Source organism: Phyllobates terribilis, unplaced genomic scaffold (genome assembly GCF_046119375.1).
Source record: "Phyllobates terribilis strain yellow unplaced genomic scaffold, ASM4611937v1 Scaffold_11__3_contigs__length_659146591, whole genome shotgun sequence".
Lineage (NCBI taxonomy): Eukaryota > Metazoa > Chordata > Amphibia > Anura > Dendrobatidae > Phyllobates > Phyllobates terribilis.
Genome location: NW_027362771.1, coordinates 67,960,963 through 68,537,678, shown reverse-complemented (window position 1 = coordinate 68,537,678; position 576,716 = coordinate 67,960,963). Strand labels below are relative to the sequence as shown.

Sequence of the window (576,716 nt, the reverse complement as noted above, 5' to 3'; positions counted from 1 at the left end):
GCAAGTCCTTGTCCCAGGGCAGTGTTCAATTGTACCTCCCCCATTCCTTGCAATGCAAGCGCAAGTATGCAGCCTGCCACCCACCCACCACCAGGCTGCAATACCATACTGCTTGCTTGCACTTGAAATGGGGCCTTTTAGGCATGTGGAGGCGGAATCTGGCCACCACGTCATGGCTGCGTCGGCGGCCTGGTATCCATACTCAGTCCCCTGCTGCCCGGCAGCCGGATGTCCACGCTTGGTCCCCAGCCGCCAGGGGGCGGCCGGGAGTCCATAAACGGTCCCCAGCCACCCCTATTTGTCCCGGTAACCTTCCCCACACTTTTCTTAGCCTGGCCTGCTTTAGGGCAGCATTGGCCGAGCCCACCAGACAACCAGACTCCTCCGGTGGGCCTTGGCTTCTCCATCAGGGGAGTTGAGAGTGCCAAGGTGAGAAGCATGATGATGATGATAGAAGTTAGCATCTGCTTTGTTTTCTTGGAATGCAAGCGTAAGTGTGCAGCCTGCCACCCACCCACCCCCAGGCTGCAATACCATACTGCTAGCTTGCTTGCACTTGAAATTGGGCCTTTTAGGCATATGGAGCGGGAATCTGGCCACCGAATCATGGCTGCGTCGGCGGCCTGGTATCCATACTCAGTCCCCAGCCGCCCGGCGGCCGGGTGTCCACGCTTGGTCCCCAGCCACCATGGGGTGGCCGGGTGTCCATAAACGGTCCCCAGCCACCCCGTAGCCAGGTGTCCACATTCTGTCTCCAGCCGCCAGGGGGTCAGGTGTCGACGCTTGGTCCCCAGCCACCAGGGGGTGGCCGGGTGTCCATAAAAGGCCCCTATTTGAAGGACAGCCTAACCACAAACACGTGGACAAGTGAATGTGGCCAGGGATGGTCCATCTCACTGACGCCTTCACACTGGGTTAATATTGTGGAAGCCGGGACACAGTTGGACCCTGGGATGCAACTCGTCCTCCAGACATAGAGGATTGCGGGTCATGGGTCAATCAGGCTTCAACACAAAGTTCAGAAGGTAGACAGCAGCAGTGGTCGGCCTCCTACACAACGAGTAAATTATTCATGATCATGAGACCATCCATCTCCTTAGCTTTCCGTTCCTTGGAATGCAAGCGCATGTATGTAGTAGCAGCTAGGCCTGAGGTGGCCAGCGTTTTGGAGAATATCCTACCTCCTCCGAGGATTGCTGAATGTTTTCCTGCTACTATCCCAGTTCTATGACTCCCATTAAAACAAAGCTTCAGGTGATGAATGATGGATGAGGTGGTGGCAAAGGAGAAAGAGCAGGAGGAACAGGGACCATTCACATCAAAATCAGGCCAGTCAACCACACATGTCTTGTAGGATATGTTTCTGTACCAAAAGGAGCGGTTCGGCTACACAGTTATAGGGCATACAGTGAGTGCAATGCCTACCAAAAATTTCGAGGCACTCCAATGCCCCTTGGAAGTGACATGGAGGTCAGAGGGCCTTAACTAAACCTTTTTTTCCATTTATAGCAACTGGGTCTCCTGTACACTGTTGGCCTAAGCAGTGAATGGAAGGCTTTCCAAAAATTATGAGGAACTGCAATGCCCCATGAAACAGACGTGGATTACAGCATACTAAAAACCTTCTACCCATTATTGGGGAGTGGGTCTCCCTTTGTGTTCGCCTATGCATTGAAAAGCAAAAGCTGACTAAAATTAGGAGAAAATGCAATGCCCTTTGGAAGCGTACTGGAGGTTAGAGTTAATTAAAAACAACATTTCAATGCCCGTTGGAAGAGCTGTGGAGTTCAGAGTGGTTTAACAAGATGGTTTTAATGCCCCTTTGAAGAGCGGTGGAGGTCGCAGTAGCTTAACAAGACGGTTTTAATGCCCCTTGGAAGAGTGGTGGAGGTCGCAGTAGCTTAACAAGATGATTTTTATGCCCCTTGGAAGAGCGGTGGAGGTCGCAGTAGCTTAACAAGACGGTTTTAATGCCCCTTCGAAGAGTGGTGGAGGTCGCAGTGGAATAAAATGACAATATCAATGCCCCTTCGAAGAGCGGTGGAGGTCGCAGTAGCTTAACAAGACGGTTTTAATGCCCCTTGGAAAAGTGGTGGAGGTCGCAGTAGCTTAACAAGATGGTTTTAATGCCCCTTGGAAGAGCGGTGGAGGTCGCAGTAGCTTAACAAGACGGTTTTAATGCGCCTTGGAAAAGTGGCGGAGGTCGCATTAGCTTAACAAGACGGTTTTAATGCCCCTTGGAAAAGTGGTGGAGGTCACTGTGGAATAAAAAGACAATATCAATGCCCCTTGGAAGAGTGGTGGAGGTCGCAGTAGCTTAATGAGATGGTTTTAATGCCCTTTGGAAGAGTGGTGGAGGTCGCAGTAGCTTAACAAGACGGTTTTAATGCCCCTTGGAAGAGTTGTGGAGGTCGCAGTAGCTTAACAAGATGATTTTAATGCCCCGTTGAAGAGCGGTGGAGGTCGCAGTAGCTTAACAAGACGGTTTTAATGCCCCTTGGACGAGTGGTGGAGGTCACAGTGGAACAAAAAGACAATATCAATACCCCTTGGAAGAGTGGTGGAGATCGCAGTAGCTTAGCAAGACGGTTTTAATGCCCCTTGGAAGAGCGGTGGAGGTCGCAGTAGCTTAACAAGACGGTTTTAATGCCCCTTGAAAGAGTGGTGGAGGTCGCAGTAGCTTAACAAGACGGTTTTAATGCCCCTTGGAAGAGTAGTGGAGGTCGCAGTAGCTTAACAAGACGGTTTTAATGCACCTTGGAAGAGCGGTGGAGGTCGCAGTAGCTTAACAAGATGATTTTAATGCCCCTTACAAGAGCCATGCAGTACAACATATTAAAAACATATTCCCATTATTGGGGAGTGGGTCTCCCATAGTCTTTGCCTAGGCCTTCAAAGCAAAAACTGCCAAAAATTAGGACGGAGGAACTTGCAATGCCCCTTACAAGAGCCATACAGTACAGCATATTAAAAACATTATTCCCATTATTGGGGAGTGGGTCTCCCATAGTCTTTGCCTATGCCTTCCAAGCAAAAGCTGCCAAAAATTAGGACGGAGGAACTTGCAATGCAGGCAACACGGACCACAGTGACGCTGGTGGTATAGTGGTGGTGGAGGCTGAGGATAAGGAGAAGAGCAAAAAACAGCCGAAATGAGGAAGCGTATACCCATGTGTGGGTGTGAAGCGGTGCATGGGAATACACCTCCCTAAATAACACAGTGGATTTGACTTTATGTTACTCTGCTGTCATTTGGTGGTGATGAGAAGTCTGGCCCAATCCAGTACTTGTTCATTTTCATAATTGTCAGCTTGTCAGCATTGTCAGTTGACAGGCGAGTGCGCCTATCAGTTATAATTCCCCCAGCGGCACTAAAAACACGCTCCGATAACACGCTAGTGGCAGGGCAGGCCAGGACCTCCAAGGCGTACAGAGCGAGTTCATTCCAAGTGTCCAGCTTGGACACCCAATAATTAAAAGGCACAGAGGAATCATGGAGGACGCTGGTACGGTCGGCAAGGTACTCCCTCACCATCTTTTGAAACTTTCCACTCCTTGTGAGAGTACCCCGCGCCTCAGGGCCTGTAAGCTGGGCGGGTCTCAGAAAACTGTACCAGAATGTTGACAGTGTTCCCCTGCCTCTGCTGGATTGGAGTTGCGTCTCTCTCGCCTGTACGCCTTGGTTGGTCAATGAACTGTGACCTCTGCCGCTAGCATGTTCAGATGGGAATTTTTTTAACAGTTCTGCAGCAAGGGCCTTCTGGTACTGCCACATTTTTGTAGACCTCTCCACCTCAGGAATAAGAGAGTGAAAGTTCTACTTGTAAGGGGGTCTAAAAGTGTCACCAACCAGTAATGACTGTCACCCAACATTTTGACAATGCGAGGGTCACGGTTAAGGCAGCGTAACATAAAGTCAGCTATGCGTGCCAGACTGGTAATGGGCAAGACTTCCTTGTCCTCACCAAGATGACGACTGACCATGCTCTCCTCCTCCTCCTCCTCCTTTTCCCCCCTGTCCTCAGGCCACCCACGCTGAACCGACGGTATGACAGTTGTACAGGTCCTACCGTCTACAGCGCATGATACCAGCTCCTTTTCTTCCTCCTCCTCCTCCTCCTCCTCTCCCTCATTGTCCCCCAATGCACGTTGGGATGAGATGAGGCTGGGCTGTGTGTAATCGCCTGCTATGGCTTCTTGATCCATCTCATCATACTCTGGCTGCAATGCCTCCTCTTTAATTCTCTGCAGAGAGCGTTGCAAAAGAGAGCAAAGTGGGATGCTGACGCTAATGATGGCGTCATCGCCACTCACCATTTTGGTGGACTCCTCAAAGTTAGTCAGGATGGTACATATGTCAGATATCCAGGTCCGCTCCTGAGGTCTTATGTGTGGAGTCTGACCTGAATATCGACGGCCTTGTTGCAGCTGGTACTCCACAACTGCTCTCTACTGCTCACAAATCCTTTGCAACATGTGGAGGGTAGAGTTCCAACGTGTGGGGACATCACACACCAGTTGGTGTGACGGAAGCTGCAAACACTGCTGCAACACAGCAAGGACGGCGGAAGCTGTAGCCGACTTCCGAAAATGAGCTGACAGGCGGCGTACTTTGACGAGCAGATCTGGCAACTCGGGGTCCGATTTAAGAAACCGCTGAACCACGAGGTTAAACACATGAGCCAGGCATGGTACGTGTGTGATCTCGCCTCGCCTCAGAGCAGCCACGAGGTTACGGCCATTATCACACACGACCATGCCTGGATGTAGGTTCAGCGGTCTCAGCCACAGATCTGCCTGCTCTTTCACAGCTGTCCACAACTCACAAGCAGCGTGAGGTTTATCACCTAAGCTTATGAGTTTCAGCACAGCCTGTTGCCGCTAGGCTGAGGCAGTACTGCAGTGCTTCCAGCTTGTAACTGATGTGGTGTTATCTGAGATGGAGACTGAACATGAGAAGGAGGAGGATGATGATACGCAGGAGCTGTACACTGTGGGGGCAACTCTGACTGACATAGGGCCCGCAATCCTCGGTGTGGGGAGGATGTGTTCCGTCCCATGGTCCGACTGGGTCCCGGCTTCCACTATGTTTACCCAGTGTGCCATCAGGGAGATGTACCGTCCCTGGCCACAAACACTTGTCCCCGTGTCCGTTGGACTCTCCCAGTAACTGCGTTGTTAAGGGCACGGCAGATGTTTTGGGACTCGTGCTTGTGTAGTGCGGGGATGGCAGACCGGGCAAAATAGTGTCGGCTGGGGACCAAGTACCGAGGGACGGCCACCGCCATAAGGTTGCAGAAAGTGGGACGTGGACGTGGACATTGATGCTGTTTCTTGAGAAACTGCCATAACAAGTGAAGACTGAGAGGAGGGGGCATCTTTGCATGCAGTATGGACAGGGGATTGCTTTGCACGCACAACAGAGGGTTCTCTTACACGCACAACAGCGGAAGAAGCAGTGGTGACACCCGATGACACTGGTCGTGGACCCTGGGGTTCGCCCCACAAAGTCGGGTGCTTTGCTGACATGTGCCTGATCATGCTGGTGGTGGTCAGGCTGGTAGTTTTGTCACCCCTGCTGATGCTGGCATGGCAGGTGGTACAAATGGCCTTTTTGGGGTTGTCAGCAGAGTCTTTAAAAAAATTCCAGACTCTGGAAGACCTACCGGTTGTACTGGCAACGTCCCTCGTGTTGGTGTTACGGGGAACTGTTGCCCGCCTTCTGTGTGCGGCCACCACACTGCTTCTTCCTGCCTGTTGGGGTACTCTGCCTCCCTCCCCCTGTGTGCTGCTGGCCTCGCTCTGCGTGTCCTCCTGCCACGTTGGGTCAGTTACTAGATCATCCAACACCTCCTCCTCTTCCACTTGCACACCACGATCCTCCTCCTCACTTCGTGGCAATTGTGTCTCGTCATCGTCCACTTCTTGAGACAAATTGCCAGCGTCGACTTCCTGTGGCTGTGGCTGTTCAAATATTTGGGCATCGCTACATGGGATCTCCTCTTCCACCACTTCAAGCAGAGCATGCGAGGGGCACAAATATGGAAATGGACCAGTGAACTGCTCTTTAGAGTGTCCAACTGTGGGATCAGTTGCTGTCTGACGACACTCGGCATGGTGGGGGGAAGGAGCATCAGGGTGAGGAGGAGTATGCTGTCGAGACTCACGGCTACTAAAACTTGACCGTGTGGAAGACAGACCGGAGGTGGTGGTGCCCAGGTAACTGGAAGTATTATCTGCTATCCAATTAATAACCTGTTCACACTGATCAATTCGCAATAGTGGTGCTGTTGTGTGTTTCCCTAGTAATTCGGTCAAGAAGTGGGAGTGAGAAGATGTGGCTGTTGGTTGTGGCACATTTTCACCTTGGCCACGGCCCCGTCCTCTAGACGCACCATCACCAGAACGTCCAGTTCCACGTCCCTTGCCACGCGCCTTGCCCATTGTAAATGAAGTAAAATAGCTTACACTCGCACTATCAATGGAAAAAGGGTAATGAAAAGGCGATTAGAAGCGTGGAAGAGGAAAACCACAGTTCTATTTCTCTGGCCTACACCAGAATCTTTTAAACAGATATATTTGTGTCTGAACAGTCAGGGAGACACTATTACTGGTTTTTTTTATGTAAAAAAGGCCAAAAACTGCATAATACAGAGATTTGAACCGTGGAACTGCAAAACCAAACTTCTAGTTATCTGGCCTACACCAGAATATTTAAACAGATATATTTGTGTCTGAACAGTCAGGGAGACACTTACTTTTTTTTTATGTAAAAAAGGCCAAAAGCTGCATAATGCAGAGATTTGAACCGTGGAACTGCAAAACCAAACTTCTAGTTATATGGCCTACATAAGAATATTTTAAACAGATATATTTGTGTCTGAACAGTTAGGGCGACACTATTACTGTTTTTTTATGTAAAAAATGCCAAAAGCAGGATAATACTGAGATTTGAACCGTGGAGCTGCAAAACCAAACTTCTAGTTATCTGGCCTACTCCAGAATGTTTTAAACAGATATATTTCTGTCTGAACAGTCAGAGAGACACTATTACTGTTTTCTTTATGTAAAAAAGGCCAAAAGCTACATAATACAGAGATTTGAACCGTGGAACTGCAAAACCAAACTTCTAGTTATCTGGCCTACACCAGAATATTTTAAACAGATATATTTGTGTCTGAACAGTCTGGGAGACACTATTACTGTTGTTTTTTATGTAAAAAAGGCCAAAAGCTGCATAATACAGAGATTTGAACCGTGGAACTGCAAAACCAAACTTCTAGTCATCTGGCCTACACCAGAATATTTTAAATAGATATATTTGTGTCTGAACAGTCAGGGAGACACTATTACTGTTTTTTTTTATGTAAAAAAGGCCAAAAGCTGCATACTACTGAGATTTAAACCGTGGAACTGTAAAACCAAACTTCTAGTTATCTGGCCTACAATAGAATATTTTAAACAGTTATATTTGTGTCTGAACAATCAGGGAGACACTATTACTGTTTTTTTTTATGTAAAAAAGGCCAAAAGATGGATAATACTGAGATTTGAACCGTGGAACTGCAAAACCAAACTTCTAGTTATCTGGCCTACACCAGAATATTTTAAACACATATATTTGTGGCTGAACAGTCAAGGAGACACTATTACTGTTTTTTTATGTAAAAAAGGCCAAAAGATGGATAATACTGAGATTTGAACCGTGGAACTGCAAAACCAAACTTCTAGTTATCTGGCCTACATCAGAATATTTTAAACAGATATATTTGTGTCTGAACAGTCAGGGAGACACTATTACTGTTTTTTTTTAATGTAAAAAAGGGCAAAAGCTGCATAATTCAGAGATTTGAACCGTGGAACTGCAAAACCAAACTTCTAGTTATCTGGCCTACACCAGAATATTTTAAACAGATATATTTGTGTCTGAACAGTCAGGGAGACACTATTACTTTTTTTTATGTAAAAAAGGCCAAAAGCTGCATAATGCAGAGATTTGAACCGTGGAACTGCAAAACCAAACTTCTAGTTATATGGCCTACATAAGAATATTTTAAACAGATATATTTGTGTCTGAACAGTTAGGGCGACAGCATTACTGTTTTTTTATGTAAAAAATGCCAAAAGCAGGATAATACTGAGATTTGAACCGTGGAACTGCAAAACCAAACTTCTAGTTATCTGGCCTACATAAGAATATTTTAAACAGATATATTTGTGTCTGAACAGTCAGGGCGACACTATTACTGTTTTCTTTCTGTAAAAAAGGCCAAAAGCTACATAATACAGAGATTTGAACCGTGGAACTGCAAAACCAAACTTCTAGTTATCTGGCCTACACCAGAATATTTTAAACAGATATATTTGTGTCTGAACAGTCTGGGAGACACTATTACTGTTGTTTTTTATGTAAAAAAGGCCAAAAGCTGCATAATACAGAGATTTGAACCGTGGAACTGCAAAACCAAACTTCTAGTTATCTGGCCTACACCAGAATATTTTAAATAGATATATTTGTGTCTGAACAGTCAGGGAGACACTATTCCTGTTCTTTTTATGTAAAAAATGCCAAAAGCTGCATAATACAGAGGTCTGAACCGTGGAACTGCAAAACCAAACTTCTAGTTATCTAGTCTACACCAGAATATTTTAAACAGATATATTTGTGTCTGAACAGTCAGGGAGACACTATTACTGGTTTTTTTTAATGTAAAAAAGGCCAAAAGATGGATAATACTGAGATTTGAACCGTGGAACTGGAAAACCAAACTTCTATTTATCTGGCCTACACCAGAATATTTTAAATAGATATATTTGTGTCTGAACAGTCAGGGAGAGACTATTACTGTTTTTCTTATGTAAAAAAGGCCAAAAGCTGCATAATGCAGAGATTTGAACCGTGGAGCTGCAAAACCAAACTTCTAGTTATCTGGCCTACACCAGAATGTTTTAAACAGATATATTTCTGTCTGAACAGTCAGAGAGACACTATTACTGTTTTTTTATGTAAAAAAGGCCAAAAGCTGGATAATACAGAGATTTGAACCGTGGAACTGCAAAACCAAACTTCTAGTTATCTGGCCTACACCAGAATATTTTAAACAGATATATTTGTGTCTGAACAGTCTGGTAGACACTATTACTGTTGTTTTTTATGTAAAAAAGGCCAAAAGCTGCATAATACAGAGATTTGAACCGTGGAACTGCAAAACCAAACTTCTAGTTATCTGGCCTACATAAGAATATTTTAAACAGATATATTTGTGTCTGAACAGTCAGGGCGACACTATTACTGTTTTCTTTATGTAAAAAAGGCCAAAAGCTACATAATACAGAGATTTGAACCGTGGAACTGCAAAACCAAACCTCTAGTTATCTGGCCTACACCAGAATATTTTAAACAGATATATTTGTGTCTGAACAGTCTGGGAGACACTATTACTGTTGTTTTTTATGTAAAAAAGGCCAAAAGCTGCATAATACAGAGATTTGAACCGTGGAACTGCAAAACCAAACTTCTAGTTATCTGGCCTACACCAGAATATTTTAAATAGATATATTTGTGTCTGAACAGTCAGGGAGACACTATTACTGTTCTTTTTATGTAAAAAATGCCAAAAGCTGCATAATACAGAGGTTTGAACCATGGAACTGCAAAACCAAACTTCTAGTTATCTGGCCTACACCAGAATATTTTAAACAGATATATTTGTGTCTGAGCAGTCAGGGAGACACTATTACTGTTTTTTTTATTGTAAAAAAGGCCAAAAGATGGATAATACTGAGATTTGAACCGTGGAACTGGAAAACCAAACTTCTAGTTATCTGGCCTACACCAGAATATTTTAAATAGATATATTTGTGTCTGAACAGTCAGGGAGAGACTATTACTGTTTTTCTTATGTAAAAAAGGCCAAAAGCTGCATAATGCAGAGATTTGAACCGTGGAGCTGCAAAACCAAACTTCTAGTTATCTGGCCTACACCAGAATGTTTTAAACAGATATATTTATGTCTGAACAGTCAGAGAGACACTATTACTGTTTTTTTATGTAAAAAAGGCCAAAAGCTGGATAATACAGAGATTTGAACCGTGGAACTGCAAAACCAAACTTCTAGTTATCTGGTCTACACCAGAATATTTTAAACAGATATATTTGTGTCTGAACAGTCTGATAGACACTATTACTGTTGTTTTTTATGTAAAAAAGGCCAAAAGCTGCATAATACAGAGATTTGAACCGTGGAACTGCAAAACCAAACTTCTAGTTATCTGGCCTACACCAGAATATTTTAAATAGATATATTTGTGTCTGAACAGTCAGGGAGACACTATTACTGTTCTTTTTATGTAAAAAATGCCAAAAGCTGCATAATACAGAGATTTGAACCGTGGAACTGCAAAACCAAACTTCTAGTTATCTGGCCTACACCAGAATATTTTAAACAGATATATTTGTGTCTGAACAGTCAGGGAGACACTATTACTGTTTTTTTTAATGTAAAAAAGGCCAAAAGATGGATAATACTGAGATTTGAACCGTGGAGCTGCAAAACCGAACTTCTAGTTATCTGGCCTACACCAGAATGTTTTAAACAGATATATTTGTGTCTGAACAGTCAGAGAGACACTATTCCTGTTTTTTTATGTAAAAAAGGCCAAAAGCTGGATAATACAGAGATTTGAACCGTGGAACTGCAAAACCAAACTTCTAGTTATCTGGCCTACACCAGAATCTTTTAAACAGATATATTTGTGTCTGAACAGTCAGGGAGACACTATTACTGTTTTTTTTATGTAAAAAATGCCAAAAGCTGGATAATACAGAGATTTGAACCGTGGAACTGCAAAACCAAACTTCTAGTTATCTGGCCTACACAAGAATATTTTAAACAGATATATTTGTGTCTCATCAGTCAGGGAGACAATATTACTGTTTTTTTTTAATGTAAAAAATGCCAAAAGCTGGATAATACTGAGATTTGAACCGTAGAACTGCAAAACCAAACTTCTAGTTATCTGGCCTACACCAGAATATTTTAAACAGATATATTTGTGTCTGAACAGTCAGGGAGACACTATTTTTTTTTTTTTTTTATGTAAAAAAGCCAAACGCTGCATAATATTGAGATTTGAACCGTGGAACTGCAAAACCAAACTTCTAGTTATCTGGCCTACACCAGAATATTTTAAACAGATATATTTGTGTCTGAACAGTCAGGGAGACACTATTACTGTTTTTTTATGTAAAAATGGCCAAAAGCTGGATAATACTGAGATTTGAACCGTGGTACTGCAAAACCAAACTTCTAGTTATCTGGCCTACACCAGAATATTTTAAACAGATATATTTGTTTCTGAACGGTCAGGGAGACACTATTACTGCTTTTTTTTATGTAAAAAGGCCAAAAGCTGGATAATACAGAGATTTGAACCGGGGAACTGCAAAACCAAACTTCTAGTTATCTGGCCTACACCAGAATATTTTAAATAGATATATTTGTGTCTGATCAGTCAGGGAGACACTATTACTGTTTTTTTTATGTAAAAAATGCCAAAAGCTGGATAATACTGAAATTTGAACCGTAGAACTGGAAAACCAAACTTCTAGTTATCTGGCCCACACCAGAATATTTTAAACAGATATATTTGTGTCTGAACAGTCAGGGAGACACTATTTCTGTTTTTTTATGTAAAAAAGCCAAATGCTGCATAATATTGAGATTTGAACTGTGGAACTGCAAAACCAAACTTCTAGTTATCTGGCCTACACCAGAATATTTTAATGAGATATATTTGTGTCTGAACAGTCAGGGAGACACTATTACTGTTTTTTTTATGTAAAAAAGACCAAAAGCTGGATAATACAGAGATTTGAACCGTGGAACTGCAAAACCAAACTTCTAGTTATCTGGCCTACACCAGAATATTTTAAACAGATATATTTGTGTCTGAACAGTTAAGGAGACACTATTACTGTTTTTTTTATGTAAAAAAGCCAAAAGCTGCATAATACTGAGATTTGAACCGTGGAACTGCAAAACCAAACTTCTAGTTATCTGGCCTACACCAGAATATTTTAAACAGATATATTTGTGTCTGAACAGTCAGGGAGACACTATTACTGTTTTTTTATGTAAAAAAGGCCAAAAGCTGCATAATACAGAGATTTGAACCGTGGAACTGCAAAACCAAACTTCTAGTTATCTGGCCTACACTAGAATATTTTAAATAGATATATTTGTGTCTGAACAGTCAGGGAGACACTATTACTGTTCTTTTTATGTAAAAAATGCCAAAAGCTGCATAATACAGAGATTTGAACCGTGGAACTGCAAAACCAAACTTCTAGTTATCTGGCCTACATCAGAATATTTTAAACAGATATATTTGTGTCTGAACAGTCAGGGAGACACTATTACTGTTTTTCTTATGTAAAAAAGGCCAAAAGCTGCATAATACAGAGATTTGAACCGTAGAACTGCAAAACCAAACTTCTAGTTATCTGGCCTACACCAGAATATTTTAAACAGATATATTTGTGTCTGAACAGTCAGGGAGACACTATTACTGTTTTTTTTTGCATAAAAAAAGGCCAAAAGCTGGATAATACTGAGATTTGAACCGTGGAACTGCAAAACCAAACTTCTAGTTATCTGGCCTACACCAGAATATTTTAAACAGATATATTTGTGTCTGAACAGTCAGGGAGACACTATTACTGTTTTTTTTTATGTAAAAAAGGCCAAAAGCTAGATAATACAGAGATTTGAACCGTGGAACTGCAAAACCAAACTTCTAGCTATCTGGCCTACACCAGAATATTTTAAACAGATATATTTGTGTCTGATCAGTCAGGGAGACACTATTACTGTTTTTTTATGTAAAAAAGGCCAAAAGCTGGATAATACTGAGATTTGAACCGTGGAACTGCAAAACCAAACTTCTAGTTATCTGGCCTACACCAGAATATTTTAAACAGATATATTTGTGTCTAAACAGTCAGGGAGACACTATTACTGTTTTTTTTAATGTAAAAAAGGCCAAAAGCTGGATAATACAGAGATTTGAACCGTGGAACTGCAAAACCAAACTTCTAGTTATGTGGCCTACACCAGAATATTTTAAACAGATATATTGGTGTCTGAACAGTCACAGACACACTCAATTTTTTTGGGGGGGAGGGGGGGGGGGAATACCAATAGGTTAATAAGACGTGTATTTGTACAGTCTGACTGAGTAAAAAAAAAAATACAGGATTTAGATTAAAAAAAGAATTTTTCCTGGCCCCTGAGACCAGGGGATAAGTCTAGCAATTTGACCAGCAGGAGCACACAGGACTGTAATGCACTGTTTGTTTGTATAACCACTGCGTCTCCTATACAGACTGCCTGCCTGTTATCTGGGATGGATATTAGTTCTGAGAAGGACTGTTTGTTTGATTTTGCAGGCTTTAGAGACATTACACTACCTATTTCGCACTATATATCTCTCCATAACTCAGCAGCACTCTCCCTACACTGTCTGATCCCGGGCGACTGTGTCCAAGATGGCGGCGCCCAGTTTTAAATACTCGAGGTGACGCTGTGCGGCCAGCCAATCACTGTAATGTCCACAAACAACATGGCTGCGGCATTACAGTGACTGGCTGGCAATTCCTGCATGTTCATTGGCTCTGTAAAGAGCACCAAACGTGCAGGGCGGTGACCCGAGCTCCCGCCCGAGTAACCCGGAAATGCTCGGTGCTCGCCGAACATCCCGAGTAGCGAGATGCTTGGGCGAGTACCGAGCAGTGTCGAGCATGCTCGCTCAACACTAATTGTTACATACACAGCACTACCAAATGTATCTTTTTATTTACATAATGGGAAAAGGGGTGATCTGAAAATTTAAGTTTTCTATGTTTTTAGATTTTTAAACATTTTTAACCTTCTTTCACATTTTTTATGCAACGTGAATGTGCAATCAGTAGTACGATAACTGAAAGTGCAGAACATTGTCATTTTACCACACTCCTATGATATTAGTAGTACCGTTACAGAAAAGGGGCTCCTCATGACAGCTCATCAGCTGCTTGCAAATTAACCCCCTTACATGCCACGGTCATTAGATAACAATGTATTGAAGTAGTTATAAAAGCTTGGCACCTGTAAGACTACTGAGGGGTAAACTGCTAAAAAAGGCTCCTGAACCCACTTCATAAAACTCCTGTAGATATTCACCATACATGTACAGCAGAAGTTGCTAAAATAATAAAGTAGCATACCAACAAAAAAACATTTTTTTGCATATATAATGCTAAATCACTATTTTCTTGCTATATTCTAGCCATGTAATTTGTTTAATCATAGCCTTGTTGGATCCATACATTTTCCCCTTCATTATAGGAAGCTGTGTCATGTGAGTTTCAGCTTGACCACCAATCTAGTACATGCATTCATATGGAAGTCAGTCTCCAACTTCCTGTGAACCTCTGGAACACATTATTACCTATAAGATCCCTCCTGTCAGCTCTCAGACCCCTCCACACAATGCTAGGTCGTCGTTGTCCCTCTGTACATACCCTATGCAGCTAAAGATATTGTGGGAGATTTATGAAACTGTATAAAATAAAAATTGTCTCTACTGCCCATAGTAACCAAATAAAGTGCAGTTTTTATTAAGCATTCTGTTCCTGAAAAATTATTGCTACACTGTAATTGGTTTCTTTTAAACAGTTTCATAAATCTGCCCCATTATTTCTACTTTAAATAAGTGAGTAATGATACAGTGAGTAAATACAGTTGCAGGTATAATCCCCAATCACATTGCCTTTTCACGTGTGTGAGCTGTGTGCAAAATATTGAGCGTATTGCTATGAGATGCAGCTAAGAGCTGACAAGGAGAAATCTATTACAAGCAGGAGACAGACAACATATTCTGAAGCGGCACCACATAGAATACATTACGCCTTTGCAGAATGCAACTGTAAAAGAGTGGAGAAGCTGTCGACAGCCCCCTTGAAGATCTTATAGTATAGTAATTTAATGCATTACCATGTTTTATATGTTGTTCTATCTGTTTTTCGGCCTGCAGCACTTGGTTAGCCAGTGGATAAGGTTAAAAATTGGGGCCAGACTGTGGTAGGAGGAGCTATGTGGGCAAAAGTAACTAGGTTCCGGTTTGCCAGGGAGTTAGTGGAAAGTACTGAAAAGGGAAGGACCTATGGTCCAGCAGTCCTGCACCATAAAGGGTATTGTGTGTGAAGAAGGGAGACCACACTCGGGTAGCAAGTTCTAGAGTAAACAAGTATCAAGTGGCAGAAGGATTCCTTCAAGTGGGGGCCTAGGCAAGTGTGTCACCCCAGGGGTCTGGTTTTCCACAGTAATGTAATGTTATGTCTGAGAGCAGGTGGGAGGTCCTTTGGTCAGGGATCCTGTGCATGCCACACCTCCTGCCCAGTCTTGGGAGGGGAAGAACTTCCCCTGTATAAACCCTGGGCTGAGGCAGGGTTAGTCAGTCAAGGAGAGTAGAGACAAGAAACAGTCACAGGAAGAAACAGCAGAAGCTCAGTGGGAGCAATACTACTACAAGTCAGGGGCTGGCAGCTGCAGAGCTCGCCCTGAGAAGCTTTCTTACCGGACCCGGCGTCCGAGGCTGTGGGGACTAACTCTTACCCAGCAGCAGAAGCCGACCGGCAGGGGATTTCAGGTCCTCAGGCCCAGAAACCCGAAGGCCCCGAGTCACCGGCCATACGGGTGAGCACCACACGGTACACTCAGGGATGTGGGCTACTTATATCCGCTTCTAGCAAGGTAGCCAGAAGAGTACAGTCAGTTTGGGAGGCCTACAACTCCGCCTGGCCAGGGGAGATCCCATCTGCTCAAGGACTGACCAGGCCCCGTTCACTAGCAAGTACTCCGGGAGGGTCTATCGTTGTTACCAGTAAAGACCCTGAATTACACCGCACCGTCTCTGAGTGGTTCCTGCTACCCCCATCATCCACATCTGCTGCCCTGAGGCCATACCCCTCCCGTTGGGGGTTATACCATCTACGCTGCACCATCCATCCACCGGCCTCAGCGGACTGTCCTGCAGCGGCAGCTCCATAGCTGCATTCAACGGGTGGCGTAGTCGTCCTACATCTACCGCTGTTACATCGCCGCTCAGTTTGACTCCCTGGGCACGGACCGGGTCACCGCCACGAGACTACAACCCTCAAGAGATCCGGCTCCGGGTAAGCTCCCGCGTGCGCAACGCAGCGCGACACAGGCCCAGGGGCGCGTCAACTTTGGCGTAGTCGGCAGGATTTCGTGCCCGCAACCACCGGGTACTGCGTGCCTGAAAAAGAGACTTTTCAAACTTACCTGTGGTGAAGATTCCCGCCATCCGGCGCCATCTTCAGCCTTCTTCCCGCCATCGGTGAAGTTTCCCGCCATCCGGCGCCATCTTCTGCCTTCTTCCCGCCATCCGTGGAGTTTTCCCGCCATTGGACGCCATCTTGAGGACGCCGCGCGGGAAGAAGAGGGGCGTGGACTCCGAAAGCGCGCGAGAACTGAAGCCCCGCCTCACGTCCGGACGTTGCGTAAGGTCCTGGAAGGAGCCCAGCAGACGCCGACGTCACAGGAGCGCGACGGAAGGTCCTCAACCCCGACGATCCACTGCGGAGCCGCGGCCTACGGAACAGGATCATCGCAAGGTAGGCCACAGTCCACTAGGGGGGAGGAAGATGTCGGATACGGAGGAGAGCTTCACTGCCTCAACCCCCGCCAGCGCTACCGCTGCTGCAGTTATGCCCTTCACCATGCCCTATATCCCGGGAGCAGCTTGGCTACCCCAGTACTCAGGGGAGTCACATACCCTGCATGACTTTAGAGAAAAGCTGGATAGCCTCTTCCAGGTGTACCCCCTCACAGAAGAGCAAAAAGTGAGCATCCTGGTGGCCCAACTAACCGGGGCAGCCAAAAGGGAAGTAAAATCCTGGCCACCTGGGAGGAAGACTGTCGCAGGGATACTAACCCGGCTGAAGGACACCTTTGATACCCGCACCTCAGCCGAGATTAAGCTTAGATTCTACGGGTGCAAGCAGCGAGCGCATGAGAGTATAAGGGACTATGCACTAAACCTACAAGAGGCCCTGAGGGCCATTAAGCAGACCGACCCTGATGGAGTGGGAAACGAGGACAGGCTGTTGACCGAACAGTTTATAGAGGGACTGTATTGTAATACCCACCGAACCCAGTTGCGGGCAATGGCCTTACAGGATCCCCATCTGGGCTTTGCACAGTTCAAGGACAGAGCAATCCGGGTGCTCCGAGAACCGGCACCGGGTGGCGTTGTGACCCACAAGCGCCCTGCTATCACTTACCACCAGGAGGCGGCGCCCTTGTCGGCAGGGCCTGTGGGAGCTGATGCGCAGGCTTTGGACAATGACCCGGCTCCAGACCTACACCATCAGGTCCAAGAGCTAGCTAAGAGCGTTGCTGCGCTAACCCGAACTGTGCAGTCTTTACAGGCTTCCACCCCAGGGAAGATCCAGCTGGCATCCGGACCGGAGGACATCCCGTGGCGTCGACCAAGGAGGACCCCACCGGCCAGAGGAAGACCCAGTGACCGATACAGCGAGGACGGACGACCCATCTGCCGCCGCTGCAATCAACCTGGACATATGGCAAGGTACTGTTCTTTAAACGGGCACAACCTGGGGTAGAGGGCCAACCCCCAGGAAAAAGATCACCAGGCCCATCGAACTGGCGCGACAGATATGTGGGAGGACGTCCAGTCTTGCCTGTGGTACTGGATGGCATTCCCATGAGTGCCCTACTGGACACCGGGTCACAGGTCACCACCATCCCGTACGTGCTCTTTAAGCAGTACTGGAATGACTCGGATATTACCCGCTACCCTGACGACGACTTGAGTATCATCGCCAGCAATGGCCAGCCCGTGCCACAGATCGGATTTAAAGAGGTGACCATCAAAATCGGTAGAGTCGAACTGGCAGCACAGGGACTGATCATTGTAGATATTGACAAACATGAGAGTCACCCAAAAATAACTCTAGGAACTAATGTAATTGAAAATTGTCTTGCAGAGGTGATTTTCCTTTTACAGCAGGTTGCCAAGAACGCCAGCTCCGGCGAGCAGCGGGTGCTCCAGAAAGAGATCAGGGCACTGATGCGACGGCAACAGGTGGAACTCTCCGGCGGTGAGATTGGTAGCGTAAGAATGTGTGACCCTTTTCCTATTGCCATGCCCCCAAAAAGTGAAATGATGATTTGGTGCCGGGCAGCTATTGGTCTGAGAGGTAGAGATTACCAGGCAATGGTAGAACCAGTTTACTCGGACAGTAGGCCCACCATTTTGACAGCACGGGGGGTGGTTGATGTACGCCATGGGAGGGTGCCCGTTCGCATAATAAATATCGGGGAGAGGGAAGTGTACCTGCCCCGGTATGCCACGCTAGCCAAATTATATACCATTAACCAAAATTCTATACAATCTGTGGAACCCTTGCCTCCATCTCACCCGGAGGAAGGTAACGGCTTTAAGAAAAACATGGAGGACTGGTGTCAGCAACTACATCTGGGTACTGACTCCACTCCCGCACACCAGAAACAAGGAGTCTATCGGGTGGTTCAGGAGTACGAGAGAGTGTTCAGTAAACACCCGTTAGACTTCGGGCGAGTCAAGGGGGTAGAACACCACATCCCCACGGGAGACCATCCTCCTATAAAAGAGAGGTATCGACCCGTACCCCCTGCCCACTACCAACACGCCAAGGGGATGCTTAGAGACATGAAGGAGGCTGGGGTGATCAGGGATAGCTGTAGCCCCTGGGCAGCTCCACTAGTCTTAGTCCGAAAGAAAGACAACACCATGAGGATGTGTGTAGATTACCGGAAAATCAATCGTATCACACACAAGGATGCGTACCCCTTACCAAGAATAGAGGAGTCATTGGCTGCTTTAAGATCTGCTAACTTCTTCTCTACCTTGGATCTCACTAGCGGGTACTGGCAGGTTCCTGTAGCAGAGGCGGACCGGGAGAAGACCGCATTCACCACCCCGATGGGACTTAGCGAGTTCACCTGCATGCCGTTCGGACTCTGCAACGCACCGGGAACCTTCCAACGACTAATGGAGTGTTGTCTGGGCCACAGAAACTTCGAGACGGTCCTGTTGTACCTGGACGATGTCATCGTATATTCCAAGACGTATGAGGACCACCTGAAACACCTGGCGGAAGTGTTCGAAGCTCTGGCAAGTTACGGCCTAAAGGTGAAACCCTCCAAGTGTCACCTCCTGAAACCAAAGGTGCAGTACCTGGGACACGTGGTGAGCGCTGACGGAGTGGCTCCCGACCCTGATAAGATCACCGCAATTAAGGAATGGCCAAGCCCCTCCAGCGTAAAAGAAGTGCGGCAGTTCCTCGGGTTGGTAGGCTACTACCGAAGGTTTATTCCCGGTTTCACCAAAAAGGCAGCACCTATGCAGGACCTCCTGATAGGCCAGTCCCGGAAGGCCAAGAACCAGAAGCCGCCCTTCAAATGGGAGGAGCTGGAAGAAGAGTCCTTCCGCCAGCTGAAGATGGCCCTCACGGGGGACGAAATCCTGGCGTACCCGGATTATAGCCAGCCCTTTATCCTCTACACCGACGCCAGTAACATCGGGCTAGGAGCCGTACTGTCCCAGATCCAGCAGGGGAAGGAACGAGTAATTGCCTACGCCAGCCGAAAACTGCGACCCACCGAAAGGAACCCCGAGAATTACAGCTCATTTAAGTTAGAGTTCCTGGCCGTAGTATGGGCAGTCACCGAGCGCTTTAAGCATTACCTCGCTTCTTCCCGGTTCACCGTATACACGGATAACAACCCATTGACACACCTGGACACGGCAAGACTCGGTGCCCTGGAGCAGAGGTGGATGGCCCGTCTGTCCAACTACGAGTTCACAATCAAATACCGGGCAGGACGCTCCAATACCAACGCGGACGCCCTGTCCAGGATGCCCAATCTGCCGGACGGAGGAGAAGATCCGGAGGGACTGGAAGAAGTTGAACTCCCTGCATTCCACCATCATGGGACTATCCAGTATTCCCACCGGGTAAGGAGTAAGCAGGCTGCTACGTTGAACCCCTTACCCCACTACAACTGGGCGGAAACGCAAGACAGCGACCCTGCCGTCCGACTGGTGAAGGAGATGCTGACTCGGCCGGAGGCTCGCCTTGAACCAGACGCTCCGGAGGAAGCCAAACAACTATGGGCAGAGAAGAGTCGACTGTTCCTTTACAAAGGGAAGTTGTGCCGCAGAATGGTTAACTCCCGGACGCATGAATTACTCTGGCAAGTAGTGGTGCCACGAAGAGACGCAGCCATGGTGATGGAGGCATACCACGACGGAGCTGGACACTTCGGGTGGAAGAAGCTGGAGTTCCTGCTGCGCGAGCGGTTCCACTGGGTAGGCATGAGGGGAACCATCGAGAAGTGGTGCAGAGACTGTGGCCCGTGCAACCTGAGAAGGAAGGACCGTGCCAGCCAGAAGACTCCCCTGCAGTCCATCGTCACCCGGCAACCATTGGAACTGGTAGCCTTGGATCATGTAAAACTGACCCCAAGCAGAAGTGGCTACGTCTACGCGTTAACCATCGTGGATCATTACTCCCGGTTTCTGGTTGTCGTCCCCGTCAAGGACTTAACGGCTCAAACAGCAGCTAGAGCCTTCCAGCAGCACTTTTGCTGTCCACACGGGTACCTGGACCAAGTGCTGACGGACCAGGGACCTGCCTTTGAAGCGGAGGTCTTCCAGGAATTCTGCAATCTGTATGGCTGCCGGAAGATAAGGACGACACCCTACCATCCGCAAACTAATGGACTTTGTGAGAAAATGAACCAGGTGGTAATGGATCTTCTAAAAACGTTGCCCCTGGAAGAACGCAGTCTGTGGCCTGAGAAGTTGCCCGATCTGGTGGACCTATACAACCACATCCCGGTAGGTTCCACCAACTGTACCCCGGCTTACCTAATGAGGGCAAGACCTGGTAAGTTACCTGTTGACCTGGAAATGGGAGTCCTGACACCCGAGGACACTTCACCAGAAACAGACTGGGACACAGAGAGGCAGCAGCAGTACCGGAGAGTACAGGAGAGCGTGGAGCGAAGTCTCTGTCAGGCTAGGGAAAGACAAGAGAAAACTTACAACCAGTATGCTCCCGCTGTTCCCCTGGTACCCGGAGAGCAGGTCTTGAAGAGGAAGAGACGGCTCCACAAGTTGGATGACCAGTGGGAGAAGGACCCGTACACCGTACTGCCCTCAAGCCACGAGAACCCGAAGGTTTGTACCATCAGTAAAGACGGAGGGGAAACCACAGCCATTGTATCCCGGGACCACCTGAAGAAGTGTCCCGAACAACTGAGGAACCCTGAAGAGGAACAAGAAGACCATCGACCCGTAGAGGAAAGGGAAGATATGGTTAGTACTGTGCTTGGGGACTTCCCTCGGTCTTGGACTCAAGTCAATGGTGCAGTTGTGGTACCCGTACTCACCTTCCTCCAACCAGCATCCCAAGCACCTACGGAGCAACAGGTAGAGCTGGAAGAACAGCCGGTCCAGGAGGCAGAAGACTCCACACAAGCAGAACAGGAGGATCAACCCTCTGCTTATAGTGAGCCTGCCGTACCCCTAGTGAGATAAAGAGCCGGTAGACAGCTGCCCAGTTTACCCTTGACAGCTCCTACACCCTGTAGTTCAGGGCTAGACAGTCAGCTCCGTAGGTCCACTAGGGCCACTAGAGGCCAGTTACCCGCACGCTGGAGGATTTGAAGTGTATAAATTGTTTTATTTATGTTTATCTGTGTATTGTTGCTTGTGTATAATTTTGTGTTTCCAGTTATTTTTAGGAATCCTTGGTGGATTTACCGGGAATCCTTGTACATAGTTGGAGTGTAACCCAGGATGGACTAGAGACTGTTAAGGACTCGGGGTAGGACAGACCCCTACCTGGTTACGTCTCCCTGTTTTGGTGAAATGGACACCTTGCTTTCTTCAAAGACTGCACCCGGTTACGGACACGCCGTGACCAGCTTTATGTGTTTCCTTATTGTAATGTTATTGTTTATACTTTGTTATGTTACAAAAATATGTTTAGTCCCGGAGTACTAAATTTCACTAGGGGGGAATGTGGCACCCCAGGGGTCTGGTTTTCCACAGTAATGTAATGTTATGTCTGAGAGCAGGTGGGAGGTCCTTTGGTCAGGGATCCTGTGCATGCCACACCTCCTGCCCAGTCTTGGGAAGGGAAGAACTTCCCCTGTATAAACCCTGGGCTGAGGCAGGGTTAGTCAGTCAAGGAGAGTAGAGACAAGAAACAGTCACAGGAAGAAACAGCAGAAGCTCAGTGGGAGCAATACTACTACAAGTCAGGGGCTGGCAGCTGCAGAGCTCGCCCTGAGAAGCTTTCTTACCGGACCCGGCGTCCGAGGCTGTGGGGACTAACTCTTACCCAGCAGCAGAAGCCGACCGGCAGGGGATTTCAGGTCCTCAGGCCCAGAAACCCGAAGGCCCCGAGTCACCGGCCATACGGGTGAGCACCACACGGTACACTCAGGGACGTGGGCTACTTATATCCGCTTCTAGCAAGGTAGCCAGAAGAGTACAGTCAGTTTGGGAGGCCTACAACTCCGCCTGGCCAGGGGAGATCCCATCTGCTCAAGGACTGACCAGGCCCCGTTCACTAGCAAGTACTCCGGGAGGGTCTATCGTTGTTACCAGTAAAGACCCTGAATTACACCGCACCGTCTCTGAGTGGTTCCTGCTACCCCCATCATCAACATCTGCTGCCCTGAGGCCATACCCCTCCCGTTGGGGGTTATACCATCTACGCTGCACCATCCATCCACCGGCCTCAGCGGACTGTCCTGCAGCGGCAGCTCCATAGCTGCATTCAACGGGTGGCGTAGTCGTCCTACATCTACCGCTGTTACATCGCCGCTCAGTTTGACTCCCTGGGCACGGACCGGGTCACCGCCACGAGACTACAACCCTCAAGAGATCCGGCTCCGGGTAAGCTCCCGCGTGCGCAACGCAGCGCGACACAGGCCCAGGGGCGCGTCACAAGCGTTATCTATACTAGATAAAAAGTGGAAGTGTAGCCAGACCTGAAGGTCATAGCGAAGACTGGCCAAGTTGGGAAACGTGTTCTCCTAAGGGGAATTGAAGATGCAGTTTCACACCAAGAGGTGTCTGGCCAACATCAATTTAAAGTTGAGAATAGTTGTGAAAGGTTATACCGACACACCTCGGGGCATGCAGCCTACTCAGAAAAAGATGGATGCTCCCATTATGATTTGTTTGTTGACTGTAACATGTAATGGAAGAACCGTACCGCCATGTGAAACTGTGAAATTCCTGTGTCTGGATTGTGCAGAAGATATATTTTTTTAAGTGTCATGCCTGCTATCTCACGTACATACCCGTTCAGTAAGGAAAAGATTATTTATACAATCTGTTCTCCCTCATTCATCTCTACTTTGTCGGGTCCTAGCCTGCCATGTAAAGCGGCAGTATGCAGTCTGCAGTGGTGTATCACTAAGGTAATAGCACACACACCCAGCCAGGATCCCCCTTCTTCTTTAGTGTCATGGGACATGGAAACAAACCTTGGCGAGAGTATACACCGGCATAACACAGCAGGGGTCTTATGTTACTGATCACTGACAGTCATTAGATAGGAGCAAAAGCAATGCGATAAGGCATAAGAAATAGAGTCTTCATTAAAGGGGTTGTCCAGGCACAACATATTTATGACCTATCTACAGGATAGGTCATCAATATCAGATGGGTGGGGTTCAACACCCCACACCTTCACTGATCAGCTGTTATTTGCCTCTGCGGCCTATGGTGTAAACACTTTGAACAGAGCTGCAAAGTGCAATTCCACTCAATGTGTTGATTAGTGAAGAACAGCTGATTGGTGGGGGAGCCGGGTGTTGGACCACCACCTACTTGATACATTGACATTGATATGTTGTGCCAGACAACCCATTTAAGGCGACTGTATAAGAATGGAAGAAGTAATAAAGATGGCAAGCAACATGAACATAGCATCAACTAACATTGGAATACACAAGGCTTATAGAAAACCTTTACATTATTTTTTAATAATCACCTTTGCAGCACTACATAGATAAAAAAAATTACCACTGGCCAACCTATCACCCTTCTGTTCTGATCATTCTACTTCTCACAGCACGAATCTCAAGAACAGTAATACAGAAACTGCAGCCACACACGCCAATTCCCAGCTTGTTCTTTTACTTTTTCACATTAGTCTAGCTGCACGTATGCATTTCAATTCCTCCCTGAGAGAGAACAAAATGTATTGCTTAACGTAACAACCTGTTTTAATAGGGCTTCTTACCCAGAATAGGACACGATTACAGAAAGTCTTGCAATATTGAACTCCAGTTATTGAGCTCACATAACAATATATTTAGCATATTTAGCAACTACTTGAGTTCTATTCTCTGGTTACTAGGTCTAAGCCTACTATAGCAATAAAGTTAAACTATTATGGACAGAGAAAAGCTAACAATAGAAATTTTAAGTTTAATTTTCAAAGTATTTAGGCCAAGGGCACACACTGACAGAATTAACTGAAATGAGCACACATAATGCAGTTTGATACAGTGATCAAAGCTCATCAGACTTATCCTTAAATATTCCGCAATCTCTATGCCTCCTTCTAATAGCCCATTCAAGGTCTGTCCCCAGCTGTGGCCTGGCTCCCGAAACATGGTTGCTCCCTTCTCGAGTGCAGATGGCTTCACGTTCTATGCCAAGTGCTGTCAAACTGACAACTTTGTCCAAAAGAAGTGAGATAATTTTACTGCCATAGGCTAAGTATCTACGAGGGGTTGAAAGTATCACCTACTTAAAGTATGTGGCTTCATGCATGGAATAATGACTATTAGCTTGGCAAATGGAAATAAACTGCAATATAAAATATAAAGAGGAATATAAAAATATCCCATAAGGCCTGAAGCAGAGAGCAGAGCCTTAGGCAATCTGTGTTCTACTATGCTACACTGTATGTTTGTAGATAAAAATAGTTCCATAGTAGGGCATTCAGATCATGCTGGTTTTTCACGTAGAATCCAACAAAAAACCTCTGTATGTTTCTATATGAGATTGGAAGCATCCGGAATTATAGCATTGCCCACAGGACTCTATGGATGCATTATTTCCACATCTATGAGTCATGGCTTTTGAATATGGGACGGACCCCCACTCTATCTTAAAACAACCATAACTACAGTAAACCTCAACACTGGAGTAAATACGCAAAACGCATTATTTTGGTTGTCAAAATGGCCACAGCTTTATTTAAATCACAGGATTAAAGCAATCACAGGAAGAGTCAAGTGGAGTGCTAGAGTATTGGGATTCACAAGTACTGTGATATCCCCAGCTGTCTGACATACAGCACCAGGACAGACAGCCATAAAGGGGCGGCACGCACTGGCTTGCCAATCAAGCAGAGAGAGTAAACTCTCAGGGCACCAATGACCCTAATATTCTCAATCCTGTGCTTAACAACTGTGCCATACCCTGATTGACGTTACCATTAACAACATCCTCCAGGCTGGCCACCAAAGCTGAGCCTGTTCACCACCATGAGGTTTTACATCCTCTATTAGTTAGGCCTTCTTCACAGGTCAGTGTCTCTGGTATGTGTGGTGACAGTTTTCACATACACATGTAGACCCATTCAAATCAATGGGTCTGTGCACGTCAGTGTGTTTCCAAAGACCGTGTCCATGGGTTAAAATATGCTGACATCTCCATTTTTCTATGCAGCACGGGCCGCAAAACATCCCGCACACGTGCACACTGATGACACATGGATGACATCCGTATGTTATCAGTGTGACACGTACCGGTGCCTGGGAAACAGTGGTACATTTTGCGCTGTTCCTCAGCGGTGGATTCTGAATGCAGATCACATCATTGTCGTCTGCACTCCCTGCGATAAGCGCAAGCAGGCAGCAATGATGGGAGTTGTATTCAGCACCCAGAGTGTACTTACATTGTGTATAAAATCAAGAATTAAATAAAAAAAACAGCGTGGGTTCCGCTGATTATTCATAACCAGCAGAGGGAAAGACGCCCTCACAGTTGTTTCATTAGCGTTTACTGACTAGTTTACATGAGAGACCCCAGAAAAAAATTGAGGTAGGTTCCCCCTGTGAATTCTAATGAGCAAAGGCTAAACAGACAGCTGTGAGCTGATATTAATAGCCAGGAAAGGGGCCATGGATATTGTTACCCTCCGAGGCTAATAAGATCAGCCCTCAGTGGCCCCAGAAATGGCGCATCAATAAGATGCGCCAATTGTGGTGCTTAGCCTCGCTCTTCCCACTTGCCTTGGTGTGGTGGCAAGTGGGGTAATAGGGTTGGGGTTGATGTCAGCTTTGTATTGCCAGCTGATATCAAGCCCAGGGGTTAGTAATGGAGAGGCATCTATAAGATGCCCCAAAACTAATTCCATAGTCAGATTGTAAGTAAAAAAGACCCAGAATAAAGTCCTTTATTTGAAATAATGACACAGACTCCTTTAATGAAACAAACACTCCCTGTCCCTCTTTTTCCACTTTATTTAGGAAAAAGGAAAAACAAAAAAGCAAACTTATACTCACCTGAAGATAATCCACTGAAGCCAATGTTCCCTGTAAAAGACAAAAAAAAAACAAAAAAACATATTCCTCACCTGTCCGACGAGAAGATAATCCATATGGTAATGAAAAACCCTGGGTCCCACTTCGTAATCCATCTCTGGGACATCTGTAATTCATGTCTGAGCAGTGGCTCAGTCGTGAATCCGGGCAGACACTGAGCTGCCTGTGGGAGCCTCTTCACTGACCTGTGGTGACGCCATTGGGGTTACCGCAGGTCAGTGAAGCTGTGTTTCCCACGGGAAGCTGTGACCTCACTGAGCTCAGCGCAAGCACCATGAGAATTTTCTTATGGTGAACTGTGGTGACCTCAATGAGCTCAGCGCTAGCACCATCAGAAAAATTATACCTGTGCTAGCGCTGAGCTCATTGAAGTCACTGCAGTTCACCGTGAGAAAATTTTTATTTAATTCTTGATTTTGCACATAATATACACTGCGGGTGCTGACTGCAACTCCCATCATTGTCGCCTGGTCGCGCTGATCTCAGGGAGTCCAGGTGACAATTATGTGAGCTGCACTCAGCACCTGATGCCTGAGAATAGCACGAACTGTGCCGGCTTATCTCAGGCGTCAGTACGTGTGATAATGGTGCGACACACGGTTGCCATACGTATAAAACACACGGACACGGATATCTCCGGAACTGTTTTTTCCAGTACCGGAAATATAAGGACGTGTGAAAGAGGCCTTAACCCCTTTACCACCTTAGGTTTTTCCGTTTTTGCATTTTCATTTTTTGCTCCTCTTCTTCCCAGAGCCATAACTTTTTTATGGCTATGTGAGGGCTTGTTGTTTGTAGGACGAGTTGTACTTTTGACACCATTGGTTTTACCATATCGTGTACTGGAAAACGGAAAAAAAATTCCGGTGCTGTGCGGTGAAATTGCAAAAAAAGTGCAATTCCACAATAGTTTTTTGCGTTTCTTTTTACCATATTCACTAAATGCTAAAACTGACCTGCCATTATGATTCTCCAGGTCATTATGAGTTTGCATATACCAAACATGTAAAAGTTGTTTTTTATTTAAGTGGTGAAAAAAAAATCTAAAGTTTGTCGAAAAGAAAAATGGCGCCATTTTCCGAGACCCGTAGCATCTCCAATTTTTGGGATCTGGGGGCTGAGGGAGGGCTTCCTTTTTGCATGTAGAGCTGACATTTTTATTGATACCATTTTGGGATAGACACAATGTTTTGATCGCCCGTTATTGCATTTTATTGCAATGTTGCGGCAACCAAAAAAAATGTAATTCTGGCGTTTTGATTTTCTTTCTTGTTACGCCATTTACTGATCAGATTAATTATTTTTATATAGTTATACATCGGGCGATTCTGAAAGCGGTGATATCAAATATGTGTATATTTGATTTTTTTTAATTGTTTTATTTTGAATGGGGCAAAAGGGGGGTGATTTGAACGTTTATATTTTTTTATATTTTTTAAAAAAAAAAAATTTCACCTTTTACTGGCTTCAATAGTCTATATGAGAGACTAGAAGCTGTGATCTTCTGATTGCCTGTGTTACACATAGCAGGGCTTCAGCCCTACTATGTGTAACAAAAGTGCTCATGTGCTATGAATGCCGACCGCTGGGCGGAGCTCATAGCAGATCGGCTATGACAACCACAGGGGTCTCCTGCAGACCACGAGTTGTCATGCCAACTAGTGATGAGCGAGCATGCTCGTTACTCGAGATTTACGAGGATGCTCGGGTGTTTTCTGAGTATCTTCAGCATGCTTGGGTGTTATGTTTTAGTCACTTAGTGCTCATGATTTGCGACTGTTTGACAGCTTTAATACATGTGAGGAATGCCCGTTTCTTAGGCATTCCTCACATGTGTTAAAGCTGTCAAACAGTCGCAAATCATGAGCATTGAGTGACTAAAACATAACACCGAGCACCACTGAAGATACTCGGCGAGCACCCGAGCATGCTTGCCGAAAGGGTTAACAGAACATACTCGCTCATCACTAATGCCAACACATGGGCAACCCGCTATCATGTGATGGGCGCGCCGATGGGCGGGTCTTATGATGCACTTCCAGCGTGGCCATGTTAAATGCTGTCGGAGTTTGACAGTGGCATTAACATGTTAACAACCATGGGTGGAGCGTGATTCCACCCGCGGCTGTTAGGGGCACATGACAGCTGATCAGATCAGTTACAGTATCAGTATTGGTTAACTGAAGGTAGAGTATTAGATTAGTAGGAGGGTAGTGCAGAGGTGGGCACTACTGCACAGAGAATATGCAGTTCTAAGTTAGGAAAGAGTTAAGGGGTTTAGGAGCTGCTCCAGTGTGGGAGGAGCAGGTTCAGTGTACAATTAAGTGACTGTTCTGGTGGGAGTTGGAGAGTGATAGAGATGTGACAGAGCAGTAGTTGGAGGTCTAGGGGGAGCACCAGTAGCATGGTCTGTCCAGCAGCAGAGCAACGTCAGTCAGAAACTCTGAAACAGACTTTCCCTTAATGTTGTGGACCTACTGTCTACAGGGGCCAGCATTGAAGCTTGTCTCAAAACCTTTCCAGAAGGGGAAGTCGGGCAGGGAATAGTACAGAGAAGACAGTACGGGACTTTTAGAACTGCAAGAGTCTCATAGGCCAAAAAGGTAGACTATGGAAGGGATTGTGACACCCCAGGGGTCTGGTTGCCACAGTGATAGAGATATTATGTCTGAGAGCAGGTGGGAGGTCCTTTGGTCAGGGATCCTGTGCATGCCACACCTCCTGCCCAGTCTTGGGAGGGGAAGAACTTCCCCTATATAAACCCGGGGCTGAAGCAGGGTTAGGAGTCAAGGAGAGTAGAGACAGAGAAGCAGCATAGGAGAAAACAGCAGAAGCTCAGTGGAGCAATACTACTACGAGTCAGGGGCTGGCAGCTGCAGAGCTCGCCCTGACTGAGAAGCTTTCTTACCGGACCCGGCGTCCGAGGCTGTGGGGACTAACTCTTACCCAGCAGCAGAAGCCGACCGGCAGGGGATTTCAGGTCCTCAGGCCCAGAAACCCGAAGGCACGGTCACACGCGTGGGACCAGCACCGCCATCGTGGAGCGGAAGCCATTAGAAGGCCCCAAGTCACCGGCCATACGGGTGAGCACCACACGGTACACTCAGGGACGTGGGCTACTTATATCCGCTTCTAGCAAGGTAGCCAGAAGAGTACAGTCAGTTTGGGAGGCCTACAACTCCGCCTGGCCAGGGGAGATCCCATCTGCTCAAGGACTGACCAGGCCCCGTTCACTAGCAAGTACTCCGGGAGGGTCTATCGTTGTTACCAGTAAAGACCCTGAATTACACCGCACCGTCTCTGAGTGGTTCCTGCTACCCCCATCATCTACATCTGCTGCCCTGAGGCCATACCCCTCCCGTTGGGGGTTATACCATCTACGCTGCACCATCCATCCACCGGCCTCAGCGGACTGTCCTGCAGCGGCAGCTCCATAGCTGCATTCAACGGGTGGCGTAGTCGTCCTGCATCTACCGCTGTTACATCGCCGCTCAGTTTGACTCCCTGGGCACGGACCGGGTCACCGCCACGAGACTACAACCCTCAAGAGATCCGGCTCCGGGTAAGCTCCCGCGTGCGCAACGCAGCGCGACACAGGCCCAGGGGCGCGTCAGGATCACTCAGGACAAACGGACAGTGAACATCACTATGTGCAGTGCAATGGACAGTGACCCTGGAAAAGTATGTGATCAATGCTGCATGCTGTATGAAGTTGAATTCAAACATTCAAGTAAAGTTCTTTTTTTATAAAATGGAGTGGAAGACCCCTAATGTGTGTGCGGTGGTTCCTGAGGTGGAAGAACCGAAGACAGTAGAGATCTGCGACCAAAACATGAGTGTTACACACCATGCGCACAGCACAGGAGAATTGGAACATTTGTCTTTGTCAGGGAGCTAGAGTGTGGGAGCACAGCAGCCCCTCGCCACAACTACCACCCTGAGCCCCTCACACAAGGTCGTACAGGGGTTAAAATGAGTCCACCTTAACTTGTCTGCAACTTCCACCTGACTCCTAAACCGCCACCAAAGAGGCCATTTGACACCTTAAATGGACTTGACGGCCATCATCCATGCCTAAGAAAGCCATCAGCCAGTCCTACCAGCTATGGAAAGACTGTGCATACAAAGAGCAAAATTCCAGATCAACGACAGATTAATTTAAATAATGCAACTCTACCCAATTGTGATTGATAATACGGTAACTAAAGCAAAATAACAGTTAAAAATCCTGTAATGTGATCCCGTAATGGGGAATGTGGAAAGTAAACCATATTAAAAGGGGTAACCACAGTGTGAATACCTGTATAATGACATCTGTCATGCCTCAAAAACTCTAAATACTGCATATATTGTAGCCAGCTCTAATAATTCACCAATTCACAGTTTTTGGCTTTAGAAACCACTATTATGTACAGTAGCTGTGCTGTGCATTAATAATTTCTTAAACCCATTTACTACTAACCAAAAAGTGATGAGTATATATAAAGAGAAAGCTATTGTAAAGAGAGTACTTAAAAGCTATATAATGTACATATAGCATAAACATTAGTAACTGAACATTAAATAACTTTATAATATTTGGACATAGTAATTGAAATAAACCTATAGCAGAAAAAGTCTACTAAGGCATTATTAATAACACTGCCGCTCCATTGTCAATTATTTTCGGGGCACTTGATGACATTTACCCCTAGCAGCTCCCTCCGACTCAAGGGCACCCATATTAGACATATATTACCCTAGGTTTGCAGTTCACTTGATGACATTTACCCTTAGCAGCTCCCACTGGCTAAAGGACACCCGAGATAGGCATATTGCCCTTCGTGTTAATGCACTTGATTACTTTACCCTTAGCTGCTCCCATCGACTCAAGGGCACCCAGATTAGGCATATTGCCCTTCGTGTTAATGCACATAATTACTTTTACTTTACCCTTAGCCGCTCCCACTGACTCAAGGGCACTGGGGATAGGCATATTGTACTTAGATTCTCTTTCTCATTCTCCCTTAGACTTTCATCATGCTTACATATGCCCTTACTGTTTTTGCCCCACTAATCCTCACTCTCCTTTGCTATCCCCAAACCCCAGCACTCTCTAACCAAATCATCGTCTCTCCTTCCCTCCTACCTCCCCACCTAACCTCATCTACAGACCTGCTCCTCCACCTTAGATCGATCCTACCAAAACATAACACAAGCCAAACACTCTGCTCCCACCTGCTCTCCCTCTCTCTGCTTCTCCTCACTGCTGGCGACATATCTCCCAATCCTGGACCCCCACAGCTTGCACCTTCCACCAATTCCCCCACCTATCGAATCAAACCAACTGCAAACTACTACAACCCCTCTTACCCAAAACCGGTCCCCCTGACGCCCACCCCGATGCTCCCTCTCTCTGGAGCACTCTGGAATGCACGCTCTGTCTGCAACAAGCTCCATTTTGTTCACGACCTCTTTACCTTTCGTCATCTCTCCTTCCTGGGCATCACAGAGACATGGCTGATATCCTCTGACACTGCCTCCCCTGCTGCGCTGTGTTACGGCGGCCTCCACTTCACCCACACTCCTCGCCCTGGAAACAGACATGGTGGAGGAGTGGGTCTTCTCCTCTCTAACAACTGCACCTTTAGCCCTACTCCTCCTCTTCCCTCCCTTATTCTCCTTTCTTTTGAAGTCCACTCTGTCCGCATTTACTCTCCCTTCAACCTCCAAGTGGTTGTCATATACCGACCCCCGGGCCCGATCACTGCCTTTATTGACCAATTCTCCACCTGGCTTCTTTACTTTCTCTCGGCTGACATTCCCACAATCATCATGGACGATTTCAACATCCCCACTGACACTCGCCAGTCAGCAGCATCTAAACTCTTGTCGCTTACTTCATCCTTTGGACTTACTTAGTAGTCCTCCTCAGCCACCCACACAGACGGACACACACTAGATCTCATCTTCACCCGACTCTGCTCCATATCTAAGCTCACAACCTCCCCCTACCCCTATCTGACCACCATCTACTCACATTCTCATCCCTGTCCTCCTCACCTGTCACCCCTGTCCGGCAACTAGCAGAAACCTTGCACATCTAGACACTCAGAAACTCTCTGACTCTGTTCTACCACTCACATCCATATCCTCACTCCATAACACAGACACCGCCACCGCTTTCTACAATGCCACTCTCGCATCAGCTATTGACTCGGTCGCCCCTCTTGTACATGGCAGAGCGCAACGAGTCAACAGGTAACCCTGGCACAACAACCTCACTAAACAGCTTCAACAAGCGTCCAGGGTTGCGGAGCTGCGTTGGAAGAAAACACATACTCAAGATGACTTCACTGCATTCAAACAAGCAACGCTCGCATTCAAATCAGCACTCACCTCTGCTAAACAGGCCTACTTCACAACCCTCATATCCTCCCTATCCTACAACTCCAAACAGCTATTCAACACTTTTAACTCTCTCCTCCGCCCTCCACTGCCCCCTCCAACCTCCCTCATCTCTGCTGAGGAGTTTGCGACACACTTCAAAAACAAGATTGACCAAACATGGCAAGTCTTTACTGTCCGACCACCACAACCCCTTTGTTTTCCACACCATTTCCCTACCCATATAACCTCCCTTTTGAACATCACGGAAAGAGACCTTACTCGTCTCCTCTCCAAATCACACCTCACCACATGTGCACTCGACCCTATCCCATCCCACCTCCTCCCCAACCTCACCCCCACACTCATCCCATCCCTAACCCATCTCTTCAACCTATCACTATCCTATGGTACTTTCCCCGCTGCCTTCAAACATGCCACAATCACTCCCATCCTCAAAAAGCCATCCCTCGACCCAACCGCCTTGTCCAGCTATCGCCCCATATCGCTGCTCCCATTTGCCTCCAAACTCCTTGAGCAACACGTTCACTCTGAACTTTCCTCCCACTTTTCATCTAACTCTCTCTTCGACAACCGACAATCCGGCTTCAGCCCCCACCATTCCACCGAAACTGCCCTTACCAAAATCACCAATGACTTACTTACAGCCAAAGCTAACAGACAATTCTCTGTACTCCTTCTTCTTGACCTGTCCTCTGCTTTCGATACAGTTGACCACTGCCTCCTACTACAGATCCTCTCTTCCTTTGGCATCAAAGACCTTGCCCTATCCTGGATCTCCTCATACCTTTCTAACCACACATTTAGTGTCTCCCACTCCCACACTACCTCCTCACCCCACCCACTCTCTGTTGGAGTACCTCAAGGCTCTGTCCTGGGACCCCTACTCTTCTCAATCTATACCCTTGGCCTGGGACAGCTCATAAAATCCCATGGCTTCCAGTACCATCTGTATGCCGATGACACCCAGATCTACCTCTCTGGCCCAGATGTCACCTCTCTACTGTCCAGAATCCCAGCATGTCTAGCAGCCATATCCTCCCGCTACCTCAAGCTCAGCGTGGACAAAACTGAACTCATTATTTTTCCTCCATCTCGCATATCTTTCCCACCTGATCATTCTATCACAATAAATGACATCACTCTTTCCGCTGTACCGACAATCCACTGCCTCGGAGTAACCCTTGACTCTGCCCTGTCCTTCAAACCCCACATCCAAGGTCTCCCCACCTCCTGTCGTCTCCAGCTCAAAAATATTTCCAGAATCCGTCCTTTCCTCAACCCTCAATCTACTAAACTGCTTGTACATGCCCTCATCATCTCCCGCCTCGACTATTGCAACATCCTCCTCTGTGGCCTACCTGCTAACACTCTCGCACCCCTCCAGTCCATCCTCAACTCTGCTGCACGACTTGTTCATCTCTCGCCTCGCTACTCCTCTGCTACCCCCCTTTGCAAATCCCTTCACTGGCTCCCATTCCCCCAGCTTATCCAGTTCAAACTACTAACACTGACCTACAAAGCCATCCATAACCTCTCTCCTCCGTACATCTCTGAACTAATCTCCCGATATATTCCCTCACGTAACCTCCGGTCCTCCCAAGACCTCCTTCTCTCCTCCACACTTATCCGTTCCTCACGCAATCGCCTCCAAGATTTCTCCCGAATATCCCCTGTCCTCTGGAATTCTGTGCCTCAACATGTCCGATTATCCACCACACTTGGATCTTTCAGACGGAACCTGAAAACCCATCTCCTCAAACAAGCTTACAGCCTGCCATGACCCCACTGCCTCCTCAACAACATCGGAGCTACTGCAACCCCTCAACCTACTGTCTCCGCCCTATTCCTGTAGAATGTAAGCCCGCAAGGGCAGGGTCCTCTTCCCTCCGTACCGTTCTATCATTGTTAGTTTGTTTGCTGTAAGTGATATTTGTATTTGGTATATAACCCCTTATGTACAGCGCCATAGAATCAATGGCGCTATATAAATTAATAATAATAATAATAAATAATAATAATAATATTGCTTTTCACGTTAATGCACTTGATACTTTACCTTTAGTCGCTTCCACTGACTCAAGGGCACCCAGACTACGCATATATTGCCCTTAACTTGTAGTGCACTTAATGACATTTACCCTTAGCCACTCCCACTGACTCAAGGGCACCCGGGATAGGCATATTGCCCTTCGTGCTAATGCACATGATAACTTTACCCTTAGCCGCTCCCACCGACTCAAGGGCACCTGGGATAGGCATATTGCCCTTCATGTTAATGCACTTGATTACTTTACCCTTAGCCGCTCGCACCAACTCAAGGGCACCCAGATTAGGTATATTGCTCTTCATTTTAATGCACTAGGATACTGCATTGTCCCGACGACAACCTTGAAAGAAACAAGAGTTTGTCAATATAAACAGTCTAAATCCATACCTCAGAATTCTCAAGTCACATGAAAAAAAGAGGGTCCTTGAAGCTACAGATCGTATTGAAAAAACAAGCCTACCTCTTTTTTTTTCTCCCATCCATATGCTGTTTCTGACTTGGGGGAGCCAATTTATTCTGTAGGCATGCAAAATATGATTGCCATGACCCCAGGGACTTTACCCTAACAGAGTCTTATAAGATATAAATGGTTCTGGAGACCAGGGGGTCACCCCTCCACACCAGGGGACCATACCTGAGATGGTTACCCCTCCACACCAGGGGGCCATACCTGAGATGGGTACCCCTCCAAACCAGGGGTCCATACTTGAGATGGTTACCCCTCCACACCAGGGGGCCATACCTGAGATGGTTACCCCTCCACACCAGGGGGCCATACCTGAGATGGTTACCCCTCCACACCAGGGGGCCATGCCTGAGATGGTAGTTACCCCTCCACACCAGGGGGCCATACCTGAGTTTGTTACCCCTCCACACAAGGGTGCAATACCTGAGATGGTTACCCCTTCCCACCAGGGAGCCATACCTGAGATGGTTACCCCTCCACACCAGGAGGTCATACCTGAGATGGTTACCCCTCCACACCAGGGGGCCATACCTGAGATGGTTACCCCTCCACACCAGGTGACCACACCTGAGATTGTTACCCCTCCACACAAGGGGGCAATACCTGAGATGGTTACCCCTCTACACCAGGGGGCCATACCTGAGATGGTTACCCCTCCACACCAGGGGGCCATACCTGAGATTGTTACCCTTCCACACAAGGGGGCCATACCTGAGATGGTTACCCCTCCACACCACGGGGCCATACCTGAGATGGTTACCCCTCCACACCAGGGGCCATACCTGAGATGGTTACACCTCCACACCAGGGACCCATACCTGACATGGTTACCTCTACTGACCAAATTATAAGTAACTTTAAGGACCCACTAATAAGGAAAACCGAATAACTGCTCCTTTTTTTTGCATATGTATTATATAGATACAATAGATACATACAATGACCAGCCAGTAACACTGTATCCATATGACAGCTTATTCTGTAGTTTAATTGAAAATGTAGGTATCTTTAACTAATAAGCACTAATTTTAAGAACAGAAAAAAAAACAGTTCCTGAAATGTATGAGATGTGGGATAAGTGAGGATGAAACACCATGTACGTACATATGAGTTAGAGTTTACAGCTAGTGATGAGCGAATACCGTAATATTCGTAATCTCTATACTCGTAACAAATACTTTGTAATAATTGCGTATTCGTTCTGAATAGCAGGTACAATGTAAATCCATGGGAAATGCGAGTAATTTTCTGCTGGACCCTACAATGGGTTCTGGGGGCCTGAGGAAAAGGCTGAAATGGATGGGAAAGTGATGAAACAGAATGGGAAGAGCCTGGAGAATGTGCCTGCATCCATTTCTGACTCACAAATGGTTTCTGGGAATAAGTTTGTCGCAGTATTACAAAACTCTTAGAGACACACAAGAACAACTACCAAACCTTACCTAAATTGCATTTAACAGGCCAAAAAGGTTAAGAAACAGTTTTTCCTGCATAATCACTGGTATATAAGGCTAAATAAACCAGAGAAACCAAAAATATATCCCTTTTCGCCTTTGTTCACACATACTGTTGTGGCTTTTTTACAATTGCCTTTTACAATTTGGAGGGCCCTGACTTATACATTTTGTAGGTCCCTCTGTCATACATCATTTTTAGTTCGCTATTCCCCAGCACTTTACAAGCACAGCTGGAACGCACCAGTAGGTATGTTGATCTTTGACCTGAGAGGCCTCAGGTGGCTCTGTAACATGCATTTTGGAGGGACAGCTGTTAATTAGACATTTGAGCGGTCCCTCCATCATTGACACTCAGATAGTGGAATACATATTCCATAGCAGTTTACAATGTGCCCATTGTAGCGTTGGGCTTGACCCTCCTCCTCCTCTTCCTCCACCACCATGTGATACTGCGGCCCTAAATTCAAATGTTCAGAGGGCCTGCAGTAGGCAGCAGCAGGCAGGAAAGCTGAGTTTTATGAGAGCCCTCGTGTGGCCCTGTAACATACATTTTGAAGTGCCCTCGTCTAGAAATTTTGGAGGTGCCTCTTGTGTACATTTGAGAGTGCCCTCACTTATTCATATTGTAGGGCCCTCACTATTATTTAACTCATTTAAGGGCAGAGACTAGAGAGAAAATGGCCAAGAGACATGGAGTACTAGAAGGTGGCAGTGAGTGCGGCCTACGATCCTCAGATATGGCTGAACTCTGTGAACCGGAAAAATAAAGCTGCACTAGTCAACTGGATGACGAGCTCAAATATATCACTTGTGCAAGTCAATGGACAAAGGATATATGGTGCACCCCCTCCGGGATGGGTTGGAGAAGCTTCTCCAAATGGCTTAAAGATTTTGATTGTCAATATTCCCCAGATTACATAGCAAGAGAAGACTTCTTCATACTGTACTACTTGGTCCAGTGCCGAATGTGCATCGTATTTCCACAAATTACTCCTGGGGCTGGGGGCTGTGTCATAGGTGTAGGAAGATTCCATGACAAGAGCCTCCCTTGACAAATATTATCTACAATGGAGTACTGTAGTAGTTGTGGCCCTCAATTCAAGTTTTCAGAGGGCCATCAGTCGGCCATCAACAGTCAGTGTAAATTTCTATTGAATATGTATCCCCTATCTCAGTCACAATGTGGAGCAACCTGTGACAAGGGCCTCCAATGACAAATATTAGTTTGGTAGGACTACTGTACATTCTAGATTTGTCCACTGTACAATGTGCATAGGGTTTGTGAAAATTATCCCTATGGGCTGAGTCATGGTTGACTCAGGAAGCCACCATCCCAAGGGTCTCCAATCACAAATAGTAGTTAGGCTGGAGTAGGAATACTGCTCTGGTTTGTCCGCTGCACAATGTGCATAGGATTTGTAAAAATTAGCCCTATGGGCTGTGTCATGGTTGACTTACTATTTTGGCTGTGCCCATGACAGCTAGCTTGGCTTGTGCTATCAACATCTGAAAATCTATCAACAAAACCCAAAATACCAAAAAAGCCTGTTGTTAAGGGACGTGGTGTTGTCAGTGGTGCGCGAGAAGGCACTCAGTCTGTGTCAGGTCAGAAGAAGCTTGATGCATCCACTATGTTCCTGGAAAAAGTTCCCGGTCTGGAATGTAAATGTGTGTGGAAGCCAGAAGAGTGAGAGCAGATTCTGCCTTGGATAGCAGACAAGGCCTCTACGCATTTGTCAAGCAGCAACAAATCTTCCATGACCACACAGTCTACTGTGGATACACAGAATGCTGGCCCTTCCAATCCTGAAGCTGGTTCTCCTTCCTCCCTCCATTATCAGTCACAGGAGACATATGACCCCAAGCTTGGCCACTCCAAGGATTTGTTTGTTACATATCCTTTGATTGGCTCTGACCTATCACTGTGCAGCATTGAAGAAGGACAAGAGGAGGTGGCGTGCGTTGATGCTCAAGTATTTGAGGACCTACGGCCAGAAGAAAGCCACTTCGAGGAATGTCATTTACTGTCTCCAGAGGTGGAGGCTGATGAGGATGAGACACAGTTGCCATCAGGTCAGCCTACAATGTCAACTGGGAAGGAGGATGAGATAGAAGTCGAGGTGGTCGATGATGAGTCCAGTGATCCGACCTGGACCGTTGGCACTTATAGCCATGACAGCAACACAGAGGAAGATGGATATGTAGCATCAACACAGGCACCAAGGGGTCGTGGTTTGCCCAGAGTGAGAACTGGGTCAACTGTTCCCAAGAGCACCCCCCCTGTGCGCCAAGTCAGGGCTAGTGCTTCAGAGAAAAACATTGTTGTCTGTAGCATCTGCCATACCAAGTTGAGCAGAGGCCAGGGCAAAGTCAACCTGAGCACCACCAGTATGAGAAACCACATGGCAGCCGAGCACCCCAGTAGGTGGGTGGAACACCAGGGTACCAAGTCTGCGTCTGCGGGTCAAACCAATAATAATAATAATAATAATACTCTTTATTTATATAGCGCCAACCTATTCCGCAGCGCTTTACAATTCAGAGGTTCATATTCAACAGTCATAAGTAACATAGCTAAAGATAATACAATAATTAAACAAAAATAAAGACGACCCTGCTCGTAAGAGCTTACGATCTACAATGAGGTGGGGGTGACACAAAGGACAGGGACTTATTTACAATGATGGTCCAGCCATCTTGAGGGGATGAGGGATAAATGAAGGCTGCATGAGCTCATCACCAGCCAGTATCTGTAGTGCTTTTTGGTTTGGTGGACACTTATGCCATGTCGCCTGGGCTATGTCCATCAGAATCTGCTGTTCAAGAAGCAGGCGCTCATACCTCCTGCCCACAAGCTGCGGTTGCTCACACACAACAAACATCACCACTTCCACTTCCTTGTGCTAGCAAAGTGTCTAATTGTCCGTGCTGAGGCTTGGAAAGAAAGCGTAAATACCTAGCCACGTACCCACAGGCACAAATACTAAACTCGAACATTGCCAAATTGCTAGCTGTGGAGATGTTGCCATTTAGGCTTGTGGGAGCACAGTTCTGTGATCTCTTGGCTGTGGCTGCCCCACGATACAGTGTTCCCAGTCGCCACTATTTTACCCGGTGTGCCGTCCCTGCATTACACAAGCACGTGTTAAACAATCTGAACCGTGCTCTCACCAACGCTGTAACCCGGAAGGTCCACCTAACAACAGACACCTGGACAAATTGTTGTGTACAGGGACGATACATTTCTGTCATGGCACACTGGGGGAACCTGGTGGAGGCTGGGACAAAGGCTCAAACTGGAACACCACACATCCCACCCACGCTAAGAATAGCAGGCCCAACTTCTGTCAGGATTTCCACCTCTTCATATTCCACTTCCTCTCTCCCCTTCTCCTGCTCCTCATTCTCTGCTGAATTACCCTCCTCATCACTGCCAAGCTGGGACCTGTGCAGCAGCGCATTGGAAAAGTAGCAAGACGCTCTGCTAAAGCTGATCTGTTTAGGTCAGAGAGCACACACTGCAACAGAGCTGTGGCAAGCTTTAAAACAACAGACCAATCAGTGGCTCTCCCCGCTGCACCTCCAACGCGGTCTGGTCGTCTGCGATAATGGGTGTCACCTGGTGGCGGCTTTAAAGATCGGCAAGCTGGTACACGTGACATGCATGGCTCTCGTGCTGAACCTAGTTGTTTAGAAATTTCTGAAAACTTTCCGTGACTTGCCGTACCTACTTGAGAAGGTGTGTCGTATTAGCGCCCATTTCCACCATTCCTCTACTGCTTTTGCTGCTTTTACAGCGCTGCAAAAGCGCTTGAATTTGCCAAGTCACCAACTCATTTGCGACCTGCCCGCGTGGTGGAACTCCACTTATCATATGTTGGCGAGGATTAGCGAACAGCAGATGGCAGTAGCTGAATACCAGCTTCAGCATGCGGGTCAGACTGAGAGTCAGCCACCACACATAACAACTGTCAAGTGGGTGTGGATTGCTGACATTTGTGAGGTTCTTGAGAACTTTGAGTACTGCACCAACCTTGTGAGCGGTGATCAGGCTATTATCAGCGTAACCATCCTGCTGCTGTGTCTCTTGAAACAATCACTGCATAATCTCAAAGAGGAAGCTTTGAGTGCCCAACATGTTGGTATGGAGCCAGATTTCCCAATGGGTGATATTCCCCAGCCTAGCCAATATTCTGAGGCAACATTGGGTAATGAGGAGGAAGATGAGGAGGGAAAGAACTTGTTTTTCTGTGCTACCGAGGGGACTCGTAATTCTACAGAGAGGACACCCAACCCATGCTTCATGTTTGTCCAGCCTGGATGGGCTGGAGAGGAGGAGGTGGAGGAGGAGGAGGAGGCGAGTCAGCGTGAGGAGAGGATGTGTACTGTTTCTACTGTTGGGGACACAGAACATTTGCGTTTTTGCAGCTTGGCCCACATGGCACCGTTCGTGTGTAAGTGTCTGCGGCAAGACCCTCGCGTGATACACATTTTATCCAACAGTAATAATAATAATAATTTTTATTCATATAGTGCCAACATATTCCGCAGCACTTTATAATTAAGCAGAGACATGTACATACAATAAATTCAGTTTAAATAGTTACATTAGAAGTGAGGTCCCTGCTCGCAAGCTTACATTCAAAAAGGCAATGGGGGACACAATAGGTGAAAAGTGCTTGTTATTTCAGGTCAGGCAATTATAATAAGAAGGGATTTTCATATAAGACTGCATGATCCGGTCATCAGCCAGCAAGTTTAAGTGCAATAATCAAGTATCGAGTGTAGTTATCGTGTGCATGGAGGGTGTGGAGACAGATGAATAGTAGGGTGCAGATTCAGAATAATATTTAGAAGGTGGGAATAGGGGAAAGTTAGTTTACTTAGTAGTTGAGGTGGTATGCTTCTTTAAAGAGATGGGTTTTTAAAGCGCGCTTGAAGACGTGGTGGCTAGGCATCAGTCGGATCGTCTGGGGTAGAGCATTCCAGAGAACTGGTGCAGCACGAGAGAAGTCTTGGAGACAGAGGTGCGAGGTTCGGATTATGGGGGATGTTAGTCTTAGGTCATTTGTAGAATGGAGGGCACGTGTAGGGCGATAGACAGAGATGAGAGAGGAGATATAAGGCGGTGCAGAACTGTGGGGAGCTTTGTGGGTGAGAGTGATGAGTTTATATCAGACCCTGTAGCAAATGGGCAACCAGTGTAATGACTGGCATGCGATGGAGGCACCGTGAAGCGGCTGGACAGAAATACGACCCTGGCTGCCGCATTCAGGATGTATTGAAGTGAAGAAAGTTTGATAAGAGGGATACCGATTAGAAGAGAGTTGCAGTAGTCCAGACGAGAGTGAATAAGACTGACAGTAAGAGTTTTAGCAGTTTCAAAGGTGAGAAAAGGTCGGATTCTGGAGATGTTTTTAAGGTACAGGTGACAAGAGCGTCCTCTATACTGGTTGGCCACCTTTCTCGATCCATGGTACAAGGAGAAATTTCCTTCTCTCCTTTTGGAGTCAACAAAGAGTTTTACAATTGAATTGTTCAAGAGGGCTGTTGTAGATCAGTTGCTGAAAACATCACCCTCAGACAATGCTGGTGGCAGAGGTACTGGCTTTTTTCAACACCAAGGGATAATGGGGAGAGACAAGAACACCAGCTCCAACAGAGGTGGGGGGGAAATGTGCACCAACTGGGCAATTTTCAATAGACCAGCACAACAGTAAATGCTATCTGTGCCTGTAACAATGCCAAGGAGGGATAAGTTGCAGAACATTTGGCCTGACCTCTCCTTATATGCCTTGGAGGTGCTGGCCTGCCCGGCTGCTAGTGTGGTGTCTGAGCATGTTTTCATTTCCGCTGGGGCAATCATCACTGATAGCCGCACACGCCTCTCCGCGGAAAATGCAGACAGACTTACTCTGATTAAATTCAACAAGGACTGGATATCTCCACTGTTTGTAATCCCTCCAGATGAGAGCAAGCCAACCTAAATTCTCCAAAAATGCAGATTCATGCTACTGCTGTTAACGTCACCCCCTTCCCATAAGAACCCGTTTCCTTCCTGCGTCAACCATAACTCAGCCAATAGGGCTAATTTTTAGAAACCTTATGCACATTGTGCAGTGGACAAACCAGGACAGTATTCCTACTCCAGCCTAACTACTATTTGTGATTGGAGGCCCTTGGGATGGTGGCTTCCTGCATCAACCATGACTCAGCCCATAGGTCTAATTTTTACAAACCCTACGCGGATTGTGCAGTGGACAAACCAGGACAGTATTCCTACTCCAGCCTAACTACTATTTGTGATTGGAGGCCCTTGGGATGGTGGCTTCCAAAATAGTGGTTAAAATGGCCTGGTGCTTGCTTTGCAGCAGGCAGTAGGAAATGTTTGGACTACTGCTTTGTGCAGGGCAATCAAAGATTTTTTACGTAGACTAATACGGACAGAAGGCAGGCTGACACCTCAAAATAGTGGTTAAAACGGCCTGGTGCTTGTTTGTAGCAGGCAGTAGGAAATGTTTGGACTACTGCTTTGTGCAGGGCAATCAAAGATTTTTTACGTACACTAATATGGACAGAAGCCAGGCTCTGACCCCTAAAACAGCAGGGGAAATAGACCAGTGCTAAAAAAAAAGGCAGCACACAATGCTAATTGTGTATGTACAGGAAAAATATTGCTTTGCCTCTGACTAGTGTTGAGCCACCCCCGTAGTGTTCGAGTTCGGTTCGGTTCGTCGAACACCCGTGTGTTCGCCGAACTGTTCGTCGAACTGTTCGTCGAACACCTTCGAACACCGTTAAAACCAATGGCAGGCAAACAAAAACACATAGAAACACATAGAAAACACCTTCAAAGGTGTCCAAAAGCTGACAAACTGCTCAGAAGACACAACTAACACATGGAAAAGTGACAAGTACATATAGTCATGCAAAAAGAAAAGAGGTGGAGGAGTAAAAGGAGGGGGAGACACAGATATAGTCATGCCCTTCTAAAATCCAAAAAGTGAGAAGCCGACACGTTCAGTCCGCTCCTGCCCGTGCCACCTCCGTGTCGCCGGGTTTGTGCCAGAGCCGCGGTGAACCCCGACGGCCAGCCCCCCTCTCCCAATACTGGTGCCTGTCCGCTGGTGGGTCGAGCGAGCCCCCCTGTGGTGGAGGCAGCTCTAAGCTTTTTAATTTAAATTGTCTCTCTAATTTGAATGAATGCACTTTAAATCCATTTACAAGGATCTATTGGAGGGCAAGTCTCATGCCAGCAGCCGCGTAATTCCAGCTCCAGTAGCGTCCACTAAAGCTGCTGCAGTTAAAAAGCTTTTATAAGGATCGAGCTCGGCTGTCCACCGCAAGGCATCCTACTGCCAGTCCCAGCCCCTATGCCTTGGGGTGCCTCCTGATGCTCTTCACTGAGTATCCCGTGGTCCCGAAGCATTTCCTTTGAAAAAATTAAGTGTCCAAACTACAGGTGGTGTAGCTTGCTTAACAGCCGGGATAATCCGCTGACTAGCAGACACTGCTACTAGGCACAAAGTATTTCCTGGGCTAGATGCAGTTAAAAATTTGTAATTAGATACTCTCGTTGGATGCTGAGAAAGCATTCCATAGAGTCTCCTGGCACGCCATATATGATTCTCTTAAAAAGCTTGGGGTAGGGGTCTAGGGGACCCTTTTATAGCCAAAATCACGGCCCTGTATCACAATACGTCACCTAGGCTGAAGATAAATGGAACTGTAGCACCCTGAGGGCTCGGTTGCTACAGAGGTATTGCACCTCACCCAGAGGTGTGATATCTCACTCTCAGGTAAGGATGGAGTGTGGATCAGGACCCGACACGTGCATGCATTACACCACATTGCCGTGGGGCAGGGCGACCAATATGCCTCTGAGATGGGCATGACAGTCCCTGTCCCTGGCTGGAGTGGGGGGAGGGAACACTGAGGAAGGGGAACCCTGTAGTGCAGGAGCAGGAAGGAAGCAGTTCCTGGGTGCATTGAGAAGGGAGTATAAAAGGTGGGCACCATCTTAGTTCAGTGCAGAGAAGTCTGAGCAGAAGTGGCAGGGAGCAGGGGCTCTGCATGAGCTCTGCTCCGGAGGCGGGCCTAGTAACAGAGGCCCAGGCCTGGAAGAGGGAGAAGGAAGGAAGAGGAGCGGAGAAGGCTCCAGGAACGAGGAATGAAGGGATCCCAGGGGTGCGGACGGGCGAGTCGCCACCGCACGCCCGAATCCACCTGCGTGGAGGGGTCAGGCCAAAGGGGGAGACCGGTCCCCGAAACTACTGGAGGCAGGAAACGACCCTCAGCTAGAAACCGGAGGCTGTGACATTTTATGTGGCGCAGCCCCTCGCTACACCCGCTAGGAAGGCACCACATAGGGTCAGGGAAACTGGCGCCAAGTTTACCAAGAGGAGGCCCGAGGCAGCCGGACAGAAGGGTTGGTAAGAAAGGCCAGACAAAGGACACACAAAGGGGGTCCTGTGAAGCGCTCCAAAGTTATCTGGGAGTTGTCTGAGCCCCTCACCTGGTGAGCACAGTATGACGTGGGCAGCCGTTACCTGCAGACGTGGTCTGGATAATAAGAACTGTGAGTAAAGGCCCTGGACTGCATCACTGACTCCGTGTCGTTACTGCTGCTGCCCTGCACCATCACCCCCATCCTCCGCATACACTGCCCTGAGGCTATACTCCTGGGGAGTTATGCTACGCTCTGCTGCACCCACAACACCAGCCTCAGCGGTCTGCCCTGCAGCGGCGGTTCACTCTGATCGCAATCCACGGGTGGCGTAGTCGGACATTTAAACATCAAAACCACATAAATAGTTCCGCCACTGGTTTGACCACCCTGAGCCACGGAACCGGGTCGCCGCCACGAAGACTACAACCACCAGCATCCACCAAAAAGGGTCCGGCTCCGGGTGTCCCAAGGCCCAGGGGGTGCATCAGAACATTTTCATCACCTTTCACAATCACCAATGGGACAAGGCAGGGATGTCCTCTGTCCCCTCTCTTATACATCCTAGTGACGGAGCACCTGCTCTCATCAATTCGCCATAACCCCAATATTAGGTGGATTGAGGTGGGAGGCACCGAGTACAAGTGCTCTCTATTTGCTGATGATGTCCTAGTATATATCACTCAATCACATATATCCATCCATGCTGTTAAGGCTGAAATAGATCACTTTGTTACATGGTCAAATTTTAAAATCAATGCAGCGAAGTCTGAGGCCCTCGATGTCTCCCTCCCCAAATCTATATAGGATTCCATCCAGTCCAACTTTCCCTTTGCCTGGCCCTCACAGGGTATCAAATACTTAGGAATTCCTATTCATAGAGACCTCTCCCATCTATGTTATCTTAATTTTGGGCCCTTTATTGAACAACTCCATACAGACCACGGTTGGCAAGTTAGAACTGTAAGATTCACTACGTGAACCACTGGTGTTTTGTGGAAAAGCACATGTACACTGTGTTCCAAATTATTATGCAAAAAGTGTTTAGGAGTGATAAGGGAAGAATTTGTTTGTTTGTCAGTTAAACTCATTGATGGTGATGTGTGTCAGGGCTCTTTATATCACTGTAAGCAATTGCAGACACCTGTGCTAATTAGTTTGGCAGGTGTGTCCAATGAAAGGCAAGACTACTTAAGAAGGCTGTCTCACATTATTAAGCAGCCTACATTTTCTGCCAAAATGGGAAAGAAAAAGGATGTGTCGGCTGCTGAGAAGCAACAAATTGTGGAGTGTTTAGGTCAAGGCATGACTACAATCAACATTGTGCGATGATCAGGATGAAGTGTCTTGGCAATCAAGAAGTATGTAGCTGATTCACAGTACACACGTGTGTGTGCTGATAAGGGCAAATTGAGGACTCTTTCCTACAGGCAATTACGTCAGGTTAAAAGAGCAGCGGCAAAAAAGCCTTGTCATAGCAGCAGACAAGTTTTTGAAGCTGCTGGTGCCTCCAACGTCCCCCGAACAACAAGATGCAGGGTCCTTCAGAGGTTTGCAGCTGTGCATACGCCATCCTGTCGACCTCCTCTATCCACTTCACACAAGCAGAAACGGCTCCAGTGGGCCAAACATTACATGAAGACTGATTTCAAAACTGTTTTGTTCACGGATGAGTGCCGTGCAGCGCTCGATGGTCCAGATGGATGGAGTGGAGGATGGCTGGTTGATGGACACCCCACGCAAACACGGCTACATCGCCAACAAGGAAGAGGTGGAGTAATGTTTTGGGCTGGAATCATGGGGAGAGAGATTGTCGGCCCCTTTAGGATCCCTGAAGGTGCTAAAGATGAACTCCATAATGTATGTGGATTTTCTCAAACAGCACTTCCTGCCATGGTTCAAGAAGAAGAACTGGGTATTTCACAGCAAGATCATTTTTTTGCATGATAATGCACCATCTCATGCTGCACATAAAACATCTGCATCTCTGGCTGATATGGGCATAAAAGGGGACAAACTTATGGTGTGACCCCCATGCTCCCCTGACCTCTACCCCATTCAGAACCTCTGGAGCATCATCAAAAGGAGTGTCTATGATGGCGGGAGGCAGTTCACATCTAAGCAACAGCTCTGGGAGGGTATTCTGTCCTCATGCAAAACAATTGAAGCAGAAACCATCCAAAACCTGACAAATTCAATGGACGAGAGAGTTCAGAAGCTCCTTTCGAGCAAGGGGTCCTATGTGAAAATGTAACATCACCTAGAATAAAGTTTTGAGTTGAAAACTGTTTGATTTCAGTTTCTAATAACCTGCTAATGCTTATAATTTCAAAAATGACCATTTTTTTGGTCTTTATTAAAATGAAAAGGTTGATCGAAAAGTTTGGGGGATCTAAGAGTGTGGCAACCCAGTAGTCATGATTACTTCGAATTCTGACAATATGAGGGTCATGTTGCAGGTAGTGCAGCAAGAAGGCACTTATGTGTCTTGCGCATCTCGGAGCCCCAAAATTATTTTCCGGGCTAGATGCAGCTAAAAATTATTATTAATTTTAAATCTGGTGGAGCTTAGTATAGATGGCCTAATAGGATCAGTGCTGCACACTGCTACAAAGCCCAAATTATTTTCCAGTCAAGATACAGATAAATATGATTAGTAATTTTAAATCTGGTGGAGCTTATTATAGATGGCCTAATAGAATCAGTGCTGCACACTGCTACAAAGCCCAAATTATTTTCCAGCCAAGATACAGATAAACATGATTAGTAATTTGAAAGCTTAAAACGGTTGGTAGGGTGATGTTAACCAATCATCAAGCTTTTACTCTCCCCAGGATGACACAGGGGTAGAAAAGTCGTTTCGGATCCATGATTTGTTCATCTTTATGAACGTGAGTCTGTCTACATTATCAGTGGAGAGCCGCGTGCGCTTATCTGTCAGCACACCACCAGCAGCGCTGAACACACGTTCAGACAGAACGCTGGCTGCGGGGCATGACAAGATCTCCAAGGCGTAAATGGCTAGCTCCGGCCATTTATCCAGATTGGAAGCCCAAAAAGAGCAAGGGTCCAGTGACACAGTCATGGCTTCAATGTTTACTTGGAGATACTCCTGTACCATCTTCTCTAGGCGTTGACTATGTGTCAGACTTCTTGTCTCCTGTGGCCTTGCAAAGGATGGGCTAAAAAAGTGGTGAAATGATTCCGCAAAATTGATGTTACCAGCAGATACTGTGGTTCTGTTACGGTTTGAGTGCTGAACCCTTGACGGTCCCACGGTTGGCAAGTTGGAACTGTGAGATTCACTACGTGCACCACTGGTGTTTTGTGGAAAAGCACATGTAAGATTCTGCAACAGTCTCTGCTGATACTCCTGCATGCGTGCATCCCTTTCTATGGCAGGAATAATTTCTGCAAATTTACTTTTGTACCGGGGACCTAACAGTGTGGCAACCCAGTAGTCAGGATTATTTCTAATTCTCACAATTCGAGGGTCATGTTGCAGTTAGTGCAGCAAGAAGGCACTCATGTGTGTTGCGCATCCAGGAGCACCAAGTCCCTGTTGTGTTGGTGGCGAGGTAACAATCATGCTTCCTTCCTCTGTCCTCTCCCCCCAACCTCGCACAACAGAAATGTGATCAAGGTCTCCCTCATCTGATGAGTCTTCCATCAGTTCGTCCTCCACTTCTTCCTGGGCTCCTGCACCTTCCTCACTAGTTTGGCTGCTACCATGCGCCCTGGTAAAACCATCTCCCCCACCCTCACATGCTTGCCACCTTGGTGCTGCCGACCGTCTGGACCTTGCAGATGTTAGCCCTTCCGCATACAACTCCTCCTCCTCTACTTCCTCCACCTCCTCTTGTGCCACCACCTGACTCCGAATTCTGTTTAACATGTGCTCCAGCATGTAAATCACCGGAAGAGTCATGCTGATAATGGCATCGTCAGCACTAAACATCTTCGTCGCCATTTCAAAACTGTGCAGAAGGGTGCATAGGTCCCTGATCTGAGACCACTCCTCCAGCGTGATTTGCCCCACCTCTGGATCTCGTTGGCCCAGGCTATACGTCAGAACGTATTGCACCAGGGCTTGTCGGTGCTGCCACAGTCGCTGCAACATGTGCAGAGTTGAATTCCACCGGGTAGGCACATCGCATTTTAGCCGGTGAAGTGGCAGGCCCAACGACTTCTGTAGAGATGTAAGTCGCTGAGCTGCGGGATGCGAACGGCGGAAGTGAGCACACAGCGACCGTGCCCTCTGCAGAAGGCCATCTAGTCTGGGATAGTGGGCTAAAAATTGCTGGACAACCAGGTTCAACACGTGAGCCATAAAAGGCACGTGTGTGACATTGCCCCGGCGAAGGGCCGCACCCAGGTTTGCAGCATTGTCACACACGGCCTTCCCTGGTTTCAGGTCCAGTGGAGACAACCATTCATGAAATTGGTTCTCCAGAGCTGACCACAACTCCTCAGCTGTGTGACTCACATTTCCCAGACATTTCAAAGTAAAAACCGCCTGATGACGTTGAGCCCTACTGCCAGCATAGTAAGGAGGTGTGCAGGATCCCTTCTGCGCAGTTAGAAAGCTTGTGGCATGACCAGACAGGCTTTGGGTGCAGGTGGAAGACGGAGAGGAGGTTGAGGAGGCAGAAGCAGTGGAGGAACTTTGACATAAAGAGGATTGACGCACAACTCGTGGGGACGGCAAGACTTGGACAGCAGCCCCTTGTCCTGCTGTCACCATAGTTACCCAGTGCCCAGTCAGCGACATGTAGCGCCCCTGTCCATGCCTACTCGTCCAAGTGTCTGTGGTGAAATGCACCCTGTCACACACAGAGTTTCACAAAGAAGCGGTGATGTTGTGTGCGACATGCTGGTGGAGCGCAGGCACACCTTTCTTTGAGAAGTAGTGCCGACTGGGCATCTGGTACTGGGGCACTGCGACGGACATAAGGTCTCGAAAATCCTCTGTGTCCACCAGGCGGAAAGGCAGCATTTCTGTAGCCAAGAGCTTACAGATGGTGAAATTCAACCTCTTAGCTTTCTCATGGCTAGGAGGAAATGGTCTTTTACTTGTCTACATCTGAGGGACCGAGGGCTGGCTATTGCGCTTAGACGGGGTTGATAAGGGTGTCCCCGGCAAACTGCCGGTCTGTGAGGAAGATGCAGGCGGACATGTTAGGTTGCCTTGATCCAAAGGTGGTGCTATCGATGTCGGACAGCGCTCAACACCAGCTGGTGTTACCACCTCCAAAGAAAATGATGACCTGCCAATCACGCTGGCTGTTGCGGGTAAAGAGGTGGCAGGTCTGCGCCCCAAAACAGGTGTGACTGCTGTCCCCCCAGTCACAGAGGATGAAGAGGCCGCGGATGCACAAGATATGGCAGACGGTGGTTGGCCCGGCCGGCTAGGCCGCATTGTAGCACACTGAGCTTCCCACTGCAACTTATGCTTCATGTCCATGTGCCGGTTCATGCATGAAGTACTCAAACTATGTATTTTTTGGCCTCTACTTAGCTTTTGCTGACAAATGTTACAGATAACACGAGTTGGGTCATCTTAATCGATCTGAAAAAATGCCCAGGCTATGCAAGGCTTAGCACCCATGCGACCTGAAGAGCCACCACGACTTGTGGTGAGAGGCAGAGTTGTGTTTGAGGATGCAGTTGTTGACGTGCTTCCAGTACTACGTCTCTGTCCAGAAAGGCGCAACCTGACCTCGTCGTCACTAGCATCTTCCTCCACCTCCTCTGCTGACCTCATCTCTTGGCTGACTGTGGGTTGACAGTAAGTGGGATCTCCAACCTCATCATCATCACCCTGTGCGTTATCACACCCGTCGTCCTCAGAGCCAACCTGTTCCTGCCCTGACAAAAAACTAAAGTTGTCGCTCCAATCAGGTATTTGAGTCTCATCATCGTCTTCCTCATTGTCTCCACCAACAGGAGTTACAGTTTGGGAATGAGGGTCTACATTATGGTCAGAACCTTCTGCGTCTGGTCCTGGATCCGACTCATAAAGATTCTGGGCATCAGTGCAGATCATTTCCTCGTCTGGATTCACAGAAGCGATTCCCAGGCTATAGTATGAGTAAACAGCTCTGCAGACTCAACCATCTGTTCTACCTCATACTCAGACGGGCAGCTGGAGATTTGGGAGCTGTGAGGAAGCAAGTGCGATTGGGGTGACACCTTTGAGGACTGGAGTATTTGTGATGTTGAAGTTGATGTGGAGGAGAGCCCACTTAAAGGAGCACTTGATATCCGTTGAAGCACCTGCTGTTTTTGTGCCTCATCTGGAATTTGTAGCGATTGGCGTGGCCGTAAGTAAGGGATCTTATCACATTGTCCGCTAAAAGAAGTAGACATTTTAGTTTGGCTGGAAGATGGTCTTTCTTCTGCAGATGTTACTGTTGCTTTAACACCTACCCCACGGACACAACCTTTTTTCCCCTTCCCAACACGCCTATACCCCTTTCCACCAGCAGCAGGCCTTTTTCCACTCATTTTGGTGGTTAACTAATTCACAACTCTGGAGTTGTTTGCACAAAAAAACAATGGATGGGAACCGAGCAGAGCTTAGTGGCCAAACTGTGGTATTAGGCCAAAACTATTGGCTGGGTTAGATGCAGAAAAAAATTATATTCAATTTGCAACCTGATGGAGGTCAGTATAGATGGACTAATAGAACAAGTCCCACACACAGCTAGAAACCCAAATATTTTTTCAGAGGTAGATGCAGAAAAAAATTGTATTCAGTTTGCAACCTGATGGAGGTCAGTATAGATGGACTAATAGAACAAGTCCTACACACAGCTAGAAGCCCAAATATTTTTTCAGAGGTAGATGCAGAAAAAGAATATATTCAGTTTGCAACCTGATGGAGGTCAGTATAGATGGACTAATAGAGAAAGTCCCACACACTGCTAGAAGGCCAAATATTTTTTCAGAGGTAGATGCAGAAAAAAATTATATTCAGTTTGCAACCTGATGGAGGTCTGTATAGATGGATTAATAGAACAAGTCTCACACACAGCTAGAAGCCCAAATATTTTTTCAGAGGTAGATGCAGAAAAAAATTATATTCAGTTTGCAACCTGATGGAGGTCTGTATAGATGGATTAATAGAACAAGTCCCACTCACAGCTAGAAGCCCAATATTTTTTCAGAGGTAGATGCAGAAAAAAAATATATTCAGTTTGCAACCTGATGGAGGTCAGGATAGATGGACTAATAGAGAAAGTCCCACACACTGCTAGAAGGCCAAATATTTTTTCAGAGCTAGATGCAGACAAAAAATTATTTTTAATTTGCAACCTGTTGGAGGTCAGTATAGATGGACTAATAGAGAAAGTCCCACACACTGCTAGAAGGCCAAATATTTTTTCAGAGCTAGATGCAGATATAAATTATTTTAATTTGCAACCTGATGGAGGTCAGTATAGATGGACTAATAGAGAAAGTCCCACACACTGCTAGAAGGCCAAATATTTTTTTCAGAGCTAGATGCATAAAAAAATTATATTCAGTTTGCAACCTGATGGAGGTCTGTATAGATGGACTAATAGAACAAGTCCCACACACAGCTAGAAGCCCAAATATTTTTTCAGAGGTAGATGCAGAAAAAAATTATATTCAGTTTGCAACCTGATGGAGGTCTGTATAGATGGATTAATAGAACAAGTCCCACACACAGCTAGAAGCCCAATATTTTTTCAGAGTTAGATGCAGAAAAAAAATATATTCAGTTTGCAACCTGATGGAGGTCAGTATAGATGGACTTATAGAGAAAGTCCCACACACTGCTAGAAGGCCAAATATTTTTTCAGAGCTAGATGCAGACAAAAAATTATTTTTAATTTGCAACCTGATGGAGGTCAGTATAGATGGACTAATAGAGAAAGTCCCACACACTGCTAGAAGGCCAAATATTTTTTCAGAGCTAGATGCAGATATAAATTATTTTTAATTTGCAACCTGATGGAGGTCAGTATAGATGGACTAATAGAGAAAGTCCCACACACTGCTAGAAGGCCAAATATTTTTTCAGAGCTAGATGCAGACAAAAAATTATTTTGAATTTGCAACCTGATGGAGGTCAGTATAGATGGACTAATAGAGAAAGTCCCACACACTGCTAGAAGGCCAAATATTTTTTCAGAGCTAGATGCAGACAAAAAATTATTTTTAATTTGCAACCTGATGGAGGTCAGTATAGATGGACTAATAGAGAAAGTCCCACACACTGCTAGAAGGCCAAATATTTTTTCAGAGCTAGATGCAGACAAAAAATTATTTTTAATTTGCAACCTGATGGAGGTCAGTATAGATGGACTAATAGAACAAGTCCCACACACAGCTAGAAGCCCAAATATTTTTTCAGAGGTAGATGCAGAAAAAAATTATATTCAGTTTGCAACCTGATGGAGGTCTGTATAGATGGATTAATAGAACAAGTCCCACACACAGCTAGAAGCCCAATATTTTTTCAGAGGTAGATGCAGAAAAAAAATATATTCAGTTTGCAACCTGATGGAGGTCAGTATAGATGGACTAATAGAGAAAGTCCCACACACTGCTAGAAGGCCAAATATTTTTTCAGAGCTAGATGCAGACAAAAAATTATTTTTAATTTTCAACCTGATGGAGGTCAGTATGGATGGACTAATAGAGAAAGTCCCACACACTGCTAAAAGGCCAAATATTTTTTCAGAGCTAGATGCAGACAAAAAATTATTTTGAATTTGCAACCTGATGGAGGTCAGTATAGATGGACTAATAGAGAAAGTCCCACACACTGCTAGAAGGCCAAATATTTTTTCAGAGCTAGATGCAGACAAAAAATTATTTTTAATTTGCAACCTGATGGAGGTCAGTATAGATGGACTAATAGAACAAGTCCCACACACAGCTAGAAGCCCAAATATTTTTTCAGAGGTAGATGCAGAAAAAAATTATATTCAGTTTGCAACCTGATGGAGGTCTGTATAGATGGATTAATAGAACAAGTCCCACACACAGCTAGAAGCCCAATATTTTTTCAGAGGTAGATGCAGAAAAAAAATATATTCAGTTTGCAACCTGATGGAGGTCAGTATAGATGGACTAATAGAGAAAGTCCCACACACTGCTAGAAGGCCAAATATTTTTTCAGAGCTAGATGCAGACAAAAAATTATTTTTAATTTTCAACCTGATGGAGGTCAGTATGGATGGACTAATAGAGAAAGTCCCACACACTGCTAGAAGGCCAAATATTTTTTCAGAGCTAGATGCATAAAAAAATTATATTCAGTTTGCAACCTGATGGAGGTCAGTATAGATGGACTAATAGAACAAGTCCCACACACAGCTAGAAGCCCAAATATTTTTTCAGAGGTAGATGCAGAAAAAAATTATATTCAGTTTGCAACCTGATGGAGGTCTGTATAGATGGATTAATAGAACAAGTCCCACACACAGCTAGAAGCCCAATATTTTTTCAGAGGTAGATGCAGAAAAAAAATATATTCAGTTTGCAACCTGATGGAGGTCAGTATAGATGGACTAATAGAGAAAGTCCCACACAGTGCTAGAAGGCCAAATATTTTTTCAGAGCTAGATGCAGACAAAAAATTATTTTTAATTTGCAACCTGATGGAGGTCAGTATAGATGGACTAATAGAGAAAGTCCCACACACAGCTAGAAGGCCAAATATTTTTTCAGAGGTAGATGCAGATAAAAATTATTTTTAATTTGCAGCCTGATGGAGTTCAGTATAGATGGACTAATAGAGAAAGTCCCACACACTGCTAGAAGGCCAAATATTTTTTCAGAGCTAGATGCAGACAAAAAATTATTTTGAATTTGCAACCTGATGGAGGTCAGTATAGATGGACTAATAGAGAAAGTCCCACACACTGCTAGAAGGCCAAATATTTTTTCAGAGCTAGATGCAGACAAAAAATTATTTTTAATTTGCAACCTGATGGAGGTCAGTATAGATGGACTAATAGAGAAAGTCCCACACACTGCTAGAAGGCCAAATATTTTTTCAGAGCTAGATGCAGATATAAATTATTTTTAATTTGCAACCTGATGGAGGTCAGTATAGATGGACTAATAGAGAAAGTCCCACACACTGCTAGAAGGCCAAATATTTTTTCAGAGCTAGATGCAGAAAAAAATTATATTCAGTTTGCAACCTGATGGAGGTCTGTATAGATGGATTAATAGAACAAGTCCCACACACAGCTAGAAGCCCAATATTTTTTCAGAGGTAGATGCAGAAAAAAAATATATTCAGTTTGCAACCTGATGGAGGTCAGTATAGATGGACTAATAGAGAAAGTCCCACACACTGCTAGAAGGCCAAATATTTTTTCAGAGCTAGATGCAGACAAAAAATTATTTTTAATTTGCAACCTGATGGAGGTCAGTATAGATGGACTAATAAAGAAAGTCCCACACACTGCTAGAAGGACAAATATTTTTTCAGAGCTAGATGCAGATATAAATTATTTTTAATTTGCAACCTGATGGAGGTCAGTATAGATGGACTTATAGAACAAGTCCCACACACAGCTAGAAGCCCAAATATTTTTTCAGAGGTAGATGCAGAAAAAAATGATATTCAGTTTGCAACCTGATGGAGGTCTGTATAGATGGATTAATAGAACAAGTCCCACACACAGCTAGAAGCCCAATATTTTTTCAGAGGTAGATGCAGAAAAAAAATATATTCAGTTTGCAACCTGATGGAGGTCAGTATAGATGGACTAATAGAGAAAGTCCCACACACTGCTAGAAGGCCAAATATTTTTTCAGAGCTAGATGCAGACAAAAAATTATTTTTAATTTGCAACCTGATGGAGGTCAGTATAGATGGACTAATAGAGAAAGTCCCACACACTGCTAGAAGGCCAAATATTTTTTCAGAGCTAGATGCAGATATAAATTATTTTTAATTTGCAACCTGATGGAGGTCAGTATAGATGGACTAATAGAGAAAGTCCCACACACTGCTAGAAGGCCAAATATTTTTTCAGAGCTAGATGCAGAAAAAAATTATATTCAGTTTGCAACCTGATGGAGGTCTGTATAGATGGATTAATAGAACAAGTCCCACACACAGCTAGAAGCCCAATATTTTTTCAGAGGTAGATGCAGAAAAAAAATATATTCAGTTTGCAACCTGATGGAGGTCAGTATAGATGGACTAATAGAGAAAGTCCCACACACTGCTAGAAGGCCAAATATTTTTTCAGAGCTAGATGCAGACAAAAAATTATTTTTAATTTGCAACCTGATGGAGGTCAGTATAGATGGACTAATAAAGAAAGTCCCACACACTGCTAGAAGGACAAATATTTTTTCAGAGCTAGATGCAGATATAAATTATTTTTAATTTGCAACCTGATGGAGGTCAGTATAGATGGACTTATAGAACAAGTCCCACACACAGCTAGAAGCCCAAATATTTTTTCAGAGGTAGATGCAGAAAAAAATTATATTCAGTTTGCAACCTGATGGAGGTCTGTATAGATGGATTAATAGAACAAGTCCCACACACAGCTAGAAGCCCAATATTTTTTCAGAGGTAGATGCAGAAAAAAAATATATTCAGTTTGCAACCTGATGGAGGTCAGTATAGATGGACTAATAGAGAAAGTCCCACACACTGCTAGAAGGCCAAATATTTTTTCAGAGCTAGATGCAGACAAAAAATTATTTTTAATTTGCAACCTGATGGAGGTCAGTATAGATGGACTAATAGAGAAAGTCCCACACACTGCTAGAAGGCCAAATATTTTTTCAGAGCTAGATGCAGATATAAATTATTTTTAATTTGCAACCTGATGGAGGTCAGTATAGATGGACTTATAGAACAAGTCCCACACACAGCTAGAAGCCCAAATATTTTTTCAGAGGTAGATGCAGAAAAAAATTATATTCAGTTTGCAACCTGATGGAGGTCTGTATAGATGGATTAATAGAACAAGTCCCACACACAGCTAGAAGCCCAATATTTTTTCAGAGGTAGATGCAGAAAAAAAATATATTCAGTTTGCAACCTGATGGAGGTCAGTATAGATGGACTAATAGAGAAAGTCCCACACACTGCTAGAAGGCCAAATATTTTTTCAGAGCTAGATGCAGACAAAAAATTATTTTTAATTTGCAACCTGATGGAGGTCAGTATAGATGGACTAATAAAGAAAGTCCCACACACTGCTAGAAGGCCAAATATTTTTTCAGAGCTAGATGCAGATATAAATTATTTTTAATTTGCAACCTGATGGAGGTCAGTATAGATGGACTAATAGAGAAAGTCCCACACACTGCTAGAAGGCCAAATATTTTTTCAGAGCTAGATGCAGACAAAAAATTATTTTTAATTTGCAACCTGATGGAGGTCAGTATAGATGGACTAATAAAGAAAGTCCCACACACTGCTAGAAGGCCAAATATTTTTTCAGAGCTAGATGCAGATATAAATTATTTTTAATTTGCAACCTGATGGAGGTCAGTATAGATGGACTAATAGAGAAAGTCCCACACACTGCTAGAAGGCCAAATATTTTTTCAGAGCTAGATGCAGACAAAAAATTATTTTTAATTTGCAACCTGATGGAGGTCAGTATAGATGGACTAATAGAGGAAGTCCCACACACTGCTAGAAGGCCAAATATTTTTTCAGAGCTAGATGCAGACAAAAAATTATTTTTAATTTTCAACCTGATGGAGGTCAGTATAGATGGACTAATAGAGAAAGTCCCACACACTGCTAGAAGGCCAAATATTTTTTCAGAGCTAGATGCAGACAAAAAATTATTTTTAATTTGCAACCTGATGGAGGTCAGTATAGATGGACTAATAGAGAAAGTCCCACACACTGCTAGAAGGCCAAATATTTTTTCAGAGCTAGATGCATAAAAAAATTATATTCAGTTTGCAACCTGATGGAGGTCAGTATAGATGGACTAATAGAACAAGTCCCACACAGAGCTAGAAGCCCAAATATTTTTTCAGAGGTAGATGCAGAAAAAAATTATATTCAGTTTGCAACCTGATGGAGGTCTGTATAGATGGATTAATAGAACAAGTCCCACACACATCTAGAAGCCCAATATTTTTTCAGAGGTAGATGCAGAAAAAAAATATATTCAGTTTGCAACCTGATGGAGGTCAGTATAGATGGACTAATAGAGAAAGTCCCACACACTGTTAGAAGGCCAAATATTTTTTCAGAGCTAGATGCAGACAAAAAAATTATTTTTAATTTGCAACCTGATGGAGGTCAGTATGGATGGACTAATAGAGAAAGTCCCACACACAGCTAGAAGGCCAAATATTTTTTCAGAGGTAGATGCAGATAAAAATTATTTTTAATTTGCAGCCTGATGGAGGTCAGTATAGATGGAGTAATAGAGAAAGTCCCACACACTGCTAGAAGGCCAAATATTTTTTCAGAGCTAGATGCAGACAAAAAATTATTTTGAATTTGCAACCTGATGGAGGTCAGTATAGATGGACTAATAGAGAAAGTCCCACACACTGCTAGAAGGCCAAATATTTTTTCAGAGCTAGATGCAGACAAAAAATTATTTTTAATTTGCAACCTGATGGAGGTCAGTATAGATGGACTAATAGAGAAAGTCCCACACACTGCTAGAAGGCCAAATATTTTTTCAGAGCTAGATGCAGATATAAATTATTTTTAATTTGCAACCTGATGGAGGTCAGTATAGATGGACTAATAGAGAAAGTCCCACACACTGCTAGAAGGCCAAATATTTTTTCAGAGCTAGATGCATAAAAAAATTATATTCAGTTTGCAACCTGATGGAGGTCTGTATAGATGGACTAATAGAACAAGTCCCACACACAGCTAGAAGCCCAAATATTTTTTCAGAGGTAGATGCAGAAAAAAATTATATTCAGTTTGCAACCTGATGGAGGTCTGTATAGATGGATTAATAGAACAAGTCCCACACACAGCTAGAAGCCCAATATTTTTTCAGAGTTAGATGCAGAAAAAAAATATATTCAGTTTGCAACCTGATGGAGGTCAGTATAGACGGACTTATAGAGAAAGTCCCACACACTGCTAGAAGGCCAAATATTTTTTCAGAGCTAGATGCAGACAAAAAATTATTTTTAATTTGCAACCTGATGGAGGTCAGTATAGATGGACTAATAGAGAAAGTCCCACACACTGCTAGAAGGCCAAATATTTTTTCAGAGCTAGATGCAGATATAAATTATTTTTAATTTGCAACCTGATGGAGGTCAGTATAGATGGACTAATAGAGAAAGTCCCACACACTGCTAGAAGGCCAAATATTTTTTCAGAGCTAGATGCAGACAAAAAATTATTTTGAATTTGCAACCTGATGGAGGTCAGTATAGATGGACTAATAGAGAAAGTCCCACACACTGCTAGAAGGCCAAATATTTTTTCAGAGCTAGATGCAGACAAAAAATTATTTTTAATTTGCAACCTGATGGAGGTCAGTATAGATGGACTAATAGAGAAAGTCCCACACACTGCTAGAAGGCCAAATATTTTTTCAGAGCTAGATGCAGACAAGAAATTATTTTTAATTTGCAACCTGATGGAGGTCAGTATAGATGGACTAATAGAGAAAGTCCCACACACTGCTAGAAGGCCAAATATTTTTTCAGAGCTAGATGCATAAAAAAATTATATTCAGTTTGCAACCTGATGGAGGTCATTATAGATGGACTAATAGAACAAGTCCCACACACAGCTAGAAGCCCAAATATTTTTTCAGAGGTAGATGCAGAAAAAAATTATATTCAGTTTGCAACCTGATGGAGGTCTGTATAGATGGATTAATAGAACAAGTCCCACACACAGCTAGAAGCCCAATATTTTTTCAGAGGTAGATGCAGAAAAAAAATATATTCAGTTTGCAACCTGATGGAGGTCAGTATAGATGGACTAATAGAGAAAGTCCCACACACTGCTAGAAGGCCAAATATTTTTTCAGAGCTAGATGCAGACAAAAAATTATTTTTAATTTTCAACCTGATGGAGGTCAGTATGGATGGACTAATAGAGAAAGTCCCACACACTGCTAGAAGGCCAAATATTTTTTCAGAGCTAGATGCATAAAAAAATTATATTCAGTTTGCAACCTGATGGAGGTCAGTATAGATGGACTAATAGAACAAGTCCCACACACAGCTAGAAGCCCAAATATTTTTTCAGAGGTAGATGCAGAAAAAAATTATATTCAGTTTGCAACCTGATGGAGGTCTGTATAGATGGATTAATAGAACAAGTCCCACACACAGCTAGAAGCCCAATATTTTTTCAGAGGTAGATGCAGAAAAAAAATATATTCAGTTTGCAACCTGATGGAGGTCAGTATAGATGGACTAATAGAGAAAGTCCCACACACTGCTAGAAGGCCAAATATTTTTTCAGAGCTAGATGCAGACAAAAAATTATTTTTAATTTGCAACCTGATGGAGGTCAGTATAGATGGACTAATAGAGAAAGTCCCACACACTGCTAGAAGGCCAAATATTTTTTCAGAGCTAGATGCAGATATAAATTATTTTTAATTTGCAACCTGATGGAGGTCAGTATAGATGGACTAATAGAGAAAGTCCCACACACTGCTAGAAGGCCAAATATTTTTTCAGAGCTAGATGCATAAAAAAATTATATTCAGTTTGCAACCTGATGGAGGTCTGTATAGATGGACTAATAGAACAAGTCCCACACACAGCTAGAAGCCCAAATATTTTTTCAGAGGTAGATGCAGAAAAAAATTATATTCAGTTTGCAACCTGATGGAGGTCTGTATAGATGGATTAATAGAACAAGTCCCACACACAGCTAGAAGCCCAATATTTTTTCAGAGTTAGATGCAGAAAAAAAATATATTCAGTTTGCAACCTGATGGAGGTCAGTATAGACGGACTTATAGAGAAAGTCCCACACACTGCTAGAAGGCCAAATATTTTTTCAGAGCTAGATGCAGACAAAAAATTATTTTTAATTTGCAACCTGATGGAGGTCAGTATAGATGGACTAATAGAGAAAGTCCCACACACTGCTAGAAGGCCAAATATTTTTTCAGAGCTAGATGCAGATATAAATTATTTTTAATTTGCAACCTGATGGAGGTCAGTATAGATGGACTAATAGAGAAAGTCCCACACACTGCTAGAAGGCCAAATATTTTTTCAGAGCTAGATGCAGACAAAAAATTATTTTGAATTTGCAACCTGATGGAGGTCAGTATAGATGGACTAATAGAGAAAGTCCCACACACTGCTAGAAGGCCAAATATTTTTTCAGAGCTAGATGCAGACAAAAAATTATTTTTAATTTGCAACCTGATGGAGGTCAGTATAGATGGACTAATAGAGAAAGTCCCACACACTGCTAGAAGGCCAAATATTTTTTCAGAGCTAGATGCAGACAAGAAATTATTTTTAATTTGCAACCTGATGGAGGTCAGTATAGATGGACTAATAGAGAAAGTCCCACACACTGCTAGAAGGCCAAATATTTTTTCAGAGCTAGATGCATAAAAAAATTATATTCAGTTTGCAACCTGATGGAGGTCAGTATAGATGGACTAATAGAACAAGTCCCACACACAGCTAGAAGCCCAAATATTTTTTCAGAGGTAGATGCAGAAAAAAATTATATTCAGTTTGCAACCTGATGGAGGTCTGTATAGATGGATTAATAGAACAAGTCCCACACACAGCTAGAAGCCCAATATTTTTTCAGATGTAGATGCAGAAAAAAAATATATTCAGTTTGCAACCTGATGGAGGTCAGTATAGATGGACTAATAGAGAAAGTCCCACACACTGCTAGAAGGCCAAATATTTTTTCAGAGCTAGATGCAGACAAAAAATTATTTTTAATTTTCAACCTGATGGAGGTCAGTATGGATGGACTAATAGAGAAAGTCCCACACACTGCTAGAAGGCCAAATATTTTTTCAGAGCTAGATGCATAAAAAAATTATATTCAGTTTGCAACCTGATGGAGGTCAGTATAGATGGACTAATAGAACAAGTCCCACACACAGCTAGAAGCCCAAATATTTTTTCAGAGGTAGATGCAGAAAAAAATTATATTCAGTTTGCAACCTGATGGAGGTCTGTATAGATGGATTAATAGAACAAGTCCCACACACAGCTAGAAGCCCAATATTTTTTCAGAGGTAGATGCAGAAAAAAAATATATTCAGTTTGCAACCTGATGGAGGTCAGTATAGATGGACTAATAGAGAAAGTCCCACACACTGCTAGAAGGCCAAATATTTTTTCAGAGCTAGATGCAGACAAAAAATTATTTTTAATTTGCAACCTGATGGAGGTCAGTATAGATGGACTAATAGAGAAAGTCCCACACACAGCTAGAAGGCCAAATATTTTTTCAGAGGTAGATGCAGATAAAAATTATTTTTAATTTGCAGCCTGATGGAGTTCAGTATAGATGGACTAATAGAGAAAGTCCCACACACTGCTAGAAGGCCAAATATTTTTTCAGAGCTAGATGCAGACAAAAATTATTTTGAATTTGCAACCTGATGGAGGTCAGTATAGATGGACTAATAGAGAAAGTCCCACACACTGCTAGAAGGCCAAATATTTTTTCAGAGCTAGATGCAGACAAAAAATTATTTTTAATTTGCAACCTGATGGAGGTCAGTATAGATGGACTAATAGAGAAAGTCCCACACACTGCTAGAAGGCCAAATATTTTTTCAGAGCTAGATGCAGATATAAATTATTTTTAATTTGCAACCTGATGGAGGTCAGTATAGATGGACTAATAGAGAAAGTCCCACACACTGCTAGAAGGCCAAATATTTTTTCAGAGCTAGATGCAGAAAAAAATTATATTCAGTTTGCAACCTGATGGAGGTCAGTATAGATGGACTTATAGAACAAGTCCCACACACAGCTAGAAGCCCAAATATTTTTTCAGAGGTAGATGCAGAAAAAATTATATTCAGTTTGCAACCTGATGGAAGTCTGTATAGATGGATTAATAGAACAAGTCTCACACACAGCTAGAAGCCCAATATTTTTTCAGAGGTAGATGCAGAAAAAAAATATATTCAGTTTGCAACCTGATGGAGGTCAGTATAGATGCACTAATAGAGAAAGTCCCACACACTGCTAGAAGGCCAAATATTTTTTCAGAGCTAGATGCAGACAAAAAATTATTTTTAATTTGCAACCTGATGGAGGTCAGTATAGATGGACTAATAAAGAAAGTCCCACACACTGCTAGAAGGCCAAATATTTTTTCAGAGCTAGATGCAGATATAAATTATTTTTAATTTGCAACCTGATGGAGGTCAGTATAGATGGACTAATAGAGAAAGACCCACACACTGCTAGAAGGCCAAATATTTTTTCAGAGCTAGATGCAGACAAAAAATTATTTTTAATTTGCAACCTGATGGAGGTCAGTATAGATGGACTAATAGAGGAAGTCCCACACACTGCTAGAAGGCCAAATATTTTTTCAGAGCTAGATGCAGACAAAAAATTATTTTTAATTTTCAACCTGATGGAGGTCAGTATAGATGGACTAATAGAGAAAGTCCCACACACTGCTAGAAGGCCAAATATTTTTTCAGAGCTAGATGCAGACAAAAAATTATTTTTAATTTGCAACCTGTTGGAGGTCAGTATAGATGGACTAATAGAGAAAGTCCCACACACTGCTAGAAGGCCAAATATTTTTTCAGAGCTAGATGCATAAAAAAATTATATTCAGTTTGCAACCTGATGGAGGTCAGTATAGATAGACTAATAGAACAAGTCCCACACAGAGCTAGAAGCCCAAATATTTTTTCAGAGGTAGATGCAGAAAAAAATTATATTCAGTTTGCAACCTGATGGAGGTCTGTATAGATGGATTAATAGAACAAGTCCCACACACATCTAGAAGCCCAATATTTTTTCAGAGGTAGATGCAGAAATAAAATATATTCAGTTTGCAACCTGATGGAGGTCAGTATAGATGGACTAATAGAGAAAGTCCCACACACTGCTAGAAGGCCAAATATTTTTTCAGAGCTAGATGCAGACAAAAAAATTATTTTTAATTTGCAACCTGATGGAGGTCAGTATAGATGGACTAATAGAGAAAGTCCCACACACAGCTAGAAGGCCAAATATTTTTTCAGAGGTAAATGCAGATAAAAATTATTTTTAATTTGCAGCCTGATGGAGGTCAGTATAGATGGACTAATAGAGAAAGTGCCACACACTGCTAGAAGGCCAAATATTTTTTCAGAGCTAGATGCAGACAAAAAATTATTTTGAATTTGCAACCTGATGGAGGTCAGTATAGATGGACTAATAGAGAAAGTCCCACACACTGCTAGAAGGCCAAATATTTTTTCAGAGCTAGATGCAGACAAAAAATTATTTTTAATTTGCAACCTGATGGAGGTCAGTATAGATGGACTAATAGAGAAAGTCCCACACACTGCTAGAAGGCCAAATATTTTTTCAGAGCTAGATGCAGACAAAAAATTATTTTTAATTTGCAATCTGATGGAGGTCAGTATAGATGGACTAATAGAGAAAGTCCCACACACTGCTAGAAGGCCAAATATTTTTTCAGAGCTAGATGCATAAAAAAATTATATTCAGTTTGCAACCTGATGGAGGTCAGTATAGATGGACTAATAGAACAAGTCCCACACAGAGCTAGAAGCCCAAATATTTTTTCAGAGGTAGATGCAGAAAAAAATTATATTCAGTTTGCAACCTGATGGAGGTCTGTATAGATGGATTAATAGAACAAGTCCCACACACATCTAGAAGTCCAATATTTTTTCAGAGGTAGATGCAGAAAAAAAATATATTCAGTTTGCAACCTGATGGAGGTCAGTATAGATGGACTAATAGAGAAAGTCCCACACACTGCTAGAAGGCCAAATATTTTTTCAGAGCTAGATGCAGACAAAAAAATTATTTTTAATTTGCAACCTGATGGAGGTCAGTATAGATGGACTAATAGAGAAAGTCCCACACACAGCTAGAAGGCCAAATATTTTTTCAGAGGTAGATGCAGATAAAAATTATTTTTAATTTGCAGCCTGATGGAGGTCAGTATAGATGGACTAATAGAGAAAGTCCCACACACTGCTAGAAGGCCAAATATTTTTTCAGAGCTAGATGCAGACAAAAAATTATTTTGAATTTGCAACCTGATGGAGGTCAGTATAGATGGACTAATAGAGAAAGTCCCACACACTGCTAGAAGGCCAAATATTTTTTCAGAGCTAGATGCAGACAAAAAATTATTTTTAATTTGCAACCTGATGGAGGTCAGTATAGATGGACTAATAGAGAAAGTCCCACACACTGCTAGAAGGCCAAATATTTTTTCAGAGCTAGATGCAGATATAAATTATTTTTAATTTGCAACCTGATGGAGGTCAGTATAGATGGACTAATAGAGAAAGTCCCACACACTGCTAGAAGGCCAAATATTTTTTCAGAGCTAGATGCAGAAAAAAATTATATTCAGTTTGCAACCTGATGGAGGTCAGTATAGATGGACTTATAGAACAAGTCCCACACACAGCTAGAAGCCCAAATATTTTTTCAGAGGTAGATGCAGAAAAAAATTATATTCAGTTTGCAACCTGATGGAGGTCTGTATAGATGGATTAATAGAACAAGTCTCACACACAGCTAGAAGCCCAATATTTTTTCAGAGGTAGATGCAGAAAAAAAATATATTCAGTTTGCAACCTGATGGAGGTCAGTATAGATGGACTAATAGAGAAAGTCCCACACACTGCTAGAAGGCCAAATATTTTTTCAGAGCTAGATGCAGACAAAAAATTATTTTTAATTTGCAACCTGATGGAGGTCAGTATAGATGGACTAATAAAGAAAGTCCCACACACTGCTAGAAGGCCAAATATTTTTTCAGAGCTAGATGCAGATATAAATTATTTTTAATTTGCAACCTGATGGAGGTCAGTATAGATGGACTAATAGAGAAAGTCCCACACACTGCTAGAAGGCCAAATATTTTTTCAGAGCTAGATGCAGACAAAAAATTATTTTTAATTTGCAACCTGATGGAGGTCAGTATAGATGGACTAATAGAGGAAGTCCCACACACTGCTAGAAGGCCAAATATTTTTTCAGAGCTAGATGCAGACAAAAAATTATTTTTAATTTTCAACCTGATGGAGGTCAGTATAGATGGACTAATAGAGAAAGTCCCACACACTGCTAGAAGGCCAAATATTTTTTCAGAGCTAGATGCAGACAAAAAATTATTTTTAATTTTCAACCTGTTGGAGGTCAGTATAGATGGACTAATAGAGAAAGTCCCACACACTGCTAGAAGGCCAAATATTTTTTCAGAGCTTGATGCATAAAAAAATTATATTCAGTTTGCAACCTGATGGAGGTCAGTATAGATGGACTAATAGAACAAGTCCCACACAGAGCTAGAAGCCCAAATATTTTTTCAGAGGTAGATGCAGAAAAAAATTATATTCAGTTTGCAACCTGATGGAGGTCTGTATAGATGGATTAATAGAACAAGTCCCACACACATCTAGAAGCCCAATATTTTTTCAGAGGTAGATGCAGAAAAAAAATATATTCAGTTTGCAACCTGATGGAGGTCAGTATAGATGGACTAATAGAGAAAGTCCCACACACTGCTAGAAGGCCAAATATTTTTTCAGAGCTAGATGCAGACAAAAAAATTATTTTTAATTTGCAACCTGATGGAGGTCAGTATAGATGGACTAATAGAGAAAGTCCCACACACAGCTAGAAGGCCAAATATTTTTTCAGAGGTAAATGCAGATAAAAATTATTTTTAATTTGCAGCCTGATGGAGGTCAGTATAGATGGACTAATAGAGAAAGTCCCACACACTGCTAGAAGGCCAAATATTTTTTCAGAGCTAGATGCAGACAAAAAATTATTTTGAATTTGCAACCTGATGGAGGTCAGTATAGCTGGACTAATAGAGAAAGTCCCACACACTGCTAGAAGGCCAAATATTTTTTCAGAGCTAGATGCAGACAAAAAATTATTTTTAATTTGCAACCTGATGGAGGTCAGTATAGATGGACTAATAGAGAAAGTCCCACACACTGCTAGAAGGCCAAATATTTTTTCAGGGCTAGATGCAGATATAAATTATTTTTAATTTGCAACCTGATGGAGGTCAGTATAGATGGACTAATAGAGAAAGTCCCACACACTGCTAGAAGGCCAAATATTTTTTCAGAGCTAGATGCAGAAAAAAATTATATTCAGTTTGCAACCTGATGGAGGTCAGTATAGATGGACTAATAGAACAAGTCCCACACACAGCTAGAAGCCCAAATATTTTTTCAGAGGTAGATGCAGAAAAAAATTATATTCAGTTTGCAACCTGATGGAGGTCTGTATAGATGGATTAATAGAACAAGTCCCACACACAGCTAGAAGCCCAATATTTTTTCAGAGGTAGATGCAGAAAAAATATATATTCAGTTTGTAACCTGATGGAGGTCAGTATAGATGGACTAATATAGAAAGTCCCACACACTGCTGGAAGGCCAAATATTTTTCAGAGCTAGATGCAGAAAAAAATTATATTCAGTTTGCAACCTGATGGAGGTCAGTATAGATGGACTAATAGAACAAGTCCCACACACAGCTAGAAGGCCAAATATTTTTTCAGAGGTAGATGCAGATAGAAATTATTTTTAATTTGCAGCCTGATGGAGGTCAGTATAGATGGACTAATAGAGAAAGTCCCACACACTGCTAGAAGGCCAAATATTTTTTCAGAGCTAGATGCAGACAAAAAATTATTTTTAATTTGCAACCTGATGGAGGTCAGTATAGATGGACTAATAGAGAAAGTCCCACACACTGCTAGAAGGCCAAATATTTTTTCAGAGCTAGATGCAGACAAAAAATTATTTTGAATTTTCAACCTGATGGAGGTCAGTATAGATGGACTAATAGAGAAAGTCCCACACACTGCTAGAAGGACAAATATTTTTTCAGAGCTAGATGCAGACAAAAATTATATTCAGTTTGCAACCTGATGGAGGTCAGTATAGATGGACTAATAGAACAAGTCCCACACACCGCTAGAAGCCCAAATATTTTTTCAGAGGTAGATGCAGATAAAAATTATTTTTAATTTGCAACCTGATGGAGGTCAGTATAGATGGACTAATAGAGAAAGTCCCACACACTGCTAGAAGGCCAAATATTTTTTCAGAGCTAGATGCAGACAAAAAATTATTTTGAATTTGCAGGGTGATGGAGGTCAGTATAGATGGACTAATAGAACAAGTCCCACACACTGCTAGAAGGCCAAATATTTTTTCAGAGCTAGATGCAGAAAAAAGTTACATTCAGCTTGCAACCTGATGGAGGTCAGTATAGATGGACTAATAGAACAAGTCCCACACACTGCTAGAAGCCCAAATATTTTTTCAGAGCTAGATGCAGAAAAAAATTATATTCAATTTGCAACCTGATGGAGGTCAGTATAGATGGACTAATAGAATGATGCTATGCCCAAAAGATTTTACTTCACTAGGTGCAGTAAAAAAATTGGTATTCTATACACAGGTGGTATATCTTGCAACACAGATAGGCTACTCCACTGACTAACACACTCTGCAATAGGCCAAAAAGGATTTTCTTTGCTAGATTCAGCCAAATGCTGTGAAAAAAACTTGCACAGCACTGGCACAGACCTGCCTGGCAAAAACTGATAGGAACTGATGTAACCTAGTCCTGAAAACGACTGCAATTACAATTAGTCTTTACTCCCACAATCTATCTATTTAAGAGCACAGACCTGCCTGATAAAAGTCGTAGGAAATGCTGTAACCTAGTCCTTAAAAGGACTGCAATCACAACTATTCCCTACTCCCAAGCTATCTGTAGATTTGTGCGAAAATTGGCTTGAAATTAACAAGGTATAGCGCACACAGCAACAGCGGTGCCGTCTAACACGCAGCTGCAGCAGTGAGAAAATGGTGACGACGGGGAAAATGGCTTGGTCTTATAGGGCAAGGACATGTGACATACACTGCCAATGACACATGCCCTTGCTTGTGTGAAAAAAAGCACTTCGCTCCGTGTGTGCGCTGCTGATAGGCTGACAGATTGCACCTCCCCACTGTAAATGCGGGAAAGAGAAAAAAAAATGGAGATCTTCATTATTCCTGCAGAGATCCATCCCCTGCCCCTCCCCCCACCCCGCTGTACACTCAAACTGTGTATTAACATTAATTTTCATCATTACTGAGAAAAAATCCAGTTATGATTTTGGTGCACGAACAGTTATCGAACATAACGTCGAACAGCCGAATTTTTCTCAAATCGTTCGTGTTCGCCGAACGGCTCGAACACCGCCCAAAACAGCTCGAATTTGAGATTGGCGAACAGTTATAGTCGAACAACGCTCATCTCTACCTCTGACAAGAGCTGTTTTAAGATGGACACTGGAAGAACACTTTATCCTCTCCTTACCTAATACATAAGCTCTCCCCTGTACTCTGACTTTGTTGTGAGTCTTCAGCTCTGAAAAGAGCTATTTTTTGGTATTATGGAGCTAGTGAGCGGCTCCTTTAAACACAGAACAAGTACACACTGCAGGTAGTTCTTACAAGGGCTGAAGTCTGCGGCATTACTGTGATTGATTAAGAAGCCCAGCATGTTTAGTGGCTGCAAAGGAGGTGCCAAAACTGCAGGGCGGGACATCTGAATATAGCGAGGCGAGTACACAAATACTCGCCGAATAACGATTAACCCGAATACCTTACTATTCGTGCAAATAGCGAATACACTCGCTCATCACTATTTACAACCAAGGTATACAACAGATTGATACTGAAAAATATCCCATCATATGATAGGATATGGTCAGTTTTGGGCAATGATGTATTATATGGTGTAATAATAAATGAGAAGTCACCTGCTCCTCTGGATACATATGACGCGCCCCTGGGCCTGTGTCGCGCTGCGTTGCGCATGCGGGAGCCTACCCGGAGCTGGGTCAGTGGAGGGTTGTAGTCTCGTGGCGGTGACCCGGTCCGTGCCCAGGGAGTCAAACTAGACGGCAGTCTATTAGTAGTAAATAGTTGATGACTACGCCACCCGTTGAGTGCAGCCAGGGAGCTGCTGCTGCAGGGCAGACCGCTGAGGCCGGTGGTAGGATTGTGCAGCGTGATAGTATAACCCCCAACGGGAGGGGTATGGCCTCAGGGCAGCCGACGTGGATGATGGGGGTAGCAGGAACCACTCAGAGACGGTACGGTGTAGTTCAGGGTCTTTACTGGTAACAACGATAGACCCTCCCGGAGTACTTGCTAGCAAACGGGGCCTGGTCAGTCTTTGAGCAGATGGGATCTCCCCTGGCCAGGCGTAGTTGTAGGCCTCACAAACTGACTGTACTCTTCTGGCTACCTTGCTAGAAGCTGATGTAAGTAGCCCACGTCCCTGAGTGTACCGTGTGGTGCTCACCCGTATGGCCGGTGACTCGGGGCCTTCTAATGGCTTCCGCTCCACGATGGCGGTGCTGGTCCCACGCGTGTGACCGTGCCTTCGGGCTTCTGGGCCAGAGGACCTGAAATCCCCTGCCTGACGGATTCTGCTGCTGGGTAGAAGTTAGTCCCCACAGCCTCGGACTCCGGGTCCGGTAAAGAATCTTCTTAGTCAGGGCGAGCGCTGCAGCTGCCAGCCCCTGACTCCTTGGAACTCTGCTGTTTCCTATGCTGCTTCTTGTCTCCACTCTCCTTGTCTGACTCTCCCTGCCTCAGCCCCGGGTTTTTACAGGGGAAGCTCTTCCCCTCCCAAGACTGGGCAGGAGGTGTGGCATGCACAGGATCCCTGACCAAAGGACCTCCCACCTGCTCTCAGACATAACATTACATTACTGTGGAAAACCAGACCCCTGGGGTGCCACATTCCCCCCTAGTGAAATTTAGTACTCCGGGACTAAACACATTTAGAAAAACATAACAAAGTATAACAATAACAACACAATAAGAAAAACACATAAAATGGTTGCGGCGTGTCCGCAACCGGGTGCAGTCTTTGAAGAAAAGCAAAGGTGTCCATTTCACCAACACAGGGAGACGTAACCAGGTAGGGGTCTGTCCTACCCCGAGTCCTTAACAGTCTCTAGTCCATCCTGGGTTACGCTCCAACTATATACAAGGATTCCCGGTAAATCCACCAAGGTTTCCTAAAAACAACTGGAAACACAAAATTATTCACAAGCAACAATACACAGAAAAACATAAATAAAACAATTTATACACTTTAAATTCTCCAGCGTGCGGGTAACTGGCCTCTAGTGGCCCGAGTGGACCTACGGAGCTGACTGTCTGGCCCTGAACTACAGGGTGTAGGAGCTGTCAAGGGTAAACTGGGCAGCTGTCTACCGGCTCTTTGTCTCACTAGGGGTACGGCAGGCTCACTATAAGCAGAGGGTTGATTCTCCTGTTCTGCTTGTGTGGAGTCTTCTGCCTCCTGGACCGGCTGTTCTTCCAGCTCTACCCGTTGCTCCGTAGGTTCTTGGGATGATGGTTGGAGGAAGGTGAGTACGGGTACCACAACTGCACCATTGACTTGAGTCCAAGACTGAGGGAAGTCCCCGAGCACGGTACTAACCATATCTTCCCTTTCTTCCACGGGTCGATGGTCTTCTTGTTCCTCTTCAGGGTTCCTCAGTTGTTCGGGACACTTCTTCAGGTGGTCCCGGGATACAATGGCTGTGGTTTCCCCTCCGTCTTTACTGATGGTACAGACCTTCGGGTTCTCGTGGCTTGAGGGCAGTACGGTGTACGGGTCCTCCTCCCACTGGTCATCCAACTTGTGGAGCCGTCTTTTCCTCTTCAAGACCTGCTCTCCGGGTACCAGGGGAACAGCGGGAGCATACTGGTTGTAAGTCTTCTCTTGTCTTTCCCTAGCCTGACAGAGACTTCGCTCCACGCTCTCTTGTACTCTCCGGTACTGCTGCTGCCTCTCTGTGTCCGAGTCTGTTTCTGGTGAAGTGTCCTCAGGTGTCAGGACTCCCATTTCCAGGTCAACAGGTAACTTACCAGGTCTCGCCCTCATTAGGTAAGCCGGGGTACAGTTGGTGGAACCTACCGGGATGTGGTTGTATAGGTCCACCAGATCGGGCAACTTCTCAGGCCACAGACTGCGTTCTTCCAGGGGCAATGTTTTTAGCAGATCCATTACCACCTGGTTCATTTTTTCACAAAGTCCATTAGTTTGCGGATGGTAGGGTGTCGTCCTTATCTTCCGGCAGCCATACAGATTGCAGAATTCCTGGAAGACCTCCGCTTCAAAGGCAGGTCCCTGGTCCGTCAGCACTTGGTCCGGGTACCCGTGTGGACGGCAGAAGTGCTGCTGGAAGGCTCTAGCTGCTGTTTGAGCCGTTAAGTCCTTGACGGGGACGACAACCAAGAACCGGGAGTAATGATCCACGATGGTTAACGCGTAGACGTAGCCACTTCTGCTTGGGGTCAGTTTTACATGATCCAAGGCTACCAGTTCCAACGGTTGCCGGGTGACGATGGACTGCAGGGGAGTCTTCTGGCTGGCCCGGTCCTTCCTTCTCAGATTGCACGGGCCACAGTCTCTGCACCACTTCTCGATGGTTCTCCTCATGCCTACCCAGTGGAACCGCTCGCGCAGCAGGAACTCCAGCTTTTTCCACCCGAAGTGTCCAGCTCCGTCGTGGTATGCCTCCATCACCATGGCTGCGTCTCTTCGTGGCACCACTACTTGCCAGAGTAGTTCATGCGTCCGGGAGTTGACCATTCTGCGGCACAACTTCCCCTTGTAAAGGAATAGTCGACTCTTCTCCGCCCATAGTTGTTTGGCTTCCTCCGGAGCGTCTGGTTCAAGTCGAGCCTCCGGCCGAGTCAGCATCTCCTTCACCAGTCGGACGGCAGGGTCGCTGTCTTGCGTTTCCGCCCAGTTGTAGTGGGGTAAGGGGTTCAACGTAGCAGCCTGTTTACCCCTTACCCGGTGGGAATACTGGATAGTCCCATGACGGTGGAACGCAGGGAGTTCAACTTCTTCCAGTCCCTCCGGATCTTCTCCTTCGTCCGGCAGGTTGGGCATCCTGGACAGGGCATCCGCGTTAGTATTGGAGCGTCCTGCCCGGTATTTGATTGTGAACTCGTAGTTGGACAGACGGGCCATCCACCTCTGCTCCAGGGCACCGAGTCTTGCCGTGTCCAGGTGTATCAACGGGTTGTTATCCGTGTATACGGTGAACCGGGAAGAAGCGAGGTAATGCCTAAAGCGCTCGGTGACTGCCCATACCACGGCCAGGAACTCTAGCTTAAATGAGCTGTAATTCTCGGGGTTCCTTTCGGTGGGTCGCAGTTTTCGGCTGGCATAGGAGATCACTCGTTCTCTCCCCTGCTGAATCTGGGATAGTACGGCTCCTAGCCCGATGTTACTGGCGTCGGTGTAGAGGATGAAGGGCTGGCTATAGTCTGGGTACGCCAAGATTTCATCCCCCGTGAGGGCCATCTTCAGCTGGCGGAAGGACTCTTCTTCTAGCTCTTCCCATTTGAAGGGCGGCTTCTGGTTCTTGGCCTTCCGGGACTGGCCTATCAGGAGGTCCTGCATAGGCGCTGCCTTTTTGGTGAAACCGGGAATAAACCTTCGGTAGTAGCCTACCAACCCTAGGAACTGCCGCACTTCTTTTACGCTGGAGGGGCTTGGCCATCCCTTAATTGCGGTGATCTTATCGGGGTCGGGAGCCACTCCGTCAGCGCTCACCACGTGTCCCAGGTATTGCACCTTTGGTTTCAGGAGGTGACACTTGGAGGGTTTCACCTTTAGGCCGTAACTCGCCAGAGCTTCGAACACCTCCGCCAGGTGTTTCAGGTGGTCCTCATAAGTTTTGGAGTATACGATGACATCGTCCAGGTACAACAGGACCGTCTCGAAGTTTCTGTGGCCCAGACAGCACTCCATTAATCGTTGGAAGGTTCCTGGGGCGTTGCAGAGTCCGAACGGCATGCAGGTGAACTCGCTAAGTCCCATCGGGGTGGTGAATGCGGTCTTCTCCCGGTCCGCCTCTGCTACAGGAACCTGCCAGTACCCGCTAGTGAGATCCAAGGTAGAGAAGAAGTTAGCAGATCTTAAAGCAGCCAATGACTCCTCTATCCTTGGTAAGGGGTACGCATCCTTGTGTGTGATACGGTTGATTTTCCGGTAATCTACACACATCCTCATGGTGTTGTCTTTCTTTTTGACTAAAACTAGTGGGGCTGCCCAGGGGCTACAGCTATCCCGGATTACCCCAGCCTCCTTCATGTCTCTAAGCATCCCCTTGGCGTGTTGGTAATGTGCAGGGGGTACGGGTCGATACCTCTCTTTTATGGGAGGATGATCTCCCGTGGGGATGCGGTGTTCTACCCCCTTGACTCGCCCGAAGTCTAACGGGTGTTTACTAAACACTCTCTCATACTCTTGAACCACCCGATAGACTCCTTGTTTCTGATGTGAGGGAGTGGAATCAGTACCCAAATGTAGTTGCTGACACCAGTCCTCCATGTCTTTCTTAGAGCCGTTACCTCCCTCCGGGTGAGACGGAGGCAAGGGTTCCACAGATTGTATAGAATTTTGATTAGTGGTATATAATTTGGCTAGCGTGGCATACCGGGGCAGGTACACTTCCCTCTCCCCGATATTTATTATGCGAATGGGCACCCTCCCATGGCGTACATTGACCACCCCCCGTGCTGTCAAAATGGTGGGCCTACTGTCTGAGTAAACTGGTTCTACCATTGCCTGGTAATCTCTTCCTCTCAGACCAATAGCTGCCCGGCACCAAATCATCATTTCACTTTTTGGGGGCATGGCAATAGGAAAAGGGTCGCACATTCTTACGCTACCAATCTCACCGCCGGAGAGTTCCACTTGTTGCCGTTGCATCAGTGCCCGGATCTCTTTCTGGAGCACCCGCTGCTCGCCGGAGCTGGCGTTCTTGGCAACCTGCTGTAAAAGGAAAATCACCTCTGCAAGACAATTTTCAATTACGTTAGTTCCTAGAGTTATTTTTGGGTGACTCTCATGTTTATCAATATCTACAATGATCAGTCCCTGTGCGGCCAGTTCGACTCTACCGATTTTGAGGGCCACCTCCTTAAATCCGATCTGTGGCACGGGCTGGCCATTGCTGGCGATGATACTCAAGTCGTCGTCAGGGTAGTGGGTAATATCCGAGTCATTCCAGTACTGCTTGAAGAGCACGTACGGGATGGTGGTGACCTGTGACCCGGTATCCAGTAGGGCACTCATGGGAATGCCATCCAGTACCACAGGCAAGACTGGACGTCCTCCCACATATCTGTCGCGCCAGTTCGATGGGCCTGGTGATCTTTTTCCTGGGGGTTGGCCCTCTACCCCAGGTTGTGCCCGTTTAAAGAACAGTACCTTTCCATATGTCCGGGTTGATTGCAGCGGCGGCAGATGGGTCGTCCGTCCTCGCTGTATCGGTCACTGGGTCTTCCTCTGGCCGGTGGGGTCCTCCTTGGTCGACGCCACGGGATGTCCTCCGGTCCGGATGCCAGCTGGATCTTCCCTGGGGTGGAAACCTGTAAAGACTGCACAGTTCGGGTTAGCGCAGCAACGCTCTTAGCTAGCTCTTGGACCGGATGGTGTAGGTCTGGAGCCGGGTCATTGTCCAAAGCCTGCGCATCAGCTCCCACAGGCCCTGCTGACAAGGGCGCCGCCTCCTGGTAGTAAGTGGTAGTGGGGCGTCTGTGGGTCACAACGCCACCTGGTGCCGGTTCTCGGAGCACCCGGATGGCTCTGTCCTTGAACTGTGCAAAGTCCAGATGGGGATCCTGTAAGGCCATTGCCCGCAACTGGGTTCGGTGGGCATTGCAATATAAACCCTCTATAAATTGTTCAGTCAACAGCCTGTCCTCGTTTCCCACCCCATCAGGGTCGGTCTGCTTTATGGCCCTCAGGGCCTCTTGTAGGTTTAGTGCATAGTCCCTTATACTCTCATGCGCTCGCTGCTTGCACCCGTAGAATCTAAGCTTAATCTCGGCTGAGGTGCGGGTATCAAAGGTGTCCTTCAGCCGGGCTAGTATCCCTGCGACAGTCTTCCTCCCAGGTGGCCAGGATTTTACTTCCCTTTTGGCTGCCCCGGTTAGTTGGGCCACCAGGATGCTCACTTTTTGCTCTTCTGTGAGGGGGTACACCTGGAAGAGGCTATCCAGCTTTTCTCTAAAGTCATGCAGGGTATGTGACTCCCCTGAGTACTGGGGTAGCCAAGCTGCTCCCGGGATATAGGGCATGGTGAAGGGCATAACTGCAGCAGCGGTAGCGCTGGCGGGGGTTGGGGCAGTGAAGCTCTCCTCCGTATTCGACATCTTCCTCCCCCCTAGTGGACCGTGGCCTACCTTGCGATGATCCTCTTCCGTAGGCCGCGGCTCCGCAGTGGATCGTCAGGGTTGAGGACCTTCCGTCGCGCTCCTGTGACGTCGGCGTCTGCTGGGCTCCTTCCAGGACCTTACGCAACGTCCGGACGTGAGGCGGGGCTTCAGTTCTCGCGCGCTTTCGGAGTCCACGCCCCTCTTCTTCCCGCGCGGCGTCCCCAAGATGGCGTCCAACGGCGGGAAAACTCCACGGATGGCGGGAAGAAGGCCGAAGATGGCGCCGGATGGCGGGAAACTTCACCGATGGCGGGAAGAAGGTAGAAGATGGCGCCGGATGGCGGGAAACCTCCACGGATAGCGGGAATCTTCACCACTGGTAAGTTTGAACAGTCTTTGCTTTTCAGGCACGCAGTACCCGGTGGTTGCGGGCACGGAATCCTGCCGACTACGCCAAAGTTGACGCGCCCCTGGGCCTGTGTCGCGCTGCGTTGCGCATGCGGGAGCCTACCCGGAGCTGGGTCAGTGGAGGGTTGTAGTCTCGTGGCGGTGACCCGGTCCGTGCCCAGGGAGTCAAACTAGACGGCAGTCTATTAGTAGTAAATAGTTGATGACTACGCCACCCGTTGAGTGCAGCCAGGGAGCTGCTGCTGCAGGGCAGACCGCTGAGGCCGGTGGTAGGATTGTGCAGCGTGATAGTATAACCCCCAACGGGAGGGGTATGGCCTCAGGGCAGCCGACGTGGATGATGGGGGTAGCAGGAACCACTCAGAGACGGTACGGTGTAGTTCAGGGTCTTTACTGGTAACAACGATAGACCCTCCCGGAGTACTTGCTAGCAAACGGGGCCTGGTCAGTCTTTGAGCAGATGGGATCTCCCCTGGCCAGGCGTAGTTGTAGGCCTCACAAACTGACTGTACTCTTCTGGCTACCTTGCTAGAAGCTGATGTAAGTAGCCCACGTCCCTGAGTGTACCGTGTGGTGCTCACCCGTATGGCCGGTGACTCGGGGCCTTCTAATGGCTTCCGCTCCACGATGGCGGTGCTGGTCCCACGCGTGTGACCGTGCCTTCGGGCTTCTGGGCCAGAGGACCTGAAATCCCCTGCCTGACGGATTCTGCTGCTGGGTAGAAGTTAGTCCCCACAGCCTCGGACTCCGGGTCCGGTAAAGAATCTTCTTAGTCAGGGCGAGCGCTGCAGCTGCCAGCCCCTGACTCCTTGGAACTCTGCTGTTTCCTATGCTGCTTCTTGTCTCCACTCTCCTTGTCTGACTCTCCCTGCCTCAGCCCCGGGTTTTTACAGGGGAAGCTCTTCCCCTCCCAAGACTGGGCAGGAGGTGTGGCATGCACAGGATCCCTGACCAAAGGACCTCCCACCTGCTCTCAGACATAACATTACATTACTGTGGAAAACCAGACCCCTGGGGTGCCACACATACAGGCACTGCTCTGTAATCACCAGCTGCACATAAATAGCAAGAAATATAATATGTAGGTCCAGTATTAGTCACATGCAGCGTAGGTGTATGTGCGGAAGACTGCCAGGTCTGTACCCCAGTCAGTCATGCTGCCCACATACAATACCTGAGAGACTGGGCTGAAAACTGGACCCGTGATGTATCCTCCAGAACTGCATCACACTGGGAGTGCCCACTCACTGCCCCGCCATGTGCTGAGTTATGAGTGCCCACTCGCTGTCCCGCCATGTGCTGAGTTATTAGTGCCCACTCACTGCCCCGCCATGTGCTGAGTTATTAGTGCCCACTCACTGCCCCGCCATGTGCTGAGTTATTAGCGCCCACTCACTGTCCTGCCATGTGCTGAGTTATTAGTGCCCACTCACTGCTCCGCCATGTGCTGAGTTATTAGTGCCCACTCACTGTCCCGCCATGTGCTGAGTTATTAGTGCCCACTCACTGTCCCGCCATGTGCTGAGTTATTAGTGCCCACTCACTGTCCCGCCATGTGCTGAGTTATTAGTGCCCACTCACTGCCCCGCCATGTGCTGAGTTATTAGTGCCCACTCACTGCCCCGCCATGTGCTGTTATTAGTGCCCACTCACTGCCCCATCATGTGCTGAGTTATTAGTGCCCACTCACTGCTCCGCCATGTGCTGAGTTATTAGTACCCACTCACTGCTCCGCCATGTGCTGAGTTATTAGTGCCCACTCACTGCCCCGCCATTTGCTGCTATTAGTGCCCACTCACTGCCCCATCATGTGCTGAGTTATTAGTGCCCACTCACTGTTCCCCCATGTGCTGAGTTATTAGCCAACTATTTCATTATTTAATATCTGAGAAAAAATATATGATAAGGCCCCAGGTAATCCACTCAGGCCTGTGCTATCCACCATCTTAGGTAATGTAAAAATAAGCACCTGGTGAGTCTACACGGATACTGCAAACATATGAGGGGACAATATTTTCTCAGAGCTGAAAGCTGCGCCCATGATGTAGTGCCCACTCACTGCACGCCATGTGCTGAGTTTTTCTTTAAATGTTTATTTTATATACGAAAAAAAAAAACAACACATGATAAGGCTCCAGGTGATCCACTCAGGCCTGTGCTATCCACCATCTTAGGTAATGTAAAATAAGCACTTGATGGATATACAGTACAGACCAAAAGTTTGGACACAGCTTCTCATTTAAAGATTTTTCTGTATTTTCATGACTTTGAAAATTGTACATTCACACTGAAGGCATCAAAACTATGAATTAACACATGTGGAATTATATACTTAACAAAAAAATGTGAAACAACTGAAAATATGTCTTATATTCTAGGTTCTTCAAAGTAGCCACCTTTTGCTTTGATGAGTGCTTTGCACACTCTTGGCATTCTCTTGATGAGCTTCAAGAGGTAGTCACCGGAAATGGCTTTCACTTCACAGGTGTGCCCTGTGAAGTTTAATAAGTGGGATTTCTTACCTTATAAATGGGGTTGGGACCATCAGTTGTGTTGTGCAGAAGTCTAGTGGATACACAGCTGATAGTCCTGCTGAATAGACTGTTAGAATTTGTATTATGGCAAGAAAAAAGCAGCTAAGTAAAGAAAAACGAGTGGCCATCATTACTTTAAGAAATGAAGGTCAGTCAGAAAAATTGGGAAAACTTTGAAAGTGTCCCCAAGTGCAGTTGCAAAAACCATCAAGCGCTACAAAGAAACCGGCTCACATGAGGATCGCCCCAGGAAAGAAGACCAAGAGTCACCTCTGCTTCTGAGGATAAGTTTATCCGAGTCACCAGCCTCAGAAATCGCAGGTTAACAGCAGCTCAGATTAGAGACCAGGTCAATGCCACACAGAGTTCTAGCAGCAGACACATCTCTACAACAACTGTTAAGAGGAGACTTTGTGCTGCAGGCCTTCATGGTAAAATAGCTGCTAGGAAACCACTGCTAAGGACAGGCAACAAGCAGAAGAGACTTGTTTGGGCTAAAGAACACAAGAATGGACATTAGACCAGTGGAAATCTGTGCTTTGGGCTGATGAGTCCAAATTTGAGATCTTTGGTTCCAACCACTGTGTCTTTGTGCGACGCAGAAAAGGTGAACGGATGGACTCTACATGCCTGGTTCCCACCGTGACGCATGGAAGAGAAGGTGTGATGGTGTGGGGGTGCTTTGCTGGTGACACTGTTGGGGAATTATTCAAAATTGAAGGCATACTGAACCAGCATGGCTACCACAGCATCTTGCAGAGGCATGCTATTCCATCCGATTTGCGTTTAGTTGGACCATCATTTATTTTTCAACAGGACAATGACCCCAAACACACCTCCAGGCTGTGTAAGGGCTATTTGACCAAGAAGGAGAGTGATGGGGTGCTACGCCAGATGACCTGGCCTCCACAGTCACCAGACCTGAACCCAATCGAGATGGTTTGGGGTGAGCTGGACCGCAGAGTGAAGGCAAAAGGGCCAACAAGTGCTAAGCATCTCTGGGAACTCCTTCAAGATTGTTGGAAGACCATTTCCGGTGACTAGCTCTTGAAGCTCATCAAGAGAATGCCAAGAGTGTGCAAAGCAGTCATCAAAGCAAAAGGTGGCTACTTTGAAGAACCTAGAATATAAGACATATTTTCAGTTGTTTCACACTTTTTTGTTAAGTATATAATTCCACATGTGTTAATTCATAGTTTTGATGCCTTCAGTGTGAATGTACAATTTTCATAGCCATGAAAATACAGAAAAATCTTTAAATGAGAAGGCGTGTCCAAACTTTTGGTCTGTACTGTATATAAATTGTTTATAATCATCTCCGACTGTCCTTGCCTTGTGTCTCTGTGCGTTGCAAACTGTGATGTTCCGCCCACCTGGGGACCGTGACACCGTGGACAAAGTGATAAAAATCCTAGAGGACATGCACGGTGACACCACAGATCTGGGACACTTGCGCCTATGGTTGTTTCAGCGGGTCCAAGGGGAAAATGAGACCATAAATCAGTATGTTAATGCATTACAGGAAGTGACGGCCCATATCACTAAGAAGGCTCGAGATGGGAACTGAGGTCTGGGACCATTGGATGAAGTGTTGCATGACCAACTGATTGCTGGCTTGAAAGACCCTTCTCTGAGGAAGATCTTGAAGGAGAGGCTGCATTTGAGCCCTGATCTGGGCTTCCTGGAGGTAGGGGCTGAAGCTAGAGTCCTGGAGAAAGAAGTTCCTGTTCTCAAAGCCACAGTTAGAAGTCATGAGGCAATTACCCCTAGATTCACAAGAAAGAGCCTGATTGGGTACGGGAGATACGTCAGGAAATTCGAGATATTCGGGGTGAGCTGAACACTATTAGAAAGGCCCTAGCTGCCTCCTTGCTGATGGATCCTACTGCCCCACGTGGGCGGAGACCAGAGCGAGAAAGACGTTCCTACCAGGCCCCAACACGTCATGTACCCGACCTATCAGTAGAATGAGGACCAGAATGTTGGACCTATGGTGGTAGGGGGCATATCTCCAAAGACTGTCCAAACCGAGAAAGTAGGAGGCGGGGGCAGCGGTTAAACTAAGATGCCCCACGGTTGTGGAGCATACCGTGGGGTCTCGAGCTTCATAGAGTGGAAGAGGGAGCTCTGAAGACATTGTCTCCGAGAGGCCCATTATCTGGGCTGAATTTAATGGGCAGCAGATCTGCTGCCTAATGGACACTGGGTCTCAGATGACCACTATGCCTGAGGCGCATTTCCAAAGCCACTTTCCTGAAGTTGCTCGTTCCTGGCGGGAACCCACTGTCAAGCTGGTGGCTGCTAATCAACTACCTATCCTAGTAGCGGGAGTAGTATGGATGTCTGTCCGGGCATGTGGAAAGGACCTCGGTCGGAAAGGGATAGTACTGACCACAGGGCCCATAGGCGATGGGCCCATTGTAACCCTGGGCATGAATGTGCTGAAGGAGGTCGGACAGTTCCTGGCCGAGGGCTGTAACAAAAACAACTGGACCCGGGCCACTCATGACCCAGCTAACAAGAGAGTATTCCAGCATCTCGTGCGGGTCAGTCAAATTCAAAAATTGCCCGCTACCTCTCAGCACCTTGGTGAGGTATCGATACCACCCGAAGCCACAATGACACTGCCAGTGGGACAGACTGTACTCACTTTACCGGTGCTGGCACATGTGTCCTTAGAGGGCGTGGACATTCAAATTGAACCAATGGAGGGAGAGGAAGTGCCCTCTGGACTCCTGGTTGCTCGGACCCTGGCCACCGTGCGGCAGGGTCGAGTGCCCGTGCGTTGCATCAATCTAAGTGGTACGAGTTTACAGTTGTTGCCCCGACAAGAGGTGGCGTGAGTTTGTATAATGCCAGAGGCCCTTACCAGAGCTGACGCTATAGGGTTGGCACCTGTGGAAGGAGAGCCATGGACCCTGGAGGTGTCCCTCAACATTCAAGAGAACGGAAGAGAACCGTTGGCTGGGTGCCACCTCTTGGAGAAAATGGAGGCTAATCTTACTGAGTTTTCTGCTGGACAAGTAAGGCAGATCGAACAACTTCTACAGCGATATCAGGGAGTGTTTGCACAACATGAAGACGATTTTGGGTGCACTCGGGACATTCAGCATGAAATACCCACCGGTAATACTGCTCCCATTCGAGAGAGATATCGGCAGATCCCGCCTCAAATGTACCAGGAGGTGAAAGAGCTGTTAGCCCACATGTTGCGGAACGGCGTGATCCGCGAAAGTCAGAGTCCTTGGGCGGCTCCTATCGTGCTGGTCCGGAAGAAGGATGGTACCCTGAGATTCTGTGTAGACTATCGGAAGCTGAATGCCTGTACAGTACGGGACTCCTATCCACTCCCCCGAATTGAAGAGTCTCTATCTGCGCTAGGAAGCGCCAAGTTCTTCTCTTCCCTCAACCTGGCCAGTGGCTATTGGCAGGTCCCAGTAGCTGAGAAGGATCGTCCGAAGACAGCTTTTGTTCTCCCTATGGGCCTGTTTGAGTTCAATCGGATGCCGTTCGGGCTAACAAATGCGCCGGGAACCTTCGAAAGACTGATGGAGAGATGCTTGGGGGACCTCAACTTTGAAGCCACTTTAATATATCTGGACAATATCATTATCTATTCCGCTACGTTTGAAGATCATCTCCGCCGACTGGAACAAGTGTTAGAATGGCTTCAGAGGCACGGCCTGAAAATTAAGCCTCGTAAGTGTCGTCTCTTCAAGCGGGAAATTGATATCTGTGGCACACTGTGTCCAGTGAGGGAGTGCACCCCACTGCGGAGAAAGTAGCTGCCGTGCAGAAGTGGCCCACACCCACCAATCTAAGAGAACTGAGGGAATTCCTGGGGCTTGCTGGATACTACCGCAGATTCATTAAAGACTTCGCTAAGATTGCGATCCTGCTCAATGAATTGCTGAGAGGAACGGCTGGGGGAGCCAAGCGGCAGCCCATTCAGTGGGGCCCACGACAAGAAGAGGCATTCCGAGCATTGAAAATGGCGCTAACGGATGCCCCAATTCTGGCCTACGCTGACTTTTCGTAGCCTTTCGTGTTGTACACTGATGGAAGTTTGCATGGACTGGGAGCAGTGCTGGCTCAAGGAGGAAAAGAGCGGGTGATTGTGACTCGCCCCCTGGGCCCCGCGTACATGTGTAGTGGGTTACCCGGAACCAGGTCTCTGGGGGATGCTGGGGTTTGTAGTCTCCGTGGCGGCGACCTGGTCCCGTGGCTCAGGGTGGTCAAACCAGTGGCAGTCTATTTGTAAGGTTTTAAGTTAATTGTCCGACTACGCCACCCGTGGATTGCGGTCAGTGCGGACCGCCGCTGCAAGGCAGACCGCTGGGGCTGATGTGGTATGCAGCTGAGGTAGTGTGACTCCCCACGGGAGGAGTGCAGCCCCAGGGCAGTGAATGTGGATGATGGAAGTGATGGTGCGCGGGAGTCCCAGCACTAGTAGTGCTGGTGCGGCCATGAAGCAGGAACGACTCAGAGTCTTTGCAGTGCAGTTCAGGGTCTTTACTGGTGATGTTAAGGCAGACCCTCCCGGCAGTACTGGCTAACATAAGGGGCCTGGTCAGTCTGCGAGCAAACAGGAGCTCCCCTGGCCAGGTGGAGTGGTAGGCCTCCCCGTCTATCTGCACTCTTTCTGGCTACCTTGCTGTAAGCGGGTAGAAGTAGCCCACGTCCCTGAGTATGCCGTGTGCTGCTCACCCGTATGGCTGGTGACTTGGGGCCTTCTGTTAGCCTCCGCTCCTGGATGGCGGTGATGGTCCCTTCCTTGTGACTGAGCCTCCGGACTTCTATGGCCAGAGGACCTGGAATCCCCTGCCGGCTGGTTTCTGCTGCTGGGTGGATATCAGTCCCCACAGCCTCGGACTCCGGTGTCCGGTTATCAGATTCTTCTGCCGGGGCGAGCTATATCTCTGCTTAGCTTCCAGCCCCTGGTCTTCTGCTCCTAGCTCCTACAGAGCTCCTGCTGTAACTTTCCCTCTCCAGGCTCTGACTGTCCTAATCCCGCCCCAGACCCAGTTTATAAGGGCAGATTCCTCCCCTCCCAGGTCTGGGCGGGTGGTGTTGCATGCTTAGGGCTCCTGACCAGAGAAACCTCCCACTTGCTCTCAGATGTAATATTCCTATTACTGTGGCAACCGGACCCCTGGGGTGCCACATTCCCCCCTAGTGAATTTTAGTACTCCGGGACTAAACACATTTTTAAGAAAACTCAAATACAGGGTATAAACAATAATACAACAACATATATACAAGAAGCTTTAGTCTTTAGAGGTCACGGCGTCTCCGAAGCCGGGTGTCCATGTCACCCAACAAGGTGAAGTCTTGGCACAGAGTAGGGGACCTGTCCAAAGCAAACCCCAAGCGTTGGCCCTGGGCGTGGCTGCAAGGCTGAGACTAGCTACTTTGGGCCACAAGGAGGCCACGCCAGACAGGTTTTCTCTTCCGCGGCCATCTTCGCAAGAGGCACCAAGGTGCAACTATCTACATGTAGTTCCGGTTATTCAGCGTCCATAACCTGTCAGTCCAAATAAACCTGAAGGGTAACTAGAGAAACATAATTAGTACCCAGGTAACAAAACATAAACCTTTTTCAACATTTACGTATGTACAGGTAAATATATATTACAGTTTAGATTCTCCAGCGAGCGGGCATTTGTCCTCTAGTGCTCCTGGTGGACCTACGTAACCCACTATCTGGTTCTGCACTACAGGGTGTAGGAGGTGTTGTGGGTAGGTCTGGCAGCTTTCTGCGTACTCTTTGGCTTACTAGGGGCATGGCAGGCTCACTACTAGCAGAGGGTTTATTCTCCTGGGCGACTGGTATGGGTTCTTCTGCCTCCTGGGCCGGCTGCTCTTCTGACACTACCTGTTCTTCTGTAGGCTCTTCTGGGGCTGGCTGGAGAAAGGTGAGGACGGGTACCACAACTGCGTTGTTAATCTGAGTTCAGGACCGGTGAAAGTCTCCAAGTACGGTACTGATCATTTCTTCCCTTTCCTCTGCGGGTTGAGTGTTTTCTTGATCTTCTTCAGGGCTTTGCAACTGCTCGGGACACTTCTTCAGGTGGTCTCTGGAGACAATGGCTGTGGTCTCTCCTCCGTCCTTAGTGATGATACATACTTTTGGGTTCTCATGAGTTGAGGGCAGTACGGTGTACGGGTCCTTCTCCCACTGGTCGTCCAACTTGTGGAGCCGCCTCTTTCTCTTCAAGACCTGCTCTCCAGGTACCAGGGGAACAGCGGGAGCATACTGGTTATAAGCCTTCTATTGCCTTTCTCTTGCTTGAGACAGACTCCGCTCGACGCTTTCCTGTACTTTCTGATACTGCTGCTGCCGTTCTGTATCCCAGTCTGCCTCTGGCGAGGTGTCCTCAGGTGTCAGGACTCCCATATCCAGATCAATAGGCAGCTTACCAGGTCTTGCTCTCATTAGGTAAGCCGGGGTACAGTTGGTGGAGCCTACGGGGATGTGATTGTACAAGTCCACCAAATCAGGCAGTTTTTCAGGCCACAGACTGCGTTCTTCCAGAGCCAACGTTTTTAGCAAGTCTATCACCACCTGGTTCATTTTCTCACATAGTCCGTTGGTCTGAGGGTGATAGGGCGTTGTTCTTATCTTCTTGCAGCCATACAGGTTGCAGAACTCCTGGAAGACCTCCGCTTTGAAGGCTGGTCCTTGGTCCGTCAACACTTGCTCCAGATACCCGTGTGGACGGCAGAAGTGCTGCTGGATGGCTCTAGCTGCTGTTTGAGCCATTAAGTCCTTAACAGGGACCACCACCAGGAACCGAGAGTAGTGATCTACGATGGTGAGGGCGTAGACGTACCCAGATTTGCTTGGAGCCAGTTTCAAATGGTCCAGGGCTACCAGTTCCAGTGGCTGCCTGGTGATGATGGACTGCAGAGGAGTCTTCTGGCTGGCACGGTCCTTCCTTCTTAGGTTGCACGGGCCACAGTCCCTGCAACACCTCTCGATGGCTCCTCTCATGCCTATCCAGTAGAACCGTTCACGCAACAAGAACTCCAGCTTTTTCCATCCGAAGTGTCCTGCTCCATTGTGGTATGCCTCCAGAACCATAGCCTCATCTCGTCTTGGGACCACTACCTGCCTGGTCAGCTCATGTGGTCGAGAGTTGACCATTCTCCGGCACAGCTTCTCCCTGTAGAGAAACAGTTTACTTTTCTCCTTCCACAGTTGCTTGGTCTCCTCCGGAGCGTCTGGGTCAAGACGGGCATCAGCCTGTGTCAGCATTTCCTTCACCAGACGGACTGCGGGATCACTGTCTTGTGTCTCCGCCCAGCTGTAGTGGGGTAAGGGATTGAACGTAGCAGAGCGCCTGTCGTTCACACGGTGGGAATACAGGGTAATCCCATGACGGTGGAACGCAGGGAGTTCGACTTCTTCCAGATCTTCTGGATCTTCCCCTACATCCGGTAAGTTTGGCATTCTGGACAGGGCATCCGCGTTGGCATTTGAGCGTCCCGCCCGGTATTTGATGGTGAATTCATAGTTGGACAGGCGGGCCATCCATCTCTGCTCCAGGGCACCAAGCCTTGCAGAGTCCAGGTGTGTCAGCGGGTTGTTATCCGTGTACACGGTGAACTTAGAAGAGGCAAGGTAATGCTTGAAACGTTCGGTCACTGCCCACACCACCGCCAGGAACTCTAGCTTGAATGAACTATAATTCTCAGGGTTCCTCTCTGTGGGCCGTAGTTTTCGGCTGGCATAAGCGATTACCCGTTCTTTCCCCTGCTGGATCTGGGACAGTACGGCTCCTAGCCCGATGTTGCTTGCGTCTGTGTGGAGGATAAAGGGCTGGCTGTAGTCAGGGTACGCCAGGATTTCATCCCCCGTGAGGGCCATCTTCAGCTGGCAGAAGGACTCCTCTTCCAGCTTTTCCCACTTGAAGGGCGGCTTCTGGTTTTTGGCCTTCCTGGATTGACCTATCAGGAGGTCCTGCATAGGGGCTGCCAGTTTGGTGAAACCGCTAATGAATCTTCGGTAGTAGCCTACCAACCCGAGAAACTGCCGCACTTCTTTTATGCTGGAGGGTCTTGGCCAGTCTTTAATCACGGCGATCTTATCGGGGTCGGGAGCCACTCCGTCAGCACTCACCACGTGTCTGAGGTACTGCACCTTTGGTTTCAGGAGGTGACACTTGGAGGGTTTCACCTTTAGGCCGTAGCTTGCCAGGGCGTCAAACACTTCTGCCAGGTGTTTCAGATGGTCCTCGTAGGTTTTGGAATAGACGATGACATCGTCCAGGTATAACAGGACCGTCTCGAAATTCCGGTGTCCGAGACAGCATTCCATTAACCGTTGGAAGGTTCCTGGTGCGTTGCAGAGCCCGAACGGCATACAGTTGAACTCGCTGAGGCCCATCGGGGTGGTGAATGCAGTTTTCTCCTTGTCTGCCTCTGCTACAGGAACCTGCCAGTACCCGCTAGTAAGATCCAAAGTGGAGAAGAAGTTAGCAGATTTTAATGCAGCTAAAGATTCTTCTATTCTAGGTAACTGGTACGCATCTTTGTGTGTGATACGATTGACCTTTCTGTAGTCTACACACATTCTCATTGTGTTGTCCTTCTTTTTCACTAGAACTAGTGGAGCTGCCCAGGGGCTACAACTGTCCCTGATTACCCCAGCCTCCTTCATGTCCCGCAACATCCCCTTTGCATGCTGATAGTGTGCAGGGGGTACAGGTCGGTATCTTTCCTTTATGGGTGGATGGTCTCCTGTGGGGATGTGATGTTCTACCCCCTTTACTCGCCCAAAGTCTAGCGGGTGTTTCCTAAAGACTCTTTCGTACTCCTGAACCATCCGGTAGACTCCCTGTTTTTGGTGTGAGGGAGTGGAGTCAGTACCCAAATGCAGTTGCTGACACCAGTCCTCCATTTGTTTCTTAGAGCCGTTACCTTCCTATGGTTGAGATGGAGGCAAGGGTTCTACGGCCTTTACAGAATTTTGGTTTATGGTGAACAATTTGGCTAGCGTGGCATACCGGGGCAGGTATACTTCTCTCTCCCCGATATTTATGATGCGGACGGGCACCCTCCCATGGCGTACATCGACCACCCCCCGTGCTGTCAAAATGGTGGGCCTACTGTCTGAGTAGACGGGTTCTACCATTGCTTGGTAGTCTCTACCTCTCAGACCAATAGCTGCCCGGCACCAGATCATCATCTCACTTTTCGGGGGCATGGCAATAGGGAACGGGTCACACATTCTCACGCTGCCTATCTCACCACCAATTAGTTCCACTTGTTGCCGCTTCATCAGTGCCCGGATCTCTTTTTGGAGCACACGCTGCTGGCTGGAACTGGCGTTCTTGGCAACCTGCTGTAAATTGAGAATCACCTCTGCAAGACAATTTTCAATCACGTTAGTTCCCAAGGTTATTCTAGAGTGGATGTCATGACGGTCTATGTCCACAATAATCAGTCCTTGTGCCGCCAGTTCGACTTTACCGACTTTAATGGTCACCTCCTTGAATCCCACCTGCGGCACGGGCTGACCATTGCTGGCGATGATACTCAGGTCGTCATCTGGGTAGCGGGTTATGTCCGAGTCATTCCAGTACCGCTTAAAGAGCACGTATGGGATGGTAGTCACTTGTGACCGAGTGTCCAGTAGGGCACTCATAGGAATGCCATCCAGTACCACAGGCAAGACCGGACGTCCCCCTACGTATTTATCACGCCAGTTCGATGGGTCTGATGATCTTATGCCTGGGGGTTGGCCCTCTACCCCAGGTTGTGCCCGTTTAAATGACAGTACCTTGCCATGTGTCCGGGTTGATTGCAGCGGCGGCAGATGGGTTGTCCGTCCTCGTTGTATCTGTCGCTGGGTCTTCCTCTGGACGTTGGGATCCTCCTCTGTCGGTGCCACGGGACGTCCTCCGGTCCGGATGCCAGCTGGATCTTCCCTGGAGGAGAGACCTGTAAAGACTGCACAGTTCTGGTTAGCGCGGCTACACTTTTGGTTAGCTCTTTGACCTGATGGTGCAGGTCTGTAGCCGGGTTATTGTCCAAAGCCTGCGCACCAGCTCCTACAGACTCAGTAGACAAGGGCGCCGCCTCCTGGTGATACGTAATAGCAGGGCACCGGTGGGTTACAGCGCTACCCGGTGCTGGTTCTCGGAGCACCCGGATGGCCCTGTCCTTGAACTTTGCAAAGTCTAAACCAGGGTTCTGCAAGGCCATTGCAAGCAAATGGGTTCGGTGGGCGTTGGACAGCAGACCCTCAATGAATTGCTCAGTTAACAGTTCATCTGCATTTCGCACACTGTCAGGGTCTGCCTGTTTAATGGCTCCCAGGGCCTCATGCAAGTTCAAAGCATAGTCTCTTATACTGTCTTGGGCCCGCTGCTTGCACCCATAGAATTTCATTTTAATCTCTGCTGAGGTACGGGTATCAAAAGTGTCCCTCAGACGGGTTAAGATTTCTTTTACAGTCTCCTTGTCCCGGACTGACCAGGACTTTACTTCACGTTGGGCTGCCCGGGTTAGCTGGCCTACCAATATACTCACTTTTTGTCCCTCTGTCAGGGGGTACACCTTAAACAGGCTGTACAGTCTCTCTTTAAAATCGCTTAGGGTATGCGACTCCCCTGAGTACTGGGGCAGCCAGGCCGCTCCGGGGATATAGGGCATTGTAAATGGCATTACTGCGGCAGCGGCCGCGCTGGTGGTAGAGGGTCCCTCCGTATCCGTCATTTTCCTCCCCCCTAGTTAAGTGAGGCCTACCTTCTGTTGCTTCTTCTCCGTAGGCCGCGGCTCCGCAGACGATCGTCAGGGTGGAGGACCTTGCGTCGCGCTCTGGTGATGTCAGCGTCGCTCTCTCTCCCTTCCAGGACCTTGCGCAGCGTCGATACGTGGGGCAGAGTTTCGGGTCTCGCGCGCTTTTGGCGTCCACGCCCCTCTTCTTCCCGCGCGGCATCCCGAAGATGGCGTCCGGTGGCGGGAAAACGACTGCGGATGGCGGGAAACTTTTGAAGATGGCGGGAAACGGCTCCGGATGGCGGGGACCTTCACCACGGCAGGTATGACAGTCTTTTGAAGGCGCGCAGTACCCGGTGGTTGCGGGCATGAAATCCTGCCGACTGCGCCAAAGCTGACTAGCCCCCTGGGCCCCGCGTGCACATGTAGTGGGCTACCCGGAACCAGGTCTCTGGGGGATGCTGGGGTTTGCAGTCTCCGTGGCAGCGACCCGGTCCCGTGGCTCAGGGTGGTCAAACCAGTGGCAGTCTATCTGTAAGGTTTTAAGTTAATTGTCCGACTACGCCACCCGTGGATTGCGGTCAGTGCGGACCGCCGCTGCAAGGCAGACCGCTGGGGCTGATGGGGTATGCAGCTGAGGTAGTGTGACTCCCCACGGGAGGAGTGCAGCCCCAGGGCAGTGAATGTGGATGATGGGAGTGATGGTGCGCAGGAGTCCCAGCACTAGTAGTGCTGGTGCGGCCATGAAGCAGGAACGACTCAGAGTCTTTGCAGTGCAGTTCAGGGTCTTTACTGGTGATGTTAAGGCAGACCCTCCCGAGAGTACTGTCTAACATAAGGGGCCTGGTCAGTCTGCGAGCAAACAGGAGCTCCCCTGGCCAGGTGGAGTGGTAGGCCTCCCCGTCTATCTGCACTCTTTCTGGCTACCTTGCTGTAAGCGGGTAGAAGTAGCCCACGTCCCTGAGTATGCCGTGTGGTGCTCACCCGTATGGCTGGTGACTTGGGGCCTTCTGTTAGTCTCCGCTCCTGGATGGCGGTGATGGTCCCTTCCTTGTGACTGAGCCTTCGGGCTTCTATGGCCAGAGGACCTGGAATCCCCTGCCGGCTGGTTTCTGCTGCTGGGTGGATATCAGTCCCCACAGCCTCGGACTCCGGTGTCCGGTTATCAGATTCTTCTGCCGGGGCGAGCTATATCTCTGCTTAGCTTCCAGCCCCCGGTCTTCTGCTCCTAGCTCCTACAGAGCTCCTGCTGTAACTTTCCCTCTCCAGGCTCTGACTGTCCTAATCCCGCCCCAGACCCAGTTTATAAGGGCAGATTCCTCCCCTCCCAGGTCTGGGCGAGCGGTGTTGCATGCTTAGGGCTCCTGACCAGAGAAACCTCCCCCTTGCTCTCAGACGTAATATTCCTATTACTGTGGCAACCAGACCCCTGGGGTGCCACATTTTCGTATGCCAGCAGGTCGCTCCGCGATACGGAGAAGAATCCGGACAACTACAGTTCGTTCAAGCTGGAGTTACAGGCACTGGTGTGGGCCATGACCGAGAAATTTGCTGAGTACTTGTCGGAGTCAGAAGTGCAAGTGCGGACAGATAACAACCCTTTGGCCCACTTGGAGAACGCCAAGCTGGGCGCATTAGAGCAGCGGTGGGTCGCAAGGATGTCCAAATACCAGTATAAAATTGCCTATCGGTCCAAGGCCCTGAACACTCATGCAGATGCCCTGTCCCGGGTTACTCAGACAGGCCCGAAGAGGGATAGAGATGAGGAGCTAGAAGGTGACGAGATTCCGAATTTCATCCAGTTTGCCGCTGCTGTGGTCGACGCCCAGGAGACCAGAGAGGAGCCGAGGCCCACTCAAATTCTGGGCCGCTCAAGGGACGAGTGGATACATCTGCAACAATCCGACCCAGAGCTGACAAAGCTGAGAGAATGGGTCGCCCTTGGTCAAAGACCCGACCAGGAAGCCAGGGCCGCTTCCCTTCCAACTACCCTACAAATCCTTGGCCAGTGGGAGAGGCTCTTCCTGAAGGATAGCTTGCTATGCCGAAGAATCCAGCTACCTCGAGAGTTTGATGTTACCTGGCAGGTAGCAGTTCCAAAGGCACTGGTAACGCAGCTAGACCAGGAAGCTCATAGAAGAGGTGCTCACTTCGGTGTGGAGAACAGCTTTTGGTAGTTGCAACGGCTGGTGTATTGGCCTCAACTGCGGCAACAAGACGAAGGGGTCTGCCGAACATGTCGCCAGTGTGAGTTGAACAAGCCCCCGGAACAAAGGGCTCCCATTCAGACCATCCGAACTTCTGCACCCTTGGAAGTCCTGATGATTGACTATCTGATGATTGGAACTTCATACAATGGTTACGGACACTGTTTGGTAATGACTGATCACTTCACCAAGTTCGCAGTAGTGACGCCTACCAAAGACAAGACAGCAGAAGCCGCAGCTAAGGCCATCTGTCAGGATTTCATCCGGATTTATGGGTGCCCGAACCAAATACATTCTGACCAAGGGGCCTGCTTCCAAGGATGAGTGATGGATGAACTATACCGTATCTATGGGATCGACTGATCCCGACCAATGCCTTACCACCCTCAAGGGAACGGCGCATGCGAGCGCTTCAACCGAACCCTGTTGCAAATGTTGCGAACGCTGGAAGCGGACAAAAAGATGAAGTGGCCCGAATTTGTGTCCGAGCTGGTGTGGGTGTATAATAATCGAGTTCATGCAACTACTGACTACACCCCTTACATGTTGCTGTTTGGAAGGAGTGGACGAGAAATTACTGAACTAGAGCTAGACTCAGAAGAGTCCAGCCCAGGCAGTAGCCCGAGTACCTGGATTCGAGAGCACAAGCGCCGGCTTCATACGGTGAGAAGATTGGTCGCTCAGAAGTTTCAGGAAGTAGAGCATGCAGATCGGCCCCCGGCCTCAGGTGGATCACTCCAGCCAGGAGACCGAGTGCTGGTAAGGGCCAAACGATTTGGGAGTAAACTGGACCATCGTTGGGAGGCGATACCATATCGGGTGGTGAAGAAGATTCACCCCGACAACCCAGTCTACGAGGTCAGGCCCGAAGGGGATGACGCTGCGACACCCAGGGTGTTGCACCGTAATATGCTGCGACCTTGCTCTTCTGAAGCAGAGGCCTGTAACGAAGTTGGGCCTTCAACGAATTGGCTGAGGTGCTGCATACAGGAACCTTGGGGGATGAAGAAGGATGGGCCACAATGCAGTTGGGCCTGTCAGAACCATCGATGCCAACCCTGAGTGGGACCCAGAATGAATGGAGAAGTGACTTGCAATCTCCAGTGGAGTCACCTCCGCAGGAGGAGCCCCGCAGAACTGAGCGGGCTAATGCTGGAATTCCTCCTAACCGGTATTCTCAAGAAGAGTTTATCTGGTCTCAGATCCAACAGAAAACGCAGGAGTGTGCCCAACTCCTGTCTGTGCTTGCACTGCCTAGAAAGAGACATCAATCCTGCAAAAAATCCACTCGCCCGAGGACTGGCGAACAAAAAGCAGGGAGAAATGTAGTAGAGGCGAGAGAGCCTTTAAGAGAACTCTTACATGATGCTTCAAAGATGGAGAGAGACTGCCATCTGCTGGCCAGACACAGTCAAGCGGAACCAAGATATACAAGGGAAGTTGAAGGGAGAGCAGATTTAGATGCTGGACCCATTCAGGTGACTTCCAGGAAGCAGTTCTTGGAGATAAGAGGCCAGCGCGCCAAGCCTGAGGAGGTTTTGGCGCCAAGCAGCAGAGAGGAGCAGACGTGCTCCCTGCGTGCTGAGAAGCCCCGCGTGGCAGGCCTAAGCCAGAGGCCTGTGAGGAGCTCCGGATCCCTCACAGATGTGACCCGAGTGCTGTGCCTGCTGAGGAGAGTCTGAACCTGCTTGCAGTGCTGAGTGAGTTTGCGGAACCCGACGTCGCCCGCCGACAGACGAGGTCTGGACCCCACTATCCAAGGCTTGAGAGACTGCCTCCAACAGCCAGAAAGAGAAGAGTTGGGAGACGGCTGCGCCAGGAAAGTCACACCAGTGAAAGCAGAGGAGCTGCATACGTGAACAGGGCCGTCACTTCCACTGTTCACTCACGGTACCAGGGCCAGCTGGGTTTAAGTACTCAGGTTGGGAGGAGAACGGTTGGGGTGGAAGAAGCTAAACTTGCTTTAATTGATTTTGCCCAGAAAAGACTTTCGGCCTAGCGGGAATAACCGGTGACCCCCGCTAGGGCCATATACAGAGCTAAAGAACTGACGTGGTGACTTCCCTGACTGGGTGTACCACATTACTTTGAGAGACTTCGTATTTTGCTAATATTTCAAATTACCGTTCAATACCCTTTTTGCTATCCCCTTGTTCAGAATACCTGTAATATATATAAATTGTTTATAATCATCTCCGACTGTCCTTGCCTTGTGTCTCTGTGCGCTGCATTCCTGCACCTGCATTACACGCAGGCAGGTGAAGTGATGTTAGCCTGTGCTCGCTCTTAACAATGGATCATTATCAAGACAAGGGACCGGCTTTAACAAGGAACCTGTCGCCAGGTTTTCCCAATATAAAGTGAGGCCAGCACCTATAAGCCCTCTGTTACAGCATTCTGGTATCTGTATGTCCCTAGTCTCCTATGCGAGGCACAAAAAAATAGCTTTTATTACACCCACAGACGGCACGGTCGGGTCCGATGGGCATCTCTGGTCTTGATCCAGTGCCTCCTTTCTTCTTACAGTTATTGTACTCCTTCCCTGCTTCTTATAAATGATGCATCCTAAGTCATGATCACTGCGTCCCACATCGCTCTCCTGTGCAGGAGCATTTCTCGCTGCCCTGCCGAGGGCAGAGCAAAGTTTGGTAGTGCGCATGTGCCAGCATTACGTACGTGTCTTCAGTAGAGATGAGCGTTGTTCTACTCGAACTGTTCGCCAATCTCAAATTCGAGCTGTTTTGGGCGGTGTTCGAGCCGTTCGGCGAACACGAACAATTTGAGAAAAACTTGGCTGTTCGAGGTTATGTTCGATAACTGTTCGTGCACCAAAATCATAACTGGATTTTTTCTCAGTAATGATGAAAATTAATGTTAATACGCAGTTTGAGTGTACAGCGGGGTGGGGGGAGGGGCAGGGGATGGATCTCTGCAGGAACAATGAAGATCTCCATTTTTTTTTTCTCTTTCCCGCATTTACAGTGGGGAGGTGCAATCTGTCAGCCTATCAGCAGCGCACACACGGAGCGAAGTGCTTTTTTTCACACAAGCAAGGGCATGTGTCATTGGCAGTGTATGTCACATGTCCTTGCCCTATAAGACCAAGCCATTTTCCCCGTCGCCACCATTTTCTCACTGCTGCAGCTGCGTGTTAGACGGCACCGCTGTTGCTGTGTGCGCTATACCTTGTTAATTTCAAGCCAATTTTCGCACAAATCTACAGATAGCTTGGGAGTAGGGAATAGTTGTGATTGCAGTCCTTTTAAGGACTAGGTTACTACAGATAGCTTGGGAGTAGGGAATAGTTGTGATTGCAGTCCTTTTAAGGACTAGGTTACAGCATTTCCTACGACTTTTATCAGGCAGGTCTGTGCTCTTAAATAGATAGGTTGTGGGAGTAAAGACTAATTGTAATTGGAGTCCTTTTCAGGACTAGGTTACATCAGTTCCTATCAGTTTTTGCCAGGCAGGTCTGTGCCAGTGCTGTGCAAGTTTTTTTCACAGCATTTGGCTGAATCTAGCAAAGCTAATCCTTTTTGGCCTATTGCAGAGTGTGTTAGTCAGTGGAGTAGCCTATCTGTGATGCAAGATATACCACCTGTGTATAGAATACCAATTTTTTTACTGCACCTAGTGAAGTAAAATCTTTTGGGCATAGCATCATTCTATTAGTCCATCTATACTGACCTCCATCAGGTTGCAAATTGAAAATAATTTTTTTCTGCATCTAGCTCTGAAAAAATATTGGGCTTCTAGCTGTGTGTGGGACTTGTTGTATTAGTCCATCTATACTGACCTCCATCAGGTTGCAAACTGAATATATTTTTTTCTGCATCTACCTCTGAAAAAATATTGGGCTTCTAGCTGTGTGTGGGACTTGTTCTATTAATCCATCTATACAGACCTCCATCAGGTTGCAAACTGAATATATTTTTTTCTGCATCTACCTCTGAAAAAATATTGGGCTTCTAGCTGTGTGTGGGACTTGTTGTATTAGTCCATCTATACTGACCTCCATCAGGTTGCAAATTAAAAATAATTTTTATCTGCATCTACAGTACCTCTGAAAAAATATTTGGGCTTCTAGCTGTGTGTGGGACTTGTTCTATTAGTCCATCTATACTGACCTCCATCAGGTTGCAAATTGAATATAATTTTTATCTGCGTCTAGCTCTGAAAAAATATTTGGCCTTCTAGCAGTGTGTGGGACTTTCTCTATTAGTCCATCTATACTGACCTCCATCAGGTTGCAAATTAAAAATAATTTTTATCTGCATCTACCTCTGAAAAAATATTTGGGCTTCTAGCTGTGTGTGGGACTTGTTCTATTAATCCATCTATACAGACCTCCATCAGGTTGCAAACTGAATATATTTTTTTCTGTATCTACCTCTGAAAAAATATGTGGCCTTCTAGCAGTGTGTCGGACTTTCTCTATTAATCCATCTATACAGACCTCCATCAGGTTGCAAACTGAATATATTTTTTTCTGCATCTACCTCTGAAAAAATATTGGGCTTCTAGCTGTGTGTGGGACTTGTTCTATTAATCCATCTATACAGACCTCCATCAGGTTGCAAACTGAATATATTTTTTTCTGCATCTACCTCTGAAAAAATATTGAGCTTCTAGCTGTGTGTGGGACTTGTTCTATTAATCCATCTATACAGGCCTCCATCAGGTTGCAAACTGAATATATTTTTTTCTGCATCTACCTCTGAAAAAATATTGGGCTTCTAGCAGTGTGTGTGACTTTCTCTATTAGTCCATCTATACAGACCTCCATCAGGTTGCAAATTCAAAATAATTTTTTGTCTGCATCTAGCTCTGAAAAAATATTGGGCTTCTAGCTGTGTGTGGGACTTGTTGTATTAGTCCATCTATACTGACCTCCATCAGGTTGCAAATTAAAAATAATTTTTATCTGCATCTACAGTACCTCTGAAAAAATATTTGGGCTTCTAGCTGTGTGTGGGACTTGTTCTATTAGTCCATCTATACTGACCTCCATCAGGTTGCAAATTGAATATAATTTTTATCTGCATCTAGCTCTGAAAAAATATTTGGCCTTCTAGCAGTGTGTGGGACTTTCTCTATTAGTCCATCTATACTGACCTCCATCAGGTTGCAAATTGAATATAATTTTTATCTGCATCTAGCTCTGAAAAAAAATTTTGCCTTCTAGCAGTGTGTGGGACTTTCTCTATTAGTCCATCTATACTGACCTCCATCAGGTTGCAAATTAAAAATAATTTTTATCTGCATCTACCTCTGAAAAAATATTTGGGCTTCTAGCAGTGTGTGGGACTCATTGTATTAGGCCATCTATACCAAGCTCCACCAGCTTTGAAATTAATAATAATTTTTAGCTGCATCTAGCCCTGAAAATAATTTTTCCCAATAGTGGTAGCAATAGAAATATGGGGCGCGCGCCTGGCTAACAAAAATATACGCTTCATAACACAAAACACCAGCCTAGCGCACTGCATTAATAAGATGGCATCATCGTCTCTCCCAGTGCTAGGCCTACTACGCAGGCTAGTATTCCTGTGCCTAAAACACAATGTATGGGTCCGCGCTAGCCACTATGCTGAGGGGTATAAAGCTGCTGCTAACGCTTTATAACAATTCAATTGGCAGATTTTCACAGAGCTCTTCCACAACGCCCACCCATCGGGCAACAGTTGCCCACCCTCCCTATGGGATCTAGTGGCGAATAGTTGATGCCATTAATCAGATCGTCAGTTGCCCCGTCAACGTGGCAAGCATACGGTAAGGCATGGGAAGAGTGGACACGACTAGTAGCAGGCAGACGGGTTGACCAATGTGAACAAGCCAGATCACAAGTCACCATAGAATTTCTCCACCAGCTAATGATGAGGGGCATATCAGGGGCGTCAGCGCAGCGGTGTCTGACCGGAGTAGCATTTCACTTCCAACTACTGAATTGGGGAGATGTGACAAAGATTCATCATCAGACAATCCATAAAAGGGTGGAAAAGGGGTCAGCCAAGTCAGGAATGTAGACGTCCCGTCCCGTGTCACTAAAACTGATTTCTCACATCTTATCCCTAACACCATTAACATGACACTCACAATTTGAAGCAACACTAATGTCTACTGCATTTGTGATCGCCTTCTTCGGGGCGCTATGTATAAGCGAATTAGTCCCTCAATCCAAAATTACCACCAGTGGACGCTTATTACACCAGGAAGTAGTCATAGCCAATAATGCAATACGTGTACGCATACACCAATCGAAAATGGTTCCAGCGGGCAGGGGTACTTGGGTACTTCTACAACCCACAAACGGTACACTGAGTCGGGTAACAATAGTAAAAACATATCTAACCATCAGATCACAAAGCAATTTCTTCGTATCACACATTGATGGAACGCCATTATCAAGATACCTGTTCCAAGCTATATTTAATAAATGCATAACATCGGCAGGGAACCACCCCAAAGATTACGGGACACACTCATTCCGCATAGGTGCGGCCACGGAAGCAGCAAGAGCAGAAACGGAAGTTCAGAGGATAGGGAGATGGCGATCCACGTGTTTGGCGAGATACATAAGACCGGACTTGTTATCCTAACGTGGTTTGTTTCTTTTACAGGTGACGCTAAGCCAACAGTGTGAGTGATAGGCCACTCGTATATATATTGGGCACAAAAAAGGGCGAAAGTCCGCCCAGGTGGGAGGAAATTAGAGTTTCATAACACATATTTCAACTGGAGAGGTATTAGAGGCCTGCTATGGCCACAGGTACTAATGGAGGTAATCAAGGTAGGGAGAGAGGCAAGAGGTCCGGTCATCTTAGTTATACAGGCCGGGGGAAACAGCCTAGGTCATCACAAGAGCGCATAACTAATGGCAATAATGAAACTAGACACTGAGCGCTTCAGAGAATTTTTCACAAAATTAGCTATAGTATGGTCAGAGATTGTGCCGATAGCGGTATGGCAAGGTGCGCGAGACATCACGGCCATCGAATGGACAAGGCGGGTAATAAATATTCGGATGGCAAAATTTAGAAGAGACAGAGGCGGTGTAGTGATACGACACCGACAACTGGAAGGAGATAAAGCAGGCCTCATACGGCCCGACGGTGTTCACTTAATAGATATTGGACTGGACATATTCCTGTCAGGATTCCAGGACGGAGTGGAACAAGCGTTAAGAGTGATGGGTGGGGGTCAGAGTCCTGCATACGAGTACGCTGGATCCTCCGTGGCCTGGAAATAGAAAGGACATGTTGGAGAGTTACACTTGCTGGCCAACTTGCCGGAGTGGGGACCCAGGGCATGCTGCAACAAGCTGAATTATTTTAGAAATAAAATGCCTTTCTAATGGAATGAGTATAAAGAGTTAATAAAGTTGTGACCGATCCTCACCCATCCAGTTGTAAGAGTTACATTATTGGGTTGTCCATGAAAGGGGGGCGGTAGGGGGGCTGAGCATCTGGGTTTGGTTGGGGGTCCCCACAGTCTGCCTAGGCTAGATTAATTTAAAAATTCTTATTAGATACACAGGCGGTGCAGCTTGCTTCGCAGCTGGGCTACTACGCCCAAAGTATTGCCTAGGCTAGATGCAGTTAAAAATTCTACGCTGACTAGCAGACACTGAAGATTTGGAGCAGACCTCTGAGTAAACAGCTCTTCAGACTCAACCATCTGTGTTACCCCAAGCCATAGTGTATGTAGTTTCTTACAGTTAAAAGGGGGGGTGCGACCCAACCCACCTGGAATTGACGATGCCAACGTCACGTAAGACACAGCAAGGGGACTCCCAAAATTGTGGCACAGACACCACTTAACCCTAGAACGCATACCTGTGGCCTTGCAGGCCCGCCCAGTTAATTGTTTTCTATTTTCTGCAAGATTGCTTTAGTTAGAATTTTGAAACTCTAGGTATTCTTCATGTATATAGTTGTTTGTCATTTGAGTTTGAGTTATTCCATGTTATTTGCACACGGGCCTAAAGGGCCCCAGGTATGTGAAAGTGTAGATTTTTATGGTCATGCGTTCTAGGGTTAAGTGGCATCAATTGCCCCACTGTTGCTTAAAACGGTTGGTGAGGTGATTTTACCAAATCCCCAACCTTTTAGTCTCCCAAGGATGACACAGGGGTAGAAATGTCCTTGCGAATCCATGATTTGATCATCTTTATGAACGTGAGTCTGTCTACATTCTCAGTGGACAGCCGAGTGCGCTTATCTGTCAGCACACCACCAGCAGCGCTGAACACACGTTCAGAGAGAACGCTGGCTGCATGGCATGACAAGATCTCCAAGGCGTGAGTGGCGAGCTCCGTCGATTTTTCAAGATTGGAATACCAAAATGAGCAAGGGTCCAGTGACACAGTCATGGCTTCGATGTTCACTTGGAGATTCTCCTGTACCATCCTCTCTAGGCACTGACTATGTGTCAGACTTCTTGTCTCCTGTGGCCTTGCAAAGGATGGTCTAAAAAAGTGGTGAAACGATTCCACAAAATTGCTGTTACCAGCAGATACTGTGTTACTGTTACTGTTTGAGTGATGAAGACTCGACAGTCCCACCGTTGGCAAGTTAGAACTGTGAGATTCACTACGTGCACCACTGGTGTTTTGTGGAAAAGCACATGTAAGATTCTGCAACAGATACTCCTGCATTCGTCAATACCTTTTTATGGCAGGAATTATTTCGGCAAATATACTTTTGTACCGGGGATCTAAGAGTGTGGCAACCCAGTAGTCGGGATTACTTCGAATTCTGACAATCCGGGGGCCATGTTGCAGGTAGTGCAGCAAGAAGGCACTCATGTGTCTTGCGCATCCAGAAGGACCAAGTCCTTGTTGTGTTGGTAGCGAGGTAAGAATCATGCTTCCTTCCTCTGCCCTCTCCCTCCAACCTCGCACAACAGAAATGTGATCAAGGTCTCCCTCATCTGATGAGTCTTCCATGCCCATTGCCAGTTCGTCCTCCACTTCTTCCTCGGCTCCTGCACCTTCCTCAACAGTTTGGCTGCTACCATGCGCCCTGGTTAATCCCTCTCCCCCACCCTCCCATGCCTGCCGCCTTGGTGCTGCCAACCGTCTGGACCTTGGAGATGTTATCCCTTCCGCATACGACTCCTCCTCTACTTCCTCCACCTCCTCTTGTCCCACCACCTGACTCCGAATTCTGTTTCACATGTGCTCCAGCATGTAAATCACCGTAATAGTCATGCTGATAATGGCATCGTCAGCACTAAACATCTTCGTCGCCATTTCAAGACTGTGCAGAAGGGTGCATAGGTCCCTGATCTGAGACCACTCCTCCAGCGTGATTTGCCCCACCTCTGGATCTCGTTGGCCCAGGCTATACGTCAGAACGTATTGCACCAAGGCTTGTCGGTGCTGCCACAGTCGCTGCAACATGTGCAGAGTTGAATTCCACCGTGTCGGCACATCGCATTTCAGCCGGTGAACTGGCAGGCCCAACGACTTCTGTAGAGATGTAAGTCGTTGAACTGCGGGATGCGAACGGCGGAAGTGAGCACACAGCGACCGTGCACTCTGCAGAAGGCCATCTAGTCCGGGATAGTGGGCTAAAAATTGCTGGACAACCAGGTTCAACACGTGAGCCATACAAGGCACGTGTGTGACATTGCCCCGGCGAAGTGCCGCACCCAGGTTTGCAGCATTGTCGCACATGGCCTTCCCTGGTTGCAGGTCCAGTGGAGACAACCTTTCATGAAACTGGGTCTCCAGAGCTGACCAAAACTCCTCAGCTGTGTGACTCACATTTCCCAGACATTTCAAAGTAAACACTGATGCGTTGAGCCCTGCTGCCAGCATAGTAAGGAGGTGTGCAGGATTCCTTCTGCGCAGTTAGAAAGCAGGTGGCATTACCAGACAGGCTTTGGGTGCAGGTGGAGGACCGAGAGGAGGTTGAGGAGGCAGAAGCAGTGGAGGAAGTTCGAGATAAAAAGGATTAACACACAACTCGTGGGGACGGTAAGACTTGGACAGCAGCCCCTTGTCCTGCTGTCACCATAGGTACCCAGTGCCCAGTCAGCGACATGTAACGCCCCTGTCCATGCCTTCTCGTCCAAGTGTCTGTGGTGAAGTGCACCCTGTCACACACAGAGTTTCTCAAAGAAGCGGTGATGTTGTGTGCGACATGCTAGTGGAGCGCAGGCACACCTTTCTTTGAGAAGTAGTGCCGACTGGGCATCTGATACTGGGGCACTGTGACGGACATAAGGTCTTGAAAATCCTCTGTGTCCTCCAGGTGGAAAGGCAGTATTTCTGTAGCCAACAGCTTGCAGATGGTGAAATTCAACCTCTTAGCTTTCTCATGGCTAGGAGGAAATGGTCTTTTACTTTTCCACATCTGAGGGACCAAGGGCTGGCTGTTGTGCTTAGACGGTGTTGAGTAGGGTGTCCCCGGCAACTGCCGGTCTGTGAGGAAGATGCAGGCGGACATGTTAGGTTGCCTTGATCCAAAGGTGGTGCTCTCGATGTCGGAGAGCACTCAACACTAGCAGGTGTTTCCACTTCCCAATGAACTGACGACCTGCCAATCACACTGGCTGTTGCGGGTAAAGAGGTGGCAGGTCTGCGTCCAAAAACATGTGTGACTGCTGTCCCCCCAGTCACAGAGGATGAAGAGGCTGCGGATGCACAAGATGGGGCAGACGGTGGTTGGCCCAGCCGGCTAGGCCGCATTGTAGCACAGTGAGCTTCCCACTGCAACTTATGCTTCATATCCATGTGACGGTACATGCATGAAGTACTCAAACTATGTATTTTTTGGCCTCTACTTAGCTTTTGCTGACAAATATTACAGATAACACGAGTTGGGTCATCCTTATCGATCTGAATAAATGCCCAGGCTATGCAAGGCTTAGAGCCCATGTGACCGGAAGAGCCACTACGACTTGTGGTCAGAGGCAGAGTTGTGGTTGAGGATGCAGTTGTTGACGTGCTTCCAGTACTCCGTCTCTGTTCAGGAAGGCGCAACCTAACCTCGTCGTCAATAGCATCTGTGATGCCCCGCTGCGCTTGGTATCACAGATCCTACAAGAGTGCATTGATGGAATCCTCCACAAGAGGCCCCCATAAACATTCACACATCTCCACCTTCCACCTCAGACCAGCAGAGGGAGCCCGTTAGGGATATAAATAGGGAAGGTGGAGCTATACAGTTCAGTTCCTCTGAAGAGTTCCTGCAGTAGAGAAGCCTAAGAGAGGTCAGTCTGCAGTGGAGCTCAGTCTAGTCTAGAGAAAGCAGTTAATAGTTCAGCAGTGGAGCACGAGGCTCCTGCTTGCTAGATTCAGGGAGCCCAGATAGAGCTTAAGGTGTGCCGGTGCCGTAAGATCAGTGAAGCGCGGCAAGCTGCCGTTATTGTGTATAGCCTAGTGAGGGCCCGAGTAGGCCGAAGGCGAGTGGCGAGTTAGTACATAAGGGGCAGAGGAGCTTAACCAGCTCACCCCGAAGCATTTACCGGACACAGGATCCGAGCTTACCAGTATCTCTATGACCCAGTAAGGCATAACCGGAATCCCTGGAGAACTACAAGTCCCAGGATCGCTAAGGTGCTGATATGTAACAGAGCCAGGAGACGCTTAGGCCCCGCATACTGGGAGCGTGAACTCCAAGAGAAAGCCCTACCACAAGGTCAGCCAGCGCAGGACAGAGACAAAGTTAGGCCTAGCTCCAGGCAGGTCAGAAACTTATTACGCAGAGGCAAGAAACAGGAGGCCCTACACCCGCTCATTGGGGAGGATCCTGATATGCACCCTTCACCCTACAGTGCTCCGGGATGTGCCTGAATTTCCACCAGTAAAAGGTACTGAAGTGACTACCGTGTCTGTTCCCGTTCTTGCTCTGACCCAGCTGGGTCTCGCCTGTCCTGCATTCCCCCTGCATACGCTGCCCTGAGACCTAGCTCCACCTGTGGGGAGCTATACCATCGAGCTGCCTTATCACCGGCCTCAGTGGACTGCTGCAGCGCTGGTGCTTGTCACCAGATACCACAGGTGGCGTCATGAACTCTTATAAAATTAACAATTATCCACCCTTTTAAAGAGAGACCCCAGGGTACGGGCCAGGGAGCCGACCACCGCGACATCCCCAAGGCCAGGCAAATGCCCGGGTACCGAGTCATCCCCATCCCCAGGGCTAGTCACATCCTCCTCCACCTCCTCTGCTGACCTCATCGACTGTCTGACTGTGGGTTGACAGTAAGTGGGATCTCCAACCTCGTCATCATCACCCTGTGTGTTATCACACCCGTCGCCCTCAGAGCCAACCTCTTCCTGCCCTGACCGAAAAGTCAAGTTGTCGCTCCAATCAGGTATTTGAGTCTCATCATCGTCTTCATCATTGTCTCCACCAACAGGAGTTACAGTTTGGGAACAAGGGTCTACATTATGCTCAGAACCTTCTTCATCTGGTCCTGGATCCAACTTATAAAGATTCTGGGCATCGGATCAGATCATTTCCTCATCTGGATTAACAGAAGCTCTGGAGCAGACCTCCGTTTCCCAGGCTATAGTATGAGTAAACAGCTGGGCAGACTCAGCCATCTGTGTTACCCCATACTCAGACGGGCAGCTGGAGACTTGGGAGCTGTGAGGAAGCAAGTGCGATTGGGGTGACACCTCTGAGGACTGGAGTATTTGTGATGTTGAAATTGAGGTGATGGAGAGCCCACTTGAAGGAGCACTTGATATCCGTTGAAGCACCTGCTGTTTTTGTGCCTCATCTAGAATTTGTAGCGATGGGCGTGTCCGTAAGAATGGGATCGTATTACATAGTCCACGAAAAGAAGTCGACATCTTAGTTTGGCTGGAAGATGGTCTTTCTTCTGCAGATGTTACTCCCCCCCCCCCCACCGTGGGGGGCCCACCGGCGGACAGGCACCAGTATTGGGATAGGGGGGCTGGCCGTCAGGGTCCACCGCGGCTCTGGCACAAACCCGGCGACACAGAGGTGGCACAGGCAGGAACGGACTGGCCGTGTCGGCTTCTCACTTTTTGGATTTTAGAAGGGCATGACATGCCTATATCTGTGTCTCCCCCTCCTTTTACTCCTCCACCACTTTTCTTTTCGCATGACTATATGTACTTGTCACTTTTCCATGTGTTAGTTGTGTCTTCTGAGCAGTTTGTCAGCTTTTGGACACCTTTGAAGGTGTTTTCTATGTGTTTCTATGTGTTTTTGTTTGCCTGCCATTGGTTTTAACGGTGTTCGAAGGTGTTCGACGAACAGTTCGACGAACAGTTCGGCGAACACACGGGTGTTCGACGAACCGAACCGAACTCGAACACTACGGGGGTGGCTCAACACTAGTCTTCAGTGCTCTTTTGCCTTTCCTGGCTCATGCACACTACCAGGGCCGGCTGCAGGTTTTTGTGGGCCCTGGGCGAAAGAGTCTCAGTGGGCCCCTTTAGCACATACCACGATTCATGATGCACAGATACGGCAGAGAAATATATATATATAGTACAATGCAAAGATTTCACTTACTACATTACATGAGTGATATCTATTGTAAATTCTACAATAGCTCAGAAACCGGCAAATCCTCACAGAGCACAGTGCAGACCGGACAGTATAGTCCTCCATACAGTATAATGGACCCCATATAATGCTCCATACAGGATACTGACCCCCATAAAATGCTCCATACAGGATACTGGTCCCCATATAATGCTCCATACAGGATACTAGCCCCCATATAATGCCCCATACAGGATACTGACCCCCATATAATGCTCCATACAGGATACTGGCCCCCATAAAATGCTCCATACAGGATACTGGTCCCCATATAAAGCTCCATACAGGATACTGGTCCCCATATAATGCTCCATACAGGATACTGGTCCCCATATAACGCTCCATACAGAATACTGGCCCCCATAAAATGCTCCATACAGGATACTAGTCCCCATATAAAACTCCATACAGAATACTGGTCTCCATATAACGCTCCATACAGGATACTGGTCCCCATATAATGCTCCATACAGGATACTGGTCCCCATATAACGCTCCATATAGAATACTGGCCCCCTTATAACGCTCCATACAGAATACTGGCCCCCATATAACGTTCCATGCAGGCTGTTCCCCCCTTATAATGCCCCATGCAGGATGTCACCCCCCTTATAATGCCCCATGCAGGATGTCACCCCCCCTTTTAATGCCCTATGCAGGATGTCACCTCTCCCCCCTCCATATAATGTCCCATGCAGGATGTCACCTCCCCCCATATAATGCCCCTTGAAGGATGTCACTTCCCCCCCTTTAATGCCCCATGCAGTATGTCACCCACCCACCCTCCTTATAATGCCCTATGCAGTATGTCACATACCCACCCTCCTTATAATGCCCTATGCAGTATGTCACATACCCACCCTCCTTATAATGCCCCATGCAGGATGTCACCCCCCCGCCCCTTATAATGCCCCATGCAGGATGTCACTTCCCCCCTCCCCCTCTTATAATGCCCCATGCAGGATGTCGCACCCCCCCTCACCTTATAATTAATGCCCCATGCAGGATGTCACACCCCCCCTCCCTTATAATGCCCCATGCAGGATGTCACCCCCCCCCACCATATAATGCCCCATGCCCCCATACATGAAAAGAATAAAAAAATCCAATACTCACCTCACTTCTTACCTGCTGCTGGCGCTGCTCCGGACTCCAGTGTCGCCCGCGTCTTCCCGCTCTGCACTGTGACAGGTCAGGAGAGAGCGCGCGCGGTGTAAAGACATCACCGCGCCCTCTCACCTGAGACGTCACAGTCAGAGGACGCGGAAGACTCTGCGGAGGCACGGGGAGGGGTAAGTATTGTGCCGGCTGCCGGGGCCCTGAGCAAGTGGGGGGGGGGGCGCTGACACCAGCACCGCACTGCTCACGGGTCCCATAGCGCAGCGGGTGCCCAATGGCAGTGGGCCCCTCCGCCTGCTCAGGACCCCGGCACTTGCCTGGGTGCGCCGGGTGCTGACGCCGGCCCTGCACACTACAATACTTTGCTTTGCCCTCGGCATGGCAGAGAGAATTGGGCCTGTGCAGGAGCGCAATGGGGGACAACATGATGGGATTGTGGCCGGGAGTATACATATCACATACTTGCCATCACATGACCACCGTTCCCAACGCTAACACCAGCAAGCAAGCAGTGCATGATGTGAGGATTCACAAGTCTGCAGTCACAATGAGTAACTGCAGCTTTGCAGTTTTAGACCAACAACCCCTTTAATGCTTGTTAAAGGGGCTGTTTTAAGTTGGAAAGTTATCCGCTCTGTGGGTGTTTCCGAGAACTGGAGCAGAGGTAGATCATCCGCACTACCGCTCCATTCATTCTTAATGGTAGTGCAGGAGATTACCAAGCGCAGCGCTCTGCTGGCATTCTAATGGTATTCCCATTAGAATGAATGGAGCAGTAGTGCGGATGTCTCTGCTCCATTCAAATGGGCCTCTTCAGTTCCCCTGTTCTCAGGATCAGTGGAAACCATGGTGCTTGGATCCCCAGTGATCAAAAAGTTATTCCCTATCCTGTGGATAGGAAATAACTTTCAAACTTGAGATATCAGCTTTAAAGGGTATCTAAACTTTTGAAATATTTATGTTTTATGCATATTCTGAACAGATCGGTGGGTCACAAGGTTCTAAGGCCCCTACGAGTCGAATAAACAAAGACCTACTAGGAGACCGCAGCTCGGGAGACAGGAGAGTATGCACACAGTGCAGAGTGGATCCAGTCAGTAGAAAGTCAGAGTCCTGTCTCCTGAGCTGTGCAATTCTAAGAGGTCTTTTGAGCAATCGTTGGGGGTCTCAGGTCCCACCCTATGATGCCCCTTCTCCACACTGAGCCAACTTCAGACTCACATAAATCTGCTGAGAATTAATGGTCCTAACTCATCTAAGATATCTTCCAAAAGTTAAGTTACTATTTAAATGTTTAATAAAGCTCCTGACTAGGACCAAGCAATACTGTGATTCCTGTATTGTCCACAGTCTGATGATGGCTGGTAACAACAACTTCAAGCATCTACTTACCATTATTAAGTAGAGATGAGCGTTGTTCGACTCGAACTGTTCGCCAATATCAAATTCGAGCTGTTTTGGGCGGTGTTCGAGCCGTTCGGCGAACACGAACGATTTGAGAAAAATTCGGCTGTTCGAGGTTATGTTCGATAACTGTTCGTGCACCAAAATCATAACTGGATTTTTTCTCAGTAATGATGAAAATTAATGTTAATACGCAGTTTGAGTGTACAGCGGGGTGGGGGGAGGGGCAGGGGATGGATCTCTGCAGGAATAATGAAGATCTCCATTTTTTTTTCTCTTTCCCGCATTTACAGTGGGGAGGTGCAATCTGTCAGCCTATCAGCAGCGCACACACGGAGCGAAGTGCTTTTTTTCACACAAGCAAGGGCATGTGTCATTGGCAGTGTATGTCACATGTCCTTGCCCTATAAGACCAAGCCATTTTCCCCGTCGCCACCATTTTCTCACTGCTGCAGCTGCGTGTTAGACGGCACCGCTGTTGCTGTGTGCGCTATACCTTGTTAATTTCAAGCCAATTTTCGCACAAATCTACAGATAGCTTGGGAGTAGGGAATAGTTGTGATTGCAGTCCTTTTAAGGACTAGGTTACAGCATTTCCTACGACTTTTATCAGGCAGGTCTGTGCTCTTAAATAGATAGATTGTGGGAGTAAAGACTAATTGTAATTGCAGTCCTTTTCAGGACTAGGTTACATCAGTTGTTATCAGTTTTTGCCAGGCAGGTCTGTGCCAGTGCTGTGCAAGTTTTTTTCACAGCATTTGGCTGAATCTAGCAAAGCTAATCCTTTTTAGCCTATTGCAGAGTGTGTTAGTCAGTGGAGTAGCCTATCTGTGTTGCAAGATATACCACCTGTGTATAGAATACCAATTTTTTTACTGCACCTAGTGAAGTAAAATCTTTTGGGCATAGCATCATTCTATTAGTCCATCTATACTGACCTCCATCAGGTTGCAAATAAAAAATAATTTTTATCTGCATCTACCTCTGAAAAAATATTTGGGCTTCTAGCTGTGTGTGGGACTTGTTCTATTAGTCCATCTATACTGACCTCCATCAGGTTGCAAACTGAATATAATTTTTTTCTTCATCTAGCTCTGAAAAAATATTTGGCCTTCTAGCAGTGTGTGGGACTTCCTCTACTAGTCCATCTATACTGACCTCCATCACGCTGCAAATTCAAAATAATTTTTTGTCTGCATCTAGCTCTGAAAAAATATTTGGCCTTCTAGCAGTGTGTGGGACTTTCTCTATTAGTCCATCTATACTGACCTCCATCAGGTTGCAAATTAAAAATAATTTTTATCTGCATCTACCTCTGAAAAAATATTTGGGCTTCTAGCTGTGTGTGGGACTTGTTCTATTAGTCCATCTATACTGACCTCCATCAGGTTGCAAACTGAATATAATTTTTTTCTGCATCTAGCTCTGAAAAAATATTTGGCCTTCTAGTAGTGTGTGGGACTTTCTCTATTAGTCCATCTATACTGACCTCCATCAGGTTGCAAATTAAAAATAATTTTTATCTGCATCTACCTCTGAAAAAATATTTGGGCTTCTAGCAGTGTGTGGGACTTGTTCTATTAATCCATCTATACTGACCTCCATCAGGTTGCAAACTGAATATAATTTTTTTCTGCATCTAGCTCTGAAAAAATATTTGGCCTTCTAGCAGTGTGTGGGACTTTCTCTATTAGTCCATCTATACTGACCTCCATCACGCTGCAAATTCAAAATAATTTTTTGCCTGCATCTAGCTCTGAAAAAATATTTGGCCTTCTAGCAGTGTGTGGGACTTTCTCTATTAGTCCATCTATACTGACCTCCATCAGGTTGCAAATTAAAAATAATTTTTATCTGCATCTACCTCTGAAAAAATATTTGGGCTTCTAGCTGTGTGTGGGACTTGTTCTATTAGTCCATCTATACTGACCTCCATCAGGTTGCAAACTGAATATAATTTTTTTCTGCATCTAGCTCTGAAAAAATATTTGGCCTTCTAGCAGTGTGTGGGACTTTCTCTATTAGTCCATCTATACTGACCTCCATCAGGTTGCAAATTAAAAATATTTTTTTGTCTGCATCTAGCTCTGAAAAAATATTTGGCCTTCTAGCAGTGTGTGGGACTTTCTCTATTAGTCCATCTATACTGACCTCCATCAGGTTGCAAATTCAAAATAATTTTTTGTCTGCATCTAGCTCTGAAAAAATATTTGGCCTTCTAGCAGTGTGTGGGACTTTCTCTATTAGTCCATCTATACTGACCTCCATCAGGCTGCAAATTAAAAATAATTTTTATCTGCATCTACCTCTGAAAAAATATTTGGCCTTCTAGCTGTGTGTGGGACGTGTTCTATTAGTCCATCTATACTGACCTCCATCAGGTTGCAAACTGAATATAATTTTTTTCTGCATCTAGCTCTGAAAAAATATTTGGCCTTCTAGCAGTGTGTGGGACTTTCTCTATTAGTCCATCTATACTGACCTCCATCAGGTTGCAAATTAAAAATAATTTATATCTGCATCTAGCTCTGAAAAAATATTTGGCCTTCTAGCAGTGTGTGGGACTTTCTCTAATAGTCCATCTATACTGACCTCCATCAGGTTGCAAATTAAAAATAATTTTTTGTCGGCATCTAGCTCTGAAAAAATATTTGGCCTTCTAGCAGTGTGTGGGACTTTCTCTATTAGTCCATCTATACTGACCTCCATCAGGTTGCAAACTGAATATATTTTTTTTCTGCATCTACCTCTGAAAAAATATTGGGCTTCTAGCTGTGTGTGGGACTTGTTCTATTAATCCATCTATACAGACCTCCATCAGGTTGCAAACTGAATATAATTTTTTTCTGCATCTACCTCTGAAAAAATATTTGGGCTTCTAGCTGTGTGTGGGACTTGTTCTATTAGTCCATCTATACTGGCCTCCATCAGGTTGCAAACTGAATATAATTTTTTTCCGCATCTAGCTCTGAAAAAATATTTGGCCTTCTAGCAGTGTGTGGGACTTTCTCTATTAGTCCATCTATACTGACCTCCATCAGGTTGCAAATTAAAAATAATTTATATCTGCATCTAGCTCTGAAAAAATATTTGGCCTTCTAGCAGTGTGTGGGACTTTCTCTATTAGTCCATCTATACTGACCTCCATCAGGTTGCAAATTAAAAATAATTTTTTGTCTGCATCTAGCTCTGAAAAAATATTTGGCCTTCTAGCAGTGTGTGGGACTTTCTCTATTAGTCCATCTATACTGACCTCCATCAGGTTGCAAACTGAATATATTTTTTTTCTGCATCTACCTCTGAAAAAATATTGGGCTTCTAGCTGTGTGTGGGACTTGTTCTATTAATCCATCTATACAGACCTCCATCAGGTTGGAAACTGAATATAATTTTTTTCTGTATCTACCTCTGAAAAAATATTTGGGCTTCTAGCTGTGTGTGGGACTTGTTCTATTAATCCATCTAGACAGACCTCCATCAGGTTGCAAACTGAATATAAATTTTTTCTGCATCTACCTCTGAAAAAATATTTGGGCTTCTAGCAGTGTGTGGGACTTGTTCTATTAGTCCATCTATACTGACCTCCATCAGGTTGCAAATAAAAAATAATTTTTATCTGCATCTACCTCTGAAAAAATATTTGGGCTTCTAGCTGTGTGTGGGACTTGTTCTATTAGTCCATCTATACTGACCTCCATCAGGTTGCAAACTGAATATAATTTTTTTCTTCATCTAGCTCTGAAAAAATATTTGGCCTTCTAGCAGAGTGTGGGACTTCCTCTACTAGTCCATCTATACTGACCTCCATCACGCTGCAAATTCAAAATAATTTTTTGTCTGCATCTAGCTCTGAAAAAATATTTGGCCTTCTAGCAGTGTGTGGGACTTTCTCTATTAGTCCATCTATACTGACCTCCATCAGGTTGCAAATTAAAAATAATTTTTATCTGCATCTACCTCTGAAAAAATATTTGGGCTTCTAGCTGTGTGTGGGACTTGTTCTATTAGTCCATCTATACTGACCTCCATCAGGTTGCAAACTGAATATAATTTTTTTCTGCATCTAGCTCTGAAAAAATATTTGGCCTTCTAGCAGTGTGTGGGACTTTCTCTATTAGTCCATCTATACTGACCTCCATCAGGTTGCAAATTAAAAATAATTTTTATCTGCATCTACCTCTGAAAAAATATTTGGGCTTCTAGCAGTGTGTGGGACTTGTTCTATTAATCCATCTATACTGACCTCCATCAGGTTGCAAACTGAATATAATTTTTTTCTGCATCTAGCTCTGAAAAAATATTTGGCCTTCTAGCAGTGTGTGGGACTTTCTCTATTAGTCCATCTATACTGACCTCCATCACGCTGCAAATTCAAAATAATTTTTTGCCTGCATCTAGCTCTGAAAAAATACTTGGCCTTCTAGCAGTGTGTGGGACTTTCTCTATTAGTCCATCTATACTGACCTCCATCAGGTTGCAAATTAAAAATAATTTTTATCTGCATCTACCTCTGAAAAAATATTTGGGCTTCTAGCTGTGTGTGGGACTTGTTCTATTAGTCCATCTATACTGACCTCCATCAGGTTGCAAACTGAATATAATTTTTTTCTGCATCTAGCTCTGAAAAAATATTTGGCCTTCTAGCAGTGTGTGGGACTTTCTCTATTAGTCCATCTATACTGACCTCCATCAGGTTGCAAATTAAAAATAATTTTTTGTCTGCATCTAGCTCTGAAAAAATATTTGGCCTTCTAGCAGTGTGTGGGACTTTCTCTATTAGTCCATCTATACTGACCTCCATCAGGTTGCAAATTCAAAATAATTTTTTGTCTGCATCTAGCTCTGAAAAAATATTTGGCCTTCTCGCAGTGTGTGGGACTTTCTCTATTAGTCCATCTATACTGACCTCCATCAGGCTGCAAATTAAAAATAATTTTTATCTGCATCTACCTCTGAAAAAATATTGGGCTTCTAGCTGTGTGTGGGACTTGTTCTATTAATCCATCTATACAGACCTCCATCAGGTTGCAAACTGAATATAATTTTTTTCTGCATCTACCTCTGAAAAAATATTTGGGCTTCTAGCTGTGTGTGGGACTTGTTCTATTAGTCCATCTATACTGGCCTCCATCAGGTTGCAAACTGAATATAATTTTTTTCCGCATCTAGCTCTGAAAAAATATTTGGCCTTCTAGCAGTGTGTGGGACTTTCTCTATTAGTCCATCTATACTGACCTCCATCAGGTTGCAAACTGAATATATTTTTTTTCTGCATCTACCTCTGAAAAAATATTGGGCTTCTAGCTGTGTGTGGGACTTGTTCTATTTATCCATCTATACAGACCTCCATCAGGTTGGAAACTGAATATAATTTTTTTCTGCATCTACCTCTGAAAAAATATTTGGGCTTCTAGCTGTGTGTGGGACTTGTTCTATTAATCCATCTAGACAGACCTCCATCAGGTTGCAAACTGAATATAAATTTTTTCTGCATCTACCTCTGAAAAAATATTTGGGCTTCTAGCTGTGTGTGGGACTTGTTCTATTAGTCCATCTATACTGACCTCCATCAGGTTGCAAACTGAATATAATTTTTTTCTGCATCTAGCTCTGAAAAAATATTTGGCCTTCTAGCAGTGTGTGGGACTTTCTCTTTTAGTCCATCTATACTGACCTCCATCAGGTTGCAAATTCAAAATATTTTTTTGTCTGCATCTAGCTCTGAAAAAATATTTGGCCTTCTAGCAGTGTGTGGGACTTTCTCTATTAGTCCATCTATACTGACCTCCATCAGGCTGCAAATTAAAAATAATTTTTATCTGCATCTACCTCTGAAAAAATATTTGGCCTTCTAGCTGTGTGTGGGACTTGTTCTATTAGTCCATCTATACTGACCTCCATCAGGTTGCAAACTGAATATAATTTTTTTCTGCATCTAGCTCTGAAAAAATATTTGGCCTTCTAGCAGTGTGTGGGACTTTCTCTATTAGTCCATCTATACTGACCTCCATCAGGTTGCAAATTAAAAATAATTTATATATGCATCTAGCTCTGAAAAAATATTTGGCCTTCTAGCAGTGTGTGGGACTTTCTCTATTAGTCCATCTATACTGACCTCCATCAGGTTGCAAATTAAAAATAATTTTTTGTCTGCATCTAGCTCTGAAAAAATATTTGGCCTTCTAACAGTGTGTGGTACTTTCTCTATTAGTCCATCTATACTGACCTCCATCAGGTTGCAAACTGAATATATTTTTTTTCTGCATCTACCTCTGAAAAAATATTTGGGCTTCTAGCTGTGTGCAGGACTTGTTCTATTAGTCCATCTATACTGACCTCCATCAGGTTGCAAACTGAATACAATTTTTTTCTGCATCTACCTCTGAAAAAATATTTGGGCTTCTAGCTGTTTGTGGGACTTGTTCTATTAGTCCATCTATACTGACCTCCATCAGGTTGCAAATTGAATATAATTTTTTTCTGCATCTAACCCAGCCAATAGGTTTGGCCTAATACCACAGTTTGGCCACTCAGCTCTGCTCGGTTCCCATCCATTGTTTTTTTGTGCAAACAACTCCAGAGTTGTGAATTAGTTAACCACCAAAATGAGTGGAAAAAGGCCTGCTGCTGTTGGAAAGGGGAATAGGCGTGTTGGGAAGGGGAAAAAAGGTTGTGTCCGTGGGGTAGGTGTTAAAGCAACAGTAACATCTGCAGAAGAAAGACCATCTTCCAGCCAAACTAAAATGTCTACTTCTTTTAGCGGACAATGTGATAAGATCCCTTTCTTATGGCCACGTCAATCGCTACAAATTCCAGATGAGGCACAAAAACAGCAGGTGCTTCAACGGATATCAAGTGCTCCTTTAAGTGGGCTCTCCTCCACATCAACTTCAACATCACAAATACTCCAGTCCTCAAAGGTGTCACCCCAATCGCACTTGCTTCCTCACAGCTCCCAAATCTCCAGCTGCCCGTCTGAGTATGAGGTAGAACAGATGGTTGAGTCTGCAGAGCTGTTTACTCATACTATAGCCTGGGAATCAGAGGTCGACTCCAGCGCTTCTGTGAATCCAGACGAGGAAATGATCTGCACTGATGCCCAGAATCTTTATGAGTCGGATCCAGGACCAGACGCAGAAGGTTCTGACCATAATGTAGACCCTCATTCCCAAACTGTAACTCCTGTTGGTGGAGACAATGAGGAAGACGATGATGAGACTCAAATACCTGATTGGAGCGACAACTTTAGTTTTTTGTCAGGGCAGGAACAGGTTGGCTCTGAGGACGACGGGTGTGATAACGCACAGGGTGATGATGATGAGGTTGGAGATCCCACTTACTGTCAACCCACAGTCAGCCAAGAGATGAGGTCAGCAGAGGAGGTGGAGGAAGATGCTAGTGACGACGAGGTCAGGTTGCGCCTTCCTGGACAGAGACGTAGTACTGGAAGCACGTCAACAACTGCATCCTCAAACACAACTCTGCCTCTCACCACAAGTCGTGGTGGCTCTTCAGGTCGCATGGGTGCTAAGCCTTGCATAGCCTGGGCATTTTTTCAGATCGATAAAGATGACCCAACTCGTGTTATCTGTAACATTTGTCAGCAAAAGCTAAGTAGAGGCCAAAAAATACATAGTTTGAGTACTTCATGCATGAACCGGCACATGGACATGAAGCATAAGTTGCAGTGGGAAGCTCAGTGTGCTACAATGCGGCTTAGCCGGCCGGGCCAACCACCGTCTGCCATATCTTGTGCATCCGCGGCCTCTTCATCCTCTGTGACTGGGGGGACAGCAGTCACACCTGTTTTGGGGCGCAGACCTGCCACCTCTTTACCCTCAACAGCCAGCGTGATTGGCAGGTCATCATTTTCTTTGGAGGTGGTAAAACCAGCTGGTGTTGAGCGCTGTCCGACATCGATAGCACCACCTTTGGATCAAGGCAACCTAACATGTCCGCCTGCATCTTCCTCACAGACCGGCAGTAAAAGACAATTTCCTCCTAGCCATGAGAAAGCCTTTCCGCCTGGTGGACACAGAGGATTTTCGAGACCTTATGTCCGTCGCAGTGCCCCAGTACCAGATGCCCAGTCGGCACTACTTCTCAAAGAAAGGTGTGCCTGCGCTCCACCAGCATGTCGCACACAACATCACCGCTTCTTTGAGAAACTCTGTGTGTGACAGGGTGCATTTCACCACAGACACTTGGACGAGTAGGCATGGACAGGGGCGTTACATGTCGCTGACTGGGCACTGGGTAACTATGGTGACAGCAGGACAAGGGTTCTGCTGTCCAAGTCTTGCCGTCCCCACGAGTTGTGCGTCAATCCTATTTATGTCAAAGTTCCTCCACTGCTTCTGCCTCCTCAACCTCCTCTCGGTCTTCCACCTGCACCCAAAGCCTGTCTGGTCATGCCGCTGCACACCTCCTTACTATGCTGGCAGTAGGGCTCAATGTCATCAGGCGGTTTTTACTTTGAAATGTCTGGGAAATGTGAGTCACACAGCTGAGGAGTTGTGGTCAGCTCTGGAGAACCAATTTCATGAATGGTTGTCTCCACTGGACCTGAAACCAGGGAAGGCCGTGTGCGACAATGCTGCAAACCTGGGTGCGGCCCTTCGCCGGGGCAATGTCACACACGTGCCTTGTATGGCTCACGTGTTGAACCTGGTTGTCCAGCAATTTTTAGCCCACTATCCCAGACTAGATGGCCTTCTGCAGAGGGCACGGTCGCTGTGTGCTCACTTCCGCCGTTCGCATCCCGCAGCTCAGCGACTTACATCTCTACAGAAGTCGTTGGGCCTGCCACTTCACCGGCTAAAATGCGATGTGCCTACCCGGTGGAATTCAACTCTGCACATGTTGCAGCGACTGTGGCAGCACCGACAAGCCCTGGTGCAATACGTTCTGACGTATAGCCTGGGCCAACGAGATCCAGAGGTGGGGCAAATCACGCTGGAGGAGTGGTCTCAGATCAGGGACCTATGCACCCTTCTGCACAGTTTTGAAATGGCGACGAAGATGTTTAGTGCTGACGAGGCCATTATCAGCATGACTATTCCGGTGATTTACATGCTGGAGCACATGTTAAACAGAATTCGGAGTCAGGTGGTGGCACAAGAGGAGGTGGAGGAAGTAGAGGAGAAGGAGTTGTATGCGGAAGGGCTAACATCTGCAAGGTCCAGACGGTCGACAGCACCAATCCGGCAGGATGTGAGGGTGGGGGAGATGGTTTTACCAGGGCGCATGGTAGCAGCCAAACTAGTGAGGAAGGTGCAGGAGCCCAGGAAGAAGTGGAGGACGAACTGATGGAAGAGTCATCAGATGAGGGAGACCTTGATCACATTTCTGTTGTGCGAGGTTGGGGGGAGAGGACAGAGGAAGGAAGCATGATTGTTACCTCGCCACCAACACAACAGGGACTTGGTGCTCCTGGATGCGCAACACACATGAGTGCCTTCTTGCTGCACTACTTGCAACATGACCCTCGAATTGTGAGAATTAGAAATAATCCTGACTACTGGGTTGCCACACTGTTAGATCCCCAGTACAAAAGTAAATTTGCAGAAATTATTCCTGCCATAGAAAGGGATGCACGCATGCAGGAGTATCAGCAGAGACTGTTGCAGAATCTTACATGTGCTTTTCCACAAAACACCAGTGGTGCACGTAGTGAATCTCACAGTTCCAACTAGCCAACCGTGGGACCGTCAAGTGTTCAGCACTCAAACCGTAACAGAACCACAGTATCTGCTGGTAACATCAATTTTGCGGAATCATTTCACCACTTTTTTAGCCCATCCTTTGCAAGGCCACAGGAGACAAGAAGTCTGACACATAGTCAACGCCTAGAGACGATGGTACAGGAGTATCTCCAAGTAAACATTGAAGCCATGACTGTGTCACTGGACCCTTGCTCTTTTTGGGCTTCCAATCTGGATAAATGGCCGGAGCTAGCCACTTACGCCTTGGAGATCTTGTCATGCCCCGCAGCCAGCGTTCTGTCTGAACGTGTGTTCAGCGCTGCTGGTGGTGTGCTGACAGATAAGCGCACGTGGCTCTCCACTGATAATGTAGACAGACTCACGTTCATAAAGATGAACAAATCATGGATCCAAAACGACTTTTCTACACCTGTGTCATCCTGGGGAGAGTAAAAGCTTGATGATTGGTTAAAATCACCCTACCAACCGTTTTAAGCTTTCAAATTACTAATCATGTTTATCTGTATCTTGGCTGGAAAATAATTTGGGCTTTGTAGCAGTGTGCAGCACTGATTCTATTAGGCCATCTATAATAAGCTCCAGCAGATTTAAAATTACTAATCATGTTTATCTGTATCTTGACTGGAAAATAATTTGGGCTTTGTAGCAGTGTGCAGCACTGATCCTATTAGGCCATCTATACTAAGCTCCACCAGATTTAAAATTAATAATAATTTTTAGCTGCATCTAGCCCGGAAAATAATTTTGGGGCTCCGAGATGCGCAAGACACATAAGTGCCTTCTTGCTGCACTACCTGCAACATGACCCTCATATTGTCAGAATTCGAAGTAATCATGACTACTGGGTTGCCACACTCTTAGATCCCCCAAACTTTTCGATCAACCTTTTCATTTTAATAAAGACCAAAAAAATGGTCATTTTTGAAATTATAAGCATTAGCAGGTTATTAGAAACTGAAATCAAACAGTTTTCAACTCAAAACTTTATTCTAGGTGATGTTACATTTTCACATAGGACCCCTTGTTCGAAAGGAGCTTCTGAACTCTCTCGTCCATTGAATTTGTCAGGTTTTGGATGGTTTCTGCTTCAATTGTTTTGCATGAGGACAGAATACCCTCCCAGAGCTGTTGCTTAGATGTGAACTGCCTCCCGCCATCATAGACACTCCTTTTGATGATGCTCCAGAGGTTCTGAATGGGGTAGAGGTCAGGGGAGCATGGGGGTCACACCATAAGTTTGTCCCCTTTTATGCCCATATCAGCCAGAGATGCAGATGTTTTATGTGCAGCATGAGATGGTGCATTATCATGCAAAAAAATGATCTTGCTGTGAAATACACGGTTCTTCTTCTTGAACCATGGCAGGAAGTGCTGTTTGAGAAAATCCACATACATTATGGAGTTCATCTTTAGCGCCTTCAGGGATCCTAAAGGGGCCGACAATCTCTCTCCCCATGATTCCAGCCCAAAACATTACTCCACCTCCTCCTTGTTGGCGCTGTAGCCGTGTTTGCGTGGGGTGTCCATCAACCAGCCATCCTCCACTCCATCCATCTGGACCATCGAGCGCTGCACGGCACTCATCCGTGAACAAAACAGTTTTGAAATCAGTCTTCATGTAATGTTTGGCCCACTGGAGCCGTTTCTGCTTGTGTGAAGTGGATAGAGGAGGTCGATAGGATGGCGTATGCACAGCTGCAAACCTCTGAAGGACCCTGCATCTTGTTGTTCGGGGGACGTTGGAGGCACCAGCAGCTTCAAAAACTTGTCTGCTGCTATGACAAGGCTTTTTTGCCGCTGCTCTTTTAACCTGACGTAATTGCCTGTAGGAAAGAGTCCTCAATTTGCCCTTATCAGCACGCACACGTGTGTACTGTGAATCAGCTACATACTTCTTGATTGCCAAGACACTTCATCCTGATCATCGCACAATATTGATTGTAGTCATGCCTTGACCTAAACACTCCACAATTTGTTGCTTCTCAGCAGCCGACACATCCTTTTTCTTTCTCATTTTGGCAGAAAATGTAGGCTGCTTAATAATGTGAGAGAGCCTTCTTAAGTAGTCTTGCCTTTCATTGGACACACCTGCCAAACTAATTAGCACAGGTGTCTGCAATTGCTTACAGTGATATAAAGAGCCCTGACACACATCACCATCAATGAGTTTAACTGACAAACAAATTCTTCCCTTATCACTCCTAAACACTTTTTGCATAATAATTTGGAACACAGTGTACATGTGCTTTTCCACAAAACACCAGTGGTTCACGTAGTGAATCTTACAGTTCTAACTTGCCAACCGTGGTCTGTATGGAGTTGTTCAATAAAGGGCCCAAAATTAAGATAACATAGATGGGAGAGGTCTCTATGAATAGGAATTCCTAAGTATTTGATACCCTGTGAGGGCCAGGCAAAGGGAAAGTTGGACTGGATGGAATCCTATATGGATTTGGGGAGGGAGACATCGAGGGCCTCAGACTTCGCTGCATTGATTTTAAAATTTGACCATGTAACAAAGTGATCTATTTCAGCCATAACAGCATGGATGGATATATGTGATTGAGTGATATATACTAGGACATCATCAGCAAATAGAGAGCACTTGTACTCGGTGCCTCCCACCTCAATCCACCTAATATTGGGGTTATGGCGAATTGATGAGAGCAGGTGCTCCGTCACTAGGATGTATAAGAGAGGGGACAGAGGACATCCCTGCCTTGTCCCATTGGTGATTGTGAAAGGTGATGAAAAAGTTCTGATGCACCCCCTGGGCCTTGGGACACCCGGAGCCGGACCCTTTTTGGTGGATGCTGGTGGTTGTAGTCTTCGTGGCGGCGACCCGGTTCCGTGGCTCAGGGTGGTCAAACCAGTGGCGGAACTATTTATGTGGTTTTGATGTTTAAATGTCCGACTACGCCACCCATGGATTGCGGTCAGAGTGAACCGCCGCTGCCGGGCAGACCGCTGAGGCTGGTGTTGCGGGTGCAGCAGAGCGTAGCATAACTCCCCACGGGAGGAGTATAGCCTCAGGGCAGTGTATGTGGAGGATGGGGGTGATGGTGCAGGGCAGCAGCAGCAACGACACGGAGTCAGTGATGCAGTCCAGGGCCTTTACTCACAGTTCTTATTATCCAGACCACGTCTGCAGGTAACGGCTGCCCACGTCGTACTGTGCTCACCAGGTGAGGGGCTCAGACAACTCCCAGATAACTTTGGAGCGCTTCACAGGACCCCCTTTGTGTGTCCATTGTCTGGCCTTTCTTACCAACCCTTCTGTCCGGCTGCCTCGGGCCTCCTCTTGGTAAACTTGGCGCCAGTTTCCCTGACCCTATGTGGTGCCTTCCTAGCGGGTGTAGCGAGGGGCTGCGCCACATAAAATGTCACAGCCTCCAGTTTCTAGCTGAGGGTCATTTCCTGCCTCCACTAGTTTCGGGGACCGGTCTCCCCCTTTGGCCTGACCCCTCCACGCAGGTGGATTCGGGCGTGCGGTGGCGACTCGCCCGTCCGCACCCCTGGGATCCCTTCATTCCTCGTTCCTGGAGCCTTCTCCGCTCCTCTTCCTTCCTTCTCCCTCTTCCAGGCCTGGGCCTCTGTTACTAGGCCCGCCTCCGGAGCAGAGCTCATGCAGAGCCCCTGCTCCCTGCCACTTCTGCTCAGACTTCTCTGCACTGAACTAAGATGGTGCCCACCTTTTATACTCCCTTCTCAATGCACCCAGAAACTGCTTCCTCCCTGCTCCTGCACTACAGGGTTCCCCTTCCTCAGTGTTCCCTCCCCCCACTCCAGCCAGGGACAGGGACTGTCGTGCCCATCTCAGAGGCATATTGGTCGCCCTGCCCCACGTCAATGTGGTGTAATGCATGCAGGTGTCGGGTCTTGATCCACACTCCATCCTTACCTGAGAGTGAGATATCACACCTCTGGGTGAGGTGCAATACCTCTGTAGCAACCGAGCCCTCAGGGTGCTACAGTTCCATTTATCTTCAGCCTAGGTGACATATTGTGATACAGGGCCGTGATTTTGGCTATAAAAGAGTCCCCTAGACCCCTACCCCAAGCTTTTTAAGAGAATCATATATGGCGTGCCAGGAGACTCTATGGAATGCTTTCTCAGCATCCAACGAGAGTATCTAATTACAAATTTGTAACTGCATCTAGCCCAGGAAATACTTTGTGCCTAGTAGCAGTGTCTGCTAGTCAGCGGATTATCCCGGCTGTTAAGCAAGCTACACCACCTGTAGTTTGGACACTTAATTTTTTCAAAGGAAATGCTTCGGGACCACGGGATACTCAGTGAAGAGCATCAGGAGGCACCCCAAGGCATAGGGGCTGGGACTGGCAGTAGGATGCCTTGCGGTGGACAGCCGAGCTCGATCCTTATAAAAGCTTTTTAACTGCAGCAGCTTTAGTGGACGCTACTGGAGCTGGAATTACGCGGCTGCTGGCATGAGACTTGCCCTCCAAAAGATCCTTGTAAATGGATTAAAAGTGTATTCATTCAAATTAGAGAGACAATTTAAATTAAAAAGCTTAGAGCTGCCTCCGCCACAGGGGGGCTCGCTCGACCCACCAGCGGACAGGCACCAGTATTGGGAGAGGGGGGCTGGCCGTCAGGGTTCACCGCGGCTCTGGCACAAACCCGGCGACACGGAGGTGGCACGGGCAGGAGCGGACTGAACGTGTCGGCTTCTCACTTTTTGGATTTTAGAAGGGCATGACATGCCTATATCTGTGTCTCCCCCTCCTTTTACTCCTCCACCTCTTTTCTTTTCGCATGACTATATGTACTTGTCACTTTTCCATGTGTTAGTTGTGTCTTCTGAGCAGTTTGTCAGCTTTTGGACACCTTTGAAGGTGTTTTCTATGTGTTTCTATGTGTTTTTGTTTGCCTGCCATTGGTTTTAACGGTGCTCGAAGGTGTTCGACGAACAGTTCGACGAACAGTTCGGCGAACACACGGGTGTTCGACGAACCGAACCGAACTCGAACACTACGGGGGTGGCTCAACACTATTATTAAGGACATCCTGAGAGTTGTAGGTTAATGCGATACAATTGTATTTGGGGCTGACCAAACACTACAATTGATTGCTGTACTAAGCTTAGCAATGTATTCATGTACTGATGGAGATTCTGATAGTGTATTACTGTATTGACAGTGGTTGTGATGATGTATTACTTCACTGACAGTGGTTGTGGTGATGCATTACTGCACTGACGGTGGTTCTGGTGATGTATTACTGTATAGATGGCGGTTTTGGTGATCTACTAAAGGTGGTTCTGATAATATAGTCATGTAGATGTTGTAATCTTTAATTTTTCAGACTTGATATAAAAACATTATAAGGTCAGTGTGCTGGACTGAAAATACAGGTGTATGAATGTCTGTCAGCTGAACAAGAAAATGTCTAAAGGCCCCATACACTACAGACAGCTGTCGGATCGATCGGCCGGCAGCTATCATGCCCGGCTCTCCCATATACAGGATCGCTCACTCTGCCAATCGTTCCTGTGTTCTCTATGAGAGCCGCTGTTAGACATCTCTGGCAGCAGCTTATCATTTAGAGAACAAAAGGATCTACAGTCCGAAATTTGACAATCTGGATTCTTATCTTTCTTGACAATCATCAGTCAGAGACACCCATACACATTTGACTATCAGCGGAAGCTGTTGATATCGGCGGGTTTGGCCAAATTTAGTCTGTCTAATGTGTATGGGAGTCTTAGCTAGTTTCTGAAGGGTATGGTCCCTATCAGTATGTGCACACGACTTCGTTTAGATATCTACAAGTTTTTCAGACAGAAGAAGCTTCAGGACACATAGTCGTCATTTTGTTCTGAGTTAACTTTTCAGACATCTGTTAGCCAACAGTTTTTGTTTAATTTCATTTTTTTTAACCCCTTAATTACCGGGGACGTATTAATACGCATATTTGCGTACTGCCCGTTCAGTGAGGGCTGCTGCGCTGAGCCCTCACTGAACGGAGCACATGTCAGCTGATTCTTACAGCTGACATGTGCCCGCAACAGCCGCGGGTGGAATCGCGATCCACCCGCGGCTGTTAACATGCTAAATGCCGCTGTCAATCTCCGACAGCAGCATTTAACGCGCGCTTCCGGGTAGCGCATCATAAGCCCCGCCCACCGGCGACCCCATCACGTGATCGCGGGTCGCCGATGGGTGGGCATGACAACCCAGGGTCTGCAGCAGACGCCTGTGGTTGTCATGATCTTGTCGCTATGAGCGCCACCTAGTGGTCGGCGCTCATAGCACAGGACCATTTCTGCTGCATGCAGGGGACCTGCTCGTCCCCTGTATGTAGCAGAGGCGATCGGATAGTTGCTGCTTCTAGTCTCCTATGGAGACTATAGAAGCATGCAAAAAGTAAAAAAAAAAAGTTTTTAAAAATCTAAAAAAAAATAAAAAAATATAAAAGTTTAAATCACCCCCCTTTTGCCCCATTCAAAATAAAATAATAAAAAATAAACCCCACATACACATATTTGGTATCGCCGCGATCAGAATCGCCCGACCTATCAATGTAAAAAAAGAATTAATCCGATCGGTAAACGGCGTAACGAGAAAAAAATTCTAAACGCCAGATTTACGTTTTTTGGTCGCCGCAAAATTGCAATAAAATGCAATAACGGGCGATCAAAACATCGGATCTACCCCAAATGTTATCAATAAAAATGTCAGCCCGGTGCGCAAAAAATAAGCCATCAACCAGCCCCAGATCACGAAAAATGGAGACACTACGGGTCTTAGAAAATGGCGCTTTTTTTTTTTTTTGGATTTTTTTTTCACCACTTAAATATAAAAGAACCTATACATGTTTGGTGTCTATGAACTCGTAATGACCTGTAGAATAAGAAGGGCAGGTCAGTTTTAGCATTCAGTGAACGTGGTAAAAAAATAAATAAAAAACAACTGTGGTATTGCACTTTTTTTGCAATTTTACCGCACTTGGAATTTTTTTCCCGTTTTCCCGTACAGGATATGGTAAAACTAGTAATGGCGTTGAAAAGTACAACTCGTCCCGCAAAAAATAAGCCCTCACATGGCCTTATTGACCAAAAAATAAAAACGCTATGGCTCTGGGAACAAGGGGAGCAAAAACGAAAATGCAAAAACTGAAAATGCTCCGGGGCTTAAGAGGTTTAAAAATAAACTAGTAAGCGGCTTCCAAACAGAAGCCACTCATATAATGGACTGGTCACTTCTTTTAGCCACTTCATATCTTAGGAAACCTGAAATGGTTAAAAAAAAACAAAGGACTGAACATGTGAACAGCAAGTCGTCTTGAAGTGTATAAGTTCATTGTTTTTAGCATACAGTACACACCAAAAGTTTGGACACACCTTCTCATTTAAAGATTTTTCTGTATTTTCATGACTATGAAAATTGTACATTCACACCGAAGGCATCAAAACTATGAATTAACACATGTGGAATTATATACTTAACAAAAAAGTGTGAAACAACTGAAAATATGTCTTATATTCTAGGTTCTTCAAAGTAGCCACCTTTTGCTTTGATGACTGCTTTGCACACTCTTGGCATTCTCTTGATGAGCTTCAAGAGGTAGTCACCGGAAATGGTTTTCACTGCACAGGTGTGCCCTGTCAGGTTTAATAAGTGGCATTTCTTGCCTTATAAATGGGGCTGGGACCATCAGTTGTGTTGTGCAGAAGTCAAGTGGATACACAGCTGATAGTCCTACTAAATAGACTGTTAGAATTTGTATTATGGCAAGAAAAAAGCAACTAAGTAAAGAAAAACGAGTGGCCATCATTACTTTAAGAAATGAAGGTCAGTCAGTCCGAAAAATTGGGAAAACTTTGAAAGTGTCCCCAAGTGCAGTTGCAAAAACCATCAAGCGCTACAAAGAAACCGGCTCACATGAGGACCGCCCCAGGAAAGGAAGACCAAGAGTCACCTCTGCTTATGAGGATAAGTTTATCCAAGTCACCAGCCTCAGAAATCGCAAGTTAACAGCTGCTCAGATTAGAGACCAGGTCAATGCCACACAGAGTTCTAGCAGCAGACACATCTCTTCAACAACTGTTAAGAGGAGACTTTGTGCAGCAGGCCTTCATGGTAAAATAGCTGCTAGGAAACCAGTGCTAAGGACAGGCAACAAGCAGAAGAGACTTGTTTGAGCTAAAGAACACAAGGAATGGACATTAGACCAGTGGAAATCTGTGCTTTGGTCTGATGAGTCCAAATTTGAGATCTTTGGTTCCAACCACCGTGTCTTTGTGCGACGCAGAAAAGGTGAACGGATGGACTCTACATGCCTGGTTCCCACCGTGAAGCATGGAGGCGGAGGTGTGATGGTGCGGGGGTGCTTTGCTGGTGACACTGTTGGGGATTTATTCAAAATTGAAGGCATACTGAACCAGCATGGCTACAACAGCATCTTGCAGCAGCATGCTATTCCATCCGGTTTGCGTTTAGTTGGACCATCATTTATTTTTCAACAGGACAATGACCCGAAACACACCTCCAGGCTGTGTAAGGGCTATTTGACCAAAAAGGAGAGTGATGGGGTGCTACGCCAGATGAGCTGGCCTCCACAGTCACCAGACCTGAACCCAATCGAGATGGTTTGGGGTGAGCTCGACCGCAGAGTGAAGGCAAAAGGGCCAACAAGTGCTAAGCATCTCTGGGAACTCCATCAAGATTGTTGGAAGACCATTTCCAGTGACTACCTCTTGAAGCTCATCAAGAGAATGCCAAGAGTGTGCAAAGCAGTCATCAAAGCAAAAGGTGGCTACTTTGAAGAACCTAGAATACAAGACATATTTTCAGTTGTTTCACACTTTTTTGGTAAGTATATAATTCAACATGTGCTAATTCATAGTTTTGATGCCTTCAGTGTGAATGTACAATTTTCATAGTCATGAAAATACAGAAATTTTTTTAAATGAGGTGTGTCCAAACTTTTGGTCTGTACTGTATATAACAGGTATTATGAACAAGGGGATAGCAAAAAGGGTATTGAATGGTAATTTGAAATATTAGCAAAATACGAAGTCTCTCAAAGTAATGTGGTACACCCAGTCAGGGGAGTCACCACGTTAGTTCTTTAGCTCTGTATATGGCCCTAGCGGGGGTCACCGGTTATTCCCGCTAGGCCGAAAGTCTTTTCTGGACAAAATCAATTAAAGCAAGTTCAGCTTCTTCCGCCCCAACCGTTCCCCTCCCAACCTGAGTACCTAAACCCAGCTGGCCCTGGTACCGTAAGTGAACAGTGGAAGTGACGGCCCTGTTCACGTATGCAGCTCCTCTGCTTTCACTGGCGTGACTTTCCTGGTGCAGGCGTCTCCCAACTCCTCTCTTTCAGGCTGTTGGAGGCAGTCTCTCAAGACTTGGATAGGGGGGTCCAGACCTCGTCTGTCGGCGGGCGACGTCGGGTTCCGCGAACTCACTCAGCACTGCAAGTAGGTTCAGACTCTCCTCAGCAGGCACAGCACTCGGGTCACATCTGTGAGGGATCCGGAGCTCTTCCACCGGCGCCCGGCCATGGCACCTCACAGGCCTCTGGCTTAGGCCTGCCACGCGGGGCTTCTCAGCACACAGGGAGCACGTCTGCTCCTCTCTGCTGCTTGGCGCCAAAAACTCCTCAGGCTTGGTGTCCTGGCCTCTTATCTCCAGGAACTCCTTCCTGGAAGTCACCTGAATGGGTCCAGCGTCTAAATCTGCTCTCCCTTCAACTTCCCTTGTATATCTTGGCTCCACTTGACTGTGTCTGGCCAGCAGATGGCAGTCTCTCTCCATCTTTGAAGCATCATGTAAGAGTTCTCTTAAAGGCTCTCTCGTCTCTACTACATGCGCTTGCCCACTCACATTGGAGGAGCACGCTCCGAGTGTCAGTGTGTAAGTGTGGGTCTGCACACAATGTGGCTGTGGGCGTGTTCTGAAGCCTGGATACTGTCTGTCTGCGCCTGTCACTCAGTGCACATGGAAGTAGCGAATGAGCGGCTTCAGTGAGGAGGGGACAAGGCGTTGTGATGTGCTGTCTGCGCGTTCACACTGATGTTTGGAACACTACTGTGCTCTTCCAGTGTCAGGGCACAAGCGCAAAAAAGTTATTTAGGACAGCACTCACTCTTACTCTCACCAAAGGACCTTGGTCAATTATAATAAGGGAATGGCTTTAATACACAAATAGAAGGGTGTAGTGGTGCACCAAGGCATAGGCCACGCCAAGGGTGCACAGAAGCGCCCTCATTTGCATATAAAAAATAAAATATTAAGCGAAGTCAAAACTACATATGCCTGGGCTATGTCCTATATGCCAGGGCTATGTCCCCTATGTAAATGTATATACAGAATAATTGGCATTTTCGGGGTGAAAGACTCCATTTATATATCTACGTTCTCAGCAACACATTCTCCTGTGTACATGTGCTGCTGAGAACAATGCTTTTCTATGTGCACAAGATGATCATGTTAACAATCGTTTTGTGTACATGAAAGTGAGGCCACATGCTGTCTAAACAGGTTACTAAGCGACTGCTTACACTGTGTGCAGAATTATTAGGCAAGTTGTATTTTAGAGGATTATTTTTATTATTGATCAACAACTATGTTCTCAATCAACCCAAAAGACTCATAAATATCCAAGCTTAATATTTTTGGAAGTTGGAGTGGTGTTTTTTTAGATTTGGCTATCTTAGGAGGATATCGGTTTGTGCAGGTAACTATTACTGTGCAGAATTATTAGGCAACTTAATAAAAACCAAATATAATCCCATTTCACTTGTTTATTTTCACCAGGTAAACCAGTATCAGTGCACAAAATTTAGAAATAAACATTTCTGACATGCAAAAACAAAAACAAAAAAAATTAGTCATCAATATAGCCACCTTTCTTTATGATGACACTCAAGAAGCCTTACATCCATAGATTCTGTCAGTTGCTTGATCTGTTTTCGATCAACATTGCGTGCAGCAGCCACCACAGCCTCCCTGACACTGTTCCGAGAGGTGTACTGTTTTCCCTCCCTGTAGATCTCTCATTTTATGATAGACCACAGGTTCTCTATGGGGTTCAGATCAGGTGAAATAGGGGGCCATGTTATTATTTTTTTTTCTTCTTTATACCTTTACTGGCCAGCCACGCTGTGGAGTAGTTGGATGCATGTGATGGAGCATTGTCCTGCATGAAAATCATGTTTTTCTTGAATGATACCGACTTCTTCCTGCACCACTGCTTGAAGAAGTTGTCTTTCAGAAACTGGCAGTAGGTCTGGGAGTTGAGCTTCACTCCATCCTCAACCCGAAAAGGTCCCACAAGTTACTATTTGATGATACCAGCCCATACCAGGACCCCACCTCCACCTTGCTGGCGTCTGAGTCGGAGTGGAGCTCTCTGCCCTTTACTGATCCAGCCTCTGGCCCATCCATCTGGCCCATCAAGAGTCACTCTCATTTCATCAGTTCATAAAACCTTTGAAAAATCAGTCTTAAGATGTTTCTTGGCCCATTCTTGATGTTTTATCTTATGTTTCTTGTTCAAAGGTGGTCGTTTTTCAGCCTTCCTTACCTTGGCCATGTCCCTGAGTATCGCACACCTTGTGCTTTTTGATACTCCAGTAACGTCGCAGCTTCACGCTTGATTTTCCTCAATTCATTGGCAGTTATTTTGCGCCTTTTTTGGCCAAAACGCTTCTTGTGACCCTGTTGGCTATTTGCCATGAAACGCTTGATTGATCGGTGATCACGCTTCAAAAGTGTGGAAATTTCAAGATTGCTGCATCCCTCTGCAAGACATCTCACAATTTTAGACTTTTCAGAGCCCGTCATATCTCTCTTCTGACCCATTTTGCCAAAGGAAAGGAAGTTGCCTAATAATTAAGCACACCTTATATAGGGTGTTGATGTCATTAGTCAACACCCCTCCTCATTACAGAGATGCACATCACCAGATTTACTTAATTGGTAGTTGGCTCTCAAGCCTATGAAGTTTGGAGTAGGACAACATGTATAAAAAGTATCATGTGATCAAAATACTAATTTGCCTAATAATTCTGTACACAGTGTAGTATAGAAAGTCAACAGTTGTTTAAAGGCTGCAACTGACCAATGTGAATGCACCTTAGATCTAAGTACCTGACTCTATGATTGTAGCGTCAGCGTCTCTGCCCCCTGCTAGGCAGGGACGCCGTTCCCCTCACCTCTCTGCTCCGTGCCCGGCGGCTTCCTCCCGCTCTGCTGGCAGCGCGCGCTGCTTCCCGGCCTCTGTGCTTAGGGCGCGCGCGCGCTCCCCCTCTCTTAAAGGGGCCGCGTGCGCCGTCCTAAGGAGTCCCCGGCCAATGGCCGGAGGACCTCTCCATATATAAGGCACCTCCTCTAAAATGGAGGTGCCCGAGCAATGTTGTTGCAAAGCCTTCACTCTGCTTCAGCCCTCAGGTCCCGCTGCCAGTGACCTGCCAGTCACCTGCCTGATTCCTGCCTGTTACCTGCCAGTCATCTGCCAGATTCCTGCTTGATACCTGCCTGATATCCGCTTACCAGCTTGCAAGCCTGCGGTCCGACGGTCTGCTCTCCGACACCTGTCAGTCTGTCTATGGACCAGCCTGCCCGCTCACCTGGGAGCGCTCACCTGTTACTTGCCTGCTAGCCTACCTGGAGGCTCTGCCGTCACTTGCCGTGACCACCTGCCTGTCCAGAGACTCTTGCCCGCTCACCTGGGAGCGCACACCTGCTACCTGCCTGCTAGCCTACCTGGAGGTTCTGCCGTCACTTGCCGTGACCACCTGCCTGTCCAGAGACTCTCGCCCGCTCACCTGGGAGCGCTCACCAGCCACCAGCCCGCTGCCCTTCTACCCAGAGACTGTCCCTGTCACTTGCCGTGACTACCTGCCCTTCTACCCAGAGACTGTACCTGTCACTTGCCGTGACTACCTGCCCCTCTACCCAGAGACTGTCCCTGTCACTTGCCGTGACTACCTGCCTGTCCAGAGACTCTTGCCCACTCACCTGGGAGCGCTCACCTGCTACCTGCCTGCTAGTCAACCTGGAGGTTCTGCCGTCACTTGCCGTGACCACCTGCCTGTCCAGAGACTCTCGCCCGCTCACCTGGGAGCGCTCACCAGCCACCAGCCCGCTGCCCTTCTACCCAGAGACTGTCCCTGTCACTTGCCGTGACTACCTGCCCTTCTACCCAGAGACTGTCCCTGTCACTTGCCGTGACTACCTGCCCCTCTACCCAGAGACTGTCCCTGTCACTTGCCGTGACTACCTGCCCGTCTTCCCTGGGAGCCACCCGCTTCCTTACAAGGACTGCCCCCTTGTATAGTTGCACAGAGGTTCCACCTCCCAGTCCCGTTACAGTTTGCTCGGGCCCTGGAACCCGGTGGCCCCCAGATCTCCGATCTGCACCAGGAAGTCTTACGTCAGAAAACTCAGAAGGAGGTGGTACTGTCCTATCTACGGTCTGTTAACTCTCGTCTAGGCGCATTGTGTGACTCGTCTATGTCTATCTCTGGTCCAGCCGTGCCCATTCCTGCAGTACCGCAATCCAGTCCCTTCATGGTACCCGACTATGGACCTCAGCTTCTGGCACCTCCACGCTTTGCCGGCGAACCTACTTTAGCTCGGGGTTTCATAAACCAGTGCACCCTGCACTTTGAGCTATTGGCATACCAATTCATCTCCGACCGGGCCAAGGTGGCCTTCATCATGTCCCATCTCACTGGGGAGGCACTGGCATGGCTAAATCCCCTGTGGGAGAGAGGGGATCCCCTGGTGTCCGACCTGCCGTCTTTCCTCTCTGCTTTCCGGAAAGTCCTCGATGAACCTGGACGGAAAACCTCTTCTGCCTCCTCTCTGCTACGTCTCCGCCAAGGGAGTCTCACCGTGGGCCAATATGCCATACGGTTCTGCACCCTCGCTTCTGAGCTTGCCTGGGAAAATGAGGCTCTGGTGCCCGTCTTCTAGGAGGGTCTTTCCGGTCAGATTAAGGACGAGTTAGCTGGTCGGGACATTCCTACCACTCTGGATGACCTGGTGTCACTAGCTACCCGGATTGGCATCCGGTTCCAAGAACGTGCCAAAGAGACTACCTGGGAGAAAGACTTTTCTTGCTCTGCTCCTACTTCCCTGAGACCTGCCTCTCAACCAGTCACTCCACGGGCGCCTTCGCCTGAACCTATGCAGATCGACCAGACCAAGATGGTCAGATCTCGCCAAGAATCTCACCGAGCCAAGGGAAGCTGTTTCTATTGTGGCAGTATGGAGCACTTCATCCGTTCCTGCCCGGAGAAGCCGGGAAACGCCAGTGTCTAGGACCGCTCGGAGAGGTCGTCCTTGACAAAAGTAAGCCCTATCCATCTCTGACTTTACCGGTCTCTATTGCTTGGGGAGAAAACCGCCACTTTGAACTCGCCCACCTGGATTCTGGAGCTGCTGGAAACCTCATCTCCCAGTCTCTGGTAGAGAGATACCGTATTCCCACCAAGTCCCTGGCTGAACCATTATCAGTCGCCTCCGTGGATGGAAGACTTCTATCGGAGACCATCCTGCTCGTCACTGAACCAATAACCCTGCAGGTGGGAATGCTGCACTCTGAGGAAATCTCATTCCATGTGTTGTCCGGACTTTCTCACTCCCTGTTGCTAGGTCTACCTTGGCTCCAGACACACGAACCCGTATTGAACTGGCGATCCGGTGAAGTACTCCGATGGGGTCCAGACTGCCATAGGACCTGCCTGGTTCTGGTCCGCCCAGCTCGTCCTCTGCCAACTCCAGCTAATTTACCAGGTCTCCCGGCTCCTTACTGGCCCTATGCGGACGTCTTCGGTAAGAGGGAAGCAGAGACGTTGCCACCCCATAGGCCATATGACTGCCCGATCGACCTGGTACCTGGCACCACTCCTCCCCGTGGGCGTATCTACCCGTTGTCTGCAGCCGAGACCCGGGCCATGTCTGAGTACATTGAAGAGAATCTGGCTAGGGGATTTATCCGAAAATCTATCTCCCCGGCTGGAGCCGGATTCTTCTTTATCAAAAAGAAAGACGGCTCGCTACACCCCTGTATTGACTATAGAGGACTCAATCAGATCACGGTTAAAAATAAATACCCCCTTCCGCTCATCTCTGAGTTATTTGATCGGCTAAAGGCGCCAGGATCTTCTCCAAGCTGGATCTACGTGGAGCGTATAACCTGGTCCGTATCCGTCAGGGAGACGAGTGGAAAACAGCATTTAATACCCGGGACGGTCACTATGAGTACCGTGTGATGCCCTTCGGTCTCTGCAATGCTCCCGCCGCCTTCCAAGAACTGGTCAACGACATCTTCCGTGACCTTCTTTACTCCTGCGTGGTGGTATACCTGGACGACATCTTGGTCTTCTCTCCGGATCTTCCCACACACCGGAGGGATGTTCGTCAGGTCCTGCTTAGGCTCAGGCAGAACCACCTCTATGCTAAATGCGAGAAGTGCCTTTTTGAGCAGACCTCTCTTCCTTTCCTGGGCTATGTTATCTCCCAGACAGGCTTGCGAATGGATCCCGAGAAGCTCTCTGCTGTCCTAAAGTGGCCCCGTCCGGAGGGCTTGAAGGCGATACAGCGATTCCTGGGCTTCGCTAATTACTATCGTCTCTTCATTCCTCACTTCTCGTCACGGACTGCGCCCATATCTGCGCTCACCCGTAAGGGAGCAAATCCCAAGGTATGGTCATCCGAAGCTGAGGAGGCCTTCCTTTCCCTGAAACAAGCCTTCTCCTCTGCCCCTGTGCTGCACCGTCCGGACTGCAACAAACAGTTCTACCTGGAGGTTGATGCCTCCTCCTCTGGAGCCGGAGCGGTGCTCACCCAGAAGTCTTCCTCCGGGAGAATGGTAACCTGCGGCTTTTTCTCTAAAATCTTCTCCACCTCTGAGCGCAATTACTCCATAGGAGACCGAGAACTGCTTGCCGTTAAATTGGCGCTGGAGGAGTGGCGTTACCTGCTTGAAGGGGCTCTATACCCGGTGATCATCTATACGGATCACAAGAACCTGGCATATCTCTAAAATGCCCAGAGACTTAATCCACGTCAGGCCCGGTGGTCTTTGTTCTTTGCCCGCTTCGATTTCATCCTTCATTTCTGCCTGGCAGACAAAAATGTCAAAGCTGATGCCTTGTCTCGATCCTTCCTGTCCTCCGACCAAGAGGAGGAGCCTATGCACATTATCGACCCCTCCAAGGTGATGAATGTGGCCCCCTTGGATTTGACTCGTCTTCCACCCGGCAAGACGTTCGTGGCACCTCCAGACCGTGAGAGGGTTCTTCGCTGGGGTCATTCTTCTAAACTAGCTGGCCATGCCGGCCAAAAGAAGACCTTCCTACTCATTTCCCGGCATTACTGGTGGTCTACCCTGCGTAAGGATGTGGTAGACTTCGTCTCTGCCTGTTCATCTTGTGGCCGCAACAAAGTTCCCAGACACTTACCAGCTGGTCATCTCCTGCCGCTTCCCATACCTGTTGCCCCGTGGCAACACATCGCTATGGACTTCATTACCGATCTTCCTGTCTCTGCCGGGTGTACTGTCATTTGGGTGGTCGCGGACCGCTTCTCTAAAATGGCCCACTTCATTCCCCTGCCTGGTCTTCCGTCTGCACCTGAGCTGGCTAAGGACTTTATTCGCCATATCTTCCGTCTCCATGGCCTACCCCTCCACATCGTGTCGGATCGAGGGGTTCAGTTTACCTCACGCTTCTGGAGAGCCACATGTAAACTGCTGGACGTCACCCTGGACTTCTCCTCCGCTTACCACCCTCAGTCCAATGGTCAAGTGGAGCGGATCAATCAGATCCTTACCAGCTATCTCCGGCACTTTGTTAATGCCCACCATTCTGATTGGGTGGACCTCCTTCCTTGGGCCGAGTTCTCTTATAATAACCACGAGAGCGAATCCTCTTCCAAGTCCCCGTTCTTTATTGTCTATGGCCAGCACCCCCGGATTCCGTTTCCCATCTCCGCCTCTGTGGACAACCCTGCCGCGCAGTCTCTTGTCAACGAGTTTTCTACCATTTGGGAGAGTACCAGGTCTGCACTTCTTCAGTCCTCTGAGCGGATGAAGCGTTATGCTGACAAGAGACGTCTGGATCCGCCTCAATTCCGTCCGGGAGACAAGGTTTGGCTCTCTTCCAAACATGTACGGCTCAAGATACCCTCCTACAAGTTAGGTCCTCGCTTCATCGGTCCTTTTGAAATCCTCAGGCAAATTAATCCAGTGGCCTACAAATTAAAACTCCCGGCCACCTTACGGATCCCCAACTCCTTCCACGTATCTCTCCTCAAACCCGTTGTCTTTAACTCTTTTTCCAACAATCCAGGTACTCTTCCTGCTCCGGTTTCCGCTGAAGACGTCTTTGAGGTAGAGAGTATTCTGGCCACTAAGAGGGTAAGAGGAAAGACCTTTTTTTTGGTAGATTGGAAGGGGTTTGGTCCGGAGGAGAGAACATGGGAGCCCTGGGAGGACATCCATGCCCCTCTCATCCTTGCTAAATTTCTCTCTGGCCTAAAAAAGGGGGGGCCTAAAGGGGGGATTACTGTAGCGTCGGCGTCTCTGCCCCCTGCTAGGCAGGGACGCCGTTCCCCTCACCTCTCCGCTCCGTGCCCGGCGGCTTCCTCCCGCTCTGCTGGCAGCGCACGCTGCTTCCCAGCCTCCGTGCTTAGGGCGCGCGCGCTCCCCCTCTCGTAAAGGGGCCGCGCGCGCCGTCCTAAGGAGTCCCCGGCCAATGGCCGGAGGACCTCTCCATATATAAGGCGCCTCCTCCAAAATGGAGGTGCCCGAGCAATGTTGTTGCAAAGCCTTCACTCTGCTTCAGCCCTCAGGTCCCGTTGCCAGTGACCTGCCAGTCACCTGCCTGATTCCTGCCTGTTACCTGCCAGTCATCTGCCAGATTCCTGCTTGATACCTGCCTGATATCCGCTTACCAGCTTGCAAGCCTGCGGTCCGACGGTCTGCTCTCCGACACCTGTCAGTCTGTCTATGGACCAGCCTGCCCGCTCACCTGGGAGCGCTCACCTGTTACTTGCCTGCTAGCCTACCTGGAGGCTCTGCCGTCACTTGCCGTGACCACCTGCCTGTCCAGAGACTCTTGCCCGCTCACCTGGGAGCGCTCACCTGCTACCTGCCTGCTAGCCTACCTGGAGGCTCTGCCGTCACTTGCCGTGACCACCTGCCTGTCCAGAGACTCTTGCCCGCTCACCTGGGAGCGTCCACCCGCTACCTGTCTGCTAGTCTACCTGGAGGTTCTGCCGTCACTTGCCGTGACCACCTGCCTGTCCAGAGACTCTCGCCCGCTCACCTGGGAGCGCTCACCAGCCACCAGCCCGCTGCCCTTCTACCCAGAGACTGTCCCTGTCACTTGCCGTGACTACCTGCCCTTCTACCCAGAGACTGTCCCTGTCACTTGCCGTGACTACCTGCCCCTCTACCCAGAGACTGTCCCTGTCACTTGCCGTGACTACCTGCCCGTCTTCCCTGGGAGCCACCCACTTCCTTACAAGGACTGCCCCCTTGTATAGTTGCACAGAAGTTCCACCTCCCAGTCCCGTTACAATGATGACTTTGCACTAGTGATGAGCGAGCACTAAAATGATCGTTACTCGAGTACAGCAAAATGTAATGCTCGGGTGCTCAACTCGAGTAACGAGTGTAATGGAAGTCAATAGGAAACCCAAGCTTTTTTCCGATGCCCACCCCACCCCTGGAGGTCTGGAGCGGTCTAATCAATGGAAACAGCACTGAAATGGCATGGGAACAGCATGGGGAAGAAGACCCCTGGAAGCATCTCTGAATCCCAGGTCGCTGCTGCTGGGAACAATGTTGTCAAGAGTATTACGCCACTTTTACGGACTCACCATAAAACATACAAAACAGAAGATAAATTGGATTTTACTGGAAAAAATGTTAAGAAACATTCTTTCCAGGATAATGACTATACAAGGCAAAAGGCAAAATAAATAAGAGAAAAAAATGCTCCTCCACACCTTGGGCTATTTGCAGAGGGCCATCAGGCAGCCCTTACTATTGTTAGAGGCCTCACTATTGTTAGAGGGCCAGAAGGCGGCCTTCACTATTGTCAGAGGGCCAGCAGGTTGCCCTCACTCTAATTTTAGAGGGCCAGCAGCCGGCCCTCACTCAACAGGTTTAGAAGGCCAGCAGCCAGATATCACTAAGCATTTTTGGAGGACCAGCAGCCGGCTATGCTTTGCATAGCCATATATTGCTAGAACAATATAACTTATTCATCTGAGGTGCGCAAAATTTATTTTTCGCATTAATACTGTAAAGTTTGAAACTTGGAGGGCCAGCAGGCAGCCCTCAAAATTTATAGAGGGTCAGCAGGCTGATCCCACTATTTTTAGAGGGCCAGCAGGCGTCTTGTGGACAGATGAGACCAAGATAGTGCCCACTGTCAGAAAGCAAAATTTGCATCCCAGGTCATGGGTCTCCCAGCAGTACCATGACCCCAAACATACTTCAAGAAGCACCCAGAATTGGATGGAAACTAAGCACTGTAGAGTTCAGAAGTGGTAATTCCAGCTCCAGTAGCGTAAAGTCTCCCACCACAACCTCTTACATACAGATGCTACAGAGAAAATGTGAATAGACACATTAAATCAGTTAGTTTTTAACTATGTTTTAATATATTTCTGAGTACATGTGACATGCAGAAGTAGTACTGTTGCTTCAAAAGCATCCAGCAACTATTAGAAGTAACACAAGCACAGGAGACAGGAAGTGTTGTGCTCCAGAAGAATCCAGCAAGTAGAGGGGTTAACACAGTCACAGGAGAAAGGAAGTGTTTTAGCAGAGCCCCAGGGGGATTGTGGGGAAATTGTTTACTGTCTGACTGGAGCCAAAGAGAAAGGTGGTGTGTGATCTGTATCTCACAGAAGGAAAGGGAACAGAATTCAGGTCAGGAGGGAAGCTAAACACAGGTCAGATAGACTCCCTGAGCTAACAGTGTGGAGTATTATCAGGCAGAAAGGTAAGGACTGGAAGGAATCGTGTCATAGGGATCTTCTCCCTCATCAAACCCTCCCCCCTCCATCTCCATGCAGGATAATGAATGCTGTGTACTATTCAGTTCTTGTGAAGGAAAAGCCGGTGGTTGTGTATACATAGAAGCATGCTGTTAAGAGATCTAATCTGTGCTGAATTATGCTACTGAAGAGACTGACGTTACTGTGCCTGCTTTATTAGCCTGTACTGTAGTGAAGATTGTTGCTGTAATATCCCTGAATTGCACTGGCCGGGCTTCATATTAAATTCCACTGTTAAACTGTTGAAAAAGACTCTTGTCAGATGTGTCTGGTCAACAATTGAATCTATCGTGTGCCTGAGAGAAGCTGCAGCCTATGGTCGCCCTGAGTAACGGTTCCCTCAGGATTCCAACGAATTCATGAAACCCGTCTCGCCCTATCTGAACCTAGCGACGTACATGTAACATTGGTGGCCCATATGGGGAGTCCTGAGCGAGAATTAGTGTGTAGAGGGAGAAGAGGGAAAGTGTCTTGAAAAACACAGCAGCACAGCACCTCAACTCAACTCTGCTACACTAGTTAAAGGGGACCAGCCTTAAAGAAAACTCACTAGCAGCAATGGATATGGAAATACAAATATACAAAATTAGCGAGCTGTTTCTTCAGTTAACCTGTGAAGAATTGAGAACAGTAGCAGAACATATAAAGATGTCAGAAGAACAGATTTCTAAAGCACACAACCATAGACTACTGTTAGCTGCCATTAATGCAAAGATGGATGAGTGTTACGGGTCCAGGTGGTGGAACCTCTGTGCTTCGGTGCAATGAGGGACCAGAGGGGCGTGATTAAGTGTCTACTCGGCCTGACCAAGGCCGCGCAGTGGCTCAATCGACTTCGTGAACCAGGGAGGGACCGGGCAGGTGGACCAGGTGCCACTCTGGGACCAACCTTGTGTGAGAGAAGGTGACTCCCACGGGTCAGATGGCAGGAACTGACCGGTACATCGGATGAGCACGGCAGGAAGGCTGACGGGTGGTCCAGGTAGAAAAGGAGGCTGGTTCGGCAGAAAGCCAGATGGGTGCTCCGGGTAGACAGGCTGGCGGGTCACAGCGGGTTACAGGCGGGTGCTCCAGGTAGGCTGGCTGGTGGGCACAACAGGTAACAGACAGGTGCTTCCAGGTAAGCAGGCTGGTGGGCACGGCAGGTAACTGGCGGACAGAACTACAGACAGACTGGTGGGCTGGGCTGTAGACAGACTGGCGGGCAGGACTGTAGACAGATAGGTGGGCAGGACTAACAGGCAGCGGGACCTGAGTGCTGAAGCAAGTGTTAGCACACGGAACAACAACCTTGCACAGGCACCTCCATATTGGAGGAGGTGCCTTATATAGGAGAAGTCCTCCGGCCATTGGCCGGGGACTCTATAGGACGGCGCGCGTGGCCCCTTTAAGAGGGAGGGAGCGCGCGCACCCTAAGCACAGAGCCCGAGAAGCTGAGCGCGGTACGCGCCACAGCAGCAGGGGAGCGGGAGGACGCTGGACCTGGACTGCGGCGGTGAGGGGAATGGCTTCTCTGCCCAGCAGGAGGCAGAGATGCCGATGCTACAATGAGCTGGGGGAGAAAGAAGCTGAAGACGTCATGTTAACGTTCCTCCAGGAGCTAACACAGTTTCTAACCAGGTTGAAGTTGGAGGATGGAGGGGCGGCACCAATTACCAAAAGCGGGAATCTCTGTCCGCAGTATGAACTACAGGAATTGAAAGAACAACTCAAAGCCCTAACAACAGCCCTGCAGGAATCGACCAAAACCTCTGAACGGGTGACAGACTCAGACAGAACCTTTAACCTGCTCGTGTTAGATAAATCAGGAAGACAGTCCTCTCTAACACCTCAAATCACCATAAGGAAAGAATTCAAGATCCTGGGACAGATTGGAGAGTGTGAACAGAAAGAGAAACTGTCTTATATGAACTTGTTGCATAAGATCGATGCAGGCTACAGAAAGGCTTCCAGCAAGATGAGATCATTGAGGGGGTGGTGAAAGCGATCAGCCCAGGATTGAACCTCCGTAGTATGCTAGAAATGAAGAGTCAATTGACCTTGCAACAGCTGAAGATGATTTTAAAGGGCACTATAAAGAAGAGAGCACTTCAGAATTGTTCCACTGACTCATTAACCTCTCACAGAAAAATAATGAATCACCCCAAAGTTTCTTGTTCAGAGCAATTGAACTGAAGGTTAGACTGTTGTTTGCATCCAGAGATGTAGAAGAGGAGGAGAAATTTGATGCTGGACTAGTCCAGAAGAAGTTCTTGAGAACATTGGGAACGGGGTTCATCAGCAAAGACATCAAGTTGCAGCTGAAACAGTACCTAGAAGATCCTGGCATTCTGAACGAAGTCCTATTTGAAAAAATGAATGAGGCAGCTAGCTTAGAGTCAGAGAGCGAACAAAAGTTAAAGAAAGGCTCTGCTCCTAAAATCACCAAAATGAGTCAGCTGAATTTGGAGACCCCCGGTGGCCAGTCCGGAGATAATCATGGAGATCCTCCAGTGCCACCTCAGAGAAGGAACCTTTAAGCACCAACAAAAGAGAGGACTGTCAGCACTGACTGGGAGGAAGTAATAGAAGAACTGCGAGCCGAGTTGATTGAGGTGAAAAAGTTGATTTGTTCCAGGCCAGAACCTGTATCTCTCAGACCCAGGAGTGGGTTCCAAAACAGAAGATATGCTTGTGAAGCGTGCCGTTCATCAAATCAGAGTACGGTGTGTGTCCACTGTCTAAGATGTGGTGAGGAAGGACATTATGCCAAGGAATGCCAATGGTCACAGTCGTTTGGGGTTAAAACACAGGAGGTTGCCAGTGTGGGGCAACGGGTAACTGCGACATGGAGGAGGCCTCAGAAGCAAATCCAAATCTCACCAAACCCCAGAACGCCGCATGAGGTAAAACAGCTGCGTCAGTACTATCCCCAAGTGTGTTCCCATCTACAACAGCTGCAAAAGAGACAGGTGCATCAGTTACTTAATGCCCAGTGCAGAGGTCAAATGATGTACTCCTGGGAGGAGGATTGCTTGGTCAGTAAAGATAGCCTCATCAGCCAAATCGGTGAAAGATGCTTTATACAGTACCAGCTAGATGGACTCCTGATAAAAGCACTGTGGGACACAGGAGCCCAAGCGAACCTTTAAATGAAGAATGGAGAAGGCGCTACCTGCCACATACCTGCCTTCGGTCGCTAAAAGAACTCTTAGGACCAGTGGAACTCCATGGCAAAGCTGTCAACCAGACCGAAATCTCTTTCATAGGCTGGGTGGAAGTGACTTTCCAACTGAGGGCCACGAAGAACAGCAACACCATTGAGCTTTTGGTACCTTTTCTCCTGACCTGTGAATATTGCAGAGGATCCTATCCTGGGTTATAATGTAATCAGTGAGGTCATCACGAAAGAAAGTACAGAATACAATGTACCTAAAAGAAGTCAAGGTAGGCTGGCGTCCAACCATCATCCCTGCAAAACAAATCGTGGGGGTGAGGTGTGGAGTCCGGGTAGAACCAGGAAGAAAAGTCCAGAAAAGACTGTTCATATGAAAAGACTCCTCAGAACTTCTGGAAGGCCTAGTTCGAGGTGAAAAAGTGCTTACGATTCCTACTGGTGGGTTTGTTCGAGTGACAGTACCCGTGATGAATACTATGAAACACAAAATTAGACTGGATTCAAAGACTGTGTTAGGTCACATCGAAATCGTTAAAACTCTATATCCAGCCAGTGTGAGACACTCCCTGGGGTCTACCGTGAATTCAGTCTCCCCACCAAGGAACAGGAGTTGCCCAGGGGAGGAAATTGCACGACCCACCTCAGGGTCCTGGGATCCCCCAGTACCCCTGGAACACTTGTGTGCTGAAGATCGAGCGGTAGCAAAACAGATGCTGAGAGAAGAGTGTCATGCATTCTCCAAAGATGACTCTGATATAGGCTGTATCCCGTCGTTGCAGTTGAAAATCAATTTGAAAGACACGACCCCAGTAACCACAAGTTACATGTTTGTGCTGAAACCATTACACCATGAAGTGAAAGAGTATTTATAAGACCTAATAAACAGAGGTTGGGTCCAAAAGTCGAAGTCGTCTTATTCCTCTCCTATTGATTGTGTTAGGAAGAAGGACGGTACGTTGAGACTCTGCTATGATTACCGGGAACTAAACCGAAAGTCAGTACCTGATCGGCACCCGATACCAAAGATTCAAGATATGTTGGCTAGCCTATCAGGAAGTACCTGGTTCTCTGTCCTCAATCAGGGTAAAGCATACCATCAAGGGTTTGTTGAAGAGTCCAGTAGACCTTTGACAGCATTCATCACACTGTGGCGGTTATACGAGTGGATCCGCATACCGTTTGGGCTCAGTTCAGCTCCAGCAGAATTTCAGAGGAGCATGGAGACATTTTTAGAAGGATTGAGGGATGATATCTGCCAGCCGTACTTGGATGACAATGTGGTACACAGAAAAACCTTCCGGGCGCATGTTGAACACGTGAGGACCATATTACAGCGGTATCAACAACATGGAGTTAAGTTGACCCCAAAGAAGTGTTAACTGTTCAAAAGGCAAGTCCGATTTCTAGGGAAAATTGTGTCCGGAGAAGGATATACCATGGACCCAGCAGAAATCGCTGCGGTACTGGCCTTAAAAGACAAGCGACCCTCTACTGTTGGGGAGTTGAGGCAGATATTAGGATTCCTCTCCTACTATCGTACTTACGTTCGGAACTTCTCCAGGATGGCTGCCCCACTATAACTCCTCTTAGGGGGGACGACAGAGTCAACCACACCCACGGAGAAAAAGAAGAAAGCGGGTAGGACCGGGCTTAAAAGAAACAGCGCCATTTCGTCCCAACAGCCCATTCTCTGGACAGCAGACCACCAGGAGGTATTGGAAGAACTAGCAGACTACCTGGTAAAACCACCCATCTTGGGATATCCTGATTTCAACTTACCGTTTGCTCTTCATTGTGACGCTTCTCAAGTTGGACTGGGAGCTGCCCTGTATCAGCATCAAGATGGAACATTGAGAGTCATCGGTTGCGGTTCTAGAACGTTGACAGACGCCGAGAGGAATTACCATCTACATTCAGGAAAATTGGAGTTCCTGGCGTTGAAATGGGCTATCTGTGAACAATTTAGAGATTATCGCTACTACAGCAAAGAGTTTGAGGTATACACTGACAACAACCCTTTGACCTATGTCCTCACTACAGCCAAACTGAATGCAACGGGTCAGAGATGGGTCGCTGAACTAGCTGACTTCAATTTCAGTATCAAGTACAGGCCAGGAAAATGCAATGCGGATGCTGACGGATTGTCGAGAATGCCAGTAGAGCCTGAAGAGTTCATGCAAGAATGCTCGGAGGAAGTCAGTCTGGAAGCAATTGAGAGCACTACCCAAGCAGTGCAAGCTTATCAAGAGGAAGACACACCATTGTGGTGTCCGTTGATGGTGGAAACCACCATAAAAGCAAGAGAACAAGATCACCCCCTGTCCATTCAACAAATACCAAAAGGAAAAATCCATAGAGCACAACTGGAAGATCAGATAATTGGTAGAATACTACTTTATGTGAACCAAAATCGGTTTCCAAGTAAATGGGAGAGAGATAATGAGTCACCAGCAGCATCTGTTTTAGTTAAAGAATGGACGAAGCTCTACCTCAGTGAAGATGGTATCCTGTATCGTAAAGGAGTTCAAAACCGGTAGTTGGTACTACACAGAGTATTCTGTAGGTTGGTCTTCAAAGAACTCAATGAAAACATGGGACATCTGGGAGTGGAAAGGACAACCAACTTGATCCATGAACGTTTCTTCTGGCCATACATGCAGAGAGATATTGAGAGGTACGTGACCAGGGAGTGTTGGTGTCAGAAAGATAAACATCCCAACACATCAACCCGGGCACCTATGGGTAACATCCAAACTACGTATCTGTTTGAGATGGTCTCAATAGACTTTCTACATCTCGAGATGTGCAAGGGTGGTTACGAATACATATTGGTGGTGATGGACCATTTTACTGGATTTGCTCAAGCATATGCCACCACCAATAAAGAGGGTCAAACAGCGGCAGAGAAGATCTTCAATGATTTTGCTTTGAGGTTTGGGTTCCCTACGAGGTTACACCACCACCAAGCAAGAGAATTTGAGAACCAGCACTTTGCCAAGCTAGGAAAGTACTGTAGAATTCAGAGATCCCACACAACGCCCTATCACCCAGAGGGTAATGGACAAGTGGAACGTTTTAACCAGACATTATTGTCAATGTTGCAAACTTTAACAGCTGACAAGAAGAAAGACTGGAACAGTTCTCTGTCAAAAGTGGTACAAGTCTATAACTGTACAAAGAGCGATGCAACGGGTTACTCACCCTTCTTCCTATTGTATGGACAATCGCCAAGACTGCCAATCAACATCATGTTCGATACTCCGGTGTCAGAGACTTACAGATCGTATCCGGAGTACGTTTGGAAATGGAAGGAATGGATGGCAGAGGCATACAACATAGCATCCAAAGTGGTTACGCAAGGACAGCGCAAGAGTAAGGAGTACTATGATCGAAAATGTTATGGAGCAGAATTGGCATCGGGAAGCCGGATGCTAGTCAAGAACGTACGTGAGAAAGGTGGTCAAGGAAAACTTGTTCATACTGGGAAGACAAGGTGTATGTGGTCGAAAGGAGGAAAGCCGATGACAGTCCAGTGTATGAAATCCGATTGGAAACGGGAGACAAGAAAACCAGAATAGTATATCAGAATTTACTACTACCTTGTGATTATCTCCCACCACAACAAGACTTCCCAGAAGTAGACCGACATCGTCCGATATCGACTAAGGGACCACCACAGACTGAAGCTCCGGAGGTGGATAGTGACCTTGAAAGTTCCGATGGAGAAGAGCACACCGTTGTATTTCTTGGACCGGCAAGGAGGGGGATGTACCATCCTCAGGAGAGTGAACTAAGTCCCGAGGCTCCAGAGTTTGTACCAAGGAGTACAGATGAAGTCCAATTCAGATCTGATGATCGAACACCGGCCCCTGAAGAGACCGATCGACACTCAGGAGGAGCAGAATTACCATATTGTGTGGAAACAGGCGATTCAGGAGAAGTACAGGAACTCCAACAGCATCTGAGGAAGCATGGGAAATGAGTGCGGCGGAAGAAACTCCTGTGACCGAAGAACCTGTGGTATCTGAAGAACAACCCACCAGGAGGATGTCGACTCGAGAAGCGTGGAGGCCCGTGATGCTCACGTACGTGACACTTGGTGAACTGAGTCAAGTGCCAAGGACAGTCGACTGGAAACAGGTATCTCTGCCTGTGGGCCAGGTAAGCCCACTTGAGTGGTATTCACCACCGAGAGACAGTATGGAAAATGTTGCCTGATGGAAAGACTTATTTTCATGCTTTGATTTTCCTTAAAAGACTTTGTAGAAACAAAGAACTGTTAAGGCCTAGTGAGAGAGAGAGCTGGTTGAAGACATACGAAAAGCTCCATCTGAAGAGACGCTGATTGTGTTATTTGTTTTAATTGTTTATTTCTTACAGGAGTACTACAAGAAAAAGGTCATAGAATAGGTTTTTATAAATGTTTATAAATGTTATGCCAATTTGACAATGCCCATTTGTATATAAAGTTACTCAACTTTCACCACTGTCTCAGAATTGGTCAGATTGACCAATTAAGGCGAGTGTCGCGGATGACATTCAAAAAGGAGGGAAGAGTGTGACATGCAGAAGTAATGATGTTGCTTCAAAAGCATCCAGCAACTATAAGAGTTAACAGTCACAAGAGACAGGAAGTGTTGTGCTTCAGAAGCATCCAGCAACTAGAGGGGTTAACACAGTCACAGGAGAGAGGGAGAGTTTTAGCAGAGCCCCAGGGGGATTGTGGGAAAGTTGTTTACTGTTCTGGCTGGAGCCTTAGAGAAAGGTGGTGTGTTATCTGTATCTGACAGAAGGCAATTGAACAGGAGAGAAACTAAGCACAGGTCAGATAAACTCCCTGAACTAACAGTGCAGAGTATTATCGGGCAGGAAGATAAGGACTGGAAGGAATTGTGTCACAGGGATCATCTCCCTCATCAAACCCTCCTGACCTCCATCTCCATGCAGGATAAAGAATGCTGTGTACTAGTGAGTCCTTGTGAAGGAAAAGCCCGCTGTTTATGCATAGAAGTGTGCTGCCAAGAAATCTAATCTGTGTTAAATTATGCTACTGAAGAGACTGACGTTACTGTGCCTGCTTTATGAGACTGTACTGTAATGAAGATTGTTGCTGTAATATCCCTTAATTGCATTGGCCGTGCTTCAGATTAAATTCCACTGTTAAACTGTTAAAAAAAACTCTTGTTAGATGTGTCTGGTCAGCAACTGAATCTATAGTGTGCCTGAGAGAAGCTGCAGCCTATGGTCGCCCTGAGTAACGGTTCCCCCAAGATTCCAACAAATTTATGAAACCCGTCTCGCCCTATCTGAATCTAGGGGCGTGCATGTAACAATACTTTCAACTGTTTCGGCATCCTCAATGCCAATAGAGTTGAAAATTATGGGTGAGGGAGTCGTCCCCTGATGCTCCCTCTCCCATCATTCCCCCTCTGTGTCTGAGCTCTGTGAGTTCTCAGCGCAGCAGGTACGATGATTTTCTCTACAGTGCCCTCTGTGCCTAGCAGTGCAGAGGGTCAGAAGACGCTGAGGAGACCAGAGCAGCCGGGAATGGGATGAGGTGAGTATTTGATTTTTTTTATACATGTATGGAGCATTATATGGGACCCATTATACTGTGTGGAGAAATATATAAGGCCCTTTATACTGTATGGAGCAATATATGTGGCCCATTACACTCTATGGAGCAATATATGGGCCCATTATACTGTATAGATTAATATATTGGGCCCATTAAACTGTATTGAGCACTATGTGGGGCCCATTATACTGTATGGAGCATTATATGGGGCCATTACACTGTATTGAGCATTATGTGGGTCCATTATACTATATGGAATAATATATGGGACCCATTATACCGTATGGAGCATTATGTGGGTCTGTTATACTGTATGGAGGGATAAGTGCTGCCCATAATACTGTGTGGAGGACTATGTGGTGCCTATAATACTGTATTGAGGACTATGTGCTGCCTATAATACTGTAGGGAGGATTATGTGGGGCCCATTATTCTTTATGGAGGACTATGTGGAGCCCATAATTATGTATGGAGGACTATGTGGTGCTCATAGTTCTGTATGGAGGACTATGGGGAGAGCAGTATACTGTATGGATGACTACGCGATGCCTATAATACTGTATGGAGGACTAAGTGCTGCCCATAATTCTGTATGGAGGACTATGTGGTGCCCATAATACTGTATGGAGGACTATGAGGTGCTCATAATAATGTATGGAGGACTATGTGGTGCCCATAATATTGTATGGGGCACTATGTGGGGCCCATTATTCTGTATGGAGGACAATGTGGAGCCCATAATTATGTATGGAGGACTATGTTATGCCCATAATACTGTATAGAGGACTATGTGGTGCCTATAATACCGTATGGAGGACAATGTGGTGCCCATAATACTGTATGGAGGACTATGTGGTGCCCATAATACTGTATGGAGGACTATGGGGAGAGCAGTATACTGTATTGAGGACTATGTGATGCCTATAATACTGTATGGAGGACTATGTGGTGCCCATAATACTGTATGAAGGACTAAGTGCTGCCCATAATTCTGTATTAAGGACTATGTGGAGCCCATAATTATGTATGGGGGACTATGTGGAGCCCATAATTCTGTATGGAGGACTATGTTGTGCCTATAATACTGTATGGAGGACTATCTAGTGCCCCTAATACTGTATGGGGGACTATGTGATGCCTATAATACTGTATGGAGGACTATGTGGTGCCCATAATACTGTATGGAGGACTAAGTGCTGCCCATAATTCTGTATGGAGGACTATGTGGTGCCCATATTACTGTATTGTGGACTATGTAGTGCCCATATTACTGTAGGGTGGACTATATGCTGCCCATAATACTGTATGGAGAACTATGTGGTGCCCATTATACTGTATGAAGGACTATGTGAGGCCCATTATTCTGTATGTAGGACTATGTGGAGCCCATAATTATATATGGAGGACTATGTGGTGCCCATAATTCTGTATGGAGGACTATTTGGTGCCTATAATACTGTATGGAGGACTATGTGGTGCCCATAATACTGTATGGAGGACTATGTGGTGCCCATAATTCTGTATGGAGGACTATGTGGTGCCCATAATACTGTATGGAGGACTATGTGGTGCCCATAATACTGTATGGATGACTATGTGGTGCCCATATTAATGTATGGAGGACTATGTGGTGCCCATAATACTGTATGGAGGACTTTGTGGTGCCCATAATACTGTATGGAGGACTATGTGGAACCCATAATACTGTATGGAGGACTATGTGGTGCCCATAATACTGTATGGAGGACTATGTGGTGCCCATAATACTGTATGGAGGACTATGTGGTGCACATAATATTGTATGGAGGACTATGTGGTGCCCATAATGCTGTATTGAGGACTATGTGGTGCCCATAATACTGTATGGGGCACTATGTGGTGCCCATAATACTGTATGAAGAACTATGTGCTGCCCATAATACTGTATGGAGGACTATGTGCTGCCCATAATACTGTATGGAGAACTATGTGGGGCCCATTATAATGTATGGAGTACTATGTGGTGCCCATAATTCTGTATGAAGGATTATGTGGTGCCTATAATTTTGTATGGATGACTATGTGGTGCTCACAATACTGTATGGAGAACTATGTGGTGCTCACAATACTGTATGGAGGACTATGTGGTGCCCATAATACTGTATGGAGTACTATGTGGTACCCATAATACTGTATGGAAGACAATGTGGTGCCCATAATACTGTATGGAGGACTATGTGGTGCCCATAATACTGTATGGAGGACTATGTGGTGCCCATATTACTGTATTGTGGACTATGTAGTGCCCATATTACTGTATGTTGGACTATGTGGAGCCCATAATTATATATGGAGGACTATGTGGTTCACATAATTCTGTATGGAGGACTATTTGGTGCCCATAATACTGTATGGAGGACTATGTGGTGCCCATAATACTGTATGGAGGACTATGAGGTGCCCATAATACTGTATGGAGGACTATGGGGAGCGCAGTATACTGTATGGAGGACTATTTGGTGCCTATAATACTGCATGGAGGACTATGTGGTGCCCATAATACTGTATGGAGGACTATGTGGTGCCCATAATTCTGTATGTGGGACTATGTGGTGCCTATAATACTGTATGGAGGACTATGTGGTGCTCACAATACTGTATGGAGGACTATGTGGTGCTCACAATACTCTATGGAGGACTATGTGGTGCCCATAATACTGTATGGAGGACTATGTGGTGCCCATAATACTGTATGGAGGACTATGTGGTGCCCATAATACTGTATGGAGGACTATGTGGTGCCCATAATAATGTATGGAGGACTATGTGGTGCCCATAGTACTATATGGAGGACTATGTGGTGCCCATAATACTGTATTGATGACTATGTGGTGCCCAAAATACTGTATGGAGGACTATGTGGTGCACATAATACTGTATGGAGGACTATGTGGTGCTCATAATACTGTACGGAGGACTATGTGGTGCCCATAATACTGTATGGATGACTATGTGGTGCCCATAATACTGTATGGAGGACTATGTGGTGCTCACAATACTGTATGGAGGACTATGTGGTGCACATAATACTGTATGGAGGACTATGTGGTGCCTATAATAATGTATGGAGGACTATGTGGTGCCCATAATACTGTATGGAGGACAATGTGGTGCCCATAACACTGTATGGATGATTATGTGGTGCCCATAATACTGCATGGAGGACTATGTGGTGCACATAATACTGTATGGAGGACTATGTGGTGCCCATAATACTGTATGGATGACTATGTGGTGCCCATAATACTGTATGGGGGACTATGTGGTGCACATAATGCTGTATGGAGGACTACGTGGTGCCCATAATACTGTATGAATGACTATGTGGTGCCCATAATACTGTATGGAGGACTATGTGGTGCTCATAATACTGTATGGAGGACTATGTGGTGCACATAATACTGTATGGAGGACTATGTGGTGCCCATAATACTGTATGGAGGACTATGTGGTTCCCATAATACTGTATGGAGGACTATGTGGTGCTCATAATACTGTATGGAGGACTATGTGGTGCCCATAATACTGTAAGGAGGACTATGTGGTGCCAATACTAATGTATGGAGGACTATGTGGTGCCCATAATACTGTATGGAGGACTATGTGGTTCCCATAATACTGTATGGAGGACTATGTGGTGCACATAATACTGTATGGAGGACTATGTGGTGCTCATAATACTGTATGGAGGACTATGTGGTGCCCATAATACTGTATGGAGTACTATGTGGTACCCATAATACTGTATGGAAGACTATGTGGTGCCCATAATACTGTAATGAGGACTATGTGGTGCCCATAATACTGTATGGAGGACTATGTGGTGCCCATATTACTGTATTGTGGACTATGTAGTGCCCATATTACTGTATGTTGGACTATGTGGAGCCCATAATTATATATGGAGGACTATGTGGTTCCCATAATTCTGTATGGAGGACTATTTGGTGCCCATAATACTGTATGGAGGACTATGTGGTGCCCATAATACTGTATGGAGGACTATGAGGTGCCCATAATACTGTATGGAGGACTATGGGGAGCGCAGTATACTGTATGGATGACTATTTGGTGCCTATAATACTGTATGGAGGACTATGTGGTGCCCATAATTCCGCATGTGGGACTATGTGGTGCCTATAATACTGTATGGAGGACTATGTGGTGCTCACAATACTGTATGGAGGACTATGTGGTGCTCACAATACTCTATGTAGGACTATGTGGTGCCCATAATACTGTATGGAAGACTATGTGGTGCCCATAATACTGTATGGAGGACTATGTGGTGCCCATAATACTGTATGGAGGACTATGTGGTGCCCATAATAATGTATGGAGGACTATGTGGTGCCCATAATACTGTATGGAGGACTATGTGGTGCCCATAATACTGTATGGAGGACTATGTGGTGCCCATAATACTGTATGGAGGACTATGTGGTGCCCATAATAATGTATGGAGGACTATGTGGTGCCCATAATACTGTATGGAGGACTATGTGGTGCACATAATACTGTATGGAGGACTATGTGGTGCTCATAATACTGTATGGAGGACTATGTGGTGCCCATAATACTGTATGGAGTACTATGTGGTACCCATAGTACTGTATGGAAGACTATGTGGTGCCCATAATACTGTAATGAGGACTATGTGGTGCCCATAATACTGTATGGAGGACTATGTGGTGCCCATAATACTGTAAGGAGGACTATGTGGTGCCTATACTAATGTATGGAGGACTATGTGGTGCCCATAATACTGTATGGAGGACTATGTGGTTCCCATAATACTGTATGGAGGACTATGTGGTGCACATAATACTGTATGGAGGACTATGTGGTGCTCATAATACTGTATGGAGGACTATGTGGTGCCCATAATACTGTATGGAGTACTATGTGGTACCCATAATACTGTATGGAAGACTATGTGGTGCCCATAATACTGTAATGAGGACTATGTGGTGCCCATAATACTGTATGGAGGACTATTTGGTGCCCATATTACTGTATTGTGGACTATGTAGTGCCCATATTACTGTATGTTGGACTATGTGGAGCCCATAATTATATATGGAGGACTATGTGGTTCCCATAATTCTGTATGGAGGACTATTTGGTGCCCATAATACTGTATGGAGGACTATGTGGTGCCCATAATACTGTATGGAGGACTATGAGGTGCCCATAATACTGTATGGAGGACTATGGGGAGCGCAGTATACTGTATGGAGGACTATTTGGTGCCTATAATACTGTATGGAGGACTATGTGGTGCCCATAATACTGTATGGAGGACTATTTGGTGCCCATAATTCCGCATGTGGGACTATGTGGTGCCTATAATACTGTATGGAGGACTATGTGGTGCCCATAATACTGTATGGAAGACTATGTGGTGCCCATAATACTGTATGGAGGACTATGTGGTGCCCATAATACTGTATGGAGGACTATGTGGTGCCCATAATAATGTATGGAGGACTATGTGGTGCCCATAATACTGTATGGAGGACTATGTGGTGCCCATAATACTGTATGGATGACTATGTGGTGCTCATAATACTGTATGGAGGACTATGTGGTGCACATAATACTGTATGGAGGACTATGTGGTGCTCATAATACTGTATGGAGGACTATGTGGTGCCCATAATACTGTATGGATGACTATGTGGTGCCCATAATACTGTATGGAGGACTATGTGGTGCTCACAATACTGTATGGAGGACTATGTGGTGCACATAATACTGTATGGAGGACTATGTGGTGCCCATAATAATGTATGGAGGACTATGTGGTGCCCATAATACTGTATGGAGGACAATGTGGTGCCCATAATATTGTATGGATGATTATGTGGTGCCCATAATACTGCATGGAGGACTATGTGGTGCACATAATACTGTATGGAGGACTATATGGTGCCCATAATACTGTATGGATGACTATGTGGTGCCCATAATACTGTATGGGGGACTATGTGGTGCACATAATGCTGTATGGAGGACTATGTGGTGCCCATAATACTGTATGGGGGACTATGTGGTGCACATAATGCTGTATGGAGGACTATGTGGTGCCCATAATACTGTATGAATGACTATGTGGTGCCCATAATACTGCATGGAGGACTATGTGGTGCTCATAATACTGTATGGAGGACTATGTGGTGCACATAATACTGTATGGACTGTATGGAGGACTATGTGGTGCCCATAATACTGTATAGAGGACTATGTGGTGCCCATAATACTGTATGGAGGACTATGTGGTTCCCATAATACTGTATGGAGGACTATGTGGTGCTCATAATACTGTATGGAGGACTATGTGGTGCCCTTAATACTGTATGGAGGACTATGTGGTGCCAATACTAATGTATGGAGGACTATGTGGTGCCCATAATACTGTATGGAGGACTATGTGGTTCCCATAATACTGTATGGAGGACTATGTGGTGCACATAATACTGTATGGAGGACTATGTGGTGCTCATAATACTGTATGGAGGACTATGTGGTGCCCATAATACTGTATGGAGGACTATGTGGTGCCCATACTAATGTATGGAGGACTATGTGGTGCCCATAATACTGTATGGAGGACTATGTGGTGCCCATAATACTGTATGGATGACTATGTAGTGCCCATAATACTGTATGGAGGACTATGTGGTGCACATAATACTTTATGGAGGACTATGTGGTGCTCATAATACTGTATGGGGGACTATGTGGTGCACATAATACTGTATGGAAGACTATGTGGTGTCCATAATACTGTATGCAGGACTATGTGGTGCCCATAATACTGTATGGAGGACAATACTGTCCGGTCTAGAATGTTAAGTCGGCAGTCATTCTGTGTGACTCCAGACTTTTGAGTCCCCCCAGTATATGCACTGTGTACTGTGAAGATTCTGAGCTGTTGTAGAATTTACAATAGATATCTCTCATGTAATATAAGAAGTGAAATATTTGTCCTTATACTATACCTATATTTCTTATCTGTGCATCATATATAAGCATCTATTATTTTCATCCAGAAAAGTGGGACGATTTCACTTGTCATCCGTGTGCAGTCAGTTTTCTTGTTTTCTCAGCAGCTATTAATCTTTTACACGGCCATTTACAGTTTCCTATGTTGCAGAATTGTAATGTATTCGTACATATTGGATGCTAGACTGTGGCATCAGATTTTTTTTTTGTACTCATAGACTTGAATGGGTGAGTCTCATCCAATTTCAGAGTCAAATCGCAGCATGATAAGATTTTTTTCTCACACGAATCAGTATGAGAAAAAATATGTTTCTTTCTGTACAGTCTCATTGCATAACATCGGTCAGTGTGCGATCTGATAAAATATTGGATAGCACACGCCTGATTTATTTGCTTGTTTGCACAAGTCCTTGGTGGCATTGGACTTCTGGATTGTCATGATTGGTTTATTATTTTCTACATATAAAAATAAACCATGAAAAACCTGTTTAAATTGGCTATCCCAAGTTTGGAAGTTACCCCCTATCTCCAACGATCCTGAGAAATGGAGCACTGAAGAGCAAGATATAAATAGAGCTGTGGTGGATCATACGCACTGCGGCGCCATTCACATGTGGCTCTTCAAATAACTCCTTTAAGAGTATGTTGAGGGGCAAGACAACGTAAAAGCAAAATTCACTGATCTGGGCGTGGAGCTGTTATAGTATGTGGGCTGGTGGTGTTTGTGTGGCAGGGCTGCTTTGTGCCCATGCTCTGTCCTCCTACTATTACACAGATGGCAGATATCTGCTCACAGCCCTTGTTCCTCAAATGATACAGTCACCAGCACTCCAGAACTCATGCAGAATCTGGACTAGTGAGCCTCCAGACCTAAATTCAATAGAAAATCTTTGGAGGGAGCTGAAACTTAATGTTGCCCAGCGACAGCCCTGAATCCTGAAAGATTTAGAGAAGATCTGTATGGAGGAGTGGGCCAAAATCCCTGCTTCAGCAAGTGCTAACTTGGTCAAGAACTACAGGAAATGTCTGATCTCTGTACTTGCAAACAAAGGTTTCTGTACCAAATATTAAATTCTGTTTTTCTATTGTATCAAATACTTATTTCATGCAATAAAATACTAACTAATTATGTAAAAATCATACAATGTGATTTTCTGTTTTTTATTTTTAGATTCTGTCTCTCTCAGTTGAAGTGTACCTACGATAAAAATTACAGACCTCTCCATTCTTTGTAGGTGGGAAAACTTGCAAAATCGGTAGTGTATCAATTACTTATTTTCCCCACTGTATATGATGCAGGAGCTGATACTACACTAGAACATGATGTCTGAGGTGAATGTGGTCATATCATCTTTAATGTGTGGTGATAACCCCAGTATTATACTCCCTGACATTGAAGACATACTGTATTTTCTCCAGTTCATCCTGTGAGAGAAAGAGGGAGAGAGATAGAAGAGAGTTACCTCCTCTATATAAGCGCCACCCTCCTCACAGGAAGACCCCGGGCACAGATATACTGCGCTCCTTCTTTTTCAAGCAGAATCACTCTTGGTAAAAGTCTACACAGCTATACAAACAAAGCTGCAGGAGTTAAAGGCTCACCCCTCCCAAAGTCATGTCCCCCTCTGCTTTGTGCTCTGGGGGTTTCTTCACAGATAGACATTTGATAAAAAGTCATTCATTATCATGCTTACAAATTTGTCTTTACACTTTGTATTTTTCAATGTTATTAAAGCAAGTTGCACATGGCAGTACATGGTTACTGGATCTAGATGCCTGCGTTACTACTGACCTGAAATTAGATAATCAATATCATCATCTAAGGGAAGGTGCAGACAAGCGTATTTGCTGTCTGAATGCAATCCAACAAAATATCAGATGTCACATTTATTTCCTCGGACAGAGACTGCGTGCACGAGTTTTATCCGATATTTGGATTCCACTCAGCCATGCAAGTCAACGAGTGCGTGGGTAACATTGGACTGCACTCGGATGACATCTGAGTGCAGTCCAGTTTCCGTGGCCTCACAGAATGGAGTAGATGGAGACATTTTTTTCTCCATGTTGTTCTCCGAGAGAATTGGGTTGCACTATGATAACACTCTGATCAAACTCTAATTAGAGTTTGATCAGAGTGTGATTTGCACATAATTGGCCTGATTCCCTCGCATGAGAGAATCTACGAATGTATGCACAATAGAACCATGAGAATTGGGGTGTTGTGGCTATATATGGACACTACACTGTGGTCATATGTTAATATCTCTTGGGAATTTTCACAAATAACAGTTTGCTTTATGTTTTATTTACTTTATTAAGATCTGTAGTTTTATCCTTTCCACCCTTTCGGTTTGTGAAGGACACAGCTAACATTTCAGTAACGTCCAGATACATTACATTAAAGAATGAATTACAGAAAATATATGATCAGAATATAAGAACCTGTAAAGAATGAATGACAGAAAACATGATCAGAATATAACAACCTGAGCTACTAAAGGAATTTGTACAGAAAAGGCATGTTATTGGACTTTGGTGGCTTTATTACAAGTCTTTCCACAACAATATCAGTATTCATTTCACAGTAGTTCGGTACCTGAACAATTATCTAATGATAATATCACTAGAATAGTGGATGGGGATGGAGAAAAATTAGACCTTTCACTTTTGGTTGTATAAATTACATTAATCTACTACTAAATGCTATAATCATCTCATTCCATGTAACAATATGAATCAAACACATCTATGCTGAATCTGCTCTTTTGAGTGGATGTACAAATAAGACATTACAGGGAATCTGCCAGTAGGATGAACCCTTCTAAGCCTTCTACATGGGCATGTAGGTCATAGGAAGCTGAATAAAATGATACCTTCATATTTGTCATCCAATGTCTTATTCTAGAGTAATCATTGTTTTTCTTAAATGCAAATGAGCTGTTAAGATCTATGGGCCGAACATAGATCTGCATGAGAATCTGCCTCCAGAGCTTATTTTAAATGAAAGGAAGCATTACCAGTGTGAGACATATAATGACTGTGTTAGCTGTGATCTCACTGCAGAACTGAGTGTGATTATGAGAGCAAAGTGTCAGTCATTACATGTCTCACACTGCTAACACCCCCTTTCATTGAAAATAAGCTCTGGAGGCAGATATCTCATGCAGATCTGTGTCCAGCCCATAGTCCTTAACAGCTCATTTACATATAAGAGAAACGTGGATTTCTAAGGAATAAGACATAAGATTGAAGATATCAAGATATCATTTTATTCAGCTTCCTATGACTTACATGCCCATAGGAGGGTTGGTCCTACTGACAGATTCCCTTTAAATGATTTCTCAGACTTACTGTAGCTGATAGAAAACAGTCCTGTAATTAAATAGTATGTGTGTTCTTTATCCCTACTGCTTTTTACTCCAGATTAGTCAATCTAAGCTTATTTTTCAAATGTAACATGTGAATTTCGGACCAAACATATAACACAGCATACAGTATGTAAACATGTAACTCTTAATCATTATTGATGACCTACTGTATGGGTCATTTTAAAGGTGCTTTCAAGGATATATATATATATATATTTTTTTTTTTTTTTCAAAAACAAATTTTTGTTGAACCAAACCCAACGTGCCAATGACAAAATGTCAAATCTATTGATGATATTGTGATTACATGGCTGCAATGTTTCTGGGTGAGTGCATCCAATGCACTAAACGTGAATGGATGCATGATCATATGACATCACTAGATGTTACAACGTGGGCATCTTATTCCATGGTTGTTATTTATAGTGGAATTCAGTACTAGGACGAAGAAGAAGAAGTTATACATACACAAACAAATAGTGCATTCAGAAAGTACACAGATCCCTCCACTTTTTCCACATTCTGCTATGTTACAGCCGTATGTTACATGCTTCCTCTCCAACCTGAGCTTAAAGAGGTTGTCCCCTACTTTTACATTGATGCCCTATCCTTAGGATAGGTCATCAATGTCTGACACCCGGCACCCCTGCCGACCAGCTGTTATCGGTGGCGGTAGCTGCTAGCCAGAAGTACTTACTTGCGGAGCTTGGCTGTCTACTTATAGTGGCTGCTGCAGGGTATTGCACTGAATAGGAGGTGTAGTACCCCGCGGTGGCCACTACAAGTAGACAGCAAAGCTCCACAAGTAAGTACTTCCGGCTGGCGACTGCCACCACCGATAACAGCTGATCGGCGGGGATGCCGGGTGTCAGACATTGATGACCTATCCTAAGGATAGGGCATCAATGTAAGAGTATTGGATAACCTCTTTAAAAGGACCTATAGAGAAAAGGAGAAAATTCATAAATGCAGGCGTGCCAAGCTTGTAGCATTACACCCAAGAAGGCTTAAGGTTGTAAACGCTGCAAAAAGTGCTCAAGCAGAGTTCTGAGTAATGGGTCTGAATAATTAAGTAACTGTTTTAGTTTTTACATTGTAATAAATATGCACAGATTTCTATTACCCTGTTTTAGTGTTGTGGTTAGGGGAGGAACTGTATATAGAAAGGTAAAATAAATATAAAGTGCATTTAAGAATAACGCTGTAATAGACAAAATTGAGGTGAAGTCTAAATATGATCTGAATACACTGTATATTCCAAGAAGAATCTCTTAAAAGGTGGTCTGTCAGCAAGTTAGACCCTGCTTTTCTGCTGACAGCACTATGTAGGAGACAAGGAATGCAGTTTATACATACCTTGATTTTTATCCAATGCACACTGATCCTAAAAATGCCCATAAGGTGGTCCTGACCAACGTGATCTCTGCAGTAAAACTCCCCATCACCTCCCTTTGTTGAGTGACAGCTGTCACTTAGGAGCAGAAGGTAAGGGTGGTGGAGTACTTACTGCAGACGGTGCTTCAGCATTATGTACCGCCTTTTGGGAGTTTATGGGAGCAGTGCATGCAAAATTTAGGCTAGGTCAATAATTCTCAAAAAAGAAGTGCAACCAAAAACATCTGTGCAATTTGTCTGCAACTTGCCGTAATGTGACTATTTTAGAGGTGTGGTTTTGTTATAAATAAATCGGCAAATTACAGACAATTTGCATACAACTTGCATTGAAGTCTATGGCAAGTGAGTCCTGTGCTACATGTGACCACTGACAGGAAATCTAACACTTGGAAACATTTGCGGATTTGTGTTGCAGTCCCGGCAGATCTGTTTTTCAGGGTCAGACTGCTGACAGACTCTCTGTAACATGACATGGCACACCAACATCTTCAACAAAAACACATTAACACACTGCTCAAAAAAGTAAAGGGAACACTCAAATAACACATCCTAGATCTGAATGAATGAAATATTCTCATTGAATACTTTGTTCTGTACAAAGTTGAATGTGCTGACAACAAAATCACACAAAAATCATCAATGGAAATCAAATTTATTAACCAATGGAGGCCTGGATTTGGAGTCACCCCCAAAATTAAAGTGGAAAAACACACTACAGGCTGATCCAACTTTGATGTAATGTCCTTAAAACAAGTCAAAATGAGGCTCAGTATTGTGTGTGGCCTCCACTGCCTGTATGACCTCCCTACAACGCCTGGGCATGCTCCTGATGAGGTTGCGGAAGGTCTCCTGTGGGATCTCCCCCCAGACCTGGACTAAAGCATAAGCCAACTCCTGGACAGTCTGTGGTGGATGGAGCGAGACATGATGTCCCAGATGTGCTCAATCGGATTCAGGTCTGGGGAACGGGCGGGCCAGTCCATAGCTTCAATGCCTTCATCTTGCAGGAACTGCTGACACACTCCAGTCACATGAGGTCTGGCACTGTCCTGCATTAGGAGGAACCCAGGGCCAACTGCACCAGCATATGGTCTCACAAGGGGTCTGAGGATCTCATCTAGGTACCTAATGGCAGTCAGGCTACCTCTGGCGAGCACATGTAGGGCTGTGCGGCCCTCCAAAGAAATGCCAACCCACACCATTACTGACCCACTGCCAAACCAGTCATGCTGAAGGATGTTGCAGGCAGCAGACCGCTCTCCACGGCGTCTCCAGACTCTGTCACGTCTGTCACATGTGCTCAGTGTGAATCTGCTTTCATTTGTGAAGAGCACAGGGCGCCAGTGGTGACTTTGTCAATCCTGGTGTTCTGTGGCAAATGCCAAGCGTCCTGCACGGTGTTGGGCTGTGAGCACAACCCCCATCTGTGGACGTCGGGCCCTCCTACCACCCTCATGGAGTCGGTTTTTAACCGTTTATGCAGACACAAGCACATTTGTGGCCTGCTGGAGGTCATTTTGCAGGGCTCTGGCAGTGCTCCTCCTGTTCGTCCTTGCACAAAGGTGGATCTACCAGTCCTGCTGCTGTGTTGTTGCCCTCCTACGGCCCCCTCCATGTTTCCTGGTGTACTGGCCTGTCTCCTGGTAGCGCCTCCAGCCTCTGGACACTACGATGACAGACACAGCAAACCTTCTTGCCACAGCTTGCATTGATGTGCCATCCTGGATGAGCTGCACTACCTTAGCAACTTCTGTGGGTTGTAGAGTCCGTCTCATGCTACCACGAGTGTGAAAGCAGAAAAGTGACCAAAACCTCAGCCAGAAAGCATTGCTACTGAGATGTGGTCTGTGGTCCCCACCTGCAGAACCACTCCTTTATTGAGTGTGTCTTGATAATTGCCAGTAATTTCCATCTATTGTCTATTCCATTTGCACAGCAGAATGTGAAATTGATTGTCAATCAGTGTTGCTTCCTAAGTGGACAGTTTGATTTCACAGAAGTTTGATTTACTTGGAGTTATATTCTGTTGTTTAAGTGTTCCCTTTATTTTTTTGAGCAGTGTATATATAACTGGTTTTACAATTCAAATCTTTAAAAATACAAGATTAGAATATATGCTACTTCTTTAAAAAAGAGAAACAAAACAAATAAAAAATAGCCTAGAAAATATTCCTAGTGCATTAAAAAATTCTAAAATATTTTAGTGCAAAACGCATCAAGATTCGGCCATAATCATTTGCAAAGAAAATAACTTAAGTTTAGCTTTATTTCCATATAATTTAATGAGCAGATTATTATTAAAAAATAAAGATCACAAATGACTATGACCATTAGAAGTTTGGTGTAACTTTCTATTCAGAAAGTGCCATTTCTTAATTGTTAGATACAGTAAATCATGATTTATGACTGTACTACTAATGTAGAGGAGCGGAGAGACTATAGATTGTTATTTCTTCCATCCTCGTCTTTGGTTTGAGCCTCAGACAAATCTTCTTGGCTTTCATTGAGGTCTTGTTTACTTCTGTAATTAAACGCATAATAATTAAAAATACATTTTCTTCTCCAGTGTAATCTACAGTGTTTCCCTGAAAATAAGATGGGCTCTTATATTATTTTATTATTTTTGGCTCCAAAAGATGGGTTAGGGCTTATTTTCAGGGGATGTCAATTTTTTTTTCCATGAATAACAATCCACATTTATTTTTGAACAAAAAAAAAGCAACATTTATGTCATCACACACACACTGCACATTATATATATATATATATATATATATATATATATATATATATATATATATATATACATAAACACACACTGCACATACACATGTATCAGTATTTGATACACTGCCGATTTTCCAAGTATCCCCACCCACAAAGAATGGAGAGGTCTGTATTTTTTATCATAGGTACACTTCAACTGCGAGAGACAGAATCTTAAAAAAAATCCAGAAAATCACATGTATCATTTTTACGTAATTAATTTGCATTTCATTGTATGAAATAAGTATTTCATACAATAGAAAAACAGAACTTAATATTTGGTACAGAAACCTTTGTTTGCAAATCCAGTTCTTGACCAAGTTTGCACACACTGCAGCAGGGATTTTGATCCACTCCTCCATACAGATCTTCTCCAGATCTTTCAGATTTCTGGGCTGACACTGGGCAACATTGAGATTCAGCTCCCACAAAAGATTTTCTATTGGGTTCAGGTCTGGAGACTGGTGAGGCCACTCAAGGACCCTGAAATGCTTCTTACGGAGTCACTCCTTAGTTGCCCTGGCTGTGTGTTTCGGGTCATTGTCATGCTGGAAGACCCAGCCACAGCCCATCTTCAATGCTCTTACTGAGGGAAGGAGATTGTTGACCAAAATCTCACTATACATGACCCCATCCATCTTCCCTTCAATATGATGCAGTCATCCTGTCCCCTTTGCAGAAAAGCATCCACAAAGTATGATGTTTCCCCCACCATGCTTTACGGTTGGGACTGTGTTCTTGGGGTTGCACTCCTCCTTTTTTTTCCTTCAAACACGGCAAGTGGAGTTGATACCAAAAAGTTCTATTTTCGTCTAATCTGACCACATGACCTTCTCCCATGCTTCCTCTGGATCATCCAGATAGTCATTGGCGAACTTCAAATGGGCCTGGACATGTGCTGACGTGAGCAGGGGGATCTTGCATGCCCTGCAGGATTTTAATCCGTGACGGCATAGTGTGTTACTTAATGTTTGAGACTGTGATCCCAGCTTTCTTCAGGTCATCGACCAGGTCCTCACATGTAGTTCTGGACTGATTCCTGAACTTTCTCAGAATCATCCTTACCTCACGAGGCGAGATCTTGCATGGAGCCCCAGACCAAGGAAGATTGACAGTCATCTTGTGTTTCTTCCATTTTCTAATAATTGTGCCAACAGTTGTTGCCATCTCACCTAGCTGCTTTCCTATTGTCCTGTAGCTCATCTCAGCAGGTCTACAATTTTGTCCATAGTGTCCTTAGACAGCTCTTTGGTCTTGGCCATGGTGTAGAGTCTGGGAATTTCTTGCTGATTGGTAGGTGATCAAATACTTATTTCATGCAATAAAATGCAATTTAATTATTTAAAAATCATACAATGTGATTTTCTGGTTTTTATTTTTAGATTCTGTCTCTCACAGGTGAAGTGTACCTACAAGAAAAATTATAGACCTCTACATTCTTTGTAGGTGGCAATGTATCAAATACTTATTTTCCCCACTGTAGGTACACACACAAACTGCACATATCAGCCTGCCTCCTTTTCAGTTCCTCTAGACTCCCGGCAGTTAAAGGACCTTTGGTAACATCATGGTCACATGATCATGATGTCACCAAAGGTCCTTAAACAGTCTTAACCTCGGAACAGAAACGCAAGGGGCCCATAAGAGAGTGGGGTCCCTAGGCAATTGCCCACTTTTTTCCTTCCCCCAACATTGGCCCTGACTGTAATTAGGGCATATTTTTGGAGTAGGGCTTGTGTTTAAGCATACTTTCAAAATCCTTTAAAATCATACCAGGGCTTATTTCGGGGTAGGTCTTATTTTTTGGGGGGAAACACAGTATCTGCTGCTCTCTACTAGTGTTTATTGACAAGACTGCAGCACCACACCATGACTATTGAACCTACTGATTGGCTGCAACGGTCACATGCTGTGCACAAAATATCCTCTCTGTAGCTCGGTCAACAATCACTGACATAGAGCAATAGAGTGGCAGTTCTAGATGGGTAGACACTTTGGTAGAAAAATACTGTTTGATTTAGTATTTTAAAACATAAGCAGTCTTGCTCCCATTTTTTTTATAATACCAGACAACCTCTTTTACCTTGTTCTCTCACTACAATTTAGTTTGTTCTTTTGACCACACTTGACAAAAGAATGAAGAAATGGCTGTAGCTAGTCAAAGTATTATCATGTATAATAAAAAAGCAAAATTGAAAGGAATTAATTTCCTTTTTTATCAACTCTTTATTAATGCAGAGAGAACACTAAGCTTCACAATGGAAGAGTGCTGGATGCACAAGGGATAAGTACAAGTACATTGTCAAGTAGCTGCGCTGGCACGAGGGTAATGATAATGACACAATAAATATAAAGACATGACTCAAGGACAGGGATTACCAATAATGTGTGATCTTCATTTAGAATGGGAACACTAATCTAAAAACCATAAGGACAGTAGTTTATTTAAGCAACTGAAAAAAGGAACTAGTACAATGGTCAATGGGATCATATACTGTTGACTTAAAGGGAATGTTCAGTCTTAAACTACAAGACTACAGTCTCTCTATGTGACTGCAGACTTGTGAATCCTAACATCGCGCGCACTGTGCACTTTGATGATTTTCTGGTGCCAGTACCGATACCAGGCGATCATGTTGTAAGGGTGGTAGACTATGCTGCAGCGTTCCTACCCCTGAAGACGCCAATGTGAAATGTGTTGCAATGTATTGTGATATGGTAATGCATAATATATAGGGTAGGATGTGATAGTGTATAAGATAAGACTGTAGTATAGGTAGTGATGATAGAGTAAGTTAGGATAGAGTTAATGTTTGGGACTGGCCCATAATGGGAGAGGATTTGTGTTAGAGCAAGTGACTGCTTCTTGACTTAGTTAGTGTGGGAGTTTGGAGTGAACATGAGCCGTGCTGCCAATGGAGTGATCCACAGTTAAGAGGAGACTTAAGAGCAGGGATAGGGAGATCCTAAAGGAGAGGTAATTGATTAGTCACTGTGGCCTTCCGGAGGAGGCATCTGTGGATAGGAGCTGACTCACAAACCTTGAGCTTGTGCTGAAGCTAAAGGGCCTAAACAGGACTGAGTTTGTGGGACTAGTGGGGGTCCAGTTTGGTAGACCAGGGCACCAGCAGTGGAAGAAATAGAACGAGGAGCCGCTGAGTGAGTAGAGGGATTTGCTGATCAGGACTGTGGCGTTAAAGCTGGGTTCTGGCGATGTAGGATGAAACAAAAATGCTGCAGAGCCCTGGAATAGAACTTCAGAGGCAGGATACGGTGTGAGGGAAAAGGCTTTATGCAGTACAGCAAATGACCATGAGACTTTGTGCCCACTAGCCCTTGTATATATCCTTTGCCAAGTTATCATTCAGTAAATACTATGTTTGAATGACAATTTCCTTATACATACCTCTGGCCAGTCAGCACCGCCTCTCTTCATACACTTGTATTGAGCGAGGCCATGCTCCGTCTAGTGTTTGCAGACGGCCAGTGGTGCATCCGACTAGAAGGTGCAGCCTTGCTCAATACAAGTGTATGGAGAGCGAAGCCACGCCCACTAGCCGGGAGTATGTATAACTCATACATACCTTCCGGTCCCGGGTCTGAAACCAGCAAATCCCCGCCGCGCAGAGTGCGCGCGATGGGGGGATTCATAAGTCTGCAGTCACACATAGGGAATGCAGACTTATGACTGGACAACCCCTTTATTTGACCTGTGGAACACATGGTCCTGGCCAGCCCACACCACGGGCTACATGAGGCCTGCAGCGGCGTGATGCCTACACAGCATAAGTCCACACACCCAGCCAGGACCCACACTTTCATGTAGCATGCCGAGGTGTAAAGGGAGACGAGTACCTCGCCCACAGCTATTGCCCGGGCCACGCTACAATGTGATCACAAGTACTCGATTTGCATACTCTCAGCCACATTCCAACTAGAATGTTTCTGGCCTCGCTCGATACACTTGCATTGAACGAGACCGTGCCCATCTAGTCAGATTGTGGCCAGGAGTATGCATATCTCATACTTTCACTCACATGACCACCACTCCCAGCACAGGAGAATCCTGACAGCGTGCAGTGCGGGTGACGTGATGTCAGACAGAGACTGCAGACTTGTGTTTTTAGACCGAACAGCCCTATAAGCATCTTTCTACCCTGGGGCTGTGAAAATACCATACATTCATCATATATAATCATCTTATGTTGAGCCCTCTGTTTGCCTTGCGCAGCCTGCTCTGCTCAGATCAGAGTTCCTTTCTACCAGCTTCCAAAATGGTTGCTACAGTGGCATGGGGGAGCTCAGTGGCAAGTCTAAACTTTGCCTCCTGTGGATTACCTGTCCACAGCACAGGAAAGCCATGGGAGTTTAGATTAAGAAGCAGTTGGAAAGGAACATTGATCTGAGCAGAGGAGGCAGCAGGAGACAAACAGAAGGCACAGGTAGAATAATGTGTATTGTCAAGTCTCTTTATGATCCCCGGGTAGGGGGTCACTGTATGCAATCCCATGCATATATTAAAAGTGACCCAAATGTCTATTTATACTTTAGTATATAGGAACATTTTCACTTAATATAATGAAACAAGGAAATACATGGATATCTGAACAAAAGACAAGCAAAAAGCTCATTATTTACATTGTTAAGGAAGCAAAAAACGAGTCTATAATTTTTTGCAGGTATCATTCTATACTTACTTCTCTCTGTTGAAAACAATGAAATCTCTCTCCACAGTATCTAAGTGTTTTTGCAAATTGCCATTCTTCGATATTACAAAGAACAATCCAGGCAGGAAAGAAATAAAGAAAAGAATACAGCATTTAATAAGCTAAAAATGACTTCTACATGTATACAAATACCAAAATAGATATGTAGCCAATTTTAACTTAAAGAAGTTGGTCACTAATTTATAAGTCTCTTTTATGTGAACTAACTGCCATAGAAAAGCACTTTACTAAATACCTTACTTTACCATATCCTTCTGTTACCAGAGCTGCTCTCTTGGTCACTTGATCTCTGGCAGGAATCTTGGGTGTCGCTTGCTTTGTGAATGGGCAGGGCTCTATTCAGCAGAGCTCACACTGCTCCCGTGCATGCTGCTGCACACACAACTCTCCCTGTAGCCACAGCTCTACCTTCTATATATAATATATATATATATATATATATATATATATATATACAGTACAGACCAAAAGTTTGGACACACCTTCTCATTTAAAGATTTTTCTGTATTTTCATGACTTTGAAAATTGTACATTCACACTGAAGGCATCAAAACTATGAATTAACACATGTTGAATTATATACTTAACAAAAAAGTGTGAAACAACTGAAAATATGTCTTATATTCTAGGTTCTTCAAAGTAGCCACCTTTTGCTTTGATGACTGCTTTGCACACTCTGGGCATTCTCTTGATGAGCATCAAGAGGTAGTCACCGGAAATGGTTTTGACTTCACAGGTGTGCCCTGTCAGGTTTAATAAGTGGGATTTCTTGCCTTATAAATGGGGTTGGGACCATCAGTTGTGTTGTGCAGAAGTCAGGTGGATACACAGCTGAAAGTCCTACTGAATAGACTGTTAGAATTTGTATTATGGCAAGAAAAAAGCAGCTAAGTAAAGAAAAACGAGTGGCCATCATTACTTTAAGAAATGAAGGTCAGTCAGTGCGAAAATTGGGCAAACTTTGAAAGTGTCTCCAAGTGCAGTTGCAAAAACCATCAAGCGCTACAAAGAAACTGGCTCACATGAGGACCGCCCCAGGAAAGGAAGACCAAGAGTCATCTCTGCTTCTGAGAATAAGTTTATCCGAGTCACCAGCCTCAGAAATCGCAAGTTAACAGCAGCTCAGATTAGAGACCAGGTCAATGCCACACAGAGTTCTAGCAGCAGACACATATCTACAACAACTGTTAAGAGGAGACTTTGTGCAGCAGGCCTTCATGGTAAAATAGCTGCTAGGAAACCACTGCTAAGAACAGGCAACAAGCAGAAGAGACTTGTTTGGGCTAAAGAACACAAGGAATGGACATTAGACCAGTGGAAATCTGTGCTTTGGTCTGATGAGTCCAAATTTGAGATCTTTGTTTCCAATCACCGTGTCTTTGTGCGACGCAGAAAAGGTGAACGGATGGACTCTACATGCCTGGTTCCCACCGTGAAGCATGGAGGAGGAGGTGTGATGGTGTGGGGGTGCTTTGCTGGTGACACTGTTGGGGATTTATTCAAAATTGTAGGCATACTGAACCAGCATGGCTACCACAGCATCTTGCAGCGGCATGCTATTCCATCAAGTTTGCGTTTAGTTGGACCATCATTTATTTATCAACAGGACAATGACCCCAAACACACCTCCAAGCTGTGTAAGGGCTATTTGACCAAGAATGAGAGTGATGGGGTGCTACGCCAGATGAGCTGGCCTCCACAGTCACCAGACCTGAACCCAATCGAGATGGTTTGGGGTGAGCTGGACTGCAGAGTGAAGGCAAAAGGGCCAACAAGTGCTAAGCATCTCTGGGAACTCCTTCAAGATTGTTGGAAGACCATTTCCGGTGACTACCTCTTGAAGCTCATCAAGAGAATGCCAAGAGTGTGCAAAGCAGTCATCAAAGCAAAAGGTGGCTACTTTGAAGAACCTAGAATATAAGACATATTTTCAGTTGTTTCACACTTTTTTGTTAAGCATAAAATTCCACATGTGTTAATTCATAGTTTTGATGCCTTCAGTGTGAATGTACAATTTTCATAGTCATGAAAATACAGAAAAATCTTTAAATGAGAAGGTGTGTCCAAAGACATTAAAACAACATTCTATCTTCCCTCATCCATCCATTTATCAACCCAGCAGCATTAACCCCTTTACGACATCCGCTGTACGTGTACAGCACCGCGGGAGGTGTGTCCTGCAAACCGCTGTACATGTATGGCGTGACGATCGCGCAAGCTCACGCCAAACTCCAGCGTGATCAAATGTGGGTGTCAGCTCTATATGAGAGCTGACACCCTGCAGCAACACCCACTATTTGTCCTAGCGCTGATCGCAGGCGTTTACCCCCTTTGATGCCGCTGTCATTGATCAGCTAATTTTTTCCTATTATCCATTTTGAAAATTAAAAACTTGAGGCTAAAGCAACATTTTAGTGGAAAAAATGGTAATTTTCCATTGACTCAGGCCAATGTTATACAATTCTGTGAATCGCCTGAGAGTTAAGCTTTCCACTATCCATAGGGTATCAGTGTACTCAGGAGAAATCACACAACATACTTTGGGGTCCATTTTCTCCTGTTACCCTTGTGAAAAAGACAAATCTGGGACTAAAGCAACATTTATGTGGGAAAAATTTATTTTTTCATTTTCACGGTTCAACGTTATAAAATTCTGTGATGCACCTGCAGGTTCAAGGTGCTCACCACACCTCTAGATAAGTTCTTTGAAGAGTGAAGTTTCCAAAATGGGGTCACTTGTCGGGAGTTTCTACTGTTTAGGCACATTAGGGGCTCTGGAAACGCGACATGGTGTCCAGTCCACTATCTATTACAGACAATTTTACGCTCCAAAAGTCAAATGGTGCTCCTTCCCTTCCAAGCCATGCCGTGCGCCCAAAGAGTAGTTTTCCACCACATATGGATATGGGCATACTCAGGAGAAACTGCACAACAAATTATATCATCCTTTTTCTCCTGTTACCCTTTTTAAAATGCAAAATTTGGGGCTAAATCAATATTTTGGTGGGAAATAAAATACATTTTTTACTGACCGTAAAATCTTTTTCTCGTAGTCTTAATTGTGGGACACAGAACCATGGGACAGTCTGCTGTCGCCTGGAGACTGACACTATTATTGCAATTTAATAAAATTGGCTCCTCTCCAGCAGACAATACCTGTCCCTTGCTGGAACCAGGCTTCCTCAGTTTTGTGAGAAAGCAGTAGGAGGAGAAAAGAAAAGAATTAAGGCATGAGGAAACATAACTGTACTCCAACCTGGCAACCAAGGGAGGGAGCTTTGTCCCCCAATTAAGACTACGAGAAACAGATTTTACAGTAAGTAAAAAGCTATTTTTCTCGTTCGTCTTATTGGGGGACCCAGAACCATGCGACGTCCTAAAACCGTCCCTAGGGTGGGCTATAGTATTAAATATCATACTGTTATCACCCAGTCTTCCGATGTAACTCAAGCGGAAGTCTGGGCTACTGCTACCTGCAGTATCTTCTTACCAAAACTTGCATCTGCTGAGGCAAAAGTGTACACCCTGTAAAACTTAGAAAATGTATGCACCGATGCCCAAGTAGCTGCTTTACAGCACTGCAAAGCCGATGCCTGATGACAAACCACCCAGGAAGCTCCAACCACTCGCATGGAGTGTGACCTAATCCTACTAATCCTAAACAGGGCCACACTGACCTTAGCCTTATAGGTCTGGATAATAGCTGTCTTGATCCAGCGGGGAATAGTTGCTTTAGAAGCGGCCTGACCCCTAAGAGGGCCCTGTGGTATAACAAATAATCAGAACCAGAACTCCTAAATGAGGCGGTGGTTGATAAATAATACCTTACAGCTCTAACAATGTCCAACCTGTGCAGAGCTATCAATTGGATGAGATGGTGCCAGACAAAAGACTGTAAAATAATATCACCATTAAGATGAAAACTCAAAACTACCTTAGGAAATAGGACGGAAATTGCCTCAATACTACTTTATCCTGATGAAGAATAAGGTAAGAGGCATGACAAGATAGAGATGTAAGCTCCGAGATGCTCCTAATAGAAGTGATGGCTATAAGAAAAGCTACCTTATAAGAAAGAAAAAGTGTAGAGATCTCCCTGATAGGCTCTAAAGGCAGAGACTCAAAAGCCCCTAAAACAATATTCAGATTCCAAGGGTCCAAGGGAGCCCGATAGGGTGGCTTAATGTGTGGAACCCACTGGAGAAAAGTCTTAACCTGAGGTATAGATGCCAAATCCCTCTGGAACAGAACACCCAGGGCAGATACCTGACCCTTGAGGGAGTTAAGCACCAGCCCTGCTTCCAATCCAGACTGTAATAAGGAGAGCAGCACTGGCAAGAAAAAAAATATTGGCGAAGTACTAGTAGACTCACAACAATGAAAAGAAGCCCTCGTAGTGCTATGGTAGACTCACAATGAGGATGGCTTCTAAGCTCTAATCATAGTCTGAATGACTGATTTAGCTAGACCTGCTGCCTTCAAAATCGTGGCTTCCACAGCCAAGGCGTCAAATTGAGTGTCCGGAAATTTGGATGGAAGAACGAACCCTGGGACAGAAAGTACAAGTGGACCAGAAGAGCCCATGGGACATTCACTAAGATATTGATCACATCCAAATACCAGGCCCTCCAAGACCAATCTGGAGCAATGAGAATGATTGGAATACCCTTTGCCCTTATCTTCTTGAGAAATTTTGGTAAAATAAAAATTAATAAACCACCATATTCCTCACCTGTCTAACAAGAAGTTAATCCATATCTGTCCCACAAAGAACTCAAGCTCTGCTACATCTGGGTGGTTTGTTGAGTGCCAGCATGATGCGACCACTAACCAAGCAAGCCAGAACACACTGAGACAGGAGTGTGATTATGCTTCTGCAGTGTGTAGCGCTGACGTGAGAAAGGTCACCGGAGTTCATAGCTGATGAACCCTGGTAACCTCGCTGACGTCACTGCTCTCTGCGTAAGAACTTTCTCACATCATGCTAGCACTCAACAAACCAGTCAGATGTAGCAGAGCTGGAGTTATTCGTGGGACAGATATGGATGATCTTCTCATCGGACAGGTGAGGAATATGGTGGTTTATTATTTTTTATTTTACAGTAAGAAATGGGAAAAAGAGGGACGGGGAGTATTTATTTAAAGTAAAGGAGGCTGTCTTTCTTTCAATTAAAGGACTTTATCCTGGCTGTGTATTTTTTACAATCTGAATATGGGGTTAGTAATGGGGGCGTCTTATAGACACCTCTCAATTACTAAACTATGAGATTGACGTCAGCTGATATTACTAAGCTGACATCAACCCCACAACTATTACCCCACTTGCCACCGCACCAGGGCAAATAGGAAGAGCCGGGTAAAGCGCCAGAATTGGCACATCTAATAGATGCGCCTTTTCTGGGGCTGCAGGCTGCTATTTTTAGGCTGGAGAGGGCTAATATCCATTTATTTATAGCACAGGCGCCGGCTGATGAATACTCTCATCAGCCTCGCCTTCTCTTGCTGCTATCAGCGAGACCAGGTGTAGGATGATGAGAGTAGTACTCTCTCAAAAGTCGACGCTTGTGACCGGTGGTAAGCTTTTTACTGCCGGTCCCAGCTGCTGCGTGGGAACCGCATTGCTCTGATCAGCAATAATGAACTTACCGCCCATCAAAGCTGGTGTTTCTCCCGCTGTCACACAGATGACAGCGTGGAAAACACTGGATGTTCGGGTTTGAGTGGGGTCCAGGTTCGGGTTTGAGTTCGGGTAATGTTCTGGTACCCAAACCAAACTTTTTTTTAACATTCGGCCGAACCCGCTGGACCCAAACATCCACGAGTTCACCCATCTCTACTGAACAGATAATCTTTTCTCTTCTTGAAGAAACACCTATGTCTGAACAGTGTCGAACACCATTCCCAGAAACCATAAGCTACTATGTTGGAACTAAAATAAACGTTGTTCAACCGAATCGCTTCAGAGTCTAAAGAACAATCTGCAGGCTCTCTAGATCTGGAGCAAAGGATGGTGCTTTGATAAGATTATCATCCAGAAAGGGGAAAACAATTAACCTCCTGGACCATAGCAGTGCCATAACTGGGGCCAGGATCTTCATGAATATGCTGGGTGCTGTGGCCAGCCCGAAAGGGAGAGCTCTGAACTGATAGTGATCGTGATTGACTGCAAACCGAAGAAATCGCTGATGGGCTGGAAATATTGGCACATCCATTTAAGAGTCTGAAATATCTACCGAAGAAAGAAATTCCCCGGCTTCCATGGATGCGACCACTGACCGGAGCGACTCCATCTTGAAGTGACAAAGCCAAACCCATTTGTTCAGGCGCCTAAAATCTAAATAGGCGGTACTGAACTGTCTGTTTTGGGGATAACGAATAGGTTTTAATAAAACTCCCTGACTTGCTCTGAAGTGGGAACAGCTACAATCATCTCTAAAGCAGGGAAGCTATCGCCTGGTGCAAACTGACTCTTATGTTGGGAGACCCGGGAGGGAAAGAGCAAAAGTAACAATCCTGAAGTAGAGTGGTGAATTCTATTCTGTAACCCGAAGAGATGACCTCCCTTACCTAAAGATCATTGATTGCCCCCAGCCATGACTCCTGAAAAAGGAGGAAGCGGTAACCCACCCGATAAAAATCCCTGACTGGGGGCTGCCCATCAAGCATTGATCTTCCTGCCACCTCTGGACCTGGGGGGCCTGGACCCTGATCTAGAAGGGCGTCCGGCAGGTGTTGCTCTAAAGGTAGCTCTCCTCGGCTCCTGGGAGACTTTTGGTCTACCCTGCCCACCTTACTCGTCCGGTGCAGGAAATTGACGAAAGGGACGGACCTGCAAGGCCTCCGAAAAGGATAGCTGTCAATGGACTGAGGAAGCAGGGTGCTTCTGCCACCTGTAGCTTCCAAAATTAACTTATCTAGCCTGGTCCAAAATAAGCAAGAACCTTGGAATGGTAGTCCTCTCAGAGACTTCTTTGAAGCTAGGTCAACTCTCCACACCTTGAGCCACAGCATGCAGTGAATTGATTGAACATCTAAGGATGCTGAACAGAGATACTTCCCTGCCTTCACAATCTGATCCACGATCTCGGCTAATTCCCAATCCTGGGAACCAGCCCAGAAACTTTGTCGCAAATGTTTAGTCCATGCCATTATTGTCTTGGAAACCCAAGTGGCAGAAAAGGCTTGGCAAAGGACAAAACCTGCCGCCTCAAAAGCGGACCTCACTACAGACTATATGTCTATCCGTGGGGCTTCTAAGTGCAATCTTGGCAAGGGGTAGAGAGGTCAGTTTGGATAAGTGAGACACCGGAGTACCCTGGTGGAGTAGACCAAGCGGCCACCAGCTCTGCTGGGAAGGGATATAACACCTCCATAGGGCTACACTTTTGAAAGCGTTTGTCTGGGTGTTCCCATGCATTCTGTAACACCTCTGTAAATTCCTCATGGTTAGAAAAGAGCTAACAATGCGTTTACCCCTCCTAAAAAAACCAGCTTCAGGAACGGGAGGTGGGGGAAGGCGCAGATGGTACCCCCAGAGAGGTGTCCACAGCCGACACCAAACTGTCCACCATTTCCCTCAGCTTCCCCATCTGATATGGATATAGGACAGATTCTGCACTAGAACTGGATTCTGAGCACTGAGGGGAGCAAATCCCCTGGGAAGGGGAAAAGAAATCTAGGCACCTCCCCTGTGAAGGTGACCAGGACGAGGAGGTAACCAGCGACCGTCTGAACCGCTTTTGTGACCGGCCATACTGGTACGGGGTGGCTGGAGAATCCGACTCATTCACAGCGTCGATCGTAGTTCCTGGGGTGGAAGTAGTCACCGCCAATCGTTCCACAATCGTAATCAGTATCCTGGATACCTTGGTTAGTTTGGCTACAGACTGGGCTAAATCATGAGCCCAGTCAGAAAGGGCCCTATTCTCCACAGATGTCATAGATGTCCCCTATGCAGTTACCAGCAAGGAACAGATGGTTCAATAGGCCACAGACTATCCCATGGAAAACTTACTAGTAGAAGACACACACGCATATTAAGAGACAAGTATAGACTGCGCTAATGGGCATGCACGGTCCTCACTAGACTACACTAAACAGTGACACAAAAACTGTTAGAGTAACCTAGTATCAGCCCCCAGTAGCCAATAGCCTACCACATTCATGTTGCAGGAGGAATCTGTTCCCCAGGTGAGCTTGCTAACCCACGAGGAGAAAGACGCCGAGGCCCTTCTGTGCTCCACACCATCCTAACAGTGCCGCGTTGCCGCCAGGAAGAGAAAGCGGTGCAGCCAGATGGGTGGGAACATGGCACACCAAAATTACACCACTAATTGGCTGCAAGACTGGCCATGCTGATAGGCTAGGAGTTATCTGACCACTGATTGGCTGGAAATGTCCAGCCCAGTGATTGGCTGAAATATCCCGCCAGCCAATTGGCCAAATGCTCCTACAGCCGCAAACCCATGTGCTTGCATACCGGACCCCTACCCACGCCAGCTGCTGCCCGGCCCACAGAGAGAACTGAGAGACGCCAGCAGATTCCCAAGGCAGCCATGCAGCAAGGACCCACTTGAGCTCACCATCTCTCTAACCCCAACCAACTAAGGCCAAGGAGAGCATGTGGGCAGGCAGGACAGCCAAGTGCAGCACCTGGCCCCTGCACCAGGACCATCCCCTTCTCTCTACTGTAGCCAGGCAGCCTCAGGTAGCCACCACCCCAGGAAGAGAAAACAGAGGGGGGGGGAGTGGGGAACCAGGCAGCGGGAGGGAAGAGGGGGGAGGGGGAACAACAGATACATGACAGGGTCATACTTACCTGACCGGAGGTTCTGGATCCCTTTAACTTCTGCTCTGAGCACACGCGCATTATGTGGTGCGGTGGGCAAGAGCTAGTTGGCTTATGGACCTACGCCCCAGTACCTGCAGCGACTGTGTCAAGGTACCTTATTCCGACCACACAGTCGCTAGAGGATATGGACTGAACAATTACCATCTGTATTCACTGTCGCTATGTGGGTGAAACAAAAAGCACAATTACACTGTGTTACCCTGTGACATGCATCTGAAAAACAAAAGCAAAGTGGTTAGTGCCCTTGACAGACCTTGCCTTCAACTGACACTACAAAAACTGAGGAGGCCTGGCTCCAGTAGGTGAGGTATAGTCGGCTGGGGAGCAGCCAATTTTATTTAAATGCAATAATAGTGTCAGCCTCCAGGTAGCAGCAGACTATCCCATGGTTCTGTGTCCCTCAATAAGATGAACGAAGAAGAAAAATTTTCATTTTTTACTTCCACATTACTTTAATTCTGGTGAAGCCCCTAAAGGGTTAATACACTTCTTGGATGTGGTTTTGAGCACTTTGAGGGGTGTAGTTTTTAAAATGGTGTCAATTTTGTGTATTTTCTGTCACATAGGGCCCCCAAAATCACTTCAAAAGGGATTAGTTTTGTAAATTTTATTGGAAAAATTAGAAATTTCTGATAAACTTTTAACCCTTCCTAGCCAAAAAAATTATGCTTAAAAAACGATGCTGACGCAAAGTAGACATGTGGTAAATGTTATTTATTATGTATTTTGTGTGGTATAACTATCTAGTTTAAGGGAATAAAACAAATTTCTGTCAAATTTTCGATATTTTCATAATTAAATGCAAATCATATTGACCTAAATTTACCACTAACATGAAGTACATGTCACGACCAAAGCAATCTCAGAATCACTAGGATATTTTAAATCCTTCCAGAGTTATTAACTCATAAAGTGACCCTTATCAGAATTGAAAAAATTGGCCTGGTCAGGCAGGTGAAAACAGGCTTGGAGGTGGAGGGGTTAGAAATAAAAAAAGAAAACAAAGAAAAACATAAACATGTCCGTAAAAGTCCAATCTAACAAAATCTAAAATAAAAATAGGCTATACAGTAAAAGCTGTAAAGCGGGAAAAAAAAATCAAAAACACCAGAATTGTGGCTTTTCAGTCACTACAACTGAAAGATTAAATAAGACAAGGGTTCAAAATGTCACATCTACCCCAAAATGATATCAATCAAAATGTCAGTTCACCACGCAAAATACAAGTCCACAAACAGCTCCAATGATGTAAAAATAAAAATGTTATCGATATCAGAAAATTGCGATACAAACAAATTCTTTTTTTTGACTACTTAAACAAAAAAAGCTTTACAGGTTTAGTATCACCGTAATTGATATGGATAATCATATTGACAGGTCATTATTGACATTGGCACAATGAATGTTGTAAAGAAAAAAGAAACAATGGTGAAATTGTGTTTTATTTTTCACAATTTCAACACAATTAGAATTTTTTCCCGTTATCCAGTACACTGTATGTTAAAATGAATGGCGTCATTCACAAAAAATAAAACCTCATATAGGTATGTAGATGGGAAAATAAAAAAACTATGGCTCTTGGAAGAAGAGGAGGAAAATCTCAAAGAAGGGGTTAATCCTCTTAAGAGAGATAACCTTCTGTGACAAGTTATAAAGATTGTGCTTTATTTGTCAAGTTAAAGCACCACTCCAGTGGTTTTATTTTTTCAGCGCTAGAGTGGTGCTACTAAACTAAGGTCTCTACCCCCTGCCTTATACGTATCTGCCGCCATTTTCACCACTCCGTCTAGAGAGAGACTCGTTCTGGCCTCGTTCTGGCTCTCTTAGACTTACATTGAGTAATGATTTCTGGCTCGCCACAAAAACACTGGAGTGATCCGGCAGGTCACAGCTGCAGATGACCAACCGAAGCGGCATTAATGACAGATTAAGGGCTCATATCCATCACGGTGAAAAAAAACAGTCCGATGTTGTTCTTGAAAAGTCGGACGAGTGTTATGTAAATGTCATGCATTTTTCATTCGTATGCAATGCGATTTTTCACACATAGCATCTGAATGACATCCGAATGACATGCGAATGCAATGTGATATTAACATGAGCTTTTGCATAGAGTAATTTTCTTGGTCATTTACAGATAGTTTTCAAAGGAAATATTCTTCTAAACATAGATAGATAGATAGATAGATAGATAGATAGATAGATAGATAGATAGATAGATAGATAGATAGAAATATGTGAGTGAGATATATAATAAGTGCCTCGCATGTGTAGCTTACTGTACATGTAAGTTCTCACGGTGCTCGTGCTGAGATCATTAAAGTGAACAGAGTTCACTGGCTCTGTACTCCACTCACCTTTCTCACGGCACCGCGAGGCACTGAGCTGCACTAGAACATGCAGCTCAGTGTCTCTGCTCCATTTCAGGCTGAATAGTCGTATCATGCAAACATTCAGCCTGCCATGTAGATGTAGCAGAGCTAGACGAGTCAAGGGACAAATGGAAAATCTTCTCGTCGGACAGGTGAGGAATATGGTTATTTATTATTTTTGTTTTTTTAATATGACTATGGGGTTAGTAATGGGGGCGTCTTATAGACGCCTCTCCATTACTAACCCCATGGCTTGATGTCAGCTACCAATACAAAGCTGACATCAACCCTAACCCTATTACCCCACTTGCCAAATCACCAGGGCAAGTGGAAAAAGTGGAGGCTAAGCACCAGATTTGGTGCATCTTGTAAGAGCTGATGTTTTTAGTCTGGGAAGGGGCCAATATCCATGGCCCCTTCCCAGGGGCGGCTCCAGGTCTCAGTGGGCCCCTTTAACACATACCACGGTTCATGATGCACAGATACTGCAGAGAAATATAGGTATAGTACAATGCAAAGATTTCACTTCTTACATTACATGAGTGATATCTATTGTAAATTCTACAATAGCTCAGAAACTGACAAATCACTCCACACAGTATACTGGCCCCCATAAAATGCTCCATGCGGATTACTGGCCCCCATATTGTTAGAACTCTCCGGTTGGTTTTTTTCTTGTTTGCTGGTCACATGACCTTTTTTGCCTATTTGATCCGGCTCCGCCCTCCTGGCCTTGCTGGACTTCATTGTAATTACTACTCTTGAGCTAGCTTGGTGCTCTGTTACCTTTCTCTGTTAGTTTTGCTAGGTCTTCTGACCTCTATGTTCTATGTTGCGTGTTTGTCTTTTACTGCTACAATTTCTGCTATAAGGTGTCCAACTTTATCCCAGTCCCTAGTTCTTGTAGGGATCCCTCCCTTGCATCTATAGGTCTTCGTACAGACTAGCTGAGGACTTTAGCGGGTCTGATCGCAGGATCAGGTTCCACGTTATATAGTAGGAATCCAGTTTAGTTCTATTGTAGGGACAGATCTCCTGTCTTTCCTTATTGCTTGTAGCAGACCATAACAGTAAGTCCAGCCCAAAGAAAAAAATTTCTCTAAGGAAAGACCTCCAGTTTCCATCATGGTCTCAGTTCAAGATTTGGCTCAACGCTTGCAGGGACTCTCTCTGGAGGTGGCCGAGCTCCAACAACACGTGAGTAGCTGTTCTGGAGCACATTTTGTGGAGCCAAAGGTACATCTGCCTGATCTATTTTTTGGTGAACAACAAGATTTTTTTTCTTTTAAAAATGCTTGTTTATTGTATTTTCGTTTAAGACCCAGATCCTCTGGTGATGAATCACAGCGCATAGGGTTCATAATGTCACTTTTGCGCAAAGATCCTCAGGGATGGGCCTTTTCTCTCCAACCTAGTGATCCGTGCTTTAGATCAGTGGATAGTTTTTTTTCTGCTTTGGGTTTGTTGTACGATGATCCTGATCGGGTCTCATCTGCTGAGTCTGAATTGAGACATCTGAGGCAGGGATCAGGTAATGTGGAAAAATATTGTTCTCACTTCCATCGGTGGTCTGCCCAGGTGGGGTGGAACGATTCAGCTTTGAAAAGTTTGTTTCTTGCAGGGCTAGGTGAAAGGGTTAAGGATTTGCTGATTGCTTATCCCACACCTGGAAACTTGCAGGAGGCAATGCAATTAGCTATACGGGTGGACAGGAGACTGCGTGCAAGGGTTAATGAGAGTAAACCCTCTGCCATGTCAGCTCCGAGTCTTGAGAGGGTCTGTGCTGACAAAGGAGAGCCGATGGAGATTGGGGCGATGGCACCCCGCTCTCAGGAAAAAGACCGCAGGCTTTCTGGAGGTTTGTGCTTCTATTGCGGAAATTCTGGTCATTTCATTAAGAACTGTGTGCTTCGTATGAACAAAGAAAAAAAAAAAAGGTCAGTCATGCACGTATAGCCTGTTTAAATATTAAGGGAGTATTCCTATCTGCTACTACCGCTGCTCAGGAAGAATTAATTGAATTTCGGGTATTTGTGGATTGTGGTTCTACTCTGAATGTGATTGATGGGGGATTCTTGGAAAAACTTAAATTAAAACCTAAACCTTTGTCATCCCCTATTGCTGTGGTTTCTGTTGATGGCTCTCCCTTGAAGAGTGTTACTCACAAGGTCTGTGAATTTCCCCTCACTATTAATGGTATTCATCAAGAGAATTTGGATTTGGTAGTATTAAATAATTTGCCTTCTCCAGTAATTTTGGGGTTGCCCTGGTTAAAATTGCACAATCCTGTACTGGATTGGTCTACCAATGAAATTAAGTCCTGGAGCCCTAAATGTTATGCCAAGTCTCCTGTGGCTGTTGGATTTTTTTTTGTAAAAAAAAAAGTTGGCGGTTTACGTCCTTGTCTGGACTTTCGTGAGATTAATAAAATTACTGTACGCAATCCTTACCCACTGCCATTGATTCCTGATTTGTTTAACCAGTTAGTGGGGGCCAAGTGGTTCTCTAAAATTGATCTCCGGGGGGCATACAATTTGTTGCGCATGAAGGAGGGTGATGAATGGAAGACTGCTTTTAACACTCCTGTGGGTCATTTTGAGAATCTGGTTATGCCTTTTGGTCTTAGCAATGCTCCAGCATTTTTTCAGAATCTTATTAATGACATCCTTAGACCTTTGATCGGCAAAAATGTGGTTGTGTATTTGGATGACATTTTGATTTATTCGCCTGATCTGGAGTCTCATTGGCGGAGCGTACGTGAGGTTTTACAGTTATTAATGGACAATTCGCTTTTTGCTAAGCTAGAGAAATGTGAGTTCGCTGTACAGAGAATTAGTTTTTTGGGTTACATTATCTCAAGTGAAGGTTTTGAGATGGACCCGGTTAAAGTTCAAGCTGTGCAGGAATGGCCTAGGCCTATTGGTTTGAAATCGATACAGAGGTTTTTGGGTTTCGCCAATTATTACAGAAAATTCATAAAAAAATTTTCTATTATTGTCAAACCGCTGACCGATCTCACCAGGAAAGGTGCTAATGCGGTTCAGTGGACTTCTGAGGCAATTGAAGCTTTTGTGTTTCTAAAGGAGAGGTTCACTTCTGCTCCCATCCTTATGCAGCCTGATGTGACTAAGCCGTTTTTGGTTGAGGTTGATGCTTCTTCTGTGGGGGTCGGTGCGGTGTTGTCTCAGGAAAGCAAGGATGGAGTACATCCCTGTGCCTTTTTTTCAAAAAAATGTTCTGAGACTGAACTTAATTACGATATTGGTAATCGGGAATTGCTGGCTATTAAACTCGCATTTGAACACTGGCGTCATCTCTTGGAAGGTGCTGAATTTCCCATTCAGGTTTTCACTGATCATAAAAATCTGATCTATCTTGATGCTGCCAAGCGCTTGAATGCCCGTCAGGCTAGGTGGGCACTTTTTTTCTCGCGGTTTAATTTTTCCGTTACTTACATCCCGGGTACCAAGAATGTTAAAGCGGATGCTTTGTCTCGCAGCTTTTCTCCCATGGTCGGTGCTGAGGAGGAGGAGGAGAGCATTTTACTAGAAGGTGTTGTGATTGCTGCTTTGGACTCCGTTTTGGAGGATGAGATTCTTAAAGCTCAGGAGAATGCCCCATCTAACACTCCCGATGGGAGGTTGTTTGTGCCTAGTACCTTTAGGAGAGATTTGTTTGTTGAGTGTCATGAGTCTCGGTTGGCAGGTCATCCAGGAATTTCTGAGACCAAGAGACTTGTGGGTCGCAGTTTATGGTGGCCTGGATGGCAGAAGGAAGTCATTAAGTGGGTGCGTCAATGTACTGTGTGTGCTAGATCTAAGTGTTCGCTAGTGTTGAGCCACCCCCGTAGTGTTCGAGTTCGGTTCGGTTCGTCGAACACCCGTGTGTTCGCCGAACTGTTCGTCGAACTGTTCGTCGAACACCTTCGAACACCGTTAAAACCAATGGCAGGCAAACAAAAACACATAGAAACACATAGAAAACACCTTCAAAGGTGTCCAAAAGCTGACAAACTGCTCAGAAGACACAACTAACACATGGAAAAGTGACAAGTACATATAGTCATGCGAAAAGAAAAGAGGTGGAGGAGTAAAAGGAGGGGGAGACACAGATATAGGCATGTCATGCCCTTCTAAAATCCAAAAAGTGAGAAGCCGACACGTTCAGTCCGCTCCTGCCCGTGCCACCTCCGTGTCGCCGGGTTTGTGCCAGAGCCGCGGTGAACCCTGACGGCCAGCCCCCCTCTCCCAATACTGGTGCCTGTCCGCTGGTGGGTCGAGCGAGCCCCCCTGTGGTGGAGGCAGCTCTAAGCTTTTTAATTTAAATTGTCTCTCTAATTTGAATGAATACACTTTAAATCCATTTACAAGGATCTATTGGAGGGCAAGTCTCATGCCAGCAGCCGCATAATTCTAGCTCCAGTAGCGTCCACTAAAGCTGCTGCAGTTAAAAAGCTTTTATAAGGATCGAGCTCGGCTGTCCACCGCAAGGCATCCTACTGCCAGTCCCAGCCCCTATGCCTTGGGGTGCCTCCTGATGCTCTTCACTGAGTATCCCGTGGTCCCGAAGCATTTCCTTTGAAAAAATTAAGTGTCCAAACTACAGGTGGTGTAGCTTGCTTAACAGCCGGGATAATCCGCTGACTAGCAGACACTGCTACTAGGCACAAAGTATTTCCTGGGCTAGATGCAGTTAAAAATTTGTAATTAGATACTCTCGTTGGATGCTGAGAAAGCATTCCATAGAGTCTCCTGGCACGCCATATATGATTCTCTTAAAAAGCTTGGGGTAGGGGTCTAGGGGACCCTTTTATAGCCAAAATCACGGCCCTGTATCACAATACGTCACCTAGGCTGAAGATAAATGGAACTGTAGCACCCTGAGGGCTCAGTTGCTACAGAGGTATTGCACCTCACCCAGAGGTGTGATATCTCACTCTCAGGTAAGGATGGAGTGTGGATCAGGACCCGACACCTGCATGCATTACACCACATTGCCGTGGGGCAGGGCGACCAATATGCCTCTGAGATGGGCACGACAGTCCCTGTCCCTGGCTCGAGTGGGGGGAGGGAACACTGAGGAAGGGGAACCCTGTAGTGCAGGAGCAGGGAGGAAGCAGTTCCTGGGTGCACTGAGAAGGGAGTATAAAAGGTGGGCACCATCTTAGTTCAGTGCAGAGAAGTCTGAGCAGATGTGGCAGGGAGCAGGGGCTCTGCATGAGCTCTGCTCCGGAGGCGGGCCTAGTAACAGAGGCCCAGGCCTGGAAGAGGGAGAAGGAAGGAAAAGGAGCGGAGAAGGCTCCAGGAACGAGGAATGAAGGGATCCCAGGGGTGCGGACGGGCGAGTCGCCACCGCACGCCCGAATCCACCTGCGTGGAGGGGTCAGGCCAAAGGGGGAGACCGGTCCCCGAAACTAGTGGAGGCAGGAAACGACCCTCAGCTAGAAACCGGAGGCTGTGACATTTTATGTGGCGCAGCCCCTCGCTATACCCGCTAGGAAGGCACCACATAGGGTCAGGGAAACTGGCGCCAAGTTTACCAAGAGGAGGCCCGAGGCAGCCGGACAGAAGGGTTGGTAAGAAAGGCCAGACAAAGGACACACAAAGGGGGTCCTGTGAAGCACTCCAAAGTTATCTGGGAGTTGTCTGAGCCCCTCACCTGGTGAGCACAGTACGACGTGGGCAGCCGTTACCTGCAGACGTGGTCTGGATAATAAGAACTGTGAGTAAAGGCCCTGGACTGCAGCACTGACTCCGTGTCGTTACTGCTGCTGCCCTGCACCATCACCCCCATCCTCCGCATACACTGCCCTGAGGCTATACTCCTCCCGTGGGGAGTTATGCTACGCTCTGCTGCACCCACAACACCAGCCTCAGCGGTCTGCCCTGCAGCGGCGGTTCACTCTGACCGCAATCCACGGGTGGCGTAGTCGGACATTTAAACATCAAAACCACATAAATAGTTCCGCCACTGGTTTGACCACCCTGAGCCACGGAACCGGGTCGCCGCCACGAAGACTACAACCACCAGCATCCACCAAAAAGGGTCCGGCTCCGGGTGTCCCAAGGCCCAGGGGGTGCATCAGAACATTTTCATCACCTTTCACAATCACCAATGGGACAAGGCAGGGATGTCCTCTGTCCCCTCTCTTATACATCCTAGTGACGGAGCACCTGCTCTCATCAATTCGCCATAACCCCAATATTAGGTGGATTGAGGTGGGAGGCACCGAGTACAAGTGCTCTCTATTTGCTGATGATGTCCTAGTATATATCACTCAATCACATATATCCATCCATGCTGTTATGGCTGAAATAGATCACTTTGTTACATGGTCAAATTTTAAAATCAATGCAGCGAAGTCTGAGGCCCTCGATGTCTCCCTCCCCAAATCCATATAGGATTCCATCCAGTCCAACTTTCCCTTTGCCTGGCCCTCACAGGGTATCAAATACTTAGGAATTCCTATTCATAGAGACCTCTCCCATCTATGTTATCTTAATTTTGGGCCCTTTATTGAACAACTCCATACAGACCACGGTTGGCAAGTTAGAACTGTAAGATTCACTACGTGAACCACTGGTGTTTTGTGGAAAAGCACATGTACACTGTGTTCCAAATTATTATGCAAAAAGTGTTTAGGAGTGATAAGGGAAGAATTTGTTTGTTTGTCAGTTAAACTTATTGATGGTGATGTGTGTCAGGGCTCTTTATATCACTGTAAGCAATTGCAGACACCTGTGCTAATTAGTTTGGCAGGTGTGTCCAATGAAAGGCAAGACTACTTAAGAAGGCTGTCTCACATTATTAAGCAGCCTACATTTTCTGCCAAAATGGGAAAGAAAAAGGATGTGTCGGCTGCTGAGAAGCAACAAATTGTGGAGTGTTTAGGTCAAGGCATGACTACAATCAACATTGTGCGATGATCAGGATGAAGTGTCTTGGCAATCAAGAAGTATGTAGCTGATTCACAGTACACACGTGTGCGTGCTGATAAGGGCAAATTGAGGACTCTTTCCTACAGGCAATTACGTCAGGTTAAAAGAGCAGCGGCAAAAAAGCCTTGTCATAGCAGCAGACAAGTTTTTGAAGCTGCTGGTGCCTCCAACGTCCCCCGAACAACAAGATGCAGGGTCCTTCAGAGGTTTGCAGCTGTGCATACGCCATCCTGTCGACCTCCTCTATCCACTTCACACAAGCAGAAACGGCTCCAGTGGGCTAAACATTACATGAAGACTGATTTCAAAACTGTTTTGTTCACGGATGAGTGCCGTGCAGCGCTCGATGGTCCAGATGGATGGAGTGGAGGATGGCTGGTTGATGGACACCCCACGCAAACACGGCTACAGCGCCAACAAGGAGGAGGTGGAGTAATGTTTTGGGCTGGAATCATGGGGAGAGAGATTGTCGGCCCCTTTAGGATCCCTGAAGGCGCTAAAGATGAACTCCATAATGTATGTGGATTTTCTCAAACAGCACTTCCTGCCATGGTTCAAGAAGAAGAACCGTGTATTTCACAGCAAGATCATTTTTTTGCATGATAATGCACCATCTCATGCTGCACATAAAACATCTGCATCTCTGGCTGATATGGGCATAAAAGGGGACAAACTTATGGTGTGACCCCTATGCTCCCCTGACCTCTACCCCATTCAGAACCTCTGGAGCATCATCAAAAGGAGTGTCTATGATGGCGGGAGGCAGTTCACATCTAAGCAACAGCTCTGGGAGGGTATTCTGTCCTCATGCAAAACAATTGAAGCAGAAACCATCCAAAACCTGACAAATTCAATGGACGAGAGAGTTCAGAAGCTCCTTTCGAACAAGGGGTCCTATGTGAAAATGTAACATCACCTAGAATAAAGTTTTGAGTTGAAAACTGTTTGATTTCAGTTTCTAATAACCTGCTAATGCTTATAATTTCAAAAATGACCATTTTTTTGGTCTTTATTAAAATGAAAAGGTTGATCGAAAAGTTTGGGGGATCTAAGAGTGTGGCAACCCAGTAGTAATGATTACTTCGAATTCTGACAATATGAGGGTCATGTTGCAGGTAGTGCAGCAAGAAGGCACTTATGTGTCTAGCACATCTCGGAGCCCCAAAATTATTTTCCGGGCTAGATGCAGCTAAAAATTATTATTAATTTTAAATCTGGTGGAGCTTAGTATAGATGGCCTAATAGGATCAGTGCTGCACACTGCTACAAAGCCCAAATTATTTTCCAGCCAAGATACAGATAAACATGATTAGTAATTTTAAATCTGGTGGAGCTTATTATAGATGGCCTAATAGAATCAGTGCTGCACACTGCTACAAAGCCCAAATTATTTTCCAGCCAAGATACAGATAAACATGATTAGTAATTTGAAAGCTTAAAACGGTTGGTAGGGTGATTTTAACCAATCATCAAGCTTTTACTCTCCCCAGGATGACACAGGGGTAGAAAAGTCGTTTCGGATCCATGATTTGTTCATCTTTATGAACGTGAGTCTGTCTACATTATCAGTGAAGAGCCGCGTGCGCTTATCTGTCAGCACACCACCAGCAGCGCTGAACACACGTTCAGACAGAACGCTGGCTGCGGAGCATGACAAGATCTCCAAGGCGTAAGTGGCTAGCTCCGGCCATTTATCCAGATTGGAAGCCCAAAAAAAGCAAGGGTCCAGTGACACAGTCATGGCTTCAATGTTTACTTGGAGATACTCCTGTACCATCGTCTCTAGGCGTTGACTATGTGTCAGACTTCTTGTCTCCTGTGGCCTTGCAAAGGATGGGCTAAAAAAGTGGTGAAATGATTCCGCAAAATTGATGTTACCAGCAGATACTGTGGTTCTGTTACGGTTTGAGTGCTGAACACTTGACGGTCCCACGGTTGGCAAGTTGGAACTGTGAGATTCACTACGTGCACCACTGGTGTTTTGTGGAAAAGCACATGTAAGATTCTGCAACAGTCTCTGCTGATACTCCTGCATGCGTGCATCCCTTTCTATGGCAGGAATAATTTCGGCAAATTTACTTTTGTACCGGGGATCTAACAGTGTGGCAACCCAGTAGTCAGGATTATTTCTAATTCTCACAATTCGAGGGTCATGTTGCAGGTAGTGCAGCAAGAAGGCACTCATGTGTGTTTCGCATCCAGGAGTACCAAGTTCCTGTTGTGTTGGTGGCGAGGTAACAATCATGCTTCCTTCCTCTGTCCTCTCCCCCCAACCTCGCACAACAGAAATGTGATCAAGGTCTCCCTCATCTGATGAGTCTTCCATCAGTTCATCCTCCACTTCTTCCTGGGCTCCTGCACCTTCCTCACTAGTTTGGCTGCTACCATGCGCCCTGGTAAAACCATCTCCCCCACCCTCACATGCCTGCCGCCTTGGTGCTGCCGACCGTCTGGACCTTGCAGATGTTAGCCATTCCGCATACAACTCCTCCTCCTCTACTTCCTCCACCTCCTCTTGTGCCACCACCTGACTCCGAATTCTGTTTAACATGTGCTCCAGCATGTAAATCACCGGAATAGTCATGCTGATAATGGCATCGTCAGCACTAAACATCTTCGTCGCCATTTCAAAACTGTGCAGAAGGGTGCATAGGTCCCTGATCTGAGACCACTCCTCCAGCGTGATTTACCCCACCTCTGGATCTCGTTGGCCCAGGCTATACGTCAGAACGTATTGCACCAGGGCTTGTCGGTGCTGCCACAGTGGCTGCAACATGTGCAGAGTTGAATTCCACCGGGTAGGCACATCGCATTTTAGCCGGTGAAGTGGCAGGCCCAACGACTTCTGTAGAGATGTAAGTCGCTGAGCTGCGGGATGCGAACGGCGGAAGTGAGCACACAGCGACCGTGCCCTCTGCAGAAGGCCGTCTAGTCTGGGATAGTGGGCTAAAAATTGCTGGACAACCAGGTTCAACACGTGAGCCATACAAGGCACGTGTGTGACATTGACCCGGCGAAGGGCCGCACCCAGGTTTGCAGCATTGTCGCACACGGCCTTCCCTGGTTTCAGGTCCAGTGGAGACAACCATTCATGAAATTGGTTCTCCAGAGCTGACCACAACTCCTCAGCTGTGTGACTCACATTTCCCAGACATTTCAAAGTAAAAACCGCCTGATGACGTTGAGCCCTACTGCCAGCATAGTAAGGAGGTGTGCAGGATCCCTTCTGCGCAGTTAGAAAGCTTGTGGCATGACCAGACAGGCTTTGGGTGCAGGTGGAAGACCGAGAGGAGGTTGAGGAGGCAGAAGCAGTGGAGGAACTTTGACATAAAGAGGATTGACGCACAACTCGTGGGGACGGCAAGACTTGGACAGCAGCCCCTTGTCCTGCTGTCACCATAGTTACCCAGTGCCCAGTCAGCGACATGTAACGCCCCTGTCCATGCCTACTCGTCCAAGTGTCTGTGGTGAAATGCACCCTGTCAAACACAGAGTTTCTCAAAGAAGCGGTGATGTTGTGTGCGACATGCTGGTGGAGCGCAGGCACACCTTTCTTTGAGAAGTAGTGCCGACTGGGCATCTGGTACTGGGGCACTGCGACGGACATAAGGTCTCGAAAATCCTCTGTGTCCACCAGGCGGAAAGGCAGCATTTCTGTAGCCAAGAGCTTGCAGATGGTGAAATTCAACCTCTTAGCTTTCTCATGGCTAGGAGGAAATGGTCTTTTACTTGTCCACATCTGAGGGACCGAGGGCTGGCTATTGTGCTTAGACGGGGTTGATAAGGGTGTCCCCGGCAAACTGCCAGTCTGTGAGGAAGATGCAGGCGGACATGTTAGGTTGCCTTGATCCAAAGGTGGTGCTATCGATGTCGGACAGCACTCAACACCAGCTGGTGTTACCACCTCCAAAGAAAATGATGACCTGCCAATCACGCTGGCTGTTGCGGGTAAAGAGGTGGCAGGTCTGCGCCCCAAAACAGGTGTGACTGCTGTCCCCACAGTCACAGAGGATGAAGAGGACACGGATGCACAAGATATGGCAGACGGTGGTTGGCCCGGCCGGCTAGGCCGCATTGTAGCACACTGAGCTTCCCACTGCAACGTATGCTTCATGTCCATGTGCCGGTTCATGCATGAAGTACTCAAACTATGTATTTTTTTGCCTCTACTTAGCTTTTGCTGACAAATGTTACAGATAACACGAGTTGGGTCATCTTTATCGATCTGAAAAAATGCCCAGGCTATGCAAGGCTTAGCACCCATGCGACCTGAAGAGCCACCACGACTTGTGGTGAGAGGCAGAGTTGTGTTTGAGGATGCAGTTGTTGACGTGCTTCCAGTACTACGTCTCTGTCCAGGAAGGCGCAACCTGACCTCGTCGTCACTAGCATCTTCCTCCACCTCCTCTGCTGACCTCATCTCTTGGCTGACTGTGGGTTGACAGTAAGTGGGATCTCCAACCTCATCATCATCACCCTGTGCGTTATCACACCCGTCGTCCTCAGAGCCAACCTGTTCCTGCCCTGACAAAAAACTAAAGTTGTCGCTCCAATCAGGTATTTGAGTCTCATCATCGTCTTCCTCATTGTCTCCACCAACAGGAGTTACAGTTTGGGAATGAGGGTCTACATTATGGTCAGAACCTTCTGCGTTTGGTCCTGGATCCGACTCATAAAGATTCTGGGCATCAGTGCAGATCATTTCCTCGTCTGGATTCACAGAAGCGCTGGAGACGACCTCTGATTCCCAGGCTATAGTATGAGTAAACAGCTCTGCAGACTCAACCATCTGTTCTACCTCATACTCAGACAGGCAGCTGGAGATTTGGGAGCTGTGAGGAAGCAAGTGCGATTGGGGTGACACCTTTGAGGACTGGAGTATTTGTGATGTTGAAGTTGATGTGGAGGAGAGCCCACTTAAAGGAGCACTTGATATCCGTTGAAGCACCTGCTGTTTTTGTGCCTCATCTGGAATTTGTAGCGATTGGCGTGGCCGTAAGAAAGGGATCTTATCACATTGTCCGCTAAAAGAAGTAGACATTTTAGTTTGGCTGGAAGATGGTCTTTCTTCTGCAGATGTTACTGTTGCTTTAACACCTACCCCACGGACACAACCTTTTTTCCCCTTCCCAACACGCCTATTCCCCTTTCCACCAGCAGCAGGCCTTTTTCCACTCATTTTGGTGGTTAACTAATTCACAACTCTGGAGTTGTTTGCACAAAAAAACAATGGATGGGAACCGAGCAGAGCTGAGTGGCCAAACTGTGGTATTAGGCCAAAACTATTGGCTGGGTTAGATGCAGAAAAAAATTATATTCGATTTGCAACCTGATGGAGGTCAGTATAGATGGACTAATAGAGAAAGTCCCACACACTGCTAGAAGGCCAAATATTTTTTCAGAGCTAGATGCAGATAAAAATTATTTTTAATTTGCAACCTGATGGAGGTCAGTATAGATGGACTAATAGAGAAAGTCCCACACACTGCTAGAAGGCCAAATATTTTTTCAGAGCTAGATGCAGAAAAAATTTTTATTCAGTTTGCAACCTGATGGAGGTCAGTATGGATGGACTAATAGAACAAGTCCCACACACAGCTAGAAGCCCAAATATTTTTTCAGAGGTAGATGCAGATAAAAATTATTTTTAATTTGCAACCTGATGGAGGTCAGTATAGATGGACTAATAGAGAAAGTCCCACAAACTGCTAGAAGGCCAAATATTTTTTCAGAGCTAGATGCAGATAAAAATTATTTTTAATTTGCAACCTGATGGAGGTCAGTATAGATGGACTAATAGAGAAAGTCCCACACACTGCTAGAAGGCCAAATATTTTTTCAGAGCTAGATGCAGATAAAAATTATTTTTAATTTGCAACCTGATGGAGGTCAGTATAGATGGACTAATAGAGAAAGTCCCACACACTGCTAGAAGGCCAAATATTTTTTCAGAGTTAGATGCAGAAAAAAATTATATTCAGTTTGCAACCTGATGGAGGTCAGTATAGATGGACTAATAGAACAAGTCCCACACACAGCTAGAAGCCCAAATATTTTTTCAGAGGTAGATGCAGATAAAAAATATTTTTAATTTGCAACCTGATGGAGGTCAGTATAGATGGACTAATAGAACAAGTCCCACACACAGCTAGAAGCCCAAATATTTTTTCAGAGGTAGATGCAGATAAAAATTATTTTTCATTTGCAACCTGATGGAGGTCAGTATAGATGGACTAATAGAGAAAGTCCCACACACTGCTAGAAGGCCAAATATTTTTTCAGAGCTAGATGCAGATAAAAATTATTTTTAATTTGCAACCTGATGGAGGTCAGTATAGATGGACTAATAGAGAAAGTCCCACACACTGCTAGAAGGCCAAATATTTTTTCAGAGCTAGATGCAGATAAAAATTATTTTTAATTTGCAACCTGATGGAGGTCAGTATAGATGGACTAATAGAGAAAGTCCCACACACTGCTAGAAGGCCAAATATTTTTTCAGAGCTAGATGCAGAAAAAAATTATATTCAGTTTGCAACCTGATGGAGGTCAGTATAGATGGACTAATAGAACAAGTCCCACACACTGCTAGAAGCCCAAATATTTTTTCAGAGCTAGATGCAGAAAAAAATTATATTCAATTTTCAACCTGATGGAGGTCAGTAGTCAGTATAGATGGACTAATAGAATGATGCTATGCCCAAAAGATTTTACTTCACTAGGTGCAGTAAAAAAATTGGTATTCTATACACAGGTGGTATATCTTGCAACACAGATAGGCTACTCCACTGACTAACACACTCTGCAATAGGCTAAAAAGGATTAGCTTTGCTAGATTCAGCCAAATGCTGTGAAAAAAACTTGCACAGCACTGGCACAGACCTGCCTGGCAAAAACTGATAGGAAATGCTGTAACCTAGTCCTTAAAAGGACTGCAATCACAACTATTCCCTACTCCCAAGCTATCTGTAGATTTGTGCGAAAATTGGCTTGAAATTAACAAGGTATAGCGCACACAGCAACAGCGGTGCCGTCTAACACGCAGCTGCAGCAGTGAGAAAATGGTGGCGACGGGGAAAATGGCTTGGTCTTATAGGGCAAGGACATGTGACATACACTGCCAATGACACATGCCCTTGCTTGTGTGAAAAACAGCAGTTCGCTCCGTGTGTGCACTGCTGATAGGCTGACAGACTGCACCTCCCCAATGCAAATGCGGGAAAGAGAAAAAAAAATGGAGATCTTCATTATTCCTGCAGAGATCCATCCCCTGCCCCTCCCCCCACCCCGCTGTACACTCAAACTGCGTATTAACATTAATTTTCATCATTACTGAGAATAAATCCAGTTATGATTTTGGTGCACAAACAGTTATCGAACATAACCTCGAACAGCCGAATTTTTCTCAAATCGTTCGTGTTCGCCGAACGGCTCGAACACCGCCCAAAACAGCTCGAATTTGAGATTGGCGAACAGTTCGAGTAGAACAACGCTCATCTCTAGTCTTTGCATGCTCCTGCTGCGGGGTTGCTTTCCCCTCTGGAGGTTCCTAGTGCACCTTGGACACATCTGGCTATGGACTTTATTACTGACCTTCCCCCCTCTGAAGGTTTCACGGTCATCTGGGTGGTCGTGGACCGTTTTAGCAAGATGTGTCACTTGGTTCCCTTCATCAAACTGCCTTGCGCTAAGACACTCGCTAAGGCCTTTGTCAAGGAAATTGTCAGACTACATGGCGTTCCTACTGACATTGTTTCTGATAGGGGACCTCAGTTCGTGGCTCGTTTTTGGCGTGCCTTTTGTGACAGGTTGGGAGTTCATTTGTCGTTTTCATCCGGATATCATCCTGAGTCTAATGGCCAGACAGAAAGAAAGAACCAGGATGTTGAGCAGTTCTTGCGTTGCTTTGTGGCAGACAATCAAGAGGGGTGGTCTGAGTTTCTGCCTCTTGCTGAATTTGCTCTTAACAACCATACATCCTCTTCTGCTGGGTGTTCGCCTTTTTTTTGTTGTTCTGGGAGACATCCGTCTTTTGGGTCATTCTCCAAATTGGTATCGGCTGTGCCTGAGGAGGAGAGTTTTTCCGGTGATTTGGAGAGAGTTTGGACGGATGTGCGTGATAATCTTCAGGAGGCTAACAAAAAATCTAAGAGGTACTTTGATAGGAAACGGCAAGAGGTTTCGTTTGCTATTGGTGACATGGTTTGGTTGTCCTCTAAGAATCTGCGAATGAGGATTCCTTCTAAAAAATTGGGTCCCAAGTTTGTAGGGCCCTTTAAGGTGCTTCAGATAGTTAACCAATCTGCTGTTAGGTTGGAGGTTCCTACCTCCTGGAAGATTAATCCGGTGTTTCATGTTTCTCTGTTGAAAAGAGCTGATGTGTCGGTTGGTGAAGCCTCTGCCACTGTTCCTCCGGTGGTGGAGGACGGGGAATATGAAATTTCCCGCATCCTAAATTCTAGACGGTATAGAGGGAGTTTGCAGTATCTCGTCGCTTGGAAGGGTTTCGGACCCGAGGATAACTCATGGGTGAGGGCGGATGATGTTTCTGCTTCCAGACTTGTCAGAGCGTTTCACAGGAGGTTTCCTGATAAGCCCGGGCCTAGGGGATCCGGAGGATCCTCTTAGAAGAGGGGGTACTGTTAGAACTCTCCTGTTGGTTTTTTTCTTGTTTGCTGGTCACATGACCTTTTTTGCCTATTTAATCCGGCTCCGCCCTCCTGGCCTTGCTGGACTTCATTGTGTAATTACTACTCTTGTGCTAGCTTGGTGCTCTGTTACCTTTCTCTGCTAGTTTTGCTAGGTCTTCTGACCTCTATGTTCTATGTTGCGTGTTTGTCTTTTACTGCTACAATTTCTGCTAGGAGGTGTCCAACTTTATCCCAGTCCCTAGTTCTTGTAGGGATCCCTCCCTTGCATCTATAGGTCTTCGTACAGACTAGCTGAGGACTTTAGCGGGTCTGATCGCAGGATCAGGTTCCCCGTTACATCGTAGGGATCCAGTTTAGTTCTATTGTAGGGACAGATCTCCTGTCTTTCCTTAGTGCTTGTAGCAGATCATAACACATATAACGCTCTGTACAGAAATACGGGCCCCCATAAAACACTCTGTACAGGATACTGGCCCCCATATAATGCTCCGTACAGGATACTGGCCCACATATAATGCTCAATGCAGGCTGTTCCCCCCACATAATGCCCTATGCAGGCTTTTCCCCCCTTATAATGCCCCATGCAGGCTGTTTACCCCCTTATAATGCCCCATTCAGGATGTCACCCCCCATATAATGCCCCATGCAGGATGTCACTCCCCCCATATAATGCCCCATGCAGGATATCACTTCTCCCCACCATATAATGCCCCATGCAGGATGTCACCCCTCATATAATGCCCCATGCAGGATGTCACCCCCCATATAATGCCCTATGCAGGATGTCCCTTTCCCCCCATATAATGCCCCATGCAGGATGTCCCTTCCCCCCATATAATGCCCCATGCAGGATGTCACCCCTCATATAATGCCCTGAGCAAGCGGGGGAGAAGGGTGGGTGCTGGCACCGCTCTCCTCCGCCCATAGCCCGGCGGGGTGCCCAACCGGGAGTGGGTCCCCCGCCTGCTCAGGGCCCCTGCACTTGCCCGGGTGCGCCGGGTGCTGACACCGGCCCTGCCCCTTCCCAGGCTATTAATATCAGCATGCTGCTGTCTGCCTAGCCTTTGCTGGTTGTTAAAATAGGGGGGACCAAACGTCTTTTTTTTGTTGTGGTCCTCCATTTTAATAAACAGTAAAGGCTAAGTATACAGCTGTGAGCTGATATTAATAGCTTGGGAAGCTCCATGGGTATTACCCCCTTTCCAGGCCATAAACATCAGCCCCCAGCTGTCCGCTTTCCCTCTGCTGGTTAATAAAATTTCAGGGGATCCCATGCCATTTTTTTCAGAAATGTATTAATTTATTAATTAAATACATGTACAGTAAGCTACACATTCGCTGTACTAATTATATATGTCACTGACATCTTTATATCTATCTATTCTATTGTGACTTGTCACTCTGATTTTACTGTACGCGGCAGATGAAATGTCAGGTTTTCAAGGAGATGGGTGCGTAAAAATTGGGCATTCACATGGTCCGAGAGCCGTGCGATTTTTTTCTTGCACCCATTGACTTGTATTGGCGAGTCTCGTCCGATATACGAGGACAATCGCAGCATGCTGCGATTTTTTTCTCAGTCCGATCTAAGCTGAGAAAAAAATTGCAGATAAGCAGCCAATCATAGAATAACATTAGTTAGAATGCAATCCGATTTGTTATTGAATTGCACTCGTCTTCCGTTTATCTCGCAGATGAGTATGAGCCCTAAGTCGGCGGCTGGTAAGTATAACACAAGTGGCAGGGAACTTAGAAAAAATAAAAAAAAAACACTGGAGTGGTGCTTTAAAGATTCATTAGTTAATTTCCTTTATTTTTGACCAGAAAAATAATGCAACATGCACAGACAGAGTGATGGAAACAGATGCACTCCATGAGATTAAAACTGAATTGACACATTCGGATATAAAGCAAGCCTGTCATATGAGTGTATGGGAAGTGAATGAAGAAATGTAAAATGACAAGTCAGTAAGCTTGTAATCTTCGCCATTAACAAAACTGGATATGCAATTCATAAGCTATCGTGAAGGAAAGCCACTTTCAATTAATAATAAAATGGTAAACTTTAATTGATTTTTTTTTTGCTGATCATTTACAAAGTAATTAATGCTTTGTTTATTGAATAGAATTAAAAAGCACTTAAGTTAAGTGGCTTCATATCTATCTTCAGGATTTTAAGTGTTCCCAATGCAATTTACTTGTCCCATCCATCAATGTCTCCATATTGGAACCTGGCCTCTAATATTGCTGCCAAACTGAATAAGACGTCTGTAAAAAAGTCATGCAGAAAAAAACCTGCTGATATCTACTGCAAACTGTAATTAGCGGTGGTAAGAATGGTTTGTTCAGTTATCGCAAAGACAACTGGCAAAAACACCCTCATGTAATGAAGGTGCATCATGGCTCATATGTGTTTTAGAAAACTTGATTTTATTATAAGGGGCGTATGCCACCTTGATTCTGTCAAAGGTTCTATTCTACGGTCTAAAAAACATATTACTAAAAACATTGTTTTTTTCTCTTACCATTGCTGTACGACTTTTTCCATTGTCCTTCACTTTCTTGGCCAGTCTCTTTTTTTTCTTGTGCAAAGGCTTTGATTCTAGTATCATCTCTTCAAGTTCAAATGTTGGATCACAGTTAAGTCGTCCTTTCTGGTTATACAATAGATAAAGGACAATGAATAATTTGGAATATGATCCTTCATTCTATTGATGGTAGCACCAGATGTCAGACACATGCTGATCACCATAGTGGCATATGCTACTTGCATGCCATATCTTAAAATCATAGTAAAATCTCTGAAAATTTAGACTATTGATTTATATCTTACAGACCTAGTGTCACGGTTCTGTTGTTAGAATTCCGGGGGCCAGGGGCTCCTTTCCTGTCCCTAACGCCAGGGGCACACTAGCTATCCCTGCTCCCCAGATTACTTCTGATGGTGAAGATGCTGGGGCCACATACCTCACTGAACTCCTGAATCAGCTCTATATCTGTCCCTCTTCCCCACCCAGGGAAGTGGGGAGGAATAGTGTATGTATATACTCAAACCAGACAAACAAGAAAGGACGTACAGGGATAAATGAAAATACCAATCATACAAATATGCTGTCACAGACAACAGAGAGGAACACTGGGGAGAAAAGGAAGGGAAACTAAATAGAAGAGGATGAGGATTTGCACACAGCCGAAACACCTAGCAACAGTCCAAGATAAACACTCCACACGCCTCTACCAACAACCGACTCCTCACCAGGCAGTACAAGACTTACCACTGGCAATCTAGATTGCAAGAGGTGAATATATATATAGGAGAGGGGAGTGGCCAATACTAAAACAGCTGAGATCATCCAAGCTGGGAAGCTTCAGAGACTCCAAGCTGAACAGATTAACCCCTGCACTGCTAACAGAAACCTGCACCATTTAATATGAAGGAGAAGTGCTTCCCATCAGTGCAGGAGTACGTAAAATCAGATACTGCAGTCTTCTAGCCTCTCTCTGTCACGGTAAACCTTAGGTCCCCGATTGATGAAAGCGAGTACTCCAGAATTCTAACTTAAATCGTTTTAAAAAGTCACAAAAATGTTGCACAGCGCAGAGTTGTGCATGTTGCACAGCTTCTGGATACCCACAGTTGCAGTAGAAAACTTCCCAAAGCAGATTACATAGGATAACAAGCTTTTACTTCTCAGAACAAGAGGTAAAGGAAAAAACGCACAGTCATACAGTACTGCACCAGGAAGTAAGAACAAAACAGAAAGTACAAGATAGATTTTTTTCTTTTACAATACAGTAAACAAGGAAACTTTACACAACATCGCCATCTACTGTCAAATCAGCATAAAGTCCTCCTTCACACAAAGACGTCCACAACTGTTGCATATACCAACATCCTTTCTCAACAGTGAGGACTTATTCAGTCAAACCTAATTTCTTCATTAGTCTCTGATGTTTTTCAGCATTCAATGCCTTTGTGAAAATGTCTGCTGTCAAATCTTCAGTTGGACAATATTCTAATTTCAGGATTCCTTGTTCCTGATGGTCCCTTAAGAAATAATACTTCACATCAATGTGCTTGGTTCTTGGGTTAACTCTTTCCATCTGAGCAAGAACAAGACATCCCTGATTGTCCTCATTTATTTTTGTTGGTTCCAACTGTGCTTGTCCTAGGTCTGTTAGCAATGGTCTTAACCATAGAACTTCTTGACTCGCATGTGCTGCTGCAACATATTCTGCTTCTGTTGACGACAGCGTTACTATTGATTTTTTTTTTACAAGTCCAACTAATTGGTCCACCTGAGAGAAAGAAAAGATAGCCACTGGTAGATTTACTGTCAATTGGATCTCCAGCCCAATCTGCATCAACGTATCCAGTTAAAATGCATTTATCACTTGTAGGCAGTTTCAGTTTAACATTGCTGGTTCCTTTCAAATAACGTATTACTCTCTTCACAGCATTCCAATACGCTTTATTTGGCTTGGACACTTTTCTACTCAGAATTCCTACTGCTGCTGCAATGTCTGGCCTTGTAACCATTGCTAAATACAGTAATTTTCCTATCGCCATTCTGTACGCTTCATTATTTGGTAACACATTTTTCTCACTACTCATCTCTTTAAGATAATTAGTTTCCATTGGAGACTTTTCTGGTTTTGCATCCTTCAATCCAAATGTTTTGGTTATGTCTTGAATCATGTGATTTTGATTAAGTAGGAAACTTCCATCTTCTTCTCTTTCTATCTGTATTCCTAAGTACTGTTTCACATTTCCCAAGTCTTTGATCTCGAAATGTTGATTCAGGATTTTTAGTATGTCCTATTTATCCCTTTCTTTTTCAAAACAAACTAAAATGTCATCAACATATATGAGTACATAGATCCATCTGTCCATTAGTCTTTTTGTATACAGGCAAGGATCAGCTTTGCTTCTTTTAAATTTTTTCATTTTTGAGCACCTCCGTGATTTTATCATTCCACACTTTAGCAGCTTGTTTTAAACCATATATACTTTTCTGTAATTTGCAAACCATGTTTGGGTTACTTTCATCTTTGAATCTTGAAGGTTGTTCCATGTAAATATCTTCTGTTAAACTTCCATTCAAAAATGCTGTTTTAACATCCAGATGTTTCAGTTCCATTTGTTTCATTGCTGCAACTGCAAACAAAGTTCTTATTGTAGTATGTTTGACAACAGGAGCAAATGTTTCATCATAGTCTTCTCCATATTTTTGAGAATAACCTTTAGCTACGAGTCTTGCTCGGTATCGTTCAGCCATCTGTTCGGTACTTTACTTTAAAAACCCAATTACATCCTATAGTTTTTCTTCCTTCGGGTAATTCTGTTAGTGTCCATGTTTTTGAGTCATGCATGAATTTTATTTCTATTTCTGTTGCCTCTATCCAGTTATTGGCTTCTTCTTCAGGAAGTCGAGATATGTCTTCCCAAGAGGTAGGCTCATAAATTTTACTTGTACTTGACTTGTATGAAAGGTGTATTGGTGGATTTCCTTTGTTTTCTCTTATTGAACGTCTGTGTCTGTTTGTAGTTGTATCTCTTCACTTTCAGTACTCTGTTTTTTTATTAATTTCAACTTCTTTTTCATCATCATCAGATATTCCTTCAGCTATATCATTGCTGTTTTTCTTATTTTTTGTTTCCAGTGAAATCATAGTGTCTTCATTTAGATCCTGAATGAATGTCACATTGTTACTCACCATAACTGTCTGTTTTGGGATCTAGGATTCTATATCCTTTGCAATTGTCACTATATCCAACAAATATTCCTTCCTATTTTGAAGTTTGGAACGTTTTTCTGTTGGAATGAATACAAAAACTTTACAACCAAAACTCTTAAATGATTTACACTTGGTTTCATACCTTGCCACAGTTCATATGTTTTTTTTTCAGTTTTCTAGAAAAAAGTAGGTTCTGTAGATATGTAGCTGTCATTGCTGCTTCACCCCAATATTTCTCTGATAGTTTGGAATCTGTCAGCATACACCTTATCATTTCAGTCAGAGTTCTGTTTTTCCTTTCAGCTACTTCATTTTGTTCAGGTGTGTATGGAACAGTCTTTTGATGCTCTATACCATTTTTTCTTAAGTAGTTTTCTATTTGGTGTCCTGTGAATTCACCTCCATTATCACTTCTAATGACAATTGGCTTCCTCTGAAACTTGTTATTCGACTTTGTCATGTAGTCTACTAGTTTATTGAAAACGTCGCTTTTGTTCTTGATCAAGTATGTGACTGTGTATCTTGAGTAGTCATCTATAAAAGTCACCATATATCTGTTGCCTCCTGATGTAGTCACTTTCGTGGATCCACATACGTCAGTATGCATCAAATCAGGTGGTCTTGTGCTTTTTGTTTCACTTTCTTTAGGAATAGATATCCTTGTGACTTTGGATTTTATACAACATTCACATCTTATGGTAATTGAGCAATCAGATATCAATAGATCCTTTGTCAATTCTTTCCTTTGTAGCTCCATTATACTTTCAGGTTGTCTGTGTCCTAGATGTCTATGCCACATGTGAATACAATTCTTGTGATCATCTGTACACAACTTCATCTGTTCCTTTAATGTGTCTAGATGATATAATTGTTCATCTGACTTGACATTGGTTATTACCTTGTTTCCTGCTAGGATTGTACACTCATCATCTTTGAATTTTACAGTAAATCCTTTAGCTGTTATATGTTTTACAGATAACAATCCTCCTTCTAATCCTGGAACATATAACACATCCTGTACAAGTATTTTTGAATCATGCCCAAACTTGTTCCAGTTTAGCATTCCTTGTCCAACACCTTCTGCAGTTATTTTGCTTCCATCTGCAAGATAAATGGCTTCCTTCTTATTTAAATTAAGTTCAGTGAAGACATTTTTATTACTTGTCATGTTACTTGCTGCTCCTGAGTCAATAAACCAATCCAACGATGATTTCTTATTAGTCACTTTAAATGTGCCATTACAATTATGTTCACATGAATCAGAAATTGTGTTTTTCACCTTCTGTGTATTCTCTTTATGATGTAATTTCTGTTGTTCTGCTTTCCATATAGTACAGTCTTTCTTTAAATGTCCTTTTTTCTTACATCTAAAACATTCTCTTGTCTCTTTATTATAGGGTCTTTTTGATTCTGTAGCTTTAAGAGCATTTCCACTATCTTTTTTCAGTAGAAGAATCATTTGTTTGTTATTTCCTTCTTTGATATTCATCTATGAGTCTGGTCTTCACAAATTCTAATGTAACGTCTTGTCTCTAGTGCATTTATCAAAGCAGTATATGAATTCGGTAAACTGCACAATAATATTGCTGCTACATGGCTTTCCTTGATATCTTCACCAATTGATCTCAGCTGTGATATCACTTCCATAATAGAGAATATAGGCTTCTGTATGTCATTATCTGCACTTAGTCTCATACTGTAAAGTTTTCTTAGCAGAAATAACTTGTGATTTAAGCTGGGTCTTTCATGTAGCTTTCTTAGTGCTACCCACATTCCTTTTGCTGTATCCTCATTCCTTATGTGGATTAATTGAGCATCATCCACTAATAGGTTGATGGTAGCTCTTGCTTGTCTATTTTTCTTATCCCATGTCTGATTATCCTCATCAGGTCTATCTGTAGTATCTTTCCATAAATCATCTTTAGACAATAACATTTCTACTTTGAACTTCCATAACTGATAATTCTCATTATTCAGCTTAGCTACTGTGAGTTTTAGCTCTGTGCTACTTGTCAACTTTAACTTGTCTTACTTGTTTGGAGAGAATTGTACTGAAGAATTCTTCCACATTCACCAGGGTCTTGCTGAGAGTTCCGGTGTCCTTGGTGTCTAGGATCCTCGGTGCCTGGGCCCATAACCTGTTGCACAGCTTCTGGATACCCACAGTTGCAGTAGAAAACTTCACAGAGTAGATTACATGGGATAACAAGCTTTTACTTCTCAGAACATGAGGTAAAGGAAAAAAACACACAGTACTACACAAGGAAGTAAGAACAAAACAGAAAGTACAAGAGAGACTTTTTTCTTTTACAATACAGTAAACAAGAAACTTTACACAACATCACCATCTACTGTCCAATCAACATAAAGTCCTCCTTCACACAAACAATGAAGTCCACAACTGTTACATATACCAACAGTGCAGACATTTTGCACCTTTTCACAATGGCCAATTTTGCTGAGCTCCACCAAAATGGTCTGAGTTGGGATGTAACTTCACAAGTTTTATAATTCAAAACAAGTTGTGGCGTTCCTTACTGCAAAAATCTTACTCCGGTCGCTGACTGGAGTAAGATTTGTGTCGAGATGCATGGAGGCACACGTCACTCATCAGATGCTTCCGATTCATTAAGAAGGTGCACCTCTTAATGAATCAGGAGCGCCTGACTCCAACATACACCCTTATGAAGACCAGCGTGAACATAACCAGTCATGATTAATTCAGGCCTGTATGTTTATTGTCAGCCATTACTCCATTGCATTCTAAGCATAAATTAACTAAAATATTGGGTACGGAAGTTCAGTAGTAAGTATTCTTGAAGAGTTGGAATCCAGTGCTTTAATATTGTAACCCCCATAAGGTCATAAAAGACATTTGGGGAGGGGGGGGGCATTTCAACATTTAAATCCTTTTTTAAATTTGATTGCCCTTGTAACAGGGGCTGGTGCATTAGCCGTAGTTATAGTGGAAATGCAGCCTTCTGGCTGCATAGCAGAGCTGGCTGGGTCTCCTAGGACCAGGCAACTCATACTCCCTCCCTAAACCCAGCAACCACATGACCACTAAGTCTGGGGCAGGAGGCGCCATTAGCATTTCCAATTACTGTATACACAGCGCTTGTTTAGTGTGTACATAGCAAAAGAGCAGGCAGAGACAGTAATAAACTATGTCTACTTTTTCTATTGGGAGCCCAGATGTGTCTGACAGCTGACTCCCCACTCTCGCAGCTGCATGATCGCATGCAGTTGCTCTAATATGCAGTGATGTTTTAAAACGTCACTGCAGAGTAGGACTCGGACCACCAAGACAATTTAAAGTCTGTGGGTCGTCCTGTCGTAATTAATTTTGTGCAAAAAAAAACAAAAACATTTTCACATGTTGTGGTTGTTTATTGCCTTAGTGCTAAAAAAATATAAATGCACAGCCAAATGTAACAACAAATATGGTGCTACCACTGCAAAGAACCACTAATGATCAGAGAAAGAAAAAAAGCAGTACAAAAATACAGAAAAAAGGTGTTGCACACCCATAGATACATGACATTAAGTTTTATTAAACACAATTAAAAATAATTAAAATCATGACAACCACGTAGATATGTATAAATCACTGTACAGCAATGAAATGCAACAATAATAAATATATAACATATATTGTAAGATCCCTCTAAGTTGAAGTATATGAAATCAATAACATACCAATATGACCATAGAGGCAGTAATGGGTCTTTGAGTAAAATAGATAATAATAGTTCAAAACCATATTATATTATATTTCACAGTATCAACTTAAAAGGATGAAAGGAAGTATGCAAACAAAGGATCAACCAAAGTATTATCCATTGTTTGCATAGTTCCTTTCTTCCTAAGTTGTTACTTATTGGTAAGAGGTAGGTAGATCCCAACAAATACTGAGTGGTGCCCTCTTCATCTTTGTTGTTTCATATTCCACAGTATGATGTAAGATGTTAAATATGTCTGAACAAGTAGAAAGTACGGAAACCATAAAGAAGCAATTTCAACAGCTCTGATCCTGATCAGGAATATTGCTTTAGTAGCACTATGAGCACAACTGTAAACTCTGATCTTACCGTAGGTGTAAATTCTGGTATCAATTTTTTCTGCAGTACTGCGTCCCAGTTAATATCTGATAAACTAGGAAAGTTCTGTATGTTAGTCAGGCATGAAAAGCGTTCCTCTGGATTTCTGTCCAACAACTGCAATATATAAAACACATATTAATTGAATTTCCATAGAGGTGCAATGAAGAACATAATCATGTGTGGTCACTCCCCCAACGACTGTCTGCAGAGCAGAAGATGGTGTCTTCTGATCTCTCACCAAAAGAGTTAGATGTAGTCATATGACCCAGTGTAAACGGATATGTTGAGAATTTCCTATAAAAATGACCAGCAAATAATACTGCCCCAACCTCCTCTGCCCAACACCCTCTTAAGAGAAACTGCAGACATAGTTGCTCAAGGCAGATGCAGCCCTGCATGCACAGTGCATAAGTGCCTATACTGTACCTTCTGAGGGCTCAGATTGCTCATACAGGTATAACAATGGTTTCATACCATACATAGCATGCTCCATTAAATGCAGTATGTATTAAGGTATTCTTTACTTAAAACATTGATTTTAGTAAAGAATTCCCTATACCTGCAATGCCTGGCATAGCCAGGTAAAAGCTAAGTGGCAGCAAACTATGGAGCCTGAAGCTGAAGACATACAAAAGTATAGTTAGGCCCCAAAGAGGTCTGCCGGTGTTCCCTATGGCCCTGTATAATGGCTGTAGTGAGCCATCCAGTAATATGGATGTAAATGAGTTCTTAGATACATGTACATATTGCATCCTAAAGAAAATCATGAATTTTCGCTCATTGCTCAGGAGTCAGTTTGTTTCAGTGCTGCTCCTCCACTCAATTCTTTAATAGCAAGAAAATCAAGGAAAACATGGTGATTACACTGTACGCTTTTTTTTATTTCAGATTGTAGAAATCTAAGTGAAAAAAAATCCATCTAAGCACCTGCTGTTTTCTTTACCAATAATCTATACTGTGGCTTTACTTGTTTACGTGCGGGGAACAATGGTGTTTTCAGCATGTGACAAGATAGATTGTATGGCTTTGATGTGAATGATACACAGACAGGCAGTTGTGACAAGTAAATGTTCCAGGCTCCCCAGGTAATTGTAGTAAATAATCTGTTTTGTGATTATGTGAATTACACAGCTGGGGAAAAGACACAGCAAAAGCCATAAGGAAAATGACTGCGAGAATAAGGAAACATTAAATGAAATTTGCTGTAAGCTTAACAATGGCAGGTCAGTGTGACTGCTGCTGGGATGACAGATGGAAAACGGCAAAAGCCAGATCCTTTAATGCTTACAATATACAGGTGCATCTCACTAAATTAGAATATCCTCAAAAAGTTAATTTATTTTAGTTCTTCAATACAAAAAGTGAAACTCATATATTATATAGAGTCATTACAAACAGAGTGATCTATTTCAAGTGTTTATTTCTGTTAATGTTGATGATTATGGCTTACAGTCAATGAAAACACAAAAGTCATTATCTCAGTAAATTAAAATAATTAACAAAAAACACCTGCAAAGGCTACCTAAACATTTAAAAAGGTCCTTTAGCCTATTTCAGGAGGCGCCACAATCATGGGGAAGACTGCTAACTTGACAGATGTCCAGAAGGCAGTCATTGACACACTCCACAAGGAGGGTAAGCCACAAAAGGTCATTGTTAAAGAAGCTGGCTGTTCACAGAGTGCTGTATCCAAGCATATTAATGGAAAGTGGGGTGGAAGGGAAAAGTGTGGCAGAAAAAGGTGCACAAGCAACCGGGATAACAGCAGCCTTGAAATAATTGTTAAGAAAACCCCATTCAAAAATTTGGGGGAGATTCACAAGGAGTGGACTGCCGCTGGAGTCATTGCTTCAAGAGCTACCACACACAGATGTATCCAGCACATGGGCTACAAGTGTCGCATTCCTTGTGTCAAGCCACTCATGACCAATAGACAATGCCAGAAGCGTCTTACCTGGGCCAAGGAGAAAAAGACCTGGACTGATGCTCAATGGTCCAAGGTTTTGTTTTCAGATGAAAGTAAATTTTGCATTTCATTTGGAAATCAAGGTCCCAGAGTCTGGAGGAAGAGAGGAGAGGCACACAATCCAAGCTGCTTGAGGTCTAGAATGAAGTTTCCACAATCAGTGATGGTTTGGGGAGCTATGTCTTCCGCTGGTATAGGTCCACTGTTTTTTATCAAGACCAAAGCCAGCACAGCCGTCCACAAGGAAATTTTTAGAGCACTTCATGCTTCCCCCTGCCGACAAGCTTTTTGGAGATGGAAATTTCATTCTCCAGCAGGACTTAGTGTAGCGCCCCGAGGATTCGGCCGCTACAGGGGTATTGCACCTCTGCCAGAGGTGTGGTATTCCACTCCCAGGTAAGGATGGAGTATGGACCAGGGCTCAGTTAGCTGCATACAGCACACTCACCCCATTTCCGAGGGACAGTTCAACGGTACTCCCATTAGACAGAAATGCAGGTACGACAGACCATGTCCCTGGCTGGAGTGGGGAGGGGGGAGGAATACCCAGTGATGTAGGAGCAGATAGGGGACGGGTTCTGAGCATAGGTAGGAGCCCATTGGTTGCTGGTCACCTGGGCTCATGGCTAGAGGGAGGTATAAAAGGTGGGCACCATCTTAGATAGAGGTTCGAGTTCAGTCAGAGAAGACAGAGAGCAGAGGCTCTGTAGGAGCTCTGCTCAGAGGCAGGCCTAGAGAAAAGGCCGGGGCCTGGGAAGAGAAGGAACAGGAAAGAAGAGAGAGAGAGAAACAGAAGGGCTCAGGAACAAGAAGGTGGAAGGGACCCTAAGAACCCATGAGAATACCGGATGAAGGGTCAGGCAGATTAAGGGTACCGGATCCCAAGTTGGTGGAGGAGAAACTACCCTCAGCCAAAGACCGGAGGTCGTGATCATTTATTGGTGCGACACCTCATCAAACCTGCTAGGAAGGCACCATATAGGACAGCGGGGAACGGGGCCCACGTTTAACCGCACAAGTCCGCGGCAGCTGGACAAAAGTGGGTCACTGGTGAGGCAGGCCAGAGGAAGGATTGAAGGGGATCCTGGGCCATGCTCTTGAACTGTCTGGGAGTTGACCGAGCCCCTCACCTGGTGGACGCAGTACGGCTCGGGCGGTCACTGCTGAAAGAAGTGACCCGGAACAAATGAACTGTAAGTAAAGACCCTGGACTGTAACTTGTTGTCTGTGTGCTCCTTTGCGCCTCCAGCACTATTGGTACCGGGACTCTCACCACCATCACTCCCACCATCCACTGCACTGCCCTGGGGCCGCACTCTTCCTGTGGGGAGTCACACCATCCCAGCTGCATACATCATCAGCCCCAGCGGTCTGCCTTGCAGCGGCGGTTCCTAATAACCGCAATCCACGGGTGGCGTAGTCGGACATCACTTAAAACTTATAAAGGGACTACCACTGGTCTGACCACCCTGAGCCACGGACCGGGTCGCCACTACTACCCCCATCGTCTCCCTATTGCCCGGCTCCGAGTGCCCCACGGCCCAGGGGGCGAGTCAGCTTTGGCGTAGTCGGCAGGATTTCGTGCCCGCTAACAACGGGTACTGCGCGCCTGAAGAGAAAGAGACTGTTTTATTGAAATTGACCGAGTTGAAAATGGCGCCCGCCCCAGAAGAACGAGCGCCATAATGTGCGCGCCAAAAGACCACAGGAGGCCGCCTCCCATCGTGGGCCGGGTCCCAGAATGGCGCCAAAGAAGGAGCCCACCCCCAACAGCCATGAGTGCGGCTGTGGAGATGTCCATCAAGGTGGGGGGGCTGCCCCTGAAAGTGATTGTTACCAAGCTGCCCCGGAACCACCCCCAATAGGGGTGGGAAGAGAAGAAAACTGTGGGGCAGGGCGCGGTCTGGATCAGTCTGGACGGACCACACCCGGGAATGGAGGAGAGATTCCACAGCACCAACCTGTTGGCCCGGAGCCTGCTGCAGGCTGAACCACCCTGCAGCCTGGCGGAGATCCTAGCGCAGCTCCCTAGAGACCCGGAGCATGCGCGAGCTGCACTGGAGGACCTGGAGCGGAGGATGGTCCGAGCGCAGCGGGGTGCGCTCATCGAGTGGAGGGAGGAACTGGCCCGGCAGGCTGGAATCCACCAGCGACAGGCTTCAACAGCACCCCGGAGTCTGCCTGCCTCTGAGGGCGGCGCAGGAGGAGTGAGGGCCGGAGACGACGTCGCGGAGGGAGCCGCGGGGACTGAGGCAAGTACAGGGGACGTAACCACCCCAGGCCCAGCAGCTGCAAGCCTGCCCCAGCCTCCCGTCGCAGAACCCGATGCCCCACTCACCGCACCTGTTTCAGCGCCGTCACTGCTCCCAGCTAGGCCTCAAGCGGCGAGCGCCGCGGCCACGCCCCGCCCAGCGCCACGCCCCTTGACCCCGGGTGCCGTAAAGAGGGAAGCGTCACCGGCCTGGTCGCAAGGCCTGGTAAACCCGGGCGCCGTCACCCCACCAACGCCCCCTTCCCGGACTGGGCCGCCACTGGACACGACCAAAACACCCCCGGCCTGGTCGCAAGGCCGAGTGCCCCCGGGCGCTGCTCCCAAATCGAGGCCCTCCGCTATACCACCGCTGGGCGCGGACCTGTTTGCCCAGCCTACCGGTCCGGATGGACTGCCGCTGGAGTGGCCGGCTGAACTGACCAGCAGTCAGCCATGGAAAACCCAGCCCCCGCGCGAGCCTCTGCTACCGGCTCCGGAGCCCGTAGAGGTCACCCTACCCCCACTAGAGGACGCCCAATTTGAGTGGGACCCCGCCGGCGAGAACTTGATGGGGTTCACTCAGGAGACCCGGGCGGACGAGGTCCGTCGTCTGGAGGCTTGTCACCAGCAACTGGCGACCTTCGAACGGGAACGGCGGGAGAGGCGCGTCAGGGAGGAGCGGCTCCAGGCTCGAAGCACTGAGCAAAAGCGCAAAGCCCGTCAAAACCCCCGGGCCGCCCGCGGTCCCCGAATCACCCGGACCATAATTAAATTCCACATGGAAAACGGCTGGGGTTTCATCAGGGGCCCGGAAACGGCAGACGACGTCTTTGTGACCCGCAGAGACGAGGAAAGCCACCTACCGGAGGGACATAGTGGACGTGACCTCTACCCTGGTGACTTGGTCACCTTCACCCGACACGAGGGCGTAAAAGGACCATACGCCCTCCATGTCCATCGGCTTACAGAGGAGGAGCTGCAACACTATGGCTATGAGGAAAGCCAGGAGGACCCGGACGGGTCTGAAGAACCGTATGAGGTGGAGGAAGAAGGAGCATATGGAGGACACCGCTACTAGTAAGCAGCAAAAGCATATGTGTAAATAGTTACCCGTCGGGGTAAAAGAACTGTTTCCAGAGAGTGTGTGGTCCCCATTGGGACTGTTAAGAGACTGTTACCTGTGTGCCCCTCATCCCTAACCAGGCTGAGGACTGTGAGCACCCATTCCCCTCCCCAAAACTGGCCGAGGACTGAGAGCGGCCAATCCCCTGTAAATAGTTGCGCTTCCTAAAGTGCCCCCTACTGGTTTTATAAAAAGACTACCACGTCTACCTCGGGACAGCAAGTCCCTCATGTTTACAAGTTTGCCAAAGTTCCTGCACTTACAAGAAGAATGCAAACCTGGTCGCAAGTTGCACCGCGGCCATGATCCAAGAATACAAGAATGTGTTTTGCCTAAAAATGTTTTATATGAAGAGTTCAATATGCTGCTAGAAAATGTTTTACATAATCTTGAAACTGTTTTATATGACAAGTGACAAAAGAGTTCCAGTAGTGTTGAAAGTATTTTATAATGCCTAGTGAAAGAAAAGTGTGTCCCATAAAGGGAATTGAACTGTGTCGTTCGTTTCTAAATGTAAAAGGTTATTGAAAAAGTTTTTGCATGTCCTGTACTTAACTGTTTAGTTCTTTTCCAGCCCGAGGACGTGCTGTGGTTTACCAGGGGGAATGTAGCGCCCCGAGGGTTCGGCCGCTACAGGGGTATTGCACCTCTGCCAGAGGTGTGGTATTCCACTCCCAGGTAAGGATGGAGTATGGACCAGGGCTCAGTTAGCTGCATACAGCACACTCACCCCATTTCCGAGGGACAGTTCAACGGTACTCCCATTAGACAGAAATGCAGGTACGACAGACCATGTCCCTGGCTGGAGTGGGGAGGGGGGAGGAATACCCGGTGATGTAGGAGCAGATAGGGGACGGTTTCTGAGCATAGGTAGGAGCCCATTGGTTGCTGGTCACCTGGGCTCATGGCTAGAGGGAGGTATAAAAGGTGGGCACCATCTTAGATAGAGGTTCGAGTTCAGTCAGAGAAGACAGAGAGCAGAGGCTCTGTAGGAGCTCTGCTCAGAGGCAGGCCTAGAGAAAAGGCCGGGGCCTGAGAAGAGAAGGAACAGGAAAGAAGAGAGAGAGAGAGAAACAGAAGGGCTCAGGAACAAGAAGGTGGAAGGGACCCTAAGAACCCATGAGAATACCGGGTGAAGGGTCAGGCAGATTAAGGGTACCGGATCCCAAGTTGGTGGAGGAGAAACTACCCTCAGCCAAAGACCGGACGTCGTGATCATTTATTGGTGCGACACCTCATCAAACCAGCTAGGAAGGCACCATATAGGACAGCGGGGAACGGGGCCCACGTTTAACCGCACAAGTCCACGGCAGCTGGACAAAAGTGGGTCACTGGTGAGGCAGGCCAGAGAAAGGATTGAAGGGGGTCCTGGGCCATGCTCTTGAACTGTCTGGGAGTTGACCGAGCCCCTCACCTGGTGGACGCAGTACGGCTCGGGCGGTCACTGCTGACAGAAGTGACCCGGAACAAATGAACTGTGAGTAAAGACCCTGGACTGTAACTTGTTGTCTGTGTGCTCCTTTGCGCCTCCAGCACTATTGGTACCGGGACTCTCACCACCATCACTCCCACCATCCACTACACTGCCCTGGGGCTGCACTCTTCCTGTGGGGAGTCACACCATCCCAGCTGCATACATCATCAGCCCCAGCGGTCTGCCTTGCAGCGGCGGTTCCTAATAACCGCAATCCACGGGTGGCATAGTCGGACATCACTTAAAACTTATAAAGGGACTACCACTGGTCTGACCACCCTGAGCCACGGACCGGGTCGCCACTACTACCCCCATCGTCTCCCTATTGCCCGGCTCCGAGTGCCCCATGGCCCAGGGGGCGAGTCATTAGCACCTGTCCACACTGCCAAAAGTACCAATACCTGGTTTAAAAACAACAGTATCACTGTGCTTGATTGGCCAGCAAACTCGCCTGACCTTAACCCCATAGAGAATCTATGGGGTATTGTCAAGAGGAGGATGAGAGACACCAGACCCAACAATGCAGATGAGCTGAAGGCTGCTATCAAAGCAACCTGGGCTTCCATAACACCTCAGCAGTGCCACAGGCTGATCGCCTCCATGACACGCTGCATTGATGCAGTAATTGATGCAAAAGGAGCCCCGACCAAGTATTGAGTGCATTTACTGAACATACATTTCAGTAGGCCAACATTTTGTATTTTAAAAACATTTTTCAAGCTGTTGTTATAAAGTATTCTAATTTACTGAGATAATGACTTTTGTGCTTTCATTGGCTGTAAGCCATAATCATCAACATTAACAGAAATAAACACTTGAAATAGATCATTCTGTTTGTAATGACTCTATATAATATTTGAGTTTCACTTTTTGTATTGAAGAACTGAAATAAATTAACTTTTTGATGATATTCTAATTTAGTGAGATGCACCTGTAGATAGCCAAGTATAAGAATCACTTCTAATTGTTCTATGTAAGGGGTAACAGTCTGGAATAAAGAAAAGGTTCAAATGAAACCTAAATAAATCTTATGCATAGAACAGAATCTCAGAGTTCTACTTGTGTTAGAGTATACTACATAACGCCAGTGATTTCCATCCATGTCGACCTAATATAGTAGACATTACCTGAACTATTGCTAAACAAAATATGTGGTCTATTTATGAGATACTAAAGTGATCTACCTACAGAGTTGTGCCATGAATAGAAAAAAAAGAAGTTGCTGGTTTTCGTGTATCCCCTGTGACGTGCCCCTGGGCCTGCTGTGTCGCGCAGCGTCTCGCGCACGGGGCTTACCCGGAACCGGATCAGATGAGGGTTGTAGTCTCCGAGTGGCGGGGACCCGGTCCGTGCCCAGGGAGTCAAACTCAGTGTGTGGCAGTCTTGATAGATGTTATTTGAGTGTCGACTACGCCACCCGTTGATTTGCAGCTATGGAGCTGCCGCTGCAGGGCAGACCGCTGAGGCCGGTGTAGAATTGTGCAGCGTGATAGTATAACCCCCAACGGGAGGGGTATGGCCTCAGGGCAGCCGACGTGGAAAATGGGGGTAGCAGGAACCACTCAGAGACGGTGCGGTGTAATTCAGGGTCTTTACTGGTAACAACGATAGACCCTCCCGGAGTACTTGCTAGCGAACGGAGCCTGGTCAGTCCTTGAGCAGATGGGATCTCCCCTGGCCAGGCGGAGTTGTAGGCCTCCCAAACCGACTGTACTCTTCTGGCTACCTTGCTAGAAGCGGATATAAGTAGCCCACGTCCCTGAGTGTACCGTGTGGTGCTCACCCGTATGGCCGGTGACTCGGGGCCTTCTAATGGCTTCCGCTCCACGATGGCGGTGCTGGTCCCACGCGTGTGACCGTGCCTTCGGGTTTCTGGGCCTGAGGACCTGAAATCCCCTGCCGGTCGGCTTCTGCTGCTGGGTAAGAGTTAGTCCCCACAGCCTCGGACGCCGGGTCCGGTAAGAAAGCTTCTCAGTCAGGGCGAGCTCTGCAGCTGCCAGCCCCTGACTCGTATTAGTATTGCTCCCACTGAGCTTCTGCTGTTTCTTCATATGACTGTTTCTTGTCTCTACTCTCCTTGACTGACTAACCCTGCTTCAGCCCCGGGTTTATATAGGGGAAGTTCTTCCCCTCCCAAGACTGGGCAGGAGGTGTGGCATGCACAGGATCCCTGACCAAAGGACCTCCCACCTGCTCTCAGACATAACATTACATTACTGTGGAAACCAGACCCCTGGGGTGCCACATTCCCCCCTAGTAAAATTTAGTACTCCGGGACTAAACACATTTTTGTAAACATAACAGAGTACAACCAAAACATTATAATAAAGAGACACATAACAATGGTCATGGCGTGTCCGCAACCGGGGGCAGTCTTTGAGGGAAAGCAAGGTGTCCATTTCACCAAAACAGGGAGACGTAACCAGGTAGGGGTCTGTCCTACCCCGAGTCCTTAACAGTCTCTAGTCCATCCTGGGTTACGCTCCAACTATGTACAAGGGATTCCCGGTAAATCCACCGAAGACTCCTAAAAACAACTAGAAACACAAAATTACACACAAGCAACAATAAACAGGTAAACATAAATAAAACAATTTATACACTTCAAATCCTCCAACGTGCGGGTAACTGGCCTCTAGTGGCCCTAGTGGACCTACGGAGCTGACTGTCTAGCCCTGAACTACAGGGTGTAGGAGCTGTCAAGGGTAAACTGGGCAGCTGTCTACCGGCTCTTTGGCTCACTAGGGATATGGCAGGCTTACTGCAAGCAGAGGGTTGATCCTCCTGGTCTGCTGGTGTGGGGTCTTCTGCCTCCTGGACCGGCTGTTCTTCCAGCTCTACCTGTTGCTCCGTAGGTGCTTGGGATGCTGGTTGGAGGAAGGTGAGTACGGGTACCACAACTGCACCATGGACTTGAGTCCAAGACCGAGGGAAGTCCCCGAGCACAGTACTAACCATATCTTCCCTTTCCTCTACGGGTCGATGGTCTTCTTGTTCCTCTTCAGGGTTCCTCAGTTGTTCGGGACACTTTTTCAGGTGGTCCCGGGATACAATGGCTGTGATTTCCCCTCCGTCTTTACTGATGGTACAAACCTTCGGGTTCTCGTGGCTTGAGGGCAGTACGGTGTACGGGTCCTTCTCCCACTGGTCGTCCAACTTGTGGAGCCGTCTCTTCCTCTTCAAGACCTGCTCTCCGGGTACCAGGGGAACAGCGGGAGCATACTGGTTGTAAGTTTTCTCTTGTCTTTCCCTAGCCTGACAGAGACTTCGCTCCACGCTCTCCTGTACTCTCCGGTACTGCTGCTGCCTCTCTGTGTCCCAGTCTGCTTCTGGTGAAGTGTCCTCGGGTGTCAGGACTCCCATTTCCAGGTCAACAGGTAACTTACCAGGTCTTGCCCTCATTAGGTAAGCCGGGGTACAGTTGGTGGAACCTACCGGGATGTGGTTGTATAGGTCCACCAGATCGGGCAGCTTCTCAGGCCACAGACTGCGTTCTTCCAGGGGCAACGTTTTCAGAAGATCCATTACCACCTGGTTCATTTTCTCACAAAGTCCATTAGTTTGCGGATGATAGGGTGTCGTCCTTATCTTCCGGCAGCCATACAGAGTGCAGAATTCTTGGAAGACCTCCGCTTCAAAGGCAGGTCCCTGGTCTGTCAACACTTGGTCCGGGTACCCGTGTGGACGGCAGAAATTCTGCTGGAAGGCTCTCGCTGCTGTTCGAGCTGTTAAGTCCTTGACGGGGACGACAACCAAGAACCGGGAGTAGTGATCCACGATGGTTAGTGCGTAGACGTAGCCACTTCTGCTTGGGGTCAGTTTTACATGATCCAAGGCTACCAGTTCCAACGGCTGCCGGGTGACGATGGACTGCAGGGGAGTCTTCTGGCTGGCACGGTCCTTCCTTCTTAGGTTGCACGGGCCACAGTCTCTGCACCACTTCTCAATGGTTCCCCTCATGCCTACCCAGTGGAATCGCTCGCGCAGCAGGAACTCCAGCTTCTTCCACCCGAAGTGTCCAGCTCCGTCGTGGTATGCCTCCATCACCATGGCTGCGTATCTTCGTGGCACCACTACTTGCCAGAGTAGTTCATGCGTCCGGGAGTTAACCATTCTGCGGCACAACTTCCCCTTGTAAAGGAACAGTCGACTCCTCTCTGCCCATAGTTGTTTGGCTTCCTCCGGAGCGTCTGGTTCAAGGCAAGCCTCCGGGCGAGTCAGCATCTCCTTCACCAGTCGGACGGCAGGGTCGCTGTCTTGCGTTTCCGCCCAGTTGTAGTGAGGTAAGGGGTTCAACGTAGCAGCCTGCTTACTCCTTACCCGGTGGGAGTACTGGATAGTCCCATGACGGTGGAACGCAGGGAGTTCAACTTCTTGCAGTCCCTCCGGATCTTCTCCTTCGTCCGGCAGGTTGGGCATCCTGGACAGGGCGTCCGCGTTGGTATTGGAGCGTCCGGCCCGGTATTTGATTGTGAACTCGTAGTTGGACAGACGGGCCATCCACCTCTGCTCCAGGGCACCGAGTCTTGCCGTGTCCAGGTGTGTCAACGGGTTGTTATCCGTGTACACGGTGAACCGGGAAGAAGCGAGGTAATGCTTAAAGCGCTCGGTGACTGCCCATACTACGGCCAGGAACTCTAGCTTAAATGAGCTGTAATTCTCGGGGTTCCTTTCGGTGGGTCGCAGCTTTCGGCTGGCGTAGGCGATTACTCGTTCCTTCCCCTGCTGGATCTGGGACAGTACGGCTCCTAGCCCGATGTTACTGGCGTCGGTGTAGAGGATAAAGGGCTGGCTATAATCCAGGTACGCCAGGATTTCGTCCCCCGTGAGGGCCATCTTCAGCTGGCGGAAGGACTCTTCTTCCAGCTCCTCCCATTTGAAGGGCGGCTTCTGGTTCTTGGCCTTCCGGGACTGGCCTATCAGGAGGTCCTGCATAGGTGCTGCCTTTTTGGTGAAACCGGGAATAAACCTTCCGTAGTAGCCTACCAACCCGAGGAACTGCCGCACTTCTTTTACGCTGGAGGGGCTTGGCCATTCCTTAATTGCGGTGATCTTATCAGGGTCGGGAGCCACTCCGTCAGCGCTCACCACGTGTCCCAGGTACTGCACCTTTGGTTTCAGGAGGTGACACTTGGAGGGTTTCACCTTTAGGCCGTAACTCGCCAGAGCTTCGAACACTTCCGCCAGGTGTTTCAGGTGGTCCTCATACGTCTTGGAATATACGATGACATCGTCCAGGTACAACAGGACCGTCTCGAAGTTCCTGTGGCCCAGACAACACTCCATTAGTCGTTGGAAGGTTCCTGGTGCGTTGCAGAGTCCGAACGGCATGCAGGTGAACTCGCTAAGTCCCATCGGGGTGGTGAATGCGGTCTTCTCCCGGTCCGCCTCTGCTACAGGAACCTGCCAGTACCCGCTAGTGAGATCCAAGGTAGAGAAGAAGTTAGCAGATCTTAAAGCAGCCAATGACTCCTCTATCCTTGGTAAGGGGTACGCATCCTTGTGTGTGATACGGTTGATTTTCCGGTAATCTACACACATCCTCATGGTGTTGTCTTTTTTTCTGACTAAGACTAGTGGAGCTGCCCAGGGGCTACAGCTATCCCTGATCACCCCAGCCTCCTTCATGTCTCTAAGCATCCCCTTGGCGTGTTGGTAGTGTGCAGGGGGTACGGGTCGATACCTCTCTTTTATGGGAGGATGGTCTCCCGTGGGGATGTGGTGTTCTACCCCCTTGACTCGCCCGAAGTCTAACGGGTGTTTACTAAACACTCTCTCGTACTCTTGAACCACCCGATAGACTCCCTGTTTCTGATGTGAGGGAGTGGAGTCAGTACCCAAATGTAGTTGCTGACACCAGTCCTCCATTGTTTTCTTAGAGCCGTTACCTTCCTCCGGGTGAGATGGAGGCAAGGGTTCCACAGATTGTATAGCATTTTGGTTAATGGTATATAATTTGGCTAGCGTGGCATACCGGGGCAGGTACACTTCCCTCTTCCCGATATTGATTATGCGAACGGGCACCCTCCCATGGCGTACATTAACCACCCCCCGTGCTGTCAAGATGGTGGGCCTACTGTCTGAGTAAACTGGTTCTACCATTGCCTGGTAATCTCTACCTCTCAGACCAATAGCTGCCCGGCACCAAATCATCATTTCACTTTTTGGGGGCATGGCAATAGGAAAAGGGTCACACATTCTTACGCTACCAATCTCACCGCCGGAGAGTTCCACCTGTTGCCGTCGCATCAGTGCCCGGATCTCTTTCTGGAGCACCCGCTGCTCGCCGGAGCTGGCGTTCTTGGCAACCTGCTGTAAAAGGAAAATCACCTCTGCAAGACAATTTTCAATTACATTAGTTCATAGCGTTATCTTTGGGTGACTCTCGTGTTTGTCAATGTCTACAATAATCAGTCCCTGTGCTGCTAGTTCGACTCTACCAATTTTAATGGTCGCCTCTTTAAATCCGATCTGTGGCACGGGCTGACCATTGCTGGCGATGATACTCAAGTCGTCGTCAGGGTAGCGGGTTATATCCGAGTCATTCCAGTACTGCTTGAAGAGCACGTACGGGATGGTGGTGACCTGTGACCCGGTGTCCAGTAGGGCACTCATAGGGATGCCATCCAGTACCACAGGCAAGACTGGACGTCCTCCGACATATTTGTCGCGCCAGTTCGATGGGCCTGGTGATCTTTTTCCTGGGGGTTGGCCCTCTACCCCCAGGTTGTGCCAGTTTAAAGGACAGTACCTTGCCATATGTCCGGGTTGATTGCAGCGGCGGCAGATGGGTCGTCCGTCCTCGTTGTACCGGTCACTGGGTCTTCCTCTGGCCGGTGGGGTCCTCCTTGGTCGACGCCACGGGATGTTCTCCGGTCCGGATGCCAGCTGGATCTTCCCTGGAGTGGAAGCCTGTGAAGACTGCACAGTTCGGGTTAGCGCAGCAACGCTCTTAGCTAGCTCTTGGACCTGATGGTGTAGGTCTGGAGCCGGGTCATTGTCCAAAGCCTGCGCATCAGCTCCCACAGGCCCTGCCGACAAGGGCGCCGCCTCCTGGTGGTAAGTGGTAGTGGGGCGCCTGTGGGTCACAACGCCACCTGGTGCCGGTTCTCGGAGCACCCGGATGGCTCTGTCCTTGAACTGTGCAAATCCCAGATGGGGATCCTGCAAGGCCATTGCCCGCAACTGGGTTCGGTGGGTATTACAATATAGTCCCTCTATAAACTGTTCGGTCAACAGCCTGTCCTCGTTTCCCACTCCATCAGGGTCGGTCTGCTTAATGGCCCTCAGGGCCTCTTGTAGGTTTAGTGCATAGTCCCTTATACTCTCATGCGCTCGCTGCTTGCACCCGTAGAATCTAAGCTTAATCTCGGCTGAGGTACGGGTTATCAAAGGTGTCCTTCAGCCGGGTTAGTATCCCTGTGACAGTCCTCCTCCCAGGTGGCCAGGACTTTACTTCCCTTTTGGCTGCCCCGGTTAGTTGGGCCACCAGGATGCTCACTTTTTGCTCTTCTGTGAGGGGGTACACCTGGAAGAGGCTATCCAGCTTTTCTCTAAAGTCATGCAGGGTATGTGACTCCCCTGAGTACTGGGGTAGCCAAGCTGCTCCCGGGATATAGGGCATGGTGAAGGGCATAACTGCAGCAGCGGTAGCGCTGGCGGGGGTTGAGGCAGTGAAGCTCTCCTCCGTATCCGACATCCTTCTCCCCCCTAGTGGACCGTGGCCTACCTTGCGATGATCCTCTTCCGTAGGCCGCGGCTCCGCAGTGGATCGTCAGGGTTGAGAACCTTCCGTCGCGCTCCGGTGACGTCGGCGTCTGCTGGGCTCCTTCCAGGACCTTACGCAACGTCCGGACGTGAGGCGGGGCTTCAGTTCTCGCGGGCTTTTCGGAGTCCACGCCCCTCTTCTTCCCGCGCGGCGTCCTCAAGATGGCGTCCAACGGCGGGAAAACTCCACGGATGGCGGGAAGAAGGCTGAAGATGGCGCCGGATGGCGGGAATCTTCACCGATGGCGGGAAAACTTCACGGATGGTAAGTTTTAAAAGTCTCTTTTTCAGGCACGCAGTACCCGGTGGTTGCGGGCACTAAATCCTGCCGACTACGCCAAAGTTGACGCGCCCCTGGGCCTGCTGTGTCGCGCAGCGTCTCGCGCACGGGGCTTACCCGGAACCGGATCAGATGAGGGTTGTAGTCTCCGAGTGGCGGGGACCCGGTCCGTGCCCAGGGAGTCAAACTCAGTGTGTGGCAGTCTTGATAGATGTTATTTGAGTGTCGACTACGCCACCCGTTGATTTGCAGCTATGGAGCTGCCGCTGCAGGGCAGACCGCTGAGGCCGGTGTAGAATTGTGCAGCGTGATAGTATAACCCCCAACGGGAGGGGTATGGCCTCAGGGCAGCCGACGTGGAAAATGGGGGTAGCAGGAACCACTCAGAGATGGTGCGGTGTAATTCAGGGTCTTTACTGGTAACAACGATAGACCCTCCTGGAGTACTTGCTAGCGAACGGGGCCTGGTCAGTCCTTGAGCAGATGGGATCTCCCCTGGCCAGGCGGAGTTGTAGGCCTCCCAAACCGACTGTACTCTTCTGGCTACCTTGCTAGAAGCGGATATAAGTAGCCCACGTCCCTGAGTGTACCGTGTGGTGCTCACCCGTATGGCCGGTGACTCGGGGCCTTCTAATGGCTTCCGCTCCACGATGGCGGTGCTGGTCCCACGCGTGTGACCGTGCCTTCGGGTTTCTGGGCCTGAGGACCTGAAATCCCCTGCCGGTCGGCTTCTGCTGCTGGGTAAGAGTTAGTCCCCACAGCCTCGGACGCCGGGTCCGGTAAGAAAGCTTCTCAGTCAGGGCGAGCTCTGCAGCTGCCAGCCCCTGACTCGTATTAGTATTGCTCCCACTGAGCTTCTGCTGTTTCTTCATATGACTGTTTCTTGTCTCTACTCTCCTTGACTGACTAACCCTGCTTCAGCCCCGGGTTTATATAGGGGAAGTTCTTCCCCTCCCAAGACTGGGCAGGAGGTGTGGCATGCACAGGATCCCTGACCAAAGGACCTCCCACCTGCTCTCAGACATAACATTACATTACTGTGGAAACCAGACCCCTGGGGTGCCACACCTGTAATTACTTTATGGACAAAACGTGCAGTGAAAAATTGCAGCAATTTGTTCAAGAAGAGCCCGTGGACAAAAAACATGTTTTTACTACAAATTACCTATTGGTACATGACAGTTCATGCCAACTCTAATATTTTGATGAAGAGGTCCTGTGCATTAACTCTGGGCATTGTTCGACTGCCTCATTTACCGTGCTGCCCAAAATACACAAGCATATCTCCATGTCCAGACCACACAAAAGATCATTATGGGCGGTAGACTTAATAAATTCAATATCATCACTCCCCATACTGTATGTAGCTAATTGGGTTGAACAAAGGCACATGTCCACCAAGTCCAGCCTTTCTCAAACCTAATATTTTGGTCTGAGAATGGCTGGACTTGGTGGACCTAAGTCCCTATATAGTTCAGAGGAAAGCAAAACAAACTCCCTGAACCAATGTAGAAAAGTACAACTCATTGGGGGAAATAATTAATTCTTGACCCCAGAAGGGCATTTACGTGAGTTCTACACATGAGATTAACACTGACCTCCCACCTGACACCTTATTAATTAAATCTCAAAACTTCACGATTAGAAAGAGGGTGAAACAGATGAAACATGAATGTGACGCGCCCCCTGGGCCTGTGCTGTGCAGGGGGATACCCGGAGCCACCCGTGGATTGCGGTCAGTGGGGACCGCCGCTGCGCTGCCGACCGCTGAGGCTGATGTTGTTTGCGCAGCCGAGTATGGGATAACTCCCCACGGGAGAAGTATTGCCTCAGGGCAGCTAGTGTGGATGATAGGAGTGATGGTGTGAGCGTCCCAGTAGTAATGGTGCTGGTGCGGCGATGAAACACAGAGACGTGTGGTGCAGTTCAGGGTCTTTACTGATGGTATAACGCAGACCCTCCCGGGAGTACTGGTTAGCAGTAGGGGCCTGGTCAGTCTGTAAGCAAGTAGGATCTCCCCTGGCCAGGTGGAGTTGTAGGCCTCCCCGACTATCTGCACTCTTTCCTGGCTACCTTGCTCTATGCGGGTAGAAGCCCACGTCCCTGAGTATACCGTGTGGTGCTCACCCGTATGGCCGGTGACTTGGGGCCTTCCGTTAGCCTCCGCTTCACGATGGCGGTGCTGGTCCCTTGCTTGTGACTGTGCCTCCGGGCTTCTAAGGCCAGAGGACATGGAATCCCTTGCCGGTTGGATTCTGCTGCTGGACCTGGATGTCCCCACAGCCTCGGACTCCGTGTCCGGTATTAGTGTCTTCAACCAGGGAGAACTCTGCTCAGCTCCAGCCCCTGGTATTCAGCTACTGCTCCTACAGAGCTCCTGGTGTAACTCTACCTGTGTCTGGAACTTCACTCACTAATCCCGCCCCAGACCCAGTTTATAAGGGCAGATTCCTCCCCTCCCAGGTCTGGGTGGGCCGTGTTGCATGCTTAGGGCTCCTGACCAGAGAAACCTCCCACTTGCTCTCAGACATAATATCTCTATTACTGTGGTAACCAGACCCCTGGGGTGCCACAAATGCATCGTCTGTAATGTGTGCTAAGCATATATTGTCTCCTTGACGAAAAAATGAAATGATAGGAACTGTTGAACATGTCTCTATTATTACACTTTCAATTTGGAGGCACTTGTAGTTTAAATATTGCCCAAGAGCAGAACTATACCACAATTCTGTACAGTCTCCAGTCTCTTCACTTTCATGTGTGCCTGAGCTCACATCACCAGTATACAGACCCCTCAGACCCACGTTGTATACACTGGACTTGCGTTATGTTGTTGAGAACTTACTTTGATTTTTGTAATTAATGTTCACATGAAGTTTACATCACTAAGATAGATCATCAAAAATTACATGGAATGGGAAAAAATGGGCATAAAGGATGTGAATACAAAATATAATCTTAATTAACAAGTAGTTAAAATATTAAATTAGCTTGTGTGCTCTGTTTAAAGCGGTTATCCAGAACTTCAGTATATAATTTCTTTACTATGGGCCTAAGAAGTAACAGGCAGGTAGTTGCTACCTTCATAAATCCATGGCCCCTTCCTAGCCTATTAATGTCAGCCCACATTTGTCTGCCTAGCCTTTGCTGGTTATTAATTATAGGGGCCCCACGTCATTTTTTTTTTTTGTGGGTCCTCCAATTTAATAGCCAGTAAACGCTAAGTATACAGCTGTGAGCTGATGTTAATAGACTGGGAAGCTCCATGGGTATTACCCCCTTCCCAGGCTATAAACATCTGCCACCAGCTGTCCGCTTTTTCTCTGCTAGTTAATAACATTTTAGCGGATCCCACGCCATTTTTTTCAGAAAATAATTGATTTTGTACTAAAATACAATACAGTAAGCTACACACGCAAAGCACTGATTATATATCTCAATCACATATTTATATCTATCTATATGTATATATCTATAAACATATATACATGTGATGAAGAATATTTCCTTGGAAAACTATGCGTAAATGACAGAGAATTTCTCTATGTAAAAGTTCATGTTAAAATCGCATTGCAACTGGATCGCATTCACATGTCAATCGGATGTCATTTGGATGCTAGGAGATAAAAATTGCATTGTACTCGCTTGAAAATTGCATGACTCTTGCATGACACTCGTCCCACTTTTCAGGAGCGATACTTTTTTTACGGTGATGGGTATGAGCCCTTAAACATAGACAAGTACACTGAGCATAAGTCCATGAAAGTGCTGGAAACACACAAATCTCACAGGTCATCATCTGCCTCTGGCAGTGCTGTGGCCTGGCAATAAAATACAATGGCATATAGAAACATACAGTGCAAAATAAAAATGCAAAATAGGGGCAATATGCCCAACATAACAGCCTAACTGGCAAGAGAGTGGCTAGAGTCCACCTTAACTGTCTTACATAGTCACAAAACCAATTGCAGTTGTTATGCCCAACAGTGGCACAAGTGAATTCACTGTGCCACAGTGCCAGGCCTGCCCAGGTAGGGGCATAGCTAAGCGGCCAGGTAGCCACCAGGTACCACTTCAAAGCAGAACCCGATATTGAAGCAGCTGACCCCAAGGGTCAGGTTAGCTGACACTGATTAGGGATATGCTCAGACACAGTGGTCTAGAATACTGAATCAGTGATCGGCTGCACACGGACTGGGGGATAATGTTCGGGCACTGGCCGCACCGGGACCAGTGGACTTCGGGGACAGGGCTGGCCTCACTAGGACCAGGGAACAATGTTCAGGCACATGGACCAGGGATTCGAGTTCAGGACTTGGCCACCCGGGGACCTGGGATTCGGGTACAGGACTGGCCACACTGGGACCAGGGATTTGGGTTCAGGACCCTGGCCGCACCGGGACCAGGGGACCTCATAACTGCACTCGTAGAACACCACACTACCTAATGACTAAACTCGTTGCTTGGTGACTCCCTAAGGGAGAGGGAGTCTTTTATACAAGATGCCTTCCAGCTATTGGCTGGGAGCCATCTTGCAAGTGCAGCATTATACTAAATGACTCTCAAATTGAGGGCATTTAATATATGCGCGCCAGGAACTTTGGCACGCACTACAGCAGAGGGCAGGAAGCACGCGGGGGACTACACTGCAGGACTGGGGAAGTGAGTAAGCTGCCGTCCCTGCATGGGGGGGAGAAGGGGACACCATGCAGGGGCGCAAGCCACAGCGCTACAACAGTGCTGGTCAGAGTAATAAGAGACAAGATAAAGTATGCATTGCTGGTCGCAAATAGGTTTTGGATGGCTAGGAAAATCAACTTTAGAGCTTTATGTAAATGAGGCTGCAATTTCACAGCTGGCAGTCCAATTCCAACAAGTGTAACGATTCTCCGCAAATTTCCCAGCCTAGTGTGACCCATATGGGCTACATTTCACATCTGATCCATGCTGTAGATAACAGTGACTCTCTGGAACAGAAAATAAAAGACTAATTGTGGCCATCTAGCTCTGTATTCGGTTTTGTGAATGTAACCTTTCTGTCATGGATTCCTTTTAAATTTTAATAATGTTTTTACATGGTGGTCATGCATTCCAGAGTTTCACTACTATTACTAAAGAACACTTTTTTATAACAATGATGAAAATGCTTTGCCTCCACAAATACATAAGGTCATCATGACTTCTTTTCATCTACCTTGGTTAGAGCACTGTATCACATGAATAGGGCATGAAAACATATGAAAATGACCCTGGGTAAAGAAAAGCGTTATGTCCTAAATAATAGAACATGTTCCTTCAAACTCAAAAGGGAATCTTTTAAGATTGATCTTGTAGGCTCTCCTAGCATGCTTCCTACCGATGAATTAAGTTAAGAATTTGAAGGAGGAGACAAAGAGGTTGTATTATATTTCACATTCAACTGAATTATTAGCCTTGGTGATAGCTTAGACTTGGCAATATCTTACCTTGTGCAGTAATGAAACCGTCTCTTTAGACCAAGCAGGAGGATAAGTAACAGTCGCTGTATGAAACACATGGACTATATCTGTTGCTGCACTACTTGAGTGAATGTGAAAAGGCCTCTGGGGGAGAAAAAGCAAACAATTATAGTTCTTAGAATCTAATAACATTATTCCCTGAAGTATATGATATGTTATTACGGTCTTAGGAGAGGATTATGAATGTGCAATATTATGAGTGGATATGATGCAGAATCATATACACTCAATGTGGGAAGAAATATTATATTGTACATGTACATATACAATAGTGTATATATGAGCTGTAATATTTTATATTGGCTGTACTATCTTTTTAATGTGTATAATGTCAGCACTTTGTGGAATCTATGGTTATCTATTGTTTTCGGTGTATTTGTATTCCCTATTTATTAGTTCTGCATCTATTTAATGCATTTAATATATACGTTTTAGTCCATAAAGTCTTTTGACCACTAGGTTATTAGTCTATACAGTCATGGCCGAAAGTGCTGGCATCCTTGAAATTGTTTCAGAAAATTAAGTATTTCTCCCAGAATATTATTGAAATTACACGTTTTGTTATACACATGTTTATTTCCTTTATGTGTATTGGAACACAAAAAAAAGAGAAAAAAGGCAAATTGGACATAATTTCACACAAAACCCCAAAAATGGGCCGGACAAAATTGTTGCCACTTTCAATTTAATATTTGGTTGCACACCATTAAGAATAAATAACTGTATTCAATCTCTCACTATAACCATCAACAAGCTTCTTACGCCTCTCAACTGGAATTTTGGACTACTCCTCTTTTGCAAACTGCTCAAGGTCTCTCATATTTGAAGGCTGCCTTCTCCCAACAGCAATTTTAAGATCTCTCCACAGGAGTTTAATGGGATTTAGATCCGGATTCATTGCTGGCCACTTCAGAACTCGCCAGCCCTTTGTTTCCATCCATTTCTGGGTACTTATTGAAGTATGTTTTGGGTCATTGTCCTGCTGGAAGACCCATGACCTAGGATGCAAACCCAGCTTTCTGACACTAGGCACTACATTGCGACACAAAATCCTTTGGTATTCTTCAGATTTCATGATTCCTTGCACACAGTCAAGGTACCCAGTGCTAGAGGCAGCAAAACAACCCCAAAACATCTTTGCTCCTCCACCATACTTGACTGTAGGTGCTGTGTTCTTTTTTTGTCGGCATCATTCTGTTTTCGGTAAACAGTAGAATGATGTGCTTTACCAAAAAGCTCTATCTTGGTCTCATCTGTCCACAAAGCGCTTTCCCGCAAGGGTTTTGGCTTACTTACATACATTTTGGCAAACTGCAGTCTAGTTTTTTTATGTCTCTGTGTCAGCAGTGGGGTCCTCCTGGGTCTCCTGCCTTAGCGTTTCATTTAATTCAAATGTCAATAGATAGTTTGTGCTGACACTGATGCACCTTGCAGGACATCTTGAATTTCTTTGGAACTTTATTGGCGCTGCATATCCACCATCCAGACTATCCTGCATTGCAACCTTTCATCAATTTTTCTCTGCGGTCCATATCCAAGGAGATTAGCTACAGTGCCATGAGATGTAAACTTTTTGATTATGTTGCGCACCGTGGACAAAAGAACATCAAGATTTCTGGAGATGGACTTGTAGTCTTGAAGTTGCTGGCATTTTTCAACAATTTTGGTTCTCAGGTTCTCATACAGTTCTCTTCTCCTCTTTCTGTTTTACATGCTTAGTGTGGCACACACAGACATACAATGCAAAGATTGAGTCAACTTCTCCCCTTTTTATCTGGTTTCAGGCGTGATTTTCGTATTACCCACACCTGTTACCTGCCAAAGGTGAGTATGAATGAGCATTACATGCTTGAAACAAAGTTGCTTACCCACAATTTTGGAAAGGTGCCAACAATTTTGTCCTGCCCATTTGTGGGGTTTTGTGTCAAATTATGTCCAATTTGCCTGTTTTTCTCAGTTTTTTTTGTGGTTTTCCAATACACGCATAGGAAATAAACATGTGTATAACAAAACATGTGCAATTGCAATAATTTTCTGGGAGAAATACTTCATTTTCTGGAACAATTTCAAGAGTGCCATGACCTTCAAGAGTGCCTTTCACTTTCGGCCATGACTGTATATTATTTACAGAATGTGAAATCTTTCCAATTCTTCAATCCTACAGACTATAGGCGCTCATCCAGATGTCAGTTTTTTCATGTACGAGTTTTATCAGTTGTTTTAACAGATAGAACTCGTACCTATTATAGTCTATGGGGCAGTTCACAGGTCCATGTATATTTGAGGACTGAGTGGTCACACCAAATCATGGAGACATGTTGGATATTGATCCAGTCAGAGACAGCTCTGTAGAAATAAAAAGTCCGCACTCAAATTCCATCCATGTGTTGTCGGGTTTTCATTGACTATTTAGTAGGAGAAGCTTGAGAAAACTCCATCAGTTTTATTATGTATACAAGAAAAACTGATGAATCTCTGCAGGTTAAAACTGACTAACTAACTAAATCATTTTGGACCTTTTTTCACATACAAGAAAAAAATCACAGAATGAATTCTAACTGTGCATAATTATAATTTGTACGGGCAGTAGTCCCAACAGTGCCTTATGTAAAATCACTGAGAATATTTCCATGAATCATCAGAAAGGATAAAAACTTTGTAGAGGAAAAGCCAATGATCCATGAGAAAAGGGTTTACTTTTTATTTCATATACCAGTCATATCCAACATTTGGGTTCCGAACTACTGGAAATCCACAGGTTGCATGTTACTTGTATGGACTAGTCACTCTGCTTTGGTAATGTTCAGTGTCTTCACATGATAAAGCAGGCAATGGCTAATTTAGGGATTCAATACCAATTTATATGCATAAAGCAATGCATAGCTAATAAAAATGTATACAGAGTCATTTCTCAGAATCTAAAAATATGATGTCTTGGTAAAAATGCTAATTGCCTTTTGATGAAAGGATCTCTCTCTATGTATCTTCTTTGTAGCTACCATGGCGGTAATCACATTGTGCATAATAATATAAGCTCAACAAACAATATAAGAATTTATCCACGTAGAAGGAAAGGATAAAGCACATACCCTGCCTCGTAGAAGTTCATATGCTGTAATGCCTAAGGACCACCAGTCAACACCAAAAGAATAATAGATTTGACCTCTTGGGTAGAACATTTCTGGAGCTGCAAAATCATAAAGGAAAAAAATAAAAGTTCTAAACCTCTGTATATATCATAGTTATCAGAAAATATTGCTAGAATTGGTCATTATATAGCATTAGATATGTACATATTGCCTTCTGGTGTATTAGTCTCACTGATGCCAGGCCATGGGTTTTCCAACTTTATGTACGTAAAGTTTAAAGTGGAAGGGGATGCTTCCAAAGGAAACAATAAGTCATAATTACTCTAGGATCAAATCAAGAAGGATCCCAGTATTCACGTGTAGAATAATTGCTGTTTATTGCAGTTTCAACACAAGATTAAACGTTTCAGCCCATCCCAGGCTGATTGGCTACATGAACAGGGGACTGGTAGTCAGGACGTCATGTTTTCTGGTGCGGTGGAAATTGCTGGAGTAGAAGCACAAGAGCACAGTCTAGGGCAGATTCCTAGAATAATTATGAAGATGAACAGGTCGGTCGGCACTTCGGATGGGGTCATGGTGCATGGTGTTCATGTAGCCAATCAGTGGCCTCAACGATCAAGTGTCAGGTGGTCGTGATTTAATATTTTCTTGGCTGGAGTGGCAGTGCTGGAGTGGATGGCAGGTTCAGGATGTTAATTTGCCTTCTTTATTCCTTTTCAAAACATCCCTTCCCGCTGCTAAAAAAAGAGTGGAAAACCCTTTTAAAAAGAATTTATGAATTCTAATAAAATATTCCTCAAATAGCAAAGATAATAACCTTCAAAGGGAATAGCAAACTCACTTGAGCTGTGAGAAACTGGACCTACCGTCATCAGCTAATCATGATGATGGTTTCCACCGGAAAAAAGGTTGTAAAACTTGGTATTGTACCTATGCCAAGGTTTGTTATTGCCATCGCAGTGTAATGTACTGTCATGATTGATAATATGTCACAATGTCATTGAGGAACATAATGCCATTTTTGGTTTTGGCATTATTTTTGTGATCACAAGCTCCCACTGATGTGACCTTTACGACAAGTCAAAGATGGTTAGATGCAAGATGTCTAACTGAAAAATGACTTGCATGTACTTTTGTGGCTATATGCAAGTCTGTTTTTTTTATTTTTGCCAGTAGACTTATAACAGCATCAAAACATACTACATACAGTAGATTATTAAGAAGCTCTCTTAGACTTGATGAAGCTGGTGTACTTAGTTTGAAAATTAACATCAGAATGGCTGTATAATCCTTTTTGAGCATTTCCTTTCTGATAAGAAAATTAGCATTTTAATATCAAACTTTTAAACTACACTGCTCAAAAAAATAAAGGGAACAATCAAATAACACATCCTAGATATGAATGAATGAAATATTCTTATTGAATACTTTGTTCTGTACAAAGTTGAATGTGCTGACAACAAAATCACACAAAAATCATCAATGGAAATCACATTTATTAACCAATGGAGGCCTGGATTTGGAGTCACCCCCAAAAGTAAAGTGGAAAAACACACTACAGGCTGATCCAAATTTGATGTAATGTTCTTAAAACAAGTCAAAATGAGGCTCAGTATTGTGTGTGGCCCCCACATGCCTGTATGTCCTCCCTACAACGCCTGGGCATGCTCCTGATGAGGTTGCGGATGGTCTCCTGTGGGATCTCCTCCCAAACCTGGACTAAAGCATCCGCCAACTCCTGGACAGTCTGTGGTGCAACGTGTGGATGGAGTGAGACATGATGTCCCAGATGTGCTCAATCAGATTCAGGTCTGGGGAACGGGTGGGTCAGTCCATAGCTTCAATGCCTTCATCTTGCAGGAACTGCTGACACACTCCAGCCACATGAGGTCTGGCATTGTCCTGCATTAGGAGGAACCCAGGGCCAACCGGACCAGCATATGGTCTCACAAGGGGTCTGAGGATCTCATCTCAGTACCTAATGGCAGTCAGGCTACCTGCCACCCCACACCATTACTGACCCACTGCCAAACCGGTCATGCTGAAGGATGTTGCAGGCAGCAGATCGCTCTCCACAGCGTCTCCGGACTCTTTTACATCTGTCACATGTGCTCAGTGTGAACCTGCTTTCATCTGTGAAGATCACAGGGCGCCAGTGGCGACTTTGCCTGTCCTGGTGTTCTGTGGCAAATGCCAAGCGTCCTGCACGGTGTGGGGCTGTGAGCACAACCCCCATCTGTGGACGTCGGGCCCTTATACCACCCTCATGGAGTCAGTTTCTAACCATTTGTGCAGACACATGCACTTTTGTGGTCTGCTGAAGGGCATTTTGCAGGGCTCTGGCAGTGCTCCTCCTGTTCCTCCTTGCACAAAGGCAGAGGTAGCGGTCCTGCTGCTGGGTTGTTGCCCTCCTACGGCCCCCCCCATGTCTCCTGGTGTACTGGCCTGTCTCCTGGTATCGCCTCCAGCCACTGGACACTACGCTGACAGGCACAGCAAACCTTCTTGCCACAGCTCGCATTGATGTGCCATCCTGGATGAGCTGCACAACCTGAGCAACTTCTGTGGGTTGTAGAGTCCGTCTCATGTTACCACGAGTGTGAAAGCACAACCAACATTCAAAAGTGACCAAAACATCAGCCAGAAAGCATTGGTACTGAGATGTGGTCTGTGGTCCCCACCTGCAGAAGCACTCGTTTATTGAGTGTGTCTTGATAGTTGCCAATAATTTCCATCTATTGTCTATTCCATTTGCACAACAGCATGTGAAATTGATTGTCAATCAGTGTTGCTTCCTAAGTGGACAGTTTGATTTCACAGAAGTTTGATTTACTTAGAGTTATATTCTGTTGTTTAAGTGTTCCCTTTATTTTTTTGAGCAGTGTATTAAAGATACCGACATTTTTTCATTGATTTTGAAAGTAAGTGCAACAGCCTCATCAAGTGTTAAGGTATATTGACACAATGTCTTTATCAGGAGCATCTGCTCAAAAACCCACCTGAAAAAGTGATGAAAAAATGCCAAAAAGAATGAACACATGTACTGCAATAACAAAACGACTTGTTTGTTCACATGTTCAGTTTATTTTTAGCTTGGTTTAACCACTAATGGTTTTGAAAGAAGCAAAGTGGTTAAAAGAAGTGATCTGATTATTCTTCGGGTTACTTAGAAATATGTATATGTTCCTATTTGCATTAGATGTGCTTTACTATTTCCAGTATATGGGTCAATGAAATTAATACTAGTGAATTTTATTATTTCATACTCTGATGAGTGGCTCCATTGTGCAGCTAGAGAGTTATCATTATAGTGGTGATGTTGGTGCACTATTAGTTGATACCAGCATTATTTAATTAGACCTGGCAACGAAAGCAGACAACACAAATCTATGAAATCACAGGTTGGATTCATTTCAGCTGATCTGAGAAGCTGATCTAGCTCAGCAATGAAGATGCTGCCACAAGTGAAGTACCAGTTCCGCTAAATAGCAATCTGGGAATGAGCGCATTAATAAAAAAGGCCTTCAGCATCAATAAGGAGTCTGACACTGACACTGTTATGTATACCTACTTAACATACAGTTCAATCTTTAAGGAGTATTTAAAGGGAACCTGCCATATTGCACAGGCAGTCAACGGACAGCATGGTATAGAAAAGGAGAAACTGAGCAGAATAATATAAAGACTTGTTAGAAAAGATTTGGTATAACTTGTATTTTATCAATAAAGTCCCTGGTGTTTATATGTATACGAGTCCAGTGGGCGGTCCTACTAGTGATTAACAGCTACCTCTACATTAGGTCAAATATTAGTCCCTAGATATGATGCTAAATCTATATACATATCATTACAGTATATGTCATTAAATCTCTAGCACCTATTTATTGGACCCATATAACATTGTTCAGCGCCATATGGAAATGAGAGCATATATGAGCAAGCGTACAAAGAACTAGATAAAAAGAACAATCCTTATTTCATAATTAAAATGCAACTATTAAAAAGTGTGATCTAGTAGAGCATGGTAGTAAATCTGGAAAAAAGGGTGGCACCACAGGTTGGCAGGTCATCATAATTGTACAGCATATATGGATCTAATCCATAATATGATAATAGCCTAGGCCCAATATATACAGCGATATACTGTTAGCCTTAATCTAAATACTAAAGTGCTCAGTGCATATATTATAGAAGTCAAAAGACAAGATGATGATGTAGTAGATGGTTAATGAATACATAATATGCTGTAGGGATAAACCCAGTGTTTTACCTGAACCAAACGATGGTGCCACTTCCCCAACGCGCATTTCAGCGGCATGCCTTCATCTGGGGGAGTGGCATCATGGCATCCCTCTGACCATTAAAAACACATAACGTCCAATCACAGGGCAGGTACTGAAAATGACATTGTAATAAGAGGGTACTGTGGATTGGTGCATACAGCGCCGACGTCAAGCTGTATTCAGCGTCACCGACCAGCCCACATGCGTCTCTCCACGGCAATGGGCTGATCGAGTGACTTCAGCTTTGCTCACGTGACGCATGTGGGTGGTGACGTAGACGCTTTCGGCCAGCATCATCTGTTTGTCTTTAACTTCTATAATATATGCACTGAGCACTTTTTTGTATTTAGATTAAGGCTAACAGTATATCGCTGTACATGTTATGCCTCGGCTATTATTATGTTATGGATTAGATCCATTTATGCTCTACAATTATGATGTCCTGCCAACCTGTGGTGCCACCATTTTTTCCTGATTTACCACCATACATTACTGGCCCCCACTTTTTAATGGTTGTATTTTAATTATGAAATAAACATTGTTCATTTTATCTAGTTCTTTGTGCACTTGTTCTTATATGCTCTCAGCTACCTCTACATGCACAGTCATACAAGGAAGACTGTCAATCACTGAGTAGGACCGCCCACTGGACTAGTGTCTGTGTATATATATATAATTATATATATATATATATATATATATATATATACATATATATATGTATATAAAAACCAGGACTTCAATTATAAAATACAAGTCCAGTGGGAGGTCCTACTAGTGATTGACAGCTACCTCTACATGCACAGTCATATAGAGAAGACTGCCAGTCACCAAGTAGGACTGCCCACTGGACTCATGTACAAACAAACACCAGAGATTTCAAAGATAAAATAAATGTTTTACTGAAATTTCCCATGAAAATGTGTATCAGTCTGATCAGTTCCTTCTTCCTGCCTGCAGGTCAGATACCGTTTTCAAAATGACAGGTTCCCTTTAAACTGAGATACAGATCAAATCCCAGCATCAGACCTAAAAGGAACAAAGGCATAGCAAACAACAAGGTATTAAAAGTGCAGAATACCTACCCATGTAAGGTTTTGTACCAGCAACAGTTGTGATCTTCGTACCTTGATTGACCAGGGTGGCAATATTAAAATCGGTGATATGTACATGCCCTTTACAAATACAAAAAGAGTGAGTGTTTATGATTGCAATACAACAAATATGAAGCAGATATCTCCTAAAAGTCACTCATACTAATGAAAACCAAGTACAAAGCGCAGCACTACAATTTTTAACTAATGAAATAGACAGTAGCAAATTGGGGTATATAAACAGTGCCACATCTCGTCCCACTTTAAAGAAATGCAAGAGCGCAGTAGGGTCTTACCCAGGTGTACAGGTTAATGAATATCAGTAAAACCGCTCACCTGTTATGGTTGTGTGAGACACAACATTTAAAGAGCCTGGAATCCAGATGCAGCAGCTTCCATAAAAATATCAGATTAAAGTATGTGGATTGGAAGTGTTTCTTGAGTCACGACAAAAACAGTGGTAGGTATAAATGTATGTTTACTGTCGACGTGTTTCAGAGTCCACCGACTCCTTCTTCAGGACAACCACACATAAATAGCTTTATACAATAAACCTATATTTATACCTACCACTGTTTTTGTCGTGAATCCAGAGAGCGCAGAAAAGATATTACAATTAGAGATGAGCAGAAACTCTTGAACTCTATTAACTCATTTCAAGCTCTTCAATGTAAACACAACCTTAGTACTCTTGCACACGACTGATTTTCTGATGAGCGCTCGCTGTGGATCTGACAGACAATTCTCGTACCTATGATATTCTACGGAACTGTGCACATGTCTGATTTTTTCCTTGGACCAAGAGGTCAGCGGAAAAAATTGAAGACATGTCTGATTTTGATCTGAGTGTTGGATCAAAATTGGCAATGAAAGAAAGTCTATGGGTCTGTGAACAAGATTTTCACGGACTGACAGAATGGAGAAGGTGGAGAAACTTTTTTTCTCTCAACACATCCAATAAAAACTGATGCCACTCTGATCAAACTCTGATCAAAGTCTGCTCAGAATAATAGGACTATTTTTTTCAGATGTGGAGAAAACAGTCGTGTGACTCTACTCTTAGAGATATCAAAGTTACCACATGAGTAAATGTAGGGCAATTATTGTTTACGTCTGTGCTGTCACCCAAAGTGTCCAGTTTCTTCAGTGTTTTATGGCTTTCAGTCTTCCGATTGGTTGTGCTATAACATGTGATGTGACAGTTACAAGGTATTATAAGAATTCACGACCAACCACGACCGAGGTCATGTGAGCCTTCTGTGGCTGATGCAATCTTCTGCAATGCGTAAATGGCGGTGGCCATTTTAGGCAATTTGTGCAAATCGAATAGTAAATCGTTCGAATTCACTGTTCAGTGAATTACTAAAATTTCAACACAAATTCAATTCATATTGAAATTGATTTACTCATCTCTATAATAGAACAAGTGTGGACTCTGTGCAAGTACAAATGGTCTACATCTAAAAAATGACTACAATGGAAGCTGAAGGTGCACACCAATGGGAAAGCACACAGAAATGATGCAATCACGCAGGATTTTAAGTTGAGACTGTGAAACCAGAGTAAAAGATTAATTTTGACACATACTTTCTATCTCTTCTGCCACTGTAGCATCTATGAAACAACACACCATCAAGGGTCGGAGAGTGAGTCACACGAGCACTGCCACATAGTTTCTAGCGCCGATCTCAAACGAATTGTCATCAGGAGGCGGTGCTTCTATCTCTGCCCCCTAATGACATCTTCCTTCACAGTTAGAAACAGTGGCAGCAGAGATAGAAGCAGAGCTACACACACATCTCCCACAGATTCTATCTCCAGGTAAGTGCCCGGGCCCTGGACAACCATGGGGACCCACTCCCGTCGGGACCCGGGCCGCTGCCCCAGCAGCCAGTGCCGGAGTTACCACTCAGCGCACCCGGGCAAGTGCTAGGGCCCTGGACAACAGGGGGGCTACTCGCCGTTGGGACCCGGGCCGCTACTCCAGCAGCTGTGCATGGCCATCTGTTCCTTCTATGTCACTTTAACAGACATGGCCGAGTACAGTGCACTGTGCGGCGATGTCTGCTAGTAGTGACTCAGCTGGGCCGACACACAAGCAAAATTAAAGGGCCAGTGCCAGCCCGACCGCGTTACCACTAGCAGGCACAGTGCACTGTGCATATAATCAGACCAAAATCACCAAGGTATGTGAACTTTTGATTAGGGTCATTTGGATGTTTTTCGTTGTCATTAAGATTTAAAAAGAGAAAACACAGTAGTTTTCACAATAAATGGCATCACCCAACCAATAACCATGAGTGGAGGAAAAGTTTTTTTGTTATAATTCATAGTCTCTGAAACAAGGCCAAGAAAGGAAAAATTCTAACGGGGTATGTAACCTTTTGAGCACAACTGTACATCGGTATATAACATGAGCCCATAATAGAGGAAAAATAAAAGATTTTTTTTTTTCTTCCCATAAAGTAACTAAAAATTACTATTTACGGGAATCGGTAAATGACGTAAAAAATTGTGTCATTGATATTTTTTCTTTATTAAACCCATAAAAAGTAATAAAATTGTAGCGCTGAGGCTGTGTTCACATGTAGCGTAAATGCTGTGTTTTTTCTACTGTGTTTTTTCTGCATGTTTTCTGCAGGTGTCCACACCACAGGACATAATAACAATCTTCTCTAATGATGTTAGTTGTGTTTCTTTCATGCATTTTCACCCATATTTGATGCATTTTTGGTGCAGATGTAAATCCGCTTTTTTAATGCTCTTTTAATACTACAGAAATGCTTTAAATCTGCACTTAAAAATGCAATGGCGTTTTATTTTCCTTGCGTTTTTTGACGCTCCATATAGAAGTCTATAGAGAAAAAAAGGCTGTATTTTTTCTGCTGCTTTATTGCAAACAGATTTTGCTGCGTTTAACTGTAAGTGGATGTGATTTCATGAAAACTGCCCCCACCGTCTAAAGACGCTGCTGAACTGTGCGGTTTTAGTGCTTTTTTTCTCTCCATAGGCTTGTATGAAAAAAGAGAAATGTAAAAAACTGCAGTTACTTTCTTAAGTGCACAATCAAAGCTTTTCTGTACTATAAAAAACATTTAAAAACGCCGATTCACAACTGCACCAAAAACGCATCAAATAAGGGGGAAAAGGCATAAAAAATGCAGCAATAATCAGGGAAGATTGTCATTGTCTAGTTTGGTGTGGACAGCTGAAGAAAATAAAAACACTGTATTTATGATATGTGTGACACCAAAATGCCAGATGCTTACATAAAGATGAGAAATTTCTGGCTGCTACGAATGTGAATAAATGAACAAAAAATAAATCCACAGGTCCCAACTAGAGATAAGCATGATGCACAGATGATGTTACGCTAGCTCTGGCTAATCAAAACTCACACCGGGGACGTCGGAAAGAGATTCGCGGCCTCATGTCCAGCCGCCAGATACCTCTGACCTGCATGCTGGACTGCAGTCCCATGAATCAATCCCCTCCTATTTAGTCCCAACTGTCCCAGTTACAGCGGGACAGTCCCGGATTTGGGTCTATGCCTTGCAGTCTTGGGTGTCTTCTGAATGTCCCTCATTGCCACCACACCTCTGACATCACCTTCTGCCAGTGTATAATAAAATGGTAAATGGGCATGGATTGGAGTGTGGCTAGCGGCATGACCAAAATTTGCAGCAATGCAAACATTGGTATGGGTATTTTATAATAAAGCTAAAACCTTTTAAATATTTTAATGGTGTATTTGCACTATTGAAAGTTATATCCTAGTATTAGGATAGGGGAAAACTTAATTATCACTTGGGATCCGACCGCAGGAGTCCCCAGTGATCTAGAAAATGGGGGCTGTGGATCCTTGTTCTCAGGATCCAGAGCCACTGTTTCTCAGGATTAGACCAATTAACATAAATACCTAATCACAAATGCACATAGGCTTTTTTTCTTTCCTGGAATTATTGCCATACAGAAGTCATGGAGGCTCTGGAGCCCATTATATTAACCCCTTTACCCCCTAAGGTGGTTTGCACGTTAATGACCAGGCCAATTTTTACAATTCTGACCACTGTCACTTTATGAGGTAATTACTCTGGAACGCTTCAACGGATCCCCCTGATTCTGAGATTGTTTTTTTTGGGACATATTGTACTTCATGATTCTGGTAAAATTTCTTTGATATCCCTTGCGTTTATTTGTACAAAAACCGGAAATTTGGCAAAAATTTTGAAAATTTTGCAATTTTCAAAATTTTAATTTTTATGCCCTTAAATCAATGAGCTATGTCACACAAAATAGTCAATAAACAACATTTCCCACATGTCTACTTTACATCAGCACAATTATGGAACCAAATTTTTTTTTTAATTAGGGAACTGTAAGGGTTAAAAGTCACTTTGAGGGGTCTTCTTTATGACAGAAAATACCCAAAAGTGACACTATTCTAAAAACTTCAGGTGCTTCACAGGAATTTTTGGAATGTGAAAGAAAAAAATTAACATTTAACTTTTTTCACAAAAATGTTACTTTAGACCCAATTTTTTTAATTTCCGCAGGGGTAACAGGAAAAAATGGACTCCAAAATTTGTTGTGCAATTTCCCCTGAGCACGGAGATATCCCATATGTGGGGGAAAACCACTGTTTGGGCGCATGGCAGGGCTCGGAAGGAAAGGAGCGCCATTTGACTTTTTGAATGTAAAATTTGCTTGGATAATTAGTGGGCGCCATGTTGCGTTTGGAGAGCCCCAGATGTGCTTAAATAGTGGAAACATGTCACAAGTGACACCATTTTGGAAACTAGACCCCTCAGGAAACTTATCTAGATGTGTGGTGAGCACCTTGAACCCCCAGGTGCTTTACAGAAGTTTATAACATGGAGCCGTGAAAATAAAATATTCACATTTTTCCCACAAAAATGCTTTTTTAGGCTATGTGCCCACGATGCAGAAATGAAGCAGAAAATTTCTGCAGCATTTCTGCATCTCCCTGGCAGAAAAAAACGCATGCAGATTGTGCATGCGTTTTTCCTGCAGAATACATGCGGATCCACATGCGGGTTCACATGCGTTTCCGCATGCAGATTGACAAGCACTTTCCAGGTGATAGCATCACTTGGAAAGTCCTTGACAACTAGGTCACACTGTATAAATCCATGCAAACAGAATGGATTTATACAGTGTGAACCGTAAAAATGAAAACAAATAAAGCTATACTCACCCCCGAGGCCCCGGCGTGGCTGCAGCGCTGCTTCCTGGCTGGTTCCCGGCTGCCGGCATATCGCGAGACAGAGCGGTGAAGGGCCTGCGGTCACATGACTGTGACGTCACCGAAGGTCCTTCAGCGCTGCTGGCATTCAGAGAGAAGATGCCGGACAGGTGAGTATAAACTTTATTTGTTATTTTATTGTTTTTTTACAGGTACAATGGTACCCAGGTCTGGATGAGAGTCTCCTCTCCTCCAGAACTGGGTACCATCCGCACATAGAGACGCATAGAAGCCGCTTGTAAAAATGTACAGTCGCGGTTTCTGTGCGTCTCAATGCAAGTCAATGGCGGGAGTTCCGCTGCACTTCCGCAAAATTAAATGACATGCTGCGGATTTTTGTTTGCAGCATAAACGCTGCGGAAAAATCCGCTGCATGTGCATAGAACATGCGGAATCCCCTTGGGGACCATGGGGTGCGGATTACCTAGCGTTTTACAAGCGTTTCCGCTGCGGAAATTCCGCAGCATAAACGCTTGAAAAACGCTACGTGGGCACACAGCCTTGGCCCGCAGTTTTGCATTTTCATAAGGATAACAGGAGAAATTGCACCATGCAACTTGTTGTGCAATCTCTCCTGAGTAAACTGATACCCCATACATGGGGGAAAACCACTGCTTGGGCATACGGCAGGGTTCGGAAGGGAACCGTGCCTAAACAGTGGAAACCCCCCACAAGTGACACTATTTTGGAAACTAGACACCTCAGGGAACTTATTTAGATGTGTGGTGAGTAGTGCTGAGCGATACCTTCCGATATCGGGAAATATCGGATCGGATTGGATCGGACCGATACCCAGAAAGTATCGGATATCGCCGATTCCGATACAGGAAACCAATGCAAGTCAATGGGACACAAATATCAGAATAAAAATAAACCCTTTCTTTCCTTGTAGGTTAATTCTACATGAAGGAAAACAACTAAGAATAATGTAGAATGACATGAAAAGCCGGCCATTCATCAGCGGCATACACCGGTACCCGACAATTTAGAACAGAAAGAATAGAACATCACACATAGATTAGATAGATAGAAACATGTCAGTCACATATATATGAAGTACAGTGACAGTGTTGCTTACTGTACTTGTCATTTAGTGTAAAGGATTTATTAAAAAAAATAGTAGTGTTTTCATGCACCGTCTCTTTAAAAAAGCTGGCTGGCAATTCAGCAGCGGTGCCCGACAATTTAGAATAGAAAGAATAGAGAAGCACACATAGATTAGATATATAGAAACATGTCAGTCACATATATAATGAGTACAGTGATAGTGTTGATTACTTTATTTGTCATTTAGTGTTAAAATAAATGATTTATTAAAAAAAAAATTGGCGTGGGGTTCCCCGTAATTTTAGGCTCTAGCGGAGGTTAAGCAGACAGCTGGGGCAGATGTTTGAAGCCTGGGAAGGGGGTAATACCCACGGAGTTTCCCAGGCTACTAATAGCCCCCTGCTGAATACCTAGCCTTTACTAGCTATTAAAATGGGGGACCCAAAAAAAAATGACGTGGGGTCCCCCCTATTTTAATAGCTAGCAAAGGCTAGGCAGACAGCTGGGGGCTGATATTAATAGCCCAGGAAGGGTGCCATGAATATTGCCCCCCTCCCAGGCTAGAAACACCAGCCGTCAGCAGCCCCAGAAATGGCGCATCCATAGGATGTGCCAATTCTGGCACTTAGCCTCGCTCTTCCCACTGCCCTGTAGCGGTGGCAGTGGGGTAATAGGGCTGGGGTTGATGTCAGCTTATAATGCCAGCTGACATCAAGCCCAGGTTAGTAATGGAGAGGCGTCTATAAGACACTCCCATTACTAACCCCATAGTCAAAGTAAAAAAAAAACACAAACACCAAGAATAAAGTCCTTTAATTGAAATAAAGACACAATTCTTTATTGTTCTAAATTAAACCATACTTGCCATCACGCCCATTCCAGCTGAAGCCAATGTCTTTTGCAATAAAAGTAAAATAATAAAGCAACATCATCCTTACCTTTCCATGGTTCCCAGGACAGCTTCAGCTCTGCTGCATTCACATGACAGGCTGGATCGCAGCCGAAAGCTGCCATCCAGCTTGCAATGCCGCAGAGACTGAGAAGCGCAGGCATGCTTGCGCTCCTCAGTGTCTCGCTGTGACGGCATCCAGATGAGCTGAGTTCATGTCCAATGAACTCAGCTCACCTCATGCACGTCACTGACAGCGTGGGAAAATTCTCCTGCTCAAGCGCTGAGCTTGTACATAAATACCCCATATGTGGGGAAAATACAGTGTTTGGGCGCACAGAGTTCAGAAGGGAAGGAACACTGTGTGACTTTTTGAACGCAAAATTGTCTGGAATCGAGAGTGGACGCCATGTCGCGTTTGGAGAGCCCCTGATGTGCCTAAATAGTGGAAACCCCCCACAAGTGACCCCATTTTGGAAACTATACCCCTCAAGGATTTTATCAAGGGGTATAGTGAACATTTTGAACCCAGAGGTATGACAGAATTTGATAACATTAGGTCATCATATTGAATAAGTTGTCATTAGTCTTGAGCGCAAGTGCTCACTACTTGAGTTTGCATCGGGTACTCAGGGGTGCACCATGTATCGTGCGTGCTCGATTGACATGCTCGAGTCCCCGCTCGCATGTTAAACGGTTATTAGACACCCCAAAAAAATGCGGGGATCGCTTGTGCAATGACAGGCAATCCCCGTGAGTTTTTTTTGGTCGCGAAGCATATGGGGCGGAGACTGGAGCATGTCACTCGAGCACCCGCGATACATGGTATACCCGCACACCCGATGCAAACTCAAGTAGCGAGCACTTGCGCTCAACACTAGTCACCGTATTGTCATCTTCTTTTTTGAAAAAAAAGAAAATCCCAACCCTAACCCCAACCCTAATACAACCCCAACCCTAACCCTAGCCCAACCTTAACCCTAGCCCAACCCTAACCCCAACACTAGCCCATTCCTAACCCTAGCCCAATCCTAATCCTAGCCCAACCCTAACCCCAAGCCCAACTCTAACACTAGCCCAATCCTAATCCTAGCCCAACCCTAACTCTAGCCCAACCCTAACCCTAGCCCAACCCTAATCCTAACCCTAGCTCAACTCTAACCCTAGCACAACCCTAACCCTAACCCTAACCCTAGAGTTTATTTTTTACACCATTCCTCGTGTGGTACATCAACTAAGGAATGTGACGCGCCCCTGGGCCTGCTGTGTCGTGCGGCATCGCGCGCACGGGGACTTACCCGGAGCCGGATCAGATGGGGGTAGTAGTCTCGTGGCGGTGACCCGGTCCGTGCCCAGGGAGTATAGCAGTAGATGTTAGAATGTTCGACTACGCCACCCGTTGAATGCGGCTATGAAGCCGCCGCTGCAGGACAGTCCGCTGAGGCCGGTGGTACGGATGTGCAGCGTGGATGGTATAACCCCCAACGGGAGGGGTATGGCCTCAGGGCAGCAGATGTGGATGATAGTGGTAGTGATGGTGCAGCAAGGAAGCTCAGAGACGTGTGGTGCAGTTTCAAGGCTTTTACTCACAGGTGTTGCTCCGGTCACTTTGGCCAGCAGTGACCACCCGAGCCGTGCTGCGTCCACCAGGTGCGGGACTCGGCCAACCCCCAGGCAGATCCAGAGCGTGGTCCCGAGCTCCCCTCTATTCCTTCCTACGGGCCGTCCTCACCAGGGACCCACCTTTGTCCGGCTCCCTCGGGTCTTTTGGTGGCGAAAACTTTCCCGGCTTCCCTGACCCTATGCGTGGTTTGCCTTCCTGGTGGATATGGTGAGGGGTCGCGCCAAAACTTGTCCACGACCTCCGGTTCCTGGCTAAGGATGTTTTGCCTCTACCAGTTTGGGATCCGGTACCCTCTTCTGCCAACCCTTCACCCGTCTTAGTTCACTTGTGGGATCTCAGGGTTCCCTCTGCTTGTGTCTCTGGGCCTTTCACTGGGTTTTTCCTCTTCTTCCTCTTTCTCTGCGCTTCAGGCCTGGCCCTGGAGCTGGGCCCAGCCGGAGCCACAGCTCCCTGTCAGCCCTCTCTGGCTGAACTCTCCCTCAGAACAGACTCTCCTCTGAACAGGACCCTGTCTCAAGATGGTGCCCACCTCTTATACTCCCTCTGACACCCGAGCCCAGGTGACTAGCACCCAATGGGCTCCTTCCTATGCCCAGAGTCCCTCCCCTGTCTGCTCCTACACTACTGGGATGTTCCTACCCCCCTCCCACTCCAGCCAGGGACAGACGCTGTCGTACCTGCACATCTACCTAGTGGGAGTACCGTTGTTCTGTCCCCCGGAAATGGGATGAGTGTAGTGCATGCAGCTACTGAGCTCGGTCCCACTCTCCATCCTTACCCGGGAGTGGAATACCACACCTCTGGTTTGAGGTGCAATACCCCTGTAGCAGCCGAGTCCTCGGGGTGCTACAAATGTGCTCCTCAGACTCTCAGACCTGTGAGGTCATCACAACACTGGACCTAGTCACAGGACAATAAAACCTTCAAGCTCCTTATCTATTAACTGCTATTTATAGCCAGAACTCTTTATCTCTTCCATAATAACTCTGCTTAAGTCCTTTTTACTTATTTGGCCATTTGCTCCCTCAATCCCTTCTCTGATATATATATGCCATTTGGTCTAAGGAGCGCTCGACCATCCGTCAATGTCTGGGTTCAGTATTCTCTTTTGTGAATCTTTACATTTGTCATTACTACCTTCCATTTAGCCTGACCAGCCCCCTGTATTCTGGCACCCTTGTTACTACTGCTGTCCTAGCTCTCCTATACACATAAAAGTGTCCTTTTTATACTTGTTTGCATTGTTGATTTTTCATGTATCTAATAAAGTTATTTAATTTTATAAAAAAAAATTAAAACTCCTCATCTTTTGCTTTTCTCATGTTGATTGGAGTGGTTTCCTAGTGGAGGCACACACTCGCTTGTGTGTGCTGATGTGCCAGCCAGCATTATGCTTTTGGGATATTTTGTACAGGTAATAGACTTTGTTGGATTTATTCACTTTGCTGTAGTTTGTGTTGGTTACTGTTGTTTTGTGTGTGATTCCATTATTCCCTAGGGAACTGCTACTTTAGCAATCCTAGGAGCTGCTATGGATATTCAGGGTAAACCGCCATCGAGTGAGGGCACCATTTCGCTATCTTAGGGTGCCAACCTCCGCGGTCAGGCAGGGACATACTAGGGTCAGAGAAGGGCTTTTCCTAGTCTGAAATGGGACCAGTAAGGTTTAGGTATTTGTCTCCCTGGTTTGTTTGTTACACATGTGAATGTGCTTTGCCAGCCATAACACCAAAATTTTTACCTGCCATCATTCATTGTTATTTATCATGCTCCACTTATGTTGTAAGTATTGACGATGACGTCTGTGGAGCTCTCTGCAACCCTGATGTATTTTGTTTCCTCATCTTGAAAACATTTTCGGGATTGTGTTGTGAAGAATAGAAAATAAAGTCATTGTTCTGTTATACAGACACATTTAGGTCTTCCCTGCTGGGTTAAGTTTATACCAAATATTCTGCTTTCTGAACAGTACATAAATAAAATGAAAAGGCTTGCTTACTTTAAATTATTACTTTTTTATGTTTTACCCTTTTGCAGAATAAAAACAAGAAATTGTTTTTGTACCATCGACTTTCAAGGCCCATAATATGTTTAATTTCTCGTCAGCAAATCATTTTTTTTCATGCAGGATCACATGAAGTATTCATTGGCGCTGTTTATCCTAGCTAAAATAGGTACATATGTCTTTTTCATTACTGTTTTTCAGTTGTTGTTTTTTTTTGGGGGGGGGGGGGTTTGAGGAGGAGTGAGGCAGAAAGAACAAAAAAATCAATTTTGTATTTGTGGCGCCCCTGAGGGTTCAGTCGCCACAGGGGTACTGCACCTTAGTTCGAGGTGTGGTATCTCCTCTTCCAGGTAAGGATGGAGCATCTCTTAGGACCCCACTTCACCACTCAACACTACACCACTCCTGTCCTGAAGGGGGCCTAAATGCACCAGGGTGCTGCCCCACTCCGGGATAAAGGAGATGGGGGGAACCAAAGATAGGGGGAACCATGTAGTGGGTGAGGGTGGAGGACACACTTTTAGGAAACACTTATTCATTCATATTTAATCTACGGCCATCTTAGGTTCAAGGTCTTTGATTGTGATCTTCGTCTGTGATTGTGGTCTTCGTCTCTGATTGTGGTCACCCGCCAGAGTCTAGCATAAGGCCGCAGCCGACTGAAGATACACGGTCCTCGTTCTCTGGCCTTGAGACGAGGAGCGGGTCAGAGTTAACCACTGTCTCTACCCGGTCAAGGTACTTACCTAAGAAGGCCTGGAGGGGAGCAGAGGAGATTCATCGAAGGGAGCGGCCTACGCCACCTGTATTCTTTACTCTGGCCTAGTCAGAAGGATTCCTGCTGCAAGAGGGGTGACCGGCCCCCGATATCTGACTTTGGCACTTCACGTCTCAGTCAGAAAAGCCTGGATCCCAGGGGGATACGGACGGAGCGGCCTACGCCACCTGTATCTCTTACACTGAGTTTATACAGTGGGACCGGGCCTTACTACACGTTCGTACCACACACAGTCAGGAGAAGACTTAGTGGGAGAACCTAACAAGGAGAGGAACACACGCCAGCGGGGTCTCGATAGGTGCTCCTGATCTACCTGGAAAGTGCTGAACTCCCTTCCCGGTGGCCACAGTACACCGCGAGTAGCAGAGAGAAACTTTGCGGCTGAAGGTTCATCCCAAGTGAGTAAAGACCCGGATGACTTCATACACCGTCTCAGCTCATTATTTCCTGCACGGCACTGCACCCACCATTCCTCCTCACACTGCCCTGAGGCCTGCTCCGCCTGTGGGGAGCCGTTCCATCTTAGCTGCCCGTAACACCTGCCTCAGTGGACTGAAGCAGCGCCGGTGGCCATCACCAGGAACCGCAGGTGGCGTAGTCGAAAAATACCACTCTTACTTGAAAGCCCATATATTTTTATTTTTCCTGGCCACGACTGCCTCCCCCGCTACCCCTACACCGACCCGGCTCAGAGTAACCCCATTTCCCAGGGAGGGCTAGAGAGCGTCACATATTGTCTTCATTTTTATTTTTTTTAATTATTGACTGTGTGAGATAAACAACCTCATTTATACCATGAGTTGTTATTTATAAATTGATATGCACTTGTGGTAGCAATCACAGGGATAAAGGATCTAACTAAGAAAAGACTGCACAAACCCCACCCGGTTCCTGTACAGACTATAGTATCCAGTAACGCAGTAAATTAGTGAGATGCAAATCAAGCAAAAATTTTCCTCCCCTTTAACCTGGAGTCTGAACTTGATACTGACTAATGCATGTAGATTAAATAAAATGTCCTGTGTATTCTCCAGCTAAAGGAAAATGAGATAGCTATTTATAAAGGTTAAGCTGCTAATCGTAGGATACAGCAGCTTGAAAAGGGTTAATCTGAGTCTCCTACTACATACTGCACAGATACCACAGCAGTCAAACCACCCAGAAATATCTCTAGGACTTACCGGTACTGTTTCATCCTCCTCCTCTTGTAACTGCTCATTAATATACAGGGATCAATTTGATTATGCCACACACTGTACATAGCCACTTTCAGCATAAAGTGTTTACATGTAGCATTCTCACAGGCTTCCCCACATAATGTTATCACCCAGCTCACAAACAGTAATTTTCACACAGATGTCAAATACTCAAGACTCCTAACTTGAGCCTACTTCAGTGTCCCCCTAAAGGGCCAGAGTCAGGGGCGGACATACTGTCGATGCAGCTGGTGCAACTGCACTGGGCCCGGAGGTCCAGGGGGTGCCCTTGCGTGGTGGCTAAAACTGAGGGCAATCTGGCCAGTTTCTCGGAGCCCGAGGCTCGGGGGTCCATGGCCAGATTGCCCTCATTATACACCACGGGCAGGAAACGATCCCTGAAGCTCCGCTGCCTGTAAGAGAAAATGGCAGCAGAGCTGCAGGTATCTGTCCTCTGCTTCCTGCCCAGCACTTTCTGTCTGACACAGACGCGCGCAGCTTGATGATGTCATCATGCAGCGTGGGCCTGTATCAAAGAAAAAGTTGCCTATGAAGACGATGCTGCAGAGGAACGGGCAAAGAGTTAAGTGTTTTTTTATCCAATACACTGGAGAGAGGACACTGAGGTGTGGTGGGAGAGAGCAATAATGGGGGGGAGCAATGATGAGGCAAATGTAGGAGAACAATGATGGGGGTGGTGTAAGAGAGCAATAATGAGGGTAGTGTGAGATAGCAACGATGAGGATGGCGGAGAGCAATGATGAGAGTGATGGGGGTGGGAGAGAGCAATAATGAGGGTGGTGTGGGAGAGCAATGATGAGGGTAATGAGGGTGGGGGAGAGCAATGATGAGGGTGATGAGGGTGGGTGAGAGCAATGATGAGGGTGGGGGAGAGCAATGATGAGGATGGTGTGGGAAAGCAATGATGAGTGTGATGGGGGTGGTGTAGGAGAACAATGATGGGGTGGTGGGGGGGAGCAATGATGAGGGTGGTGGGAGAGGGCAATGATGAGGGTAATGGGAGAGAGAAATGATGAGGGTGGTGGGAGAGGGCCATGATGGGGGGGTGGGAGAGAGCAATTATGAGGGTGAGGGAGAGCCATGATGAGGGTGGTGTAGGAGAACAATGATGGCATGGTGGGGAAGACGATGCTGCAGGGGAACGGGCAAAGAGGTAAGTGTTTTTTATTTTTTAACAAATACACTGGAGAGTGGACACTGAGGAGTGGTGGGAGAGAGCAATAATGGGGGGGAGCAATGATAAGGCAGGTGTAAGAGAACAATGATGGGGTGGTGTAAGAGAGCAACGGTGAGGGTGGTGTAAGAGAGCAACGATGAGGTTGGGGGAGAGCAATGATGAGGGTGATGGGGTGTGGGGGAAAACAATGATGAGGGTGGTGTGGGAGAGCAATGATGAGGGTGATGAGGGTGGGGGAGAGCAATGATGATGTTAATGAGGGTGTGGGTGAGCAATGATGAGGATGGTGTGGGACAGCAATGATGAGGGTGGGGGAGAGCAATAATGAGGGTCGTGTGGGAGAGCAATGATGAGGGTGATGGGGGTGGTGGTAGAGAGCAGTGATGGGGAGATAGGGATGGTGGGAGAGAGCAATGATGAGGGTGGGGGAGAGCAATGATGAGGGGTGTGTGGGAGAGCAATGATGAGAGTGATGGGGGTGGTGGGAGAAAGCAATGATGAGGGTGGTGTGGGAGAGCAATGATGAGGGTGGGGAGAGCAATGATGAGAGTGATGAGGGTGTTGGGAGAGAGCAATGTTGAGGGGGTGGTGGGAGAGAGCAATGATGAGGCGGTGGTGGGAGAAAGCAATGATGAGGGTTTTGGGGATAGCAATGACGGAGGGGTAGGGGAGAGCAATGATGAGGCAGGTGTAGAAGAACAATGATGGAAGTGGTGGGGGAGAACAACGATGAGGGTGGTGTGGGAGAGCAATTATGAGGGTGGTGTAGGAGAGCAATGATGGGGTGGTGGGGGAGAGCAATGATGAGGGTGGTGGAAGATAGCAATGATAAGGGTGGTGGGAGAGAGCAATGATGAGGGTGGTGGGAGAGAGCAATGATGGGGGGTGGGAGAGAGCAATGATATGGGTGGTGTGGGAGAGCAATGATGAGGCAGGTGTAGGAGAACAATGATGGGGTGGTGTGGGAGAGCAATGAAGAGGGTGGGGGAGAGCCATGATGAGGGTGGTGAAGGAGAACAATGATGGGGTGGTGGGGAAGAGCAAATATGAGGGTGGTGTGGGAGAGCAATGATGAGGTAGGTGTAGGAGAACAATGATGGGGTGGTGTGGGAGAGCAATGATGAGGGTGGTGTGGGAGAGCAATGATGAGGTAGGTGTAGGAGAACAATGATGGGGTGGTGTGGGAGAGCAATGATGAGGGTGGTGTGGGAGAGCAATGATGAGGGTGGGGTAGAAAAATGATGGGGTGGTGTGGGAGAGCAATGATGAGGGTGTGGGAGAGCAATGATGAGGCAGGTGTAGGAGAACAATGATGGGGTGGTGGGGGAGAGCAATGATGGGGTTGGTGGGGGAGAGCATTGATGGGGTGGGGGAGAGGACACTTAGGTGTGGTGTGGGAGAACAATGATGAGGGTGGTGGGGGAGAGCAATGATGGCAGGGGGAGAGGACACTGAGGTGTGGTGAGAGAGAACAATGATGGGGTCGCGTGGAAGAGAAATGATGGGGATGAGAGATGGGCAATGATGAAGGTGGTGGGGAAGAACAATGATGAGGGTGGGGGAGAGGACACTGAGGTGTGGTGTGGGAGAACAAAGATGGGGAGAGAGCAATGATGGGGGTAAGAGGCATAGGACAAATAGGATAAATTGAAAGGTGGGAGAAGACGCTATCAGGGAATTGTAATGAATTGGGAAGTAGCTGAGGATGCTAATACCTGATCATGTCTTCTCCAACCCCCAAATTCATTATGATGCCATCAAGGACGTATAATAAATGGGTGGGGGGCACAGGTCAGGGACTAAGGCTATGTGCACACGTTCAGGATTTGCAGGAGAAAATTCTGCTGCATGTCCTAATATGTTGGCAGGAAGAACGCTGCGTAAAATATTTTTTTTGCCACGGTTTTGACATGCTTTTGTTGCGTATTTTCCCCCACTCATTAGTATGGGTGAAAGAATTTACATTATGCAGATTTTAATCTGCTGCAAATCTGCAAGGAAAAAATTGGCAATGTGTGCATGATACTTCAGGAATCTCATTCTCTTTGCTTGTACTATAAAACCTTGTATATTTTCCGTGTGCACATAGCGTTACAGTTAATTAGGGAGAGTCACAAAGACTGAATAATTTATATTATTGGGCGGCTGAGGTTATAGGTAATGGGGGGCACAGTGCTGCTTATCACATTATATTTTGATTGATGCGTGGCTAATATTATATTAATGGTGGGGTACATATCCGTATTCATGGGCGCAGTGCGGGGGAGACACATGTATGTATACAACATATGTGACCTTGTTATTTTTAGGGCTGATGTGATCATCGTGACAAGATGTACAAGTCGTGGCTGGGAGATATTGACATGAAGGTCTGACCAGATGGAGAAGAAACAGCAGAAAACGACTCTAATCAGATGAGACGTCAGCGGTAAGTGCCTGGATGTAAATATTATTCTGTATCTGCAGTGTATGACTTGGAATGATAATGTTATCTGTAAAATCCCTTAGACCACATTCTTACATTCGTGTGATATGTCTATGTGATGCCAAATTCTTTTATTGGACAGCACAAGGACTTGTAGAGTTTTATAGATTCATTCACACATCCGTGAAAATCACGGATCTGAGAATGAGATCTCTGAGGGTCAGAGAATGTCCTGTTCCGATCTGATTTTGAGGATCAGAATAGGACATGCTCAATGCGTCTGTAAAAGCGAGCAGCAAGTACACTGACACTGCACACGGATACATGAATGTAGTCTTATTATGTAGCATAGTCCCTTAGTATATACTGTACTCACTTAGTATGTATAGCGCCGTCCCTTATTACGTACCATCCTCTCTAGCTATATATGGTGCTGTCTCTTATTATATAGCTTCCTCTGCTATGTACAGTGCTGTTCCATACATAGCGTATTCTTGTTATTTTTGTCTGTCACAGAGCACTCTTTTATTACATAGTCGTCTCTTGTTAGATATAAAATGACTGCTGATGGAGCAGCCGGTAACCAGAAGACCAGTCCGTCAGCCGCCTCCATCTGAAAAGGAGCTTTCCCTCATGCTCCTTCAGCAGTCATTGTGACGCGTCCCCTGGGCCTGTGCTGTGCAGGGGGTTACCCGGAGCCGGATCGCTGGGGGTTGTAGTTCTCCGTGGCGGTGACCCGGTCCGTGCCCAGGGCGGTCAAACCAGTGGCAGTCTATTGGTATTGTAATTGTCCGACTACGCCACCCGTGGATTCCTTTCTCCTCTGTTCCAGTTCCTTTCTTACTTTCCTTTCCGTTCCTTCTCCTTTCTCTCTCTCTCAGGCTCCAGCCTCCTGACAAGGCCTGCCTGCGGAGCAGAGCCCATGCAGAGGCTCTGCTTCCTGTCTTCTCCTCCGACTCAACTGGCTACTGTCCTAAGATGGTGCCCACCTTATATACCTCCCTCTATGTGTGAGCCCAGGTGACTAGCAACCAATGGGCTCCTACCTATGCCCAGAGACCCACCCCTATCTGCTCCTACACCACTGGGTATTCCACCCCCCGCCCCACTCCAGCCAGGGACAGATGCTGTCGTGCAATGTGGCACCCCAGGGGTCTGGTTTCCACAGTAACGGCAATGTTATGTCTGAGAGCAGGTGGGAGGTCTCTTGGTCAGGGATCCTGTGCATGCCACACCTCCTGCCCAGTCCTGGGAGGGGAAGGACTTCCCCTATATAAACCTAGGGCTGAGGCAGGGTTAGTGAGTAGAGAAGAAGTAGAGACAGAGAAGAGAAGCAGATATAGGAAAAGAACATCAGGAGCTCTGTGGGCGCAGTGCTACAAGGAGTCAGGGGCTGGCAGCTGCAGAGCTCGCCCTGACTGAGGAGCTATCACCGGACCCGGAGTCCGAGGCTGTGGGGACTAACTCCTATCCAGCAGCAGAAACCGACCGGCAGGGGATTTCAGGTCCTCTGGCCAAGAAACCCGAAGGCACGGTCACACGCGTGGGACCAGCACCGCCGTCGTGGAGTGGAAGCTACTAGAAGGCCCCGAGTCACCGGCCATACGGGTGAGCACCACACGGTACACTCAGGGACGTGGGCTACTTATACCCGCCTCTAGCAAGGTAGCCAGAAGAGTACAGTTAGTTTGGGAGGCCTACAACTCCGCCTGGCCAGGGGAGATCCCATCTGCTCAAGGACTGACCAGGCCCCAATCGCTAGCAGTACTCCGGGAGGGTCTATCTTTGTCACCAGTAAAGACCCTGAACTACACCGTACCGTCTCCGAGTGGTTCCTGCTACCCCCATCATCCACGTCGGCTGCCCTGAGGCCATACCCCTCCCATTGGGGGTGATACTATCACGCTGCACAATCCTACCACCGGCCTCAGCGGTCTGCCCTGCAGCGGCAGCTCCTTCGCTGCATTCAACGGGTGGCGTAGTCGTACAACATCTACCGCTAATACAGCGCCACTTAGTCTGACTCCCTGGGCACGGACCGGGTCACCGCCACGAGACTACAACCCTCAACAGATCCGGCTCCGGGTAAGCTCCCGCGTGCGCAACGCTGCGCGACACAGGCCCAGGGGTGCGTCAACTTTTGGCGTAGTCGGCAGGATTTCGTGCCCGCAACCACCGGGTACTGCGTGCCTGAAAAAGACTGTTCAAACTTACCAGTGGTGAAGATTCCCGCCATCCGGCGCCATCTTCAGCCTTCTTCCCGCCATCGGTGAAGATTCCCGCCATCCGGCGCCATTTTCAGCCTTCTTCCCGCCTTCTGTGGAGTTTTCCCGCTGTTGGACGCCATCTTGAAGACGCCGCGCGGGAAGAAGAGGGGCGTGGACTTCAAAAGCGCGCGAGAACTGAAGCCCCGCCTCACGTCCAGACGTCGCGTAAGGTCCTGGAAGGAGCCCAGCAGACGCTGACGTCACAGGAGCGCGACGGAAGGTCCTCAACCCTGACGATCCACTGCGGAGCCGCGGCCTACGGAAGAGGATCATCGCAAGGTAGGCCACGGTCCACTAGGGGGGAGAAGGATGTCGGATACGGAGGAGAGCTTCACCGCTTCAACCCCCGCCAGCGCCACCGCTGTTGCGGTCATGCCTTTCACCATGCCCTATATCCCGGGGGCAGCCTGGCTACCCCAGTACTCAGGGGAGTCACATACCCTGCATGACTTTAGAGAAAAGCTGGATAGCCTCTTCCAGGTGTACCCCCTCACAGAAGAGCAAAAAGTGAGCATCCTGGTGGCCCAACTAACTGGGGCAGCCCAAAGGGAGGTAAAGTCCTGGCCACCTGGGAGGAGGACTGTCGCAGAGATACTAACCCGGCTAACCGAGGAGGAGCTGCAGTACTACCAATACGAGGAAAGCCAAGAGGACCCGGACGGGTCTGAGGACTACCCTCAGGAGGGAGCACAAAGAGGACATAGCTACTGAAGGGAAGTAGCGTGAATAAAGAGCTGTACATAGTTACCCGTTAGGGTACAAGGACTGCTGCTAATTAAAATATGGTCCCCGTTGGGATTAGTGAATTGTTCCCCGTGTGTCCCTATCCCTTACCAGGCTGAGGACTGTGAGCAGCCAATCCTTATCCCCACTGGCCGAGGACTGAGAGCGGCCATATCCTGTAAATAATTATGTGTTTCTAGTAATTTATAGGAGTCCTTGGTGGATTTACCGGGAATCCTTTGTACAGTTAGTGGAGCGTAACCCAGGATGGACTAAAAGACTGTTAAGGACTCGGGGCAGGACAGACCCCTACCTGGTTACGTCTCCCTGTTTTGGTGAAATGGACACCTTTGTTTCCTTCAAAGACTGCACCCGGTTGCGGACATGCCGTGACCACCTTTATGTGTTTTTCTTATTGTATTATTATTGTTTATACCTTGTTATGTTTTTCTAAAAATATGTTTAGTCCCGGAGTACTAAATTTCACTAGGGGGGAATGTGGCACCCCAGGGGTCTGGTTTCCACAGTAACGGCAATGTTATGTCTGAGAGCAGGTGGGAGGTCTCTTGGTCAGGGATCCTGTGCATGCCACACCTCCTGCCCAGTCCTGGGAGGGGAAGGATTTCCCCTATATAAACCTAGGGCTGAGGCAGAGTTAGTGAGTAGAGAAGAAGTAGAGACAGAGAAGAGAAGCAGATATAGGAAAAGAACATCAGGAGCTCTGTGGGCGCAGTGCTACAAGGAGTCAGGGGCTGGCAGCTGCAGAGCTCGCCCTGACTGAGGAGCTATCACCGGACCCGGAGTCCGAGGCTGTGGGGACTAACTCCTATCCAGCAGCAGAAACCGACCAGCAGGGGATTTCAGGTCCTCTGGCCAAGAAACCCGAAGGCACAGTCACACGCGTGGGACCAGCACCGCCGTCGTGGAGCGGAAGCTACTAGAAGGCCCCGAGTCACCGGCCATACGGGTGAGCACCACACGGTACACTCAGGGACGTGGGCTACTTATACCCGCCTCTAGCAAGGTAGCCAGAAGAGTACAGTTAGTTTGGGAGGCCTACAACTCCGCCTGGCCAGGGGAGATCCCATCTGCTCAAGGACTGACCAGGCCCCAATCGCTAGCAGTACTCCGGGAGGGTCTATCTTTGTCACCAGTAAAGACCCTGAACTACACCGTACCGTCTCCGAGTGGTTCCTGCTACCCCCATCATCCACGTCGGCTGCCCTGAGGCCATACCCCTCCCGTTGGGGGTGATACTATCACGCTGCACAATCCTACCACCGGCCTCAGCGGTCTGCCCTGCAGCGGCAGTTCCTTCGCTGCATTCAACGGGTGGCGTAGTCGTACAACATCTACCGCTAATACAGCGCCACTTAGTCTGACTCCCTGGGCACGGACCGGGTCACCGCCACGAGACTACAACCCTCAACAGATCCGGCTCCGGGTAAGCTCCCGCGTGCGCAACGCTGCGCGACACAGGCCCAGGGGTGCATCACCTGCACTTCTGTCTAGTGGGAGCACCGTTGAGCTGTCCCTCGGAAATGGGGTGTGTGTGGTGCATGCAGCTTACTGAGCCCTGGTCCACACTCCATCCTTACCCGGGAGTGGAATATCACACCTCTGGTTTGAGGTGCAATACCCCTGTAGCAGCCGAGCCCTCGGGGTGCTACAATTGCATTATACATCTAACATGAGAGGACACTGTAATAAAGAACAGGGCGCTGTATTATCCGATATGTAAGGGACAGAGCTGTGCATAACAAGAGAGAGCACTGTGTAATAAGGGACGGTAATATACATAATAAAGGAGACTATGTAAGATATATATATATATACACACTGCTCAAAAAAATAAAGGGAACACTCAAATAACACATCCTAGATCTAAATGAATGAAATATTCTCATTGAATACTTTGTTCTGTACAAAGTTGAATGTGCTGACAACAAACTCACACAAAAATCAACGGAAATCAAATTTATTAACCAATGGAGGCCTGGATTTGGAGTCACTCCCAAAATTAAAGTGGAAAAACATACTACAGGCTGATCTAACTTTGATGTAATGTCCTTAAAACAAGTCAAAATGAGGCTCAGTATTGTGTGTGGCCTCCACGTGCCTGTATGACCTCCCTACAATGCCTGGGCATGCTCCTGATGAGGCTGAGTATTGTGTGTGGCCTCCACGTGCCTGTATGGCCTCCCTACAACGCCTGGGCATGCTCCTGATGAGGTTGCGGATGGTCTCCTGTGGGATCTCCTCCCAGACCTGGACTAAAGTATCCGCCAACTGTTCCTGGTTGTGGTAATGTAGCCTAAAAGTATTAAAAATAATAAGGAATTATAATTTTTTTTTATTGCTAGTGTCTACACAGGTCTTGAACTCTCAACCTTTACATTGCAGATAGATGGGAGCATTATTGTGCTGAGCCACAAACTCTAGAGATGTAATGAGGAGGATTCCATGTACTTGATCTGTACTGCTCAGACTGACTATAGGCTGGTAGAAATACACTGCTGTGTACAATATATGTATTTTTATTGTACAGGGAGAATCAGGACATGTGCCCACGATGAGTACCAGCCTGCGGCCCCGACACTGCGGAATAGACGATTTTGGTTTCCGCTCATTAGGCAAATGTCAGTTTCCACGGGTGATCCGCAGGTGCCCAGATACGCATAGTGGGCATGAGATTTCTAGAAATCTCATCCACTATGCCATAACATCTGGCCGCTACGGGTTTGACACTGCATAAAGATGCAGTGTCAAACCCACATCGGCTCCAGACCGTGTGCACATACCCTAAGAGATTTTTTCATCTTATAAGATTACTAAAAAAATCATAATGAAAAACGCTTGATAATGAAAAAAAAATGTTACTTTTAATGCGTTTATTTTTAAATAATAAACATCACAAATCAGCAAATAACTTGGATATATTTGGTTTTCCCTTAATCGTAACGACCCACACAACACAGCGATCAGATTATTTACGGGGATGACGTTAAAAAAAATGGCGTAATTTATACTTTTCTCTATTAAACCCATAAAAATGTAGAAAAACAGTAATGCTGAGGTCGCGTTCACATGTAGCGTAAATGATGCGTTCTTTCTGCTGGTGTCCACACCACATGACACAGTAACAATCTTTTCTGATTATTGGTGTTTGCTGTGTTTCTTTTATACGTTTTCCCGCTTATTTGATGAGATTTTGGGTAAGATATGAAGCAGAGTTTTTAACGCTTTTTAACAGTACAGAAAAGCTTTGATTCTTATAGTGGAGTTTGTTGCGGATCATGTAGAAAATAAAAAACACAGTATTTCTGCAACATGTGAACACGGCCTTACAGACACAAAAAAGCTAGATGTCATATAGTGAAGCTACTTAAAGATGAGAAAGTTCTGGCGGCTTTGACTGTGAATGAAGGGACAAAAAATAATCCACAACTAGAGATGAGCAGGATGCACAAATGACGCCGCGCTGCCCCGGGTGATCAAAAACCGCTGGGGAAGCCGGATGGTTAGAGATTCACAACCTCCTGTATAGCCGCCAGGTAGCACTAACCTGGACGCTGGACCAGAGACCCGGGAATCCATCCGCTCATGTCTAGTCCTAACTGTCCCAGATACAGCAGACAGTCCTGGATTTGGGTCTGTACCCTGCAGTCTCGTGTGTCTGCTGAATGCCCCTCATTACCAGCGCACCTCTGACAACTCCTCCTGCCAGGGGAGAAAGAAATGGTAAATGAGCGTGGATTGGGGTCAGGGGCGTGGTCAAAATTTTCAGCGGCGCACTATGCACACCACATTACGTGTCCCTCTTTTTGGTCTTCAAAAGTTGTGAGGTAAGGTTACAATCATATTATATGGCAGTGTGTACTTACAATTGCTCATGTTGCCTTTTTGCCAAGCTGCATCTTCTTTTCTCTGCTATATGTAGAAATAGGAACTCTCTTGTCCCCCCCTGCTTTTATCATCCCCCTCTTCAACTCCTGAATGAGCTACTTCCCTTCCCTCCTGCCAGGGACTTTTTCAATGACTCATGACTCATGCAGGGAAAATTGACCTCCTGTTTCTACATAGAACTTAGCAGGATTCAGCTAGTCAGTTTTTAATCAAGTAATGTGATATACCTGATAGAAAAGAGAAGAATTAGCTGGGTAGAAGGGCAAAATGAGCAATTGTAAGTACACAGTGCCATATAATATGATGATTGCAATATTTTAAGAGGATAAAAACCTTGATGGGAGAGGTGTTTCTTTAACACTGTTATAGTGGAGGCGGAGATACCTGCCGCCAATGTTGTCTTATTATCATTGCAAATGTCATTATTGTGTTTTTAGATTCCTATTTATTTTTGTTAAGTTGAAGGTGCAACAAATTACTTTGAAACACCGCATGAGTGATGTAAGCAATTGGTTATGCGTAAGCAGGGTTGGATTAAGAGTAGCCAGGGCAGTTTAGAAGGTGTGGACCCCCCCCAGGTACCCGATGTATCACGTGACATGTCACATGACCCCCTTTAATAGATCATGTGATAGGTCATGTGACCAAAAGTTTGGACACACCTTCTCATTTAAAGATTTTTCTGTATTTTCATGACTATGAAAATTGTACATTCACACTGAAGGCATCAAAACTATGAATTAATACATGTGAAATTATATACTTAACAAAAAAGTGTGAAACAACGGAAAATATGTCTTATATTCTAGGTTCTTCAAAGTAGCCACCTTTTGCTTTGATGACTGCTTTGTACACTCTCGGCATTCTCTTGATGAGCTTCAAGAGGTAGTCACCGGAAATGGTTTTCACTTCACAGGTGTGCCCTGTCAGGTTTAATAAGTGGGATTTCTTGCCTTATAAATGGGGTTGGGACCATCAGTTGTGTTGTGCAGAAGTCAGGTGGATACACAGCTGATAGTCCTACTGAATAGACTGTTAGAATTTGTATTATGGCAAGAAAAAAGCAGCTAAGTATAGAAAAACGAGTGACCATCATTACTTTAAGAAATGAAGGTCAGTCAGCGCGAAAAATTGGGAAAACTTTGAAAGTGTCCCCAAGTGCAGTTGCAAAAACCATCAAGCGCTACAAAGAAACTGGCTCACATGAGGACCGCCCCAGGAAAGGAAGACCAAGAGTCACCTCTGCTTCTGAGGATAAGTTTATCCGAGTCACCAGCCTCAGAAATCGCAGGTTAACAGCAGCTCAAATTAGAGACCAGGTCAATGCCACACAGAGTTCTAGCAGCAGACACATCTCTTCAACAACAGTTAAGAGAAGACTTTGTGCAGCAGGCCTTCATGGTAAAATAGCTGCTAGGAAACCACTGCTAAGGACAGGCAACAAGCAGAAGAGACTTTTTGGGGCTAAAGAACACAAGGAATGGACATTAAACCAGTGGAAATCTGTGCTTTGGTCTGATGAGTCCAAATTTGAGAACTTTGGTTCCAACCACCGTGTCTTTGTGCGACGCAGAAAAGGTGAACGGATGGACTCTACATGCCTGGTTCCCACCGTGAAGCATGGAGGAGGAGGTGTGATGGTGTGGGGGTGCTTTGCTGGTGACACTGTTGGGGATTTATTCAAAATTGAAGGCATACTGAACCAGCATGGCTACCACAGCATCTTGCAGTGGCATGCTATTCCATCCGGTTTGCATTTAGTTGGACCATCATTTATTTTTCAACAGGACAATGACCCCAAACACACCTCCAGGCTGTGTAAGGGCTATTTGACCAAGAAGGAGAGTGATGGGGTGCTACGCCAGATGACCTGGCCTCCACAGTCACCAGACCTGAACCCAATCGAGATGGTTTGTGGTGAGCTGGACCGCAGAGTGAAGGCAAAAGGGCCAACAAGGGCTAAGCATCTCTGGGAACTCCTTCAAGATTGTTGGAGTCACCATTCAGTGACTACCTCTTGAAGCTCATCAAGAGAATGCCAAGCGTGTGCAAAGCAGTCATCAAAGCAAAAGGTGGCTACTTTGAAGAACCTAGAATATAAGACATATTTTCAGCTGTTTCACACTTTTTTGTTAAGTATATAATTCCACATGTGTTAATTCATAGTTTTAATGCCTTCAGTATAAGTGTACAATTTTCATAGTCAGGAAAATACAGAAAAATCTTTAAATGAGAAGGTGTGTCCAAACTTTTGGTCTATACTGTAGCTCCCTATATACAGTATGAGCCCACACCTAGCTCCCTATATACAGTATGAGCCCGCACATAGCTCCCGATATACAGTATGAGCCCACACATAGCCTCCTGTATACAGTATGAGCCCACACATAGCTCCCTTCTCTGATCGACTGTCAGTTCCACAGCAAGCTCAAAGAACGGTCGAATCCTACTCTGGGGGTGGCAAAATGCAGCTGCCTGTGAGACACCTCTGACCACCACATGAGGTGGCCCGAAGGCACCCCCTGACGGCTGTACCCAGGTCACATGCCCCTCCTCTTCCCGGCCCTGTACAATCTATATGAGAATATATGATTGGTATCTATAATATCATCGAAGATGTGTCCGTCCGAAGCCTCTATAGACTGTGCATGCAATGCTCCTGCGCTGTCTGGCCAGAGACAGAAGAACACATCAGACGTTACATGTGAATGAGAGAAGGACGAGGATAAAGGATTGTGACACCGGAGATCACGGGGTGCGTAAGCACTGACCGCATATTGCCATCTTCAGTGCCATTAGGACACATACCTTGTTCTCTGGTGAGGTTGAAGAAGTGTGGTGTCGTAGTTCATGCATGCGCAGGTGCGAACTCCGGCGCCACACTCCTCCAGCCAGTTCCAAGATGCGCTGCAAGGGAGAGGGGAAAAGGCGAGTAGGAGTGGTTTTTTTTTGTATGGATGGAAGAACAGCAGAACAGGCAGGATGGGGAAGCATATACCAGGATGGGGGAATATATACCAGCAGGGCTGTGGAGTCGGAGTCTTAGAGTAGGTGCCCATTTTAGTGGAGTCGGAGTCGGTATAAAATGGACCGAATCCTAAAATATATAATAAATTGGGTACAATAGTTCAATGCAGTTTGTGGGGAATATTTTTTCATAAGAATTTGGAAAAGATATGAAATGTCCTATAAATGTCTGTCCTATTCCTGATCTAAGGGTTTAGAGTTTTAGCTGAGATGAATCTGTGCTATAGTAAATTTATCACTTAAACAAGAGCCATGTATGAGGGAGTCGGAATCGTGGAGTCGGAGTCGGTATCAGAAGCGACTGTCCTTCAATTAGGTTATACACGAAGACCTTGATTCATCAAGATGGCAATTTTCATACTGGTTTTGATGAGGGGTTGTGCAGGAGTCAGATGCTCAGATTCATTAAGAGGCACTTGCCTCATAATGAATCAGGAGTGTCTGAAAAGTGGTGTGTACCTCAGTGTGTGCCTCGCCAGAAATCTTACTCCAATCTGAGATTTGTGGAGTAAGGAATTTTGCCGCTCATCATGAATTTGACAAGTGAGGGTTGCCACGACCCCATCCCACCCCAGCTTCAACCACTTGTCGGAGATGGGCGAAAATGAACAACAAAATTCGCAAAACTTTAGAGCGGCGTCGCATCGTGCCAAAAGTTTATGACTTTTCAAGCTTTTTATGCCAGAATTCTATCATAAAAGCTTTGATGAATCAGGCCCTAATTTTGCTGGTGACATGACTAAGTCATAAGGCAGATGGGCTCAGCATTAATATGCATAACAGCGTCCCTGGGAGAGTACATTACATGTAAAAAATTCCTGTCTCCTGACACAAGAGGTAAGATACATGTATATACAAAGCAGACAAGCAGAGAAGTAAGTTGTAGAGCTAATTACAAAGGCCTTTGTCTTAGCTAATTAGCAAGTGGGGATGTGTAGCACTCACTATTTAAATGCACTTCCTCAGGACCTTGAAGAGGGCTGCAAAGGAGAGATGCCCTGAGATGCCCACTACTGTAATTTGTTCCAAGTTAAGAGCAGCCCAACTGAGATTGTAAGGATTTGTACTACAGAGGAAAAAAGGTTAGCTACTATAAGGTCGAGGATTTGCCACACAAGAGGAATCCGAATACTGTCTGAATGTGAAGAGGACTGCCATACCAAAGATCTTCTCCATCACAGCCAATGCATAGAGAAAGAACGAGGCTGTCTTGGCTACTGAAATAACCAGTCAGGAGCTCCATCACATATAGCTCTGGGCATGTGCCAATACAGAAAATGTTTTCCTATATCGAGCATGAGATTTGAAGAGAAGTAACTGGGATCTAGGATGAAGAAGCTACCAGAATATTGGCCACATCTGATATAATTGAACCATGCTAGTAAGCTACAGTATATTACTACTAAAAGGGATTTTCAGATACCTGAAAGTGTATATCTAAATATCTACAGTACATTTAAAAACTAAGAATTTTTCTAATTGACACTTGTATAAAATTGCCTTCTGTTCCACTGCTAGCCTAACTTCTGTTTTGTATGACTTTTTGTTACATTTCATTTGAAACTCCCACCATGGACTGGGGAGTCATAAACATAACATCATCAATGACGTTCACTCCTTGGGCTGTTGCTGTACTATGATATCCCTCCCTCCAGCTTATTTCAATGTCCCTTCTTCTTTGAAACAATGTCATTAGCGATGGGGCTGGTCTGTTCTGCTCTCCTCTGACTGTCCAACTGCTCAGTTTGTCCTCTTTTTGCCAGTGTTCTATCAGGGCATTCTGAATGCTGTCAAGAAAAGAGAACCCACTGAGGGTGTGTTGTTTTTTCCAACACATACTCAGTGTGTTCTCTCTCTTCACTGGCATTCAGAGAGGCTTCAGAGTAAAGTATACTAACAAAACACTGGAAAGAGAGAGAACACACTGATTATGCATCGGAAAAGAAAATTGGTGTACACTCAATGTGTTCTCTATTTTGGCTGGCCTTCAGAGAGGCTTTAGAAAAGAGCGCACTGACAGAATATTTGTGAGAAGATAGGACACATTGAGCAGTAGAACAATTAGAGGAGAGCAAAACAGACCAGTGCAGTCGAACTCATCTATTTTTATTTTTTGACTGGAAACCACCTTTAAAAACTGCCCTTTTTAAGACAAAGAAAATATAGATATCAATTGTTTTCACTCTTTGCAGAGGACAATTAAAGATCAAAGGTTTATTGTATATAATGTCTAAAAGCAAGGATCAGAAAGAAATAACAACGTTGTCATTAAAAATAATGGATACACACTGAGCACTGGCAACTCTGAAGAAGCTACAGAACACTGATGATGGTAAATTACAGGTTAACATTTCTTTTGTTTAAGGTCTTTATACTTCAATGTGAACTTTGAGATAGACAGTCCCACTAGAGTCCTGTGTATCTATCTGCATGAATATTTTATAAAAGCAAGGTGACTGGGGGTTGGAAGCATGAACAATTTGCAATGCAGCGGGTGCTGGAATAAAGCGCCTGTCAAGAGTCATACATCAGGCACTCAAGTGAAGATCTGACAGTATTGATGTCCCATTTGTTTCTTCGTAGCGTACATTTATACCCAGGAGATGAATGCCCTAGTAACACTTTCATATACACCACGACCTGTGCACAATATCTAATTCTAATTCTTATAATGCAAAGCAGGAAAGTTTTCTGTCTATTAGTATTCTGAAGAATAGCATTATCGGTGACCCCACACATATACCAGAAGCAAGTCTCTAATGTAGAGATTTTTTTTAAGAAAATTATTAGTTGTTCGGTTTCTACTAAATACATGACATTAGACGGCAATGATGACAAAATATCTTCGCATTGTACAATGTTTGGTATCCAAAGGAGAAATCCATGAACAGAGAAGACTCTACATCGCCTAACCCCTTAAGGATGGGCGATTTTTTTGTTTTAGCGCCTTCGCTTTTTCCTTTTGTTATTCCAAGAGCCATAACTGTTTTATTTTTCCATCTACATAGCTGTATGAGGGCTTGTTTTTTTGCAGGACAATGGTGGAATAGCAAAAAGTGCAATTTTGCAATAATTTAGCTTTTTTTTATTTACAACATTCATTTTACTGTAAAAAAATCACTTGGCATTAAGATCCTCCAGGTCAGTACAATTATGGAGACATAACTATGGAAACATGGATTTTTTTTGTTTTATTTAAGTGGTGAAAAAAAAAACGTCTTATTACATTTCTTTGTGTTGTTGCAGCGGCCGAAAAAACACAATTATAGTGCTTTGATTTTTTTTTCTCGTGTACCAAGGAGATTATTTTATATTTTGACAGGTCTGATTTTACGACTATAGCAACATCAAATATGTGATTTGAACTTTTATATTTTTTTCATATTTTTTAAAAACATTTTTTTTCACTTTTCACTGCATCTGTTAGTCCCCTTAGGGAACTTGAACATACAATCATCCAATCGCTTGTACTACAGTGGCATGTAAAAATTTGGGCATCCCAAAATTACTGTTATTGTAAAAAGTTAAGCAAATTGAAGTTGAAATGATCTTTAAAAGGGCTAAGGTTAAAGATGATAGATTTCCTTTGTATTTTAGGAAAATAAATATATATATATTGTAATTTTTTATATTTTAAAAATTACAAAAAGGAAAATGGGCCGATGCAAAAGTTTTGACACCCTTGGAAATGTGTGTGCTCAGATAACTTTGACCAAAGTATCAGACCTTAATTAGCCTGTTAGAGCTATGGCTTATTCACCATCATCATTAGGAAAGGCCAAAACTCAGCCTTATCTAACCTTGTGCTAAAAAACAGCAGCCATGGGTTCTTCTAAGCAGCTGTCTACGACTCTGAAATTGAAAATGTTTGAGGCCCACAAAGCAGGAGAAGGCTATAAGAAGATATAAAGCATTTTCAAGTTTCCCTTTCTTCAGTTCGAAATGTAATTAAGAAATGGCAGTTAACAGGAACAGTGGAGTTCAAGATAAGGTCTGGAAGACCAAGCAAAATTTTAGTGAGAGCTGCTCGTAGGATGGCAAATCAGAACCCCCGTGTGAAAAATATTCTAGAATAATCACATGTGCCCTGGTTGTCAGATCTCCAGGCATGGTGTAATGCGACTCTTTTAAATACCTTTGCAGCAAGCAAAGGGGGGTGAGAATTCCCCCCCCCCAGCAGCTGCCAACAGGATGTCCCTTTGTTTGATCACTAACATGTGCCCTTTTGTTAAGGTACTATATTTTAATACCAAGTTGTGGAAGAACTATATGTCCCAGCTCTTCACAAAATCGATTTTCTAGCTCAGGGGAAGCTAGCGAACACCTGACTGCATCCTAGCCCTCTCAAGCGTGTAGCAATGAGGAGATACATGTCCCAGCCTTTTGTAACCTCCTACAACTGCTGTGTTTGTTACCCGCACGTAGCAGGGGCCCGCCCGGATCCGTTGACATCAGAATCGGTTCCCTGGGACCATCCACTAAGGAGGTATGGGCCATGTTAGTTCTGGGAGTCTCTTAGCCAGGAAGGAACAGGGGGTGGAGACTTGAGCTGAACAGTGGCAGGTAGTGGGAGTTCCCAGAGGGTTGGAAGGTCTGTGTAGCAAAAGCCTATTGTCTTTTCCCTGGGGAAGCTCGTGACATGCAGACATGAGGGACAAGTCCAGCAACCAAGCAGGGCACACATTCTTCCCCATGTGGTCACCCAACCCCCAAGCCATGCTTTCCATCTAACCGATAATTGACTTTAAGATCTGTTATGCTTGATGTACCATGCTTTTGTATTTGTAACTTTGACCACTGTATATGTATAACCCTGTGTATATAGTAGATTGTTTAGTGAGCCCTTATGGCAATTAAATATATAATTTAATCTTGGGCTGGTCTTAATATTGAATCATGAACCTCACTGTTGTTCAGTCAACGACGTGCTACCATTCTGGTTTCTAGCCAGATATAAGTCTGTTATATCAAATAGAAACTCGTGGCAGCTCTATCAAGGCTGACCAGGCTCTGTTTCACTGGAGTAGTGAAAGAGCCTCTCAGCCTGTCAGGAGTGTGGGAGAGAGTGGGGCCACGTCAGAGTCTGAGTGGATCACCTTGTCCCACCCCTGGTGCCTCTCTGTACCCGTGTGGACAGGAGGTGACGGTGTAGAACTGTGCCGATCTGACCTTACGTGTCCTTGAGGGGGTGCGGAATGTCACGTTGGTGCAAAGGGTAGATCTGTATCACGTACTCCGTCTGGCGTAGTGTGACATCAGGCGGGTGGCGGGGTGTGGATCCACCGGAAGAAGCGGCGACAGCGGGATTCTGCGGGGCCCCTCTGGTGCCATTCCTTAACACCCCGCTTCACTGCAAAAGACCTTCATAAAGATTGAGCAGACTGGCATGCACCTCTTCATGAATCAGGATCATCAGACTCCAGGCGGCCACCTCATTAAGATTGGCGTGAACAACGCCGATCTTCATTAATTGGGCCCATTGTGTTTTATATTATGGAAAGATATTAGCACATTTTTCAATACAATTGATGGTCTTGAATTGTTTCTACATTGTTGATATAGCAGCATGGTGGGCCCCAAGAATGATTGTCTCTGGTGGGCCCACGGTACTCCAGTTTGACACTGTTCGTACCGAACACCTACTGTTCAGGCACGGACCCCGAACATGGACTTCTTCAGGAAGTCTGTGTTATTGTTTGGGTGTTTCCCGCTCTGTCATCTGCATGACAGCGCGGGAAACATGGGCTCTTATGGGTGGTAACATCGTTACCGCGGTCAGAGTGCTGCAGCATCATGCTGTCAGATGTCAGCGTGATCCCTTGGTTATGACAGTGACTTGGGGTAAAAAGCTTACTGCGGGTCATAGGCACCGGCTGATGGGACTGCTACCCCCATCAGCCGGCGCCCGCTGTCATTTTAAATAGCGAGCGCAGGCGCCGCTGGATGGGAGCAGTAGTCTCTCATCATGTGCTGAATGTAAAAATTTTTTTTTTTTAATTAATAAAAAAATATTCAAATAAGAAAAAAAACACATCATACTTACCTAAACCTTGTCCCTGATGCCCATGTCTCCTGAAATAAATAAAAAATAATAAATCACCATAATCCTCACCTATCTGCCGTAATCCAGGTAATATCGAGTGTCTCTATATTCTGCTCTAGTCTGCAGCCGGCGATACAATGTCAGTGTATAGCACTGAGCTGCGGGGAGTTATTTCACTGGAGTTCATCAGCTGATCAAGCTCCGGTGACCTCACTTACGGCACTACTACTGTGTGAGAAAATTCCCATGCAGCAGTGTTGCCGTTATTGAGGTCATCGGAGCTCATCAGCTGATTGAACTTCAGTGACCTCACTTCCAGCAGCTCAGCGCCATACACTGACACAGGAGTGATTACACTTCCATGTCAGTGTATAGCCAGCTGTATTGTAGAACAGTCACATCAGTGACTGCTGATGTGACTGTCCTACAAATGATCCGATCACTGTGGGATTATATCCTCACGTCAGACAGGTGAGGGATATGGTTGTTTTTTATTTTTGTTTTCTTACAGGGAATTTTCTCATGCAGCAGTAGTGCAGTAAGTGAAGTCACCAGAGCTTGATCAGCTGATGAACTCCAATGACCTCACTCCTCGCAGCTCAGCGCTATACACTGACTGGAGCGATCGCGCTACTGTCATTGTATCGCTGGCTGCAGAATAGAGCGGTCACATCTAAGGATGTGTTTGTCCTATTCATGAGATCGAGATGGAACACTCGATATTACCTGGACTATGGCGGATAGGTGAGTATATGGTGGTTTATTATTTTTTATTTATTTCAGGAGACATGGGCAGCGGGGATTAGGCGTTAAGGTGAGTATATGTTTTATTTCTTTATTTTTTTTTGCAGGGAACGAGGGCATCGGGAACAAGGTGTAGGTGAATATTTTTTGATTAATTTTTTTTTTTACTTTCAACTCAGGCGCTGGCAAGTGAGAGACTACTGCTCCCATCCAGCAGTGCCTTCGCTCGCTATTTACAATGACAGCAGGCGCCAGCTGATGGAGGTAGTAGTCCCATCAGCCGGCGCCTATGACCTGCGGTAAGCTTTTTACCGCGGGTCACAGCTGCAGGATCATGCTGATACCTCACAGGATGATCCCGCAGCGCTCTGACCGCGGTAACAATGCTAAAGCTGATCAGAGCCCGTGTGTCACACAAGGTGAGGGAAAGACTAAGTGCAGCATGAAAGTGGGGGAGGAAGCCCAAACACTAGGGAAAGGGGGAGTGGAGACCCCTAGGCAGATCTAATGTCACCCTGCCTACCCTGTCGTCCCTATATAGGTTCCACACCTATAGCCAAGCAGGAACCTAAGACCTGAATGTCCCTAGAGCTTGGTCCTAGACAGGGAGGGGAAAGGGTGAGCACTAGTCAAGGCCCAATACAAACTAAAGACAACAAGATAGACAAACAAAGGGGATACACTTAGCTTGAGCAGACACCAAAGAGAAAACGCCAACTGTCCTCCAAGGGCACCAGAGAAGAAACTAGCCAACTGCTAGTGCTTCAAGCCTACATAAAGATACATAGAACTATCACCGGTGACTCTTTGGAGAAACTGAGACTATTTAACTACCCAGCAAGAGTGTGTCAATCAGCAGCAGAAGGTGGAGGTTGCTGCTAGGTCCTAAAGGAAGAAGGATAAAACAATACTACAGAGATGAGGGAATCAAGAAGGCGCCTGAAATGCCAAGTGCAGTGGCCTTCTACAGCCGGCTCCAGAGCGACTGTCTGTCACACCTGACATTCCCGTGACACGGTGTTTCCATGCGCTGTCACGCAGATGATGTCACGCTCCACCCACAGCTGACTATAACAGCCATCATTTGCAAGCAAAGATGCGGGCTCGGTTTGCAAGATGGCATCATAGTCAGTGAGCTAGCCTATGATGTACATGATGCACCAAGTATGTCCTATGTCAGTAAGAGGTTAAAAGGTTGAAAGGAACCTTTCAGTCAATCCATACTGCCCAAACTGGAGACAGCATGAATCAGTTCCTGCCTGCACAACTGCATATTTTTTCCTCTGAAACTCTCAAGTTCATCATTTATGTTTTTTCAAGTCACTTTTTCTTTTTGGCTTGTGGTAATCGTTGATAATTTTATCATCAAATTATTCAAAATTGCACACATGGTTCGTGAATTTTGTGGAAAGTCAAAAATAGTCTTTCTTTCTTCCTTAACCTTATTTGCATTTTTTTAGCACAAAAGGTGACACATTTCGCAAAATGTGGTCAAATATTTGGCATAAGTCAAATCACTCTGTGGGGAAGGAGGGTGGGGAACTGGAGTAAATTTGCAACAAAGTTTGTGACTTTTTTAAAAGTTGAAGATGGTCAGTCAGGCAAAAATATCTGTCCCTGTGATCCACATAGAGATATGTCCATTTTTTTTCCGGCACTACGGATGACGATAAGTACCACACACGTGCACATGAATGACATACGTGTGTCATCCGTGTGCAGTCTGTGTGACATGTACCGGAATAGAATGCAGAATAGAATTAAAGATTTTTATGTGTAAAAGTTGTGCAAAGATAGAAATAGTTAGATATAGGGGTAAATAGATGATCGATAGATGGATTATTGGGCCCTTCCCAGTCTAAAAATACCAGCCCGCAGCTACCCTAGAAGAGGAGCATCACATGAGATGCTCAAATTTTGGATCTTCGCCTTCGCTTTTTCAGATTGCACTGGTGCGTTGGCAATCAGGGTAATGGGACTTGGGGTTGATGTGAGCTGTGAATTGTCCAAAAACACAGCTGACATCAAGCCCTGCTGTTAGACATGAAGAGGTATTAGACAACCCCATTACTAACCCAGTAATAAAAAGTGAAAAAAAAACCTTTATTTAAATATACACTCCCCGACACTATCCCTGGTTCACCACTTTATTAAAAAATAAAAAATCCCATGTAGTTACAAGGTAATCCACCGAATACGACATAGTCCAGGGAATGGAAACCTGAAAAGAACATACCAACCAAACAGAGAGAAATAAAACAATGATACTTTACCTCGTTTACCACGTTATTAAAAAAAAAAGTTCCCACGCAAGTCCGACGTAGTCCATTGAATCACACGTAGTTCAAGCGAATCCAGTGAAGACCATCGAATCCTCCGTGCAAAGCCTATGGAGCCTCGTTCTGAAGCTGCATAGTCTTTACAATCAGCCACTTCCTGATGTCAGTAACATCACCGCTCTGCAGAGCTGCCGAGTCTAGACAGCACAGCGTGAGCCGGGAGTGGTTGCTGCTAAAACCTTTGGAGCCTCAGAACGAGGCTCCATAGGCTTTGTATGACGGATTTGAGGAACATTGTGGGAAGTGCTGGACTATATTGGATCTGCATGGGACCTTTTTTTTTTTTTAAATAAATTGGGAAACAAGGGACAGTGACTTATTTTTATTTCTCTCTTTTTATATTTTTCAGGTATCCATATGTGGACTACGTTAGATTCCCTGGACTACATCGGACCTGCAGTTTTTTTTTGTTTTAAAATAAATTTGTGAACTAGGGAAAAAGTTGAGGAGTGTTTTTTAAAACGAATTATTTTTGTTTGTGTTTTTTTTTTTACTTTTTAGTACTGGGTTAGTAATGGGATTGTCTCCATTACTAACATGTCAGCTGTGTTTTTGGACATTCACATCTGACATCAACCTCAAGCCCCATTTCCTCAATTGTCAACACACCAAGGCAATCAGGAAGAACCAAGACAAAGCTCCAGAAGAGCATCTTATGTGATGTTCCATTTCTTGGGTGGCTGAGGGCTGGTATTTTTAGGCTGGGAAGGGCCCAATAACCATGGACCTTACCAACCTGATAATATAAGCCCACAGCTGTCTGCTTTATCTTTGCTGGTTTCATAAAATAGAGGGGAGTCCACGTCATTTGTTTATTTATTTATTAGGTTTAAGCTAAAAAGCTGTACAATAAACTTAACATGAAAGGCACTAAAGGGTGTAAGTTTATAATATGTAGGGGGGTTGTGAAGTTATAGATTTGCAGGACATCTATCTATATATCTATCTATCTAGATCACTTTATTACTTTTGTAAACTAGCTTTAAATTACAGTACAGACCAAAAGTTTGGACACACCTTCTCATTTAAAGATTTTTCTGTATTTTCATGACTATGAAAATTGTACATTCACACTGAAGGCATCAAAACTATGAATTAACACATGTGGAATTATATACTTAACAAAAAAGTGTGAAACAACTGAAAATATGTCTTATATTCTAGGTTCTTCAAAGTAGCCACCTTTTACTTTGATGACTGCTTTGCACACGCTTGGCATTCTCTTGATGAGCTTCAAGAGGTAGTCACCGGAAATGGTTTTCACTTCACAGGTGTGCCCTGTCAGGTTTAATAAGTGGGATTTCTTGCCTTATAAATGGGGTTGGGACCATCAGTTGTGTTGTGCAGAAGTCTGGTGGATACACAGCTGATAGCCCTACTGAATAGACTGTTAGAATTTGTATTATGGCAAGAAAAAAGCAGCTAAGTAAAGAAAAACGAGTGGCCATCATTACTTTAAGAAATGAAGGTCAGTCAGCGTGAAAAATTGGGAAAACTTTGAAAGTGTCCCCAAGTGCAGTTGCAAAAACCATCAATTGCTACAAAGAAACTGGCCCACATGAGGACCGCCCCAGGAAAGGAAGACCAAGAGTCACCTCTGCTTCTGAGGATAAGTTTATCCGAGTCACCAGCCTCAGACATCGCAAGTTAACAGCAGCTCAGATTAGAGACCAGGTCAATGCCTCACAGAGTTCTAGCAGCAGATACATCTCTACAACAACTGTTAAGAGGAGACTTTATGTAGCAGGCCTTCATGGTAAAATAGCTGCTAGGAAACCACTGCTAAGGACAGGCAACAAGCAGAAGAGACTTGTTTGGGCTAAAGAACACAAGGAATGGACATTAGACCAGTGGAAATCTGTGCTTTGGTCTGATGAGTCCAAGTTTGAGATCTTTGGTTCCAACCACCGTGTCTTTGTGCGACGCAGAAAAGGTGAACTGACGGACTCTACATGCCTGGTTCTCACCGTGAAGCATGGAGGAGGAGGTGTGATGGTGTGGGGGTGCTTTGCTGGTGACACTGTTGGGGATTTATTCAAAATTGAAGGCATACTGAACCAGCATGGCTTCCACAGCATCTTCCAGCGGCATGCTATTCCATCCGGTTTGCGTTTAGCTGGACCATCATTTATTTTTCAACAGGACAATGACCCTAAACACACCTCCAGGCTGTGTAAGGGCTATTTGACAAAGTAAGAGAGTGATGGGGTGCTACGCCAGATGACCTGGCCTCCACAGTCACCAGACCTGAACCCAATCGAGATGGTTTGAGGTGAGCTGGACCGCAGAGTGAAGGCAAAAGGGCCAACAAGTGCTAAGCATCTCTGGGAACTCCTTCAAGATTGTTGAAAGACCATTTCGGGTGACTACCTCTTGAAGCTCATCAAGAGAACACCAAGAGTGTGCAAAGCAGTCATCAAAGCAAAAGGTGGCTACCTTGAAGACCCTAGAATATAAGACATATTTTCAGTTGTTTCACACTTTTTTGATAAGTATATAATTCCACATGTGTTAATTCATAGTTTTGATGCCTTCAGTGTGAATGTACAATTTTCATAGTCATGAAAATACAGAAAAATCTATAAATGAGAAGGTGTGTCCTAACTTTTGGTCTGTACTGTAGTTTCGGGGGTGAAATCCTGCTGACAGATTCCCTTTCATCACTAGTTTATGACACACTGGGCGAGATTTATCAATACTATTGTAAGATATAAAATGGAAGAGAAGGTATGATAAGGCTCTTTTCTCACTTTATCTGCAGTCTACATTTACCATATGCCTATAGAACTACATGATCGTACTTTAAACTGTGGCTCAGTGGTTAGCACTGCAGCCTTGCAGCCCTGGGGTCCTGGGTTCAAATCCCACCAAGGACAACATCTGCAAGGAGTTTGTATGTTCTCCCCGTGTTTGCACAGGTTTTCTCTGGGTTCTCCGGTTTCCTCCCACACTCCAAAGACATACTGATAGGGAATGTAGATTGTGAGCCCCAATGGGGACAGTGCCGATAATCTCTGTAAATTGACTGACTTGTAAAGCGCTGCAGAATATGTTGGCGCTATATAAATAAAAAGATTATCATTATTATTAAACAGAATTTATATTATCCATTCAACAAATGCAGGCCAGAATAGTGTGTTCTTGGTCATTGTCTGGCTGGAATATTCATTAACATTTTTTGCTGTGAATGAAAGCAGTTTACAACCAGTAAAACAGTTTCTTTATGGTAATATTTTTTTCAATAAGTGCCAATATATAATGGATTCCACTCAGTGGCAACTGTTAAACATTTAGATGTAAATCCAAAGGCGGTGAAGGTAGAGATATACGTCCGCGCCGCTGAAAAATCCTCAAATCAGGAACATATAATAAAATCCTTGTTTATTGGTAAATGCCTACGCGATACTGGCTGTTCCACACCCCTTCATCAGGGCACCAACAGATATATCAATGTATGCACTGAAACACTCCATTTATATACAGTCATGGCCAAAAGTATTGAGAATGAGACAAATAGTAATTTTTCCAAAGTTTACTGCTTCATTTTTTGTAATGGCAATTTGCATATACTCCTGAATGTCAAAGAGTGATCAGCTTAACAGCAATTACTGTACTTGCAAAGTCAATATTTGCCCAGAAAATGAACTTTAACCCCCAAAACACATTTCAACATCATTGCAGTCCTGCCTTAAAAGGAGCAGCTAACATCGTTTTAGTGATTGATCCATTAACACAGGTGTGGGTGTTGATGAGGACAGGGCTGGCGATCAATCAGTCATGATTAAGTAAGAATGACATCACTAGACACTTTAAAAGGAGGCTGGTTCTTGGTATCATTGTTTCTCTTCAGTTAACCATGGTTATCTCTAAAGAAACACGTGCAGCCATCATTGCACTGCACAAAAATGGCCTAACAGGGAAGAGTATCGCAGCTACAAAGATTGCACCTCAGTCAACAATCTATCGCATCATCAAGAACTTCAAGGAGAGAGCTTCCATTGTTGTCAAAAAGGCTCCAGGGCGCCCAAGAAAGACCAGCAAGCGCCAGGACCGTATCTTAAAACTGTTTCAGCTGTGGGATCGGACTACCAGCAGTGCCGAGCTTGCTCAGGAATGGCAGCAGGCTGGTGTGAGTGCTTCTGCAGGCACTGTGAGGCAGAGACTCTTTGAGCAAGGGCTGGTTTCAAGGAGGGCAGCAAAGAAGCCACTTCTCTCCAGAAAAAACATCAGGGACCGACTGATATTCTGCAAAAGGTACAGGGAGTGGACTGCTGAGGACTGGGGCAAAGTCATTTTCTCTGATGAATCCCCTTTTCGATTGTTTGGGACATCTGGAAAACAGCTTATTCGGAGAAGAAGAGGTGAGCGCTACCACCAGTCTTGTCTCATGCCAACTGTAAAGCATCCTGAAACCATTCATGTGTGGGGTTGCTTCTCAGCCAAGGGAATCGGCTCACTCACAGTCTTGCCTAAAAACACAGCCATGAATAAAGAATGGTACCAGAATGTCCTCCAAGAGCAACTTCTCCCAACCGTCCAAGAGCAGTTTGGCGCCGAACAATGCCTTTTCCAGCATGATGGAGCACCTTGCCATAAAGCAAAGGTGATTACAAAATGGCTCATGGAACAAAACATAGAGATTTTGGGTCCATGGCCTGGAAACTCCCCAGATCTTAATCCCATTGAGAACTTGTGGTCAATCATCAAGAGACGGGTGGACAAACAAAAACCAACAAATTCTGGCAAAATGCAAGCATTGATTATGCAAGAATGGACTGCTATCAGTCAGGATTTGGTCCAAAAGTTGATTGAGAGCATGTCAGGGAGAATTACAGAGGTCTTGAAGAAGGGGCAACACTGCAAATATTGACTTGCTGCATTAACTCATTCTAACTGTCAATATAACCTATTGGTACTCATAATATGATTGCAATTATATTTCTGTATGTGATATAAACATCAGACAAACACTAATAAAAACCAGAGGCCAGCAGATCATGTGAAAATAGAATTTTGGTGTCATTCTCAAAACTTTTGGCCATGACTGTACAGACATAAAGTGAAAAAAAAAAAAAAAAAAAGTGTGTTCAAAAAGGAAGAGCAGAAAAAAAACAACATAACCTTTGCACCTGAGGCCGTGTGCAAAAACCTTCAACAAAACTTTATCAATGAGTGTCACCAATATAAAAAGTGAGTATAAACAACATGTATTAAGACACATATTACAAATAATGTAGTGTAGAGATGTATAAATAATCAATATACAGAATAGTCAAATGTATCAGTCAAATGGAGTAAATACATGAAAGGAATATTACTTACTAATAAATAAGCGTTCACATTTGGTAAGAACAATATAAATATATATATAACATTAAAATCTCTAATGAGAATACACCCATCAGCTGTCGTTCCTTAAAGGGAGATGGAAAACGAAGGAACAAAATAAAAATAAAAAGTACCCCCATGTAAAAAATAGCCCGTAATAACCTCTATCAACGGAGGAATGGTACAAGGAACAGGTTATCTGACCTATATCATGTAGTGACATAGAGACTTAATGTGTAGTAATAGGACCCAAAGAAAACGCTGCGATGTAGTGCAAAGGCTGTGGCACAGATAAAGGAGATACACAAACAGGTAGTGAATCACCTGATGTGCGGTGGCGTAGAAGGAGAGAGGTGTGTGATTGTAGCAACCAGCAGAGCGCTATGATGTGGGTTTGAGTTGTACTGCTTCAAAAAGGAACAATAAAAGAGGGAATATTTATAATAGCGTGCAGGATTTTAGAGGAACACTATATATGTGTCAGTAAAAACTATGATGAATGTAAAAACACAGATTTATGTGTGTATATATAAAAAACAATATTAACTATAAAAAAACTTCAGAGACATAATTCAGACCAAAGGGCTTAAGAGTATTCAGTCTGTAAATCCAATAAATTTCCTTTCTGTTTAGTTCTTGGAGTCTATTAGGATAATTCTCGGGAATTTGATCAATAGGGCTGATCTTTAGACTTAAAAAATCTTTATTATGCACCATTGTGCAATGTCTAGAAAGACCTTGTTTAAGAAACCCTTTAAGAACATTATGCCTATGGGAGTTGAGGCGTAGGTGGAGAGGCTGTATCGTTCTCCCCACATATTGTTTATTACAACTGCATTTTATTAGATAGATAACAAAAGTAGAATTGCAGGTGAGATATTTATTGATCTCAAAAATCTCCATATTAGTCTTTGATTGAAAGTGAGTAAGACCATGTGTAATACTTTTACAACATAGACAATTTTTGTTGCCACATTTAAAGACCCCTTTACAGGATGTTATAGGAGTCATACAGTTGTTCTTTGTCGTATTCCTTATCCTACTCGGAGCTATGATATTTCTTAGTGTGGGGGCACGCCTAAAAGTAATACCTAGCTTTTTAGGCAAGATCTTTTTCAGTATGGGATCATCTAGAAGAATTTTCCAATTATCTTCTAGTATTTTTCGTATTTGTCCATGAGATTTGTTGTAGGAAGTAATGAAATTCAAGGAATAATTTCTCTCCTTGGTATTTTTAGTTTTTTATTAAAAAGCATATCTGGAGACTTTAGATATAGAAAATAGGGATAGTCTATTGATAGGTAAAGAAAAAACTAAAAATACCAAGGAGAGAAATTATTCCTTGAATTTCATTACTTTTTTTTTTCACTTTATGTCTGTATATAAATGGAGTGTTTCAGTGCATATGTGGCACCCCAGGGGTCTGGTTTTCCACAGTAATGTAATGTTATGTCTGAGAGCAGGTGGGAGGTCCTTTGGTCAGGGATCCTGTGCATGCCACACCTCCTGCCCAGTCTTGGGAGGGGAAGAACTTCCCCTGTATAAACCCGGGGCTGAGGCAGGGTGAGTCAGACAAGGAGAGTGGAGACAAGAAGCAGCATAGGAAACAGGAGAGTTCCAAGGAGTCAGGGGCTGGCAGCTGCAGCGCTCGCCCTGACTAAGAAGATTCTTTACCGGACCCGGAGTCCGAGGCTGTGGGGACTAACTTCTACCCAGCAGCAGAATCCGTCAGGCAGGGGATTTCAGGTCCTCTGGCCCAGAAGCCCGAAGGCACGGTCACACGCGTGGGACCAGCACCGCCATCGTGGAGCGGAAGCCATTAGAAGGCCCCGAGTCACCGGCCATACGGGTGAGCACCACACGGTACACTCAGGGACGTGGGCTACTTACATCAGCTTCTAGCAAGGTAGCCAGAAGAGTACAGTCAGTTTGTGAGGCCTACAACTCCGCCTGGCCAGGGGAGATCCCATCTGCTCAAAGACTGACCAGGCCCCGTTTGCTAGCAAGTACTCCGGGAGGGTCTATCGTTGTTACCAGTAAAGACCCTGAACTACACCGTACCGTCTCTGAGTGGTTCCTGCTACCCCCATCATCCACGTCGGCTGCCCTGAGGCCATACCCCTCCCGTTGGGGATTATACTATCACGCTGCACAATCCTACCACCGGCCTCAGCGGTCTGCCCTGCAGCAGCAGCTCCCTGGCTGCACTCAACGGGTGGCGTAGTCATCAACTATTTACTACTAATAGACTGCCGTCTAGTTTGACTCCCTGGGCACGGACCGGGTCACCGCCACGAGACTACAACCCTCCACTGATCCGGCTCCGGGTAGGCTCCCGCATGCGCAACGCAGCGCGACACAGGCCCAGGGGCGCGTCAACTTTGGCGTAGTCGGCAGGATTTCGTGCCCGCAACCACCGGGTACTGCGTGCCTGAAAAGCAAAGACTGTTCAAACTTACCAGTGGTGAAGATTCCCGCTATCCGTGGAGGTTTCCCGCCATCCGGCGCCATCTTCTACCTTCTTCCCGCCATCGGTGAAGTTTCCCGCCATCCGGCGCCATCTTCGGCCTTCTTCCCGCCATCCGTGGAGTTTTCCCGCCGTTGGACGCCATCTTGGGGACGCCGCGCGGGAAGAAGAGGGGCGTGGACTCCGAAAGCGCGCGAGAACTGAAGCCCCGCCTCACGTCCGGACGTTGCGTAAGGTCCTGGAAGGAGCCCAGCAGACGCCGACGTCACAGGAGCGCGACGGAAGGTCCTCAACCCTGACGATCCACTGCGGAGCCGCGGCCTACGGAAGAGGATCATCGCAAGGTAGGCCACGGTCCACTAGGGGGGAGGAAGATGTCGGATACGGAGGAGAGCTTCACTGCCCCAACCCCCGCCAGCGCTACCGCTGCTGCAGTTATGCCCTTCACCATGCCCTATATCCCGGGAGCAGCTTGGCTACCCCAGTACTCAGGGGAGTCACATACCCTGCATGACTTTAGAGAAAAGCTGGATAGCCTCTTCCAGGTGTACCCCCTCACAGAAGAGCAAAAAGTGAGCATCCTGGTGGCCCAACTAACCGGGGCAGCCAAAAGGGAAGTAAAATCCTGGCCACCTGGGAGGAAGACTGTCGCAGGGATACTAACCCGGCTGAAGGACACCTTTGATACCCGCACCTCAGCCGAGATTAAGCTTAGATTCTACGGGTGCAAGCAGCGAGCGCATGAGAGTATAAGGGACTATGCACTAAACCTACAAGAGGCCCTGAGGGCCATAAAGCAGACCGACCCTGATGGGGTGGGAAACGAGGACAGGCTGTTGACTGAACAATTTATAGAGGGTTTATATTGCAATGCCCACCGAACCCAGTTGCGGGCAATGGCCTTACAGGATCCCCATCTGGACTTTGCACAGTTCAAGGACAGAGCCATCCGGGTGCTCCGAGAACCGGCACCAGGTGGCGTTGTGACCCACAGACGCCCCACTACCACTTACTACCAGGAGGCGGCGCCCTTGTCAGCAGGGCCTGTGGGAGCTGATGCGCAGGCTTTGGACAATGACCCGGCTCCAGACCTACACCATCAGGTCCAAGAGCTAGCTAAGAGCGTTGCTGCGCTAACCCGAACTGTGCAGTCTTTACAGGTTTCCACCCCAGGGAAGATCCAGCTGGCATCCGGACCGGAGGACATCCCGTGGCGTCGACCAAGGAGGACCCCACCGGCCAGAGGAAGACCCAGTGACCGATACAGCGAGGACGGACGACCCATCTGCCGCCGCTGCAATCAACCCGGACATATGGAAAGGTACTGTTCTTTAAACGGGCACAACCTGGGGTAGAGGGCCAACCCCCAGGAAAAAGATCACCAGGCCCATCGAACTGGCGCGACAGATATGTGGGAGGACGTCCAGTCTTGCCTGTGGTACTGGATGGCATTCCCATGAGTGCCCTACTGGATACCGGGTCACAGGTCACCACCATCCCGTACGTGCTCTTCAAGCAGTACTGGAATGACTCGGATATTACCCACTACCCTGACGACGACTTGAGTATCATCGCCAGCAATGGCCAGCCCGTGCCACAGATCGGATTTAAGGAGGTGGCCCTCAAAATCGGTAGAGTCGAACTGGCCGCACAGGGACTGATCATTGTAGATATTGATAAACATGAGAGTCACCCAAAAATAACTCTAGGAACTAACGTAATTGAAAATTGTCTTGCAGAGGTGATTTTCCTTTTACAGCAGGTTGCCAAGAACGCCAGCTCCGGCGAGCAGCGGGTGCTCCAGAAAGAGATCCGGGCACTGATGCAACGGCAACAAGTGGAACTCTCCGGCGGTGAGATTGGTAGCGTAAGAATGTGTGACCCTTTTCCTCTTGCCATGCCCCCAAAAAGTGAAATGATGATTTGGTGCCGGGCAGCTATTGGTCTGAGAGGAAGAGATTACCAGGCAATGGTAGAACCAGTTTACTCAGACAGTAGGCCCACCATTTTGACAGCACGGGGGGTGGTCAATGTACGCCATGGGAGGGTGCCCATTCGCATAATAAATATCGGGGAGAGGGAAGTGTACCTGCCCCGGTATGCCACGCTAGCCAAATTATATACCACTAATCAAAATTCTATACAATCTGTGGAACCCTTGCCTCCATCTCACCCGGAGGAAGGTAACGGCTCTAAGAAAGACATGGAGGACTGGTGTCAGCAACTACATTTGGGTACTGATTCCACTCCCTCACATCAGAAACAAGGAGTCTATCGGGTGGTTCAAGAGTATGAGAGAGTGTTTAGTAAACACCCGTTAGACTTCGGGCGAGTCAAGGGGGTAGAACACCGCATCCCCACGGGAGATCATCCTCCCATAAAAGAGAGGTATCGACCCGTACCCCCTGCACATTACCAACACGCCAAGGGGATGCTTAGAGACATGAAGGAGGCTGGGGTAATCCGGGATAGCTGTAGCCCCTGGGCAGCCCCACTAGTTTTAGTCAAAAAGAAAGACAACACCATGAGGATGTGTGTAGATTACCGGAAAATCAACCGTATCACACACAAGGATGCGTACCCCTTACCAAGGATAGAGGAGTCATTGGCTGCTTTAAGATCTGCTAACTTCTTCTCTACCTTGGATCTCACTAGCGGGTACTGGCAGGTTCCTGTAGCAGAGGCGGACCGGGAGAAGACCGCATTCACCACCCCGATGGGACTTAGTGAGTTCACCTGCATGCCGTTCGGACTCTGCAACGCCCCAGGAACCTTCCAACGATTAATGGAGTGCTGTCTGGGCCACAGAAACTTCGAGACGGTCCTGTTGTACCTGGACGATGTCATCGTATACTCCAAAACTTATGAGGACCACCTGAAACACCTGGCGGAGGTGTTCGAAGCTCTGGCGAGTTACGGCCTAAAGGTGAAACCCTCCAAGTGTCACCTCCTGAAACCAAAGGTGCAATACCTGGGACACGTGGTGAGCGCTGACGGAGTGGCTCCCGACCCCGATAAGATCACCGCAATTAAGGGATGGCCAAGCCCCTCCAGCGTAAAAGAAGTGCGGCAGTTCCTAGGGTTGGTAGGCTACTACCGAAGGTTTATTCCCGGTTTCACCAAAAAGGCAGCGCCTATGCAGGACCTCCTGATAGGCCAGTCCCGGAAGGCCAAGAACCAGAAGCCGCCCTTCAAATGGGAAGAGCTAGAAGAAGAGTCCTTCCGCCAGCTGAAGATGGCCCTCACGGGGGATGAAATCTTGGCGTACCCAGACTATAGCCAGCCCTTCATCCTCTACACCGACGCCAGTAACATCGGGCTAGGAGCCGTACTATCCCAGATTCAGCAGGGGAGAGAACGAGTGATCTCCTATGCCAGCCGAAAACTGCGACCCACCGAAAGGAACCCCGAGAATTACAGCTCATTTAAGCTAGAGTTCCTGGCCGTGGTATGGGCAGTCACCGAGCGCTTTAGGCATTACCTCGCTTCTTCCCGGTTCACCGTATACACGGATAACAACCCGTTGATACACCTGGACACGGCAAGACTCGGTGCCCTGGAGCAGAGGTGGATGGCCCGTCTGTCCAACTACGAGTTCACAATCAAATACCGGGCAGGACGCTCCAATACTAACGCGGATGCCCTGTCCAGGATGCCCAACCTGCCGGACGAAGGAGAAGATCCGGAGGGACTGGAAGAAGTTGAACTCCCTGCGTTCCACCGTCATGGGACTATCCAGTATTCCCACCGGGTAAGGGGTAAACAGGCTGCTACGTTGAACCCCTTACCCCACTACAACTGGGCGGAAACGCAAGACAGCGACCCTGCCGTCCGACTGGTGAAGGAGATGCTGACTCGGCCGGAGGCTCGACTTGAACCAGACGCTCCGGAGGAAGCCAAACAACTATGGGCGGAGAAGAGTCGACTATTCCTTTACAAGGGGAAGTTGTGCCGCAGAATGGTCAACTCCCGGACGCATGAACTACTCTGGCAAGTAGTGGTGCCACGAAGAGACGCAGCCATGGTGATGGAGGCATACCACGACGGAGCTGGACACTTCGGGTGGAAAAAGCTGGAGTTCCTGCTGCGCGAGCGGTTCCACTGGGTAGGCATGAGGGGAACCATCGAGAAGTGGTGCAGAGACTGTGGCCCGTGCAATCTGAGAAGGAAGGACCGGGCCAGCCAGAAGACTCCCCTGCAGTCCATCGTCACCCGGCAACCGTTGGAACTGGTAGCCTTGGATCATGTAAAACTGACCCCAAGCAGAAGTGGCTACGTCTACGCGTTAACCATCGTGGATCATTACTCCCGGTTCTTGGTTGTCGTCCCCGTCAAGGACTTAACGGCTCAAACAGCAGCTAGAGCCTTCCAGCAGCACTTCTGCCGTCCACACGGGTACCCGGACCAAGTGCTGACGGACCAGGGACCTGCCTTTGAAGCGGAGGTCTTCCAGGAATTCTGCAATCTGTATGGCTGCCGGAAGATAAGGACGACACCCTACCATCCGCAAACTAATGGACTTTGTGAAAAAATGAACCAGGTGGTAATGGATCTGCTAAAAACATTGCCCCTGGAAGAACGCAGTCTGTGGCCTGATAAGTTGCCCGATCTGGTGGACCTATACAACCACATCCCGGTAGGTTCCACCAACTGTACCCCGGCTTACCTAATGAGGGCGAGACCTGGTAAGTTACCTGTTGACCTGGAAATGGGAGTCCTGACACCTGAGGACACTTCACCAGAAACAGACTGGGACACAGAGAGGCAGCAGCAGTACCGGAGAGTACAAGAGAGCGTGGAGCGAAGTCTCTGTCAGGCTAGGGAAAGACAAGAGAAGACTTACAACCAGTATGCTCCCGCTGTTCCCCTGGTACCCGGAGAGCAGGTCTTGAAGAGGAAAAGACGGCTCCACAAGTTGGATGACCAGTGGGAGGAGGACCCGTACACCGTACTGCCCTCAAGCCACGAGAACCCGAAGGTCTGTACCATCAGTAAAGACGGAGGGGAAACCACAGCCACTGTATCCCGGGACCACCTGAAGAAGTGTCCCGAACAACTGAGGAACCCTGAAGAGGAACAAGAAGACCATCGACCCGTGGAAGAAAGGGAAGATATGGTTAGTACCGTGCTCGGGGACTTCCCTCAGTCTTGGACTCAAGTCAATGGTGCAGTTGTGGTACCCGTACTCACCTTCCTCCAACCATCATCCCAAGAACCTACGGAGCAACGGGTAGAGCTGGAAGAACAGCCGGTCCAGGAGGCAGAAGACTCCACACAAGCAGAACAGGAGAATCAACCCTCTGCTTATAGTGAGCCTGCCGTACCCCTAGTGAGACAAAGAGCCGGTAGACAGCTGCCCAGTTTACCCTTGACAGCTCCTACACCCTGTAGTTCAGGGCCAGACAGTCAGCTCCGTAGGTCCACTCGGGCCACTAGAGGCCAGTTACCCGCACGCTGGAGAATTTAAAGTGTATAAATTGTTTTATTTATGTTTTTCTGTGTATTGTTGCTTGTGAATAATTTTGTGTTTCCAGTTGTTTTTAGGAAACCTTGGTGGATTTACCGGGAATCCTTGTATATAGTTGGAGCGTAACCCAGGATGGACTAGAGACTGTTAAGGACTCGGGGTAGGACAGACCCCTACCTGGTTACGTCTCCCTGTGTTGGTGAAATGGACACCTTTGCTTTTCTTCAAAGACTGCACCCGGTTGCGGACACGCCGCAACCATCTTATGTGTTTTTCTTATTGTGTTGTTATTGTTATACTTTGTTATGTTTTTCTAAATGTGTTTAGTCCCGGAGTACTAAATTTCACTAGGGGGGAATGTGGCACCCCAGGGGTCTGGTTTTCCACAGTAATGTAATGTTATGTCTGAGAGCAGGTGGGAGGTCCTTTGGTCAGGGATCCTGTGCATGCCACACCTCCTGCCCAGTCTTGGGAGGGGAAGAACTTCCCCTGTATAAACCCGGGGCTGAGGCAGGGTGAGTCAGACAAGGAGAGTGGAGACAAGAAGCAGCATAGGAAACAGGAGAGTTCCAAGGAGTCAGGGGCTGGCAGCTGCAGCGCTCGCCCTGACTAAGAAGATTCTTTACCAGACCCGGAGTCCGAGGCTGTGGGGACTAACTTCTACCCAGCAGCAGAATCCGTCAGGCAGGGGATTTCAGGTCCTCTGGCCCAGAAGCCCGAAGGCACGGTCACACGCGTGGGACCAGCACCGCCATCGTGGAGCGGAAGCCATTAGAAGGCCCCGAGTCACCGGCCATACGGGTGAGCACCACACGGTACACTCAGGGACGTGGGCTACTTACATCAGCTTCTAGCAAGGTAGCCAGAAGAGTACAGTCAGTTTGTGAGGCCTACAACTCCGCCTGGCCAGGGGAGATCCCATCTGCTCAAAGACTGACCAGGCCCCGTTTGCTAGCAAGTACTCCGGGAGGGTCTATCGTTGTTACCAGTAAAGACCCTGAACTACACCGTACCGTCTCTGAGTGGTTCCTGCTACCCCCATCATCCACGTCGGCTGCCCTGAGGCCATACCCCTCCCGTTGGGGGTTATACTATCACGCTGCACAATCCTACCACCGGCCTCAGCGGTCTGCCCTGCAGCAGCAGCTCCCTGGCTGCACTCAACGGGTGGCGTAGTCATCAACTATTTACTACTAATAGACTGCCGTCTAGTTTGACTCCCTGGGCACGGACCGGGTCACCGCCACGAGACTACAACCCTCCACTGATCCGGCTCCGGGTAGGCTCCCGCATGCGCAACGCAGCGCGACACAGGCCCAGGGGCGCGTCACATACATTGATATATCTGTTGGTGCCCCGATGAAGGGGTGTGGAACACCCAGAAACGCGTAGGCATTTACCAATAAACAAGGATTTTATTATATGTTCCTGACTTGAGGATTTTTCAGCGGCGCGGACGTATATCTCTACCTTCACCGCCTTTGGATTTATTCTGGTCCTGTGGGACACCTATTGGAGATCCGCTGCAGCTGCCTTTTATATGTTATGGTAGTTGTGTCCTCACACAACCTAACCAGGTGAGAACCACCTTTTTACTATTATTCCCTATGTCTACAGGTGTAACCCTATTGGGCTTTGCGCTCTTTCTCTCTTTGTATTTTAAACATTTAGATGTGAGATTTCTGTTGAAAATTCCTTCCGATGGAAGCCTCAGAAGCACATTGTAGATGAAGTCTGAAGGGATCCTAGACTGGGCCTTGTGTGTACCTTGTGTGGTCATTGCATACAATTAATCACATCTCTATCATGCTCTGTGCTCCGACCTCAATTTCCAGATCAGTTACGGGTCTCCTGACTTACGCTGAGCAGCCGCATATTTATTTTAAGGCAGCTGTGTTCGGGTCAGGAGACCTATAGTTGATCAGAGAATCTCACTCCACACCCAGACTGTAAAATTTAGACGTGTGAAGCCGACCTTACACTAAAATCTGAGCAAATCTTTAATAAAACTGAAGAAATTTTAGGACTTTTCCTAGCGATGTATTTTTTATACATATCTTTTAAAATCTTTGATACAGCTGTAAAATGTCTGTAAAGCACATAATAACTTTTCTGCAATTGTGTCTTAACTTTTTTTTATCATATCTCCTTATTTATTTTATTGCAAAATTCCTAAAAAAAAAGTTACAGCTGCAATAATTTTTGCAAAAGTTCCATTTTTTTTAAATTTAAATACTTCCTTACTGCAGTTCTTAAGGGTAGGTTCACATAAACACCAGTCACTAATGTGGGGGGCATGTTTTTAAAGTGCTGCTTAATAAATTTCAAAGATGAATGAAGCTGGCTGCCTATGTGGTAGATAACAGTTATCTGCAATTAAAAGGAATCTGTTAGCAGTTTTTTCCTATGTAATCTGAGGGCAGTATGAGGTAGGGGCTGAGACACTGATTTCAGTGATGTATCACTTATTATGCTGTGTGCTGTTGTTTCAATACAATGAATGTTTATCAGTAGGACATGCCTGCATGCATCCTGGTCCAACTAGAGAGCTGTTAAACAGGGGTGTGGGTGGGGTCAACTTTTGAGCTCTGCTGTATGCTACACCTAAAAACTCTGTATCACAAGTGTTGTACCCAGTAAACTAAGTGACACTTTGCTGGAATCGGGGTCTCTTTCCCTACATTATGCTGCTCTCAGATGAGCTATCCAAAAATCTGGTGACAGATTCCCTTTAATCCCCACCCAAAAATATATTTATATATACATATATATCGTATTTTTCGCTTTATAAGATGCACTTTTTTCCTCGATTTGGGGGGAAAATAGGGGTGCGTCTTACAAAGCAAAATCACCTTACCGGCTGCAGTGGATCGGGGTCCCGGAGATGATGCGGAGGCAGGAGATGCTGCGGATGCAAGACGAGGTGTTCGGAGGCAGCTGCGGGCCCCATGCTGTCTGCCAAGTTCTGCTGGAGGTGTTCGGTGTTTCTATGGCGAGATCTCAACCTGAGCATGCGCCGCCTCCAGCGGCCATTTTCCTGGAGTCCGCCGCATAGGACAGTATGGAAGGTGTGGGGCTCCGGCTGCCACAAAATGTCGGCAGAGCCCCCGCACCACCGAACACCTCCAGCAGAACTTGGCAGACAGCATGGGGCTCGCAACCGCCTCCCACCTCCGAACACCCCGTCCTGCCTCCGCAGCATCTCCGGGACTATGCAGCATCTGCTACCTCCGCCAGTGGCAACCCTGGGACCCCGCTGTATCAACGCTGCCCCCCCCCAGGTAAGCTGATTATAATCCGCACCGGTTTAATAAACATTTTTTCCTATTTTCCTCCCCAGCATTTGGGGTGCGTCTTATAATCCGCAAAATACGGTGTGTATATATATTTAGTGGTGTGAAAAAGTGTTTGCCCCCTTCCTGATGAACAGTGGTGAACCTTCCCAGGAGTGGCCGGCCGACCAAAATTATCCCAAGAGCGCAGCGATGACTCATCCAAGAGATCACAAAAGACCCCACAACAACATTCAAAGACCTGCAAGCCTAACTTGCCTCAGTTAAGGTCAGTGTCTATGACTCCACCATAAGAAAGAAACTGGGCAAAAATGGCATGCATGGCAGAGTTCCAGGACGAAAACCACTGCTGAGCAAAAAGAACATAAGGGCTCATCTCAATTTTGCCAAAAATCTTGATGATTGCCAAGACTTTTGGGAGAATACTTTGTGAACTGACGAGACAAAAGTTGAACTTTTTGGAAGGTGTATGTCCCATTACATCTGGTGAAGGAGTAATACAGCATTTCAGAAAAGGATTATCATACTAACAGTAAAATATGGTGGTAGTAGTGTGATGGTCTGGGGCTGTTTGCTTCCTGTGGTAAATGGAACCATGAATTCGGCTGTCTACCAAAAAATCCTGAAGGAAAATGTCTGTTCGTGACCTCAAGCTAAAGCGCACTTGGGTTATGCAGCAGGACAATGATCCAAAACACACCAGCAAGTCCACCTCTGGATGGCTGAAGAAAAACAAAATTAAGACTTTGGAGGGGCTACGTCAAAGTCCCAACCTTAATCCGATTGAGATGCTGTGGCATGACCTTAACAAGGTGATTCATGCTCAGAAACCCTCCAATGTGGCTGAATTACAACAATTTTTCAAAGATGAGTGGGTCAAGTTCCTCTAGAGCGTTGTAAAAGACTCATTGTCAGTTATCGCTAAAGCTTGATTGTAGTTGATGCTGCTAAGGGTGGCCCAACCAGTTATTAGGTTTAGGGGGCAATCACTTTTTCACACAGGGCCCTGTAGGTTTGGATTTCTTTTTCCCTTAATAATAAAGACCTTCATTTAAAAACTGCATTTTTTTGTTTACTTGTGTTATCTCTGTTTAAGATTTAAATTTGTTTTGTGATCTGAAACATTTAAGTGTAACAAACATGCAAAAGAATAAGAAATCAGGAAGGGGGAAAACACTTTTCCACACCACTATGCGCCATATTCATTTCTTGCATATGATATTTTTCCTAATTGTGCATATTATTGAGTTTATTCTTTATAACACAACTAAATATATCACCTTTTATGTCAACAAGTGATATGTACAGTAAGTAAAGGAGTCCATCTTACCTTGCTCATCAAGGAGTATATTATCTGGTTTGATATCCCTATTAAAATAAAATATACACGTTAGAATAGATATACACTAACCTTAAAATATTAATTATTGAAAGTACTAAATATTCATAGTGGGAACTTAGCTTAAGGCCTTATTCACTCATCAGTTTTTTTCATGAGAAAAATGGACCGAGTTTGTCTACCTTCTCCTATCTAGCGGACCATGGAAATTGGACTGCACTCAGATGGCCTCTGGATGCTGTCCTATTTTTTAACAGACCCATAGAATTGCATTACTGATTTTTATACTCAGATCAAAATCAGACATGTCTCTGCGAATTTGCGAGGACCACCCAGTTCGCGAAAAATCATGAACATGTGTACAAGTGCCATCTGTGAAAAACTCGGATAGCCAAAAACGGACATCAGAACGAACACTAAGGGGTCATGAGCATATAAATCAGTCAGCCCAAGGACATTATACTGACCTATGTTATTCAATAGGGCTATTCAGATAAAAGATTTTTCTCTTGGCCCTACTGTCCGTGAGAAAAATATTGCAGCATGCACTACTTTCGTGAGTATATCAGATGAGACTCACCCATTCAAGACTACGGGTGAATTAAAAATAATCGGATCCCACACAGAACATCCGAGTGGCATCTGATTTTTACAGATTCATTTCTATTATTATTCTAGCAAACTGTATGTGATCATGTACATTTTATTAATGTAAATGTATGAAAACGGATCGCACACAGATGTCACACAGATGAAAGTCAAATGAAATTTAGTTGAAAATCGCCTGAGTTTTCTACATGAAACTCAGATAATTTTTCATCGCTTGACTAAAGCCAGCTCTTCATGACATGGCGATTTTCCGTTTTTTTCCTTTGTTCCTCCCCTTCTTCCAAGAGCCATATCTTTTTCATTTTTCAGTCAATATAGCCATATAGGGCTTGTGTTTTGCTGGACGAGTTGTCCTTTTGAAAGACACCATTCATTCTACCACATAGTGTACTGGAAAATGGAAAGAAAAAAAATCAAAATTTTTTTGTTTTTCTTTTATTTACCATATTCACTACATGGTAAAACTGACCTGGTAATATGATTTCACAGGCCAGTGCGAGTATGCAGATATCAAACACGTATAGTTTTTTCTTTTTTTAAGTGGTGAAAAAAATTTCTGTAATTTGTAAAAAAAAAGATTTTGCTTTTGTCGCCATTTTTTCTGAGACCAATAACGTTTTCATTTCTCAGGATAATGGGACTGGGTGATGGCTTACTGTTGTTCTCCGAGCTGACATTTTTTTTTACTGATATCATTTTGGGTTGGATACAATGTTTTGAGTTTCTTTTATTGCATTTTATTGCAATGTTGGAGCAGCCAAAAAAATCCTAATTTTGGTGTTTTGATTTTTTTCTTGTTACGCCGTTTACCAATCAGATTAATTTACTTTATATTTTAAAAGATGGGACTTTTACGAATGCAGAGATACTAAATGTGCCCACCTCTTAAACTGTTCAGAATAGACCTGGCCCTGTCATGGGTGATTAACCCCTCTCAAGACATAACATGCTGGAGCAAAACTTCCAGATTTATATCACTGAAGTTAATAACCTCAATGAAAAATATCTCCTCTCTAGCACATTAACAGTGACCCTCTTACAATGTATACAGTGGGGGAAAAAAAGTATTTAGTCAGCCACCAATTGTGCGAGTTCTCCCACTTAAAAAGATGAGCGAGGCCTGTAATTGACATCATAGGTAGACCTCAACTATGAGAGACAAAATGAGAAAACAAATCCTGAAAATCACATAAGAAGTTGCTCTCTACAGAACAGAGAGAAGGAGGACCCCACTGATCATAAGAGCTTACATTCTATATGAGAGTGAGGACTCCGCTGATCATAAGAGTATACTGTATATAAGGGGGTACCCAACAAAACTGGAATTACTTATTTACAATTTTTTTATTCAATACAACATCTTGAAAACATTAATCCCCTTCAAAATACTGTCCATTATATGATATGCACTTTATCCGCTTTTCAAACATTTTTTATATTCTTCTGAACTAATTCTGCTAAGTGCTTCCAGCTACTTTTTCTTAACCTCTTCTACTTCCTGAAAATGCTTTCCCTTTAGGTCTTTCTTCATTCTTGGGAATAAAAAGAAGTCACAGGGGGCTAGGACGGGTGAGTAAAGAAGGGGGGGGGGGGGACCCTGATTTTTTTGTCAAAAGTCATCACAGGGGATGAATCTTGGTGTTGAGCCTATGATCCTGAAACCAAAGAGCCTATGTTGAGGCTATGATCAGACCAATCAAAGAACAAGTCAAATCAAATTTGAAGTCCATGATGGTTTGTTATTTAGACATCAAAGGAGTCGTTCACGTTGAATTTGTTCCTCAGGGCCCCACAGTGATCCAACATTACTATCTGTAAGTGCTGAAGCGATTGTGTGAGGGCGTAAGAAAAAAACTACCTGAATTGTGGTAATTGGGGATCTGGCTGCTTCACCATGACAACACGACTGTCCTCACAGCTTTGAAAACCAAACAGTTTTTTGGCGAAAAAAAAACGCATGACAATGGTTTCTCACCTCCTTTACTTGCCCGACCTAGCCCCCAAGAATGATGAAAAACCTAAAGGCGTAGAAAAGGTTAAGAAAAAATAGCTGGAGGCACTTTACAGCATTAATTCAGAAGAATATAAAAAATGTTTAGAACAGTGGAAAAAACGCTGTGAAAAGTGCATATCATCTAATGGACAGTATTTTGAAGGGGATTAATGTTTTCAAGATGTTATGTTGAAGAGAGAGGGCCCTACTGACCATAAGAGCTTACACTCTTTAGGAGAGAGAGGACCTCGCTGATCATATGAGTTTACACACTACAGAAGAGAGAAAGAGAGAGACCCCCGTTAACCATAGAAACTTACTCTACAGGAGAGAGAGAGGATCCCGTTGATCATAAGAATTTACACTATGCAGAAAAGAGAGAGAAGACCCTGCTGATCATAAGAACGTATACACTACAGAAGAAAGAGAGGACATCGCTGATCATAAGAACTTATACTCTACAGGAGAGAGAGAGAACCCTGCTGATCATAGGCGCTTACACACTACAGAAGAGAGAGAGAGGACGCTGCTGATCATAAGAGCATATGACGCGCCCCTGGGCCTGTGCTGAGTAGCGTTGCGCACGCGGGAGCCTACCCGGAGCCGGATCTGATAGGGGTAGTAGTCTCATGGCGGTGACCCGGTCCGTGCCCAGGGAGTGAAGCTGAGTGGCAGTATATTAGCAGTAGATGTAGGACGACTACGCCACCCGTTGAATGCAGCTATGGAGCTGCCGCTGCAGGGCAGACCGCTGAGGCCGGTGGAAGGATGGTGCAGCGTGGATGGTATAACCCCCAACGGGAGGGGTATGGCCTCAGGGCAGCCGACGTGGATGATGGGGGTAGTAGGAACCACTCAGAGACGATGCGGTGTAGTTCAGGGTCTTTACTGGTGACAAAGATAGACCCTCCCGGAGTACTGGCTAGCGGTCGGGGCCTGGTCAGTCCTTGAGCAGATGGGATCCCCCTTGGCCAGGCGGAGTTGTAGGCCTCCCCAACTAATTGTACTCTTCTGGCTTCCTTGCTAGAGGCGGGTAAAGGTAGCCCACGTCCCTGAGTGTACCGTGTGGTGCTCACCCGTATGGCCGGTGACTCGGGGCCTTCTAGTGGCTTCCGCTCCACGACGGCGGTGCTGGTCCCACGCGTGTGACCGTGCCTTCAGGTTTCTTGGCCAGAGGACCTGAAATCCCCTGCCGGGCGGTGTCTGCTGCTGGGTCTGGGTTAATCCCCACAGCCTCGGACTCCGGGTCCGGTGGTAACTCTTCAATCAGGGCGAGCTCTTCAGCTGCCAGCCCCTGATTCCTTTTAGCACTGCTCCCACTGAGCTCCTGATCTTTCTTTCCTAAGCTGCTCCTCTTCTTCTCTCTACTCTTCTCACTAACCCTGCCTCAGCCCCAGCTTTATATAGGGGAAGTTCTTCCCCTCCCAGGACTGGGCAGGAGGTGTGGCATGCATAGGATTCCTGACCAAGAGACCTCCCACCTGCTCTCAGACATAACATTGCTATTACTGTGGAGACCAGACCCCTGGGGTGCCACATTCCCCCCTAGTGAAAGTTAGTACTCCGGGACTAAACATACTTTTGTAAACATAACAAGGTGCAAACAATAACATTCTAATAGAGACAACACATAAGGTGGTCACGGCGTATCCGCAACCGGGTGTAACTTTTGAGGAAAACAAGGGTGTCCATTTCACCAACACAGGGAGACGTAACCAGGTAGGGGTCTGTCCTGCCCCGAGTCCTTAACAGTCTTTCAGTCCGTCCTGGGTTACGCTCCAACTATATGCACAAAGGATTCCCGGTAAATCCACCAAAGACTCCTATAAATAACTAGAAACACATAATTATACACAAGCAACAATAAACAGGTAAACATTAATAAAATAGCTTGAACATTTAGATCCTCCACCGTATGGGCAGCTGGCCTCTAGTGACCCTAGTGGACCTACGGAGCTGGTTGATTGGTCCTGAGCTACAGGGTATAGGAGCTGTCAAGGGTAAACTGGGCAGCCGTCTACGGACTCTTTGGCTCACTAGGGGTATGGCAGGCTCACTATAAGCAGAGGGTTGATTTTCCTGGTCTGCTTGTGTGGGGCCTTCTGCCTCCTGGACCGGCTGTTCTTCCAGTTCTACCTGTGTCTCCGTAGGCACTTGGGATGCTGGTTGGAGGAACGTGAGGACGGGTACCACAACAGCACCATTGACTTGAGTCCAAGACCGAGGGAAGTCTCCGAGCACAGTACTAACCATATCTTCCCTTTCCTCTATGGGTCGAGGGTCCTCTTGTTCCTCTTCAGGGTTCCGTAGCTGTTCGGGACACTTCTTTAGGTGATCCCGGGATACAATGGCTGTGGTTTCCCCTCCGTCTTTACTGATTGTACAGATCTTCGGGTTGTCGTGGCTTGAGGGCAGTACGGTGTATGGGTCCTTCTCCCATTGGTCGTCCAACTTGTGGAGCCGTCTTTTCCTCTTCAAGACCTGCTCTCCGGGCACCAGGGGAACAGCGGGAGCATACTGGTTGTAAGTTTTCTCTTGTCTTTCCCTAGCTTGACAGAGACTACGCTCCACGCTCTCCTGTACTTTTCGGTGTTGCTGCTGCCTCTCTGTGTCCCAGTTGGCTTCTGGTGAAGTGTCCTCGGGTGTCAGGACTCCCATTTCCAGATCAACAGGAAGCTTACCAGGTCTTGCCCTCATTAGGTAAGCCGGGGTACAGTTGGTGGAACCTACAGGGATGTGGTTGTATAGGTCCACCAGGTCGGGCAGCTTCTCAGGCCACAGACTGCGTTCCTCCAGGGGCAATGTTTTCAGGAGATCTATCACCACCTGGTTCATTTTCTCACAAAGTCCATTAGTTTGCGGGTGATAGGGTGTTGTTCTTATCTTCCGGCATCCATACAGGGTGCAGAACTCCTGGAAGACCTCCGCTTCAAAGGCAGGCCCCTGGTCCGTCAGCACCTGCTCCGGGTATCCATGCGGACGGCAGAAGTGCTGCTGGAAGGCTCTAGCTGCTGTGTGAGCCGTTAAGTCCTTGACGGGGACGACAACCAAGAACCGGGAGTAGTGATCCACGATGGTTAACGCGTAGACGTAGCCACTTCTGCTTGGGGTCAGTTTTACATGATCCAAGGCTACCAGTTCCAACGGCTGTCTGGTGATGATGGACCGCAGGGGAGTCTTCTGGCTGGCACGGTCCCTCCTTCTTAAGTTGCATGGGCCACAGTCTCTGCACCACCTCTCGATGGTTCCTCTCATGCCTACCCAATGGAACCGCCCGCGCAGCAGGAACTCCAGCTTCTTCCATCCGAAATGCCCAGCTCCGTCGTGGTATGCCTCCATCACCATAGCTGCGTCTCTTCTTGGCACCACTACTTGACAGATTAGTTCATGCGTCCGGGAGTTAACCATTCTGCGGCACAACTTTCCCTTGTAAAGGAACAGTCGACTCTTCTCAGCCCACAGTTGCTTGGCTTCCTCCGGAGCGTCTGGGTCAAGGCGTGCATCTGGCCGAGTCAGCATCTCCTTTACCAGACGGACGGCAGGGTCACTGTCTTGCGTCTCCACCCAGTTGTAATGAGGTAAGGGGTTGAACGTAGCGGTTTGCTTACTTCTTACACGGTGGGAATACTGGATAGTCCCATGACGGTGGAACGCGGGGAGCTCAACTTCTTCCAGTTCCTCTGAATCTTCCCCTACGTCCGGTAGGTTTGGCATCCTGGACAGGGCGTCTGCGTTGGTATTGGAGCGTCCTGCCCGGTATTTGATTGTAAACTCATAGTTGGACAAGCGGGCCATCCATCTCTGCTCTAGGGCACCGAGTCTTGCAGTGTCCAGGTGTGTCAACGGGTTGTTATCCGTGTACACGGTGAACCGGGAAGAAGCGAGGTAGTGCTTAAAGCGTTCGGTGACTGCCCACACCACTGCCAGGAACTCTAGCTTAAATGAGCTGTAATTCTCAGGGTTTCTTTCGGTGGGTCTCAGTTTTCGGCTGGCATAAGCAATTACCCGTTCTTTCCCCTGCTGGATCTGGGATAGTACGGCTCCTAGCCCGATGTTACTGGCGTCGGTGTAGAGGATAAAGGGCTGGCTATAATCAGGGTACACCAGGATTTCATCCCCCGTGAGGGCCATCTTCAGCTGGCGGAAGGACTCTTCTTCCAACTTCTCCCATCTGAAGGGCGGCTTCTGGTTCTTGGCCTTCCTGGACTGGCCTATCAGGAGGTCCAGCATAGGAGCTGCCTTTTTGGTGAAACCGGGTATGAACCTTCGGTAGTAGCCTACCAACCCGAGGAACTGCCTCACTTCCTTTACGCTGGAGGGGCTTGGCCATTCCTTAATTGCGGTGATCTTATCAGGGTCGGGAGCCACTCCGTCAGCACTCACCACGTGTCCCAGGTACTGCACCTTTGGCTTCAGGAGGTGACACTTGGAAGGTTTCACCTTTAGGCCGTAACTTGCCAGAGCTTCAAACACTTCCGCCAGGTGCTTCAGGTGGTCCTCGTAGGTCTTGGAGTAGACGATGACATCGTCCAGGTATAACAGGACCGTCTCAAAGTTCCGGTGTCCCAGACAGCACTCCATCAATCGCTGGAAGGTTCCTGGTGCGTTGCAGAGTCCAAACGGCATGCAGGTAAACTCGCTAAGTCCCATCGGGGTGGTGAATGCGGTCTTCTCCCGATCCGCCTCTGCTACAGGAACCTCACAGTACCCGCTAGTGAGATCCAAGGTGGAGAAGAAGTTAGCAGATTTTAAAGCAGCCAAAGACTCCTCTATTCTTGGTAAGGGGTACGCATCTTTGTGTGTGATACGGTTAATTTTCCGGTAATCTACACACATTCTCATGGTGTTGTCTTTCTTTTTGACCAAGACTAGTGGAGCTGCCCAGGGGCTACAGCTATCCCTGATTACCCCAGCCTCCTTCATGTCTCTAAGCATCCCCTTGGCGTGTTGGTAGTGTGCAGGGGGTACGGGCCGATACCTCTCTTTTATGGGAGGATGGTCTCCCGTGGGGATGTGGTGTTCTACCCCCTTGACTCGCCCGAAGTCTAACGGGTGTTTACTAAACACTCTCTCGTACTCTTGAACCACCCGGTAGACTCCCTGTTTCTGGTGGGAGGGAGTGGAGTCAGTACCCAAATGTAGTTGCTGACACCAATCCTCCATTATTTTCTCAGAGCCGTTACCTTCCTCCGGATGAGATGGAGGCAAGGGTTCCACAGACTGTATAGAATTTTGGTTGATAGTATATAATTTGGCTAGCGTAGCATACCGGGGCAGGTATACTTCCCTTTTCCCAATATTTATTATGCGAACGGGTACCCTCCCATGGCGTACATCAACTACCCCCCGGGCTGTCAAAATGGTGGGCCTACTGTCTGAGTAGACTGGCTCTACCATGGCCTGGTAATCTCTACCTCTCAGACCAATAGCTGCCCGGCATCAAATCATCATTTCACTTTTCGGGGGAATGGCAATAGGGAAAGGGTCACACATTCTTACGCTACCAATCTCACCGCCGGAGAGTTCCACTTGTTGCCGTCGCATCAGTGCCCGGATCTCTTTCTGGAGCACTCGCTGCTGGCCGGAGCTGGCGTTCTTGGCAACCTGCTGTAAAATGAAAATCACCTCTGCAAGACAATTTTCAATCACGTTAGTTCCTAGAGTTATCTTTGGGTGACTCTCTCGCTTGTCAATGTCCACAATGATCAGTCCCTGTGCTGCCAGTTCGACTCTACCGATTTTAATGGTCATTTCTTTAAATCCGATCTGCGGCACGGGTTGACCATTGCTGGCAATAATACTCAAGTCGTCGTCAGGGTAGCGGGTTATATCCGAGTCATTCCAGTACTGCTTGAAGAGCACGTACGGGATGGTGGTGACCTGTGACCCGGTGTCCAGTAGGGCACTCATAGGAATGCCATCCAGTACCACAGGCAAGACTGGACGTCCTCCCACATATTTGTCGCGCCAGCTCGATGGGCCTGGTGATCTTTTTCCTGGGGGTTGGCCCTCTACCCCAGGTTGTGCCAGTTTAAAGGACAGTACCTTGCCATATGTCCGGGTTGATTGCAGCGGCGGCAGATGGGTTGTCCGTCCTCGTTGTATCGGTCGCTGGGTCTTCCTCTGGCCGGTGGGGTCCTCCTTGGTCGACGCCACGGGATGTCCTCCGGTCCGGATGCCAGCTGGATCTTCCCTGGAGTGGAAACCTGTAAAGACTGCACAGTTCGGGTTAGCGCAGCAACGCTTTTAGCTAGCTCTTGAACCTGATGGTGCAGGTCTGGAGCCGGGTCATTGTTCAAAGCCTGCGCATCAGCCCCCACAGGCCCTGCCGACAAGGGCGCCGCCTCCTGGTGGTAAGTGATAGCTGGGCGCCTGTGGGTCACAACGCCACCCGGTGCCGGTTCTCGGAGCACCCGGATGGCTCTGTCCTTGAACTGTGCAAAGTCCAGATGAGGATCCTGTAAGGCTATGGCCCGCAACTGGGTTCGGTGGACATTGCAATATAGTCCCTCTATAAATTGTTCGGTCAACAGCCTGTCCTCGTTTCCCACGCTGTCGGGGTCGGTCTGCTTAATGGCTCTCAGGGCCTCTTGTAGGTTTAGTGCATAGTCCCTTATACTCTCATGTGCTCGCTGCTTACACCCATAGAATTTAAGCTTAATCTCGGCTGAGGTGCGGGTATCAAAGGTGTCCCTCAGCCGGGTTAGTATCCCCGCGACAGTCCTCCTCCCAGGTGGCCAGGACTTTACCTCCCTTTGGGCTGCCCCGGTTAGTTGGGCCACCAGGATGCTCACGTTTTGCTCTTCTGTGAGGGGGTACACCTGGAAGAGGCTATCCAGCTTTTCTCTAAAGTCATTCAGGGTATGTGACTCCCCTGAGTATTGGGGTAGCCAGGCTGCTCCCGGGATATAGGGCATGGTAAAAGGCATGACTGCAGCAGCACTGGCGCTGGCGGGGGTTGAGGCAGTGAAGCTCTCCTCCGTATCCGACATCTTCCTCCCCCCTAGTGGACCGTGGCCTACCTTGCGATGATCCTCTTCCGTAGGCCGCGGCTCCGCAGTGGATCGTTAGGGTTGAGGACCTTCCGTCGCGCTCCTGTGACGTCAGCGTCTGCTGGGCTCCTTCCAGGACCTTACGCGACGTCTGGACGTGAGGCGGGGCTTCAGTTCTCGCGCGCTTTTGGAGTCCACGCCCCTCTTCTTCCCGCGCGGCGTCTTCAAGATGGCGTCCAACGGCGGGAAAACTCCACGGAAGGCGGGAAGAAGGCTGAAAATGGCGCCGGATGGCGGGAATCTTCACCGATGGCAGGAAGAAGGCTGAAGATGGCGCCGGATGGCGGGAATCTTCGCCACAGGTAAGTTTAAAAGTCTCTTTTTTCAGGCACGCAGTACCCGGTGGTTGCGGGTACGGAATCCTGCCGACTACGCAAAAAGCTGACGCGCCCCTGGGCCTGTGCTGAGTAGCGTTGCGCACGCGGGAGCCTACCCGGAGCCGGATCTGATAGGGGTAGTAGTCTCGTGGCGGTGACCCGGTCCGTGCCCAGGGAGTCAAGCTGAGTGGCAGTATATTAGCAGTAGATGTAGGACGACTACGCCACCCGTTGAATGCAGCTATGGAGCTGCCGCTGCAGGGCAGACCGCTGAGGCCGGTGGAAGGATGGTGCAGCGTGGATGGTATAACCCCCAACGGGAGGGGTATGGCCTCAGGGCAGCCGACGTGGATGATGGGGGTAGTAGGAACCACTCAGAGACGATGCGGTGTAGTTCAGGGTCTTTACTGGTGACAAAGATAGACCCTCCCGGAGTACTGGCTAGCGGTCGGGGCCTGGTCAGTCCTTGAGCAGATGGGATCCCCCTTGGCCAGGCGGAGTTGTAGGCCTCCCCAACTAATTGTACTCTTCTGGCTTCCTTGCTAGAGGCGGGTAAAGGTAGCCCACGTCCCTGAGTGTACCGTGACTCGGGGCCTTCTAGTGGCTTCCGCTCCACGACGGCGGTGCTGGTCCCACGCGTGTGACCGTGCCTTCGGGTTTCTTGGCCAGAGGACCTGAAATCCCCTGCCGGGCGGTTTCTGCTGCTGGGTCTGGGTTAATCCCCACAGCCTCGGACTCCGGGTCCGGTGGTAACTCTTCAATCAGGGCGAGCTCTTCAGCTGCCAGCCCCTGATTCCTTTTAGCACTGCTCCCTCTGAGCTCCTGATCTTTCTTTCCTAAGCTGCTCCTCTTCTTCTCTCTACTCTTCTCACTAACCCTGCCTCAGCCCCAGCTTTATATAGGGGAAGTTCTTCCCCTCCCAGGACTGGGCAGGAGGTGTGGCATGCATAGGATTCCTGACCAAGAGACCTCCCACCTGCTCTCAGACATAACATTGCTATTACTGTGGAGACCAGACCCCTGGGGTGCCACACATACACACTACATAAGAGAGAGAGGTCCCGCTTACACTCTACAGAAGAAAGAGAGAGGACACCCCTGATCATAAGAACTTACACTCTATAGGAGAGGGAGGACCCTGCTGATCATAAGAGCTTACACATTACATAAGAGACAGAGAGACAGCGGACCCACTGACCATAAGAGCTTACACACTACAGAAAAGACAGAGAGAACCCGCTGACCATAAAAACATACACTTTATAGGAGAGAGAGGATCTGGCTGATCATAAGAACTTACACTCTACAGGAGAGAGAGAGGACCCCCTCCGACCATAAGAAATTGTTCTCTACAAAAGAGAAAAGACCTTGCTGATTCTAAGAATTTACACACTACAGAAGAAAGAGAAAGGATGCCGCTGATCATAAGAACTTATACTCTACAGGAGGGATAAAGCAAGGACGCTGCTGATCATAGGAGCTTACACACTACAGAAGCGAGAGAGCAAGAGGACTCTGCTGACCATAGACACTTGCACTCTATAGGAGAAAGAGGACCCTGCTGAACATAAGAGCATACAAACTACAGAAAAGAGAGGACCCTGCTGACCATAAATGCTTACACACTACAAGAGAGTGAGAGGACCCCGCTGATCATAAGATCTTACATACTACAGAAGAGATAGAGAGGACCCCGCTGATTATAAGAGCTTACACTCTACAGGAGAGATAGAGAGGATCCCGCTGATAATACCAACATACACACTAAATAAGAGAGAGAGGACCCCGCTGTTATAAGATCTTACACACTACAGAAGAGAGAGAGAGGACCCCACATAAGAGCTTAGACTCTACTGGAGAAAGAGAGACAGTTTCCTGATGATCACAAGATCTTATACACTACAGAAGAAAGAGAGAAGACCCAGCTGATCATGAGAGCTTATACTCCATAGGAGAGAGAGAGGACCCGGCTGATCATGAGAGCTTATACTCTATAGGAGAGAGAGAGGACCCGGCTGATCATAAGGGATTACACTCTACAGTACAGAGAGAGAGAGAGAGAGAGAGGACCCCACTGATAAGATCTTACACACTACAGAAAAGAGAAACTTACCTAGTGACTTTGGAAAATGACTCTGCTGTACAAATTGTACTCTACTGCTAAGCACTGAGCTGTGATGACCCAGGTCCTGATCACCACTGTAAAAGGTATGATAATCCGCTAGATGTCATAGCTGCAGGGCATTATCAGGTGGCCCATGAGGCCATGCAAAAATATATTTTGGCTGCTCTGTGGTGCTTCAACAGTGTGGGAAATTGTTCTGGGCAAAAAAAGTTTCAAATCTCAAAATGATCGAATTTCCATGAAGCTGCAAATTTTGTCCACCGGTGGTTTTTTGGACTGCAGGCAAAGAATTGTAGAAAGTATACAATATGTGATGCACATCATGGCATTTTCCCATATTGCCATTGTGGCGCCCCAGCTGCGCATTGGTGCCACAGAACCCAGAAGGGTGCATGGATGGACTTCTCCACAAAAGGCCCTCACTACATTCATACATCTCCACCTTCCACCTCAGACCAGCAGAGGGAGCCCTGATAGGCATCTATATAGGGAAGGTGGAGCCAGGCAGCTCAGATTAGTTCCAGTCAGAGTTTAGAGACGGGGAGGAACAGAGCTCTGAGTGAGCTGAGAGCATGCTGACGCTCTGAGAGCAGTGAAGAGAGCAGCAAGCTGGCTGCTGTGCTTAGGCGAGCCAAGGCCTACAGCACATGTGGAAGCCTAGTGAGGGCCTGAGTGTGGCCAAAGGCGAGAGGAGAAGGAAGAAGTAACAAGGGGGCAGAGGAGCATACCAGGCTCACCCCGAGATATATATACCGGACACCGGGTCCGCGCCTACAGGGACTATTTATACCCAGTAGGAACCACCGGAACCCCTGGAGGACTACAGGTCCCAGGTTCACCAAATGCTGATTGTAGTACCAGGGCTAGGAGTCACGGAGGCCCCAGCATCCAGGGAGAGTGATCTCCAAACAGAAGGCCCTACCACCAAGTCAGCAGGTGCAAGAGAGACAGTAACCAAGCTAGGCCTAGTTCCAGGCAGGCCAGAAGCTTAGAAAGTAAAGCCACGGATCAGGAGGCTCTATACCCACTCACTGGGGAGAGTCCAAAAGTGTGCCCTTCACCTGTAGTACCCTGGACCGTGCCTGCAGCATCACCAGTAAAGGTACTGAAGCTTACCCCCGTGTGAGTGTAAGTCTTTCCTCCGGGACCATCCTGCCGTCTCTTCCCTGCACCACCACCCATTACTCCCCCACGCTGCCCTGGAGCTAGCTCTACCTGTGGAGAGCCACACCATCCCTGCTGCCGTAACACCAGCTCCAGAGGACTGCTCCGCAGCGGCGGCCCCCTTAGCCGCATTCCACAGGTGGCGTCACAAACTTTCCCAAATCCCCTATAAATCCCCCCTTTTTACTGACCGCCCTGGGCACGGACTGGGCCAGCCACCGTGATATCTCCCCCCAGCAGCCAGAGGCCCGGCTGCCGAGTACCCCACGGCCCAGGGGGCGCGTCACCATTGTGTAGCAGTTTACATTGATTTCTGCTTTAAAACAGCAATATACAGGTGCTTCTCACAAAATTAGAATATCATCAAAAAGTTAATTTATTTCAGTTCTTCAATACATAAAGTGAAACTCCTATATTATATAGAGTCATTACAAACAGAGTGATCTATTTCAATTGTTTATTTCTGTTAATGTTGATGATTATGGCTTACAGCCAATGAAAACACAAAAGTCATTATCTCAGTAAATTAGAATACTTTATAACACCTGCTTGAAAAATGACTTTAAAATCCAAAATGTTGGCCTACTGAAATGTATGTTCCGTAAATGCACTCAATACCTGGTCAGCGCTCCTTTTGCATCAATTACTGCATCAATGTGGCGTGGCATGGAGGTGATCAGCCTGTGGCACTGCTGAGGTGTTATGGAAGCCCAGGTTGCTTTGAGAGCAGCCTTCAGCTCGTCTGCATTGTTGGGTCTGGTGTCGTTCATCTTCCTCTTGACAATACCCCATAGATTCTCTGTGGCCTTAAGTTCAGGCGAGTTTGCTGGCCAATCAAGCACAGTGATACTGTTGTTTTTAAACCAGGTATTGGTACTTTTGGCAGTGTGGACAGGTGCCAAGTCCTGCTGGAGAATGAAATTTCCATCTCCAAAAAGCTTGTCGGCAGGGGGAAGCATGAAGTGCTCTAAAATTTCCTTGAAGACGGCTGTGCTGACTTTGGTCTTGATAAAACACAGTGGACCTCCACCAGCAGATGACATGGTTCCCCAAACCATCACTGATTGTGGAAACTTCACACTAGACCTCAAGCAGCTTGGATTGTGTGCCTCTCCACTCTTCCTCCAGACTCTGGGACATTCATTTCTAAATGAAATGGAAAATTTACTTTCATCTGAAAACAACACCTTGGACCACTGAGCAACAGTCCAGGTATTTTTCTCCTTGACCCAGGTAAGACGCTTCTGGCGTTGTCTATTGGTTATGAGTGGATTGCCACAAGTAATGCGACACTTGTAGCCCATGTCCTGGATACGTCTGTGTGTGGTGGCTCTTGAAGCAATGACTCCAGCAGCAGTCCACTCCTTGTGAATCTCCCCCAAATTTTTGAATGGCCTTTTCTTACCAATTCTATCAAGGCTGCGGTTATCCTGGTTGCTTGTGCACCTTTTCCTACCACACGTTTTCCTTCCACTCAACTTGCCATTAATATGCTTGGATACAGCACTCTGTGAACAGCCAGTTTCTTTAGCAATAACCTTTTGTGGCTTACCCTCCTTGTGGAGTGTGTCAATGACTGCCTTCTGGACATCAGTCAAGTCAGCAGTCTTCCTCATGATTGTGGAGCCTACTGAAACAGACTAAGGGACCTTTTTAAATGCTTAGGAAGCCTTTCCAGGTGTTTTTTGTTAATTATTCTAAATTACTGAGATAATGACATTTGTGTTTTCATTGGCTGTAAGACATAATCATCAACATTAACAGAAATAAACACTTGAAATAGATCACTCTGTTTGTAATGACTCTATAAAACATGAGATTCACTTTTTGTATTGAAGAACTGAAATAAATTAACTTTTTGATGATATTCTAATTTTGTGAGAAGTACCTGTACATAAAAGTAAGGTAACAAACATTCCTGCATATTTCTACAGTATACAAAGCCTACTGCAGGCGACAGAGACTGTAAAGGTAGACATATGATCTGCATTCAAGATCCGCTTGAGTAGACTTACAAGACATTACCTGGAATACACAGGCTAATTACATCACTTTTCAACTAATGTCCTGATCATATACACAGACAGGCTGCAATGTGATACTTCCCCATGAACAGCCCATTGAAGTGAAACAAATGATCACCTGAGCTGCCTCCGAAAATTAACCTTTTCAGTACCAGGTCACTGAGCTATCAATATAACATAGTTTTCAATTTACATGGTTCTTTTTTCCTGGAAAAACTGGAATAATAGAAAAATAGACTGACAAGAAGCACAGTGCTTACAAGCTCTTTTCTCTAAAGCATGAAATGTAAGGATCCTGCCAGCTTCACTGCCCCTGCGATTCTTCATGCTGCAGAGGCAAAGCTACCTCTATTTGCAGCATTGAAGAGCACACAGTTCGGAGCAGACACTCAAAGGTGCCCAAAATATCAATCATTAGGAGTGCACTGTCATTTGGCAAGGAGGAATTCGAGAGAACAAAGAACATGTCAACTTTTGTCACAAACACAAACTCTGATTCTCACACTCACTTGTTCAGTCACCTAATCGCAATGAGTTGACAATGAGGTAAGCTCACCCTACAGCTAGTTCACACATCCACACTACAATTTTTCAGGCCACTACTTGTTTTTTTGATAGGCCAGCGAGACACCTGACCTTGGTGACTCACTAGTACACACACTCCCAACTTTCCCAAGCACTTAATAGGTACTCTTCTTGCACTCTACAACAACGGGTAAAATGACCAAGTTATACTTTCCCTCTTCGAGGTTGTGGGTATGTTTAGAGGAGCAAGGAGCAAATTTACTAAATTTTAGATTCAATACACAAATAAAAGTACAGTGCTTACAAAAATGACAAACAGATTAAATAATCAATATACAAATATGTGACACCCCAGGGGTCTGGTTGTCACAGTGATAGAGATATTACGTCTGAGAGCAGGTGGGAGGTCCTTTGGTCAGGGATCCTGTGCATGCCACACCTCCTGCCCAGCCTTGGGAGGGGAAGAACTTCCCCTGTATAAACCCGGGGCTGAGGCAGGGTTAGGGAGTCCAGGAAGAGTAGAGACAAGAGCAGCATAGGAAGCAGCAGAGTCACAAGGAGTCAGGGGCTGGCAGCTAAAGAGCTCGCCCTGACTAAGAAGATTCTTTACCGGACCCGGAGTCCGAGGCTGTGGGGACTAACTTCTACCCAGCAGCAGAATCCGTCAGGCAGGGGATTTCAGGTCCCCTGGCCCAGAAGCCCGAAGGCCCGGTCACACGCGTGGGACCAGCACCGCCATCGTGGAGCGGAAGCCATTAGAAGGCCCCGAGTCACCGGCCATACGGGTGAGCACCACACGGTACACTCAGGGACGTGGGCTACTTACATCAGCTTCTAGCAAGGTAGCCAGAAGAGTACAGTCAGCTTGGGAGGCCTACAACTACGCCTGGCCAGGGGAGATCCCATCTGCTCAAGGACTGACCAGGCCCCGTTCGCTAGCAAGTACTCCGGGAGGGTCTATCGTTGTTACCAGTAAAGACCCTGAACGCTACCATACCGTCTCTGAGTGGTTCCTGCTACCCCCATCATCCACGTCGGCTGCCCTGAGGCCATACCCCTCCCGTTGGGGGTTATACTATCACGCTGCACCATCCTTCCACCGGCCTCAGCGGTCTGCCCTGCAGCAGCAGCCCCCTGGCTGCATTCAACGGGTGGCGTAGTCATCAACCATTTTCTACCGCTAACAGACTGCCGTCCAGTTTGACTCCCTGGGCACGGACCGGGTCACCGCCACGAGACTACAACCCTAAACAGATCCGGCTCCGGGTAAGCTCCCGCGTGCGCAACGCAGCGCGACACAGGCCCAGGGGCGCGTCAATTTTGGCGTAGTCGGCAGGATCACGTGCCCGCAACCACCGGGTACTGCGTGCCTGAAAAGCAAAGACTGTTCAAACTTACCAGTGGTGAAGATTCCCGCCATCGGTGAAGATTCCCGCCATCCGGCGCCATCTTCAGCCTTCTTCCCGCCATCGGTGAAGTTTCCCGCCATCCGGCGCCATCTTCAGCCTTCTTCCCGCCATCCGTGGAGTTTTCCCGCCATTGGACGCCATCTTGAGGACGCCGCGCGGGAAGAAGAGGGGCGTGGACTCCGAAAGCGCGCGAGAACTGAAGCCCCGCCTCACGTCCGGACGTTGCGTAAGGTCCTGGAAGGAGCCCAGCAGACGCCGACGTCACAGGAGCGCGACGGAAGGTCCTCAACCCTGACGATCCACTGCGGAGCCGCGGCCTACGGAACAGGATCATCGCAAGGTAGGCCACGGTCCACTAGGGGGGAGGAAGATGTCGGATACGGAGGAGAGCTCCACTGCCTCAACCCCCGCCAGCGCTACCGCTGTTGCAGTTATGCCCTTCACCATGCCCTATATCCCGGGAGCAGCTTGGCTACCCCAGTACTCAGGGGAGTCACATACCCTGCATGACTTTAGAGAAAAGCTGGATAGCCTCTTCCAGGTGTACCCCCTCACAGAAGAGCAAAAAGTGAGCATCCTGGTGGCCCAACTAACTGGGGCAGCCAAAAGGGAAGTAAAATCCTGGCCACCTGGGAGGAAGACTGTCGCAGGGATACTAACCCGGCTGAAGGACACCTTTGATACCCGCACCTCAGCCGAGATTAAACTTAGATTCTACGGGTGCAAGCAGCGAGCGCATGAGAGTATAAGGGACTATGCACTCAACCTACAAGAGGCCCTGAGGGCCATTAAGCAGACCGACCCTAATGGAGTGGGAAACGAGGACAGGCTGTTGACCGAACAATTTATAGAGGGTTTATATTGCAATGCCCACCGCACCCAGTTGCGGGCAATGGCCTTACAGGACCCTCATCTAGAATTTGCACAGTTCAAGGACAGAGCCATCCGGGTGCTCCGAGAACCGGCACCAGGTGGCGTTGTGACCCACAGACGCCCCACTACCGCTTACTACCAGGAGGCGGCGCCCTTGTCAGCAGGGCCTGTGGGAGCTGATGCGCAGGCTTTGGACAATGACCCGGCTCCAGACCTGCACCATCAGGTCCAAGAGCTAGCTAAAAGCGTTGCTGCGCTAACCCGAACTGTGCAGTCTTTACAGGTTTCCACTCCAGGGAAGATCCAGCTGGCATCCGGACCGGAGGACATCCCGTGGCGTCGACCAAGGAGGACCCCACCGGCCAGAGGAAGACCCAGTGACCGATACAGCGAGGACGGACGACCCATCTGCCGCCGCTGCAATCAACCCGGACATATGGAAAGGTACTGTTCTTTAAACGGGCACAACCTGGGGTAGAGGGCCAACCCCCAGGAAAAAGATCACCAGGCCCATCGAACTGGCGCGACAGATATGTGGGAGGACGTCCAGTCTTGCCTGTGGTACTGGATGGCATTCCCATGAGTGCCCTACTGGACACCGGGTCACAGGTTACCACCATCCCGTACGTGCTCTTCAAGCAGTACTGGAATGACTCGGATATTACCCGCTACCCTGACGACGACTTGAGTATCATCGCCAGCAATGGTCAGCCCGTGCCACAGATCGGATTTAAAGAGGTGACCATCAAAATTGGTAGAGTCGAACTGGCCGCACAGGGACTGATCATTGTAGATATTGACAAACATGAGAGTCACCCAAAAATAACTCTAGGAACTAATGTAATTGAAAATTGTCTTGCAGAGGTGATTTTCCTTTTACAGCAGGTTGCCAAGAATGCCAGCTCCGGCGAGCAGCGGGTGCTCCAGAAAGAGATCCGGGCACTGATGCAACGGCAACAAGTGGAACTCTCCGGCGGTGAGATTGGTAGCGTAAGAATGTGTGACCCTTTTCCTATTGCCATGCCCCCAAAAAGTGAAATGATGATTTGGTGCCGGGCAGCTATTGGTCTGAGAGGTAGAGATTACCAGGCAATGGTAGAACCAGTTTACTCAGACAGTAGGCCCACCATTTTGACAGCACGGGGGGTGGTCAATGTACGCCATGGGAGGGTGCCCGTTCGCATAATAAATATCGGGGAGAGGGAAGTGTACCTGCCCCGGTATGCCACGCTAGCCAAATTATATACCACTAATCAAAATTCTATACAATCTGTGGAACCCTTGCCTCCATCTCACCCGGAGGAAGGTAACTGCTCTAAGAAAGACATGGAGGACTGGTGTCAGCAACTACATCTGGGTACTGACTCCACTCCCTCACACCAGAAACAAGGAGTCTATCGGGTGGTTCAAGAGTATGAGAGAGTGTTTAGTAAACACCCGTTAGACTTCGGGCGAGTCAAGGGGGTAGAACACCGCATCCCCACGGGAGATCATCCTCCCATAAAAGAGAGGTATCGACCCGTACCCCCTGCACATTACCAACACGCCAAGGGGATGCTTAGAGACATGAAGGAGGCTGGGGTAATCCGGGATAGCTGTAGCCCCTGGGCAGCCCCACTAGTTTTAGTCAAAAAGAAAGACAACACCATGAGGATGTGTGTAGATTACCGGAAAATCAACCGTATCACACACAAGGATGCGTACCCCTTACCAAGGATAGAGGAGTCATTGGCTGCTTTAAGATCTGCTAACTTCTTCTCTACCTTGGATCTCACTAGCGGGTACTGGCAGGTTCCTGTAGCAGAGGCGGACCGGGAGAAGACCGCATTCACCACCCCGATGGGACTTAGCGAGTTCACCTGCATGCCGTTCGGACTCTGCAACGCCCCAGGAACCTTCCAACGATTAATGGAGTGCTGTCTGGGCCACAGAAACTTCGAGACGGTCCTGTTGTACCTGGACGATGTCATCGTATACTCCAAAACTTATGAGGACCACCTGAAACACCTGGCGGAGGTGTTCGAAGCTCTGGCGAGTTACGGCCTAAAGGTGAAACCCTCCAAGTGTCACCTCCTGAAACCAAAGGTGCAATACCTGGGACACGTGGTGAGCGCTGACGGAGTGGCTCCCGACCCCGATAAGATCACCGCAATTAAGGGATGGCCAAGCCCCTCCAGCGTAAAAGAAGTGCGGCAGTTCCTAGGGTTGGTAGGCTACTACCGAAGGTTTATTCCCGGTTTCACCAAAAAGGCAGCACCTATGCAGGACCTCCTGATAGGCCAGTCCCGGAAGGCCAAGAACCAGAAGCCGCCCTTCAAATGGGAAAAGCTAGAAGAAGAGTCCTTCCGCCAGCTGAAGATGGCCCTCACGGGGGATGAAATCTTGGCGTACCCGGACTATAGCCAGCCCTTCATCCTCTACACCGACGCCAGTAACATCGGGCTAGGAGCCGTACTGTCCCAGATTCAGCAGGGGAGAGAACGAGTAATCTCCTATGCCAGCCGAAAACTGCGACCCACCGAAAGGAACCCCGAAAATTACAGCTCATTTAAGCTAGAGTTCCTGGCCGTGGTATGGGCAGTCACCGAGCGCTTTAGGCATTACCTCGCTTCTTCCCGGTTCACCGTATACACGGATAACAACCCGCTGACACACCTGGACACGGCAAGACTCGGTGCCCTGGAGCAGAGGTGGATGGCCCGTCTGTCCAACTACGAGTTCACAATTAAATACCGGGCAGGGCGCTCCAATACCAACGCGGACGCCCTGTCCAGGATGCCCAACCTGCCGGACGGAGGAGAAGATCCGGAGGGACTGGAAGAAGTTGAACTCCCTGCGTTCCACCGTCATGGGACTATCCAGTATTCCCACCGGGTAAGGAGTAAGCAGGCTGCTACGTTGAACCCCTTACCTCACTACAACTGGGCGGAAACGCAAGACAGCGACCCTGCCGTCCGACTGGTGAAGGAGATGCTGACTCGCCCGGAGGCTAGCCTGGAATCAGACGCTCCAGAGGAAGCCAAACAACTATGGGCAGAGAAGAGTCGACTGTTCCTTTACAAGGGGAAGTTGTGCCGCAGAATGGTTAACTCCAGGACGCATGAACTACTCTGGCAAGTAGTGGTGCCACGAAGAGACGCAGCCATGGTGATGGAGGCATACCACGACGGAGCTGGACACTTCGGGTGGAAAAAGCTGGAGTTCCTGCTGCGCGAGCGGTTCCACTGGGTAGGCATGAGGGGAACCATCGAGAAGTGGTGCAGAGACTGTGGCCCGTGCAATCTGAGAAGGAAGGACCGGGCCAGCCAGAAGACTCCCCTGCAGTCCATCGTCACCCGGCAACCGTTGGAACTGGTAGCCTTGGATCATGTAAAACTGACCCCCAGCAGAAGTGGCTACGTCTACGCGTTAACCATCGTGGATCATTACTCCCGGTTTCTGGTTGTCGTCCCCGTCAAGGACTTAACGGCTCGAACAGCAGCTAGAGCCTTCCAGCAGCACTTTTGCCGTCCACACGGGTACCCGGACCAAGTGCTGACGGACCAGGGACCTGCCTTTGAAGCGGAGGTCTTCCAGGAATTCTGCAATCTGTATGGCTGCCGGAAGATAAGGACGACACCCTACCATCCGCAAACTAATGGACTTTGTGAGAAAATGAACCAGGTGGTAATGGATCTTCTAAAAACGTTGCCCCTGGAAGAACGCAGTCTGTGGCCTGAGAAGTTGCCCGATCTGGTGGACCTATACAACCACATCCCGGTAGGTTCCACCAACTGTACCCCGGCTTACCTAATGAGGGCAAGACCTGGTAAGTTACCTGTTGACCTGGAAATGGGAGTCCTGACGCCCGAGGACACTTCACCAGAAACGGACTGGGACACAGAGAGGCAGCAGCAGTACCGGAAAGTACAGGAGAGCGTGGAGCGAAGTCTCTGTCAGGCTAGGGAAAGACAAGAGAAGACTTACAACCAGTATGCTCCCGCTGTTCCCCTGGTACCCGGAGAGCAGGTCTTGAAGAGGAAGAGACGGCTCCACAAGTTGGACGACCAGTGGGAGAAGGACCCGTACACCGTACTGCCCTCAAGCCACGAGAACCCGAAGGTCTGTACCATCAGTAAAGACGGAGGGGAAACCACAGCCATTGTATCCCGGGACCACCTGAAGAAGTGCCCCGAACAACTGAGGAACCCTGAGGAGGAACAGGAAGACCATCGACCCGTGGAAGAAAGGGAAGATATGGTTAGTACCGTGCTCGGGGACTTCCCTCGGTCTTGGACTCAAGTCAATGGTGCAGTTGTGGTACCCGTACTCACCTTCCTCCAACCATCATCCCAAGAACCTACGGAGCAACGGGTAGAGCTGGAAGAGCAGCCGGTCCAGGAGGCAGAAGACTCCACCCAAGCGGAACAGGAGAATCCACCCTCTGCTTATAGTGAGCCTGCCGTACCCCTAGTGAGACAAAGAGCCGGTAGACAGCTGCCCAGTTTACCCTTGACAGCTCCTACACCCTGTAGTTCAGGGCCAGACAGTCAGCTCCGAAGGTCCACTAGGGCCACTAGAGGCCAGTTACCCGCACGTTGGAGGATCTAAATGTTTAAGTTGTTTTACAATGTTTACCTGTTTATTGTTGCTTGTGTGTAATTTTGTGTTTCTAGTTGTTTTTAGGAGTCTTCGGTGGATTTACCGGGAATCCTTTGTATATAGTTGGAGCGTAACCCAGGATGGACTAGAGACTGTTAAGGACTCGGGGTAGGACAGACCCCTACCTGGTTACGTCTCCCTGTGTTGGTGAAATGGACACCTTTGCTTTTCTTCAAAGACTGCACCCGGTTGCGGACATCCGTGACCATCTTATTGTGTTTCCTTATTGTATTTTATTGTTCTTTGATATACCTTGTTATATTTTTCTAAAAAGTGTTTAGTCCCGGAGTACTAAATTTCACTAGGGGGGAGTGTGACACCCCAGGGGTCTGGTTGTCACAGTGATAGAGATATTACGTCTGAGAGCAGGTGGGAGGTCCTTTGGTCAGGGATCCTGTGCATGCCACACCTCCTGCCCAGCCTTGGGAGGGGAAGAACTTCCCCTGTATAAACCCGGGGCTGAGGCAGGGTTAGGGAGTCCAGGAAGAGTAGAGACAAGAGCAGCATAGGAAGCAGCAGAGTCACAAGGAGTCAGGGGCTGGCAGCTAAAGAGCTCGCCCTGACTAAGAAGATTCTTTACCGGACCCGGAGTCCGAGGCTGTGGGGACTAACTTCTACCCAGCAGCAGAATCCGTCAGGCAGGGGATTTCAGGTCCCCTGGCCCAGAAGCCCGAAGGCCCGGTCACACGCGTGGGACCAGCACCGCCATCGTGGAGCGGAAGCCATTAGAAGGCCCCGAGTCACCGGCCATACGGGTGAGCACCACACGGTACACTCAGGGACGTGGGCTACTTACATCAGCTTCTAGCAAGGTAGCCAGAAGAGTACAGTCAGCTTGGGAGGCCTACAACTACGCCTGGCCAGGGGAGATCCCATCTGCTCAAGGACTGACCAGGCCCCGTTCGCTAGCAAGTACTCCGGGAGGGTCTATCGTTGTTACCAGTAAAGACCCTGAACGCTACCATACCGTCTCTGAGTGGTTCCTGCTACCCCCATCATCCACGTCGGCTGCCCTGAGGCCATACCCCTCCCGTTGGGGGTTATACTATCACGCTGCACCATCCTTCCACCGGCCTCAGCGGTCTGCCCTGCAGCAGCAGCCCCCTGGCTGCATTCAACGGGTGGCGTAGTCATCAACCATTTTCTACCGCTAACAGACTGCCGTCCAGTTTGACTCCCTGGGCACGGACCGGGTCACCGCCACGAGACTACAACCCTAAACAGATCCGGCTCCGGGTAAGCTCCCGCGTGCGCAACGCAGCGCGACACAGGCCCAGGGGCGCGTCAAATACACAAGGCAAAAACAGTAAAAAAAAAAATAAAGAATTGGAGCGATTCTTTGCAGAGGAGATCACCACAGACATTATTACAGTATTCATTTTGTCTCTCTTGGAATTGATTATGTGTTTTTCTGAATGACATATTATAAAGACAATCCACACCCCTCATCCCTCCTCCTGGTCAGGTAAAAGGAGGATGGCTAATTGTACAGCATACAAAGAACATGAGTGAAAAGAGATAATGCTATATGTCATATCTTTTCACAGAAACCTCCTAGTGGAATAATACGACTGCTTTATTTCTGAGCATACTTTCACCATCCTTGAAACACCAAACATGACTGATATTTACATACATTTCTGAGGCTTCCCAAAGCTGAAAATCCTGGTGCATGAACCAACAGAAGCAAATAATATTCCTGATCACAGCTACAGTGGTGTGAAAAAGTGTTTGCCCCCTTCCTGATTTCTTACTCTTTTGCATCTTTGTCACACTTAAATGTTTCAGATCACAAAACAAATTTAAATATTAGACAAAGATAACACAAGTAACCACAAAATGCAGTTTTTAAATAAAGGTCTTTATTATTAAGGGAAAAACAAATCCAAACCTATAGGGCCCTGTGTGAAAAAGTGATTAAAACATAAATTAACTGTAGTTTATCACATCTTTGGGAAGCTGAGTTCAATTTCCCTAGCCACACACAGGCCTGATTACTGCCAAATCTGTTCTCAATCAAGAAATCACTTAAATGTGACCTGCTTGACAAAGTGAAGTAGACCAAAAGATCCTCAAAATCTAGACATCATTTTGCGATCCAAAAAAATTCAGAAACAAATTAGAAACAAAGTAATTGAGATCTATCAGTCTGGAAAAGCTTATAAAGCCATTTCTAAAGCTTTGGGACTCCAGCGAACCACAGTGAGAGCCAGTATCCACAATTGGCGAAAACATGGAACAGTGGTGAACCTTCCCAGGAGTGGCTGGCTGACCAACGACGATTCATCCAAGAGGTCACTAAAGACCCCACAACAACATTCATAGAACTGAAAGCCTCACTTGCCTCAGTTAAGGTCAGTGTTCATGACTCCACCATAAGAAAGAGACTGGGCATAAATGGCATGCATGGCAGAGTTCCAAGACAAAAACCACTGTTGAGCAAAAAAGAACATAAAGGCTTGTCTCAGTTTTGCCAGAAAACATCTTGATGATCGCCAAGACTTTCGGGAGAATACTCTATGGACCGACGAGACAAAATATGAACTTTTAGGAAGGTGTATGTCCCATTTCATCTGGTTTAGAAACAACACAGCATTTCAGAAAAGGAACATCATGCCAACAGTAAAATATGGTGGTGGTAGTGTGATGGTCTGGGGCTGTTTTGCGGCTTCAGAACTTGGAAGACTTGCTGTGGTAAATGGAAGCATGAATTCTGTCTACCAAAAAATCCTGAAGGAGAATGTTAGGCCATCTGTTCATGACCTCAAGCTGAAGAGCACTTGCGTTATGCAGAAGGACAATGATCCAAAACATACCAGAAAGTCCACCTCTGAATGGCTTAAGAAAAACAAAATTAAGACTTTGGAGGGACCTAGTCAAAGTCCTGACATTAATCCGATTGAGATGCTGTGGCATGACCTTAAAACGGTGGTTCATGATTGTAAACCCTCCAATGTGGCTGAATTACAACACTTTTGCAAAGATGAGTGGGCCATAATTCCTCCAGAGCATTGTAAAAGACTCATTGCCAGTTATCACAAATGCTTGATTGCAGTTGTTGCTTCTATGGGTGGTCCAACCAGTTATTAGGTTTAGGGGCAATCACTTTTTCACACAGGGCCCTGTAGGTTTGGATTTCTTTTTCCTTAATAATTAAGATCTTCATTTAAAAACTGCATTTTGCGTTTACTTGTGTTATCTTTGTCTAATATTTAAATTTGTTTTTTGATCTGAAACATTTAAAGCGAACCTCTCAGTGTTTGCAGTTTTGAGTTAATGATATGCCCGTGTTCCTGGGCGGGACTGTATGCAGGGTCTTTCCTTGGTGCTGTAGGCCAGATCAGAAAGATAAGACCTGCCCACAGGCCTGCTACTATTTCTCTCTGTGTCTGGTTGTCTCTATAATAAGGAACATACTTGTGCTTCGGGGCGGGCCTGTGGGCATGTCTTTTTTTGCTGATCTGACCTGGAGCACCAAGGAAAGACCCTGCGTACAGTCCTGCCCTGGAGCACGGGCATATCATTAACTCACAACCAGGGGTGGATTAAGAGTAGCAAGGGCCCCGGGCAGTTTAGAAGGCGCGCCCCCCCCCACACACCTGATTTATCACGTGACATGTCACATGATCCCCTGTGATAGATCATGTGATAGTTCACGTGAAATTAATTTGGCACAATATTAATTATAATTTTTTTTTTTTTAGGCTGTGTGCCCACTATGCGTTTTTTAAGCGTTTCTGCAGCGGCAATTCCGCTGCAGAAACGCTTAAAAAACGCTTGGTAGAAGGTCTGCCATGTTCCCCAATGATAATCCACATGTGCTGTGTACATGCTGCGGAAATTTCTGCTGCGGATTATCATTGCGGAAAAATCCGCAGCATTACCAACTATTTTGCAGAAGCGCGGCGTTTTCGCCGCCATTGACTTGCATTAGAACGCATGGAATCCGCATCCCTGCATCTGTAGATGCGGAATCCATGCGTTTCAATGTGCGGATGGTACCCGGGTGTGGAGGACAGGAGACTCTCCTCCGGACCCGAGTACCATAGAACCTGTAAAAAAAGAATAAAATAAAAAATAAATATTATACTTACCTTCTGATGGCCCCCGGTGTCTTTATCCGATGCGTCCTGGCTTGCCGGCAGCTCGCGATGGTCTGAAAAGGACCTGCCGTGACGTCATTTAGTCATGTGACTGGTCACGCGACCGCTGACGTCGGCAGGCCATCAGAAGGTAAGTATATATTTTTTATTTTTTACCATTCTTTTACGGTCACACTATATAAATCCATGCTGGTTGCATGGATTTATATAGTGTAACCAAGTTGTCAAGCACTTTCCAAGTGATGCTAAAATCGCTTGGAAAGCACTTGTCAACCCGCATGCGGAAATGCAAGTGAAGAACGCTTCACATCCGCATGTCCCTGGCAGGAAAACGCATGTACAATCCGCATATAAAATCCACATGTACAATTAGCATGTAAAATCCGCATGCGTTTTTTCTGCCAGGGAGATGCAGAAACGCTCAAAAAAAATCCGGAACATTTCTGTATCGTGGGCACATAACCTTACATTAATTGTATGACTCAATATTGAGCACACGTAGCCATCTATACACAGCGGGAGGCTGCACGGTGCTATCTATACACAGCGGGAGGCCACACGTAGCCATCTATGCACAGCGGGAGGCCGCACGTAGCCATCTATACACAACGGGAGGCCGCATGTAGCCATCTATACACAGCGGGAGACCGCATGGCGCCATCTATACTCAGCAGGAGGCCGCACGTAGCCATCTATACACAGCAGGAGGCCGCACGGCGCCATCTATACACAGCGGGAGGCCGCACAGCGCCCCCCCCAGAGACAGCAGGAGGCCACACGGCACCATCTATACTCAGCAGGAGGCCGCACGGCGCCATCTATACACAGCAGGAGGCCTCACGGCACCATCTATACACAGCAGGAGGCCGCATGGCGCCATCTATACTCAGCAGGAGGCCGCACACAGCCATCTATACTCAGCAGGAGGCCGCACGTAGCCATCTATACACAGCAGGAGGCCGCACGTAGCCATCTATACACAGCAGGAGGCCGCACGGCGCCATCTACACACAGCAGGAGGCCGCACGGCGCCATCTATACACAGCAGGAGGCCGCACGGCGCCATCTATACACAGCAGAGGGCCACACAGCGCCATCTATACACAGCAGGGGGCCGCACGGCGCCATCTATACACAGCGGGAGGCCACACGGCGCCATCTATACATAGTGGGAGGCCGCACGGTGCCCCCCCAGAGACAGCAGGAGGCCGCATGGCGCCAACTATACTCAGCAGGAGGCCGCACGCAGTCACGCATGCAGTCACGCACACACACAAACATATACAGACATATACATACACGCATAAACACATTTGAAACACAAAAATACATATAAACAGACATCACACAATGATATCTGCCTGCACACACACACACACACATACACACACTTACACACATACACACACAGACTCACCATCCCCCGGCTCCATTCCTCCTGCCTGCTCTGACTTCTCCATTGCAGCAGTGCAGGCCGGGCGTGCACTGCGTGACGTCACAGCTAGGAGACACGGCCAGCACAGGGAAGTTAACTGCTGCAGTGCTGGCCCGGCCGATGAAGAAGTAGCGGCCGTGCGCCGCTGCTGGGGGAGCAGTCCGGGGCCCCCCCTCCCGCCACTGCTACCGGTATGTGCCGCGGCGATCCGCACATGTAATGAGGGCAATCCGGCATTAGACACCCCGCCCGGAGCCGCGGGCCCCCTGCAGGCTCGGGGCCCCGGGCGGTAGCCCGGATTGCCCTCATTATAATCCGCCTATGGTTATATACAAATATTTACTGACCCCATTCACAAATTCCCGGTTGATACATTCTCAACACATTTGACTGTAAAGGTGGATGCTTCAGCATGCAGTTTGTTTGTAGGTAAGCAGCAGATCACTGTCAATTAAAGAGGACTTGTCACCAGGTCAGAAATAGCCATTTTTTGCTCTTATTTTGTTTCTGCTGCTCCCCTGATAATTCTGTTTTGTTTTTTTTTGTCATTTTAAAATCCATCAGAGTTATGGCAATTTTTCATTAGTGCAAGTTTTTATCATCTTTAGGGTTCGCTCACACTAGCATATAAAATCGGTCTCATTCTTATCCAGTAGAGTGGGACTATTTTTCTTTCCGTTTGCTGTCTGTATACAATCCTTTTTTTAATCAGAAGCTATTAATCATTTACAGGACCATTTACAGTTTCCAATGCTACAGAATCGGTCCATATGGCATGTAATTTTTTTCTCACACCCATACAATTTCGGAGTGACTGAATAATACAGCTGAGAAAAAATACGCAGATCTGCACTACCTCATTAAATAACATTGGTCCGAGTGCAATCTGATTTTTTGAGTGAGCCCTTACAAGTAGGCATGGCTTACATGATTCTCAGGCTGCTCTGAATTATTACTCTGTGAGCCACGCGCCATCGGCCAGAAACGTTAGCACTAAATAAAAAGCCAAACTGTACTTCTATATAATAACATGGGTCGTTTTGTTATATAAATTGTGAGATGCCGTACGCTGCTTTTGTATTTTGTGCATCAAGACTGTGTACTGGGTATAATGTGCCCTGCACTACTTACAGTGGCTTGCAAAAGTATTCACCGCCTTGGATTTTTACCTATTTTGTTACATTACAACCTGTGTTTAAATAATTTTGTAATCAGATTTGTGCGTGATGCATCAGCACTAAATAGTCTAAGTTGGTGAAAGTGAAGTGAGAAAAATATAGGCATAAATTTAATTTATGGGAACAAATAACTAAAAATTGGGCATGTGCATATGTATCCACCACTTTTGCTATGAAGCCCCTAAAAATTTCTGGTGCAAGCAATAACCTTCATAAGTCACATACTTGGTGAAAGGAAATCCATCTGTGTGCAATCTAAGTGTCACATGATCTGTCAGTATATACACACCTTTTCTGAAAGGCCACAGAGGCTGCAACACCATTAAGCAAGAGGCATCACTAACCAAACAACACCATGAAGACCAAGGAGATCTCCAAACAAGTCAGAAACAAAGTTGTTGAGAAGTACAAGTCAGCGTTGTGTTATAAAAAAATATCCCAATCTCTGATGATCCCGCAGAGCACCATCAAATCCATTATCATCAAATGGAAAGAACATTGTACCACAACAAACCTGCCAAGAGAGGGTCGCCTACCAAAACTCTCAGCCCGGGCAAGGAGGGAATTAATCAATTAATCAGAGAGGCAGCACAGAGACAGAAAGGTAACCCTGAAGGAGCTGCAGAGTTCCCAAGCAGAGCCTGGAGTATCTGTCCGTATGACCACAATAAGCTGTAAACTCCATAGAGGTGGTATTTATGGAAGAGTGAGAAGAAAAAAGCCTTTACTTTACTCACACACAAAAATTGTAAGGCTCGTTTTGAGTTTGTTTTTTGGCCACCAAGCTAAACGCTATTTCTCGTGACAAACCAACACAGGTCATCACCCCAAGAACACCATCCCCACAGTGAAACATAGTGGTGGCATCATAATGCTGTGGGGATATTTTTCGGCAACAGGGACAGGGAACATAGTCCAAGTCGAGGGAAAGATGGATGGTGTGAAATACAGGGATATTCTTGAGCAAAACCTGTTTCAGTCTGTCAGTGATTTGAGACTAAGACCTTTCAACAAGACAATGACCCAAAGCATACTGCTAAAGCAACACTCCAGTGGTTGTAGGGGAAATATTTAAAAGTTTTGAAGTGGCCTAGTCAAAGCTCAGACCTTAAAGGGGTTGTCCGCTACTTTATATGATCCCCCAATGTATCCCCCCAGCGTCCATAAATGTTTCTCTAAATACCTTGTGGTGCCTTTTCTGCCTGTGAGCGGCGCTATCACTGGCTGCTCACAGGCATCACGTGACCCTCGGCTGCAGCTGGCTCTGACATCCACTGATGTCACATCAGGTTCCGGCTGCATCAGGGGGTACTCACTTCTGCGTTCCAAGGTAGATGCTGGGTTGTGGGCGGGGTTACCCAGGGGGTCACACCCGAGATACACCAAGCGCTCTCCCTCTCCTCCTTATTCACTGGGAAAGCGCGTGGTGGATGCTGGGTGTGATGCACGGGGTAACCCCGCCCAGAGTCCACCACGGGGAGAACGTCACTGATGTCACGCCTCACTTGACAGGCATCACGTGACGGGTCACGTGATTCCTCTGATAATGCTGCTGAGAGGCAGAAAAGATACCGCAAGGTATTTACAAAAACACTTCTGGGCCCCGGGGGGATACATTGGGGGGTTCATATAAAGTAGTGGACAACTTCTTTAATCCAATTGAGAACCTGTGCTCAGACTTGAAGATTGCTGTCCATCTAACTTGAAGGAGCTGGAACAGTTTTGTCTTGAGAAATGGGCAAAAATCCCAGTGGCAAGATGTGGAAAGCTCATAGAGACATATCCAAAGCGATCTGCAGGTGTAATTGCTGCAAAAAGGGGCTTTACAATGTGCTGACTTTAGGGGGTGAATAGTTTTGCACACAGAAGTTTTCAGTTATTTTGTCTTATTTGTTGTTTGCTTCACAATAAAAAGAAAATCAAATGTTCACAGTTGTAGGCATGTTCTTTACATGAACTGATGCAAATTCTCAAATAAAACTGTGACATTCTAGGTTGTGAGATAGCAAAACACAAAATACCAAGGGGGTAAATACTTTCACAATCCACTGTATGTATGTAGGGTGGAGGCAAGTCCAGTAACAGGGGCACCTGTACTGCTATAGATTATTACATTATCTGGACATTTTGCATTTATAAATTGAAATTGTTAAACTGGAGATATTTGTAGTTTTAAGTTTCCCTTCTCTCATTTTAAGTTCACTCACGCAGCACATCACTCAACCAAGCTGCAAAATGTAGTGTGGTAATGAAGAGATTGAGTTAATGACCTCAGTCCTGCAGCTGCTCCCAGCTAACAAATAATATATGAGTGTCTGTTACATCCTCTGAACACTACCAATACCATTTTAGTGTTTTATGGACCATGGGACACGCAAAATGGGGAGAGACTAAAATCTTTATATAATGAAATTAGAGCTGGTGTTTCCAAAAGATTAATAAGTGTGGATGGATGAACTTCTCAGTAGTATTTCGCTTCCAACCTCTGATAACTTACAAGCTTGAGGGTTGGAGGATTAGGAAACAACGTAGAATATGTCTTATTGAGAAATAAGTGTTCTTAGAAGCCGCATATTGTAGCATTGTAAGGGATCCTGATCTGTGCATTGTGCATGTTTCTAAAGTAGTAATGTGGTAGCTAAAACTACAATTTATGTAAATTAGGCTTCTTGTGTGTTTTCATTGCGTTAGACTATTTTTTTTTACATGCATTTTTATCGCATTTTTGACGCTGCAATTTTTGTCTTTTTGGCATGTCATATTTTAAATAAAGCTGCTTTGATTTTGATACCTCCTGGAATTTGTCTTTGACAAAACTTTATTAATACAGTCACATGCATGTTAAATGCATTATTAGTAGTGTTGAGCGAGCACTAAAATGCTCGGGTGCTGGAAGCTCGGGCCGAGCTCACCGTGATACTCGGGTGCTCGACCCAAGCAACGAGCCCAATGTTAGTCTATGGGAGACCCGAGCATTTTTGCGGCGGCACCCCCGGCAGTCTGTAGAAAGCCTAAAAAGTGCCCAAAACGATAGTGACAGTGCTCAAAAGACATGGGGACAGCATGGGCATCGCCCCAGGAAGCATTTCTGACCCCCAGGTCACTGCTGTCAACAACATGGTCAGAGGTATTAAGCCACTTTTATGGGCTCACAATAAAACGCTCAAAAGCGAAACTGAAACGGTTTTCCTGTGAAATGTGTTAAGAAACATCCTTTCCAGGGTAAAGACTTGTGTATAAGGTGAAATAAAAAACCAAAAACAAGAATACTCCTCCACACCTTGGGCTATGTTCACAAGTAGCATTTTTTATGCGTTTTTGCACTTTTGTATTGCTTTCAACCGTGACAAATGCATTCACCTGGAAATGTCATTTTAACATTTTACAATCTTATCTGGCCATGTGCTGTGTGACACATGCATACAGTGCTGAAAATACATGGGAACAGCATGGGGAAGACCCCTGGAAGCATCTCTGACACCCAGGTCACTGCCTAAAAGTGTGCCCATCAGAAGTGATCCTTGCCGCATCACAAGATGCAGACTTGCAACTATCCCCGTGCAAGTCCTTGTCCCAGGGCAGTGTTCAATTGTACCTCCCCCATTCCTTGCAATGCAAGCGCAAGTATGCAACCTGCCACCCACCCACCCCCAGGCTGCAATACCATACTGCTAGCTTGCTTGCACTTGAAATTGGGCCTTTTAGGCATGTGGAGGCAGACGCCGGCCACCATGTCATGGCTGCGTCGGTGGCCGAGTATCCATACTCAGTCCCCAGCCGCCCAGCAGCCGGGTGTCCACGCTCGGTCCCCAGCCGCCAGGGGGCGGCCGGGTGTCCATACTCGGTCCGCGGCCGGGTGCCCACACACGGTCCCCAGCCGCCTGGGGGCGGCCGGGTGTCCATAAACGGTCCCCAGCCGCCCCTATTTCTCCTGGTAACTTCCCCCACACTTTTCTTAGCCTGGCCTGCTTTAGGGCATCATTGGACGAGCCCACCAAAGAACCAGACTCCTCCGGTGGGCCCTGGCTTCTCCATCAGGGGAGTTGAGAGTGCCAAGGTGAGGAGCATAATGATGATGATAGAAGTTAGCATCTGCTTTGTTTTCTTGGAATGCAAGCGTAAGTGTGCAACCTGTCACCCACCCACCCCCAGGCTGCAATACCATACCGCTAGCTTGCTTGCACTTGAAATTGGGCCTTTTAGGCATGTGATGGCTGTGTCGGCGGCCTGGTATTCATACTCAGTCCCCAGTCGTCTGGCAGCCGGGTGTCCACGCTCGGTCCCCTGGGGGCGGCCGGATGTCCATCAACGGTCCACAGCCGCCCCTATTTGAAGGACAGCCTAACCACAAACACGTGGACAAGTGAATGTGGCCAGGGATGGTCCATCTGACTGACGCCTTCACACAGGGTTAATATTGTGGAAGCCGGGACACGGTTGGACACTGGGATGCAACACGTCCTCCAGACATAGAGGATTGCGGGTCATGGGTCAATCAGGCTTCAACACAAAGTTCAGAAGGTAGACAGCAGCAGTGGTCGGCCTCCTACACAACAAGTAAATTATTCATGATCATGAGGCCATCCATCTCCTTAGCTTTCTGTTCCTTGGAATGCAAGCGCATGTATGTAGTAGCGGCTAGGCCTGAAGTCGTCAGCGTTTTGGCGCATATCCTACCTCATCCGAGGATTGCTGGATATTTTCCTGCTACTATCCCAGTTCTATGACTCCCGTTAAAACAAAGCTTCAGGTGATGAATGATGGATGAGGTGGTGGCAAAGGAGAAAGAGCAGGAGGAACAGGGACCATTCACATCAATATCAGGCCAGTCAACCACACATGTCTTGTAGGATATGTTTCTGTACCAAAAGGAGCGGTTCGGCTACACAGTTATAGGGCATACAGTGAGTGCAATGCCTACCAAAAATTTTGAGGCACTCCAATGCCCCTTGGAAGTGACATGGAGGTCAGAGGGCCTTAACTAAACCGTTTTTTCCATTTATAGCAACTGGGTCTCCTGTACACTGTTGGCCTAAGCAGTGAATGGAAGGCTTTCCAAAAATTATGAGGAACTGCAATGCCCCTTGAAACAGACGTGGACTACAGCATACTAAAAACCTTCTACCCATTATTGGGGAGTGGGTATCCCTTAGTGTTCGCCTATGCATTGAAAAGTAAACGCTGACTAAAATTAGGAGGAAATGCAATGCCCGTTGGAAGAGTCGTGGAGGTTAGAGGTAATCAAAAACAACATTTCAATGCCCCTTGGAAGAGCTGTGGAGTTCAGACTGGTTTAACAAGATGGTTTTAATGCCCCTTGGAAGAATGGCGGAGGTCGCAGTGGAATAAAAAGACAATATCAATGCCCCTTGGAAGAGTGGTGGAGGTCGCAGTAGCTTAACAAGATGGTTTTAATGCCCCTTGGAAGAGACGTGGAGGTCAGAGTGGAATAAAAAGACAATATCAATGCCACTTGGAAGAGTGGTGGAGGTCGCAGTGGAATAAAAAGACAATATCAATGCCCCTTGGAAGAGTGGTGGAGGTCGCAGTAGCTTAACAAGACAGTTTTAATGCCCCTTGGAAAAGTGGTGGAGGTCGCAGTAGCTTAACAAGATGGTTTTAATGCCCCTTGGAAGAGACGTGGAGGTCAGAGTGGTTTAACAAGACGGTTTTAATGCCCCTTGGAAAAGTGGTGGAGGTCACAATAGCTTAACAAGACAGTTTTAATGCCCCTTGGAAGAGTGGTGGAGGTCACAGTAGCTTAACAAGACAGTTTTAATGCCCCTTGGAAGAGACGTGGAGGTCAGAGTGGTTTAACAAGATGGTTTTAATGCCCCTTGGAAAAGTGGTGGAGGTCGCAGTAGCTTAACAAGACGGTTTTAATGCCCCTTGGAAGAGACGTGGAGGTCAGAGTGGAATAAAAAGACAATATCAATGCCCCTTGGAAGAGTGATGGAGGTCGCAGTGGAATAAAAAGACAATATCAATGCCCCTTTGAAGAGTGGTGGAGGTTGCAGCAGCTTAACAAGATGGTTTTAATGCCCCTTGGAGAAGTGGTGGAGGTCGCAATAGTTTAACAAGACGGTTTTAATGCCCCTTGGAAAAGTAGTGGAGGTCGCAGTAGCTTAACAAGACAGTTTTAATGCCCCTTGGAAAAGTGGTGGAGGTCGCAGTAGCTTAACAAGACAGTTTTAATGCCCCTTGGAAGAGTGGTGGAGGTCACAGTAGCTTAACAAGACAGTTTTAATGCCCCTTGGAAGAGACGTGGAGGTCAGAGTGGTTTAACAAGACGGTTTTAATGCCCCTTGGAAAAGTGGTGGAGGTCGCAGTAGCTTAACAAGATGGTTTTATTGCCCCTTGGAAAAGTGGTGGAGGTCACAGTAGCTTAACAAGACAGTTTTAATGCCCCTTGGAAGAGTGGTGGAGGTCACAGGAGCTTAACAAACAATTTAGTCCTTTATTACTGCCCAAAACAACTAAACATACATGTAAAAAAAAGCTATGGTTCTTAGAAATTGTCAACAGAATTTTGTTTTTCAATGAGATTTTATTGTAAGAAAGTATACAGTACATAAACGATACATATTTGGTGTTGCTGTGGCCTTAACCATCCAAACTATAAAATGAGAATGGTATTTATCCTTCCTAGTAAACACTAAGTAAAATGAATTAAAAACAATGCCAAAATTGCAGTTTCATGAACATTTCACTTGAAATTTTTTTTTAAAACCAATCAAAAAGTGCCATGAATGGCAAAATGATACCAATAAATAGAGTTTGTCACACAAAAAATAAATCCTCACACAGCTCCATCAACAGTAAAAATATAAAAGGTTTAGTGACATAGAAATATTTCTGTTTTTTGTACAGTATTTTTATTGTGCAATAACAGAAAAAAAAAAAGTATTATATTCTAAACTATGGCAGGCACCATGAGTATTCACGATACTTATCAAAAACTGATGTAAAAAAATATACAATGCACAAGAAAAAGAAGAAAGATACAACAGTATACAATAAAGGCACATCTAAATTATTTTCGATAGAATAACAATTAATATCTTTATTACTGACACATAATTAGCTTCCAATCAACACCAAACATAATTTGAAGACATTTAAAATGTACAAAAAAGTGTACAAAAATAACCTTTTCAAAGAAAAAAGAGATACAAGAGAAATATGCCACTAATTTATTACTAGTTGCAAGCCTCAATACGTCCAGCTGATCCATGCCCATCAGTGCACCAGAAAGTCAAATGTACACAGGCCATGGGCTAAGATTTCAGAAAATGTATGACATAAATGATAGGAACTTTTTTAGGCAATGAAAGGCTCTGCTCCGTTCTCTAAGTCCCATACTTTTTTCGCAGAACTGATGAAAGAAGCTGAACGACAGAAAATTATCAAATTCTGGCACAAAAAATGACATACTTTGCTACTTTTTACTAACAGAATACTGGAGTAAAGATTTTACTGTTTTTTATACATTTTAGTTCTATTTTACAAGTTTGTCATTTACTATCCAAGTAGGACTGTTAGGCCACGGCCCCACTATCAGTATTTGGTCAGTATTCGGTCAGTATTTTTTCTCAGTAGTGGGAGCCAAAACCAGGAGTGGAACAATCAGAGAAAAGGTATAATAGACACAAGTCACCAATTCTGCATTTATCACCCACTCCTGGTTTTGGCTCCCACTCCTGAGAAAAAATACTGACTGAATACTGACCAAATACTAATAGTGGGGCCGTGGTCTTATGTCTAGAATGGCCGTGGGTCTCCTGTCCCTATGACCCTAACGTATTTTAAAATCACAAAGATTAAAACGAAATAATTGCAGAAAATATTACCCCCATGATGACTTCCTTATCCGTTTGCAAATACATGACCCTTTAGCCCAGCAAAGTAAAAGACAAACAGATGGAGCAAAAAATTAGCATAAATACAATAATAAAAAATTCCTTTAAAAATCATGCACAAAATGGCAGAAATAGCAAAAAAAAGTGTTTACCGGGCCATATTATTAACCCATATGGTTTGACTGCTATAACTTAAACAAAAGTCATACTTAGGCTATGTACCCACGAAATGAAGCAGAAAATTTCTGCAGCGTTTCTGCATGGTCTTGGCAGTAAAAAATGATTGCGGATTTTACACGCGTTTTTGATGCGTTTTTACATGCGGATTTGACTTGCGTTTTTCAAGTCCATTGGGACCTCAAATCCACATGCAGAAACGCACAAATAATGGACAAGCTGCGGATTTTTCCGCAATGAAAATCCGCTGCGGAAAAATCCGCAGCATGGGCACAGAACATGCAGATTTTCATTGGGGATCATGGGGCACGGATTACCAAGCATTTTTAAAGCGTTTCTGCTGCGGAAATTCCGCATCAAAAATGCTTGAAAAACGCAAAGTGGGCACACAGCCTAAAAGCAAAAAAACATTTTTTTGCCACTGAATGCAAAAAAGGGGCTAAAACCAAATAGTAGACCCAAAATATGAATTCAATTTCCCAATACATATACTTTTTATTTTAACATACATAAAGCAATTGGCTAATTGGAAAATAACTCACAAGGGAAACACAAAACTAGCAGAATTATGTCAACCCAGCACATGCAACATGATGAAACATCATTGGCACATCTTTAATAGTCTACAATTATGCTTTCACCCATGGGTACAAAATAAAAGCTCTGAGTGACTAGGCTGACGGAGAATCATATATCAGTTCTGAACAGATGTACGGCCTTTTTAACCCACAGGAGGAATCGAGGAAGCATGTTTACATGACTGAGAATGATACAGCATGGCAGCAGTAATGCGACCAAGCACATGGCCCAATGCCATCAGCCACTGCAATTTCCTATATACACCCAAATAACAAAATCATCACAAAACCATAAACTGTGTTTCTTAAAATCATGAAAAGTTTGTTATGCTCACATGTGGGGTAGGCATGTCCGAACAAACTGACTGAATCTGCAACATAAGATTCCTAGCAATTTCACAGGTAGATAAAAATGAAAACTAATAAGAAATAAGATTCCTAGCAATTTCACATGTAGATAAAAATGAAAACTAATAAGAAATAAGATTCCTAGCAATTTCACATGTAGATAAAAATGAAAAATAATAAGAAATAGTAATAAAATTAATAATCCTAATAAAAGTAATAAATATAAAAATAATGTTAAATAATAGTTTTTCTAAAAAAAAGTGAACTCTCAGAACATTATTATTCAGTAATTTCTGGTAATATACTGTCATTTTATTCTATTGTTTTAAAAGCACTGAAAAGGAACCTGTCACTAGGTTTTTGCCACCTAATCTCAGAGAAGCACAATGTAGAGACAGAGACCCTGATTCCAGCTATGTATCACTTAGTGGGCTGCTTAGTGTAGTTTTGATAATCTCCTCCTGATAAAACAGTGATTTTATCATTGGAGGACTAGTAAACCTGCTGCCAAGTAGTCCTCCATCGTACTGTAAGGCTAAGTGCCCACGATGCGGAAATGCTCCGGATTTTTTCCAGAGCGTTTCTACATCTCCCTGGCAGAAAAAATGCATGCGGATTGTACATGCGTTTTTCCTGCCAGGGACAACCCTAAGTGAAGCGTTTTGATCATGTGATTTCGCATGCGGGTTGACAAGCGCTTTCCAGGCGATTTTAGCATCACTTGGAAAGTGCTTGACAACTTTGTCACACTATATAAATCCATGCATACTCACCTTCCGATGGCCCCCGGTCTCCTTATCCGATGCGTCCGGTCTTCCTGGTGTCTCGCGGTTGTGTAAAAGGACCTGCCATGACGTAATTTAGTCATGTTTCGGGTCACGCGACCGGTGACGTCGGCGGTCACGTGACCCGTCACATGACTAAATGACGTCATGGCCGGTCCATCCGAAGGTGAGTAAATGTATTTTTTTTATTTTAATCCTTTTTTTTACAGGTACTATGGTACCCAGGTCTGGAGGAGAGTCTCCTCTTCTCCAGACCCGGGTACCATCCGCACATTGAATCGCTTAATATACGCATGTGCACATGTAGTCATGCGGATATTAAGCGATTCAATGCAAATCAATGGCGGCGAAAACGGCGCGATTATGCAAAATAATTGGTAGTGCTGCGTTTTTTCCCGCAATGATAATCCGCAGCGGAAATTTCCGCAGCATGTGCACAGCACATGCGGATTATCATTGGGGAACATGGCAGGCCTTCTACCAAGTGTTTTTTAAGCGTTTCTGCAGCAGAATTGCCGCTGCAGAAACGCTTAAAAAACGCATAGTGGGCACACAGCCTAATGACTTTTTTTGCCACCATAAAATATATAAACTTTGCTACATGGATGCAAATTGTTGTAAATAGACTTTCTTTAGAAATGTTCACTAAGCTGGCCCAGAGTCATAAAGGGCAATTGAAATTTTCTGAAGCTTCTTTTGATGATTGAAAGGAGGAAAACCTCTATAATTTAATGTTTTTTAATATTTGCTTACTTAAAAAAGCAAAGTGGGTTATATCGCCATGAAGACAGACTCCTAGAAAGGAAGTACAATTTTTCCTTTGGGATCCCTGTACTCTGCAATATACAGAGCTGTAGCCATCTGCGGGACAGTGGCTACAGCAGTGTGATCCTATGACTGATATACAGTTGGTACAAGGTAAGCAGCGGGAGAACATTGCGCACTGTGCAGCGAGGACCGCAAACTGGGGAATGTGGGAATATTAGACGCAACATTTATTAAATGTCTGCAAAATTTTATACCCATAAATTGTCAGCCAGCCAATGTCAGGCCAGGCCAGTTAGACATTGGTGATAGTCCACCATTGCCCTTTAGAAAGATTCTATCAACTTTTATTTATATTGTGACTTTTATGGAACATGTCAGAGGTTGAACCTATACCCTACGATTCATCAAGACTGGCATTTTTCACAGTATTCTTGATGAGAGGGCGTGCTGAAGGTATAGGCACCTAATCTGTTTGGAGGCATATGCCACTTAACAGGGCCGGCCTTAGGCTAAATGGTACCCTGTGCAAAATTCCCTTTGGTGCCCCCCACTCTATTGCTTTTCTACTCAGTTTGCCCAGGACACCTGCGTGTCTTTTATACCCAAAGAAAATGGATTGAAGCTTTCTTCATACATAAGCCCCTACTCATTAAGACTAGCATTTTGTACATTTTGTTTGCCAGTTTTAGGGGGGGTTGTCCACTGCTTAGACAACCCCTTCTCACTCGCTATATTCCCCCTTCGTCATTTCAGCAATGATGGCATCTTCTCTCCTGGGGCTTGCATGATGGTCTTTTGCCAAGTGAGCCCTGCAGCCAATCAGTGGCTGCTTCATCCACACTTTCTACGGACGAAAATGCCATTCGGAGGAAATCAGAGAGTCGGCAGTTCTTCCAGGCGTCAGTTTTCTCCAAAGGAAGTGAAAGTGAAGCAGCGTGCCGGCCTCACTGGTCGGCACGCAAGCCTCCCCCTCTCTCTGATTGTAACTGGGTCTGACATGAGTGTGTGCAGGAGCCCAGAAGAAGGGGGAAGTTGCCCCCACTACAGTCTGCCAGCCGGCGTCCTGTGTGGTCGCACGAGTCGCACAAAGCCAAAGCCGGCCATGCCGCGAAATGAATCCAGTGCATCTGAATAGCTGCTCATACCTTCGTACACCTCTCCAACAATCTTTCTCCAGTCATGCACTAGACTTCATGGACTGGAGTAATATTTGTGTCATAAGGCACGCAGCAGCTTGCCATGAATTTAGTGCTGCAATACCCTGTTGCACCCCCTTCTCATCACAGCCCTGCTCACCTTGGAAGCAATTGGCATATAAATTCCAAAAGTTGCTAAATTATTGCAAAACTCTGCATTGCCCAAAAACATTGTCACTTTTCAGCGTTTTGCAATCGCTTTGATGAATCTTGGCATTAGTATTTATATCATAGGTGATATAGGGCTGCGAAATAGGTAATGTAACTATTGGCCTTTTAGACCCAAGGTGGAAGAAGAAGGTAATGGCGATGATCAATGTGGTAGTCCATGACATATGATTTTATAATTTGATTATTTAAGCTGAAAGGTGAACCAAATCAATATTGGCTTGTAATGCATGTGAATGTGCTGGCAAGAAAGCATTAAATCGTCTGTCACTCTTCGCTAACCTAAAGCATGACATGACATTAACATCTGTATGAAGCTACCAGCCTGGAACTGACTGATATGTACTAATCTCCATGTCATTTACAGGGAAACAATTCATTTTCTGTAACATCAGCTTCTGCATGAATGATTTCAGCAGGCATCCAAGTATACAATAGTCCCAAAAGACTTCTCGCTGCTCCTAATGATTTCTATTGCAAAGTGCTTATCTATTTAGGATTGTTTTATCCTTCTTTTCTTGCCCATGCTTGGCTCACGGTTCATGCTTTAGCTAAGACTTAATTATATTACAGAGTTAACGCAATTCATCACCAGCCAGAAATCAAAACTCATCTGTGCTCCTGAATGTGCCGTAAGGCTCTGTCCATGTCAACGTTATGGTTTCTCTTATCAAAATGATTATGCCATAATGGGTCTGTCAAGTTTCCGTCATATTTCTGACAGCACTAATGTAAACAGAGCCTAAGGGCTAATGTACAACTGTCACAGCTGACTTACACTGCTATACAGGCTCTTCTGGACTACGTGAGTGCGGAGATACTCTCCACTGGAAGAGAGGACAGAATACCTCTGTATATAAAGAGTTTGATAGAACAAGCCATACTTTTGTTCCTAATACAACAGATATTCCTCCATAAGAAATTAAAGGCATACAGAGGCACAGAAGAGGGATCATAAGCTTTTAATACACAACAGGTTCAATAAATTTCTTGGAATATGTAAACTTTAGCACTGGAGTATGGATAAGATCAGAACGATTGCTTCAATAGTGTTTATTAAATTTGACAATTGTATTTACAGATATAGTATCCAACGTTTCGATCTTTTCGGTCTTTGTCAAGGTTATCTGTAGTAGGAGAATGTTGACTCTGTAAGTGGGAGAGCAGATCTAGTCGCCCAGTTGGGTTTATCATAGATTAGAAGCTAAACTTTACAAACTAGTATCTCCACAATGGAGATGAGAAATTAAAATATAAAAACTATGGCCCTGATTCATCAAGACTGGTGGGAAGAATGCCAGTATTGATTATAGGGCATGATGGAGTCAGACATCCTTGATTAATTATAACCCCTTCATTTTCCATTTTTGTGCTTTCGTTTTTTGTTCCCCTTCTTCACAGAGCCGTAACTTTTTTATTTTTTTGTCAATATGGCCGTGTGAGGGCTTCTTTTTTTGCAGGACGAGTTGTACTTTTGAATGACACCATTGGTTTTACCATATATTGTACTGGAAAATGAGAAAGAAATTCAAAGTGCAGTGAAACTGCAAAAAAAATACAATTCCACAATTGTTTTTCTTTTTTTTTTTACCATGTTTAATAAATGCTAACACTGACCTGCCATTATGATTCTCCAGGTCATTACGAGTTCGCAGATGCCAAAGATGTATAGGTTCTTTTTTATTTAACGGGGTTGTCCACTACTTATTATCCCCTCCCCAATGTATCCCCCCAGGGCCCATAAGTGTTTTTGTAATTACCTTCTGTTGCAGGTTCTGCCTGTGAGCGGTGCTATCACTGGCCGCACACAGACATCACGTGACCCCTGGCTGCAGCCGGCTCTGACATCCGCTGACGGCACGATAAGTCCAGGCTGCAGCCGGGGGTCCCTCTTCTGCATTCCACTGGTGGATGCTGGGTTGTGAGTGGAGTTACCCCGCACGTCACACCCAGCATCCACCGCGCGCTCTCCCTCTCCTCATTCATCGGGAAAGCGTGCGGAGGATGCTGGGTGTGACGCATGTGGAAACCCCGCCCACAACCCAGCAGCCACCGCGGGGACCGCGTCACTGATGTCACGCCTCACTTGACGTGACATCAGTGGCGGGTCACGTGATGCCTGTGAGTGGCCCGCAATAGCGCCGCTCACAAGCAGAACCTGCAATAGAAGGTAAATACAAACACACTTATGGGCCCCGGGGGGATACATTGGGGGCATAATAAAAAGTTGTGGCGAACTTCTTTAAGTGGTGAAAAAAAATCCAACGTTTGTTAAAAAATAAATAAATAAATTTGCACTATTTTCCCGAGACCTGTAGCGTCTTCATTTTTTTTTTTTTTTACGTGCCGAGCTAACGTTTTTATTGATACCATTTTGGGGTAGATACAATGTTTAGATGTCTTGTTATTGCATTTTATTGCAATGTTGCTGCGAAATGTGGGGCGAAAGGGGGGTGATTTAAACTTTTATACTTTTTTAATTTTTTAAAATATTTTTAAAAACTTTTTTTTTTTTACTTCGTACATGCTTCAATAGTCTCCAAAGGAGAATAGAAGCTGTGATCATCCGATCGCTTGTGTTACACATAGCAGGGTTTAGCCCTGCTATGTGTTGCAGAAATGCTCATCTGCTATGAACTCCGACCATGGGGCGGCGCTCATTTCAGATTGGCTACGACAACTACAGGTGTTTCCCACAGACCCCGGGTTGTCATGCCAACCCAGCAGTGGCCCGCAATCATATGATGGGAGCGCCGATGGGCGGGTCTTATTTCGCGCTTCTGGATCGCGATTCCACCTGTGGCTGTTAGAGGCACATGACAGCTGATCAGATCAGCTGTCATGTGCCAGTAAAGATATGGGCTCAGATCCGGAGTCCGCACCAAAGGAGGAGACACGACATATACGGCACATGTTGGGAAGGAGTTAAGAGGCGCATGTCTCTTAAAAGATGAAGTACATCTTTAAAGTGGCGTGTCCCTTGCCACAAATCTTACTATAGTCAGAGACTGGCGTAAGCTTTCTGGCATAGGGTACGACACAGCATGTCAAGAATTAAATGAGCTGTGGCATCATGATCCTGTTATACCCCAATCCCCTCCTCCAGTTTTGGGGGAGCTACCTTAAATTGGTGAGAAAACGACAAAATTTGCATATTTATTGTGCAAAAAAATTGGGGATTTTCATTGTGATTTTGGTTCATTGCTATGATAAATAGGAGCCCATGTTTTATTCAGCTCTGCAGCCACTAATCCATGATGTGGCTACTTTAACATGTTAAAATTGGTGAAAGATCCTTAATAAGTAGGGGATGGCACACATCAGCTGAGCGTGCATATACAGTATACACTACATAGAAGCCAGGAGGAATACAAGTAGATGTAAACTGACAGCATTCTATGGCATGCTTAATGGGGTTTTCCCACAAACAAAAGTTAATTTTAAGTATATGGTGAAATATGCAAACACATGTAGTCTATCTGCAATATCATTGTACATAGCAAATGCATAAACAGGAAAACAAACTCACCGATGAATGATATTTTTGCTCTGCAGGTAGTCAAGCGCCATGGCTATTTCACAGATAAAGAGCCTAACAGAGGCCTCAGTGAAGCGAATATTTTGCTGAAGATGGAATCTAAGGTCACCACCAAGGAGAAGATCCACAACCATAAACATATCCTCTTCATCTTGAAATGAATACCTAAAATATAAAATAACTCTTTGAAAGGCTTCACAAGTAAAAAATAACCTTTTGCACAGTGTTGTACATTTAAGGCAAGAGTGGAAAAAAAAAGTAAGAATACAATTGTACATTGTTTTGAAAGAACTGAGCAGGAAGGTTGTTCCAAACATCTTGGAGAATTAACCACAGATCTTCTATGGATGTTGGCTTGCACAAATCCTTCTGTCTCTTCATATAATCCCAGACAGACTCAATGTTGCTGAGATCAGGGCTCTGTGGAAGCTATATCATCACTTCCAAGACTCCTTGTTCTGTTTTACTCTGAAGATAAGTCTTTCTGACATTAGTTGTATGTTTGGGGTGATTGTTCTGCTGCAGAATAAGTTTAAAACACATCGGATGCCTCTCTGATAGCATTGCATGATGGATAAGTATCTGCCTGTATGTCTCAGCATTGAGGACACCGAATCACTAACTCCAATTGCTAAAATGCAGTCCCAAACTTGGAAGGAACCTTCATCATGCTTCACTGTTGTCTGTAGATATTCATTATTGTACAGCTTTCTGGCAAACAAACTGTCTTTGGTTACAGTATATAATTCACATTTTGACTTATCTGTCCAGATCACAAGCTGATATTTTCAGTACCCTAGTTCCTATGTTTTCACGCATAGTTGAGTTGCTTGCCCTTGTTTCCATATGGAAAGGTAGGCTGTTTGGCCACAATTTTTCCATGAAGACCAATTCTTGCAAGACTTCTCCAAATAGTAGATGGGTGTATATGAGTTAAACCAGATGCTGGCAGATACTGCCAGTTCTGAGCTGTTGGCATTGGACATCTTCCAGTTTTGAAGGGAAGTAAGCATAATATGTCTTTCATCTGCTGCACTAAATTTCCTTGGCTGACAACTGCATCTATGGTCCTTAATGTTGCCCATTTTTTTGTTGCTTTATTCAAAACAGCTTGAATAGTACATCTTGAAACCTCAGTCTGCTTTGAAATCTTTGCCTGTTGGAGACCTTGCTGATGCAAAACAACTACTGTGTGTCATGTTGGTGGGCTCAGTCTAGCCATGGTGAATAACCAATCACATGAAACTGTCTTCCACAGCTTCATTTTTGTGGCAAAGTTTGGCTATTGCTCGCCCAATTTTAAGCGGTTTCTGTTTCAGTTAATGACTGTGCTTCAACCTACATATACAGTGGTGGCCAAAAGTATTGGCACCCCTGCAATTCTGTCAGATAATACTCAGTTTCTTCCTGAGAATGATTGCAATCACAAATTCTTTGGTATTATTATCTTCATTTAATTTGCTTGCAAGGAAAAAACACAAAAGAGAATGAAGCAAAAATCAAATCATTGATCATTTCACACAAAACTCCAAAAAAGGGCCGGACAAAAGTATTGGCACCCTCAGCCTAATACTTGGTTGCACAACCTTTAGCCAAAATAACTGTGAACAACCGCTTCCGGTAACCATCAATGAGTTTCTTATAATGCTCTGCTGGAATTGTAGACCATTCTTCTTTGGCAAACTGCTCCAGGTCCCTGATATTTGAAGGGTGCCTTCTCCAAACTGCCATTTTGAGATCTCTCCACAGGTGTTCTATGGGATTCAGGTCCTACATTATGCTGCAAAATTTGTTGGTAGTCTTCAGACTTCATAATGCTATGCACACGGTCAAGCAGTCCAGTGCCAGAGGCAGCAAAGCAACTCCAAAACATCAGGGAACCTCCGCCATGTTTGACTGTAGGGACCGTGTTCTTTTCTTTGAATGCCTCTTTTTTTTCTTGTATACTCTATGTTGATGCTTTTTCCCAAAAAGCTCTACTTTTGTTTCATCTGACCAGAGAACATTCTTCCAAAACGTTTTAGGCTTTCTCAGGTAAGTTTTGGCAAACTCCAGCCTGGCTTTTTTATGTCTCGGGGTAAGAAGTGGGGTCTTCCTGGGTATCCTACCATACAGTCCCTTTTCATTCAGACGCCAACGGATAGTATGGGTTGACACTGTTATACCCTCGGACTGCAGGGCAGCTTGAACTTGTTTGGATGTTAGTTTGGAGGTTCTTTATCCACCATCCGCACAATCTTGCGTTGAAATCTCTCGTCAATTTTTCTTTTCCGTTCACATCTAGGGAGGTTAGCCACAGTGCCATGGGCTTTAAACATCTTGATGACACTGCGCACGGAAGACACAGGAACATTCAGGTCTTTGGAGATGGACTTGTAGCCTTGAGATTGCTCATGCTTCCTCACAATTTGGTTTCTCAAGTCCTCAGACAGTTCTTTGGTCTTCTTTCTTTTCTCCATGCTCAATGTGGTACACACAAGGACACAGGACAGAGGTTGAGTCAACTTTAATCCATGTTAACTGACTGCAAGTGTGATTTAGTTATTGCCAACACCTGTTAGGTGCCACACGTAAGTTACAGGTGCTGTTAATTACACAAATTAGAGAAGCATCACATGATTTTTCAAACAGTGCCAATACTTTTGTCCACCCCCTTTTTTAGGTTTGGTGTGGAATTGTATCCAATTTGGCTTTAGGACAATTCTTTTTGCGTTTTTTCATTGAAGACAAATTAAATGAAGATAATAATACCAAAGAATTTGTGATTGCAATCATTTTCAGGAAGAAACTGAGTATTATCTGACAGAATTGCAGGGGTGCCAATACTTTTGGCCACCACTGTAAATATATTGATTGTTATTACCTGTTTAGAATAATTGGTTACTCATACATCTATAATATAACGCTGCAAGCGTCCCTCTGTCTGAAGCCTCCATAGACTGCGCAAGCGCAACACACTTGCGCAGTCTGGCTCCAGACAGAAGAATGCATGGAGCCGTTACAGGTAAAAGGAGTGCATGGCGTCGGAGATCACGGTATGCATAGACACTGAACGCATACTGCGATCTCCGGCGCCATACTTACATACTTACCTGACCGGGAGGAGCATTGCTGCGGCACCTCTCTTCTGGCCGGAGACGGGGGGCGGAGTGAAGGCGTCGGAATCGGAGCATGCGCATAGCGCTATCCGGCGCCATTTTACTGAAGACACATTTGCAGTGTGTCTTCAGCAAAATGGCACCGGACAGCGCGGTATGGGCACGCGCGTACTCCAGCACCGCACTCCTCCCCCTTCCTCCAGCAGAACAGGACACAGCAGCGCTGGAGCACAGGGAAGAAAGGTGAGTATAAGTGTTTATTTTTTTGTATGTGTGTGCAGCACGAAAGGGATGAGGGGTGCCATACATACCAGGATTGGGAGGTGAGGGGGCCACACATACCAGGATTGGGGGATGAGGGGTACCATACATACCAGGATTGAGGGGTGAGGGGTACCATGCATATCAGGATTGGGGGTGAGGGGAGCCATGCATACCAGGATTGGGGGATGAGGGGTGCCATGCGTACCAGGATTGGGGATGAGGGGACCATGCATACCAGGATTGGGGGTGAGGGGACCACACATACCAGGATTGGGGGATGAGGGGTACCATGCATACCAGGATTGGGGGATGATGGGTACCATGCATACCAGGATTAGGGGATGAGAGGTACCATGCATACCAGGATTGGGGGATGAGGAGTGCCATGCATACCAGGATAGGGATGAGGGGGCCATATGTACCAGGATTGGGGATGAGAAAGCCATGCATACCAGGATGAGGGATTGGGTACCATACATACCAGGATGGGGGGATGAGGGGTGCCATGCATACTAGGATTGGGGGATGAGGGGTGTCATACATACCAGGATTGGGATGAGGGGTGCCATGTATATGAAATTTGGGATGAGGGGTGCCATGCATACCAGGATGAGAGATGGGGTGCCATGCATACCAGGATTGGGATGAGGGGTGCCATGTATACCAGATTTGAAATGAGGGGTGCCATGCATACCAGGATTGGGGATGAGGGGTGCCATGCATACGAGGATTGGGGATGAGGGGTGCCATGCATACCAGGATTGGGGGATGAGGGGTGCCATGCATACCAGGATTGGGGGATGAGGGGTGCCATGCATACCAGGATTGAGGGGTGAGGGGTACCATGCATACCAGGATAGGGATGAGGCGTGCCATGCATACCAGGATAGGGATGAGAGCAGCATATAACAGGATGGGGAACAGAATGGGGGCAGCACAAAATACCAGGATGGGGGCAGCACAAATACCAGCATGGGAGACCATATACCAATAAAAATGCTCGCCACTCGGGCATAGAACGGGCTCAATAGCTAGTTTGAATATAATCTTACAAAATCTCTGACTTTGTGCAAGTGCATCCAGTAGAACTCATGCTGTTTTGAAGGCAAATGGTGGTCACAACAAAAATTGATTTGATTGATATTCATTTTTTGATTATGCACTTTGAATTTTGTGAATTAATAAAAATAAACTATTAACTCTTTTATGTTTGAAAATATCCTTACTCTGCAGCATTTCTTCCTCTTCTACTTAAATGTTTACATTATTATACTGAGCATTAAACAGTTTGTAGGTTTTATTACTGATCAAAACAGTTCAAATAACACCTTAACAACATATGACCTACTGGGTATATCCTATGCCAGCTCTCTGACTTTGATGCAGGCCTGCATCTTTGCCGGCAGATGATGGCTATTATAATCTGCCATCATCTGCCTCTAACAGCTGTAAACCTGTTAAATGCTGCTGTTAATCTGTGACAGCAGCATTTAGAGCGCTCCAGCAGGGGGATGCACCATTTCTATGCACCTCTCAGCGCACATGTGATGTGATTGCTGGGCGCTAAACAAATCGCCATGACGACTATGGGTCCCCTGGAGCCCATTGGGCCTGTCATGATGATACTCCTGTGAAAGCCAGCCTGTGGCTGGCATTCATAGGAGACTGTGATTTTTGCTTTGTACAGCAATACTGTGGTATTGCTGTATATAGTAGAAGAAATCGAACAATCACAGGTTCAGGTCCCCTAAGGGGATAACAAATACAGTTAACAGTAAAAAAAAAGTTTTAAAAAATCTTAAAAAAAATATATAAAAGTTCAAATCACCCCCATTTTTCCCCATTAAGAAGTAATAAATAAAAAATACACATATTTGGTATGGCTGCATTCATAAAAGTCCGATCTATCAAAATATAACAAATTAATCTGATCAGTTAGGGTGCTTTCACATTGTGTCGGGGCATACCTTCCAAATTCCCCCGCAAAATGGGTCTAGACTTATGCTATGACGGGGGCCATAGACTGCAATGGTGACGGCAGAGCGAATGTGAGCTCTACCGTGCACTTTTTTCAGGAGTGTATGCCCAAGGGACACAGAATGCAATGTGAAAGCACCCTAAATGGCGTCTGTGGGATCATACTGTATATAGGGTGCTGTGTGTGAGCTCATATGGTATATAGTGAGTGTTGAAAAACTTAATTCTGTTCAATATTAAGTGATGCAATTAATATTAATATAAAATAATTATAATTAATATGTTAATATTAATATTGATCAGAATTAATTTCAGCCTATTAATTTTGCCCTCCAGCTTTATAGCATGAAAGAAAGTCAACCCCTTACCAACATATAATGTACAATTACATCATAGGCCGGCTCCCTGACTTTAATACAGGTTCAGTAACTGAGCTTACATCTTTGTCGACAGATGATGGCTGTGATATTCAGCCATCATCTGCCTCTAACAGCTGAAAGTGGTGCGAAGCTCTGCCAGCTTATGTTAACCTTTTAATCTGTTAAATGCCACTGGCAATCTCTGGCTGTGGCATTCATGGTACGTCGGCATCATTTTATGTACCCACCGACACCTTGTTAACATGATCGCAGGGAGCCAATGGGTTGCTATGACAGCCGGAGATCTGCGGACACATTTCTGGTATTGTTACCTCCTTAAAACATGATCTAGCAAAATATAAAATCAATTAGCTCAAACCATAAACAGCGTAATAAGACAGAAAATAGCATATCAGAGCTCCAGAAATGGATAGACTGAAGAGCAGTGATGTCACTGAGAAGAGGAGTGGAATTGCGCTGTTTCAAAGAAAATCGGTGGTAGGTGAGTAAATTAACACATATACACTACATTACATGCACAAACTTATTAAAATAAAATCTTCATGGGAGGTCTTCTTTAAAAATTGTCAAATACATGCAGGTAAAAACAGCTTTAGCTTGCTCTAGTTTCTTAAAATTACTTTGATTTTGTACGGCTTTTCTTTCCACACCTTTTAAATAACTATAGAAATAACTTTTCACCTTGCACATCCAATGGGAAAAAATTTGACACTTCATTATTTTTCATTTTCACTTAAAGACGCAAAGAAATTTACCTTTAGGGATAAACTTTGGTAAATGTGTTATACAGTTGAAAATTATATGACTAAAGGATATGTCTGATAGTACAGACTATTACAGTATTCACAGGTATAGAAGTCTAAGGTCCCCACAAACCCACAGCTCTACCTTCTAGCTACACCCGCTTCAGCTGAACTCCCTCTTCTGCTTCGCTCCCAGGTATCTCTGATGTGTCAGCAGTGTCTGGATCTGAAGTGCCATTTCTACAGTTACATTCTCAAGGTTTGCTAGCTTCAGAAATCCTCCTTGATCATGCTCCCAATGTGCAGCTACTCCTCAAATCTTTCAATTCCCAATTTGTTGAGAACCAGAGGATGTAGTAGGGAGATATGAAAGGTACTAGGAAATTTTAGAGTACGGGGTAGTTTTAGATGAAAAGTGACAGGAATCATTTGCTGAAAAATTTTGAATGAGCCAATGAAATTCAGGCTATGTGCCCACGATGCAGAAATGAAGCAGAAAATTTCTGCAGCATTTCTGCATCTCCCTGGCAGAAAAAACGCATGCAGATTGTGCATGCGTTTTTCCTGTAGAATACATGCGGAATACATGCGGATTCACATGCGTTTCCGCATGCAGATTGACAAGCACTTTCCAGGCGATAGCATCACTTGGAAAGTGCTTGACAACTAGGTCACACTGTATAAATCCATGCAACCGGCATGGATTTATACAGTGTGAGCCATAAAAATAAAATAAAATAAAGCTATACTCACCCCCGATGCCCGGCGTGTGCTGCAGCGCTCGTTCCTGTCTGGTTCCCGGCTGCCGGCATATCGCGAGACAGAGCGGTGAAGGGCCTGCGGTCACATGACTGTGACGTCACCGAAGGTCCTTCAGCGATGCCGGCATGCAGAGAAGCCTTCGGAAAGGTGAATATAAACTTTATTTGTTATTTTATTCTTTTTTTACAGGTAGAATGGTACCCAGGTCTGGATGAGAGTCTTCTCTCCCCCAGACTTGGGTACCATCCGTACATTGAAACGCATATAGAATCCGCTTGTCAAATGTACAGACGCGCATTCTATGCGTCTCAATGCAAGTCAATGGCGGCCATTCCGCTGCGCTTCTGCAAAATTAAATGACATGCTGCGGATTTTTGTACGCAGCATAAACGCTGCGGAAAAATCCGCAGCATGTGCATAGAACATGTGGAATCCCCTTGGGGACCATGGGGTGCGGATTACCTAGCGTTTCACAAGCGTTTACGGTGCGGAAATTCCGCAGCATAAACGCTTGAAAAACGCTACGTGGGCACCCAGCCTAAGAGGCATATTTCTGCTGTGCTAGATGTCAGCATGTTGTATATTTGTGTAGTATCGGCGTCTCTGCCCCCTGACAGGCAGAGACGCTGTCCCTCTTATCGCTGCGCTCCCCGCCCGGTGTCCTCCGGCGCTCCTGCTTCTGCTGCTGCCGGCGCGCGCAGCTCCCCGGGCACTGTGCTTAAGGCGCGCGTGCTCCCTCCCTCTTAAAGGGGCCACGCGCGCCGTCCTAAGGAGTCCCCGGCCAATGGCCAGAGGACCTCTCAAATAAAAGGCACCTCCTCCAAAATGGAGGTGCCCATGCAAGGTTGTAGCTTTGTCTGTTAAACTCTGCTTCAGCCCTCAGGTCCCACTGCTAGCCTGACTACCAGTTCAGTCCGCCAACCTGACTACCAGTCCAGTCCGCCAGCCTGACTACCAGTGCAGTCCGCCAGCCTGACTACCAGTGCAGTCCGCCAGCCTGACTACCAGTCCAGTCCGCCAGCCTGACTACCAGTCCTGTCCGCCAGCCTGACTACCAGTTCAGTCCGCCAGCCTGACTACCAGTTCAGTCCGCCAGCCTGACTACCAGTCCAGTCCGCCAGCCTGACTACCAGTCCAGTCCGCCAGCCTTACTACCAGTCCAGTCCGCCAGCTTGACTACCAGTCCTGTCCGCCAGCTTGTCTACTCTCCAGCCCGACAGTCTGTCTACAGTCCAGTCCGCCAGTCTGTCTATGGGCCCAGCCCACCTGCTTACCTGGAAGCACCTGCCTGTTACCTGCCATGCCTACCAGCCAGCCTACCTGGAGGCTCCTGCTTGTTACCTGCCGTGCCTACCAGCCAGCCTACCTGGAGGCTCCTGCTTGTTACCTGCTGTGTCTGCCAGTCCGTCTACCCGGATCACCCGTCAGCCTGCCTGCCATGCTCATCTGCTGTACCGGTCAGTCCCTGCCTTCTGACCCGTGGGAGTCACCTGCTCTCATACAAGGTCTGGCCCAGAGTAGCACCTGGTCCCACTGCTCGGTCCTTCCCTGGTCACGGAGTCGATTGAGCCGCCGTACGATCTTGGTCAGTCCGAGTTGATACCTAGCTACGTCCCTCTGGTCCCTCCTTGCACCGCAGCACAGAGGTTCCACCACCCGGATCCGTAACAGTTTGCACGGGCCATGGAACCCGGTGGCCCCCAGGCCCCTTCGCTTGCTGACCTGTACCAGGAGGTTTCTCATCAGAGATCCCAACAGGAAACCATTCTGACCTATCTGTGGTCTGTCAACTCTCTGTCCCACCTGTGCCCGCCTCGAGTCGAGCGACACCCGCTCCGGCAGCGCCGCTGCCTACCAATACCACGGCATCCAGCCTAGGACTCCGGCTTTCTGCGCCTCCTCGTTTTGGAGGTGACTCCGTCTTATGTCGGGGCTTTCTGAACCAGTGCACGCTGCACTTTGAACTTCTGGCACATCAATTTCCCTCCGACTGGGCCAAGGTGGCGTTCATCATGTCTCACCTCACCGGGGAAGCATTGGCATGGCTAAACCCTCTATGGGAGAGAGGGGATTCCCTGGTGTCCGATCTTCCGGCTTTCCTCACTGCCTTCCGGAGGGTCTTCGATGAACCCGAACAAAGGATTTCTACTGCCTCCTCATTGCTCCGTCTCCGCCAAGGGAGTCTCACCGTGGGCCAGTATGCCATACGGTTCCGTACCCTCGCTTCTGAGCTTGCCTGGGACAACGAGGCCCTGGTGTCCACCTTCTGGGAGGGTCTTTCCGGTCAGATTAAGGACGAGTTAGCCGGCCGGGACATTTTTACCACCCTGGATGACCTGGTGTCACTAGCTACCCGGATTGACATCCGTTTCCTAGAACGTGCTGAGGAGACTACCCGGGAGAGAAGATTTCCTCATCTTGCTCCTGTTTTCCAGAAACCAGCTTCCCAACCAGCAACTCCCTGGGCACGCTCGCCCGAACCTATGCAGATCGACCAGACCAAGATGGTCGAGTCTCGCCAAGAAACACGCCGAGGGGAGCTGTTTCTACTGTGGTAGTAAGGAGCACCTGATCAGTTCCTGTCCGGTGAAGCCGAGAAACTCCAGTGTCTAGGACCGCTCGGAGAGGTCATCCTAGGCAAGAGTAAATCCTCTCCATTCTTGACTTTGTCCGTCTCTATCTCCTGTGGAGAGAACCGCTTCTTTGAAACCGCACATCTGGATTCCAGAGCCGCTGGGAATCTCATTTCCCAGTCCCTTGTAGAGAAGTATCAGATTCCTACTAAACCTCTGGCTGAACCATTGGCAGTCGCTTCCGTGGATGGAAGACTCCTTCCAGTGACCATCTTGCTCGTCACAAAGGCCGTAACCCTGCAGATGGGAATGCTGCACTCAGAGAGGATCTCCTTCCATGTGCTTTCTGGACTCTCTCACCCCCTTTTTCTAGGTCTACCATGGCTACAGAGACATGAACCCGTTCTGAATTAGCAATCCGGTGAGGTGCTCCGTTGGGGGCAGGACTGCCATGAGACCTGCCTGGTTCCGGTTCGCCGGGCTCGACCTCCATCTACTCCGGCTAATTTACCTGGTCTACCGGCACCTTACTGGTCCTATGTTGATGTCTTCGACAAGAAGGAGGCAGAGACACTGCCACCTCATAGGCCATATGATTGCCCTATCGACCTGGTACCCAGTGCCACTCCACCCCGTGGGTGTATTTACCCGTTGTCGTTGGCTGAAACCCGGGCCATGTCGGAGTACATCGAAGAAAATCTGGCTAGGGTATTCATCCGGAAATCTTCCTCCCCAGCTGGAGCTGGATTCTTCTTCGTAAAAAAGAAAGACGGTTCACTACACCCCTGTATCGATTATAGAGGACTCAATCAAATTACTATCAAAAACAAATACCCCCTGCCGCTCATCTCTGAGCTGTTCGACCGCCTTAAAGGCGTGAAGATCTTCACCAAGCTCGATCTTCGTGGGGCGTATAACTTGGTCCGGATCCGCCAAGGAGACGAGTGGAAGATGGCATTCAATACCCGGGACGGTCACTATGAATACCATGTGATGCCCTTCGGTCTCTGTAATGCTCCCGCCGTCTTCCAAGAATTAGTTAACGACATCTTCCGTGACCTCTTATATTCTAGCGTGGTGGTGTACCTGGACGACATCTTGGTCTTCTCTCTGGATCTTCCTACACACCGGGGGGATGTTCGTCAGGTCCTGCTTAGGCTCACGCAGAATCACCTATATGCAAAATTTGAGAAATGCCTCTTCGAGCAGACTTCTCTTCGGTTCCTGGGCTATATTATCTCTAAGACAGGTCTACGGATGGACCTCAAGAAGGTCTTTGCCGTCTTAAAGTGGCCCCGTCCGGAGGGGTTGAAGGCGATTCAGCCATTCCTGGGTTTCGCCAGCTATTACCGTCTCTTCATCCCACATTTCTCTTCCCGGACTGCTCCCATCTCTGCGCTCACCCGAAAGGGAGCAAATCCTAAGGAATGGCCGTATGAAGTGGAGGAGGCCTTCCTCTCCTTAAAACAAGCCTTCTCTTCTGCCCCTGTGCTGCACCGTCTGGATAGCAACAAACAGTTCTTTCTGGAGGTTAATGCTTCCTCTTCCGGAGCCGGAACGGTGCTCACCCAGAAATTTTCATCTGGGAGAATGGTAACTAGTGTTGAGCCACCCCCGTAGTGTTCGAGTTCGGTTCGGTTCGTCGAACACCCGTGTGTTCGCCGAACTGTTCGTCGAACTGTTCGTCGAACACCTTCGAACACCGTTAAAACCAATGGCAGGCAAACAAAAACACATAGAAACACATAGAAAACACCTTCAAAGGTGTCCAAAAGCTGACAAACTGCTCAGAAGACATAACTAACACATGGAAAAGTGACAAGTACATATAGTCATGCGAAAATAAAAGAGGTGGAGGAGTAAAAGGAGGGGGAGACACAGATATAGGCATGTCATGCCCTTCTAAAATCCAAAAAGTGAGAAGCCGACACGGCCAGTCCGCTCCTGCCCGTGCCACCTCCGTGTCGCCGGGTTTGTGCCAGAGCCGCGGTGAACCCTGATGGCCAGCCCCCCTCTCCCAATACTGGTGCCTGTCCGCTGGTGGGTCGAGCGAGCCCCCCTGTGGTGGAGGCAGCTCTAAGCTTTTTAATTTAAATTGTCTCTCTAATTTGAATGAATACACTTTAAATCCATTTACAAGGATCTATTGAAGGGCAAGTCTCATGCCAGCAGCCGCGTAATTCCAGCTCCAGTAGCGTCCACTAAAGCTGCTGCAGTTAAAAAGCTTTTATAAGGATCGAGCTCGGCTGTCCACCGCAAGGCATCCTACTGCCAGTCCCAGCCCCTATGCCTTGGGGTGCCTCCTGATGCTCTTCACTGAGTATCCCGTGGTCCCGAAGCATTTCCTTTGAAAAAATGAAGTGTCCAAACTACAGGTGGTGTAGCTTGCTTAACAGCCGGGATAATCCGCTGACTAGCAGACCCTGCTACTAGGCACAAAGTATTTCCTGGGCTAGATGCAGTTAAAAATTTGTAATTAGATACTCTCGTTGGATGCTGAGAAAGCATTCCATAGAGTCTCCTGGCACGCCATATATGATTCTCTTAAAAAGCTTGGGGTAGGGGTCTAGGGGACCCTTTTATAGCTAAAATCACGGCCCTGTATCGCAATACGTCACCTAGGCTGAAGATAAATGGAACTGTAGCACCCTGAGGGCTCGGTTGCTACAGAGGTATTGCACCTCACCCAGAGGTGTGATATCTCACTCTCAGGTAAGGATGTAGTGTGGATCAGGACCCGACACCTGCATGCATTACACCACATTGCCGTGGGGCAGGGCGACCAATATGCCCCTGAGATGGGCACGACAGTCCCTGTCCCTGGCTGGAGTGGGGGGAGGGAACACTGAGGAAGGGGAACCCTGTAGTGCAGGAGCAGGGAGGAAGCAGTTCCTGGGTGCATTGAGAAGGGAGTATAAAAGGTGGGCACCATCTTAGTTCAGTGCAGAGAAGTCTGAGCAGAAGTGGCAGGGAGCAGGGGCTCTGCATGAGCTCTGCTCCGGAGGCGGGCCTAGTAACAGAGGCCCAGGCCTGGAAGAGGGAGAAGGAAGGAAGAGGAGCGGAGAAGGCTCCAGGAACGAGGAACGAAGGGATCTCAGGGGTGCGGACGGGCGAGTCGCCACCGCACGCCAGAATCCACCTGCGTGGAGGGGTCAGGCCAAAGGGGGAGACCGGTCCCCGAAACTAGTGGAGGCAGGAAACGACCCTCAGCTAGAAACAGGAGGCTGTGACATTTTATGTGGCGCAGCCCCTCGCTACACCCGCTAGAAAGGCACCACATAGGGTCAGGGAAACTGGCGCCAAGTTTACCAAGAGGAGGCCCGAGACAGCCGGACAGAAGGGTTGGTAAGAAAGGCCAGACAAAGGACACACAAAGGGGGTCCTGTGAAGCGCTCCAAAGTTATCTGGGAGTTGTCTGAGCCCCTCACCTGGTGAGCACAGTACGACGTGGGCAGCCGTTACCTGCAGACGTGGTCTGGATAATAAGAACTGTGAGTAAAGGCCCTGGACTGCATCACTGACTCCGTGTCATTACTGCTGCTGCCCTGCACCATCACCCCCATCCTCCGCATACACTGCCCTGAGGCTATACTCCTCCCGTGGGGAGTTATGCTACGCTCTGCTGCACCCACAACACCAGCCTCAGCGGTCTGCCCTGGAGCGGCGGTTCACTCTGACCGCAATCCACGGGTGGCGTAGTCGGACATTTAAACATCAAAACCACATAAATAGTTCCGCCACTGGCTTGACCGCCCTGAGCCACGGAACCGGGTTGCCGCCACGGAGACTACAACCACCAGCATCCACCAAAAAGGGTCCGGCTCCGGGTGTCCCAAGGCCCAGGGGGCGCGTCAGAACATTTTCATCACCTTTCACAATCACCAATGGGACAAGGCAAGGATGTTCTCTGTCCCCTCTCTTATACATCCTAGTGACGGAGCACCTGCTCTCATCAATTCGCCATAACCCCAATATTAGGTGGATTGAGGTGGGAGGCACCGAGTACAAGTGCTCTCTATTTGCTGATGATGTCCTAGTATATATCACTCAATCACATATATCCATCCATGCTGTTATGGCTGAAATAGATCACTTTGTTACATGGTCAAATTTTAAAATCAATGCAGCGAAGTCTGAGGCCCTCGATGTCTCCCTCCCCAAATCCATATAGGATTCCATCCAGTCCAACTTTCCCTTTGCCTGGCCCTCACAGGGTATCAAATACTTAGGAATTCCTATTCATAGAGACCTCTCCCATCTATGTTATCTTAATTTTGGGCCCTTTATTGAACAACTCCATACAGACCACGGTTGGCAAGTTAGAACTGTAAGATTCACTACGTGAACCACTGGTGTTTTGTGGAAAAGCACATGTACACTGTGTTCCAAATTATTATGCAAAAAGTGTTTAGGAGTGATAAGGGAAGAATTTGTTTGTTTGTCAGTTAAACTCATTGATGGTGATGTGTGTCAGGGCTCTTTATATCACTGTAAGCAATTGCAGACACCAGTGCTAATTAGTTTGTCAGGTGTGTCCAATGAAAGGCAAGACTACTTAAGAAGGCTCTCTCACATTATTCAGCAGCCTACATTTTCTGCCAAAATGGGAAAGAAAAAGGATGTGTCGGCTGCTGAGAAGCAACAAATTGTGGAGTGTTTAGGTCAAGGCATGACTACAATCAACATTGTGCGATGATCAGGATGAAGTGTCTTGGCAATCAAGAAGTATGTAGCTGATTCACAGTACACACGTGTGCGTGCTGATAAGGGCAAATTGAGGACTCTTTCCTACAGGCAATTACGTCAGGTTGAAAGAGCAGCAGCAAAAAAGCCTTGTCATAGCAGCAGACAAGTTTTTGAAGCTGCTTGTGCCTCCAACGTCCCCCGAACAACAAGATGCAGGGTCCTTCAGAGGTTTGCAGCTGTGCATACGCCATCCTGTCGACCTCCTCTATCCACTTCACACAAGCATAAACGGCTCCAGTGGGCCAAACATTACATGAAGACTGATTTCAAAACTGTTTTGTTCACGGATGAGTGCCGTGCAGCGCTCGATGGTCCAGATGGATGGAGTGGAGGATGGCTGGTTGATGGACACCCCACGCAAACACGGCTACAGCGCCAACAAGGAGGAGGTGGAGTAATGTTTTGGGCTGGAATCATGGGGAGAGAGATTGTCGGCCCCTTTAGGATCCCTGAAGGCGCTAAAGATGAACTCCATAATGTATGTGGATTTTCTCAAACAGCACTTCCTGCCATGGTTCAAGAAGAAGAACCGTGTATTTCACAGCAAGATCATTTTTCTGCATGATAATGCACCATCTCATGCTGCACATAAAACATCTGCATCTCTGGCTGATATGGGCATAAAAGGGGACAAACTTATGGTGTGACCCCCATGCTCCCCTGACCTCTACCCCATTCAGAACCTTTGGAGCATCATTAAAAGGAGTGTCTATGATGGCGGGAGGCAGTTCACATCTAAGCAACAGCTCTGGGAGGGTATTCTGTCCTCATGCAAAACAATTGAAGCAGAAACCATCCAAACCCTGACATATTCAATGGACGAGAGAGTTCAGAAGTTCCTTTCGAACAAGGGGTCCTATGTGAAAATGTAACATCACCTAGAATAAAGTTTTGAGTTGAAAACTGTTTGATTTCAGTTTCTAACAACCTGCTAATGCTTATAATTTCAAAAATGACCATTTTTTTGGTCTTTATTAAAATGAAAAGGTTGATCGAAAAGTTTGGGGGATCTAAGAGTGTGGCAACCCAGTAGTCATGATTACTTCGAATTCTGACAATATGAGGGTCATGCTGCAGGTAGTGCAGCAAGAAGGCACTTATGTGTCTTGCGCATCTCGGAGCCCCAAAATTATTTTCCGGGCTAGATGCAGCTAAAAATTATTTTTAATTTTAAATCTGGTGGAGCTTATTATAGATGGCCTAATAGGATCAGTGCTGCACACTGCTGCAAAGCCCAAATTATTTTCCAGTCAAGATACAGATAAACATGATTAGTAATTTGAAAGCTTAAAACGGTTGGTAGGGTGATTTTAACCAATCATCAAGCTTTTACTCTCCCCAGGATGACACAGGGGTAGAAAAGTCGTTTCGGATCCATGATTTGTTCATCTTTATGAACGTGAGTCTGTCTACATTATCAGTGGAGAGCCGCATGCGCTTATCTGTCAGCACACCACCAGCAGCGCTGAACACACGTTCAGACAGAACGCTGGCTGCGGGGCATGACAAGATCTCCAAGGCGTAAGTGGCTAGCTCCGGCCATTTATCCAGATTGGAAGCCAAAAAGAGCAAGGGTCCAGTGACACAGTCGTGGCTTCAATGTTTACTTGGAGATACTCCTGTACCATCGTCTCTAGGCGTTGACTATGTGTCAGACTTCTTGTCTCCTGTGGCCTTGCAAAGGATGGGCTAAAAAAGTGGTGAAATGATTCCGCAAAATTGATGTTACCACCAGATACTGTGGTTCTGTTACGGTTTGAGTGCTGAACACTTGACAGTCCCACGGTTGGCAAGTTGGAACTGTGAGATTCACTACGTGCACCACTGGTATTTTGTGGAAAAGCACATGTAAGATTCTGCAACAGTCTCTGCTGATACTCCTGCATGCGTGCATCCCTTTCTATGGCAGGAATAATTTCTGCAAATTTACTTTTGTACCGGGGATCTAACAGTGTGGCAACCCAGTAGTCAGGATTATTTCTAATTCTCACAATTCGAGGGTCATGTTGCAGGTGGTGCAGCAAGAAGGCACTCATGTGTGTTGCGCATCCAGGAGCACCAAGTCCATGTTGTGTTGGTGGCGAGGTAACAATCATGCTTCCTTCCTCTGTCCTCTCCCCCCAACCTCGCACAACAGAAATGTGATCAAGGTCTCCCTCATCTGATGAGTCTTCCATCAGTTCGTCCTCCACTTCTTCCTGGGCTCCTGCACCTTCCTCACTAGTTTGGCTGCTACCATGCGCCCTGGTAAAACCATCTCCCCCACCCTCACATGCCTGCCGCCTTGGTGCTGCCGACCGTCTGGACCTTGCAGATGTTAGCCCTTCCGCATACAACTCCTCCTCCTCTACTTCCTCCACCTCCTCTTGTGCCACCACCTGACTCCGAATTCTGTTTAACATGTGCTCCAGCATGTAAATCACCGGAATAGTCATGCTGATAATGGCATCGTCAGCACTAAACATCTTCATTGCCATTTCAAAACTGTGCAGAAGGGTGCATAGGTCCCTGATCTGAGACCACTCCTCCAGCGTGATTTGCCCCACCTCTGAATCTCGTTGGCCCAGGCTATACGTCAGAACGTATTGCACCAGGGCTTGTCGGTGCTGCCACAGTCGCTGCAACATGTGCAGAGTTGAATTCCACCGGGTAGGCACATCGCATTTTAGCCGGTGAAGTGGCAGGCCCAACGACTTCTGTAGAGATGTAAGTCGCTGAGCTGCGGGATGCGAACGGCGGAAGTGAGCACACAGCGACCGTGCCCTCTGCAGAAGGCCATCTAGTCTGGGATAGTGGGCTAAAAATTGCTGGACAACCAGGTTCAACACGTGAGCCATACAAGGCACGTGTGTGACATTGCCCCGGCGAAGGGCCGCACCCAGGTTTGCAGCATTGTCGCACACGGCCTTCCCTGGTTTCAGGTCCAGTGGAGACAACCATTCATGAAATTGGTTCTCCAGAGCTGACCACAACTCCTCAGCTGTGTGACTCACATTTCCCAGACATTTCAATGTAAAAACCGCCTGATGACGTTGAGCCCTACTGCCAGCATAGTAAGGAGGTGTGCAGGATCCCTTCTGCGCAGTTAGAAAGCTTGTGGCATGACCAGACAGGCTTTGGGTGCAGGTGGAAGACCGAGAGGAGGTTGAGGAGGCAGAAGCAGTGGAGGAACTTTGACATAAAGAGGATTGACGCACAACTCGTGGGGACGGCAAGACTTGGACAGCAGCCCCTTGTCCTGCTGTCACCATAGTTACCCAGTGCCCAGTCAGCGACATGTAACGCCCCTGTCCATGCCTACTCATCCAAGTGTCTGTGGTGAAATGCACCCTGTCACACACAGAGTTTCTCAAAGAAGCGGTGATGTTGTGTGCGACATGCTGGTGGAGCGCAGGCACACCTTTCTTTGAGAAGTAGTGCCGACTGGGCATCTGGTACTGGGGCACTGCGACGGACATAAGGTCTCGAAAATCCTCTGTGTCCACCAGGCGGAAAGGCAGCATTTCTGTAGCCAAGAGCTTGCAGATGGTGAAATTCAACCTCTTAGCTTTCTCATGGCTAGGAGGAAATGGTCTTTTACTTGTCCACATCTGAGGGACCGAGGGCTGGCTATTGTGCTTAGACGGGGTTGATAAGGGTGTCCCCGGCAAACTGCCGGTCTGTGAGGAAGTTGCAGGCGGACATGTTAGGTTGCCTTGATCCAAAGGTGGTGCTATCGATGTCGGACAGCGCTCAACACCAGCTGGTGTTCCCACCTCCAAAGAAAATGATGACCTGCCAATCACGCTGGCTGTTGCGGGTAAAGAGGTGGCAGGTCTGCGCCCCAAAACAGGTGTGACTGCTGTCCCCCCAGTCACAGAGGATGAAGAGGCCGCGGATGCACAAGATATGGCAGACGGTGGTTGGCCCGACCGGCTAGGCCGCATTGTAGCACACTGAGCTTCCCACTGCAACTTATGCTTCATGTCCATGTGCCGGTTCATGCATGAAGTACTCAAACTATGTATTTTTTGGCCTCTACTTAGCTTTTGCTGACAAATGTTACAGATAACACGAGTTGGGTCATCTTTATCGATCTGAAAAAATGCCCAGGCTATGCAAGGCTTAGCACCCATGCGACCTGAAGAGCCACCACGACTTGTGGTGAGAGGCAGAGTTGTGTTTGAGGATGCAGTTGTTGATGTGCTTCCAGTACTACGTCTCTGTCCAGGAAGGCGCAACCTGACCTCGTCTTCACTAGCATCTTCCTCCACCTCCTCTGCTGACCTCATCTCTTGGCTGACTGTGGGTTGACAGTAAGTGGGATCTCCAACCTCATCATCATCACCCTGTGTGTTATCACACCCGTCGTCCTCAGAGCCAACCTGTTCCTGCCCTGACAAAAAACTAAAGTTGTCGCTCCAATCAGGTATTTGAGTCTTATCATCGTCTTCCTCATTGTCTCCACCAACAGGAGTTACAGTTTGGGAATGAGGGTCTACATTATGGTCAGAACCTTCTGCGTCTGGTCCTGGATCCGACTCATAAAGATTCTGGGCATCAGTGCAGATCATTTCCTCGTCTGGATTCACAGAAGCGCTGAAGTCGACCTCTGATTCCCAGGCTATAGTATGAGTAAACAGCTCTGCAGACTCAACCATCTGTTCTACCTCATACTCAGACGGGCAGCTGGAGATTTGGGAGCTGTGAGGAAGCAAGTGCGATTTGGGTGACACCTTTGAGGACTGGAGTATTTGTGATGTTGAAGTTGATGTGGAGGAGAGCCCACTTAAAGGAGCACTTGATATCCGTTGAAGCACCTGCTGTTTTTGTGCCTCATCTGGAATTTGTAGCGATTGGCGTGGCCGTAAGAAAGGGATCTTATCACATTGTCCGCTAAAAGAAGTAGACATTTTAGTTTGGCTGGAAGATGGTCTTTCTTCTGCAGATGTTACTGTTGCTTTAACACCTACCCCACGGACACAACCTTTTTTCCCCTTCCCAACACGCCTATTCCCCTTTCCACCAGCAGCAGGCCTTTTTCCACTCATTTTGGTGGTTAACTAATTCACAACTCTGGAGTTGTTTGCACAAAAAAACAATGGATGGTAACCGAGCAGAGCTGAGTGGCCAAACTGTGGTATTAGGCCAAAACTATTGGCTGGGTTAGATGCAGAAAAAAATATATTCAGTTTGCAACCTGATGGAGGTCAGTATAGATGGACTAATACAACAAGTCCCACACACAGCTAGAAGCCCAAATATTTTTTCAGAGGTACTGTAGATGCAGATACAAATTATTTTTAATTTGCAACCTGATGGAGGTCAGTATAGATGGACTAATACAACAAGTCCCACACACAGCTAGAAGCCCAAATATTTTTTCAGAGGTACTGTAGATGCAGATAAAAATTATTTTTAATTTGCAACCTGATGGAGGTCAGTATAGATGGACTAATAGAGAAAGTCCGACACACTGCTAGAAGGCCAAATATTTTTTCAGAGCTAGATGCAGAAAAAAATTATATTCAGTTTGCAACCTGATGGAGGTCAGTATAGATGGATTAATAGAACAAGACCCACACACAGCTAGAAGCCCAATATTTTTTCAGAGGTAGATGCAGAAAAAAATATATTCAGTTTGCAACCTGATGGAAGTCAATATAGATGGACTAATACAACAAGTCCCACACACAGCTAGAAGCCCAAATATTTTTTCAGAGGTACTGTAGATGCAGATAAAAATTATTTTTAATTTGCAACCTGATGGAGGTCAGTATTGATGGACTAATACAACAAGTCCCACACACAGCAAGAAGCCCAAATATTTTTTCAGAGGTACTGTAGATGCAGATACAAATTATTTTTAATTTGCAACCTGATGGAGGTCAGTATAGATGGACTAATACAAGTCCCACACACAGCTAGAAGCCCAAATATTTTTTCAGAGGTAGATGCAGAAAAAAATATATTCAGTTTGCAACCTGATGGAGGTCAGTATAGATGGACTAATACAACAAGTCCCACACACAGCTAGAAGCCCAAATATTTTTTCAGAGGTACTGTAGATGCAGATAAAAAATATTTTTAATTTGCAACCTGATGGAGGTCAGTATAGATGGACTAATAGAGAAAGTCCGACACACTGCTAGAAGGCCAAATATTTTTTCAGAGCTAGATGCAGAAAAAAATTATATTCAGTTTGCAACCTGATGGAGGTCAGTATAGATGGATTAATAGAACAAGACCCACACACAGCTAGAAGCCCAATATTTTTTCAGAGGTAGATGCAGAAAAAAATATATTCAGTTTGCAACCTGATGGAGGTCAGTATAGATGGACTAATACAACAAGTCCCACACACAGCTAGAAGCCCAAATATTTTTTCAGAGGTACTGTAGATGCAGATAAAAATTATTTTTAATTTGCAACCTGATGGAGGTCAGTATAGATGGACTAATACAACAAGTCCCACACACAGCTAGAAGCCCAAATATTTTTTCAGAGGTACTGTAGATGCAGATACAAATTATTTTTAATTTGCAACCTGATGGAGGTCAGTATAGATGGACTAATACAACAAGTCCCACACACAGCTAGAAGCCCAAATATTTTTTCAGAGGTAGATGCAGAAAAAAATATATTCAGTTTGCAACCTGATGGAGGTCAGTATAGATGGACTAATACAACAAGTCCCACACACAGCTAGAAGCCCAAATATTTTTTCAGAGGTACTGTAGATGCAGATAAAAATTATTTTTAATTTGCAACCTGATGGAGGTCAGTATAGATGGACTAATAGAGAAAGTCCGACACACTGCTAGAAGGCCAAATATTTTTTCAGAGCTAGATGCAGAAAAAAATTATATTCAGTTTGCAACCTGATGGAGGTCAGTATAGATGGATTAATAGAACAAGACCCACACACAGCTAGAAGCCCAATATTTTTTCAGAGGTAGATGCAGAAAAAAATATATTCAGTTTGCAACCTGATGGAGGTCAGTATAGATGGACTAATACAACAAGTCCCACACACAGCTAGAAGCCCAAATATTTTTTCAGAGGTACTGTAGATGCAGATAAAAATTATTTTTAATTTGCAACCTGATGGAGGTCAGTATAGATGGACTAATACAACAAGTCCCACACACAGCTAGAAGCCCAAATATTTTTTCAGAGGTACTGTAGATGCAGATAAAAATTATTTTTAATTTGCAACCTGATGGAGGTCAGTATAGATGGACTAATAGAGAAAGTCCGACACACTGCTAGAAGGCCAAATATTTTTTCAGAGCTAGATGCAGAAAAAAATTATATTCAGTTTGCAACCTGATGGAGGTCAGTATAGATGGATTAATAGAACAAGACCCACACACAGCTAGAAGCCCAATATTTTTTCAGAGGTAGATGCAGAAAAAAATATATTCAGTTTGCAACCTGATGGAGGTCAGTATAGATGGACTAATACAACAAGTCCCACACACAGCTAGAAGCCCAAATATTTTTTCAGAGGTACTGTAGATGCAGATACAAATTATTTTTAATTTGCAACCTGATGGAGGTCAGTATAGATGGACTAATACAACAAGTCCCACACACAGCTAGAAGCCCAAATATTTTTTCAGAGGTAGATGCAGAAAAAAATATATTCAGTTTGCAACCTGATGGAGGTCAGTATAGATGGACTAATACAACAAGTCCCACACACAGCTAGAAGCCCAAATATTTTTTCAGAGGTACTGTAGATGCAGATACAAATTATTTTTAATTTGCAACCTGATGGAGGTCAGTATAGATGGACTAATACAACAAGTCCCACACACAGCTAGAAGCCCAAATATTTTTTCAGAGGTACTGTAGATGCAGATACAAATTATTTTTAATTTGCAACCTGATGGAGGTCAGTATAGATGGACTAATACAACAAGTCCCACACACAGCTAGAAGCCCAAATATTTTTTCAGAGGTAGATGCAGAAAAAAATATATTCAGTTTGCAACCTGATGGAGGTCAGTATAGATGGACTAATACAACAAGTCCCACACACAGCTAGAAGCCCAAATATTTTTTCAGAGGTACTGTAGATGCAGATAAAAATTATTTTTAATTTGCAACCTGATGGAGGTCAGTATAGATGGACTAATAGAGAAAGTCCGACACACTGCTAGAAGGCCAAATATTTTTTCAGAGCTAGATGCAGAAAAAAATTATATTCAGTTTGCAACCTGATGGAGGTCAGTATAGATGGATTAATAGAACAAGACCCACACACAGCTAGAAGCCCAATATTTTTTCAGAGGTAGATGCAGAAAAAAATATATTCAGTTTGCAACCTGATGGAGGTCAGTATAGATGGACTAATACAACAAGTCCCACACACAGCTAGAAGCCCAAATATTTTTTCAGAGGTACTGTAGATGCAGATAAAAATTATTTTTAATTTGCAACCTGATGGAGGTCAGTATAGATGGACTAATACAACAAGTCCCACACACAGCTAGAAGCCCAAATATTTTTTCAGAGGTACTGTAGATGCAGATAAAAATTATTTTTAATTTGCAACCTGATGGAGGTCAGTATAGATGGACTAATAGAGAAAGTCCGACACACTGCTAGAAGGCCAAATATTTTTTCAGAGCTAGATGCAGAAAAAAATTATATTCAGTTTGCAACCTGATGGAGGTCAGCATAGATGGATTAATAGAACAAGACCCACACACAGCTAGAAGCCCAATATTTTTTCAGAGGTAGATGCAGAAAAAAATATATTCAGTTTGCAACCTGATGGAGGTCAGTATAGATGGACTAATACAACAAGTCCCACACACAGCTAGAAGCCCAAATATTTTTTCAGAGGTACTGTAGATGCAGATACAAATTATTTTTAATTTGCAACCTGATGGAGGTCAGTATAGATGGACTAATACAACAAGTCCCACACACAGCTAGAAGCCGAAATATTTTTTCAGAGGTAGATGCAGAAAAAAATATATTCAGTTTGCAACCTGATGGAGGTCAGTATAGATGGACTAATACAACAAGTCCCACACACAGCTAGAAGCCCACATATTTTTTCAGAGGTACTGTAGATGCAGATACAAATTATTTTTAATTTGCAACCTGATGGAGGTCAGTATAGATGGACTAATACAACAAGTCCCACACACAGCTAGAAGCCCAAATATTTTTTCAGAGGTACTGTAGATGCAGATAAAAATTATTTTTAATTTGCAACCTGATGGAGGTCAGTATAGATGGACTAATAGAGAAAGTCCGACACACTGCTAGAAGGCCAAATATTTTTTCAGAGCTAGATGCAGAAAAAAATTATATTCAGTTTGCAACCTGATGGAGGTCAGTATAGATGGATTAATAGAACAAGACCCACACACAGCTAGATGCCCAAATATTTTTTCAGAGGTAGATGCAGAAAAAAATATATTCAGTTTGCAACCTGATGGAGGTCAGTATAGATGGACTAATACAACAAGTCCCACACACAGCTAGAAGCCCAAATATTTTTTCAGAGGTACTGTAGATGCAGATAAAAATTAGGTTTAATTTGCAACCTGATGGAGGTCAGTATAGATGGACTAATAGAATGATGCTATGCCCAAAAGATTTTACTTCACTAGGTGCAGTAAAAAAATTGGTATTCTATACACAGGTGGTATATCTTGCAGCACAGATAGGCTACTCCACTGACTAACACACTCTGCAATAGGCCAAAAAGGATTAGCTTTGCTAGATTCAGCCAAATGCTGTGAAAAAAACTTGCACAGCACTGGCACAGACCTGCCTGGCAAAAACTGATAGGAACTGATGTAACCTAGTCCTGAAAAGGACTCCAATTACAATTAGTCTTTACTCCCACAACCTATCTATTTAAGAGCACAGACCTCCCTGATAAAAGTCGTAGGAAATGCTGTAACCTAGTCCTTAAAAGGACTGCAATCACAACTATTCCCTACTCCCAAGCTATCTGTAGATTTGTGCGAAAATTGGCTTGAAATTAACAAGGTATAGCGCACACAGCAACAGCGGTGCCGTCTAACACGCAGCTGCAGCAGTGAGAAAATGGTGGCGACGGGGAAAATGGCTTGGTCTTATAGGGCAAGGACATGTGACATACACTGCCAATGACACATGCCCTTGCTTGTGTGAAAAAAAGCACTTCGCTCCGTGTGTGCGCTGCTGATAGGCTGACAGATTGCACCTCCCCACTGCAAATGCGGGAAAGAGAAAAAAAAATGGAGATCTTCATTGTTCCTGCAGAGATCCATCCCCTGCCCCTCCCCCCACCCCGCTGTACACTCAAACTGCGTATTAACATTAATTTTCATCATTACTGAGAAAAAATCCAGTTATGATTTTGGTGCACGAACAGTTATCGAACATAACCTCGAACAGCCGAATTTTTATCAAATTGTTCGTGTTCGCCGAACGGCTCGAACACCGCCCAAAACAGCTCGAATTTGAGATTGGCGAACAGTTCGTGTAGAACAACGCTCATCTCTAATGGTAACCTGCGGCTTCTTCTCCAAGCTCTTCTCCTCGTCTGAGCGCAACTACTCCACAGAAGACCGAGAACTGCTAGCCATCAAATTGGCACTGGAGGAGTGTCGTTACCTGCTCGAGGGGACTCTGCACCAGGTGGCCATCTATACTGACCACAAAAACCTGGCATATCTACAGAATGCCCAAAGACTCAATCCGCGTCAGGCCCGGTGGTCTTTGTTCTTCACCCGCTTCAACTTTACCCTACATTACCGCCCGGGGGACAAGAACGTTAAAGCCGATACCTTGTCCCGATCCTTCCTGTCTTCCGATCAAGAGGAAGAGCTTATGCATATCATTGATTCCTCCAAAGTGTCTCGTCTCTCACCCGGTAAGACGTTTGTAGCGGTACCGGATCATAAGAAGGTTCTTCACTGGGGTCATTCATCCAAACTAGCCGGCCATGCTGGCCAGAAGAAGACCTTCCTGCTCATTACCTGGCATTACTACCCTGCGCCAGGATGTGGTAGACTTCGTCACGGCCTGTTCGTCCTGTGCCTGCAACAAGGTTCCCAGACATCTTCCAGCCGGCCGTCTCCTGCCTCTTCCCGTACCTGCTGCCCCGTGGCAACACATTGCTATGGACTTTATTACTGATCTCCCTGTTTCTGCCGGTTGACGGTCATTTGGGTGGTCGCTGACCGCTTTTCTAAAATGGCCCACTTCATCCCTCTACCTGGTCTCCCGTCTGCATCTGTGCTGGCTAAGGACTTCATCCATCACATCTTTCGTCTCCACGGCCTACCCCTCCACATTGTGTCTGATCGGGGGGTCCAGTTCACTTCGCGCTTCTGGAGAGCTATGTGTAAGCTGCTGGATGTCACCCTGGATTTCTCCTCTGCTTACCATCCGCAGTCTAATGGCCAAGTGGAACGTATCAACCAGATCCTTACCAGCTTCCTCCGGCACTTCGTCAACGCTCACCATACCGATTGGGTGGAGCTCCTACCATGAGCCAAGTTCTCCTATAACAACCATGAGAGCGAATCTTCTTCCAAGTCCCCGTTCTTTGTGGTCTACGGTCAACATCCCCGGATTCTGTTTCCCGTTTCCGCTTCAGTGGACAACCCTGCCGCGGAGTCTTTAGTCAGCGAATTTTCCACTATTTGGGAGGACACTAGATCCGCACTTCTTCAATCCTCCAAGTGGATGAAGAAACATGCTGATAAGAGACGTCTGGATCCGCCTCAATTCCATCTGGGAGACAAGGTTTGGCTCTCCTCCAAACATGTTCGTCTCAAAATACCCTCCTATAAGTTGGGTCCACGGTTCATCGGTCCATTTGCAGTCCTCAAGCAAATCAAAGCAGTAGCCTACAAGTTAAAACTCCCGGCCACCTTACGGATTCCCAACTCCTTCCACGTATCTCTCCTCAAACCGGTTGTGCTCAATTCTTTTTCCGACAATCCAGGTACCTCCCCAGCTCTGGTCTCCGCTGAGGACATCTATGAAGTAGAGAACATTCTGGTCACCAAGAGTGTAAGAGGAAAAACCTTTTTTCTGGTGGATTGGAAGGGGTTTGGCCCAGAGGAGAGAACTTGGGAACCCAGGGAGAACATCCACGCCCCGCTTCTCCTTGAAAAATTTCTTTCAGGCCTAAAAAAGAGGAGGCGTAAAGGGGGGGTACTGTAGTATCGGCATCTCTGCCCCCTGACAGGCAGAGATGCCGTACCTCTTACCGCTGCGCTCCCTGCCCGGCGTCCTCCGGCGCTCCTGTTTCTGCTGCTGCCGGTGCGCGCAGCTCCCCAGGCACTGTGCTTAGGGCGCGCTCCCTCCCTCTTAAAGGGGCCGCGCGCACTGTCCTAAGGAGTCCCCGGCCAATGGCCGGAGGAGCTCTCATATAAAACGCACCTCCTCCAAAATGGAGGTGCCCGTGCAAGGTTGTAGCTTTGTGTGTTAAACTCTGCTTCAGCCCTCAGGTCCCGCTGCTAGCCTGACTACCAGTCCTGTCCGCCAGCCTGACTACCAGTCCAGTCCGTCAGCCCAACTACCAGTCCAGTCCGTCAGCCCGACTACCAGTCCAGTCCGTCAGCCCGACTACCAGTCCAGTCCGCCAGCCTGACTACCAGTCCAGTCCGCCAGCCTGACTACCAGTTCAGTCCGCCAGCCTGACTACCAGTTCAGTCTGCCAGCCTGACTACCAGTCCACTCCGCCAGCCTGACTACCAGTCCACTCCGCCAGCCTGACTACCAGTCCAGTCCGCCAGCCTGACTACCAGTCCAGTCCGCCAGCCTGACTATCAGTCCTGTCCGCCAGCTTGTCTACTCTCCAGCCCGACAGTCTGCCTACAGTCCAGTCCGCCAGTCTGTCTATGGGCCCTGCCCGCCTGCTTACCTGGAAGCACCTGCCTGTTACCTGCCATGCCTACCAGCCAGCCTAGTTGATACCTAGTTACGCCCACAGAGGTTCCACCACCCGGATCCGTAACAATTTGGAAGTCCAGGTAATGGATCTAAATATGCAGTTTGCAACACATAGAGGCATTGCAAGCCTGGAGAGGAGTTTAGAGTTCACTGAGCATTCTGCGGCCAGTGATATGCAGGAGGGTGGAGATAGGGAAGATCAGGACCCTGAAGTAGGTAGGAAGATAACAGTTAAAAGAAAGGGTAGAGGGAAAATTGTCAGGGAGGCTGATCTTGCACAACCTAATAAATATGCAGTGTTTGCTGATATTAGGGATTCAAGACCAGGACTGGGATCACAGCAGCAGGATGCTGCTCCTAGCAGCCTGGAAATTTACTACTGAATGTGGAATGGAAATAGGAGTTCAGCAAAGGCCAGACAGATGTTCATGGAAGGGGACTCTATAATTAGGCAGAAAGAGACCATGAATTCCCTACAATGTGTTATCTAACAATTGCTTGGGTTTAGAATATTGCGGTTTGGATGACAGATTGCTGGGTGGGGCTAGGAGGAGCCCACCGGTCATGGTACACATTGGTACCAATAACTAAGTCAGAGGAAGATGGAATAATAATAATAATACTATAAAACAATTAAAGCACTGAAAGGGAACTAGGAGAGTAGCTGAAATCCAGGACCACCAAGGTGGTGTTTTCAGAAATACTGCCGGTGCCATGAATGTCATTAGAAAGACAGCAGGTGCTTAGGGAGATAAGTGCCACAGAAATTGGTGCAGGAAGAAAGGGTTTTGGTTCATAGAGAACTGGACCAACTTTTCTGTCAACTACAAGCTTTACAATAGGGACGGCGTGCACCCCAATTGGAAGGTGCAGACGGATGGAAGAGTATTTAGACTCAAATTTAGTGTGGGGGTGTATAGTTGTGAATAAAAGAGGATAAAAAGAGCAGATAACGCAAGGAAGACAGTATTGGCCAATAAGAATTTATAGGGGACTAGGACTAACAAGGAAAGTAGGGAAGAGAATAGGAGTTATAAATGTTCAGATAATATTACATGTCCACTGCCACATGTAAGAAGTCTTTCAAACAAAATGCATGATTTGGAGACATTTATGTCAGCCATAGATTACAATGTGGTGGGCATTACATAAACATGGCTTTATAAGAGCCATGACTGGATAACAAACGTAGAGAATTAAACCACAATCAGAAAAGACAGAAAAGTTAAAAAAGGGGGAGGGATGTGAATTTTAGTTAAATCCAACTTAAGACCTGCGACAATGCAGAGTCAGTATGGGTAAATGTACATGAGGATAGCAATAATGGAAAGCTGCTAATTGGAGTTTGCTATAAGCCTCCTAACATAGCTGAACAGGTAGAAGATGAAATGCTGCAACAAATAGAAAAGACAGAAAATATAGAGTCCTTATTATGGGGCATGTAAACAATCCATACATTTAATGTGACACAGAATCAATCTTCTGGTTGTGCTAAAAGCTATAAGTTCTTATCCATAATTCAATACATGTATCTTTCTCAGTTGAAGGACCAACCAGAGGAGACAATTTGCTGGATCTGGTCCTGTCAAATAAATCAGATACAATATCAGATCTATAGGTCACTTGGGCATTAGCACTCATAATATGGTACGTTTCAATGTAATATTCAACAAAACATTACAAAGGGAAAATGAAAAACCTGGACCTTTAAGAAAACTAAATTCACTCGATTAAGGAATGAGCTTAGTTTTGTATACTGGGATCATGTCCTGGTAACTGGGGATAACGGACATAAATTTTTTTATTTAACGACTTTCGGCTTGGTCTCGAGCCATAGCAACTTTATGGATGAACACTCTGTAGGAAGAATGATCTTGTGCAAGCCTAGAGAGGTCCACCAGGGACCTCCACCATTATCTTGATAGTATCAAGCCATTGGGTTACTGGTCTTCCTTTTCACCTTGTTTCTTCTATTCTACCAACCACGATGTCCTTCTCCAGTGATTGCTCTCTTCGTATGATTTGGCTAAACTAGGTAAGTCGTAGCTTGATGATCCTTGTTTTGAGTGATAGCTGTGCAACATTTTTGAGGGCATTATAAGAGATAACCTGCAAAAATATATTGCAGGGAACAATATAATAACTGACAATCAGCATGGATTCATGAAAAATAAGTTGTGTCTAAGCAACATGTTGGGTTTCTATGAGAAGATAAGTGCAAATCTCAATCTTAGTCATGTGGCTGATGTGATATATCTGGACTTTGCAAAGTCCTCTTTAATTCATAGCACTCTGGATGCTAAGGCTGGTTTCATATGCCAGGTTTTTTTTAATAGAAAAACAGTATCTTTTTTTCCAGTGTGCTAGACCCTTTTTAGCCCATGTGTCCATTTTTACAATTTTTGTTGCATCCTTTTTTCATACATAGAAAAAATTCTTTGATTCTTCTTCCCAGTAAACAATAAAATACAGACAACACACTGATGACATTCATATGCTAACCATTTTTTTTCACGGGGTCATTGACTTGCATTGGCGAATTTGAGCTGCAACTTGTATTACAGTATGATCTCTGGGTTTGGGTTTTTTTTGCAGACAGTTGGTTTGCAAGAAAAAAGGACACGTAAGAAGGCATATTCTTCATAATGGGTCGATGTTCTATCAGCAAAAATAACAGTATACGCACCAAAATAGTTGTGAAGGTTGTGTGATAAAAACACATTTCATAATAACTTCTTACAGTTGATGGTTTAGATGAGAACAGTCAGTGTTTGGACTTGGATGATATAACGGAGGTGGAGGACATGACCAAAACAACTGGTTGTATTGATAAAGGTAGTAATTTTGTCACTGGCAGCTGTTGTGGAAGGGACACTGACAGTGGTAGATGAAGTGTTAGAGTCACGGCAAGTCTAGAGATGGGAATCAGGAGTGAGGAATGAACTCAGAACATTTCCCACAATGAGACAACTGTTAACTTAGTCAGGGAAAATGTTGATTGTGTGGTGAACAAGAAAATGGAACCAGATCTGGATGACATAGAGGTGATGTAATGCTTGGTGGCATGGGTGATAAAGAGCACGGCCGACATCTGGACAAAAGATCTTTCAGAGGTATATCTGCTTCTTCTGTGGTCAGTGCTGGAGCAGGTAATCTCGCCACTGCTGTGGGTGGAGGAGGCTCAACGGTGCCTGAAAGCTCTGGTTGTGGTAGTGGCGAGTTCAATGTGTGGTCATCTTGAATGTCGGAATTTTCATCCACGTTAGCAGGCGATTAATCTTTGCAGTGTGCAGGCTATGCAGGAGGAAAATAAGCCATGGATGTCCTAGCACAAATCAGCTAGAAACTACAGCCCTCCATCAAGAGATGAAGTGGCATGACCTGCTCACATGAGAAAAAAGAAAAGCTCAAGCTGTCCTCCTTTTCCTTCTCCCTGTGATTGTCTTTCTGCTAGCCAGGCTGAATCCTTATAGGGAATCTGTCTGTAGGTTTTTACTATGTAATCTGAAGATAGCATGAGGTAAGGGTTAAAACCTAGATTTCAGAAATGCCTCTCTTATCAAGCTCTGTGGTTTTGTTTAGTTGCAATGATTGTTTAAAGCGCACCTGTCAGCAGGATTGTACTCAGTAAACCACATACACTGTCAGGTGGGCGACATTACACTGATTAAAATGATACTTTGGTTGATGAAATCCGTCCTATGGGTCTTGTGTAATCTTTACTTTCAGTTTGGAGATAATGATATGCTCGTGCTTCTGGGCGGCCTGTGGGGTGCGCTCTATCTGGTGCTCTGCTTACATATTCATCTGTATGCTCTTTTGAAAGCTCACTGTGCCTTCACTGACCTGCCTCCTATTTTACATAATGCATGGCTAGGGAAAATAGTGGAGTAAAAAATTAATCCTAAGGTGATACCTCTTTCCTTGCTAAGGGTCTGAAGTTCTCGCCTTATGGCTTTCAGTTTGGAACAAGTTGTTCGATAATAATCCTGTTCACCACAATACAAATAGAGTCTGCCAGTAAGGCTATGGGACTTTTCAGTTGGAGTCTGTTCCAACTGATCTCCATGGGTTCCTGTTCAGCCATTCTGGGAGCAGATGTTAAAAACATTCCAAGATGTGACACTTGGGAATGAAGCGTTTTTATCCTTAGATTGTTCTTTAAAACTCAAGTCCACTCAGGTGGCAAGAATAATTAAGTCAAATCTCTGCCAGTGCATTCAATTTTGATCTGAGTGGATAAGCAGACATAGAAAACAGCCAGGAGAGCATCATTGTTCCAGGACAACTCAGCAGACAGGATACAGAACTGGATGCCATTATATCCCACTGAGTTAGTCCCATGACTGAGCTGCAGTAAGGGATCAGTAGTAGAGTGGACACCACCCAGTTTGTCAAACACTTTCCGGAAGGCAGACAGGGAAGATGTAGGGAATGCATAGGGTCATCCCACTCCCACATTGGTGCAGCCCATGCCAAAGAGTCTACAAACAGCAAAGAAAAAATGAAGGTCACTTTGGACCTGTCAGAAAAAAATTGCAGGGGACATAACACAAAGTGTACAGGTGCATCTCACTAAATTAGAATATCATCAAAAAGTTAATTTATTTCAGTTCTTCAATACAAAAAGTGAAACTCATATATTATATAGAGTCATTACAAACAAAGTGATCTATTTCAAGTGTTTATTTCTGTTAATGTTGATGATTATGGCTTACAGCCAATGAAAACACAAAAGTCATTATCATAGTAAATTAAAATAATTAACAAAAAACACCTGGAAAGGCTTTCTAAGCATTTAAAAAGGTACCTTAGTCTGTTTCAGTAGGCTCCACAAACATGGGGAAGACTGCTGACTTGACAGATGTCCAGGAGGCAGTCATTGACACACTCCACAAGGTCACAGAGTTGCAATTTTCATTTGGAAATCAAGGCATCAGAATCTGGAGGAAGAGTGGAGAGGCACACAATCCAAGCTGCTTGAGGTCTAGTGTGAAGTTTCTACAATCAGTGATGGTTTGTGGAGCCATGTCATCTGCTGGTGTAGGTCCACTGTGTTTTATCAAGACCATCTTGCCAAAAGTTCCAATACCTGGTTTAAAAACAACAGTATCACTGTGCTTGATTGGCCAGCAAACTCGCCTGACCTTAACCCCATAGAGAATCTATGGGGTATTGTCAAGAGGAAGATGAGAGACCCCAGACCCAACAATGCAGATGAGCTGAAGGCTGCTATCAAAGCAACCTGGGCTTCCATAACACCTCAGCAGTGCCACAGACTGATCACCTCCATGCCACGCCGCATTGATGCAGTAATTGATGCAAAAGGAGTCCCGACCAAGTATTGAGTGCATTTACTGAACATACATTTCAGTGGGCAAACATTTTGGATTTTAAAAACATTTTTCAAGCTGTTGTTATAAAGTATTCTAATTTACTGAGATAATGACTTTTGTGTTTTCATTGGCTGTAAGCCATAATCATCAACATTAACAGAAATAAACACTTGAAATAGATCACTCTGTTTGTAATGACTCTATATAATATATGAGTTTCATTTTTTGCTTTGAAGAGCTGAAATAAATTAACTTTTTGATGATATTCTAATTTAGTGAGAAGCACCTGTAGTTCTTAGTGATATTGACTGTTCGTTTGGAGTCGTTGTCCTGCTGCAGAATTAATTTGGAGCCAAATCAGATACCCCCTGATGCTATTGTATGATGAAAAAGCATCTGCCTGTATTTGTTAGCATTGAGGATACCATGACATGTTAAAGAGGGATTATTGGTCGTTTTGAATGTAACCATCAATTCTTACCATTATAACTAATAACTTTAAAATAAACACATGACTGCTTGCGTAAAATGGCCACAGCAGTCTTTTATTAACTTTGAACACAAACTTGGGGCACCCACAACCCTAGCACCCCAAACATTACAAACAACGTAAACATTATAAAAAACATTAAATAACATTAACCAGCTGATCTGGTCCAGAGGCATAGCCCACAATCTTCCAAATTTTTCCCTGGCAGGACCGCACCAGCACAGAGAATGAGGTATTAATAACACCTAATTAATACCCCTAACTTTGCAGGACCTACGCCCGCAAGTTACCTTGGCCTATCACAGAAGCCACCATACCCTAATACAGTAGTGTCTTCCAACCAAAGGCCATCACCACTGGACCAGCAATCAACCCAGACCTATCATCCCGCTGCTGTGACATAATAATAAGCCTTTTTTATCTCCTTTTTTTTTTTAAACGAAAAAAGATGGGGGGGTGGGCAGCTGGATCCAGGAAGCCAGAGAGGGTAAGAAACCCCTCCTACCTCTTAAATAGCCCTGATTCAACCTTACCCCTAAAACTCCCCCCACCAATCATCAGGCTCCCTGCACATACACCAGCAAAATCCATCCCTTCCATATTTTCCACAAGTTAACCCCTTCACTCCCACCCTCTAAATTGTTATGAGGGCTGTCCTCCCTGTGAGCTCCCTGGCCTTTCTCTAATCCTTACCAAATACCTAAATCCATTTGCTAAAATGCAGGCCTAAGCTTTCAAGGAACCTTCATCTTTCTTCACTCTTGTCTGTGGACACTCATTATTGTACAGTTCTCCAGCCCTTTGTCTAACAAACTACTTTCTGTTATAGTCAGATATTTCACATTTTGACTCATCAGTCCACAGCACCTGCAGACAATTTGCTGCATCCCAGTTCCTATGTTTTCTATGCATAGCTAAGTCATTTGGCCTTCTTTCCATGTCAAAAGTGTGGTTATTGACTTCTATTCTTCCATGAAAATTACTTCTGGACAGACTTCTCCAAACACTATATGGGTGTAACTGGGTCCAACTGGTAGCTTTGAGCTGATGGCACTGCTGGACATTTTTTTTCTGTAAGCATTCTTAGTTTGCAGCATTTACTCCACATCTGCCTACAACTCTTGCACAGCAGAGAGAATTCATTTTTTTAACTGGTAAAGCTTTTGTTAAGGGATGATCTTTTTTTGCATTTTATATTTTAGTTATTAATTTCAAGATTAACAGGATATGTTTATGGTTGTGGATCTACTCCTTAACGGTGACCTCAGGTTCAATCTTCAGCAAAATGTTAATTTCATTGAGGCCTCTATATCTGTGAAATAGCCATGGTACTTGACTACTTGCAGAGCAAGAATAGAAGTCATCAGTGAATCAGTTTTCATGGAATACACTAGTATTCCATATATAGTACCATACCATAGTACCATATACAGAATTATAATGTTCACATAGGTTTCTTAGGAAAAAACATATGTAAAAATAGGGTTTTCTATTGGCATACATAGTTACATAGGTTGAAAAAAGACCTAGGTCCATCCAGTTCAACCTTTCTCCATCAATTATACATTCATTTGACCAATTTACAACAGCTGAGGAAGACCTTTTCTTTCTCAGGAAAGATGGTAGCTTAGCAATTGATATATGTAGTCATCTGGCCCCCTTCATTTTCTCCTCTGGTCATGTACCCCATAGGAGACACTGTCCTGGGTCAAACCAAGCTTCAGAAACTTAGAGTTCAGGACCAAAGATGGAGGGCCTACTGGACTATCACAGCATCATGCCTAATTAACCTGAATTAATGAGCTATATAACTTACTATTTAAAGCTCATTTTTGTTTGGCTGGAAGATCTCTTCAAACTTATCCTTGTATTCAACTTTCATGCCATGAGACTATATTTTCTGTGCACGGACTAACTTCATTGAAAAGAATAGTTGTCTGCCCACAACAATCTCACTAAGTTTTTTTACTTTTTAAATTTACTAGGAAAATAAAATAAACTTTTACGGTTTTATGCTAGATGGATCTCTTAGAGGATGTTCACAATTTGCCATAAAAGACATGAAGTACTTTTTCAGCAGAAATGCAAGGCATTGGGTGCCTAGCAGAGCTGCCCAAAGATTAGCCCTATTTTCATTTAATGGAGTTAATCTTCAGCTATTGCAAAAAAGAATCTGCAGAACTAAATATTGGATTGGATGTGGATTACAGGAGAGAATCTGTACTTAAAAGGGGATTCTCAAGTTATCTCTTGAACAGTACACAATTCTGCATTCTCCTAGGTTTCTTAACTCTCAGGTTTCTCGCTGGGCTGGCCCTCTTCCTTGAGTGACAGTTCTGGTGAGCAGAGCTGTAGTATTAGTGGAACTATAAAGCGTAGCACATGTTCTGCTATAACACAGCTATCACTGGTTTGAGCTGGATTCTCCACTGCTATCACTGTATTTACACATAGAGGTAGCAGTGCATTTGGACACGCACACACCTCTGACAGAGAGAGCAGACTCGCCATGATAAGTAGACCTGCTGTGAAAGCTGCGGGCTGGTGATTTATAACTGCATCTCTTCAGAAGATGAGAGGGAGGTGTGCAGCTGACTACTGTATAGAAATCAATCCGAAAAATGTGCCCTTTTGAGTGTTTTTACATGCTTTTCTTTTTTTTTGGTCAACGAATGCAGAGGAGAGGGAAAGCGCACGCTGGATGCTGGGCTGTGACGTGCGGTGAAACCCCGCCCACAGCCCATCAATCAGGGGGAGTACATCCCTGGGTCACCCCTGGCTGCAGCCTGAACTTGACGTGACATCAGCGTATTGCAGTTGGGTCACATGATGCCTAGTGAGCGGTCAGCGATAGCGCCACTCACAGGCAAGAATGACAACACAAGGTAATTACGAAAATACGTATTTCCGCTCTTTAAATTGATGGCATTATGTATAGTAGTGGACAACTTCTTTAAATACTCATTGTGGAAACTTAAAGGAGCTTAGAGCAGGTGATTAGAAACTACATGTCTCTTGAAGGTAAGAGGCCCTAACACAGGGGCTCGAGTATAAGGGAAGCTGAAAGGTCACTCACTTTCTGGGTATGGGGGAAGAGGGAAGACACAAACATGGCTTGACTAAAGTACTGTATATATATACACTGTCAGGGCTGTTAACTGAATCTTTGCCTTAGCTTCAGCAATGAATAGCGACTTTGTATAATAAGATGTTTTTTAGAATGTTTCATGTATCGTATTTACATGTAGTAATAGCACACTTGGTAGGTTGCCACCAAATTTGGCACGCTATTTATTGTATTCTTATTGTTTGCTGTAAAATAGTTAACTTCTTAATGTATTAACGTAGAAAATAACTGAAGGTGCTGCAGTGCTCTTAGCGTAATGCTCTGCATTAGGAGCAGGTGCGAAAAAATCCTACATATTAATCTTGTGTCCCTAAGCGACTAAGTTAGACTCTGCTGTCCTTAGAGAAATATTCAGTAGGAAAGAGAACTCACGCCAGACCATAACATTTACTGATTACAATGTAAATCATGATCTTTCACTCTATTCATTGCAGCATTTAATTTTCACACGCTGCCAGTTATTCCATTTCCTTATTGAAATCAAAAGGCACAAAGCTGCAAAAAGCTTTGTAGTGGAACTGAGCCAAAGGATTTTTTCCTGAAGTTGCAAGTGGATGGCTCTTCTCTATTGGGTTTATAAAACAGTCCATGCTATTATTGCAAGAGCTGTTATTAAGGTCAATTTAAAAAGAATCTGACAGCAGGCTTTGGCTATTAAATCTGAGAATAACATAATATAGGGCAAGAGACCCTGATTCCATTTATGTGTCACTTATTAGGCTGTGTGTGTAATTCCAATGCAAACGGTGTATTAGCAGTAGATTATCACTACAAGACTACAGCTCACGTGAACAGCAGTCAAACTAATCTGTGCAGCACCACCGTCAGCACTAAGTAACAGTTTGCAAACAACGCACAGTGCGCACAGGAAGCTGCCAATCAGGAGTGTGGGTGGGTTATACACACACAGGAGAAGACATAGGTCTGCTACATCTACATCAGACAAAACAGGTATTCTTTCAAAACTACACCAAGAAGACCAGTAAGTGACACAACCTTCTTTCCTTCTCTGTCAAGAGCTGTCTCCACACCCAGGAAACCCCCACTTATCACACATACAGAAATCTACATCCATTCATTATACAGCCAGTTATAGCTCCCATCTCCTCCCTCTCTTGTCCAGACTCAGCATTGTCACATTATAACAATACATTGCAGAATGCCCTGGATGAAGCAGCATCAGCTACACACAGAAAGACTTGACACAGACAGCAGCAACCCTGGCACATGCTGCAAACACGTTTCCTCCAGGCTGCGCAAGGTGTGCCGAGCGTCTGTGGAGAAAATCACTTTTAGCAAAAGACTTCATCCACTATACGTTCATGCTCAAAACTTATAACTCTGCTCTTCATCTGTCCAAACAAGTCTACTTTACCAACTTCATCACATCACTAGCAGTGATGGGCGGACCAATGGATGTTCGGGTTCAGCCGAACATCTATTAAAAGTTTGGTTAGGATACAAGTACTCGAACAGTACTCGAACCCAGACACCATTAATATGAATGGGGGGTCCGAACATCCATGGTTTTCCATGCTGTAATCTGTGCGAAAGTACGAGAAACGGGCTCTAATCAGCGGTAAGATAGTTACCGCCGGTCAGAGGGCTGCAGTATCACGCTGTCAGATGTCCGCGTGAGCCCGCAGCTGTAACTGTGACCAGCCATAAAATGCTTACCGCTGGTAACAGGCATGAGAGCTGATGAGAGTGCTACTCCCATCAGCCTACACCTGCTGTCACTGATAACAGCGAAGGAAGCGCAGCTGATGGGAGTAGTCATCAGCCGGCACCGGTACTCAAAGTAAAGAAAAAAAAGTTACAATTAATAAATAAATATTGAAGTAAAAATAAAAACACACAGTTATACTCACCTTAATGCCAAATCCCTGAAGCAATTGTCCCCTGTAAAAAAATGAAAAATAAAAAACACCATAATACTCGCCTAATCCCCAAAGCCCATGTCACCTGTAAAAGAGAAAAAATAATAAACCACCATACTCACCTATCCGCCGTAATCCATACTGTCCCACGACGATCCGGATCACTTGTAGAGAAGTCACATCACCAGATGTGAATGCTTTACCCGGCAGCTGGCTACACATTGACAGGCGCGTAATCGCTCCTGCAATGTATAGCGTTGAGCTGATGAACTCCGGTGATCTCACTTAAGGTACCACTGCTGTGTGAGAAAGGAAAAAAAAGGCATGGGGTTCCCCGTAATTTTCATAATCAGCAGAGGGAAAGCCAATGGCTGGGGGCTGATGTTAATATTCTGGGAACAGACCAATAGAACCAAATTTCCCAGGCTATTAATATCAGCTGACAGCTGTTTGATTAGCCTTTACTGGTTATTATAGGTTAGACCCATGGCTATTAATTACAGCTCACAGCTGTTTGATTAGCGGTTACTGGCTAGTTTACGGGGGGGGGGGGTCCAGAAAAAATGTAGGTTCCCCCAATAAAATGTAACCAGTAAAGGCTAATCAGACAGCTGTGGGCTGATATTAATAGCCCAGGAAGGGGCCATGGATAATAGCCCCCTCTGAGGCTAATAACATCAGCCCTCAGCCAACCCAGAAATGGCGCCTCAATAAGAGGCGCCAAATCTAGCGCTTAGTCTTGGCTCTTCCCACTAGCCCTGGTGTGATGGCAAGTGGGGTAATAGGGTTGAGGTTCATGTCAGTCTTGTATTGGCAGCTAACAAATAAAGAAGCACTCCGTAGCGCTATAGCTTGCAAACATGAAATATGAAATTTGAATTGCATTACTGCTCTAGAAAATATTGAGTATACTTAGTATACTTAGAGCATAAATTGGCCAATTTATTTGTACCCGGCAACCACGATAAGGCGATTCTCGTTGGCCAATTTATGCGCTAAGTACTCTTAATTTTTCCTATTTTCAAGAGTAGTAATGCAATTCAAATTTCATATTTCATGTTTGCATGCTATAGCACTACAGAGTGCTACTTTATTTATTAGTTATATACAGAGATGGTTATTCTTTGTAAGCACCTGTACACACCTGTTTTCTGTTTGGAAGTGACAGTCTTTTAATATTTGTAATGGCAGCTGACATGAAGCCCAGGGGTTAGTAATGGTGAGGAGTCTATAAGACATCCTCATTACTAACCCCATAGTAAAAGTTTGTCAATAAAGACACAGCCTGACAAAAACGCTTTATTTGAAATAAATGTCCACACGGTTTTACTCATTTATTTAAAAATAAAAAACACAGTTATACTCACCTAACGCCTAATCCCTGTAGCCATTGCCCCCTGTACAAAACAGGAAATGAAAAAGCTAATTTATACACACCTAACACTTAATCCACTGAAGCCACTGTCCCCTGTAAAAACTTTCTCATGCAGCAGCGGCACCGAATACTAACACCAAACCTAAGGAAGTCTGTGTTCGGGGTCCATGCCCGAACACTAGGTGTTCAGTATGCACCCCGAACTTTACTGTTTGGGTTCGCCCATCTCTAATCACTAGCCTACAATCCAAAATGACTCTTTCAAACCTTCCACTCTCTCCTTAGCCCTAAAGTACAGGTTCCATTCACCAACCTCAGCGTTGATGATCTGGCCACTTATTTCCTACAAAAAAACAACCACATCCATCAGGACATTTTTCCACAATCCCCTTAGAGCCTGGATCCCCTTCCCTCCCGCACTTCAAGCTCACTTTCCATCACAGCCTGTCACAGAAGACGAACTGACCAGACTTCTTGCTTCTTCTCGCCCTACAACCTGCAACAATGACACTATTTCTTCACATCTCCTCCAGTCCCTCTCCCCAGCTTTCACTACCTACCTAACTAAAATATTTAACCTCTCTCTTTCTTCCACTCTCTTTTCTTCTTCATTCCAACTGGCCATCATAACCTCTTTACTTAAAAAAAAACATCCCTTAACCAGAACTGCACGCTCAAACTGCCCTTGCTAAAGTATTTAATGACCTATTAACAGCAAAATCCAATGGTCACTACTCCCTGCTGTTTCTCCTGGATCTCTCAACTGTATTTGACACTGTTGATCACCAGCCCCTCATCACTATGCTCCGCTCTATTAGCCTCAAGGACATTGTTCTCTCCTGGCTCCCCTCCTACCTCTCTGACTGCTCCTTCACTGTATCTTTTGTCGGCTCTTACTCCTCTTACCGTTTCTATCGGGGTTCCTCAAGGCTCAGTATTAAGCCTCCTCCTTTTCTCTCTATACTCTGCCCCTACTGGACAAACCATCAGCATATTTGGTTTCCAAAATCATCTCTATGCTGATGACACCCAATTATACTCCTCTTCTCCTAACATCACTCCCACCTTAATACAAAATACCAGGGATTGTCTGTCCGCTGTCTCTAACACCATGTCCTCCCTCTATCTAAAACTGAATCTCTCCAAAGCTGAATTTCTTGTGTCTCCTCCCTCTACTAACCTACCTATATCTTATATTACTATTACCTTGAGTGGTTCTGTAGTATGTTAATGTTTTCTGTTATAAGATACAGTATGATGCCGCAATAATTTAGTTTCGTGAGGTGATTTTGAGGAGAGGTTCTGAATGAGAGACAAGGAGGATTGGGAGCCTAAAAGTGACCTAAATTGGACAGTGTGATACAGAGGGATAGGCTCTGTGAGTAAACTTTAATGTGTGACCAGTCACTGACTGTTCAGTTAGTTAGGGAGAACTAGATAGGATTAACAGCATCGCAAGGAACATTACTATTGACCGGCTGGTAAGTGTCTGGGAACTTTGTTGCGGCCACAAGATGAACAGGCAGAGACGAAGTCTACCACATCCTTACGCAGGGTTGACCACCAGTAATGCTGGGAAATGAGCAGGAAGGTCTTCTTTTGGCCAGCATGGCCAGCTAGTTTAGAAGAATGACCCCAGCGAAGAACCTTCTCACGGTCAGGAACCGCCACGAACGTCTTGCCGGGTGGAAGACGAGTCAAATCCAAGGGGGCCACATTCATCACCTTGGAGGGGTCGATAATGTGCATAGGCTCCTCCTCTTGGTCGGAGGACAGGAAGGATCGAGACAAGGCATCAGCTTTGACATTCTTGTCCGCCGGGCGGAAATGAAGGATGAAATCGAAGCGGGCAAAAAACAAAGACCACCGGGCCTTACGTGGATTAAGTCTCTGGGCATTTTGGAGATATGCCAGATTTTTGTGATCCGTGTAGATGATCATCGGGTATAGAGCCCCTTCAAGCAGATAGCGCCACTCCTCTAGCGCCAATTTGACGGCCAGCAGTTCTCGGTCTCCTATGGAATAATTGTGCTCAGAGAAGGAGAAGATTTTGGAGAAAAAGCCGCAAGTTACCATTCTCCCGGATGAAGACTTTTGGGTGAGCACCGCTCCGGCTCCAGAGGAGGAAGCATCAACTTCCAGGTAGAACTGTTTGTTGCAGTCCGGACGGTGCAGCACAGGGGCAGAGGAGAAGGCTTGCTTCAGGGAAAGGAAGGCCTCCTCAGCTTTGGATGGCCATACCTTGGGATTTTCTCCCTTACGGGTGAGCGCAGATATGGGAGCAGTCCGAGACGAGAAGTGTGGAATGAAGAGACGATAGTAATTAGCGAAGCCCAGGAATCGGTGTATCGCCTTCAACCCCTCTGGACAGGGCCACTTTAGGACAACAGAGAGCTTCTCGGGATCCATTCGCAAGCCTGTCTGGGAGATAACATAGCCCAGGAATGGAAGAGAGGTCTGCTCAAATAGGCACTTCTCGTATTTGGCATAGAGGTGGTTCTGCCTGAGCCTAAGCAGGACCTGACGAACATCCCTCCGGTGTGTGGGAAGATCCAGAGAGAAGACCAAGATGTCGTCCAGGTATACCACCACGCAGGAGTAAAGAAGGTCATGGAAGATGTCGTTGACCAGTTCTTGGAAGACGGCTGGAGTATTGCAGAGGCCGAAGGGCATCGCACGGTACTTATAGTGTCCGTCCCGGGTATTAAATGCCGTCTTCCACTCGTCTCCTTGACGGATACGGACCAGGTTATACGCTCCATGTAGATCCAGCTTGGAGAAGATCCTGGCGCCTTTAAGGCGATCAAATAACTCGGAGATGAGCGGAAAGGGGTATTTATTTTTAACCGTGATCTGATTGAGTCCTCTATAGTCAATACAGGGGCGTAGCGAGCCATCCTTTTTTTTGACAAAGATGAATCCGGCTCCAGCCGGAGAAGTAGACTTCCGAATGAATCCCCTAGCCAGATTCTCCTCTATGTACTCGGACATGGCCCGGGTTTCAGCCGCAGATAATGGATAAATACGCCCACGGGGGGGAGTGGTGCCAGGTACCAGGTCGATCGGGCAATCATATGGCCTATAAGGTGTCAATGTCTCTGCTTCCTTTTTACCGAAGACGTCAGCATAGGGCCAGTAAGGAGCCGGAAGACCGGGTAAATTAGCTGGGGTTGGTGGTGGACGAACCGGATGAACCGGAACCAGGCAGGTCTTATGGCAGGCCGGCCCCCACTGGAGTACTTCACCGGAATGCCAGTTCAACACGGGTTCATGTGTCTGGAGCCAAGGTAGGCCTAGCAGTAGGGAGTGGGAGAGTCCGGGTAGCACATGGAAGGAGATTACCTCAGAGTGCAGCATTCCCACCTGCAGGGTTATGGGTTCTGTGATGAGCAGGATGGTCACCGGAAGGAGTCTTCCATCCATGGAGGCGACTGACAATGGTTCAGCCAGAGATTTGGTGGGAATACGGTATTTCTCAACCAGGAACTGGGAGATGAGGTTTCCAGCGGATCCAGAATCCAGGTGGGCGAGTTCAAAGTGACGGTTCTCTCCCCAGGAGATAGAGACAGACAAAGTCAGGATTGGAGAGGACTTACTTTTGTCTAGGGCGACCTCTCCGAGCGGTCCTAGACACTGGAGTTTCCCGGCCTCTCCGGACAGGAACGGATCAGGTGCTTCTTACTGCCACAATAGAAACAGCTCCCCTCGGCTCGGCGTGACTCTTGGCGAGATTTGACCATCTTGGTCTGGTCGATCTGCATGGGCTCGGGTGAGCGCGCCCGGGGACTGACAGAAGAGGAGACAGATCTCTGGAAAGTACGAGCAAGGCGGGGAAACTTTCTCTCACGAGTGGTCTCTTTTGTGCGCTCTTGAAACCGGATGTCAATCCTGGTAGCCAGCGACACCAGGTCATCCAGGGTGGAAGGAATGTCCCGACCGGCGAGCTCATCTTTAATCCGACCGGAAAGACCCTCCCAGAAGACGGACACCAGAGCCTCGTTATCCCAGGCAAGCTCAGAAGCGAGGGTGCGGAACCGTATGGCATATTGGCCCACGGTGAGACTCCCTTGGTGCAGATGTAGCAGAGAGGAGGCAGATGAGGTCTTACGTCCCGGTTCATCGAAGACTCTCCGGAAAGCAGTGAGGAAAGACGACAGGTCGGACACCAGGGGATCCCCTCTCTCCCACAGGGGGTTAAGCCATGCCAGTGCCTCCCCAGTGAGATGGGACATGATGAATGCCACTTTGGCCCGGTCGGAGATAAACTGATGAGCCAAGAGTTCAAAGTGCAGGGTGCACTGGTTTATAAAGCCCCGAGCTTGAGCGGGGTCGCCTCCGAAACGAGGAGGTGCCGAAAGCCGGCGTCCGGGGCAGGATGCCATGGTATTGGTGGGCTGCGGAGCTGCCGGGGTGCGAGTCGTGCAACTAGCGGTGGTTGCTGGTGGAGCAGTCAGTGTGTCCAGGCGGGAGTTGACATTCCGCAGGTGGTTCAGGATGGACTCCTGCTGGCATCTCTGACAGGAGACTTTATAGTATAGGTCAGAGAGCGAGGGAGCTTGGGTGCCACCGGGTTCCATGGCCCGAGCAAACTGTTACGGGTCTGGGTGGTGGAACCTCTGTGCCGAGGTGCAAGGAGGGACCCAGAGGGGCGTGACTAAGTATCCACCCGAACCGACCCTGGTGGTACGGCAGCAAACGACACCATGACCAGGGAGGTATTCGGGCTGAGGGACCAGGTGCTACTCTGGGGACGACCTTGTAAGAGAGCAGGTGGCTCCCACGAGTCAGATGGCTGGGACTGACCGGTATGGCGGATGGACACGGCAAGCAGGCGGAAGTCTCTGGTAGCCGATAGGTGGTCACAGTTCGAGAAAGCCGGGCAAGTAGCAGTCTTTAGGTTTATCCGGAAGGTGGTCACAGCAAGTGACGGCAGGGTCTCCAGGCAGGCTGGCAGGAAACAGGCGGGTGCTCCCAGGTGAGCGGGCAGACAGACGAGGCAGGTAACTGGTGGGCGCTCCCAGGTGAGCAGGTAGGCAGACGAGGCAGGTAACTGGCAGGTAACTGGTGGACGCTCCAAGGTGAGCGGGCAGACAGACGAGGCAGGTAACTGGCAGGTAACTGGTGGGCGCTCCCAGGTGAGCGGGCAGACTGACGAGGCAGGTAACTGGCAGGTAACTGGTGGGCGCTCCCAGGTGAGCGGGCTGACGGACACAGCAGACAACAGGCGAGTGCTCCCAGGTGAGCGGACAGCCAGCCAAGGCAGGTAACAGGTGAGCGCTCCAGGTGAGCAGGCTGCCAGGCTCGGCAGGTAATGGGCAGATAACAGGCTGGCAGGCAGGACGAGGAGTCAGGCTAGCAGCGGGACCTGAGGGCTGAAGCAAAGATCAGACACAGTGCAAACAACTTTGCTCGGGCACCTCCATTTTGGAGGAGGTGCCTTATATATGGGAGGTCCTCCGGCAATTGGCCGGGGACTCCTTAGGACGGCGCGCGCGGTCCCTTTCAGAGAAGGGGAGCGCGCGCACCCGCGCCCTAAGCACACTGCCAGGGAAGGAGCGCACGCCGGAAGCAGCGGGGAGAGAAGCGCTGGAGGACGCCGCGCCAGGAGCGGGGAGGTGAGAGGGACGGCGTCTCTGCCTAGGAAGCTGATCAAATCTAGTGGCTGGACGTCAGAATAACAAGTCCAGTTGTTTTCTGTTTGAGGATATTCTGTTAGGGCGTCCGCCCTGAGTGCTCACAAAGAGGACAGTGTACTGTGTACATTTTGTGTTGGTTCAAGTGATTGGTCGTGTAAATATATATATATCAAGGGGAAAACAGGGTACCCGGAATCTATTGTAATTAAGGCGGGAGGCGGGTGTAAGATTGCATTCCTGAGAGGACCACGGTCACAGTAGAATTACGGGTAAGCCCTGTACCGGGTAAGGTTGGGAGTGGTATAGCCTGGGGGTAGTCCTTCTCCTTACTGTGAAGCTGGCACTTGGGATCTCTCAGGCTGTATAAGTTGTATTTGTGATTGTTGGCTGTTGTGGCCCATATCTTGTTTTAGAAGTGAAATACTGCCATTTATTGTAAGTTCTGAAAAAGAAGTTAGTTTGGTATCATATCGGGGTCGGAGTCATTCATAGCAGCGCCGTATCTCATTCACACCCACATACGACTGGCGTTACAGTCGTTACAGTTCAACCATAACTCCCTAAGTGGCATGCTCGCTGTATTGGGGTCATGTTGGACACAGAACATTCCTTTATTCGTAATATCCAATTACTCACTAGCTTATGTTATCTGCATCTTAAAAAACATCTCCAGATTCTGACCTTTTCTCACCTTTGAAACTGAGAAAACATTTACGGTCACTCTTATTCATTTTCATCTGGACTAGTGCAACTCTTTGCTGATTGGTCACCCTCTAACCAAACTTTCTCCTCTCCAATCTGTCCTGAATGCGGCAGCCAGGGTCGTATTTCTGTCCAGCCGCATCACCAATGCCTCCACCTTGTGCCAGTCATTACACTGGTTGCCCATCCACTACAGTATACAATACAAACTCCTCTCACACACAAAGCTCTTCACAGTTCTGACCCCACCCAATATATCATCCTTCATTTCTATCACCCTACCCATGCCCTTCATACTGCAACTGATATAAAATAAACATCCTCCATAATCCGAAACTTGCACTTCCGTCTCCAAGTCTCTTGCTGCGCCAGTGTTATGGAATGCACTATCCCAAGCGATCCAACAAATATCTAGCCCCCATGTTTTTAAGTGTACTTTAAAAACATATCTCTTTAGATAGGCCTATCACCTCAGCTCACTAACCTAATTCTTCCCTGTTCCCTCTTTCTAAAAATGTAATCATAATCTGCTCCTTCCGATTCATCAGTCTCCACATCCTCCATGCACCCAATAGGACATGGTAACTGCACTTACTAGCACGTACTGGCTGAAGACCGGATCATGCAGCTTTATATGGAAACGCTTATTTATTATAATGATGGCTAGACCGTACATTACAAGCATGTTTTACCAATTGTGGCCTAGGTGTTACTTTGTATTGTTTTTATTTGTTTGTACATGTCCCTGCTTAATTGTAAAGTGCTGCGGAATATGTTGGCGCAATATAAATAAAATTATTATTATTTTACCTGGAATCCGGCTCACTTGCCATATGTTATGCTGCTCTCATATTACACAGGAAAAACCTGCTGACATACTCCCTTTAAGTTTGGGTCCACAAGAGCATATTTCATGGGGACTGCCAAGCACAGTGTGGGAGCTGGTCCCCCGACCCGAACTTATAGCCTCATATGTGCCTAAGAGGCTACAACTTTGTTTGGAAGACCCATGACCAGTCAGGGCATTGTTGTCTGTATATGGACTATGAATCACACTCATGTAAACCAAGCTGCATTTACATTGTGCTTTCAGAGTACAGTACATTTGGCATATTTGCAGAAAAAATGGCACTGGTCGCTATCGGGGCACTATAATATGACTTTGTTTGCTTTATAACATATCTTAGTTCACTGTGATGCTTTTTAAAGAGGCGTCTGTCATGCAAACGGATTGTGGACCCACTGCGCCATGGGACTGGCTTACCCTGGAGGGACATGGCAAAGCGGCTACCTGGTTTTCACTAGAGCTCCTGATGGTCAAGTTAGGCTTGAGCTGCAGGTAGCTGCCAGGTACCACTCCAAGGTCAGTCGCAGGTATTGAGGAAGCTAACCTTAAGGGTCAGGATCTCAGTCGCGGACAAGGACTCGGAGTCACTGGCAAGACAGGATTGAAATCACAGGTAGACTAGATGTCGGAACCTATTCAGACAACACAGATTCTGGGTAACCGGACAGGACGGACACTGGTGCTGGATCAGGTACCACTGGAGCGGTTGTAAGTTCAGGTACCGCCGGAGCAGTTGCAGATTCAGGTACCACCAGAGTGATTTCAGGATCAGGTACCGCCAGAGCAGTTTCAGGTTCAGACGCCACCGGAATGGTTGCAGGTCCGGGTTTCAGGTTCAGGTACTGCCGGAGCGCTTTCAGGTTCAAATATCGCCGGAGCGGTTTCAGGTTCAGATATCGCTGGAGTGGTTTCAGGTTCAGACAACACGGGTAACAGGAACAGGCTCTGGTTTAGACAACATAGTTAACTAGAACGGGTACAGTGACCTGGAAACAGACTAGTTGCACCAACACTAACTAACCAAAGGGGAAGCATTGCTCAGGCACCAATCTACAGGGGAGTGTGCCTTAAAGGGGTATTCCCATCTCCAAGATCCTATCCCAATATGTAGTAGATGTTTTAATAATAATATTAGCAAATATCTCCAATTAGAAATGTTCTATAGTTCTTCTGATTCACTATGTCTCTTTCCTCATGTTCAGGCATTGCAGTACCATAGGTATCCATGGTTACAACCACTAGCAACTAGCTAACTAACTGTTGCTATATCAGTGGTCATAACCATGGATACCTAAGGTCCTGCAATGCCTGCACATGAGGAAAGAGACATAGCGAATCAGAACTATACTACATTTCTAATTGGAGGTATTTGCTAATATTATTATTATTACACCTACTACATATTGGGATAGGATTTTGGAGATGGAAATACCCATTTAAATACCTGATGCCTCCCAGATATTGGCTGGGGAAATTTACAGGGTGCACGTGCTGCCCCTTCAAGAAGCAGGGAGCACCAGGACACCTGCACAACGTGCGCAGGCCTAGGGAAACACGAAGCCACGGCAGAGGATGAACACACCGCAGAGCGGCCGGGGCGCTGTGTGTGCTGTATACATTTTTCTTCACACTGGAAATGAAAGGTAACTTACACCCCCTTGTACAGTGCCCCAAGCAAATTTAACAGGGAGTTCTATATTATTTGCATAGTGCAAATGTGGCACCCCAAGGGTCTGGTTACCACAGTAATAGAGATATTATGTCTGAGAGCAAGTGGAAGGTTTCTCTGGTCAGGAGCCCTAAGCATGCAACACGGCCCACCCAGACCTGGGAGGGGAGGAATCTGCCCTTATAAACTGGGTCTGGGGCGGGATTAGGTCAGTTCCAGACACAGGGAAAGGAAGAACTAGGAGCTCTGTAGGAGCAGGAGCGAGTGCCAGAGGCTGGAAGCTAGAAAGCTCGCCTTGGCTGAAGACACTAACCCGAACACGGAGTCTGAGGCTGTGGGGACATCCAGGTCCAGCAGCAGAATCCAACCGGCAGGGGATTCCATGTCCTCTGGCCTTAGAAGCCCGGAGGCACGGTCACAAGCAAGGGACCAGCACCGCCATCGTGAAGCGGAGGCTAACGGAAGGCCCCAAGTCACCGGCCATACGGGTGAGCACCACACGGTATACTCAGGGACGTGGGCTACTTCTACCCGCATAGAGCAAGGTAGCCAGGAAAGAGTGCAGATAGTCGGGGAGGCCTACAACTCCACCTGGCCAGGGGAGATCCTACTTGCTTACAGACTGACCAGGCCCCTACTGCTAACCAGTACTCCCGGGAGGGTCTGTGGTATACCATCAGTAAAGACCCTGAACTGCACCACACGTCTCTGTGTTTCATCGCCGCACCAGCACCATTACTACTGGGACGCTCACACCATCACTCCCATCATCCACATTAGCTGCCCTGAGGCAATACTTCTCCCGTGGGGAGTTATCCCATACTCAGCTGCGCAAACAACATCAGCCTCAGCGGTCGGCAGCGCAGCGGCGGTCCCCACTGACCGCAATCCACGGGTGGCGTAGTCGGACATTGTTATTACTTAAGACTGCCACTGGTTTGACCGCCCTGGGCACGGACCGGGTCACCGCCACACTGAGACTACAACCCCCAGCGATCCGGCTCCGGGTATCCCCCTGCACAGCACAGGCCCAGGGGGCGCGTCAACTTTGGCGTAGTCGGCAGGGTTTCGTGCCCGCAACCACCGGGTACTGCGTGCCTGAAAAAGACTTTTGAACTTACCTGTGGTGAAGTTTCCCGCCGTCCGGAGTCGTTTCCCGCCATCCGGAGCCGATTCCCGCCATCAGACGCCATCTTGGACCGTTTCCCGCCGTCTTCTGCCTTCTTCCCGCCATCCGCAGCTGCTTCCCGCCTTCGGACGCCATCTTCGGGACGCCGCGCGGGAAGAAGAGGGGCGTGGATGCCGAAAGCGCGCGAGATCCGAAGCTCCGCCCCACGCTCCGCCCCACGCTCTGACGCTGCGCAAGGTCCCGTAAGGGAGGAAGAGCGACGCTGACGTCATCGGAGCGCGACGCCAGGTCCTCTACCCCGACGATTGACTGCGGAGCCGCGGCCTACGGAAGAAGAGCATCGCAAGGTAGGCCACGGTCCACTAGGGGGGAAAGAGGATGTCGGACACCGAGGGGAGCTCCACTGCCACAGCCACCGCCAGCGCAACCGCTGCTGCGGTCATGCCATTCACCATGCCCTATATCCCGGGGGCAACCTGGCTACCCCAGTACTCAGGGGAGTCACATACACTGAGTGACTTTAGGGAAAGACTTGATAGCCTCTTCCAAGTATACCCCCTCACAGAAGAGAAAAAAGTGAGCATCCTGGTGGTCCAGTTAATCGGGGCAGCCCAAAGGGAGGTAAAGTCCTGGTCACCTGGGAAGAAGAAGACTGTCAGAGAGATACTAGCCCGGCTGAAAGACACATTTGATACCCGAACCTCAGCCGAAATAAAGCTCAGATTTTACGGGTGCAAACAGCGGGCACACGAAAGTATAAGAGACTATGCTCTAAACCTACAAGAGGCCCTGAGAGCCATTAAGCAGGCAGACCCTGACAGCGTGGGAAATGAAGACAAGCTGTTGACCGAACAATTTATTGAGGGTCTACTGTGCAATGCCCACCGAACCCAGTTGCGGGCAATGGCCTTACAGGACCCTGACCTGGACTTTGCACAGTTCAAGGACAGAGCCATCCGGGTGCTCCGAGAATCGGCACCAGGTGGCGCTGTGACCCACAGGCGCCCTGCTATCACTTATCACCAGGACGCGGCGCCCTTGTCTGCAGGGCCTGTGGGAGCTGATGCGCAGGCTTTGAACAATGACCCGGCTACAGACCTGCACCATCAGGTCCAAGAGCTGACTAAGAGCGTTGCCGCGCTAACCAGAACTGTGCAGTCTTTGCAGGTCTCTTCTCCAGGAAAGATCCAGCTGGCATCCGGACCGGAGGACGTCCCGTGGCGCCGACTGAAGAGGACCCCACCGGCCAGAGGAAGACCCAGCGACAGATACAACGAGGACGGACGACCCATCTGCCGCCGCTGCAATCAACCCGGACATATGGCAAGGTACTGTCATTTTAAACGGGCACAACCTGGGGTAGAGGGCCAACCCCCAGGCATAAGATCATCAGGCCCATCAAACTGGCGTGATAAATACGTAGGGGGACGTCCGGTCTTGCCTGTGGTACTGGATGGCATTCCTATGAGTGCCCTACTAGACACCGAGTCACAGGTCACCACCATCCCGTATGTGCTCTTCAAGCGGTACTGGAATGACTACGACATAACCCGCTACCCAGATGACGACCTGAGCATTATCGCCAGCAATGGTCAGCCCGTGCCACAGATAGGATTTAAGGAAGTGACCATCAAGGTCGGTAAAGTTGAACTGCCGGCGCAAGGACTGATCACTGTGGACATTGACCGTCGCGAGAGTCACCCAAAAATAACCCTAGGTACTAACGTAATTGAAAACTGTCTTGCAGAGGTGATTCTTATTTTGCAACAGGTTGCCAAGAACGCCAGTTCCAGCCAGCAGCGTGTCCTCCAAAAAGAGATCCGGGCACTGATGAAACGGCAACAGGTGGAACTATCTGGTGGTGAGATAGGTAGCGTGAGAATGTGTGACCCGTTCCCTATTGCCATGTCCCCAAAAAGTGAGATGATGATTTGGTGCCGGGCAGCTATTGGTCTAAGAGGTAGAGACTACCAAGCAATGGTAGAACCCATCTACTCAGACAGTAGGCCCACCATTTTGACAGCACGGGGGGTGGTCGATGTACGCCATGGGAGGGAGCCCGTCCGCATCATAAATATCGGGGAGAGAGAAGTATACCTGCCCCGGTATGCCACGCTAGCCAAATTGTTCACCATCAACCAGAACTCTGTACAGACCGTGGAACCCTTGCCTCCATCTCAACCAGAGGAAGGTAACGGCTCTAAGAAACCAATGGAGGACTGGTGTCAGCAACTGTATTTGGGTACTGACTCCACTCCCTCACACCAAAAACAGGGAGTCTATCGGGTGGTTCAAGAGTACGAGAGAGTGGTTAGCAAACACCCGTTAGACTTTGGGCGAGTAAAGGGGGTAGAACATCACATCCCAACGGGAGACCATCCTCCCATAAAGGAGAGATACTGACCCGTACCCCCTGCACACTACCCCAGCCTCCTTCATGTCTTTTAGCATCTCCTTGGCATGTTGGTAATCAGGGACAGCTGTAGCCCCTGGGCAGCTCCACTAGTCTTAGTGAAAAAGAAAGACAACACCATGAGAATGTGTGTAGACTACAGGAAGGTCAACCGTATCACACACAAAGATGCGTACCCGTTACCAAGGATAGAAGAGTCCTTAGCTGCATTAAAATCTGCTAATTTCTTCTCTACTTTGGATCTCACTAACGGGTACAGGCAGGTTCCTGTAGCAGAGGCGGACCGGGAGAAGACCGCATTCACCACCCCGATGGGACTCAGCGAATTTAACTGTATGCCGTTCGGGCTCTGCAACGCACCAGGAACCTTCCAACGGTTGGTGGAATGCTGTCTGGGACACCGGGACTTCGAGACGGTCCTACTATACCTGGACGACGTCATCATCTATTCCAAGACCTATGAGGACCATCTGGAACACCTGGCAGAAGTGTTTGAAGCCCTGGCAAACTATGGCCTAAAGGTAAAACCCTCAAAGTGTCATCTACTGAAGCCAAAGGTACAGTACCTGGGACACTTGGTGAGTGCTGACGGAGTAGCCCCCGACCCTGACAAGATCACCGTGATTAAGGACTGGCCAAGACCATCCAGCATAAAGGAAGTGCGGCAGTTCCTCGGGTTGGTAGGCTACTACCGAAGATTCATTCCCGGTTTTACCAAGAAGGCAGCTCCTATGCAGGACCTCCTGATAGGCCAGTCCAGGAAGGCCAAAAACCAGAAGCCACCCTTCAAATGGGAAAAGCTGGAAGAGGAGTCCTTCCGCCAGCTGAAGATGGCCCTCACGGGGGATGAAATCCTGGCGTACCCTGATTACAGCCAGCCCTTTATCCTCTACACGGACGCAAGCAACATCGGGCTAGGAGCCGTACTGTCCCAGATCCAGCAGGGGAGAGAACGGGTAATTGCTTACGCCAGCCGAAAACTGTGACCCACGGAAAGAAACCCTGAGAATTACAGCTCGTTCAAGCTAGAGTTCCTGGCAGTGGTGTGGGCAGTAACCGAACGTTTCAAGCATTACCTTGCCTCTTCCAGGTTCACCGTGTACACGGACAACAACCCGTTGACACACCTGGACACTGCAAGACTGGGTGCCCTGGAGCAGAGATGGATGGCCCGCCTGTCCAATTTTGAGTTCACGATCAAATACCGGGCAGGACGCTCCAATACCAACGCGGACGCCCTGTCCAGGATGCCAAACCTACCGGACGAAGGGGAGGATCCAGAAGAATTGGAAGAGATCGAACTCCCGGCGTTTCACTGTCATGGGATTACCCAGTATTCCCACCGTGTGAGGGGCCAGCGATCCGCTACGTTCAACCCCTTACCCCACTACAACTGGGCGGAGACGCAAGACAGTGACCCCGCAGTCCGTCTGGTGAAGGAGATGCTGACCCAGGCTGACGCCTGTCTGGACCCAGATGCTCCGGAAGAGACCAAGCAACTGTGGACGGAGAAAAGCAGACTGTTTCTCTACAAGGAGAAGTTGTGCCGCAGAATGGTCAATTCCTGGACACATGAGCTGATCTGGCAGGTGGTGGTACCGAGACGGGACGCAGCTATGGTGCTGGAGGCCTACCACAATGGGGCAGGACACTTCGGATGGAAGTGTTAGAACCTTGCTCTTAGGTTTTTTCCTTTGCTGGTCACATGACCTTGTTGGCCTATTTAATCCTGCTCCGCCCTTCTGGCTTTGCTGGACTTCATTGTATAACTACTTTCTAGCTAGCCTGTGCTCTGTATCTAACTCTGTTAGTTTGCTTGGTCTACGGACCTCTATGTTCTATATATTTTGTTTGTTCGTCTGTCTGCTACTATTTCTGTTAGGAGGTGTCCAATTTTCCTCCCAGTCCTTAGTACTTGTAGGGATTCCTTCCCCACATCTATAGGTCTCCGTACAGACTAGCTTAGGACTTTAGCAGGTCTGATCGCAGGATCAGGTTCCCTGTTACATCGTAGGGATTCAGCTGAGTTCTATCGTAGGGACAGATCTCCTCTCTTTCCTTAGCTCTGGTAGCAGAACATAACAGTAAGTCCAGCCTGCAAATTCTCTAAGGAAAGATTTTTCTGTTCCATCATGGTGTCGGTTCAGGATTTGGCTCATCGCCTGCAGGGACTCTCTCTGGAGGTGGCCGAGCTCCGTCAGCACGTGAGTAACTGTCCTGGAGCACATTTCTTGGAGCCTAAGGTATGTTTGCCGGATTTATTTTTTGGTGAACACCGAGAATTTTTTTCATTTAAAAATGCTTGCTTATTGTATTTTCGTTTGAGACCCCAGTCCTCTGGGGATGAATCCCAGCGCATAGGGTTCATAATGTCACTTTTGCGCAAAGAGCCTCAGGAGTGGGCCTTTTCTTTGCAACCTAGTGATACATGCTTTAGATCAGTGGATAGTTTTTTTTCTGCTTTGGGACTATTATATGATGATCCTGACCGTGTCGCATCAGCTGAGACTGAGTTGAGACGTTTGAAACAGGGATCAGGTAATGTGGAAAAATATTGTACTCATTTCCGTCGTTGGTCTACTCAAACAGGGTGGAACGATTCTGCTCTGAAAAGTCTATTTCTTGCTGGGCTCAATGAAAGGGTTAAAGACCTGCTAATTGCTTATCCTACACCTGAAGATTTGCAACAGGCTATGCAATTAGCTATACGGGTGGATAGGAGACTGCGTGCAAGGGTTAATGAGAGCAAATCCTCTATGTCAGTTTCTGGTTATGAGAATGTGTGTACTAACAGTGGTGAACCGATGGAGATTGGATCGGTGGCACCTCGCTCTCAAGAAAAAGACCGTAGATTTTCTGAAGGCTTGTGTTTCTATTGCGGAAAATCTGGTCATTTGATTAAAGGCTGTGAGCTTCGTATGAAGAAAGAAAAAAAAATGGCCAGTCATGCCCGTATTGCCTGTTTAAATTCCAAGGGTGTATTTTTAGCTGCTTCCACGATTGATCAGGAAAAATTAATGGAATTTCGGGTGTTTGTTGATTGTGGGTCTACTCTGAATGTAATTGATGGGGGATTCTTGGAAAGACTCAATTTAAAACCCGAACCTTTATCATCCCCCATTGCTGTGGTTTCTGTGGATGGTTCCCCTTTGAAGAATATTACTCTCAAGGTCTGTGAATTTCCCCTCACTATTAATGGTGTTCACCATGAGAAATTGGATTTGGTAGTTTTGAATAACTTGCCTTCTCCAGTAATATTGGGATTGCCCTGGTTAAAATTTCACAATCCTGTACTGGATTGGTCTACCAGTGAAATTAAATCCTGGAGCCATAAATGTTATGACAAGTGTTGTAACGGGCGTATTGCAGCTTTGGATAGGGGAGAATTGCCTGTTCCTATTCAGGATTTTTGGAGAGTTTTTTCTGAGAAGGAATCGCAGGTTTTGCCTCCCCATAGAGACTATGATTGTTCTATTGAATTTGTCCCTGGAGCGACTCTTCCTAAAAGTCGTTTATTTAACCTTACTATTCCTGAGAGGAAGGCTTTGGAGGAATACATACAAACAAGTTTGGCCGCCGGTCACATTAGGCCCTCTAAGTCTCCTGTGGCGGTTGGATTTTTTTTTGTAAAAAAAAAGGACGGCGGTTTACGTCCTTGTCTGGATTTTCGTGAGATTAACAAAATTACTGTACGCAATCCTTACCCACTGCCATTGATTCCTGATCTGTTTAACCAGTTAATGGGGGCCAAGTGGTTCTCTAAAATTGACCTTAAGGGGGCATACAATCTGTTGCGCATGAAGGAGGGTGACGAATGGAAGACTGCTTTTAACACTCCTGTGGGTCATTTTGAGAATCTGGTTATGCCTTTTGGTCTTACTAATGCTCCTGCATTTTTTCAGAATCTTATTAATGACATCCTTAGACCTTTGATCGGCAAAAATGTGGTTGTGTATTTGGATGACATTTTGATTTATTCGCCGGATCTGGAGTCTCATTGGCGGAGCGTACGTGAGGTATTACAGTTATTAATGGACAATTCGCTTTTTGCTAAGCTGGAGAAATGTGAGTTCGCTGTACAGAGAATAAGTTTTTTGGGTTACATTATCTCCAGCGAAGGTTTTGAGATGGACCCGGTTAAAGTTCAAGCTGTACAGGAATGGCCTAGGCCTATTGGTTTGAAATCGATACAGAGGTTTTTAGGTTTCGCCAATTATTACAGAAAATTCATAAAAAAAATTTCTAGTATTGTCAAACCTCTGACCGATCTCACCAGGAAAGGTGCTGATGCGGTTCAGTGGTCTTCTGAGGCCATTGAAGCTTTTGTGTATCTCAAGGAGAGGTTCACCTCTGCTCCCATCCTTATGCAGCCTGATGTGACTAAGCCGTTTTTGGTTGAGGTTGATGCTTCCTCTGTGGGGGTTGGCGCAGTATTGTCTCAGGATAACGGGGATGGATTACATCCCTGTGCCTTTTTTTCAAAAAATTTTTCGGAGACTGAACTGAATTACGATATTGGTAATCGGGAATTATTGGCTATTAAACTCGCATTTGAACACTGGCGACACTTCTTGGAAGGTGCGGAATTTCCCATTCAGGTTCTTACGGATCATAAAAATCTGATATATCTTGATGCTGCCAAGCGCCTAAATGCCCGTCAGGCTAGGTGGGCACTGTTTTTCTTGCGGTTTAATTTCTCCGTTACTTACATCCCTGGTACTAAGAATGTTAAGGCGGATGCCTTGTCTCGCAGTTTTTCTCCCATAGTCGGTGCTGAGAAAGAGGAGAACATTTTACAAGAAGGTGTTGTGATAGCTGCTTTGGACTCCGTTTTGGAAGATGAGATTCTTAAAGCACAGGAGAATGCCCCATCTAACACTCCTCATGGGAGGTTGTTTGTGCCTGGGACCTTTAGGAGAGATTTGTTTGTTGAGTGTCACGAATCTCGGTTGGCAGGTCATCCCGGAATCTCTGAGACCAAGAGACTGGTGGGTCGCAGTTTTTGGTGGCCTGGATGGCAGAAGGAAGTCATTAAGTGGGTGCGTCAATGTACTATATGTGCTAGATCTAAGTCCTCACATACTCCTACTGCGGGGTTGCTTTGTCCTTTGGAGGTTCCCAGTGCTCCTTGGACACATTTGGCTATGGACTTTATAACTGACCTTCCCCCCTCTGAGGGTTTTACTGTCATCTGGGTGGTCGTGGACCGTTTTAGCAAGATGTGTCACTTGGTTCCCTTCGTCAAACTGCCCTGCGCTAAAACTCTCGCTAAGGCCTTTGTCAAGGAAATTGTCAGACTTCATGGCATTCCTACTGACATTGTTTCTGATAGGGGTCCTCAGTTCGTGGCTCGTTTTTGGCGTGCCTTTTGTGACAGGTTGGGAGTTCATTTGTCGTTCTCGTCCGGATATCATCCTGAATCTAATGGCCAGACAGAAAGGAAAAACCAGGATGTTGAGCAGTTCTTGCGTTGTTTTGTGGCAGACAATCAAGAGGGGTGGTCTGAGTTTCTGCCACTTGCTGAATTTGCTCTGAACAATCATACATCTTCTTCTGCTGGTTGTTCGCCTTTTTTTTGTTGTTCTGGGAGACATCCGTCGTTTGGGTCGTTCTCCAAGTTGGGATCTGCCGTGCCTGAGGAGGAGAATTTTTCCGGTGATTTGGAGAGAGTTTGGACGGATGTGCGTGGTAATCTTCAGGAGGCCAACAGAAAATCTAAAGACTACTTTGATAGGAAACGACAGGAGGTTTTGTTCGCTGTTGGTGACATGGTTTGGTTGTCCTCTAGGAATCTGCGGTTGAGGATTCCTTCTAAGAAATTGGGTCCCAAGTTTGTAGGGCCCTTTAAGGTGCTTCAGGTTGTCAACCAATCTGCTGTTAGGTTGGAGGTTCCTACCTCCTGGAGAATTAATCCGGTATTTCATGTCTCTCTGTTAAAAAAAGCTGTTGTGTCGGATGGTGACGCCTCTGCCTCTGTTCCTCCGGTGGTGGAGGACGGGGAATATGAAATTTCTCGCATCCTTAACTCTAGACGGTATAGAGGTAGTTTGCAGTATCTTGTGGCCTGGAAAGGTTTCGGACCCGAGGATAACTCTTGGGTGAGGTCTGATGATGTTTCCGCGTCCAGACTTATCAGAGCGTTTCACAGGAGATTTCCTGATAAGCCTGGTCCTAGGGGATCCGGAGGATCCTCTTAGAAGGGGGGGTACTGTTAGAACCTTGCTCTTAGGTTTTTTCCTTTGCTGGTCACATGACCTTGTTGGCCTATTTAATCCTGCTCCGCCCTTCTGGCTTTGCTGGACTTCATTGTATAACTACTTTCTAGCTAGCCTGTGCTCTGTATCTAACTCTGTTAGTTTGCTTGGTCTACGGACCTCTATGTTCTATATATTTTGTTTGTTCGTCTGTCTGCTACTATTTCTGTTAGGAGGAGTCCAATTTTCCTCCCAGTCCTTAGTACTTGTAGGGATTCCTTCCCCACATCTATAGGTCTCCGTACAGACTAGCTTAGGACTTTAGCAGGTCTGATCGCAGGATCAGGTTCCCTGTTACATCGTAGGGATTCAGCTGAGTTCTATCGTAGGGACAGATCTCCTCTCTTTCCTTAGCTCTGGTAGCAGAACATAACAGGAAGAAGCTGGAGTTCCTGCTGCGTGAACGGTTCTACTGGATAGGCATGAGAGGAGCCATTGAGAGGTGGTGTAGAGACTGTAGCCCATGCAATCTAAGAAGAAGGGACCGTGCCAGCCAGAGGACTCCCCTGCAGCCCATCATCACCAGGCAGCCACTGGAACTGGTCGCTCTGGACCATGTTAAACTGGCTCCAAGCAGAAGCGGGTATGTCTACGCCCTGACCATCGTGGATCACTACTCCCGATTCCTAGTGGTGGTCCCCGTCAAAGACTTAACAGCACAAACAGCAGCTAGAGCCTTCCAGCTGCACTTCTGCCGCCCACACGGGTACCCGGACCAAGTGCTGACGGACCAAGGACCAGCCTTCGAAGCGGAGGTCTTCCAGGAGTTCTGCAACCTATATGGCTGCAAGAAGATAAGAACAACGCCCTATCACCCCCAAACCAATGGACTCTGCGAGAAGATGAACCAAGTGGTGATAGATCTGCTAAAAACATTGCCCCTGGAAGAACGCAGTCTGTGGCCTGAGAAACTGCCCGATCTGGTGGACGTGTATAACCACATCCCGGTAGGTTCCACCAACTGTACCCCGGCTTACCTAATGCGAGCAAGACCTGGTAAGCTGCCTGTTGACCTGGATATGGGAGTCCTGATACCCGAGGACACCTCGCCAGAAGCAGACTGGGATACAGAACGGCAGCAACAGTACCGGAAAGTACAGGAGAGCGTCGAGCGAAGTCTCTGTCAATCAAGAGAAAGGCAGGAGAGGACTTATAACCAACATGCTCCCGCTGTTCCCCTGGTACCTGGAGAGCAGGTCTTGAAAAGAAAAAGGCGGCTCCATAAGTTGGACGACCAGTGGGAAAAGGACCCGTACACCGTACTGCCCTCAAGCCACAATAATCCAAAGGTGTACGTCATCAGCAAGGATGGAGGAGAGACCACAGCCACTGTCTCCAGAGACCACCTGAAAAAGTGCCCCGAGAAGTTGCAAAGCACGGATGAAGATCAGGAAGACCCTCAACCCGTAGAAGAAAAGGAGGAAATGATCAGCACCGTACTCGGAGACTTTCCCCGGTCCTGGACACAAGTAAACAATGCTATCGTGGTGCCCGTCCTCACCTTTCTCCAGCCAGCCCCTCAAGTGCCTACAGAAGACCAGGTAGAGCTGGAAGAGCAACTGGCCCAGGAGGCAGAAGAGTCCACACCAGCAGCGCAGGAGAATCAACCCTCTGCTAGTAGTGAGCCTGCCGTACCCCTAGTGAGCCAAAGAGTACGCAGACAGCTGCCCAGCTTACCCATAACACCTCCTACATCCTGTAGTGCAGGACCAGTTAGTGAGCTCCGTAGGCCCACTAGAGTCACTAGAGGTCAGATGCCCGCTCGCTGGAGAATCTAAACTAGTGCACTGTGAATTTATCTGTTTAAATGTTTATGGTTTATGTTTGTTGCCTGTTACTAATTATGTTTCTCAGTTACCCTGCAGATTTATTTGGACTAACAGGTTATGGACACTGGATAACCGGAACATTCTTATAGATAGTTGCACATTGTGCCTCTTGCGAAGACGGCCGCGGAAGAGAAAACCTGTCTGGCGTGGCCTCCTTGCGGCCCAAAGTAGCTAGCTTCATCCTTGCAGCCACGCCCAAGGCCAACGCAAGGGGTTTGCTTTGGACAGGTCCCCTACTTCGCTTAAAACTTCACCTTGGGTGATATGGACACCCGGTTACGGACACGCCGTGACCTTTAAAGAACTAAAGCTTCTTGTAAATATGTTATTGTATTATTGTTATACCCTGTATTTATGTTTCTTAAAAAAATGTGTTTAGTCCCGGAGTACTAAAATTTACTAGGGGGGAATGTGGCACCCCAGGGGTCTGGTTACCACAGTAATAGAGATATTATGTCTGAGAGCAAGTGGGAGGTTTCTCTGGTCAGGAGCCCTAAGCATGCAACACGGCCCACCCAGACCTGGGAGGGGAGGAATCTGCCCTTATAAACTGGGTCTGGGGCGGGATTAGGTCAGTTCCAGACACAGGGAAAGGAAGAACTAGGAGCTCTGTAGGAGCAGGAGCGAGTGCCAGAGGCTGGAAGCTAGAAAGCTCGCCTTGGCTGAAGACACTAACCCGGACACGGAGTCCGAGGCTGTGGGGACATCCAGGTCCAGCAGCAGAATCCTACCGGCAGGGGATTCCATGTCCTCTGGCCTTAGAAGCCCGGAGGCACGGTCACAAGCAAGGGACCAGCACCGCCATCGTGAAGCGGAGGCTAACGGAAGGCCCCAAGTCACCGGCCATACGGGTGAGCACCACACGGTATACTCAGGGACGTGGGCTACTTCTACCCGCATAGAGCAAGGTAGCCAGGAAAGAGTGCAGATAGTCGGGGAGGCCTACAACTCCACCTGGCCAGGGGAGATCCTACTTGCTTACAGACTGACCAGGCCCCTACTGCTAACCAGTACTCCCGGGAGGGTCTGTGTTATACCATCAGTAAAGACCCTGAACTGCACCACACGTCTCTGTGTTTCATCGCCGCACCAGCACCATTACTACTGGGATGCTCACACCATCACTCCCATCATCCACATTAGCTGCCCTGAGGCAATACTTCTCCCGTGGGGAGTTATCCCATACTCAGCTGCGCAAACAACATCAGCCTCAGCGGTCGGCAGCGCAGCGGCGGTCCCCACTGACCGCAATCCACGGGTGGCTTAGTCGGACATTGTTATTACTTAAGACTGCCACTGGTTTGACCGCCCTGGGCACGGACCGGGTCACCGCCACACTGAGACTACAACCCCCAGCGATCCGGCTCCGGGTATCCCCCTGCACAGCACAGGCCCAGGGGGCGCGTCACAACTGCGTAGTGCGACTGTTGTCATTCACCTTGAGCAATATTCTACACAAATAGTCCAGTTGCCATAAATAAGTGCATTGGAGGCATCCTTTGGAGTTACAGTATATCTGAAAATCCTCAGAGGTATCAAAGATTTCTTTATATTACTGCATACTTATTCTGGATTCAATTTACACATTTCAAGCTATAACAATAAATACTGTAGATTCTATGACGAGGTTACAGTAAAAACAAAAACAATTTGAGAGACAAACCGCCAATGACTAAAATGTGTGAAAATGAAATCCTATGTGTGATTTGCAATTTTCTATTCTCCTAGTTTTCTTTTTCTTTTTTTTTAAAGCTGCCTAACAAAGCAGCACTCCGCTTGGAATTCCTATTGGATTCTTTTTTTGGAGGATGTCCCATTGTTTCACTCTCTGGGCAGGAACATTTCCATAATAAATTTTCCATTTTAATTACTTAAGGTACCCAAGTCTCATCTTTTTATTTTATATCACTGCTATTAATTATGGCTCAAGAACTGAAGTCACAATGTTTCAAAGGCAATGACATAGCAGTGTAATTTATCATACTTTTATTTCCATATTTCATGCTATTTACAGTTACACTTATACAGTTCATTGTATTTTTCAGCAACAATTACCAGAAAAAAGTGGTTATATATACTGTATGTACAGTACAGACCAAAAGTTTGAACACACCTTCTCATTTAAAGATTTTTCTGTATTTTCATGACTATGAAAATTGTACATTCACACTGAAGGCATCAAAAATGAAATGAAGGTCAGTCAGTCCGAAAAATTGGGCAAACTTTGAAAGTGTCCCCAAGTGCAGTTGCAAAAACCATCAAGCGCTACAAAGAACCTGGCTCACATGAGGACCGCCCCAGGAAAGGAAGACCAAGAGTCACCTCTGCTTCTGAGGATAAGTTTATCCGAGTCACCAGCGTCAGAAATCGCAGGTTAACAGCAGCCTAGATTAGAGACCAGGTCAATGCCACACAGAGTTCTAGCAGCAGACACATCTCTACAACAACTGTTAAGAGGAGACTTTGTGCAGCAGGCCTTTATGGTAAAATAGTTGCTAGGAAACCACTGCTAAGGACAGGCAACACGCAGAAGAGACTTGTTTGGGCTAAAGAACACAAGGAATAGACATTAGACCAGTGGAAATCTGTGCTTTGGTCTGATGAGTCCAAATTTGAGATCTTTGGTTCCAACCACCGTGTCTTTGTGTGACGCAGAAAAGGTGAACGGATGGCCTCTACATGCCTGGTTCCCGCCGTGAAGCATGGAGGAGGAGGTGTGATGATGTGGGGGTGCTTTGCTGGTGACACTGTTGGGGATTTATTCAAAATTGAAGGCATACTGATCCAGCATGGCTACCACAGCATCTTACAGCGGCATGCTATTCCATCCGGTTTGCGTTTAGTTGGACCATCATTTATTTTACAACAGGACAATGACCCCAAACACACCTCCAGGCTGTGTAAGGGCTATTTGACCAAGATGGAGAGTGATGGGGTGCTACGCCAGATGACCTGGCCTCCACAGTCACCAGACCTGAACCCAATCGAGATAGTTTGGGGTGAGCTGGACCGCAGAGTGAAGGCAAAAGGGCCAACAAGTGCTAAGCATCTCTGGGAACTCCTTCAAGATTGTTGGAAGACCATTTCCGGTGACTACCTCTTGAAGCTCATCAAGAGAATGCCAAGAGTGTGCAAAGCAGTCATCAAAGCAAAAGGTGGCTACTTTGAAGGACCTAGAATATAAGACATATTTTCAGTTGTTTCACACTTTTTTGTTAAGTATATAATTCCACATGTGTTAATTCATAGTTTTGATGCCTTCAGTGTGAATGTACAATTTTCAGTCATGAAAATACAGAAAAATCTTTAAATGAGATGGTGCGTCCAAACTTTTGGTCTGTACTGTATATATACAGTTAGGTCCAGAAATATGTGGACAGTGACAGAATCACCAGAATGCCACTATTTTTTATTTAAAATGAAACAACTGAGATGCAATTGAAGTGTAGACTTTCAGGTTTAATTAAAGGATATGAACAAAAATATTCTGTGAAACGTTTAGCAATTGCAACCATTTTTCTACAAACCCTCCTCACTGGACAAATTAACTTTACCTTACGTAAAATGTTCATTTTTAATACTTTGTAGAGAATCCTCTGCAGGCAAACACTGGGTTTCCTCCTTTATGATGCTTGGCCAGACCTTTTCTGTAGCTGACTTGAGTTGTTGCTTGTTTGTGGGTCTTTCTGCCCTAAAGGGAACCGGTCAGCAGTTTTTTCCCATATAACCTACGGCCACCATCTTTCAGCCCCATGGGGCAGCATCCAATTCACCCTGTAAGGCAAAAAAACACCTGTTATTATACTCACCTACAGGGTGGTCTGGTCCAGTGGGCGTCGCAGGTCTTCATCCTCCCCTCCTCTCTTCTTGCGATGCCATCCTCCTTCTTTGCTTCGTGTGGATGACGCATCCTATGTTGACCACACAGAGTTCCCCTTCACGTAAGAGCATTTCTCTCTGCTCTGCCAAGGGAAGAGTAAAGTACTGTAATTTGCATGTGTCGGCGCTCTTTGACCTTTTCCCATGCATGCAAAGAACAGTACTTTGCTCTGCCCTCGGCAGGGCAGAGAGAAGTGTGCCTACACAGGAGCAAGAAGGGGAACCTTTTAATCAGGTTTCAGGTGTGATTTTTATATTGGTCACTTGCCACAGGTGAGTTTAAACAAGCTTCACATGCTCAAAACAAAGTTTTTTACCCACATTGTTGGCAAGGAGTCAACAATTTTGTCCAGACCATTTTTGGGGTTTAATGTGAAATGATGTCCAATTTGACTTCTTTTAGTGATGTTACAATACACACAAAGGACATAAACATGTGTATAACAAAACACGTGTAATTGCAATAATTTTATCATTTTATGGGATAAATAATTCACTTTCTGGAACAATTTCAAGGATGCCAACACTTTCGGCCATGACTGTATATGTATATGTAGCGCCCCGAGGGCTCGGTCGCTACAGAGGTATTGCACCTCAACCAGAGGTGTGATATCCCACTCCCGGGTAAGGATGGTGTGTGGACCGGGACTCAGTTAGCTGCAAGCATCACACACACCCCATTTCCGGGGGACAGCCCAACGGTGCTCCCATTAGTACAGTAATGCAGGCACGACAGATCATGTCCCTGGCTGGAGTGGGGAGGGGGGAGGAAAACCCAGTGATGTAGGAGCAGGAGGGGACGGTTTCTGGGCACAGGTAGGAGCCCATTGGTTGCAAGTCACCTGGGCTCATACACAGAGAGGGAGGTATAAGAGGTGGGCACCATCTTAGGACAAGAGAGTTCAGTCGTGCAGAGAAGAAGTGCAGTCTGTGAGGAGAGGCTCTGCAGGAGCTCTGCTCCAGGGCCAGGCCTAGATTAGAGGCCAGGGCCCGAGAGAAGAGAGGAGAACAGAAAGGAAAGTAAGAAGGAACAGAACACCAAGAGAGGCCCAGAGACACGAAGGCAGAAGGAACCCTAAGGACCCAGGAGATTACGGGTGATGGGTTGGCAGAACAGGGTACCGGATCCCAAGTTGGTGGAGGTGACTAATCCTTAACCAAGAACCGGAGGTCGTGATCATTTACTAGTGCAACCCCTCACTACACCTACTAGGAAGGCACACCACACAGGGTCAGGGAAGTGGGCATCCAGTCCTCCCAGGAGAAGATCCGAGGCAGCTGGACAGAAGTAGTGTCACTGGTGGGGCACGGCTGACGAAAGGATAGAAGGGAGTCCTGTGCCACACTCCAGAATTGCCTGGGGGTTGATCAAGCCCCCTGCCTGGTGGACGCAGCACGGCTCAGGCGGTCCTACCTGTGCACAAGTGACCTGAATGAGAACTGTGAGTAAAGAACCTGAACTGCAACACCTTGTCTCTGTGCTTTCTCACCGCATCAGCACTACTAGTACTGGGACGCCCCGCACCACAACCACCATCATCACTCTACACTGCCCTGCGGCTATACTCCTCCCGTGGGGAGTTGTACTACACTCTGCTGCACCCACAACTCCAGCCTCAGCGGTCTGCCCTGCAGCGGCGGTTCATCCTGACCGCAATCCACGGGTGGCGTAGTCGGACATTAAACCATAAAAACCCCATAAATAGACTGCCACTGGTTTGACCACCCTGAGCCACGGGACCGGGCCATCGCCACGGTGACTACAACCCCCAGCATCCCACAAAAGGCCCGGTTCCAGGTTCCCCACGCGGCCCAGGGGGCGAGTCATATATATGTATATATATATATATATATATATATATATGTATATATATATATATATATATATATATATATATATATATATACACATACACGCACACACATCTCAACATTGAAATTGCAACACCAAGAAGGGGAAATTGAGCAATTAATAAAATCAAAGGGTTGATAGACATGTTAATGATATAAAAATGATGATGGAACGGGAACAACATTTTTAAAACCGGACCCATTTTTCAACACATCAATGCCAGGCCACAAGTTGCTCATGCTACTGTTATCCAGTAACTTGCATGGCCTTAACGTGCTACCATGGCCAGCAGAGTCTCCATACTTATCTCACAGAGCACATCTGGGATGTGATTGGTCGGTAATTGCTAAGGCAGCTTCATGATTTATGTTTCTAAGTTCATTGAGTGTGGCAGAACATTCTTCAGACAACCATTGATAACCTCATTGATAGCATGCCAAGACATGTAGGTGTTTGTATTTATGCATGTGTAGCTCATTCTTGATACTGAATAAATCGAGATGTTTTGAAAGCTTTTTTCCATTTTCTCTATCATTTATACATCATTGACATGTCTATCAATCCTGTGAATTCCATACAATTCCTTTGTATATGTGTAATAAATATATTCTATATATTTAAGTATGTATGCATATCTATATCAAAATTTGTCATGACGCCTATTTTCAAAAGACGTTTTAGCACTTCCAAATACACGAATATATTCAACAAGACTTACCAGGTACTAGGTATGGCCTGATAAGCACTAGAAGTGACACATAAATAAGATGTAAACTATACATTTTATTAACAAATTTTTAAAAACACATAAAACAGGCAAGGTACTAACAGAGAAAAATTGGAGCTTTAAAATATACATGATTAGCATAATAAATAAATAGCAAATAACTTGTAGTTATGCTCAAAAGTTTACATACCCCGGCAGAATTCTTCCTTTCTTGGCCTTGTTTCAGAGAATATGAATGATAACAAAATATCTTTTTCTCCACTCATGGTTATTGGTTGGGTGACGCCATTTATTGTCAAACTACTGTGTTTTCTCTTTTTAAATCTTAACGACAACCAAAAACATCCAAATGACCCTGATCAAAAGATCACATACCCTGGTTATTTTTGCCTGATAACATGCAGAGAATTTGACACAAATGGGTTTGAATGGCTACTAAAGGTAACATCCTCACCTGTGACCTGTTTGCTTGTAATCAGTGAGTGTGCATAAAAGCTGAGTGAGTTTCTGGGATCCAGACAGTCTCTTGCATCTTTCATCCAGCCACTGACGTTTCTGCATTGTGAGTCATGGGGAAAGCAAAAGAATTGTCAACCGATTTACGGGGAAAGGTAGTTGAACTGTATAACACAGGAAAGTGATACAAAAAATATCCAAGGAATTGATAATGCCAGTCAGCAGCATTCAAACTGTGATTAACAAATGGAAAATCAGGGACTCTGTAAAAAACAAACCTCGGTCAGGTAGACCAACAACAATTTCGGCCACAACTGCCAGGAAAATTTTTTGGTATGCAAAGAAAAACCCACAAATAATATCAGCTGAAATTCAGGACTCTCTGAAAACTATTGGTGTGGCTGTTTCCAGATGCACAATAAGGAGGCACTTGAAGAAAAATGGGCTGCATGGTTGAGTCACTAGAAGAAAGTCATTACTGCGCAAATGCCACAAAGTATCTCACCTACAATACACCAAACAGCATAGAAACAAGCCTCGAAACTTCTGGAACAAGGTAATTTGGAGTGATGAGACCAAAGTTGAACTTTTTGGCCATAACCATAAATGTTACATTTGGAGAGAGGTCAACAAGGCCTATGATGAAAGGAACACCATTCCTACAGTAAAGCACGGAGGTGGATCGCTGATGTTTTGGGGATGTATGAGCTACAAAGGCACAGGAAACTTGGTATAAGTGAAGGAAAGATGAATGCAGCACGTTATCAGCAAATACTGGGGGTAAATTTGCACTCATCAGCCCAGATGCTGCACATGGGACGTACTTGGACGTTCCAACATGACAATGATCCAAAACACAAGACCAAGTCGACTTGTCATTGGCTACAGCAGAATAAAGTGAAGGTTCTGGAGTGGCCATCTCAGTCTCCTGACCTCAATATCATTGAGCCACTCTGGGGAGATCTCAAAAGCGCAGTTCATGCTAGACAGCCCAGGAATTTACAGGAACTGGAGGCTTTTTGCCAAGAAGAATGGGCAGCTTTACCATCTGAGAAAATAAAGAACCTCATCCACAACTACCACAAAAGACTTCAAGCTGTCATTGATGTTAGAGGGGGCAATACACGGTATTAAGAACTGGGGTATGTGAACTTTTGATCAGGGTCATTTTGATGTTTTTGTTGTCATTAAGATTTAAAAAGAGAAAACACAGTAGTTTGACAATAAATGGCTTCACCCAACCATGAGTGGAGAAAAAGTTTTTTTGTTATCATTCATATTGCCTGAAACAAGGCCAAGAAAGGAAAAATTCTGCCAGGGTATGTACACTTTTGAGCACAACTGTATAGTAATCCTACTAGCACTAATTTGCTTTATATCCTTATTCACATTTTAAATTGATATTGACTATTATGTATTATTAGAAACAGAAAAAAAAACAGAAAAAACTGACCGACACTTCCAAAACAAGAAATAGGTGTTTACAGGTGCTTACTAGGAGCAGCTACCTCCATATATAACTAACAAACAAAGTAGCACACTGCAACGCTAAGTATGCGAACATGAAATATATGAAATTTGAATAGCATTACTGCTCTACTCTAGAAAATAGAAACATATGAGAAATCTTAGCGCATAAATTGGCCAATTCATGTGTACCTGGTAGCGACGTTAACTCTAAAAGACATAAGCCTGTTGTGTGTGGGAAAGCAAGTTCCTGCTGCAATGTAAACCACCTGTGGCTTAGAGGCGGAGTGCTCAGTCAAAGCTTATACATAGAAACAGAAAAAACTAACCGGCACTTCCAAAACACGAAATAGGTGTGTACAGGTGCTTACTAGGAGCAGCTACCTCCATATATAGCTAACAAACAAAGTAGCACATTTCAGCTACCTCCAGTGTGCTACTTTGTTAGCTATAAATGGAGGTAGCTGCTCATTGTAATCACCTGTACACACCTATTTCTTGTTATAGAAATGCAGAGAGGAGTTCACATTGGTAGGTTCCTGGTATAACGAGAAACGCCTTAATGTCACTACCAGGTACACATAAATTGGCCAATTTATGTGTTAAGATTTCTCATTTGTTTCGGTTCTCTAGAGCAGTAATTCTATTCAAAGTTCATATATTTCATGTTCGCATACTTAGCATTGCAGAGTGCTACTTTGTTTGTTAGTTGTATATGGAGGTAGCTGCTCGCACTAGTGTTGAGCGAGCACTAAAATGCTCGGGTGCGCGAAGCTCGGGCCGAGCTCACCGAGCAACGAGCCCAATTTTAGTCTATGGGAGACCCGAGCATTTTTGCGGCGACACCCCCGGCAGCCTGTAGAAAACCTAAAAAGTGCCCAAAACGATAGTGACAGTGCTCAAATGACATGGGGACAGCATGGGGATCGCCCCAGGAAGCATTTCTGACCCCCAGGTCACTGCTGTCAACAACGTGGTCAGAGGTATTAAGCCACTTTTACGGGCTCACAATAAAATGTTCAAAAACGAAACTGAAACTGCTTGCCTGTGAAATATGTTAAGGAACTTCCTTTCCAGGGTAAATATTTATGTATAAGGTAAAATAAATAACCAAAAACAAAAATACTCCTCCACACCTTGGACTATGTTCACAAGTAGCATTTTTTATGCGTTTTTGCACTTTTGTATTGCTTTCAACTGTGACAAATGCATTCACCGGGAAATGTCATTTTAACATTTTACAACCTTATGTGGCCATGTGCTGTGTGACACATGCATACAGTGCTGAAAATACATGGGGACAGCATGGGGAAGACTCCTGGAAGCATCTCTGACACCCAGGTCACTGCCTAAAAGTGTGCCCATCAGAAGTGATCCTTTCCGCATCAGAAGATGCAGACTTGCAACTATCCCCGTGCAAGTCCTTGTCCCAGGGCAGTGTTCAATTGTACCTCCCCCATTCCTTGCAATGCAATCGCAAGTATGCAACCTGCCACCCACCTACCCCCAGGCTGCAATACCATACTGCTTGCTTGCTTGCACTTGAAATTGGGCCTTTTAGGCATGTGGAGGTGCAATCTGGCCACGACGTCATGGTTGCGTCGGCGGCCTGGTATCCATACTCGGTCCCGAGCCGCCCCGTGGCCGGGTGCCCACACACGGTCCCCAGCCGCCTGGGGGCGGCCGGGTGTCCATAAACGGTCCCCAGCCGCCCCTATTTGTCCCGGTGTGCCTTATACACAAGCGCGCATACCAAAACATTACCTGTGCCCTCCTCAGTGCATTTAGTGGGAAGGACAGCCTAACCACAAACACGTGGACAAGTGAATGTGGCCAGGGATGGTCTATCTCACTGATGCCTTCACACTGGGTTAATATTGTGGAAGCCGGGACACAGTTGGACACTGGGATGCAACACGTCCTCCAGACATAGAGGATTGTGGGTCCTGGGTCAATCAGGCTTCAACACAAAGTTCAGAAGGTAGACAACAGCAGTGGTCGGCCTCCTACACAACGAGTAAATTATTCATGAACATGAGGCCATCCATCTCCTTAGCTTTCTGTTCCTTGGAATGCAAGCGCATGTATGTAGTAGCGGCTAGACCTGAGCTGGTCAGCGCTTTGGCGCATATCCTACCTCCTCCGAGGAATGCTGGATGTTTTCCTGCTACTATCCCAGTTCTATGACTCCCATTAAAATAAAGCTTCAGATGATGAATGATGGATGAGGTGGTGGCAAAGGAGAAAGAGCAGGAGGAATAGGGACCATTCACATCAATATCAGGCCAGTCAACCACACATGTCTTGTAGGATATGTTTCTGTACCCAAAGGAGCGGTTCGGCTACACAGTTATAGGGCATACAGTGAGTGCAATGCCTACCAAAAATTTCGAGGAACTCCAATGCCCCTTGGAAGTAACATAGAGGTCAGAGGGCCTTAACTAAACCTTTTTTTCCATTTATAGCAACTGGGTCTCCTGTATACTGTTGGCCTAAGCAGTGAATGGAAGGCTTTCCAGAAATTATGAGGAACTGCATTGCCCCTTGAAACAGACGTGGATTACAGCGTACTAAAAACCTTCTACCCATTATTGGGGAATGGGTCTCCCTTAGTGTTCGCCTATGCATTGAAAAGCAAAAGCTGACTAAAATTAGGAGGAAATGCAATACCCGTTGGAGGTTAGAGTTAATTAAAAACAACATTTCAATGCCCCTTGGAAGAGCTGTGGAGTTCAGAGTGGTTTAACAAGACGGTTTTAATGCCCCTTGGAAGAGACGTGGAGTTCAGAGTGGTTTAACAAGACGGTTTTAATGCCCCTTGGAAAAGATGTGGAGTTCAGAGTGGTTTAACAAGACGGTTTTAATGCCCCTTGGAAGAGACGTGGAGTTCACAGTAGCTTAACAAGACGGTTTTAATGCCCCTTGGAAGAGACGTGGAGGTCACAGTAGCTTAACAAGACGGTTTTAATGCCCCTTGGAAGAGACGTGGTGGTCAGAGTGGTTTAACAAGATGGTTTTTAATGCCCCTTGGAAGAGACGTGGAGGTCACAGTAGCTTAACAAGACGGTTTTAATGCCTCTTGGAAGAGACGGGAGGTCAGAGTGGTTTAACAAGATGGTTTTAGTGCCCCTTGGAAGAGACGTGGAGGTGAGAGTGGTTTAATAAGATGGTTTTCATGCCCCTTGGAAGAGACGTGGAGGTCACAGTAGCTTAACAAGACGGTTTTAATGCCCCTTGGAAGAGACGTGGAGGTCAGAGTGGTTTAACAAGATGGTTTTAATGCCTCCTGGAAGAGACGTGGAGGTCACAGTAGCTTATCAAGACGGTTTTAATGCCCCTTACAAGAGCCTTGCAGTACAGCATATAAAAAACATTATTCCCATTATTGGGGAGTAGGTCTCCCATAGTCTTATGCCTTCCAAGCAAAAGGTGCTAAAAATTAGGACGGAGGAACTTGCAATGCTGGCAACACGGACCACGGTCATCCTGGTGGTATAGTGGTGGTGTAGGCTGAGGATAAGGAGAAGAGCAAAAAACAGCCGAAATGAGGAAGTGTATACCAGGGCTGTGGAGTCGGAGTCGTGGAGTCGGAGTCGGAGTCGGAGTTAGTTTTAGTTTGAGTCGAAGTCGGTAGAAATGTACCGACTCCGACTCCAGCTTTAAAAAAAATGTATTAATATTTCATAATTGAACTTTCATATGAATTTTATAAATGTTACTCAAATATATATGTTCTATCAAACTATGAACAACAGTGATAAGCAGTTCTGCTGGAGATAGAGACATTTCTTACTTCTTGTGTGTCACTGTTCTCCACTGCCCTTATCTAATCTTATACTTGGTTAACCTCATGCTGCCCCAACCCCCCTACTTACAATGTATGAAACTGAAAGTGAAAATGTGTTGCAAATTCTTAGTAGTAAAGCTCCTCCTCTAGACTAGATGTTTACTAGGTGTGCGTCTTCCAAGCATCTCACAGCTGCTACTCAGAAGAGGAAGACTCTAAGAAGTATTATCCTTTCAACAAACTTTGCATCAGTTAACTGTGAGTACATGAGGAATAACAGTATTACTGACCACTATATCAGTTGTACGACCTGGCAATAATTTTGTACAATTGTTTTTAGGAAAAACAATTGTCATTTGGATTGTGAATGCAGAATTAAAAACCTGAGAATGTCAAAGAAGCGTCACATTAAATCAGCTGTATTTGAACATTTCACCATCACTCAAGATAGAAAACATTATGTCTGTCAGTGTATGACAAATGATCCAGACAAAAACAAATGCTGTGAAGCCAAGATCAGTTCATATTCAGGCAAAGATAAAAATGCTCCTACCAGAGCTTCTAATCTAAAGAGACATTTACAGCGCTTTCATCCAGAAGTACTGAAAGCAGTGGATGAGAAAGACTGCATCCAAACCAATGAACCAGTGCCCAGCTCTTCCAGCCAAACAAAGGAGCAGAGAACTTTGCAGCCATCAGTTGCAAGATATTTTGTCAGTGACAAAGTTACTGTGACAATGACAGTAGATACATTTAAAAAACAGATCATAGAGCTTGTTGTAAAGGATAGTGTGCCTATTTCATTATTTTCACGACCAGCTTTTATGTGTCTGAATGGGGAAATGGCCCGCAAGCTTGGTGTTTCTCTGGGGAGAGAGAGTATTAGAAAATTAGTAATCGAAGAAGCTTTTAAACAAAAGAAAGAACTTAAAAAAACTCTCAAGGGACGCTTTCTGTTTCTTAAAATGGATGCCTGCACACGTCACAGAGTGAACTATTTTGCCATCAATGTCCGATTTGTTTGTGACAAAAATGAAATAGTTACCAAGACATTGGCAGTAAAAGACACCAAAGCTCATCACACCAGTGAGTTTCTCCAGGTCTTGGTGGAAAAGGTTCTGCAAGACTATGAACTTAAAAAAGAGCAAGTTCTTTCTGTCATAACTGACAATGCTTCAAATATGATAAGTACTATTAAGCTAATGAATGAGAGTAATGATGGTGACCAGCAGCTAGAAGAACATTCTGGGTCCACAGACACAGAAATGTTTGAAATAGAGGAACACAGTATTGTAACTGAGGAGCAAACTGAAGTTACTTCAGATGAACAGCAACATGATAGTTTAGATGATCTTGTTGAAACTGTGTCAATACGTTCTTTCATTCATCACATGCGCTGTGTTGTGCATACGCTACAGCTGGCTATAAGAGACAGTCTGCAAGAAGGACATGCTGCTGCACTGATTGGCAAGGTGAGAAAATTGGCTACTGTTGCCAGAACCCCTAAAGTTGACTCAATTTTGAAGAGATGTGCTGGAAAAGGGGCAATTATTGATCAAGCCACACGATGGGGCAGTACTTACTTAATGATTCAGCGCTTGGTTGAACTGAAAACCTTTCTTGTAGACATGGCTAACCCTCAACTGACGCTAAATGAAAGTCAGTGGAATCAGGTGACTGAGCTGGAAAAATTGCTAGAGCACCCATTTACAGTGACTAAAAAATTACAAGCAGAGGACTTAGCCTAAGAAAATACCTGGAGTTATGTGCCCACGATGCAGAAATGAAGCAGAAAATTTCTGCAGCATTTCTGCATTTACCTGGCAGAAAAAACGCATGCAGATTGTGCATGCCTTTTTCCTGCAAAATACATGCAGAATACATGCGGATTCACATGCGTACCCACATGCGTTAACGCATGTGTTTCCGCATGCGGACTGACAAGCACTTTCCAAGCGATAGCATCACTTGGAAAGTGCTTGACAACTAGGTCACACTATATAAATCCATGCAAAAGGCATGGATTTATATCGTGTGACCGTAAAAATAAAAAAAATAAAGCTATACTTACCCCCTATCCCCCGCCGCGTGTGCTGTCGCGCTCGTCCTGGCTTCTTCCGGCTTGCCAATGTGGCACCCCAGGGGTCTGGTTTCCACAGTAACAGCAATGTTATGTCTGAGAGCAGGTGGGAGGTCTCTTGGTCAGGGATCCTGTGCATGCCACACCTCCTGCCCAGTCCTGGGAGGGGAAGAACTTCCCCTATATAAACCTAGGGCTGAGGCAGGGTTAGAGAGTAGAGAAGAAGTAGAGACAGAGAAGAGTAGCAGATCTAGGAAAAGAACATCAGGAGCTCTGTGGGAGCAGTGCTATAAGGAGTCAGGGGCTGGCAGCTGCAGAGCTCGCCCTGACTGAGAAGCTATCACCGGACCCGGAGTCCGAGGCTGTGGGGACTAATCTTTACCCAGCAGCAGAAACCGCCCGGCAGGGGATTTCAGGTCCTCTGGCCAAGAAACCCGAAGGCACGGTCACACGCGTGGGACCAGCACCGCCGTCGTGGAGCGGACGCCACTAGAAGGCCCCGAGTCACCGGCCATACGGGTGAGCACCACACGGTACACTCAGGGACGTGGGCTACTTATACCCGCCTCTAGCAAGGTAGCCAGAAGAGTACAGTCAGTTTGGGAGGCCTACAACTCCGCCTGGCCAGGGGAGATCCCATCTGCTCAAGGACTGACCAGGCCCTGATCGCTAGCCAGTACTCCGGGAGGGTCTATCTTTATCACCAGTAAAGACCCTGAATTACACCGCATCGTCTCTGAGTGATTCCTGCTACCCCCATCATCCACGTCGGCTGCCCTGAGGCCATACCCCTCCCGTTGGGGGTGATACTATCACGCTGCACAATCCTACCACCGGCCTCAGCGGTCTGCCCTGCAGCGGCAGCTCCTTCGCTGCATTCAACGGGTGGCGTAGTCGTCCAACATCTACCGCTAATACATCGCCGCTCAGTTTGACTCCCTGGGCACGGACCGGGTCACCGCCATGAGACTACAACCCTCAACAGATCCGGCTCCGGGTAAGCTCCCGTGCGCGCGATGCCGCGCGACGAAGGCCCAGGGGTGCGTCACCGGCATCTCGCGAGACAGCCTGCGGTCACATGACCGCGACGTCATCTCAGGTCCTGGAAGGTAAGCACTGCAGGGGCCGCCGGACAGGTGAATATAAACTTTATTTATTATTTTATTCTTTTTTTTACAGGTACAATGGTACCCAGGTCTGGATGAGAGTCTTCTCTCCTCCAGAACTGGGTACCATCCGCACATAGAGACGCATATAATCCGCTTGTACAAATGTACAGACATGGATTCTATGCGTCTCAATGCAAGTCAATGGCGGCGCTTCCGCAAAATTAATGAACATGCTGCGGATTTATTTGCGCTGCAGAAACGCTGCGGAAAAATCCGCAGCATGTGCATTGACATTGCGGAATGCCATTGGGGACCATTGGGTGCGGATTACCATGCGTTTTTGATGCATTTCCGCTGCGGAAATTCCGCAGCATAAATGCATGAAAAACGCATCGTGTGCACGTAGCCTTAAAGGAGTGGAAGAACCTGATGTTTCACCTGTCCCAAAGAGGAGGGTTAATTGCAAGTGGCATTCCTACATCAATGAAACGGAGAGAGGAGCTACTATTACAAAATAACATTCTTTTGGCAGCTGTTTATGTAGACCCAATGCATCGGATTCTTCTAGATGATCAACAGCTAACTAAAGGAAAAGAAGCTCTGTTTGAAATAGCAGTAAGGATGAAAGGGTTGCAGAACAGTCAGGAGGAACAAGAAGAATTTGGTCGTCCTGCCACATCTTCACCCTCATCGTCAACTGATGAAGAATTTAATTTAAAAAAATATTTGGATCACAAGGACCGTGCAAAGCGTTCCCGCATGGAAGAAGAGTCATCCCCATCAAAGAACACAGCTAGTACATTTCAGCAGAATTTTTCATGTGCACTAAAAGAAATTGAGAAATTTGACCGTTCATCAAAAATAACAGTGCAACAAGCGATTCCTCTGTATCCTGACATTGTCAGAGATGTTGCCCGAGTGGTTACTGCTTTGCCACCAACCCAAGTTAGTGTAGAGAGGTTGCTCTCTGCTCTCAAAATAATTAGATCAGATTTGAGGGCATCCATGAAGGAGGATCTGACAGAGGCAATACTTTTTCTGAGGACAAATTTATAGATTTCTTCTTATTAACTGCATAACAGTGTTTATTGCATATTTACTTACAAGAGTTTAGAAAAGTTTATAAAAGTTATTTGCTATATTCTAATTGTATTCTAATAAATATAGTTTTTGCTCTAAGTGGTCTGATTACTTATATGATGGTGAGAAACTGAATAAGCACGATGTTAATATTTTACAACAGTAAATTTATTGTTACGAATTGGCCATTTATGAAGGAGTCAGAGCAGGAGTTGGAGTCGGAGCCGGAGTCGGAGTCGGAACCTGATAAAATCCAGGAGTCGGAGTCGCAACTGTGGCTTACCGACTCTACAGCCCTGGTGTATACCCATGTGTGGGTGTGAAGCGGTGCATGGGAATACACCTCCTGAAATAACACAGTGGATTTGACTTTATGTTACTCTGCTGTCATTTGGTGGTGATGAGAAGTCTGGCCCAATCCAGCCCTTGTTCATTTTGATAAGGGTCAGCTTGTCAGCATTGTCAGTTGACAGGCGAGTGCGCTTATCAGTTATAATTCCCCCAGTGGCACTAAAAACACGCTCCGATAACACGCTAGCGGCAGGGCAGGCCAGGACCTCCAAGGCGTACAGAGCGAGTCCATTCCAAGTGTCCAGCTTGGATACCCAATAATTAAAAGGCACAGAGGAATCACGGAGGACGCTAGTACGGTCGGCAAGGTACTCCCTCACCATCTTTTGAAACTTTCCACTCCTTGTGAGAGTACTCTGTGCCTCAGGGCCTGTAAGCTGGACGGGGCTCAGAAAACTGTCCCAGAATGTTGACAGTGTTCCCCTGCCTCTGCTGGATTGGAGTTGCGTCTCTCTGTACGCCTTAGTTGGGCAAAGAACTGTGACCTCTGCCGCTAGCTTGTTCAGATGGGAATTTTTTTTACAGTTCTGCAGCAAGGGCCTTCTGGTACTGCCCCATTTTTGTAGACATCTCCACCTCAGGAATAAGAGAATGAAAGTTCTCCTTGTAGCGGGGGTCTAAAAGTGTGACCAACCAGTAATGACTGTCACCCAACATTTTGACAACGTGAGGGTCACGGTTAAGGCAGCGTAACATAAAGTCAGCCATGCGTGCCAGACTGGTAATGGGCAAGATTTCCGTGTCCTCACCAAGATGACGACTGACCATGCTCTCCTCCTCCTCCCCCCTGTCGTCAGGCCACCCACGCAGAACTGACGGTATGACAGTTGTACAGGTACTACCGTCTACAGCGCATGATACCAGCTCCTGTTCTTCCTCCTCCTCCTCTTCCTCCTCTCCCTCATTGTCCCCCAATGCACGTTGGGATGAGATGAGGCTGGGCTGTGTGTAATCTTGATCCATCTCATCATACTCTGGCTGCAATGCCTCCTCTTTAATTCTCTGCAGAGAGCGTTGCAAAAGAGAGACAAGTGGGATGCTGACACTAATGACGGCGTCATCGCCACTCACCATCTTGGTGGACTCCTCAAAGTTTGTCAGGATGGTACATATGTCAGACATCCAGGTCCACTCCTGAGGTCTTATGTGTGGAGTCTGACCTGAATATCGACGGCCTTGTCGCAGCTGGTACTCCACAACTGCTCTCTTCTGCTCACAAATCCTTTGCAACATGTGGAGGGTAGAGTTCGAACGTGTGGGGACATCACACACCAGTCGGTGTGCCGGAAGCTGCAAACGCTGCTGCAACACAGCAAGGGTGGCGGAAGCTGTAGATGAATTCAAAAATGAGCTGACAGGCGGCGTACTTTGACGAGCAGATCTGGCAATTCAGGGTACGATTTAAGATACCACTGAACCACGAGGTTAAGCACATGAGCCAGGCATGGTATGTGTGTGATCTCACCTCGCCTCAGAGCTGCCACCAGGTTACGGCCATTGTCACACATGACTATGCCTCGATTTAGGTTCAGCAGTTTCTGCCACAGATCTGCCTGCTTTTTCACAGCTGTCCACAACTCACAAGCAGTGTGAGGTTTATCACCTAAGCTTATGAGTTTCAGCACAGCCTGTTGCCGCTTGGCTGACGCAGTACTGCAGTGCTTCCAGCTTGTAACTGATGTGGTGATATCTGAGATGGAGTCTGAACATGAGGAGGAGGATGCACAGGAGCTGTACACTGCGGTGTCAACTCTGACTGACATAGGGCCCGCAATCCTCGGTGTGGGGAGGATGTGTTCCGTCCCAAGGTCCGACTGGGTCCCGGCTTCCACTATGTTTACCCAGTGTGCCATCAGGGAGATGTACCGTCCCTGGCCACAAACACTTGTCTACGTGTCCAATGTCAGGTGGACTCTCCCAGTAACTGCGTTGTTGAGGGCACGGCGGATGTTTTGGGACACGTGCTTGTGTAGTGCGGGGATGGCACGCCGGGCAAAATAGTGTCGGCTGGGGACTGAGTACCAAGGGACGGCCACCGCCATAAGGTTGCGGAAGGATTCCGTCTCCACCAGCCTAAAAGGCAGCATTTCCAATGCAAGTAGTTGTGAAATGTGCGAATTTAGGACTGTGGCCTGTGGGGTGTTGGCTGCGAATTTGAGCTTTCATTCAAAGGTCTGGGATATGGACAATTGAACGCTGCGGTGGGACGTGGATGTGGACGTTGATGCTGTTTCTTGAGAAACTGCCATAACAAGTGAAGACTGAGAGGAGGCGGCATCTTTGCATGCAGTATGGACAGGGGATTGCCTTGCACACACAACAGGGGGTTCTCTTACACGCACAACAGTGGAAGAAGCAGTGGTGACACCCGCTGACACTGGTCATGGACCCTGGGGTTCGCCCCACAAAGTCGGGTGCTTTGCTGACATGTGTCTGATCATGCTGGTGGTGGTCAGGCTGATAGTTGTGCCACCCCTGCTGATGCTGGCCTGGCAGGAGGTACAAATGGCCTTTTTGCGGTTATCAGCAGATTCTTTAAAAAAATTCCAGACTCTGGAAGACCTACCGCTTGTACTGGCAACGTCCCTCGTGTTGGTGTTACGGGGAACGGTTGCCTGCCTTCTCTCTGCGGCCACCACACTGCTTCTTCCTGCCTGTTGGGGTACTCTGCCTCCCTCCCCCTGTGTGCTGCTGGCCTCGCTCTGCGTGTCCTCCTTCCACGTTGGGTCAGTTACTAGATCATCCACCACCTCCTCCTCTTCCACTTCCGCACCACGGTCCTCCTCCTCACTTCATGGCAATTGTGTCTCGTCATCGTCCACCTCTTGTGACAAATTGCCAGTGTCGCCTTCCTGTGGTCGTGGCTGTTAAAATATTTGGCCATCGCTACATGGGATCTCCTCTTCCACCACTTCAAGCGGAGCAGGCGAGGGGCCCAAATATGGAAATGGACCAGTGAACAGCTCTTCAGAGTGTCCAATAGTGGGATCAGTTGCTGTCTGACGACACTCGGCATGGTGGGAGGAAGGAGCATCAGGGTGAGGAGGAGTATGCAGTCGAGACTCACTGCTAACACTTGACCGTGTGGAAGACAGACCGGAGGTGGTGGTGCCCAGGTGAGTGGAAGTATTATCTGCTATCCAATTAATAACCTGTTCACACTGATCAGTTTGCAATAGTGGTGCTGTTGTGTGCTTCCCTAGTAATTCGGTCAAGAACTGGGAGCGAGAAGATGTGGCTGTTAGTTGTGGCACATTTTCACCTTGGCCATGGCCCCGTCCTCTGCACGCACCATCACCAGACCGTCACCTTGCCCATTGTAAATGAAGTAAAATAGCTTACACTCGCACTATCAATGGCAAAAGGGTAATAAAAAGGAGATTTGAACCGTGGAAGAGGAAACCCACAGTTCTAGTTCTCTGGCCTACACCAGAATCTTTTTTACAGATATATTTGTCTCTGAACAGTCAGCGAGACACTAAAAAAGTTTTTTTTTATGCAAAAAGGTGGATTACACCCAGATTTGAACCGTGGAAGAGGAAAACCACAGTTCTTGTTATCTGGTCTACACCGGACTCTTTTAAACAGATATATTTGTGTCTGAACAGTCAGCGAGACACTCAAAATGTTTTTTTTTTATTGAAAAAAGTCAAAAAAGTGGATAATACAGAGATTTGAACCGTGGAAGAGGAAAACCACAGTTCTAGTTATCTGGCCTACACCAGACTCTTTTAAACAGAAATATTTGTGTCTGAACAGTCAGCGAGACACTAAAAATGTTTTTTTTATGCAAAAAGGTGGATTACACCCAGATTTGAACCGTAGGAGAGGAAAACCACAGTTCTAGTTATCTGGCCTACACCAGAATCTTTTAAACAGATATATTTGTGTCTGAACAGTCAGCGAGACACTCAAAATGTTTTTTTTTTATGCAAAAAGGTGGATTACACCCTGATTTGAACAATGCAAGAGGAAAACCACAGTTCTACTTATCTGGCCTACAGCGTAATATTTTAAACAGATATATTTGTGTCTGAACAGTCAGCAAGACACTCAAAATGTTTTTTTTTATTGAAAAAAGTCAAAAAAGTGGATAATACAGAGATTTGAACCGTGGAAGAGGAAAACCACAGTTCTAGTTATCTGGCCTACATCAGACTCTTTTAAACAGATATATTTGTGTCTGAACAGTCAGCGAGACACTCAAAATGTTTTTTTTTTATGCAAAAAGGTGGATTACACCCTGATTTGAACCATGGAAAAGGAAAACATCAGTTCTAGTTATGTAACCTACACCAGACTCTTCTAAACAGATATATTTGTGTCTGAACAGTCAGCGAGACACTCAAAATGTTTTTTTTTTTATGCAAAAAAGTGGATAATACAGAGATTTGAACCATGGAAGAGGAAAGCCACAGTTCTAGTTATCTGGCCTAAACCAGACTCTTTTAAACAGATATATTTGTGTCTGAACAGTCAGCGAGACACTCAAAATGTCTTTTTTTATGCAAAAAAGTGGATAATACAGAGATTTGAACCGTGGAAGAGGAAAACCACCGTTCTAGTTATCTCGCCTACACCAGACTCTTTTAAACAGATATATTTGTGTCTGAACAGTCAACGAGACATTCAAAATGTTTTTTTTTTATGCAAAAAGGTGGATTACACCCAGATTTGAACCGTGGGAGAGGAAATCCACTGTTCTAGTTATCTGGCCTACACCAGAATCTTTTAAACAGATATATTTGTATCTCAACAGTCAGTGAGACACTTAAAATGTTTTTTTTTATGCAAAAAGGTGGATTACACCCTGATTTGAACAGTGGAAAAGGAAAACATCAGTTCTAGTCATCTGGCCTACACCAGAATCTTTTAAACAGATATATTTGTGTCTGAACAGTCAGCGAGACACTCAAAATGTTTTTTTTTGTGCAAAAAGGTGGATTACACCCAGATTTGAACAGTGGGAGAGGAAAACCACAGTTCTAGTTATCTGGCCTACACCAGACTCTTTTAAACAGATATATTTGTGTCTGAACAGTCAGCGAGACACTCAAAATGTTTTTTTTTTATGCAAAAAGGTGGATGACAACCAGATTTGAACCGTGGAAGAGGAAAACCACAGTTCTAGTTATCTGGCCTACACCAGAATCTTTTAAACATATTTATTTGTGTCTTAACACTCACAGACACACGCAATTTTTTTTTTTGAGGGGGGGGTGAATACCAAAAGGTTAATAAGAGGGGCATTTGTAGAGTCTGACTGAGGAAAAAAAAAAAAAAAGAGGAATTAGATGAAAAAAAAGGATTTTTCCTGGCCCCTGAGACCTTGGGCTAAGTCTAGCAATTTGAAAAGCAGCACACAGGACTGTAATGCAGTGTTTGTTGGTATAACCACTGCGTCTCCTATACAGCCTGCCTGCCTGCCTGCTTGATATATGGGATGGATATTAGTCCTGAGAAGGACTGTTTGTTTGATTTTGCAGGCTTTAGAGACCCTACACTACCTATTTCGCAGTATAAATCTCTCCCTAACTCAGCAGCACTCTCCCTACACCGTCTGATCTGGAGCGACTGTGTCCAAGATGGCGGCGCCTTGTTTTAAATACTTGAGGTGACGCTGTGCGGCCAGCCAATCACTGTAATGCCCACAACCAACATGGCTGCAGCATTACAGTGACTGGCTGGCAATCCCTGCATGTTCATTGGCTCTGTAAAGAGCGCCAAACATGCAGGGCGGAGACCCGAGCTCCCCCCCGAGTAACCCAGAAATGCTCGGTGCTCGCCAAACATCCCAAGTAGCGTGATGCTCGGGCGAGTACCGAGCAGTGTCGAGCATGCTCGCTCAACAATAGTAAGCAACTGTACACACCTATTTCTTGTTTTGGAAGTGCTGGTCAGTTGTTGTTTTTTTCTGTTTCTATGTATAAGCTTTGACTGAGAGCTCCACTTCTAGGCCACAGGCGGTTTTAATTGCAGCAGGAACTTGCTTTCCCATACACAAGCAGGCTTATGTCTCTTAGAGTGGAGTTCACATTGGTAGCTTTAACATGGCTACCAGGTACACATGAACTGGCCAATTTATGCGCTAAGATTTCTCATTTGTTTCTATTTTCTAGAACAGTAATGCTATTCAAATTTCATATATTTCATTTTCGCATACTTAGCATTGCAGTGTGCTACTTTGTTTGTTTATTATGTATTATTATCATTCATTCTTTATCTGAATTTGGGAGAAATATGTTATATAAGACCAAGTGGTCAGATCAGAAATTGTAGGGTTACTTTCAATTAAACAAGATGTGCTGGCTGACGCCCATTGTCTGGTCAAATTTTGCATATTAAATTTGAGGCCATTATAGTCGTGATTTAATTTTGGTATACCTTACAGGCACCAATAATCTGCACTTGGCCTAATAATTCATACAAGTTATTTGCTATTTATTTATTAAGCTAATCATGTATATTTTAAAGCTGCAATTCTTCTCTATTAGTACCTTTCCTGTTTTATGTGTTTTAAATAATTTGTTAATAAAATGCCTATTTTACATCTCATTTATGTGTCACTTCTACTGCTTATCAGGCCATACGTAATACCTGGTAAATCTTGTTGAATATGTATATATATATAAATATATATACATACATATATATATATATATATATATATATATATATATATATATATATACACCTGATGAAGGAGTCAACCTGACTTCGATATACTTTGTATGAATAAAATTCAAGAGAATATATACACCTAGTCTTAACTCTGTGGCAGCTCGGTAATCACTGCTCCTTTCCTATATGGTTTGAATATATCTGTTACCACTGGTGTGTGGGTCAGTGGTCGAAGCAGCAGCCCATCATCCTTGCCATTACGGGACTTGTGCCGATTCACGACTTAGGCAGCTGAGAATATACAATCCTAAGCTCGCTGTGCCTTACATTTGGGGTAACACAATTGGAGCGCCTTTTCTCTTTTTTCTTTCCAAAAGTGATGTCCATCACCAATACTAGTGGAATATGAGATTAGGGGACAGAGACTAGAAGTCAGCTATATCAGGGCAAAATTTGATGTGCTGACTTGGTAAGAAGGTGCGATTCTATGGCAATGCCATTGAAAGTTATTAAGCATTTCAGCATCATCTTTTCAAATAATTATGTGTCTTCATTGAGCCTTCATTTCACAATTTCCTTGAAATGATTATATAATTTTTTGGCGTTTTCTAAAGTAGATGTCGAGATATGTGAGTTGCCCTATGATGGTACCTTCAAAAACTTAAAAATTTATCATATTTGTGTGCCTAAAACATTATAAAGAAAGGATGCACTGAAGATATTTCAAAACACATAGAAGCAATTTCTTCTCCAAAATGCATACTGCAGCCTGTTCTTCACACTCTCAAGATCAGTTGACAGTCACCTGATAGTGTATCTTTCAGCTCTAGCCTTCCATGATCAGCAGTATTAGAAATGAAAGGTCTGCAGTCCTCATGAAGACGCACGCACGCGTTCAGTAACGTTGTTCAAGGATTCAGATGATATATTTTAACTGTATCATTGACCACAGACCAAGCAACTAATAAATTACTTACCAGAGGTTGACTAGAAAAGGATGTTCCAGACCTTGCATGATCTGCAGTTCTTTAAACACATTTCTCACTTCATTGCGTTCCACACATTTCTGTTTGTTCATGTATTTCATTGCATACATTGTCTTTGTATCATTTTTCTGAACAATGCAGACCTGATAAAGATGATAACGTTACTCTACAGATTTCATAACTCTTCAAACATATTGTTGTACTTTTAAGAATTCTACATTAAAAGGATTCTCTTAGAATAGAAAATAAATCAATTACATTTACAGTATATATATTAACAATTTTAAATACATTTCTAAAACACTTTAATTAGCAAATTAGACTTGTTTTTTATAGGGCGGTAATAACTGCACAACCTTACAATGGCTGTATTCTTGTTACATTACCAGAAACAGGACAAGAGCCTGTAAGCATGTGCAGTAAGAACAGGGCCGGCGTCAGCACCCGGCGCACCCGGGCAAATGCCGGGGCCCTGAGCAGGCAGAGGGGCCCACTGGCGGTCGCGCACCCCGCTGGGCTATGGGCGGAGGAGAGCGGTGTCAGCGCCCGCCCTTCCCCCCGCTTGCTCAGGGCCCCGGCAGCCGGATACTTACCTCTCCCCGTGCCTCCGCAGATCAGCTGTATTCCTGCTCTGCGCTCCTTGTGACGTCTCAGGTCAGAGGGCGCGACGACGTCTTTACACCGCGCCCTCCCCTGAGCCGTCACAGGCAGCGCAGAGCGGGAAGACGCCGACAACGCTGGAGTTCGGACCCGAGCAACGGGCAGCGGGCAGCGGGCAGCAGGTAGCAGGTGAGGAGAAGGGAGGTGAGTATTTGATTTTTTTTTTTTAATGTATGGAGGCATGGGGCAGTATAAAGAGAAGGGGGGACATCCTGCATGGGGCATTATAAGGTGGGGAACAGCCTGCATGGGGCATTATAAAGGGGGGGGGCTGTATGGGGCATTATGTGGGGGGTAACAGCCTGCATGGAGCATTATAAGGGGGGGGGACAGCCTGTATGGGACATTATGTGGGGGGGGTAACAGCCTGCATGGAGCATTATAAGGGGGGGGACAGCCTGTATGGGGCATTATGTGGGGTGTAACAGCCTGCATGCAGCATTATATGGGGGCCAGTATCCTGTATGGAGCGTTATAAGGGGACCGGTATCCTGTATGGAGCGTTATAAGGAGACCGGTATCCTGTATGGAGCGTTATAAGGGGGCCAGTATCCTGTATGGAGTTTTATAAGGGGACCAGAATCCTGTATGGAGCGTTATATGGGGGCCAGTATCCTGTATGGAGCTTTATAAGGGGACCAGTATCCTGTATGGAGCGTTATATGGGGGCCAGTATTCTGTATGGAGCCTTATATGGGGGCCAGTATTCCGTATGGAGCCTTATATGGAGGCCAGCTTTCCGGATGGAGCCTTATATGGAGGCCAGTATTCCGGATGGAGCCTTATATGGGGGCCAGTATTCCGTATGGGGCCTTATATGGGGGCCAGTATTCCGTATGGAGCCTTATATGGGGGCCAGTATTCCGTATGGGGCGTTATATGGGGGCCAGTATTCCGTATGGAGCCTTATATGGGGGCCAGTATTCCGTATGGAGCCTTATATGGGGGCCAGTATTCCGTATGGAGCCTTATATGGGGGCCAGTATTTCGTATGGAGCCTTATATGGGGGCCAGTATTCCGTATGGAGCCTTATATGGGGGCCAGTATTCCGTATGGAGCCTTATATGGGGGCCAGTATTCCGTATGGAGCCTTATATGGGGGCCAGTATTCCGCATGGAGCCTTATATGGGGGTCAGTGTTCCGCATGGAGCCTTATATGGGGGCCAGTGTTCCGTATGGGGCCTTATATGGGGGCCAGTATTCCGTATGGGGCCTTATATGGGGGCCAGTATTCCGTATGGGGCCTTATATGGGGGCCAGTATTCCGTATGGCGCCTTATATGGGGGCCAGTATTCCGTATGGGGCCTTATATGGGGGCCAGTATTCCATATGGGGCCTTATATGGGGGCCAGTATTCCGTATGGAGCCTTATATGGGGGCCAGTATTCTGTGTGGAGCGATTCACCGGTTTCTGAGCTATTGTGGAATTTACAATAGATATCACTCATGTAATGTAAGAAGTGAAATCTTTGCATTGTACTATATATATATATTTCTCCGCCGTATCTCTGCATCATGAATCGTGGTATGTGTTAAAGAGGCCCACTGAGACTCTTTCTCCCGGGGCCCAGAAAAACCTGGAGCCGGCCCTGAGTAAGAAGCTCGGCCCTTTACCCTTCTGATCTAATACTGGAGATACCAGGTGTGAAGAATATTGTAGATATAATCCCATGTCAATCAGTGTATCATGTTTGGCAGGAGATTATAATGGTCTGCAGTGTACAGCTGTAACCGGGGGCAGAGAGACCGTGAGTGACAAATGTCTCACAGCAGCTCTCAGCTGTGGAGCTGCTACAGGAAGACCCCCTGTGGACCCAAGCCATGCGGCATTCCCTTTGTGTCAGACAATTATAATTCAATATCAAGTTATGGAAATATGATACATCCCAGTGGTACACCAAATAGATTTTTGGAATCACACGAACATGAAGAATGTCACTCTGGCTTCCAGCACAGTCACAGTCTAGCGCGTAGGGATGGGGAGATACACGACACAGCCTTTCAGAAACACCTAGGGCCACTGTGTTTGGTCTCCACGCATAGCATGGGCCCAGCTGGATCCAATGACACCAGAACCGGCTCCCTAGGACCGTCCATTAAGGAAGTATAGCCCATTTTAGTTTTTGGAGCTTATAGCTGAGAGAGGCCAGGGGTGGAGATTTAGGTTCAGCCCAGAGGGCAGAAGGGGGAGTGATCCAGAGAGGTTAAGAGCTCCTGCAGCTATGGCCCATGGTCTTTTTCTCTGGGAAATCGCGACAATACATCGTGTGATGGAAGGCACAGAAAAGAGAGAGGGACCCACCAGCCTCCCATGTGGCAGCCCCTCCCCATAAGCTAGGCCTTCCATCTGACTGCTAACTGACTCGTACTATCTGCTTATGTCTTTTGTATTACTACTGTTGTATTTGCATCTCCGACCATTATGTAAATATAACCCTTATGTATATAGTGTATTGTCTAGTGTGCCCTTAACGTGATTAAATATATAATTTAACCTTGGGCTGCTCTTTTATCTCGATCCACGAATCCTCACGTCCGTTGTTCGGTCCAACAGACACGCTACCGGGGCTGGTTCCTGGCCTGATATAATCCTCCGGTCCGCTAGCGGGAATTATATTTAATAGGAACTGGTGTCAGCTCTACCAGGCTGACAAGGTTCTGCTTCACTGGGGCTAGTGAAGGGGCCTTTCAGCCTGTCAGGGGTGTGAGCGAGTGTGGTGCCATATCAGTGACTTAGTGGGCCGCCTCTTCTCACTCACGGTACCTTCTTGTACCTGTGTGGACAGGAGATGTCTGTGTAGAACTGCACCAATCTGACCTTATGTGTCCCCGAGGGGGTGCGGAACGTCACGTTGGTGCAAAGTGCGGATCCATATCATGTGATCCGTCTGACGTAATAGTGACGCTAGGCGGGTGGCAAGGTGGGGATCCTTCACATGTGGTGGCAGTGGTGGGATTCTGTGGGATCTCTCTGGTGCCATCCCTCCCAAGTGGTGGCAGCGGTGGGATTCTGCGGTATCTCTCTGGTGCCATTCATCACACCAGGGGTGCTAAGGTATGAAGAAGCTGCTCACACACTACTGTCTACCATGTCTATCTGATCTAATACTGAAAATATCAGGGATGCTGAGGTTAGAAGAGGCTGCTCACACTGCTGTCCACCATGTCTCACTGATCTAATACTGGAAATATCAGGGGTGCTGAGGTAAGATAAGGTTGCTCACACTGCTGTTTACCTTGTCTATCTGATCTAATACTGTAGATATCAGAGATGCTGAGGTAAGAAGAGGCTAGTCACATTGCTTATCACCCCGTCTTTCTGCTATAGTACTGAAGATACCAGCAGTGCTGAGGTAAGAAAAGGCTGCTCACACTGCTGTCCACCATATCATTCTGATCTAATACTGAAGATGCAAGGAGTGCTGAGGTAAGAAGAGGCTGCTCACTTTATTATCCACCATGTCTATCTAATATAATACTGGAGATACCTGTGGTACTGAGGTAGGAAGAGGCTATCCACACTGCAGTCCACACTGTCTTTTTTATCTAATACTAGAGATACCAGTTCTGAAGTAAGAGGAGGCTGCTCACACTTCTGTCTAGCCTGTCTTTCTGATCTAATAATATATTCAGTTCTGGCTAGGGAGAGCACGCATGCAGGGGCATGCATGCAATATATTTTAAGTGCAATATCTTTAAAGTGTTTGCAGTTATACATGATGTGAAGCTGATACTCCTCTCATCTTCACACAGGTATTTATCCATCCTTCTGTTTGTGTGTTATCTGCTAAGTGTGAACAGACTCATTCTATCTAGCATGATTTTATATATGGTATTTATCCATCCTTCCGCTTATATGTTATATGCAAGTGTGAACAGACTCATTCTATCTAGCAAGATTTTTTATATGGTATTTATCCATCCTTCCATTTGTGTGTTATCTGTTAAGTGTGAACAGACTCATTCTATCTAGCAAGATTTATAAATGGTATTTTTCCATTGCTCTTGGTTTGTTTTTTCTGTTTTAAAGGGTTCAAAGCTATCTCTTTCACTGATGTTTTATAGCCTCTCTTTTCAGCATGGGTTAGTTTATCTTCCATAGAAATGCCTGCTCTGGTCTTGTGCTAATTGGTTAATTATTCAATGTGGCCAATTGGTGCTAGACTCTAGCAGATATTTCCTGTATATTCAGGGAGAGCACATGTGCTGGGGCATGCGTGCAATATCTTTAAAGTGTTTGCAGTTATACATGGCAGTTGGACAGGGCAGGAGACAGGTGAGGTGCATAAGACATTCAAGCAAACATGCTTCTTGGTCAGTTGTACTGCATTATGTATTGGTCATGTCACTCTGCTTCTTATATATTTTAACTTCTGCTTTCTCACAACTCTCCCGCCCTCTTACACATTTTATGCATTCTCTCCACATCAACCCCTCCCTTTTCCCCTCTCCCATGTATAACTCTGGGGCTCTACTGACATTTTTCACCCACTCCAAACCATTCACTACCGTCATACAGCAATCAAAACATTCATACAAATCATTGCACCACCTGCTCTCTCTTTTTTCTCCTTCTCCTAGTCGCTGGCGACATTTTCCCCAACCCTGGGCCTCTCGCCACTAATATACATAACTCTCTTCCAGCTGCATATAGAAAACCTGAATTTTATCAACATTCAGTGCATGCCTTCTCCTATCGCCTTTCATTGTGCCCTCTGGAACGCACGGTCAATGTGTAACAAACTAACTTACATTCTCATTTTTTTCCTCTCTAATTCCCTTAACCTTCTGGCTCTTACAGAAACCTGGATACACCAGTCAGACACCACTGCCGCTGCTGGTCTTTCATTTGGTGAGCTGAAATTTTCACATACCACCAGACCTGAGAACAGACAAGTTGGAGGTGTTGGTTTGCTCCTTTCAACACAATGCGCTTTGCAGGTCACCCCCCCCCCCAGTTCCCTCACTTATGTTTCCTTACTTTGAAGTCCACACTTTCAGACTCTTTAAACCCTTCTCCCTGCAAGTGGCAGTTGTGTATTGCCCTCCAGGCTCCTACCGCCAGTTTCTGGATCACTTTGCCACCTGGCTTCCTCACTTTCTATCCTGTGACAACCTCACCCTCATCATGGGAGACTTTAATATCCCAATCGATGATCCCTTCTCTCAATCTGCCTCTCATCTACTTTTTCTAACCTCTTCATTCAGCCTCTCACAGTTTACTAACTCTTCTACGCACGAAGACGGGAATACTCTGGACTTGGTCTTCTCCCGTCTCTGCTCGCTGCACGACTTTACTAACTCCCCTCTCCCACTCTCAGATCACAACCTTCTTTCCTTCTCTGTCAAGAACTGTCTCCTCACCCGAGACACCCCCACTTATCACACTTATAGGAATACACGTAACATTAATGCCCAGCAGCTTATGGACAATCTACACACATCTTTAGCTCCCATCTCCTCCCTCTCCTGTCCAGACTTAGCATTGTCACACTAGAGTAATACACGGCAGAGTGCCCTAGATGAAGCAGCACCTTCTACACACAGAAAGACCCGACACAGACAATGGCAGCCCTGGCACACGCTGCAAACAAGTTTTCTTCAGCGTTGCTCAAGGTGCACTGAGAGTCAGTGGAGAAATCACTTTTAGCATAGGATTTCATCCACTATAAGTTCATGCTCAAAACCTATAACTCTGCCCTTCATCTGGCCAAACAATCCTACTGCACCACCCTCATCACTTCAGTAGCTAACAATCCAAAATTACTTTTTAAAACCTTACACTCACACCTGAGCCCTAAAGCACAGGCCCCCATCACCAACCTCAGCGGTGAGGATCTGGCCACTTATTTCCTAGAAAAAAATCAACCACATCCATCAGGACATTTCAATCCAATCTACTCAGTGCCTGGATCCCATTCCCTGCTGCACTTCAAGCTCACTTGCCATCTTTTAGCCTGTTACAGAAGAAGAAGTTACCCAGCTTCTCGCTTCTTCTCTGCCTACAACCTGCAACAGTGACCCTATTCCCTCACATCTCCTGCAGTCTCTCTTACCGGTGGTCACCACTCACCTAACTAAAATATTTAACCTCTCTCTTTCTTCAGGTATCTTTCACTTATTTAAACATGCCAACATAACCTCTTTACTTAAAAAACTATCCCACGTTCATAACTGCACTGCTAACTACAGACCTGTGTCTAATCTTCCATTCATCTCTAAACTTATGGAATGCTTGGTCTACTCCCGTCTAATTTGCTATCTCTCAGATAACTCTCTTCTCGACCCTTTACAATCTGGTTTCCGCTCTTTAAACTCTACTGAAACTGCCCTTACTAAAGTCTCTAATGATTTATTTACAGCTAAATTCAAAGGTCACTGCTCCCTGTTGATTCTTCTGGATTTCTCTGCTGCATTTGACGTTGTGGTTCACCAGCTCCTGCTCACTATGCTCCGCTCTATCGGCCTCAAGGACACTGTTCTCTCCTGGTTCTCCTCCTACCTCTCTGACCACTCCTTCACTGTATCTTTTGCCGGCTCTTACTCCTCTCCTCGTCCCCTTACTATTGGAGTTCCGCAGGGCTCAGTCCTAGGCCCCCTCCTCTTCTCTCTATACACAGCCCCTATTGAACAAACAATCAGTAGAATTGGGTTCCAGTATCATCTCTATGCTGAGGACACTCAATTATACACCTCTTCTCCTGACATCACCTCAACACTAATAAAAAATACCAAGGATTGTTTGTATGCTGTCTCTAACATTATATCCTCCCTCTATCTTAAACTGAATCTCTCCAAAACTAAACTTCTTCTGTTTCTCTCCTCTACTAACCTAACTCTACCTGACATTGAAATTACCTTGGAGGGTTCAACCATAACTCCCAAGCAGCACGCCCGATGCCTTGGGGTCATATTCGACACTAAACTTTCCTTTATTCCCTATATCTGATCACTCACTCACTCTTGTAATGTCACGCTGTCTCTGTGTACTGGAGGTAGGGGGCCTAAGCTGACCCTAAGCTGGGGCCCTGACTAATCCCTCTACCTGGAGGTACTGTTAAAGGTACAGAGGTCCAGGCCGCCAGCGTAACCCCTACCTCCTGAGGATCCCTGCACCTAAGTAATCTAGTCCTGAGAAGGACCCCGATCACAACAAAAGGGGACAGGTAATAATATGCCCACACTCAGTACTTAGACAAACGAGACAGTACAAGGGTAAAACCAAAACCACCTTGCATACAAAAACTACACAACTACAACAGAGGGAACACCAACGGGAAAGGAGATAAATGATAAAGCGAGGAAGGGAAGAAACACTCCAAATACACTTAGCTCTGAAACTCCAAATACCACGATCCGCTCTGTTAGTCTGCATGAAATGCTTTCACCGACAACTTCCCTAACAGAGCAGCAGACATATGAAGGAATCTCACTACTGCAGAATTGATTGCAGCTGGGCGAGGCTGGACCTTGTCTAGCACAGAGAGAGAGTTAACTCCCTCACTGCCGAAAAGCACAAAACACCAAAAACTCAGCTGCGAGAAGTCAGGCTGTGCAATCGTGACGATCTTCGTGGCGACACAACCATGACATGTAACCTGCATCTTAAAAACATCTCCAGAATCCAACCTTTTCTCATCTTTGAAACTGCTAAAACTCTTATTGTCACTCTTATTCACTCTCGTCTGGACTACTGAAACTCTCATCTGATTGATCTCCCTCTTACCAAACTTTCTCCTCTTCAATCCATCCTGAATGCGGCAGCCAGGGTCATATTTCTGTCCAGCCACTTCACCGATGCCTCCATCTCGTGCCAGTCATTTCACTGGTTACTCATTGGCTACAGGGTCCAATATAAACTCATCGCTCTCACCCACAAAGCCTTCACAGTTCTGCATCACCTTATATCTCCTTTCTCATCTCTGTCTATACCGCTACACATGCCCTCCGTTCTACAAATGATCTATGATTAACATCCCCCATAATCCGAACCTTGCACCTCTATCTCCAACACTTCTCTCGTGCTGCGCCAGTTCTCTGGAATGTACTACCCCAAACAATCTGACTGATACCTAGCCCTCACGTCTTCAAGCGCGCTTTAAAAACACATCTCTTTAAACAAGCCTACCACCTCAACTCAGTAAACTAACTTTTCCCTGTTCCCTCCCTCTAAATATTATTCAGAATATGCTTTCTTTTATTCATCTGTTTCACACCCTCCATGCACATGATAACTGCACTTGATACTTGATAATTGCATTTAAAAATACTGGCTGATGACTGGATCATATAGCTTTATATGAAAATCCCTATTTATTATATTTGCCAGACCTGAAATAACAAGCACTTTTCATCTATTGTGTCCCCCCTATTCCCTTGTAGATTGTAAGCTTGTGAGCAGGGACCTCACTCCTAATGTAACTGTTTAAACTGTCTTACCTTGTAGTGAATTCGTTGTCTGTATATGTCCCCGCTTAATTGTAAAGTGCTGTGGAATATTATTATCTAATACTGGAGATAGCGGGGTATGACGAGGTCACTCACACTTTTGCCCACTATGTCTATTTGTCTAGAGATACCAGGAGTGTTAAGGTAAAAAGAGGCTTCTCACACTGCTGTGCTATCTACTCTGTCTTTCTGATATAATACTGGAACAATTAGGGGTGCAGAGGTAAGAAGAGGCAGCTCACACTTCTGTGGACAGAACTGTTATGTTGAGGTTAAGTAGTTATCCTAGAATTAGCTTTGTGGTTGGACAGCATGAATCACCTGATAGGTACTTTTCAAACCCTTGCCTTCAGTAGAAGCATTTATATATCTCATGTGATTAAAACAAAAATTATATTATGCCATTACAGCATGTAAACTGTAATAAGAATGTTAATGAAACAGCCTACCTTTCCAAAGCTTCCTTTTCCAATGGCTCGTAAAATTTCAAAATGATTAAAGTTTACTGCAAAAAAAAAAATTATAAATCAATAACATACTCTAGTATACTTACACTCAGTAAATGTCTATAACTAAACAGATCAGAAACCATCACCTGCTATGTCACAGGTCCTAAAAGTGTTCTATACATTTCGGAATGTGTTTTTCTTTTTTTTGAGGCTGCGTGCCCACGTTGCGGATTACAAGCGTTTTTGATGCGGATATTCCGCAGCATAAACGCTTGTAAAACGCTTGTCAATCCGCACCCCATGGTCCCCAATGAGAATCCGCAAGTTCTATGCCCATGCTGCGGATTTTTCCGCAGCGTTTATGGTGCGTTCAAAAATCCGCAGCATGTTCATTAATTTTGCGTTTCCGCATGCGGAATAGCTTTATTCAATGCATGAAAAAACGCAAGGCAATTCCGCATGTCGAAAACGCGTGAAAAACGCGCGATAAACGCGTGCGGAATTCCGCATGCGTTTTTCCGGGAGAGGACATGCGGTAATGAAGCAGAAATTTTCTGCTTCATTTCTGCATCGTGGGCACATAGCCTTAACCTTTGAGTCTTCAATGTAGCATTTCAACATGAGAAAGCCTTTATCCATGACCCTAATTCATTTTGACTTGACTCTAGAAGAAATGTCCATAGTGACAGAAGTACAGTACATACAAATTTGTGTCTTTTCAGATATTACATATATGGGCCACTTTTCTTAGTTCAGATGCCACTTTTACACAGATGCAAGGTTAGCCTGTATCGTGACAGTACTAAAGAATACTATGGTGGGCTCATGCTGTACCATAAGCCCCAAAGGTTTAGTAGGAAAAAAACCCTTGTAAAGACAATCACTTGCCACAAGCTTTTATGTTCTACAAATTTAACCTTATTAATGATATTACAATTCCAACTGGATAGATCACAAAACAGCAGTATATCATGAGAGGTGACAGAATTGATGTAAAAGCAGGTGAGATACCGCTATTACTCATTATTCCAAGGCCTTGTAACGGCGGTTTAATGCCTAGGAAAATATTATTGTGCACTTGACAATCAAACACAACTTTGTTTCTTTTGATCTTTAATGTGCCTTACCTGACTTAACCCAATAAGAAAAAAAATACAACTGAAAACATCAGAAGGTGTTTATATACATTACATGATAATCGGAAGATCAAATGCACAAAAGAACATAGAAAGAGAAAATTGACATTAATGCTGAAATCATAGGAATAATGTTGGTATTCATTAAGGTTTCCAGATTAAAGACCCCCCTCTACCTCATGCTTTAATATATGACAGAAGTTCCTATCTTAAGTACCTCATATGTTAGATGTAATCATTTTTATTAGAATATTACTAGAAAAGGTGGACATTTTTGAGCATTTGGGTACTATTGCACTAACTACAGTACAGACCAAAAGTTTGGACACACCTTCTCATTTAAAGATTTTTCTGTATTTTCATGACTATGAAAATTGTACATTCACACTGAAGGCATCAAAGCTATGAATTAACACATGTGGAATTATATACTTAACAAAAAAGTGTGAAACAATTGAAAATATGTCTTATATTCTGGGTTCTTCAAAGTAGCCACCTTTTGCTTTGATGACTGCTTTGCACACTCTTGGCATTCTCTTGATGAGCTTCAAGAGGTAGTCACCGGAAATGGTCTTCCAACAATCTTAAAGGAGTTCCCAGAGATGCTTAGCACTTGTTGGCCCTTCTGCCTTCACTCTGCGGTCCAGCTCACCCCAAACCATCTCGATTGGGTTCAGGTCTGGTGACTGAGGAGGCCAGGTCATCTGGCGTAGCACCCCATCACTCTCCTTCTTGGTCAAATAGCCCTTACACAGCCTGGAGGTGTGTTTGGGGTCATTGTCCTGTTGAAAAATAAATGATGGTCCAACTAAACGCAAGCCAGATGGAATAGCATGTCGCTGCAAGATGCTGTGGTAACCATGCTGGTTCAGTATGCCTTCAATTTTGAATAAATCCCCAACAGTGTCGCCAGAAAAGCACCCCCACACCATCACACCTCCTTCTCCATGCTTCACGGTGGGAACCAGGCATGCAGAGTCCATCCGTTCACCTTTTCTGCGTCGCACAAAGACACGGTGGTTGGAACCAAAGATCTCAAACTTGGACTCATCAGACAAAAGAACAGATTTCCACAGATTTCCACTGGTCTAATGTCCATTCCTTGTGTTCTTTAGCCAAAACAAGTCTCTTCTGCTTGTTGCCTGTCCTTAGCAGTGGTTTTCTAGAAGCTATTTTACCATGAAGGCCTGCTGCACAAAGTCTCCTCTTAACAGTTGTTGAAGAGATGTGTCTGCTGCTAGAACTCTGTGTGGCATTGACCTGGTCTCTAATCTGAGCTGCTGCTAACCTGCGATTTCTGAGGCTGGTGACTCAGATAAACTTATCCTCAGAAGCAGAGGTGACTCTTGGTCTTCCTTTCCTGGGGCGGTCCTCATGTGAGCCAGTTTCTTTGTAGCACTTGATGGTTTTTGCAACTGCACTTGGGGACACTTTCAAAGTTTTCCCAATTTTTCGCACTGACTGACCTTCATTTCTCAAAGTAATGATGGCCACTCGTTTTTCTTTACTTAGCTGCTTTTTTTCTTGCCATGATACAAATTCTAACAGTCTATTCAGTAGGACTATCAGCTGTGTATCTGTGTCACCCTGGCCTGGATGCCACAAAATGTAATAAAGCTGTGTCTGAGAGCAAGGGGGAGGTTCTCTAGTCAGGGGAACATTAGCATGCAGTACCTCCTGTCTCAAGCCAGTAGGGGGAGCAGGCTGCCCCTATAAAAGCTGGTGCTGGGGGCAGGGTTAGGGAGAACTGGATGACCTGTCTCAGTACTGAGACCTGTCCCTGAGCAGAGCAGGGACAGAAAGTTGTATTGCACCTAAGAGGAAGTGTGGCAGGAGGAGAGCCACAAGCCAGAGACAAGAGGCGAAGTGAGCCTGTCTTGGCAGATAAAGGACTTAATTTACCAGACTTTGGTGTCTGAGGCTGGGAGGATTCCACATCCCACAGCAGATAACCAGTCCGCAGGGGACTGTATATTCCTTGGCCTAAGAAGCCTGGAGGCTCTGCCACAACAGAAGGGACCAGGAAAGCCATACCAGGCCGGGAGCAGAAAGGAACCCACGTCGCAGGCCATACAGGCGAGAGTACACGGAAAGCTCGGAAACGTGGGCTGTTACCCTATAAGGAGGAGATAGCCAGAAGGAGCACAGAAAGCACGGTAGGCCTACACCCTCACCCTGACCAGGGCCAATTTCCTCATTGCTCTCAGACATCCAGGTCCTCTCCTAGCCGGGACTGTTTATGGGTCAGTTTACCTGTTTTAGTAAAGACCCTGGACTGCAACCTGTTGCCTGTGTGCTCCTTCGCGCCTCCAGCACTACCGGTACTGGGACTCTCACCACCATCACTCCCACCATCCATTATACTGCCCTGGGGCCGCACTCTTCCCGTGGGGAGTCACACTACCCTAGCTGCACACCTCATCAGCCCCAGCGGTCTGCATGCAGCGGCGGTTCCTAATAACCGTAATCCACTGGTGGCGTAGTCGGACATAATCATCAGCGCATAACGGACTACCACTGGCCTGACCACCCTGAGCCACGGAACCGGGTTGCCACTACTACTCCCACCGTTTCCCTATTGCCCGGATCCGAGTGCCCCACGGCCCAGGGGGCGAGTCATATCCACCAGACTTCTGCACAACACAACTGATGGTCCCAACCCCATTTATAAGGCAAGAAATCCCACTTATTAAACCTGACAGGGCACACCTGTGAAGTGAAAACCATTTCCGGTGACTACCTCTTGAAGCTCATCAAGAGAATGCCAAGAGTGTGCAAAGCAGTCATCAAAGGAAAAGGTGGCTACTTTGAAGAACCTAGAATATAAGACATATTTTCAGTTGTTTCACACTTTTTTGTTAAGTATATAATTCCACATGTGTTAATTCATAGTTTTGATGCCTTCAGTGTGAAAGTACAATTTTCATAGTCATGAAAATACAGAAAAATCTTTAAATGAGAAGGTGTGTCCAAACTTTTGGTCTGTACTGTAAATAATCTCCAGGTTATGTGGCCCACGAGAGAATAACTATTGCATGTTAGTGTGCAGGTGATGCAGTATATGTTTTTAAACATGGAGGCCTTTGGATCATATGTGTCTGTATGATAGGTGGTGGCATACATTGGCGGCTTTGAGTTCAGTACACAGTTAGGAGAAGCTTGTAAAGCACCAAATGTAAAGCTCAAAATGCGATGTGAAGAATGTCTACCATACTCTTAACAAAAGGTCTTACAAATAATTTACATTATTTAATAGGGTCCTCACATTATGCACCATTGACAGGGTATCTTGTGGCAAGTACCACCACCAGCCATAAGCTATAATTTGGGGGAAACTAGCAGCATGTGTTCAATTCCCCTGCACAGGAGAATTTAAAGGATCACACAATCATTTTTTTTCTTCTCAAAATTATCGTACTTCCTCATGCAAAAAAATTACTTTAAGCTTTTCATTTGAGTATTCGTAGCACTTTTCCTACAGTTCTTGGTGGTTTCCTCTAAGAGCAATATGGGTAGTCTTGCAATTTATACATCAGACTGTGTATGCTATATAGAAAATTATATTTCCCTGAAGCATTATTTGTGTCTGAATATGCCCACCCCATGCCATGAGGATGGGAAAAGTGCCATGAGCAGTTTGTCAGCTCACAATTATGCATGCTTGGCCGCTAGAAAAGACCTACCAGTGAACATGTTCTGTAGTAATGACAAGTCAACAACTACTTGCCATGGATAAGTTTGGAAAAATGCATTGGGAGACTTATTATATTCCCAGTTCTACCCACTAAGCCATCAATAATATTTTAGGAACACCTATTTAAGAATCATTGCCTATTTAAATTCATTTTCAGTCCTGGAGATGCAGAGTTGGTTACCCTTCTCTATTAACTAATTATTCTATGGGAGGTCGAAAATGAGTTTCCGAAATAAATGAATCATTTAAATAGGACCTGTCACCAGGTAAAAAGTGACAAAGTGGCCAATAATAATAGCGATTGCTGTGTATGGCCTGAGCTCAGTTCCTGAGCCTTTTCCATGCATTACCTTCACACATGTAGTGCTCATGTACTTCACATGTCGCCATTTCGGGTGCCTGCTCAGAACCCTAGCAGGCCTATCAAACCAGGAAGGCCCGGCCTAGTGTAAGAGGTTCGGGATTTAAGATGGCAAATGGTGATCCTACGATGTGGTGAGGAGTGGTGGGCCGGAGACGCGAGCAGTGAGGTGCATATAATAATTTTTTTATTTTTTAACATTTTGATGGCCTGAAGTGAATTACAAGAAATCAGCATTTCGGTGAATGCTGATTTTTGTAAAATTCAAGTCGAATTCAATTCCACTCGAGTTTATTCACTCATCTCTAGTTAAAATATCCCCCTATATCGCCCTCATTGTGCTTCTACAATCTGCCCCCACAGTGCTCCACTACTATTTAAGAAAAACACCCAATCTCTCAGATGTCCCCGCTCCCATGTTGAGCAGCTCTGTCTTCTTCTTCGGTCTTTCATCTCTCAGCTGGCTCCTTGCCCAACAGTAACACTATAGCTGCGGGCTTCTGGTCTATCAGAAACTTGCAGCTGGACACTCTGGTGTCACATTGCGGGCAGCGTAATGAGGTCACGCCTGTGTCATGTCACAGGCCATGCCTTTGAAATTGATGTGGGTCTGGCGTGCACCGCAGCTGCGGGCCTCTGATACTCTACAGTCGCAGACCATTAGCCTAAGTGTAGGAAGCCTTCTCATCGCTACGCCCTGGGTTGGGTTAACATCTTTGGGTCAAACTCAAAAACTGAGATTATTATTATTATTATTATTATTAATATTATTATAGCGCCATTTATTCCATGGCGCTTTACATGTGAAAAGGGGTATATATAATAAAAAACAAGTACAGTAATCTTAAACAATACAATTCACAGACTGGAAAAGGAGGAGAGAGGACCCTGCCTGCGAGGGCTCACAGTCTACAACATCATTGCCAACAGATAATGGCTGTGTCACACAGCCTGGATCTGCCTGCTGCTATTAACCACTATTGACAGCAGTACTTAAGTCACTCAGCATAGGGGACGTGCAGTTCCACTAGCCCATCAGCCCCTCTTGCAATTACACCAATGGATTGCAATGACAGCAGGGGGTCTGCTTGACACTCCTCCCTGCCAGTCATAACAGTGCTTCATAGAAGTCTGTGATTCTTATTATATACTGCAATACTGTAGTATTGCAGTATATAGTAAAAGCAATCAGACCCCATTTTTTTCCATATTAAAAAAAAACAAAACACTTATACTCATATTCTGTACCAGCACTGTTCCAACGGTGTCAAAAACTCGTGTTCCCGGGGCTCACTTGCGACTGTTATGACATGTGAGCCCGGTGCCCAATTAGCGCTGGTGTCACTTTCCTCGCCTTCAGAAAAATTGAACATCAAGTGGAAGTCAGAGAGCAGTCGCAGCCCTTGCTTCCTGTTGATGTTCAATATGTCCGAAGGCAGGGACAGTGAAACCGGCGCCGATTGGGCGCAGGACTTGTGTGACGTAACAACCTCATGTGTGCCCCGGGAACACAAATGCCGACACTGCTGGAACAGCGCCGGCATGGGAGGTGAGCATAAGTGATTTTATTTTAACAGGGCTAAACATAAGGAATGAGAAGGGGTTGTTCATCTGTAAAAGTCAGATCTATCAAGATGTAAAACCAATTAACCCAATAAATAATCACCGTAAAATGAAAAAAATCAAAACGCCAGAATTTGCATTATTTACGGGGTTTTATGTTGCTGCAAAAAAAATGCAATAAGAAGTGATCAAAACATTGTATCTATCCCAAAATATTATCAGTAAAACAATCACTACGCAAACAACAGGCTCTCAGACAGCTCAATCAATGGAAATATGAAACGTTACAGGTCTTGGAAAATGGCAATACAAACAATTTTTTTTTCTGAATTTTGGATTTTTTTTCACACTTCAATAAAAAATATCTTTACAAGCTTTCTACCGTTGTAATCATACTGACATGATGAATCATGGTGCTGGGTTATTTTTACAGCAAAATGAATGTCATAAATTTAAAACTCCAAAAAAATTGTGGAATTGCATTCCTTGCGTAATTTCACAGCATTTTGCATTTTTACAGTTTTTCAGTACATTCGTCCCGCAAAAAAACAAGCTCTCATAAAGTAAAAAAGTTATGGATCTTGGAAGAAGGGTAGAAGAAAACAGAAGTGCAAAAATGGAAAATCATCGATCATGAAGGGGTTAAGAAAAAGCAGGAAAGAAAAACTACACCCAGTGAAGTAGCAGGAATAAAATAAGAGTACATTTGACCTGGTGATAGAAGCAACCTCTTTTTTCTCTTAATTTGAGTATTTAATTAATTAATTTATTTTTTAAATCCACCGCACAGTTTCAGAAGATTTGGACCTTTTTAGTAATTTCTAATTTTTACAGTCTTCACCAAGAAGGCGTTGCTCACATGTTTCTCTGGGGGCGTAGCTTTAGGCTGCTTTGCATAATTACACAGTGAGCCACAACCCTTAATAAAGACCATAACAATTAATGCTAAATAAAAAGGCCCATGTCTCTGGAACTACTGTATATGGTGGATTAAAAGAATAAATAAAAGAATACTGAGGGAGCAGTGGGAATAAAATAAGAGTAAAACTGAACACTCCTGACCTGGTGACAAATCTTATTTAAATATTATTTTTTTTTACTTTGAGGAACATACAAACAAAAAAAACCTTTAAACAAGATTTTGAAAATTACTTTTTCATTAAATAGTTCAAAGTATTTTAACCCCTTTACAACCCAAGGTGATTTGCACATTAATGACCAGGCCAATTTTTACAATTCTGACCACTGTCACTTTATGAGGTAATTACTCTGGAACGCTTCAACGGATCCCACTGATTCTGAGAATGTTTTTCCGTGACATATTTTACTTCATGACTGTTGTAAAATTTCTTTGATATCACTTGCGTTTATTTGTGAATTTATATGCCCTTAAAACAAAGACATATATCACACAAAATAGTTAATAAATAACATTTCCCACATGTCTACTTTACATCAGCACAATTTTGGAATCAAAATTTTTTTTTATTGATGAGCTATAAGGGTTAAAAGTTGACCAGCGATTTCGCATTTTTCCAACAAAATTTACAAAACCATTTTTTTAGGGACCACATCACATTTGAAGTGACTTTGAGGAGTCTTTATGACAGAAAATACCCAAAAGTGACACCATTCTAAAAACTGCACCCCTCAAGGTGCTCAAAAGCACATTCAAAAACTTTATTAACCTTTCAGGTGCTTCACAGGAATTTTTGGAATGTGGAAGAAAAAAATTAACATGTAACTTTTTTCACAAAAATGTTACTTTAGACCCAATTTTTTTAATTTTCGCAGGGGTAACAGGAAAAATGGACCCCAAAATTTGTTGTGCAATTTCCCCTGGGCACGCAGATACCCCCCCATATGTGGGGAAAAAACACTGTTTGGGCTCACGGCAGGGTTCGGAAGGGAAGGAGCGCCATTTGACTTTTTGAATGTAAAATTTGCTTGAATAATTAGCGGACGCCATGTTGCATTTGGGGAGCCCCTGATGTGCCTAAACAGTGGAAACCCCCCACAAGTGACACCATTTTGGAAACTAGACCCCTCAGGGAACTCATCTAGATGTGTGGTGAGCACTTTGAACCCCCAGGTGCTTCACAGAAGTTTATAACATTGAGCCGTAAAAATAAAATTTTCACATTTTTCCCCAAAAAATGTTTTTCAGCCTCCACTTTTGAATTTTCATAAGGGTAACAGAAGAAATTGCACTATGCAGTTTGTTGTGCAATTTCTCCTGAGTTAGCAGATACCCCATATGTGGGGGAAAACTACTGTTTGGGCACGCGGCAGTGTTCGGAAGGGAAGGAGCGCCATTTGACTTTTTGATTGTAAAATTTGCTTGAATAATTAGCGGATGTGCCCCTGATGTGCCTAAACAGTGGAAACCCCCCACAAGTGACACCATTTTGGAATCTAGACCCCTCAGGGAACTTATCTAGATTTGTGGTGAACACCTTGAACCCCCAAGTCCTTTACAGAAGTTTATAACATGGAGCCGAGAAAATAAAAAAATCAAACTACTTTCCATAAAAATGATGTTTTAGCCCCAATTTTTTTATTTTCACAAGGGACCCCAAAAACTTTTGTGCAATTTCTCCTGAGTACGCAAATACCCCATATGTGGGTAAAATACAGTGTTTGGGCGCACGGCAGAGTTCAGAAGGGAAGGAGCACTGTGTGACTTTTTGAACGCAAAATCGGCTGGAATCGAGAGCGGATGCAATGTCACGTTTGGAGAGCCCCTGATGTGCCTAAATGTTGAAATCCCCCCACAAGTGACCCCTTTTTGGAAACTACACCTCTCAAGGATTTTATCAAGGGGTATAGTTAACATTTTGAACCCAGAGGTACGACACAGAATTTGATAACATTAGGTCATCATATTGAATAAGTTGTCATTAGTCTTGAGCGCAAGTGCTCAAGGCAGAATAAACAAAAAACAACAATTCATGAATTGCTTTTTTTAAAAAAATTTTAGTCCACTCCGAGTGTGATAAAATTGATAAGGTAGCTTTATTCTTCGGGTCAGTACGTTTACAGCGGTACCACATTTATATAGTTTTTCTATGTTTTGGCGCTTTTACACAATAAAAGCTATTTTATAGAAAAAAAATATTTTTTTGCATCGCTTTATTCTGAGAGCTATAACTTTTTGATTTTTCGGATGATGGAGCTGTATGGTGGCTTGTTTTTTGCGGGACAAGATGACGTTTTCAGTGGTACCATTTTTATTTATATTTGTCTTTTTGATCGCGTATTATTCCATTTTATTTTTTGGCGGTATGATGATAAAGCATTGTTTTTTGCTTCGTTTTTTTTTTTACCGTGTTCACTGAAGGGGTTAACTAGTGGGACAATTTTATAGGTCAGGTCGTTCAGGACGCGGCGATACCAAATATGTGTACTTTTATTGTTTTGTTTTTTTCATAATAATATTTATTGATGGGTACATTATATTTTTATTTTTGGTGGATTTTTTTTAATTTTTTTTTTTATTTTTACAATTTTTTAAATTTTTTTTTTCGCTTTCTGACAGTTTTTTTATTTGTTTACTTTGTCCCACTATGGGACTTTCACTTTTTTTATTCTGATCGCCTGCATAGCATAGGGATGGAGCACCATCCCTGTGCTATGCAGGCTGTCAGCGCTGCACAGTGAGAAGATAGTTTGGTCATGTACTGCGCATGACCAAAAAATCTTCCTGCTGTCTGGTGACCCAGATGTTGTCATGACGACATTGGGTCATCATGGCAACACCCGGGAAGCCGCGGCAGACAGCGCTGGAGGCCGGAAGAGGAGGTCAGTTTACCGATCACCTCCCCTTAGCCACCGCAATGCTGCGATCGACTTCGATCGCAGCATTACGGGCGTTTATTTGCCGGGAGCGGTGCGGGACCGCTCCCTGCACATAGTACCATGACAATCAGCTGACAACCGGCGGCGATCGCGCCCGCACAGTCTGTGTGCGCGCGCGATAGCCATGACGTACTAATACGGGTCAGGCTCTTAAGTCCCAGGGCACAGACGCGTATTATTACGTCATGGGCTTTAAAGGGGTTAAAATTCTTTCACACTCATTTATGGATGTGACTATTCCATAAAATTTCAGAGGTCCGTACTTAGCCTAACACTGTTTTTAGGAAGGTAGTACACATTACAACCACAATACCCAATACCCACAATACACCATTCGTATATTCTGTCTTGTGTTGATGAATGACAATATAATAAAGGGCACAACGATCATGGTCGCAGAGGTTGCGACCACGACCGGGCCCATGATGGAAGGAGGCCCGTCAAAGTCATAGCCTTTTTTTGCTCAATGATGTTCGACACAGAAAGACACTGGCTCCCTGCACCACAATTGCTATACAAGCCACCAGCCACTCAGAGGCTAGCAGTTGACGTCGGCGTGCCTGTCATGAGCGGCATATGACATAACTGCAAAGTGCTTAACCGCCCTCCTATGCCAGCTATGGAGGAATAAGAGGACATTGCTTATTGTGGGAGCAGGGACAGGTAAGAAGAATCGTTTTGTTTATTTATTTTTGGTGGAGAAGAGTGCCATAACAGGGATCATTATTACAGAATGGAGGACTTTATTACAGGATGGGGGCCAGTATGGTGGACCTTACAGGATGTGGGCTAAAGACAGAGGACATTATTGCAGGATATAGGCTAAGAATAGAGACATTATTACAGGATGGAGGCCAGAACGGGGGACTTTATTACAGGATGGGGGACAATATAGGATGTGGGCCAGCTCAGAGGACATTATTACATGACAGGAGACATTACAGGATGTGGGATTGGATGGGGAACATTATTACAGGATGGAAGCAAGGACAGGGGACATTGTTACAGCGCGAGACCAGGATGGAGGTCAATATGAGGGACATTTTTACAAGATTAGGGCCAGGACAGAGGACATTATTATAGGATGGTGTACATAATTACTGCATGGGGGCTAGAATGAGGAACATACATAATTAGTTTATTGTGGCAAGTGGGGGACATAATTTATGAAGGAGGCAAATTGGGGGACATTATTACTGTATAAGGTCATTTTGGGGACAATATTACTGTATGGGGGCCAGATTGGCATACACTGTTACTCCTCAATGGGGGACATTGATAATATTCACCATTGTGGCCTATATATTATACATTAATTTGAGGAGCTACAATATGAGATGTTCCAATTGTATAAAATGCATAAAAACTGGGAAATACTGCTGTATGAGGGTAGAAAAGGTGTATGTTTCTATTGAATTGTTGCATTTGAGCATAAAAACAAACATTATTTTTTTTATAACTGTATAGGGGCATAAAGAAGAATTTTACTATTAACCAAAGGTCACAAAAGGGGACATATGCATTAATATTGTATGGAGGCCACAGAGGGAGACATTTCTACTGTTAAGGGTCACAAAGGGAGATATTATTATTCATTACTGTAATTATAATTTACTTTTGGGGATACTGTGGGGGAACAAAAGGAAGGTAATGAAAGTGTGCAGGGCACCAGGGTTGGGCTATTGCACTTTTCGATTTCGTCTGACACAACGCAGAAGTGGGGGAAAAAACGTGGAGGATGCTGTAGCAGTGATCAGTCATAGGTATGTATTTATTACTTTTAGCAAAGACGAGTCTTGGCTGGAACATTTGTGCCAAATAAAGTAGAAAAGAGAAAATTAATTTAATTGGCGGTTGGTAAGTCACTGGATTTACCTGTATTTTATTCACTTATACCATATAACTAATATACACAGGTACTCTGAAGATCTTATAGTGTAACTGTCATGGGTGGTACCATTAGGCTACGGCCCCACTATCAGTATTCGGTCAATATTTTTTCTCAGGAGTGGGAGCCAAAACCAGAAGTGGGTGATAAATGTGGAATTGGTGACTTGTTTTGTATTATACCTTTTCTCTGATTGTTCCTCACTTGGTTTTGGCTCCCACTCCTGAGAAAAAATACTGACCGAATACTGACCAAATACTGATAGTGGTGCCGTGGCCTTAGTGTTAGTAGTGTGTTTTCTTTTATAATGATCAGTATTAGTGGTATTATTTGGTTACTATGTGGTGGTAATATGTGATCCGGTGATGGTGTGGCAGTATTTATCCTTTGTATATTATATTAGTGGTATATAGGTCTTGGTATGGTGGATTTTGTTTATGAACAAGATGGTAGTTATACTCAGACACTATGAGGTGATACGGTCATTGTGTGGCAGTATTTATCCCTTTTTTGTGGGTTATTGGTATATTAGTTTTGGTATAGCAGCCTTGTTCAGTATAAATATTGTGATATTTGCTATTCGGTAACTGTATGACTATTTGGATGTATTACTTAGCAAATTATCTTACTGCCCTGTTTTCTATGACATTTATATATTTTTTCTGCAGTATTTTTTAATGGGGGGCAGACATATGTTTTTTACAGAATCTAGAACACTACAAGAGCCCATACATCTGACAAAATTTTGCACTGGGGCCCATAGGACTCTAGTAGCGCCACTGGTTATAATAGCTATTATCACCAAGCTTTCCAGAGACAAAAGACATAGTAAATATGAAGGATAACACATAATCATTTTCTTTTCTACTAAATATACAGTATTTTTGATATAAAGAGCTTCAATAGTAACACTGTGAAACATTCAAGGAAATTTTCACCCTGCAATGTGGAATATGTTTGACAGTACGGCAATAAAATTACATAGAAGCAGTGGAGAGCTGAACGCTGTAGGTCAACGTCAAGATCAATGGCGTACTGGGAGAAATTAGTTTCAGATGGTCAAGGACAAATTAGATATGACAAACTCTTGCTTGACTTCTCCTGCCTCACAAATTCAAGCATGATAGATTTTTTATTAGCATCTCCAGTTTGGAAATATGTAGCAAAAGGCTACTAAACTAGACCTGAAATGCAAGTTACCTACTGAAATCAATGCAATTTTGAGTTTTCAGAAATGTGTGCCATTATCTTGTTATATTTATAAAGATGCTTTTAGGTTGCCAAACTCCAAGAGATAAACATTCAACATAAAAATGTATACCTATTAACTTTATAAAATAACACTGAATTGAAAGGATTCAATAAAGTAAAATGTGTTTTATTTTGCTCGAACAGCACATTATGTTATAATGACTTATCCTGCCATATTTAAAATTTAGGTTTTTGAATACTTTACTATGACGCGCCGCCAGGGCCGTGGGGGTACTCGGCAGCCGGGCCTTATGGCTGCTTCTGGGGGAGATCACGGTGGCTGGCCCAGTCTGTGACCCAGGGCAGTCAGTGCAAAAAGGGGATATTTATAGGGGATTTGTCGTGACGTCACCTGTGGTGTCTGGTGAGGATCACCAGCGCTGCGACAGTCCTCTGAGGCCGGTGTTAGGGCAGCTTGAGATGGAACGGCTCCCCACAGGTGGAGCAGGCCTTAGGGCAGTGTAGATAAATGGAGGTGCGCTGGGCGTTGTAGTGCAGGGGGGGGATGGCGCCGGCGAAAGAAAGGGACGGAGGCGGTACAGTGCTGTCATCCAAGATTTACTCACAGTTCTTAGACAGTCCACAGGTGCACTGTACTGGTGCAAGCCTCCCGCGTCGCACTGCGTTCACCGGGCAGGGGTCCAGTCCTTCCTCAGGCAGCTCGGGTGTACCTGGCAGAACCCCACTTTCTTATGTGCCTCTCTAGACCGACTTCACGCTGGGTCTTACTCCCTCCTGCCCTGCGCTTCCCACTGTGAATTCTGTTCGGGTGCTGCGAGGTCCCCCCCTGTCCATCAGAGTTGCAAAGACCTGCTTGACCTTACTTGGATTGAAGTGGGGGGTTTGGCTTCTGGCTATAGAAGTCAGAAGCCTCCGGTTTTTCCAGCCGAGGCCTGAAGCTGCACGACTGGGCCAGGGGCCGGTCCCCTTCTTGCGGCCTAGATCCTCCTGACACTTGGCAGGTTCGGGGTGTACCGGTGCCGCCTGCACTTACTGTACCCCCCCTAGGATCCCTTCTGCAAAACGGAGCTTACTCCCTTCTCCCCTCCTGGGCCTCTGTCCTAGGCCCTTGTGGTGGAGCAGAGCTCTTACAGAGACTCTGCTCCCAGACTGTTCCTCTGAACTGTCCCTACTACAACCACCAACAACCACTGCCTTTTAAGATGTCTACCTTTTATATATCTACTGTATGAGTGCTCCCCTAAACTACTTCCTCCACCCACACCCACTACTGGTTCCCCCTACCTTTGGGTCCCCCCCACCCCAGCCAGGGACAGGGCTCAGCAGAAAACTACATTGCGTCTTGCCCCTCCAGCTGGCCTGGGGTAGTATAGTGTTGGATGTAGGTGTTGGGGTCCCGTGGAGCACTCCCTCTTTACCTGAGAGAAGGGAGACACCACACCTCTGGGCGAGGTGCAGTACCTCTGTGGCGACCGAGCCCTCAGGGGCGCCACAACTACATTCAGCTTTACTTTATAATGGTTGGTTTTACATTGAACAGGGCAACATTGTAGTTTCATGCCCACTTCATACCATTCAATTCCTAAATAAACCTGCAATTTATTTTTTTAATAAATAATACCATTATATAACAATACTTCCACAGACATGCACACTATACTGAAAACTAGGCAACATAATACCACTAGTGCGTGCCAAAAATACTCCCATATAGGGACTACATAACGCCATCACCTGGTGCTCAAAGAATATGCAATATTGAATAAGAGAAATAATAATAATATAGAGCCCTAATAAAATTTTATTTAAATCCCAAATACCACCACCATACAAGGAAAAATTAATCTGAATCCTTTTAGGGATAATTTAATAAAGATAGGAAAAAAAGTTTGAAGTGACAATTCCTGTCTCGTGTAGTTAAGAGGTGCTAGGGCAGGGGTTGGGAACCTATGGCTCGCGAGCCAGATGTGGCTCTTTTGAAGGCTGCATCTGGCTCGCTCTACCTGCCACTGACAGCTTAAAATGGCGCCATCGCTTCTGATCCGCACCACAGGAAGCTGTCACCCGGGATATAAGGCGCCCGCTCTCCTGACAGCTAGAGCGGCGCTTGAGCGAGCAGAGCTCAGTTGCTGCTACACTGGGGTGAGTCATCATTAAGCGCAGACCGGAGACGAGCTCACCAGCAGGGAAAGGGAGTTCCCACGCCATCAGCCATCGTTCTCCTCACCCCAGCGTAGCAGCAACTGAGCTCCGCTCCCTCAAGTGCCGCTCTAGCTGTCAGGAGAGCGGGCGCCTTATAGGGGTGACGGCTTCCTGTGGTGCGGATCAGAAACGGCAGCGCCATTTTAAACTCCACTGGCAAGAATCAGCAGCCGCATCAGTCAGTCAGAGAGTGACTGAATACAGGTAACGCTCTTACTTCATACCACCAGTCAATTAGGGGGACGCCAGTTACCTATATACACAGTACTGCGGGTGTATGGTTTGCCTGAGTTACATCCCCGGTGTCTCCGTCAGAGATTTTGAGCTACAAGCTGCTGACCTGAAGGCCTCGGACATGTGGATGAATAAGTTCAAGTCACTGAATGAAGATTTGGAAAGACTTGCACGACAGCAAGCAGACTTGGCGAGCAAACACAAGTGGCGAGAAATGAAAAAACTTCAACCTGCGGACCAACTGATCCTCAAAACTTGGAACGCACTTCCCATCACATACCACACACTGCAGAGTGTGAGTATTGCTGTACTGACAATGTTTGGCTCTACGTATGCATGTGAGCAGTCTTTCTCACATCTAAAGAACATTAAGACCAACCTACGATCACGTTTAACGGATGGAAGTCTCAACGCCTGCATGAAGCTCAACCTCACCACGTATCAACCAGGCTACAAAGCCATCAGCAAAACCATGCAGCACAGAAGTCACATAAATGGTAAGAAGTACTTTATTCATCATTAGTTAGCAACAGCATAACAACGTTATTAAAAATAATTCAGAGACTTATTGTACTTTAAAAGTGTTGGTCTTGCATAAAATGCACGCATTTACTTGTATGTAGTTTAAAAAATATTGTATGGCTCTCGCGGAATTGCATTTTAAAATGAGTAGCGTTCATGGCTCTCTTAGCCAAAAAGGTTCTTGACCCCTGTGCTAGGGCATTAAAAGAAGGTGAAGCTTGTGTTATTGCGGGGCTTATAATTAAAATGTTATGTTATGTGGTTAATAAAGTTACATTCCTGGTGACCTGGAGTATTAAATGGCTTAGAATTAGCATTCTAGTAGTTTAAGGCAGACCTGGGGAAACTGTGGCCCATGAGCCATATCTGGCCCCCTAACGTTTCCTATCTGGTCTGCAAACTGGCATAGCATAAATGCTGGAAGCAGTGGCCCGGGGGATACCCTCCCCATCTCCTGCTTTATTTCCTCAGGATGCAGATACAGGTGAGAATAATGGTGGAGGAGGGTGCCATTTGCTCTGCCTTCCACTATTCATCTTTTCTGACTGAGTGTCTCAATGCAGCAGGTGCGACGATGTAATTGCATCACACCTGCTGTTCAGCCTTGGTCAGCAAAGCAAAGACTGGAGCAGAGTGCCGGGTGAAAGGGGAGAGGTGAGTAGTGTTTGTTTGTTTTTTTATCATTTACTTGAGGGGGAAATATGTGAGGCCATCATTACTATTACATCATACTTTGGAGCTCATCATTTTGCCTTTGGGGACTGTGGGTGATTATACTCTGTGGCGACCATCATAAAGTGTTTGGGGGCTGTGAGGGATCATGCTGGGGGGGTCATCATTCTGTGGTGAGGGGCTATGGAGGGTCATACTGTGTGGGGGGACTGTGGGGGCCACCATACTGTGTTTTGGGCTGTGCGGGCCACCATACTGTGCTGGGGTTGTGGGGGCACCATAATGTCCTGGGGGTTAGCATACTGTAGTGGTCATTATTCTGTGTTTAAAGGAATGTGGGGGTCATCATTCTAGGTTTGAAGACTGTGGAAGATAATACTGTGTTGGAGGTGCCATGGAGACCATCATATTGATTTCAGGGGCTGTGGGGAGAATCATTATGTGTTTGAAGGCTGTGGTGGATAATACTGTGTAGGAGACCTCAGGTGCCATCATATTGTGTATAGGAGACTGTGAGGGCATTCATAGTATTAGGGGGCTATGGTGGACATCATAGTGTGTTGGGGGCTATGGGGGATCATATTGTGTGGGTCATTATTTTGTATATAGGAAGCTGTGTGAGGTGTCATGATTCTGTTTGTGGGATCATACTTTTTGGGGGGCTGTGTGGGCCATCATACTATGTTGGGAGCTGTGGGGGCCATTATTCTGTATTGGCGGGCTGTGGGAGATACTGTATTGGCCATCCTATTTTGTGGGGCTATCATACTGTGTCTGTTATCATACTTTTTGGGGGTTGGGGGGGTCACACTGTATAGGGGGCTGTGGGGTCCAATATACTGTATGTGGAGCTGTGGGACCATCATACTGTATGTGGGTGAATCATACTGTTTTTGGTGTAGCTGATGATCATGGTGCAAGGGCTGATTAATAGAAGCAGTATGATTTACTGATTTTTATAAACTTCATAAAAATCAGTAAATGCTATGGCTTTGATCTGCTCAATAATAAGCAATAAAATAACATTAATATAAAATAATAGTTTGTTAATGTTAATACTCAACAGAAATAAATTCAACGCATTCGTTTGGCCCTCCACAAAAGTCATGATCTCTCATGTGGTTTCTTGGAAAAATTAATTGCCCACCTTTGGTCTCTGGCAGCGAAGGCATCAATGATACCCAATACATAGTGGTCTATAGCAGTAAGGGGTAAATAGTAGTAAATAGTAAAAGCAACTGGTAGTCTATACCAGAAAAATTTTCAAAATGTTTATAAGGAGATGGCTTTTCACGCCCTTCCCGCCGAATGGTAACTGACAGGCTGCATACTCAACCAACAGATTCGCTTTAAGTTGCCCGACCTGCAGTAACTTTAATGACGTCACCACACTCATCACTGCAGCTGGTTTTCACGCTACTCTCAGTGTGCTATGGCGTCATTAGTGAGCGGTCATGTTACTGATGTCACTGCTCATCACAGCCTCCAGAGGTAGCAGAGTCGGGGATTGTCATGGGACCTCCATTTGGATTACGGCGGACCATGTGGATTACTTTTTTCTGTAACAAATGGGTAAAAGAGGGCAATTGTCAGGGAGTGATTTTTACCAAAAAAAGGACTTTTTTTTTGTGCGTTTATTTCTTTTGATAATGTGACACCCCAGGGGTCTGGTTGCCACAGTAATAGAGATATTATGTCTGAGAGCAAGTGGGAGGTTTCTCTGGTCAGGAGCCCTAAACATGCAACACGGCCCACCCAGACCTGGGAGGGGAGGAATCTGCCCTTATAAACTGGGTCTGGGGCGGGATTAGAGAGTGAAGCTGCAGACAGAGTCAGAGTCTGGAGAGGGAAAGTGAGATCAGGAGCTCTGGAGGAGCAGTAGCTGAAGTCCAGGGGCTGGAGCTGAGCAGAGCTCGCCCTGGACGAAGACACTAGAACCGGACACAGGAGTCCGAGGCTGTGGGGACTGATATACACCCAGCAGCAGAAACCAGCCGGCAGGGGATTCCAGGTCCTCTGGCCATAGAAGCCCGGAGGCTCAGTCACAAAGAAGGGACCAGCGCCGCCATCCAGGAGCGGAGGCTAACAGAAGGCCCCAAGTCACCAGCCATACGGGTGAGCACCACACGGTATACTCAGGGACGTGGGCTACTTGTAACCGCTGACAGCAAGGTAGCCAGGAAGAGTGCAGATAAACGGGGAGGCCTACAACTCCACCTGGCCAGGGGAACTCCTGCTTGCTCGCAGACTGACCAGGCCCTTTATACTAGCCAGTACTCCCGGGAGGGTCTGCCTTGTACCATCAGTAAAGACCCTGAACTGCACCTCCCGTCTCTGTGATTCCTTGCCGCTCCTGCACCATTAGCACTGGGACCCTCAGACCATCACTCCCATCATCTTCCACATTAGCTGCCCTGAGGCAATACTTCTCCCGTGGGGAGTCATCCCATACTCAGCTGCGCAAACAACATCAGCCTCAGCGGTCTGCAGTGCAGCGGCGGTCCCCACTGACCGCAATCTACGGGTGGCGTAGTCGGACACTTATTACAATACAAATAGACTGCCACTGGTTTGACCACCCTGGGCACGGACCGGGTCACTGCCACACGGAGACTACAATCCCCAGCATTCTACAACAGGCCCGGTTCCGGGTTCCCCTGCACAACACAGGCCCAGGGGGCGCGTCAACTTTGGCGTAGTCGGCAGGATTTCGTGCCCGCAACCACCGGGTACTGCGTGCCTGAAAAAGAGACTTTTATACTTACCTGTGGTGAAGTTTCCCGCCGTCCGGAGTCGTTTCCCGCCATCCGGAGCCGATTCCCGCCATCAGACGCCATCTTGGACCGTTTCCCGCCGTCTTCTGCCTTCTTCCCGATATCCGCAGCTGCTTCCCGCCTTCGGACGCCATCTTCGGGACGCCGCACGGGAAGAAGAGGGGCGTGGACGCCGAAAGCGCGTGAGATCCGAAGCTCCGCCCCACGCTCCGCCCCACGCTCTGACACTGCGCAAGGTCCTGGAAGGGAGGAAGAGCGACGCTGACGTCATCGGAGCGCGACGCCAGGTCCTCAACCCCGACGATCGACTGCGGAGCCGCGGCCTACGGAAGAAGAGCATCGCAAGGTAGGCCACGGTCCACTAGGGGGGAGGAGGATGCCGGATACCGAGGGGAGCTCCACTGCCACAGCCACGGCCAGCGCAACCGCTACAGCATTCATGCCATTCACCATGCCCTATATCCCGGGGGCAACCTGGCTACCCCAGTACTCAGGGGAGTCACATACTCTAAATGACTTTAGAGAAAGACTGGATAGCCTCTTCCAGGTGTACCCCCTCACAGAAGAGCAAAAAGTGAGCATCCTGGTGGCCCAATTAATCGGGGCAGCCCAAAGGGAGGTAAAGTCCTGGCCACCTGGGAGGAAGAGGACTGTCAGAGAAATACTAGCCCGGCTGAAAGACACATTTGATACCCGCACCTCAGCCGAAATAAAGCTCAGATTTTACGGGTGTAAACAGCGGGCACATGAGAGTATAAGAGACTATGCTCTAAACCTACAAGAGGCCCTGAGAGCCATTAAGCAGGCAGACCCTGACAGCGTGGGAAATGAAGATAAGCTGTTGACTGAACAATTTATTGAGGGTCTACTGTGCAATGCCCACCGAACCCAGTTGCGGGCAATGGCCTTACAGGACCCTGACCTGCACTTTGCACAGTTCAAGGACAGAGCCATCCGGGTGCTCCGAGAACCGGCACCAGGTGGCGCTGTGACCCACAGGCGCCCTGCTATCACTTACCACCAGGAGACGGCGCCCTTGTCTGCAGGGCCTGTGGGAGCTGATTCGCAGGCTTTAAACAGTGACCCAGCTACAGACCTGCACCATCAGGTCCAAGAGCTGACTAAGAGCGTTGCCGCGCTAACCAGAACTGTGCAGTCTTTACAGGTCTCTTCTCCAGGAAAGATCCAGCTGGCATCCGGACCGGAGGACGTCCCGTGGCACCGACTGAGGAGGATCCCACCGGCCAGAGGAAGACCCAGCGACAGATACAACGAGGACGGACGACCCATCTGCCGCCGCTGCAATCAACCCGGACATGTAGCAAGGTACTGTCATTTAAACGGGCACAACCTGGGGTAGAGGGCCAACCCCCAGGCATAAGACCATCAGGCCCATCAAACTGGCGTGATAAATACGTAGGGGGACGTCCAATCTTGCCTGTGGTACTGGATGGCATTCCTATGAGTGCCCTACTAGACACTGGGTCACAGGTCACCACCATCCCGTACATGCTCTTCAAGCAGTACTGGAATGACTCGGACATAACCCGCTACCCAGATGACGACCTGAGTATCATCGCCAGCAATGGTCAGCCCGTGCCGCAGGTGGGATTCAAAGAGGTGACCATTAAGATCGGTAAAGTCGAACTGGCGGCACAAGGACTGATTATAGTGGACATAGACCGTCATGAGAGTCACACTAGAATAACCTTGGGAACTAATGTGATTGAAAATTGTCTTGCAGAGGTGATTCTCATTTTACAGCAGGTTGCCAAGAACGCCAGTTCCGGCCAGCAGCGTGTGCTCCAAAAAGAGATCCGGGCACTGATGAAGCGGCAACAGGTGGAACTATCTGGTGGTGAGATAGGTAGCGTGAGAATGTGTGACCCGTTCCCTATTGCCATGCCCCCAAAAAGTGAGATGATGATTTGGTGCCGGGCAGCTATTGGTCTAAGAGTTAGAGACTACCAAGCAATGGTAGAACCCGTCTACTCAGACAGTAGGCCCACCATTTTGACAGCACGGGGGGTGGTCAATGTACACCATGGGAGGGTGCCCGTTCGCATCATAAATATTGGGGAGAGAGAAGTACACCTGCCCCGGTATGCCACGCTAGCCAAATTGTTCACCATCAACCAGAACTCTGTACAGGCCGTGGAACCCTTGCCTCCATCTCAACCAGAGGAAGGTAACGGCTCTAAGAAACCAATGGAGGACTGGTGTCAGCAACTGCATTTGGGTACTGACTCCACTCCCTCACACCAGAAACAGGGAGTCTATCGGGTGGTTCGAGAGTATGAGAGAGTGTTTAGTAAACACCCGCTAGACTTCGGGCGAGTAAAGGGGGTAGAACACCACATCCCCACGGGAGACCATCCTCCCATAAAGGAGAGATACCGACCCGTACCCCCGGCACACTACCAACACGCCAAGGGGATGCTTAGAGACATGAAGGAGGCTGGGGTAATCAGGGACAGCTGTAGCCCCTGGGCAGCTCCACTAGTCTTAGTGAAAAAGAAAGACAACACTATGAGAATGTGTGTAGACTACAGGAAGGTCAACCGTATCACACACAAAGATGCGTACCCGTTACCAAGGATAGAAGAGTCCTTAGCTGCATTAAAATCTGCTAACTTCTTCTCTACTTTGGATCTCACTAGCGGGTACTGGCAGGTTCCTGTAGCAGAGGCGGACCAGGAGAAGACCACATTCACCACCCCGATGGGTCTCAGCGAATTTAACTGTATGCCGTTCGGGCTCTGCAACGCACCAGGAACCTTCCAACGGTTGATGGAATGCTGTCTGGGACACCGGTACTTCGAGACGGTCCTGTTATACCTGGACGATGTCATCGTCTATTCCAAGACCTACGAGGACCACCTGAAACATCTGGCAGAAGTGTTCGAAGCTCTGGCAAACTATGGCCTAAAGGTGAAACCCTCCAAGTGTCATCTACTGAAACCAAAGGTGCAGTACCTGGGACACGTGGTGAGTGCTGACGGAGTGGCTCCTGACCCCGATAAGATCACCGTGATTAAGGACTGGCCAAGACCCTCCAGCATAAAGGAAGTGCGGCAGTTCCTCGGGTTGGTAGGCTACTACCGAAGATTCATTCCCGGTTTCACCAAAATGGCAGCCCCTATGCAGGACCTCCTGATAGGTCAATCTCGGAAAGCCAAAAACCAGAAGCCGCCCTTTAGGTGGGAAAAGCTGGAAGAGGAGTCCTTCTGCCAGCTGAAGATGGCCCTCACGGGGGATGAAATCCTGGCATATCTAGACTACAGCCAGCCCTTTATCCTTCACACGGACGCAAGCAACATCGGGCTAGGAGCCGTACTGTCCCAGATCCAGCAAGGGAAAGAACGGGTAATCGCTTACGCCAGCCGAAAGCTACGGCCCACGGAGAGGAACCCTGAGAATTATAGCTCATTCAAGCTGGAGTTCCTGGCAGTAGTGTGGGCAGTGACCGAACGTTTCAAGCATTACCTTGCCTCCTCCAAATTCACCGTGTACACGGATAACAACCCGTTGACACACCTGGACACTGCAAGGCTCGGTGCCCTGGAACAGAGATGGATGGCCCGCCTGTCCAACTTTGAATTCATCATGAAATACCGGGCAGGACGCTCAAATGCCAACGCGGATGCCCTGTCTAGAATGCCGAACTTACCGGACGTAGGGGAAGATCCAGAAGATCTGGAAGAAGATCTGCGTTCCACCGTCATGGGATTACCCTGTATTCCCACCGTGTGAAGGACAGGCGCTCCGTGACGTTCAATCCCTTGCCCCACTACAACTGGGCGGAGACGCAAGACAGTGATCCCGCAGTCCATTTGGTGAAGGAAATGCTGACCCAGGCCAATGCCCGTCTTGACCCAGATGCTCCGGAGGAGACCAAGCAACTGTGGAAGGAGAAAAGTAAGCTGTTCCTCTACAGGGAGAAGCTGTGCCGGAGAATGGTTAACTCTCGAACACATGAGTTGACCTGGCAGGTAGTGGTCCCAAGACGAGACGCGGCTATGGTTCTGGAGGCATACCACAACGGAGCAGGGCATTTCGGATGGAAGAAGCTGGAGTTCTTGTTGCGTGAACGGTTCTACTGGGTAGGCATGAGAGGAGCCATCGAGAGGTGGTGCAGAGACTGTGGCCCGTGCCACCTGAGAAGAAAAGACCGAGCCAGCCAGAAGACTCCCCTGCAGCCCATCATCACCAGACAGCCACTGGAACTGGTAGCCCTGGACCATGTGAAACTGGCTCCAAGCAGATCTGGGTATGTCTACGCCCTCACAATCGTAGATCATTACTCCCGGTTCCTGGTGGTGGTCCCGGTCAAGGACTTAACGGCTCAAACAGCAGCTAGAGCCTTCCAGCAGCACTTCTGCCGTCCACACGGGTACCCGGACCAAGTGTTGACAGACCAAGGACCAGCCTTCGAAGCGGAGGTCTTCCAGGAGTTCTGCAACCTGTATGGCTGCAAGAAGATAAGAACAACGCCCTATCACCCTCAAACCAATGGACTCTGCGAGAAGATGAACCAGGTGGTGATAGATCTGCTAAAAACATTGCCCCTGGAAGAACGCAGTCTGTGGCCTGAGAAACTGCCCGATCTGGTGGACCTGTATAACCACATCCCTGTAGGTTCCACCAACTGTACCCCGGCTTACCTAATGAGAGCAAGACCTGGTAAGCTGCCTATTGACCTGGATATGGGAGTCCTGACGCCTGAGGACACCTCGCCAGAGGCAGACTGGGATACAGAACGGCAGCAGCAGTATCGGAAAGTACAGGAGAGCGTCGAGCGAAGTCTGTCTCAAGCTAGAGAAAGGCAAGAGAAGGTTTATAACCAGTATGCTCCCGCTGTTCCCCTGGTACCTGGAGAGCAGGTCTTGAAGAGGAAGAGGCGGCTCCACAAGTTGGACGACCAGTGGGAGAAGGACCCGTACACCGTACTGCCATCAAGCCATGAGAACCCAAAAATCTGCGTAATCAGTAAGGATGGAGGAGAAACCACAGCCATTGTCTCCAGAGACCACCTGAAGAAGTGTCCTGAGCAGCTGCAAAGCCCTGAAGAAGATCAAGGAAACCCTCAACCCGCAGAGGAAAGGGAAGAAATGATCAGTACCGTACTCGGAGACTTCCCCCGGTCTTGGACACAAGTAAACGGCGCTGTCGTGGTACCCATCTTCACCTTTCTCCAGCCAGCCCCGCAAGTGCCTACAGAGGAACCGGTAGAGCTGGAAGAGCAGCCGGCCCAAGAGGCAGAAGAGTCCACACCAGCAGTACAGGAGGATCAACCCTCTGCTAGTAGTGAGCCTGCCGTGCCCCTAGTGAGCCAAAGAGTGCGCAGAAAGCTGCCCAGCTTGCCCATAACACCTCCTACACCCTGTAGTGCAGAACCAGTTAGTGAGCTCCGTAGGTCCACTAGAGTCACTAGAGGTCAGATGCCCGCTCGCTGGAGAATCTAAACCAATGCACTGTAAAGTTGACTGTTTATTGAAAAATGTTTATGGTTTATGTTTGTTGCCTGTTACTAATTATGTTTCTCAGTTACCCTGCAGATTTATTTGGACTAACAGGTTATGGACACTGGATAACCGGAACAGTACTGTAGATAGTTGCACCTTGGTGACTCTTGCGAAGACGGCCGCGGAAGAGAAAACCTGTCTGGCGTGGCCTCCTTGCGGCCCAAAGTAGTTAGTCTACCCTTGCAGCCACGCCTAAGGACAACGCAAGGGGTTTGCTTTGGACAGGTCCCCTATTCTGTGCCAAGACTTCGCCTTGTTGGGTGACATGGACACCCCCTTTGTTTCATAAACTTCACCTTGGGTGATATGGACACCCGGTCACGGAAACGCCGTGACCTCTACAGACTAAAGTTTCTTGTGAATATGTTATTGTATTATTGTTATACCTTGTATTTATGTTTCTTTAAAAAATGTGTTTAGTCCCGGAGTACTAAAATTTACTAAGGGGGAATGTGACACCCCAGGGGTCTGGTTGCCACAGTAATAGAGATATTATGTCTGAGAGCAAGTGGGAGGTTTCTCTGGTCAGGAGCCCTAAACATGCAACACGGCCCACCCAGACCTGGGAGGGGAGGAATCTGCCCTTATAAACTGGGTCTGGGGCGGGATTAGAGAGTGAAGCTGCAGACAGAGTCAGAGTCTGGAGAGGGAAAGTGAGATCAGGAGCTCTGGAGGAGCAGTAGCTGAAGTCCAGGGGCTGGAGCTGAGCAGAGCTCGCCCTGGACGAAGACACTAGAACCGGACACAGGAGTCCGAGGCTGTGGGGACTGATATACACCCAGCAGCAGAAACCAGCCGGCAGGGGATTCCAGGTCCTCTGGCCATAGAAGCCCGGAGGCTCAGTCACAAAGGGACCAGCGCCGCCATCCAGGAGCGGAGGCTAACAGAAGGCCCCAAGTCACCAGCCATACGGGTGAGCACCACACGGTATACTCAGGGACGTGGGCTACTTGTAACCGCTGACAGCAAGGTAGCCAGGAAGAGTGCAGATAAACGGGGAAGCCTACAACTCCACCTGGCCAGGGGAACTCCTGCTTGCTCGCAGACTGACCAGGCCCCTTATACTAGCCAGTACTCCCGGGAGGGTCTGCCTTGTACCATCAGTAAAGACCCTGAACTGCACCTCCCGTCTCTGTGATTCCTTGCCGCTCCTGCACCATTAGCACTGGGACCCTCAGACCATCACTCCCATCATCTTCCACATTAGCTGCCCTGAGGCAATACTTCTCCCGTGGGGAGTCATCCCATACTCGGCTGCGCAAACAACATCAGCCTCAGCGGTCTGCAGCGCAGCGGCGGTCCCCACTAACCGCAATCTACGGGTGGCGTAGTCGGACACTTATTACAATACAAATAGACTGCCACTGGTTTGACCACCCTGGGCACGGACCGGGTCACTGCCACACGGAGACTACAACCCCCAGCATTCTACAACAGGCCCGGTTCCGGGTTCCCCTGCACAACACAGGCCCAGGGGGCGCGTCAATTACGTGGTTAGTAATGGTGGTGTCTTACTGACACCTGTCCAATACTAACCCCTGGGCTTGATGTCAGCGAACATTACACAGCTGACATCAACCTCAAAACCATTACCCCGATTACCAATGCATCAGTGCAATCGGGAAGAGCTGAGGCTAAGCGCCAGAATTGGCACATCTAATGGATGCGCTATTTTGGGGTGGCTGAGGGATGGTCTTACTAATAAGACCAACTCACAGCTGTCTGCTTTCCCTTAGCTGGTTATTAAAATAGGGGGACCCTACACCATTTTTATTACATTGATTTCTGGAAAGCTGCTGGATAAGCTCCACAGAACTTATTAAATTTCTTGACAGCTATCTCTCTCTCTCTGTGTCTCTATCATCTATCTATCTATATTTCTATCTAATTATGTTCCTCATTGCTATCCATCTCTATCTTTGAACATCTTTAATACATAACACTCTTTAAATTCTGTGCTGCACTTCATTCCATATGAGTCACACGGACAGCACACGAATGTCACATGGATAGCACACACAGATGGCACACGGACATGGACCACGGATCACAACAGTAATGTTTTTTCCAGTACCAGAAACACCAGGATGCGTGAAGGGGCCTAACTCAAATGAATGCCGACCATTCATCGATAACTCAAAGCAGAGCTTAAAGTGTGTCCTCCTCCACAATGGCAAATTTTTGGTGCAGTCCCAATTAGCTATTCAGGTTCTCATTTATATTTGTGAAACATACAGAGACATAAAGAGAGTCATTGATTTGTTGCTATATCACAAACATAATTGGATCATCTATGTTGGCCTGAAAATAGTATGCTTACTTCTTGGTCAGCAATGTGGATACACCAAGTATCCTTGTTTTCTGTGCATTTGGGACAGCGAGCTCGTGAGAAGCACTAGATGGAGAGGAATTGGCCTATAAGATATGACCTTCCAACTAATGATCTAAACATTCTACATGAGCCACTTGTTGACAGAAAAAACATTATATTCCCACCTCTGCACATGAAACTGGGTCTCATGAAGCAATTTGTTAAAGCTTTGCTAACTGAAGGAGTACTTAATTTTGGCATTGCCTAGCTTGTCATTTGAAAAAATAAAGGCCGGTGTGTTGATGGTCCACAGATTCGGCAGATCATCAAAGATGAACATTTCATCAGGACAATGTCAGAACTCCAAAAGAATGCTTGGTTATCATTCAAAGACCTTGTCAAGGACTTTCTTGGAAATACATCAGCACACAATTACACCGAAATTGTCCAGAAACTCTTGGAGAGCTACAAAATGCTTGGTTGCAGCATGAACATCAACGTGCATTTTTTGCATAGCCATCCTGCTAACTTCCTGGAAAACCTTAGTGCAGTCAGTGATGAGCAAGGTGAATGATTCCACAAAGATCTGAAGGTCATAGAGAGACAGTATCAGGGTAGATGGAATGTACATATGATGGCTGACTCTTGTTGGAGCATCAGGAGAGATTGTCCACAGATTGAACTCTTCAGGAGAAGCTATAAGTGTACTTTTTAACCTTAATTGCTACATAACTTTACTACTTGCACACAATTTGACTTACAGTAACAATATATCCACTGTATGAACAAAATAGTTTTATATAAACATTACATTTAGGTTATTTTTTGCATTATTTTCCATTGTATGTAAATTTTGTATGGTTTCGAAGCTTAACACGTTGTTGTAATAGAGAAAAAATGGGGTCACTTTTGGATTTAACAGCCAAAAGTTTATTAAAAACAAGTGTCAAATCTAACTAAATGAAAAATGTGTTCCCCATTGAAAAGGAATAATTAGATAATTAGGATGGATCAATACAAAATATTTTAACTGATTATAATAAATAATGATCTGAAATGAAAATAGAGATTAACAGATTTTCTTTTATGACAACACACACTTTTAGAGATAATTAGATTGTTAGGGTACTAGGAGAATTCTCACCGTTAGGGCTCATGCACACGACCGTATTTTCGTTCCGAGTTCTCAAAATCGGATGAGACTTATCCATTCAAGTCTATGGGTGTGAGAAAAAAATAAGATGCCATATGGAACCACAGTATAGCATCCAATTTTTACGGATACATTGCAATTCTGTAAATGATTAATAGCTGCTGCTGTAAAAAAGCAAATTGCATACGGACTGCACACAGATGACAAGTGAGGAAAAAATTGTCCCACTTTTCTGGATGCAACTCTGAATGATTTTTTATACTGTCATGTGAGCCTAACCTTAATTTAATTCTAATATCAGTACTCCTGCTCGGTAACTAGTTATTCCAACAAATCTCATTGCAATTTTGCAGACAAATGAGTCAAGATTTCCAAAGAAAACAAAATTCACGATATGTTTGTTGCTGACATTCTACAGATACCCAGGAGATTGCATTTCTTTTTGCTAGTCCTCCTGATTAAAGAGCTTGACTAGCAGCTCTGATTAAACACCTCAGATTTCAAGCACCATTAATTCCTTTAGTGCTTTTCAAGCTGCCAAATATGTTGCTCATGAGAACAAGAGATGACATTGAGGAAACAAAGCTTGTAAACTCTACTTAGGGGAAACTTGATGGACACTTACAGAATATTTTTTTACTTCTCACAAGTTACCTGAAATAAATAAAAAGGACCTCTAAATTAAAGGCATACACTGCACGATCTTTTTGTAGTTTGAAATGTATTTTTAGGCCTTAGAGAACTAATTTTTATACGGTATAGTAATACTGACATATTAGACAGGAGTGTAAGTAGAAATTATAGGGCATAGAAACAAAGATCTTAAATTGTTGTCTCTGTCTCCAAACACTCCCCAAAAATATTTCACAACTTATGAAAACAGGGAAAGGAACATGTACTGCAGCCCATACAAAGTAATTGTGCCTATATTGAAGCCCCTAAATGTTCTCACTCACTACTATACCCCTTTCATAGCCCTTAAAGAGTATGTTACCCTCAAAAATGACCAGCTCACAAAGCATGGTATCCACACTGTGAATTTCACCCCCAATTTCATACCATTGTCCCCCCACAGTATAATAACCCCACAGTGCCTTCAGCAAATTATGATGTCACCACAGTGCCCTCCACACATTATTATGCCTCACAGTGACCCTAACACAATATGATGTCCCAACAGTGACCCCAACACAGTATAATGTCTCTCACAACCCCCAACACATTAAAATACCTTCCATAAGAGGATGCCCTTACAGTGTCCCACTAAGCAGTATTATGTACCCCATAGTTCCCCCATACACAGTACGATGGCCCCTACAGCCTGCCACACACAGTATGAAGGCCTCTACAGCCACCCCAAACACAGTAAGTTGCCTACACGACCCTCAACATAAAGTAAAATGGCCCTACAGCATATTGGCAGCAAAGCCCTTCCCACATTGTATGCTGGCCCCCAAAGCACAACTTGCACAATCTAGTGGCCCCCACAGTCTCCCACACACAGTATGACGATCCCCATAGTCCCCACACAGTATGATGGTCTATACAATCCCCCACACACAGTAAGGTTGCCCCTCACATCCATCAGTATGAGTGACATATTTTTGGAAGGATAGTTTTCTGAAAGGCGAGTTTACAAACATAGGCCCCAATGTGGCAAAAAACTTCTCTGACATGCAGCCTTACCACAAATTGACATGGTTTATAAATTGACTGTTAACGGCTATGCAGTTGCGCAGATAAAATAGCTGTTACATTTTGCAAAACAGCACAGCCATTAATAACAAATCTGAAAACAGACCCATTTTGCTTTAAAAAAACAAACAAAAAAAAACAGCATTTTTTGAGTGTTGGGCTTAAACAGACCCTTCACAGGATATGTCAGAAATATCAGAATATCCTGCCCAATGTATTCTCACATTATGCAAACGTAAGTCACTTTCTAATGAAGTGTACAGAGAATTTAGTGGCTGGGAATTGGTTAACGCAATCATCATATAATGACACCTACAAATGAGACACAGTCAGAAATATATAAAATATAACATTTATTGATAATCTAAAATCACAAAAAAGGGGGGTGAAATAGGAATGCCCAAAATAGACTGACACAGGTATCAGTATGTGCTGAACATATTCTAATTACAATGCAATAAATATTATTACAACATAGTGAATCTCTGCAACATAAACTGACAAGTTGAAACACCTATAGCATATAGAGGCCTACCATACCAACTATGTTGAAAAATCAATAATATTCATCAATTAGAATGCCATATCGGAAAGTCATAAGTAAAGTGCATAGTGCAATCACATAAAATATTGATATACATCCAGCATGATTATAATAAACAACAAGTGAAAAACAATTGATAATATTAAAGTGCTAAGTGTCAGTATACCTAATGCAAGATGAAAAATATGCTCCTAGAGGTAAGGCCACCACTACACATGTATTGTGTCCAGAATATATGCAGAGATCTACAAAGTGAAAGTAATAGAGAACATACCAGTCCCAAGTGTCAGCAGGTAATCATTAGAGATGAGCGTTGTTCGACTCGAACTGTTCGCCAATCTCAAATTCGAGCTGTTTTGGGCGGTGTTCGAGCCGTTCGGCGAACACGAACAATTTGAAAAAAATCCGGCTGTTCGAGGTTATGTTCGATAACTGTTCGTGCACCAAAATCATAACTGGATTTTTTCTCAGTAATGCTGATAATCAATGTTAATACGCAGTTTGAGTGTACAGCGGGGTGGGGGGAGGGGCAGGGGATGGATCTCTGCAGGAATAATGAAGATCTCCATTTTTTTTTCTCTTTCCCGCATTTACAGTGGGGAGGTGCAATCTGTCAGCCTATCAGCAGAGCACACACGGAGCGAAGTGCTTTTTTTCACACAAGCAAGGGCATGTGTCATTGGCTGTGTATGTCACATGTCCTTACCCTATAAGACCCAGCCATTTTCCCCGTCGCCACCATTTTCTCACTGCTGCAGCTGCGTGTTAGACGGCACCGCTGTTGCTGTGTGCGCTATACTTTCAGTGTTAATTTCAAGCCAATTTTCGCACAAATATACAGATAGCTTGGGAGTAGGGAATAGTTGTGATTGCAGTCCTTTTGAGGACTAGGTTACAGCATTTCCTACGACTTTTAGCAGGCAGGTCTGAGCTCTTAAATAGATAGGTTGGGAGTAGGGACTAATTGTAATTGCAGTCCTTATCTTACAGCATTTCCTAGGACTTTTTGCCAGGCTGGTCAGTGCCAGTGCTGTGCAAGTGTTTTCACAGCATTTGGCTAAATCTAGCTAAACAAATCCTTTTTGACCTCTTGCAGTGTGTTAGTCAGTGGAGTAGCGTATCTGTGTTGCAAGCTACACCACCTGTGTATAGAATACAATTTTTTTACTGCACCTAGCCAAGTAAAACCTTTTGGGCATAGCATCATTCTATTAGGCCATCTATACTAAGCTCCACCAGCTTGCAAATTACAAATAATTTTTATCTGCATCTAGCTTGGAAAATAATTTTGGGATTGTAGCAGTGTGTGGGGCTTATTCTTAGTCCATCTATACTAAGCTCCACCAGCTTGCAAATTAGTAATAATTTTTATCTGCATCTAGCTCGGAAAATAATTTTGGGCATTGTAGTAGTGTGTGGTACTCATTGTATTAGGCCATCTATACTATGCTCTACCAGCTTTGAAATTAATAATAATTTTTAGCTGCATCTTGCCTATAAAATAATTTTGGGCATAGTAGCAGTGTGTGGTACTAATTCTATTAGGCCATCTATACTATGCTCTACCAGCTTTCAAATTACTAATAATTTTTAGCTGCATCTTGCCTGGAAAATAATTTTGGGCATAGTAGCAGTGCGTGGTACTCATTGTATTAGGCCATCTATACCAAGCTCCTACCAGTTTTGAAATTAATAATAATTTTTAGCTGCATCTTGCCTGGAAAATAATTTTGGGCATAGTAGTAGTGTGTGGTACTCATTGTATTAGGCCATCTATACCAAGCTCCACGAGCTTTGAAATTAATAATAATTTTTAGATGCATCTTGCCTGTAAAATAATTTTTGGCATATTAGCAGTGTGTGGTACTCATTCTATTCGGCCATCTATACTAAGCTCCACCAGCTTTCAAATTAATAATAATTTTTAGCTGCATCTTGCCTGTAAAATAATTTTGGGCATATTAGCAGTGTGTGGTACTCATTCTATTAGGCCATCTATACTAAGCTCCACCAGCTTTCAAATTACTAATAATTTTTAGCTGCATCTTGCCTGTAAAATAATTTTGGGCATAGTAGCAGTGTGTGGTACTCATTGTATTAGGCCATCTATACCAAGCTCCACCAGCTTTGAAATTAATAATAATTTTTAGCTGCATCTTGCCAGGAAAATAATTTTGGGCATAGTAGCAGTGTGTGGTACTCATTGTATTAGGCCATCTATACCAAGCTCCACCAGTTTTGAAATTAATAATAATTTTTAGCTGCATCTTGCCAGGAAAATAATTTTGGGCATAGTAGTAGTGTGTGGTACTCATTGTATTAGGCCATCTATACCAAGCTCCACCACCTTTGAAATTAATAATAATTTTTAGCTGCATCTTGCCTGTAAAATAATTTTGGGCATATTAGCAGTGTGTGATACTCATTCTATTAGGCCATCTATACTAAGCTCCACCAGCTTTCAAATTACTAATAATTTTTAGCTGCATCTTGCCTGGAAAATAATTTTGGGCATAGTAGCAGTGTGTGGTACTCATTGTATTAGGCCATCTATACTAAGCTCCACCACCTTTGAAATTAATAATAATTTTTCTCTGCATCTTGCCTGTAAAATAATTTTGGGCATATTAGCAGTGTGTGGTATTCATTCTATTAGGCCATCTATACTAAGCTTCACCAGCTTTCAAATTACTAATAATTTTTAGCTGCATCTTGCCTGGAAAATAATTTTGGGCATAGTAGCAGTGTGTGGTACTCATTGTATTAGGCCATCTATACCAAGCTCCACCAGCTTTGAAATTAATAATAATTTTAAGCTGCATCTTTCCTGTAAAATAATTGTTGGCATATTAGCAGTGTGTGGTACTCATTCTATTAGGCCATCTATACCAAGCTCCACCAGCTTGCAAATTACAAATAATTTTTATCTGCATCTAGCTTGGAAAATAATTTTGGGATTGTAGCAGTGTGTGGGGCTTATTCTTAGTCCATCTATACTAAGCTCCACCAGCTTGCAAATTAGTAATAATTTTTATCTGCATCTAGCTCGGAAAATAATTTTGGGCTTGTAGCAGTGTGTAGGACTTATTCTTAGTCCATCTATACTAAGCTCCTCCAGCTTGCAAATTACAAATAATTTTTATCTGCATCTAGCTCGGAAAATAATTTTGGGCTTGTAGCAGTGTGTGGGACTTATTCTTAGTCCATCTATACTAAGCTCCTCCAGCTTGCAAATTACAAATAATTTTTATCTGCATCTAGCTCGGAAAATAATTTTGGGCTTGTAGCAGTGTGTGGGACTCATTCTATTAGTCCATCCATACTAAGCCCCACAACCTGTGTATGTAATAAAATTGTTTTAGTGCATCTAACCCAGCCAATCCTTTTGGGCTAATACCACAGTTTGGCCACTCAGCTCTGCTCGGTTCCCATCCATCGTTTTTTGTGCAAACAACTCCAGAGATGTCATTTAGTTAACCACCAAAATGAGTGGAAAAAGGCCTGCTGCTGGTGGAAAGGGGAATAGGCGTGTTGGGAAGGGAAAAAAGGTTGTGTCCGTGGGGTAGGTGTTAAAGCAACAGTAACATCTGCAGAAGAAAGACCATCTTCCAGCCAAACTAAGATGTCTACTTCTTTTAGCGGACAATGTGATACGATCCCTTTCTTACAGCCACGCCAATCGCTACAAATTCCAGATGAGGCACAAAAACAGCAGGTGCTTCAACAGATATCAAGTGCTCCTTTAAGTGGGCTCTCCTCCACCTCAACTTCAACATCACCAATACTCCAGTCCTCAGAGGTGTCACCCCAATCGCACTTGCTTCCTCACAGCTCCCAAGTCTCCAGCTGCCCATCTGAGTATGGGGTAGAACAGATGGTTGAGTCTGCAGAGCTGTTTACTCATACTATAGCCTGGGAATCAGAGGTCGGCTCCAGAGCTTCTGTGAATCCAGACGAGGAAATGATCTGCACTGATGCCCAGAATCTTTATTAGTCGGATCCAGGACCAGACGCAGAAGGTTCTCACCATAATGTAGACCCTCGTTCCCAAACTGTAACTCCTGATGGTGGAGGAAGACGATGATGAGGAAGACGATGATGAGACTCAAATACCTGATTGGAGTGACAACTTGAGTTTTTTGTCAGGGCAGGAAGAGGTTGGCTCTGAGGATGACGGGTGTGAGAACACACAGGGTGATGATGACGAGGTTGCAGATCCCAGTCGATGAGGTCAGCAGAGGAGGTGGACGACGAGGTCAGGTTGCGCCTTCCTGGACAGAGATGTAGTACTGGAAGCACGTCAACAACTGCATCCTCAAACACAACTCTGCCTCTGACAATAAGACTGGGTGGCTCATCAGGTCGCATGGGTGCTAAGCCTTGCATAGCCTGGGCATTTTTTCAGATCGATAAGGATGACCCAACTTGTGTTATCTGTAACATTTGTCACCAAAAGCTAAGTAGAGGTCAAAAAATCCATAGTTTGAGTACTTCATGCATGAACCGTCACATGGATATGAAGCATAAGTTGCAGTGGGAAGCTCACTGTGCTACAATGCGGCCTAGCGGGCCGGGCCAACTACTGTCTGCCCCATCTTGTGCATCCGCGGCCTCTTCATCCTCTGTGACTGGGGGCACAGCAGTCACACCTGTTTTGGGACCCAGACCTGCCACCTCTTTACCCGCAACAGCCAGCGTGATTGGCAGGTCATCATTTTCTTTGGAGGTGGAAACACCAGCTGGTGTTGAGCGCTCTCTGACATCGAGAGCACCACCTTTGGATCAAGGCAACCTAACATGTCTGCCTGCATCTTCCTCACAGACCGCCAGTTTGCCGGGGACACCCTTCTCAACCCCGTCTAAGCACAACAGCCAGCCCTCGGTCCCTCAGATGTGGACAAGTAAAAGACCATTTCCTCCTAGCCATGAGAAAGCTAAGAGGTTGAATTTCACCATCTGCAAGCTCTTGGCTACAGAAATGCTGCCTTTCCTCCTGGTGGACACAGAGGATTTTCGAGACCTTATGTCCGTCGCAGTGCCCCAGTACCAGATGCCCAGTCAGCACTACTTCTGAAAGAAAGGTGTGCCTGCTCTCCACCAGCATGTCGCACACAACATCACCACTTCTTTGAGAAACTCTGTGTGTGACAGGGTGCATTTCACCACAGACACTTGGATGAGTAGGCATGGACAGGGGTGTTACATGTCACTGACTGGGCACTGGGTAACTATGGTGACAGCAGGACAAGGGGCTGCTGTCCAAGTCTTGCCGTCCCCACGAGTTGTGCGTCAATCCTCTTTATCTCGAAGTTCCTCCACTGCTTCTGCCTCCTCAACCTCCTCTCGGTCCTCCACCTGCACACAAAGCCTGTCTGGTCATGCCACACGCTTTCTAACTGCGCAGAAGGGATCCTGCACACCTCCTTACTATCCTGGCAGCAGGGCTCAACGTCATCAGGCGGTTTTTACTTTGAAATGTCTGGGAAATGTGAGTCACACAGCTGAGGAGTTGTGGTCAGCTCTGGAGAACCAGTTTCATGAATGGTTGTCTCCACTGGACCTGAAACCAGGGAAGGCCGTGTGCGACAATGCTGCAAACCTCGTGCGGCCCTTCGCCGGGGCAATGTCACACATGTGCCTTGTATGGCTCACGTGTTGAACCTGGTTGTCCTGAAATTTTTAGCCCACTATCCCGGACTAGATGGCCTTCTGCAGAGGGCACGGTCTCTGTGTGCTCACTTCCGCCGTTCGCATCCCACAGCTCAGCGACTTACATCTCTACAGAAGTCATTGGGCCTGCCACTTCACCGGCTAAAATGCGATGTGCCTACCTGGTGGAATTCAACTCTGCACATGTTGCAGCGACTGTGGCAGCACCGACAAGCCCTGGTGCAATACGTTCTGATGTATAGCCTGGGCCAACGGGATCCAGAGGTGGGCAAATCACGCTGGAGGAGTGGTCTCAGATCAGGGACCTATGCACCCTTCTGCACAGTTTTGAAATGGCGACGAAGATGTTTAGTGCTGACGATGCCATTATCAGCATGACTATTCCGGTGATTTACATGCTGGAGCACATGTTAAACAGAATTCGGAGTCAGGTGGTGTGACAAGAGGAGGTGGAAGAAGTAGAGGAGGAGGAGTTGTATGCGGAAGGGCTAACATCTGCAAGGTCCAGACGGTCGGCAGCACCAAGGCGGCAGGCATGTGAGGGTGGGGGAGATAGATTTACCAGGGCGCATGGTAGCAGCCAAACTAGAAAGGAAGGTGCAGGAGCCCAGGAAGAAGTGGAGGACGAACTGATGGAAGACTCATCAGATGAGGAAGACCTTGATCACATTTCTGTTGTGCGAGGTTGGGGGGAGAGGGCAGAGGAAGGAAGCATGATTGTTACCTTGCTATCAACACAACAGGGACTTGGTGCTCCTGGATGCGCAAGACACATGAGTGCCTTTTTGCTGCACTACCTGCAACATGACCCTCGAGTTGTCAGAATTCGAAATAATCCTGACTAATGGGTTGCCACACTCTTAGATCCCCGGTACAAAAGTAAATTTGCCTAAATAATTCCTGCCATAGAAAGGGATTCACGCATGCAGGAGTATCAGCAGAGACTGTTGCAGAATCTTACATGTGCTTTTCCACAAAACACCAGTGGTGCATGTAGTGAATCTCACAGTTCTAACTTGCCAACCGTGGGATTGTCGAGTGTTCAGCACTCAAACCGTAACAGAAACACAGTATCTTCTGGTAACAGCAATTTTGCGGAATCATTTCACAGCTTTTTTAGCCCATCCTTTGCAAGGCCACAGGAGACAAGAAGTCTGACACATAGTCAACGCCTAGAGACGATGGTACAGGAGTATCTCCAAGTAAACATCGAAGTCATAACTGTGTCACTGGACCCTTGCTCTTTTTGGGCTTCCAATCTGGATAAATGGCCGGAGCTCGCCACTTATGCCTTGGAGATCTTGTCATGCCCCGCAGCCAGCTTTCTCTCTGAACGTGTGTTCAGCGCTGCTGGTGGTGTGCTGACAGATAAGCGCACGCGGCTGTCCACTGAGAATGTAGACAGACTCACGTTCATAAAGATGAACAAATCATGGATCCGCAAGGACTTTTCTACCCCTGTGTCATCCTGGGGAGAGTAAAAGCTTGAGGATTTTGTAAAATCACCTCACCAACCGTTTTAAGCTTTCAAATTACTAATAATTTTTAGCTGCATCTTGTCTGGAAAATAATTTTGGGCCTGGAGCAGTGTGCAGTACTCATTCTATTATGCCATCTATACTAAGCTCCACCAGCTTGCAAATTACTAATAATTTTTAGCTGCATCTAGTCTGGAAAATAATTTTGGGCCTGTAGCAGTGTGTGGTACACATTCTATTATGCCATCTATACTAAGCTCCACCAGCTTGCAAATTACTTATAATTTTTAGCTGCATCTTGTCTGGAAAATAATTTTGGGCATAGTAGCAGTGTGTGGTACTCATTCTAACCAACCGTTTTAAGCAACTCTGGGGCAATTGATGCCACTTAAGTGGTGTCTGTGCCACAAATTTTGGGAAAAAATGGAGACTCTTTTTGGAGTCCCCTTGCTTTGTTTTACGTGACGTTGCCATCGTCAATTAGAGGTGGGTTGGGTCTCTCCCCCCCCCTTTTAACCGTAAGAAAATACATACACTATGGCTTGGGGTAACACAGATGGTTGAGTCTGAAGAGCTGTTTACTCAGAGGTCTGCTCCAAAGCTTCAGTGTCTGCTAGTCAGTGTAGTAACCCAGCTGCGAAGCAAGCTGCACCGCCTGTGTATCTAATAATGATTTTTAAATGCATCTAGCCTAGGCAGACTGTGGGGACCCCTAACCAAACCCAGACGCTCAGCCCCCTAAAGCCCCACTTTCATTGACAATACAATCATTTAACTCTTACAACTGGATGGGTGAGGATCGGTCACAGCTTTATTAACTGTTTATACTCATTCCATTAGAAATGCATTTTATGTCTAAAATAATTCAGCTTGTTGCAGCATGCCCTGTGTCTCCAGTCTCCACAACGGCAAGTTGGCCAACAAGTGTAACTCTCCAACATGTCCTTTCTATTTCCAGGCCACGGAGGATCCTGCTTACTCGTATGCAGGACTCCGACCCCCATCCATCACTCTTAACGCTTGTTCCACTCCATCCTGGAGTCCTGACAGGAATATGTCCAGTCCAATATCCATTAAGTGAACACCGTCGGGCCGTATGAGGCCTGCTTTATCTCCTTCCAGTTGTCGGTGTCGTATCACTACACAGCCTTTGTCTCTTATAAATGTTGCCATCCGAATATTTATTACCTGCCTTGTCCGTTCGATGGCCGTGATGTCTCAAGCACCTTGCCATACTGTTCTCGGCACAATCTCTGACCATACTATAGTTAGTTTTGTGAAAAATTCTCTGAAGCGCTCAGTGTCTAGTTTCATTATTGCCATTAGTTATGAGCTCTTGTGATAAGCTATGTCGTTTCCCCCGGCCTGTATAACTAAGATGACCGGACCTCTTGCCTCACCCCCTAACTTGATTACCTCCATTAGTACCTGTGGCCATTGCAGGCCTCTAATACCTCTCCAGTTCAAATATGTGTATGAAACTCCAATTTCCTCCCGCCTGGGCGGACTTTCACCCTTCTTTCTGCACAATATATATACGAGTTCTTAATCATTGCATAGTAAAAAAACAGCAAGGAAGTGGTATTTATATGTCATGTACTGCTATGCACCTGTTCAAGGCTGAGTTAATCAGAAATTTAAACACACATACCATGTTGAAATCGTATAGCATAGAAACAATGCATATAAATGTAAATAATCAAAAAGAAAAAGAAAAGAAGAAAAAAGGAACATATATAATAATAATAATCTATAAATGATCACTCATAATGATACATCAAATCATGTCTGATGTTTAAACCCGCTGGTACACGTGTATTTAAAGTATAAATCCACCAACTTTCTCTATTAAGGAGCTTTCTCCTATAATCATCCACCAAATCTCCACCAATCGCCACGGAGGGGCCACCACAGTCAGTGAATCCTTCCTTATTTAGTATAGAGTCTACCAATACTTTGGGCGTATTAGCCCAGCTGCGAAGCAGGCTGCACCGCCTGTGTATCTAATGAGAATTTTTAACTGCATCTAGCCTAGGCAGACTGTGGGGACCCCAAACCAAACCCAGACGCTCTGCATCTAACCCAGCCAATCATTTGATAGTATTGCTAGTAGCAGAGTCGCATGGGCTCTAAACCTTGCATAGCCTGTGCATTTTTTCAGATCGCTAAGGATGATCCAACTCGTGTTATCTGTAACATTTGTCACCAAAAGCTAAGTAGAGGCCAAAAAATCCATAGTTTGAGCACTTCATGCATGAACCGTCACATGGAAGTGCATTGAGGTGAAGGGTACATTGCTGGAAAAGGGGAAAAAAAAAAAAAAAACTCTTTAAATCTCTTAGTTTGCGAGTGTGAACGAGCTGCGTGTGTCCGGAGCGTAAGTGCGAACGAAAGTAAGTGTGTGACTTGTTTTTCAGTGAAGAGGTATTGGGAATCCTGCAGAAAATACCTGTGTGAATTGCGGTGAGTGCTGCATTGTGACCTGCTGAGTGCTTTTCTACCTGTTTAGATTTATTGGGCTTTTTAAAACCTATTTTCTCACTACAGTTTTAGTTTCTTAGTTTACTACCTGTGTATTTAAGGGTTAACTACATTGCACTAAAATCCTGAGGTGTAGATTTACTCACAAGGGGTTAATTAAGGGGAAGGGGTCATAATTAAGGGTTTATAAGGGGCAGCTGGTTGGGCATCAAGTCCTTTGGAAGTGCATTGAGGTGAAGGGTACATTGCTGGAAAAGGGAAAAAAAAAAAACTCTTTAAATCTCTTAGTTTGCGAGTGTGAACGAGCTGCGTGTGTCCGGAGCGTAAGTGCGAACGAAAGTAAGTGTGTGACTTGTTTTTCAGTGAAGAGGTATTGGGAATCCTGCAGAAAATACCTGTGTGAATTGTGGTGAGTGCTGCATTGTGACCTGCTGAGTGCTTTTCTACCTGTTTAGATTTATTGGGCTTTTTAAAACCTATTTTCTCACTACAGTTTTAGTTTCTTAGTTTACTACCTGTGTATTTAAGGGTTAACTACATTGCACTAAAATCCTGAGTTGTAGATTTACTCACAAGGGGTTAATTAAGGGGAAGGGGTCATAATTAAGGGTTTATAAGGGGCAGCTGGTTGGGCATCAAGTCCTTTGGAAGTGCATTGAGGTGAAGGGTACATTGCTGGAAAAGGGAAAAAAAAAAAAAAAAACTCTTTAAATCTCTTAGTTTGCGAGTGTGAACGAGCTGCGTGTGTCCGGAGCGTAAGTGCGAACGAAAGTAAGTGTGTGACTTGTTTTTCAGTATCAAAAAGGAATAGTCGGCACTCCGTATAGCTAGAGTGGTGCACGTCGAAAACAATGTCTGTAGGAAAAGAAAATCCCGGCACTCACGTGTTGATAATCAGTTGATTTATTCCACAACTCACACAAGACGTTTCAGCCTGTCCAAGGCTTTTGTCAATTGTTTTTCAGTGACTTTGGATTCAGGGAGTTTGGAAGGGAGGACTTAGGACTGAATTGCTGACTGTATTTCATTCTTTCTTTACTTTACTTTTTACTTAATTAATCCACCTGACCTACTTAGCTGTTCCCCCGTCCATACTTGATACTTAATTGATCCCCCGTCCATACTTAACTGATCCCCCGCCGATATCTAATTGATACACTTGCACATCCCTAATTGATCCCCGTCCATACACCTATATATAAATAATTGTATTTTGTACTTGCATATATATACTGACTGTATCCCCATATTTAGAATGACGTCCATGTTGGCCGGAGCCGTGCAGTGTACATCTTGCGCAATGTATGCATTCCGTGAGCAACCGCTCGAGGATCCATACTGCTGCGAGAGATGTGAGCATATCGTGCACTTGATCTAAGTGCTCAGATAGCGATACTGAGGAGCATCGACAACATGGAACGGAGTTTGCTGCTCACCGAGCAGACACTCAATGGGTCAATACTGGGGGTGGAGCATAGAGGGGAAGTGCAGGCTGAACAGGCAGGGAGCTGGATAACAGTTAGGAGGGATAGAGGGAAGAAGTATAGGAAGGCTGGTTCAGAACCGGCATTATTGGAGCACGACAGATCCTCTGACCGCCGGGGGAGTGTATGCTCCAGTAATGAGGGGGAGGGGGGAAGTGTAGGGCAGGCAAGACAGGTTCTGGTAGTGGGTGACTCTATTTTTAGGGGGACAGACAGGGCAATCTGTCACAAAGACCGGGATCGCCGAACGGTGTGCTGCCTCCCTGGCGCTCGAGTCCGGCACATCGCGGATCGGGTTGACAGGTTACTGGGTGGGGCTGGCGAAGACCCAGCGGTCATGGTCCACATCAGCACCAATGACAAAGTGAGTGGTAGATGGAGGATCCTTAAAAATGATTTCAGGGACCTAGGTAGGAAGCTTAGGGCAAGGACCTCCAAGGTAGTTTTCTCAGAAATACTACCAATCCCGCGAGCCACACAGGAGTGCCAACGGGAAGTTAGGGAGGTGATTAAGTGGCTAAAGAGTTGGTGCAAGGCAGAAGGGTTTGGGTTCATGGAGAACTGGGCCGACTTCGCGGTCGGCTACAGGCTCTACCGTAGGGACGGGCTGCACCTCAATGGGGAGGGTGCAGCGGTGCTGGGGAAGAAGATGGCTAATAGGTTGGAGGAGTTTTTAAACTAGAAACAGGGGGGGGACCAAGGAAATAGGTGGGATGTGAGGCAAGCAAGGTGGAAGGGGAGAAGTGAATATAATGAGGATGGAGAGGGGGGTGGGGATAGTACAGTTAGATCGTTAGAGAAGAATAGGATGCTTAATAACCCCAAAGTTTTATCTTGCATGCTGACCAACGCAAGAAGCCTGACCAATAAGGCGGATGAGCTGCGGGCGCTTATATCGGAGGAGAGGTATGACATCGTAGGTATAACAGAGACTTGGCTAGACGATAGCTACGACTGAGCGGTAAATTTATTAGATTATAGTTTATTTAGAAGGGACCGGAAACAGGGGAAAGGCGGAGGAGTCTGCTTATATGTAAAGTCATGTCTAAAACCCAGACTAAGGGAAGATATAGGAGAGGGAGAAGAGGGGGTCGAGTCCATGTGGGTAGAGATAGAGGGGGCAAAAAATAAAAATAAAATATTACTGGGGGTCTGCTATAAGCCACCAAATATAACAGAGGAGAATGAGAATCTGCTATTAGGACAAATAGACAAAGTAGCAAAACATAATGAAGTGATTGTAATGGGGGATTTCAACTACCCGGATATTGACTGGGAAACAGAAACCTGTAGAAATGAAAAAGGTTCTTGACAAATATTAAGGATAATTATCTCTCCCAACTAGTGCAGGAACCAACGAGAGGGAAGGCCGTGTTGGACTTAATATTGACTAATAGGCCTGATAGAATAACTGAGGTACAGATAGGGGGGCACTTAGGTAATAGCGATCATAATATTATCAATATTGACTAATAGGCCTGATAGAATAACTGAGGTACAGATAGGGGGGCACTTAGGTAATAGCGATCATAATATTATCGACTTCAAAATGCCCTTCAGTAGGGTTATCTATAAGGGAACAACAAAACCATTAAACTTTAGGAGGGCGAAGTTTGATCAGCTGATAGAAAACCTTCAACTTATTGACTGGGACAAAGTACTTAATCAATGGAATACGAATAGTAAATGGGAAACCTTCAAAAGAATTCTGAATACTCAGTGCGAGAGGTATATACCGTATGGGAATAAAAGGGCCAGAAATTAGAAGAAACCAATATGGTTGAACAAGAACGTAAAAGGGGCGTTAAATAGCAAAAAAGAGGTATTCAAGAGAATAAAACAGGAAAACAGTAAGGAGGCACTAATGTGTTACAAGGAAAAAACGAGAACCTGTAAAAAACAAATAAAAATAGCGAAGGAGGAAACAGAGAAACGTATTGCTAGGGAAAGTACATCAAATCCCAAACTGTTCTTTACGTATATAAATAGTAAAAGGATTAAATCGGATAATATTGGACCGATAAAAAGTGAGGAAGGCAAAATCATAGAGAAAGATGAGGATAAAGCTAATCTATTAAATAATTTTTTTTCGACAACTTTCACAAAGGAAATAGAACTAACAGGAGAAATGAGAAGTGACAAGCTTAATCCTCCACGAAGTATGACTAATCTAACCCAAGTTGAGGTACAGAAACGCCTCAGTAACATTAAAATAAACAAATCACCAGGACCTGATGGCATACACCCACGGGTACTAAGGGAACTAAGTAATGTGATAGACAGACCGTTATATCTTATATTTAAGGACTCTGTTGAGACTGGGTCTGTGCCACTTGATTGGCGACAGGCGAATGTAGTGCCAATATTCAAAAAGGGAGCGAAAAGTGACGCCGGAAACTATCGGCCGGTGAGTCTGACGTCCGTTGTGGGCAAAATTTTTGAAAGCTTCATTAAAGAGGCAATTACGGAGCATCTTGATCCTAATAATCTTTTAATCCCGAACCAACGTGGATTCACGAGGAATCACTCCTGCCAAACAAACCTGATTGACTTCTACGAGGAGGTTAGCTCTCGAGTAGATCAGGGGGAACCAGTGGATGTCGTGTATCTCGACTTCTCAAAAGCGTTCGATAGCGTGCCACATAATAGGTTGGTATACAAAATGAGAATGATGGGGCTGGGGGAAAATGTCTGCAAGTGGGTAGCTAACTGGCTAAAGGATAGAACGCAGAGGGTGGTTATAAATGGAATATACTCAGACTGGGTAAGCGTCACTAGTGGGGTACCACAGGGGTCTGTACTACGCCCAATGTTATTTAATATCTTTATTAACGACATAGTCAACGGGATAAATAGTAAAATATCAATATTTGCAGATGACACAAAGTTATGTAAAACAATTAATACAAAAGAGGACAGTGCAGACCTAAAGAGGGATTTGGATAAGCTGGGTATTAAATGCAAATGAGGTTTAACGAGGAGAAATGTAAGGTCATACATATGGGAAGGAAAAATGGAAGTCACCAGTACTCACTGAATGGGAAATCATTGGGGAATTCAGAGATGGAGAAGGACTTGGGCATCTTGATTGATAGCAAACTAAATTGGAGTGCCCAAAGTCAGGCCGCTGCTGTAAGGGCAAACAGGGTAATGGGATGTATCAGAAGAGGTATAGCTGCAAAGGATGAGAACATTGTTCTTCCACTGTACAAAGCACTGGTCAGACCACACTTGGAATACTGTGCTCAGTTATGGGCCCCAATATATAAAAAGGATATAAATGAGCTTGAAAAGGTACAAAGGAGGGCAACAAAATTAATAAAGGGAATGGAGGGACTGCAATACCCAGAGAGGTTGGCAAAACTAGGACTATTCAGCCTGGAAAAGAGAAGGTTGAGGGGGGACATAATAAATGTGTACAAATATGTTAGGGGACAGCATAGAGATCTTGCCCGGGATTTGTTCAAAAGGAGGGATATTACGGTAACAAGAGGGCATTCACTAAGACTGGAAGAGAAAAGGTTTCAGCACCAGCATAGGAAGGGGTTCTTTACGGTAAGAGCAGTGAGAATATGGAATTCACTGAGTGAGGAGACGGTAATGTCGGATTCACTACACCAGTTCAAGCGGGGACTGGATGCATTTCTAGATACCAGGCAGATTTCAGCATATACTTAAAAATAAAATAAAATAGTAGGTTGATACAGGGATTTATTCTGACTGCTGGTTTCAGAGTCGGGAGGGAATTTTTCCTCAGGTGAAGATTGGCTAAATCATTTGGGGTTTTTGCCCTCCTCTGGATCAACTTTAGCAATTACAGAACTAACAGGTCGAACTTGATGGACGCAAGTCTTTATTCGGCTTTAGAAACTATGTTACTATGGATATGAAGCATAAGTTGCAGTGCAAAGCTCACTGTGCTACAATGCGGCCTAGCGGGCCGGGACAACCACCATCTGCCCTACCTGTGTCATCCTGGGGAGACTAAAAGCTACTGCGTAGTCTTTTCCAAAAATTTGAGGGAATTACCACGGGAATGGTTTGGAAGAGGTATAAGAGTTTAGGTAGGACGTTCATTTTTAGTATACTTATTTTGCCAAACCAGGAAAAATCCTTCACCGTCCAAGAAGTAAGATCTTTATGGAGTTGTTCAATAAAGGGCCCAAAATTAAGATAAAATAGACGGGAGAGGTCTCTATGAATACGAATTCCTAAGTATTTGATACCCTGTGAGGGCCAGGCAAAGGGAAAGTTGGACTGGATGGAATCCTGTATGGATTTGGGGAGGGAGACATCGAGGGCCTCAGACTTCGCTGCATTGATTTTAAAATTTGACCATGTAACAAAGTGATCTATTTCAGCGACAACAGCAGGGATGGATATATGTGATTGAGTGATATATACTAGGACATCATCAGCAAATGCAGAGCACTTGTACTCGGTGCCTCCCACCTCAATCCACCTAATATTGGGGTTATCGCGAATTGATGAGAGCAGGTGCTCCATCACTAGGATGTATAAGAGAGGGGACAGAGGACATCCCTGCCTTGTCCCATTGGTGATTATGAAAGGTGATGAAAATGTTCCATTTATCTTCAGCATAGCTGACGGATTGCGATACAGGGCCATGATTTTGGCTATAAAAGGGTCCCCTAGACCCCTACACCAAGCTTTTTAGGAGAATAATATATGGTGTGCCAGGAGACTCTATGGAATGCTATCTCAGCATCCAACGAGAGTATCTAATTACAAATTTTTAACTGCATCTAGCCCAGGCAATACTTTGGGCCTAGTAGCAGTGTCTGCTAGTCAGCGGAGTAGCCACCGCCTGTAGATCTAATTACAAATTTTTAACTGCATCTAGCCCAGGAAATACTTTGGACCTAGTAGCAGTGTCTGCTAGTCAGCGGATTATCCCACCTGTTAAGCAAGCTACACCACCTGTAGTTTGGACACTTAATTTTTTCAAAGGAAATGCTTCGGGCCCCTGGGACACTCAGTGAAGAGCATCGGGGAGGCACCCGAAGGCACAGGGGCTGGGACTGGCGGTAGGGCGCCTTGCGGTGGACTGCCAAGCTCGATCCTTATAAAAGCTTTTTAACTGCAGCAGCTTTAGTGGACGCTACTGGAGCTGAAATTCTGTCATGGGTGTGTCGCCACGAAGATCGTCGCGACTACACAGCCTGACTTCTCGCAGCTGAGTTTTTGGTGCTTTGTGTTTTTTGGTTGTGAGGGAGTTAATTCTCTCTCTCTGTGCTTGACGAGGCTCAGCCTCGCCCAGCTGCAGTTAATGCTGCAGTATTGGGATTCCTTCAAATACCTGCTGGTCTGATAGGGAAGTTGTCGGTGAAAGCATTTCTTGCAGACCTTCAGAGTGGATCGTTGTTTGGTGGAGTTCGGAGCGAGGAGTATGCGGTGTGGTTTGTTCCCTTCCTCCCTTTATCATTTATCTCCTAACCTGTTGTTGTTCCCTCTGTAATTGTGGTGTTAGTTTTTGCATGCAAGGTGGTTTTTGGTTTTCCCCTTGTACTGTCTCATTTGTCTAGTACTGTGTTTTGGCCATTTTCTATCCTGTTCCCAATTGTTGTGATCGGGGTCCTTCTCAGGACTAGATTACTTAGGTTCAGGGATATTCAGGAGTTTAGGGTTACGCTGGCGGCCTGGACCTCTGTACCATTAACAGTACCTCCAGGTTGAGGGATTAGTCAGGGCCCCCGTCTAGGGTCAGCTCAGGCCCCTGACCCCCCTGTACGCTGAGACAACGTGACAAATTCCCGCGGCTGCTGGCATCAGACTTGCCCTCCAATAGATCCTTGTAAAAGGATTTAAAGTGTACTCATTCAAATTACAGAGACAATTTAAATTAAAAAGCTTAGACCTGCCTCCACCGCAGGGGGGCTCGCTCGACCCACCAGCGGAGAGGCATCAGTATTGGGAGAGGGGGGCTGGCTGTTAGGGTCCACCGCAGCTCTGGCACAAACCCGGCGACACGGAGGTCACACGGGCAGAAACGGACTGGCTGTATCAGCTTCGCACTTTTTTGGTTTTAGAAGGGCATGACATGCCTATATCTGTGTCTCCCCCTCCTTTTACTCCACCTCTTTTCTTTTCGCATGACTATATGTTCTTGTCACTTTTCCATGTGTTAGTTGTGTCTTTTGAGCAGTTTGTCAGCTTTTGGACACCTTTGAAGGTGTTTTCTATGTGTTTCTATATGTTTTTGTTTGCCTGCCATTGGTTTTAACGGTGTTCGACGGTGTTCGACGAACAGTTCGACGAACATACGGGTATTCGACGAACCGAACCGAACTCGAACACTACGGGGGTGGCTCAACTCTAGTAATCATCATATATTTGCATTTACCTCTAAAGTGGGTCCCCAAAATCAATCTTACTGATATTCATCACTGGCTGCTGTGCTGTTTCAACTGCCCAGTCCATGTTCCTTTTGAAGCTCCATTCAACTGCTGCTCAGCAAGATCCATAGTCTATACACAAACAATCAATCTCAATAATCTGTACACTTCATAACAAAATAGGCTTATGATTTTTTTTTTACTGCAAAATAACTGATGTTTTGATATTTATATCTTATTATGAAGTCATGCCATATGTACACGTATAGCTGTTTAAATTAGCTTAAGAAGAAACATCAGTGACTGAAGTATTCCCTAGAATTATCATGTTATTATTCTTGGTTTTGTCACTCACATTTACATGAGCTGGAGTTTCCAGGCAGGTTAACATAAAAGTAATGCAGCAAACGAGCATTGAAGGAGAATAATAATACTGTGGAACCAACTGTATTCCCAAAATGACAGGTCAGTGAAGCAAAGCTGCTATACATTAAGATAAGCTTAGAGCAAATATAGATATCACAACTTTCCAATAAACAGGGTGCTTCACAAAATAGTACACTCAATAATTTTCAGCTGCTCAGTTACCTATTTTTATCTAATTTTGCAATTCTTCATTTTGCTGTGTAGCAGCTCTCAGCAAAAAAATGGACATCCTTTAGCTTTCATCTTTGCTTTGAGATTTGTGTATACATGGATGTTGCAGAGGCCAACAGCACAACATATGCCATTGGCCTGAACTTTAACTCAAGCAGGAGTACACAACACTCCTTACCCATGGCAAGCAGAAGTCAAGAGGCTGGGTAGTGGTGAACTCCTGCGGAAGAAAATGAGACAACACCTTTAAGGCACTGTGTTTCCCTTTGGAAGCAATGCTGATGAGGGAGAACACCTGTATCATATAGAATAGGATTAGGTATAAGTCTCTAGTGTAGCCCTTGAAATAGAGATATGCTATGGGCACATACAGTAACAAATCTGCAATATGGAAGTGTGCATGAGCCTTCAAAGAGATATTTTCATTTTAGACATTCATGGGATAGTAACCAGACCCCAGACTTTAACTGAATTGCCTGGTGCCGCAGCAACCGTGAATGGAGAGGTGACCTTGCACACATGGCTTTCACGATGCACTTGAATGCGAGTTCTGTATACAGTAGAGCAACTGTGCATCTGGAGTTTGTGTGACATGCAGAAGTAGTGCTGTTGCAGAGTGTGACATGCAGAAGTAGTGCTGTTGGAGAGTGTGACATGCAGAAGTAGTGCTGTTGCTTTAAAAGCATTCAGCAACTATTAAAGTAACACAAGCACACGAGACAGGAAGTGTTGTGCTCCAGAAGCATCCAGCAACTAGAGGGTTAACACAGTCACAGGAGAAGGGGAGTGTTTTAGCAGAGCCCCAGAGGGATCGTGGGGAAGTTGTTTACTGTCTGTCTGGAGCTGAAGAGAATAGTGGTGTGTGTGTTCTGTATCTCACAGAAGTGCCCCTGCAAGTGAAAAGGATTCAAGTCAGGAGTGAAGCTATGCACAGGTCAGGTAGAGTTCCAGAACTAGCAGTGCAGAGTATTGTAAGGCAGAAAGATGAGGACTGTAAGAAATGGTGTCACAGGGATCATCTCCCTCAGCAAACCCTCCCCCCTCCTCCATCTCACTGTGCTGTAAAGAATGCTGTGTTCATTAATGTGCCTTTGCATTAGAACTGTACTGTACTGTACTACTAGTACTGTTTGTCACTGGAGCCTGTTGATAATAAGACTTAACTTGCACTGGCTATGCGGCTTCTTATTAAATGCTACTGTTCTACCATTTATGAGGACTCTTGTCAAGTGTGTCTGTTCAGCAACAGATGTGCCTGTGCCTGAGGGTTAATACCCCTGTGTGCCTGAGAGAAGTTGTAGCACATGGTCTATGGTCGTCCTGAGTAACGGTTCCCCCAGGATTCCAAAGAATTCATGTAATCTGTCTCGTGCCTATCTGAACCTAGCGACGTGGGTGTAACATTTGGACAAAAGTTAACAAAGAGACCTGCACATTCCCCTCTGCCTTCACAGAACCATTTTAAGAGGCTGTCATCTTTTTATTGCACCAATTTAATTAAAAACATTCCCAGACAGGAGTTTATTCATGCTTTGTTCTGCTTTATGAAGCATGGCATAAATTAGCAGCACATTGAAAGAATTAACAAATGACAGGTATTCTATGCTTGACTTCTGTAGGTAAATTTAGACACACTATTTTATGATCCAGAGCGTTGCATTAGTTATGTTGATTACTGCTCTGCAGATTGTGTAATCAATCCGACATGCAATCAGCACATTAATAAAGTTTCTGATGTACCACAATGATGCTGACAAATGAGCAGCCAAGCTACCTGACAGAATTCGGTTTTAAAGTAACATTTTCTTTAGTGGTCAGTTAAGTGATTAAAATAATGATTCTCCTATACAGAATTTGTACAATCCAATAGCAGTGCAACATCAATTGTGCATAAAAATATATTTTTGCTCAAAAATTGTAAAATGGCAAACAGATAATAATCCCAAATCAATGTGATCTACATGTGAATAAGATATGACCTTCCTTATCTTGTTCCTAAAGCCAGTCTGTTACGTACCTGTCCTGGATTCATGCCTTGCTTTCATCTCACTGGTCCGCTGGACTCTGCTGTGCTTCATTTCAGGCTTTGCAGATGGCCCGCATGATCCCATGTGACCATTAGCCTGGGACTATGTAAGGATCACTGAGACACACCCTTGTGTCTTGGTATTGCATTAAGACTTCTGTGTTGCTGGACCTTGGCTTTCTACTCATCTTCTCCTGCACTCCACCTGCCTGCCTGCAGTTTCCTGATGTCATCCGCATGCCTGCGGCTTCTTGTATTCTGCTTGCATGCCTGCAATTTCCTGACGCCCTCCGCATGCCTGCCTGCGGTGTCCTGCACTCCTCCTGCCTCCGGTTTCCTGACATCCTTCGCCTGTCTGCACTTTCCTGACATCCTCTGCGTGCCTCCGGTCTCCTGCACTCTGCCTACGGTCTCATGTCCCTTGACTGTCCATGTCCCGTGTGCCCCTCCTATCTGCTGCGCTAATGCCCGTGGTCCGTGTGCCCACCCAGACCTTGGGCTTGGAGGATCTACCTCACCTGGAGAGCCTAACACGTCTATTACAAGATGTATGGCATGAGATGTTAAACAAACATTACAAAAAGTATGCAGTACTGTGCAAAAGTTTTAGACAGTTGTATAAAAATGCTGTAAATTAAGAATTCATTCAAAAATATAGGTGTTAATAGATTTTTTTATCAATTAACAAAAGGCAAAGTGAATAAACAAAAGATAAATCTAAATCCAATCTACATTTGGTATGACCATCCTTTGCCTTCAAAACAGCATTAAAGTATCAATTCTTCTAGATATACTTGCTCATAGTTTTTGAAGGAACTCAGCAAGGATATTGTTCCAAACATCTTGGAGAACTAACTACAGGTCTTCTGTAGATATGGACTTGCACAAAACCTTCTGTCTCTTCATGTTATCCCAGACAGACTTGATGATGCTGAGATCAGGGCTCTGTGTGGGTCATATCATCATTTCCAGCACTCCTTGTCCTTTACTGAAGATAGTTCTTAAATGTATTGTTGTTATGTTTGAAGAATTTATTCAATTGTATTGATTGTATGACGGATAAGTCATTGATTGTATTGTATGTTTACATATGACTCCTGTCCAAAGTCATATTTTTCACAACTAAGAGTTGCACATAAAATTTTCAACACATCAAGATGATTTATGCCAGAAAACTGTTGAAAACAACCTCATGAATCAGACCTATACGTTTAATTGCTTCTGCATCTATCTCACAGATAAATACTCACCCCTAGATAGGCAAACTTCAATTAACTGCCTTTATTCTAAGAGGTTAATGTCAAAATCTAGCCATCTGTGAGATACAGTAATTAATATTATGTCAGCTAGAAGGAAACCTGTTCCTTCCAAAATGTATAACAAAATTTGGAATACAGGAAAAATATACAGATAAAACAGATACAAAAAATATTACAATTTGAGAGTCTTCAGTGGTTGATTCCCTTTAATGGCTAACTGAAAAGATGGCAATAAATAACAAGTTTCGAGACTACTCAGTAGTCTTGAAAGCTTCCTATTTATTACCATCTTTTCAGTTAGCCATTCAAAGGTAACAACCAACTGAGGACTCTCAATTTTTAATAAAATTTGGAATAACTTTTCTAACTCATATTTTAAAAGGTAAGCTTTTAATATATAATTTCTAATAAAAATAAATGTGCAATATCTCAGAATAGATAAGTCATTTTGGCTAGAGAATAAAATGAATAATGAATGGTCTTCCTTGTATATGCTGAATCATGTTTCAAAATATGGTTTTCAAATAATTCCATCTGTGCCTCTTAAAATTTTGCCAGCTTTTAAATGTATAAATATTGATTGATAGACAAAAAGAATAACAAATCATAAAGATTTTAGCTGTTGGGTCTCATCTATGTTATTAAAGCACAGTTTGCAGTTTTTCTATTCTGAAATGATATGTACAGCAATAGCGCGGTCACTGTTATACTCATTGGCATGGTCATCTATTCTTACACCAATGTTTGAAAAGTGCACTTTTATTGAAACTTTAAAAATAGTATGTCAATAACTCATCCTACTTACTGGAATGTCTTTTTCCATTATAAATTGTTAATGTATTTATGGTATTGTGACAATCTTTTTTAATCAAATGCAGTAAAAATGCTTTTCCCAATAAGAATGCTTTAAAAAATAGAAGTGTTGAGGGAGGCATGGCCTGAAGTAGCAGTGTGATGGTCGCATCCTTCTGAAGCTTGGCCTGCTTGAGTCTGTAATGAAGATTTAAAGCAGAAAAAGAAGACCTGGAAGCAAACTTTCTTTCAGAAAGCCTTCAAGAACTTCCCTTTGGATCATTTTTGAGCCATTTCGATTAAAATAATACTGAATAATAGGCAAACAAAAGAGGAGCCTGGTTCCTATCAGACATCGCCGCTGAAGGAACACAGCTACACAGAAGCCATCTATCCTCTCAAGTCTGACACGCCTTCAAAGAGCTGTACTGATAGCCAGGACGATGCGGTGCTACCTACCCAAGACCCAATGGGTCCTTCGTCAGCTGTCTGTAAGAAGGAGCCATTACCGCTGAAGGAAAATCCTGTTACTGCAAGAGATGCTGAAAATGTCACAAATGGAAGTAAAATTCCTTTACCTCAGCACAGCTCCATTCACACTGGGAGTGACACAGAGCGATGTGCTAGGCTTCGCATGGGCGGCTCCGCTGTCTCTCACAAGGAGTCATCCCCTCTGTGTTTGAAGAAGTCTCCTTTTCTGGGAAATTCCCTCAAGCAGAAAGGATTCAGTAAGTCACAAGCTCCATCCGGTGGCAGATCCCAGAGCACATAGTGACACAGAGGCAGTTACCAGGCCCAGAATAAAGGAGCCTTCATATAAAAAGAAGGCTGCTAAACAGGTACCTAAAGATATGGATGCCAATAAATCCTTCATTTTACATGAAGAACCCATGAAAAACAAAAGGAAGAGTCTGGCTAGAGACAACAGCAATGTTAAAGGGGCAGCAGCATCTTTTCAGCCTGAGTCAGATGAAGACTCGCAGGACTATTCACCTAACTTAACCCCTCACAAACAACGGCCCAGACTGGACGTTAGTAGTCCTCCCTTACAGACACCAAATCTAATGGATAAAGACATATCTCATGCTAATTCAGCTTGGCTTAAAGGAAATCTGACAGCATCTGAGAAATATTTATCTGAATTATTCACTTCTTCAATCCAACAATTGGACTTTAATATTAATAAAAGATTTGATAACCTGCACATTTCATTTGAAGAAATGAACCAAAAAATAATTGCTACTGATAAGAAAGTGGAAGCTGTTTCCTTAAAACAAAACTCTCTGGAAAAAGACTATACAACTCTTAAAGACAAAGTAAAATTTCTAAGAGCTAAACTCACTGATCAAGAAGATCGCAATAGGCGCAATAACTTAAAATTTAGAGGAATACCAGAGAGTGTCTCCCCTTCGGATCTTATCCCGTATATTAAGGATGTACTCCAGAAAACCCTTCCAACGTCTAACAATTTGGACTTGACAATCGACAGAGCCCACAGGCTCCAGAAACCCAAGTTCCTACCAAAAGAAATCCCTAGAGAAGTCATCATAAGACTACACTTTTTCCATACTAAAGATCATTTGCTTAATTATCTCAGGAAATACAAAAATCTGCCTTTGCCATATGAAGCCATTAAAGTGTTTGCAGACTTTTCAAGGGGGACATTAAGGGCTAGGAAATCCTTTGTGGAACTCACTACAATCCTAAGACATAAGAACATCCCATACAAATGGGGTTTTCCTACACAATTAATCGTTTTCATCAATGGAAAACCAAATGTCATTCAAGATCCAGCAGAAGGCCAGACATTTCTAAAGGAGCATAAAATTTCAGGGACAGAAAAGAAACCTACATCGGACGAGCATGAAGACGAGATGTAACCCTGGATAACAGAATTTAATGGGCGTCTAAGAAGATTGTTATGATATCTTTTGTTTATTATTGATGTCTTCTGACTTACTTTTATCTTATAGGTTATTTTACAGGACTCAAATGTAGAGTTAGCTGAACTTTTTCCCCCTCCTCTAAGATGAAGTCCTTGGGAATTTTGTCTCATTTGTTCCCAGACTTTGTTACCGGATCATCTGAGAAGAATCTACGTCTGGTTGTTTTTAGGTTGTGGTTTTTGAGATGTTGCTTTACAGTGTTTTTATCCTTGTATTTGTTATATGATATTACTTGCACCATTGATTTTCTCGCTCGAAGAGAGTTAATATTCATGAATAAGAATTTCTGGCTTTCCAGACAGAATGACAGTAAAACTCTTATCTCTAAATGTAAAGGGACTTAATAGTCCCATTAAGAGGCACTCTGCTTGGAAAGAAGCTAAAATCTCAAATTGTGACATAATTGCTTTCCAAGAAACAAAACTATCATCTATTAATCCACCAAAATTTTCCCATAAGAATTTCCCTATATTTTTGGATCCTCCTTAGACAAAAAAGGCAGGAGTGATTACAGCTATCAGAGATATTGTCTCTTTTCAATTATTAGAAGAAATTACTGATATTAACGGCCGATTCCACATTCTTCTCTGTGTAATCAATACAATCACTTATACTCTAGTTAATTTGTATGCTCCTAATCATGGGCAAATCACATTTCTAAACAAACTAATGAAAAAAGTCCAAAAAAAACAGAAAGGGGATTTCATTTTTTTGGAAGATTTTAATATTATTCCTGACCAAGCAATGGATACAACAGCCACACCCAGAGGTAAAATGTTCACCTTAAAAAAACTGGATAATCAAACAGCAACTATTTGATGTCTTTAGATGTCTGAATTCTTCATCTAAGGAATTTACATATTATTCCGACAGTCATCAAACTTTTTCAAGGATCGATTTGGTTTTAACCAATATCATTTCTCTCCAGAGATTTAAGGACATCAACATAAGGAACATTTCATGGTCTGATCACGCACCAATAAATTTTTTGATTAAATCAGTTGTTAATGGGAACAACTCTAGGAGGTGGAGATGTAACTCTTTTGTTCTTCGATGCCCAGCATTCAAGGAGAAAATAGAAAAAGCAATGTTTTTTTATTTCCAGGAGAATTCTACTCAAAATATTTCCCCTTTTTCTATTTTGAACGCCCACAAGGCAGTTATTAGAGGTGTTCTTATTCAGTTAAATGCTCAATTCAAAAAACAAACTAGGTAAAATATTCAAAATATCTCACAAAAAATAACAGAAGAGGAGAAAAAACAACAAATAAATCCCTCTGACGAAACACATTCTAAAATTTTAAGCCTAAGAGCAGAATTGAAAACTTTGCTGTTGGAGGATTATGACGAAGTAATTAATGCGATCAAACCAAACCACTACTTCTCATATAATAATATGACTAGGCTCATGGCCAATAAAGTTAAACAGCAACGTTTGAAATCTAGAATTTTATCTATCAAAAATGCTGGTAGTTCCTATCTTCATCCTCAAGATATAGCAGAACAATTTGCATTATTCTCCTCTCTATACAATCTAAAGGATGACTCTTCTTCTCCACAACCCAACTGTAATGAAATTAACCAATTCCTCTCTAATATTAGTCTTCCCCAACTCAATTTAAAACAAATTAATCAGCTAAACTCTCCTTTTACCACAGATGAAATTAGTGCAACAATCCAAAAATTAAAGGAAAATAAGTCACCTGGCCCAGACGACTTACCTAATGAATATTATAAGATATTTAGTCAACATCTCTCTTTTTCTTTAACTTCCATGTTCAACCATGCAGTCAACGAGACTTCTTTTCCCAAAGAATCTCTCCAAGCAACTATTGTAGTGATTCCCAAACAAGGCAGCGATCCCTCAGAAGTATCGAGCTATAGGCCTATCTCATTGCTAAATTCAGATTTAAAGATCTATGCTAAAGCAATTGCCCAGAGACTGCTCAAAGTTCTGCCGGGACTTATACATTCGGACCAGGTTGGCTTTGTTAAGGGAAGGCAGGCTTCAGATGGAACGAGAAGAATTTTGAATTTGTTATCATGCATAGAGGAGAGGAGATCCCCCTCAATTCTATTATCACTGGACGCCGAAAAGGCATTTGACCGTATAAACTGGAACTACACGTTCACCACCCTTGAAAAATTTGGATTTAAAGGGCAAATTCTAAGCGCAATTTCTGCTTTATACTCCTTCCCTTCAGCAAAAGTCTGTGTTAATAATCATTTTTCTAATTACTTTTCCATATCCAATGGTACTCGCCAGGGGTGCCCATTATCCCCATTACTCTTCACCTTGATAATGGAGCCTTTTGCTGAATCTATTAGGTGTAATCATTAGTGTTGAGCAAGCACTAAAATGCTCGGGTGCTCGAAGCTCGGGCCGAGCTCGCCGTGATACTCGGGTGCTCGACCCGAGCAACGAGCCCAATGTTAGTCAATGGGAGACTGGAGCATTTTTGCGGTGGCACCCCCGGCAGTCTTTTAAAAGCCTAACAAGTGCCCAAAACGATAGTGACAGTGCTCAAATGACATGGGGACAGCATGGGGATCGCCCCAAGAAGCATTTCTGACCCCAAGGTCACTGCTGTCAACAACGTGGTCAGAGGTATTAAGCCACTTTTACAGGCTCACAATAAAACGTTCAAAAACGAAAGTGAAACTTTTTTCCTGTGAAATATGTTAAGGAACATCCTTTCCAGGGTAAAGACTTGTGTATAAGTTAAAATAAATGACCAAAAACAAAAATACTCCTCCACACCTTCGGCTATGTTCACAAGTAGCATTTTTTATGCGTTTTTGCACTTTTGTATTGCTTTCAACTATAACAAATGCATTCACCGTGAAATGTCATTTTAACATTTTACAACCTTATCTGGCCATGTGCTGTGTGACACATGCATAAAGTGCTGAAAAGACAAGGGAACAGCATGGGGAAGACCCCTGGAAGCATCTCTGACTCCCAGGTCACTGTCTAAAAGTGTGCCCATCATAAGTGATCCTTACCGCATCAGAAGATGCAGACTTGCAACTATCCCCATGCAAGTTCTAGTCCCAGGGCAGTGTTCAGTTGTACCTCCCCATTCCTTGCAATACAAGCTCAAGTATTCAGCCTGCCACCCACCCACCCCCAGGCTGCAATACCATACTGCTTGCTTGCTTGAACTTGAAATTGGGCCTTTTAGGCATGTGGCGGCGGAATCTGGCCACCACGTCATGGCTGTGTTGGCGGCCTGGAATCCATACTCAGTCCCCAGCCGCCCGGCAGCCGGGTGTCCATACTAGGTCCCCAGCCGCCCCGTGGCCGGGTGTCCACACACGGTCCCCAGCTGCCTGGGGGCAGCCGGGTGTCCATAAACGGTCCCCAGCCGCCCCTACTTCTCCTTGGAACATCCCCTCACACACTTTTATTAGCCTGGCCTGCTTTAGGCAGAATTGGACGAGCCCACAAGAGAACCAGACTCCTCCGGTGGGCCCTGACTTCTCCATCAGTGGAGTTGAGAGTGCCAAGGTGAGGAGCATGATGATGATGACAGAAGTTAGCATCTGCTATGTTTTCTTTTAATGCAAGTGTAAGTGTGCAGCCTGCCACCCACCCACCCACCCCCAGACTGCAATTCCATACTGCTAGCTTGCACTTGAAATGGGGCCTTTTAGTTTGGAGGAGGCCGAAGCTGACCACTACTTCATGGCTGCTTCGGCAGCGATGTATCCATACTCAGTCCCCAGCCGCCCATATTTGTCCTGGTGTGCCTTATACATAAGATTAAGCGCGTATACCAAAACATTACCTGTGCTCTCCCCAGTGCATTTAGTGGGAAGGAGAGCCTATTCCGCTGTAGTGTGTGCATGCCAAACCCCTGTTCATGGTACATGTGAAGATGCCTCCCACCTTGCACCTGTCATTGCAGACTTGCAACTATCCCCATTCAAGTCCTTGCCCCAGGGCAGTGTTCAATTGTACCTCTCCCATTCCTTGCAATGCAAGCGCAAGTATGCAGCCTGCCACCCACCCACCCCCAGGCTGCAATACCATACTGCTTGCTTGCACTTTAAATTGGGGCTTTTAGGCATGTGGAGGCGGAATCTGGCCACCACGCCATGGCTGTGTCGGCGGCCTGGTATCCATACTCAGTCCCCAGCCGCCTGGTGGCCGGGTGTCCCCGCTTGCTCCCCAGCCTCCAGGGGGTGGCCGGGTGTCCATACTCGGTCCCCAGCCACCCCTATTTGTCCCGGTAACCTTTCCCACACTTTTTTTAGCCTGGCCTGCTTTAGGGCAGCATTGGCCGAGCCCACTTGACTATCAGACTCCTCCGGTGGGCCCTGGCTTCTCCATCAGGGGATTTGAGAGTGCCAAGGTGAGGAGCATGATGAGGTTGATAGAAGTTAGCATCTGCTTTGTTTTGTTGTAATGCAAGCGCATGTATGTAGTAGCGGCTAGGCCTGAGGTGGTCAGCGTTTTGGCGCATATCCTACCTCCTCCGAGGATTGCTGGATGTTTTCCTGCTACTATCCAAGTTCTATGACTCCCGTTAAAACAAAGCTTCAGGTGATAAATGCTGGATGTGGTAGTGGCAAAGGAGAAAGAGCAGGAGGAACAAGGACCATTCACATCAATATCAGGCCAGTCAACCAGATATGTCTTGTAGGATATGTTTCTGTAACAAAAGGAGCGGTTCGGCTACACAGTTATAGGGCATACAGTGAGTGCAATGCCTACCAAAAATTTCGAGCCACTCCAATGCCCCTTGGAAATTACATGGAGGTCAGAGGGCGTTAACTAAACCTTTTTTTCCATTTATAGCAACTGGGTCTCCCGTGCACTGTTGGCCTAAGCAGTGAATGGAAGGCTTTCCAAAAATTATGAGGAACTGCAATGCCCCTTACAAGAGCCATGTGTGGCACCCCAGGGGTCTGGTCACCACAGTAATAGAGATATTACGTCGGAGAGCAAGTAGGAGGTTTCCTGGTCAGGATGCCTTAAACATGCAACATCCTCCTGCCCCAATCCTGGGAGGGGAGAATTCTGCCCTTCTAAACTGGATCTGGGGTGGGGTTGAGTGAGTCAGAGAACAGTCAGAGTCAGAGTGAGAGCAAGGGAAAGTAACAGCAAGGAGCTCTGTAGGAGCTAGGAGCTAAAGACCAGGGGCTGGAAGCTGAGCAGAGCTCGCCCTGGCAGAAGACAATAGGAACCGGACACAGGAGTCCGAAGCTGTGAGGACTTATATATCCAGCAGCACAAACCAGCCGGCAGGGGATTTCAGGTCCTCTGGCCATAGAAGCCCGGAGGATCAGTCACAAGCAAGGGACCAGCACCGCCGTCGTGGAGCGGAGGCTAACAGAAGGCCCCAAGTCACCAGCCATACGGGTGAGCACTACACGGTACGCTCTGGGACGTGGGCTACTTCTACCCGCTTACAGCAAGGTAGCCAGGAAGAGTGCAGACAGACGGGGAGGCCTACAACTCCACCAGGCCAGGGGAACTCCTGCTTGCTCACAGACTGACCAGGCCTCTTATGCTAGCCAGTACTCCCGGGAGGGTCTACCTTATAATCATCAGTAAAGACCCTGAACTGCACTGCAAAGACTCTGAGTCATTCCTGCTGTGCTCGTGCACCATCACCCCCATCATCCACACTCACTGCCCTGAGGCTATACTACTCCCGAGTGGAGTTATCCCATTCTATGCTGCGCACACAACACCAGCCTCAGCGGTCTGCCTCGCAGCGGTGGTACTCCCTGACCGCAATCCACGGGTGGCGCAGTCGGACAATTAACCTCAAAACCTAAGAAAGACTGCCACTGGTTTGACCAGCCTGAGCCACGGGACCGGGTCACCGCCACGGAGACAACAGACCCCAGAGACCCGGCACCGGGTATCCCACGCACGTGTACACACGGCCCAGGGGGCGCGTCACATGCAGTACAGCATATTGCAAACATAAGTCCCATTATTGGGGAGTAGGTGTCCCATGGTATTTGCTTATGCTTTCCCAGCAAAAGCTGCCAAAAATTAGGACGGAGCAACTTGCAATGCCCCTTACAAGAGCCATGCAGTACAGCATATTACAAACATAAGTCCCATTATTGGGGAGTGGGTCTCCCATAGTATTTGCTTATGCTTTCCCAGCAAAAGCTGCCAAAAATTAGGACGGAGCAACTTGCAATGCCCCTTAAAGGAGCCATGCAGTACAGCATATTACAAACATAAGTCCCATTATTGGGGAGTTGGTGTCCCATGGTATTTGCTTATGCTTTCCCAGCAAAAGCTGCCAAAAATTAGGATGGAGCAACTTGCAATGCCCCTTACAAGAGCCATGCAGTACAGCATATTACAAACATAAGTCCCATTATTGGGGAGTGGGTGTCCCATAGTATTTGCTTATGCTTTCCCAGCAAAAGCTGCCAAAAATTAGGACGGAGCAACTTGCAATGTCCCTTACAAGAGCCATGCAGTACAGTATATTACAAACATAAGTCCCATTATTGGGGAGTGGGTGTCCCATAGTATTTGCTTATGCTTTCCAAACAAAAGCTGCCAAAAATTAGGACGGAGCAACTTGCAATGCCCCTTACAAGAGCCATGCAGTACAGCATATTACAAACATAAGTCTCATTATTGGGGAGTGGGTGTCCCATAGTATTTGCTTATGCTTTCCCAGCAAAAGCTGCCAAAATTAGGACGGAGCAACTTGCAATGCCCCTTACAAGAGCCATGCAGTACAGCATATTACAAACATAAGTCCCATTATTGGGGAGTGGGTGTCCCATAGTATTTGCTTATGCTTTCCCAGCAAAAGCTGCCAAAAATTAGGACGGAGCAACTTGCAATGCCCCTTACAAGAGCCATGCAGTACAGCATATTACAAACATAAGTCCCATTATTGGGGAGTGGGTGTCCCATAGTATTTGCTTATGCTTTCCCAGCAAAAGCTGCCAAAAGTTAGGACGGAGCAACTTGCAATGCCCCTTACAAGAGCCATGCAGTACAGCATATTACAAACATAAGTCCCATTATTGGGGAATGGGTGTCCCATAGTATTTGCTTATGCTTTCCAAGCAAAAGCTGCCAAAAATTAGGACGGAGCAACTTGCAATGCCCCTTACAAGAGCCATGCAGTACAGCATATTACAAACATAAGTCCCATTATTGGGGAGTGGGTGTCCCATAGTATTTGCTTATGCCTTGCAAGCAAAAGCTGCCAAAAATAAGGACGGAGGAACTTGCAATGCTGGAACCCTGGTGGTATAGTGGTGGTGGAGGCTGAGGATAAGGAGAAGAAGATTAAACAGCCGAAACGAGGAAGCGTATACCCATGTGTGGGTGTGAAGCGGTGCATGTGAATACCCCTCCCGAAATAACACAGTGGATTTGACTTTATGTTACTCTGCTGTCATTTGGTGGTGATGAGAAGTCTGGCCCAATCCAGCCCTTGTTCATTTTGATAAGGGTCAGCTTGTCAGCATTGTCAGTTGACAGGCGAGTGAGCTTATCAGTTATAATTCCCCCAGCGGCACTAAAAACACGCTCCGATAACACGCTAGCGGCAGGGCAGGCCAGGACCTCCAAGGCGTACAGAGCGAGTTCATTCCAAGTGTCCAGCTTGGATACCCAATAATTAAAAGGCACAGAGGAATCACGGAGGACGCTGGTACGATCGGCAAGGTACTCCCTCACCATCTTTTGAAACTTTCCACTCCTTGTGAGAGTACCCCGCGCCTCAGGGCCTGTAAGCTGGGCGGGTGTCAGAAAACTGTCCCAGAACGTTGACAGTGTTCCCCTGCCTCTGCTGGATTGGAGTTGCATCTCTCTCGCCTGTACGCCTTGGTTGGGCAACGAACTGTGACCTCTGCCGCTAGCGTGTTCAGATGGGAACTTTTTTAAGAGTTCTGCAGCAAGGGCCTTCTGGTATTGCCCCATTTTTGTAGACCTCTCCACCTCAGGAATAAGAGAGTGAAAGTTCTCCTTGTAGCGGGGGTCTACAAGTGTCACCAACCAGTAATGACTGTCACCAAACATTTTGACAACGCGAGCGTCACGGTTAAGGCAGCGTAACATAAAGTCAGCCATGCGTGCCAGACTGGTAGCGGGCAAGATTTCCGTGTCCTCACCAAGATGACGACTGACCATGCTCTCCTCCTCCTCCTCCTCCTCTTCCTCCTCCCCCCTGTCCTCAGGCCACCCACGCTGAACTGACGGTATGACACTTGTACAGGTACTACCGTCTACAACGCATGATAGCAGCTCCTGTTCTTCCTCCTCCTCCTCCTCTCCCTCAATGTCCCCCAATGCACTTTGGGATGAGATGAGGCTGGGCTGTGTGTAATCGCCCGCTATGGCTTCTTGATCCATCTCATCATACTCTGGCTGCAATGCCTCCACTTTAATTCTCTGCAGAGAGCGTTGCAAAAGACAGACAAGTGGGATGCTGACACTAATGATGGCGTCATCGTCACTCACCATCTTGGTGGCCTCCTCAAAGTTTGTCAGGATGGTACATATGTCAGACATCCAGGTCCACTCCTGAGGTTTTATGTGTGGAGTCTGACCTGAATATCGACGGCCTTGTTGCAGCTGGTACTCCACAACTGCTCTCTTCTGCTCACAAATCCTTTGCAACATGTGGAGGGTAGAGTTCCAACGTGTGGGGACATCACACACCAGTCGGTGTGCCGGAAGCTGCAAACGCTGCTGCAACACAGCAAGGGCGGCGGAAGCTGTAGCCGACTTGCGAAAATGAGCTGACAGGCGGCGTACTTTCACGAGCAGATCTGGCAACTCGGGGTACGATTTAAGAAACCGCTGAACCACGAGGTTAAGCACATGAGCCAGGCATGGTACGTGTGTGATCTCACCTCGCCTCAGAGCCGCCACCAGGTTACGGCCATTGTCACACACGACCATGGCGGGATGTCGGTTCAGCGGTCTCAGCCACAGATCTGCCTGCTCTTTCACAGCTGTCCACAACTCACAAGCAGTGTGAGGTTTATCACCTAAGCTTATGAGTTTCAGCACAGCCTGTTGCCGCTTGGCGGAGGCAGTACTGCAATGCTTCCAGCTTGTAACTGATGTGGTGATATCTGAGATGGAGGCTGAACATGAGGAGGAGGAGGATGCGCAGGAGCTGTACACTGTGGGGGCAACTCTGACTGACATAGGGCCCGCAATCCTCGGTGTGGGGAGGATGTGTTCCGTCCCAAGGTCCGACTGGGTCCCGGCTTCCACTATGTTTACCTAGTGTGCCGTCAGAGAGATGTACCGTCCCTGGCCACAAGCACTTGTCCATGTGTCCGTTGTCAGGTGGACTCTCCCAGTAACTGCATTGTTGAGGGCACGGCAGATGCTTTGGGACACGCGCTTGTGTAGTGCGGGGATGGCACACCGGGCACAATAGTGTCGGCTGGGGACCGAGTACCGAGGGACGGCCACCGCCATAAGATTGCGGAAGGATTCCGTCTCCACCAGCCTAAAAGGCAGCATTTCCAATGCAAGCAGTCGTGAAATGTGCGAATTTAGGACTGTGGCCTGTGGGGCGTTAGCTGCGAATTTCCGCTTTCGTTCAAAGGTCTGGGATATGGACAATTGAACGCTGCTGTGGGACGTGGACGTGGACGTTGATGCTGTTTCTTGAGAAACTGCCATAACAAGTGAAGACTGAGAGGAGGGGGCATCTTTACATGCAGTATGGACAGGGGATTGCCTTGCACACACAACAGGGGGTTCTATTGCACGCACAACAGTGGAAGAAGCAGTGGTGACACCCTCTGACACTGGTCGTGGACCCTGGGTTTCGCCCCACAAAGTCGGGTGCTTTGCTGCCATGTGCCTGATCATGCTGGTGGTGGTCAGGCTGGTAGTTTTGTCACCCCTGCTGATGCTGGCATGGCAGGTGGAACATATGGCCTTTTTGGGGTTATCAGCAGAGTCTTTAAAAAAATTCCAGACTCTGGAAGATCTACCGCTTGTACTGGCAACGTCCCTCGTGTTGGTGTTACGGGGAACGGTTGCCTGCCTTCTGTCTGCGGCCACCACACTGCTTCTTCCTGCCTGTTGGGGTACTCTGCCTCCCTCCCCCTGTGTGCTGCTGGCCTCACTCTGCATGTCCTCCTTCCACGTTGGGTCAGTTACTAGATCATCCACCACTTCCTCCTCTTCCACTTGCGCACCACGATCCTCCTCCTCACTTCCTGGCAATTGTGTCTCGTCATCGTCCACCTCTTGTGACAGATTGCCATCGTTGACTTCCTGTGGCCGTGGCTGTTCAAATATTTGGGCATCGCAAGATGGGATCTCCTCTTCCACCACTTCAAGCGTATCAGGCGAGGGGCCCAAATATGGAAATGGACCAGTGAACAGCTCTTCAGAGTGTCCAAGTGTGGGATCACTTGCTGTCTGACGACACTCGGCATGGTGGGAGGAAGGAGCATCAGGGTGAGGAGGAGTATGCGGTCGAGACTCACGGCTACTAAGAGTTGACCGTGTGGAAGACAGACCGGAGGTGGCTGTGCCCAGGTAACTGGAAGTATTATCTGCTATCCAATTAATAACCTGTTCACACTGATCAGTTCTCAATACTGTTGTTGTTCTGTGCTTCCCTAGTAATTCGGTCAAGAAGTGGGAGCGAGAAGATGTGGCTGTTGGTTGTGGCACATTTTCACCTTGGCCACGGCCCCGTCGTCTGCACGAACCATCACCAGAATGTCCACTTCCACGTCCCTTGCCACGCGCCTTGCCCATTGTAAATGAAGTAAAATAGCTTACACTTGCACTATCAATGGAAAAAGGGTAATAAAGAGTAGATTAGAACCGTGGAAGAGGAAAACCACAGTTATTGTTTACTGGGGTATACCACACTTTTTTAAATAGAGATATTTGCGGCTGAACAGTGAGCGACACACTCAAACTGCTTTTTTTTTAGATACCAAAGGCCCAAAACTGGATAGTACAGCGATTTGACCCGTGGAACTGCGAAACCACACTGGGATGTCGGGCCTACACAAGACTATTTTCAACAGATATATTTTTGTGTCACAACAGTCAGGAGACACTACTGTTTTTCTTTACAGAAAAAACTACCAAAACCTGAATAATAGAGATTTTTTACCGTGGGATGGCAAAACCACAGTTATTGTTTACTGGGGTATACCACACTTTTTTAAATAGAGATATTTGCGGCTGAACAGTGAGCGACACACTCAAACTGTTTTTTTTTTAGATACAAATGGCCCAAAATGGATAATACAGAGGTTTGAACCGTGGAAGTGCAAAACAACACTTTTGTTTCTCTAGCCTACACCAGACTATTTTCAACAGTTATATTTGTGTCTGAAAAATCAGAGACACGCTTTTTTTTTGGGGGGGGGGACACACCAAAAGGTTAATAAGACGGGTATTTGTACAGTGTGAAGGAGGGAAAAAAAAGGAGGATTTAGATGAAAAAAAAAGGATTTTTCCTGGCCCCCGACACCTGGTGCTAAGTCCAGCAATTTCAGCAACAGGAGCACACAGGACTGTAATGCAGCGTTTGCTGGTATAACCACTGTGTCTCCTATACAGCCTGCCTGCCTGGTATCTGGGATGGATATTAGTCCTGAAAAGGACTGTTTGTTTGTTCTGGCAGCCTTTACAGACCCTACATTAACTATTTCGCAGTTTATATCTCTCCCTAAATCAGCAGCGCTGTCCCTACACTGTCTAATCCGGAGCGACTGTGTCCAAGATGGCGGCGCCCCGTTTTAAATACTCGAGGTGATGCTGTGCGGCCAGCCAATCACTGTAATGCCCACAACCAACATGGCTGCAGCATTACAGTGACTGGCTGGCAATCCCTGCATGTTCATTGGCTCTGTAAAGAGCGCCAAACATGAAGGGCGGAGACCCGAGCTCCCGCCCGAGTAACCCGGAAATGCTCGGTGCTTGCCGAACATCCCGAGTAGCGTGATGCTCGGGCGAGTACCGAGCAGTGTCGAGCATGTTCGCTCAACACTAGTAATCATTTAATAAGGGGTATTGTTGCAAATTCAAGACAGCATAAAATAGGGCTCTTTGCTGATGATACACTAATTACAATTTCAGATCCTATAAATTCATTACGAGCAGTTTTCTCAGTGATTGAGTCCTTTTCCTTGGCTTCTCATTATAAAGTAAATATAAAGAAATCAAAAATACTGTTTTTTTTTCATAGATTCCAGCCTAAGGAAATCCCTAAAAAATGAATTTCCTTACTCATGGGAGAAATTTAGTATTCCTTATTTGGGGATAAAAATTACTAATCCAAGCTACAACATCTTAGATGAAAATCTACGTAATATTCAGAAATCCATACAAGATAACCTTGACAACCTTGATAAATCCAATACGTCTTGGTTAGGCAGGATTGTTCTTTTTAAGATGATGATCCTTCCTAAACTTCAATATATGTTTCGTACTATCCCTATCCAAATCCCTGACCATTGGATTAATAAACTGCATAAACAATTATCCAATTTTATATGGCAATCTAAACCCACTAGGATCTCAAAGCTTTCACTGTCTAAACCTAAGAAAAATGGTAGAATCGGCCTACCCAATATCTATGCCTACCATGCTTCTAATATCATTCTTCAAATTAAATACTGGTTCCTTGAGTCCAACAAATCTGCCTGGACGGAACTTGAAAAAGCTTCTAATAATAATTCCTCCTTATCATCATTGATAATATCCCATTTATTGGATCCATCTCTTCCTTTACCTAATCACTCTTTGATTAAATCTACTATCTCACTTTGGAAAAAGCTATATAGTATTTCAAAAACTAATAAATGTAACATTAATCCCAACAAACTTCCTATCTCAATTTTTCATACAGCTCTACCAAATTTTCCATGTAAAAAATGGGAAAAATTTGGGGTTCTAGACTCTTCTTCACTTAAAACGTGGCCTAAATTAGACTTCATTATAAACTTTCAGTCATTAAAAACCCTATACAATCTTCCTGATGAAGAATTCTATAATTTTCTAGACTTAAGGAAGTATATTAGAAATAAATTCTCTTTACCTTTGACCCTTTCAAGAGAACTTGTTACTCTTTTAGAGAATCCTATGAATAACTCAATTTGCAATATGAAGAATATCTACTCAATTTTTAATTCTGATGTCTCATTTGAAAAACTGAATTATACGTGGAGATGGGAAAAAGATCTAAATAATCATTTCCTCCTAGATAAATGGAAAAAAGAGGTGGGACTAACTTACAAATCTTCTATTAGCACAAACCTATATGAAAATTATTTAAAAATTTTATCTAGGTGTTTCTACACTCCCGCTAGACTTAAAAACGTATTTCCTGATCAATCTGATTTGTGCTGGAGGAATTGTGGTCAAAGAGGCAATCTTCTTCACATATTCTGGGAATGTCCAAAACTTTCGATACTTAGGAGAGATGTCTCATTACTATTGAATAAAATCAATGAATCTCCTGTAAAAATTTCTCCCAAATTGGTTCTCCTTTTTCTGGAAGCAGATGACCTCCCTCAAAAAATTAGACAAGTTTCTTTACATATTTTTTCTGTTATAAAAACTTGTTTTGCATCAAAATGATAATTTATGGATGTTCCCTCTATTTCCAACATAACTGATATTATGTTCTCCCATAACGCCTTTGAAATCTCCTTAGCTTTAAGGAATAACTCTACCTAAATATAATTACAAATGGTCCTCTTGGAACGCAATTTTTCCTCTAAGCAAGAGAAGCCTCTTTATATGATGTGTTATTACTTTGCCAGAATTCTTTTAATCTATACCTCATTCTATGTTGTTTTTGCACTTGGTATGTTAACGTTGTGGTGCAATTATGTTAAGATGATCTTCTTCATTTCCTTTTTTTTTCTTTTTTTTTCTCTCTTTTCTTCTCTACTCTTCCTCCCTACCCCATTTTCTCTTTTCCTTTATTTAGTTGCTTTTCCTTTCCCTTTATCCCTTTCCTGACCCCTTGTTCCCTATACTGTAAAAATCTCCTAATAAAAATAATTTTAAACTAAAAGGAGTGCACCAATATAGCACAATAAAAAATAAAAAAAATAGAAATGTTAGTTTATTTTTATCAATTAGCAAAATGCAGTCAGTGATCAATACACTGTGTGCACAATAATTAAGCAATTTGTATTTTTGATAATTAATTTTATTATTGAACAACTACAGAACTGTTGGTCAATCAAAAAAATTAATAAACCTGAAACCAGAATATTTAAGAAAGTAAAAGTGAGGTTTTGTCTTTCTTAAGAGAATATCTATGTGTGCAGAATTATTGGGCCACTATTAGTGTGCAGAATTATTATACAACTAAAAGAAAAATGTAAATGTTCCCATCTCAATTGTTTTCATCTAAAAAAGTGAGAATAATAACTAAATAACTCAGAATGTACAAAATAAATTTCTGAAATGTAAAAAAATATATATCAGTGACCAGTAATATGCCTTCCATCCATGGAGTCTACCAATTTTTTAGTCTGTTGAAGATCAACATTTTGATCTACTGTTGAAGATCAACTAACCACAGCCTTCCAGACGCTGTTCAAAAAGGCATACTGTTTTCCTTCACTGTAAATCTCCTGTTTCTTGTTTTCTTCAAAGATGCAAACGTTTTCCAGTACCACTGCTTAAAGAAACTGACTTCTAAAATCTGGCAGTAGGTTTGTGAGTTGATTCTTAGTACATATTCAAACCCAAAAAGGTCCAACTAGCTCATCTTTAATAATTCTAGCCTGTAGAAGTACCTCACCTCCATCTTGTTGGCATCTGAAAGGAAGTGGAGGTCTGTCCATTACTGATTCAGCCACAGGTCCATCTATCTGGTTCATTAAGAGTCACTTTCCTCTCAGCAGTCCATAAAACCTTTGAAAAATCTATATTCAGATTTGTCTAGACCCGCCCTTGAAGTTTTCAACTGCTGTGTTTTGTTCAGTGGTGTCCGGATTTCATGTTTCCTTACCTTGGCCATGTCTCTGAGGACTGAACACCTTGTACTTCTGGGCTCTCCAGGGTGGCTGCAGTTCTGGAATATGACAGTACTGGAGGATAATGGCCCCCTGGTTGCTTCACGTTTGATTCTTCTGAAATCTTTGGCCGTTAATGTGTGACTGCAAACTTTTGTCCAAGCTTATACAACTCTTTTAAGTTTATTTTTTCTCACTTTAGAGACAAAATTGGCAGCCACCATCTAAGTTTCATTAGTCTACCAGTCTGGAGATCTGTTATACCAGACTTCATATCTCTGCATTTCATAGTACACTATGGGGCCTGACCTGGGAATAGATTGTATGTAATTGTTATTAACTTTAGTCAATGCTCCTTGCTCTTTATCTGTAACTGGTTGTACTTTATTTTTGGTATTGCTCCAAGCAACAACAGGTGACTCTGCATATATTCTGTCTTTTTTGCTCAATGCTTTATCACACTTCCCCACCTCCCTCTCCTCTGGTTTGTCAGGTGGGGTGGGTAGGGAACCGACATGTTGGGTTGACGTATGCAATAGTCAAAATGCTGCTACCTGTACAGAGGTATACAATCTGTGCCGTGTTCATGAGGTCTATCAGCAAGAATGCCAAAAAGGAGCATCATTTTGCCCACTTTGTCACGATACCGCAGTATTTATGTATAATTTATGGTGTCTCTCCTTGCACAATATGAATGTTTATCTGGGAAAGGAGGAGTGGGACACCCTTCTTGTTTTTTTTCTTCTCTTGGAAGGTTATTTGAGCTATAGTGACATGAAAGAAAAAAGCAATGTCTCATTGCTCAAATTCCTTATAGAGCATCTTTTCTCTAATGCTTTATTGGGTGGCGCCATTCTTTGTTCTATTCTGTTTGGTAACTTTGTCAGATGGGGAAACAAGGGGAACATACATTATCAAGATTTGGTGATACCCATGTATTTTTGCTGTGAGTTTCTAATCTCTGTTTCTTATTTTCCATGACACCAAGCAGTTGATCCCGTGGAATGTTATGAGGTTCCACTTTCCAGAGAAACTCTTCACAGTTTTGCGACTTCGGAAATGTTTGAAAACAGAGATAGCACTTCTCCAGGAGATGTATCTTCTGGAGACACATTACTATAGGATTCAGCTACTGTGAGTTGGGAAGGTCTATGAATTCCCAGTGGTAGGTGCTAAGGGAGAAGTTTTAGTTCTATTACATAAGAATTCACCATATACAGAGTAATACACCAGGATATAGCTAATGAGTGCAGAAAGATCAAATGACATCTTAAATCCACAACTGATGAGCTGAATCTAATCAATCAACAGCTACAACACCACATTTTTGGTGATTTAGGCCCACAAGTCAGACATGACCCAATCATTCACAAATTATAGAGATATGAATGCAGTGGTGAACATTTTTGAAAATAAGAAACAGAAGTAAATGGAGAAACATCTCTCCAGGAGTAGAGAGTTGGCACTTTCACACCTTCTTGAAATTATGGTTCTACAATACACTTTGAGCAAGCAAATCCAGAGGGGAGAGAATATGCACATTTCTCCCACTTCCATAATACTTGGTGCCAGATTGTGTTGTCAAGACCCCGTCTTTTGAGAGTCAAGGATAATTCATATTGGTGATTTAGCTATATCTGACCGCACACACGAGTTATTTAGCTATATCTGACCTCACACACGAGTTATCTTAAACTTCGCAGACTAGTTCCTAAAGGGTTCAGACATTATTTGGCAGTTCCACTCTTACTCATACAGGATTAGAATTTTCAGACAATCTTGGTGGATGGAATTCTCTACTCTTGCTGTTGACTCACACATTTTCTGAGCACTAACAGCTGTTTTGAGAGGGCAAATTATAGCATATGAGGTGAAACTTAAGGTAACTTACAAAAGGATCAAACTATATGGCACAAACTCAGACAGACATACTATAACTTCCAAAATTCACCCTAACTTCAAAATAAAAAAGGCATGGCAGAAAGCAAAACATAATTTTAAATTATACCTGGATAAGTGGATAAAGAAATTTCACAGTACAGAGGAGGTAAAGATATTTCAATTTGGCAATAAAGCAAGAAAATTCTTGGCTTGGTTGGCCAAAGACCCACATATCTGTTATGAAGAATCCTCATTGCAACCCATAGACCTATCCAGCTAGTATAAATGACATTTTAGCTCAGCTTTATAAATCTATGTGGGCTAAATAAATATATGAGCCACCTGTCATGGATATTTGGTTAGAGACAATACTGCACCCCAAAATGACTCAGAGGGAGGCAATTTGATTAAATGTTCCTATAACGCAGAGTAACATATTTACACTTGCGCAGGTAAACCACATCATACTCAACACTTGGCTTTAATTTCCTCTTATTTGAATTCAATGAAGAAAATCTGCAAAAAATTCAGCGCTTAATCTACAGAGATCCACAGGGCAGAATAATTTCTGCACAGAAATGTTTTCAATTTCTCTTATGTGGATGAGATTTGTTAATACACCCTAATGTTAAGTTCAATGCTAAACTTTGCAGATTAGTCAAGTCTGCAAATTGCAGATGTGACTGTCTCCATGTGCTTGTCCTCATAGCTGATGGGAGCATGAGTTGCCTACTATAAACATTTGTTAGTTTGATCTGTAAATCGTATCAGACTAGCATATACTGCCATTCTTTCCATGTGGATCTCAGTTGTGTGTGGGAAAATAAAGTATGTGCACTAACGGATAGCACACAAGCCAATGTTAGCCTGTCTGTGTGTAGTGAGTTGTACACATAAACAGAACACAGACCAAAAATACGCTCATATGAATTTAGCCTAAGGCTGGTTTCACGAGTAGAGATGAGCGGTGTTCGACTAGAACTGTTCGCCAATCTCAAATTCGAGCTGTTTTGGGCGGTGTTCGAGTCGTTCGACGAACGCGAACGATTTGCAAAAAATTCGGCTGTTCGAGGTTATGTTCGATAACTGTTCGTGCACCAAAAGCGTGTCCTGCATGTCTGGCGCTATTTAGAGCACCAATCATGCCGGGATTGTCTGCCACTCACTGTAATGCCACAGCCATGGTGGTTGTGGCATTACAGTGGTTGCCCAAATCGATGGGAACAGTGCTCACAGTAAAACATGAAAAGCCGGCAATTCAGCAGCGGCATACACCGGTACCCGACAATTTAGAACCGAAAGAATAGAGCATCACACAAAGATTAGATAGATAGAAACATGTCAGTCACATATATAAGAAGTACTGTGATAGTGTTGATTACTGTACTTGTCATTTAGTGTTAAAATAAAGGATTTATTAAAAAAAAAATTGGCATGGGGTTCCCGTAATTTTAGTCTCTAGCAGAGGTTAAGCAGACGGCTGGGGCAGATGTTTGAAGCCTGGGAAGGGGGTAATACCCACGGAGCTTCCCAGGCTACTAATATCAGCCCCCAGCTGAATACCTAGCCTTTACTAGCTATTAAAATGGGGGACCCCAAAAAAAATGATGTGGGGTCCCCCCTATTTTAATAGCTAGCAAAGGCTAGGCAGACAGCTGGGGGCTGATATTAATAGCCCAGGAAGGGTGCCATGAATATTGGCCCCCTCCCAGGCTAGAAACACCAGCCGTCAGCCGCCTCAGAAATGGCACATCCATAGGATGCGCCAATTCTGGCACTTAGCCTCGCTCTTCCCACTGCCCTGTAGCGGTGGCAGTGGGGTAATAGGGTTGGGGTTGATGTCAGCTTATAATGCCAGCTGACATCAAGCCCAGGTTAGTAATGGAGAGGCGTCTATAAGACACCCCCATTACTAACCCCATAGTCAAAGTTACAAAAAAACACAAACACCCAGAATAAAGTCCTTTAATTGAAATAAAGACACAATTCTTTATTGTTCTAAATTAAACCATACTTAGCATCACGCCCATTCGAGCTGAAGCCAACGATCTCCTGCAATTAAAGTAAAATAATAAAGCAACATCATCCTTACCTTTCCATGGTTTCCACGACAGCTTCAGCTCTGCTACATTCACATCACAGGCTGGACCCCAGCAGAACGCTGCCATCCAGCTTGCCATGCCGCAGAGACTGAGAAGCGCAGGCATGCTTGCGCTCCTCAGTGTCTGGCTGTGACGGCATCCAGATGAGCCGAATTCATGTCCAATGAACTCAGCTCACCTCATGCACGTCACTGACAGCGTGGGAAAATTCTCCTGCGCATGCGGTGAGTGCAGGAGAATTTTCCCACGCTGTCAGTGACATGCATGAGGTGAGCTCATGTCCAATGAACTCGGCTCACCTCATGCACATCATTGACAGCGTGGGAAAATTCTCCTGCGCATGCGGTGAGTGCAGGAGAATTTTCCCACACTGTCAGTGACGTGCATGAGGTGAGCTCATGTCCAATGAACTCAGCTCACCTCATACACGTCACTGACAGCGTGGGAGAATTCTCAGCACTCAGCGCTTGAGCAGGAGAATTCTCCCACGCTGGGATGGCATTGAGATGACAGGCTTGCACACAGCTGAGCGCTGCCATCCAGCATGCCATCATTCATAGATACTGCAGAGCGCAGGCATGGGGTTAGTAATGGGGGTGTCTTATAGACGCCTCTCCATTACTAATCTGGGCTTGATGTCAGCTGGCATTATAAGCTGACATCAACCCCAACCCTATTACCCCACTGCCACCGCTACAGGGCAGTGGGAAGAGCGAGGCTAAGTGCCAGAATTGGCATAGAATCCTATGGATGCGCCATTTCTGGGGCGGCTGATGGCTGGTGTTTCTAGCCTGGGAGGGGGCCAATATTCATGGCACTCTTCCTGGGCTATTAATATCAGCCCCCAGCTGTCTGCCTAGCCTTTGCTAGCTATTAAAATAGGGGGGACCCCACATCATTTTTTTGGGGTCACTCATTTTAATAGCTAGTAAAGGCTAGGTATTCAGCTGGGGGCTGATATTAGTAGCCTGGGAAGCTCCGTGGGTATTACCCCCTTCCCAGGCTTCAAACATCTGCCCCAGCCGTCTGCTTAACCTCCACTAGAGACTAAAATTACGGGGAACCCCACGCCAATTTTTTTTTTAATAAATCCTTTATTTTAACACTAAATGACAAGTACAGTAATCAACACTATCACTGTACTTCTTATATATGTGACTGACATGTTTCTATCTATCTAATCTATGTGTGATGCTCTATTCTTTCTGTTATAAATTGTCGGTACCCATGCTGAATTGCCGGCCGGCTTTTTTAAAGAGACGGTGCATGAAAACGCTAATATTTTTTTTAATAAATCCTTTACACTAAATGACAAGTACAGTAACCAACACTGTCACTGTACTTCTTATATATGTGACTGACATGTTTCTATCTATCTAATCTATGTGTGATGCTCTATTCCTTCTTGTCTAAATTGTCGGGTACCGGTGTATGCCGCTGCTGAATTGCCGGCCAGCTTTTTTAAAGAGAGTGTCTTCTGAGCAGTTTGTCAGCTTTTGGACACCTTTGAAGTTGTTTTCTATGTGTTTCTATGTGTTTTTGTTTGCCTGCCATTGGTTTTAACGGTGTTCGACGAACAGTTCCTCGAAAATCCCGGTGTTCGACGAACCGAACCGAACCCGAACACTACGGTGGTGGCTCAACACTATTCACGAGTCCATGAAACACAGACCGTGCTTGGATTGGAAGACTCAATCCACTTGGTCTCCTGACCTGAGCTGGCTGACTCATAGGCATTTATAAAGCAATTAACTCAGGTCTGGTCTTCCAATCTGAGCATGGTCCATGATCATGGACATGTGAAACTTGCCTGAGTCCTTTTTCACAGATCAGTAGTTTAAATCGCCATCTGTAAGCCAAAATCAGGAGTGGAAAGTATAGAGAGAAAAAACTATAAGGTTTTAGAACCACTCCTAGTTTTGATTTATGAATACTAAGGAAGAACTGATCAAAATACTAACACGTGAATGAAGTCTAAAATTTAATTCACACAAAGCAGATTTTGCTGCAGAAAGTTCTAAAACTCTCCTGTTTATCAGAAAGAACCTTAATTAGATGAATGGACTCAATTTTCAGTCACAGAAATTTCTGCAACAAAATCTGCAAAATGTGAAGTCATCTTTCACAGTCAATCTTTCGCAGCATTATTCAAGAGCCAAAGCCAGGAGTGGATCTAAAACACATAAGACATATTTGTCTACTATTTTTTTTCTCTATATATATTTCACTCAAGGTTTTAGCTTACAAATATAGATACAAAATACTGACGTGTAAAAGTCACTTAGGACTTAGGCTACATTCTCACTATGAGTATTTGGTGAGTTTTTGAGGTTTCAGATTTTCTGCACCACATGAATCAATTTGAAAATGCCGTAAAAATGCACACAAATGAGACTTGGTGTTGGTAAGGCTGTTTTCTTTCTGGTATATTTTTTGAATTTACGTCCTCTAGTGAGCCGTTTTGGATTTTAGTGTTAGGACTCGCAAGCGTGAGGACCCTTGACGTGGGTTGCAATCTTGTGTATTTTGGCCAAAATATCGACCAATACTTCATGTAATGTACTTATCGTATACATTATTTTTTATTCTTTATTTCACATTTTTCCATTTTTGCAGGATGCAGCTGTAGCACCCTGAGGATTCGGCTGCTACAGGGGTATTGCACCTCAACCCAGAGGTGTGATATTCCACTCCCGGGTAAGGATGGAGTGTGGAACTGAGCTCGGTAGGCTGCATGCACTACACACATCCCATTTCCGAGGAGCAGACCGACGGTACTCCCACTTAGAAATGTGCAGGTACGACCGAGTCTGTTCCTGGCTGGAGTGGGAGGGGGGTGGTACATCCCAAGTAGTGTAGGGGCAGATAGGGGGAGCAGCCTGGGTAAAGATAGGAGCTCATTGGGTGCTGGTCACCTGAGCTCACACATAGAGGGTGTATATAAGGTGGGCACCATCAAAGAACAGGGTCAGTCAGCCACAGTCAGTCAGTCTGTGAGTCTTTGCAGAGAAGTCAGAGGAAGAGGAGCAGAGAAGCCCCAGTGAGAGAGAGGAGAAAGCCAGAAAGACCCAGAGGGGGAAACAGAAAAGGAACTCTGAGAACCCAAAGTCCATCAGCGGGTGAAGAGTTGGCATCAGGGTACCGGAACCCAAGCTGGTGGGGGCAAAAACACACCCCAGCCAGAGACCGGAGGCCGTGGGCAGCGTCTGCCACGGCCACCCACCACATCCACCCCGAAGGCATACCACGTGGAGGGTCAGGGAACCCAAGGCCAAGGGTCTCCCAACAGAAGGCCCGAGGGAGCTGGACCTGGGTGGATCACTAGTGGGGACGGCCAGAGAAAGGACAGAAGGAGAGCTCAGGGTCACGCTCCGGACTCGCTTGGGGGTTGGCTGGATCCAGGACCTGGTGGATGCAGCACGGCTCGGGAGGTCACTTGAAGCTGGAGTGACCGGAACATCAGCAGTGAGTAAATACCCTAAACTGCATAACCCGACTCTGTCTTCCTTTAACACCTATGCTGCACCACCACAACCCCAATCCTCTGCACCTGACCCCCTGAGGCTATACCCCACCCGTTGGGGGTTATACCACCAAAAGCTGCACCAGCACCATCAGCCTCAGCGGACCCTGCTGCAGCGGCGGCCATAGTGACCGCAATACAACGGGTGGCGTAGTCGACATTAAGAACTTATTAACATCTGTAGGACTGCCACATACAACTGAGTTTGACACCCTGGGCACGGACCGGGTCACAGCCACTCGGAAGAGTACAACTCCCATCTGATCCGGCTCCGGATATTCCCCCTAAAGAATATGGCCCAGGGGGCGCGTCAACTTTGGCGTAGTCGGCAGGATTACGTGCCCGCAACAACCGGGTACTGCGTGCCTGAAGAAAAGAATGAGTTTACCTCAAAAAGAAGTCTCCTGCCGGTTCCGGAGGGTCCCCGCCATCGGACTCCATCACAGGTCGATTCCCGCCGGTTGTCCGCCATTAACAGCTTTTTCCCGCCATCTGCAGAGTTTCCCGCCACTGGGAAGCGATTCCCGCCATTTCCAAAGGTTTCCCGCCTTGGAAGAGCGGACGCCATTATGGGCGTGCCAGAGGGTGGTGAGAGGCCACCTCCCATCGTGGGCCAGGACCGAAAATGGCGCCAAAAGTGGAAACCGCCCCCACCAACAGAGACTGTGATGCTAGAGGTGTCTGTCAGTGTGAAAGAACCGCCCCTGGAGCTGACAGTCACCAAGTGGCCCCGGGACCGCCCTCGAGGTGGGAGGAGACGAAAGGAGAGAACAAAGATGGGTGCCCCCTGGAGCAGTCTAGAGCGAGCGCACCCGGAGGCAAGAAGCCTGGAGAAGAGTATCGGAGGAGCTTACCCGGAGATGGCGAGAAAGCAGAGCAGCACCGGCCCGCTGGCCAGGAGCCTGCTGGAGACGACTGTAGGAGAGCAGAGCAGCACCGACCCGTTGGTCAGGAGCCTGCTGGAAACAACGACCCCACTAGGACTAGTGGAGGTCCTAGCACAGCTCCCCCGAGACCGGGAGTGTGCACAGACCGCTCTGGAGGGCCTCGCAAGGAGGATGGCCCGGGTGCAGCGAGAGACGTTGGCGGAGTGGAGCCGTGAGATGGCCCAGCAGATCGAGACCTGTCAGCGGAGCACGCCACCCGAGATGAGGAGACAGACCGCCTCTGAGGATGGCGCGGGAGGACTGAAGGCCGGAGACGGCGCCGAGAAGGGAGCCGAACGAGTGGAGGCAGGTAAAGGGGACGTCTATACCCCAGACCGGGAAAGCGCGTACCTGCCCCAGCTCCCCGTCGCAGAGCCCGAAGTCTATCCTGCCGTGCCCGTCGCTGCAACGTCACCGCCGCAGACTAGGCCTCAAACGGGAGCCGCGACCCCTGTGACGTCACACGCCTCGACCCCGAGCGTGACCAAGCAGGAAGTACCACCAGCCTGGTCGCAAGGCCTAGTACCCCCGGGCGCCGCAATACCAACAGCGCCCCCTACCTCCGCGGAGCCCCCGGCCTGGTCGCAGGGCCAAGTAGCCCAGGGCGCCGCCGTCCTTACGGTGCCCTTTACCTTCCAGATACCCCAGGCCTGGCCGCAAGGCCCGGGCAACCCGGGCGCCACCACCACCGCGCCCATAAGACCAAGAGTGCCGCATCTGGGAGAGGACCTGTACGCCCAGCATACGTGCCCGGATGGGCAGCCATTTATATGACCACCGGAGTTCCACCATCCCCGACTCCGGAGAGAGAGACCCCTGGATGAACCCCTGATCCCGGCTCCAAAGCCCGTAAAGAGGATCTCGCCCCCGCTAGCAGAAGCACAGTTTGAGTGGGACGCCACCGGAGAAGATCTTATGGGGTTCACTCAAGAGACTCGGGCAGCTGCAGCGGAGCGTGCTGAGTGCTGCCGCCAACAGCTCGAGGACTTCGAGAGGGAGCGGAGAGAGAGGCGGGTCCGGGAACAGCTAGCTCAAGTAAAGAGCGCGGAGCAGAAGAGCCGGGCCAGGAGAGACCCCCGTGCAGCGCATAGTCCCCGCACCACCGGGACTGTGATAAAGTTTAACCTGCAGCATGGGTGGGGCTTCATCCGAGACCACCACACCCTAGGCGACGTCTTCGTAACCAGGAGAGACGTTGAGTCCCACCTACCGGAGGGACACAGAGGTCGTGACCTTTACATCGGGGACGAGGTCACCTTCACCCGGCACAAGTGTGCCAAAGGACCTTACGCCCTCCATGTGCATCGCCTGACAGAGGAAGAGCTGCGGTGTGAGGAGGAAGAACAAGAGGACCCGGACGGGTCTGAAACTAGAGCCAAAGGTAACCATAAAGCAAGAGCAGGAGGACGCCGTCGCTAAGGACAGCGAAGCAGAAGCTGTATATAGTTGCCCGTCGGGGCACAGTAAACTGAAACCGTGAAACTGAAACTGAAACCGTAAACTGAAACTGTTGTTGCTAATATAGTCCCCGTTGGGACCAGCATGTGTGAACTGTTTACCCGTATTTCCCTTAATTCCCACTGACCGAGGACTGAGAGCGGTCATTCCTCCCTAATACCTGGCCGAGGACTGAGAGCGGCCATATCCATGTATATAGTTGCGCGTCCTAAAGCGCCCCCTACCGGTTTTCCAGGAAAACCAGTTTTTCCAGAAAGACTGTCGCACTTTACCCGGTCACACGTTGCACAGTGACCGGAGGAGGAGCCAGAGGCGACGAGAATGTTTTAAATTGAAATATATATATATAATGTTTTATATGTTTTATATGTTTTATATGTTTATGCAAAAATTTGTATGTTTTGGTGTTATGTCTTACAGCCCGAGGACGTGCTGTGATTTACCAGGGGGGAATGTAGCACCCTGAGGATTCGGCTGCTACAGGGGTATTGCACCTCAACCCAGAGGTGTGATATTCCACTCCCGGGTAAGGATGGAGTGTGGAACTGAGCTCGGTAGGCTGCATGCACTACACACATCCCATTTCCGAGGAGCAGACCGACGGTACTCCCACTTAGAAATGTGCAGGTACGACCGAGTCTGTTCCTGGCTGGAGTGGGAGGGGGGTGGTACATCCCAAGTAGTGTAGGGGCAGATAGAGGGAGCAGCCTGGGTAAAGATAGGAGCTCATTGGGTGCTGGTCACCTGAGCTCACACATAGAGGGTGTATATAAGGTGGGCACCATCAAAGAACAGGGTCAGTCAGCCACAGTCAGTCAGTCTGTGAGTCTTTGCAGAGAAGTCAGAGGAAGAGGAGCAGAGAAGCCCCAGAGAGAGAGAGGAGAAAGCCAGAAAGACCCAGAGGGGGAAACAGAAAAGGAACTCTGAGAACCCAAAGTCCATCAGCGGGTGAAGAGTTGGCATCAGGGTACCGGAACCCAAGCTGGTGGGGGCAAAAACACACCCCAGCCAGAGACCGGAGGCCGTGGGCAGCGTCTGCCACGGCCACCCACCACATCCACCCCGAAGGCATACCACGTGGAGGGTCAGGGAACCCAAGGCCAAGGGTCTCCCAACAGAAGGCCCGAGGGAGCTGGACCTGGGTGGATCACTAGTGGGGACGGCCAGAGAAAGGACAGAAGGAGAGCTCAGGGTCACGCTCCGGACTCGCTTGGGGGTTGGCTGGATCCAGGACCTGGTGGATGCAGCACGGCTCGGGAGGTCACTTGAAGCTGGAGTGACCGGAACATCAGCAGTGAGTAAATACCCTAAACTGCATAACCCGACTCTGTCTTCCTTTAACACCTATGCTGCACCACCACAACCCCCATCCTCTGCACCTGACCCCCTGAGGCTATACCCCACCCGTTGGGGGTTATACCATCAAAAGCTGCACCTACACCATCAGCCTCAGCGGACCCTGCTGCAGCGGCGGCCATAGTGACCGCAATACAACGGGTGGCGTAGTCGACATTAAGAACTTATTAACATCTGTAGGACTGCCACATACAACTGAGTTTGACACCCTGGGCACGGACCGGGTCACAGCCACTCGGAAGACTACAACTCCCATCTGATCCGGCTCCGGATATTCCCCCTAAAGAATATGGCCCAGGGGGCGCGTCACAGCCAGGCCCTTTAGTGTTGGTTGGGTGAACTGGGGCATCTGTCCTTGTGGAGTGCACTAATATAGTGCTGGACAGCCGGCCTGGTCTAATAGTATGGGCATCATTAATAGGCTATAAGCCTGACACGGTGCATCACATGTACTTGTGTGACTGGCATCATATGTAAGCCTCATTTGTGTTTTTTTTTACTAAGCAGTAACCCCCTCCATGAATTACTAAGTTTGTGACTGGCTGTTTCCATCAGTATTATGCACCTGTGCTGCCCCCGCCTTTATCATGGGAGTCTGCTGCATCCTGCAAGTGCATTTGTAATATGACTTGGTGTTGGTAAGGCTGTTTTTCTTTCTGGTATGTTTTTTGAATTTATGTCTTTTAGTTAGCCGTTCTTAAATAAATTTACCAGCAGTTCACTCTTTCAATTATAAATATGCATTACTAAATTCAAAATAAAAAACATCACTATTACATTATTTATAATATAAGGGAAAATCTTCATGTAAATATACTGGGGCAGATTTACTGTTTAATATCTACATTTTAGTCAGCTTAAACTTTAAGGACCTTTCACCGGATTTTCTTAATTTAACCCCTTCACGACATCCACTGTCAGAAGCGAGTGTATGGAGCGGGCTCAAGCAGTGCGCTCACTCCATGCCCGGCAGGTGATGGCTGTGTATTACAGCCAGGACCTACCACTAACAATCACTTTGCTTGCGAATGTTAACTTGTTAATTGCCGCTGTCAATCTCTGACAGCAGCATTTAACACGCACCGACATGCACGCGCGTCATTATCTCCACCCGTCGGAGATCTTTTTTTTTTTTTTTACCTCCCATGGCTTGAATGGGCAAGTCTCATTAGGAGACCTGGAAGAGGATAGTCCATATTAGGATTGTTTTTCATGAACACTCAGTCTGTGTGAAAAAACGGTTATCTGAACAGCTTTTAGTCAGACAACATAAGTCCTTATTTCCATATTATACGCTCTTCTGATGGAGCCCTCAGGGTGAAACCACATATGCAGTTGACTGATAGTGAAAACTAAAACTCAGCCCATGCACGGCAACCAATGGATATGTGTGCGGACAAGTGCACGCTGTGATGTTTTCCACTCAGACCAGAGGTCCATGTAAAAAATTGCTCATGTGAGCTAACACATTGATTACAGTTTATTTATGTGCAGTCCATTGCTCATGTTTAGCACACGGGCAGAAAATACGTCTATGTGAATGTATCCTAATACTCTTGCTATCAGATTTTTATTGCATGTCTAGCTGACAAGTCAGGCTATGTGCCCACGATGCAGAAATGCTGCGGAGCATTTCTGCATCTCCCTGGCAGAAAAAACGCATGCGGATTTTACATGCGTTTTTCTGCCATGTAGAAGCGTAAGTGAAGCATTTTGAACATGCGTTTTCGCATGCGGGTTGTCAAGCGCTTTCCAAGCGATTTTAGCATCACTTTGAAAAGTGCTTGACAACTTGAACACACTATATAAATCCATGCAACCGGCATGGATTTATATAGTGTGACCAACTTACAATGCTGCAAATGCAGCATCAATAGTAAAAAAGATAATAAAAATGTTAAAAAATAAAAACATTATACTCATCTTCAGACGGCCCCCGGTCTTCTCAGCGATGCGTCCGGTATCTTCAGCGGCTCCCGCAACCATCACCTGACCGCTGACGTCATGGAAGGTCATTGCAGACCACCGCCGGAAGCCAAGGAGACAGTAGCGCCGCTGAGAGGAGACCAGGGGGCGCTGGAAAGGTGAGTATAAGGGTTGTTTTTAATTTTAATTCTTTTTTAACTACAGGTACTATGGTACCCGGGTCTGGAGGGGAGTGTCCATCCGCGCATTGAACCGCATAATATCCGCATGTGCACATGTAGTCATGCGGATGTTATGCGGTCCAATGCAAGTCAATGGCAGCTAAAACGCCGCGATTCCACAAAATTAATGGACGTGCTGCGGATTTTTCCGCAATGATAATCCGCAGCGGAAATCTCCGCAGCATGTTCCCAGCACATACGAATTACCATTGGGGAACATTACAGACCTTCTACCAAGCATTTTTTAAGCTTTTCCGCTGCGGAATTCACGCTGTGGGCACGCAGCCTCATAAAAGTAATTTTTGGATTGACCCATTTCATGCTAGGAATAGCCTTGGTGTTACAAAGTCAATACTTGGTCAGGCTCTGCTTTACAAATATTTGCTCAACTGTATCTCACAAGTAGGACAATGAAGTTTAATAGAAGTTTAACCACATTACCTCCGACAAGTTTTCTGTACATTATATGGTGCGTTTTAAGAACAACAAATTTAAATGTAGCAATGCAGTAGCCGGACAAGTGTAGATGATGTATAAGCCAAGTGCAGCTTTACGACTGATGCTTTTTAAGTCATATATCACTTTTTGTGCCAGGGCTTAATCAGCAAAATGCAAAAGATTTTTAGTAATACTGATTGATTACACTGCAGAGCCAAATATAAGAGACAGGACATTTGTACCTTATGCAAAATGCCTGTCATGGTCTGCTTTTTGATTAAGATAACTGACCATAGACACTTACAGGAAACAGTAATCATTAAGAGACTCTGTGGTAAAGACACCTTGTGCCAGAAAAAAGAAGGAAATAATATCTAATGATAATGTTGATCAAACAGTCATGGATTATTACAATGACATTTCTTAAAATTGAACATTGCAGGCAGATAATGGCTCAACAATGATGTTTGCTTCAGTGAATTCAATTACTAGGTATTCTTAATAAAAGGCTCTATCTCTGCCCCCAAGGATGCACAAGTGCAGACACAGACAGAAGAGGGCCCCTGTACAAGGACAGTGTATCTGCCTTTTGTAGTCCAGTAGTTAATCATGCTGCACCTATGTGTTTGTGACAGAGACTGCTTGCCACTCTGCAGGTAGCAGACCTCCCTTACCTCTTGGGTCTTTGTGTGACGGCACAGGTTGCACGAATGGTATGTCCACCTTCGTATCAAAAGATTTAACTGCACTGGGGCCCTGAGGTTGAGGAAGGAAGATTTGGTTGGCACAAACTCTGGCCACAATGAGTGTCAACAACTAAACTATCAGAGCTGACTTCTGCTGTGACAGAATTGGAAAAGTGGCTGCAACACTCAACTGCAATTTATATGGTGTTGTCAAGTAGTGGAGAACCAATTTAATTATCCTTCAGAAAAGGTGCATAGATATTGGAAATGATCAATAAAATTACTTATTTAAAAAAAAAAAAAATCATGCATGAAAAATGAGAAAAAAAATTTTTGGTACATCAAAGCCTAAAAAACAAACAAAAATATTTTCAGTATTTGTAGAACAACAAAAAGGTTTAAAAATCTGCTGTGTCCTCGAGGCTAAATTGAGCCTTGTCCTTCTCCTTCCCCAGCAGTGTATACAAATGAGCAGGTGGAAATTTTTCTTTGTGAACTGCTATTGTGACACCCCAGGGGTCTGGTTGTCACAGTGATAGAGATATTACGTCTGAGAGCAGGTGGGAGGTCCTTTGGTCAGGGATCCTGTGCATGCCACACCTCCTGCCCAGCCTTGGGAGGGGAAGAACTTCCCCTGTATAAACCCGGGGCTGAGGCAGGGTTAGTGAGTCCAGGAAGAGTAGAGACAAGAGCAGCATAGGAAGCAGCAGAGTCACAAGGAGTCAGGGGCTGGCAGCTAAAGAGCTCGCCCTGACTAAGAAGATTCTTTACCGGACCCGGAGTCCGAGGCTGTGGGGACTAACTTCTACCCAGCAGCAGAATCCGTCAGGCAGGGGATTTCAGGTCCCCTGGCCCAGAAGCCCGAAGGCCCGGTCACACGCGTGGAGCGGAAGCCATTAGAAGGCCCCGAGTCACCGGCCATACGGGTGAGCACCACACGGTACACTCAGGGACGTGGGCTACTTACATCAGCTTCTAGCAAGGTAGCCAGAAGAGTACAGTCAGCTTGGGAGGCCTACAACTACGCCTGGCCAGGGGAGATCCCATCTGCTCAAGGACTGACCAGGCCCCGTTCGCTAGCAAGTACTCCGGGAGGGTCTATCGTTGTTACCAGTAAAGACCCTGAACGCTACCATACCGTCTCTGAGTGGTTCCTGCTACCCCCATCATCCACGTCGGCTGCCCTGAGGCCATACCCCTCCCGTTGGGGGTTATACTATCACGCTGCACCATCCTTCCACCGGCCTCAGCGGTCTGCCCTGCAGCAGCAGCCCCCTGGCTGCATTCAACGGGTGGCGTAGTCATCAACCATTTTCTACCGCTAACAGACTGCCGTCCAGTTTGACTCCCTGGGCACGGACCGGGTCACCGCCACGAGACTACAACCCTAAACAGATCCGGCTCCGGGTAAGCTCCCGCGTGCGCAACGCAGCGCGACACAGGCCCAGGGGCGCGTCAACTTTGGCGTAGTCGGCAGGATCACGTGCCCGCAACCACCGGGTACTGCGTGCCTGAAAAGCAAAGACTGTTCAAACTTACCAGTGGTGAAGATTCCCGCCATCGGTGAAAGATTCCCGCCATCCGGCGCCATCTTCAGCCTTCTTCCCGCCATCGGTGAAGTTTCCCGCCATCCGGCGCCATCTTCAGCCTTCTTCCCGCCATCCGTGGAGTTTTCCCGCCATTGGACGCCATCTTGAGGACGCCGCGCGGGAAGAAGAGGGGCGTGGACTCCGAAAGCGCGCGAGAACTGAAGCCCCGCCTCACGTCCGGACGTTGCGTAAGGTCCTGGAAGGAGCCCAGCAGACGCCGACGTCACAGGAGCGCGACGGAAGGTCCTCAACCCTGACGATCCACTGCGGAGCCGCGGCCTACGGAACAGGATCATCGCAAGGTAGGCCACGGTCCACTAGGGGGGAGGAAGATGTCGGATACGGAGGAGAGCTCCACTGCCTCAACCCCCGCCAGCGCTACCGCTGTTGCAGTTATGCCCTTCACCATGCCCTATATCCCGGGAGCAGCTTGGCTACCCCAGTACTCAGGGGAGTCACATACCCTGCATGACTTTAGAGAAAAGCTGGATAGCCTCTTCCAGGTGTACCCCCTCACAGAAGAGCAAAAAGTGAGCATCCTGGTGGCCCAACTAACTGGGGCAGCCAAAAGGGAAGTAAAATCCTGGCCACCTGGGAGGAAGACTGTCGCAGGGATACTAACCCGGCTGAAGGACACCTTTGATACCCGCACCTCAGCCGAGATTAAACTTAGATTCTACGGGTGCAAGCAGCGAGCGCATGAGAGTATAAGGGACTATGCACTCAACCTACAAGAGGCCCTGAGGGCCATTAAGCAGACCGACCCTAATGGAGTGGGAAACGAGGACAGGCTGTTGACCGAACAATTTATAGAGGGTTTATATTGCAATGCCCACCGCACCCAGTTGCGGGCAATGGCCTTACAGGACCCTCATCTAGAATTTGCACAGTTCAAGGACAGAGCCATCCGGGTGCTCCGAGAACCGGCACCAGGTGGCGTTGTGACCCACAGACGCCCCACTACCACTTACTACCAGGAGGCGGCGCCCTTGTCAGCAGGGCCTGTGGGAGCTGATGCGCAGGCTTTGGACAATGACCCGGCTCCAGACCTACACCATCAGGTCCAAGAGCTAGCTAAAAGCGTTGCTGCGCTAACCCGAACTGTGCAGTCTTTACAGGTTTCCACTCCAGGGAAGATCCAGCTGGCATCCGGACCGGAGGACATCCCGTGGCATCGACCAAGGAGGACCCCACCGGCCAGAGGAAGACCCAGTGACCGATACAGCGAGGACGGACGACCCATCTGCCGCCGCTGCAATCAACCCGGACATATGGAAAGGTACTGTTCTTTAAACGGGCACAACCTGGGGTAGAGGGCCAACCCCCAGGAAAAAGATCACCAGGCCCATCGAACTGGCGCGACAGATATGTGGGAGGACGTCCAGTCTTGCCTGTGGTACTGGATGGCATTCCCATGAGTGCCCTACTGGACACCGGGTCACAGGTCACCACCATCCCGTACGTGCTCTTCAAGCAGTACTGGAATGACTCGGATATTACCCGCTACCCTGACGACGACTTGAGTATCATCGCCAGCAATGGTCAGCCCGTGCCACAGATCGGATTTAAAGAGGTGACCATCAAAATTGGTAGAGTCGAACTGGCCGCACAGGGACTGATCATTGTAGATATTGACAAACATGAGAGTCACCCAAAAATAACTCTAGGAACTAATGTAATTGAAAATTGTCTTGCAGAGGTGATTTTCCTTTTACAGCAGGTTGCCAAGAATGCCAGCTCCGGCGAGCAGCGGGTGCTCCAGAAAGAGATCCGGGCACTGATGCAACGGCAACAAGTGGAACTCTCCGGCGGTGAGATTGGTAGCGTAAGAATGTGTGACCCTTTTCCTATTGCCATGCCCCCAAAAAGTGAAATGATGATTTGGTGCCGGGCAGCTATTGGTCTGAGAGGTAGAGATTACCAGGCAATGGTAGAACCAGTTTACTCAGACAGTAGGCCCACCATTTTGACAGCACGGGGGGTGGTCAATGTACGCCATGGGAGGGTGCCCGTTCGCATAATAAATATCGGGGAGAGGGAAGTGTACCTGCCCCGGTATGCCACGCTAGCCAAATTATATACCACTAATCAAAATTCTATACAATCTGTGGAGCCCTTGCCTCCATCTCACCCGGAGGAAGGTAACGGCTCTAAGAAAGACATGGAGGACTGGTGTCAGCAACTACATCTGGGTACTGACTCCACTCCCTCACACCAGAAACAAGGAGTCTATCGGGTGGTTCAAGAGTATGAGAGAGTGTTTAGTAAACACCCGTTAGACTTCGGGCGAGTCAAGGGGGTAGAACACCGCATCCCCACGGGAGATCATCCTCCCATAAAAGAGAGGTATCGACCCGTACCCCCTGCACATTACCAACACGCCAAGGGGATGCTTAGAGACATGAAGGAGGCTGGGGTAATCCGGGATAGCTGTAGCCCCTGGGCAGCCCCACTAGTTTTAGTCAAAAAGAAAGACAACACCATGAGGATGTGTGTAGATTACCGGAAAATCAACCGTATCACACACAAGGATGCGTACCCCTTACCAAGGATAGAGGAGTCATTGGCTGCTTTAAGATCTGCTAACTTCTTCTCTACCTTGGATCTCACTAGCGGGTACTGGCAGGTTCCTGTAGCAGAGGCGGACCGGGAGAAGACCGCATTCACCACCCCGATGGGACTTAGCGAGTTCACCTGCATGCCGTTCGGACTCTGCAACGCCCCAGGAACCTTCCAACGATTAATGGAGTGCTGTCTGGGCCACAGAAACTTCGAGACGGTCCTGTTGTACCTGGACGATGTCATCGTATACTCCAAAACTTATGAGGACCACCTGAAACACCTGGCGGAGGTGTTCGAAGCTCTGGCGAGTTACGGCCTAAAGGTGAAACCCTCCAAGTGTCACCTCCTGAAACCAAAGGTGCAATACCTGGGACACGTGGTGAGCGCTGACGGAGTGGCTCCCGACCCCGATAAGATCACCGCAATTAAGGGATGGCCAAGCCCCTCCAGCGTAAAAGAAGTGCGGCAGTTCCTAGGGTTGGTAGGCTACTACCGAAGGTTTATTCCCGGTTTCACCAAAAAGGCAGCACCTATGCAGGACCTCCTGATAGGCCAGTCCCGGAAGGCCAAGAACCAGAAGCCGCCCTTCAAATGGGAAAAGCTAGAAGAAGAGTCCTTCCGCCAGCTGAAGATGGCCCTCACGGGGGATGAAATCTTGGCGTACCCGGACTATAGCCAGCCCTTCATCCTCTACACCGACGCCAGTAACATCGGGCTAGGAGCCGTACTGTCCCAGATTCAGCAGGGGAGAGAACGAGTAATCTCCTATGCCAGCCGAAAACTGCGACCCACCGAAAGGAACCCCGAAAATTACAGCTCATTTAAGCTAGAGTTCCTGGCCGTGGTATGGGCAGTCACCGAGCGCTTTAGGCATTACCTCGCTTCTTCCCGGTTCACCGTATACACGGATAACAACCCGCTGACACACCTGGACACGGCAAGACTCGGTGCCCTGGAGCAGAGGTGGATGGCCCGTCTGTCCAACTACGAGTTCACAATTAAATACCGGGCAGGGCGCTCCAATACCAACGCGGACGCCCTGTCCAGGATGCCCAACCTGCCGGACGGAGGAGAAGATCCGGAGGGACTGGAAGAAGTTGAACTCCCTGCGTTCCACCGTCATGGGACTATCCAGTATTCCCACCGGGTAAGGAGTAAGCAGGCTGCTACGTTGAACCCCTTACCTCACTACAACTGGGCGGAAACGCAAGACAGCGACCCTGCCGTCCGACTGGTGAAGGAGATGCTGACTCGCCCGGAGGCTAGCCTGGAATCAGACGCTCCAGAGGAAGCCAAACAACTATGGGCAGAGAAGAGTCGACTGTTCCTTTACAAGGGGAAGTTGTGCCGCAGAATGGTTAACTCCAGGACGCATGAGCTACTCTGGCAAGTAGTGGTGCCACGAAGAGACGCAGCCATGGTGATGGAGGCATACCACGACGGAGCTGGACACTTCGGGTGGAAAAAGCTGGAGTTCCTGCTGCGCGAGCGGTTCCACTGGGTAGGCATGAGGGGAACCATCGAGAAGTGGTGCAGAGACTGTGGCCCGTGCAATCTGAGAAGGAAGGACCGGGCCAGCCAGAAGACTCCCCTGCAGTCCATCGTCACCCGGCAACCGTTGGAACTGGTAGCCTTGGATCATGTAAAACTGACCCCCAGCAGAAGTGGCTACGTCTACGCGTTAACCATCGTGGATCATTACTCCCGGTTTCTGGTTGTCGTCCCCGTCAAGGACTTAACGGCTCGAACAGCAGCTAGAGCCTTCCAGCAGCACTTTTGCCGTCCACACGGGTACCCGGACCAAGTGCTGACGGACCAGGGACCTGCCTTTGAAGCGGAGGTCTTCCAGGAATTCTGCAATCTGTATGGCTGCCGGAAGATAAGGACGACACCCTACCATCCGCAAACTAATGGACTTTGTGAGAAAATGAACCAGGTGGTAATGGATCTTCTAAAAACGTTGCCCCTGGAAGAACGCAGTCTGTGGCCTGAGAAGTTGCCCGATCTGGTGGACCTATACAACCACATCCCGGTAGGTTCCACCAACTGTACCCCGGCTTACCTAATGAGGGCAAGACCTGGTAAGTTACCTGTTGACCTGGAAATGGGAGTCCTGACGCCCGAGGACACTTCACCAGAAACGGACTGGGACACAGAGAGGCAGCAGCAGTACCGGAAAGTACAGGAGAGCGTGGAGCGAAGTCTCTGTCAGGCTAGGGAAAGACAAGAGAAGACTTACAACCAGTATGCTCCCGCTGTTCCCCTGGTACCCGGAGAGCAGGTCTTGAAGAGGAAGAGACGGCTCCACAAGTTGGACGACCAGTGGGAGAAGGACCCGTACACCGTACTGCCCTCAAGCCACGAGAACCCGAAGGTCTGTACCATCAGTAAAGACGGAGGGGAAACCACAGCCATTGTATCCCGGGACCACCTGAAGAAGTGCCCCGAACAACTGAGGAACCCTGAGGAGGAACAGGAAGACCATCGACCCGTGGAAGAAAGGGAAGATATGGTTAGTACCGTGCTCGGGGACTTCCCTCGGTCTTGGACTCAAGTCAATGGTGCAGTTGTGGTACCCGTACTCACCTTCCTCCAACCATCATCCCAAGAACCTACGGAGCAACGGGTAGAGCTGGAAGAGCAGCCGGTCCAGGAGGCAGAAGACTCCACCCAAGCGGAACAGGAGAATCCACCCTCTGCTTATAGTGAGCCTGCCGTACCCCTAGTGAGACAAAGAGCCGGTAGACAGCTGCCCAGTTTACCCTTGACAGCTCCTACACCCTATAGTTCAGGGCCAGACAGTCAGCTCCGTAGGTCCACTAGGGCCACTAGAGGCCAGTTACCCGCACGTTGGAGGATCTAAATGTTTAAGTTGTTTTACAATGTTTACCTGTTTATTGTTGCTTGTGTGTAATTTTGTGTTTCTAGTTGTTTTTAGGAGTCTTCGGTGGATTTACCGGGAATCCTTTGTATATAGTTGGAGCGTAACCCAGGATGGACTAGAGACTGTTAAGGACTCGGGGTAGGACAGACCCCTACCTGGTTACGTCTCCCTGTGTTGGTGAAATGGACACCTTTGTTTTTCTTCAAAGACTGCACCCGGTTGCGGACATCCGTGACCATCTTATTGTGTTTCCTTATTGTATTTTATTGTTCTTTGATATACCTTGTTATATTTTTCTAAAAAGTGTTTAGTCCCGGAGTACTAAATTTCACTAGGGGGGAGTGTGACACCCCAGGGGTCTGGTTGTCACAGTGATAGAGATATTACGTCTGAGAGCAGGTGGGAGGTCCTTTGGTCAGGGATCCTGTGCATGCCACACCTCCTGCCCAGCCTTGGGAGGGGAAGAACTTCCCCTGTATAAACCCGGGGCTGAGGCAGGGTTAGTGAGTCCAGGAAGAGTAGAGACAAGAGCAGCATAGGAAGCAGCAGAGTCACAAGGAGTCAGGGGCTGGCAGCTAAAGAGCTCGCCCTGACTAAGAAGATTCTTTACCGGACCCGGAGTCCGAGGCTGTGGGGACTAACTTCTACCCAGCAGCAGAATCCGTCAGGCAGGGGATTTCAGGTCCCCTGGCCCAGAAGCCCGAAGGCCCGGTCACACGCGTGGAGCGGAAGCCATTAGAAGGCCCCGAGTCACCGGCCATACGGGTGAGCACCACACGGTACACTCAGGGACGTGGGCTACTTACATCAGCTTCTAGCAAGGTAGCCAGAAGAGTACAGTCAGCTTGGGAGGCCTACAACTACGCCTGGCCAGGGGAGATCCCATCTGCTCAAGGACTGACCAGGCCCCGTTCGCTAGCAAGTACTCCGGGAGGGTCTATCGTTGTTACCAGTAAAGACCCTGAACGCTACCATACCGTCTCTGAGTGGTTCCTGCTACCCCCATCATCCACGTCGGCTGCCCTGAGGCCATACCCCTCCCGTTGGGGGTTATACTATCACGCTGCACCATCCTTCCACCGGCCTCAGCGGTCTGCCCTGCAGCAGCAGCCCCCTGGCTGCATTCAACGGGTGGCGTAGTCATCAACCATTTTCTACCGCTAACAGACTGCCGTCCAGTTTGACTCCCTGGGCACGGACCGGGTCACCGCCACGAGACTACAACCCTAAACAGATCCGGCTCCGGGTAAGCTCCCGCGTGCGCAACGCAGCGCGACACAGGCCCAGGGGCGCGTCACTATGGCATAGTGATAGCCATGGCATCGCCAGCGTTAAAGATGCCGGGCTCCTTGCCTGGAGCCCCGGATCTCCTGTGACCACTGCATTGAACTGTGTTAATGAAACATGATGCCGAAACAGTCCAGTCCCATGATAGAGCAGTAAGCAACAGCTCACTGCTCTATCACTGTCCATCCAGAGAGGTAGAAGTACTGCTCAAGCCTTCACAAGGGATAATGTGAATATTGCCGGCGCCTCCCTCTGGCACACAGCAGGTATTTATACACCCAGGCCAGGGTGTTAATCAGCCACAGGAAGGTATCCGCTGGGTCTTAGAGAGAGAGCTTCAAGAAGTTGTCTGTAATACCAAACGAAGAGATCTCCTGCAACCAACTGCAGGATGACTGTCTGTCACTTCTGAAACACCCGTGAAACCATCTCCAAAGCTGCAGACCGTTATAGGCCTTCAGTTTACAATACGTCAGCATCCCCATACCCATAAGGAAGAGCGAAGACATAATTACATCGAGCCTCATCTATACACCCACCATAGAAGTCAGAAGAGGAGATGGAAGCTGCAGTACCAGGAATCAGGATTAGGTGAAAAAAATGTTTTGTGTTTTTTATATTATCAGTGGGGGACCATCATACTGTATATAGAGGGGGCTGTGAGAGACCATAATACTGTACACAAAGGGAGCTGTGGGGCCATAATACCATGTGTAAGGTGTGTAAGGGGCTGTGAGGCCATAGTAAATTATATTGGAGCTTGTGGGGGCCATAATACAGGATATAGGGAGCTGTGGGGGACATCATCAATGCTATTTTGATCAAAAAAGTATAAAAGCTATTTCACTACGACAAGGTATACCCATTAGGATGGTCCTAACCTGTCTCTAGTGTTAAAACCTTACCATGCATCAAACTATGTCAATGTGAATTTAGGGTAGAGCAGGACAGGGTCCCAACAGACACCCATCCATGGGAAGCTATATAGAAGAATTTGTAATCTTTGTATTGAGTATCAGTTCCATGTTCGAGTTTTCCATCTTGACACTCCATGATAAGTCCTTCATTCCATCTACGCTTGCTGCTATCAACGTTGTATCGTCTGCATATTTAAGATTGTTGAAGATTCATGCAGCTGTTTTGAGTCCTTCTTCTTTTTCGGCAAGTTCAGTCTTCCTGAAAATAGCTTCACCATATAAATTGAAGAGAAATGGTGACAGGATGCCGCCTTGTCTGATGCCCCGCTCTACTTTGAACCATGCCGTGTCCGTTCGGACTGTTGCTTCTAAGTCGATATAAAGGTTCTTGTGACGACACAGCATTTAATCTTAATTATCCAGCATCTAAATTCAATAGGCCAGGAGAAATATACTATAATATTTATGTTGACTTTTGAATTTATGTGTTTTTCTTTGGTGGGTGTAGGAAGACAGGGTCTTTGAACAATGATGTTTGCTAATATGCTAATTAGTAGTGATGAGCGAGCGCTAAAATGCTCGTGTGCTCGAAGCTCGGGTCGAGCACATTGGAATACTCGGGTGCTCGACCCGAGCAACGAGCCCAATGTAAGCCTATGGGAAACTCGAGCATTTTTCTGGCGGTCCCCCCCCGGCGGTCTGCAGAAGGTCAAAAATTGCCCAAATCGATGGGAACAGTGCTCAATTAAACATCAGGCAGGCAGAATATATAGGCAAACAGGCAGGTAGGGTATATAGGAGGGTGTATGAAAAACATAGCAGGGCACTTGGAACACACTAGTGCCCTCCGATTTTCATGCACCCTTCTCTTTAAAAAGCCAGCCGGCAATTCAGCAGCGGCATACACCAGTACCCGACAATTTAGAACAGAAAGAATAGAGCATCACACATAGATTAGATAGATAAAAACATGTCAGTCACATATATAATAAGTACAGTGACAGTGTTGGTTACTGTACTTGTCATTTAGTGTTAAAATAAAGGATTTATTTAAAAAAAATAATAGTGTTTTCATGCACCCGTCTCTTTAAAAAAGCCGGCCGGCAATTCATCAGTGGTTGCCCAAATCGATGGGAACAGTGCTCACAGTGAAACAAGAAAAGCCGGCAATTCAGCAGCGGCATACACCGGTTCCGACAATTTAGAACAGAAAGAATAGAGCATCACACATAGATTAGATAGATAGAAACATGTCAGTCACATATATAATAAGTACAGTGACAGTGTTGGTTACTGTACTTGTCATCTAGTGTTAAAATAAAGGATTTATTAAGAAAAAAATTGGCGTGGGGTTCCCCGTAATTTTAGTCTCTAGCGGAGGTTAAGCAGACGGCTGGGGCAGATGTTTGAAGCCTGGGAAGGGGGTAATACCCACGGAGCTTCCCAGGCTACTAATATCAGCTCCCAGCTGAATACCTAGCCTTTACTAGCTAGTAAAATGGGGGACCCCCAAAAAAATTGACGTGGGGTCCCCCCTATTTTAATAGCTAGCAAAGGCTAGGCAGACAACTGTGGGCTAATATTAATAGCCCAGGAAGAGTGCCATGAATATTGGCCCCCTCCCAGGCTAGAAACACCAGCCGTCAGCCGCCCCAGAAATGGCACATCCATAGGATGTGCCAATTCTGGCACTTAGCCTCGCTCTTCCCACTGCCCTGTAGCGGTGGCAGTGGGGTAATAGGGTTGGAGTTGATGTCAGCTTATAATGCCAGCTGACATCAATCCCAGGTTAGTAATGGAGAGGCGTCTATAAGACACCCCCATTACTAACCCCATAGTCAAAGTTAAAAAAAACACAAACACCCAGAATAAAGTCCTTTAATTGAAATAAAGACACATTCCTTTAATGTTCTAAATTAAACCCTACTTACCGTATCACCCATTCCAGCTGAAGCCAACGATCTCCTGCAATAAAAATAAAATAATAAACCAACCTCATCTTACCTTTCCATGGTTCCCAGGACAGCTTCAGCTCTGCTACATTGACATGACAGGCTGGAGCACAGCAGAACGCTGCCATCCAGCTTGCCATGCCGCAGACACTGAGAAGCTGCTCAGTGAAGCTCCTCAGTGTCCCGCTGTGACGGCATCCAGATAAGCCGAGTTCATGTCCAATGAACTCAGCTCACTTCATGCAAGTCACTGACAGCGTGGGAGAATTCTCCTGAGCTCACCGCTTGAGCAGGAGAATTCTCCCATGCTGGGATGGCATTAAGATGACAGGCTGGATCGCAGCAGAGCGCTACAATCCAGCTTGTCATTCTTCAGAATGCTTGCGCTCTGCAGTGTCTCTGAAGGATGACAAGCTGGATGGTAACACTCTGCTGCGATCCAGACTGTCATCTCAATGCCATCCCAACGTGGGAGAATTCTCCTGCTCAAGCGGTGACGTCATTTGCCGGCACCACATGCGCAGGAGAACTCTCCCATGCTGTCAATGACGTGCATGAGGTGAGCTGAGTTCATTGGACATGAACTCGGCTCATCTGGATGCCGTCACAGCCAGACACTGAGGAGCTTCACTGAGTTTATTATTTTACTTTTATTGCAGAAGACATTTGCTTCAGCTGGAATGGATGATATGGTAAGTAGGGTTTAATTTAGAACATTAAAGGAATGTGTCTTTATTTCAATTAAAGGACTTTATTCTGGGTGTTTGTGTTTTTTTAACTTTGACTATGAAGTTAGTAATGGGGGTGTTTTATAGACGCCTCTCCATTACTAACCTGGGCTTGATGTCAGCTTATAATGCCAGCTGACATCAACCCCAAACCTATTACCCCACTGCCACCGCTACAGGGCAGTGGGAAGAGCGCGGCTAAGTGCCAGAATTGGCGCATCCCATGGATGCACCATTTCTGAGGCGGCTGACGGCTGGTGTTTCTAGCCTGGGAGGGGGCCAATATTCATGGCACCCTTCCAGGGCTATTAATATCAGCCCCCAGCTGTCGGCCTAGCCTTTGCTAGCTATTAAAATAGGGGGAACCCCACGTCATTTTTTTGGGGTCCCCCATTTTAATAGCTAGTAAAGGCTAGGTATTCAGCGGGGGCTGATATTAGTAGCCTGGGAAGCTCTGTGGGTATTACCCCCTTCCCAGGCTTCAAACATCTGCCCCAGCCGTCTGCTTAACCTCCGCTAGAGATTAAAATTGCGGGGAACCCCACGGCAATTTTTTTTTTTAATAAATCCTTTATTTTAACACTAAATGACAAGTACAGTAACCAACACTGTCACTGTACTTATTATATATGTGACTGACATGTTTCTATCTATCTAATCTATGTGTGATGCTCTATTCTTTCTGTTATAAATTGTCGGGTACCGATGATGAATTGCCGGACGGCTTTTTTAAAGAGACAGGTGCGTGAAAACACTATTATTTTTTATTAATAAATCCTTTATTTTAACACTAAATGACAAGTACAGTAACCAACACAGTCACTGTAATTATTATATATGTGACTGACATGTTTCTATCTATCTAATCTATGTGTGATGCTCTATTCTTTCTGTTCTAAATTGTCGGTACCGGTGTATGCCGCTGCTGAATTGCCGGCTTTTCATGTTTCACTGTGAGCACTGCTCCCATCGATTTGGGCAACCACTGTAATGCCACAACCACCATGACTGTGGCATTACAGTGAGTGGCAGACAATCCCTGCATGATTGGTGCTCTAAATAGCGCCAGACATGCAGGACGGGGACCCGAGCTCCCGCCCGGCCGAGCATCTCGAAAGTACTCGGCGATCTCCGAGCATCTCGAGTACTGAGATGCTCGGGCGAGTACTGAGCAGTGGCGAGCATGCTCGCTCATCACTACTAATTACATATTGTACTAAGCCAGCTAGTTTGTTGACTTGCAGAAGCAGTTGGATACAAACTATGTAAATTGATTAAATGCTCAAACAATAAGACAAAGCCCCTGCCACCTTACCCCCTGACCTGTGAATGATGACCTGAGCCACAGATGTAAATATAAAAAGAGAGGAAGAGAGACTCTTTAGAATAGAAGCTAGGACACTTGGCTCCATCAAGAGGGATACAGATTTGACTTTACAGGATGTCAGCTTAGGGGACCCCGGCCCCAGCTGAAGGGATACAGATCTGCTCCATTGACCATTACAGACCCCATGGAGATGTTTGGGAAAGCCAGGATTGTGACCCTTCGGTCACCTGGTCCTATGGATGTGTTCGGAGAAGCCAGGTTGGGACCATCCGGCCACCTGCCACATTGGGACCCTCCGGTCACCTGAAACCCATGGATACGCTCAGAGAAAGTTAGTTTGGGACCATCTAGTCACCTGGTTCCATGGATAAGTTTGGAGAAGCCATGGTGGGACCCTCAGGTCTCCTGGCCTTGTACCTCAATGGACTGTCAGCTTTCTAAGCTTGCCGCTATTTTCTCTCTGTGGGTGTCCACCCAAAGCGGGGTGCCACTGGTTGAGGTAGTTGGCCCTGGAAGTCCCAAAGTCACAGCTGCTCTCTTCCCGGCAGTTCAGCGGAAGGGAGAGACTGTGTAATTTTGCACCATCTTGGGTGTTTGCTGGGGCTGTTCTATATGTTTATTGACTTTTTGGTGGTTCAATAAAGTATTTCCCCACTGTTTTACCATCACCCTGAGTTGTCTGAGTAGTATTATGCCCACGGGGGCTAATGAGATGGTTCGGCATATATCCTTCATAGTATGCCTAAGTTTCTTGTGATCAACACAGATGAAGGCTTTGCTGTAGCCTATGAAGCAAAAATAGATATCCTTGCATTCTTTGGACTTTTCCATTATCCATCTAATGTTAGTAATCACATCTCTTGTTCCTCTGCCTTTTCTGAATCCTGCTTATTCCTCTGGCAGTTCTTTGTCAAAGTAAAGCTGTAATCGTCTTTGAAGACTCTTCAGTAGTATTTTACTGGCATGAGGTATGAGCACCATAGTCTGATAGTTTCCAAAGTCAGTAGCATCGCCCTTCTTTGGAAAAGGGACAAATACTGATCTTTCCAGTCCTTTAGCTATTTACCGGTTGTCCATATCTGTTGACACAGATGTGTAATGACATCAACTGGTTCTTCAGAAGACTTTATTAGCTCTATTGGAATATTTTCACATCCAGGCATTTTGTTGCTTGAGAGAATCTTTATAGCAGCAACAACTTAGACTTTCAGGATGTTCGGCTCTCTATTATTTACAGTTTTAGTTTCTTCCCATATCACTTAGTTGTTCTTATAGAGGTGCGCCCTGTACTCTTTCCTTGATCAGCTCAGTTCGATTGTTCCTGTTGGCTTCTTTCAACATGCCCACTCTTGGTTGAAACTTTCGCCATATCTCTTTGATCTTTAGGTATGCCTTTCTGGTCTTGACCCTCAGATGTTCACTTTTTATTTCTGCACATATATTTATATACAATAGACCTGTCCTCTGCCTTCAACACAGTCGACCACTCCCTTCTACTACAAATCCTCTCTTCTCTTGGTGTCAAGGACCTTGCCCTCTCCTGGATCTCCTCATACCTTTCTACCTGCACATTTAGTGTCTCCTATTCCAATACTACCTCCTCACCCCACCATCTGTCTGTTGGTCTCCATCAAGGTTCTGTTTTAGGACCCCTACTTTTCTAGGACTTTGGCCTAGAACAGCTCATAAAGTCCCATGGCTTCCATTACCACCAATACGCTAAGACTCAAATCTACCTCTCTGGCCCAAATGTCACCTCTCTACTGTCCAGAATCCCAGAGTGTTTATCAGACATATCCTACTTCTTGTCCTCTCGCTTCCAAAAACTCAATGTGGACATAACGGAATTCATCATCTTTTCTCCATCTCGCTTAACCCCCTTCCACCAATTTATTTATCACAATTAACAACACCACCCTTTTAGCAGTACCAGAAGTCCGCAGCCTCAGTGTTAAACTCGACTAGTCCCTATCCTTCAAACTGCACATCCAAGCTCTAGCCACCTCCTGCCGCCTCCAACTAAAAAATATTTCCAGAATCTGTCCTTTCCTCAACCCTGAATCTACTAAATGTAAGTACATGCCCTCATAATTTACCATCTCGACTACTGCAATATCCTCCTCTGTGGCCTCCCTGCTAACACTCTCGCACCTCTCCAGTTTGTCATTAACTCCGCTGGGTGACTAATCCACCTCTCTCCGCGCTACTCATCTTCTTTTCCCCTCTTCAAATCCCTTTATTGGCTCCCAATTCCTTAATGTATCCAGTTCAAACTACTAACACTGATCTACAAAGCCGTCCATAATTTGTCTCCTCTGTATACTGTATCTTGGAACCAATCTCCTGATATCTGCCAACACACAACCTCCGGTTCTCCCAAGAACTCCTTCTCTCCTCCACACTCATACATTCCTCACCCAATTGCCTCCAAGACTTCTCCCAAGTATCCTCCATCCTCTGGAATTCTGTGCCTCAACACATCCGACTATCGGCCACAATCGGAACCTTCAAATGGAACTTGAAACCCCACCTCTTAAGGAAAGCTTACTACCTGCAATGACCCAGCTGCCAGCTCACCACCACCGAAGCTGGCGCAACATCCTACCCTACTGTCTCCTTCCCCATTATCCAGTAGAACAGACCTGGTCAAAGTGCAGCTTACAGACCACATGCAGCCCTCTGGCTGTTCCAGTCCAGCCCACAGACAGAGACAGCTGAAGGGCTGAAACAGTGGCCCATGGGATGCAGACAGTAGTGAATACATTGATGGAGACAGCAGACATAATTTCATCGCACTGCTGCTGCTGAAACTCAGTGCACAGGAGACAGGGGAGGAGCACCAGGGTAATGGGAGTGAGCTGAGTATGTATTGTTGTTTTTTTCATGTGTATGGGATGTTTGTATGCACATGTGTGGCGCCCCTGAGGGTTCAGTTGCCACAGGGGTACTGCACCTCAGATTGAGGTGTGGTATCTCCTCTTCCAGGTAAGGATGGAGCATCTCTCAGGACCCCACTTCACCATTCAACACTACACCACTCCTGTCCTGAAGGGGGCCTAAATGCACCAGGGTGCTGCCCCGGCCCGGGATAGAGGAGATGGGGGGAACCAAAGATAGGGGGAACCATGTAGTGGGTGAGGGTGGAGGACACACTTTTAGGAAACACTTATTCATTCATATTTAATCTACGGCCATCTTAAGTTCAAGGTCTTTGATTGAGGGTCTTCTGTCGGGGTCCAACAAGAGGTTAACCACTGTCTCTACCCGGTCAAGGTCCTGACCTAAGAAGGCCTTGGAGGGGAGCGGAGTAGATAGGCTCCACAGGCAAAAGGATCCCAGGGGGATACGGACGGAGCGGAGTCGCCACCTGTATTCTTTACTCTGGCCTAGCCAGAGGGATTCCTGCTGCAAGAGGGGTAACCGGCCCCCGATATCTGACTTTGCTACTTCACGTCTCAGTCAGAAAAGCCCGGAGGCTTAGTGGATCCCAAAGGCCACCCGTCTGAGCCCCCGGGAAGAAGGCGTTATCGTGCGCTTCCACCAGGTGGCAGGATGGGGCTTCATCCGCAGCCCACAGTTCGACCGAGACGTGTTTGTCACTTGGCGGGACGTTGAGCCGCGGCTGAAGCAGGGCCACCCTGGCCGGAACCTCTACCCGGGTGATTTTGTGTCCTACACCGGCCACCATGGGGAGCGTGGGTGGTATGCCCTGAACGTCCACAGGGTATTTAAGGAGGGTACCCCCACCTACTTACCTACAGAGGACCGGTCAGGCTCCGTCGGGAAAGATTAGCCATTTCCCCGGTGGGGATACCACTTTTGAGCAGCCTCGGGAGATGCATCTCCCTGTTGTGTGAACTGTTGTGTGAACTGTTCTTTGTTTTCTTTTCTACACCCGGATTTAGTTGAGAGAGACATTTGTCCCTGCGGACGCTAAGCAGTAGGCAGACTAACTTTGTAAATAGTTTGCACTTATTAAGTTGCTTCCTATTGGTTTTATGCAAAACCACTTCTACCTCAGACCTCAGAAGAAAAACCTGTCTGGAGTGGCTCTCCTGGAGGTCCAACTCGGGATCTCCATGCCCTGCAGCCACCCCAGGGCCTACGTTGAGGGTTTGGGACAGGTCCCTCATGCTGCTGAACTGACACTTTCTACCGTATTTTCTACAGTACTGTCTACATGCATAATGCCTCTTTCATGCTTTCCATACATGCATAATGACTTCTTTAATGTTTTCTATATTTATATTATATATATATATATATATCATGCAACGTTAAAAGTGTCCTAACCTCCCATTAAGGGAAGATTGTTCCATGTTTACAAAAATTTTTAAAAAAATTGAATGTCTGTACCAACTCTTTACTCTATTGCAGCCCGTGGACGTGCTGTGTTTCACCGGGGGGGAATGTGGTGCCCCTGAGGGTTCAGTCGCCACAGGGGTACTGCACCTCAGATTGAGGTGTGGTATCTCCTCTTCCAGGTAAGGATGGAACATCTCTCAGGACCCCACTTCACAATTCAACACTACACCACTCCTGTCCTGAAGGGGGCCTAAATGCACCAGGGTGCTTCCCCAGCCCGGGATAGAGGAGATGGGGGGAACCAAAGATAGGGGGAACCATGTAGTGGGTGAGGGTGGAGGACACACTTTTAGGAAACACTTATTCATTCATATTTAATCTACGGCCATCTTAAGTTCAAGGTCTTTGATTGAGGGTCTTCTGTCAGGGTCCAGCAAGAGGCTGTAGCTGGCGGAAGGTTCGTGGTCCTCATACTCTGGCCTTGAGACGAGGAGCCGGTCAGAGTTAACCACTGTCTCTACCCGGTCAAGGTCCTGACCTAAGAAGGCCTTGGAGGGGAGCAGAGTAGATAGGCTCCATAGGCAAAAGGATCCCAGGGGGATACGGACGGAGCGGAGTCGCCACCTGTATTCTTTACTCTGGCCTAGCCAGAGGGATTCCTGCTGCAAGAGGGGTAACCGGCCCCCGATATCTGACTTTGCTACTTCACGTCTCAGTCAGAAAAGCCCGGAGGCTTAGTGGATCCCAAAGGGATACGGACGGAGCGGAGTCGCCACCTGTATCTCTCACACTGCGTTTATCCAGTGGGACCTGGCCTTACACAACGTTCGTACCACACACAGTCAGGAGAAGACTTAGTGGGAGAATTCACAAAGGAAAGGAACACACACCAGAGGTGTCTCGACAGGTGCTCCTGATCTACCTGGGAAGTGCTGGACCCCCTTCCCGGTGGCCGCAGTACGCCATGTGTAGCAGAGGGAAGCTTTGCGGCTGAAAGTTCATCTAAAGTGAGTAAAGTCCCGGATGACGTCACACACCGCCTCAGCCTGTTATTTCCTGCGCGGCACTGCACCCACCATTCCTACTCACACTGCCCTGAGGCCTGCTCTGCCTGCGGGGAGCCATCCCATCTTAGCTGCCCGTAACACCGGCCTCAGTGGACTGTAGCAGCGCTGGTGTCCATCACCGGAAACGCAGGTGGCGTAGTCGAAATACCACTCTTACTTGAAAGCCCATTATTTTTAATGTGACAGCCCTGGGCATGGAACGGGTCTAGGCCACGACTGCATCCCCCCCTCGACCCCTTCACTGACCCGGCTCCGAGTACCCCAAGCTCCCAGGGAGGGTGACTGAGGTGTCACACACATGTACATAGGAGGCTATGTGGGGCTAATACTGTATATAAGAGGCTATGTGAGGGCACAGCATACTGTGTTTATTGAGGCTATGTGGGGGCTCATACTGTATATAGGAGGCTATGTGAGGATGCATACTGTGTATAGTGAGGCTATGTGGGGGCACATACTTTAATTAGGGGCTATGTGGGGCTCACGCTATATTTGGAAGGTTATGAGGTGCTCATGTTGTATATAGGGAGGCAATGTGGGTTTCATGCTGAATATAGGAATGCTATGTGGGGCTCAAGCTGTACATAGGAAGGCTATATGGGGCTCATGCTGTATATTGATGTGGGGCTCATGCTGTATATAGGGAGGCTATGTGAGGCTGTATATACTGTAGATGCTATGTGGGGCTCATGGTGTATATAGGGAGGCTATGTGAGGCTCATGCTGTATATGACGCACCCCCTGGGCCGTGGGGTACTTGGTAGCTGGGCCGGTCGGTGCTGGGGGATGTCACTGTGGCAGTGACCCGGTCCATGACCCAGGGTGGTCAATAAAAGGGAAAAGTGAAAGGGGAATAAAGTTTTTAGGATAATAATGTTCATGATGCCACCTGTGGTATGGAGCTGCCGCTGCAGTGCTGATCCGCTGGAGCTGATGGTGACGCAGCAGAGTTGGTTCAGCTCTCCACAGGCAGAGCTTAGCTCCAGGGCAGGAAATAGTGATGTTATGAGGTAGATGTTGCTGGTGCTGTGTAGTGCAGGGCTGGTGATGGCGCAGCAATAATTCCAGGACACAGTGGGGTACAGTCTTCAAGGTTTACTCACAGTTGTTCAAGACTCCAGGTTACCAGGGCCAGTGTGTAACCTCCCACGCCGTCCTGTGTTCATCAGGGAAGGGTTTCAGCAACTCTCAAATCTCTCAGGAGTACTTAGACGGGACCCTGTTCTATGTTCCTTTCTCGGTCATCTTCCCTGCGCTGGTTCTCGACCTCCTGCCCCTCACAATCAGTGTCCCAATCCGGTAGCCTCGGATCTTGTCATGCGGTGTGCAGTCCCCTGGACCCTACGCGGCCACCTTTTCGGCGATGTAATTGTGGTGGTTGGCCGCTGCACCTTGCAAGTACAGCAGCCTCCAGTTATCTAGCTGAACCTGATTGTTCTCCACTAGTTTAGGGGCCGGTCCCCTCTGCGGCCTGATCCCTCCATGTCCGTGTAGATTCGGGCGCACGGGTGGCATCCGCACTCACCGTGCCCCTGGGATCCCCTCTGTCTCTGGAGAATTCCCTCTGCTCCGATCCTCTCTCACTCTCTCTCCTGGGCCTCTCAGACTAGGCCCGACTCCTCTCTCTCTCTCCACTCAACTCCTGCTCCAAGCACTGGAGCCAGGAGCCTGGACCTCCTACACTGCTATCCTGAGCAGGACTGGCTCTTCTCCCTACCGTTCTAGATAGTTCCCTTTCTTTTTATACTCTTACTGACGGTGCTCCCCTGATCTCCACGCACACCCTCTACATGGTTCCACCCTCCAGCTAGGGACCAGGGACTGTGCTCTCCCTTAGGAGCAATCTCGCCCTTCCCTACTGAAGTGAAGTGTGTTGGATGCAGGTTTGTGGGTCGCGGGTAGTACTCCCTCCTTACCTGAGAGTGGGGTACCACACCTCTGGGTGAGATGCAGTACCTCTGTGGCGACTGAACCCGCAGGGACGCCACATATATGTGAGGCTACATGAGGTTCACACTGTATATAAGTAGGCTATGCGAGACTGATGCTGCAAATAATTATAATGTTAATAATAATTATTATAATTATGTGTTAATAGAATCATGTCAATGTGTTAATATTAATATTGAGCAGAATTATTGTATTTTGCAGATTATAAGACGCACCGGATTAAAAGACGCACCCATTTTTGGGCTGCAAACAGGAAAAAATGTTTTTTTATAAATAAATGGTGTGCCTTATAATCCTTTTTACCTGGGAGGCAGCGGTGGTGGAGAGGAGGGTCACACATACCGGAGATTGGCTGTGGAGTCAGCTGCGGCAGGAGTCGGGCGATGCTGCAGGCCCCGTCCTCAAAAGAAATGTTGCTGATTCAAGGTAGTGGTGGTGGTGGCGGCACCACCTTCCTATTCTGTCACCCATCTCTTATATGCCTGGTCCTGGGATTGTATTTCCAGGACAGCCAAGATTATAATATGAAAATTGCTGGTCTGTGACTGGATTTTGGGCTAAGCACCTTGCATTTTAAATAGTTTGTGTCTCTAACCACCTCTGCTCAACATAGTAACTAGGGAAATCCAGCCTAGCTGCAAGCACCATCTGTCCAAACTTTGGAGCTTGCCTCACTAGACCGAGGTGTCACAATTGACACCTCTCAGTATTCTTACAGGAGACCCCTATGTTTCTGAGTTCCTTTAATAAGAGTAGGCAGATATTATGTCCTTTGTCTAGAGACAGTCTTGTGGCTGGAGACTTAACTAGTTATTTTACTGATGTTATAGTTTCCTTACAAATATTAATATAGACAGCAGTGTGACAGCAGACTTGCAGCCTAAGGTCGGACAACCCCTTTAATGTATCTCAGTCGTTATGTATTGGTAGCTGTATGGTGGTATTATTGGTCTTTGTAAAATGTCTGTTGTTATTTATTATTTAGTTTTAAATACTTTTACACTTATTTAGAGGTAAAGGTCATATTGACGCGCCCCCGGGGCAATGGGGTACTCGGCAGCCGGGCCTATCGGCAGCCGGGCCTATTGATGCTGGGGGAATATGTCACAGTGGCTGGCCCGGTCCGTGGCCCAGGGCGGTCAACCAAAAAGGGGATTGTAACTTGGATAGAAAATAAAAATAAAGTAAATAGTTTGTGACGCCACCTGTGGTACCTGGTAAGGTTTACCAGCGCTGCTGCAGACCTCCAGGGGGTGATGGGATGGCAGCTGAGGTGTTTCTGCTCCCCACAGGCAGAGCGGGCCCCCGGGGCAGTGTGGAGTTTGGTGGGTGGTGATGCTGGGACTTGTAGTGCAGGCGGGATGGCGCAGCAGGAGTAATTGACAGAGACAGGGGATTCGCTTCAATACCTTTACTGGTGCTGATGTCAGCACTTCAGGACTTCTCCCCAGTGAGCGGGTATAAGGCTTCCTGGTCTGTGTCTGCCTCTCTGTGTGCTCCTGGCCAGCCTGCAACTGGGCCTAGCTTATGTGTCGTGCTGTTCCTTCACCTGTCGCTCGGTTGTAGGACCTTCTGCTGGCAACCACTATCCCTGGTCGCTGGGGCCTTTGTGGTTCCTGGTCCTGTAATGGGTCTAGCTTCAGGTCGGCCAGGGACTTGTAGTCCTCCTGGTATACCGGTGATCCCTACTGGGTATAAAGGACCCTGTAGGCGCGGACCCGGTGTCCGGTTTGTATCTTCGGGGTGAGCCTTATGATTCTCCTCTGCCCCCTAAACTCCTCTCACCTCTCCTCTTTGCCGTCGGCCACACTAGGGGCCCTCAGAACTCAGCAGCAGACGTGCTGTGTCTTCGCTGCTCTCAGCGTCAGCACGCTCTCAGACTCTCTGACTCTGTCTGACTGACTGAACTGCCTGGCTCCACCCTTCTTGTGAGACCATATGCTGGTGCGGTTGGCCCTGGGTTCCTCCTAATGCAGAATAATGCCAGACTTCACGTGGCTGGAGTGTCAGCAATTCCTGCAAGGTGAAGGCATTGAAGCTATGGACTGGCCTGCCCGTTCCCCAGACCTGAATCCTATTGAGCACATCTGGGACATCATATCTCGCTCTATCCACCAACATCACATTGCACCATAGACTGTCCAGGAGTTGGCGGATGCTTTAGTCCAGGTCAGGGAGGAGATCCCACAGGAGACCATCCGCAACCTCATCAGGAGCATGCCCAGGCGCTGTAGGGAGGTCATACAGGCATGTGGAGGCTACACACAATACTGAGCCTCATTTTGACTTGTTTTAAGGACATTAAATCAAAGTTGGATCACCCTGTAGTGTGTTTTTCTACTTTAATTTTGGGGGTGACTCCATTGGTTAATAAATTTTATTTCCATTGATGATTTTTGTGTGATTTTGTTGTCAGCACATTCAACTTTGTACAGAACAAAGTATTCAATGAGAATATTTCATTCATTCAGATCTAGGATGTGTTATTTGAGTGTTCCCTTTATTTTTTTGAGCAGTGTACAATTTATTGCATGAAATAAGTATTTGATGCAATAGAAAAACAAAACTTAATATTTGGTACAGAAACCTTTGTTTGCAATTACAGAGGTCACACCTTTCCTGTAGTTCTTGATCAAGTTTGCACATACTACAGTAGGTATTTTTGGCCCACTCCTCCATACAGATATTCTCCAGATCTTTCAGGTTTCAGGGCTGTCGCGGGGCAACATTGAGTTTCAGCTACCTCCAAAGATTATCTATTGGGTTCAGGTCTGGAGACTGGTGAAGCCACTCCAGGACCTTTAAATGCTTCTTACGGAGCCACTCCTTAGTTGTCCTGGCTGTGTGTTTCGGGTCATTGTCATGCTGGAAGACCCAGCCACGACCCATCTTTAATGGTCTTAGTGAGGGAAGGAGGTTGTTGGCCAAAATCTCACGGTACATGACCCCATCCATCCTCCATTCAATATGGTGCAGTCATCCTGTCCTCTTTGCAGAAAAGCAACCCTAAAGTATGTTTCCCCCACCATGCTTCATGGTTGGGACAGTGATCTTGGGGTTGTACTCATCCGTCTTCTTCCTCCAAACCCGGCGAGTGGAGTTGATACCAAAAAGTTCTATTTTGGTCACATCTGATCACTTGACCTTCTCCCATGCCTCCTCTGGACCATCCAGATGGTCATTGGCGAACTTCAAACAGGCCTTGACATGTGCTGGCATGAGCAGGGAGACTTTGTGTGCCCTGCAGGATTTTAATCCATGACGGCGTAGTATGTTACTAATGGTAGTGTTTGAAACTGTGGTCCCAGCTCTCTTCAAGTCATTGAACAGGTCCTCCCATGTAGTTCTGGGCTTATTCCTAACCTTTCTTGGAATCATCCTCACACCACGAGGCGAGATGTTGCATGGAGCCCCAGACCAAGGAAAATTGACAGTCATCTTGTGTTTCTTTTATGTTCTAATAATTGCTCCAACAGTTGTTGCCTTCTCAACAAGCTGCTTGCCTATTGTCCTGTAGCCCATCCCAGCCTTGAGCAGGTCTACAATTTTGTCCCTGGTGTCCTTAGACAGCTGTTTGGTCTTGGCCATGGTGGAGAGGTTGGAGTGTGATTGATTGAGTGTGTGGACAGGTTTCTTTGATACAGGTAACGCGTTCAAACAGGTGAAATTAATACAGGTATTGAGTGCAGAGTAGAATGGCTTCTTAAAGAGAAACTAACAGGTATGTGAGAGTCAGAATTCTTGCTGGTTGGTGTTGGTAGGTGACCAAGTACTTATTTCATGCAATAAAATGCAATTAAATTATTTAAAAATCATACAATGTGATTTTCTGGTTTTTATTTTTAGATTCGGTCTCTCACAGTTGAAGTGAACCTACAAGAAAAATTACAGACCTCTCAATTCTTTGTAGGTGGGGAAACTTGCAAAATCGTTAGTGTATCAAATACTTGTTTTCTCCACTGTACATACAGCAGAGCAGCTTTAAACAGTGAGTAGGTATCTCGATCTTTGTGGAGCTATAATTCTAAGCATGTTCTATGAATAGGGCTGTTGCTGCATGCTACAACACGTGCGACGGGCCTCAGCTGTGCCAGAAATTACACTCCTCCTAAACAGTGTAGACAATTACAGCCTCCTGCAGAGCAGGTTCCTGGGTTCCCTATTGTGAGACTTGCTGAATGGTCCTTTCTCCTCCTCCGGATGGTGATCAATGGTAGAGGAAAGGGGAGTGAGTAGTATGACGGAATTTTAGAGTTGTCTATTTTTGAGGAGAAAGAAGCTGCACTAATAGAGTTAGTGAAGGCAGCAGCATCCTTGACAGAACTCATACAGCATGTATAAGCAGGAAAAACAGAGCAGTGTGTTGTAGATTATATTGCCGCTAAGGAAAAGAAAGCTTCTTTAAAAGCATCTGGAAAAGCTAGTGAGCAGGCTTGTGAGTGTGTTTTATCTTAAAGGAAAGCTATAATCAGAAAATTACTTATTGTTTAAATTAGTTTTTTGTGTTATTATTTTTAAAAATGGTAGCAATTTTTTTTCATAACACTATTTTCATTCAAAAATTTAGTAATCTTGCAATTTTCACATTGGCCAATGGAGCTACTGTAAACTTATACTTCCAATTTGAAGTGACTTTGAGGGCCCGATGTGACAGAAAATACCCAAAAGTGACACCATTTTAAGAACTACACCCTTCAAAGTGCTCAAAACTACATTCAAGAATTTTTTTAACGCTTTAGGTGGGCTTCACCAAAATGAAAGCAATGTGGAAGGAAAAAATGAAAATTTTACTTTTTCCCCACCAAAATATTTATTTAGCCCCAAATTTTACATTTTCAAAAGAGTAACAGGAGAAAATGGACCATACAATTTGTTATGCAGTTTCTTCTGAATACGCTGATACCGCATATGTGGTGAAAAATTACTGTTTGGGTACACGGCAGGGCTCGGAAAGAAAGGAGTACCCTTCAACTTTTGGAATGCAAAATTAGCTGGAATAGATAGCAGATACTATGTCGCGTTTGCAAAGCCCCTGATGTGCTTAAACAGTGGAAACCCCCCCCACACAAGTGACACCACTTTGGAAACTACACCCCGCAAAGAACTTATCTAGAGGTGTGATGAGCACTTTTAACCTACAGGTGCTTCACAGAATTTTATAACATTGAGTTGTGAAAATAAAAAATCACATTATTCCCACAAAAATGTTGCTTTTGCCCCAAATTTTTCATTTTCAAATGGGTAACAGGAGAAAACAAACCATACAATTTGTTGTTCAATTTCTCCCGAGTACACAAATACCCCATAAGTGATGGAAAACTACTGTTTGGGTACATGGCAGAGCTTGGAAGGAACACCATTTGCCTTTTGGAGTGTACAGTGGGTACGAAAAGTATTCAGACCCCTTTAAATTTTCCACTCTTTTTTTCATTGCAGCCATTTGGTAAATTCTAAAAAGTTCATTTTTTTCTCATTAAAGTACACTCTGAACCCCATCTTGACTGAAAAAAAACCAGAAATGTAGAAATTTTTGCAAATTTATTAAAAAAGAAAAACTGAAATATCGCATGGTCATAAGTATTCAGACCCTTTGCTCAGACACTCATATTTAAATTATATGCTGTGCATTTCCTTGAGATGGTTCTACTCCTTCATTGGAGTCTAGCAGTGTTTAATTAAACTGATAGGACTTGATTTGGAAAGGCACACACCTGTCTATATAAGACCTCACAGCTCACAGTGCATATCAGACCAAATGAGAATCATGAGCTTAAAGGAACTGCCCAAGGAGCTCAGAGACAGAATTGTGGCAAGGCACAGATCTGGCCAAGGTTATAAAAGAATTTCTGCATTACGCAAGGTTCCTAAGAGCACAATGGCCTCCATAATCCTTAAATGGAAGAAGTTTGGGACCACCAGAAGTCTTCCTAGACCTGGCTGCAATGAAGCAAAGAGTGAAAAATTTAAAGGGGTCTGAATACTTTCCGTACCCACTGTATAATTGACTTGAATAGATAGCGGACTCCATGTCACGTTTGCAGAGCTACTGATGTGCCTAAACAGTAAAAAAAAAAACACAAGAGACCCCATAGAAACTAAAGCCCTCAAGAAACTTATCTAGATGTATGGTGAACACCTTGAACCCACAGGTACTTCACAGAATTTTAGAAAGTTGAGCCGTGAAAATAAAAAAAATAATTTTTCTTGCAAAAATGTTGCTTTAGCCCCTGATTTTTCCTCTTCACAAGGATACCAGGAGAAAATAGACCACAAAATAAGTTGTGAGATTTCTCCTGAGTACACCAATGCCCTATACAGTGCCTACAAGTAGTATTCAACCCCCTGCAGATTTAGCTGGTTTGATAAGATGCAAATAAGTTAGAGCCTTCAAACTGCAAATGAGAGTAGGTTTTATGAACAGAAGCATAAATCTTACAAATCAAAAAGTTATGTTGCTCAGTTGAATTTTATTAAATTTTAAACATAAAAGTGTGGGTCAATTATTATACAACCCCTATGTTTGATATTTTGTGGAATAACCCTTGTTTGCAATTACAGCTAATAATCGTCTTTTATAAGACCTGATCAGGCCGGCACAGGTCTGTGGAGTTATCTTGGCCCACTCCTCCATGCAGATCTGCTCCAAGTTATCTAGGTTCTTTGGGTGTCTCATGCGGACTTTATTCTTGAGCTCCTTCCACAAGTTTTCAATTGGGTTAAGGTCAGGAGACTAACTAGGCCACTCCAACACCTTGACTTTTTCCCTCTTGAACCAGGCCTTGGTTTTCTTGGCTGTGTGCTTTGGGTCGTTGTCTTGTTGGAAGATGAAATTACGACCCATCTTAAGATCCTTGATGGAGGAGCGGAGGTTCTTGGCCAAAATCTCCAGGTAGGCCGTGCTATCCATCTTCCCATGGATGCGGACCAGATGGCCAGGCCCCTTGGCTGAGAAACAGCCCCACAGCATGATGCTGCCACCACCATGCTTGACTGTAGGGATGGTATTATTGGGGTCGTATGCAGTGCCATCCAGTCTCCAAACGTCACGTGTGTGGTTGGCACCAAAGATCTCGATCTTGGTCTCATCAGACCATAGAACCTTGAACCAGTCTGTCTCAGAGTCCTCCAAGTGATCATGAGCAAACTGTAGACGAGCCTTGACATGACGCTTTGAAAGTAAAGGTACCATACAGGCTCGTCTGGAACGGAGACCATTGCGGTGGAGTACGTTACTTATGGTATTGACTGAAACCAATGTCCCCACTGCCATGAGATCTTCCCGGAGCTCCTTCCTTGTTGTCCTTGGGTTAGCCTTGACTCTTCGGACAAGCCTGGCCTCGGCACGGGAGGACACTTTCAAAGGCTGTCCAGGCCGTGGAAGGCTAACAGTAGTTCCATAAGCCTTCCACTTACGGATGATGCTCCCAACAGTGGAGACAGGTAGGCCCAACTCCTTGGAAAGGGTTTTGTACCCCTTGCCAGCCTTGTGACCCTCCACGATCTTGTCTCTGATGGCCTTGGAATGCTCCTTTGTCTTTCCCATGTTGACCATGTCTGAGTGCTGTTCACAAGTTTGGGGAGGGTCTTAAATAGTCAGAAAAGGCTGGCAAAAGAGATCTTTAATCCACACATGTGAAGCTCATTATTCTTGGTGCCTGAACTACTTCTTAATACTTTAGGGGGACCAAACAGAATTCTTGTGGTTTGAGGGGTTGAATAATAAATGACACTCTGAATTAACTTTTAACGTTTTTAAAAAAATAAAAAAAAATTTGCTGCAGTGCATTTCCCACTTCCAGGCTGATCTACAGTACAAATGTCACAATGCCAAGTTAATTCCGCATGTGTCAACCAGCTAAATCTGCAGGGGGTTGAATACTACTTGTAGGCACTGTATGTGGTGGAAAACTACTGTTTAGGCGCACGGCAGAGCTCAGAAGGAAAGGAGCGCCAATTGAATTCTGGCTGGAATAGATTGCAGATGCTATGTCACATTTGAAGAGCCCCTTACATGCCAAAACAGCAGAAACCCCCACAAGTGACCCCATTTCTTGCTGCAGTGTTATTTACACAGCTCAAAAAAATAAATGAATGCCTTCATCTTGCAAGAACTGCTGACACACTCCAGCCACATGAGGTCTGGCATTGTCCTGCATTAGGAGGAACCCAGGGCCAACCGCACCAGCATATGGTCTCACAAGGGGTCTGTGGATCTCACCTCAGTACCTAATGGCAGTCAGGCTACCTCTGGCGAGCACATGGAGGGCTGTGCGGCCCTCCAAAGAAATGCCACCCCACACCATTACTGACCCACTGCCAAACTGGTCATGCTGAAGGATGTTGCTGGCAGCAGATCGCTCTCCACGGCGTCTCCAGACTCTGTCACGTCTGTCACAAGTGCTCAGTGTGAACCTGCTTTCATTTGTGACGAGCACAGGGCGTCAGTGGCGACTTTACCAATCCAGGTATTCTGTAGCAAATGGCAAGCGTCCAGCACGGTGTTACACTGTGATTACAACCCCCATCTGTGGACATCGGGCCCTCATACCACCCTCATGAAGTCGGTTTCTAACCGTTTGTGCAGACAAATGCACATTTGTGGCCTGCTCGAGGTCATTTTGCAGGGCTCTGGAAGTGCTCCTCCTGTTCCTCCTTGCACAAAGGCGGAGGTAGCGATCCTGCTGCTGGGTTGTTGTCCTCCTACGGCCCCCTCCACGTCTCCTGGTGTACTGGCCTGTCTCCTGGTAGCGCCTCCAGCCTCTGGACACTACGCTGACAGATACAGCAAACCTACTTGCCACAGCTTGCATTAATGTGCCATTCTGGATGAGCTGCACTACCTGAGCAACTTCTGTGGGTTGTAGAGTCCATCTCATGCTACCACGAGTGTGAAAGCACAACCAACATTCAAAAGTGACCAAAACATCAGCCAGAAAGCATTGGTACTGAGATGTGGTCTGTGGTCCCCACCTGCAGAAACACTCCTTTATTGAGGGTGTCTTGATAATTGCCAATAATTTCCACCTATTGTCTATTCCATTTGCACAACAGCATGTGAAATTGATTGTCAATCAGTGTTGCTTCCTAAGTGGACACTTGGATTTCACAGAAGTTTGATCCACTTGGAGTTATATTCCGTTGTTTAAGTGTTCCCTTTATTTTTTTGAGCAGTGTATTTTGATTCGGCAAGGAGTCAAAACAGAAATGGTCCAACGTTTCGACCGAGAGCCACGGCTTACACCCTGCCACATGTCCTGATTCCTGGCTCTTGCTACACACAGATGTCCTTGACAAAGACCGCTCTCAGTCGAAACGTTGGACTATATCTGTAAATAACACTGCAGCAAGACCTGCAGTCTCATTTTCTTTTGTGATGCTGAGGTTTCAACTTCAATACTCTATATGTAATTGGGATCTATTTTTCAGGCAATGGAAAACTTAGGGATGGAGTACAATATTGTAGTTTAGATTTAACTGTTATGGGTTGTGGTTGCCATGACCCACTGGAAGGGCCCCTGAGATGCCAGAACAGCAGAAACCCCAATAACTGACCACATTTTACAAACTACACCTCTCAATGAATTCATCTAAGGGTGCAGTGATCATATTGACACCACAGGTGTGTCACAGCATTGTATACCATTGGGCAGTGAAGAAAAAATAATTACATTTTTAACACACAAATTTTGTTTTAGCCCCAGATTTTCAATTTTTACATGTGGAAATTAGTAAAACTGGCACCAAAATTTGTCACACAATTTTTGCTGAACGTGGCAATACCCCATAAGTGGCTGTGCTGTACAGCTTAGCCACATGGCTAGGCTTGGGAGGGAACGATCACTATTTGACTTTTGGAGAACAAACTATCGTAGAATTGTTTGCGGACTCCATATAGAGAGCCCCTAAGTGCCAGAAGAGCAGAATCCCCCAAATTTACTCCATTTTGGAAATTACACCCCTATGCCATTGTAGTGCCCGTACACTGTAGTACCCAGTATGTTGTAGTGCCCAGTACATTGTAGTGCTTACACATTGTAGTGACCATACATTGTGCCCAGCTCGTGCTTTTGGAGACATGGACCACATAACTTAGGCGGGCTCTTATCACTACAGAAATTCCAAACATATGGATGCGAAGTGTGGTTTAGACACACTGGGGCTCAGAAGGGAGAGGAGCATTTGGATTTGAGAGCGCAGAATTCATTGGATTTCTTTTGGGGGGCGAGGAGTCATAGCGGTTTTCCAGAGCCTTTGTGCTACCAGTAACATGGAAGCCCCCTTTATCAGATGAAAGACCTGAGTTTGGACTTGCTTTTTTTTGTGGATAGAGTTGAAGCTTTTGTTGGAAACATTTTACATAACATTTTGGAACACATTAATCCTGTGCTCTACGCTGAGCACTCACATTGGGGTTCCATCTAAATCTCAGAGTGATGTTATTCAGATGAAACTCCTGAGGGATCCAATCACTATAATGAGGCAGCAGAGTTACCCTGGACTTCGTCTGGCCTCTTTTCAGAGGTGTTCTTCTTATCAGAGGTGCACAAAACTGTGGCCGATTGCGCTTCTATGCACATTAAAAAGATGGACACCGCCGAATGGGGCTATCATGCACTGAACATGTGCACGGCTTCCACATTTTTCACCCACTCCAGTATTTGGTCAGTATTTTACATCAGTATTTGTAAGCCAAAACCAGATTGTGTGAACATGGTCTTGCACAGGAAAATCAAATGACAAATGTTTAATGATACCATAAATTGTCCATTTAATGCCACATGCTTAACCCACTAAGAAGTACGGCTTTGCCTCAAAAACACTACAATACTCCTTAATTTGCATGCCCTTTTAAGAAAATTCAGCTACCTTTCCAGATATAAGGTTAATAATAGTAAGACAGAAGCCCCACATCTTAATCTCTCTAGCTCATTACTAAGATCGTTAACAGAAAACTACACTTACAGATGGAAGGACACATCTTTGAAATACCTGCAAAGGGGCTCGGGGCGTTAGCCATAGGCAAAGGACTCGTTTTCTGCGCCCCACCCACTACAGAAAATTGGGGTCCAATTTCAGTATGTGGGAATAGATTACCGTAATGGACACCTCCCAGGTGTTCTAGTATGACACGCATTGAACGGCTCCAATTCTCTGCGACCCTACGAACAGGAAATCGAACCAGCCCATAAAACGAAAGTCATCTTTACTGAGAGTTTGACTTGTACACAAAGAACAGCAGGAGATGCAGATGTCTTTCTCTTGGTTACAGTACAGTGGCAAGTCTTCAATAAACATTTTCAGCGGAACAGTTGGTGAATTGCAGAACAAGTTAGAGATCTTCAGCCTTTCTTTATATAGAGACACTTTAGCTGAGCTTTTCAGTGACTCCTATCCTTCATCCCACTTTTTTGGAACCATGTAACAATGCACCTGTGGCTGCCTCTTTACTGAGTGTGCCGCCAGCCTGGCTGGCTTGTCTCTTCTCGGACCTGCAGCTATCAAGATCTGTCTGACACTTTTCCGTTCCTCATAGACCCTTAGAGACTCTAACAAAGTTTCCTGGCCACACGTCTCCTTCCCCAACTAGCCTGCTAAGAGTATTCTACTGCCAACAATGGAGTTCTTCTTAGAAGCTTCTTCTCTCTCTCTCTGCTTTTCTGCTTTCTTCATCCACACACACACACACACACCCCAGGTGAAGATCACCTTGACCAGGGAGTGTCCTTTCCTCTTCCTTCCTTGAGCTTAACTAACTTACTGTGCAACTAATCTGGAGATTCCCAATCCTCCTCCCCACTATGGGTCAGCCCTACAGTTAACCCTGTGATACCCATCTAAACAGGAACTGCAGCCATAGAAGTATAACAATAAAATACAATACAGTAAAACACATTTAAATATCAGTAGTTGTCAGAGGATTGGAACGTCATCCTCCTCACACTCGCCCATTCTTTAATGATGGTCACCCTCGACCATCCAGGAGCTAAAAGAAGGGTTAGTACATAAAACCTTAAACATCATAAAACATTCAGGACTGAAGTCTTGCTCAGATGTCTTCTCCCCCAAGGACGTCCGGCCCTTCTCGGTTAACAGTTCCTGTTATTTAGGGTATCAGACCCCCACAGTTTCACCAGCGTCTGCAGTCCAGCAGAAAAAGGCGCAACAATACAAAAACTCAAAACAAAAATCTAGCCAGCTCGGCTAATACAGACCCATCCAGCGTCAGGGGTGTGCAGAAAAGTCCCTCAACTTCCTTCAGAGAGGAAAAAACACAGGCATTATGGCCAAAAAAGCACCAACAGTCTTTCACAACAAAGGCGCTTCGCCTTAAACTTTGTTTCCTATGACCGACTGGTCTCCAGCCTTTTTGATAGGGGTTCCTCGGAACTTGGCCCCTCATAATAGCCCACGGGACCAATTGAGTAACTGCAACTGCCCAGAGGGCACCTTGGTCACTGCTCAGGTGTCTCCTGGAATCTCTCTGCCTTTTTCCAGACTCCTCTCAGGCAGAGAACATGCGAAGTATGGATGCACAAAGTATGGAACATCTCACGGCTCTATTGAATAACACAATTGACCATTTTGAAGTTGTCTAGACTCTATGGGACACATATTGGGTACAAGGAAATTGCTAACGGTCAAAGCTATGTAAAGTAGGCCTGGTATTAAGGGCTGAAATAGATTTACCTCCTCTATCCCCCATGTGTCAATATCTTGTCTTGTCATTATTCAGGTACAATGTTTGTTACAACAAATGGATTCTTCAGTGCTGAGTTCATTTAATTTCATGTTACTAATAGACTACTAAGTCAAGCTAAGATGTAATGTTAGCTAACACTTTGAATATTCTCTATGTTGTTTTTTCTGCAACGTTATATTTGAAAAATTTAATAAAACTCAATTATAAAAAAAAACACTATAGACAAATCACGAGGTCCAGTTGGCTTACACCCCTTGAGTACGGCAGGAATTTAGTACCATGATAGACTGACCATTATTTCTAATATTTAATGATTCTTTAATAGCATGGTCTGTTCCAGATGACTGGTGCATAGCAAATGTGGTGCCAATATTCAACAAAAGTATCAAAAATGAAGCTCTTAAACTATAGTCCAGTAGTAAATTTAACCTCAGGTTATGCTGGAGTATCACACTTAAGATAACTTCATAACCCAGCATTAACATAGCTTTATGAAGTTGGATCTGTCCTGTCAAACTCATCTGATCAGTTTCTATGATTTAGCAACTTCCACAATTGAGTACATTGCTTTAGGCGGGGCATGCCAGTTAACATAAATCAGGCACTTGGTGAATTGGGGGACAGCAAATTCAACTTTAGTGACCTGCTGTCAAATGCAAATAAAAATCATGGAATTCATTAAAAGAGGCATAGGTGCTTATGACCTAGCAGTTTTGCCTATAAACAAGTCACTAGTGCGACCACTATTACATACAATTTTTATCTCCAGTGTATAAAAAGGAAAAGGACTAAAGGCCCCGTCACACTTAGCGACGCTGCAACGATCCCGACCACGATACGACCTGTCAGGGATCGTTGCTGCGTCGCTATGTGGTCGCTGGTGAGCTGTCAAACAGGCAGGCTCACCAACGATCAGGGGAGCAGTGACATCGTGGAAAGAATCTTTCCACGATGTCCTGCTCCTGGTTACGAGCCTGCTGAAGCAGGAGCAGGCTGGTAACTATGGTAAACATCGGGTTACTAGGGGCACACGCGCTCCTAGTAACCCGATGTTTATCATGGTTACCACTCTGCTACAGTGAGGGGGAGGTTACCGCTCACTTTAGCAGGCTCGTAACCATGATAAACAACGGGTTACTAGGTGCGCGTGTGCCCCTAGTAACCCGATGTTTACCATAGTTACCAGCCTGATCGCTGCTCCCGCTAGTCACACACACCGATGTGTGCTGACCAGCGGGAGAGCAACGACCAAAAAATGGTCCCGGACACTTTGCAGCGATCAGCGACCTCACAGCAGGGGCCTGATCGTTGCAAAGTGTCACACATAGCGACATCGCTGGTGAGGTCGCTGTTGCGTCACCAAAACCGTGACACCGCAGCGATCTCACTAGTGATCTCGCTATGTGAGACGGGGGGTTAAGGGAACTAAATTGGGTGCAGAGAAGGGCGAAGGGAAATGGGTGGACTACAATACAAAGACAAGTTATCAAACTTTGAGTTATTCCGTTTGTAAATACGAAGGTTTGTTATTGCAAGGGGGCATACTCTACGCGATGACAAGGGGGAATACTCTACTCCTCAAGGAAAGAAGGCTAAATCATCATAACAGATGGAAATACTTTACTGTAATGTCACGATTCCGCCACTCGCTGTGTCCCAGGGACACTGTGAGTGACTGCTTAGCCACCCGATAGATAGCAGAGGCTTGTCTGGCTGTTATTGCTGTGTTTGCATTTCCTTGTTTCCTTCAGGTGTTTTCCTTTCCTGATAATTGCCAGCCTGCCAGCCAATTTAACTGCCTGGCAATGTTAGTTCATTGCCAGTTGTAGCTTCAGCTCAGTGGAGTGGTTACTACTCTATTTTGATGTTCTGTTCTTTTGTTTCTGGACCTTTTATTTGCCTTTCGACTACATGTTTGTATAATCCATTTTGCCATTGATGTATTCTGACTTTAGTTAGCAGAACCCCAGACTTTGCCCCTGACTATCCGTTTGTGTTATTCCTCTGTCTTTGATGTACCTTCCTGGCTTTTGACCTTGGACCTCTTGACCACTCCGCCTCATGGCTAGTCCGTGAGTAGTGACTAGCATCACATGTAAGAGCAATAAGACTACAGAACTCTCTGCCCCATCATGTTGTAATGGTTGACTTTGCTAAGTATACTGCAAACATATTTAACTATATATATATATATATATATATATATATTGTAAGGCAGCGCTAGACATCATAATGGGGGATACTCGCTTCGTGCAATGTCTTTCTGTTTTTTCCACAATGCTGCAGTTTATTACTTCATAAACCGCATATGACAGGGTGCAACTCAGTGGCACACCGACACACATATATACAATATTCATGAGCCAAGTGACACACAGGCCCACTTGCTCCAGGTACAGCCTTCAGCAAGGTAATCATATAGCAATGTCCATAGCAATGTCCATATAACGTAGTGTATTACCTTTGCCGGGTTTAGCTGTCTCAGTCCATTACTCCGCCACCACTGTGGTTTTGCGGCTTCCCAGGTGGGGGTCTCTAGCCGTCGTTCCCTCAAAGGCCACTGACATCCACACAGGATCCAGGCTTTGCCTTTCAGGACTCTTCATCAAGCCTCTGCCTTCCAAGGCCACTAGCATCCACTCACAGGATCCAGTCTCGGCCTTTCGGGCTGCCAGGCTTCACTCGGCCTCACTAGGCCTCACACGGTCGGTGTCCCACACACACGGGAACAGGCCTTACGCCTCTCTCACAGAACACACCTGTCTCCCATCAAGCAGGGTTTATATATGCATCCCGTGCACACACACACACACACTGACAGGACCTTGCTGATGTCACAGTCATGTGATCAGACAGACATTCCGTGCGCGCAGGACCTGTGCTATGTCACAGTCATGTGACCAGTCACCTGAGGGGGAAGGTACATGGTCAGGTAAAACACATCCTGGACCATTACCGTAATGCCAGCAAGTCACTGCATTACATATCTCCCCCCTCTGTTCAAACTTGTGGGGTTGAACACATAATATACACAATCACTATAACCCCCAGCTCACATAGAGACCATGTACTTTACAATTGTGCTACTCAGCCCCTGGAACATTAGTCAACGACATTAGCCAATTCCTTAGGGACCTACCATTTGTCACTGTCACTGACTTCGTCAGGTCACTTTTCCGGGTCGTAACCTTGTCAGAGCTCCCCCGCTCCCAGCGGTCAGTTGTAACCTTGTCAGGTCTCCCCCGCTCCCAGCGGTCATAATCTTGTCAGATCTCCCCCGCTCCCAGCGGTCAGTCGTAACCTTGTCAGGTCTCCTCCGCTCCCAGCGGTCAGTCATACAGCGGTGTGACTCACATGCCCTGGTATCTAAGGTCCGGTTCGACTCCGTAATGTCCCGTCCTCTATTGGGTCGTTTGTATGGGCTGCTCAAACCTGAGTTACTGGAGGTCTCACTACCTCTAAACCCACGCCCACTACTCTCAGGACATCTTGAAAGGTCCCTAACTCCAGCTATAGCTGTTCTGTTATTTAGGGGGCCCTTTCTCTGTCTGGTCTCATAATTTCTAGACGGCTGCCATCTTCTGCTACTCAGATGATGCTGTCTATCCACTCACAGTCTAGCGAGATTCAACTGTTCTACCTCTTGCAGGTAGGTCACTCGGTACTCCAACAGCATGCGCATATATCCCAGGCTTTCTTCTGTTCCTACAGCGGAGAATGATACCATGCCGTCTTAGTCTGGTATCCAGTCCTGACGATCACGTGGACTGCTTACTTTCACCACACCAGACTTCTTGACCATCATCTGCATGGCTCGACCATTTCTCCCAACGAGCTTCCTCACCAGAACATGAGGCACCCGGATGACCTCTTCACGCATGCTGTGAGCTTTCCTCATCAACTCCAGTTGTCTAACGGCTTGTTCCGTCTTCAACCGGAGAAACCGCTTCGTGCGAATACATCGCCAGTGCATGTCACTTAGGATAGCCACCCTCTTCACTGTGACTTCGGTCGTGGACAGGACCACCAGCTGTTTAGCTTCTGAGGTCAAGTACACCTTACAGGCTCCCACGGCCTTCTTAAACTCCTCATGCACGGACTCACTGGTGCATTCTTCCCTTAAATCCTCGGGTATATCTACGAGGCACTTGTACCGAGACGTTTCGGTCTCACCAGTGGTTTCCAGACGATCAACCAGCTCAGGTTTCAGGGACAACTGACCTCCAGCTTCTTCACCCTGTATGCTTCCCCTGAGCTGACTCACAGCTACAAATTCACGAATTTTCGTCTTGACCACTTCCATCTCATATTTATCTGTGGTTAACACTCTCTTAGCTCTCCTCAGGTCCACCCTCTCTTGGTATAAGGGAGTGAGTGCAACGTGTTCGCCCTTTTCCTTCTCCAAGAAGGCCTCGTTCACTGAGTGATACTTTGTCAGGCGACTTTTGAGCCCGGAAACTTCTTCCTCTAGCTCCGCCACTCGCCTCTCAGCGGCCAGTCTCTGAAGCTCTTTCTGCTTCCAATGGGTTTGTAGCGACTCCTTAAGCTCCTTGATCTTGGCTCCTACATCCACCGAATCATCCGAGCTCACATCACTCGAGGAGGTATCTGCTTCATACCTCCCATCACCAGCGGCCAACTCCTGGCCCTGGTCTGTGGCTTCTCCGATAAACTCCTCCATCTTTTTCCGCTCAGCTTCCATCTTGCTGACTGTTTCCTTAAGGCACGATACCGCCCTCTGGAGAGTATCACAGAACATCTGTAGCTCCTTCACCTGAGCTTCCAGACCTAGGGTCTTCCTGCGGAGATTACCATTTTCATCACGGGTGTCCTGCAGGGTGGTCTCAACCACTTGGCGCACATGCTCTGCACCCGCCTTATCCTCCTCTAGTTTTACTTTAACCTTGAGGAGATCCTCATAATCTCTCCTACGTTGTTGCAGTTCCTTACCGAACTTTTCATCGCACTCCTTCTTGGAGTCACACAGTTTCTGGTGGAACTGTTCGCGCAGTCGTTCTAGGTTTTGTTCACGCCCAGCAACTTCATGCTGCAGCACCTCTTTGAGGGCAGACAGCTCTAACTGTACCAGGGAGAAGCGATCTTTCACCTCGCATAACTCATCTTCACACACCGCTTTGTCAATCTCTAATTGAAAAACCTCCTCCTTGATTTTGCGGCGGTCCTCCTTAATTCCGTAGAACATTTCCTTCCACTGGTTAATTTCCGCGTGGCTTTGCTCCACATCTCGCTGCCAGTTCCTCATAAGCTGGTGTATTTTCTGCTGTTCAGACTCCAGGTTCAACTGGTCTGAGGACACGTTCCCCAGGTTTTCACATAGTTGCTGCACGTCACTCTGACCCTGCTGGCCGATAGGCTCCAGCTCTTGGTTACGACTGGCCGCCTCCTCTTTCAGGGCTGTCAGATCCTTCTGACTCGGTACCGTACCGGAGGTTGCTACTGGCAACGTCACCTCCTCTTCTACCTCTAATGGAGGATCCACACTTGAAGCAAAGGCACACAGTACTACATTCTCTTTATTTTCATTTTCAGCCAAGTCTACAGGAGCAACCTTTTTGTGGCCCTTGCGCCGCCTACGAGATGGGGACTTTCTCACCTCGCCTAGCCCCTCCTGACTGACCTCTCCTTCTACTTTCGCAGTGTCACCATCAGCTACGGGGTCTGTGTCACTCCCCATGGTGTTGTGGACTAACAGGTCACCTCCCACTTTGACGTCACCCCCTTCTACTGGAGCTACCCCGTTATCAATGGTCACATTGTCATTTTTAGGAGGTACCAACCCACCACCAGTTATTTTTTTTGATTTTCTATCCTCCACGCTGTTTTGAACAACCGCCCCTTTTTTAGACTCCGCCCCCTTTTTAACAACCACACCGGCAGGGGAATTTTTACAAGAAAAATCAATAATAGTCTTAGGACTCAGTTCACAACAGCTCTTACCACCTCCCCGGGCACTCTGGGACAACACTAGCACCCCCGGAGAGTTCATAGAATGGTCCACTGCCGCCATTCCATATGGTGCCCACAGCTCCTGTGGTTCCTGCACCATGTCCAGTTTCATGTCCAGTAGACGTTTCTCAAATACCTGCTCCGGTTTTAACAGGCACTTTAATCGCTCTAATCGCTCAATAGCTTCAGACTCAGTTGATGCTCCTTTCACAGCCATTTTTATCTGCTCCTGCATTTCCTCAGGACACTATTCACACACCGCTCTCCCGCCGAGCCACAGCAAAACCGGATTTGAGTGCGACGGCAACCTTCGCAACCCCGCCGAGTTGCAGCCAGATGCTTTAAACTTCGTGAGCCCCGCCGAGCCACAGCAAACCAGGTTTGAGTGCGACGCCAATCTTCGCAACCCCACCAAGTTGCAGCCAGATGCTTTAATCCACACTCGTCCTGTGCCGTTGCCCCTAGCAACCGGGCTGCAGTTGCCTCAAGCAACCAGACTGTCGTTGCCGCTAGCAACCGGGCTGCAGTTGCCCGCATTCTCCACCATATGTAAGGCAGCGCTAGACATCATAATGGGGGATACTCGCTTCGCTGCGACAATCAATGCACACGTGCAATGTCTTTCCGTTTTTTCCACAATGCTGCAGTTTATTACTTCATAAACCGCATATGACCGGGTCCAACTCAGTGGCACGCCGACACACATATATACAATATTCATGAGCCAAGTGACACACAGGCCCACTTGCTCCAGGTACAGCCTTCAGCAAGGTAATCATATAGCAATGTCCATAGCAATGTCCATATAACGTAGTGTATTACCTTTGCCGGGTTTAGCTGTCTCAGTCCATTACTCCGCCACCACTGTGGCTTTGCGGCTTCCCAGGTGGGGGTCTCTAGCCGTCGTTCCCTCAAAGGCCACTGACATCCACACAGGATCCAGGCTTTGCCTTTCAGGACTCTTCATCAAGCCTCTGCCTTCCAAGGCCACTAGCATCCACTCACAGGATCCAGTCTCGGCCTTTCGGGCTGCCAGGCTTCACTCGGCCTCACTAGGCCTCACACGGTCGGTGTCCCACACACACGGGAACAGGCCTTACGCCTCTCTCACAGAACACACCTGTCTCCCATCAAGCAGGGTTTATATATGCATCCCGTGCACACACACACACACACTGACATGACCTTGCTGATGTCACAGTCATGTGATCAGACAGACATTCTGTGCGCGCAGGACCTGTGCTATGTCACAGTCATGTGACCAGTCACCCGAGGGGGAAGGTACATGGTCAGGTAAAACACATCCTGGACCATTACCGTAATGCCAGCAAGTCGCTGCATTACAATATATATATATATATATATATATATATATATATATATATATATACACAGTAGCATTTCTTTGCTATTGACCCTTTTTGTAGCATTTTTAGTACAGTTATATAAAGAAGTACTCCAAACATGCTGCATACGACATATAGGATGCAAATACAGCCTTACTGCACTTGCCATGAAGCACTGGCTATTGTAATATCTTTACTGACTGATCAGAATGTTTACGGACAGCATGTTATGCCTACAGGCTTTGCAGATGTAAATTCGGCAGTGAGCTAAAGAGCAAATCTAATTTTTATGTCACACAGGAATATCACTTAGATATTTATGCTGTGACTTTTAAAAATGTACAATTAAACCTCCATCGTGTGTGTAATTACACCTTTCTCTGCTCTTGTGTCCTCAGGTCTTTCCTAAAGCAGATAACAAAAACATGTTGATGGTGGAAAGTTACACCAAGCAAATGTCATCATACGTAGCTGGAAGACCTTTACCTTTTAACAAAAAGTCCTTAACAAATCAGAGAAGAAATGCCGCTAAAGTATAATAGGAAGTAGAATTTGAGCTGTGTAGATTTATGTGAACAACAGATTTTATGATAAATCATCTTGCACAAAAACGGGATCTGGACTTCTCTGTTTAACAGATGAAAAATCCAAGAGTTCATGCAAATGGGTGCATACAATTATATTCACATATCATTTTCCATTTTCTAATATAGAAACTGGATAATAAGCTTCAAAGTGCAAGAAACCAAGCCACATTTGTGGTATACATAGTAAGCAACATTGAAGGGAACCTGTTAGCAAAAAAAAAAAAAAAAACAACAGCATTTACCTTCAGCCATGGTGGTAATTTGCAGGTAAATATTGCTTTAAATATATGTGCAGCATATTAAATGGAAGTGCAGCTGCATGGAGAAAATGAAGTTATATTCTCCCTGCAGCTGCTTCCAGTCATTGGGATGGCAATAACTATACTCTAAGTGCACTGTAGTCAAGCCGACCGCTACTTGACTGACATTTTACTCTGCTCACACTCCACTATGTCAGTCAAGGAGAAGTGGGCATGATTCCAGCATACTCACTGTGTCTGGCCATCACTGATCACAGCTTTAGAACCACCTTTCTATCTAGAAGACTGCTGCACATGTGTAAAACTATATTTATTTATTTATTTTTGGGTGACAAATTCCCTTTGACGAGATTTGAGATTGTTTTGCTTATAACTATACCCACAATACAAAAAAAAATTCTCTCCTGATCACCCGCTGCTCCTCCATAATACTGCTTGTGTTCACCACCGATCTTGCTTCCTTAAGGAGATTGGGAGATCAGCGGTGGACATAGGTAGGTCCATACCACACCACTCTTCCTCAAGGAGACCATCGGGAGCAGTGTCAGACTGAAGAACATTGGGCCCACCAGAGGACTTGATTCTAAGGGCCCACCTTTCTCCCCCACTTAAGAGCCCCATAGCAGCTGCAAGGTTTGCACTATGAACTCTCCTGAAGGAGAAGCCAGGTCCTCTGGTGGGCCAGTCCAACCCTGTTCGGGAGATCGGGACAGCACTACAAAGGGGGTGGGAGTTTCAGTAGGTGAACATTCACTACCTGCAGTGAATTTCGCTTCTGATGTAAACGATGTATACGGCAGTCTTGCACATTGCTTATTGGTTGCTGCTGAGTACGGCACTGATCTCAAATTCAAGTAAATGGGCACCGCATTCAAATGAATGGAGGACACAGTGCAGTACTCGGCAGCAAACAATAACCAATATACGGGACTGCTGTCTATCACCCTTAATATAATTTTTTTTTCTTTATTTTAGAATACGCTGGCTGTTTAAAAAAAACCTTTGGGCTTTTTTGTAGGTGACATATAACACATAAGGATTTTGCAGCAGATTTGCAGTGAAATCCAAAGGGGAAGTAGAAATGGCTAAGCCTGAAGCAATGCCCAAGGCTTTTTCCCTTTTCTGATAGCTGAGCTACAGAAGGCAGGGACGCAACAAGGTCAGGTAACATGCTAAGTATCTTTCCTGGATCATTTCTAGAACTTTACACTCCATCGATGACAGCAAATTGTGTCTTTTATTCCAAAGGGTTGGGCTGAGGGCAGTCATTACCATGTCCCACTGTATTTAAGGTTCTTTTTCCAGGCTATGCGATACATGTCCATGGGATACCAAATCCGTGTGGAAAAAAGCGCATCAAAAATGTAACATGTGCACATAGCCTAAATTCTGAGTATTGTAAGCACACAGTCTGAAGTCCTAATAGTGGCATGGGAATTTACAGCAACTTATTTAACTGTTAAGATCAAGGTATAAGCCAGTAACTCTTGAAATCTATATTCTCTATTCATTCCACACACAAAAAATATTCAAACTACCATGGTAGACGAAAGAGTAATACAGCCAAGCTTCCCTCACCTTCCTCGTTGTTGTCACACACAGGGGTTTTACTTGAGTTATTGGCTCCCATCGTAACCAATGTGAGTATTCAAGTCTTGTAGTTACATCCTCATAATGTTCGCAGGGCTGATTATCAGTTGTCTACATCTAGCAGGAAGACCAATTACATTTCTTGTTCATCCTGTATAAAGAAGAAACATTTAACATCCTGTGATTGCCCAATGTCTTATAAGTGGAGAAAAAAAGCTAAATTCTATAAGTTATATTACAAAATTTGTTATATTCGCTTGTACTACTGATTTATGCAACGTTAGTTGAAAGTCCAGTTCCCATTTAAACAGAATAACAAAACTAGGATAACAAAAAGAACATTTCTTAATAAAAGATACTGTATCCAGGTAAGATGATACTTATATTCTTGTACTATTGAGCGTTGCAATATTATATATACTGTGTCTACTACAGTGGCATGTAAAAGTTTGGGCACCTCTGGTCAAAATGACTGTTTTTGTAAACAGTTTAGCAAGTTGAAGATGAAATTATCTCTAAAAGGGCTAAAGTTAACGATGACACATTTAATTTGTATTTTTGGCAAAATATTTATATATATTTTCATCTTTTACATTTTAAAAATTACAAAAAGGAAAATGACCAATTCAAAAGTTTGGGCACCCTGCATAGTTATTATCTAGTAGCACCCTCTTTTGAAAGTATCACAGCTTGTAAACGCTTTTTGTAACCAGCCAAGAGTTTTTCAATTCTTGTTGAGGGATTTTCATCCATTCTACCTTGGAAAATTCTTCCATTTCTGTGAGATTCCTGGGTCGTCTTGCATGCACTGCTATTTTGAGGTATAGCTGCAGATTTTCAATGATGTTCAGATCAGGGGACTGTGAGGGCCATTGTAAAACCTTAAGCTTGCGCCTTTTGAGGTAGTCTATTGTGGATTTTGATGCAGGTTTAGGATCATTATCCATTTGTAGAAGCCATCCTCCTTTCAACTTCAGCTTTTTTACAGATCGTGTTATGCACAAAGAATTTGTTGAAATTTCATTGAATCCATTATCCCCTCTACCCGTGAAATGGTCCCAGTGCCATTGGCTGCAATACAAACCCAAAGCATGATTGATCCACCTCCATGCTTAATGGTTGGGGAGATGTTCTTTTCCTGAAATTCTGTGCCCTTTTTTCTCCACACATGCCTTTGATCATTGTGGCCAAAAAGTTATATTTTTACCTCATCGGTCCACAGGACTTGCTTCCTAAATGCATCAGGTTTGCTTATATGTTCTTTTGAATACTTCTGACACTGAATTTTATGGTGAGGACGCAGGAGAGGTTTTCTTCTGATGACTCTTCCAATGAAGGCCATATTTGTGCAATTGCAATGTAGTTGTCTCTGAACAGTAGAACAATGTACAACAACTCCAGAGTCTGCTAAATCTTTCTGAAGGTCTTTTGCAGTCAAGCGGGGGATTCTGATTTGCCTCTCTAGCAATCCTACAAGCAGCTCTGACTGAAATTTTGCTTGGCTTTCCAGACCTTATCTTGATGTCTACTGTTCCTGTTGACTGTCATTTCTTAATTACATTTCGAAAGAACAACTTGAAAACACTTTGCTATCTTCTTATAGCCTTCTCTTCTTTTTTTTTTTTTTTTTTTTTTTTTTTTTTGACTTGTTTGCATTCTGTGCAATTTAAGGGTGTGGCATGCCCTTTGTTGAGCTGATTGGTATATATGTAGCTTACCACGAGCCTAGGTGGTCTGGAGTTGGGACCCGGTCCTATTTGTCTACCCTTTTATATGCATTACTTCAACTTTGATATACAGTAAGGTTTTTAATATAGGCAGTATAGGTACCGTCCCAATTTAGGGTCACCTTGCCGCTGGTGGGACGGCTTGTATACTTTTTTTGATCAAAAATAGTTCACTAAGTACCCTATATTTATTATGCAATTTTGCTTTACATTTATATATAATTATGGTAGGGTATGAGATATATTTTTGTCTTGCTTCTTTTTTGCTAGTGTGAACATGCCTCTGTTTCTTGTATGTCTGCCATCTTAGACCTCAGTTCACATTGTCTGGTTTTTTGACTTGTTTGCATTCTGTGCAATTTAAGGGTGTGGCATGCCCTTTGTTGAGCTGATTGGTATATATGTAGCTTACCACGAGCCTAGGTGGTCTGGAGTTGGGACCCGGTCCTATTTGTCTACCCTTTTATATGCATTACTTCAACTTTGATATACAGTAAGGTTTTTAATATAGGCAGTATAGGTACCGTCCCAATTTAGGGTCACCTTGCCGCTGGTGGGACGGCTTGTATACTTTTTTTGATCAAAAATAGTTCACTAAGTACCCTATATTTATTATGCAATTTTGCTTTACATTTATATATAATTATGGTAGGGTATGAGATATATTTTTGTCTTGCTTCTTTTTTGCTAGTGTGAACATGCCTCTGTTTCTTGTATGTCTGCCATCTTAGACCTCAGTTCACATTGTCTGGTTTTTTGACTTGTTTGCATTCTGTGCAATTTAAGGGTGTGGCATGCCCTTTGTTGAGCTGATTGGTATATATGTAGCTTACCACGAGCCTAGGTGGTCTGGAGTTGGGACCCGGTCCTATTTGTCTACCCTTTTATATGCATTACTTCAACTTTGATATACAGTAAGGTTTTTAATATAGGCAGTATAGGTACCGTCCCAATTTAGGGTCACCTTGCCGCTGGTGGGACGGCTTGTATACTTTTTTTGATCAAAAATAGTTCACTAAGTACCCTATATTTATTATGCAATTTTGCTTTACATTTATATATAATTATGGTAGGGTATGAGATATATTTTTGTCTTGCTTCTTTTTTGCTAGTGTGAACATGCCTCTGTTTCTTGTATGTCTGCCATCTTAGACTTCAGTTCACATTGTCTGGTTTTTTGACTTGTTTGCATTCTGTGCAATTTAAGGGTGTGGCATGCCCTTTGTTGAGCTGATTGGTATATATGTAGCTTACCACGAGCCTAGGTGGTCTGGAGTTGGGACCCGGTCCTATTTGTCTACCCTTTTATATGCATTACTTCAACTTTGATATACAGTAAGGTTTTTAATATAGGCAGTATAGGTACCGTCCCAATTTAGGGTCACCTTGCCGCTGGTGGGACGGCTTGTATACTTTTTTTGATCAAAAATAGTTCACTAAGTACCCTATATTTATTATGCAATTTTGCTTTACATTTATATATAATTATGGTAGGGTATGAGATATATTTTTGTCTTGCTTCTTTTTTGCTAGTGTGAACATGCCTCTGTTTCTTGTATGTCTGCCATCTTAGACCTCAGTTCACATTGTCTGGTTTTTTGACTTGTTTGCATTCTGTGCAATTTAAGGGTGTGGCATGCCCTTTGTTGAGCTGATTGGTATATATGTAGCTTACCACGAGCCTAGGTGGTCTGGAGTTGGGACCCGGTCCTATTTGTCTACCCTTTTATATGCATTACTTCAACTTTGATATACAGTAAGGTTTTTAATATAGGCAGTATAGGTACCGTCCCAATTTAGGGTCACCTTGCCGCTGGTGGGACGGCTTGTATACTTTTTTTGATCAAAAATAGTTCACTAAGTACCCTATATTTATTATGCAATTTTGCTTTACATTTATATATAATTATGGTAGGGTATGAGATATATTTTTGTCTTGCTTCTTTTTTGCTAGTGTGAACATGCCTCTGTTTCTTGTATGTCTGCCATCTTAGACCTCAGTTCACATTGTCTGGTTTTTTGACTTGTTTGCATTCTGTGCAATTTAAGGGTGTGGCATGCCCTTTGTTGAGCTGATTGGTATATATGTAGCTTACCACGAGCCTAGGTGGTCTGGAGTTGGGACCCGGTCCTATTTGTCTACCCTTTTATATGCATTACTTCAACTTTGATATACAGTAAGGTTTTTAATATAGGCAGTATAGGTACCGTCCCAATTTAGGGTCACCTTGCCGCTGGTGGGACGGCTTGTATACTTTTTTTGATCAAAAATAGTTCACTAAGTACCCTATATTTATTATGCAATTTTGCTTTACATTTATATATAATTATGGTAGGGTATGAGATATATTTTTGTCTTGCTTCTTTTTTGCTAGTGTGAACATGCCTCTGTTTCTTGTATGTCTGCCATCTTAGACCTCAGTTCACATTGTCTGGTTTTTTGACTTGTTTGCATTCTGTGCAATTTAAGGGTGTGGCATGCCCTTTGTTGAGCTGATTGGTATATATGTAGCTTACCACGAGCCTAGGTGGTCTGGAGTTGGGACCCGGTCCTATTTGTCTACCCTTTTATATGCATTACTTCAACTTTGATATACAGTAAGGTTTTTAATATAGGCAGTATAGGTACCGTCCCAATTTAGGGTCACCTTGCCGCTGGTGGGACGGCTTGTATACTTTTTTTGATCAAAAATAGTTCACTAAGTACCCTATATTTATTATGCAATTTTGCTTTACATTTATATATAATTATGGTAGGGTATGAGATATATTTTTGTCTTGCTTCTTTTTTGCTAGTGTGAACATGCCTCTGTTTCTTGTATGTCTGCCATCTTAGACCTCAGTTCACATTGTCTGGTTTTTTGACTTGTTTGCATTCTGTGCAATTTAAGGGTGTGGCATGCCCTTTGTTGAGCTGATTGGTATATATGTAGCTTACCACGAGCCTAGGTGGTCTGGAGTTGGGACCCGGTCCTATTTGTCTACCCTTTTATATGCATTACTTCAACTTTGATATACAGTAAGGTTTTTAATATAGGCAGTATAGGTACCGTCCCAATTTAGGGTCACCTTGCCGCTGGTGGGACGGCTTGTATACTTTTTTTGATCAAAAATAGTTCACTAAGTACCCTATATTTATTATGCAATTTTGCTTTACATTTATATATAATTATGGTAGGGTATGAGATATATTTTTGTCTTGCTTCTTTTTTGCTAGTGTGAACATGCCTCTGTTTCTTGTATGTCTGCCATCTTAGACCTCAGTTCACATTGTCTGGTTTTTTGACTTGTTTGCATTCTGTGCAATTTAAGGGTGTGGCATGCCCTTTGTTGAGCTGATTGGTATATATGTAGCTTACCACGAGCCTAGGTGGTCTGGAGTTGGGACCCGGTCCTATTTGTCTACCCTTTTATATGCATTACTTCAACTTTGATATACAGTAAGGTTTTTAATATAGGCAGTATAGGTACCGTCCCAATTTAGGGTCACCTTGCCGCTGGTGGGACGGCTTGTATACTTTTTTTGATCAAAAATAGTTCACTAAGTACCCTATATTTATTATGCAATTTTGCTTTACATTTATATATAATTATGGTAGGGTATGAGATATATTTTTGTCTTGCTTCTTTTTTGCTAGTGTGAACATGCCTCTGTTTCTTGTATGTCTGCCATCTTAGACCTCAGTTCACATTGTCTGGTTTTTTTTTTTTTTTTTTTTTTAAGAAGAATTTGTGGCTGCTGTTTTTTGGCACAAGGTTAGGGTAGGCTGGGTTTTTATAAAGCTGGGAAACTTGCATCACCTCTCCTTTCCTAACGATGATAGTGAACAATCCATAACCCTAACAAGCTAATTAAGGTCTAGAACCTTGGTCAAAGTTAGCTGAGCAGACAAATCTCCAAGGGTGCCTAAATTTTGCATCCGCCCATTTTCATTTTTGTAATTTTAAAAAAAAAGACAATATATATCTGGGCCCAATCTTTTACATGGCACTGTGTTATGTGTATATATATATATGTGTGTGTGTGTGTGTATATATATATATATATAAAATAAAAAAGAAATCAAGCTGGTGGTGATCCCGATGAGGACATTTTTTAAATAGTCCTTAGGCAAGTATCTAGAACTCTAGAACTTCTTCCCTAAAAAAAAAAAAAACGACATGAAAATTATCAAGTACACCCATCTATGCATTCTTATTTTAAACTATTGCCACAAAAAACTACACATCCAGATCATATTTTCTTAAAGCAGCACAGGATGTTGTATAAATGGTCTGTGGCCAAATAATCAAGCAACAGTGTGGGAACTGTACAGTCCAGTAGTTTACAATCCAGTCCTGTTGAATTATTGGACCGCACACATTTTACAGGCCGTATAATCGTCTGGTTTACATCTTTACTAATTCAGCAGATGAATTCTGATCTATGTCCGACGATAAAACGCTCTGCCAAAACATGAGACATTTTATTATACGCTGTACTGACATTAACATTTTCCTGCTGGATACATTTTAATGAAACCTAATCTAGTACATCCTCGGTATAACCTTACTATATCACTAATAGTAACCTATGAATTAGTTAGCTTTCGATCACATGGCCCAATACAGGCATCGCCAAAAATCATTGTACAAAGGATAATTTCATATTCTTACAATAATAATAATAATAATACCGTAAAGTACATACGTAGCTGAGGTTATCATTTTTCACAATTTACGGTAATATCTCGCTGCAGGAAAATTTACTGCATTCTCATTCATCAGTCAGCCCTGGACCACACACACACCACAGTGCAACTGTTGCTTCTTCATAGGAATACATGCACATCCATGAAACTTTTATGAGATTTTAATGCGAACTGCGCTCAACAAATGCCATGGAGAAGCACAAAAGATGACATAGGAATTGCATGAATGTGATAATATAGTAGCAGCCTCAGCTATGGCATAACGTTATACAATAGAGTACTTCTCAATAAGAAACACACAAAGGAGTGATATTCACACCCATACAATACAGAGGGCAACATGAAATAAACTTCGTCAGATGCTGGTTCATATTGGGTTGTGCAGAAGAGAGAACTAGAATGACATTACTAGTATGGAACAAAGACATACTACATTCACTTCTCATTATATTGAGTGGCCATAAGTAAATGTCCAAAAACACAAACTTTTCCAATAATAACAGTAATATCATTAGTAATACTAACATACCTATCATTATTACTACTAAGATAAGTGAGAACAAAAACAGTTTAAACACTTATCAAAGTGTAGCGCATGTAAGTGGAAGAAGAAGAGCCTTACCTTGCTTCCCAGTGAGGATGAAGGAGAATGTGAGGCTGGAAGACAGGTGACTGCCAAGAAGATGCTGGGGGAGGTAACAGAGGGACACTGGATGCCAGTCACACAGGCTCCTTCTCATCAGCACAAGTTCATTGCTGAGGGAAGTCCCTGGGACCTTACTATGCTCACTGCAGATGGAGGACTTTGCTGCCATCTAGAGGCCACTGCTGGTAGCATCAATACAGAATAAAAGCTAGCAAAGTTTATATTTATATATATATATATATATATATATATATATATATATATATATATATATATATATATATATATATATATATATATATATATACACAGAAGTAATATATATATACACAGAAGTAAATGAGGACTTTACTAAACACTATACAAGCAAAAAGTCTTTCAGTAACACCCAACCTGGAGATTTTTCATTTTTGCACGTTCGTTTTTTATTCAGCCGTGACTTTTGTTTTCCCATGGAGAGATTATTTTTTGCCAGACAACCAGCAGTTTTGAATGACACCATTTATTTTACCATATAATACACTCAGGGCCTGTTTTAGACAAATTGAGGCCTTGGGTGAAATTCAAAGTGGGGCCCCAATCCTGACATACTCCACTAACAACACTAACAGTCAAAGAATAGAATACATTAGCAGAATTGGGATCTTTCTGTACATCCTACCTCACCAACAGCAGAATAAAAAGCGATAAAAAAGGCATGTCCCCCTAACTACCCTGCTAAATCGTCTCTGGCTTCAGTGCCAATGCTCCGGTGTCCCTGCTGGTCATTAATCACTTTTCAGCTATAACAGACGGTGCAGCCACAAGATCACTGCAGCCGTGCTAAGACTGGTAGAGACCACCAGAGCATCGGTGCTGGAGCTGAGGGGGGTTTATCATTTCATGCTAATTTTTTTTTATCATCTTAGAAAACCCCTTTAGCGTCTGTTCACATGCATGATTTTTTCTGTGGATTCTTCTGCATCAAAAACCAGATAGCTTGGAATAGTACAGCAATTTTCTGAAAATTACCATCGTTTTTTTTCCTTAAAGTCTCAGTTTGTGTTTTGTTTCTAAAAGTGTCCACCCTTCTGTGGCTGTCAAAACAGACATACATTTTCAGAAAATAATCACAAAGGGAGCTCATTTGAACGCCATGCCTGTCATTGCTATCTATGGCTCCATAGGGGATTCAGGCAGGACCCACCGGACGCACTGTAGAAACAAAGTGTGAATAGATCCTAATGTTAAATTAACAAATTAGACATAAACTGTGCTTACAATTGGACCCTAATGGCAACATTAAAATTACAGTACTATATATGCATCAAAAAGAGGTATATACACTATATATGAACAAACATATTTTAGATATATTTTAGAGATATATAGACACACACTATATACTGTATATACAGTGGGGGAAATAAGTATTTGATCCCTTGCTGTTTTTGTTAGTTTGCCCACTGACAAAGACATGAACAGTCTATAATTTTAAGGGTAGGTTCATTTTAACATTGAGAGATAGAGTATCCCCCCAAAAAATCAAGAAAATCACATTGTATAAATTCAATAAATGTATTATTATTCTACAGTGAGAAATAAGTATTTGATTCCTCTGGCAAACAACACTTAATACATGGTGGCAAAACCCTTGTTGGCAAGCACAACAGTCAGACGTTTTTTGTAGTTGATGATGAGGGTTGCGCACATGTCAGGAGGAATTTTGGTCCACTCCTCTTTGCAGATCATCTCTAAATCATTCAGATTTTGAGGCTGTCACTTGGTAACTCGGAGCTTCAACTCCCTCCATAAGTTTTCTATGGGATTAAGGTCTGGAGACTGGCTAGGCCACTCCATGACCTTAATATGCTTCTTTTTGAGCCACTCCTTTGTTGCCTTGGCTGTATGTTTTGGGTCATTGTCTTGCTGGAAGGCCCAGCCATGACCCATTTTTAATGTCCTGGAGGAGGGAAGGAGGTTGTCACTCAGGATTTTACGGTACATGGCTCCATCCATTCTCCCATTAATGCGGTGAAGTAGTCCTGTGCCCTTAGCAGAAAAACACCCCCAAAACATAATGTTTCCACCTCCATGCTTGACAGTGGGGATGGTGATCTTTGGGTCATAGGCAGTATTTCTCTTCCTCCAAACACGGCGAGTTGAGTTAATGCCAAAGAGCTCAATTTTTATCTCATCTGACCACAGCACCTTCTCATAATAACTGACAGAATCATCCAGGTGTTCATTAGCAAACTTCAGATGGGCCAGCACATGTGCCTTCTTGAGCAGGGGGACCTTGCGGGCACTGCAGGATTTTAAACCTTTAAGGCGTAATGTGTCACCAATGGTTTTCTTGGTGACTGTGGTCCCAGCAGCCCGGAGATCATTAACAAGTTCCCCTCGTGTAGGTTTTGGCTGATCTCTCACCTTCCTCATGATCAAGGATTCCCCACAAGGTGAGATTTCTCATGGTGCCCCAGATCAATGTCGATTCACATTCATTTTGTATTTCTTACATTTTCTTACTATCGCACCAACAGTTGTCTCCTTCTCACCCAGCATCTTACTTATGATTTTGTAGCCCATTCCAGCTTTGTGCAGGTCTATGTTCTTGTAGACTGAAGAAAAATAATTAGCTCATATCACCTGATGCTCACAGGAATCCCAGGCTCACGGATTAGTGTCCAGCATACACTTGCAAGGATATATAAGGAAGGTAAAATCCGGTGCCACATGCGATAAATCCTTTTATTCCAAAATTAAAAATCACAACATGCCCCTAGGAGGGAAACAACTGGACGTTGAGTGCATTTACTGAACATACATTTCAGTAGGCCAACATTTCGGATTTTAAAAACATTTTTCAAGCTGTTGTTATAAAGTATTCTAATTTACTGAGATAATGACTTTTGTGTTTTCATTGGCTGTAAGCCATAATCATAAACATTAACAGAAATAAGCACTTGAAATAGATCACTCTGTTTGTAATGCCTCTATATAATATATGAGTTTCACTTTTTGTATTGAAGAACTGAAGAACTGAAATAAATAAACTTTTTGATGATATTCTAATTTAGTGAGATGCACCTGTATATAGCTCTCAACCGTCCCAGTTTCAGCAGGTTTGTCCCGTTTTGAGAGGGCAGTCACACTATGTCAGGGCTTTTCCCCCAACTTCCACTCACGCTCTTCATGTCTCTGTAGCTCCTCCTCCCTGGGGGGCAGGGTTGGAATTTCACTACTCTGCACACACTTAGGCTACTTTCACTCTATCAGTATTTTACATCAGTATTTGTAAGCCAAAATCAGGAGTGGGTGAAAAATGCAGAAGTCATGACGTGTTTCTATTATACTTTTCCTCGGATTGCTCCACTCGTGGTTTTGGCTTCCAAATACTGACAGTGTGAATGTAGCCATACATTGATTAAATAAATAATACTCTTTTCTTGAGATCTGGTCTCCTGGAATCAAACCCACAACTTGCATCATTGCAGCCAGCAGCTAAAGTTTGGAGTCACAGCCTCCACTGATCAGCATTGGAGAATTTTGTATACTTAAAGCTGCATTACAGGCACTGAACCCACAGGCAGATTATACTGGTACATAGAGATACATCTGTACATATAAGTATATTTCTATGTCCCTGTATTCTAGATGGAAACTAAAAGAAAGATTATTTTCCCCTTTAACCCCTTTACAACCCAAGGTGGTTTGCACGTTAATGACCAGGCCAATTTTTACAATTCTGACCACTGTCCCTTTATGAGGTAATTACTCTGGAACACTTCAACGGAGCCCCCTGATTCTGAGATTGCTTTTTCGTAACATATTGTACTTCATGATTGTGGTAAAATTTCTTCGATATCACTTGCATTTATTTGTGAAAAAAACGGAAATTTGGTGAAAATTTTGAAAATTTTGCAATTTTCAAAATTTGAATTTTTATGCCCTTAAATCAGAGAGATATGTCATACAAAATAGTTAATAAATAACATTTCCCACATGTCTACATTACATCAGCACAATTTTGGAACCAACATTTTTTTTATTTTGTTTAACTGATCTTATTAGCACTATGTGATCTGCCATATCATATATCAACATATCTGTTTGATAGCCTTATTATTATTATTTTTACTGCATTTATCATTTTCTGCTTTTTGTACTTTATGCCCTTGGTTTTACTTTATATTATCGTTACATATTACCTGTGGGAGCTCTATGTTAGAGTACAATGTCATCTTTTACACTATTTAGTCCAGGCACTCCACTTTCTCCATCTGTGGTGTGTCTTTGATTTTATTATTGTTGTCAGTATTTGCTTTTATGTGTTATTATTAAAGCTTTGGCAATTTTCAACTTGGGCTGTGTGGTTGATTATCTGCCTTATTTTTTGGTGTAGCCTATAGCATCTTTTAAGAAACCCTCCAGGATTTTACCCACAGTAGAGGTTAAGCTTATGTAGCACCCCGAGGACTCGGCTGCTACAGGGGTATTGCACCTCGACCCAGAGGTGTGGTATTCCACTCCCGGGTAAGGATGGGGTGTGGGACTGAGCTCAGTAGGCTGCATGCACTACATACATCCCATTTCCGGGGGACAGAACTACGGTACTCCCACCAGTTAGATGTGCAGGTACGACAGCGTCTGTCCCTGGCTGGAGTGGGAGGGGGGGAGGAACATCCCAGTAGTGTAGGGGCAGATAGGGGAGGGGCTCTGGGCATAGAAGTAGGAGCCCATTGGGTGCTAGTCACCTGGGCTCACACATAGAGGGAGTATATATGGTGGGCACCATCTTAGGAACAGGGTCAGAGAGTCCAGGAGAGTTCAGAGAGGAGCTCAGCCAGGAGGGCTGACAGGGAGCTGTGGCTCCGGCTGGGCCCAGCTCCAGGGCCAAGCCTGCAGTGGAGAGAGAGGAGGAGGAAAGGCCCAGAGACGCAGAGCCAGAGGGAACCCTGAGATCCCAGAATTAAGCCTCCAAAGTACATATATAGCCGCTAGATAACCTCAATAAATACCTTATGCCAAAATAGCTACATATATGAATGACCAGTGTCAGTAAAAATAGCCCCAGATGGTTAACAAAGTAGCCATAGTTACCCAAAGAGCATATTATAAAGTGAAAAAGACCCCCACATGAAATACCATATATGACAGAAACACCACGTGTATGAATAAGGTGGTGGACAATGAAAACAGTGAAATATATATATCAAACACAACAAATGTGTGAGGTGATACTAAAGAGTTGAAATAAAAAATAAAAGATGTAAAAAAAAAATATATATATATATATATACAATATATAATAATGATAAAGTGTAACGTGCATTAAATAAAAAATAATAAGAAAGAAAATGTATGATTAAAAAATATCATAATAATATATATCAATAATAAAGTGTAATGTGCAACTGTGTGCAAAATGATGTAAAAGAAAAAATGGAATAAGAAATATCATAATAATATGCGCTAGTTAATGTATAATCACAAAGTGACATGTGCACAAGCTACATACAATATATAGTGATGATAAAGTGTAATGTGCATTAAATAAAAAATAAAAAGAAAGAAAATGTATGATTAAAAAATATCATAATAATATATATCAATAATAAAGTGTAATGTGCAACTGTGTGCAAAATGATGTAAAAGAAAAAATATAATAAGAAATATCATAATAATATGCGCTAATTAATGTATAATCACAGTGACATGTGCACAAGCTACATACGTGGCATAAAGGAAATAAATATGGAAATAACGTGAAGTGTAAAAAAGGGGGACGTGAGGTGTAAAAATATTCTTCAGCATATATGATGATAAAGTGTCACGTGCATAAGATTAAGAATAAAAAGAAAAAAATATATATACATATATAATAAATATCAAAAATATGTATATGCCAGATATGAGACCATAAAGTGACATAAAATGACATAAGCACCAACTACATATATGGCATGCAAAAAAGGGGGGGAGGAAACCTCGCAGAAGGCCAAAACAGACCCAGGACCGACTCAACAAAAATAGGATCAATGGCACATATAAACAAAACAGTTAAAAGCACAAAATATTAAAACCAGCATGACTAGGACTCAGATCAAAAGGTGGACATGGAGTAGAACCTAAAAAATAGCAAACACTTATCTGTGTGTATAAATATATACACACACATATGTCTAAATAAATACAGACATGAAAGGCAACCAGATAACTCAAAGAAAGGGCACAAAACTATTGTGGTCATTAAGTCCAAGGGGTGACATGGTCTTTAGCTTATAAATCCACTTTGTTTCTTTTTGAGCCAATAGTTTCTTCCAGCTACCCCCTCTCGGACTCAAGAAAACCCAGTCAATACCCCTGAAGACCAACCCAGTAGAGTCACAATTATGGGTCACTCTAAAATGACGTGGGATTGGTTTCAACAAAGATAAATCATCCACTTGTCCAGCCCCCTCAATATCCAAGACGTGTTCACGAATACGCCTCCTAAATTCACGTGTCGTCATGCCTATATATATAAGACCGCACGGACATGTGGCATGGTAGATGACTGCCTTGGTGGTGCAATTGATAGTATAGGTGATTCTATATCTTGTGCCCTTAGAATCAAGGAAATATTCCGCTGTGTCCACATTCTTGCAGGCAACACATTTGTTACATGGTGAGCATCCCCATTTTGGACCTTTTGAGCCAAAGATAAATTCTGTTCCAGGTCCCTTATAACAGCTATGGACTAAATGATCACGTAGATTCTGGGCTCTTCTGTATACAATAGATGGTTTTGTGTCAATACATTGGGAAATACTTTTGTCCAACGATAGGACACCCCAGTGTTTCTGCATAATTGCATATACATCCTTACTGTGGGAATTATAATCAAAGACACAGCGTACCTTTGAATCCAAAGGAACAGAGCGTGGTTTACTCATTAAGAGATCAGTTCTCTCACTGTAGCGAGCTCTTGTGTAGGCTTTACAAATGGATTTCTTTCCATACCCCCGGTCTTTAAACCGGTTGTGTAAATCCTCTGCCTGTTTTTCAAAAAGAGGAATACTGGAACATATCCTTCTGGCTCTAAGAAATTGTCCAACTGGTATATTATTGATCAAGTGTTTCGGATGCTGTGATGAAGCATGGAGGAGGGTGTTGGCAGAGGTACTCTTCCGGAATAGGTCAGTCTCAATATATCCATGACAGTCCACCTGTATGAGAATATCAAGAAATTCAATACACTCTCTACTGCTTTTATAAGTCAACTTGACATTCAGATTGTTATTGTTAAGGTCACTAAAGAATGAACCTAGTTCATCTTGTGAGCCCTGCCAGATAAAGAGTACATCGTCGATGTAACGCCACCATGATATAACTCGATCCGCTAAAACTGAGGGACACGTCTGAAAAATGCTACGCTCCCACAGCCCCAGAAACAGATTAGCATATGAGGGCGCATAAGACGCCCCCATTGCTGTGCCCTGGAGCTGCAGGTAAAATATATCCCGGAACATGAAGAAATTGTGTGTTAACACAAACTTCAATGAATCAAGAAGGAACAAACACATATCACTGTCAAGCCCACTGGAACACAAGAAAAATCACACGGCATCAATGCCATCACTGTGTCGAATCGATGTATGCAGTGACTCGACGTCACATGTAACCAGCCACATGTTACGTTCAAGTTGAATATTGTCTAATTTTCTTAATGTATCATTAGTGTCCTTCAGATAGGACGGGAGCGTCTCAACTATAGGTCGTAGATAGTGATCTATGAGTTTGCATAATGGATCACAAATACTATTAATCCCCGATACTATCGGCCTACCTGGAGGTGTCAAAGGGTCCTTATGGATTTTCGGGAGGAGGTATATTCCAGCAACTGTCAGTTCATCAATCCAAGGACCTTCCATTTGTTTTATAGAGATAGTCCCTTTGTCCACCGCATCCAATAGGAAAATGTGCAGTTCACTCCTAAATTTAGACAATGGGTTAAATGTCAACCTGCGGTAGCAATCATTATTTCTAAGTAAGCTATACATCTCCTTCTCATACAAGGCTGTCGGCCAAATGACCACATTGCCCCCCTTATCGGAAGGTTTAATAACCACTCCTTTAAGGGATTCAAGTTCCTTAAGGGCCTGTCTTTCTTGTTTGTTAAGGTTATCACCCTTGATGGTTTCAGGTAACCTTTTCAAGATCCTGTATGACCAATCGCATGAAGAGATCGATTTCAAGAAATCCTGATACTTGAGGAAACTTCTTGGATCTTGGTAGCAGTTGTTGTGGATATGTATTGCTTCTAATACCTGATGATTCTTCTTCCAGTTCCTCCAAAATCTTCAAGGTCTCAATTTCCGTGGGTGTAGATGAAGAAGGTTTATTAGAGTACAGCTTCCTAAATATCAATTTTCTAGCAAACAGCTGTAAGTCCTTGAAGGCTGCAAATCGATTAAAACTACATGATGGAGAGAAAGAAAGACCACGACTCAAAATCGAGATCTGATCACGTGATAACGTAACATCCGATAAATTGATTACTTTAAGAGAAGTCTTATGTTGATTGTCCCCTGTAGTCTCCTGACGTCTCTTACCATTATATTGACGGTATTGATCGGCGCGGCCCTTGTTGTATCGGAGATAGTATCCCTCGTTATCCGTGGATGAAGTACTAGATGCACCAGTGATAGATATGTCCCTAGAGCTTGTAGTAGAGGTTTCCGTTTTATGGGTCTTTTTTGAAAAATTCCATCTGAAAACTCTGTTTAGTTTCTTGTCTTGTAAATCTCTCTGAAACTTCTTAGTTTTGATGTTAGATATATGATTTTCACATTCCACACAACCTTTTTCAATCTCTTTTTTATATTCCTCCATCTCTTCCTTAGAACATTCTATCTGTAATTTCTTCTGAATCTCCTCTATCTCAACCCCCAATTCATCGAGAGTTTTACCATTAATTTCCACCAATATTTCCATAAATGTCGCGGAACAGGTATTACAAGCCGCCTCCCAACGCAGTCGCATATTTTCATCTTCCACAGGGAAGGATGGCAACACCTGAACCCGTAACCCTCGAGGAGTTAACCATTTAGCCAAATAATTCTCCAATGATACCTTATTCCACCATATCCGCGTCCGACGATTAAGTAGATGTGAAAAGGTATTTTTAAGAGCCACCTTTTGAACAGAGTCCTGCATCTGGGGTGTGTCATTTGGAAAAACTTTCTGAGCACGGATGCGCCAGGACACTTCTCTGCTCCTGTAATCCATAATGGATATAATCAATACTGAAAAATAAATCAATAAACACCAATAAGTCATATAGACTGAAAGTTAATAGGCTACACCAAAAAATAAGGCAGATAAACAACCACACAGCCCAAGTTGAAAATTGCCAAAGCTTTAATAATAACACATAAAAGCAAATACAGACAATAATAATAAAATCAAAGACACACCACAGATGGAAAAAGTGGGGTGCCTGGACTAAATAGTGTAAAAGATGACATTGTACTCTAACATAGAGCTCCCACAGGTAATATGTAACGATAATATAAAGTAAAACCAAGGGCATAAAGTACAAAAAGCAGAAAATGATAAATGCAGTAAAAATAATAATAATGAGTACCTCTGCCAACACCCTCCTCCATGCTTCATCACAGCATCCGAATATACCGGTTGGACAATTTCTTAGAGCCAGAAGGATATGTTCCAGTATTCCTCTTTTTGAAAAACAGGCAGAGGATTTACACAGCCGGTTTAAAGACCGGGGGTATGGAAAGAAATCCATTTGTAAAGCCTACACAAGAGCTCGCTACAGTGAGAGAACTGATCTCTTAATGAGTAAACCACGCTCTGTTCCTTTGGATTCAAAGGTACGCTGTGTCTTTGATTATAATTCCCACAGTAAGGATGTGTATGCAATTATGCAGAAACACTGGGGTGTCCTATCGTTGGACAAAAGTATTTCCCAATGTATTGACACAAAACCATCTATTGTATACAGAAGAGCCAAGAATCTACGTGATCATTTAGTCCATAGCTGTTATAAGGGACCTGGAACAGAATTTATTTTTTGGTGTAGCCTATTAACTTTCAGTCTATATGACTTATTGGTGTTTATTATTTTTTAAGAGATGCTATACTAGAGTATCTGAAGAAGAATAACCTCATGACCCAATATCAACATGGGTTTACGAGGGACCGTTCCTGTCAGACTAATCTGATCAGCTTTTATGATAAGGTAAGTTCCGGACTGGACCAAGCAAATGCAGTGGATGTTGTGTATATGGACTTTTCAAAAGCTTTTGATACGGTTCCACACAAAAGGTTGATACATAAAATGAGAACAATGGGGATAGGGGAAAATATATGTAAGTGAGTTAAGAATTGGCTCAGTGATAGGAAACAAAGGGTGGTTATTAATGGAACACGCTCAGACTGTGTCTCAGTTAACAGTGGGGTACCACAGGGGTCAGTATTGAGCCCGCTTCTTTTTAACAAATTTATTAATGACCTTGTAGGGGGCATACAGAGTAGTATTTCAATATTTGCAGATGACACTAAACTCTGCAGGGTAATCAGTAGAGAGGAGGAGAATTTTATATTACAGGAGGATCTATGTAAACTAGAAGCTTGGGCTGATAAATGGCAAATGAGCTTTAATGGGGATAAATGTAATGTAATGCACTTGGGCAGAGGAAATAAAATGTATAATTATATGCTTAATTGTAAAACACTGGGCAAAACTGTAACTGAAAAAGACCTGGGTGCATTGGTGGACGACAAGCTCACGTTTGGTGGCCAGTGTCAGGCAGCTGCTGCAAAGGCAAATAAAATAATGGGATGCATTAAAAGAGGCATAGATGCTCACGAGGAGAACATAATTTTACCTCTATACAAGTCACTAGTGCGACCACACTTAGAATTCTTGTCTCCGGTGTGTAAGAAAGACATAGCTAGAGCGGGTGCAGAGAAGAGCGACCAAGGTTATTAGGGGACTGGGGGGTCTGCAATACCAAGACAGGCTATTATTAGTGTTGAGCGAACATGCTCGACACTGCTCGGTACTCGCCCGAGCATCACGCTACTCGGGATGTTCGGCGAGCACCGAGCATTTCCGGGTTACTGGGGCGGGAGCTCGGGTCTCCGCCCTGCATGTTTGGCGCTCTTTACAGAGCCAATGAACATGCAGGGATTGCCAGCCAGTCACTGTAATGCTGCAGCCATGTTGGTTGTGGGCATTACAGTGATTGGCTGGCCGCACAGCGTCACCTCGAGTATTTAAAACCGGGCGCCGCCATCTTGGACACAGTCGCTCCGGATTAGACAGTGTAGGGACAGCGCTGCTGATTTAGGGAGAGATATAAACTGCGAAATAGTTAGTGTAGCGTCTGTAAAGGCTGCCAGAACAAACAAACAGTCCTTTTCAGGACTAATATCCATCCCAGATACCAGGCAGGCAGGCTGTGTAGGAGACACAGTGGTTATACCAGCAAACGCTGCATTACAGTCCTGTGTGCTCCGGTTGCTGAAATTGCTGGACTTAGCACCAGGTGTCGGGGGACAGGAAAAATCTTTTTTTTTTCATCTAAATCCTCCTCTTTTTTCCCTCCTTCACACTGTACAAATACCCGTCTTATTAACCTTTTGAGGTGTCCCCCCCCCCCCAAAATAAAGCATGTCTCTGATTTTTCAGACACAAATATAACTGTTGAAAATAGTCTGGTGTAGGCTAGAGAAACAGAAGTGTTGTTTTGCACTTCCACGGTTCAAACCTCTGTATTATTCATTTTGGGCCATTTGTATCTAAAAAAAAAACAGTTTGAGTGTGTCGCTCACTGTTCAGCCGCAAATATCTCTATTTAAAAAAGTGTGGTATACCCCAGTAAACAATAACTGTGGTTTTGCCAACCTACGGAAAAAAATCTCTATTATTCAGGTTTTGGTATATTTTCCGTAAAGAAAAACAGTAGTGTCTCCTGACTGTTGTGACACAAAAATATATCTGTTGAAAATAGTCTTCTGTAGGCCCGACATCCCAGTGTGGTTTCGCAGTTCCACGGGTCAAATCGCTGTACTATCCAGTTTTGGGCCTTTGGTATCTAAAAAAAAAGCAGTTTGAGTGTGTTGCTCACTGTTCAGCCGCAAATATCTCTATTTAAAAAAGTGTGGTATACCCCAGTAAACAATAACTGTGGTTTTGCCATCCCACGGTAAAAAATCTCTATTATTCAGCTTTTGGTAGTTTTTTCCGTAAAGAAAAACAGTAGTGTCTCCTGACTGTTGTGACACAAAAATATATCTGTTAAAAATAGTCTTGTGTAGGCCCGACATCCCAGTGTGGTTTCGCAGTTCCACGGGTCAAATCACTGTACTATCCAGTTTTGGGCCTTTGGTATCTAAAAAAAAAGCAGTTTGAGTGTGTCGCTCACTGTTCAGCTGCAAATATCTCTATTTAAAAAAGTGTGGAATACCCCAGTAAACAATAACTGTGGTTTTGCCATCCCACGGTAAAAAATCTCTATTATTCAGCTTTTGGTAGTTTTTTCCGTAAAGAAAAACAGTAGCGTCTCCTGACTGTTGTGACACAAAAATATATCTGTTGAAAATAGTCTTGTGTAGGCCCAACATCCCAGTGTGGTTTCGCAGTTCCACGGGTCAAATCGCTGTACTATCCAGTTTTGGGCCTTTGGTATCTAAAAAAAAAGCAGTTTGAGTGTGTCGCTCACTGTTCAGCCGCAAATATCTCTATTTTAAAAAGTGTGGTATACCCCAGTAAACAATAACTGTGGTTTTGCCATCCCACGGTAAAAAATCTCTATTATTCAGCTTTTGGTAGTTTTTTCTGCAAAGAAAAACAGTAGTGTCTCCTGACTGTTGTGACACAAAAATATATCTGTTGAAAATAGTCTTGTGTAGGCCCGACATCCCAGTGTGGTTTCGCAGTTCCACGGGTCAAATCGCTGTACTATCCAGTTTTGGGCCTTTGGTATCTAAAAATAAAGCAGTTTGAGTGTGTCGCTCACTGTTCAGCCGCAAATATCTCTATTTAAAAAAGTGTGGTATACCCCAGTAAACAATAACTGTGGTTTTGCCATCCCACGGTAAAAAATTCTCTGTTATTCAGCTTTTGGTAGTTTTTTCCGTAAAGAAAAACAGTAGTGTCTCCTGACTGTTGTGACACAAAAATATATCTGTTGAAAATAGTCTTGTGTACGCCCAACATCCCAGTGTGGTTTCGCAGTTCCACGGGTCAAATCGCTGTACTATCCAGTTTTGGGCCTTTGGTATCTAAAAAAAAAGCAGTTTGAGTGTGTCGCTCACTGTTCAGCCGCAAATATCTCTATTTAAAAAAGTGTGGTATACCCCAGTAAACAATAACTGTGGTTTTCCTCTTCCACGGTTCCAATCTACTCTTTATTACCCTTTTTCCATTGATAGTGCAAGTGTAAGCTATTTTACTTCATTTACAATGGGCAAGGCGCGTGGCAAGGGACGTGGAAGTGGACGTTCTGGTGATGGTTCGTGCAGAGGACGGGGCCGTGGCCAAGGTGAAAATGTGCCACAACCAACAGCCACATCTTCTCGCTCCCACTTCTTGACCGAATTACTAGGGAAGCACAGAACAACACCAGTATTGAGAACTGATCAGTGTGAACAGGTTATTAAATGGATAGCAGATAATACTTCCAGTTACCTGGGCACCACCACCTCCGGTCTGTCTTCCACACGGTCAACTCTTAGTAGCCGTGAGTCTCGACCGCATATGACGCGCCCCCTGGGACATATTCCTTTTTGAGGGGAATACCCGGCACCGGATCAGATGGGGGGTTGTAGTCTCCGAGCGGCTGTGACCCGGTCCCGTGCCCAGGGCGTCAAGCTAAGTGTTATGTGGCAGCTTTACAGATGTTACTAAAGTTCTTTTGTGTCGACTACGCCACCCGTTGTGATGCGGTCACTGTGGCCGCCGCTGCTGCAGGGTCCGCTGAGGCTGATGGTGGGTGCGCAGCTTGGTGAGATAACCCCCAACGGGAGGGGTATAGCCTCAGAGGGGACAGGCGCAGAGGATGGGGGTTGTGGTGGTGCGATGCAGCCGGCAATGAAGACAGACTCGGGTTGTGCAGTTAAGGGTGTTTACTTACTGCTGATGTTGTACTGGTCACTCCAGCTGCTAGTGACCACCCGAGCCGTGCTGCGTCCACCAGGTCCTGGATCCGGTCAACCCCCAAACAAGTCCAGAGCGTGGCCCTGAGCTCTCCCTCTGTCCTTTCTTCAGCCGTCCCCACCAGTGATTCACCTAGGTCCAGCTCCCTCGGGCCTTCTTTTGGGACACCCTTGGCCCTGGGTTCCCTGACCCTTCATGTGGTGTGCCTTCGGGGTGAATGTGGTGGGTGACCGTGACAGACACTGCCCACGGTCTCCGGTCTCTGGCTGGGGAATGTCTTTGCCCCCACCAGCTTGGGTTCCGGTACCCTCTTGCTGACTCCTCACCCGGTGCTCTAATTTGGGTTCTTGGGTCCCTTCAGTCTTCCCCCTCTGGGTCTTTCTCTGCTCCACTCTCTCTCTCTCCAGGGCTGCTGTTTCCTTCTCTCTCCTCTCCAACTGACTTGTTCTCAGCGTCTGACCCTGATCTAAGTTGGTGCCCTCCTTATATATCCCTCTATGTGTGAGCTCAGGTGACCAGCACCCAATGAGCTCCTATCACTACCCAGACTGCTCCCCCTATCTGCCCCTACACTACATGGGATGTACCACCCCCCTCCCACTCCAGCCAGGAACAGGCTCGGTTGTACCTGCACATTTCCAAGTGGGAGTACCGTCGGCCTGCTCCTCTGGAATGGGATGTATGTAGTGCATGCAGTCTATCTGAGCTCAGTTCCACACTCCTTCCTTACCCGGGAGTGGAATATCACACCTCTGGGTTGAGGTGCAATACCCCTGTAGCAGCCGAATCCTCAGGGTGCTACATTCCCCCCTGGTAAATCACAGCACGTCCTCGGGCTGTAAAGACAAAAACACCAAAACATACAAAATTTTTATAAACATAAACATATAAAACATCATATAAAACTTTCATATAAAACATTCTCGTCGTCTCTGGTTTCAGGTTCCTCCTCCGGACACTGTGCAACGTGTGTCCGGGAAAAGTGCGACAGTCTTTCTAGAAAAATGGTTTCTCCTATAAAACCGGTAGGGGGCGCTTTAGGACGCGCAACTATTTACAGGGGAATTTGGCCGTTCTCAGTCCCCGGCCAAGTAAAGGGAAAGGGATGGCTGCTCACAGTCCTCAGCCTGGTTTGGGTAGGGGACACACGGGTTAAACTGTTCACTGGTCCCAACGGGGACTAAACTTTAAAGCAGCAACAGTTTCAGTTTCTTTATACCCCCATGGGGTAACTTATTTACAGCTCCTGCTCTGCCGCACTCAACGGCGTCTTCCTCCTGCTCTTTGCTTACAGCTGGTTGCTACTTCAGACCCGTCCGGCCATGTGAGCTGGCTGAACAAGTCCTCTCCCAGATGTGGCACCCTTGGTTTTACGGGCGCGGGCGCGGTGGTGGTGGCGCCCGGGTTGCCCAGGCCTTGCGGCCAGGCCTGGGGCACCTGGAAGGTGAAGGGCACCGTTAGGACGGCGGCGCCCTGGGCTACCTGGCCTTGCGGCCAGGCCGGAGGCTCCGCGGAGGTAGGGGGCGCTGTTGGTGATGCGGCGCCCGGGGGTACTAGGCCTTGCGACCAGGCTGGTGGTAATTCCTGTTTTGTCACGCTCCGGGTCGAGGCGCGTGACGTCACAGGGGTCGCTGCGGCGGCTTCCGGTCGGGGCCTAGTCCATAGCGGTGACATGGCGGCTACGGGCACAGCAGGGGGACTTTCGGGCTCTGCGACGGGGAGCTGGGGCAGGTAAGCGGTGTCACGGCTTGGGGTATAGGCGTCCCCTTTACCTGCCTCCATGCGTTCGGCTCCCTCCTCGGCGCCGTCTCCGGCCTTGGGTCCTCCTGCGCCATCCTCAGAGGCGGTCTGCTTCCTCTTCCAGGGTAGCGTGCTCCGTTGACTGGTCTTTGCTTGCTGGGTCATCTCCCGGCCCCACTCCGCCAGTATCTCGCGCTGTACCCGGGCCATCCTCCTTGCGAGGCCCTCCAGGGCAGTTTGTGCACACTCCCGGTCTCGGGGGAGCTGCGCTAGGATCTCCGCTAGACCTAGCGGGGTTGTGGACTCTAGCAGGCTCCTGACCATCGGGTCGGTGCTGCTCTGCTCTGCTTCCGGCAGGCTCCTGGCCAGCGGGCCGGTGCTGCTCTGCCCTCCTTCCTCGGTCTCTAGCAGACTCCTGGCCAGCGGGCCGGTGCTGTTCTGCTTTCTTTCCATCTCCAGGTGAGCTCCTCCGCTACTCCTTGTTAGACCTCTTGCCTCCGGGTGCGCTCGCTCCTGACTGCTCCAAGCGACACCCATCTTTTCTCTTTTCTTTCGTCTCCTCCCACTTAGAGGGCGGTCCCGGGGCAACTCGGTGACTGTCAGCTCCAGGGGTAGTTCTTTCACGCTGACAGACACCTCCAGCATCACAGTCTCTGTTGGTGGGGGTGGTTTCCACTTTTGGCGCCATTTTCTGTCCTGGCCCACGATGGGAGGTGGCCTCCTGCCCTCCTTTGGCACGCCCATAATGGCGTCCGCTGCTCTTCCAAGGCGGGAAATCTGCGGTTTTGGCGGGATGCGTCGCCCAGTGGCGGGAAACTCTGCAGATGGCGGGAACAAGCTGGAAATGGCGGACAATCGGCGGGAAACGACTGGTGATGGAGTCCGATGGCGTGGACCCTCCGGAACCGGCAGGAGTCTTCTTTCTGAGGTAAACTTGCACTTTTCTTCAGGCACGCAGTACCCGGGTGTTGCGGGCACGTAATCCTGCCGACTACGCCAAAGTTGACGCGCCCCCTGGGACATATTCCTTTTTGAGGGGAATACCCGGCACCGGATCAGATGGGGGGTTGTAGTCTCCGAGCGGCTGTGACCCGGTCCCGTGCCCAGGGCGTCAAGCTAAGTGTTATGTGGCAGCTTTACAGATGTTACTAAAGTTCTTTTGTGTCGACTACGCCACCCGTTGTGATGCGGTCACTGTGGCCGCCGCTGCTGCAGGGTCCGCTGAGGCTGATGGTGGGTGCGCAGCTTGGTGAGATAACCCCCAACGGGAGGGGTATAGCCTCAGAGGGGACAGGCGCAGAGGATGGGGGTTGTGGTGGTGCAATGCA

At 45.9% G+C, this 576,716-nt stretch overlaps 1 protein-coding gene across 2 annotated transcripts; it reads right to left on the bottom strand.

Moving 5' to 3' along the window:
* Positions 1-158,718: 158,718 nt before the first annotated feature.
* Positions 158,719-559,611, bottom strand: STK32A (serine/threonine kinase 32A). Of its 2 annotated transcripts, none has more exons than XM_073650647.1 (13): positions 559,476-559,611; positions 552,424-552,586; positions 424,495-424,550; positions 414,926-415,077; positions 330,401-330,574; positions 285,536-285,573; positions 232,165-232,254; positions 226,794-226,891; positions 223,672-223,788; positions 203,334-203,459; positions 196,029-196,157; positions 166,662-166,726; positions 158,719-161,719 (listed from the first exon to the last, which is right to left on the bottom strand). In XM_073650647.1, exons 2-13 carry the CDS (start codon positions 552,473-552,475, stop codon positions 161,635-161,637), a joined length of 1,182 nt encoding a protein of 393 aa, XP_073506748.1. In that variant the 5' UTR covers positions 552,476-552,586; positions 559,476-559,611; the 3' UTR covers positions 158,719-161,634. The 2 variants fall into 2 exon arrangements, with proteins under 2 accessions (XP_073506748.1, XP_073506747.1); XM_073650646.1 differs by lacking the exon at positions 559,476-559,611 and adding an exon at positions 453,591-453,663 and having other exon boundaries at positions 552,424-552,564.
* Between the last annotated feature and the right edge of the window lie 17,105 nt (positions 559,612-576,716).

Coding starts and splice junctions, on each gene's coding strand:
- STK32A (XM_073650646.1), bottom strand. CDS start 453,657: ATGGATAAGTCTCATCCGATTTTGAGAACTCGGAACGAAAATACGGTC. Junction 415,078..424,494: donor GAAAAGGAAGCTTTGGAAAG/GTAGGCTGTTTC, acceptor CATCTTTATCAG/GTCTGCATTGTTCAGAAAAA. Junction 161,720..166,661: donor ATTGTTTTCAACAGAGAGAA/GTAAGTATAGAA, acceptor GTTTAATTACAG/AAGTAAACAAGACCTCAATG.